The sequence below is a fragment of the Anas platyrhynchos genome, chromosome 9, assembly GCF_047663525.1.
Source record: "Anas platyrhynchos isolate ZD024472 breed Pekin duck chromosome 9, IASCAAS_PekinDuck_T2T, whole genome shotgun sequence".
Lineage (NCBI taxonomy): Eukaryota > Metazoa > Chordata > Aves > Anseriformes > Anatidae > Anas > Anas platyrhynchos.
Genome location: NC_092595.1, coordinates 198,676 through 770,824, shown reverse-complemented (window position 1 = coordinate 770,824; position 572,149 = coordinate 198,676). Strand labels below are relative to the sequence as shown.

Genomic DNA, 572,149 nt, shown 5'->3' with positions numbered 1-572,149 from the left:
GATGATATCAGGTTGAGCAGCAGCATCGCTGAACCCCTGGGATCCAAACGCTTCTATACATTCAATATTATAGCAGCTTTCATGAAAAATGAAACAGGACTGCAATCCACCAAGGCCACATTGCCTCTGCAGAGTAGCTCAGCTATCTTCGCAGAGCTATGTACCTCATTTCAGCCCCATTTGGTTTCAGAACACCTCTCTGCCTTCCTTATGGCCCCCTGCAGGGAATCAATGTGAGAAAGGGAATGCATTAAATGGGAGTTACCACCCTGGCAGACACAAGGGGTAGCATCTCCCTGAGGCACGCTGTCAGCACAAACTGCAAGGTCACAGCAGCTGATCAACAAGTAGAATTCTACTCTGCCATTCCCAGTTTTCAGGCCTGATACTTTTTTTTTTTTTGCAATTTGAAAATTACTTCAGTAACAAGAGTTCTTGAAAACAGACGTTTCTGTCATCAATTAATCATTTTTTCTTGTTTTTAATATTGACTAGGAGTACTGGGAGTATTGATGCTTGCCTGAACACGAGCCAGCAGTGTGCCCAGGTGGCCAAGAAGGTTGTGTCAGGAGCAGTGCAGCCAGCAGGAGCAGGGAGGTGATCGTCCCCCTGTGCTCTGCTCTGGTGAGGTGGCACCTCAGGTGCTGTGTTCAGCTTTGGGGTCCTTACTACAAGAAGGGCATCAAGGCCCTGAAATGTGCCCAGAAAAGTCCTGTAAGTCCTGTGAGGAGCAACTGAGGGCACTGGGGGTGTTTAGTCTGGAGAAGAGGAGGCTCAGGGGAGACTCATTGCTCTCTGCAACTGCCTGAAAGGAAGGGAGCTGGGGGTCAGCCTCTTCTCACAGGTAACCAGTGATAGGACTAGAGGGAACGGCATCGAGCTGTGCCAGGGGAGGTTCGGGTTGGAAGTGAGGAGACATTTCTCAGGAAGAGCAGTCAGGTGTTGGGATGGGTTGCCCAGGGAAGCGGTGGAGTCACCATCCCTGGGGGTGTTTAAGGACATGGTGCTTGGGGCCATGGGTTAGTGGGTGACAGTGGTAGTAGGGGGATGGTTGGACCAGATGATCTTGGAGGTCTTTTCCAACCTTAATGATTCTGTGATTTTAAGACAAAAAAAATAGTCTCAAACACTGAAATGAAATGACAAAAATGACTACCTTATCTTAAAAGCTAAGGACTTTTCATAGCTAAGGTTTTAAGGGTAGTGCTCTAGACCACAGAACATTTTGCTCAAGCTATTTTTTCTTCTAGCGGCCGACAAAACAATCAATACAAAGTTGACCTCACCATACATAGGGCATTTCAACCCACGAGCCTGTATTAAAACTCCTAGAACACGAGGCATGGAGGAGGAGGGTTTTGCCCTGCCGTGGTGCTGGGTGCTGGCCCTCCAGCAGCGGGTGGGACACGTCTGCTGCCAGCCCGCGGCTCCACCGCGCGCTCTGCGGCCACGGGCACCGCGCCTGCCCTGGGTGGCACCGAGCAGGCACCGCAGGGGCTGCGCTCTGCGGGTGAATTCACTGTGCCAAATAAGACCCTCCGACCAAATATTCTTATTAACACAATGAAAAATCTGATTGTTGAAAAATATTTTCTGCATAGGCTACAGAAGGCTGCACAAGAACACAGGGGAAATTGCTGACTCCATTACTTCAGACAGTAACGGAATTACTCTCCAATTATTTGTAATTAGGAGCTACACAACATTACCATAGTGATTAGGTCCCGAAAGGACAAGCAGTCAAAGCTCTATACGTTCTGGACACCAATTTCTGAGTTTCAGAACAGCGCAGCCGCTGTTCCCACAGGTCAGAGGTTCCCTTCTGCACTGACGAAGCATGTGCCCAGGGTATGCACTGCCCTCGGCAGCTTGTCCGCAGAGCCTGCCCCCCAAAAGGTGCCAAGAACTAGCAGCCTGCCTCTGGGACCTTTCAAATTAAAGTAAATAAATACATACAGAAATAAATCTATGCTAAATCCAAGGTTCTGTTATAGCAGGAGTAAATAGAATCAGCCCTCACCTGAGTGTGCTATGGCACGTTAGAGATAAGAACAAGGCAGAAAAAAGGAAACAGGGTTAATTCTGTACCTAAGGAGCACAGCAATGGATTACACATGCTCTGGAGCAGGCTGTGTACATATTTTCATTTCGGGGTGGTGAGCTCTAAGGCCACCTGACTTAGGACTGGATATTTTTCACAAGCACATTTCTCAGCTCACAAAAGAATCCTTCGTGGCCCGGGGCCAAACCAGCCATTTACACGTAAGGTAGAAGCTCTGCAGATGGACATAAAAGCATACTTTTCTGGCCCATAGCAAAAGAATGTTCTTATAAACAAAATTAATGCAAACAGTACATTCCCCACTCCATCATTTTCACTTATAATCATCTAAAGAAAAAAAAAATCACACTTCGGAGCCCACAAAAACACACCTTAAGGACGCGGAAGCTGAAGAGCGAGGAGGTGCTGGCGAAGGAGACCTTTCTGCCAGGGGGACTGGGGAGCCTGGAGCCAGGTGAAACCAGGCCAGGGCAACTCGTGGCAAAGAAATACAGGAGTAAAGCCTCACAGCAACACAGGAACATCTCCTAAGGGAGATTCAAGTGGCTGCTCTGGTCCATATAAAGGAGGAGGCAGAGCACCTGCCAATGATGGGGGCCGGGGGCCAGCACTCTGCCCTGGGCTCACAGCGGGAGCTCGTTTGCTGCTAATGTGATTCAAGGGTAGATCTAAATAAAGGAGATATCAAGGTAACGTGACAACCCTCTAGCCTGAGAGTGGCTTTGTGAAATGCACAGCTGCTGTAAAGCAACACAGCTGCCTGTGAGAAAAACCAGCACCAGGGGCAGGACCCAGCTCCCCGCGGCACGAGGGCCCCGACCCGTGCCTGGCTGGTGCTTGCCCCACAGCCCAGTGCTGCAGCGCTCTGCTGGGTGGCGCACAGCACAGAGTGGGATATTGTGGCTTAAACCAAATATTTAGATGTTAGTTAAGCATACTATTAGGGGTTTGAAGAAAAGCTCCGCAGTGTTATGACTGCAGCTACGCTCCTCTTCCCAGGGATGCCAGGAGTCAGCTGTGGCTCCCAGTGGAAAAGTGACATCAGAATCTGCTGCGTGTAGGAAACTTCTCGGTCATTTCTGAATGCAAATTCCAATCCCAATGTATTCCAGCTCACACTCCCCTTCGCGCAGAGATCGCTACTGCCTCGTCCCTTAATAACCATCTCTTAAATAAACCATAGTCCTTGGTATCTTTGGAGGATGCTGTTAATTCTCCTGGGTCTAGTTCAGACCTACTTTCCAACACATCATCTGCTATGAAACGCCCTCCAAACAAGCATTTTTATAGTGCATATTTTCCCAGTCTGAGGAATTAAGCAACACTGATCAAGTATTTCTGGGTTGGAGCTGGGTGTGCAAAACCCCTCGAGGCTGCACTGCCGTGCTCCGATCAGCCCAGCACTGTTTGAGGAAGAAGCGATGGGCAGAAGCAGCGGCAGGGGAAGGCAGGTCGCCAACCTGCACCGTGCCAGAGGCTGTCCCTGCCGCACCGCACGCCCAGCACAGCTCCTGCCACCGGCCCACACTCAGATGCATCCCTTCGTGCCCAAATTAAAAGCTATGGAAGTAATGTCATTTCTCTCTTCCTCTTGCTTGGGGTCTGATTCTGACCACATTGAAGAAAAACAATTTCCAGGCTTTTTCTGCAGCTGCGCATTGCATGAGATCCTCAAATGGGCTCACGTACCTGCCGCTTGGTCAAAATGCAGAGACAAACAGAGACCGCAGCAGACAGAAAATACACCACTCTTTTTACACAACCCAAAAATTCCATTATCCTTTCCTATGACACAACTGTTTGCAGAGAGTCAGCCTGTTCGTAAATTGAGCGGGCTAATGACCCTACTCTGGAAACGCTCGCTTCACAGCGCAAGCTTTTCCACCACATGCCATCCCATTTAAATAAAAAAGAGCAGCACTCACCTCAGTAAAGTTCAGTTGATGCAATCATTACAAACTAAAGGACATAATAGGGCATAGGGCAATATCTCCATAGCCTCGGGTTAATGATTATCTTAATCCTTAAACATAAGCTAGAATTTCTAGCTCAGTATTTAAAGATGTACTCGTTATACTTGCATAGTAAGCACTGAAGCATGTCATAAAAATCAGACTTCAGGTAGTCTAATATGGCTTTTTGTATTTTTTCCTAGTGAAAATGGAGCTGGCCACTGGGGGATGGCCACACAGACCCCCACGAGCTGTAAGGCCCCACGTGGCACCACTGGGGACTGGGCTGAGGCTGAGCTCCGGCTGCTCACAGCTGGGCGATTACTCAGTGTGCCAAACAGCACCAGGGGAGGTAGCTTCAGACATTGATAAAGAAAGAAGAAGTAAAAATTAATTAATTAAATAAATAAATAAATAAATAAATAAATAAATAAATAAATAAAAGAAGGTCAAACTCTACACCTGGTTTTAAAGATCGCTTTAACTGAAAAGTCGGACTTGGTAAATATCACATCTGGGTTCAACTGAGTAACAGGTTTGGGAAACAGGACATTGATACAAAACTGAGATGATCAACAGTGGAAGCAGAAGCTCAGGATGACAAAAGGATGCTGAATGTGGGTTCTGCAGCTCCAAAGGAGCTGCAAAGAGCAGAACCCCACTCGTGGTCTCCTGGTGCAGCTGCCATGCTCCTGGAGAGAGCTCAGAGCTCAGCAGCAGGGGCAGCAGCACCTGCAGAGCAGCAGTCAGAGCTTCCAGCAGGGCTGATCCCCTCTGCATCTCGTGCGGCACAGCACCGCAGCTGTCTCCAGCAGAGTCCTTTCACCATACCCCTAGCTGACCCCCAGGTGTGTTACAGTTGCCCACAGTTTCGTAACTCACTCCAGAATGAACTGAATGTCCAGCTACAGAAATGACGATAAAATCCAACTACAGAAATGACTATAAAACCTCGTCAGCAACCCCTGCAGAAGACTGGCTGACACGGGAGCCTGGTTGTACCAGCAAAGCACCGAGGGCAGTAAGCAGGGAGGTAACATCCATCTAGCTTACTCCAAAGCAGTGCTGGATGTGTTGGAGTCCAGCAGTCCACCTGAAGGGGAAAGACTTTCATTTGAAGAATGAATTATTCACTGTCTTCAGTATCAGCAAATCAGTTTGTAGGTGCATGGGCACACGGTCTACTCTCAGCAAACAAAACACCTTTGCTTCAAAAAGGAATCTACTGCCTGCTGTTTGCTTATTTCTTTGCAATGACCACAGGAAGCCTTTGCCCATGGAAAGCTGAGTTTTAAATGTGACAACAGAGCAAGGGACATTGGAAGAAATGCTGCCATGTAATATGCTTCTCGTGTTGGTGTCTGGCAGCACGCAATTTTTACACAGGGTGAAATCCTAGCCGGTGGCAAAATTCCCACTGATTGCAACAAGCAGGTCAGGATTTCATCCATGAAGGACAAGCACTTGCGAATATCTGAACCAACAAAAAATCCATCCATAAAATGGTCCCAAGAAGTAAAAGAAATTAGCATGAAATAAGCAGCTGTTCAAGATCTGAGTGAATGAGCTTTAGATAGATTTCTGTCAATATTCACTAGGCACACAATGCTACACTAATCACGCAGACTCTGAAATAAAGCACTGCAGAAAAGAGGAACCAATCATTTGGAATCACTTTTAAGACCAGAAAAGGAAAAACAGCATTTCACCATGAATTAGTTAATGAATTAGAGAATGATTCAATTTTTAATCCCATGTCTGACTCTTTTTTGCACTTGCAGAGGCACTTGCTATGAACGGCTTAATTTGTAGGAAACCATAAACACAGATTATTCGATTCTTTAAAAGACACCACGGTCACAGAGCGCCTCGCAGGCAGAGCTGCTTTCCCAACCAGAAGCGAGGGCTGACGGCTGGCAGGCACCAGTGCCTCCAGCAGCGTGCGCCTGTCCAAAGGCACTGCCCAGCCCCCCTCAGCCCCCTCTGGGCGGGCAGTGCTGCAGCCTCCAGCCCGCAGCACGACAGCGAGCTCAGCCTCTGGGCTCAGCACAGGTTTTATTCCACCTAACCGCAAGCTGCTACTCAGTTGCTTCCCGTGGCAGCAGCAGCGATGGATGTGAAGTGCATTTACCTATCTGCTTCCAAGGTCAGAAATGACAGCAAGGTAGAAACACTGACTTAAAGAAGAAAAATAAAAATAAATTCCTTTCAGATTTCCCTCACAAAAAACTCACATTATTAGATAATATTAAAAGCAGAGCCATTGTTGCCAACTGTGAATTTCCATTTCAAGAACGTCGAGCTTCTCCATTCCAGTGGGAGTGAAATTGCCAACGATTTGTCAGGCTCAGTCTGCCCTGGAAAGGCAGGTCCAGAAACCAGCGTAAGCTGGAAAATGAGCTGACCAGTAGATTGGTCAGCATTTTTTGCTGGGCTCAAAAACTCTTCTCCAAACTGAAAATAAATTCACATCTGGAATATAAGTCTGGAGCACGTTCTCATCTTGGTCTGTCCCCGACCCAAAGGCTGCAGAGATGCTGGCTATCACCGAGAGCAGTGTCAGTGCCATCAACAGGGTGCAAAGGAAGACAGCAGAGCTGGGCTTCTATCTTTTCTCTGAATACTCTGTTGTGAAAGATTTTGACATTTTGGGAAAAACAAAGGTGCATCTGGTAAGGCAATGTCCAGCCTTTGAGGTGTGTGGTCAGCAGCAACACAAAGCGAGGCCTGCTAAATCCCTCGGAAGTTGTGTATGAGCACAAAATCCTCGTGCTGAGGGGTGACCGTCACAGGCTCCTGTTGCAATGGCACAGAGAGTGGTGCAGGAGCCCAGCTTCTGAACCACCTGCACACAGCCGATGGATGATGGAGGAGTATACGAAAAGTATGGCTGTCACAGACACATTATGTTTCTTGCCCACAAGATAAGTCAAGCTTCTGAATTCTGCATTTTCAGCCAGTTTCCTTTTGCTGTTCTAGGCTGTTTTGTCTTGTTCATGGCGAACTCTGCTTCTCTATAGATAAAAATCACATGCAGAATACACCAAAGCACGTAGGCATTTTTTAAATTTGTGCCTTACGTTTTAGAAGTAGATAAAAGATATGAAAAATCAAATGACAGAAAGATAAAGTACACATCCAGACAGCAAGTCAATTAAAACAGATATACAGATTGCTTGTATAAACCAGAAACCTCCTTTAAAATAAGATGTAAGATGTAAGTCCAGTGCAAGAAATCAAATCAAAGTACTTCATGCTAAGAAATTCTGCTTCAGAAAACGATCACTTTCAGTTTTAAGTGTATTATATAACACATTGAATCATTATAATGATATACAGCAGCTCTCAGGAGAAAAAAAAAAAAAAAAAAAAAAAAAAAAAAGATCTGATTTCTCTTTGATGTAATTCTAACTAAGAATAAAGTGGCTAATCGGAAGCATTTAAGACTGTTTATTTTGATCCTTGTCTTGTGTATAGCAATACCAAGGTGTACACGGCAGTCTGAAAACCATCTGAAGAAGCATGCAAGCTTGTCTCTCTTGCTTGCACAGGCTGTAGGTCTTGAAAAGCCATTTTCATAAATATAACAAGAGTCACACAAAACTCCTTGGAACCTCATATATTTTACAGTAATCAGAGGAACTGTTAATGAGAACAGGATAATTATAACTAAACATTAATTCCCCTCTATTTATTTTGGTACCAAGGTCAATTCTGATATTATTTCTTCCCTTGCCAAGTTGTATCAAGTACTATGCCCAAAGGTATTGTAGCTCAGTTAGGAAGAAAACAAAGGATGTATTAACCTCTGATGGTAACTGGAAAATTAATTTCTGGCTTCTTTGAGTACACCACTGAAATCACACTGGGAAATAACAGAAGTTAAAACAAAGGAGAGGGCCTCACAGAACGGCTCCACAAACAACACCAGGACCAACGATGAAAGATGCGTGTCTGGTCCTGGGTGAGAGAGCTGAAGCATAACCCTTGTCCTAAGGTGCATAAAGTAAAGCTTTGACTTAGAAGTGCTTTTACAGAACTAAATCCATCTAAAATGACTCATGATTCTCAGGTAGGTGAAGCAAAACGTGAGGTGAGAAGCAGGGTGCTGACGGTCCTGCCCCCGGAGCCGGGCCGCCCCATCTCTGCAGCCCAGGCTGGCGTACAGCTGGGATGGGACCTGCAGGTTCATTTGGGCACCTGCTACCATGGGGCCTCCAGAGAGCCGTGTTCCCATTACGTACACTGCTCGTTGTATGCCATGCAGCTCGCTGAAGACCAAAAAATTTCATCAAGCAAGGCTTCTCGTGCACCCCTACGAGCTGTTACACAGCCGTACTGTCCAGCAGGCAGCGGGTTGGGGAACACAACATGACAGCACGCTCATTCCCCCACGTTAGAGGGCCTGCCCCGAGAAAGGAGGGCCTCCTCCTCCACAGCGCTGCAGCGGACAGGACAGATCAGACACATCGCTCCGGCCAGCCCAGAAACGCTCATTTTTAGCCTTAGCGCACCACTATGCTGCGCAGGCATTTCCCCCATGGAAGCCCTCGTTTTCCTCCCCCTCTGCTCCCAGCACACAGACCCCGTGCAGCACATGCTGTGCCCAGACCGTGGCTCCTTGCGTCCCGGCGCAGAGCAGGGCTCCCGCTGCCCTGGCCAAGCTACACCCACACGCCTCATTTTCCTTATTTTCCAAGATATTTAACCCCATCTGACACCTGTAAGAGGTCCAGGTTCTCTGCAAGGTAATGAACACACTGCTCCCTGAGGGACAGCTGAGCAGCTCAGGCAAAAAAGAGAAGCCTGGAATTCTGAGTAACTTTTTTTTCCCTAAAAAAGCATGGATTACTAGTTACTGAAGCCTAACACGACTATTTTGGCTTCTTTATTGCCAGATTTACTTGTAAAAAAATCACAAACTTCTGCCTAAGTGAGAAATGAAAGAAAAGGCTTCCTCATCAACACGCAGACAGGCTCAGGAATAAGCAAGTGACGTGCTGCGCAGAGCAAACCCGGGCGCACCCGCAGCCACAGGCTGCCACAGCCGGCGGCCCCAGCAGCACCGCGCTCCCCGTGCCCCACGGCTGCCTGGCCTCGCTCTGCAGGGCCGCGGGTGGCAGGCGAGAAAGCGACCAAAGGCAGTGTCTGCTGGGGCACTCGGGCAGAGAAGGCTTTTCGGGGAAGCTGCAAACACCAGATGGCTCCCCCGGGAAAACACAAACAAACACAAAACCACGGCGCGCAGCGGAGCCATGGGCTGCAGATCGTGGCGGCTACGTCAGGGTGCCGGCAGCTTCGTGCTGCCTCCCAGTAACTACAGCACGGCTGCAGACAGATGAATACAAATGCAGCTTCCGTGCTGCCACTGTGGTCAGAATGACACCTTGTAAAAGCATGAGTGACTCCAGTGATCCGCTACCCAGGGACGTGAATGGAGAGTGGCCAGGCGGGGTCCCCGCAGTGCCAGCCCCACTGGGGCAGGGGAGCTGTGCCCGCTGCCAGGGCCGTGCCGTGCTGGGGGTACCAGCGGAGCAGCCCCCGTTACCCATCGCTGGGGATCGGTCGTGCAGACTGCAGCTTGCACTTGAAACAGCCCAAATTCTATGCTTACAGCAGCAGCAAGCGGCTGAGCTGAAAAAACTTCCCAGGTAGTCTGAGGAAAGAAAAAATTCACCTTCGGTACCCCATTACAACGCTCAGGTCGGTGCCCACCACATCACCCTGCTCAGCACGCGTGCGACCAGGCATGGCGGGGACACTTGTGCCACAGGACCCATCAAGCAGACACAGCTTCTACCACAGGAGGAGGCATCCCATTTTTCAAACACCTTAGGAAAAAGGTGTTTGGCACTCAAAGGCAGCATCAGGTTTCAGCACTGGCTGCCAGAATTTTTGCAAGGAACTGTCCTTCAGGCTTTCCATGCACCTCTGTTTTCCGTGCACAGAAGACTCTGAAGTTTTCCAGGAGAACTCCCTAAAGAAGTGCTCTTCTTGTTTCCCCTTTCAGCTGATCCATGCCAAGAACAAGCAGTATTTGCCAAGACCAAAATTCCTTTGCAGGGAGGCTCCCCTGTGACTCGCCAGTGCCGCGCTCCGTGGGCTGGTGCTGCACCTGCCCTTGGGCAAGCTGTGCCCTGGCCTCACGCTGCCTGCACAACCCTGCAAACCTGAGCAGGGAAGGAAAAGCACCTCCCAAAACCTCCGTGTGAGTATGCAGTGTGATGTTAAGCTGATGTCTGAGCCTTTGTAAGATCAAGAGTTGTTGTTTTCATGCCGTTCAATCCCAATTTAGCAGTGAATTATTTCCTACTCTGTATACATTCCTGTTGCGAAGCCACCTGTAGCTGTGGGTACCATTGCTTGCTTCATGCAAATTTCAGTAAAGCCACCCAAATCTCTGGCAATGACGAGGAAATCATACGCAGCAGTGAGCTGACGTATGAACAAAGCATCCCTGCGAGATCTCCATCTCACACGACGTGAGAAGCATGAACTGCGGGCACTGTGACAGGAACAGGCATTTGAAGAGCTGACCCTTGTTCCCCCCGCAGGACCTGGGGGTCCACCCGTGGCCAAGGGGCATCAGGCACCCCGGACATGTCCTCAGGCAGGGAGTGCTGGGCCAAGAGCTCTGCCCGCCTGCCCCAGGCTTTCCCCATGGCTGGGACCCACGCCAGAACCCACAGGCACCGGGGCAGCCGTGGGGTGGCATGGCCCCAGCACCACTGGGGAGGCACAGCCAAGTTCTTGAGGAGAGCCTGAAACTTGCCATAGGGTGATCAAATGCATTGGGTGGTAATGCCATGAAGAGCTCCCTAAAACGCACAGAAATTAATTGAAAATGAGATAAGATAAAACAACCTGAGTATCCAATAGGCACTAAAAATAAATTGCTTTCCCATATCAGGAAAAAGTTATTTCCCCACAACAGAACACATACATGAAACCTCAGACAAAACAACCTTGCTTAGGGTAGCAGATTCATGAATGATTCCCAGCAAACACACTAATACGTTTTGAAATACACAACACAAACCAGAATTTGTCCCTGTACCATAAAGAAAGAAAAAAAAAAATTAGAAAGGTAAAATATTTTTAAGCAGAGAAAAAATACATTATTAGATTTAAAGTTATGGTAATCTGAACTACATACATAATCTTTTTAATTCAGGCCTTTGTAGCAATGTACTATAACAGGATAATGTTTGTTTTTACTGGCTGCTACTTGCCCTGCAGAAATCAGGAGCCATTGTGCTCGTTCAGGAGGAGGATTTCCTCTAGTAAACTTGCCAGTACAAAAACAATCACACATTCCGATAGCTTTATTTGGTTATAAGAATGGTAAACTCGTAAGGCAGTATGAGCTATTCCATAGAAAAAGATTAGATGTAGGCAGCCCAAGGTTCACCCATTTAAAGTAACACAAGTTCGAAAGTTTCCATTAGCTGATTATAGGAAATAAGACATAATTATTTTCTTGGCTTTTTTTTTTTTTTTTAAAGGAAAAAAGAGAGTCCATTTTTTTTTTCTAAAGCTAGCTTGCACCAGCTACCACAAGGCACATGGAAATGGCACATTTTAATGATTCAGACATTTGAGTCATTTGCCTTATAAGCAGAGGATCGAGGTGTAACACAGCCCAAGCTCCCACGCGTGCATTCCCCTCGTAGCCTGCTGCAGACTGGCTCCTGGCTGGTAGTCTGGGTTACATTTGATTCCATACTTTCATTTACACAGGACATTTCTGAGTACTTCTGCTTGTAAACCAGCTTTATAGTATAGTATTTTTGCACATTATCTCACATTTGCTGCATCTGCAACAATTTATATGACTAGAAAAGGGAGACCTTGTAAAAGCTTATTGATTTGAATAAATATCTGAAGTACACTTCAGGGACCTGTTGCTGAAAAAGCAGAAGGAAGCAATATAGCACATCAAAGCACTCCTATTTCTAATTTTATATTAAATTTGATATTGAGATGCTTATTAAAGCAGTATTTTCCACTGCAAGATACACAGTATATAATTTTCTTTGAAGAAGTTCTAAACTTCTCTAAAAACCCTCTAACAGCTTGCTAATGCTTAGCATGCAGCTACACGTTCTACACGTTTTATAACACACACTCCTATAGAATCCCTCTGAATGTATCTTAGCAAATCACTATTAATCATACATAGCATGAATAAGTAGCAATCTTGTAAGCTGGATACAGTCCAATTATATTTTAATATTCACTCTATTAAGGAAAAAAAATCAGACTGAGTAGAAACCAGAGGAACCCCCTAACAAATCAGTGATGCTGCTCAGACGTACCTTACAGCATGGAGCTGAGTGTTCCCCTGTTAGATCGACAACACGACAGTGTTACACCACGATGGGGCCTCAAAGCAACCAAAACCCACGGGAACAATGGTCTGAGCTCCCAGGCGGTCTGCATGGTGCCCATCACAGCATCGCCCCAGTTCCTCAGACACCCCACTGCTGCTTCTCACCTTGCAAACAGAAACCCCTTAGGGAGAGCGGCTCTCTGCTAAGCTGACAAAGCCCAAGCCGTGCCTGTGGCTGCAGCTGGAGACATGCAGGCAGTCCTGTCCGCAGAGCCAGGAGCTGAGCCAAACACCCCCCCTCCCTCTTCACCCCTTCCACCCCACCAAACCCATGGGTGCAGCTCCCCAGCCTGCCCCTCACCCTCCGCCGCCTGCCCCAGGGCCCTGCACCAGAGCACCACCGGCATTTCCTGGCCATCACCCACCCAGGGTTCCCCAGTTCTCCGTGACACTCTCATAGCTCTTCTCTTGCTTCCTGAATTAGGGATTCTGAAGCTGAATTGTAACTTTATACTGCATAGTGTCACCTCAAAGGTATCATAGCCACCATACTATGTCAATCCTGGCACTCCGTAAATTCTGGGTTATGGACCAGTTAGAGTTTAACACCTTATGCTGTGAGAATGAATGCTGCACATGTGTACCACATGTCTTTAAAATTCATGTGTCATTTCAAAAATATAATTCTCTACAGCTGAATTAGACAATGATTTAAAATAAATAATTTCAATCTGTTCCTGCTAACACACATGTAAGGCTCTGCAGTCTACAGAAATAAAATGAAAGCTAAATGTGAACGCTAAGCTTGAGCCTGGGGCAATATTTTCTCCCAGCTAATTTAGAAAACTATAAAGGTAATATTTTATTATGGAAAGAGTCATGTGCTTTCACCACTAGCTTTACTGCTGTTGTTTTTGTGCGTAGTGCAGCTCTTTTCTAAACTTTCTATCATGCAGTCTCATGGGCTGTACGTAACACCAGCTCAGGCTTCAGGTTCAACAGCCAACACGTGCCGCATTTCACCTCCTTTCTTTCCCTCACGGAGGAAGAGAAGAGGTTTCTCATAGCAGGCTCCTGGATAACGACCCTGCCTGGAGGGCAGCCCTGGCAGAGCGCTCGCTGCAGACACTGCGGTGGGAGCGAGGGGAGCTGAGCAGCTCCAGGGAACTTCACGGGAGCCTCATGACAGAGAGCAGCTACGGGCCTGGAAAGGAGCACAGCCTGGCAGGTGCAGAAGAACGAAGGAGGACGGGTAGAAGCAATTAGGAAAGCGAAACAACTGCACGGCCCTGGAGATTCTTTAAAAGCTGTATGTATGTAAGGAAGCGGTGGAGAACAGCGTTACCTTGCAGGGGCGAGAGACTCATGTTCTGCTGGGCCCTGCTCAGCACGCACGGGATGCTCGGAGCCTCCATGTTCCCCAGCTCACAAACACAGGTGGCATTTCTGAGCTTGGGACACACACACACAGCACACACACCTCCAGGGACAAGTATGCACTGTATGTCACCAAACTAATGGTAAGAAAAGTCTACAGATGCGCACATGTAAAAAGCCTTAAGGGAAGAAAAGAATTAATCTAATTATTACTACCAGGTATTTACATAAAGAATGGAAGGGATAACAACAGTAAGTAGCTGTTAAATGACCTGGTTAACAAAAGCTTGGTGGGTTCATTTTTCCGTCTCCTAAGGATCCCTTCTATAACGCTACTGGTTGTAACAGATGATATTAGAGGTCACATTGGCAACAATGGGTTTTTAAATCATGCTTTATTACAGTCCTCCAGTTACGATAATGCATTGTGGCCTGCCCTCCGCTGGGGCACGGTGGCATTCCAGCTCTGACTTCATTTAGAGCACAGTGAAGAATCGCAGTTTAATTTCAATGCAAAAAAAAAAAAGACTTCACCAGGCTGATCTAAAAACACAGTAACATGTTTCCAAATTTCAGGTATGAATGTTGGTAACTTCCTTCAACAATACTGAAATAAAAGGTGCTTTGCATTTACATGTCACTGACCCCTCATCTGTGTTTTTAGTATGTGACATGCGATTTGCTTATCTCATTCTAATCACTTGCCATCTGCTTAGGGATCTCCTTTGCTTCATTGCTGTCATGCTTTCAGAGTCACAAGGTAGTCCTGACAAAACAGGAGGAGACCATACACAGACCTTCAGAGTCTGTGGACAGAAATACATGCCTTTAAAAACGTCTGATTTACTCAACATCAACCACTCATACAAGCAAGAGTATTGCTCATGCTCATATGCTCATCAAGTGAATTTTTAGTCAATAGTTTCTATCCTAATACTATTACTCAATTTTGTTTTTACATTTCATCATCTGCAAATTCAGTTTATTGAAGATCATGAAAATTTTCCCCACTTCCTGACCTCAGTGTTAGACAAGTCCAATAAAACTAATTTGTATGCCACAATGACTTCTTCCATTTGAAATTAGCTCAAAAGACAATTGTGTGGGTTTGTAAACATAGCAAACAAATTAAATTGGTACAGAAACCACACTCTCCTGCGAGCTTACACATCTGACATGCTGCAAGCATCACTGATTGCAAAGAAGTAAAACCACGTTCCAGAGATGAGCTTCACCCTTTCTCAGGAAAACCACATGGCCCTTGCTGCTGCCAGGCTGCCCACGAAACACTTCGCCCAGCCCAAAGGGCAGCTCTTGCTGCAGCCCCAGAGGAGAGGGCTGACTGATGGAAGCAAAGAGGCAAGTGTTAGGCTTGGGACAGGCTGAGTGGCATTCACCCTCTGCTCAGATGAATCATTCTAAGTATTTAAATGTTTCATAGGGTAGACTCCCTTTTAGAAGAGATTACTCAAAGTCGAAGTAAATCCATGGAAATAAATACTCCTTTCTACTCTCTCTTTATCTGTGATAGTATCTTCCTAAGAAGCTATAATCTTACAGCCACTCATAGTTCAGGTGACAGTTTCTTATTACAGACATTATTTTCCAGTAGCTTTCACTATAACCTCCCCTCCCAGGCACAAGCCTGACATTTAGCTTTGTCATCACTCGTCTGTGGAAGAGTTCCATGGGGATTTGGAGGAAGACAGCCAGTGACTTACAAAGCAGTGCAGCACGGACATTTCTTATTTTACATCAACTACAAGGGAGGAGGCATGGAAGCAATTGTAAAGCAGACAGCAGGAAACTGAGGCTGTCATTAAGACACCACTGTGCAAGTTAAATAATTATTGCATTGTTGTTGCAGTGGTGAGCATTTTCCTTAAACCTGTGCAGTTATACAACATGTATGTAATAAAATTACTCTTATTTCTTCATCTTCTAAGATACTGTGATATGCTGCAATAAGCAGAAGCCAATGTTTTAAAATAAACTGATGACACATCACTAAAAAGAAAAAGGTCAATAACCAAGGATGTTCTTAATCAAGTTCACATGATAAATCATGAAATAACCAATACATTAATAGCTCAATGCTTAATTTACTGATTTGGGCATTTATAATCCATTTTAAGCATTGGAAAATGAAATCCATTTGAGCTCAGATTTTTTTTTTCCAGATCCTGGATGCATTTGCTTTCACTAAAATCAATATTGTTATGAGGCTGCTGTTCATATATATAAGCTTATTCCAGCTCCAAGAAGATGTGAAACTGAACATAGCTTTTGTCCCATAAACTGCCACACAGATTGCTGGGAGCCTTGCAGCCCACTCTCACCAGAGGCTGAAGCACAAGCACATCGTATGAAAAACCTCGGTGTTAGAGTGGGAACTCAGGCACCTGGGCTGCACACAGCCGGCCGTGGAGCCTGCCTGGCCCTGCGAGGCCACCACCTGGCACAGACAGATGGACAGATGGACAGATGGATGGATGGTTGGATATATGGATGGATGGACGGACAGACAGCTGCTCCTGGGCACATAAATATATAAAATTTATATTAAATATTACAACAAAATGTTACATAAAGAAATGGCAGATTTCAGCACTGTATTCTGCCTGTGGAAAAAAGCCCCAATTCTCCAAGAAGCATTCACATTAAAGCATTCTTTTCTTCCTAAACTGAGTGGAACATTCCATACAGCACAAATATTTTTAAGTCACCTTACGTCTATTGTAAAGGTTTGCTTTTCAAAGTACTTTAAGTGACCTTTTGACATAACTCAAAATTGCATCTTTTAAATCACCAAAAGCTACACTTGTGCAGCTGCTCCAGCCTCTCCATTTCCCAGAAGCAAAGTAACCAGGCTGTAATCATCTCTGCTGATCCTTCGACAGTCCTTTATTGTCAGTCCCTATAACCTGAATCTGGATACTTAAGAATTATAACAGTTTTTAAACTTAGTGTTTTAATTTCTCAGCTTCACAAACAGGAAGCATTACTCATGTTAGCAAGTTAGCAATTTAAGTATGTCATTAGGCAACATCAAAGGGTAGGTTTTGATCTGTTAATATGAAATCATAACACATGGGATTAGCAAGATTTAGGTTATCTTGCTGTTAAATCAAGTTTTTTCAGAGAGCAGTGCAGATAGAAGCTGGGTGCCCTTTTCAGAGCTATCCCCTCTATGCTCTCCTCTTTGCAGCACAGATATTTCACCGTCTGCCCTTGCTGCTAAGCAGAAGCACGGAACCACTGCCATTTCTACACCACTTGCTCTAATCATTTCTGAGTCTAAAGCACTTAGATTTGCACAAGGCAAGCATCTGTAGATAACATCAAGAGAAAAGCCTGAGAGCAAACACCACTGAGCAGCCAATGTACCAAGAAGTGTTTGTATCGCATGTTTCTCCAACAGCAGCGAAGTTAACAGTGGCCGGCGGCTTTGAGAGCTGGCAGAGCTGCATCTAAACACACTGCCTGGCTGCTTGGGTGCCTTGTGGAAATCGAGCCCGTTCACAGCTTTCTGAGACTCCATACAGCGACAGAAAAGGCGGTGTCCAAGGTGCTTCCATGGCTCGGGCCAGCAGAATTCCTTCCTGGCCCCCCAGGTGCCCACACTGCCAGCCTCACACCCAAGTGTTGCCCCCGCCCCGCTCACCCCGCACCACAGCGTGGGGAGGTGGCACCGGGCGGCAAGGACGGGCCCTGCTGGGACACGGTGAGCCCTGGGGCCTCGCTGCGGGGCTCGGCGGGCAGCCTCTGCCGCGGTGCTGCTCCTGGTGTTCCTCGATGGATGTTGGCTTCAGCCGCTTAGCAGCGAGCATTAATCTCTGGTCCTTTTCATTCGCTACAAGCCCGTTTTATTTGAAATTGCTTAATGCTGTGATGTAGCGTTGGAAGACTAATGGCTTTACAGTTTCCACCACATTTGCCTCAGGAAGACATTAAGGAGAGGATGCTGTGAAAGGAGCCATCTGAGCTTTCATGCATCAAAATCGTGATTCAGCCAGCACCAAGCATTAGCGGGAAGCCACGGACGGCCTGTATTCCCACCCCACGTCTGCTTCCACAGCACCGCGCCTCAAACCCACCCACCTGTGGGACAGGCAGCATCCTGCTGAAGGCCGTTTCTTTCACACTGCCACATGAGCACTGCGTGTGTTTGCCCATAGCTAGACAAACCCGACCGAGCCACGCTGCTTCTCTGCAGTAACTCCTGCATGTCCTGGAGCCGAGGGGCTGCAGTGGGGCCCCCACTCCTGTGGTGCAGCCACCCCACAGCTGACCCTGCAGTAGCGGGCTCCCCACAACACAGCTTGGATGGAAAAGCTGGATTTGGTTTTTGTAGTTTCAGGTTTGAAGCTTTTTGAAAAGCAGGGCTATGCATGGCCACAGCCTTTCTCCTTCCTTGCGAGATTAACGGTTGAACTTTATGATCTTAGAGGTCTTTCCCAACCTAACTGGTTCTGTAATTCTTCCCACCAGCAAGAATAAATCCAGCTGGCAGCAGGTGGGACCCTTCATTCGCTTCCCAACAATACTTGCCAAAACAAAGCAAGTGCCTAGGAAGGACAAAGATATCCTAAAATCACACCTTACAGTAGCTGAGAGGGCACAATTTATTTAAAAAGTCAGCCTGCAAGTTGCCGAACTGCTTTTCTTTACCAAAAGAATTATTTCAACTGGAAGCTTATTTGTGAGACTGTCTATCCTGCAATTCTTGCATGAACACATCAGGAAGTGAAGTAACAGTGCAGAAATGCATAATCTGAGAATAACTTGAAACAAAAACAGCAGTTAAAAGTTCAGCTTTACTTATATGGACTAGCATCAAGACAAGACATAGAAAAGTAAAAACATTAAGCCTAGCCTTGCGGCCACCTTGCCTGTGACATCGCCCATGTGCAACAGCTTATCCTCAGGGTGAAAGTTAAGTAGCCAGGTCAGACCCTGGTGTTCCTGATGACTTGCTGTAAAGCTGTTTTGAACAAATAAATAAAAATGTAAGTATTTAAGTGTGATTTACCGCACACTTCATATGCCATTCTTGGACCTTGGGGTATTGTTGAGGTGATAAACAAATAAAAGAGTGCATTTGGCTGGCTTACAGGCTCTTAAAGAATTAAGTTCCTCCTGGGCTTCACAAGGAGTATTTAGCTTAAATACTTTTAGAAAGCGTGAGTCAAACTGAAAGTAAGCAAAAGTCAAGTGAATTAGTATCACTGTCTCTGTAGAGGTCAGCAATTAAAAAATGGGCTGGCTGTGCCAGCTGAGCCATGAGGGGCACGGTGCTGACCCTCGCCAGCAGTGAGGTCTGAGAGGTCAGCTTCCAGACCTGTCCCCAGCTCCGCAGGCAGCCGGCCTTCACCTGGCCCAGCACTAAATCCCCAGTAGTCAGATGCACTTCGGGCATCCCATCCTTCTGCAAAGCTGGCCTTGTGAGGGACCGCTGGAACAGCACGGCAGTGCTCTGCTCCTTCTGTCCCACCACAGGTGCCAGTGGCAGTGGGCACAGCTCGACCTGCAGCTGAGCGGGGCCACGGCCCTGCTGCTGCTGGCCCCTGGGGACGGGCAGCGCCCCAGCACCTCCACCGCCACCGCCACATCACCTGAAAGTGGGGCACAGCCCACTGAAATACCCCTCCCAAAGTGCCTGCCCCAGTCTGCACAAGAAGCGTGTTTGGCTGTTACAACAAAACTGGTTTCACTCTCTTCTGCCACTCAACAAGTCGGACGTGCTGGTCTTCCAGGAGTCTGCTCCTCCGTGCAGCCACAGCTCCACTCGTCACCTCGCAGCCCTGGTGGCCGCCTTGCCAGTGCTGTCCCTCCACCGCTGTGCTTTTACCTTCAGCACCGTGAGCTGCAGGGGGGCTGAGGTTTGCTAGGGTTGAAAAAAAAAAAGTACACTTGTACATTTTTCAGGCAGCTGCTGTGGTGGTGGTTTTGGAGTCAAGCTATCGTTTCCCCCGCCCTGCAGCCCCCATGGCCGGGACCAGATGCCCCCCCCAAGGCAGACCCCGCTCGCTCCTTCCACGCTGCCACAGCGCCAGCCAGCGCAGCGAGCCCGCGACTCCCAAGGCAGGGCCCAGCCCAGGCCGCTCCCTTCCCGTTTTGGAGAGCCGAGTGTCCCCGGCTCGCGGAGCTGACTCCTTGCTGGCACCGGCCTCGCTCACTGCACGGAACATTTATTTTTAGGTCGCTGACCGCCATTAAAACATACTTGGACTATTTTCAGTCTGACTCACCACTGAATCGCTGTTCTTCTGGAGGCCAAGCTCTGTCCCCACCCAAAGTGAAGGAAGGCAAAACAAAACGAAACGAAAAGAACTGGACCAGGACCAAAGCCCTTCAAACGAGCCTCCAGCCGCACCAGCACTGTGCCCAGAGCGGGGTCAGGGGCACCCAGGGAGGGCCCGCAGCCCCAGCACGGCCACCGTGGCAGCAGGGGCGACTCGCGCTGCTCGGCCCCATGTTCACAGCACCCCCATCACGGTCCCCACCTGAGCTGCCACAGGCTGCCCACGGCCCCTCTGCCACGCACCCACAGCAGAAGGCGCAGCAGCTGTCCCACCTGGTGGCCGGGGCACTGGATGGCCAGAGGCCGGTGTCACCGTTTGTCCCCACACACAGCCCCAGCAGCGGGTGGGTGCTGCCGCCCATGGCTCCCTCCCTCACATCACTCCTCCAGCAATGGTTCGGTTTTTAACTCAAATGGGTTCGTTTTTTAACTCAAATTCGTCTGTTAACTGCTCAGAACAATTAAACAGAGACCAAGCACACGTACACTGCTTTAGGATGGAGACATTAGTCTTAGCACCATGAGTAGGAGAGGGGATGAAGCCCTCAGCACCAGGGGACGGCTGACGCATGGCCCCGAGGCAGGGCAGCACATGCAGAGCTCCACACCTGGCCTGTAGGGTGAGACACGGTCATTCGCGAAGGGCATTGAGCTCTGCCCTTCGAAAAACACAAATGTGCATCTGCAGAGAGTAACTGTATAGGGAGGGAAAAATTCTCCTCATATATTAGCCTTTTCGGAAAGACACTTTCATGTTTTCTAGTCAAATGCCCTTTATTGTTTCATTTTTGCTATTATTAACTGCAAGACAAGAAGCACCATAGTAAGACGTCCAATGATCAGAATTTTCACTAATTGGCTGGGGAAGATGGAAGTAGTTGGGGATTTTTGACATGCTGCTTAACCCACAGTAGGAAGCGGGATTATCTCAGTAAGAGAAAGGAACCAGAGCCTAACGGGTCACAAAATTACCTGAGGTGCCTTGGCTTTGTCTAGGAGCTCCTAAGCTAAACAGAAAATACTTTTGCCAAGTCTGAGGAAATGGTCAGCGTCTGCAGCAGCATCAGAAATCAAAACAGGCTAAGTGGAGCCAGCTGTGGCCACTCATGCAATATTCAGTTTAGGCTAGACAGGACAAAGGCTGCAAATGGGCACAACCTTGAAATATCAGGGTTAGAATTCATATGCTTTGTTAATCAGTATCACCTAATCAAGGTAAGAACAGACTCAGAAATAGAGCTCCACTGGAATAGTATTTAAATATTCACTTGAAATACCTAAAAGCTAAAGCAACTCACCTGTCCCAGTCTCAGTCCCAGTCCCAGGGGAGCAGTACCCCACTGCTGCCAGAGGTTGGTTGGCTCTTGGTCAGCTCCAAGAAAGCTCGGGACCTGTTTGGTTTTGCTTCACCCCGATGGGAAGCGCAGAGCCGCCTGTCCTGAAGCACGGCTGGCTAACAAAGGCCATCCAAATTCCTCTCCAGGTTTCTTCAGCTCTGTCACTCACAGAGGCCCCTTGCCCCATGTTGTCCCAAAGCCAGCTCTCACTGACCTCCGCAGCCCGCGGGGGGCCACGAGCCCAGCTCTCGTGCAGGGGGCAGTGGCGCTCTCCTGGGGAGACCTGTGGGACCTGCTCCAGGAGCTGCAGGCAGAATAGATCCACAGTTAAGGTGCATCCTTAAAACGTTATTGGTGTCTTAATGGAGAAATACCATTTTCCTAATTTAACAAAGATTTATAACTGGAAGAACAAATCCAGAAGTGGGGAACTACAGCAGTATCAAAAAAGTGCATTAACCATATGGAAGTGGCTGCATTCAATCATAAAAATTATTCACTTGTGTTCAGTTGCACAGACTTTAGCAATATAATTGTGAGACTATTGAACTTTATTCCCTCTTGCTTTTGCTCTAAGTCCAGTCAAGCCTGCTGCAATGCTGTTTCCAGCCACAGGAGAGCACAAAGATCTCGCTCTCTGGGAAGGAGCTGAGCAGACCAGGCAGCGGGCGCTGGAGCCCAGCCTGCGTCCTGCAGCCTGCTCTGCTCCCAGCCAGCCTGCTCTGAGCCGGGGCGAGCCTGCAAGAGGTTCGCTCACTGCGCTACGCGAGCTTTCCCTTGGATCTGCGGTTTAACACGATTATTGCCATCTCTTCTGTCCCCTATGTGTCTAATATTAGCGATGTGCATAGCACAAATGTTCTCTGCCAGATTTTCCTTCTAGAAAGAACAGTCCATTCTGCTCAAGATGTATAATTCATTGTTCACTTCCATTCTAAACAAAACAATTCTAAAACTTAGTTATATAAATAACATTTTGTTTGTTTGGCTATATGTTTTTATGCCTAATTCTTCACATGCAGTGAAGTGAGACTTGCCATTCATCGTTACTGTCGATATGCTACTCTGACCTCACCAGTCTGCCCTGAGCAGCAGGCTGGTTTAGGCTAGCTCCTGACGTCCTATTATAGCATACATTCACATTATGAGGTGGAAAACATTTCCTGGGATTAAACAAAAGCTAGTTGCTTTTGTACAAAAAACAAACAAACAAACAAAAAGTGCAATATATATATTAAAAAAAAAAAAAAAAAAAAAAGCACAACAACAAATACCTGTCCTGAGAAATCTCAGAAGATGCCAGTTTTACGTACGGCCTGGATCTGTGAATGCTACAAACCTGTATCATAAATAGTGCTGGGAAAGGCAGTTTTCAAAAGCATTGAAATGTATAACCCTGATTTTCAGAAGTTTTGGGGTGCCAGTCACAACACGCAGGCTGCCGGGGGAGCTCCATCGCCGCCAGCTGGGCTGCTCGGAGCCAGCACCCAGCCCTCAGGTCACCCACCTCCCGCAGCTACACAAGTCAAAAGGTGATTCTCTGAGAGGTGTTCCAGCGTCACGGGCACTGTTGTGAGTTCTTTTCCCCAGAAGAAAATACAATACATTTAACCCTAAAAATGGAATACTTAACCCAATCGTGGATGTTCTGGTCATAGCTTCCTTTGTTCCGGGCTGGGGTTTTATAATGGCACCCTCAGCTGAAAAATTACTACTTAGTGGTATGTACAATGGTCCTTAAAAAAAAATAAACAGGAAATATTTATAATGGAAATTCAAGTGGAGCCTTATCTATCCCAAGCCATGCTGTCATAACACACGATGGATCTTTTTTCCATCACTGACAGAGCAATTTAGAGATTTGTGTGTGCAGATTTGTTGCACGGCATACAAACAAAGAACATTTTAAGCTCATTTCCTCCTAGTCAAAACCCAGGTTAACGACTTGCCACACACCTGGGTTCCAGGGCAAAGGGTAGGCACAAGGTGGGAGCCGATAGCTGGGCACCGCTTCCCCGGGGCAGGCTGTCCCCTGGGCAGGGATGGGGACGCTGCAGGGAATGGGCACAGGGTGAGGCTGACCCCAGAACCTCACCCGCCACATTCAGCTGGACCCTGCAGCACCCCTGGGCTCCTGCAGGCAGCTGGGTGCCCAGTCCCTGATCTTCCCCCCCCATCTCTCCCCCATTTAGCTGAACAGGGAAACTGCAGACATAATCGGCTACTGGACATCAACAGCAATAGCACAAAGGAGGCTTCTGTTTTTTAACAGGGTGCAGAGTTTATTATCAGGCAGTTGTCAACGAAACATTTGCACATAACTGACACGCTGGAAGCCAGAAATGAAGTTGTCTCTGATACGAGGATGGCTGGGGGGTCTCCCTTTGTGCCCACAGGGGTGGCAGCACCGCCGGCACCCCAGGCTGTGCTGGGAGGAGGGGGCTGCCCGTGCCCCATGCCCATGCCAGGCCCTTCCCACGCTGCCAGTACTGCTGTGATGGGCCCACGCCGTGCCCCTCTCATGATGGAAGAGTGGAAGTCACCAAAATAGCACATCCGTGATGCCACCAGCACAGATCCAGCAAAGCAACAGGGTCCACAAGTGCGTTTTCACTTCATGTGCAAACACTGCATAAAACACGTTCTTCACTTCTCTCCCCCCTTTTGTTTTTTCCAGTCGTCATTCATTTCACACGTTGCTGGTTTTCTTTACACTTTGATTGCATCAGTCTTTTCAGTATCTGTTTTCTCTCTGGTAGATTTCCTGTAATACTTTTAGCATTTGCTCCGCCTCCCCCCCAGCCCTGCCCAGACAAGAGCAGCTGTATTCACAAAAGCAAACATCCCATGCTCTGACCGTTTCATAGGTTTTTTCACCCCTTGTATTTGAAAGCAGGTCAGTCACTGGACAGCAAGTTTCTACTGCTTTTCTTCTTCCCCACACAATGATTTTGCAGGGATACCAGGCAGAGAACTGGCTCCGCATCAGCTTCCATTTCGTTACTGGAACAGTTAACGGAGTCCTAAGCGTGAGGTCCAAGCACTGCTCCGAGCTGTACGTTCTGCTCTCACTTAGAGATAATTGCATTGAAGTTAAGTAAATCTATACTTTGACTTTAAAGCTAGATTCAGCTTGAAGAAGTAAAAATAAAAAAATGTATTGTTTTACATCTTAACTAAGAATTGCCTTTGTGCATCGCTGGGACCTCAACACCGGCCACCGCTGGCATTTTGGCAGTCCCTGCTGGCAGTGCGAAGGAACCTGCCTGCGTGCACACACAGCATCACAGCCTCAGCGCTTCCATGAAATGCCTCTAAGTCCAGCAGCCAAATCTTACGGCTCTGCACCCCTTGCCATCATCACAAATGGAAATAGCAACCTGGTCACCAACTCCCTGCTGGCAACACCAACAAAAACTCCACCTAGCTGTTTGCATATCCTCCTTTCTTGCCACATCCTAGATGCAAGCCCAAACCAACCAGAAGCGTGAAGTGGCTCAGCTTTTTATTCAGAAAAGTAAACCTCCCATGAGCTGCAGAGTTTGCAGAGGGGGCAAGGAAATCACTTATGCAAACAAAACTCAACACTGAGCCCCAGTCAGCGTTGAGCCAATATCATTGCTTCCAGGACATTTTATCCAAGTCTAGGTCCAGTTCAGCATCAACTTATGGGTCACAAAGAAGCTGTGATTGAACAATTTTTTCTTCTAAGAATGCCACAATGATATTTTATTTGGAATATTAACAGACCACAGTGTACTCTGTTATGAGAGTACCGTGTCCTGCTGTCTGTTGTCATTGACATTACTTCTGTCCTGCTGAAATTAAATTAGCAGCAGGAGGTTTACTGTACACTAAGGTAACAAGTGCATTTAGAGAAACACAATCAGCTTGTGCATATTCTATAGTCTAAATACAGCTATCTACAAAAATTGCACTGTACATTGGTGAAAATTCTCCCAGTTTTCCTCCCGTCTCCCAGCATGAGAGTTCTCCTTACTAGTTCATTTGCTGGGGGTTGTGAACCTGCTCAGGAGCTGCATTACTTTTGCCATCAGCATCTCTCTGAAGTGGTCACCCATTAAGAAATAAAAAACAGGATTAATGGCACTATTTAAAAATGCAATGGGTCTTGTGACAATGTAAATGTCTTTGATGATGTTCTGTGTGCACGCAGACATATTCAAGGCTGGTATTCGGGAAGCAATTCGGACATTGCGCATTATGTGATAGGGAGCAAAAAGCAATGAAAAGGTGGCCAGTGCGAGAATGACTAAGGTAAGGGGTTTTTCAAGTGTCAAGAAAGAACTGATTTGCTCTCTCCACTTTTTAAGAAAAAGAAACATCTTCACATAGAAAAAGCACATAATAGAAAGAGGGATGAGGAACCCAAAGATAGTCAGAAACATACTATAGATAAGGCTTTTTCCAGGGTCTCCAGAACTTGCATAATCTAGACATTTGTAATTATTGGTAGTCTTTTCAGTGTCCAGGAAAGCCATCAATGGCAACAGTTCCAATATCACCAAGATCCATACGGCAATACACACGATAAAGGCTGTTTTCTTCTTCTGTAGAATATGTTCTCTGAAAGGATATTTTATGAGCAGGTACCTGTCAATACTGACGACAGTAAGGAAAAGGATGCTGGTGTACAGGTTTGCATGCAACAGGAACCTGTTGCTATAGCACAGCGTGTTCGACTCTACCCAGTAGCCTCTGGAGTAGCCGTTCACAAGCACTGGTAATGTACACAGAAACAATAAATCTGATAATGATAAATTAAACAGGTAGATGTTGCCACTTTTCCAGTCTTTCAGGCAGAAAATATAGCCAAGCACCACAATACTGTTTCCAATGAAGCCTAAAATGAACTCAAGGCTATACATGGTGGAAAGATAATACTTTTCTAGGGTTTCGCTGATCTCACATCTGCCTGTGTTGTTCACAGCCTGGAAAATCAAAACAAAACAAAACATTGCATTGTAAAAAATCATTGCATTGTCATTTTTATATTGTTGCTGCAATAGGTGAATATAATGCACTGCTTCCTTACAGCTTGGATGGTAACTAGATGTTTGAACTTGAAGAACATGCCTTATGCACAGAAGATTTCTACTTTCAGCTACTGACCAGGGCTACCAAACAGTTTGTGTGAGCAAAAAAACTGCACAAGGATACTGAGGTAAGAACATAACCTGGAGGCATCTGCTGCAGCACAACAGCTGGGCCAGGCTCAAGCAGGAGCAGAGGCTGGTGAGGCTTACCAGCCAGCAGCTCGTCACAGCCCTTGCTGAAAGTCATCTGCCTCCCTCTTACTCAACTTCCGACCTGTGGCCTCCTCTCTCATCACTAAGCAGAAGTCCACTTTCCAGAAGAATAAAGAATGAGCTCATTGGCAGCAGCACGGCTAAGCTCTGACAATATTTCTCAGAATTTAGAAACTGTTTATTAGATCTATTGAGCCATTCATTATGTACTTCGTATGTTTTTGTTAGTAACTCAGCACCAGAATGGCATGGGAGACGTGCAGCTGAAGCACGCGTCCCCTGCATTGCGACAGGAGATCTGAGCCATCCCTGTGGAAAGAGGGCGTTTCTGCTCCTGGGGCTTTACAACTCTTTTCTCATATCTTTCTACAAAAAGCCCTTTCAAGAATGGATGGTTAAACTACAGCTGATGAGTAATAGTTGATATGAAAGCTACTGTGGTTAACAGGACAATACAGTGAAGTCCAGGATAAAAATTTTGCTTTGAAAGAGTTTTAAGTTATTTTTGATGGGAAAACACCATGTATGATTTATTCAATCACAATTAATAACTTCTGCTAAAACCTTCTGCAAAGAAAACGAAATCCTGGGTAACTCAAGTGCTGTGCCCAGCACATGGCAAAGCGCCCCGCGTCCCTCCCCACTGCACACAACGGGGCACAGCCAAGCCCCGAGCCCCTGCTCTGCTGCCACACCCCCGACAAAAAGCTTTGCCTTTTTGCTCGGAAGGAACACAGTCAGCGAGTAAAAAGGAGCATAGATTCCTAGGAAGCTGCACCACGTGTCAGTTTGCTTGAGGAAAAAAATTGTTTCTTTTTTAAGGTTGGCTAAACGAATGCTTTCATTTCAAAGAAGCAGAGCAGAATCGCAGGTGCTCACTACCTTCCTCCTCAGGTCAATGCACACATACTCACCTGCAGCGGTGTTACAAGAGGATGATAAGCAAGAGCCTTCTGCTAAAACATCAGCAAAACAATTAGAAAGCAGGGGAAAACAAAATGTTAGAAAAAGAGGAAAAAAAAAAAAAGATTAGAGCTGAAATCAAGCAAAGTTGCAGCTCTGAATGAGCATCAGTGTGACTGCTGCAAAATCTGCTTAAGCTAGGATAATGACATGATCTGCATAGAACAAGACTTTTCAAAGTTGTTCTTGTGCCTAGAGTATAACTGAAACCACAGGTCTTGTGATCTGCCTTTAGAATAAGTACCGCACATAGAAAACTTCATAAAGCTACAAGCAGCAAAAGCCAGCACTTTCACAGCATCTCTCCAGCAGCAGAACCCCTGCAGCCACGAACGCTCCCTGGGCTCCCACAAGCTCACCAGCAGCCTCGCACCCAGCCCTGGCTCATCAGAGCCCTGCGAAGGTGCGCCAGACTTCAGCACCAGCTTAGTTATAGAAATGACTGCGCAGTCATCAGCATTTTAAATGCAAGCAATTAGAAAGTCAGTGTATTGACTGACACATTGATGTAGGTGGCTGTTAAAGACGGGCCAGCCGACTTCCAAGCAGTAAGCGTGAGGTAGCACAAGAACTCCCTCGGCAGCGGTCTGGCCACAGGAGCACAGCAGCTGAGGGCACGGCGCGCAGCTTACCATGCCGAGGGCTGATCCCCGCGTCCTGACAAGCACGCGCTGACCATGCCTTGGATCTGTTGGATCACCGGAGCGCAGCACCGCATAGCTGCTTTAGCCTCGTTTGCATATGATTCAGTCATTAATGAGTCACGGCCAAGGAGCAATTTGTTTGGCTAAGCAGCGCCCAGGGGCAGCTTCAGCGGGAGGAAGGCGCTGCAAATTTGCGGAGCCGAGAGGAACAGGCGAGCACTTCCTCCTCGCAGGCCCCATCAGAGCTGCCCGCAGCTCGGCAGCGCCGAGGCAGAGCTGCCGCCGGGGCTGTGCCACCAGGAGCACCTGCGGGAGGCCCAAGCCACTAACGTGATTTCGGCTAACACAATCCTGGCTTGGGCTCATCCCGGACCAGGGATCAGGATCCGAGGTCCCCAGGCCTTGCTCCAGTGGGCCAGCCTCGTGCGAGCCCCTCATGCGCTGCAGTTCCCAGCGAAGACAAGGGGAGCACCTGCTTCCCCAGACATGTGGGGGGCACACAGCTGCTCACAACACACCAGGAGCCTCGCGGAGGCTTCAGGAGGGCAAATCCCAGTGTCTGGCCTCCTGATCAACTTCAGCATCCCAGAGAGCAGCAGAACAGGCAGGGCTTCTGCCTTTTGAGACCAATGCAACAGGTGCAATAGCTCAGTGGGGCTCAACAGCTAGCGAGCCGACTCAGATGTTTTAATTATATTAAGCATTGTGCTAATGAAAAACACCTGGGTTTTATACAGTAATACATCTTAACTTTTCCCTTTTAGCTCTGTCTCCTCCTCTACTGACACCTTGGTCACAACAGATTTAGAGCTGTTCAGAATATTGAGAACAACTTCTGTAATAAGCATGTTCATCCAGCATGCCATGGCAAGTTGTGGTTTATTCTTTTTCTGCTAAAAAACCTTTGCATGAAACAACTGAACAAAATATTCAGTGAAAGTGGTTACAGTGAAAATAGCATCACACAGCCAGAATACCAGCTGTGCACATGGTGTGCTTCTAGGGCACCCAGACAGACCTGCGCTTCTTTGCTAAGGTTTCCAACATGGGCAGTACAGAGACTTTAATTTCACAATGTTGCTGCAAGTCTGGTACCTCTAAATACTCGGGCAACCAGTAAGTGACCGCTCTAACCTTGAAGAGATCCAGGCCTGGAAGGGAAGACAGAGATCATTTGGGGTGAGGCAGACTAGAGGTGCAAGGAGCAAGCACGAGCCATCCCAAAGCACTCTTGCAGCCCGGTGAGCATGCACCACGGTGTCCCGCGGGGAGCTGGCAGCAGGGGCCCAGGCCTGGACACAAAACTCACTGACCTGGCATGAGGGAGACACGTCACTCAGCTAGGAGCCCTCATTCCCAGAGCCTTGTACAGCAGTCGGCTGAGAGTGTCCTCGGTACAAACCTTTTCACTGAGAACAACCTGCTGCAATCATCACCAAGTCAAAAAGCAATCCACCCCTAGGTATTACAGATGTACATGGTGTTTCTCAGGCAAGCTGCTGAAATGTTGCTTCCAGAGATTTAATCCTACAGCTCCCAGTCACTCTGAAGCAAATCTTCAGAAACTGATGGGCATTTAGTCAGAGATGAGGGCAGACTCGGGCTGTAAGTTAATGCTATGCTTTAAATTCATTGGATTCTTTAGCGTCCTGGAGGCCTTAAAGAAGAAAGTCAGGCCCATTTGTTGTCATTAAATACCCATTAGCTGGTTTATATTAAGACTGAGGCCTATCAAACGAGCCATGCATATTTAATGGTTTATTATGATGAATTTGCATTTGACTCACTGGAATGCGTCATTAAGGCTGACCTTGAGTGAAATGTGGTGCCTCTCCTGCAGAGGCTTTTAAACAGGAGATGCTCATCCCCACTCAGGATTTGTCCCAGGAAGGAAAACAGAGCAGGGAATTTTCTTTCAGGCTATAAATTAATACTGCGGGCAATAAATTTATACCATGCTCTGACTACTAGGAAGCCACAGAAGAGAGCTTTGTGATAACAAGAGCAGTGCCAATGGGCCAGCAACGTGTGTTGCTGCTGCACGCCAGCCCACACAGCACTGGGCAGAGCCTGGAAAGTGTAGCAGCCTAGTACTGCTCCTACCTGTGTGCAAAGAACGGGTAGGATAAGGTGTTTACTTCTGTTTATTTGTCACTTACTTGCGTTAGCCCAGCAGCACTGGGTTTACCCATGTCTCGGGACAAAAGTGACTTGCTTCAGGCCCCAAGCCCGACCCTTAGCACGTAACTCAGAGGTGCATTCGCCAGCTCTCATCTGAAAAACCTCCAGGCCTCAGGCTCTGCTGACAGCCAGCCCCGGTGCTGCAGAGCCCGAGCTGCGCCAGCCCCTGCTGCAGCACTGAGGCTTTGCTAAAAACACTGTTCGAAGAGGTGAGCTGTTGTATCTGGCTGCATGGTCAGGTGAAAAACATCAGGAGTTACAGCAGCAGAGCCAGCCTGCTGCAGTGTTTGGCCAAGCCCTGTAACCGTTTTCATAGTGCAGTATATTTGATGGCTGACTAATTAACCCAAGCACAGGGAGCATTATACTACAGGAGCCTTCTGAAGCTGTTTCTGTGAACCAGAAGGTACATTTTTTCCACCACTGCCTTGAAGACACAATGGATGAGTGCTCACCAGCTCCTGAAAGCAGCTGGGTCACAACGCCAGACTGCGGGCAGGTGCCAGGCCTAGGAAGCAGCAGCAAGCGGCTAAGGCCTGAGGGAGGCACGGAGCGCAGGCAGACAACAGTGGGCTTGTGCTAAGGGCACGGCAAGAAGAGGGCTGAGCACTCCAGGCTGACCCCAGCAGCGAGCCCACCGGCCGGCTCCTGCAGCTGCTGGCCCCAGACAGCCCCCCGGGGATGGCGGGCACGGAGCTGCTCTACAATTGCTGCGGGCAGACACGCAGCAAGTGCAATAAGCAGATAAAACCCAAATGAACCCACGCCTGTGGATGATCTGGATGAAATTCTGCTTTACGACAGGAACACATGAGCAAACCCGCGGTGTTATGACTGTGTGTAGAAAGTTATTTGCATAAAGTGCTTCCATAATGCACATCTCGTAAGCAACAGCCTCCCTTAGCACTTCGCCATCTGTTATTTGGAATTGTACTAATTATATCCAGGGTGTGAAGATGAGGAAAGACATGAAATTGCCTCAATTATTCAATTAAATTTTGTTCCCTGAAGGAGTAGATCTTTATTAACAAAGTATGCCTCAAGAAGTCTAACACAGCTTTCTTTGGCTCCCTCCAAGCCACAAAGCCCTTCTTGCTGAGCCCTGTCCATGAAGGGGAGGAAGGGGCACCTGCTGTCCTCAGCTGCTGCACGGGAGATTCACACTGGAACCTTCCCCCTCCTCTGTACCATATGGTACATACGTATAACATATCACCTATACATACCATACACATAACTATTTCTTTTTGATGAAGCATAGATGATAACTGCATGTAATGGAAGGCTTTGCGAATAAATAAATAAATAAATAAATAAATAAATAAATAAAGAGGAAATCCTGGAGAAGTTAATTGCAAGATCTTGATAAACAGAGTGAAAGAGCCTGAATATCACTATGATTATTTTCAAGTTGGAGAAAAACGTGATTTGGCTAATTAAAATCCTATTTTCTTTTTTTCTTATTGTCTCCTTTCTTTGGGATGCCTTTCAGGTTAGCAACTACTAACCTGATTAGTATCTGGGATAGAAAAATGTATTCTAGTTTTTCTCTAAAGACAATTCCAGTAAGTCAGGTAATACGTAAGCATTAAAAAACTGCTTTAGAATTTCCCAAGTGGTTGATAAATAGTATTTGCTTCTCACTTACCAGATTCTAAATATTTTACACATTCAGGCAACTGCTGCTGCACTCAAAAGAATCTGAATAAATGAAGTGTTTCTTCTACGTGGCAGCACAACTCCAAAGAAATAGTAACAGAACAATAAAGATAAACTTCCAGAAATGTACATGCACTTACTGCTGCCAGGATTTGCATGTGCAAACAGGCAAACTCGGGTGCGTTTGCAAATAGAGTTACACGCCACTGCTGCATGATAAAGCAATTTTCAGGGAAGATGAGCAGTCTTCATGTGCCGGTGACCACCAGTTTCAGGACCAGGAATACAAAAGCCACTGCTTTTGACTACAAACAGCTCCGCCCTTCTGGCTGTGAATACACCCGATTTGTTGCACGGGGGTATTCATTTTTCATAGCTTTAATCCTCAGCGTTACGAGCATGAAAAAAGTACAGGAAAGAAAAATTATCTCAAAGAAAAATACCTTTCAAAAAATTGTTAATTTGCTTAATATCACTGTTTTTCCACGTTTGTCCCAGTTAAATGCATCTATGAATACTGTATAGATTCGTTCTCTTTCTGAGCACAGTTCCCTAGCCCTGGTTATCCTGAGGCCACAGACTTCACAAAGCTGTTAGTCACAGGGACTAACCATATCGGCCTCTGTAGTCACATCGGCTTCCAGTAGGTTTGCCAATAAGGCATACCTGGATTAACATGTGTCTCTGCAGCAGTTTTTGCTGCCGCCAATGTAGCTGTGTCCGGAGCAGTGCGCAGCAGCTGGGACACGCAGCTGGGGCAGGTCCCTGTCCGCAGGGTGCCGCACGGCCGTGGTGCACGCTCTGTCCTCTGCTGGCATTGAGGCCAGCATGAGGCTTGCCCCTCTTGGTGGGATCCGCAGCATGCCAGCCCAGCTCCTTGGGCAGCCCTTAGCCCTTAGAGGGAGCCTCGCTCGCTCCTTGCTCCCAGCACATTCCAGCCAAAGCATCCACAGCAAGTTTGGTAACGCTGCTAGCCCTCTTGCTTAAAAAAAGATTTTCTCCTACCTTGCAGGCACAAAGCCTTCCCAAAGGTAAGAACGGTCATTTCTAGAGGTGTCTCACTCTTCTCCTTGCCAACACCTTTACTGCTTTATCTCCTCGATGCCTGCACATTCGCACTCCCCATGTTTAACCACGCTGCATTAAGGCACAACTCCCCCTTCTCCACCACCTCTCCACACTCCCTTCTCAGTGATAACCACCTGCTGATGGCCAGCCTGCCTCCCCTGCTGATCACTTCCCTACGTGTCTCCTCTCATGAGCATTGACCAAAGAAACTGAGCGGAGGCAAGGCTCCACAGCTGCAGCTCCTCCGGCAGCTCCCAACAGGCTGCCCCACACCACAGCCCCCCTGCAAGGCTCGGGATGCAGGCAGGAGGCCTCGGGCACCCAGACCCTCGCTCAGAATCCCCCGTGCAGCACAGGGCTCCAGGGGCCCAGCACAGTGGTGCCCATGGAAAAGGGAAACACAGCCAAAATGCAGCAACAGCAGCATAAGGTGGGGATGGATGCCTGCTTCCACACCCTGGGCTTGGGCACATCCCCCTCTGATGCAAAGGAAGTAACTTCCCTCTCTAAATGTTCTCTTAAGCCCGTCTTTTTTTGCTGCTTGTATGGGAGAAAGAATAAATCAGTAAGAATAAAACAGCAAGACTCAGAGAAAGGATCACCTAACTGAATAAAAGCCAACGTGTTTCATCCTACTGACATTTGCAGCACTGGAAATACCCTAACTTACTGTGTTTACTAAAGGATGTTTGTTATTCTTTTCTAATAAAAGGAATACATGAACAACAAGAAGTACACTGTAATCAGAAAAGTTTAATGTTTATATTCAACATAATGAAGATGAAAAATACAGCAATCTGACAATTCCATCTGAACAGGCTGTATACACAGTTGGAAACAAACAACAAGAAAAAAACAGTATTCTTGCAGATTCAATCTTTTACGCAAAAGACGAAACAGGATGTTAGAAGTATTTTTGGTATTTTGCGATCTACCTAAAATCAATAGCTAATCAATATGCGCACTCATTCACAACTTCTCATACTTGTGCTTAATACAGAACACATTTCTATTGAGGATATTTGTTCAAGACAGAACTAAATTGTATTTCTTCAAGCCTACAATACTGCTAAGTTAATTTCATTTTAAAAATTCATATGCAAAAGTTACTAAACAGCTTTAAGTATTATGTGTTCTAATTATCCTTGTTTAGTAAGTAGAACATAATTACACAGCAGTGTTACTTTAAGGCTAGGACCTTTGCAGTCTTTCTTTATCTGATGGGCATCCAGTGCTGTTCTGTTACACTATTTCCTTCTAGTACAGAGCTTAATGAAGGTAATTACTGAGTAAGAGCGATGCATATTTTTAATATTTGCACTCTACCACAGCCATCCCCTTCAGTTCTCTAGTGCTTACCTTGAACTGTGCTGCAGGGACAACAGCACAGACACCAGACGTGCAGTGGACAGTGTTTCACAAGCAAACTGCCTTTTGTTACATGAGATCTGGTCTCTGCACCTCTGCTCGCACCATCTGCCCACAGCAGCACAGGGTCCTCGCCAGCACACCCCTTGGACGAGGGGGCAGGAAACAAGTGGCCTCAGATTGCCTTTTGTGTGCAAATGGCTACGCTGCACATTTGCACAAGCCTATTGCCACGACATTGAAATAGGAAGAAGTGAGAAAACCAACCTCACGTCCTACACTCCACACCAGCCGAGCCTGCAGTGCAAGCAGCGGAGCTCAGCCAGGGGTTCCTCAGGCCCAGGCGGCTGTGCAGAGGCAGGGTCAGGCACAACAACCCTTTTGGCCTTGGCCAGGAGAGAAATCCCAGGGCAGTCACTTTGTTTTAAGCTCAGAAGAAAACACTGAAAGAACACATAGGATGAATCAAACTGATTTCCCTGCCGGAGATGATGAGAAATGCTGTAATGCAGACACTGCAGGGCAACAAAATGAACATGGCAATCACACCCAAAATCTCACATCGTCTCCATTTTCCTACACATCTCAATTTCATCCGTGATGAGCCAGGCATACTCAAGCACCCTTCTCAAGTTATAGATTTTCATTTAACCACGCAATGTATCTGTTTCTCAACCTGTTCCCTACAGGTAGATTAGCTGGACTTGATACAAACATCAGAGCCCCATGGAAAGCGTCCTTGGCATGATCATGTGTGACTCGAACTCCTGCTGCCCTGAGGCGACTGACATACATAACTCCATCATCCCGTAAGACATCGTACTCGCATGTGAGGACGTAGGTAGGGGGCAGCCCACGTAACCTGGCATCCTCAGCCAGCAGCGGGGCCGCTCTCGGATCCAGAAACCCAGGGTACTTTTTTGCAAGCTCGGAGCTTCCAAAAACAGGACTGGTGTAAACGTAATCTTTTTTCATCTCTTCTGGTAGCAAATTACTCCAGTTTACAAACTGAAACAAATGTCCTGATTCAGCTGGGACATGACTGTTGGAGGTCATTGCTTCCCTGAGAGAGGAATCAGAAGTAAAATATTCACTCCAGAACCTGACCATAAGTGATTTGGGTAAAATTAGGCCATTTTCATTTTGTTGATAAGATGGCAAATTCAGGTCAAGGGTTTGAAGAGCAGGATAAAGCAAAACATGTGCTTTAAGTCTAGTTGTGACTTCAGAGTCCTCTAGCAGCTGTAAAAAAAATAATAATTACACAAAGTCAGTTAAAAAGAGTTGATTCTGTCACTGACATAACACCTTCAAAGTAGAGAATTAAGGCACACATTTTATAATGTAAGAAAAATAAGATTGCCAGTTAAAGCAGGATAATTTAAAAGAAATTCTAAATTCATAGGCAAATCGCCTAAAACAGAATGTTGTATTAAAAATTCTCAAACATTAAATATAATTTCATCTCATTTCTTATATTGAAGGACAATGTTTAACATTATTTTTGAAGCATTGAGATTTTCTGAAGTATTGACATTTTCTTAAGTAATAACACATTTTTTCTAAATTTTCTCTACCTATAGAAAATTCCTATTCCTATAGCTTAAAACTTGAAGATTTCTAAAGTTCATTTAACCATTTCACATAATTCTTAACCTTTCCAGGCAAGATTCATTACAATCTGAACACCTTCAAGAATAACAATACCATACTGACTTACATAAAGTTGAATAAGAAGTGCAAAAGGCACTGAAACTGCTTGTGATCAAGTGACACTAACACTGTCTTTTTTTCACCCCTGCCATTATTTAGCTGTATGAGTCAAATTTCTCAAATTCCCTGTCCAAACAATAAACCTAAGCCAGTTAAAATTTACTTAAAGATGGTTTGATGCCATTAAATGAATAAAGTAAATTTGCTTAATTGGAAACTCAGAAACCTCAGAGTCCTGCAGGCTGCATGGCAACCCATTTATACCAACTATGAAAGATATCTGGAAGGTCCACTTGTTATAAGCAGAGCTGGTTGTTTCTGTTTCTTTTTGTTTGTTCGTTCTTTTCTAACTAGTCATGAAATTACAAAAATAAAAAAAAAAAAAAAAACACACACACAAAAAAAAAAGCAAGCAAACAAACAACACAAAAAAAAAAAAAAAAACAACGCGTATTGAGCTAGAAAACAAGACATTCACCTTTTGTACCACAGCTGCAGCTAAGTTGCCACCTGCACTGTCTCCTGCAACACAGACCCTGTTTGGGTCTACCCCATACTGGGAGAGCACACTGCTTTGGAGGAAGAACTTTGTCACTGAATACACATCTTCAAATTGAACTGGAAAATGGTATTTAGGTGCCAACCTGTAACTGTTGAGACAAGCAGAAATACGTTATTCAATAGCAGTCTTCCAATACGTTAAGGGGGACTACAAGAAAGCTGGAGAGGGACTCTTTGTCAGGGACTGTTGTGTTGGGTCAAGGGATAATGGTTTGAAACTAAAAGAGGATAGATATAGATTAGTTATTAGGAATAAATTATTTGCTACAAGGGTAGTGAGACACTGGAACATGTTGCCCAGAGAAGCGGTGGATGCCCCATTCATTGAGGTGCTCAAGACCAGGCTGGATGGGGCTTGGAGAAGTGTGGTCTGGTGGGAAGTATCCCTGCCCACAGCAGGGTTGGAATTAAACGATCTTTAAGGTCCCTTCCAACCCAAACCGTTCTGCTTCTATGAATACTGGAGATACTTGTGGAAAGCATTTTATGTCGTTATAGATTTCAATGAAATATCCACATGGATTTGTGGAGGGAGTTGTGTTTTCTGTCTAAGATATCTAGGATATTTTTATCCTACAGTTTACTCCTTAAAATACTGCAGCTAATACAAATAACAACAATCTGCCTTTTTCTCCTTATGCTTCACTAAGTATCTAAGTAGACCTCTAAGTCTAAAAACTCTTCTCCTTCCAACAAATATTCCCCAGGACCTCCCCACTCAGCAACAACATCCAATAACTTTCAGTATCATTCAATAACATCAACAATATTGGATTTGGACCTGCTCCAGGGTCTTACATAAAGAAAACGCCTGCATCAAGCAGATTCCTCCCATACAGCCATCTCCATTCTTTTGCAACCCAAACAGCAACAACACTCTACAGATTCTACTCATTTTATAATCACACTGTTGCAATCTCCTTTTATTGCAGCCCTGCTGTGCACCATCAAAAACACTCCTGTGATGATCAGTTTCACCAGAACATCACTTTGATTATGTTGTACCTCTCTATGCATATTGTCATTTTTTTTATATCACTGTGTTTCGTGTTGTAAAGTCAAATCATCTTCAACTAGTTCATAGTATCAGCCTTCATGAGCCAGTTTTTTTGTTTGTTTGTTTGCTTTGTTCTGTTTTGCTTTTGTTTGTTGCTGTGGCCCAGCACTGTAATAAAAAAAATGTACATGTAAGTGGAACCATAAAGGTGTAACTTATAAAACTCAGTAAATTCTGCTGGCCTATGAAAAGTAAGCAACTCTGGTGTTTTCCTGCAGATGTTTTGGCTCAGCAAAGAAATAAAATGAAAAAAAAAAAAATCAGTAAAATTTACTCTAGTCACTCTAATGCAAAATGATACAGTTGGGCAAGGCCAACCATATGAAGTTTAACAAGGCTAAGTGCCAGGTCCTGCACTTGGTGCACAATGACTCCATGCAATGCCACATGCTAGGGGAAGAGTGGCTGGAAAGTGCCTGAAAAGTTGCTGGAAATCTGCCCAGCAGAAGGGGATCTGGGGGTATTGGTTGGCAGCTGGCTAAACATGAGCCAGCAGTGTCCTCAGGTGACCAAGAAGGCCAACAGCATCCTGGCTTGTGTCAGAAATCGTGTGGTCAGTGGGACCAGGGAAGCGATTGTCCCCCTGTGCTCAGCTCTGGTGAGGCTGCACCTCGAGTGCTGTGTCCAGAGAAAGGCAATGAAGCTGGTGAAGGGTCTAGAGAACAAGTCTTACAAGGAGTGACTGAGGGAGCTGGGGCTGTTTCTTTTGGAGAAAAGAAGGCTCAGGAGAGACCTTACAGGAGGTTGCAGAGAGCTGGGGATCGGGCTCTTCTTCCATGCACCAAGTGATAAGATGAGGGGAAATGACCTCAAGTTTAACCAGTGGGGAGCTTACGTTGGATATTACGAGAAATTTCTTTACTGAAAGGGTTGTGTGGCACTGGAACAGGCTGCCCAGGGAAGTGGTTGAGTCACCATCCCTGGAGGTCTTCAAGAAACGTGTGGATGTAGAACTCAGTAGCACGGTTTAGTGGTGGACGTGACTGTACTAGGTTAAAGGTTGGACTAGAGGATCTGAGAGGTCTTCTCCAGCCTGAATGATTCTATGGTTCTGTGATACACACCAGGAGCAAATCTGCTGAGTGGGAAGTGACCATGTTCCTGCACCACTTCACACCAGAATTTGAATTTCTGAACAACTTTCAGAATCTGAACAACAAAAGGAAAGCAAGCAGCGCTGGAGAGGCTGGGACAACCTGCCCTAAGATGCCTCCAAACCTTTTACTCGGCAGGGAAGTGCTTCTGTAAAGGAGTAGGGAATGCAGTGTTCCTCCTGTGGTGCCCACAGCTGCCCATGCTGGCGCAGAGCAGAGCAGGGACCTTGGCTGGGGACAGGCTGCTTGCCGTGACCTGCTCTGGGCACCATCATGCTCCTGCTGCCTGCCCCGCTGCACTGAGGGGTGCCAGAAAGTAACTCAGGGCACCGTCCTTGGTCCACCAGACAGGACTTCCCCTCAGCAAAGCAATGGCTGTTGTTATCTCCACACCCCTTCTTTGAAACACAGTTCCATGGCCCTTCATTTTTTATCCAAAAATGTTATCAATATATGCTGGGGTTTAGAGGAGGAGTAATTCCTCAGCTGAATGATTTGGTTCCTATCAAAACTTGAGTTGGAGCATAAACCAGCTTTAATAAGTTAATGGAGTGCTTGTTAACCCTTTTTCTTAAATAGACAATGTAATTATGTCAGCAACAACAGGATCTAGCAGGACAAGCCTGTTTACTAGTGCAGCAGGAAGTCTGCACCAAAAGCAATTCAAGAAAGATATCTTGAATTACCTGCACTGTTTTTCTCTTTGCATACAGCTGTAATCAATAGAGATGTTGCTCAGGTGGTTTGCCCAGCAACACAAAAGCTATCTGATATAATTCGAGAATGACCGAAAATTAAAATCCCCTTTTAAAAGTTACTAGTGAATACCAAGCAGATGATTTTAGTATTACTGTTTATACAAAAGAGCAAGGAGATCAAACACTGCAGATGTTACTTCCTGCTGTTAATAAAAACAGAAAGGACAGCTAGCATCTGTCCTAGCTAGTGAACGCTTGCTATTTGTCTGAGCCCACAGCAATGGGAATTATCTGCCTATCCTGGAGACAGGATTTATTACCCACCCAACATCAAAAAGCAATATCCAAAATAACCACCGATCACAATTCACCACTTCAACCTTGACAGCTTTTGTTTACAAATACTTAAAACTAGAAGAAAAGCACATGATCAAAATAAAATACATTGCAAAATTAAATGGAAATAGATTAACTTATTCCAAACCCTCATTTGATCTGGAAGGAGAATCTCTTACTCGACTGATACGACCACAGCATCTAACTGGCTTGAAGTCCACCTTGACAGAAGATCATAGGATTTCATGCCTGAAATGAAATGAGTCACTTAAAATATATTTCAGTGCATTTAAGAACAAATACACATACAGCTACATCTTCCTCTTGGCAGAAACTTTCAGGTGACTCTGCAGCAGCGTAATGTGACTGTGGCACACGTGGGTTTATCTCAAAGTGTGAATGGGACAAGAGATCCAGCCATCACTTCAATGCTATCCAATAGGATTAAGCATGGAAAAAAATATATGATACATTATTTAAGCCTCCAAGCAGTACACAATGCAAGAAACAAGCAGCACAACAACTTAAGTGAGCTATGGCTTGGTTGTTGGGAACTTCAGTCATATCTACTATAGCTCTGATGCCAGTTTGGGTGATGGCCAATGATGATAACTTGTCCGTTTATGTACAGCACTGAACTACGGCAACGAGAAGCAGAGGATATGCTCTAGGGGAGGACGTGACTGGGCTTGAGATAGAACATGAAACATTCCCATGAAATAATAATAACTAAAGCATAGCACACAATTAAAACATTTTAGAAAACCCTGTTGGAGTTAATGAGGAAGAACACCGAACATGAGATGAATATTGACAGCACAATTGTAACCGAAGCACAAGAAATGTGCTTGCCCTTCTAGAAGCACATTCATGAGAATGAAAGAAAAAGTAATAGATGACTTCTGATACATCAAAACTCCCTAAAATAGATTTCAGGGGACAATAAATACTCTATGCCCTTCCTGGAGCAAGAGGTATGGGGAAACTCCGGAAAATCAAGCTACTGGGAATGAAAGACCCTTAGTCACTGCATCCCCGTTTGATTTCCATTTCTTTTTTTGTCCTTACATGGAGAGGAGGATTTTTTGTTTGTTTGTTTTCCCTGAAGATACTCAGTTTTGCTCTTCTCTCCAACTAAAACGCCCTAACCATGCTAGTAGCTGCACATAAAATACCATGGCAGAAGTAGACCGCTGAACCAGTTGTTTGTACTCATCACAATGACCACCCTCTCCTAAGCTGTTGCATTTAAACTGGTGAAATACCAGCCTCCAATCCTCTCTGTTGCAATTGGGCCACCGAGCTTACCTGCCTGCCCTACACACCATCCTCCACCATGAAAGTAGATCACTGCCCTCCTCAGCCCACTGGCTGGCTTCCTGGGCAGATACAGGCGGACGGCCACGTTGCTGAACTCCGTGTCTGTCACGGTGACGTTCTCATCAGAGGTCGGTGCAACGTGTTCAGCAACTGTGATCAGCCTCATAACTTCCATGTAGTGCATCATACCCAGCCGATCGGCAACCTCAGCCTAAAGCCCAAGAGAAGAGAAAACAGTATTTTAAACAGTCTTAGTCACTCCAAGGTCACACTTCCATAAAGCCACTTAACGTTGCACAAGTCTATAAAGTTGCTGCAGAAGTCCCTAAGCCAAATGTTGCTAACTCAGGCTGTCAATGCTGCCCAGTCCAAGCTGTTCAACTCCCTTCTCTCCTGCTATTTCAACATGAAACTCAGTCCCAGAAGTGCCTCCAAGGCAGCCTGGGGGACATGGCTGCTTGGTGTTGTTAAGATACCAGGTATGAACTGGGATGAGCTGACTGGAAGCCTTGATGGACAAGGACGTGACAGAGGATCTAGAAGAAAGCAGAATCAATTGAAGCCTCCCCAGACCCCATACAAGAGTCTGCTCAACGAGCAGCCTGTGTCAGGGCAGACCATGAATTCCCACAAAGTCTCTGACCAGAAGAGAAATTCCACTAGGCCAGCAGAGGACCCTGCACCAAGAGGGGAAATTAGGATGATGTTAACCAGTAGCTGTTTGCCCAATAAATGCACTACTCTTGAGAATATCCATAAATTAATGCTTTTAGAAAGGTCCTTTTTCCCAGGAATCTTGACCCTAGCTCGGCTGTACAGCAAGGCTGGAACCTTTGGCACCTCCAAGGTGGGAAAAGCAGGAGGTCAAAGTGCAGGTGTGTGGCAGCTGTGGGAAGGGCAGGGAAAGCTTTCCAAACAGACTTCATGGAAACTTCCTAACAGAAAAATGACGTGCTCCAGGGAGTTGGGAACTGCCAACCGTTATTACTGTTAAAGCAGCTTCCTTTGAAAGTCGTGTTCCGAAACATTTATTATGAAATCCTGTGATTCTAGATTAGTTCACAATTATTTTAAGATGCTAAATAAAATAAAAACAAAAAAACAAGACCTAACAAGGAAATCTGCTGGCATTCTGAAAGCTTCAAAAGCATATTTATCACCTTTGGCTTCTCTAATATCATGACAATTTACATGGATTAAAACATTTTAGAATCCTCTTATTCACAGACTATTTTATAGCTTGAACTTAAAACACTTTTCAAGAATTGTGTTGGCTTTAGGTTGTATGCAATCCTTTGTATATCACAGTGAATCTAAGCAAAAACATTCCTAAGGGCATTTGCTACCAACTGTGCCAGGAATGCAGATTTTAGCTACTCATTCCAAAACCAGTCACACACCAAAGGAGGTGCCACGTTTCCTCACAGCTGCCTTGGGAGAATTGCTACAAATACAGATGTGGCCAGAGTTTGAACATACATAAATTTTTTTTTTTAAAAAATATATTTTTCATTAGATTAAATGGTGTTTTAAGGAAACTTACTTCTCACATCGCTTATAAGATATTTGAAATGTATTCTGGAAATACAAAAAAAAATGACAAAAGAGTAACGTCATAATGGAAAAAAAGGTTTCATTTTCTATATTGTGAAAGATGCTTAATTTTTTATTTAAAGATCATATTTGGAAGAATTATATTATCTAATACATTAAGGAAGAGGTTTTTGTTGCTTTTTTGTTGTTGTTGGGTTTTATTTAAGACAAACAAAGGGTATTAAAGAATACAATTTTAAATTTGCTTGAAAGCCATTTGCTATCTGGGTGTCTGAAAGTGGACTAAGAACTCAGATTTCTCATTTCAAGCAAAATCAGAAATTTCAAACCAATTTACATTACCTTTTGGTATAACGTGCACTGCTCTTGTACATATTCTAGTTAAACATCTGAAAACTGAAAGGCTGATGTTCTGTGACAATAGGAGAACTTACCTAAGTTTCAGGTCAGCATACAATTATTTGTTTGAACAGGCATAAATAATCCCATAACTGCACTGATAACTTTGACTAGCTTTCTGTGAGAAAACAACAACATTTGCTGCATTCTATAAGTTTACAATATTCGGAATATTTTGTTTTCCTCCTGAGATGTTCCCTGCTTCAAAAGCAAAGCTTTAGAACTGCTTTCATACCATACAAGTCATAGTAATAAACTGGAATTGAATATGGTCTTATTTTCTGATTATGGTTGCTGTAAATGGTTATATATATACATAAAATCATAATTTTCTACATTTTATAAGCTCAATGAAGACAGATATGTACACACGCCAAAACTTTTTATCTATAGAGATTACACAGTTTACTTAAGTGTTTCTTAGTTGTAGTATTTTCCCTTAGGATTAGCATCTTGTAAAATTAACTATACAGGTCAAAGTGAATTCTGTCGTAATTCCTCTGAGCTTGTGAAAGACTCCCACATGATGGTAGCAATTCCCTCAAGAATGAAAGTCAGAAGGAAATCATGCTTTCATCTGAAAATTCTCATTGTCACAGATCCGAGGTTAATGCATGTTACAGACTAAGAGAAAAACTAACCACTTTAGTTTTTTTTTCTGTTCCTTATGCCTCAGAAATCATTTTTCACAGTTGCTTTCTAACACAGGTAGCCAGTTAATTTTTGTGTTCATGTTGGGGTCCTTACATGACAACAAAGAAAAAGAACACATACACACAAAAACAAACAAACAAACACAAAACAAAAACCAACCAACCAAACAAACAAAAAAAAACACCGTATAGACAAGTTGTGCTTTGGCAGGCAGAGAACCTAACGTTATTTTAATGTCTTACTCATCTGAACTGGCGATAATTCAGGTGGAGGCACCCCTCCAGGTGAAGCATTCTGACAGCTGAGCATGAAGCCAGGCAATGTTTGTGAGATGGGCTGTACAGAACTCAGATAAGGATTTCACTGCTTCTGAGCAGCAAGACAAATAATGGAGAAAGCTTTGGGGGATTTCGCAGTGCTGCAGCTAGGGAAACATTTAGCTATGAAGAAAGATGTCTTGCAATTTATACAGTGCATACATTTTATATTATGTGCATATTGTACTGCCTGAAAATGTGAAGAATTTTGTTACCAAACAGAAAATAGCCAGTTTATTGTCATAGGCTATTCCCCATCTAGATAGCAAGCAGGCTTGATTTGTTATAAGTACGCAAACTGAGACATTCCCAGCCTCTCTTCTGTAATAGGATTTGTACAAGTGGGATCTCCTGTGTGCCACAGGCTGGTTGTACCAGTGAAACCTCACCCAGCTGAAATCCTCCACATGTCAACCAGCTGCAAAATCTAATCGTGAGCCTCTGACTTGCCTCTGGGACCTCCAGTACCTACTGCAATGCTGATTTTGAAATCACAGATTTCAAAAGAGGCCTGGAACCAGCACAGGCTTTATGCACATCAGCTGTTCATCCACAGCACAGTGCCGATGTAGAGAGCGAACACCTTGCAGTGAGTGAAGACCCCACATGATGGAACCCTCTGACAGCACTGGGAGTCTGGGTCAAGAAGCCCAAAATCAGAGACAATTCAGAGATCAGAATCTGGACAGCTCTCAGGTACCTTTTAAAGCAAGGAAGAGGACTGAGATCTGCTATTTGACAGCTTTTGTTGTATATCACTGTGGGAGCTTCAACAGGAGACCCTCCTGGGCAGGAGTTTTCAATGGTGGCAGTATTATTTCCCCTTCCTCAAATGAAACTGAGGGATTTAGACTAAAATAGGTGGTCTCTTCAAATCCAGAGCTACAATTAAGTGATTACAAATTGTTGCCCTGTAATCGGATGACCATTCAGAATGTATTTAGGAAGCTTTACAGACATCTTAAAAACTCCAAGGAAGCTATCTTTGTCAAAGCCCCACAGGATTATGGTTCTGCTTGAGATCTGAGCACAGTTATAAAACATGCTTGCTCAACACCACTGCTACTGATAGCGGACTTCGGTTTAACGGGCAGCTAATGCAACAGCCAGGGAAAACACCAATTCCATTTAAAAGTGAAAACACAAAACGCTCCAGCACTGAAAGAGCCTGCATCTGCTTCCTGAGCACTTGGCACTGCCGTGCTGAAGGCTACAGGTTTGACCAAATGACCAGGCACAAAGCGTTGTTACCGAAATGAACTATCTATAGACATTTTTTTATAGACTACCTCCAAAAGAGGATTTAAAAGGGGAAGAAGCAAGCCAGCATATCAAAAGCTGGCAGAGGTAATGCTCAGTTCCATGACCGTACAGTTGTCAGGAGGGTCTTTACATGCTTGGCAGCTGCCCCTCTTCCCTCAGCGAGGCACATGGCTGTTCCGTACACGCCGCTGTTCTCCCCGCAGCTGAGCACAGGGAGGGGGAAGCCCACCCTGCTTGGCACATCCCCGCCACCACAGCCACGGTGCTCGGCCCAGGAGCTCTGCAGGGGCCCACGAACTATTTCCAGTGATCACACTGTTCCTGTGTGCACAGCCGTACATAAGCCTTCGAAGCTGCATTAAGGATACCCACCACTGGCACATTTCATTAGTGACATAATTAACAGATGAATAAACGCATTAAGCATGGATTTTTCTGCATTTCTCCTGCTTCTGAGAAAAATGAGTAGATGAATAGCAGATTGCCCCTATATCAAAAGTCTTACAGAAATCAACAGCTTTGTATTTGAAAATGATGTTATATGATTTTATACTCTTTCACAACAGAAAACAGCTTTCAAGCATTTTCCCAACACCTGATTAATCCCACCTTTAGGAATCAATTAAGAATTCTTGTAATACCAGTGGGAAGTAGAGAAGAAATGCAGAAATGAAAGAGTTGGTGACAGAACAGGACTGAAAACCATTGCCCAGCTTGACTCATCATCATTCACTTTTAAGCACAGCCCGAGCCTTTGGGTCCACAGCAAGCAAGCATTTCAGGAGCACCTGTCAAGCAAAACTAGAAACCTCTCCCATGGCTCCTTAAAGCCTCCTTTCAATGGATTTTTATGGTGGAGAAAAAAGCAGCCTCCCAGAAAGATGTCTGCAACACTGAGTGCCCCTGTTCCCCGCTAACCTTCATCTTTGACCTTGGTTTTAGCATGGTCACAGTGCTGCAGCCACGGCTGCGTGTTGGGGGCAGGCTGGATTCAAAACAGCTCCCAGTGCAATGTACTTCAGAGGTGGGAACTACAGAACCTACCTATGCTTTGTGTACAGGTTTGCTAATTATTTAAATACGTATGAAATAGCTGCACAAAATGACTGAAATGAAGCAGAATCCAAGGCTGTAATATGTAAAAATAGCATGGAACAACATAAGGACCACACTGCCAGTAAATATTACCATGCAACTGCAGACAGGGTATAATACCACTTCCTTTCCAGACTGCAGCATATGGTTCTGTGCTGCTTAGCCAGAAACCCTTTTTTTTTTTTTTTTTTTTTTTAAGCCAAATTATGGTTAGTTCACATCAGTTTAAAAACAAACATACAAACAAAAAAAATCTTCCTGCTCTAACTTTAACACTCCTCTAATTAGCTTTGTTTATTTTTAGGCTCATGCTATCAGTAGATTTCTATGAAACCACAAAGGTAACAGCAGCTACAAAGTACTCTAGCTTTCCCTCTGCTGACATCCAACATAACATTTCTGAGGTTGCTCAATATCCAGGTTCTGTGACACACAAAGTTCAAGGGGCAGTGTTTCAGCTGCAAAGGACCATACCACAAAATACACTTGTTTGCATTTACATATCCATATTCACATTATATATCACATCTCTAGTTACCCCCATTGTCCTTTTTTTCCGAGACTGTGCCGTTAACCTTTTCTAACAGTCTCTTTATAGTCAGCCACACAAAGTTCAGGGCTCAATTTCAGATACTACTGCCCTATATACTGCCTTATATTATACATGTATTACAGGTATGTATTGCCATGTATCTATTGCCCACAGAGCCACTGATAACATCCACTGCTCTGGATCTGTCTCTCCCCAAGCCAGCGTGCTCTCCTGAGCCCGTACCAAAGAGAGGTCTGAACTCACCGCATGCCCAACGGTCCTAAACAGAGAGGTTACGAGCATCACCTTCCAGCCCTCCTCGATGTTCTCTGGGATGGGGGTATAGATGTAGTATGAGACAAGGGCAGAGGCGAGGCAGAAGCACAGCAGTTTAGCCCCCATGTTCTACGTGAACTTTTCTTCAGGACTGATCAGATTAAGCGCTCTCACTGACTCTTAGCAGCTACAAGCCAGCACACACAGATAGGGCAAAGTTAATCCCATGTTATGTTTGGATCCCGCCCAGGAGGTGATTTCTCATCTGATCACTCTGCACAGAGGTTATTCTGCCATGCTGGGAGAAAACACATTTCTTTAGCAAGGCATTCAAGCACTCAAAGCACATAGAGTCAGCACTTTAACTCCAGATTAAACATCAAGGCTCATATACCGCAGTCACCCTCTTTTTGGCATTCGGAACAGTAACCAGCAGGAAGGCTTCAGAAGAAAAAAGGCAGTTGGGGGGAAAAAAAAAAAAAAAAAAAGGAACTGGGTGGGTCTTGTGAACCAAGGGCTGCTGCAAAGTGACAGTCAAAGACAAAGAGATGTATTGAATATCCAGGAGCTATTAGCTTTATCATCATAACATAGCTGTTCAAACACATCCCAGTTTACAGAGATACCAAACAGCATCAGACAAAAACCACATATATCCTCTGTCATTTCTCAAACAAACACACACTCTGGCAGGAGTGCACCCTTTATCGTGTGCTAACACATCAAATCAGTTGTGTAATAACAGGTGCGGCAGAAAAACTAGATAGGCTTCTAGGTAATATTTGAAAGACTAGATTTAATTGCTGCTATTCTCAGGATGAAGAGATTTCTATCCATCTCCCACAGGTAACCACAGCCACACAGACTGAATTGGGAAAGATAAAATAGGAAAAAATTCCATTAAGAAAATGTTACAAGCTCTCACACACAAGGAGTGGGCAAGAGTCCCGCTTTAGACATAAACGTTTAGGTTCCTTCCACATTGTCCCTATGTGCTGTCCTTACCCTGAAGTCACCTTTGGCTTAGGCATGTACTCAGTGCTTAGCTTTTGGATACTGCAATCTCCTCATCTCGCACAGCCAGCCTTCTTGTTCTCCAGTGAACTGTTGCAGCAATTTACCCTAATATACAGTAGCAAAAGTAAACAATGAATTGAATTCACCATCTACCCAAGGCAATGGGTAATCTTCAGAACCCTTCACTGCTACCCATCAGCTTCCAGTTTTCTGTTGTATCAGTCTCCCACCACTCACCATTTGCTAAAGCAAAAACTAGTTTTGCTCCCCTCCCTGAACATAACATACCAACAAAAGAATAATTCAGTGTGCCCCCCTACATATCTTCTGTATTTTCACAGATGCTAGCTACTACTGCTTCAGAAAATAAGGAAAGAAAGAAAAATAGTAATAATGCAAATAGACTAGAAGACAAGGCTAAAACTGCAGTGGAAATAGAAGCAGACCACAGCCCTGCCTGGAGCTAGCATCCTCTGCAACAGAGCCATGCCCTTCAAGGCTGTCTGACAGGACACATTGCACAGCCATGGAAAGATTTGCATGAGCTAGTTCACACAATGACCTGCTACCTCAAAAAATCAGTCCTGCTAAAAATAGTATTGCTATATCAGACTGAATTTTCAAGCTGTGGTTTGGAAATAAGAAATTAATGAGCAGGTGTAAGTTGTAAGCCCATATAAGTAATACCTCTTCACCTCCCTTCCACTTGTTTTGCATTCTATGTACTCACTGCATCACTGTGAAAATATCATCCAGATCAATGAAGTTCTGTTCCAAAGCACAGCCTGGTATCTATTTGTTTTAGGAGAACACACCATGAAACAGATCTCTCCAAAGCAGAGAAGTATTTGCAAGGCAGTCCAGCAAAGAAATATTGTGTAATCTAAATGAGAAATAACTGAGTATAACCTGGTTGTGACTTGAGCTTTAATGATTATATAGTCCAAAGTACAAGACCTAAACAAATTGATCAAAAACCGTAGTATAATCCTCTCATGCACATTTAAGGCCTGCTGTTGTCAGTACAGTATATTTCTAAAGAAAAAGACCAAGTAAGTTTGAAAAAGTTATTAGCTTTTTATTGCTAAATAATTATTTTTCCTTGGTTTTTAATGTAGATTCAGTAGATGTTTTGGGGCACTCAGGCTCAGGGGTTAGGATACAAGAGTGCAGGAGTACAAAAAGCAGGAGTACAAAAGCACCTCACATCAACGTTCTGGAAAGATAAATCATGGCCTCGTTTGTGGGTTTCTTTGTTTTGCTTTGTTAGCAAAATGCAAGGGTGGTATAAGCTTATTATCTTTATGTATCAATCATTACATTTATTCCACGCCTATAATTTTAACTTTCTGCTTCTTTTGAAATGACAAATAGTCTTGAAGTTTTAAACTTTCAGCATCTTTCTTCTCACAACTGTACTGCAATTTGTAGGTCCCTATTACACACCAGTTTGGACCCATGCCACCTCGCTTCCCCGTTGCTGCCTTCATTTTTTCCACCAGCTTGTTTGCAAGGTGGTATTTTGCATATCATTTGCATGAACTATACACAAATGTAGTAGACTGATTGTCTGAATTGCTGTCATACCCAAAGTTGGACTGGGACACATTCAACAGATGACAACTCTTCGGTCGCATGGGATGGTCACCTGCAGCTGCCCCGGCCCTGACCAGCCCCACCCGGGACCCCCACCACGGACACCCAGTGCTTGCCCAGGCTGTGCCGTGGGGGTCCCTGTACAGGCTGGTTTGCTTTGAGCACAGATTTCCATGGAGCAGCAAAGGGCTGCGGAGCACCCTTGAGAGGACGCTGTGAAGGAATTTCACGGAAACTTTGCCAGCCCCCATCTGAAAGCAGATCTTGAACAACAGGGGCAGGTCGATGAGCTGACAGCACATGGACCAGCACCTGCAGGAGAGCAGGAGGGCAGTGAACGCCCTCAAGCTGACCCAGGGCAGCCCTGGAGCCAGCCCAGGCTACGGGACAGGCGCTATGGGGCTCGCTGGGCGCGTTGCCCACCGGCACTGGCTGCACCAGAGGTGCTCCTCGTGGCCAGGGCTGCGGGGCCCTGCTGTTAAAGACAGGCCGCTAGCTTGACCCCATGAGGACTGTGGTGTTCCCAGACATTCATGCTATGGGTAATGTCTTCATGGGGTGTGGGCTAACGGCTGACGAGAACAGCAGCCGGCACCCACAGCAGGCACTGCTGAAGCCACTGGGCCACCTATGGCTGTCTGTCCCCCATCCCTTCCTCCTGCGTCCCTCCCAGGGCCACCAGTGACCCCCTGCAGACCCCGTCCCCACATCCCACCCAGCAGCACCGGGGCGAGAGAAAGGCAGCAGTGCACTGGTTAGTTATGCCCCAGCCCCGAATTAATTTTCTGATCTGACAGATTTTAAGAAATAAACTAAAAAGCCACTGGGAGGCAGCATAACATTGTTTTTTTTTCTTTCCACTAAAACTAGCGTATTCAGGAGCATCCAAACACTGGTTCGAAGTACTGGTTCTGTAAATGCTTCTCTCAGTGCTGTGAGGATCATCTGTGGCCATCCTCCAGGGACAGAGAATGAAGAGAAAGGAGAAAAAAACACACTGGGGCCAGTAACGATTGCCCATGGTGCCCTTGGTGAGACAAGTTGCAAACTTGTAGTAATAAGCACAAATTTCCTCTGATGTCTTTTAGTATCTGACTGACATCAACTGATAATTATGATTGTAATTAGATCAGTGCAAGGCTGGAGGTGCCCTGTGGAAGGCAGCAGCCACACATCTGCTGTAAGTAGGTCTTAATCCAGTACACAAACAGGCACCAACAGCTAGTCAGGAAACAGCTGAAAAATGATCGATGTTAAAGCAAACAACATAAAATCCACGCCAAACCCAGATACACAGTTAACAGTGAGAATTCAAGCAGTGGCTATTTTGTGATTTATCAAGCCATGCTCCCCTCAGTGCTGAGCTGCTGCGTACTGCTCTGCAATCAGCTGCAAACTGTCCTGAAACGCTGGTGTTGCATTTGTCAGGGCTCCAGTGCTTGCACTGCACACCAACATGTTCTACAGCCTCACAGTAGCTTATTACTTCTCACCACACAACCAAATCACCCCTTAATCTTGCCCCAGTAAATAAAGTAGCTGAGACTCGTGCCCTTCTCTTTAGAGGATTAAGAGGATTAGCAACAAAGATGAAATAGGATTTCATTGCCCAGAGGTGAGAACAAATCCTTGGCATGCCAGGACACAGCATGTGTTTGAGGAGAGAGGCAAGGCCATGAGCAGGGGCATCAGCACCACTCAGGACCACGCGTCCGAAGACCAGTGAAACCCACAGGGACAGCAGTGGGGGAAGGCAGGAGGAGACCTGCTCCCAGCCAGGCAGGACACACTCAGCATCACCCAGCACAGCCGTTTTTCCCCCATCTACCACCCTGGCTCTCCTGGGAGCAGCTAGAGATGTGCCCTCCGCCAACCCTACCTTTTGGGATGTGATATAAGCCAGCTTTCCCATGGCCAGGGCATGGGTAAATCAGGTGGCCAGGAGGTGGATCTGTGCACTGAGCAGCTGCTGAATTTGCCTGCTCAGAAGGGCACACCAGTGGGGAGCACGCAGGGCTCAGGGGGAAAGCCCAGCGTGCTGGAGGGCCCTGGAGGGCAGCAGCCCTCCGCCGCTGGTGCCCCTCTTCTTTGGCTTTTTGGCTTCGGGTCTTTCAGGCCAGAACTGCCCTGGCCAGCAAACGGCTGGATGGACTTCTTGTTGCCTTTTTTTTTTTTTTTTTTTTGACAGAAACATATAAATAGTGAATCTCACAAAAAAAAAAAAAAAAATAAATCGGCTCACTTATTCCTCATATTCTTTTTCTGCCCAAACAAGGCTCAAGTGTACCTCCACCCATTCTCTACAAAACAGGCTTGAAGATGCCAGCAGTGTTGAATATACATGGTGGGATTCACTCTGGATTAAACAGCTTTTGGCTTGTTTTCAGAAGCTAGCAATGTATTTCACTGAATCATAAAACCACAGCCTAGTTAAAGTGATTTCTACTTTTATCTTATCTTCTTTGTTATTATCTCTACTTTTTAATGACGCCTATAGAAACGGATTTTGGCCTATTTTCATAAAATGAGGACATGGCACTCTCAAGATGTTTTATAAAAGAGGATTTGGATATAGTTCTCCCATCTGTTGTTTATTACTGAATTTTAAGTTGTATAAATGGAAACAAATGTTTGTCTTGAATACATTCATACTCTGAACTCAAAAAAGCAATTCACCAAAATTTAAATAAGCTCAAATTTAACACATGCAGTATTTCTGAATACATGACAAAGCAACATTTTCAGAAATATGCTAGGGTCATAACAGCATTAAGACATTCAATAAACTATTTTCCAAGTTGGTCTAAAAAGCATATCATCACTATAATTAGACAATAGGAGATTCCAACACAGTATTTTGTCTTGATGTTTTCACAATGTCATATGTTGTTCAAGCATATCACTTTTTACTTCTTGGAAGAAAGGTATCAATGTTTCAAAACAGTAGAAAGACAAAAAAATATTATTTTCCAACTTTATTCTAATTTTCACCGACTTGAAAAAGCAATCATTTTTCCAGTTAGAGAAGGAGCATGCAGTTGTCATGAACACTGGATGGAGAGGCATTAAATTTAAATTATCTACCTGAATTCCTTCTTTACTTCTTCCTTAATTACCTACACCCTGATTTTTTCCATGAACAAAAACTAAATCCATTTAAGATTATTATGTAGACATAAATCTTGAGATTAAAGGTGAAATTGCTAGTCCATAACTGATGAAGACACGGTGAAATGTTAGGCATTAATGCAGAATATATCTGCTTTTCATTAAGTACTAAAGAGAATGCCTCCCCTGAGAATCTCGCAAGGAAGAGTCCCTCTGCCTTGTGCAGAAGGAAGACTGCAATGGTGGCTTGGCTCGTTCCCCCAGTGAAATAAGCTGAGGAGAAGCCTGCAGCAAGTGAAACTCCATTTTACTCACCTAGTCACTCTCCCAAGTGAAGAAATGCACTCAAAAGCTGCAGGGCTGTCACACAAATGCACTGTTTCACAGGAGCCATCACAAAGTAGTGACTGTTTCAGAGGTAGACCAAGGCAACAAACTCCCTTACCTGATCCATACTAAACCAGAAATCCAGACATACTTCAAGCCAACTTCACTGGCTCCTGCTGTACCTCAAGTTTCGATGTTCAAAATAACTTAAGAATCCCAAACTTGAAAGTAATAACAGGTTCATTTTGCTTACATCTTCAATTTCTGGCTTCTCGGTGTTCACATAGTTTGTGTAATTAGGTTTTCTAGTTCTTACAACAATAAATCACAATTCTTAAATTCATGACCCAGAAACAGATTGCTCGAAATCTCACTTTTCCATCCCAGGGGAACAGAGACTATTAGAGAAGAAATAATGCCTGTGTAATAGTCAGCAGGAATCTCGTACAAAATTAAAGTAGTACTGATAACATTTAAGTAGAAAGTGATCTTTTCAAAAAGTGGAATGATTGCATGACAGATCATGATTAAATAAACCATTTGCTAAATATTTTCAGCAAAGGAATATTTAGGTTTGAGCAAATATACCTTTGAATTTATGAATATGTGGATATACATCTGTGGCACACAAGCATTTAAGGCTGATTTCTGAAATTAGTAAGCCTTTTGGATTGCAGAGTCAATGGACATGCTGAGGATGATGAATGGAAGAGACATTATTCAAACCAGAGGTCTATTTTTCCAGCTGAGTTGCTGTGGAATTTGGAGGGGGGGAGGAAATCAAACTGCTAAATTAGAGCCGTTCTGAACTGTAATTTCAATAGCAGATGAGACAAAAGCATGATGAAAAACAGAATTTAGTTACTTTTGCTGTTTCTCTTTCAAAATGAACACTTGGAGATGTTTTTAACCAAATAATGCTGAGTTCTATAGCCGCAATGTAATGGGAAGCCCGATGCTCTGCCTAGCAAACCAGCAGCTTTTCAAAGCACCTTCTCACCGAAGGTGCCTGGGAGAAGCTGACTCAGATGTGATGAATGGGCTCAAGGGAGATGCACGCAGAATAGCAGCTGCTGCCTAAATTTTACACAAAGCCTGACTCGGTTCTGTAGAGGCCTGAAAATAAGAGTGGTTCAAACTCTGCATCCCCAAGGGTCAGATCTTCTTGCCCAGTGGGGCAAGAACCTGGAGAAACCTTAACAAGTCATCTCTGCCCATGGCTGTACACCTTTACAAGAGTGTAATGAGTTCCCGCTGCTCCCTGGTGTGGGGTCAGATTATTTTCTGCTGCTCCAGCTGCCCAACAAGACCACCGACTCAGGGCAGTCCTATGGACCCACGCTGTGCATGAGGTCAGATCAAATAACTGCGAGTTCTTTCCTGACATGACAACCTTAACATTCAAAGAGAGGGAAGTTCGTGGTAATCCCAACTCCCACAGCCTCAAGGGGTCAGAAGAACCAGCAAGCCTAACAAAAGCAGTCACTGGAATAGCACTGCAGGATGCCGTAGTGTGACCTGTCCTGCCGAGGCAGCCACCCTGCCGGAACACCCAGCTCCTCTCCCAGGCAGCCGTGGAGGGCATCCGGCACCACATGGCTCGTGGGCACAGTGCTCTCACTGCCCCTCCGCTCATCTCCAAAGCTAGGAAAAAAGTTCCCATCCTTCACAAAGTGAGGATGAAGATTTAAATGTGCTGGAGAGACTCTTCTATGTGCAGGTAAAGCCACAATGAATACGGCTACCAGAAAGCAATCATTCCTTCAGGATCTTATATTCATTAAAACAAATATGCAGTACTAATAGTAATTTTATTGACAAGAAAGTAAGCAACAGTATGAAACCATTTATGCTTTGCCTGTACCTGCACAGCCCAGGCAATCCTCAGCCACCAAGGAAATATGAACACAAACAGCTGCACTTGTTTCTCCAGCACTCTCTTCACGTTAGCACCTCCAAGAATCTGGTCGGCCCTTACAAGTAAGGCTGCTCAACAATGAGAAACTAATGACCTTCAATAAAATAACTGCTAAGACATGTTCACAAACACTAATGTGAATCTTTTTCTGTGCTTTTGACTCTGCAAATTAAATGCGGAAGAAATGTGTTTACACCAGAAGCAGTCACAGCTCTGCACAGCTCTCGCTTGCAGCTCCCCAGATTGGCTGTGAGGTTATGCAGCGTTCAGAAGAGCACATCGCCACAGGGGCTCTGCTTTGTGTCTCTTCCAGACGAGTGTGACAGATACAAACTAATTTCTGTGCCAACTTTCCTGTTAATGTAGTGCTGTCTAAAGTCAGTGCTGTCTATGACCCGCTCCAAATAAATAAATAAGTAAATAAAATCTACACTCAAGCAGCTAAGACAGAAATCTTCTTTATTCTACTGCTCCAAATTCCTGAAACCTCTGCGTTGGGTAACAGTGACCAAATGGAAAGCAGGGAAGCAATATGGTTTGATGTTATCTGAGCCTATCCATACGCATATACCATTCCCCTTCATCATCGTAAAAACACCACACAGAACATCACTACCTGAGTAAATCATTACCCTTGTGATTTCAGCTACTTTCCCACCACCTATGTAAAAGGAGTTTAACTATCTGATGCCAAGACATCTCTTGCACCACTGTTCAGTGTAAATGCTCAAATTTGACATTTAAGATTACTCAAGGGGAGTGAACCACTCCTGGAGAAAAAGAAAAAAAAAAGGAACCAGACAAGTACTTCCCAAACCGAATAGCCTTGCTATGATGGAGTTAAGACTGTCAACACAAATTAAACTACAGCATTACTACCTTTCCAGAGCTTGTTAAAATAAAGACAGCATATGGCCATGGTGCCAAAGGAATAAAACCTTCAGCTTCTAGACTTATCTCTTTGCCTTACAGGAAATATCTACAGAAAGAGATATTTTAAAATACAGTACAAATTATTTAAGATAACAATTCAGCATTTCTATAATTTGCAGTTTGGTTTATTAAGTGTAAATTCAGACCGAACATGATCTTTTCAGCAGCCTATGCATCCTAAAACAGAGCTGTATGAAGCTGTGTTCTTTGGTTCCACTCAAAAATTTCGTGACCATAAAGCTTCCACTTGGGAGAGGCAGCAGACAGCCTCAGTTTCTCTGATCTGTAGCACTTGAAAAAAGGTTTTGTATATTAACCAGCCACTGTTTAACAGCTGAAGACATACATATGCATACTTCCTCCACATCCTCTGATCTCTTCACTCCTAATGTTCAGGCCTTACACAATTTTCAAGAGGTATAGCATCAAATAAGAGGTATATACATCAAACACTACTTATTTCAAATTATATTCCACTAATGCATGCAACGATCTAGACAGTCCAACAACAGATAATCTCCCTTCAGGACTTGGTAACATTCAGGACCTAGCCTGCATTGATGCTGCCACAGCTTTTTAAACCACAGGAACAGACTAAAACAAGGGGCACGCTGGAAGACTTCAGAACACGGATTAGAAAAAAAATAGTTGAATGACAGTTCTCCATACTCGTAGTTTGACTGAGAGACACAGCAGTTTAAGAAATGGAGGACAGAATAAAGGCACTGCCCTGAACCACTGAGCAGTCCCGCCTGCCCACCTAGAGACCCAGGCAGGCAGCTCCACACGCAGTCTGCCTGGGAGCTGAGGCGCAGGAGGGAACAGGCAAGCACCCCTAACGAGTGCTCATTGCAAAGCCCCAGCATTTCTTTGTTCAAATCTGTTTTGGATTGATTGACTTACTTCAATCACCAATTTAAAACTACATAGCTGCAAAGTTATGAGATAACTGGTCAAGACAAAGGGAACATTAAAGAATGCACATAATTACTTGCTCATCTACTAGCCTAAAATCATTTTGCCTTACACGAGCTAAAAGAAGCCACAGTCTGTTGGAATTACAGCTTGATTCCTAAACAAACAATCAAATGGAATATGAAACAAAACCTGTTGAAAACACCAGTCCATGAGCTCTGGGTATAGACTTCATTTTTCCCATGTTAATACTCAATTTTGATTTTCCGTTTTATTCTTACAGGAACATTCGTAGACAGCATGCTTTGTCATACCACAAACCTGACCCCAGTATTTTTAAGTTCCATCAGCAATATCAGCATCAGCAATATCAGCATGTGGTCTATCCCAACTGCGTCTAACTGGATTTCGAGTAAGTATGAAAATTTCATGAACAAATTGAAAGTGAGAGCAAAGCAGTAGTTTAAGATATCTTTTAAAGATACCGCTTTGCTAGACAGTATTACTCAGCCTAAAATTCATTATATTACTAATGCGGAATGAGTATGCAGCCTCAGGGAAAATGTTGACTTCTGGAGGAATGATTACACCTAGTTGTTTACATTGAGCTAAGAAGCTTATTTTGGTATGCTTGCTTTGAGTTATCTCCTCCGAATCTTAGCTCCCTAATGCCTGATTATCTGCCATGTATTGACTGTTGAGCTGTTCATTAGTCAGGATACTTCATGTTTCTCAACAGCTGACCAATGACACCGCACAACAGACCGTCTGTAAAGCTCTTGGCACTTAACATTAGTTTAATAACATAGAGATAACATCCTATTAACATCCAGGAACAAAGCAGGCAGAAACCTGTGCTATAGCATGCACTCCAAAAGCTGGAGGAAGACAGAGCTGAGCCAACACCGTCTGGAAAAATCTCACCAGTGCAAGGTCCAAAAGAGCGAAGGTTCAAGCAAGGTCCACTTAAAAGAAGCTCCATCATTCAGACAAAACCTCTGTGAGAACTAGAGCACAATAATAGGGTGGAAAGTATTTGGTTGTTATTAACAAACAAACCTTTTAAAACAAAGCAAAAAAAAAAAAAAAAAAATCTGTGTAAACAGAACATTGCTTAAAAAAAAAAAAAAAAACAAACTTTTCTGTAACCATAGCCATATCAGTACGCTATTGACTTTGACCTTATTGCTTCAGTTCTTATGCAAATTTAGGCCCGAGGAAGAAGTGTAAAATAATAACTATGATGAATAAAAAATGAATTACATAAAGATGGAGGCTAAGAAGGCTAAGAGGAGAAGAAGACGAAATCAAGTGTGATAAAAACACACGTAGATGGAGATCTGAGATGCCCCAGCCGTGCATGGAGGAGTGAGCCTGCCAGCCCAGCACCACCAGCGCCAGCCCAGCCTGTGGAGCCTCATGGGGCTGCTGGCCATGGGCATGTGGAGTGGGAAATGCAGACCACAGGGAGGATCCTGCAAGCCTACTTCTGCCTACCAGGTAGGGGATGCCTCATATGTGCCACCTGAACATTTATTTTTAGCATTAAAGCTCCATATATTAAATGCCAAAAAATGTCTGTTTATACTACAGCATATTTCACGGGTAAAAGGCAGCTCAAGTCAACCCAGTGGTCTCAAACTGCACTTACAACCACAATTTAAGGTTGCTTAATGCTATGCTAATTTCCAACTTTGGACTCTGTCCTACTTTCCAACAGCCTAATCAGAACCAGAGTGCTTCAGTGATCTGCAAGCTAAACCTTGACTGAAATGCAGCCTGAAAACCCCAGCACCACCTGGACGAACAGTAAAATGGTGAGTCTTTGTGTAGTGCATGTTTTGTCATTGTTCTTATTTGAACGGCTACTCCTGGCCTTCCCACAGACTAAAGATTGGGCTCTTAGAGCCTTTCCTTCACATTTTATTTCTTTCAGAGCTGCAATTATTGAAACCGATCTGTGACAAATGCTTTCACTACATAAACAATACACTTAATAGAAACGTTATTTTCATTAAATTGAAAAGCAGTTCTTAGCTGTTCCTTCTGTAAATCCTTATAAATAGGATTTTTGTCTTTATTCTTATATATTTTTATCTTTATTCTTATTTTACTGCTGACCAGGGGTATGGAATTTTTAAAAAGTCACATCAGGCATTAATTTGATGTACCTTTTGTAGCCAACCTGTCTTTTCCAAGGGTTAGTCTCAATCAGTGCTGCTTTATCAGTCTAACCACTGGTATAAAAAAGGCCAGAGCAATGTAACTATTTTCAATGGGAAATGTCATTTATTCCGGGTGAATTAGTGCTTAGAATGCCTATGCACTGGTTCTAGGCTCAGAATTATTCTGAGAAGTGTTGCTCTATCAGATACTTTTAGTAACCATTACAGACCTGGATTTGCAATAGCTGTTTATTAATTGAAGGTTCATTAAACAGAAGTTTGTGTTTCCAAGCACCTACAGAGCCCAGCTGGTTCCAGTTCTGCAGCAGAATTCCTGTGAGGCCTTTGGCAAAAGACTTGAGCTTCTCCAGCTCAAACTGCAGTCCCTTCAACATATCCACCACTACAATAGTGCCACTGTGCCCGCGAGCTCCATCTTCCATGACTCAGTGTCCTCAGCTACAGCACAGCCAGCCCCAGTACCTCTCATTGGATGTTATGAAGTGAAAATTAGCTACAACTGGAGCTCACTAAGGCCTTTAAAAATCATTTCTGACTCTAATAATAATAGTGCAAGCTAAGCAAATAGCTCTCAAACCACCTCTCTAGATGCTAAATAGGTTCCAGGAGGCTGTACTTTGCATGTGGGAAAATGAAGACAAGAACGAAGTGACTCGCCTCTCCGTGCAGACCAAATAACAGCAGAGACAAACCTGGATGTCGGCACCTGCTGACCTGCAGGCAGGCTGCGTTCTTACAGCTCAGCCCGCGTTGTGGCCCAGTCAGTGACAAAAGCACTTCAGGAGGTGCACCCGGTAGTTTTTTCATGTGCAAAAACAGACTGCAAGAGAATCTGCAGCCTTTGCCAGTGATTAACTGCAGCCAAATAAGATGCTCTGAATATTAACAAGACTGAAAATACTGCTAGGATTTGACCAAGAACTTCCAAGAAATAGTCTCAGAATATGACCAGCACCAAAGACTTTTGATGCATCTGCAGACTACATACAAATATCGCTTCCTGTGTAAATAACCCCACTGATCTGCAACCAGCTTCTCTCGGCACAGCCCATCACAGGCTAGTGTCCTTTGGCAAGCTCCTGGCACCCTTCCCTCTGAGGGGTAATCTGCAGCTACCACCTCTCAGCATCCCCCACGTGCCATGGGAAGCAGGAGCTGTACGCAGAGGGGAGGCCACACAGGCAGCAAGGCACCGGAGCAGCGGTCGCCAGATCCTGGGAAAAAAGCGTGTCTTGGCAGCCTGCGGTAACCATGCTAGCTTGGGGCTTCATCCAGCTTTCGTGGCAGTCAATGGAAAGAGATCCTGGGGTGAACCACATACCTGCAGCACAGTTCATGCACAGCAAGAGGGTTTTTTTCACCCTTTAAGCAATACAAAACTGCCAATTTTGAAGTACCGTGGGACTGAATCTAAATATAGAGTAACTGAGTGGCACGTACAATACATTTAGTATAGAAAGAAAAAATCTGTCTGCAGCATTGTTAACTCTAATAAAAAACCAATTTTACAAGAGAAAGGGTATTCTTTAAATTGTAAAATGAGTTACAGTTAGTTTCTACAAAACAGAAATCAACTTCAGAAGGAGTCTTTCTCAAAACCACAAAGCAGCAAATATAAAATTATCACAGTCTGTGTAAGTGGAAACTCTGAGTTCCTGTGAAACTTCATCCCTTCTGTCTTACTGCCATAAGCAGAAACTTTTACTGTCATCCTTGCTGTAATCCTGCCACAACCAGAAACTTTTACTGTTTTTCCATAGAGTGAATTCTTTCTGGCTAGAAGCATAAATTTTGGCTTTAGCTACCCAAGCGGATTTATCCTAGAGGTGATCACAAAAACGATGTTAAAACAGAGAGCACTGCGGAGTACTCTGCTGGCAGCTGCTTTCAGAAACACTGGACACAACCTACACCAGCCTCATGACACGTCACGGCTCTGGCCTCATCGCACCCAGGGAGCAGCAAAGGGCACCTGCCCAGGGGCTGGGGGCAAGGTGCTGTACCAGGGCCCACCTACAAGGTGGCCGTGCTGATGCCAAGGTGTCTGTTACAAGTTATTAGCACTTTTGAGCATGACATCACGAAGCTACTTGAGAAAAATCTGCTTGGATTTGCAGAGGTGAGCAAAGAGCACCCACTTTAAAAGGGCAAAAGGGTTTGATAAGCTTGATAGCAGGGCTGCAGCCAGCCTTGGTCCTTCCCCTTCCCTGGGGAGCCCCAGGGCGCAGACCCAAGAGCAGGGCACAAGTGCACGCGTGGAGGTACGGCACAGCCCGGCTCCCGTGGCACAGGGCACCAAAGTGAAGAGCAGCTCAGGGCAAGGAACATGGAAGTTGCTGCTCCGCACTAATCCAGCTCCCAGCCTAAGCAGTGCGCTCCTGCTCCTAGGGGTAGAGCTTTCTGGCTTGTAGAGATTGCTCTGAGAGCTCCTGAAGTCCACATTGCTCATCATAATGAAGATAAAGACCTTCTCAGAGCACAAGACCCATCAGTTTCACAAAAGCCAAATAAATAAAACAAAGCAGACCCAATGGACATCAGAAGACAGCAGCTAATGTGACAGTTGTACTTTTTTCTATACTTCGTGAAGTGAATGTAGTAGGCAGACCAACGCAGACCATTCCCCGCTCCCCCCGGGCACAGTGTGCGGCCGAGCCCCTTCCAGCCCCAGGGCTGGTTCCTCGCTGCAGCTCCACGGGGAGCACCGAACCAGACCTGCTGCCGGTCGGTGTTTGGCTGTGCACAGCCAGCAATCTTTGGGGGATTTTACTGTATCTACAGTGTTTCTGTGCTGGTTTCCTGTAGACCTTTTCTGCATTTAGTTCCTTTACAACTTCTAGAAGAAGCAGGGAAGGCCTGAAAGTCATTAGAGTCAGTGGATTTACACCAGGAATGGATGTGACCCCGTGTGTTTTTCCAGGCTTCGCTACCCTTCACCTGGCCTCCTGGCAATTCTTCTCAGACGCCTGCCTGCTGTGAAGCTCCTACATGACTGAACACTTCAGCAAGATCAGCACTTTCCTTTGTCAACTTGTCAGAAGAAATCAGAATTGAGAATTAGGTCCCAGTCAATCATCAAAGCCAAGAAAACTACTATCTCTGGAAATGAGCTAACGTATTAGAAATGTCATTCAGCCTCCTTGGCTCATCTTGGTCTTGAAACAAATGTTATTTGAAAAGCTGTGTCTGGAAACATAGCACAGCCTCTGCCTGCCTCTGCATCAGGCCAGGCGCCTACAAACAATTTAAACACAGCTCCATTGTGCGAGTGGAAAAGACTCTCCTTTTAGTACATTTCTGCTAACTCAGGAGGAAAATCTTCATGGGATGTTCTGGGCTTACCTCCACAGCAGGGTATGCCTGCAGGAGGAGGAAGCAGCAACACAGGAAAAGACCTGCAAGAGACTCAGAGGGAAAGGCTGCACCGAGCCACTTACTGACACGCACGTCCTGTCCATCCGCTGCTCGCAGCTTACGCTCACTTTGGTGCATCAGTGACAAGCTACTGATGATTTCGTAGTTACAGACAAGGGGCTTCCATCCCATTCGAGTACTTTACAGCTCGAGGCTTGCCGTATGAAGGGCAGAGGCAGAACAGAGGCAGAGCAGGGAACTGAGAGGCAGGAACAGAGTGCACGGCACCAGTGGAGCTCCAACACTGTTACCTCCTGGGCCTTTAGAAATGACAAAACCGCCCAATATTCAGGTACTTGGTGTAAACTGGCAACAAAACTTTTCAGTCCAGAAACCTTGTTACAAACACAAAAGGTTTTTTAATTTTAGCTCTGTTAAAATCCCACATTTTCATTGAGATTTAGGGCCTAATTTCTTTCAGTACAAACCATTTACTACGGGTATGAAATAACAACAAGTGACATGCTAACTACAGTAAGGCCAGACTACAAGCAGTGCCAGGAGAAAAATAAATAAATAAATAAAACACTTCTGTTTTCAACATTTCTTCCTATGTAACGCAGCCACTTCCCCCGCGTGGTTTGCTGTTGCTCTGCACTCGTGGGAAAGGTGAGAGCACACAACTGCCCGCACGCCAGACCCGCGGCAGCTGGAGCTCCCCACACAGGGCTGGTGAGCGGTTCAGGTGTGAGGGTGGGCAATGCGAAATGGATGGCAGGCAATGAGGCAGACACTGTCTCTGGATAGACAGATTTATCTAGAAGACTCCAGTGCTGGGAAGCAAGGGAAAACCAAGGTGTCTAAGTAGGAATCATGACAAGCCCTAACAGACAGGGTACTCTATGGACTTAAACACATTCATGTTAAAGATAATACACTGGAAAAGAGTAAAAAGCATGACTTACAGTCATTGTCAGGAAGAGTACCATGACTACCAAATTTCTGTACTGTTAAAGCCATCTTAACTGACATATAAATGGACTAACAAACTACAAAACTAAAATTCAAATCCACAGGTTTTCCATAGAGTAAGGCTGCAGCAGTCAGCCTTACCATAAAGCCTTAAGCAGTTGAAGAGGGAGGTGCTGATTAGCAGAAGCTGCATTAATTCTGACAGGTGCTGATCATTCTCAGCACATTGTTTCTGCCTAAGACCACCTGAGTTGCTTTCAGATAAATTAAGGGGTTTTGAATTCACATGTGGATGTAAAAGTAGCTACTTTGATCTGTTTGTAGTTAGAACAAATTTCAAAACGATATCATAAACTGATGTGATTTATGCAATGGATTTTGCATAGGCAATTTAAGTGCTGACTGCCACGTATGTGGCAAAGACCACAGCAACTACAGGGCTGGGGAGAAAACGAGCACAGAAGAGTGTTGGATGCCTGGGAACATACAGGGAGGAGGCCAAAGTGAGAGGAGTCAAACTTCCTAGTGCTGTGGCCTAAGAAGTTTAGAAGCATGTGATATTCAGCATTCCTCAGTTCCCTGCTGACTATAGCTTCTGTGCAGTATTTCAGCTTTAACACAAAACTACAGCTCATAGTATTGGTGGATAGAAACGTAACAAAGAACAGCGTGTACGTCCAGAAAGACAGTGGAAATTTCCACACTCACTTGTGAAGTCAGTTCAGAACGGAAACGAAGCTGAAACATTCATGCTGTGCAGGCATCCCACAGGACTCCGCAGAGCTACTGAGCACACATCATTTGAAAGAACAAACTTGCAAAACATGCAGTGCAAAACTCTTTGTACTTGTGTTCCTGACTTGGGCACACAGACAGTGCTTTTAGGGTAGGTGCACATAAAATCAGATATTTGCACATTCAAACAGTTCCTTACCAACTATCCCTGAACCCCTTAACTCCACAGATCAACCATGCTTTCCTCTTGAACAGCATGAAGTGTAGGACGGTATGGTTCTGAAAGAAAGACGAATCTGATTCTGCCTATTAAACTAAGATTTTCAATAAACCATCACGTACACCAGTTCTGATGAGCTGGATAAATGTCACCCACCTTACAGACTGCATACAAAACAAAGAAATCTCATGGGAGGAAGGCTGAGCTTAAAATACACCACTACAGTGACAAATGGACATGGCGTGGATCTATAGAAATACTGGGAAAAAAATTAGCACAATTCTCAGAGAAAACACAAGTCTCACTTGAAGCCCTGTCCTTTTTAAATAAGGAATTTCTACACTATCATAATACTTAGTTTTTCTACTTTATTGCGAACAGTCATATAATTTTAAATACTAGTGGTCTTGAAAGTTATTTCAAAATCCCCATTTATTTTCATAAACATTTCTTACTCAGACTTCTGCTTGAAAAGCGTGCATGACAGGCAAGGCACATTGCACATGCAGTGACAGCCCCTGGGAACCCGGCCCACAGGGCTCTTCCCCCGCAGCCTGGGTCACCTCGAAGTCCCCAGCCACAGCCCATGTGCGGGCTCAGCTGAGCCAGTAAGTCACACAGCTCCAGCCTCACTATCGCCCAACTGTCCCGTCTATAATGACTTATTAGAAAAATAGAGGAGTCACCTCATATACTTTTGTGCATTGATATCTTCTGCTCTTCATTAGTCTGAAGCATACGAGACGAACACTTGAAGGCTTGGAGGAGTCACATCCTCATACTTCGATTTTACTTTTTTCCTCACAGGATCACTAAATTGATACCAGTTTTGTTATTTTGTCCCTTCAGAACTACCCTGTTGTGTCAGTTACAAAACCAAATGTAATCAAATCCTCTAGTGGACAACACACCCAGGCCAAATATTTTGTCTCAGTGGAACACCCCTCAGTATGGGAACACTGCCCACACACTCGTCTGTGGAAGCAGCTGAATACTTTTTTGCAATGAGCACACTGAGAAATAGCCATTTTTCCTCTTGTTCACGGTATCACTGCAACCATTTAAGCCATGTGATGCCTGCAGGTAGGGGAACACCTCTAGTCTGCAGGTCAAACAAGCCCATTTGCCTGGAAGGTTTCAGCCTGGTGACAAGGATCACCCGCTGCTGGCCATTGACGCACTGCTCTTCCTTCTGGCCCTCTCACAGCCCTTCCTTCTGGAATGGCACTCCCGTTACTGCTGTTGATACAGTGGATTTGAAGCATAATTCCATAGTCTTTATAGGCGTTGGGGTCATCTCTTTCTGTCCACAAAGTAACTGCAGGCACTTCTGGTAGTTCAAGACAAAACGTTTGTAGATGTTGCCACTGGAAAACGCAAAGCATAGCCCTCACCAGCATTTCTGGCTGCCTTATCTTCCAGGAAGTCTTGCAGTTATTTCTACAGTTGCAAGGCTTTAATTACAAAGTCATTACTGCTACATGGCTGCAGCAGCCACACATGAAGGAACTCTCAGCAGCTATAACAGACAGCTGAGATGGCAAATTAGGGGAAAATATCACGAGACAAACCAGATTTTACACTTCAGCTTTCTAATGAGGACCATAAGATGCACTGCAAGTAAGGTCAGATTTACACGTGGAGGTTAGCGCTTACAGAAACGTTCCCTGTCAAGCTGCTGGGAGGGTGGCAGAGCAGGGACATGAAAAGGCAAGCGAGACCAGCTTGCAGCTGAAGAGCTGCCACACTCACTACAGGACACATGTTCTCCTAACTCAAGAAGGAAGCCTAAAGCAGAGAGCTTATTTTATCCAGAACTGGTCTCCCCAGTGGCTTGTATGTGTCCCTGCCATTTCTGCAAATTCATAATGGTTGGACTTCTGTCTTATCTGCGAATTGGCAAAGGGACAGGTAAGTTCTGCTTCTTCAGCGTGCCAAAAGCAGGTAAAGCTCATGGATCCAATGCTATGATTCTGCAAGCACAAAATTTATCTCTAGCACTATGGACGACAGACACTGGGACAAATTCCCAGTCTACAGAAACAGTGGAAGAAGCATATGGCATCCTTACTCTGTTTTAAAAACTTGAACCAAAACTGAGGGGAAAGGGAAAAGCCAACACTAGCAAAAAACATCCATAAAAGAATGTCCCACAAAGCAGAGGCTCAGCATAAGGGAAAATGTAATATGTTTGAATAATAAAGAAAACATAAGGTCGATATTTTTACACTACTTTCCAAAGCATCTGCATTTGCAAGATTTGATCCATCTGGCCTCTCTGCCAGATGTTTCTTATACTTTTTGTAGTAGAGATGGGTGAGAACAAGCAGAGCGCATCTCTTTGCTCAGAGCAGCCTGCATGGGAATGATTGTATTCCCACTTGCCTGCCTTGGAGGCAACCTGAGCTTCACAGGGCTTGGCACGAAAGCAATCCAAATCACGGATTGTTGCAGTTCTGCACAATTTTCAATATGACAGTAAAAAAGGTTTGGTTTGGATTGAGCAAATAATTGCATTCAACTTCTACATTTGTTGTAAAGCAAATTTCTAACCGTTTTTCATTGAAGAGTTTTGAAAAAGATTACATGAATTTTAGAAATATTTCCATCACAAAATCCAAGTAGTCTACAAAACAAAAGCTTTGATAAAAACTGTGCTACATTGGAGAGTAGAGTCCTCCTGCCAAAACAAGGCAGAATCTCATCTGCTGTGAAATCAAATCTCTATTTGAAGGCACATAATAATGTAGGTACAAAAAAAAACACTCTGTTCCCTGCCAGCAGCTAAACTCATGCAGTGGTGTGCATGAAGGACATCTTCCAATACTCACACACTCAACACTTCCTCTTCTTCTTCTACCAGCAAGACTAGCTTGCTCAGAGGTGTCCGGACCAGGGAAACACAGGTACATTTACAGTGTGGTGTGTGCTCTCGGCCATGTGTTTTGTGAACACCTGCCTCATGCTTCTGACAGTTTCCTGTGCTGGGGGTCACCGCTGTGCTCCCTGCTGCTAGGGCTGCCTGTCGGGCTCTGCCTTCCCCTGGGAGAGATTTTCCTGGTAAAACAGTGGTTGGATATCAAAACCAGCTGCCATGAACAAGCGTGGCTGCATGAGAGTGGCTGGAGGCAGAAGGGGACATCTGCAGCCTCAGGGCTGGTGCTCTGAGGTCAAATCCCGACTTTGACTGTGGCAGCTTCCTCAGGGCAGCACGACGTTGGGAGGAACTCCCGCAAGGGCTGGGGGGCCCCCAGGAGCTCCACCACCTCATCTCCAACCACCTCTCATTCAGAGGCAGCACACTGTGCAGCCAGCCCGCAGCACGCACCCCTTCTGCACTAGCACCCCAAATTAAGCCCCCGATGCTGCTGCACTGGGTGTAAGAGTCAGACGTTTGATACCGCCCTGGGGCCAACACAGGAACCAAATTAGAATGGTCTTTTTTATTCTTAAGGCTATTACAAGATGAACATAGCATGGAAGTCGTCAGTTTAGTCCAACATGCATGACTTTGCTCTCACAAGTGTTTAACACTGTTTTTGTGAAGTCACTTTGGACGGAAGTCAGACAGACCCCAGAAGTCCCTGCCAACCTCAGCCAGTCAGTGATTTTGTGAAAAGAGCTCTTGAGTTCAAACATAGGAAACTGATATTTTGTCAGGGTGCAGCCACAGGTTATTCCACCTATTCTCTGCTTTCAGTGTTAAATGAGTAAATGTTGCCTTCCTCAGCAGCTCTAGGGGACATGGCCTCTGCTTGAAGGGAGAAAAAGAGAAGTGTTCATCCTTGAAGTAGTTCCGTCCTGTATCAAATACAACTCAAAGCACAGAAAAGAATAGTGAAGTTGTTTTAAAACAAACTTGGTGTTTCTCATGGGTAGCTAGTGCCTCTGTTACAAAACTAAAGAAAAATGTGCAAAACATTCTCAAATTAAGTTGAAAGTCTTCTGTGACTAAATGCAATATTTACTAGAAGTAAATCTGGTATTTACAGATTTGTTTTTTTCAGATGCTTTGAACAGAAAGAAGACTTTATAAATACACTGGAAAGTGTTTAAACTTCAGCCAGGGTTAAATGTTTCACTTCATAAATTAGCATTGGCTTTTGGTTGACGGAGGAGTAGTTCAGCATGACAAAGGAACGTCGTATGGGCTTTTTGATGAAGAACAGTTTATGACAACCAGTTTCCAGTTTGTAATTTCTATACAAGCCCATGTTATATCATGTTACAGAGAGCTAAGCTTGCTTTGGAAATAATTTGTCCAATTATGCTATCCAAGTATAATCAGCACTAAGACAGCATGGGGAGGAGGGACATTTTCTCTTCATACCACAAAAAATGCTGGAAAGCATGAAAATTAGAGGCAAACATTGTTGTAGAAATAAGAGAAACATTGCTCAGATTTCCTAACAGAGCTGTCGAGCATGTGGTTTAAGAACTGCTGAAAGAATTAAGGGCACATTCCTTTCCACTTGAGTCAACAATTTTCTTCGTATAAAAATTACAGTTTTAAGCTTACTGTTGTGGAAAGCAAACACATTTACTAGTTTTTAATAGAGAGTTAATAGCTTTTAATGTAAAGCTTTCAGCCAGGGTTCACTGTCTAATGAAGTTTTACCCAAGAAATACATTAAAATCATTACTGGTCCAACTACCCGCAGTCACTTGTTTCTGTCATTCAGGAACAGAGTATTGCCAACATCCTGACCTAAAACAAGGTTATTTTTATAGCAGTTCTTAGGGAAAAAAAGACACCTCCCATACCTCCTACAGACAGCCCCGATAAGGAACCTTTACTAGTCAGGTGAAATAAAATCTCTCACTGGCTGGCATCAGCACTGATGTCCTGCCTTGAGTGGGACATACGGCAAAGCATAGGACAAATGCAGTTGTTTCAGAAATGCAAGCTGCAAACTAGATTTAAGATAATACAAGTGTTTATTTTTAATTGTAGGGTTCCATATTCTATGTAGACTCTGTAACCATCATACAATTTCCATTTTTTTAATTTCATTTTGCATTTCATCAGCATGCCACAGTAATAAGAATAAATGGTTTAGTCATAGAATGCTAAGAAACAAAAGGAACCTGTAATTAAGAACCATGTTCATCTCTTACAGAAGGGTTATTAGGGAAGGGAGAGGGAGGAGATAACACAACAAAGCGCTATTCATTCAGAAGTAAAGCATTAAGTCCATTTCTGCTCCTAAGGATGTTAGACTTTACTGTTGATCCCTACTGCAATAGGGTGAAATACAATGTTATTTATTTTATTATCCAAAGCTTAAAGCCGGTTGTGTGAAAGGAGTGCAAAATAAAGGGTTACCAGGCATTTAATCAACAGACGCTCTTGCTGCCTGCTGACATTAGGACAGCAGTTGTGCTGTTTTGGCCCAGCCTCTTTGCAAAGCTCACAGATGTGTGGGTGTCTCGTTCCTTCAGCATGCTGCGTGCCTCTGGAGAGCCACGCTGAACCGTGCACGTTGGGAACCTTCCTGCAGTGCAGATGCTTCTGGAGGCACACACACAGGACTAGCTAACGTGTGAATACAGGAACAAATCCGAAAGCCTTTGTTTCTCAGTGCTGTGAAATCAAACCATTGCACAAAGAGAAACAAGAGCTTTAGCCAGTTAATAGATTTTAAAATTTATATTCTTGGAAACACTATTTAAAGGCCTTTATAAGCACTTGCAGTTTATAACACAGATACAGGCTTAGCAGCTACCTGCATCACAAAAGCACAGCTGGGGAGCTCGCTGGTGGTAGTTCAGGCCTGGAACGAGGACCGTGCTCCTGCCACCCTCCTGCTGCTGCCTGCTCACAGCTCCCCGCGCCAGGCGCACCCGCGGCTGGGTGCAGCGCTCAGCCCCTCCGGCCACCCCGCACTGCCCCGCAGGAGGATGCATTTTGGCTGCCGGTGCTGCTCCCCTGCAGGAGCGGGGCCGCCTTTGAACGCTCCTGGCCTCAGGACAGAGCAGCCTTGAGCACAGACAGGAGGGAGCCAAGCTCCGGAACATCCATCTCAACATTTCTGGGAATGTTAAAACAGCAGCTGAGCGAGTCTGGTATTCTGCTGCTTTTGCACATTTTGTTTGTTAATTGTTCTGCTCCCATCTCCTGCTCTTGGAGGCACAAGTTTGCCTGCTCCTTTCGCTCCCTGTCATCACTGAGGCTTTTTAATCCAAAAACTCAATCCATTCCTCCCTGCGTCAAAAGAAACTTCTACAGCACTGAAAGATGCAGACAGGATGGAGGAACCCCCTTGCTCTTTCCTGTGTGCTCCCATTCCCTCACCCCTTTCTGTCTCTTCCCATAGCAGATGCCTTGCCTTTGTGGCAAGATTCTGCCTTTCCTCACTCCGCTGGCAAGCCAGGCTCCTGGCACTAAGGATTCCTTAGCTGTGGTTTCTCTTTTAATACATAACAGACAACATGAAACAAAAAATCCAAAACAGTCAATACCAGTCAATACCTATCCAGCAAGCTTATGGTTTATAGGCTGCATTGTGAATGAAGATGTCTTAAAAAAAAAAAAAAAAAAAAAAAAAAAAAAAAAAAAAGCTATATTACGTGTCTGGAATTTGTTTCAGCTTTATAAAGTTTAACACATCTGTCAGTTGGTGAGTAGCTAATTTTTTCAGTAAAGAAGTGAAATCACATAGTTAGATGTCAGATTCACATGCAATGCTACATATAGTCAGCTTTAAAAAAAATCATTATTTCTTCTTAGTGCAATAAAAAATGAAGGTTTGCTTTTGTTTTTGAACTGTGTTCAATTAAAGACTTAGTAAGACAAAGCTTTAGACTCTTAATGCATTACCATTTAATTTTTGAATGCAAGCCAAGGAATAAACAGAAAAGAACATTTATTTTAGTGGATGTCAAGTTACTTCCAAATGCTCTCTACTCCACATCCCTAACAGAAAGCTAATAAAACAAACCAGATTATGCTGGACCGAATGCAATGGATCCCGAGGCTCAGAGCCTGACTCCTCACCAGAGGATCACTGCTTCCCCAGGTGTCCCGGGGGCCCTGCCACACCTCCAGCTGCAAAAACGCCCCACGGGCACCAAGCAATCCTCCTGTGGGTGCTGCAGCAGGGCAGGCCCGGGAGCTGCCCTGCAGTTTCAGTACTGAGAAGCAGAGCCAGGAGTTACAGCAGGGGTGCACACAAGGCAGACAGGGTCTGTCACTGCACTTTCTACAGCTTCCCAAAATTTGAATTTGGCATTAAGGCTTATGCCAGCAGCAACAAGGAGACAAGAAATGGGAGTGAGGTACAAGATAAATTTAGTTTTATTGCTCTTTCATCTGTATGAAAGCATCAGATTTCTTGAATGTTGTTAGCACAGCAGTCTGATATTCTATAAGAGATTTTTAATGGAAGAAAACTGTTTTGGAATGCTTGCAACACTCATCCTTGGAGAGCATATTACATTCAGTAATGGAAAGGTCATTTGAATTGACTTATGGTTCTGACACAAACCAACAGAAACATACAGTTAAGTCTGAAATATACAGCATGTTTCCAAAACAAATGAAACATAATAGCAGTCACTTAGGAAACCAGTAAGAAAATGCTGTGCTCCACCAGTCTATTCTTGCCCTACGTATGCACTAACACAAAAAACGTTTGTTCCATCTATCACCCCAGAAGGTTCCCCATCTCATTCCTCTCTTCATTAAGCTCCAGATCAGCAAGCAGCTCTAGAAGAGCTAGCAGAGATGGCATTTCCTCCTGTTTCCTCTAAACCCTGAAAAACACCCACAGAAGTTAGCACTGGTGGAGCCAGTTTGCAAATGTCTAACAGTCCACCCTGTTGGGGCAAAACCTGATTCCAAATGTGTTTTAAATGAAGTATTGTCTAAAAATAAATAATAATGAAGTATTCCACAGCTAAATAAATGCTATTACAAACTTAAGTGAGCTTTTTTGGAGGTACCTGATCAGATTATAGATTCATGAAAATGGAATGAAGTTTGCTTTGGTAAAAACAAGTTATGAACTTCTGGACCCAAGAAACCTAAAGCTATGTACTTGCCTACAACTCCAGAGCTCAGGGCCATCCCACTGAAATAAAGCTGGAAATGCCTTGAGTCATACAATCAACTCAAAAAATCCCACCTTTCCTTTCAATCAATAAATCAATAGCATGATACAAGTAGCACAGGTTTTTAAACATTACTGTTATGAATTTATTGGGAATTATACTGATGACTTCATTAGTATAAATGTGAGTCCAGTAGCCTACACTGAACGTATTTACTAGTACTGCTTTTACAGCAGAAAGTACTGCTATTTACAGCAGAAAAGCTTTATAATATAAATTTAAAAGTATATTTTCCTGTGGAAGCTTATTTTATGCGAGCCACCATAAACGTTCAGTAAGTGAAATAACATAGATATATATATATAAGCTAAAACATTCTTACTTCTTATACTGTAAGAACAAGAATATTCCAGAACAGTTATCTCAGGCTTTTTGCTGTAGAACTGGCATCTTTCCTTCCCTTTTCCCCACATCTCAATACAGAAAACCTCCAGTTTTCTAGTGTTGACCTTGACTTAGCAAGATGTGCATAAGAACACCATTTGCAAGAGATCTTATGTCCTGCTGCTGCTGCTCTTCAGTTCTAAGCCTCCAAGTACCCCACTGAATGGAACACAGAACAGAAGTGCTCGACCAAGCAGAGGCTGAGCATACACTCATCTAAAAGCAGCCCCAGTAGCTCTGTGTACATAACATCAGGCAGTCTGACTCACCCTTCTAACATCTGAAAATAATGAAGTTCTCTGGTTAATTAAAAATGCTGACAAATAGAGAGCAAAATTTACCAGCTCTGCAGAAGAAAGACTGCAGCTGAGAACTGAAGAAAGTCTACATGACCTTAAAGCATTCCACTTCTAAAATTTTAATTGTGAAATAAAACATAATACAATTTAGAAATACTCTCATCTGTACCTTTGAAATAAACCACCACACCTCATTTCTTTTACCTGAGATGTATCTGCTTATTTGGGGAGGCAGGTGGGTTGTTTTATTTTTATTATTATTTGTTTTAAACTCTGTTTACCGTACAAAATAAAGGACAGTGTGCAGGTCCACCTTCATAAGGAGATCACAAATTTTTACTTCATCACAAGCAAAAATTATCCATGCCTTGCACCAACAATCAATTACTTTTGTTTACAGACAGGTTTTAAGATTCTCGTTAATTAACTGCCGGAATATCTTCCTTTAGTTATTGCACTATACCTGTAGGTTACACAGGGTTATATATTTTTAAGCAACAATATATTGCTCTTTGGACTCATTTATTCTTACTTAAGACACCAGCAAACTCCACTTAGCAATTGTCACATAGTTAAAGATGGCATCATCTACTAAACAACTTTGCTATTCCAATTCCCACTGATACATTATGTCAGTAATGAGAACCTACTTAGGGATGTGTTTGTGCACGTAGTCATGACATTTTTGCATTACAGGAACTGTGATCACATTTTATAAGTTAATTTAGTGTTATCCTTAGAGCATAAGAAAGTACAGCCTTACCAAAACCATTATAATAAATAAAATGTGGAAGTCGTATTTTTTGAATTGATTATTTTGCTATCTCCACGAATTGGTATCTACTGCCCAGTAGGTGCTGAATGCCTCCTGGTGGTGAAGTACCCTCAATTCAGTGACCACATTTACAGGTAACACTTTTTAAACTATCATGCTGGGCACCCTAAGGACTTTCAGTTCCAACCTAAAGCATATAAGTACACCTTGAAGTGCACAGAAGACAATGGAAATACCAGAGATTATTTTGGCAGGAGCTTAAAATAGGAATCTATTCAAGCAAAGAACTTGAGAAGGCTTATCTCTGCAAACCCAGACTTGAATCCATGTCGTTCCTGGCTTGCTCAGTTCCCATCGAGCTACGTGAAGTCCAGCACCTCTCAGACAGGTTTTGATGCGTTCTTTCTCCCAGTGCACTGGTCTCTGAGCCAAGAGGCAGGGGATCCCACATTGCCTTTTGGTTTAACAAATGAGCACAGAAACCAACCTGAGGAACTGAAACTGTTGTAAAACACATGGACCAAGTTTTCCTACCATCCAGGATCCAACCCAGAAGCATTCAGCATTAGAAGCCTTACCAATTTCAATAAAGCATCATCTCTGAAATGCACAGAAGGAGAAGAAAATCCACACATTTATATGAACTCTTCATCCATATCAGATTATAGAAATAAATAACTATAAGTTTACAGAAAAGGAGGAAAATACTGAACTAGCAAGAGTGTGTGATAGTCAACCTATAAAGTAGCATAAGGTGCTGTGATTATTACTGATTCTTAGTTTAATTTCAGAATAAAAGAATATCTTACTGTTCATACAAATATTTTATGATGGCTGTTTCTCACCTTGCCCTGACAGTGACTTAAACTTGCAATGCTAAATCCAAAGCAGAGTGGGCAACAGCAGCCTAAGCCACAGTTTCTGTTTTAGTGCCTTTGCCTTTGAACAATCTACTACAATGGACTACCATGCTGGGACCCAGGACAAACTGCAAGATTTTTCTTTCTCTGCGAAGTGTCATTCAGAGATGGCCCCTGAAGTTTCACAGGATTTTATATCTGATCTTGTATTTGTCCAGGTAGACTGTTTATGCTGAAATACTCTTTTCCAGAAAAATTAGCTAAAACAATATAAATGCTTCTTTGAATTAAAATTAAAAAGCTCTATAATCATAGTATCTTTAATAATAATAAAAAAAAAAAAAAAAAAAAAGAAAAAGAAAAAGAAAATTTGCTGCCTTATCCTATCCATGTAAATTCATAACGGACATCAATAAGCGATGGCATGCCTGATTAGGTATCTTTACAATTAGCTACAGAAAGCAACACAAAGGCTCTCCTAGATCTGATTTCTATTTCACTTTTGAAATTAAAATAAAGATATTTTAACTAATTTTTGAGATTAACATTGAAAATATCCAGTCTACATCTGCAATATTACTTTAACAGCAATATCTGCGTTTCAGTTCATCTGCTGCTTGAATATATTTGCAGGTTAACACCTCTGCTTGCAAGGTGGTCTGAAAGGAGATTGACGATCTCATTATAAATCATGTTTAGTCACCCAGTTTGAGAATATGTTCCAATAATGAGGAGAGCAGATTTTGCAAAGGCATACAGAGTTTAAAAAAAAAAAAAGTTAGGTGAGCCCTCTTTATGCCCATCTCCAATAACCATCCAGGTAAAAGAGAAAGATATTACAACTTTTCACAAGGCAAGAAAACAGACCTTTCTTAATGAAGTAGGTTACAATGTGTGTGCCCGTATTGAATGCACTAAGCAGGAGTTCTTAATGTGTCTGTCAATACTGTGGATAATTTATTAGGCCCCACGTTAACTGATATGGTTAAAGTTCAAAAGCCATAGTCAGTGGGTGTCCTTGGCTGCTCAGACCCAGTGCAGACATCAATAATAACCTATCCCAATCAGAAAAGATTAATTACTTTCTGGTTTCACATGTGAGATGCTCAAAGGTCAGGAGGGTAGACAACAAGAACAAAAGAAAGCCTAAGCTCGTGACAAGCAGATTGCAGACAAAGCTGCTTCTCTGCTGTGACCTGTCTGAACTAAAATGACTTGAAAACGCAGGGTCAAGGTGCAGAGCGGTGAGACAGCTGAATTCCACACAGCATTCTCCACACCCTATAGAAGAGAATAGTTTTCCTTCTTAGAGATTCATAGAATCCTACAAGGGGCATAAGAGTTTAGCTATTGGTGAAAATTTATGTTTGTTTGCAATGTGTTAGTATTGACCAAATTCATCTCTGTATTTTACAATTAATTCAATATCTGAAACAAATACTCCAAGAACTTTAATGTAACTCCTGAGTTACACTTTGCTCCTGGTTCTTAAATCGTGTTCTATCTACACTTATACATTTGCTTTTTTTTTTTTTTGTTTATGTGGGGGAAAAACATTACTTATCCAGCAGAAAAGGAAAAAAAAAAAACAAAAACCTACAAAATATTTACACTGATCTCCATCCTGTAAGTTCCAAGAACAATGCTAATTTACTTTCACATCCCCTCTAACAGTAATTTATTTGAAAAAAAATGGAGAAAACTTAGAAATTGATGTACCTGACCTACAACTTCGCCTTTCCCTAAGATAAGAATCTTTGAAAATGCCTTATTGCCTTAAATTTTAAGTCTTTATTACTGATACAAAATGATGGTCACAAACTAGCAACTGACAGCAATGTTTAACCAAGCAGCAGTATACCTTATACTGTTTTTCAACTATTGGAGAGAGTACAAAAAATACATATATATTAAAAATCAGAACAGTTGCATTGTATGTTATGGTACATCAGTCAGAAGGACCTCAGTCTCCACAGGTCCTTCACTGCATCACCAAGAGAAATCTGGGCACCACTGGAGGCTTTGCAACAGCAACAAAATTAACCTGCAAAAGAAGTATAAAACATGTGAATACAATATATGGAGAATACAGAAAAGCAAGGAAAGCAGAGGCAACAGATAATCAAATTATATGCTGTTTACACTGACAGTCACTTAGCTTTTTACACTAATTTTATGCTAATTGAATTTCAGAGCATTTCAAACAGCTGGGAAGAATCAACATAGGTGCCAGAAGGTATTGAGCTCCTCATCAAAACAAAAACATTGCACCTTGACTGGTTCTAGTTATCACCCTGACAAATCTGTGTCCCTGTAATTTGGGTCCTCTGGTAAAATGCTAGCTATTAATACCTGTCAAAATACAGATGATATTTAGAAGGACCAACTTTTTAATGTAGATGTTAACTGCAAAGCAGCTTGTTTTACTTTAGATGCCACTCTCCGTTGCTATACATACTCAACAGTATATAGAAAGAGACCTATTGTCTCCTGGTAAGATTTTTACATTGCTGTAGTTTCACTGAAATCATCTGTATTTCTTTAGGCAGTAACTGAGGTGTAGGAGTGGAAACAGGACCAGGAAATCCGAGGTGCATTGTGAAGTCAGACTTTCCCTTCTGAAAATTAACAAGGCCACTGATTTCAATCAAAGTACAGCTGAACTCCAACAGGATTATTGTCATGAGATTTTGGCAGTAGGAAATGAGAGTGGAATCTGTTTTCCCATAGACTAGCTGCCTTGTTCTCTCTGCATCAATAGAAATGTTTATTTAAGCTTTGTCAGCATTCAGTACTAAAACACCAAGGTTCAAACTGTATGCCTGAATGTGTTTCCTTATATGTATGAGAAAAACACGATCTTCTGTAGATCTACTCCTCTGACATATTGTTTGGTTTCTTGGAGAGTTGTATACAGCACTGCATTGCATAAAGCAGGTATGACTAAAAGTCCCCATATTAATATTTGCACAAATACACTAGCAATTTAAAAACACTAATTGTATTTTAAGAATCAATGGATGCTTTACTGGGAACTTGTCCAATTCATTACAATAAAACTAAAGTGCCTAACCATGGCCTTGAGCCACAGAAGTGTACCTAACTGTGTTATTTTGAAAATTCCCAGTGAGGCACTCAGAGAGTTGTGCAATTCTTTTAAAGGCTGTCCAACAACCCACTGAGTCAGCCCTTAACAAAACTTTATCATACTTATGTTAGTTGTTCTGTTAGAAACCTGCATTTCACAGTCTGGAGAAAAAGACTCGCTTTAAAACTTACTTAAAGAAACTGATTTATACTACAAGCTTTAATCAGGTGCCAGAGTTATGGTGCTGCTCCTGGAGGTGCTGTGGTCACATCTAAAAACTGCCATATTTGCTTTAGAAAACCAGATAGGATGACCTGAAGATTTGCAGAGAGTGTACCTTATAAGTCAAAGTAAACTTTCCCTTAATGTCTAAGAACTTGAATACATTACATATTAAATTAGAAATTTCCGCATGGTCTTTAAAGTACAGTTTATTTATGTTCTTGGGTGCTCAGCCTCTGAAGCTAAGATCTACAGCTCTGAAGAGTACATTGGAAATACCACAGTGAAATGTAAAATACCAGTCTGGTTCTGGCTCTGTCTGTCAGAATGGGTCAGAATGCCTAATTGTGCATAAAAGATTCTGATATTGAAGATGTCCTTTGGAGCATTTAGGTTTGACATTTAGGTTAAGGGAAGCTGAGAAGATCTCACTGAAAGTTGCTGCTGAAAGTGCCACGCATTTTTTTGCTTACAGCCTCATCCCAGGACTCATTTTGTTAGGAATGGAGGAGCATGGACATACAGCATCTGCTCCCAGAGAAACAGGTAGCAGCAGGGGCTTCCTTCCAGATGCAGCAGTTACTGCTGCAGACGTGAACCGGATGCTCTCTTACTGTACGTTTGTTTCAGGCTTCAAAAACTTTGGCAGATGCAACTGCCTTGTCACATCTGCTTTTTTTTCCACGTGTAGGTTGTGGTAGAAGCTTTATTTTTTTCAAGGGAAAATAGTTTTTGATACAAATAGTGGAGCTGAGTGATTCCTCTAGCACTGGCCATGTATCATTTGATCAGTTTTAACAGATTCCTATCCTCCTACTTGATTATTAAAGAAAAATGAGATGGTAGGCAGCTTTGTGCCCTGTGAAGTACTTCACACGGGATTCAATTCTTGGATAGATTTGGATCTTCTACATTTCTATATGCTTTATTTTTTCAACATGAATTTTAAAATAACATATTCCTAAAGCAACTGACATTCTCCTTTATCACAAATGTTAATATTTTGTTTTGCTTGGTATCACTCTCCTATTTAAGAAAACAGTAAGACAATCCAGTTCTGAAAAACGAGACACTTGATCTGGTACCATACAGAGAATTGGCACGGAATGTATTAGGAAAATTTGGCCGGCAAGAAGCTGTGAAGAAAAAGACAGAACATGAAAACATTTTGCAAAGAGCCTCTAAGGAGAACTGGTGTGATGTGGAGAGAAAGGATGTCCTTGTGCTGTGAGGAATGGAATGAGGCAGAGTGGGAATGTTGTATGGCAGGAGCTGAGACACCTGGAGTAGGAGTAGGGGTCAGCAAAATCAGCCGGAGCAGTCTCACGAGGGAACAGTAAACTTTGAGGGTGGGGGGGAATGGCCGGGATCTGCAATGGAAGAACAAATTAAAAAGTAAACAACAATCAAACAAACAAAAACCAGGTACATTATTCAGACTAGAATTTCACCAAAAAGTTACGCTGCTGCTGATGCACAGAACACATCCTTAGGGGGTTCTTTAAAATCGCGACCTGCCCTGTTAATGTAATGTCTTTCAACTACTGTAAAGGGATTGTTCACAATTTCCTTCAAGATCTCAGCCTTGTGATTTATCACAATTAGCTTGAAAGAAACCAGTAATATACCTAAAAGATACAGAAACCTTGGGAAACAGCTCCTAATGTGCATAGACAGCATAAAGCTCCCCTCTGCTGCTTTCTGCTGCTGCCACACCAGGAATAGCAGTATTCTCGTATTCTGACTTACTAGCAAGGTTGCCCACTGCAGATGCAGAGTTGCTGCCTGAAGAATAACAGTATTCTCATTTTCAAAAAAAAAAAAAAAACAAACAAACAAAAAAAACATGAGGAATCATTCCTTTCATATATCATTTGCTTTCTGTGACTTCTGTGACATCATTCTCTAAAGTTTGAGTCGTATTTGCACTTATTCCCTGAGGAAGAAGAAAAAGAAAATGCTCATTAAAAGGTAAGCAAAAAGTCAAAAACCAAAATAACAACACTAAATTATGAACTCTAATACAAGATGGATTGAAAAGCCTGTGTATATTTGACTTCATAGGCCTGGCTTTCTTCAAGGATACAGAGCTGTAAGTGATGCTGAAATACATAATGAACTAGGTGTGTTTAGTTCCAGAGTCTAGACTTCTGCTTGGTTGGAATGGTATTTTTGCCTGGAAAAAAAGATCTCAGAATTGAAATCTGGAACTATGAATTTTACACTAATAACACCGAACTAATGTTCAGGAGAGCTGCCTTATTTCCTTGCTGTGCCACAGGTATGTCTGTAGGTCTGTACCGACCACCCTGCCAACAGGACCCCCTCTCTGCCCGGAGCCCCTCTGGTGCCAGGGGTGCCTCGCTGCACACCCAGCCAGCGCTGCCGATGCCCTAACGTGCAGGGCTGCCCCAGGTACACCAGGCTGATACGTACAGGGCTGCTGCTGCCAGTCATGGCTAAAAGCACGACGGCAGCAACGGTGCAACACAAAGTTAATGAATGTAATCTGACCGCAGTGAACTACCGGTGCTTCCAGAAGCACACAAACCAGAGTTGTAGTGATACACTGCCTTGCCTCCTTCCTTAGGCATGTGTTATATCATATAAGTGTATATTAGGAAATGAACTGGAAAAAAAAAAAAAAAAAAAAAAAAAAAAAACTGAAATTGGGTCCCATTTTTGGTATGTATAATTTGCTATGAAAATCCATCTCCAAAATACTTTCTTCACTCTACTTTCCTCTTAGAGCTACTCAGTCTACACTCAACCACCCTTTCCTGCCAAAATATAGTTTCATTTAACAAAAAGCTCCCTTGATTTTTCTGAATAATGACTTCCATCTAAAGCAATGTCTTTTAATATCAGACACTCCAGAATTTGCCAGCAAAACAGAAAGATCAGCATGGGTTTTTAGAACCATTGTATTCTTTCATAAGTCAGGCCCATTAAATCACAACCGCATTAAAATGGAAAATATTCCACATGTTCCTCTGCAACCTTATGGAGGGAGAACTTTGTAGTTTTTGTAATTTAATACAGTGTTTCTCAGAAGCATAGTAAGAACTGGGTTTTAATTACAATAGACATAGTGTATCCCTAGATGAATATGCTTTTCTTAAAGCTTTGACAAGGTACATTGTGTACTTTATATGTGTGTGTATATGTATTTAATTCTAATGCAGTTTTTCTAGCATGTGTTTTGGAAGAATGTTCTCGGAAGAAACTTCAGTCCCTTTTTTACCACAGATTATGGAGACTACTACAAATCATTTGAAAATGTCTTTTACATCATTTTTACCTCTCTCCACCCCCCACCCCCAAATAAATAATTAAATAAAATCAGAGTGCATCACTTGAGAAGTCTTGACTTCAGCAATCTAGAAGAACAAAATAACTCATTACAGCAATTCAGCTTTGCCCTTCAGACTGAAGTTAAGGTTTAGAAATATGCCTAATGATACCCCTGCAAGCCTCTTTTTATCTCTCAGAGGAACAGAATTTGGAAGGACCAGGGACAGTGTGATATCTCCCCTTTTCTCCTTTCTCTTAAGCTAGCACCTAAAAATGTTAGCAAATAATTTAACGCCAGTGCTCAATTGAGGCTTTGTTGTTTTCCTGAGACTGAAGGTGCCAGGTAGTACAAGTAGGTTAGTGTTTCTTTACAAAGTTCCCATGCTGAATCGCACTAAGACCACCCATGTGTTTCACAAGGACAACCACTGCAGTGATAATGAACCTCAGCCGTAGGTACCTCAAGTAAAGTTCTACCAAAATAGCACAGTATGGAAATAAGAGGCAAGCCATCTGAGTAACCAAAAATGTTATTTTAAATATGTAATTCTCGGAGAAGTATTGCTGATATGTGTGAAGGACTTAATTAATGTATTTATGTTCATGATTCTACAAGAACAGCGATCTTCATATATTTTTTACCAAAACATTCTAAACGATTTTTTGTCTTTTTTGTTTTGTTTTGTTTTGTTTTTTCCCAGAACCAAGCTGACAAGAAAAGAGAAACCCTTCTGTACGCACACCACAGCTCCTGTTTGGCACTGTGGCACGAAGGCAGATGTAAGTAGGTTCATACTGACTTCAGATGTTTTGGCTTTCCTCGCAGAAAACTGGAACATTTAGTAAAATTAGCATGTCTCCAAGAAAATATAAATTCTGTGGAAAGTGAAAAATCTCAGTAAATACATCTGGGTTGAAAATTCTTACTCAGTTCAAGTCATAAATGATGATCTTGTTTGAAGGGTCATTTGGAAGCCATGTGTCACCTTCCTTACCGACTTTCTTACACACATAAATTGCAGTCCAGCATCATTTATGTTACGTGAATTACATTGGTTTTTTTCTTATTTCATTATATGCCTTGAAAACAATCTTTGCCTTATCTTTTAAGCTGGCAGTCCAATATATGTAAAACTGTAGCAAGACACTGTTAGAAATTGTTTAGTCAGATTTGTTTATAAACTGATGCAGAGGTCTGAATATTTATCTGCAAGAAAGCAGCAGCTGGCTGTTTGCCTGTCCAAACTTACCTAGAGAGTTGCACTGTAGTGACTTTATTGCATACTAATATAACTATTCCTTATATAAAGTTTTTTGGTGCAAGTTTAGCACCTATATCAAATAGCAATAATTTCTCAGGCATAACTTTTCAGACAGATAAACAAGAGTATTTCTGCAAAAGAACATGGGGTTTATGTGACATTGCTAAGGGATTTGTTTTCTGGGACAAGGCTGATACTTTGCTAATTTGGAACAGAGACAGAGGAACAAATGTATACTGCAGACAGAACTGACGTATCCTGAGCGGGGGTTGGATAATCTGTGTGTCTCACCCAGGGTATCTAAACCCAGCTGCTGTTTGCTCTGCAAAGACAGAAATCATTTTGTGGCCAGACCATAGAGAACAGCAGCCGTATTGACATAACCAGCAATGTGCTGCACCTCCAACCAATTGATCTCGGAGGAACTACATAACTGACAAGAATCAGGGGCAAAGAGTGCCAAGTGGATTTGGCCCTTACTGGGATAAATTCAGGTACTGGGAAAAAAAATCAGTGGATTTTGCTGGCAGGCAGGGTGTTGCTGGTGGGTAACACTGTGGAGTAGGAGGCTGGGAGGACAGTAAGAAGCCACGCGCCTTCTTCAGGACCATCTGAAAGCTGCGTGACCGCACAGGTCCTAAATGCTGCCTTAGTGCAAGAGGTGATGGATGAGCAACTGCCTTTGGATGAGAGGGTTTGTGTTTATTTTTATCTAAGGCTGACTGCATACAAATATAATCATCTGGCAACGATAATTTATTAAACTGCCACCGCAAAGTCTTGCAGCTCGAGAGCAGAGTGGAGAACAGTGCGTCTTCACCTTTCCTAAGGCGACAGAGCCACGGCTTCAGCCAGGCGTGTGGCTGCCGCCAAGCCCAGGTAGCAGAGCACGAGGGGGCGAGGTACCGGGACCCGGCTCTGCACCGGGAGCTGCTCCGCGCCGCGCCGGGCCGGGCCGGGCACCCGCGGCGGCGCCCCCCGGCAGGCGGCCGGCTGGGCTGGGCTGGGCTGGGCTGGGCCGGGCTGGGCCGGGCTGGCCCCTCCCGGTACGGCCCCGGGATCGGCCCCGGGATCGGCCCCGGTACCGGCCCGGGCGGGCAGGGCCGCGGGCGGTGCCGGGGCGCGGGGCGGAGCGGAGCGGGGCCGGTCGCTCCCGCAGCCCGGCGGCTCCACGCGCGGGGCTTTGAAATTGGTTAATTTTGTTTGGAATAATTACTGGCAAGAAAGGAGCTGACGTGTTCCTTCCCCAGGACAAATTGCTAGCAGATTTACAGCCGGAGCCGCGGTGCAGCGGCGGCCAAGTGCCCCAGGCTCCCCGCGGCCCCGCCGTACCTGCAGGCAGCAGCTCGCGGGGCCGCCTCCTCGAAACGACAAATATTTCATTTCAGTATGCAGACCTAAAACCAGGGGAACCCCGAAAGCGGCGGCTCTGTTCCGTGGGGTGTTTTTTTCTTTAAGCTGCAGACTTTTGCTCGTGGCTTAGAACCGAGCGACTCCGCACAGATGGCACCGTAAATCCATAACTGCTTGTGTTTTGTTTCCTTGTAGGAATCCGTTGGCTCCCTGTCGCTGTGAAGGATGGCGTTGTAGTGTCCTGCTGCAGGATGACAGCAATGCACAGACGCAGACCCTGGTGGCTGGAGGTCCTCCTCGGTGCCTGCCTGGCCGCCCTGCCCAGCAGCACCGCCTGTCCCAGGCTCTGCGCCTGCTACGTCCCCACCGAGGTGCACTGCACTTTCCGCTACTTCACAGCCGTCCCACCACGCATCCCTCCAAACGTGGAGCGCATCAACCTGGGGTACGTCTAATGGCAAGATTTCAAATATTCTGACCAGTTACCTTGCACCACTTTGCATGTAATTACGAGAGTTTTCAGATTTAGGGCTAAAAATTAATCAAGGCAAGGAATAAATCTTAGGTGGATGTTTTGCATTAATCAGAAGTGGTTGCAATGAGAGCTAGCAAAGTCGAAGACTTCCAACAGTGGGTGGAATCTTGGGGGATGCAGGAACATTAAAAAGCTTTGAACTTAAATGAATTATTTTATATTACCTGAATATCTTGCATTTTTTAGTATGGAACTCTGAAAGAGCTTGAAATTGAGCTAATTCTTACTGGAAAAAGATAGCTCAGAGCTCAGATGGGGCTGGAAATGCAGTATGTGTGTTAAAATCTTTAGAGACTTCTGATGTGATTTCAGAATGTCACATAATCTTATTTGCTGTGTTTTTATCCATCCAGTTTATGGAACTATTGGCTGTCTGAATATTTCAGCCTCCCAAATGGTTCTGTATGTTAAGTGGTCAAAAGAAACCAGGAGTAGATTTTACCCAGGTACAATTGGCCTGTTAATGCAGTTTCCTGCAGGTATCCTGTCATAAAATCAAATGAGAAAACCAATCAGCAATGCTTGACTGACCCTGGTATCACTTTTGATACACATAACCTTTGAATTGTCCGTATGTGTATGCAAAAAGTACAAAAGAACTTTACTTGGAAGTCTTCCCCCTCCTCTGCTGCTAGGCAATATAACGCGATCTCAGCTCCTGACTCCCGTCTGCCTTTTCCCTCCTTTGAGTTTGTCAAAGTTTTCCCAAAGTGCTGTATGTGAAGACTAAGGACCAATTCCTCTAGGCTATGGGTCACCTGAGGTGTGGGACATACATTTGAAATATGTTAATTGCTGCCATGGACAGGCCTTCTGTCTGGCTGAGGAATTAACCTCACTCGTTACCATTGGACGTAGGAGGTGCGGCTGCAGCATGAGAAGATTCCTCTCATCGGGTCATGTAAGCATGGCAGTAATCATGATGTCAAAGGCACCACGAGCAGGTGCTCTGTATTTGGAAGGCTTGCACAACACCGGTTCCAGGATACTGGAGCATCAACACTCTGAGTACTCACACTGGCTGGGTTTAGATGTGACCTATGGTCAAACCTCCTCTGACGGTAGAGCTCTCATTTGAAGAGCTCTCAGTGTTTCACTTTTGGCTTCCTGTTTAAATTCAGTCTTGATTATCCAGGCTGTGTGTATGCTCCTTGAGATCAGGGGAGGCAGAGGCTGTGTCTACATGAACAGGTAGCGTGCACTGTTGAAGACCTGTGGAGTGGAAATGGAACTCAAGATGTACAACTGAGAAGAGCAGACAGCACGGTCCAGCCACCTCTCCTGACAGGAGGACAAAGGCAGGGCTGCGAGACCCTCAGCAGACCCCACCTGCACCCTGGTCAGGGCTCAGCCATCGCTCCTCAGGTGCTGGCAGAGGAAGGGCACGGCCCAGGCCCCGTAGTTGTATGCGGGTCTCTGACCCCAATGAAAGCTGTCTGTTGTGCATCGTCTTCTCTGTGGTACGGCAGTGTTGGGAAAGCCCTCAACTAAAAGAGGCATCAATGTATTGCAAAATTCTACCATTCCATGAAAACCCTTTTCACTAAAGCCCAAAACCGTCATTTTTGTCTGCATATTTTTGCAGTTATTTACCCTACCCACTTTGAATACAATCTTAAGGAAGCCGCAATGGACAAGTTACCAAATTTTGTGCTAATGTGAAGGTATGATTTAAAATTTAATCTTCACCATCAGAAGTACACCCTACCTTTATACATATCCAAAGTGTTGTTCTTTTGTTTTTGTTTCATTTGTTTTAAAATTTGTGAAGTTTAGCTGTCTGACTAAACCCAGGTCTGGGATGAAATGTTTATTACAGTTACAACAGCTTGCTTAAACTGACTGAAACAGATTTTGCTGGCCTGGAGAAACTGGAGTTACTGATGCTGCACAGCAATGAGATCAATGCAATACCCGACAAGGCGTTCACTGATTTGCATTCATTACAGGTAAGAAATAAATGTTGGGGGTGACCTAATCTCAGTTTTCATTATGGCCTTTAAACAATCTGACAGTAATGACTAATTTGTGGAGGCTGACCAGTGGTCTCTTGCCTCTTACTTTTCTGTTTCTAATTGTACCCATATGAAAGATAAGGGCCTGCAATACCCAATATTCTATTGGGAAATGTATTTCATTCCCAGGTGGGCGTTCAGTTATGGTATAAAAAGTGTAATGAAGATGTTGGTAGACATCTGTCAACAGTATCTTAACTGGCAACCACAACTGAGACTTTCACATGATAAAGATTATACAGCTCCAAGTACTGTATTGTGGTAGTAAACTTGTTTTTAGTTAATTTGTCACAGTTATTGTCATAGTTAATTGTGTTTTTTTTTATTATTTTGCTTTTTTTTTTTTTTTTGATGATAGTTTTCCATTCAGATATCCCTTTCCTTTCAGTACAATGTAGTCCTGTCCCTTTCCATCTTTCATCAAAAAAAGACTCCTACAGAATTGAAACTGAATATATTACATATAAACATTTTAATGTTTTAAAAAGAACTACAGTTCCTTGGTTTTATAATTATATATGCATGTAGATTTTAAAAATATATTATTTGATGCCTGTTTTGTTCTTTAACTGAAATATAGTTTTAGTGGAGTTATATATGGCAAATAAACTTGCACATTATTTGGATTTTGTAGTTTTTTTCTTCACTAATTTTCAAAATACAGAATTCCTTACTGTAACAGAATAATTCTAACAGTAAAAGTAATAATGAAAAGGGTGTCTTAGGTACCATATTTAACACCTGAGCAATATGCCAGATTTGTTCATCTCATAGTTACTGAACTTGAACCTGTCAGCAACAAAATGGCACCTCAGAGTTTAGGTTTGGCAAGTACACATCTCACACGACACAAATCCTGAAACTAGGAACAACCTGGTAGTTCTATTGTGCTTTAACTGGGACTTTTTGGGTGAGTAATTAAGCATTGATTTATTTTGTTTTTAATCTCTACATTTTGTGAATGTGACTGCAGAAATGGCCCTGATGGATGGTTGGAACAAGAAAGTATCCTTGTAATCCTTTGCAGCTAACATTGCATTTAAAAATAACTTCTCCCACTGTTTTTTGTTTTTTTTTCCCCAGTCATTTGCATTACTGACCCACTGAAGTATTTTCACTTCACAGAGTAACCATCAATGAAAATTTGTTAGGAGTTTATAGCAAGTTATATAGGAGGAGTGTTACAGCAATATAACATGGGTTAATAATATACACTTGTCACTTTTTCATCAACAGGTATTAAAAATGAGTTATAACAAGGTCAGTGTACTTCAGCAAGATGTTTTTTATGGTCTGAAGAGCTTGGTACGGTTGCATATGGACCACAATAAAATTGAAATTGTAAATCCCAACGTTTTCTACGGACTAACATCGCTAAGGTTGGTCCATTTGGAAGGAAACTCAATTAAGCAGCTTCATCCAGATACTTTTGTCACCTTGAACTATGTACAAATATTTAAAATATCCTCCATAAAGCACATATATTTGTCTGAAAATGCGTTGACTTCACTACCGCAAGAAATGTTTTCCTACATGTCTGAGCTAGAGAGTATTTACCTCCACGGAAACCCATGGTCCTGTGATTGCAGTCTACAGTGGTTTGCAGAATGGTCGAGACAGAGGCCAGGTGAGCTGAAGGCTTTGTCTATGCTTTTTAACCCCATTATGAATTTTCTTTCTAATACAATTGTACTTTATTTAAATATTCTTCCAAGGAAGACTGGAAATGCAACTACATCTGATTAATTTTTATTTGTTTCATGTTAATTACTGGCTTGTTCATACCATCTACATACTGATCTTTTAAAAGTGTGTTGGATGTGTTAGCAGCTGTACCACACCACATGAAAATCACTGCAAATTCAAAACTAAAGTACCAGATGTGAAGCATAAGAAGCTACAGGAAACTTGTCACTCCTTCATAGCCTGCCACTAACTGATTATGTATAGTAGACCATTATAGCACACTGACATGAACCTGATATTTTCTTTTGCACTTTTATAATGTCTTATTTTTTTCCCCTCTACTTAAAATGTTATTTTCTATCTTTTTTCCTTTTTTCTTTTTTAACTCCTAAAATAGTGCCATGCATCTGCAGGAAATATATATTCTTCTAAGCTCTTCTCTCTATTATTTCCAGGAGTGATGGTTAACAGGATTTTTGTAGGTGTATGTAATCAGGATAAACAGATTAATGCCCTCCAGTTTCCTGAATTAAATGAATCTAGTGGCCCTAATCTGTTCCCAGGTACAGCTTTCCATAACAAAATGTTTTCCTTGGCCACTCTGAAGCTTCTGTGTGCTAGGAAAATCCACAGGGAATAAGGAAGCTAAATTTTACCTAACTCACAGGAATGAAGGACACATTGTACGTGATTCTTCAAAAAAAGAAATGAGAAACAGGACTTGAGGGCTTTTTGTTTCTGCCCTGAGAAGCTGCAGGTGGTAGCGTAGTGTTACCCCGAACTGCTCCAGCCTCGGCAGGAGGCAGTGGCCGCGTGCCCCAGCAGAGCGCTCCCAACACCAATGCCACTGAACGGCCCCTGACTTGGCGGCAGGAACAGTCACCAGGCAGCTTCCCTAGGGAAAACTCACAGGCTAGTGGCTACTGTAGGATGAACTTTGTTTGTATTTCACTCAAGAGAACAACTTGTTGGTAACTGTGTGTGTCTTAATGCTAAAAATTGTATCACAAAAGCTTACTGTTTTTTTTTTTCCCTTCAGATGTCATAAAGTGCAAAAAAGACAGAAGTTCTGGCGCTCAGCAATGCCCAGTTTGTGCTAGCCCCCAGAATTATAAAGGAAGAAACTTTGTCACTGTTCCTTCTGCATCTTTAACCTGCACTAAGCCAGTCATACATCACTCCCTGAAATTTAGAAACCTCACAGTGCCAGACGATGGGGATTTCAGTTCTGTGTCTACCAAGGACTTCATGGCTCCTATAGGATCCATGGTTTTGAACATGACTGACCAAGCAGGAAGTCGTGGCAATTTGGTTTGTAACATCCAGAAACCTAAAGAAATGTCTCCACTCTCATTTGACAAAGATGGCAACAACACAATACTGAAAACATCATTCACAGCATTTCTGGTGTGCGATATTGCTTATGAGCATATCCAGCAGCTATGGAGCATACTGGCCCTGTACAGTAATTTCCCCCTAAAACTAGAAAGGAATTCCCTACCAACTAAAATGCCTTTTACTGCTTACCGCTATAAACAAATCTACTCTGAAAAAGATGAACTTTACACCAATGTAGAGGCAGAACTGAGAGCCGAACCACCTTGGTTAATGCAAAGCAAAGTAGCACTACAGCTAGACAGGACAGCAACCACACTTAACACGTTGCACATCCAGTACTTCACTGATGCCCAGATTATTTTGCCCAGTCCTGACCAAAAAAAAGTGAGAAGTAACTGGACAATCATCTCCAGGGACAATAAAACACAAACACAGCACACTGTTTTAGTTGGGGGGACCGTAGAACTAGATTGCCAAGCAATTGGAGATCCAGCTCCTGCAATAGAGTGGATATTAGCTGATGGGAGCAAAGTGAGAGCCCCTTATATCAGTGAGGATGGCAGAATTATAGTAGTTAAAACTGGAACATTTACATTACGAACAGCTGACACCTTTGACACTGGGCTTTATCACTGCATAGGCACGAATTACAACGACGCAGATATTCTCACATTTAGAATCACTGTGGTCGATCCTTATGTGGAACACAGCAGTGTAAATGGAGCCCACCTTTCCACATCTGTTGGCAGCACACTCTACCTTCCCTGTACATCTGCTGCTGTTCCAGATGCTGCTATTAGCTGGGTGTTACCCGAGCGTGTGATTCTTCATCATTCTGCCAGAAACAAACACATTTTTGACAATGGTACCTTGAGAATACAAGGGGTAACAGAGCAAGACAGTGGCTATTTCAGATGTGTTGCAGCCAATCAGTACGGTGTTGATCTTTTGGTTCTCCAAGTGCTAGTTAGAAAGGACAAAAACACTCCACAGAAAATGCAGGTAGCTGTGGGAGAATGGGAAGAGAGTGATGGCTCTGGAAACGCAATGCTGGCCTCTGCTAGAAGGCATACAAATCCTTCAGCTACTCTGGCTCCCTTGATAGCTAATGAGGAATCTGCTGCCTCAGCATCCAGAAACCAGGTCACGCAGAGTGCCTATAAAAGGCACAGTTATGGGAAACCATCCTACCGTCACTACAGGGACAAAATGGGCAGGAGGTTTCAGGGGCAGAGGAGACAGTTTGTTTCCTCAGCCAGGAGGGTTGACCCGCAGCGCTGGGCAGCCTTTCTGGAAAAAACAAAGAGGAACTCGACTCTTGTAGAAAAGCAAGAAGTTGAAATAAAACCAGCTATTCAAGGTCGTCAGCAATTAAAAGCACCTGTGGATGAGGAGGAAACATCTGGTGATCTCTCATCTCCAGAACAAGAATTCATGATACCAGTAACAGAGAGTGCCACTGCATCTCCTCTGGGGAAAGCAACACCGAGTGCGGTACCTGCAGGGCGCAGCATGCCCACCAGTAACGGTCCTGCTGGTTCAGCCTCCCTCCTGGCTGCAGAGGCTGTAGCTCCGCTACCCTCTCCTTCTTCACAGTCTGTCTCGTCTGACAGCAAAAGGCCACAAACATATCTAAACCCTACAATTACAAATTCAAACTCATGGGAAAGACCTGCTTTGAGTCAAATATCAGCAAATGTTATAAAACAATCAACTCAGCAAAGACTGGTATCTCCTGGAGAAAGTCCTAGCCAGCAATTAAATCCTGTGTCTTCAACACCCACGGCAGATGTTACAGACACCAGTAAACCTGTAACTTCTGAAAATACGGTGGGCAAGCTACATCTTTTTACAGAGTCTGCTAATAAGATTTCCACCAAAACGGATCATCAGATATCTGCAGCAACAGTCAGTGAACCAAATCCTGAAACCAGTCACGTTTACCTTCATAGCACCCAGAAACCAGTAATTACTAAGCTGCCACTGGGCTCAAACACCATTGCTCATCAGAAAATTCAAATTATTCAGGATGTTACAACTCATGCACCTCAGCAGCAATATGGAAGAAGGAGAAAAATTTCTGGTAGGAGAAAAATTGTCAGGCCAGGGCGTATTCCAAATATGAAAGAGCACAGGTACCATTTTGGGAAGCAAGACTCTGTCAGAGGAAATACAGCTCCAGGTGTCCTCTTGACTTCAAAATATACATCAGATTTACCTACCTTAAATAATTTAAGCAGCTCCATCAACCTAGTTAGCCCAGAAGCACCTCTGCCCTCCCCCTCCACTATGAATATGTCATTAGAGCACCCAGCAGGAGCTGTTCAAAACGCAGCACTCCCCACAGCAGCGAACAGCAAACATGCTGCAAGGCAAAGAACTACTTCTGCGGTGATGCCTTTCTTTACAAAAAGCACCCAGGATACCCCCCAACAGAAATCAGAGACCAGTGCACCATTTCAGACAAGTACTTACAGAGTCCAGCCTTTTAGCACCAGACCACCAACAACAACCTACACAGCTCATGTTACTGCAGAAATTGCACACACAGTAAGCACTAAGATACCTCCTACCCTTGAATCAGTCTCATCCAACACTAAGTCTAGAGCCTCATCAAAAAATTCCCAAGGAGGAAAAATTACTGGGGAACGTCTCTTTGGAAACGACACTCAGAAGGAAGTACTGGAAAAGCTACCAGAACACCAGACGGATGTGTTTCCATCAACAGAGGTATCAGTCTTGCTTCCTAAGACTACAGCAGCATTACCTACATCCAAAATTTCTCCTTTGCCCTTTACACCCATTTCAGTGGGTGGGGATCCCAGTAGTGGTTTCCTGTCTTTAAACAAGTCCGTTCATTATGACAATGGTAAGTCAGGAGAACATCTCCCCACTGCAGAGCTGCATTCTCACTCTAGTCCTGCAGCTAGCACAACTGAAGAGCGGGATGTAGCAAGTTTGAAGCCAACAGTTATACCTATTGTTACTCCTCAAACTGACACCAAAATCACCAAAAGTAAAATATTCAGAGTGGGAAGAAAGAGAGGTCAGAGGAGGAAAAGGCCCCCTAAAACATCTACTTCACGAAGCTTGACCACAGGCCACAGCACTACAGCAGTTCCTCCTGGGAATACAGCCGTACCTGCCGTGACAACAGTCAAATCAGCAGCCACGCCTGCAGGTCTTACACCTGCACAACCTCTCCCTGAGAGTGCGAGAGCAGTCTTAGTGACAGAAATGCCAGTGCCATGGAGCCTTGCTGCATCAGATACAGCTCAGCACATGCCTACAGCAGCTAAGCAGACATCAGCGACCCCAAGCACACGGATGAACATCCAGTCTGTTACATTACCACCCAGTGGGCTTATTCCTCAGACCCCCACCACAACAACCCAAACCACACCACTGCTTTCAAAGCCGTTCAGTGCCACAAGCACACAACCCACTCCAGTTGGTGCTGGATCAAAACCCGCACAGCAAATCAAAGCCACCACAACGGCAGGTGAGATGGAGAAGAAAGTTACCCGAGAAAACCACGTTGCACAGCCCACGTTCCCAGGAAGAAGTGAGCCAAGTGCCAGAGCTCCTGCAGCCACAGGCACCGCTGCCCCCCGCGCTCAGCATCCCGCCCCGCTGCCAGCCCCAGCAGCAGCCAGGCCACCCGCACCTACGGCAGAAGCCTCCTCACCTCCAATTGCGGGGATCGGATTCAGGCAGAAGCCACCTACTGAAGGCACAGAGAGAGGCAAAATATTAGCTGGCAGCACCCTGACTGTTCCAGAGTCATCCCAGACTGCTACTCCGTGTGCTCCTCCGTGGGGTAGGGACAAGAACAATCCTGCCAAAGGCAGGTCTGACAAGAGACAAGATCAAGAAACTACCACCAGGAGCCCTATATCCTTCCACCCTTTAAGCAGAAATCATTTTGCAAAGCCCAGAATAATTGGAGGAAAATTAGCTGCTTTTACTGTGCTAGCTAATTCAGATGCTTTTATTCCTTGTGAAGCCGTCGGTAACCCCCAGCCAACAATACAGTGGACCAAGATATCATCAGGTAAGCTTCACAGACCTCTCTGGAATTTACCTCCTGCTCTTATCTTGTAACTTGGCAGGTGGTTTGTAGGACAGAGTTAAATATTGCTTCATCTAGGAGCACTGTGAAGTATCAGTGATAATACGAACTTGGAAATAGTCAGAAAAATGTTACATTGTTTAATACCAATTATGAAAATAGTTGCTTATGTGAATTTTAAACATACATATATAACCTATATTTAATGCTAGTTCTGCACTTATTACCTGTTATTTCAGAACAATGAGACAAATGAAAAGAAAAAACTGTCTATGGTAACAAACCATCAGATCCAGTTACCACAATAGCAAAATATTTTTGAACATGCAAAGCCAAGTTACAACCATGCTAAAATATTTTTTGGGTGTGCAAAGCCTTACCTACCTCATTCAAGCCTTGTCTCTAATGAGAAACTAGGTTTTGTCTTAACTTTAAAGCTTTTCTACTGCAAAAAGCAGTAATTTCTATTTTATATGCAAATTATTATTTCTCTCTTTCTTACCACTATCATCTTGGTTACTTGGGCAAAGCAGACCAGGATAAGGAAAGCGTATTCAGGCGCGGAGTACAAAAGCAGCAGAGCAGGGAGGGCCTGATGTGCTGTGCTGTTTCCCCCCACTTCTGCAGGGCCCCCTGCTGCGGAGAGCCCGGACGGCGGCCGATGGACGGTGTTTGCCAACGGCACGCTGTCCATCGCGCGGGCAGGCCTGCAGGACCGCGGGCAATACCTGTGCTCGGCGGGCAGCCCGCTCGGCACGGCGCGGCTCCTGGTCACGCTGTCGGTGGTGGCCTACCCGCCCCGCATCGCCGGCAGCAGGCCGCGGCTCCTCACCGCACACTCCGGGAAGGCCGTGGCAATGAAGTGCCAAGCTGAGGGCAGGCCTCCTCCCACGGTCTCGTGGGTCCTGGCCAACAAAACGTACATCTCCAGCTCTTCTAAGGAAAATGAAAGAGTTCACGTGCAACCAGATGGCACTCTAATCATCGAGGAAGTCACTGTTTATGACAGGGGCCTCTACACATGCGTGGCCAAAAATCCAGCAGGCACTGACATGCTGGTTGTGAAGCTGCAGGTCATTGCGGCACCTCCTGTTATTTTGGAGGAAAAGCGACAACAAATTGCAGGAACGATGGGGGAAAGCCTGAAATTCCCTTGCACCGTGGAAGGGAATCCTCATCCCAGTGTCCACTGGGTTCTCTTTGATGGAACAGTGGTGAAACCTCTGCAGTTCATAAACGCCAAGCTGTTCCTGTTCCCCAACGGCACCCTCCACCTCAGCAACCTCGCCCCTTCCGACAGCGGGAACTACGAGTGCATAGCTACAAGCTCGACTGGCTCGGAGAGGAGGGTGGTAAGCCTGCTGGTGGAACAGAGAGATACACTTCCCAAAATAGCTGCTGCCTCTCAAGAGATGACGCGATTGAATTTCGGGGATAAATTGCTTCTGAACTGCACAGCGACCGGGGAGCCAAAGCCCAGGATAATCTGGAGGTTACCTTCCAAGGCAGTTGTAGACCAGTGGCACAGGTAGGAGTCTTTTTCTTGCCCATCTCTTTGAAAAATTCAAACACTGTTTTCTCCAATGCTGATGTAAGGTGCTGTTATGTCACTGAAACAATACATTGTGAAATAAATTCACTCTCAAACTTCCAATGCTCGGTATTTACCTTCAATATTTTGTTCTGTAATTCTTTTCCTCTTTCCCCATAACAGAATGGGAAGTCGAATCCATGTGTATCCCAATGGATCCTTGGCTATCGAGGCAGTTACTGAAAAGGATGCAGGTGACTATTTGTGTGTTGCAAGAAACAAAATTGGAGATGATCTGATACTGATGAAAGTCAGCATCACAATGAAACCTGCCAAGATTGACCAGAAACAGTATTTCAAGAAACTGGTACCCTATGGAAAAGATTTCAAAGTGGACTGCAAGGCCTCTGGGTCACCTGCACCAGAAATATCCTGGAGTTTGCCAGATGGGACTGTGATCAATAACGTGATGCTGGCTGATGACAGCGGACACAGGTCTCGCAGATACGTCCTCTTTGACAATGGGACTCTGTATCTCAACAAAGTCGGCATAACAGAAGAGGGAGATTATACCTGCTATGCCCAAAACACACTGGGAAGAGATGAAATGAAAATACACATCACTGTCGTAACGACAGCTGCTCAGATAAAGCACAGTTACAAGACATACATAAAAGTGAAAGCTGGAGACACGGCATTATTGGACTGTGAAGTTGTTGGAGAACCCAAGCCAAAAGTATTCTGGTTGCTGCCTTCCAGTGACATGATCTCCTCCTCGACAGACAGATACTTCCTGCATGCTAATGGTTCCCTGTCAGTGAGTCAAGTCAAACTGCTGGATGCTGGGGAGTATATGTGCGTTGCCCGTAATGCTGGAGGGGATGATACAAAATTGTTCAAACTGGATGTTGAGGCTAAACCGCCTATCATAAATGGTTTATACACAAACAAAACAATTATTAAAGTGACAGCAGTGAGGCATTCAAAGAAACAAATCGACTGTAGGGCAGAAGGGACACCTCCCCCTCAGATTATGTGGATTATGCCTGATAACATTTTCCTAACAGCTCCATATTATGGGAGTAGGATTGTAGTATACAAAAATGGAACACTTGAAATTCGGAACCTGAGACCTTCTGACACAGCGGATTTTATCTGTGTGGCGCGTAATGACTGGGGAGAGAGCATGTTGGTGGTGCGGCTGGAGGTATTGGAAATGCTAAGGCGACCAATGTTTAAAAATCCATTCAATGAAAAAATAATAGCAAAACCTGGAAAAGCTACCACACTGAATTGTTCTGTGGATGGAAACCCTCCACCTGAAATAAGCTGGATGTTGCCTAATGGCACGTGGTTTTCCAAGGGGATCAAGACTTCCCAGTTTCTTACAGGAAGCAATGGCACTCTTACCATCTACAATCCTAACAGAGACAAAGCAGGGAAGTATCGCTGTGCAGCTAAGAATAAAGTTGGCTACATTGAAAGGCTGATCATCTTGGAGATCGGCCAGAAGCCCAGTATTCTGGTGCACCCCAAGGGGCCAGTGAAGGGCATCAGTGGGGAATCGTTATCACTCCACTGCCTGTCTGACGGGAGTCCCAAACCAAACACAGCGTGGACCCTGCCAGGTGGCTTTGTGCTGGATCGACCTCAGATCAATAGGAAATACGTTCTGCTGGAAAATGGCACTCTAGTTATACGAGAAGCTTCCATTCACGACAGAGGGAATTACGTGTGTAAGGCCCATAATAACGCTGGAGAGTCATCTCTAACTGTTCCTGTCATTATTGTAGCCTATCCCCCCAGGATTACAAACAGACCACCACAGACCGTACATACGATGCCAGGTGCAGCAGTTCAACTCACCTGCATGGCACTGGGAATACCAAAACCAGAAATTATGTGGGAATTACCTGACCACTCGATACTCTCTACAGGTAACAAAGGCCAAGCGTCCAGGAGCAAACTGCTTCATCCCCCAGGGACACTGGTCATCCAGGATCCCCGGCCGTCAGATTCTGGCATGTACAAGTGCACGGCGAAGAACCATCTTGGCAGTGACTTCACAGTAACGTACATTCATGTCATTTGAAATAAGAAAAACAGAATGAATAGCAAAGCCTACAGATGGACTGAGTTTATTCTTGGAGTAAGTTTAATCAAAGGCAGCCAAAGGCATGTAAGTGCCTAAATACATTTACAGTATTCACTCTGCAATGACCATGCAAAAAAGGGAGAAAGGGCTTGGGAGAAATTAGATCTAGCGTTACTATCTACCATTGATTCTTTCATGATTAAATGGACTTAAAAATAATAAGGCACTTTTGCTCTACCAACAAACTTGGAATATTCAATAAAATTATTTTCTAGAAATGTACCTAGAGACATTCAGAAAAGGATAGACTTTTAAAATAGTTTAATGTTGTCCACCTTGTATGATGATCATGAGCATGGATCACATAAAGCAAGAGTATCTGAGAACCAAAGAGCAGATTTAATTGTGATACAAATTACCTTATTATGTTTGATTATTCAGTATGTTTTGTTTTTTGTTTTTTGTTGTTTTTTTTTTTTTAATAAATATTCAACGGTGAAACATGTAGTGAATTATTTTTAATAATACACCTTTGTTTCATAGTCTTTTTGTAGAATTTTGGAAAGATACTTACAGAACAATTTTGTTCTAATTTTTAAAAAGAGAGTAAGCTCTGCTTAACACTGTTTAAAAATAATAATACAGACTGGATATAGTAACAGTCCAGGTTGGTACAATTTTCCAGTTGTCACAAAATCGCTTTTAAAGATTTCTCACTAGAAAACAATACATCAGTCTGCATGTAAATTTAGAATTTTGCTTTCTCAATTCAGCAGGTAGGTATAAAGCTCTGAGTTTCTTACTCATTTTCTTCCTGAGGTTAATGCCACGATAGAAGGGTAGATTTTCAAATTTGGGACATACATGTATCATAGAAGAGATCATGGAAAAGTCTGTGTTGCCACTTGCAGTCCCAGCTGTTCTAGCAGCCTGCTGCACCCTGCATTGCATCCTCCGTGGGGAGGAGCAGGGACTGCACAGCTGAAGCCACGGCTGTTTGGCAAGAGCACTGTCCATATCCATCGCAGGAAGTCTGCTGGATATACAAAGGGTTCCGTGCAACCATCCCTGCCTCCTGAGTTCTGTCTCTTTACATCTTTAAAATAATATTAAAAAAAAATGAAGAATTGTAACATGTCTTTTCCGGCCTATAATATCTACCACTTCTAAGAAGAGTCTGCAGTAGAACTCCTCAAAGATAATGCAGTAACAGCAGCCGAACCTCCTGCATTAACATCTCAGCAGCAGCTGATTAACCCATAAGATACTCAGGGGTGAGAAAGTATTCTAGTGCCAAGAGCTAAATGCAGATTCTACCTCATTTAATCACATTATAATCAGCTTGGGGATTTATTTTTAAGACTATAACCTCAGCTGGGATTACTTTTGTGCTGGCTCGATCATTTCCTGACGTAAGTCGCATGCATGCAGTTCACTGTGTGCTTGTTCCTTCCTTCTGTAGTGCTGACAGAGTACCCACAAACTGTCTGGATTACATGAATCTCACTATGCAGTATCTGTAATAGCTACTTCTGCTAGGAAGAACAGTGAACTCTGACACAAGGGATAAGTAAACCTCTGTTAAAAAAAAAATAAAAGAAGTTTATGCAAGTAAAACTTCCCTGACTATTCTAAAAGACAATCAAAATATACGGAATTTAAGTATTTATTAAATCTTCCTGGATGGGATCATATAAGGCAAGTGTAACAGTCTATAGCTTGAATGATTCCTATTGTTGTAAAGCATATAGAAATAACCTTGTAATATGGGATATCTGGGACACAAATTCCTGAGATTTTGCTGCTGGGGGTGTTCCCTCACTCACCGTTGCCCGGCCTTCTGCAGCTCTCTGCGGTGTGTGCCATGCATCTGCCCCCACCCTGCAGGACACCCGACTACACCACCACCTGTAAACTCCATGTATGGCAGATCAAGTATACTGAGTTAATACAGAACAGCAAAAAAGCATTCCTATGGATATTTTTAATGCCCTGCTTGTTCCATATTCAAAATGAAAGCATTTAAAATATCAAGTAGACTGACTCCTAAATTACATAAAATAGTAATAAATTTATTCTTTTGTTTTAAACTCAAAATTATGACATATTTGAACAGGTTTAAATAATGGTTTGATTTGTAATTTACTTGTAGTTTTGCACTCGGCTGATGATAAATAATGCATTACACCACTGAAACTCACTTAGCAATCAAGCATCAAACCCAGAATTTTAAATAGTTAACATACAAAGTAAGTAGTAGTAGACATATATAACAGGAATAACTCATATAGGGCGACTTCAGTATACACACGTGTCAGCTACAGAAACACTGAAACAGCAAGAAAGACTCTGGTGGCTTTTCCACCCTCTCCTTGTGAACCCTCGTATGAGATATTCTTACTGAACCCATCGAGATACAGAGTTGTCTCCCGTCAGGCTTTACCAGCACTCGGAGGCTGCCCTACATGAGCAGAGTAAAACCTATTCTGACTGCTCAGTCCTTGTTACTATGTTTTGTACTCTTTCAACTGATCACCAATGAACTTTATATTGAAAGGACCAAATATGAAAATACACTGCTACTTCTAGTAGGTTTATTAACATTACATTGTGGCTTTTAATATAAATTTTAAGAGGTTCTAATACAAGCAATAAACCCACTTCAGCACCTTCTGACCACAATGAGAGCGAGAGAGAATTGTTACTTTAAACAAAGAACTTTATAAAGTGCATATGAAAATTACAGTCAAATGAATACAATTTAAATTAACACTTGTTCTACCATTAAACAAAGATGTGAATATTTTAATGAACAAATCAACTTCTATGCCAAAATTGGAAGTGCCTTTCAATTCAGTAGTTTGGTCCAGTGCAGTTCTTAAAAAATAACAACAACAAAAAAAAAAGAATAACAAGAAAGTGTTTCCCACAAATAAATAAATCCAGCATTCTTTGTCCTCTTTAAAAGTAACAGGACCTAAAAAGCACCAAATTCATAAAATCTGCAATAACATTCTTCAAGTAGGCCCACACATCCCTACATTTAAATCTAATTAAATGCAAAGGAAATCAAAACCCCAAAAAAACTTGTTACATATTCACATCAACTGCAGCACAAAAAAATAATTATTGAAATCAGAGAAGAAAACGAAAGTTTGCTTTCTAGCAATAACTAGTGCATTGAAATTTGAATGTTCTGTTCTTCAGTGCAAACGTAACACTACGTCTCCTTTCCATCTTTTTCATTTAGAAGTGTGAAGGATGCCCATATTGATTCACTCCTTGTTGTGGCTGGTTACCTGGTTGACAAAGTAAAGGGAAGTGTTTGTGCCTCACGACTGTACTCTACAAAAATACAGAAAAACACCTATATTTCACATAGCAATAGCAAGTAATAGTCAACACATTCCCTTATATACCTGTCTAATGCACGCACGATTTGCTAATTTCCTCAGGGACTTTGCCAGCAGTATGGCTATGGAAGTGAGGGGACAAAACGGGCAGCAGATCGTGAAGGGGCCACCAGTCCTGCAGGTGCCTCCAGAGACCAACAGAAGTGCAGGGGATGTGCAAGCACCAGAATTGTGCTACTACATTGCAGCTGGGGTCTGTAACCTGCTGTTAAATGACTTACACGCATGCATGGCAGGACTTAAACAGGCAGACTGTCTCCAGAAAAGTAATTCCATGCCCCGGTACAGACACACACACGTGTATGCACAGACTCCTACTTACTAGAGAGCTGCTTCTGGAGTTGCCTGACCAGTGCCGCCGTCTGTTGCTGCTGCTGTGTCTGTTGTAAGCCTTGCCGTGGAAACTGCTGAAGTAATCAGAAAGATGGAAGAAAGGAGCATAGCGTAAGTGGCACGTCAAGTAACAGCAAAAAGTGTTCAACTTGTGCCTTAACACGTTACAGAAGTGCAGCCGTGAACAGTCACGGTGCTGGCGGACACAGCTCTGTGTGTCCCCAGCACAAGGATGTCTGGGGGTCAGCCCCCCACCTTCTCCAGCAGGGCTGTGATAGGCATCAAACACGGCACTGAGTGAGCAGAAAACCCTCCTCAGCAGCTGCCCCAGTGCCCTCCTGAGAGCTGCACTGCCGAGCTCCTGGCAGGGCTGGCACAGGAGCACCACTGCTGGCACTGCAGGTCACTGGGACACCACGACCCATCCCATCCACCTCCAGGCTGACACCACCAGGAGAAGATCCCAGCATTTCTTCAAAACTACTTTCTTCTCTGGGTCTTTTAAAAAATTCCTGCCTTGCTCCTCTGCCAGCACTCACAGAACCGCGTGGCGATGAGGCTGAGCAGCGGCAGAGAAGTGCTGGGGAGGTGGCAGCGAACAGGAGGCAGCCCCAAAGCTGCTGCTGCCCGGGAAGAGCAAATGCTTCACAGGAGGCAGTAACACAGATGCTCATGTCCTGATCTTACAGCAGCTGCTCCAGCCGGGCCTTGTAGTGAGGAGCTATTTCAGTCACCTAACCCAGGAGGAAACACGAGCATGCGAGCTGCTGACAGCGCAGGTAGAGGCCAGCAGAAGAAAGGCAGACCTGCCTTCGATGCAGATCCTGACCAAATTTTAACGGCACAGTAAGGACACGTGGAGCACACTTAAAACTTACAAAATGTTTGTTTTCATTCCCTGAAATTTTACACTTTTCCAATGATGTTGTAGGTATCACGTGTGTCCAGTCTCTGTTACAAAAAGCTCATCTTTTCCAGCTCTGGAGAGGCCAGTATTCATCCCACAAGTCACTTTAAGCAGCTTTACTGTCTGCTTTGTTCAAAGCTAAGGCAAATCAAAACTGCTAATCAAAATTAACAGCCTTGTGGGCATTTTTAAACACTTGCAAGTATTTTAAGTGTAATGCTCAAAAGAAACTTAAGCTTCCAAAAAAACGTTTCTCCCAGGTCAGTGGCACTTCAGATAACAGGAGGGATAAGCACAAGGCAGAGGTTGTTTGGTCCGCTGCAGGGCTGTAGCTGCGTGCCTGATTCTTGGCTCCAGAGGAATGGGAACTGCTTGGTGCCCGCCCAGCTGAGCACGCTCATCCGCGGAGCAAACCGCTCATCGCTCTGACCCTGACCTGAAACCCACAGGGATCAAGGCAAAGCCCTCACAGCATGTGCCACTAAGCACAGTGGAATTAGACACAAAAAGCATCCAAAGAAATCTGCTGTTAATGAAGTAAATCATGACTTCGATCGCTTCAAAAGCACCCTTGGTGTAAACGCACCGACTTTCACCAATTTGCACACTATCTGTATCTACATCAAAGCAGAATTTAATCTCTAATTGGTCTGTCTGACAGCCTGCATTATTCCCTAGCTAGACAACAGTCTATTTTTCATGTAAGCCTAGGTAGGAAAAGAAGCACCACTTTGTTTTTAACACCTCTACCTGCCGTTCAGGAGAAAATCATTCTGTTTTACTAACTTACTGATCAGACAGACAGGTGTCACAGTACTGAGTTATGATGGACAGATCTGGCACAGACCATCTGAAGCAAAGGTACGGTTAGGATGGATACCTCTGGTGCAAAAGCTTTGCATACACAAGAGGCATTTATTCCCTCTGAAAACCCACGTGTCACCTCTAGGAAAGAGATATCTGTGTAACAGTTACCTTCAGGCTCTCCAAGGACAGAAAGCCAAAGGCAAGGCCCTCACACTTCCATACTCCAGGGAGGAAAATCGTGATGAATGAGATGCTGCTATGCTAGTGCTGAAAACAAACCAGCACCATTTATTGTATTACTTATCTTCAGGGCCTCTAAGCTCTTCTCTCGGTCCATTCCCACATCCTGTAACTTTCCTTCTCATTGGATATGGTGGAAGGACACCGCTTCTAATTAAGTAGCGGGTTTTGTTTGTTTTTAAATACGGCATCCACAGATTCTGCATAATAACATATCCAACCACGTTGAAAAACTGATGTACTGAATAAAAATATTTGATACTCTTGTCCATCACATGCCCTAAAGAATACACCCGTGCTTTGTTTCAGTGAAACTTCCTGGTTACTGAAGGGACTTTTCAGTGTTTTAGTAAGACTTCAACTTCTTTTCCCTTTCTGAAACCAAATCCTTTACTTAAAATACATTGTGTAATCTTCTGGCAAACAGTTCTTAGTAAATGCTGAGGTCAGTCAAAAGCATTAACTGTACCAGGGCTTCTCAGGGACGTGAAACCAGCAAAAAGCATCCTGCTGTGCTAAGTGTTGGAAAAGCCAGCCAGCAGCCAGGCAGGTGCTCTGTCTCCACGACAGACAGCCTTTCACATGCAGTTTGTTCAAGATAAAAAAGCTATTAGGAAAAACTCAAAAACGGATGTAAATAATCCTTCAATAGCTATCAGATAAACATCCTTCATTTATCCTTACTCCTGCACCTACATGCTGCCTTCCAGTTTCTCCGTAAGATTGTATTGATTGATGCTTGTAAACTCAGCAGTTAGCAATTCCAATTTTTCCATTTTTCTAGAACAACCTTTTTCTAATTATCCTCAACTACCTTAAATGCATCTGAAAAAAATGACAAAGTACAGAAAACATGGACAGCAGCACTGCAAATTCAGTGTAAGCATCCATAGAAGTTATTTGGTAGCGATAGTGATTTAGCAAAATCATACAAAAAACTATGAAAGGCTCCAGTTCAGCCTAAAGGAATGTCTTAAAAATAAGTTTGTTTGTACAATTGCCTTCATGCAGCTCTCTTATATGACTAAGCATTTAATTTAAAAGGACCTTCAAACAATATAACCCTTTATTTTTCTCCCCCCAAAAATGTTAGCATTACAACCTAAATATCAAAGGCCTGAAGTCACCGACAGCCATTGTGAACTGAATTAAGGCAGGGGCAGGAGCCTGGCGGCAGTGGAGCAGCCGCGATCCGCAGCCAACACCAGAGGGAGTGCGGATGCTCACACAAACACAGCACAAGCCTGGCAACACAGGACAATGCTGACAACCAGCACCGTATGTTTCACAGTGAATGTTTTTCGTAGCGTTACAGCAAAAACTTCTCCCACAAATAGCCTCACGTTATCCTGTGTTCACCTTAAAAGCCTTCAATACAAAGACATAAAAATCCACCCATTTACAGGCATCAGCAGCAACTGTGTATTTCTCATCAAGCTATTAGCTAGCAAGGGCTATTCATTATTACTTTTTTTTTTTTTTTTTAACTATGATAACGCTTGTAAAAACACATAGCACAATAATTATAAATGAAAAAAAAAATCCTGCAGAAGTAAGATGTTAATTCACCTTATCTTGCTGCTGTGGGACAACTAAGTCCTTACACTTCCAGAGGAAAAGATCCCTGACTTTTCAGTGAGTCTTACAGTACTTGGTTCTGTACCAGATTTTAAAAATAATCATTTATTTATGCCTTAATAGTAGGGGTGAGGATGATTTCACAACCTCTCATTTTTTTCCCTCTTTGAACTCGCACACAGACCTAAGGCAGCTAGTCTCATCAGGCTTGTTTTACTGGTGATGGAAAAGAGATGTACCGAATTAGAAAAGCACCAGTACTCATTTCGTAACTGCATCCCCAAGCACTTCTCTAAAGAACTGCTATGGGTAGTTATTTTATTGCTTGGGATCTCAACCATTAGCTCTCGTTCAATATTGTTAGCGTAATTTCAAAAAGATGCATTGGAATGAAGCGTTTGAACCGCTCCCCCTTCCCAACACACACACATCCTTTTTTCAGCAGAACACCTGGCCATAGCTGGCCCAGCTGTGGTAACGGTTCTGACTGCACGGCTGCGTGAAGCACAGAAGGGCAGGGGGCAGCTGCACACTGCAGCCCTGGAAGGAGCACCTCTGAAAAGCAGCCACCCAGCCATGCTGCAGGGGCTGAGCAGGGCAGTGCACAAGCCCCCTGCCCACGGCCTGTGCTGAAAGCTGCCCGGGACAGGCGAGGTGCAGGTCCCAGCTGCCTGTCCCGCTGCCCGTCACAGAAGCGACAAAGCCCACCCTGTGCTACGCCTGCCCCCAGCCTCACGTTTGCTTACCAAGGGCTGCTGCGGCTGCACGGGCTGGAGACCGAGCGTCTGTGGCTGCTGCTGGCCCTGCTGCTGCCCCTGCTGCAACTGGAAGAAGGAGGGTGTTGAAACGAGGGTGCTGCTGCTCGCACACTGCCTCAGGGAACCACCACGAGCCCAGCCAGATGGCTTTCTGTGACTGCTTCACAGGCTGGGATCTGGCCTTGCTTACAGCACTGGTCACTGGAGGCCCCATGTGGGAGATGAACCTCACAGCGCTCCAGTTCTGTTCATCTTCTGCCACAGCAAGGCTCACGAGGCCATTTTTAATATACAAAATATATAAATAGCTGGTATATTTTGTTTATTATGTCAAAAAAATCTAGACAAAATGCCTTATCATTTGACAAGAGCTGGCACAGATAGCTATTGCATTAAAATGAGAATATGAAAATAATTCCAACCATCAAAGGGCACGGGAAGAATTTTTAATATAATTTACTTCCCCTGGGAAAAGCCTTACATACTTAGCTGATAAACCAATGCTTCCCTCCAAACTAAAAATATATCATCAAATCAGAATAAAGATAATAGAACAAACAGGTCTATTTAATTTAATTATCAATTTAATTTCAGTATATAAGGCCCAAGAGGGTAGATAGAGCATAACCACTGCTTTTGTCCCAGTTCATTCAGCTAGGCTATTCTCAAATTTACCTTTTCCAAAAGCGTTCTACTATCCTGAAAAACTGAAGTACTGATTTTCACACGTATGCCTAGAGGTCTCTTTTGGAAGTCCCAGATATAAGCAATAAATTACTGCACTCAAGTGAAACCAGTTGGGATTAACAGCAGCCAGCTCCTCTACTTTAAACTTGAATGCACAAGTGAGGCAGTAACTCCATCCCCTGCTACAGTGATGTTTACATTCCCTGCAATGAAGCAACCCTTGCCTTTGGAGCAGTTGGGTCTCTCACCTGGAAGAGTCTCTGCTGTCGAATCTGCTGCTGCCTCTGTCGCATTTGCTCCTGAGGCAGCTGTGCCGAGTTCAGGTTTGGATGAGGACCTGTGGTTGATGCACTGTCCAGTCCCCCTCCTATCAATGAATTTGGCTGCAAAGGCTGATGGCTCAATCTGGTTGAAAAATAATAACATAAAAAAGGAATTGTACTCCATTTGTAAACAGCAAAAAGTTAGTCTAGGAGTACTCAACTACAAGGTACAACATCAGACTTCTACAGATTTTGAAGATGTTAAGTTTTACAGGAAGAATATTTTTCCAAATATAAATGCTATGAAATATATCCCATAAGAGAAGCTGTACCATCCTATTGCCTGGCAACTGATATAGGTAATAATTTGACTTCTGCTTTTCTATGTTTCAAGCAAGACTTCCATATAAGCACTAAAGTGTTCTGGCCAAAACATCTCTTAGGTGCATTTCCATGAACTTAAAACTGATTATTAGGCTTCTTAATTTCTAAAATAATGAAAATAAAAAAGAAAAAAAATCAAGAAATGCTATCTTAGAACATTATAGTAAAAAAAAAAAAAAAAATCTCCAATTCAAGACTTTCACTGGAAACTCTAGTTTTCCACTCAGGATACTCTTTAACAATCCTGCTTGCAGATGTTGTTCCTGCTTCATTTGCTTTCTGTTTCATTACATTTCTTTACCACTGTATTTTTCCTGTTTCTTATAGGCTATGACTCAGATTTATTTTCAAACTCAAGTCAATTTAGTGTATTCAGGCTGAACTGAAATTCATTTGTCTATTGCTAGTTAAACTACCAAATTGGTCTTGTGTTTTCTTGACTACAGAACCTGAAATATTTATTAATGTTTGACACTGCACACTTATTTGCATAATACGGATACAGCTTATAGAATAGGGAGAGGGGAGCAGGAAATAGGACCCAACAGTCACCTTTAAATTAAATTTTATGCTCTACAAACACACAGGATACAACTGGGCTACAACCTGTGCCAAGACCAAGTAGGGGGAAACGAGAGAAAGGCAAATTTATTGCTAGTTAGACCCAGCATTAGCTTCATTTTGATTAACTTTAAGCAAAACTTTAGACCTCTAAATCCAAGTTGCCATTAAAATCTTGCAATGTCACCAGCTACGAGAACAGCAGGACCTCACCGCTGAGTGCCTGCCAAAGGCTGGATGTATGCAGCAGCCTGCTGCTGGATGTATCCACTCGGCTGCTGCTGCATCTGCCTCAGCCTCTCCATCAGCGCGGGGCCGGAGTGAGCCGCTGTGTACGCCCGGGGGTTGTAGCTGGGGGAGAGCACCACGCCGCCAGGCTGCTGCTGCTGCAAAGGCATCTGTGTGCTGTACATTGTGTATCCATGAGGCATGCTCTGCGTGGGAAACAGACAAGAAAGAGACTTCACTGTGTAACTTAACCCTATTTAAATTAGCTTCATTATAAAAGAAAGAGATGGCTTTTATCAAGGAACTAAAACCCGGCAACTAGAAGCCATCAGTGCGAGGCAGGGTCCCCCATGCTGGTAGTGCTTCTGCTTGCAGCTTCAGGCAGCTACAACGGGGCTGCACACAAAGGCCTCAGCCTGGTCTGTGCCCTCCCTCCCCGAGAGGTACTGGGCAAGAGTGGGGCTGTGCTCACTGCTCCACCTCCCCTCTCCCCCTGCCCCAAAACCCCAAGTTCCAGAATGAATACATGTACAGCATAACAGAGGTTCATTTTAAACGGTTGCTGGTGTCAATATCTCACAAAAAATAGGTCAAATTTTGGACTTCGCTCAGAAGTATGATTGTCTTTACCAGCAACATCATTAAGGGAAAAACTGCAAAGTGGCTGCCTTACATTTACTAGCTGCAGCGTGCAGAGAGCAGTGAACACCCCAGAACAGGGCAACACCACTGCCCTAGGCCACATGCATGAGACAAGCCCCAGGCAAACCTTCAGCACGGACAAGCAGACGGGAAGGTGAAGGAAGCCTGTTTAAAAAACATCTTTAGGCACTCACTCCACCAGAGCAGCACAGTACCTGTGCTTGCTGCAACCCTGGGTACTGCGGGAGCTGAGCCGGGGGGCGAACTTGCGGAGTGAACAGAGCAGCTTGGTCCATCGGCTGGCCCTGAAAGACACACACGGATTGGGAACAGCCCCTGCGCCCCGAGCAGCAGCCACCCCCAGACCCACCACCGCGTGTAGCAAGGAGCCAGGGAGAGGCTTCACCACTTCCTTCAAAAAACGGCACTTTGCAACTCCGAACTGTGCTGAACTGCACTGGCTCACAGGGAGGTGGGAGAACTGACTGATTTCTGACACTGCCCTAACACTGCTGCGGTGAAGACACAGAAATTTACTGACCAGGGGTTTCCGCAGACACCCTTTAAAATGGAGTTTTGCAAAGCATTTCTTGCGCTTTAGGAAAAAATAAATAAATCTAGCTGGTCTTCAAGACAGAACATGGAATTGCACTGGAAACTCAGAGAGAGTGATAATCTCTAGTTTAAAAACACAGTTGAGCTTTCTCAAGCTACCTGACTGCTAGTTTTTCCACAGATGAAGCAGTCCACATGCTCATTAGCAGATTTCTTGATGACATGCAAAATATTTGTATGATAAATGGCTATGCAAACATTTCCAGCTCCCAACAGCTCGGAAATATGCTTTGTATTTCTGATCAGCAGAGAGCCTACTTTGCTAACTTCAAATTGCCTCCAAATTTATGCCAAACTAACAGCAACTCATTTAAAGATTGCATTAGTATGATTTGAAGCACAAGAAAAGAGGAAAAAAAAATAGACATACTTCAAGACCAAGATTGTAAAAAACTGGTGCGTGAGAATTTGCCAGAAATGCAAATCAAACATTTTTTTTGTGATATTGTGATGTTGCAATTGATCATTTTGAAAATTGTTCTACTCAAGGAATCTTAGCAGCAGACACAAGCTGGAAGCAAGGGTGCTCCCTCCACTTAGCTGTCCGCTTCACCACAAACAAAGAAATAAAAAGGCAATTGACATCGTAATCTGGATATCCATACAGAGAAATATCATAATTTAAGGCTAGAAGTCAGTTTGATAACACGCAAGCAGCAATACCACAATCGGGCTACCAGCTGGAAAAGAAAACAAATACAAATATCAATGGACAAAACCACTGAACCACCAGAGGAACCTTCCTTCTTTATCTGCTCCCAGCCCTTCAGTAGTAACTACACCAAATGATAACAAGTCTGAAAGTGTCTTGCAGATCAGCTATTAATTTGGACTGTGTTTAAAAACAAGGTCCCAGGAAATGAGCAGAGCTGCCTGGCCCGTGGGCCCACGGTGAGCACAGCACACGAGCGCTGCAGCTGCAGCCCAGCCAGCCCCGCGGCACCACCACCTGGGGCTGGGGTCCCCAGCTGGGACTTCAGGGAGGGAATGCACAGAAGAGGTCACGAGTCAGGGGCAAAGCTGCCATGGGATGCCACGGGGTTGGCACAGCGTTTGTTTTTAATACTTTCCTTTCTTTTAAAGCTGTGACTGACATAGCTGGGGCTCTGGTGCAGGACTCGGGCCACTGCTAAAGGAGCCACAAGGGCCAGACAAGGTGGAAGGGAGCTCTGTTACGACAAGCTACACTAAGCAGGCAGAAGCTATGCTAAGGATTTGTTTTAAAAACCAGCCAATATCTCTGGGAAAATTCTGAAAAACAAATCAGGGAGTACCAGAAGTGCGAACAGAAAAACATCTATATCGCTAACTACTGCCAGGACTGAAAGCAAATTTAGCTGGAAAAACATCTGCAAAAATCAGATGGGGAGCTCTCAAAACAAGCACCTGCTACGTGAGGAACCGAAAAGCTGAGCAGCCTGTATACCTTGCACACAGCATGCCCATAAAACACTGATCAACTGAAGACGCATCTAGTACAGTGGTATCAGGGGCAGGGGAAAGTGCTCAAAAATTAAGATTTTTTTTTGAGAGATAGAAGAAGAAAAACAACAAACAAACAAAATAACCGATCATTTCTCTGAGCAAACTGCTTCCAAAACTCCTTTGTAAGGTGCCAACCATGAAATAAATAAAGATGTAACCTGAATTCACCCAAAGGTAAACAGTGAAATCTGATAAAACTACGACTGGTTTTTCAAAACAACAACAAAACAGGGCCTTAAATATGCCCAGCACTAACACAAATGACCCTGTGGGTTGATTTGAAGTCAGTTTCCACAGACATACTCAGAGACATGTTCCGCGTTTTGTTTTCTTTTTGTTCTCCCAGTGACAGCTCACCTTGCGTGCCCCAAACCAGAATTTCTCCACTCATGCCCATGGGTGTAACCAGTGTCCCTCTAGTGTCAATGGAGTTATATCAATGGAAATTGGATTAGGCCGAAATTATGTGTGAAAATACTAAACGAGCAGATGCATGATCCCAGCAATATGTGGTGAAATGCACAAATGGCTTTTGTCCACAGACCTTCTTGCCACCATTGAAACACAGACAAAGCAGCAGAGCTGCCGTGGGGCTGAGAGCTCCGGAGCAGAACACCCTTACCAAAGACCACCACCCGAGGCACCACCACCCAGCCCAGACAAGTGCTACAGACAAATCCAAGAGTGAAATTTAAGCAAAAAGCTGTTCATCAGGCAGGAGATGGATCAATTTATTTCACTGCAGCACATGGCAACAGAGTAAATTCCCGTATTGTGAGTGAGAGCTCTGCATTCCTGAGCAGCAACAGCAGGGTTACTAAATTCAAAGGCATAATTTAGTAAGAGTTAACTGAACATGCAAGCCAACTGCTGCAAGCCAATTGCTGCAAGCCAGAATTGTGCATGCACATTTAAAAAAAAAAAAAAAGACGAAGGAAAAGAAGGGAGAAAAACCCCACCACTTTTATTCAATGCTGATGCAATGTTACAGCAATAACCATTGTTCTCTTTGTTCTACTTACACCTTAAACTGAAACAAACACAACTTAGTGCTTTTTCATATTAAGTATGTGACCATATTGCATTTAGAATGCATTTGCTCTTCTATGTGGTGTGTGAACTGGTAATCACACCAGCTATGGTATTGTACCCTGATTATGAATCAAATCTGGTCAAATCTGACTTCAAGAGTAGGTAGTGAAACACTAACACTTATTTAAGTAAGAACAACATCCTATGGTGATAAATCTGACAGACTTCACTGCATACTTGCTGCATATCTAGGTGTGCCTGATGAGCTGTAAATGCAGTGATCTGTACCCCGTCCTGCCGTGCTGCCAGTAGGACCTGTAAATACTGCGTATCTATAAAATACTGGCAAACAGGGTAAGCAGAAAAGCCTTTTTAAAAATAAATTTTGTTTTTCCAATTAGTGCTTTTGACAGCATTGCAGTTTCCCTAGGATAGGAAGAAAGTCCTGAAAACTAATTCTGAAGCAGCTTTTCTCATTGACCATATCTGGCAAACTTTCAAACATGGATATTAGGGATGAAACTTCATGCCACAAAGACAGATGTCATCTCTTCTCATGAGAAATGACTGAATTCTATGAAACTTTAGTATCTAGCTATTAACTGTTACTTATATTGGAAGAAACAAAACACAGTTATTCTAACAACTGCACGTCCTGCAGCTCAGGAACACACCACCAGGCACTGTACTGCTGTGCCTACGAGATGAAGTATTTTGGAAACTGCAGTTCACATGGCCCTACGTGCTGGCTGTAAAACCTACGTGGTCCATCCTTTGCCTCTTAGCCAGCCCACAGGGCTGCCTCAGCAGCCACCGCTACTGCACTGCACGGCACGGCGAACACCACCACGGTGGAAGGTGGCAGAGTGGAGCAGACCCAGGCACCAGCAAGGAGACGGGGGCAAAATGGGAAGGCGCAGGTCATGCTTGGATGGACATGGCATCAGGCTATCTTGCAGCTACTCTAATCTTTCACAGAGAGAAACACAACATTTTCTGAAGAGAAAAAAAAATCAATGATGCAGTTATTGGGAATATTTGTAAGAACAAAATATTCTGTGTGCAAGTATATCACAGCCTTCCCGCATGCAGCCACTGCACTACCTAGCCACGGGGGTACCCAAAGCGTATCATTCTCATCAAAAGCAAAGTGTGCAGCCTGTGTGTTGAAAGAAATGCATGTTTGTGCAAAAGAGAAAATAAAAAGAAGAAAAGTTCATGATCTCAGATTGGTTACCATTACGTTGTCAAAGCCATCCTGAAGGGATACAGCAGAGCTACAGACATCCTAAAGGAAAAGGACAGGCGAGAAAATAGCAAACAATACAGAGAATATATATTATTAGGCTCAGCTTGTTAGTACAGTAGAACAGCACCTTTACAGCACTCACCTGAATGTACTGAAAGAATGCTGGTGTTCTGAAACACTGACAGAACCCTTTCAAGTGTCTCATGATGCTAATGAATCTCCACACTTTTATAAGATTTATGAACAGAAACTCAAAACATGGAAAGGAAACTGCCACCCACTGGAGCCTATTTATTCTATATATAGTATTCGACATTTTGGACAAACCATAATTATTTGTTTTCAAGAGCACAGCATGAATGATACAGCACTGAAGGTCAGAGTCCTTGTGGACTAGTTTCACAGAACTCTTTGGAGGTTTCATGAAACACCAGTCCTAATAATTTCAAGCTGCACAGGTAACTTCATTCTCCAGCTGCTGAGATATAAAATCCAAAGAGGAAATCTTCCCCATTTAAGCTCAACCTAACAACCTACACCACATAGTAATAATACTTACAAGTCATTTTCTTCCTGAATTTCCAAATACTACCTTCAGGCTTCTACCTGTACAGCATTTCCTGCTCTAAATCCATGACTACAGAAAGAACTACCGCAAATTCCCAAAGGCCACTTGGCTGAACTAAGGCACCAGCCAAGCGTGCAGGCGGGTGTCCTGCTGGGGCAGGCTCAGAGAGCATGCAGAAGTTCCAGTGCCACCAGTACCTTGGAGGGGTTTCTCTGGTATCAGTATTGCCAGCAAACACTCAAACAAGGAAAGCAAACTGAACGGCCTGGTGAATTGCTCATTCATTTTACCACAGTGCAAGTTTCCAAATAATGTCCCAAATTAATCTCCCCAAACAATCTATAAGCAAAAAATTAGAAGTATACAGCAAGACGTGCCCGTCTGTGGTATTCCCCAGGATGCTACAAAGGATGCCACTGTGTAGAGGTAGTTTGGAGACAAAAGATTGGCTTGACTTGGTTTACCTCAGCTTAATTTGCACTGACTTACTGCTGACACAAAAAAAGGGCTGATACAGACCTGCAGAGTAGATTGAAGAGCACCCAACATGTCGTTTGTTAGCTGAGACATGCATTTGGACCTACCCAGCTGAACTTCAGTGCAACTGTTAGACTGGGCATGCCCTCATAACAGTATTGAATATGAACCATATTTTATGAAAAAGTTCATGACAGACACCTTATTAAACTTATTTAGGCCTCGAATCACATCCTCCTGATAGGCTGTTTCTCATTACTGACAAACTGCCTAGGCAGTACTTCAGAACAAAATCTAAGCACTGTTCTTAACATTTCAGATACGGGTATTGTTTGAAACCAAAAGGCAAATCCAACATCCTTTGTCCTCTAAATACAACAATGTTAAAAAACAGATTTATTAAGTGTGAGAATACTATGTTTTTCTAGATCTTCAATAATTACTTTTAAATCCACCTAGCCATAAGTAGTGAACATCATTTGTTTACTAAAGGCTCTTATTGAAACCTGCATTCTTTCATAATAATTGAAAACCATTTCAACCTAACACTCAAATATTGAGGTACAGTCTAATGTAAGAGGTAATTCAAGGTTCCTACTGAACAGGAAGCAATGGCTCACTGTAGAAGCCATTATCCTAACATTTAGGGCAACTGGTCCCTAGTGCCTTCTAGTGCCTATTGGACACCAATGAGGGATCAAATATCCACTGTACCACTGACCTTACAAAACACGTAGTAGAGGAGGCTTTTTAGTGGAGGCTTTTTTTCTTTTTTTTAATTTTGATTTTTCTTTTAAAGAAAGGTAGTATAAGACACACATACAGGAAACCCTGGTTTCATCGTTATGAACAGCCCATCTACATGTAAAACTATTCTAGCCCATCAGCAATTTAAGCACTGCAGAGGGCTTTATGTGCATCATAACAGGGAGACTGAAGGAGGGATGATAAGGACAATGAGGGAGCTCTAACGAAACAGACACAGCATGTGAAAAATTATGAGAATACTTGCCAAAAATTTTGATTATTTTAAGCAAGCGGGATACATCATAAAGTTTGAAGGCAAGAACTCAGCATAAGGATAATACAATACAGATGACTGCAGTGAGGGGAGGAATGGGTAGAGTAGGTCTTTAAAAGTAAAAGTGAGTAGTTACTGGTTGTACCGCCAAATACTGTACACGCATGTTGTTTATCTGGGATCCAAAAGAAAAAAATTATTTTCCTTGGTTCTTATGCCATCGACTCAAAATCAGCCTGGCTGTAACCATATTCTGAAAATTATCTTAGGCTCAGAAGGGAGTTGCGTAACAGGCATGTGTGGTTTGGCACACAGCAGCAGTACTCTGTAAAAATGTTAGGAGAGTACCAGCTGCTTCTACAGAACATGCACATCCATGTGCACATGAGTATGGATTTGGCTGCTGCTGGACTTCCTGGAATTTTTAGGAGGTTTGTTTGGAGGTACATAGCACCATGCTAATTCCGTCATGAAAGTCACTGGTGGAACAACAGGGAACTAGAGTAACATCAAGTAGCAGAAGCAAAACCTGATTTCATGAAACATGTTAAAAATAGAAAGGGCTAAAAGGCCAAAGGGCAAATGAAGTTTAAAAGCAGATGGTCCTGCCTAAGCAATATTTAGGGTGTTACTGTGAGTGTAAATGTCAGCTGGCTCTCCACTCCATGTGCCTGTTCAGGGCAAGCAGCCCCAACACAAGGCAAAAACCACTGTGTTGCTCTTCAGCCTTTGGAGTTTGGACAAACCTGTTGGAGAGATCGTGCCTGTGCTTGCTGCCTGAGCAGCCGCTGCTGCTGCTGCTGCTGCTCTTGCTGCAGGAGTTTCATCTGGAGCAACTGCTGCTGAGGTGTGATTGCATGGATAGAGGGGGGCTGCATCATGGTGCCAGAGCGTCGCTGCAGCATGTTCGACAGGGCTTGTTTCGTATTAGTTGGAACAAAGGAGCTTGTTGGATCCAGTCTGGAACCACCTAAAACCCACCAAAAACACAAATGTTTTCTCTGCCATCTGCAGGGAAGTTGTTAGTACAGTTCACTGCTAATTCATCACCTCCTGTTTGGTTAGACCTACAGTAATGATGATAAACTCGTCTCTGTAAAGGCAGACAGGGAACTGGATTAAACCAGATTACTGGCCTGAAAAATTGAAAGGGCAAAATTGCTTTGAAGACTACCACTTGTAAATGAGAATGAAAAGTAAAAAGGCTATGGGCTCCTACATGTTCTACATCAGCCAAGATGTTTGACTACTACTGAAAAACAAAATTTGCATGTCACATCAAAAGCATGATACGAACAGCTCATTATGTCAAATCATTTTATCATGAGGTGGCAGTAACTTATGCATCGGCGCTACTTGAGAAATAACAAGTACACATAGGTCAACAGACTTAGGAAGGTACATCTTATACATGTTTTTTAAAAATCATAATTTTCTTAATTTTGTAGATACTTTCTGGTATTTTCTGAAGACTTTTATGTATCTTAAATGCAGATCTAGTTATATTTGGAGCTTCAGAAAAAATATTTAACATTTATGATTGGAAACAAACTTCCAAGCTTCTGTGCACAATATCCGAGAAGGACAGAACATCTATTTCAAAATCTGCTGCCCACAAGAACATCTAAAATATGTATGTTAAATTATATACACATAAAGAAACAAAACAAGCATACAAAAAATTGAACACATCTCAAATGCTGAAAAAAGCTAGCCCACAGATTTATTTATTCCATCTAGCAGATGTTAAATTACCCACCATGGTTCTTGATGAATCAAAGAAGAAATAACTCCAGAAGAAATAACCCGAAGGTCACTTGTTCCTTTTAATCATCCCTCTCATTTAACTCCTCATTGAACTTCTACCAGCTTTTTATAAGAAAAATTCATCAGCATCACAAAAAATCCACCACAAAATCCACCACAAAATAATAATAATAATAAAAAAAACCACCAGCAGGTCATTTTTGCTTATCTACCAGGAGAGTTTAACAGCTTAAGAGACAGACCTACAACTGCTAATGGAAGGTTCTTCTAAAAATGTCTAAGTAAAGGAATAAAACCAATGACATCAGCCATCACAACCTGCTTCAGAGAAAGTTAGGTACAAAATCTGGTTGTAGTAAGTCAAATTCTATCATAGATCAAATTAAAAAGGCCCAGTGAGTGAACCCAAAGCTTACACATACCTGGTGGGAGGGGTTGGTTCTGCACAAAGAAACCAGGCTGCTGTGGCTGTCCCATGATGTTGTAACCCCACAAGGCAGACTGAGGATGGTGCATCATTTGAGAGGAAATAGGTGAATAATTGGGAGGCACTCTGTATAAGTTGTTCTGTGGATATTCCTTAAAATACACAGTAAAAGTGAATGTAACTGACATTCATACCTTACTAACTCATAAATAATGCCAATTTTCCTACTAAATTATTAAAGGATAGAGACAGTTCCCATTGTCGTTTGCAATGATGTAAAAAACAGATTAAGTCTCAGGCTGCCCACAGGTAATTAACACTAAACTTCTTAGAGACACCATCCATTTTTACCTTATTAGCAAGTATTTTCTGCAGGCTATAATTAGGCAAAGCAAAAGCTCCGCTTGCTGTATCAGTTTATCAACAACGGGATGAACTTAACAGAAATATCAAAAAGGCCAGAAAACTATATTAAAATTATACCTGTTTCAAACACAACATGGTGCCAAACCAGCTGGATGCTGTCAGAATACTGTAACATCTACAAGGCATACAACTATATCAGCAGCACTGTGGAAAGGCTGCAATCATGCAAAATGCTGCTTTTGTAAATGTGCATTATTATTCAGGTGGTGCCGGGCTCTGTGTGATTCTTCAGCTGAGGAACTCACACCTCAAAACAACATTGAAGCCAGCAAGCAGCTGGCAAGCAGCTCAGAAGCCAGAACAAACGGCACAGTGAAACAGTTTATCTGTGTGGAAGAGGTTTTTTCAAACTGGTTTCTGTTTGAATGGGACCTCAGTTTGAACCAACATGCTTGCTTTCAAACATAATTTGAGCAGGAGATATTTTAGAAATTGACAGAGAATCTAAGTGCTGTAATTGTACTCCAAACAAGAGAAAGCACGTTTGTTGCCTGAATATTAGTGAGTTAAGTTCCAGTCCAGCATATTTTATATCGCACGTAAAGTCCTAAGCCCTGTACACTTCTCTACACTGATTCTCCTGGAAGCTCTCTCTGATAGAAATACACCCTCCTGCTGACCATCTCTATCCATTCCCTTTATTAGGACCAGGTCTCCAGGTGGGGGAGAAATTTCTGAAGGTAGCTGGGAGAGCACTATGCAACGTCAGATGCTCCAGCAAGGTATTTCAAGTTTTGCACAGGGCATCAACCACTTACATCAGTCCTTGAGCTTGACTTTGACTTTCTCTTCCTGCCTTTTGTCTTCTTCTCATCATCCATGCCATGTTTTCCCTGATCTGAGAGCTCTCCTGACTTTCTTTCTGGTTCCTGAGAGACAGGTGTGGTAGGCTCTTCCTCCTCCTCCTCTGGAGGAAGGGGCAAGGGCTCGAGGTAGTAGCTCCGTGGCTTGGGTTTGGGGTGTGTGTGATACAGGAGGAGATGCTGCTGCTCTTCGTATTTGATCACTTTCCTATCGACACGAACTGTACCAAACCATGCCCAGGAGAGAGGGGCGGGATTTTTATGACCTTCAAATAAGTCCCAAGGGGACACTTTTTGTTTTGTTGAAACCTGAAGGCCCTGTTTCAAAACAAAAATGAAGTTAGCATGTTAGGAAAGTTGAACACTAGAGCAAACTACTTGCTTTTGTATGATTTGAGTCAGAAAATCCAGTAACAGTTTTTCTCCTCCACAAAATATACCAAGTGCATAACGGTGGGATTTTAACCTCCATCAAGGCTACCACTAGCTAAAGCAGTTACATTTCTATAGTACTATTTGCTTGTAGCCATGTTAAATATTTCAATTTCCATCTAACGCATTTCAGAGGAAAAGTCAAATAATTAATCTAGTTAATCTGAAGATTGCTAGAAGTTTACATATTTAAGTAAGGGGGGGTAAGAATAAAAAGCTCCACCCTTTTCTCCTAAATAAATTCACCTTAAAAAATACATATCCTTTTATATTGACAAAAATTCCAAACCAGCTAACACACTTCTTATTTTCCTTTTCTTTCCTGTCTTTTGTAAGCAGGATCTCCCCCCAGCTTCCTCTCAGCACGTAACAGATCAAAAGGTTTCCAGGTCAAATGAGCTCTCAGATGTAGGATTCTGCTTGAAAAACAAATCCTTTTGTAAGAGCTGCTGCTGTTCAGCTCCAAGTCAAACATAATCTTCCTTTTTGGCTGATATCAGTCAAGACCCTAGATTGCAAAATCAAGCAAGCTTATGTCAACACTCATTACATTAGGAGTTACAAATTGGCCGTGTACCCTGTGGAATTAATGAGGTAGGACATGCAACAAACATCATTCACTTCTGGTTTGTATAGATGTTGATGGACAAACTTTAAACAAACTGAAAAGTGAAAGGTTATCCAAACTCCTGAACTTGCATGGGTGGCATAAAATTGTTTCCATTGAAGAAGTATGTACATCAAAAGCTCTGAGGCTATTTGCAAGCACTGGTGAGTTGTTAGGAAGAGGACAGACCCATTGTCAGTGCGAACGCAGGGCTGGTGCTGCTGTATCATACAACTCACACCAGGTTGCTCGGACTCATCCAGCTCCCTGAGCGCCCCTCTATAAACCCCGTCCTGGTTTCACACACTGTCCAAGAACTTTCACATGGATCATGCAAGAAAAACAGTGCACATGTATTTCAAACAAATATATTTGGTAACAAAAGAACAGTCAGTCGTTTGCAACTCTTTTTAACAGTGCTGCTCTAACAAGCCCAGCATCACTCAGCTTTCACATCATTGCTCACAGAGAGCCTACTTTTATAACACATTGCACTGCTGAGGCTGAAGCTGTGGTAATGACTGCATTAGAAAGCTGCACTACAGCAGAAATACGATACTGGTTTTGATACTGTGTGCATGCACTCTACAAGCTGTACCCGCTTGCTTGAATTTCCCATCACCAAAAAATCATGAAAAAAATTAGATGAAAGTAAACATTTACTCTTGCCTGTTTCTTATCAATGGAGTCAAATCCTGCAATTTTGTTGCCCTTGGTGTCAATCAAGGATCCCATAGGCTCACAAGTAATAATATCACATGTCTGCTTTGGCAAAGGGAGCAGCTGGCGAACCTTGTCAATGCTTTCTGACCGCTTGTCTCCCAGCTCTTTCTAAAGAATAAATAAAACAATCAATCAAACAGAAAGGGGGAAAAAAAAAGGAAGAGAAACATTGCACTGCTTTCACTATTAGAAAATGTCCAGTTTCTGAATGAATCATTTCCCTGTACTTTTACTAAATTTAAACAAATGGTTTTGCAGAGCTGGTTATTTTTTTGGTTTGTTTTTTGTTGTTAGTTTCTGGTCTTGTTGTGTTTGGTTTTTTAAGAATGTAAGTTATTATTTCATCTCTTGTTTGAGCAGAATATAGAAACCATATAATCCAATTTAAATACAAATTTAGTGTCTCAAACATGAATAAAAGTAATTAAGTCTCTTTCAGGGTCCCTAAATGTAAAGTAATGAGAAGAAAATCTTAGTAGACTGTTTCCCCACCCTCACATTCCTATTTTATTTAATTTCCTTCTTTCGTTCCTTATTACCACTAGTGCTACTTCATTCTCTCCTCTTTTTCTGAGGCCTTCCCAGATACTAGAAATGGCAAGATGAAAAGTTGAAAATGTGATTCAAAAGAAATGCTGAAAATGATGAGATGTAACACTTACTTTTAACTTTTTCACTAAATTCATATAAGCCCTTTTGTTTTCCTCAGGCCCTCCTTGAGAAGCATTTGACAAGTCGGAGGCAAGTGTCCCGTTGATGAGAACGCCCAGCATGTCAAGCACAGTTGTGAACAATTCACTGAGAGTAAAATTACAAGTGTTACCCGAGGAATTACACATTGCTAAGAGATCCAGGGACAGATATTCACAGCAAAAGGCACAAACACAGCTCTTTAGACAAGCCGAATTTTTCAGTGCTTTCTGCATGCACACACAACTCAGCTCGCATGCAGCGGCCCCGGTGTATACATGCAGGTGAACTGTCAGGATACACACACAGATCTTACACACCACAGCTCAGAGCTACACACAGCACAAAGAGCTAATAGTCATTAGGAACTACAGCTCCGGTTTGGGAAACTGCTAGGAAAACATGCTTGTTAAGGAGCTGTGTAAATAGTGTTTCCAGTGCTTTCCAAGATAGAGATGTTCCCCAGCTGAGACCAGCATTGAGCATGTAAGTTGCACTCAAGCAGTAATACGGTAATAATAAGAAAAATATAACAGTAACATCCATGCAATCTAGATTTAAAGGCACGAAGGACATTGATTAGCTTGTTTTAACAGCGCAGACATACTTGTTGGTCTGCATATCAACAGTTCCTGAAGTGATTATCTGAAGGAGCAGAAGTGCCCAGTCAGTGGTCCACTGGGTACTCCTCTGCACAGTATCAAACATGCCACCTACCTGCAAAATAACACAGCAGATAGCAAAGCTCTGCATGTATCTCACAGATGCATGCTTCCTCATCACGTGTTACTTATGAATAAAACTGCCATCCAGTCCCATGTGTTCTTGCGTGCTGACTGCCACTCTGATGTACTGAGCTTAAACAACTTTTTCTCCCTACCCCATTCTTTCAGAAAAAAAGCTTCTCCTATGAAGGAACTACAGAAAAGCAAAATAGTACTGCACTGCTCCTTCAGCTTCCTATCTTCACTTTCATGTTTGACGCAACAAATTTTGAAGTGTATGAAAAGATTCTTAGAACTGAAAAGGTACTGAAGTAAAACCTTTTAGTTATTGCCTTCCCCCCACATACAAAAATTAGACAATAAAATCCACTGCATAGAGAAAAGGACCTAAAGAACAAGATAGCATTGACTGAAAATAAAAACTGCTACATGATGTATTTGACTCCACAAACAATTTTTCCCAATTCCTACGAGTATTTTATGACACTGTAAAACATGCCTTTTCTTTGAGAAGGAGCCATTTCATCAGAACTGTTCCTGCAAAGGATGAACCTGCATCAACACAAGATACCTGCTCAGCTTATGCGCCTGATTTCCAAACCAGCCAGAATAGAGCCCAAACCCCACATTTCAAAGATCCAACACTTCTGGCTAATGCAAGCACGGGTCAAGCCTTCAGACAGTGCCAACTCCGTAGAGGAATAAGCATCTCCCTGTTACACAACAGGAGGCCTAAGGGAGCTAACGCAAACCAACACTGGTCTTTCCTCGCTGGTGCACTGCAGCCCAGGGTCCTCCTGCTCTACCATGATGCTCCTGTCAGCATTGCTGGTTTGTGTATTATCCCTGCATGCAGTATCTGCTTCGAATCATCTTGCCTGTTCCCCATTTTACAACTTTCCAAAAATATTTTTTTCATGTTTATAATCACACTAAATCCTTCACTTTTTATGCCTGTAGTTGTCTCACTTCACGATTCTTCCCAATGCTTAAAGCTTATTTCTACATTGTACCCTGCTCAAGAAACACAGACTGTTTCAAATCTCAGTACCTGCTTTTAGCTCCTACACCTTGTTGACTTTGTCTAAGATTACTCCTTCGACTACATATGTAGGTTATTGTTTACAAAGGGATAAAATCTTACTGCTTTAGTAATAAACCACTTATTATCCATATCAAGCGTTGGCTCAAGTCCCCCTGCCCTGAGCCAGTGGCAGCATATGGTTTCCCCCTCTGGTTGCACCTGAGCAGCTTCCAAGGAGGTGGGAGAAGAACAGTGCTGCAGTATTACTCCTGCCTTGGAGCTCCCTCACTTGGCCTTACAAAGTCTCTATACACCTACATCACTGTGCTAAATGAGCTGCAGTGACCCTGACATCTACTACAGAAGTTTCAGGAGATGTGGGACATTGAACGACTCAATGGAAACTTTTTAAATCAATTGATATTCAAGTAGTGGCAACTGAAATTGCACATGTAAATTAAACAGCCAAATATTACATTTCCCGAGACCTCCAAAAAGATCAGCTATATTGCCTAATTCCATAAATCCCTTGCTTGTCACAAGAGGATAAACCAGCCCATCAGTAGACAATAACCTTCAGCGTCTAAATAAAGGTGATACAATTTCTGATATTCCAGTGCCACCAAAAGGATGAAAGCAGCACAAAAACAAGGTGTGAATTGGGCATAGTCTGTCCTTCCTACTCATTTTATATGAACAATGCCCAAACACTATGGCCAGGAAGCATGAGCTGAAACAAGAGAGATGGGAAAAGCAGAGAAACCCCAGTGATGCCACACTGAGGCACGGGGAGCACTAATGGCCTTTGCTGCCCCTGGGAGCCCTGGCCCCTGCACTGCCCAGACACAGTAGTTCTTGCACCTTACCATGTACTTCAAGTAGCTGCTACATCTCTTTATACCAACAGAAGAAGCATGTAAGTTTTCCTTACCAAATTAAGACGAAGTTGTAAGGCTTCATGCATCATTTGTCTAGCTTTAACATCATCCTGGTACCGTTCTTCCCTCCAGTTACTAAGGATCTAAAAGAAACCATTTGAGTAAGGTTGTTTACTCCCTGTAGAGGAATTTTCTCCCCTTCAAGTTTAAGTATTTGTGACCATTACCTCTGAGGAGCCATAAAAGATTATTAACCTTTCTTATCGTCATGCCTGTTCAAAGCTTAGAGCATATTAAATAAAAAACAGGGAAGGTAAAAATTGAATTTATACAGGGTTAATACTCTGCTATCAATTATGTGACTAGATCTTCCTATTGTAGCAAAAAGAAAATAAGGATCTTCATTATGCATTTATTAAAAATAGAGTTCAAACATCCTATTTAACTGCTCACCATATGTATCTAAATGGATCTCTTGTCCTGGATGCAGCTTCCCAACAGAATCCTGTTGGGTGCTCTGGATGAGAAAGGACCAAAACCTTAGGGAATCTGGACCAGCTGCATTTCAGAGGAGAAACCATACCTCTAAAGAAGAATCCAAGTGGCAGTAACACCAGGGAAAAAAAGATCAAAGGAATGAATTTAACTAGGATGTGAACCAAAGTCTGAGCCTAGACCTGCAGTGAGAGCAGTATGGGCAAATACCAGCCCTACAAGTATCAATTTTCACTGCCACAGTAAGTTAGAGAAACTAGAGACAGAAAAAGGAAACACACATGTATTCCCACTACACTGGGTACTGCGTATGTTCACTTAGAGGACTGTGTCTAGGAGCTAGCAATATTCATGTAGGCTACAGCATCAACCAGATGGGAACAAGGAGGCTACAGCAGAATCAGAGCTTGTGAATGAGCGTAAGTGAAGGAAAAGTTGTAGCGATAGTTTCTCTGGGCAATAGACCAGTCTGGGACTAGCAATGTTAAAACAAACAAGCAAGAGCAAAACAAATAAACAAACAAAAAAACTCACAACTTAACTGTACTAGCTGGAGAAGATTAAAGCTTTTCCCAAAGATGTTAAGTTTCAAACTTATAAAAACTTTTTTCTGACCAAGCTAGAGACTGAGAAGACTCTTCCTCTCAGAACAAGCATCAGTTACTGTGTTTCCTGGAAAGAACTGAAACCAGTCTCAAGTTCAATAGATTTTTCCATAACAATTTAAAAAATAAAAATAAGAAAATTACTCTCATAAATTGATAAAACACTTCCCCATTCTTTCTTCCTTGGACTGTTCCTTTTGGTAGGCCATGCACTATAATTTTCCTGGCTTGAAACTGTCCTATAAACATAAAACTGATGACACAAACATCCAGTGAAGGGTGCTTATGGTTATGTGCTTGTTTTACCTGATTAACTTGATTCTGCAGTGATGTTAGAAGCCCTTCCCGTTGCTCATCCTGTCCCTTAAGGCAAGTAAGTACCAAAGAAAGGAAAGGTTGCTGACTCAAAAGAGACATGCTTTAAGAGAAGCAAACACAGAAGTCAATTAGTAACATTATTTTAATACCCCCCAAATCTTCACCACCTTCCTTGTTTTGTCTATTTTTTCCCCCTGGAAGTGGCATTGCCTGCATCTATGTCTGTTTCTGTTTTAGTAAATTAAAGTCTCACATGACAAATTAAAAGAACATGCACGTAAATAGGAAGAGCACCAGCCAGTATAAATGCACACGTTATACATGCCATTACTGAGAACCCACCTAGCTCAAGGCACTGAATGACCAAGAATTACATGGACACTTGAAGGCCTGACTCAGAAGCAGAGCATGCTATTTGAAAACTACTTTCATTAAACAGGGAGATAATTGTAGTGGAGACCAGGCAGCTGAAGTTTCTAATCCATGTTAGTGGTCTGAAGTGAATCCCGAGGTTCCCCTACAAGCACTGATTAGAATGTAAGCCACCTAAATTCCACTTAAAATTTTACACGGGTTTAGTGTATGTAAACTGAGATGCAGCTTTAAACGTTTTTAGGAAACTTTGTAATGGTTTTCAGAATACATACATACATACATATAGTAAAGGGCATCCATTATGAACATAAAATTTAGACAAACTGAAAGAAACAGAGACAAATCTGAAACTACAACATGTAAAGTAGAAGAGAAGTAAAAAACGTCAGCAAAGGTATTTGAGTAACATTTCGTGCAATGATTTTTACAGTTTTAGGTATGTAAGCTCCTAGAAAATTACATGCATCCTTAAACACAATAGAGACGTATCCATGCATACACACACACATTTATTGTAAATTTTCATTTCAGCAGTTATTTTCATTTGGCAGTTAACCTGACTTCAGCATTTTATGTGACAACTAGTATTAAGGAATGGCAAAATCTCTAGGTTCCGTAAAACAAGCAAATTAGAAAGTCTGCAATTACGGAAGTCATGTTAAACAGGTTTGTTTGTTTGTTTGTTTGTTTTGTTTTCATATTTGAGGAACACCCATGGTAGGAACATGTGTTCATTTACTCGTTCATTTCCATAAGAAAAATTTACAACTTGCAAGATAACTATTATCACAATAGTTATCCTTGCTACAGAAAGTGGGATTTGAAAAAAAGATACAACAAATACCCTGTATAAGATTTTGTCATGATCAGAGTAGGAAAGTTTGGTTTTGATTGAAATTGAAAGGTTTCAAAAAGCCACTGGTGAAGTCATTTATTGTTGCAATTATAACAACCTTGTAAATGCTTTTACTTCTGTGCATGGGACCTGTCATGGAGGAAGGGCTTAACAGTTTCTACAGCATTTTATTTGTGGTTTGAAGGGATTCTTCTTTTAGGTTTTCTAGACATGATCTCTCCCATACAAAAAGAAAGCAGAGAGAGGTTCCATACTCCCTTTTACTGATGCAAAAAAACCTGGCAAATTGCATGAGAGCCAGTGAATAGCAGAAGAGTGCTGAAATACCCAGAAATACCTAGCAAAGAGATCAGTAAAGCAAGATGTCATTTTTGTCTATCAGTGGAACAGGCAGGTACTACAAATGAAGTAGAAGGACAAGGATTTAATTCAAAAACTGAACACGGCAAAGCTCTCTAGACTGATATATTTGTTACATGAGGAGCTTCTTAAAGAAAGAGCACAAATGAACTAGGGTCCAACCTGACACAGAGTAACAGGCATATAGCAATTGTCAGGGAAAGAAAAAAAATAAATCTTTTAACCCTATGGGTAAAATAAGCTAGTTGGAAGAGGCTGAAAAAGAGCAGATTTAAAAGGTTCCACGGAATTTAATGACAACTATAAGTCAAAAATCAATACATGCAAGAGTACTATAAAGTGGTAATGCCCAATTATTGGTCCCTTGTTCAGGGAAAATATACAGCATGAAAAACATGGAGGATGAATAACAATGCTCACTAATAACACAAGAACAATAAACTTATAGTGGTATCATATGTAACAGTCAAAAACCCTGAGCCTTTAAGAACTGATTTGCTTTCTCTCTAACAAGTGTACTTTGGAAGAGCTTTCCAAGAAGAAAGACGGTCAGTATTTGAAGCTAAGAGGCTTTGTTGTGTAGAGTGTTTAACGTAATTTACATCATAACTGGAACAAAGTAAAAACAAATAATAAACACTGTACAAGAATATTTACTAAATGAAAAATCAATAACTATTAAATGATTAAAATTCTCATTCCTTTGGAAAAGTTAGAGATGAACTTCAAGCTCCACTACTCTCCACAGGAATTAAGTGACATCTCAGGACAGTTATGGTATCTTACTGGCAAGGAAGTGGCCTACCGCCACAGAAGGGAAGAGACAACAAGCCCTCTGATTGTCCTTTTTAATTTCCAACATCACCCATCAGCAAGCTGCAGAATAGCCACTGGAAGACGTGTTACAAAGCTTTCACATTTTGTCTTCTGAAACCAATGGTATTTTTCAGACTAAATGAAACCTGAAACCTGTCTCGGTTTGATAACTTACTGCTCCAAAGAAGTGAGCCAATGAGGCCTTGTGAAGCAAAAACCCAGTCCAGTATACCCCTCCTTCAAAAATACCTTCTAGATCTGTTAACAGAGATCTCCCAAGGTCATACCTCTTTTGCTTCTGTCTATCTCTTTCCTTCTTAGAAGATGACCCCAAATGTTGCCCTTTCTCCAGCTCTTCTCCTGCAGCTTTCAAGACCCTACCTTGAACTGAGGTAGGCAGTTTTGCAATCAAGGGAGCCACCAGCCATACTCCTCGCCTCTCAGAAGAGCTAGAAACAGAGCAAACGTATTTCAGCCAAAATATCCATGTAGTTTTGCAACCAGTACTAGCTGTTAAAAAACTGAACTGCTTTAATAAAGCAGTTGGCACAACACGTCTGGAGTAACTAGTGTGGACTGAACAATCATAATTTCTGATTTCCAAAAATTCAAGAATAGCAACTACATTTATTGTTAAACAAAAGTAAATAGAAGTAACCTTCAGGTAACTCATTTCTGTACATTCCTGCTTCAAGTGCAAAATGTCTAGGCAATCTATGCACAATTAAGCATCACGTTGGCTAAAATAATTAAAAAGGTGCTACAGAAAATACCTTAGGAATGTCTTTTTACCATTCTGTCTTGTATTACTTGTGTCAGCATTTCCAACAGAGTTTGGATTGAAGAGGCCTATACCAGAGTTAGAAGAGTTATTGTTTAGATCAGCGGATTGCTGAAACACCTCTATTGTCGCCTTTGCAATATTATCCAACAAGCTGTTCATTTCAGCCACAGACCCAGAACCCTACAGTAAAACATAAGCAAACTAGCACATTCATGGTATGTTTGCTCATGGACTACGTTAAAATTTAACAGTCTTATCTAAACATTTAATGCAAAAAAGTAAGTTTGAAAACAAATACTCACAGACTCCTTCATGCACTGCTTGATCATTAGTTGCAGCTCCAACCAAGACTGACGGAGAGTCCACTGATCTAAATTCTGTGAAAGAATCAACATTACAAATACAGGTGTCAACACTTCAAAGGTGTGAGGGGAAGAAATATCTCATAATTGAATGTATTATATGCAAAAGCCTTCTTACAAGCAGATCATCACAATCACTACTCTTTTTAATAATCTAATGGCATTCCAGAATATCAGACCCACTCAAGAAACTACGTTAATGGTCCACCATTACTCAGTAACTGTGCAACTTTTCTGAATAAAAATCCTGCTCTCTGCAAAATATGAGTTTAGTTAAATACAAATACAGAAAATGTAATTAGTATTTTCTTTAATAAATATATTTAACCATTGTGCTGTCATCCAAATAGACACGTTTGTATTTAGTACAAGGCCATCTAGACATGATTAAAGTAAACCAAGCAGCTAAAGTGATTGTTTTGCAGAACACCAATCAATTTTTGTCCTGGTCTGGCTATTGTTGACTCGACACAGTTGAGATTTCACAGAAAATCCATTTTTGTAAGTTTGAGGAATGGAATTATTCCTATAGTATTTGGATTTGAAGAAGCAATCAGTTTAGGACCACGTGGATTGCATTTGAGCCTTTTCCACAGAGCAGGAGTGTCTTACAAGCCACTGCTGTCACAGAGCCCTACTGAGACAGTATGCATCTCCACCTAAACATCCCCAAAAGCAGCAGCTCCCTTTTCAGCAGCTCCTTAACGGCTGACAATGATAAACAGCAACAATGAGCATGCAGCACACTTGTTTCCTCCAAAACTATGAAATCAGAAGTAGAGGCACCAGAATTCTGTAAGATGTTTACAGCAAAGACTAGAGATCCTGAGCACATATAATGTTTAAAGAAGAATCTAACACTTGATTGCACCAGGAATTGCAAATCATCATCACCTTGTGCTGCTGCTGAATGACAGGTTAAGAGTTAGTACCTCACAGGTGGGTTTTGAACCTTCGTTTTCTCCGCTGCATTACCTGAAGTATGCGTTTGATGTGCTGCCTCTGAGGGTTGTCTCCCTCAGTGCATTCTTTAATACCATGAGGATAGCAGATAAGTTGAAGAAGTTTCTGTGCTTGTTTGTTTGAAAGAACAGGATCCAAAATAAGATCTTTGTCTGTGCATAGCCTCTCAGGTTCTTTTAAGCAATGTTCTCCAACCCATTCCTGTAAGTAACCAGATAACAGATTCAGAAGATAGTTTCAATGTTCAAATATTACCTTTCATTAAGCTAAGCAGAAAAGTGATTATCTATACGCAAAACTTAAAAGGAAATACGGTTTATCAGAGATTAGAAACGTCATCTGTCATTCAGATGACAGATTTCCACCTGGAAGTATGACTGTTAACTGTTTTCAAAAATTAATTCCTTCCAAGCTTTGAAGAACTTCTATAATTTGAAAGCAACTTTGTAATAAAAGAAAGACTACTGTAAAAGCACTTTGAACAGACAGCTGATGGAGTGGTCCTATTGTCTTCTCAAAGTGCTTGAGGGTCAGGTAGGAAAAATACCTCAGACCTGATAGAGCATAGGGAGACACTAACAACCAACTTATGCCATTATTTCCCCCACTAACATACTACTCAGTCTATTAAACATCTCTGCTCCAAAACAGGAAACCCAAAGAGAACTCAAATATTTAAATATTTCAGCATTCATTTTATACCAAAATACATTATCCTTTTCAAATAAAATACCATTGTTTTGCTAAATGAAGACAGAAGAGTAGTTTTTACAAATTACCTGCTGGCAAATAGTTCTTAGCACATATCTAGCATACTCGCTTAAACTAGCAGTTTCTATGGAAACAGCTTTTCCACATGATTTCAGTGTGTGAGAGGAACCCCACATTTCATCCTCATTGAGGTCTTCTAATAAGCCTCTCATAGTGAAGTCCTCGCTCTTCAAGGGGTTGACACTGCTGCTGCCGATCTCGGCATCACCTGCAGAGCAAAGGACACAAGCACAGAGTGAACTTTACCCAAGGCCCCATGCCTCTAGACAGGGACATCTGCACAGGCACAGGCTAGCTGAGGAATAAAACAGGAGTAAAGCTTTTTCTTTTAAAAAAAAAAAAAAAAAAAAAAAAGCAGCAATAAGTTTTAGTGATCTGAAAATCGCTACGGCCAAAGTATTGTCTGCTCGCTTCATTTTGCATGGTATCTTTTTGATGGATATTTCAGAAGCAGAAAAACATTTATACAGATCAAGCACAACTAAAACCGCCGTGCTCCACAGGAAAGTGGAGCACCTTCGAATGCACGGACTTGCTTTGGCAGATAAGGAAGTGTTGGGTTACTCATTGTTCTCAGATGTCTGATTTTTCCAAGTCTTCTCTCTTACTTTGATTTATTAACACTCCATAGATCAAGAGACAAGTCTCGACTGATGGTACCCTCAGTTGTCTTACTATGAACTTTTCCACCAGAAGGATGGATCTTCATGGGAATGGAAAAGGGCAGCACATGGTGAGGGAGCCCTGGAAAACATGGGAGAGCTGATCTTCCCTGCAAGGCATCAGCTCAGCTCTGTGCCAACATCTGCCTGAAACAAGCAGGGGTGAGCAATGGAGGAAGGAAAAGCAGTTAGGACATGATGCAAAAAATAAGACCTGTAACAGTCTATGTTAAAACAGATGTTTAAGGCTTTGCAGCCATGGACAAGAAAGTAGATGCAACTACAGCATGTAGAAGTGGAGAAAATAGCAGAAAATAGCCCAAACTACTGCATGTAATAACACCCTAGAGCCTGTGAGGCCTTCCAGGAGCGTGCAGGTGAAGCAGGCTAATATAGCCAAATTGTTAAGTCAGCACAAACTCCTGTGGATCACACCTGTTTGACCATATATGATAGTTATCCCCTAGAAAACCTCTCAGTTTACCGTCAACATCAACTAACACGGCATGACAAGGCGAAATGGTTTGTTTCAGCACCACATTAAATACTTACTCTTTTAAACATCCACTTCCACACCATGGCCTCTGGTTGTACATTATGCTAGGATTTCTTCCTAAAATCGACAACTACCAGCAAAATATTAAAATAAGGAGACTGACAGTGTAAACTGACTGCCATGTGAGTTGCAGTGAAGACACAAACAAGCTGTGTGTCCAGATCTTCCTTCTTATCACCCTGCACCAAGACCCTATTCAAACCATGTCCCTGTGTAGGGATGAAACAGCAAGTGTTCACACTGCACAGTATTAGTGAAGAAAAATAGCAGATCTCAGCACTCTAAAGAGCAAGAGAACATAGATAATGGCCATAAACGTATTTCAAGCTCACTTCCAATCTATCAGTCCATCTCTGCTAGCTATTTCCTTAACTTCTTTCCCAGCATAGTCACGTTGTTAAGGACTATGAGGTTTTTGAGAGTTCTGAGACACAGACCAACAGAGAACATAATGTTAGTACTCTAGCTGGAGGTATACCTCTGTTGGTATATGCACATCTGGGAGAACTTGTTTGTTTAATTGGATTTACTTAGCTCCAAAAATACACATCACCACAGTTCCCCAGAGCTTTACCTGAACTTAAGCCAAATCAAAACTCTGAGATAGTTATTTGTTTGAATAAATATTACACTCCTTGTTCATGGAGAGTTGCTTTGCTTAGCAGTGATTCTTTTTTAAGTTTCTCAATGACTGACAGACACAACTTGTGGAAAGCACAGAAAAAGGTGGGAAAAGTGATCTGAGACCTTATTTCCTCTTGAGCGTGACTTGCCTGAATTTAAAGTGTACTGGGACTTGGTGGCAGGGGAGGTCAAAATGTTAAAAAGCCACATCTGCTTGCAGGCTCATCAGCTAGGCCTGACTCACCAGAGAAAAATGCTGTCTCTTGACCTGTGGGGGAAACACTACTCGTATGCTACAGAAGCACAGACAGCATCTACATTTTTCTTCTGTCACCGGCGCTTTTCTTTCCCAGTATATGTGAAGTATCACTGTACAGCTTTAACCCAAGCCCTAGAGCAAAAACATTACGCATGACTCTGCATAATCTTACCAAGCATCAAAATTGCTTTTAAGACTGCAAACACAGCTCCCACTTCTATACTGTTGTGAGCAGCAGCCAAGAGGTGACGATCACAAGAAGAACGAATTCCAGGAAATAATTTCCCTATGGAAAGAAGAGCAAATCTTTTGGAAAATGGTTATGCTTTACCATCTGAAATTTCCTTTGTACAAAATCCTTTTCATCCAAAACAGCTATAGAAACACGGTAACTGAATGAAGAATCGAATGTCATAACTGAAGTTGAAGACCAAAGGGTAAGTCATTAAAATCAAATGAGATACATGGTGTTCTGGTTTTGGCTGGCATAGAGTTAGTTTTCTTTGCAGTAGCTTGCATGGTGCTATGTTTTGGATTTGAAATTAAAATAGTGGTGATAACAGTGATGGGTTTGTTGCTGCTGAGCAGTCCTTACAAAGCGAAGGCCCTTCTGTTTCTCACACTGTCCCACCAGCGAGGAGGCTGAGAACGCACAAGAAGTTGGTGGGGGGTGGACAGCCAGGGCACTGAGGGCATGTCAGTGATGGCATTTGTCTTCCGAAAAAAACATCATGCATGTTCAGCCCTGCTTTCTTGGAAGTGGCTGAACATCTGCCTACCAATGGGAAGTAGTGAATGAATTCCTTGCTTTACTTTGCTTGCATGTGCAACTTCGGTTTTATGTATTAAACCATCTTAATCTCAACCCACAAGTTTTCTCACTTCTGCCTTTCCAATTCTCTACTCCCCTAGGGTGTAGTGAGTGAGCAGTTGAGTGGGGTTCAGCTGCCCACCAGGGTTAACCCATGCCACACTGTTGTGATGTATTAATATCAAATATTAAAATAAGTTATAATTACTTAAATAGAAAAAGGAGCCAGTCATTTCACTGTTTCTATATAAACAGCAAATTTAGCCACAATGAGATGTTGAAGTGTATTTTGGTTTTGACTTCACAGATGTAGGAAATGACTTCCTTTACCTAGTCTTCATAACAAATGAGGCAAAATTAATTAATATAAATGCCTGTTGCATGGTTAAGCCTAATCCCACAGTTTAGAAGCAGACTGCAAAAGCCATCAGTGAATGCTTTTTCTGACTTCAAGGAGAAGATACGCAGACTGAAAGATAGGGAGGGAGAAAGGAAAGACAAATCTACCACCGTTCTGAAATGGTCAACTGAGGCACACACAATAGAAGTCTGCAATGTAGTCACATCGTGTTTGATCTGTACTACCTGCTAGAGTTCTAACATGACTCTCCCTTTCCATTTAAATTAATCTCTATTTCTAGGGAAGCCTGGAGCCATGTAATGTATTTCTGTTATTCAGACAGTAATCACAGCCTTTACTTATTTTGTTCAAATTTGTTAAGTGAGGTTTATTCATTTCTGTTGAATGAAGAATGTTGAAAAAGAAGCTACTAATGCTTTTAGATGGAAAAATTTGACGTCACTTAAGAGTTTAAAATAATCGATTTCAGTTTATTTTTGCCACAGAAATAGTCCTGTCATCAAGTTTTCTGAAATGCTTAAGAGTCAAAACACACGTTATTTTAATGGTTATTTCGTTTTAACTGTCAGGTGCTTGTTCCTTGCCCTGTTCCTTCCTCTTTTGGTCTGTGGCAAAACCACCCAAGTCAGACCACAGAATATTCAAATTTTAAAAAATTATTAAAAAAAAAATCCAAGAGGAAAGATACATTAATGTATCTTATCCATTTTGAGGACGGTTTTCCTCGTGTTTCTTCTGTTGGACTAGATGTTCTACTGTGCCTTACTTAAAATCACATATAATTTCAGTTTATACACAAGGCTACCAAGCTGCATTATGTGTATTCCTATCAGTTTCTACATCACTGCAGGATGAGCCACATGCAGCATGGACACACAGGACATTTTTCCAACAAATAAGAATAGTATACATCACCTTTTAACTAGAGAAAAATCTGTGATTTTAAGCAGGCTGTAATTTCTAATTGCACCATGGATATTTTCACACATGAAATCTGAAGCCACCCAAAAACATCCAGATTCACTCTCTGAAATGAAAGGACCATGCAGCAGGCAGCTTACCTGTTTCCTGTGGAAAGAGGCAGACCTGGGGTGTCCTGAAGAGGTGTAGGAGAAGCCGACAGGTCATCCTGGCCCCAGGCTCAGCATCTGGATCCCCGCAGGCTATGGAATATGGGACATGGACATTGGGCATCTACCCAGGACCTCACAAGTCACGCTGGCAGGCCTGGAAAGGTTCTAATTCACAGCCCCATTTTAAATGCAAATACAATAATTTCATCAACAGGAATCAGCATTTATGGCCTTCAGTCATTAAAAAACAAACAAACAAACAAACAAACAAAAAAAAACACAGGAAAGAATAGTATGATTTTTGTTAAGCGAGGGACCTAATTAATGACAGAAGAGAATAGATGGCTAAACTGCCTTTTGACAGACAATGAAGAAATAAGAAAAACAAATCCAGGCAGAAAATGAAAAGAAATGGGATGTGGCCAACAAAGGGGACCATAGCTGCTGTACTCCAGGGTGGATGCAAAGATGGTGCCAGAGAGAAAATTGATGCCAGAAGGAAATGAGAGAGAAATGCACACTGTGGGCTACAGAGGATACACAGAACAGGTGAGCTTCCAAAATGTTTCACAGCACAACCCAAGTAGATCTGGCAGACATTTGGTGATACTGCATAACAGAAGAGGACAGAGCATTGTCAACAAATCTGACAGCACTTGTCAGCTGTGGGTTCTCTGATCTAACCTGGCAGCACTCCTTTTGCGAACTGCAGGGACATACATGCTGTAATGTACAACAGGTGGCGATTCACTACTTATTCAATCATTGGAAGCTCACTAAAAAGTCTTAAGTTTTTCATTCTAAGTTTTTCTCTTAATACATTCTTACCAGCTGCAAGAAGAGAAGGCAGTGCAACGTGCTGAACTACATCCTCCAGAGAAAAGCACTGCCGGGCAATCAATATAGCAATGAAAGTGGCCAGGGAATCATGGAATGACAGGTCACTCACCTGGAAAGAAAAACACTGCTATGCTTCACGTGACAGCGCACATCTCGCTGCCATGATTATTAAAGAATTAACTACTAGAATAAACAGCAAAATGTACACACATATGCATCTGCCTCCACATTTTAGTGCATTACCAAACTTTTAATGACAAATAATGATAGCTTTGAACTTAATTTTAACACAGACCTATTTCAAGTAGCACAAATTAATTCCAAAATAAAACCCACTCGTCCTATAAAAACCTGGGACAATTTTATCATTCTATAAAAATTGATAATACCAACACTCATTCCTTCGCTTAAGGACAAGAATACGTCCCCAATGTACACAGCTGCAATCTGTTCCTAAACTGCAGATCAATATATTGGATCAGATATCAAATAACGTTAGTCACCATAATCCTGCTGACTTAACAAGGCTATGGTAACTTATATCAGGTGAGTGAAGAACAGCAAAATGTACCACAAACTCTACAATTTAAGAACCAACACCAAACACAGGGTCTTTAAAACAGTTATTTACACATCCATCAGCACTTCAGGAAAAGTATGCCAACATCTGCTCCTTTCCAAGAGCACCTCCAATATTCTGTAACATTCCATAATAAAGTAAGAAAAAAATGCTGACAAAGAGAAATCTCTAAGCGCTGCCCAAATTTTACATTCATGTTGAAGATGTAGGGAAGAATAAAAATCAGTCAGGAACCTCATGAAATGCCTTGAAAACTGATGGCCATAGGACCAACTTTGTGCCCAGCATTATGCACTGAATGGAGACCTTACTATACCTCTAAGTGCACCTGAGGTAAGTAAGTTTAACAGGTACTTTAGAAGACAGTGTGGACTTACATCGACGCTGCAGAGCAGATCATTGAAACCCCACACATGATTTGAAGAGCAGCAAAGAGCTTTTACAACCCCTAGCCACTCTGAGCTCAGCACCGTGCAGCATGCCGTCAGCTCCGCACAAAGGTTTGCTATGTCATTAATCCTACGAGAGAAGAGAAAAACAAATACAGAAGCAAGACCTTTTGAATACAATTAATATTTAGGTCAAAGGAAATCGATGTTTGACAGAAGAACCGGTGTTTCCTTACTTAAGGGGAGGGTAATGTCCAAAGGTGATTACACTCCTAGTACATGTAACCTACTGCGATTCGGCTGTGGACAAGTGCCGCACCTACAAGCAACACTCAGCTGGCACTCACACACAGCAGCGTGGGACCTTTATTTTCTGTGAGCCCAACTCTGTGCAACTTGCCCTGGTACTCGCTCCCCTGCCTGTGCTGAGCCGCCCAAAAAGAGGGACGGAGAGCCAAAGCCCCGCCGCCCGCAGCCCCCCGTGGCAGATGGACACCCTCCCTCCCTGTCCGGGCACGCGGGGCTGTGCTCAGCACGGCCCTGCAGGCAGCAGCTCTGTCCTCGCTCACGGGGCACCAGGCAGCAGTGTCGGTGGTGCATGGCCACAGCCCCCAGGGCCGTGCACTGTGCCAGCCCAGCGCCGCTGCTTAGGGGGAAGGAGAGGGACGCGAAATCAAACGGCATGAATGGATCTCATTTGACCAACTGCACACTGTGCAACGTGTGATTCAGTGTGTGACTCAGAGTTGGGTAACACTGCAAAAAACAGAGCAGAGCTGACTCATCCCAGTGCAAGTTATTTTTTCCCTGTTCCACAGCGAAACTCGTTCAGCCACATGTGGATGTTGCTGGTCTACAGAATCGCTGCTTCTTGGCTGCTCTGCTCTCCAAAGTGCCCCCCATCTCCTAGATGGCTTCAGACTGGGGACAGGGAGAAGGGTACAGGAACAGCACACGCTTTGGGCAGAAGCCAATCAGGAAAAGAAAAAAAATCCCCATTTCCTCAGGTTTTGTGATCTGTCAGTAACCTTAACAAAGACGGTCAGCTACTGCTGCACCTAGGCCTAACTATCAGGATTAGAATTTCTTACTAAAAATTGGAACCTAATTGGAACAGAACAGCAAATTCTGGTGATTTTCATTGTTTAAGAGGAATAAGGTCCTGGAGGCAGGGATAAATGCTAGATCCAAAATTGGTGCCCACTTCAACCTGCATCAGGGACTGCAGAACAAGAAACTAGGGCAAAAAGTTTCAACACCATAACGCTGCATTTGCACAAGAAGACTGTCTATATACAGAGGAAAAAGGAAGCAATTGAGAAAAGAATGTATGAATTATGACAGAAAACACTCTGTCAGTGGAAACCTCAACACTGATGTTAGTAATTTTACTGCATGAGTTCTTCACAATACTTCTTGTCAGTATCTTGAGATCATCTAGACAGATCTAAGAGCCTTAAGGTCCAAGAAGCGACACACAGGCTCAGACAGAAGCTGCACGGTATGGTGACAAAAGTCGGCACCTGCTGGTGTCAGAAGACAGCCACAGCAAGACAAAGCAGGAAAACCTGCTAAGCGCTGATCTCATCCTAAACTTGAATTGTTGGAGAGCTGATGGAACCATGCACCATGAGGTCTAAACTACTCCTAAAATGTAACTGACAGTTGTTATAACTCTAGTAGCTTCTATTTAATAAAAGTTAATACTTTATACAAAAGATTTTGACACGTTACATATTACACGCAAAGATGAATTTCACTATGAAAAAATAAATTACAATATTTAATGATTTAAACATCAATTGCATCAGAAGGAAGCAACCTAGTGCAGAACCTTCCTTCAGTTACAGGCATCTAACGGTTAAACACTGTGCTGGGCCACCCTACCTCAAGCAGCACACCTACTGGTACAAGAAGCTTACTGCTTGTCCTACAGTGAGTACTTCCTACTCGTTAATCCCTTCTGTTAAACTATGCAGATTGATTTAATGAATGAAGGTGAAGGGAAACTGACAAAATAAGCTTTCAGCAATCACAAAGAGTAATGAATGAAAACGATTGCAACAAAGACACAAAGCAAGCAGGCGAAAGGAAGCCTCACCTGTACCATGTAAAAATCCATACAGTTCCAATTCCAGAAGGGTTTGCCTTACCTTCCTGCATCTTGATGCCCCATACACACATTCATTAGTGCATTGCAGACAAAGCTGTAGCGGTTGGCTGCGTTATCACTCAGGATCTTGCCCAGCATTGAGTAGTTAATGCTATGAGCTGAAGGATTCTCGATAAAATCTAGCATGAACTCTGGGTCCCACAGCAGATTGGAATTGGAAGGCTGAACATTGCTGTATATTGTTTGCTTCACCTTAGAACAGGCACTACTGAGGACCAAAAAAGAGAGAGTTGCCCAAAAAAAGTATTTTGCACAAATACTATTGAACATACCCTGTGGGGTCAGAAAGTTCTAGTTTGATTACCATTCTGTACACAATCTCGTTTTTATAAGAAGCTGCTATGACATCTACTGCCATGGTGAGTGGCTGGACAAAGGAACCCACACACGTTCCTTTTGCGCAGTAACTTCCCAGAACACCACAGGCCTTCCCAGTGAGCTATAATGGTGCTTCGTAACACTGCTCTCCCTCCTCTTTTGTTATGACACAACGAACTGCAGCAGCGGTAAGCAGAGTTAGTTACAGGAAAATGTAAAAACTTAGCTAACTTACCTCCCCCCTATGTTTAGTAATAATGTGACACAATTGACAACTTTTTGAAGGATGAAGTCAGTAAACAGAGAAAAGATACATAAAAGTCATGTTTTGGCATTTAAAATTATGACAAAAGACCAAGAAATAACAAAGGCTAGCAATACCTATATGTTAATTTGCTTTATTTGGTGGTGGGGGTGGAAACATAGAAATATACTATTAGAGAAGAACATAAATTTCACACACAAAATAGTCTAAGGAGTGTTTGTCTCAAGTGTTAGATCTTACACCATAGCTGGGAACAGCATCCACACATACAAACTTCATTGATTTTCTATCCAATGTTAGAAGAATTTTGGTCAGTCTCTTGCAGTATTACAGAAAACAAATCAGCTCCATTAAAACCTATGAAAGTGAAGGCAGGGGGAGGGTCCAAAGCTGTGTTACAGCTGCCGCAGCAGCTGACCCAGTGCCAATGGTCCCCACTGCCCTTGCACCACACGTGCTCCCTGCACTGCTAACCACAGCACAGCGAGGAGGGCCCCAGCAATAGCTCCTCCACGGCAGGTACTGGCACAAACGCAAGGACTTCACGGGCTCAGGTCCATGTGCTGTGCTGCTGCACTTGGCACACGCAATAGGATTTCATCCATAAAGGTAAAGCAGCAAAGGCAATGGGGTATTTTCCATTGACAGCAAACTTAACTGAAAACAGGAGTCTGCATCAGCCTACAGGTCAGGCAGTAATAAGAAAAATCGCGTTTCCACCCACCTGAAGAGGTCTCCAAACTTGCTTCTCAGGTGACTACAGGATACATACAGGTCATAGAGGTAAGCTAAAATACACCTTTCTGGGGAGGAACATTCTGAGGGATTAACGACGTGCTTGACCACCCCACACAACCTGCAAAGACAGAAACCATTCTGAGTTCATTCCAACACAGCTTAGAAATGCATCTCATCCTGTTACATGTTGCATAAACCCCATTAGCTGGGTAACACGATTACAAACGTTGCATCTACAAACTGATGGGCTCATCTGAAGTTTGGTGTCACCTGTGAGTTTACATGGGCTCCAGAGAGGACAGAACTCCCTCCAGGGAGGGGAGCCCAGGGAAGAATCAAGTGAATGGGTAACAAACTGAGATATACAACTCCCACCTGTTCCTAGGCTACCAAGGGCACAGGTCATACCACCAGGAGGGAGCAGGCTGCAGTTGAGCCGTCTGCTCGGCACTAGAGCAAGCACAGACCTGAGCTTGCTTGCAGCCTTCCAGCGCTGCTGCAGCAGCTTCCAGTGCCATGCACTGCTTGGTCTCACTACCTAAACCTACACACGTTTTTTGTTTAGAAGAGAACAGAAGAAATACTTTTTTGGAAAAGTGTAGCTGCCACGTACCCTTCAAATACTTGCGCAGTTTGCTCCGAGTTGAGAATGAGGCAGGCATGATAACGGCGCAGGACAGCAACAATGCAAACACACAGCCCTGTTGTGTAGCTTCCTGCCAGGCTGGATGACTTCAGCAGCAGCTCTGCCTCCACAACACTCAGCTCGTTCAGCAGCTAAAAACACATACACAAAAACAACCAGCTGAAAATAACTTCCAAGTTAAAAAAAATAAATTAAGGAAATACTACATGGCAAGCCAAAACAAAATCTTTTTCACTAAAGAACAAAGGAATGAGGCAGCAAAATCAACTGTTACAAGTACAGAACATGTCCCTCAGACTATTTTCAGAAGAACACAATATTTCTGGCACCTACATGCTTTACTGTGTAATAAGATGCTTGCGCCTGAAACAGGAAAGCCCATACTAAAATACATTGTGCTAAAATAATCCAGTTTTTTATTAACTATATATATATTTATTATTTTTTTTTTATTATTTTAAATAAAGTAGATCTGTTCACTGCCCGTAATGGTCAACGAGTAGGACAGAAGGGGAAGTATCTGGTTAGTTTTTTCAGAGGTTAGGAAACTGAAAGAGAGAAAGTCTTGTGACAGCAGATCAGGAGAATATAATTGGTTTGTGTTTTTTTTTTTCTTTTTTTTTTTCCTGGTTTTACTTAAAAATGTATCACAGCTTTGTCCTGATGTACCTATTAATAAAATTAACTCTTCTTACCTGTATTGCAAAGTCTATCAGTCCGTTGATGTTCAGTGCTGGTTCCATGAGATCAAAGATAAGTTGTATATGGTGAGCCAAGGGAAGATGATAAGATGTTCCTGAGGCAAAACTAGTTATTTGTTCGAGAACATTACTGGAGATCTGTGAAAATAAATGTTGAAAAGTTGTATGATAACTGACGACTTCTCAGATACACTAGTGCTCCAAAAGTACTAAATTTGTTAATTGGTAATAGCAAATTACAGCATTTTACAGATAAAAGCACTAACAAATCATGCATAAGTACGGAGTATATCTTTACCATCATGCCAGTCAGTTGTAACACTTTTATTTGCTACATAGACAAAGCAGAAAAATGCTGGTCTACTGCTTTATAGCTAAATGTCAAATTGATATTAATACCTACAATAATTACTTTTTTACTCTGTGGGATCTTTTGAAAATTCAATTTTTGTTTAAAGGAGACAAAATCTATTTTCATCCTACTGTGTTGTGCTGTTTTATTGAAATAATTACTCAAACGATATCCTGCAAACAAAACAAATGTAATGAATTCATTCAAAACACCAGATCTAGTGATGTGTTATAAATTAAGTATCAAACATGAACCTCTTTTACTTTGTTTCTTAGGCTAGCCTGAGGTTATTGAAAAATACTTTAAAACTAGAAGTAATGAAAACCTATGCAGATACATTTGCACACAAGTCCTGATACAAATCAGGAAAAACGGGCTTGTCATTTAAAATAAGTTACGTTCTCAAGTCAGCCACTAATGTAGTTTTTTAATGCTAAATGTTAACTATAAATTTAAAAAGAAAAGAACAAACTGTACTATCCGTCTGTTTCTCAAAGAGACAGTCAGTTTGTTGCACAAACACACAGAAAAGAGCTCACCATCCTACATGCACACAGATGCAGTACCATACCTTTTACATACACGAGAGATTGACTGACAGGTATCTAATTTACCAGTGATCCCTAAACAATAACATTAACTGAAATGGAAAACTGATTTCACTTAAAAAATCATGACACCTATAACAGCCCTCAAAGCTTCTTAAAATTAATAAAAAAGTCCAAATAAACCAAAACAAACTGCCAAATACCTACTGAAACAGATATTCTAAAATACCAGTGCAACATTGTTTTCTCTTGCCTTCAAAGACGCAGTGCACTCAAAATTCTTGGTACATACAAAACATTTCTAAAAACCTAGATTCGCTTCCTATTTGATGTCTCTACAGCAGAATATAAAAGGCTACAATTTTATACATGGGAAGTACCTGAGATGTCACCTGATGTTGATCAAAATACGACAGTTGCTGTAGTTTTGTGAACACCGTCTCAAGGGTTGGAAATGCTTCTTGTTTGTTCTTCCTGGCTTTTTGCCCTTCATCCCCAACTTAACAGATAAAAATATTTTGGTTATTTTATATCTAATGGAGCCCTAGTAGCTCTGCAATATTACTCCTTTATAACACAGTTAAAAAAATTTAAAGCTTCACTCATGACTACATAAAACCCTTCTTCTCTCAGTTTTCCAAAAAGACTTTGGGTAAATACAGAGCATAGCAGGTAACCATGTAAAAGCTACTTTAAGGTTATTCCAGTGCAAGAAGGCGCCGTTCAATAATAACTGACAAATAGTCACATTGTTTTACTAGGAAGGTAAGGAATGTGTGTGTAAGGGCTGGCCAGTATCTCATATTCCAGGCTTTAGCCCAATGGCAGTGTTGACAGGCAAACTGCTACAAGGCTAAATAGGGATTTCTAACCACAGCGCAGGGATTTCTAACCACAGCAGCCTTCTCCTGTCCCGGTGCCGCGGCACAGCAGGTGCACTCTGTGCTGTGGGAATGCAGCACCTCGCCCAGTGATTGTCAAGGGGAGAAAAGCCAAGGTAATGATCAAACTTGCTGAGCACCCCAGCTCCCATGATCTTCTCTACAGGCTACCGTACAGCACTGTTAAAGCATTTACCACCCGTTTCAGTAGTGCTCTTCTTATTCAGAATTTTCAGGATGTCTTTGGTAATCTTCTTCAATTGATGTCTTGCTTCGTCACGCTCCTTACCAACACCATAAAGAAGAATCATGCGCTGGTTACACTCATGACTTGAAGATTCATCCTGAAAAGACCAGAAGGAATGAAGCCTCTTTTTTAATTATTTTTTTTCTGTTATCACTTGCAGAAACCCAATAGCCCAGACTGCAATACACAATAACAAACTCTTCATCACAACTGGCACCTCGTCTGATTATTCACATGGAGAAAATCACTGAAAAGGGTTAAAATACAGAGGGAAAAATGTAACTTCGTATTATGAATTCTATAAATATCTGTAAAGACAGAGTCAGAAGATGCGTAAGGGTAATCACCCTTAGCTGCCCCATGGATTGATATTCACTAGTAAGTCAGTAAATAAAAGATGTCTAGAAACTGTATCACTTCTCTTGCTACATACAAATCCATTAAAAAGAAGATGCACCCCAACAAAATTGTGTTCTGTACATCCAAAAGAAATAGACATACGTATATTTTACTTAAATTCTAAATGGCTATATTTAGTCTTCTACTAAAATATATTCCATAATGTTGATGCACAATAACTTAAAAACTTGGAGAACTGATTTGCAAGTCATATAAGGTGTAAATATTTCGTGCAGTAATATAATTACCTTCTCCAATGACTGTTTCTCTTTAAAAATGAGATTGCTTAAAGTTTTCAAACAGATAAGGCTGTGTACAAAAGTCATACTAAACAGCACGCACCACACAAATCACAAGGCAAAAAGATAGCAGGCGGAAGTGCACTCTACACTCATAACGTTGCAGTCTTACAAAATACATGACCTCTTTTAAAAATAGTGTCTCTGTCAAAAGCAGGAAGTAAACCTCAAATTATCTATAAAATTCTATTTCGCTCTCAGTTCTAGAGGAAACAAAAGGAGAAGCACTGACAGCATCACCTGGAATCTGCAGCTGTCTCTCTGGCTGAGAAACCAGTTCAAGCCAGAGGAAGGTCTAAGTGGCAGAACTGGGATGTGAAGCTGTTCCTCCAGCTTCTCCGGGCCCCCAGGGACTTGCACATGAACACTCCTGTCTGCTGCCACAGCGTGGAGCGAGAGGAACCGCAGGCGACCCTCTGCCAGCAACGTAAGCTTCCCAACACAGGAAACACACGAGATTTCATCACTTCTCAACAGCCCACTACGGTAATCGCCTCTGTTTTATGGTTTATTTGTTGGTTTGTTTTTTTTCCTGATATTGCATGTTTAGTGAATACTTATTTCGTTAGGATGACACTCGGCAGCGAAATCTGTCATGTGCTTCACAGCAAAGCAGATTTAGAAATTCCTCTCCAAGTCTTACAGACAGAAGTAAAACTTTGCAGGTCTGTGAGAAAAATGCTGGGGATGCTCAGGCACTGGCTGACAAAGCTGCAGCTCCTCCAGGCGCCTTATTTTACAAGGACAGAGATCGTTCTGAACGATAGCAATTTTTACAATCACATCGGTACACACCCGAAAGCCGCTCCTTTGGTAATACCAAACTGACCAATTCAACACCCCTGCCTGGCCCCTTCTGGCACCCAGTTTGGATCAAACCCGGTCGGACCAAGGCTTTCAGATTAGGAGCAAGTTTTCCACTGTGTCCCTGCTACGAGTTAGGGGGATGCGCACGGGCGGGTGTTTGCGGTGAGTGGCCAGGCGATGCGCTCTGCGGGACAGCGCCAGCAGCACTCCCACGCTGCTTGGCACTGTGGTTCAAGTCAGCAAAGTTTGAGATCTATTTGCAACATGACACTCGATAAAGTAACTGATTTAGAAAACTGACAGGATAAACTAGTAGTGAAGTTATACATTAATACTTAGAATACAAATGCCTCTTACAGACCATGCTGGCAAATGTGTAACCACTGCAGTGAGATGCTGCTAGCTAACTGCTGGCATGCACAACCAAAGAGCAGCCACTCATGTCTCACCTCTGTCCCCCTGGGAGAAGCACACAGGGCCTCGGGGGGCCACGTACACCCCCTGGACCCAGCCCAGTGTTGGGAGCACGGCGGCAGCCTGCAAGTGGCTGCTCCCACTGAATGGCAAAGGGCATGGGGGGAAAGGGAGAGAGCAGCCTCAAGGGTAACCAACAGCAGGCTGGAGTAGTGCCTCTGGGAAACAAAGACAGTCAGCCAAGCAGAAAAAAAAATAAAAAGGGACATTTTATTACTTTTTACTTCAGCCTGGCACTGTTAAATCTGCAGTCAAAAGGAATTTAGCTGCCATCTCTCTTCCACACTAAGAAGGATGTGGAAAAGGATGTTTCTCCTTCTTTGTGAGAAAAGGAGGTAGTTTGTACAGCCACGTATCAGACAGTGAAACGGCAGCCCTGCCGGCCCACACCACGGCCTCACTGCTGCTGCACTGAGCTGCTGCACCCTCCCCGCTCACAGCCCCACCGCCCGGCCCAGCCAGGTGGAGCTCAGCCTGGGGGGGCCCTCCTGGGGGTCCCACCCGCCCAGCCCCTGCCTGCAGCCCCCTGGCCAGCTCTCCCCCTGCACAAACCCAACATCCTTGGTCAGATAAAAACCCACCTGGCAGCAGTCAAAGCCCCACTGGAACTGTACCCAATGCAAAAATTAAAAATAGACTAAAAAGGCTGAAGTCTCACAATAGATATAAGCCCCACTTGGTTTATTTTTCTTTTGTTTGTTTTCACAAGGAAGGTGGAAAAGACAAAATGCAAGTGAAAGCCACAAACAACTTCAGCTACGCTGGCAATGGCAACAACTGCAGCAGCGATAACAAAATCAGTCAGGTCATCTTTCCTTTGCTTTACACACTTCTCTTCCTGGTGGGTCTCACTATGAATGGCCTGGCAACATGGATCTTCTTTAAAATATCCAGTAAATCCAATTTCATCATCTTCCTCAAGAACACTGTAATTTCTGACATCCTCATGATCTTGACTTTTCCATTTAAAATCCTTAGCGATGCAAAGTTGGTACCGTGGGTGCTGAGAGGATTTGTGTGCCAGGTCACCCAGGTCATATTTTACTTCACCATGTACATTAGCATTATGTTTCTTGGGCTAATAACCATCGATCGCTATCAAAAAGCCACTTCACCATTCAGAACATCAACCACAAAAAGCCTTTTTGGTGCCAAGATCCTGTCCACAGCAATCTGGATAGCAATGTTTACTCTTTCATTACCCAACATGATTCTAACAAACAAGGAAAAAACAGCTGTGAATGTAAAGAAGTGTGCTCTCCTGAAATCTGACTTTGGCTTAGTCTGGCATGAAATCGTAAACTATATTTGCCAATTTATCTTCTGGGTTAATTTAGCAGTCATAGTTGTATGCTACATGCTCATAAGTAAGGAACTGTACAAATCCTACAAAAGGACAAGATGCACAGGAAAAGCATCTAAAAAAAATGTAAATCTGAAGGTTTTTATCATAATTGCAGTGTTTTTTATTTGTTTTGTGCCATTCCACTTCACTAGAATTCCTTACACTTTGAGCCAAACAAGAGACGTTTTTGAATGTTCTGCTCAGAACACTTTGTTTTATTTAAAAGAGACCACGCTGTGGCTGACATCACTAAATGCTTGCCTAGATCCATTCATTTACTTTTTCCTTTGCAAATCATTTAGAAAATCCTTGCTAGACACGCTACGCAAACACACAGAATCGCCAGAACTCCGAGCACAGATGGCAGTGCAGAATGAAGCAGACGACACAGACGAGACACCACTCTAGCACCATGCAGGGACACTAACCATGTCCCTGCTTGGCCACGTACGCTTACTTGGGAGACAAGGAGAAAGCAGTAAAATCCTGCTGAAGGTTATCTCGAATTTTGCCAACACCTTTACAGATTGCCCTACAGATGAAGCACAAACACACTGGAACCGACATCACTGGTTGCAGAAATGGCAAAATTAGAAAGCTTGAATAAAACAAGAGCACCGTCTGATCACAGACTCCATGCTTGTCAGAATTTCTAAGGAAAAAGTTAGAATTTATAGTTGGAGCTGCAAGAAAAAATTAAAACAGTCATGAAATGCTACAGAACAGAAGATGACATGCAGAGATTTTACAGAAATAGCTTAATTTGGGCCAGAGTAAAGTCCGTGACAACACAAGAGCCAACAGATGCAAACAAAGTCCACAACAAACATAGTTTTTAAATACATGAAGTTCTTACCTTGCATGCAACCATGAGATAAACAGAAATATAGGACATATGTAGGTAAACTACCTGTGTAGATTTTTGGGAACAGTAACATTTTGCTTATCTCATTACATGCTTGCAGTTCTTAATCCATTGACCAATAATTATTTTATGTCAGAGGAAATTATTTCAACACCAGGCTTACCTTAATGTGTGTTCAATCTTCAAATGCTTCACCTTATTATATGAAAAATAAAAAATGTACACTTTTATAGAGTGTATAATGCACTGGAAAATGCACAAAGATTCAATCTACAGAATACTTAGATCTTAGTGAAAGAAAAAGTAATGGTAAAATTTTTACTAACTATTAAGGGCAGCCTGTTTGCACTATACAAGAATTGTAACCATTTATGCCTTTTCATTTGGAAAAGTGGGAAAAAGGAGGAAGGTATTCTCAGGAACAATTGTCATTGTAATTACACATGAAAAATACGCAAGGCAAATGTAACAAACTATGTTTCATTTAGCGTAGCTGCAAAACAGCTCCCAGCCAGAAAAGACGTTCCAGCAGCAAACAAGAGCTCAGACCTGCCCCGAGCCGATGTCCTGCCTACACCTCTCCAGTAGTCGTCTGGTCCCTGGCAGGGCACAGGGAGCTTTCAGGACTGATATCCAACTTCCTAAAACATCAGACCACAGTTCAATTACTTCAGCACTCAGCCTTGGAGCCGATGCATCTCCTATAACCTGCCTGCCAAAATCAAGGATTTCACAAACTTTTTGTGTATGGCTTATGCTGATTACAATCAGTGCTGGGTCACGCTGCAGAAGCACTATTATTTCCCTGAAACCAGCAGCATTGCCAGTCACTTCTGAGTGCATTTTTGGCAACCACCTGGGCCCAGGAGACTGCCCAGCTCCCAGCTGGTGCCTGGAAGGGACTTGCGGGATGCCCCTTTTCCACCTAACGCCCATTCTCCACATTCTTTGCACACACACAGAGATTTATTATTTAATTATCTGCCAGCTGCTCCTCCTGATCAGATGGTGTGCTCAAGCAACAGACACTGCAGCTCCCTGCATACCACACAGATGTCACCGATGCCGCACGCAGGCACTTAGTACCTGCCTCTGAAGCTGGCAGCATTGTCAAGGTGTAAGAGAAGAAAACGTGGAAGAAGCTGACTTGGCAGTTGGTAATAGGATATTGCAACAGTCCATCTCAGCTTTATGTTGTCTTTGAGGCATGTGCAGAAGTCAGGTCAGGCAGCTAGGGGCATGTCAAGCTGATGATGTTGGAAAGGGTGACTGACTCCTCAAGGCACTGTGCCCTCTGCCAGACTTTTAACATCAGCATCAGCGTGTGCTATGTTAATATGTACATGCCAATACACGGACGTTATCAGTACAGCCACAGACTGAGAACCTCAAAAAGCAATCCAGATCTGCTCACAGAAGGACGGCTTCAACATGAGACTGTTCCCACACCACACCAAGCAGGAAGCCAGAAACAGCTGACACAAAAGCAAGATAAATCACATTACTCAAACAAAACATTCTGTTTAAAGAGAAACGCATTGCATTCCAACATAATGCATAACAAATACATAATAAACACATAAAAAATGAAAAGATATCATGAAGCAGAGGCAGCTTTTGCCAGAAAGAGAAAGTCTCTGTATTTGGCATGCCATGTCACCCAGCCACACTGGCATCGAAATGAACCAGAAATGCCATGCTGAAGATCAGAAGTAACGCTCCGGTTCCTGTGTGGGATTAACAGTTCCACAAAGAAAATACACCTCACATTTTAAGATTATTTTTTCCTTCTTCTCTTCACTGAATCTTCACCAGGAATTCAAATATTAATTATTGTCCAACAGATTTCAAAGCTTAACTGTTCATTTCAGTGTAAACCACAAAATACAAAGACTGAATGCATTTTTTCTTGCCTTCGGTGGTCTATCTAGCCACTTACTCAAGCTACAGAGGGAGGGTACCATTTCTGAAAATGTCAGTGTACATGATTTTGTAGCCAAGCAACCTCAATGCTTCATCCCACTTTAACAGCAGCTTTGAGCAGACTTTCTGGTGATAGATTTAATGCCAAATAGCACTGTCCAAATCATGGGAATTCACACACATAAGCTACGTTTGAAGATTATCCTGAGAAACTGTCAGGAAACGTCCTTTGTTCATTCTTCTCACTTCTCTAAAGGACCCAAATAGTAATGGCACAGTGTAGTTGATCCACACAAACAAAAATCCAGACAATGTGCCCACCTTCACAGATATGGTCATTTTTTTTCTTTGTCAGTAGAGAAGAAGGTAATATACTTTTTGACAGAGACCAAAAGGAAAAGAGAGGCAACAGCAAACGTGATTAACTAACTTGGATGATAAGTGGAAATGAGGAAGGAAACAACACATCACCACCAGCAGAAAAAGTTTCTTCATTCTACACATTTCCCCATTCTTAATACTTTGCTTGAGGCTTCTGTCAGCAGAGGAACAGCAGATGAAGTGGAGATAGCCAAAGACCCCTCTTCAAACCAGCTGCTGCCAAGTTTGCTCAGGTACTTGCACTATTGGAGCGTTCATGTGTTATGACGGGGCACTTGGGCATCTGGCTTTCAGATATAGGAGGCTGATAACCAGTGGTGTGCATCTTATTCTCAAAAACATTATTTAAATATGTGCTGAGAAAGGAAAAATGGTACATGCTTGGTACAAAATACCAGAATTCACCTTCCCAGAGGCACCTTGGTTTTCAGCCACAACTATAAAATTTGTATTCAATGTTAAAATACGTGCCCACATAACGACAAATGGTTCTCTAGGCATTGTGCTGTTATACCTCGCTATTATGTTATCTTAGGCCTCTGTAATGAATATATACCATTGCAACTTTTCATTAGACATTAGTCTGTAAACCACTTAAACTTTGACAAGGTTTAGATTTAGTATCAGCCAGTCTGTTTAATGCATGTTCCAGAGTTTTTGTGTAAATTGTATAAACTTGCTAATCACTGCCAGGAACATGTCATCCTGAATACAAACTGTTACGCTGTATGTTTTCTCTCTCCTTTTCACTCAAGTCTATTCTGAAAAATGGAAGACTTTGCGAACGAGAGTACCATCAGCAACTCCAGCGGAGCACCCTTCTCCACCCCATGCCACCGAGACACCAGAGTTACCCACCTGGTCTTCCCGGTACTCTACACACTCGTCTTCCTCCTGGGACTTGTACTGAACAGCCTGGCTCTTTGGGCTTTCTTCTATATTCCAAGCACATCAACTTTCATTGTCTACCTGAAAAACACCTTAGTATCTGATTTCATAATGACACTGATGCTTCCTCTGAAAATCCTGACTGACTCTGGCCTTGGACCATGGCAACTCAAAGCCTTTGTCTGCCGCTTTTCAGCCGTAATATTTTATGACACCATGTATATTAGCATAGTGCTCCTGGGTCTCATTGCTTTTGACAGGTTTCTCAAGATCGTGAGACCCTTTGGGAAGTTCTGGGTGCAGCATGTGACCTCAGCAAAGATCCTCGCAGGTCTGGTCTGGTCCTTCTTCCTTGTTCTCTCTCTACCAAACATGATCTTATCAAACAAGAAAGCAACACCGCAATCCGTAAAGAAGTGTGCCTCGCTGAAGAGCTACTTTGGGCTCAAATGGCATGAAGCCGTCAATTACATCTGTCAGCTCATCTTCTGGACTGTTCTCATTCTTATGTTTCTGTTTTATGTAATTATTGCCAAAAAGGTATATGAGTCTTACAAGAAAACACAGAAGAAAGAAAACAAAAGGGAAAAAAAGGTCAAGGGGAAAGTATTCATCATTTTTACTGTGTTCTTCTTATGCTTTGCCCCCTTTCATTTCAGCAGGGTTCCCTACACCCTGAGTCAAACGACAACCCGAATGGAATGCCATCTGCAGAACCAGCTCTTCGTCGCTAAAGAAAGCACTCTTTGGCTGGCTGCCACCAACATCTGCATGGACCCTTTGATATACATGTTCTTGTGCAAACCGTTTGTAGAGAAGATATTATGCAGGAGAGTAGGCACATTTCAGAAAACAATTCATACAAATGCCAAATCCGAACTGGACACACGAACGTCGGCAACTGAACCTTGATTCTGTAGCTCATATTCATTTGTGGATATTTGTATATTGTGGAGAAGTTAAAAAACAATGTTTTACTTCTGCTGTAGAAAATTAAAGGGCGGTGGTACTGTAATGCTACTACTAAATAAAAGCGGGACACTGGATTTCCATATTTATGCTCACCGCTTAGCTTTGATAGGCAAAAAGCTGTCCCTCACATTGCCACCCCAGATCTAACACTGATCTTCCCTCAAGCTCTGCCCTCTCATTGGGATCACCGTCACTAAGCAAAGCTGGGGAAGCCCAAGTGTGTCTTGGTTGTGCCTGCCCAGCCACGGTTCTGCTGCACTCGCACCACAGAGATCTGTATCACCTCAGTCAGACACTAATGCGACTTCACAGCTGTAACCACACCAGTCTGAATAAATAAAATTAAATTAAATTAAAAAAAAAAACCTGCATTGGTGATGCATAAAACTAACAGTGATCAGCTTGTAGTCTTGCACTGCTATGCTGGCTCTGCGACGTTAACAAGAACTAGAATGCCTTCGCTTAAGAACAAGATACCGACTAATGCTATCTGCTTTAAGCAAACAAACAAAAACCCTTTCTTATTAACACTTAAACATCTTACTGACAGATGCTTCTAAAGACAATTTAGCTTTATTTGGGAATAAAACACAGAGCTCTTGATTTTGTATGTCTGTAATTTCCCCCCGGGTGCCAGCTCAGCTGGCTGGCTGTAGGGCGGGGAGGAGGAGCTGTACCTGACAGAGGGAAGGAGGACACGCTCCGTTCCCATCCCTCCCCGCCTCTCATACACATAATTACTTTCCTGCCACCTAACCCTGTTTCCTCATCCTTCCTCTCCACCTCCGAGGAGATGTTTGGGGAGGACGTGGTTCTGCAATACCTCAGCCCCCAGGCATATGCCATGGCTGGTCGGCAGAGGACCCAAAACTCCCTGCAAAGAGCAGCCCTGAGCCGTGCAGCACGCACCCCACCTCCCTGCCCACCAGCAGGCAGTGCCCAGGAGCCTCCCCTCGGTCGCCTGTTTTCCCTTCCCAGAGCTGATGAGTGGAGAAGAAAAGGCAGCAAGCAGCGCTGCCTCCCCACTCAAACAACCAGCTCCAGCTGGCTCGTGGCGCTACCCACCTCTCCAGCAGCCAGCCCACCAGGGAAGTCCAAATCTACCACGCCTGAAGAGAAACTGCTTGTAACCCAGAGCCCTGACATTTATTCCACTGTTTTAAGACATGAAAGAGACACCAACCATTTATTGACTCCAATTCTAGAAAATACACTTGACATCTGTTAAAACTCCCTTAGACTTCAGCCAGCAGCTTTCTGGCTTCTCCAACAACCCCCTTCTATCTCTGCTTGTCCCTGACATACCCACAACCCGGGGACTACCTCTTCACGCGCTGCTCAGGCAAGGTGGCACTGCAGAAGGGGCCTCAGGGAAAGCACCACAACTTGCTCTCTTCCATCATCCCTACAGATTATTGTAACTGCCCTCACCTCGCCTGCCCCACTGCACTGTGCCTGGAGGCTCACCTCCTGTGGCCCTTCTGCTCGGTGACACTGTGGGACAGAGACGGGAGAGTCCCCAGCACCTGGCTGAGAATCAGTCTCGGACCTTACCAACAAACTTCACTTCTCGAGCTCTCTTGCTAGCTTTGTGTCTTTCTCACGTGTGCCAGATGCTTTGATTACTACTTGTTTGTTATTTCTATAACTTTAAATATTTACAAAAGCCCGTTGCAGTCACGTAGCTTGCTCCATACAGCCTGATTTTTTCAGAGCTGTGTTTAGACTACTGTGTATTAATTACATCTGCCTTTAGGTTTCCCCAGCCTCTGCCACACAGGTAGATGTGTTATTTAGCAATTTCAACTCTGTATCTTCTCTACTAGGCACGTTACATACTTTCCATAAGTACAACACCCTCTCACAACTGGAAACTGAACTAAACCCCAGCCAGCTTCCAACTGGTTCTGAACTTCTCTATAAATCAGTGTTCTCTCAAACAGTGTCTTCCTCTCGGGATTAAATACTACTCAGGAATTAAGTCTTCTCTCCCACACACATGCAGTGTTTAACAGGATTTATTTGGCTACTTTAGTTAAAGCAAATATATTAAATTCTTAGTTATTAAAATACTACGGTAGCAACTGCATGAAGAAATGTACAGAGGAGTCTGAAAATGTTCCACTAAGCCTGCTGACACACACGGCAATTAATGTTGTGGCTGAAGCTCAGCAATGGGGGAAGACAGCTTTTACATCAGCTGCGATATTCAAGCAGGCAACCTCCCAAGGAAATCTGCGTTCCTGAGCTTTGGGTACACTAGGGCAAAACCTAGCACAAACCTTCTCATTTCTACTGCCTGGATCACAATATGCCTATTTCACGCTGTGCACAAACACAGCCTGGCAGCACACGCAGTTAAGCACCAAGAGCCTGTATGTAGGGGTGGGTGTAACCCAAAATGGGATGAGGTGCTCCTTAAACACGGGGTGTGCCAAAGGTTTCAGAGGAGTCTTAATCATCTGTTTCTCAGCAGCGGCATCTCAGGTAAAGGGGAGACAGATTTACCAAAATCTGCCACAGAGAAATGCCAGCTGACTGCAGGGATATCGCTTTCAGGAAAAGTCCCCTAAATTCTAACATTTGGGATCTTGCACTTCTTTTCCGACAGTTTTTAGACCCCTGCCTCCAGACAGAAGTAAGAATGGTAACAGTTAAAATATCTCAAAGTTTAGGTCTCTTCTTTTTTCAGGCTCAAAAAAGGCTAAAGCAATATTTTAAATCTTACACGAACTGAGAGAGATTTCAGGAAGAGGCTTGTGTCAGACGAGGAAGCCAGCAGCCTGGACCACCGCAGCGAGTACCAGCAGCACGGCACAGGAAGCTGCGTGGCCGGGCTCTCCGGAGTTCCCCTGTGCCACTGAGGAGTGGGTGTGATTCCATACAGTCTAGCAGCAAATTCTGTGGTAGTCACCATTTTTCAAAATCTGATTTTTCTCCCAGCATAATTTGGAAAGATTGGTACCGACACTCGTGCCCCTGGAGCTACCGGGACACCTGTGCTTCTAGGTCCAGCTATTGTACAGGACAGAGCAAACTCCTGTGACATTGAACATCCTTACTACAGTCCATCGTCATCATGAGGCTGCAATGAGGCTTTTCCTTTCCACTTCCAAGTTTTCGTTTGCTTGGCTTGTTTGTGCTCCAGACTACAAACAACACACAACCTAGAAACTAGAAAGCTGGCAGCAGGCCTAAAACTTGTTCAGACAAATGAACTTTACTCCAGGCTCCCATGCTCCTGGCTTCACATGAAAACTATCAATGCTTATTCTCAATTTTTCTACAGGTTGTTGGTTTACCAAAAAGGGAACTACAGAGCACCAGGCAGTCAAGTTTTGCAGGAAATCAATGTTATTTGGGCCCACAAAGGCCAACTGTACTTCTTATTTTGCTTGCTTTTAAGAAAATATATTATACCTTTGCCTAATATATCCACCTTTTTAGCCTTTTAGGTTTTGCATCAGACCGCCTCTTCTCAGAGGGACAATAAACACCTGAACACCTAAAGACAAATTTTGCACTTCGTATGTGCCCTGACTCTGCAGTACCACAGTACAACCCTCTCCAACGATGCTCATATGACTCTGAGCACTGAGAAGACTCTCACAGCACTACCTCGGTTAATTAGAAATGCAAAAAAACCAATTTGCATCGTGAATAAGAACTGGGAAGCCAAGCCAAGCAACCAAGATGTTACCCATACAACTACACAGAATCACACAGGGCCAGCAGGGTGCATGTGAAGACTGAGGGCTCTAGAACTGCCTTACACCTACAGAAAGGATCCGCCAGCCATGGCGTGCACCTTCCGATCAACAGAACATGAGGAGCTCGAGGATGAAGAAAGAAGAAATGAGCTTTATTAAAATGAATCCTTCAGTTAGGTCCCTTCCTCCCTTTTTATTTATCAAATAAAAAAGCTAGTTTCATGCATTATCCAGGTGGCTAATCTGCTTTAAAAATAAACCCATAGCTTGCACCGCCAAATGTGATAGTAAAGGAGTTTTACAATAAGGCGACACAGTAATTGCTGTAATAAAGTTGTTCTGACTCTTAGGTAATCTGAGAGTTGCTCTGTAATCACCAGAATACAAAAAGGGACATCCAGCCTTTGAATAATGTGAACAATAGCAAAGTTACAGGTTAGCTTTCAGCATTTCTTCACACCACAGCTCCACATTTCTGTGGTGCTGCTTTTACGACAAGCTCTGTAGCATTTCCTTTTTATGTGCTGGCTAGTCCAGACCTGCTCTCGTCTGAGGACTGCCAAAAAGCACACCTGAGTTAAAAGCCTGCTACGGGATGCTATGACAGTGCTTTCTAGTCCATTAAGTTCCGCTGATATATCAAAACACAGAGATCTTAAAGGAAAGTTAATGCATCATATTGAAAAAGAAAAATACAGGGTACCACCTATTAAACTATCAGATCTCTGTGAGAAACTGTTTTAAACTTTTTTATTTTCTCTTCTACTCTCTTCCCTTCTTCCCCATGACATATTCCACAGAACTGTTCAAGATCCCAGAGACAACCCCTCTGTTACAGACACCTGAAGAAGAGCACAGATCTCACCAACGGGAGCATATCGCTCCCTGCAGCTGCAGCGCAGGCTGCCAGGCAGGCTGCACACACACTGCAAGACCCATCATGGGCATTTTGTTCAGTGTCCAAACTAAGAGGTCCTCAGAGGAGCAGAGACTTCAGATCCTGGAATTTTGGGTTGTCCAAACATCCCAAAGTAGGACCACCTATGGCAAAAAATCCCAATGGAAGCAAGAGGCAGATTTCTCCTGCAACATCTGCCACATTCCTCAGAAACGTCACACTGAGAACATTTCTCTTCAGGGAACTTGAAGGTCTATGTGGCCTGCAACAGGTAGGTGTCCGCATCAGCATCTGGGTGAGTGGTCAGACACAGCTTGAGAGCCAGGTTTCTGAAAGATGGGAACTTTGAAGAGCCCAATCCTAGCCAATTTTCCAGGTGTGGAAATGAGGATACAGGATTGTGCCTGAGACCAGCTAACAGCTGAGCAAGCTGGTGAAGTCCTAGACTGTGAGAAGCCAGCACGAGGACTCAGCTTCACCCAGCTCTCCCTTCTGGGGAATTGTCCAGACACAGTTTGGCAGACCAGGACCGTGAGTATGAACCTCACTCAGTGCCTTGTCTCCAGGACCCTGCCAACAGCAACCCGCTTACATGCTAAGCCTGCTCTCCGAGCAGCTTTTTGAAAGGATGCACTACCTGCAGTGCCAAGTGGAAACTGACCTGAGATATCCTGAAGATAATCTGTGCATGGAACAGCAGCCACAGACCATGACGTTACTCAGCCGCAATCCTTTGCACAACCAGGCCCCATAAGGTACAGACTAAAAATCACCACTGGTAATACCTGAAGGAAAAGACTGAGAAATCACCTTGTTAGAGCTTAAACTCAGAGGCACTAATAGGTCTAAGCTGCAACAAGGCTACTTTATAGGTCCTTTGGACTCTGATAAAGGGAGAGGAGACCACAGCGGTGAAAAAGTGGTGCCAGGGTAAGATGCAAATCTGAGTCTAATCAGAGCTGACTCCAGCATCATCAGTTAGTACTGAGGAAGAGATCTGAGAAATCCCCAGGAGAGCTAAGAAACAAATAGCAGTTGAGAGAGGAAAAACAAAACAAAACAAAACAAAAAACAGGAATGGAGCTGCTAAGCTGCGGAACACAAGGCAGAGTTTAAAGCAGGTGAAATGGTGGCAGGCACACACTGTTCTACTTAGCCATGTGCTAGGTCTGAGAGACGCAGAAATGTAGGCAAGGCTCCTCTACCTAACTACAGAAAAAGCCGTGTGCCTGTAATAGCGACTATCACTTAACGTTAGAACATCCATCTCCTGAGATCAGTTTTGCAACTTCTAGTAATAAATCTAAAAACAGATGATAAACATAACACGTGTTCCTGCTGCCTTCATTTCCATTATCTGTTTTGCCTTGCAAAAGCTGGTCTTCAAAGATGAGCCATGTCAGAAGTCTCCTAAGATCAGGGACTGTATCTGATTGAAGGGAGAGGTCCCGAGGCAAGAGGGAATTTTACAGTTTGCCTGCTAGTGAGCAGAGAGCAGAAACGTGAAAGTTATCACAGGATTCCCCCTGGACACGCAGTCAGGAAGCAGTTCACCAGCACAGGGACAGCAACAGGTAGGTCTGGCTCCTGCTCCATCTCCAGCTCCTCCCAGGCCTCCAAGCAGCTGTCAAAGGGACCTGTGCAGAAGACCTTCTCCAGCGTTAGAAGAGCAGCACTGGGGATTCAACTACTCAGAGCTTTGAGGGAAAAAAAAAAAAGTGTATGGAGAAATGCAGGCAGAACAGACAGAAGTCCAGTAAATGTGACTTGGCAGCCACTGCTTTAATCGTGGGAAGATTATTTTCATTCCTGTCGATTTAATGGAGAGAGGGTATCGTTTATAACTGTTTTCTATTCAAGAAAGCTAAAGAAATGGGTTAACATCTTCATCCTCTACTGACACACAGTCACACACACAATTTTGTCCTGATGTAACTACTTCTGGGGTTACTTCAATGTTCTTAAGGCACTAGGCTATCTTCCTCTAAACGTGCGTACACCCAGGACCAGTGGCAGTAGGACTGCAGGAGGCAGCGGGCCCGCAGTCAGAATCTCAAAGAGCACCATGACAGCAAAAAGGACGAAGTGAACAGACAGTCTAGTCATTTTAGCTGGAATATTTAGTTACAGACTTAACATTTTGCTTTCATCCTACACGCTATTTAGAAGAGAGAATCTGCTCAAAGTACATTAAAGATGTCTAAATATAGTCAAATTAATAATTGACATGATAATCTTCATTAGCAGATATTTGCATCTACCCAGCACAAGAGTTTTCAGTTTACACACATCACATCACACACATCGCATTAAATTCGCATTCACCCTGCAGACAAAACAGCACTGACTGAAAGGCACAGGCAGGGCTGCACAGGTTGCAGTACAACATGATTTCAGGCTGCTCGCAACGTCTCCCTGCAGGACGGCGGCTGCCTTGAGCAGGCTCTAACCCACCTCTCAGGTGAATCACCGTCTGCGTCCTGGGCGCTCGAGCTGCTCTGGAGCCAGGAAGTGAGCGGGGAGCGCGCTCGCCTACCCTGGCATGTGAGTCATTCCCGGGAATGAGAGAGCCAGTTGCTCCAGTTGCTCCTGGCCAGGGGAATTTTGCCTCTCTGATCAGGTACCGCAAAAAAAAGCGATTGGAAGCAAAGAAGCTTACTTCCAGATATGGTTTATTTAAGTACCTTATCGCGAGAAATACTCTCATGACTATTTGAGTTTCAAGATGCACTCTGGAGGAGTCTAAGGCACTTTCGAGATGCAGCTAAGAGGCAAATGGAAGGCGACAATGGTGGCAGGTAAGTGATTTTTGATGGTCTGAAAAGCATTTGATAAGTTGTTCTCTAAATCTTCTTGCTCTTAACCACCCTTAACTGAAAAGAAAGTGGGAATTAAGATGCAGTTGCTGAAAACAGGACATGGAACCATAAGCGGAGTATCGGATCCATTAAAAATGTGAAAAGGTCTTAAATAGTGAGACTTAACTAATCTTTTATTCATTCAATGGCAAACGTCACTTGTTATCTTTTTCCTAATGGCAAAAATTTATATATTTCTCCTAGTTATTCTTTCTAACATACTATTGAAAGTGCAGGAAGGTTCACAGATTTAATAATTTATGTCTTGACAGGGCTTGAAGTCATATCAAGTAAGACTCAGTAAATATAACATCTGAATTTGATGTGAAATGCTTGTATTCTATCCTTTTTGCCTCTTTCAGTAAAGGAAAGCATACGTGAATTCTCTTAATTACATTATACAGAATAAAGGTTTCTCTTCCTTCATACTTCACTCCGATCATGTTAAAACTTGTCCAGATCACTGGAAAAACCACATAGCTCTGAACTAGCAACTCAAACTACGTGTCTGATTAGTCTCAAAGTTAGGGAAATATATGGGGTACTTTTAAAAACCTATGTCATTTAACAAGTATTTTAGATTGAAGCGATTATTCTTAGCTATGAACAACTGAAAACAGCAGTGCAATTGAAGGTTTAAAAAAGTTTGTTTTATATTTTAAAAAATGGCTTAGTGTTTGTGCTCTACGGGGACTGCAGACATCCATTTGTCTTCTCATCGCATACGCTTGGTCTTGTTCTGATAGGGCTTCATACTTTTGTCCATCCTTTTAAAGAAGATTTTGCAATCTCCCTGTTAAAAGAGAAACCAGGAAACACTCGGCCGAGGTCACTAACTCCCTTCCAGAAGCGCAGGCCCTGCTCGCATGGAAGCTGCCGGCCGTTCTCTGGCTGGGAGCCGTCCGGCATTTCCCCGTGGCCCCACTCTCACTCCCCTTCACCAGGCAGGAGCCCTGCAGGGCCCCCATGCTGCTGGCTGCCACCTCCGCGGGAGGACCTCCAGCCGGGGACAACCCCACGGTGGGGAACAACAAGGACCAGCTCTCGCGCGCGAGAGAGAGAGAAGCTGAAGGGTGTGAAGGGATTTTAGAGACAGAAAGCATCTGTTTGCGTTAGGGGCGTGTGAGAAAAAGAGCAGTGCATTTTCAGCAGCACCGAGCCGCCGGTTCCTCCCTGCCCGCCTGCAGAGGGTTTGTTTCCCAGCACGGCCCTGCTGTCTCACCCTCCGTGCCGCCCTGGCTGCCGGGGCCTCCCCAGGGCAGGGTGGGGAGCAGCGGGGAGACCAGCTCGCCCGGCACCCGCGCCCGCAGCCCGGCCTGCGCCGGCACGCACCCACACCAGCTGCTGGGCAGGCACCCGGGCCCACACCGAGCACCGGGCGGCGGCTGCGTGGCGATGGCTGCGTTCGCCAAGGCAGCCCCTCGCTGGCCCAGCGCCTGTCTCAGCCAGGGAACTCGCCGCACTTGCTGCACGTAACCTGGGGTGGGAGATACCCGGACAACCAGCAGCAACGGGTGGGAGAGACCTCCTTTTACAAGGAGTCGCAGCTCAGCTTTGCACAGCGGAGTTCAGAAGGGCCTCCTCTCCTCTCCTCTCCTCTTCAGCCACATGAGTGCTGGGGAAAGCCAGCCCAGGCACCTGCGGTAAGACTGCAGCAGGAAACTCAAGGCATGAAATACTTATTAAAATTCTGGAACCAAGAGAAAACGTGCCTGATATACACCAGTGGCTACTGATCACCACACTGCTGTGAGAGACCAAGCTGCCAGAGACACAAACCCAGGCGCTGCCAAGAAGGCACCAGAGGAAGTGAGCAGAGTCCCACATTTCAGCTGTCTTAACCCTTCCCAACATTTAATACCCCAGTACCTTCTTTAAACCAAACAACCCAGGCAGTGCATTACCAAAAGCAGGCTTCCACAGACTTACAGGCCTGTCAGTCTCACGTCAGTGCCTGGTAAAATCATGGAGAAGATGGTTCTCGAACGTATTGAGGCGCACCTGGGGGACAAAGCAGTCATTGGTCCCAGCCAGCATGGGTTTGTGAAGGGTAGGTCCTGCCTAACTAACCTGATTTCCTTTTATGATAAGATCACCCGTATGGTGGACCAAGGGAAACCAGCTGATGTGATTTTTTTGGACTTCAGCAAGGCTTTTGACACGGTTTCCCATAGGATCCTACTGGACAAAATGTCCACCATACAGCTAAATAAAAACATCATACGATGGGTGAGCAATTGGCTAACGGGCAGGGCCCAAAGGGTTATGGTGAATGGGGCTGCGTCAGGCTGGCGGGCGGTCACCAGTGGGGTCCCTCAAGGCTCCATTTTAGGGCCGGTACTTTTCAATATTTTTATAAACGATCTGGATGTAGGAATAGAAGGCATTTTGAGCAAGTTTGCTGATGACACCAAACTTGGAGGAGTTGTGGACTCAAATGAGGGTGGAAAGGCCTTGCAGAGGGATCTGGATAGGTTGGAGAGCTGGGCGATCGCCAACCGCATGAAGTTCAATAAGAGCAAGTGCCGGGTCCTGCACCTGGGACGGGGAAACCCTGGCTGCACGTACAGACTGGGCGATGAGACGCTGGAGAGCAGCCTAGAAGAGAGGGATCTGGGGGTCGTGGTAGACAGCAAGTTGAATATGAGCCGGCAGTGTGCCCTGGCAGCCAGGAGGGCCAACCGTGTCCTGGGGTGCATCAAGCACGGCATCGCTAGTAGGTCGAGGGAGGTGATTGTCCCGCTCTACTCTGCGCTGGTGCGGCCTCACCTCGAGTACTGTGTGCAGTTCTGGGCACCACAGTATAAAAAGGACATGAAACTGTTGGAGAGTGTCCAGAGGAGGGCTACGAAGATGGTGAAAGGCCTGGAGGGGAAGACGTACGAGGAACGGCTGAGGGCACTGGGCCTGTTCAGCCTGGAGAAGAGGAGGCTGAGGGGAGACCTCATCGCAGTCTACAACTTCCTCGTAAGGGGGTGTCGAGAGGCAGGAGACCTTTTCTCCATTAACACCAGCGACAGGACCCGCGGGAATGGAGTTAAGCTGAGGCAGGGGAAGTTTAGGCTGGACATCAGGAAGGGGTTCTTCACAGAGAGAGTGGTTGCACACTGGAACAGGCTCCCCAGGGAAGTGGTCACTGCACCGAGCCTGACTGAATTTAAGAAGAGATTGGACTGTGCACTTAGTCACATGGTCTGAACTTGGGTAGACCTGTGCGGTGTCAAGAGTTGGACTTGATGATCCTTAAGGGTCCCTTCCAACTCAGGATATTCTATGATTCTATGATTCTATGATTCTACATCTGACCAACACCAAACCTCAAGAGATACAAGTTATCACAGTATGCTACAATTCTTGGTTTTAATGGGGAAAATGTTGCTGACACAAGGAAGTGACAACTGATCGGGAGCATTATAAATTGGCCTTGTATCACCTTCTGCGCAGCAGCGGCCTCTGCCCCTACAGGGAATGGCCGGGAGCTGGCAAAGCAGCTGGGCCAGGCGACGAAGAAAAGCTCTCTGGGTCCCACACACTGAAACCATGCCCAGGATTTGCAGTCTGTTGATTTCTGAGAATGGCAGACAGGCTGAGAGCACTTCATGAAAAATCAGGGTTGCAACAGGCTGAATTTCTCCCAGTTATACCCAAAAATCCCCACGTCCTTTTCCTTCCTTTTTGAAACACTGGTTGTGCTGCAAGTAGCTGGCATGGTTAGTCCCATGTCACAGCAATATACACCAAGGCACAGAAAAACCCAGCTGACTACAGTAAATGAGAATTTTTTGTCCTTTTGCAATGTGAATTAGAATTGCATACTAAAAAATAATAGAAATTGTTTCAATGCAAAATAAAATCCCTAAAAGTGAGGCTAGAATTACATAAAACTGATTGACATTACCTACACGCATGTACCAGCACTTTTATTTTTAACTACAAGATTTCTCACAGCATCCCCCATACACCTGAGACACAAGACAGGCGTGCAATAGCCAGAGCTACAATAGGTGAAGGTACAGTGCAATCAATCACACATCCTCATTCTTGTTTCTAGACCTGGACATCATCTTGGCTGTTTTTAAAGTTTCAAGTTTCTCAGCTCACTGTTTTTCATTGCACAAGGCCAATCACCACACTTAAAGCCTAGCCTGCAAGAAGCTGCAGCCCGAAGTCGGTCTCCACCGGGAAGAGGCAGAGGCCGCCTGCGCAGCCCGGCAGCAGCTCCCCACGCCAGCTCTGCCGCGGCGCCGAGCCGAGCAGCCGCCTGCCTGCTCCTCGGGAGGCAGCTCAAGGCCACCCAAACACCAACTGCTGAAACTTCAGCACCAGACTGCTTACCGCCTCAACTGCTGTGTTTATAAAAAACTTTTAAAAGACTGACTTCAGGATAATAAAGTGTATAGGACAAGTAAGGAACAGCCCATGGAATTAAAGGAAATTAACTGACAAAAATTTCCAGGCTGCCTGTTGTGCCAAGAACAGAGCCCACAGAAACACAAGCAGAACAGGAATAGAAGGGCTGGGGGAGAGACTTGTGAAGAGATTAAAAGAGGGAAAAGTTTAAGTTATTCTGGGAAAGTACATGTAAATGTGAACCTGCTTCTGGCCTCCCCCTTGGAAGGGAAGACTAGAAACGTGAGCTGGCAAGGGACTAAAAACTGCATCTTCCACGCAGCAAAAGAATGGCGATCCAGTTGGATGGAAAGGGGACAAAGTTTGCAGGTGACCAGACTGGGAGGACCGGCTGATACGCCAGAGGGCTGTGCTGCCACGCAGGACCAGGACAGGCTGGAGAAATGGGCTGCAAGAACCTCTTGCAGTTCAAAGGGAAATGCAAAGTCCTGCCCCTGAGGAACAGCCCCAAGCACTGGGACATGCTGGGGCACCCAGCTGGGCAGAGAATGAGCTGGTAGACAAGCTGAACCTGAGCCAGCAAAGTGCCCTTGCAGCAAAACAGGCCAAGAGCCTCCCGGGCTGTTCTGAGCAGGGACTTGGATTAGACAAGCAGTCTCCAGACCTGCTTCCCAACCTCACCTATTCTGTGACTCTGTAAAGGGGGCCCTTCTCTTACCCGAACACAAATGAAATGAGAGAAGTTAATAGAGAGGGGGAAGGGGAAAAAAAAAAAAAAAAAGATTTCTACAGCTATCAGCACAATGGTCATGGATTCCTAGGAAGGACAATTGAAAGGAAAAGCACATACAAGCTGCTGACAGGAAGGGAAAGGATGAAACTGTCTCCAGCTTCATACTCATCACTGCCATCCAGATGCTGACACGATGCGAGAGATCAGCTAAGACGTGTGGTGTGGTGAGGGAATGGATCCAAGGCAGCCAGCACAAGGACAAAGACACTAAGAGAGCCAAAAAGATGGGTTGTTTTTTTCAGGAGCTGAAAAGCAAATGCCAGACAAACAAAGGAGACTGTGACAGGGACCAGGAGAAGAGATGCACAGGCAGAGGGCAACCCAGTGGTGGTGCTGGGGGAGAGGCTGGGACTGTGCTGCTCAGCTTCAGGACTGCCACCGCAACAAGCCTTGCTCAGAGCGCAGCCAGTGGAAGCTGGATCTTGCATGGCAGAGTCTTAGCAGGGGTTCAGAGAAAGTAACTTAACAGGGCTACAGCACAGCTTCTACTATCAGCAGGCTTTGCGCAACCAGAAGCAACCATCAGCAGCATCTTCTTGACAGAAACAAAGGAAACACTCCAGGGTTAATCCTTTCCTCCTTCCTAATTAGAGGCTGCCATACTGAAAAAACATTAATTATCCCAACTCTGCCATCATGGCATTGTCTTCTTCATTTTCACATAAAAAATAATAATAATAGTAATAATTGCAACACTTAACTCCTCTGCCACCAAGAGCCATTTACCAGCTGCCCAGTGGGGTACCTTTGTTGGCAGTTCTCTCCTAAACCTTCATGTAAAGCAACCGCAGCCTGAGAAACAAATTTTAGCACTACACTTCATACAATGCTGCTTTAGAAATGGCGGTCAAAGTGGTGGCCACCAAAGAACTGATACCTAGAATCTTGTCACCCTCCCTCCCAATTTTCGAGTGTAGCAGATTAAAAATCCCAAGAGAAGCATAATTGACCTGAGTGCCCGCAAAGCTGAGCACATCTGCTTCACAAAGTTACACTGACCAAAACCAAGGAAAACGTCTCGCTCAGTATTTGAGATGTGCACCTGCACGGCTTAGAATCAGACCTTTGTTCCTCTTTGGCACAAGATTGTCCTCTGCTACAGAAACTGGCTGGGCATACGCATGGTACTTTTACCTTCATGTACAAAGGCTTAAGAAAGACTAAAACCCAAACTTGAGTAAGTGACTGCGAGTGGGAAGCTCTGCAGTTTACAAGAATAGCTGACAGAATTTTTCTCAGGGCCAACTCTTGAGCTAAGTGACCGCGGAGAAGGAAGTGCCCGCTGGCCACGTGAGGGGACGGCTGCCCCCGGAGCAGGTGTCAGCACAGTGCTGGGCACAGCCTGCCACGGGACAGCTCTGCTCCCGAACCACTCCTGTCGCTTGTCTTTTATTGGAGACCGCTGGGTAGGGCAGGACAGGCGGTCAGAACGCAGCTCTGCCACGGGCTGAAGGCAGACAGGCAGCAAGTTTCAGCACAGCTGGGCTGGGGACGGGATGTGCTGCTGTTCAGAGACCCGTGAGAGAGAAGTCTGGGATGGAGGGGGAAGTGCAAGGAGGAACCTGAAAACCAAGAAGGGGGTTTTCTATTAGATACTAAGGCAGACAAGAAACCTTCTGAGCCAAGGCACTGGTTCCTGTTTGTGGGTATGACTAAGCAGACGGCACAGTTGAAGACGGTTGTACCTTCTTATTGCCTCTTTGCAATCCAGTTGGCTAGGTGCAGCAACATTTCTGCTTTACGGAGAACCAGCAGACACAGCTGGCACGCCTCTCTGCCAGCAGGCCCCCAGGGGCACGAAACCCCAACGAGGGCTCCCTGAGGAGAGCTGCTTTCAACTCCCTCCCAGCCAGCCCACCCCGAAGCAGTCCCCAGGCTGCAGTGGCCAGCCCGTGACAGCTGGCCCAGGCAGGCAGCTGGCGGCAGCACCACTGCTCACTCAGCCCTTGGCCGGCAGGCAGCAGCAAGCAACCCAGCTCCCCATCACCAAATTAGAAACCAGCCGAGGTGGGTCCCCAGAGACCCCGGGGCTGGCCCTGCTCAGGCAGGGGCAGCTGCACCCACTGCCTGGCATCTTCCTCCACCTCTTCTCCGAGCACGCTGTGCTGGCATCTGACCGGCCTCACCGCAGAACAGTGACTCCTTAAGCTCAGCTGCAGCCTCGTGCTTCAGCCTGTGCCCGGTGCCTCCTGCCCACGCAGCGGGCAGCACCCAGCAGCGCCCAGCTCCTTGCAGCAGTGCCATGGGCAGCAGCAGCCTGCCTGGTGGGTGCCCTCGCACCACGTGAGCTCCACCAGCACTCACGCTGATGCCAGTAGCACGGCAGAAGAGAATAGCAGAGAAATACTAGAGAAGAGAAGAAATAACATTAAGGCTTGCCCAAGCGATGCAGGCAAGGAGTGGCTGGACATACCCAAGGGAGCCTGTGCACAGGCTCTGTACCTGCCACTTGCCAGCTTGCAGATGCAGTGTGCACAAGTACACTGCAGCCTGCACCAGTGTATTTTTTTCCACAAATCTTTACAATTAACTGTCAGTGATTTGGTTCTGATGGGCAACAGAAAAGAAAATAATTGCAGCCAGCCAAGTACAAATTGAATAAACTGCCCCACATTTCTAATGCTTGCTTTAATTCTGCCATTTACCAGACTTTAGGCTGACAAATGCAGACTGGCAAGGAGTGACACACCAAGAAGTTAGGTGCTTAAATAAACACAACTTAAAACTCCACAGCCCTATGAGCTAGAATATTCGTTCAAGTTCACAAAGAGAATTTTCTAATTTTTGAGAAGTTGCAAGTAAGAGATAAAGGAAGAATAATTAGATTTGAGGATACAGAATTTCTTTAAATAGTGAGGCAACTCAAAGCCTTAGTCATCAGCAAAACCATGCAGTCATTCTGTACCCGTATGACACTGAAATATGCCATTCAGCCTATTGCTTCATTTCTCATCTGAGGCTCTATCAGTCATGCATATAAACCAGTCTATCAACATTAGCAGTGGCGGATTACCTCATCTGTAAAACAGCATGTAATTAACCTGTATTTGCTGTAGCTGACAGCCTTTAGGGAAATTATAGAAAAAACAACCAACCAAATATATAAATGACAAGAAGTAATAGGTATTCTGCTTTAAAAAGCTACCTGAATAAAGGAGCAGCTTCTAAGGATCCAAGCAGAACACATTTGTATGGAAGCGTGAGGCACGACGTTGGAGAAACGCGGTTAGGATGAAACTGGTCAGAAGAAGTGTGTGAAGAACTGGACAAAGAGTTAAAAACCAACCTTATCCAGCACAGAAATAACACGTTCAAACACGTGAAAATCCCTCTATCGGAGTGCATAATCAGTGAACAATTACAAAATACCTTCTCTTCTTTGAAGAGAAGACACTCTTCACTCACCGTTCCAAGAGAACATTTTATTCTGGAGGAGGCTCAGGGGAGACCTTCTTGCTCTCTACAGTTACCTGAAAGGAGGTTGTGGGGAGCTGGGGGTCGGCCTCTTCCCACATGTAACTAGTGCTAGGACCAGAGGGAATGGCCTCAAGTTGCAGCAGGGAAGGTTTAGGTTGGAAATAAGAAGAAATTTCTTCTCAGAAAGAGCAGTCAGGCACTGAGACGGGTCAGGCACTGAGACAGGCTGCACAGGGAGGTGCTGGAGTCACCGTCCCTGGGGATGTTCAAGGAAAGGTTGGACGTGGTGCCTGGGGACATGGCTTAGTGGGTGACATTGGCGGTAGGGGGACTGTTGGACCAGATGATCTTGGAGGTCTTTTCCAACCTTTATGGTCCTATGTGAAAAACTGTGAACTCTCCATAGGTGATGACCTTCATCTAGTTCCTCAAGTCTACAATCCAGTGGTCTTTATCAGAACTGGAGCTCTCAGAGCCTAGGGATACACCAGGTTTGACTCAGTTGAGCCCTGATCTCTCACCGTACCAGTGTAAATAACAAAGCCATGCTACTTAATGTGCTCTGTCACAGAACTCCTTAGCTTGATAGGCTCTGATGGGAAACTGAACACCTTTGGACTTCTGAGCCTAAAGCAGGATTGTTTCTGTGCATCCAGAAATTTGGTCACACAATCAATTCTGTGCAGCAAGGACCATCATGCCTGCACCTCTCTGCTGTCCTGCACAAACCTGTTTGAGATATTAAAGCTTCAGAGCTACAACAGCATAAGGGAAAGTCTGTAACACATAATTAGGGCAGCCAACAGCAGGTGTCTTCTCTAACCTCCACCCCATGCACGCATGGAGGCCTCTCAGCTGAGCTCAGCTGTGCTGGCAGGGCAGGATACCCAGCGCTGCTAACGTGGGTTAGCTGTCACAGTTTGTAATTGTGGACAGTTCAATTTCTTTTTCCAGCCCATGCTTTACTGGGAATTGTTTGGAATATGTTTTAACATTAAAACCATCCATCAGGAATAAGATGACACAGAGATACCCATTCAGGGGCTTCATCCTAATTGGTCTGCAAGAAGAAGGAGCAAGCTCCCACTATGGTTTCAAGGTGACCCGTACCTCCCTGGGCAATCTAACTGTTCTCACACCTCCAGCAGCCAGGAAGATGCACGTGGCAGGGACTTCTCATGGCCAGTGCCCTGGTCAGGAATCAATAAGCCCATGTGGGATCTGCTAAGAGAAGTGCTGACTTGAAAAGCGTAAGAGAAGGGCTGCTGCTGCTTCTGCTGTCCATGCTGCACCTGGAAGGGGAACAGAGCACGGTGACCGAGTGGCTGGGCTGCTTCAGCAAGCAGAGGTTTTGCATGGACGGGGGAGATAAGCAAACTGCACCTGAGCAGACCTGTTACAGGGCAAGCACGGGAGCTGCGCTGATATCATCAAACCTGACAGGCACAGCTGGGCCCATCAGGGACTGGGGACTGTATTTTATGCCCCAGAGTGGTAAGATACATGCCTGTCTGGGGAGAGCCTTCTGTGGCAGTGATTTCCACATCACTGGTCCAAGTGATTGCAGTCAGTCCCGTGCAGCAACGCTCAGCTACAAAATTACGGACTAAAGCCCAGCACTCGGACCAGTGGCTTCAAACAACATACAAAACAGAATGCTGTCCGCAGTGAGGAAGGAAACCAGTAAGGTCCACAAACAGCAGGGGCTTCAAAGTCTTAAGTTGCTATGAATGCCCTGTCTCTGCCGACAGTAAACCCCAGGATACAGATGGGAAAGTGAATGGTGCAAGCTCAAAGGAGAGCCCAGACAAAAGCAAGGCTGAGATCATATGCAGCTCTCTCATCAGTGTCAGAAAACATCTTTGGGTATTATTTCTTTTTTGGATGCAAGTCAGGAGACCAAACCTTTGGTGAGTGTTGGGGCTGTTTCTGTACAAATATGTGTTGACCTGTTGTCAGACTTGTACAGTCTCTTAGTGGTAACATCCACCTAAAAGGACAGAGGCACGGGTGCAAACAGGCACAAGCCTCTTTTAACAGAATTTAAAGTGGTTTCCTTTAGGACCTGGAGTGACAGCCCACGAGAAGCTTGTTCAGCACAGATCTGATCCTCAGCTCCATTGAGTCCTACAGCACCTCCCAGGGTTACTGTATGGGAACACCGGAGCCATCAGTCACCCTGCTCTCAGGCAACACAACTGGCGTTTCACCAACTCCTCCGTGCCGAGGATCTGGGAATGCACTTGCCTGAAGAGCCTAGAGCAGGGAGCTTTCCAGGGACCGGGACCAGGAATTACACAAACTTAAAAGGAACTCTGAAATGCAGGGAAATAGGCTTCTATTTGCATAAGATAGAGAGATATGCATCTTTTCATAAAATCACTTGTTCTTTTGATCTCAGTGCCTCCTGGGTAAAAAGGGATAGCTGTGAATTACAAACAACAGCAAGAGTGATAGATTTTTCTTATTGTCTAGGAGGAAGGCTACTGCTTGTCAGCACATCCCTCAGTAGAAGACAAAATACCTAAAATAACTGACAGTCCCATTAGGGACCCCAATTTTTATCAGAGCAAATAATGCCATACCAAAAGAAGTCAGACCGAGAAAAAGCCTAAAATAGCAGAATCACAATTTTACTGAGGCTTTAAGATGTAATGATTTGCTTTACTGCCATCTAGTGACAGTTTAAAACTTTTTCACTCCCTGTCACTAATACAGTGATAATCGTGTAAAACAATTTAGATCTGCAAAAGGGCATCAGTAATTTTATCCTCTGTTCACAGCCACAGGAGAAGCAGTCAGGTCCTGCTGAGGTGTGAGCTATTTAGCTCTAGTTTTCTAATCAAAACTAATAATCAGAAAGTGAAACAAGGAAAAATTGTTACACTCAAATAATAGAAGAATAAACCAATCATCTGGGATGTTGCCTTATAAATTGATACTGTCAAATTTTCTTTATGAAGCTTTTTAACTTCAAGAAATGAGGAGTTAAGAAAAAGTCTATAAAAATAAGCGTCTGTCAGGAATCAGGCACTGAAATGGCCAAGATAAAACAAACAAATAAACAGGACATCCAGACATGAACTGTCAGGAATAAGGCCAAGCCTTTATCACAGAGTAAGGAACCAGCTGTAGTGGCAGACCAAAGGCACAAGGTGCTCCAGCCAGCACATTGCGCTGCCTGGAGACAGGCTTTGCCTGCTGCAGGAAGCGGGGTTGCATGTTTGCATCTCCTTGTACACTAAGCTAGCTTTAAAGCCTAGAGGTGTGGTGTAGAGATACACACCTGCACAGTACCAAAGCCAGGAGCAATTCGTGGCCAGGTCATTAGAGGCTCATTAGTCAGACTACATTTTTTGGAAGAAAAAAAAAAAGAAAGAAAGCAAACAGGCATTAAGAAGTTGAATACAACACGTTTTCACAGAAAATAACAAACTTTAAATGAAGTTTTCTTGGATAAACTCCACACGATCATGAGGCTGAGGACAATACAAGTTTGCTACCCACTGGCACCAAGTGCTGGGAAGCAGAGGGGACAAAGCGTGGCAGAGCTGGCCCCAGTGTGGCTGCTTGCCACTTGCCTGGTGCAGACACAGGGAGGGAGGGAGGAAGTGAAACCCCAGAAAATATTACCTGAGGTGTTTCAGCAGAGAAAACAAGCCACCATGAAACAAGCTTTTATTAAACCTCATTTGCGAAACAGTGAACAATATCTGTCAATGGGGTTCAAGGAAAATCATCTTAACTGAAGCAGATGCAGAGAAGGACTGGTACCTTCAAGACTCAAAAAAGAGAGAGAGAAGAGCTGGGATTGCTTAAACACAGTAAATGATGTCTCGGTAAATACAGAAATGTCCCTCTATAAACAGAGGGACAAATATCAGAGGTGGGGAAGGTTTCATTAAATGAAAGGCATTGGTACAGGAATAATGGAGACAGAAAGTGGCCACAGATACTCAGGTTAGAAGCTGGAGTAATGTTTCTAAGTATTAGAGCAATAAAGCTCCAGCACAGCTGTGTTAGTGAGGCAGAAGAAGGGGAATATCTTTACAGTGAATGCATGGGCTTACAAAAACCCAGCTGGCAGGACTGCCAGCAGCGATGCAGATGCCCGGCTCCAAGTGAGCTGCAGTAGGGAAGATCCTGACAGCAGAGCAGCTGCACAGCCCCCCAAGGCCAGCCATCGGCTCCACCTCAGGCCCTTCCTAGGGAATTCTGGCCAAAACTTGCTTCCCAGAGTTCTCCATGTTGCAGAGAGAAATACAGGAACTTCTGGTTTGCTTTAACTTCAGTCTTTTTCCCCAGAATGCGGAGCTGACGCAGCCCCTGCTGACTCCAGGACCTGTGGCTGCCAGTGGGGCTCCTGAGAGGTGTTCCAGCTGACGACCTACAGCACCACAAATAATGGGGTACAATTCGTCCTATGGAAAACTGCCAGGTAAAATAACACTGGAAATTGAAGTGCCTGAGAAGCGCTTACTGTATTGCTTACTATCAGTTCCTACCAAGGCTTTAAAGAAATAAGTCATCTCAGAAAAGGTTGTCTGAATACTGCCACGTGCTGCCCCCATGGGTTGCAGTCCCAGTTCACCAGCCAAGTTCAAAGCACAAATAATTTCTTGATTTTTCCCTATTTCTTGATAGGGAAAAAAAAAAAAAAAAAAAAAAAAAAACAGAAAAAATTATAACAATCTGAAGTTTGTTCACAAATATTTATATGTGAAACCTTAAAATACCCAGAGGCTGTGATTTTTAAGTACATTTAAGTAAATTAACTTTTAAATTATCATTTTAATAGGCCCAAGGAGACTCTCCAGAGTCCTGTTTCGTGACAAACACCATCTGAGCTCAAACGCTGTCTATCTGCCAAGACAACCAAGAGCGCACACCCTGCTCTTACATTAATTTTCCTTGTGCTGCTTCACAACATTCACACCCAGGTGTCAGTAACATCCCATAGCCAACTCAGGGATATCCCACAGCAAGGATAACCCCGCTGCCAGCACCCTCCCTGTGCCGGCACCTCGGCGCGGAGAGGCCTACAAAATGAATGCACATGCCCGGCTTCATTCCCTGATTAGGTGACTTAGGGCAGGATTTTATAAAGTCAGTGCAAACGCCCATTATCCTCACAGTTATCAAGTTTCCTGTATGAAAACACCTCTCCTGGAAACTTTGGTAATGTACAGAAGAATTATTCCTGAACTGCTAGGAAAACAACAGGAGCAGGCGTGGTAGGAAGGGACGAAAGCATTGAGCATTTACAACTTTAACTTAAGACAACCTTCATACAGAATAGCTTGGTACAAAGCATGAAAGCCACATATTAAGTTCATTGAATCCTATCAAAGGGCAGGAGGGGTGCTTGTGAGTATCACAAGAACTGCTCAAATGGACATTCATTTACTCGCTGCATTTTCCTCCAGTTGCAGTATTGGCAGAGGCACCTTTGTATCCAGCGGGAAGCAGCAGCCATTGTGCTCAGGGGTTGATAAGCCACAGATTAATTTACTTTAACGCATGCAGTACTCAGGACTGCTGTTTCAGGCTCAGGTTTTCTGAGCTGGCTGACCTGAGCAGCCTCTGGGATTGCCCAGAGAGGTGACATTTTCTAGAGGATGGTTCTAAAACTGCTCCGTTTATAAAACACTAAAAACATACTTCAAAATTGTTCTTTTCCATAGCTCCTGTAGATGACCATCTGAGCCAAGACAACAGTACCGCATCGAATCACACAGCAGGCCTCCTCGGGAACTCCACGCAGAACGAGTTCACCACCATTGTTCTGCCTGTGCTTTACCTCGTTATTTTCTTGGCAAGCATCCTGCTGAACGGCCTAGCAGTATGGATTTTCTTCCACATCAGAAATAAAACAAGTTTTATATTTTACCTCAAAAACATCGTGGTTGCAGACCTCCTCATGACCCTGACGTTCCCATTTAAGATAATTCAGGACTCCCAGCTGGGCCCATGGCACTTCAACTCATTCCTATGCCGGTACACCACGGTTTTATTTTACGCCAACATGTACACTACAATCGTGTTCCTCGGACTCATCAGTATTGACAGGTATCTGAAAGTCGTGAAGCCCTTTGGAGACTCCAGGATGTACAGCATCACCTTCACTAAGATCTTATCTGCCTGTGTGTGGGTAGTTATGGCTTTCCTAGCTTTGCCAAATCTGATCCTTACAAACGGCTACCCGACAAAGAAAAATATAGACGACTGCATAAAACTTAAATCACCCCTGGGAGTCAAATGGCATACAGCTGTCATTTACATCAATACCTGCATGTTCGTAGTGGTCCTGATAGTACTAATAGGATGTTACATTGCAATCTCCAGATACATTTATAAATCAAGCAAGCAATTCATCAGCTCGTCAAGCAGAAAGCGAAAGCATAATCAAAGTATAAGGGTTGTAGTGGCTGTGTTTTTCACTTGTTTTCTGCCGTACCACTTGTGCAGAATACCCTTTACTTTTAGTCATCTAGACAAGCTGCTAGATGACTCTGCACATAAGATCTTGTATTACTGCAAGGAAATGACACTGTTCCTCTCTGCATGCAATGTTTGTCTGGATCCAATAATTTACTTCTTCATGTGTAGATCATTCTCCCGAAGGCTGTTCAGAAAATCAAATATGAGAACCAGGAGCGAGAGCATTAGGTCGCTTCAGAGCGTCAGACGGTCAGAAGTGCGCATATACCATGAGTACACCGATGTCTGAAGTCACCCACACAGAGACTTTTGCTAATTTCTGAGAGTATTTGTATAACATGTAAATAAAACGTATCTTTGAGTATCTGACCATGGATGTTCATTAAGGACTGTGCAGACACGTACAGCTTTTCCATTTCAGCTTACTAACATCTATCTTAAATGTCAAAAGCCTGAATTCACACAGAGATCAGGTTCACTTCAGATTTTTTTACATTTGTTTTGTTTTCTTAAGGTCAACAGAAACTAAAGAAATCCAATGTCAATATCTTGTAATTTAAAGAATGTTGTCATTAACCAAGAGAAGCTCTTTTCCCGTATGGCTCAAATGCCAATAATTATTTCAGTCTCATAATGCTCCTTTATTTTCATTTCATTTTTAATGCATTTTTCACTCTTATTGACATTCTATCAGTTCTTCCTTTCTGCTTTCTAGCAGAAATACTTTAAGACAGTAAAATTGTTATTTTCACCTAAAATAGTTACTGAGAATGTGAGAACAGCAAAAAATTTGCTTAACAAACCAAAAATGCACGGGTTGTACTGGCAATGCCTGACACTGAAGCCAGATGAAAGGCATCGTGTGCTGCAGTTACATGTGCAGAGGAGGAGGAAGAGGGTGACCACTGAAGGTGCAGGCCACGCCAACCCGTGCACACATCTGTTCCAGAGCTGGGGACAGGGAAGTACTCGTACCCAAGGGTGGTTTCACCACTGGCTAGCCCAAACCACAGCACTGCTCTTGACATGGACCACGGTTGGTGAAACAATGTACAGGGTTCGTTTTTACACACAGACAATGTCATATGTCAGAAAAACGTTGTCAGAATGAAGCTACTTTTGCCTGCCTAGTGGCACTAACATCCCACGTAAATGGTTCCGGAGCCCCACGCCTCATACACCTTCTCCCTGAGCCCGACAGCCCCGACAAGACACAGTGCCGTGACGGACAGCGATGCGGAGCTGCAGGCAGCTCCAGCAGAGCCGGGCATGCTCTCGCCTTGGAGCAGGGTCTCAGGGGGCTGCTGCCAGGGGACAGGGGATCTGCGGGGCTGCTCCTCACAGGCGGCACTCAGCTACCTGCCGACAGCTCCTCGGCTCCGCTCCACCACCTGTGTCAGCAGCAGCAGCCTCCTTTCCACAGGCCCAGCCTGCTGCAGCGCTTCTCATCCCTTTTCAGAATATCAACATGAGAAATTCAAATACTACCCTAGTTTAAGTCTTTTCTCAAAAAACAAACCAAAAACCATTACTTCTTTAGATTCTCACTTCCCTCATGCTAAGGGAGGGCACAACAGAAAACACTCGTTAACAGACTCGTATGACAGAACCAAGCAATAGACACGAAGCTGAACACTCAGTTTCACAGCACTTTCTATGCCTGCTTAATAAAGCACGAATAAAACTTAAGGTACCAGGAAATTTTGTTCAAAATTATTTATGTTGGCTGCATGCAACTCTTGGAAACTAACAGAGTCCCTGATAAGCAGGTGAAATCCTCTTTCGGACAGTTCAGGCTGCACCTCTGGGCTGTTATTCAAGCTGTGGGACACAACCCGACCGGAGGAAACGCTAAAGGAGAGCTTCCAAAGCCAAGGCAAGAAAAAAGGAGTAATAAAGGACCAACGCAGAATCTGCTGCACGAGGAAGAGTTGACTAATGACTAAACTACTCAAGAGAAGACAGAAGTCCTGAAGAGTCCCCACCAGAGCTCACAGTGACTGGGACACTGCAAGAGATTTCACTGGGGCCCGGGGGCCTCCACCACGCAAGCAGCCGACAGCGGTCAGGAGGAGCAGTCGGCAGCCAGGAGCTCGCAGCAGGCTGTGCCAACATCCCCCTGCTCATCACCACCACCAGGTCGGGCAGGCTGCAGGGCACACCCTGGGAGCCAGGTGGACCGGGGCTGAGCGAGGTCCACAAGGCTGTGGCAGCAGCTCCTCGGCCCCGGGAAGCGCACGGACCTTGCCGCATGGTGCAGAGATGCACGCACGAGTTCCTGCTCCTCTGACAGCTTCGTTTTACAAGGACGGGCAGCTCTCACTGAACAGGGCTGGTGTACCCCCCACACACCTCCCTGCCCCAGGAAGCCCCAAGAGGAGCTGGAGCTGACTCCAGCCAGCACAGAGCGCTGCGGATTCAGGGCACACCACGGCAGAGCTGGGTGGCTGCGGGTGCATGCCCGTGAGCGCCAGCCGCAGCTCGGCAGCGCCCAGCAGCCCGCAGGCAGGACCCCGCCGCGACAGCCAGCACGGGGGGACCCACAGGGAGAACACACTTGGCCTTTCAAGGCTACAAGGGTGTGCTTGAAGTTAGGGCGGTCAACTGAGCAATGCTTACGTGAAACGTTTTGTCCTGTTATTTCACTGGGGATTAAATCAGATTTGCTCAGAGTAAAAGCTCCTCATAAACTAAACAAGCAGCCAACTTAAAAAACATAGATTGCAAGGAGCTGACGAGCGATGTATTTTTGATATGCATCTTATGCAACGCAGTGAAATTGCACAAACAGAAGATGGCAATAGTCCATCATCAAGTGCCTTATTCATATAAGGAATTGCCCTTTAGGATAGAAAAAAAAATGAAACTGCAGCTTTCAAAGAAGAAAGTAAGATATTCCACGAAAATACCTCTGATGAAGTATTACACAGAAATGAGTGTTTCCTTCTTTTTTTAAACAGCAGTTAGTTTAGTTTTATATTCCATTTTAAGCACAGAGAAAAAGCTGAAGTGTAAGTACTACAGATAATATTTGGATTACATAGCTGAATTAAAACAAGTATTATAAAGCTACTTATATTGTTGAGGGGGGATCACTTCTTGAAAGGAGGGGTGCTTTGGATATTTATCCTACTTAAAGTACAAATACTGTAAGTGGCCAAAATACCACAGAATAAACCCTACTTTCCAATCAGCTCTGTAGAAAACCAAGTTTGCACACAGAATATCAAAGGCTAGTTCTGAGACTGAATTTGCTATTTTGTGCTCTTACGGGTTTTTGCATATACAAAACTATATTAAGAAAACCATTTTGGGAACTGGGTTTCATAGTTCAAATTCTCTTAAGCTTCAAGTGGAACTGCATATTACTGGCCTGGTTTTGCGAAATAGTAATATTTAGGACTGCGAGGTCAGTATGTACACAAAGACACTAATAATCAAAGACCTTCTTAGGTATTATATGGTTAAAGAAAGTGATGAGCGAGTGCTTCTCGTCTCCCTTTTACGACACAAGTAATCGGGAATCACAGAGGGGTGTATGGCTTATGAAACTGCATCAGACAATTACTCCGAGAAATTCACACACCCCTCCCCGGGGCTCTGCTTTGCACCTTTCGTCACTGCTGCAACATCTGCATAGCTACAGGACGCAGCAGGTACAGACAGCTGGTCTTCTGCTTTAAGGGACCAAGATCACTTCCTATGAGGCTGCAACATCTTCATCTTCATGTCCCCCCTCGCGGCACACTCACCACGTGCTTACCACCCAAGGCTAAGACAGACAGCTCATGCTATGATGGGTTCCCAGATCTTTCCACGGGCTCAGCACGCAAAACAAGTGGCTATCATCACACTTGTACTTTCTTGTAGCCTTCTCCAACATTAATCTTTTGAGTTGAAATGCTCTGCCTACCATACAGGTTATCCTGATTTACCCCAAACCACTGTTTGTCCTGCAACACAGAGATATGTATGCATACAGAGCAAGAAAGCTTGAGCCCCTCTCAGAATCACCACCTGTCTCCAGGTGTCTGGTTGTCTTCCTATCCCCTCAGCCACTCCAGCAACGCCTGAAGAGCTACATGAGTGGAAGCATCCCCTTCTCTGTTCTGAACTTTCATTCCTCTCTATGTCTATTACTTGCTTAGATTATTTAAATTGCTAGATCTTCAACTAAAGCTCCATTTAAAACAAACAAACAAACAAACAAACAAAACATTTAAAAACAGTACTGGGGTTACAAGAGTCAAGTGATAATGTGCTGGAAGCTCATGTTGTTGCTTTCCACCCAGATCAGCTCGCTTTTGACACAGGGCCATAGTGCAGCGCACACACTACTTCTTGCTCCTGTGATACAAGTTTTAATGGCCTAACGCTATTTCCCGTTACAGCCCCTCCAGGACCTTGCATGACTCACTGCCCGCTCCTTCAGCTGTAGTTCTGGGGTTCCTTATTTTCTGTACTCTGCCCAAGTTGAAATAAAAAGGTGCAAGAGAGTTCACAGGAAAAGTCCCAGATCTTGACCAATAGCTGTTATTTCAGAGCAGCAGGCCAGGACAGAAGCACGCCTAAGTTTTGATCATGAAGCTTGGGATTCCTTTTTTCTTTTTTTAAACAGGACACAACATGTGCAAGGTGTTTTTTCAGGTGGAGGCATGACAGCAAATCAGACCCAAGAAAGCAAGGAGCGCACAATTCATGAACACTGGTGAAAGTTTTCACTTCAGAAACTTTGCATTACACTGCAATTGAATCTCCATGCCACGGAGCTACCGTGGAAGGAACGTTACTTGAACATGTACTTAGAGACAGCTCTAGACCACAACCCATGCAAGACTTTTGTCACTACATATAATATGCCCTTTGGTTTCGAGGTTTTCCTAACAGTTACCTTTGCCAGGGCTTTCCACCAGTGCAGCTTCCTAAACACCTAAAAAAAAGGAAAGTAAAACCCCCCAAAAGTTCTAGAAGTGTCTTCGTATTGACACACGCCCAAGCCTCATGAGCTCTGCAGCTGTCCCTGTGTGTGGCGTGCACCCAGACTGGGCTCACTCCGACGTGCCTTGGCTCCCACCTCGGACAGCCTCAGCTCTGCCCCCCGGGCCACCCCGACACCCAGCGTGAGCATGGGAGCCACAGCGGTGCCGCAGGGTACGGCCAGAGACTGCCAGCTCACCCTGAGACTGGTCACTGGCAGCTCCCGAAGCCTACCCAACAGCGATGTAGAGGCATCTCCCAGTCAGCAAAACAAAACGAGGCAGAAAATATTTGCTGGCAAGCTGTGATAGGCTAAAAACTAAACCCGTAAGTCCTGCAGGGCTTTTGTAATTAGCGTGCCATCTAGCAGGATTATCCTACACAAATATTTATCTTGTTCATCCTGCTTTAATCAATTCACGGCGCCTGGCCACAGATATAATACAATCTGCGTGGTTTCACATTTAGTAGGGCTGGAAGCACTGAGTACTTCATTAGAAGGTTTTGATAATGAGGCACAAACCTCTAATAAGACTGGTAGACAGAGACATTGCTTATATATGGCAATAGTTTGGTGGGGTAAGACACATTTAGGAAAAAAACAAATCTGAACCTGTCAGCCCCATTCCTGTTTGCAAAGGTGTGAGAGCTACCACCCCTGTCAGCAGCCTCATCAGACATGACCAACATCACCACCACCACCAGAGCCCTTTCAGTGGGCAGTGTGCCCTGATACACTGTCAGTGTCCTCCCGTCTGTCTGTGAGCATGTATCCTCTGGTTCTGATGTAGAAGTCAATCAGCAGGACTATAAAATGGTTTCCTTTCACAGGCACTGAGCTCAAACAAAAGCTTCAAATGATTTTTTTAATAAAGAAAAAAAATAGACTAGAAGATGTGTGATTTGGGGAAAGAAAAAGACTTCTATGGCTAAGGGTAAAATACATTATCAGTTGTTCTTAAGACACCAAAAGCATACGATATATAGCAGAAGTCTTTTCTGGCAATCAAGCTCACTGCTTTCTTTCCAACCCCTTGGAAACAGCAGCTGTATCTGTAGATCCTTATATACTAAAATTGGCTGGTATGTTGGAAAAACATCCATGTTTGCATAATGAAGTGACCCTTCGGTTTGCCCTGATGTCCAGAACCATTCCAGCAGGGTGAAACTGCACACAGAGCTGAGACTTCCTACCCACCCGCAGAGCTCTTAATCCTCTGCCCCGGACAGCTGGTTACTTCTCTGAAGCACGCAAAAAGCTCTCTGTGCCCTACCATCTAATTCATCACAGAATTGCAGCTTGCACTTGAAAGCTCTGCATTTCTTGTTCATTTGAGACCTCACACAGCCATGTGGAGCTGCAGACTTCAGACTCACACTGAAGGCAGCATTTTGACTGACGTACGTCAGTAGCTTTAGTTTAACAACTCTGGCAAGCTTTAACCAAGGATGACACTGCAAACCAAAAAGTACAGTCATGCCTTTAAGCAAACCTACAATGACATAATTTCATAATACAACATACAACACAAAAAAGTCATCCCCAAAGCTGCTCACCCCTGGATTCCGCTACCTTTCAACATATTACCATATTTTAAAATAATTTCATACTATGAAGTTTGAGCTGCATCATGAGTCCTGCACAACTTCAGGGAAACTACCAAGCACCCACACATTCTAGCACTTCAGCTGGTGTCTGAGTTGCCTCTGCCTACTGAGAATTGCCTTCCCTTTCCAGTATGTGCTGGCTCCCTGCGATCTTCAGAGAGGAAGACCACTAACACTTCACTTCTGGTTTCCTGGCAAATCATGTTCTGCTTCTACTGTTCTTCTTCTAACAATAAACAAAATGGAAAAAATGATACAACAGATGAAGTAAGATGGAGAAAAGAGATATCCCTAACAGTCCGAAAACAAGATGACTGTTTAAAGCTGCAGGAACAGCCTTCAACATTTAGCATGAAAAGGGCCCTTTTTAGGGGCTGTTTATAAGCTCTTCCTCCTTTACCTCAATATTTTAAACACATAGGCAAAATTATGTTCCTCGCTCACTATTAAAGGCAAGCACCATCATCTTTATTTCCTTCTGGGCAATAAAGTTTGTGACTGAAAGGCTCAGACTGCAAGCCTGAGCAGCGAGGTCATGCTGCCCATCCAAAATGCCCACTCAGTTTATTTTAAAATACTTTGGGTGCAACTCCCCAGAAATATTTGGCGAAGTACAGAAAACAACCCTTGACTTTGCAAGAAATAAGTGGCAACGTTCAATCTAAAAAAAAAAAAAAAAAAATTCCTCTATAAAACTGAGATTAAGCTTCCCCTCAAGGACAGACTGCATTTAACTACCTTTGCATAGCTCATTCTGGGAATTTAGCTGAATTACATTACATAAGTAGAGCCAAACAAAAATAGTTATGAAAATATCTTGTTAAGTTTCAGCAGACATTATTCTGAGAAGTCATGGAAGTCAGAACAGTCATCATGGGTTAACACGAAGCCTGCCGGTGCGGAGAACAAGCATGCTGCATTCCTTGGAGTACTGTGCTGTGCTCTTCGCTGTGTCACAAAGAAGCAAACGAGCTTTTCTAAAGAAAGCTTGGACCCCCAGTAATGCAAACAGTGGAAATCAACTGCAGTATCAGTTTGCTTACTGAGTTACTCAGTCTAAATCAGCAGTTTTACATAAATATGGTGCTAGCGTTGTTTTCTTCAGAGAAGCAGTCTCTCTCTGCAGAATTATCGTTAAATATTCACTCACTCAACATCAAAGCTGAAAGTGCTCACTTCCAGAACGCTATTAAGCAAAGTTTTTTTAAAAAAAAAAGTACTGCCAACACTAATTTACAAAGCATGTGTTGCTCAACGCATCCTTACACTCAGCTGAAAAGCCATCTCCACCATATGCACATTACTCAAGACAGCTTTCCTTTAATGTTGACAAGAACAAGATGCTCCACTTTCCGTTTCAAAGCATTCTTTTTCTTTTTTCTTTCGGGGGGCAGCAGTGGGGTAAAGGATATCCAAATGACAACAAACCAAACTAAGGAGTAGAAGTACTTCACAACATCAAAGTTCCATTTCTAGGCTGCATTAGGGCAACTCAACATTTGACAGGAGACACGAGGAAAGCAAGTTCTAGAAAGCGCAGAGAACCCCTTTTATGCAGACAGGAATTTTTCAAGGCAGACTGTCGATTCAAATCAAGCCTTTCAAACAGAGAATAACCTGTAATCAAAACCCAAATATGCAAAAACCTTGCATCCAAAAGTGCCCTAGAATTTGCCTTGTATTGGAATTCAACAACTTCAGATTGGCATCTGCTTTACAGACGCCTGCCCTGGCAACTTTGTGTATTATGAGCACATTCAATCCATGTGCTTTCATTAAAAGCCAGAGGTGTCTAAACCACAAATTCTGTCCCACTGACAAATGCACATCTTCTGACAGATTTACACCATTCCTACCTAGAGATGACATCTGTGTCTTCTCTGTGTACCTTCTGCTTTAGTTCCTGCAGGATTGGTGTATCTTTTAAGGAGTTCCTATTTACAGCTTCGCAGTCCTGGAGCCTGGTCTTGATACTACTGCAATGATTTCATGCTTACCAACACTCCTACGTGCCGCAATGCCAAGAACTAACAGAGAACCATGGATAGAAATCAGCAGGTTTCTCCATGAAGCAACTCCTTTCTTGGAAGAGTAAGGCACGCACGCACACACCCTGCGGTGGCTTTTCAGTTCTGTGCAGATTTAGGGGCTTACAGGATCAGCTAATCAGCATGGCAGATGGCAGGGAACATGCCACTGCACTGCTGAGATGGTTGCCAGATGTGATGCTTCCAGGAAACCTCTGGTATGTAAGGAGAATTAAACTTTTAAACCTAGCAGGCCAGCCCCCCAGTGCCGCAAGACATTTTAATGGGCAACAACTTTGAGTGCAAACAGATAATTTCATGGGCTTTCTGACTAAGACATTGTAGAGCACAGGATCAGGGTATTTGGATTTTACGACTCTAAAAAAGGAAGTTTTCAGGCCAAGCACGGAAGTTAACTGTTCTTAACTTATAATAAAAGAATGACAGATTCACATGACTTAAAGTTTTCATAGCTATCTTCATTGCAAAAGGAAAGACAGTATGCAACTATGTACAGAACTCAAATGTGACCATTTCCTCATGTTTATTTGGTTATGACCTTGAGGAGTACTTATTGACCAACGGCATCCCAGAGCAAGCTAAGATCTTCTCTCTTACATACAACAGATTAAGAAGTAAGTGGACACATTTCTCCCTGTGACCGCAGTGCAAGACTGCTCAGACAAGCAGTCCCAGGACAGGACGAAGCTGCTGGACCACCTTGCTCAGCTACTGCAGGAGGGGACAGCGGGGTCTCAGCCCTGGCTTTCCCAAGGCAGGAGTACTGCACGGTCAGCACACACGCAGTCCAGACCACTCACCTGCATTTGCATCCACCTCAGTTAGCTAGGAAAGGTCTATTTTATGGATTGAAAAATAACAAATTACTCAGCCGCTCAGAGATGGAGGCCTGTGATTGCACTGCAGTTCTGCTAACTAGCTCAAGAAAAAGCATAATGCTTCAGAAAAAAACATAAAAGAAAATGTTTTACACTGTAGAGAAAAGCCCTAGCTCAAGCTTCCTGCGTCCAGGAGCAGATGAGGAATTTATGGGCAGTTTTGGTTTGCAAAGAAGCTCCTCTTATCCTTACGTTTCCCTTTCAAACTTGCTAGTTTTTGCAAACTACACTTTTCTTCCTCCTTTGTGATGATTTCATCCGGACACAAATGGACGATTACTTACTGCAATTTTAGGTTTAGATGAGGAAGCTATTGGAAAAAGTTTGTTGTGAGTCACAATGTGAAAGTTGATCCTGGTCCCAAAAGGGATATTGAGGTTTCTGCTGCTACTGCTTCTGGGAAAGAAAAAAAAAAAAAAAAAAAAAAAAAAGGAAGGGTGGGGGGATGGACACAACCAAACAGGAAAAAAATAAAACAGAAAAACAAAGAAAGGTTTTTACAGAAGAAATTACAAAGCCTGCCTGCCTCAGAGAACTGCAGGCTTGTAAAGCTCTTCTATCAGCCAAAGCCTTATCTGACCCTCTCCTCTCTTCCTTGCTCCATAAATAACATGACAAGAGGGTAGATGGAAAGAGATGAAAAGTTGGATTGTGTGCCTTCTGGGGACGATCTGAAAAGCCTTTTGCATCATCCTGCCTGATCCTTGCCTTGGTGCAGAGGACCGCCAGCCAGAGGAGGAGCAAGCAGGGCAGGACTCGCCCTGGGGCGAGCTGCCTGGGCCGGGCAGCGCTCAGAGCACCCGGCTGCAGCGGGGCCACCGGTACGTCGGGCAGCCCCGGCACTGGGCAGGACTCTCCTGAGGAGACGGCGGCACCCTGGCACCCTTCCTTGCCCATCGGGAGCCAGGGCTGGGCACGTGCCAAGCGCAGGCAAGGAGCTGGAGCGTTTCCCAGCGGCACACCTCTGCTTGTCTTCACAAAGCTGGTGGCCTGGTCTACTGCCAAGCCCGGACTAAACTCGGGACCGCATCTCAGACCACAGACCCAGCTGTAAGAAGGAACAGCGTGTGCTGCCAGTAAGTGCTGTCCTGCTCACTGTAGGAAACCCGGCTGCCGACTCACAGACCTGTGTCATGCCTCTCAAGCTGTATTTCTGCTTTCTGAACAATCAAAGAGAATCTGTACCTTCCTGAAGCGTGCTTCAGCTAAACAAAGTGCTATCCACGACCACCAGGCTTCTCCGAGGACCCCAGCCCTGCCTGAGACGCTCACTGATGCCGGAGCCCTGGTAAGGGGACGCGTGTCAGCACCGCCGCCACCCCCTGCGAACTGCCCCCGGGTCTGGCAAAGCACCGGGACAATGCTGCTCCCCCTGGCTGCTCGCAGCCCCTGTCTGCAGCGCGTGACACCCGCATAGAGCAGGGAAGCAGGAAAATGGGCCCCTTCGAGCCCCCAGCAGAGAGAGGAGAGGGCCTGAGCAGAACACAGGACCGTGAGGATGCCGGACGAGCAGGAAAGCAGCTGGCACAGGGAACAAAATGGGCCAGGCCGTGCAGGGCAGGGGTGCGGAACGGTCACGCTCGTGACATGGCACGGGGCAGCAGGACAGAGGAAAGGGACGCAGCAGCCACTCCTCTAAGCACCACGGGCCACCGGGTTCACTGCAGCAGCCATGCAGGCAGACGGGGCCTGCTCCCTGCTGCCGGGCTGTGCCCCAGGCTGCACGAGCCAGAGCAGGGTTAAAGCCTGCAACCTCTGGCACTCACCGCTTCTTCCTGAGCTACCAGCCTAACCCTCTTCTCTCCCAAGACATCTGAAGAGCAATGACTCTTTAGGTCAGATGGATTTCCTTCGGTTTGCCTGGGAAATGGAAGCCTGATGACTTGAGACAGGACACACGAAGTCTGCAGGACAGGAATGCTAAAGCTGCCGCCCACCAGCACACGGCATTTCACACAGCAGAACCTGTGAGAACCGTACCAGAGAAGCATGCTGTTACCGGCAAATCCCCGGGGGAGCCACAGGTGAAAGAGCCAGAGGTGTGGTAGTGCAGCAGGGACTGCGAGGAGAGGAGGGCGCCCAGACGCTGGAGGAGGTCAGCCTCCGACACCCAGATCCTCCACAGTCCCCAGGTGGCCAAACCTCCACATCACGGCAGCTGCCCACCAGGCCTGCGCTCAGACTCTCAGAGAAGCTGAATGCTCAAAGTTCATCCGAGATGAAATGTAAGGCACTGTAAGAACACTAAATGAAATGAACCTCCAAATTCATCACCTGAAGGCAATGATTAATTGACCATCATGGCTTCAACCAGGGAGTCTTAGAAATAAAAGAGGGATAAGAACACTCACGATAATGAAAGGCAATTTTGTTAAGGTCTCTGAAGATATCACCGTTATTTCACTGAGAGAGATTCAATGCAATTAAGGAGACTATTAATTCAAGATACCAAGCCTTGGCTCTGAGTACAGGACGCGTACGCTGCAGCAAAGCATTAGCAGGCCACGCTTGGGCCCCTCCTAGTAAGGACATACATGCTCACAGAAGGAAAGTCCATGAGGAAATTGTGTGTTCAAAGGCGGGCTCGGGTCATGCACTGTGAAGCCAAGATCAAGTCATGTACTACATGTTTATTAACACTACTGTATACCATTTACAAATTTTACTTTAATATAAACATCAATGCTTTCCCAGATTAATAAGAGATTACATTTGATTATCCTTTACCATATATTTCAGCTGGTTTTGTGCTTGGCTTTGAAGCCTCTCAGTAAACATATAGGAAGAACAGGAAGGGAGGAAGACGGACGTGTGGCTAAGTTGAAAAAAAAAATAATAATAATAATAATTTGAAAAAAAGAAAGAAAATAGCCATACACCAGGGATTTATCACTTGTCCCGAGAATAAATCTCTTGGCGTTTGAGCACGCCCCAAGCAAACACGACATGAACTCCTGTTCAGGACACTCCCATTAACAAAAACAGAAGCTATCAGGGTAGCAAGCTTTATAGAAAAGGTCACAGCAAGGCCTGGGAACAGCTTGGAGAAAGAAAACAGCAACCCTTAAGCCTACTGCTTGGCTAACTGCACAAATGTGTCTTTTTTGAAACCAATTCAAAGCTGATCTTCGTGGAAGTACGTGTAAGTACACTAAAATAGCACCGACCAGCTGTAGCACTTGACATTTCGACCACATTTGGTGAAGCGGCTCACCAACTTTTTGCTTCTGGAGATCAAGCTCGATTCTGAAACTTCACCACTATCAACATAGATAATGAAGATAATATTTCAAAGCATTCACTGAAAGAACTGGCAGATTACCCAGCTGCAAAGGAATAACCCAATGGGTAAAGCAGAAAAAACAGGAGACTTCACTCTAACCTGTAAGTAACGATCTGCTGCAGCTTACACCGTTCCTACAGTGATTCGTGTTGTAAGGCAACTGTAAAAGGGGTATTCTGTAAATTTGTTTGATAGCTGAAAAGTCCTTCCAGGTGAAAGATCACAGAAATGTGTAACGGAGAGGCGTATGTTATTAACATTCTTGAACATTTTTTTTGAAACTTTTAAATAACTACTGCTGTAATTTTAAAAAAGAATAATAGACAAGGGACAACAGGAAATCATTCAGGTGCTATGCAAGCCACAAACAAGTTACTTAAAACACAATTGAACTGTAAATAAATACAACAGACAAGGCAAATGCCTATTAGTCTGAGACATGGAGCAGACTAAAGCTGCTGCACCTAAGGCTGCCGATCTGCACAGACAGGGATTGTTCTGGATTTGTGTAAACAGCTGAGGTGTAATCAGCAAAAGATATTCTTCTTAAGCAACTATTTCTGTTTTAATTTTTGATCAAAGAAACATAACTAATTTAAAACATCAGAAATGGCACTAAAAAAAAAAACGTGATCGATTAATAAAGAATATTAAAGGGAACAATTTTTTCTGAGACATTTGTCTCCTTTTAAATAGCCAGTTTTAGGACAATACAACTATCAGTCATTAAAATATCTCACTGACACAGTTGTATAGGAATAATTCCAAATTTGATAGATCCATCGCTACTAAAAGCTGGTCTCTTTAGTCCTCTAAGCAAATCACCAACAGACTGTTCCATATACCATAGTCCTAACATTTACAATCACTGCTGCTGAATTCAAATATTTAACTGATGAGAGACAGGAAGGATTTGGAGATTTTTTTGTAAGACTTAATTAAAAAGCCTAGAATATTTGGGTTAGATCTGAAAATGATTCCATATACAAAACAGCTCAAAGCATTGCCCAGGTTTCAGTGTGAATACCAGGAATCAAACAGATACCGATGTGGGCTCTAATCTTTCAAAGATAAAAGACCGCATTTTTAGAAGAGCTCAGAGCCTTGTCTAAAAATCAGAAATGAAAACAGAATGAAAATTTCAACTTCTCATCAGGAAAATGAGGCTGTTAAATTTCATACATAAAAAAAGTAGCACAGGGACCCCTGGACAGTAAGAAGAAACGAAACAATTACTGGTGGTTTTTGCAAGACTGAAATTCTCCCCTTGAGTGTTCTCACAACCAAACGAGCTCACGTTGCCCTTCAAAAGCTTGCTATTTTAACAAGCAAATAAATGATCTTATCTACAACAGCTCTTTATACCAGTTGGCTCTCCTCACTGGCTTTGTCCTTCAGAACACCAGAAATTAATCATAAATGCTGAGAAAACATAACATATGATCTAATTGTCTGGAAAAATTTTGGTCAGGAAAACCTGTTATAAAATGATGTCAATGCCAAATGCTGTCTGCATTAAATGAACCATTTTACGTGGTACACCATCTCCTGACATGTTAACAACAAGTTCTTTGCTGAAGTCATTTCCAAGCTCCCCAGAAGCCACCCGTGGAAGGCAGCACAGGGAGCACGGCTCGGGCAGCTGGAACGCTGTGATCCGTGGGGGCGCTGAGCCCCGGAGATGTGCCCAGCCACAGGGCAGGGTGCTCAGCGTGCTCAGCACCTCCACCAGTCCCCCGGTCACGTAATGCATCCCCACTGCCCGCTTCCCAGGCTGGTGCAGCAGACCAAGTTGCTTTGATCTAACCTGGAAATAACAAGTTACTTCATTTTCCTCATCACTAGGTCCCCTGAAAATGTCAGCCTATTTTATTTATTTTTTTTTTTCCTAAATGGAGAGCAGATGGGGAGGAAAAGAAGGAAGAGAGGAATAAACTGAACAAATGCTCAGTACTCAGTTCTGCATCAGGTTTAGAAACAGATGTTTTACATCCATCTTGAAATGAGAATGCACTTACAACTGTAACCAAAAAAAAAAAAAAGTCAAAACCTTCTTTTATTGCAACTTATTTTTATTGCAACACTGCATACTCTGAAGGATGCCAATGGGACTCCTCTCTGCCTAGTCACTGGCAGGAAATGTTGGGAATGCACTGAACCTACAAACTTGGGGGTTGTTTTTGCAGACACAAGGAATGAGAAACACAGACACAGAATCATAAATTTATAAGGTTTTGTGTATGCCATGTTACACGAATAAGTTGAATTCTATTTATTCTTTCTTCCCGCAAGAATTATATAGCCAACCAAAAAAATACACACAGCCAGGAGCAATATAATCCCAAAAAAGAGATGTGGTGGCTTTATTCCATGTTTGTTTGTTTTTTTTGTTGAAATAACACTTGACTGGCTACAGGGTATCGCCGGTTTCTCTCAATCTGAGCAACTTGGCTGCTCTCTTCAGGTAGAAATGAGGAGGAAAAGAAGTCCAGGACTTGCACAGGACTGCTGCTGTCCTGTGCAAAGCAAAGGGCTGCAGACAGACCAAGGTTAAGGGTCAGGGTGAGATCCTGCCCACCAGGTCAGCCAAGGGACTACAGTGCTTGGCGATGCTAAGCAGGAACACTGACAGAAGGGGTGACTGTGTAGGGCTTGGGGATGAGATGCACACGGGAGGAAAAAGCAGACTTGGGACTTGGCACTTGGGACGGACAGTACAGAAACCCTGGCAGTAACATTGGGACTGGCAAGTCACGTATCTTAAGAAAACCCCAAAGGACTTTCTGATTTGGAGGAAAGCAGCAGTTCAGTGACCTCCTGCGGCAGGAGATGGCATCCCATGGACCCACCGTGTGCCCGGCAGCTCCGCTCCTCTGGGCAGTGCAGCCGGGTGCCTCCAGAGAGCAAGTAGGGACAAGGCCTTTCAGAAAGAGCTGCGTGTCGGACTAGGTGACAGCAAGAGCAGACACATTTTATCACGAACACAAATGACACGGTGCACATGACAGGGACAGAAGGCCCCGATCTTACCCACACAGGTTGTGCTCCAGGTTGAACACGGCTGCTGCCTCTGTGGCTCTGTCCCTGACAAACGGTGAAGTCCTGCTGAAAGGCCCAGGGCTCCCCTGCAGCACTTATCCCTAGGTGGGCTAAACAGGAGAGGCACTGGGGAAGCCCCCAGCACCCCAGGGTTACACTGTCCTACCTGGCAGCACACACGGCTCTAACAACTGTCCTGTCCTGTTCCACACAGCTCAGCCGGCAGGAGAGGCTCCGTGCCTGAGAATGAAAGGCTCTCTAGACCCTTAATACCTTAAGAAAAACCACCATAGCAGTGAAATCAAGAAAGGTAAGGATATGTCATTGGTACTAAAAGATTTACAAAGTCTGCCTTGTCCTTTTTTTAATCAACCATGGCCAGTTGACAAATGTGCTAGCACCAAAATTGAAATTTGTCTAGGGTTTCCTCCATGCTGCTAGAGACAGTGTAGTTATAAAGTTTTAAGCAGAGAACCAGAGATCCTCCTACTTCCCGCAGTATCACCCCAAACCTTACCCATTATCATCACATAATCCTAACACACCTGTTCACCTGGTAGTTTTATTCCAACACCCACTGACCACACCATCTATTCCCATTGAAAACCCAACCAAACAGAAACGAATGCCTCAACAACTCGAGCTTAAACTGAAAGACAGGACTGCAGGTCTCCTTATGGGAGAACAACCACGCAGAGATTACCTGAAGGCTCTGGGTGCAAGCAATGGTAATTCATGCTCCATTTTTCCACTTAGAAAGCAAGTTCCAAACCAGCAACTGAGTTTGTCAGCCTTTATAGCATCTTCAAAAGAGATACACAAAACAATACACCAAATGAAACAATTCTACCCATGTGAAATAGAGATCCCATTTCCAGTTACTGCAAAGTTGAATTCAGATTCCAACCTGCTACACAGGGGCCACTGACTGTGAATTGTGGCAACATGGAAAACACTTTCTAATAGGCAGGCTGGGCTTTTTTCCCTTTCTTTCTTTCTTTTTTTTTTCCCCACCCAGCTCTGTGGTATGTGGCTTCCAGTTGCCTTAGTTTTCATTTGCCAGTGAAGCAGCAATATATCTGTATTTGTTCAGCCTTTGCTACAGAGGGTAATCCACCCCCATAAGCCTTCTGTCGAAGGAAAGCAGACAGCAAATGTGATTTCTTGGGCCCTTCATGGGGATCATCTAAAATTTAAGTCTGAATGACTTGAGAGCACAGTTCTAGCTTTTATTTCATGCTGATACACAGACTCCTGTATGTTGTGCTACAAAAAGTAAAAATTTAAAGCAAACTGTGCTAGCTGCACATAAGGCTTTCCTTCAAGTGAGCATTAGAAAATATGTGCATATACTACTTATTCCCAGTCTTGGCTAACAGAAGCATGTTTACCATGACTGTACACAGAACAGAACAGTTGTACAAGGAATATTTATATCCCTAACATGTTTCCTGGTTAAACCAGTGCTAAAAATACATTCTGGTCCTTAAGGTTTGATGTAATGCACTTAAGAGTCACTAAACCATTGTGGCTCAGTCCCGTTTTTAGTTCCCAGCACATAGGCTCACATATACAGAAAAGGAGGGTACAGGTCTCGAAGACAACGGACTCAAGTCCAATCTAAAAACAAATGGATTTTCAGAACAGCAGCATGCCCTTGAATATCATCCAAAAGTGAGACTGAATCACTTGGAAAATACTTACTATGCATCCCCCTTGGAAATGAAAATGTGATTTCTCAGAAGTATGCCAAGTTTACTTTGAAACAAGAGTAGAAATCTCATACTAATTAATGGAAAGCACACCACCATTTTATCTTACTGAGATAATCTTTCCTCTGCTTCTAGGAACAAAGATATTGTAAGATGTTCAACTCCAGCACAAACTCCTCGGGAAACAACTGCAGTTACGACACAGTAATAACTAAGACAGTCATTCCCCTGGTCTACTGTTTAATTTTCATAGTAGGATTCCTGCTGAACAGCGTGGCAGCATGGATCTTTCTATACGTCTCTAGTGAGAAGAGTTTTATTGTCTATCTCAAAAACATCGTTGTTGCTGATCTCCTGATGAGCTTGACGTTTCCTTTCAAAATTCTTGCTGATTCAGAAATTGCACATCCACAGCTCAACATGTTTGTGTGCAGATACTCTGCGGTTGTTTTTTATACAAACATGTATATTGGAATAACATTTTTTGGCCTCATAGGTTTTGACAGATACTATAAAATCGTAAAGCCTTTATTCACCTCCTTTGTTCACACGGTTAACTACAGTAAGGTTATCTCTATAATCATATGGTTATTGTTTATGTTTATATCCCTTCCAAATATGATTTTAACTACTGAAATCTCTAAAGCAAATTATTCCAGAAAATGTATTGGTCTTAAAAGCGAGCTTGGCAGACAGTGGCACGAGGTGTCAAGTTACATTTGCACAGGGATTTTCTGGATTGTTTTTCTCCTACTAATCATTTTTTATACTTCAATATCAAAAAAAATATATAGCTCCTATAAAAAATTCAGAAGGAACTCAGACGTTACCAAGAGAAAAACCAGTCGTAATATATTCAGTATCATGTTTGTATTTGTCATTTGCTTTGTACCATATCACTTCTGTAGAATACCATACACTTTAAGTCAAACTAGCTCACAGTTCAACTGCCAGTCACAAAGAACTCTGTTCTATGCAAAGGAGTTTACTCTCGTGTTGTCTGCTGCAAACGTGTGCCTTGACCCCATTATTTATTTTTTCCTCTGCCTACCTTTTAGAGAAAAGCTGTATCAAAAACTGCACCTCAAGATGAAAACTTCACACGAGGTTGACATTTCTAAATCTAGAAGATCAAACACGCTTCAGGAAAGTGTGAATATTCTGTAAGTTTAGGTCTGTAAAATAACACATGCTTGAAAGTTACTCAAGAACACAATGTCTCAGAAAGACACTGTGCTGAGAAACAGCAATAAAACAGAAAAAAAAAGTTTCTGAGTAAAATACCAAGTGGTGTTTCTCTCTATAAAAAGATTTTTGCATGCTATCAGTATATTTACTATGTGTTATTTCAACTGATGCTATGATTGCATTATGGTGTGATATGATCTATCCGGATCTCCAAAAAAAGAGAGAGGAATAACTGGAACAAAACATTCTGGGGCTCCAGTGCACAGTTCTCTGAAAGGATTATCCAACATCCTAACCATCAAATTGATCTTGTGCTCCTCGTGAAGCCAGGCACGACACACATGCATAGCAGGAAAACAGCCTGAAGGGCCTGGGAATGACTGATTGTCCCACCTCGACTGGAGCAGACTGCTCCAAAGCAGCATGAAAAGCTGAGCACAAGCCCCTCTCTGACTTGGCCTCTACCAGCCAGCTGCAGAGTACCGAGATCCTAAGGGGAGGTTCTGTGGGTATTCACCAGCTCGCAGAGCAAAGCCATGGTACCTTCCAAAAAAACAAGCCCAGTGAAGGCAGAAGGGCTCAGGGTACGTTCAGGCTCATTCCCCACCCACCCCAGCTACTCCCATATCCTCCCTTTCTCCCAGCTTCTCCCCACCCCGTGCATCGGCAGCAGCCCGCTCCGTGAGGAGCTGGCCCCAGCTCGGAGGCACCGCCACCAGTCTCTCTCCATCGCTCCTGCAACCACGCTTCCCAGACCTCGCCTAGGTCTTTAGACGCCTTTCTCCAGCACTGACCAGGAGCGGGCTCTTTCCTCGTGCCTGTCCCTGCTGCGAGACACCGCCACCCACGGCGGGGACCAGCAGAGGGGCCCGCGCTGCCCGGCTCCCTGCAGAGGTGGGCACGCGGCCCGGCTGCACGTGCAATGCTGTGTGCTCAGGAGAGAAAATAGCAGTTATTGCAGCTGAGCCCCAGAAAGCATCCAAAAAAGTCTTCTGTAGCTGAGTACACAGAAGGTGGAGACGTGTCAGAAGTAATCCCAACACCAGAACCACCCACATAAGTCTTTGGTGCACCCAGTTCGAACCACAAGGCACCTAATGGTTTTATAGGTCACCAGATTTTTTTGTTTCTTTTTTCCATGTTTAGATGTTATTTTTCCTTTTTCCTCAGAACTGATTTAACCATTTTGGCAGAGATGCTGCTCACACCAGCACCCCATTCTTTCTTTGCACCACCCTTCCGATCCCTAGGGGTCAGCCTAAGCATTCATCATGGAAGATTTCAAACCCAAAGTCAAAAATTCAGCAAAGCTTAAATGCATTTTTGGTGGCTTATGATGAGAAGTGCTCGGCAACCTTAATTACAGCAAAATCTACCACCTGCACCTGTAATTTACAAACAACAGTGATCACCTACATTAGATATATAGACAGGGGTATAGGATGAAACAATTAGCAGTATAAACAATTACAACTCGGTAGTCTCATGTTCTCATGTTTCCTCTCCTCTTGAAACACTTGTGTTGGAAGTGTAGACCATTTCTGAGTGATGTTTGGCCTGACTGAGGAAAAAAAAAGACTGAATCCTGCATTTCAAGTTAAAAATAAATAAAACTATGCAAAGATTGGCTTTGCATGGTGAGCATAACACCATAAAATTAGTTCACATTTGCTCAAAACTGAACACAGGATCATTCCAGATCATGAAGCTTTGCAAACATCTCAACAAATATGGTCTGAACTTTCATCTTATGACTAAACCTAAAACCAGACATTCTTAACTTGTTTTTTCACAAGGCTATGGTACATGACTTGTAAATTCCTGTGGATTCTCAACTACAACAGAGTGCTAATGTTGCTTTTTCAGTATTGTAGTCAGTACCTCAGCCCTCCTAGCTTGGTTTAAGGAAAAAAAAAAAAAGGTAAGGATAGTGGGTAAAGTAAAAGCATTTACCTTAAATAAAAATAGTACAGTGGGGATATATATTTTAATTGCTTCCGGCAAATGTCCAAACGTTCAGAATTTTAATTTTTAACAGAAATAATCCCTACACGCTGTTAAATCTGTAAATTAGTTTACAACTCTAGAAAAAACACGCATGAGATTTCCAAAGCTTGGATTCAAGAAAATAATGAATGATGACCTATGACACTGCAAAATCCATACGCCTCTATCCCTGATCGGCCATAGAATTTAAGTCTAAGACTTACATATTAGAAGGAAAGACAGGTTTTTGTTATTTTTTTAAAAAGAAAAGTTGGAGTCCAGAGGGTGTCACACACCTGAAGTCCCAGTTCAAGAACCTGGGACCAATCTGTACCCTGAGGCAGTTCTAAGGACTACAGGAAAGAGTCCACATGCTGAGGCAGACCCAACCATAAATGTCTCGTCACCCGTACATAAAGCAAACAAACAGACATTGAAAGTTCCAGGCTTGAAGTTGGCAGAAGAGTGAAAATGTCACTGCCTTCAGGTCTGCAGATATCAACAAGTTTAAGGGACTATTCACCATCAGCTCTCTAATGCAGACAGAGAAAGCAACTGTGACCATCTTCCTTACACTCCAAAAGCCACAAAAGCATGCTCCAAACTGCGGCTCTCCTTGCCACGGGTCCCAGGGCTGCGCCCGCCCGGCTCGTCCCGCAGCACCCTTCTGCCACCGCTCTGGGCACAGCACCCGGCACGGCCCCAGGCAGGGAGCTGCCGCCTGCCCCGACACCCGCGCTAGAGAAAGGAAGCAACAGAGGCACCCCTGGGTTGTTCCACGAACACTTACGTCTTTCTGGCACCTCTCTTCTAGGTAACTTCCACGTGGTTTAGCTATTTGAATGCTGGTTTTAATTGCGTCAATCAGAACATTTAAAAACCACAGACGCATTCAAAAAACACCAGTAGAGGCAGCAAGGGGAAAAGATTAACATGCTATTGGACTATGAGCAAACAGTCGCAGAGAGACAGCGAGCATTAATAGCCTGATGCCCCGGAGACCCCGGAGAGCAGTAAGCCAGGTACGTGCTTTCAGCCTTTGTTCCAGTTCCTCGTCTATGTACATAGACAGCTTGAGATCAGCTCTGCCAACCGCATCGAAAGTCAGGTTCGAGCACTCAGCTCTCCAGCCCGTGCTCCACCCGCAGGCAGCGTTACTTGGCAGCGGCCATGCTGTACGCCTGCAGGCTCAAATCCCAGCCCGTTTCGGGGTTCAGCCCGCGGGGCTGCCCGTCGGCAGGCACGATGCCACCCCCGAGCCTGGCAGAGGCTGCACCGTGAGCACAGCAGACCCCAGACCCTGCGCGGGAGCAGAGCATCAAGCCCAGCGGGCCAGAGAGCGCTGCCTGCCCCTCACCTGCACTGCGCACACCAAAACTTCACACGGTTCTGTTACGGGTTTTAGGACAATAGAGGCCACCTGCAGAAAGCTAATTACAAGGCACAAACTACTTTTTTCCTCCATTTTAAACCACTGGAGTGTTTGTAATCATTTGTGCTTATGTAAACTGTAACAGAAATTACCATACATCTGGATACGTATTTTACAGCAGAAAATAAATACGCAGATGCAGTAGTTCACTTGTATGTTAATATCTGAAACAATACAGTGAGATACAAAGTGTTGCAGTTTTAGGCTATGCAAGACATAAATGCATTGTTCTTAGTTCCAGGAAATGCTAACAAACATACCTCCATCCCAGCTGACATTCTGGGCAGCACTCAGGCAGCAGAGCAAACCAAAACAGAACTTGGCTGGGGAGTAGTAGATTTAGTTTAAAAAAAAAATAAAAAAATACCACCATAATTTTCTACTTTTCTTCCCAATAATTTCTACTGAGCCTAAAAATGAGGTAGGCAAAATTATTTAATAGCTACTTCTTTCAAATAAGCTTTTTCTAAAGGTGTCATTAAAATACGCAGTTAATTTATCCTCTGTTCAAGTAGGAAGAGAGACAGCAATTGGCAAAAACTTAGAACTACTGAGAACAGTTTGGTCATCTGGCTAACACTTCTGCATATCAGTTTGACAGTATATTAACTTCAAAACTCCTCATACACTTTTTTTTTTTTTAGCAAGACTGCTACAAACATTACTAGTTTTAGATGTAGTTTAAACTGTTCCAGAGTTACAAAGGTTACAGCAATGATTATTAATCAGATGCTTAAACAGATTAGAAGCTTTCTTTTTGTATTTTTTTGAAGCAAGCATACAAGACTGCTCTTGTAAAAATTTTTCTCTGAAGTCTATATGCTGTCATGAACAAATCCTTGTACGTTTCTAGACATTTCTGACAACAACAAAGCTCTCAAACATCTGCGAAGTAGCATGAATAGCGAGAAAAATATTTCTTCCTGACTGCATTTTTTTTCATGAAATTATTCAAGCAAAATTCTCAAATAACTACTGCTGTTGGTCAGGAAAAGTTGACGTCTTGTTTTTTTGTAGGTTCTTGATATCTCCTGACAACAAAACCAACGCGCACAAGAAGTTTACCATGTCAAACGTTTCGCAATGCTATATCAAAACAGAAATGGAACCTTTCACCTATTTTTACTACTTAATTTTTCTAATGGGTTTTCTGGGGAGTTGTTTTGCACTATGGGCATTCACACAAAAAGGTCAAAAACAGAAGTGTATGAGCATCTACTTAACTAACCTCTTAACGGCAGACTTTCTGTTGACATTGGCATTGCCAGTGAAGATAATTGTTGACCTAGGAGTTGCGTCCTGGAAACTGAGAATATTCCATTGTCAAGTTACAGCCTGTTTCATCTACCTGAACATGTATTTATCAATTATATTCTTGGGATTTGTAAGCATGGATCGTTGCCTTCAGCTAATGCACAGCTGTAAGATCTACCGCATTCAGGAGCCTGGATTTGCCAAGATGTTGTCTGCAGTTGTATGGACAATGGTTCTCCTTATAACAGTGCCCAACATGGCTATTCCAATAAAAACCATTGAAGAAAGGCCCAATGCAGGGTGCATTGATTTCAAAACAAAATTTGGAAGAGACTGGCACGTGTTTACAAATTTTGTATGTACAGCAATATTCCTGAACTTTTCAGCTGTGATACTGATTTCCAATTTCCTTGTTGTTAGACAACTCTACAGAAACAAATACAGTGAGAGTTACGCGAATGTGAAGAAGGCGCTGATCAACATATTGCTTGTAACAGCAGGCTACATCCTGTGTTTTGTTCCATACCACATCGTTCGCATTCCCTACACTTTGAGCCAGAACGATGCCATAACCAACTGCTCTCTGAAGCAAACGCTCTTTCAAGCAAAAGAATCTACCTTGCTGTTTGCAGTATCAAACCTCTGTTTTGACCCTATTCTGTATTATCACCTTTCCAATTCATTCAAATTGAAAGTTACTGAGACTTTCATAGCACCCAAAGAGACAAAGGCTTTCACAGATGAAGAGACAGAACACAGAAACAAACAGCAGGTGCAGACATACGGATTGTGAACTACATGGAAACTGTGTGCAAATACAGGATATAAACAGTGACTGTGCTATTGGAAGCACGGCTACCAGGGTCAACAACATGGGTGTTGGCAGAAGGAAAAAACTTGAACAACAGTAATAATTGCTTTGTTATACATTTACATGGTAGGTCTGAACTAGAAGAACGTTTGATACTGCTTTTCAGAAATATTTCCATGTACCAGTGACAACCTATGAAGAATCAGCAACACTTCAGAATAATTTTGTTCATACTCAAATATACATTCTAATTAGTTACGGTAAACACCTGAACTCACCCTAAGTAAAATATTGCATACTACATTAAATGACTTGGTGCAATGAAGTGAAGATATTTTTTTAAAGAGGAGTTCATTACCTGCACAGCTCTTCATAGATAAAATTAACCTAAAAGCGTTTTAAAGAGTATTACTTATTCTGGAAAGCAATTTTAAGCTGAACTGTTTAGAAAATAGTGTATTCGCTTACATTTCACCTGCAGTTTTCATAAATAAAATAAATTTATTGTTCTTATCAACTTCCACTGCCTTCTTTTGCTGCTACTTCAATGAGTATGAAAAAAAGCTAACAGCACATTATTACAGAAAATTCAAGGAAATTTTAAAATGAAAATACAAAATAAGTATAAATATACAGTGCTCTCTTAGCTTGTTGTATTTATAACAATGTATAAAGCAGATGTATAAAGCAGCAACTAAGTGTATTAATAATGTATTTTACAAACACTTAAAAAAATGCATATATAAAATAGTCAATAATTAAAGTCAAAAATCAATTTAGATAGGCAAAGCCTAACTACCTGGATTAGCTTCATCTGTAAACCAAAAATATTTCAGAAACAAAAACAATCAATTTACATTTTTCAAATCCTTAAAATGTGCAAAATATAAATTAAACTTTAAGCAAGCACTCAAAAGTGGCCTTAACAGAAACATCTCATTCAGTATTCTCCTAACAACAATTCATCTGCAACGACTCATAACGCAAACTCTGTAGAGGAGGAAAATTAAAGCAAAGATAACTGTGGTTATCACATCATACACTCAGCTGACACTTCCTTTACTGGTAGGATTTAATACTGTTAAAAAATTATCGTCATTTCAAAATAACCATCATCACCACCAAGCAGATACATTCTAGTTCCAGGATTCTTCAGTATTTGGGCGCTTTTTCCAGTGGAGTTGAAAACATGACAAAAATAAATAAATGAATAAATAAAAAACAACCAAACGAGGGTTTGATATCTAGAATGTTAATCATGGGGCTTTATTCAGTTCCCAACAGCTCACAAATAGAATAACAGCAGCAGACAAAAATCCATACTGCAAACAACAGGGAGTGGGTGGGAGGAATCAACACCATTCCACCCCTTACATTCCAGAGCTTCTCCCTTCAGGTATGTTGCTATTCATCCATTTGTCCAACTATCGAATCTTCTTTTTAGCAAAGTTTCATTAAACCCCGGAACACGGTGTTTGCAATGTGGTACTTGTCTCCTTACTCTAGTAAGTCAGCATGTATTATTATGCCTCTTACGCATTTTTCCAGTTAACGTCCTCTGGATAAAATAAAGATGCCTGTATGCTGTACTAAAGCCATCCTGCAGCATACAACACGTGCACACGGGCAGAAATAGCCTCATGTGAGCCACCTGGAAGCCCTTCAGACAAAGGTCACTCAGCTCTCTATGCAGTGAGTTCTTTCTTTAAATGCTTTGCCATCACATCAGGCAGTACCGTTACGCGCACAAAGAGAATACACTCACCAGCGGTATAGGGAAATGCGTTGCGTATTGCAAATGGCGAAGGAGGTCATAATTGGATGGAAAAATCAGTTCTCTGAGTCTTTCCCTCTTCACTGACTTCTCACTGGTAACTGAAATTCTTCTGTCTAAAGAAGAGTTCATATTCTCACAAGACTCCCCAGGCATCGGAGAAAAAATCTAAGTCATGTAAAACAAACATTTAAGATAAGTGTAACCTCTAACTTTTGAAATTCATCAATTCCAGAGATACAATTTTGTTCTTGCTTACTTCACTTTACAAATATTTGAGTGTTTTTTCAAAGACAGACAAAGCAAGGGAAACGGTAATCTAGCCTGAAATATAACCAGATACGTACATGTTATATCTCTATGCATAGCTCATTGTTGTTAGACAAGTTTTAAACTAGCAGTATTCAGTCAGGAAAAGAAAGCATATTACAATTCAGAGCAATTTCCACACTTACGCTGTTGTGACATGGAAAATGCAATGACACAGTCCAGTGATTGAGGGAACATAATGAGAAGGGTGAAGTGGAAGGTGGCAGAAGACAAGAGACATTGTAGGCAGGCATGGATATGCGTGAAGCCATCAATATGACAGATGCTAGGAGAAAACAGGGGTCTCAATATCCTGCAAGTGGATATGCACCAATAGGTCTGGGCACAGGAGTCCATGCAATGCAGAACGAGGACCAGTGCAAAGGAAGAAACTAGGAGATTCAAGAGTAATCCAGAATCAGGCTAACAGTTAGGAAAAGAAGAGGAGGAAACAGACTTGGAAGACAGAGCAAAGACAGCAGAGTCACTTGAAAAGCAAAAGGTATCAATTGGGGCCCCTCAATGTTAAAGACGTGGGTGTATCTGCATATTTCTTCATGCTTAACTGTACTCTGAATATGCTGGCGAGCAGAGGAAAGCGAAGAGAGGAGAGTGTGTGCACATGTGTGTTTACGTGCATATGCGTGCACATGGACAGCTAGGGGACGCACAGTAAAGCAATGCAGTTGTCACACAGCAGGGGTGTACAGAAGGAAGGTCATGCACCGCCAGAATGCATCAGGCACTGGCTCCAAATGACACTGGCTGTTGATGGAAGAAGCGAGGTGGTGCTAGGGGCACAGAGAGGCATTCTCAGTGACAACAGCAAGCAGCAGACACAGGCATCGAAGGCATGCAGAAAGTTGAAAGTTAAACCTACTGGAAATTCCGAACCAAAATCTGCCTTAAAGTCACTCTTGTCTACATCATCAAAAATACTAGTGGTTCCTGAGTCAATGCCCATATGTTCCATAATACTATGATCCTAATAATTGTCGGAGAGAAAAACAAGCATCAGTTACATTTTATTGAAGACCTATTCAACTGATCACAGGTAAACGCGAGCATTCCACCGATAAGAATCAAGGAAGAAGTACTGATGGTAGGAAGATTTCAGGTAACTATTTTTAAATATTTATGAAAGCCTTGATTCACAAAAGTGAATTTCAATCTCAAGCCTAAATCCACAAAAGGATAGAAAAGAGCAGGAGCTGAAGGGAAAACAAAACTTCAGTATATCTCCACGTGCAGTTCTGCTCCCAGCGATACCTACAGAACAGGAGGCAGACTCTTGTACCTGCCCCAAATTTATTTGCTATTTTGTTGTACCATGAAAAGCAACTTGGAGAAACCCCCTACATCTTAGCACAGATTTGGCCGTGAGACCTACAAAACAGATGTACACATGAAATGAAAATAAATGAGCAAACACTTCAGCTGGCCACAAGCTCCACAAGGACTGTGTAGCAGAACAACAGGCTGCATCTTATCACACAAGTACAGATGTGGTCCATGGACTGGATTTTAAAGTCATCTTCCTCTTCAATTCATTTTAGAAAAGATTAAGAACTGCTCATCTGACGGAAGACTCAGGATTGCACATGGACTGTGCATGCTGGAATCATGAGGTTTCACTTTATGCTCGTCAGTTCGTGGCTGTTCAGCACACAGTAAGCTCCTCATATCTGCAAGCAGATTACCAGGCTGAAACTGCTCATAGCTGCACCGTGCCATCACATCCCACACAACACAGGGCAGTGGGGCTTACCCCAGGCTTACTGCTGATTCCACCTGCTTAAAGCTCTCTCTACTCTTCACTAAAGCACACCTGCAAGTAAGTTTTTCCCCTGGTAAATTCAGAAGCCTACATTATACCTTTTAGTTTGTCCCGAGTTACTCAGATCACTAGAGAACTGACAGCTCAGCACATTAGCACCAAAACTGCGAAACTTAAGTTACATACAAAAGTGAAGCCAACAAATCACTTTCAGTTTTCTCTAAGTGAGAGAGATAAAGAGATAGATTGAAAAGAAAAAAAAAAAAAGTAAAAACAGAAGAAAAAAAAAAAAAAAAACACCAAAAACTCACATCTGAAATAGTAATGCTTTAGTGAAAAATCTACATTTTATGAAACTGAGTACCAAACATGGGGGAAATAACATGAAGCCTTACCTCCATTTTCATGTCATGATCCTTAGAATAGTGTTCATCCACAGTTTCCCCATTAGGTGAACGCGATCTAGCAGTTGCAGTGATTGACAAGTCTCCACGTGATATTAAAGTGCACATGTACGCATCATGGGAGAAAACATCATGTCGAGTGAATTCAGAAAACAGCAGCACCAAATTCACAAACTCTGTCTTCTCATGATCACTATTTGGGTCAGCTATTCAAAAACCAAAAAAAAAGGACTGTAATTTCAACATATAAATATCTGTTTCTCAGCTACCCAACTCACAAACCCCTGCAAATTCATTTTAAAGTTCTAGGGGCCTGATAAAAGTGTCTCAGGCATCCCGGACAGCTTTATCATTGCCTCTGCAGAATGAATCACTTCCCAAGTAGTGACATACAACCTGCACGTTTGCTCAAGACACACGATGGACCTCCGACAGCAGTGGATGCCAGAGCATCCTACACTATCCACATACTGCAGCTGGGCAGGTCAGCAGTTAAGCACAATGTTCTGGTGTTTATTTATTCGATTTGTCTTTGAAATAAGTGAAAAGAAAAAAGGGGGGAAAGAGGGCAAGGACGTTCCTTGTGCGCTGAAAATTTAAGTTTACTGTGAAGCTTTGGATTATAACAGACAACGCAGTGACTGTACTTCTCCAAAATGTTGTTACTAGGGTAAATATTACTGTCTTGTCTACAGTGCTTTCGTATTCCTAATACAAAAGTTTTTAAATTATTTTCAAAGAACTTATTCTGTGTACTTTATTTTAACTAATAATTGTGTTCACACACATCAGGAAAAAGCTTGTTTAAAGAATTGCATGTTATTTTGCCAACGACAAAGCAAAGTCTAGAGCAATATAATTTTTAAATTAAGTTTTCATTTGCCACAGCTATATTTAATTTTACTAGTTCCATAACAAAGGAAGGTTTGCAATATTGCAGTTACCAGAAAATAGCTCTGTACCACAACAACTACTTAGCAATAAAAACCTCCGGCTACAAAACTACCAAATCTAAATCATCAACATGCACTTACAGCAAATTACGCAATACAAGCTCAAATTAATTCAATATATAACAATTTCTATTTAGAATTGTCATTTGTTGTCAAACTAACAGGCAATTTGCAGATAAACAGTCAGACCTACGTTAGTCTTTCCCCCACATACGGTAAACAGAGACATTCTTTTGATTTCCACCCTACCACACTATCCTCTCATGTTTGTTGAAACTCCCATTACACTGCAGTATACAAGTTGCAACTACACGCCCAAGAACACACCAGTTCTAAGTTAGAACTCTTCTCTGCAAACCTTCCCCTTCCTGAACTGCCCACCAAGATGCGCGGAAAGGCACAACAAGAGCCTCATACAAACACCCCCCCACACTAAGTGGTTTGCCCTCAGTCAAAATATAGCAGTCACATGCTTGTCATTTTTGGAGACAAAGAATCTCAACCACCGTAAAAACAGTATCACACAACAAAACTATTCTGGTCTTCTAAAATAACAAGGAATATTTCAAGCAAGGAACACGTTCCCCAGCTATTCTCCATATGCTGTCTTGCAGAGCTACCCATGTGAAGAAAGATGATACCATATTTGAAACAAGGAAATCAGAAACACACGTCTAAATAACACAAATAGTTTGGATGGTTTTGTAAAACTTGGGTCACCAATGACACGAAAATAGAGCAACACCAATACTCCAGAGTCTGCAACAGATTTTTAAGAATTTTCTCCTTTTTCGGATGTTGAGAGTTTTCAATATCATGTTTCAAACTACTTCAAATCCCCCTCAATTTAAGGGCACCAAAAAATAAAAATAAAAACATTAACAAGTACCAGAAACACGAGGTACAATATCAGACAGTTTTATTACACCAATACATTTCTTAGAGCAACCTACAATGGACAAAGATTTTTTTTTTTTTTCAGCCCACCCGTTTGCCACCTAACAGCTTTCAGTTTCAACACTGGTGCACAATATTCAAGTCAGTCACTTTGAACGTGGATTTGTCAAAAAGAGGCAAGTGTTTGGTCTTAATTATGCATGTAGTGTAAGTAATTTCCCTAAATCTTTTACAGCCTAAACAGAAATAAACGTTGTTTCTTCCAAATTTACTTTCGTGGAGGAAAAAAAAAAAAATACAGAAAAATCCTATAACAAGGTAAGAAATTCCAAAAATAAATACACAAGAAAATCAAGCTGGTCATCACAGAAACTGCGAAACACCTGCTACAACAAAGCAATGACTTCAGAGAGCAGACAGTCATTTCTGACCCACTTTGGAATACGAGGTAGTTCATACTCACATAATGAGGGAGCCTGCGTGTCTAAAAACCTCAGCAGGACATTCTGAAAAACGGGAAGACTGGAACCTGTCAAGGAGGCTGAAGACAGAGATTCCTTTTCATCTAGGACTTCAGATTCACCACATCTCTGCACAGTTAAATACATAAAACAGCATGTATCCACACACAAACACAGCCGGTGTTCCCACAATTTGCAAGCGAGGCAGGTGTCTGTGGGATTGCTTCCTACCTCTCCATAAAATGCAGACTCGCTCTAGAATGACACTTTTCTCCCATTACCCCAGTTAGGTTATTACTGAAGTGTTTTATTCACTTTGGATTACTTATTGAAAAGGAACACCTCTCACACGTACCATCACCTGCATTGGCACAATTTCATATAGAAACAACAAATTAAGATCCAGAACTTCCTTGACCAAAGTGAAGACAAAAGGTAACTCCTCTCGTTTGTGTCAGTGACAAGAAGCGTAGCAACAGGCAGGGCAAACACCTCGGCCGTGTGTGCCGGGGCGGGAGGCAGCAGCAGCACGCCAACTCCCTTCCCCCCGCAGTGGTTTGTGGCGAGGCGAGGACGATGCGAAAGCCTCGCACAGCCCGGCTGCAGAGGCTGCTCCGTGCAGGGCTGTGGGGTGCTGACAGCCCAGGGACCTGCAGCAAGGCTGTGGCTGACGCAGCGCCCCGTGCACGCTGAAGTGCAGGGCTGGAACATCAGGGAAGCATCGGCAGCTCCTGCAAGCTGCAACAGGACCACTACAGACAGATAACTGCTTACATCAAAGACATCACTGTCGTGTTTTGCCTCTCCAGCGAAACATTATAATTTCCCCTGACAATGAATGCAGTTCTACAGAACGCAAGATGAAAATTACACTCAAGTTTTGCCTCAAAATGGTCTTTGTTTTGGAGCCATCCTCAAGTCCTCCAAGCAGGCGCACACCCACCTGTGTGCAGGGGAGATGCATGCCCCACTTGTCAAGGAACTCCAGGTACAGTGGCATCCATTTATTTGGACAAGTAGCTCACAGAAGTAAAACAGTTCAAACAAAGAGGCATAAAACCACTCTCAGGCTGTAATTTCTTACCTAAGTAGACAGCTTTTTCATTTTATCTAGAATATAAAAACTGTAAATGGTAACAAAATCTCCAGTGTTCCAAATGCAATCAAACTTACTTTGTATTGAAAAGAGTAGAGATTAAAGTGATTTTTCTTTAGAAGTATCTTTCTTTTTAAGCATACTGCTTATGCTATTCTAGAAGTAGAAAGAACTTACTTCTGCTTCAATTTCTGCTTGTCTCTTCTCCAGGAGTTTGGCTACAGCCATGGCCCTGTGCTTACCAGACCTTTTACAGCTTACAGCCCATTCACAGAGTAGAGTTACCACAGCTTCGTCATTTGGGGCTACCTGTTCAGTGCAAGAACAAAAAGAAAACCATTTCACCTACACATCCAACAGGCTTATTTATGAGCAAGCAGCTTTCAGCAAGCGGTGTTCTGAGGGAGGGAAAAAGCTGCTGTTTTTTTTTTTCCTTTACTACTAATGGATGCACAAGGTTGTTTAATTCATATTTTCTAATTAAACATAACCTAGAAGCAGAGGGAGCAGAAGAAGAGGGAAGTTCCAATTTTCACACTGCCGCTACTCAAATCAAAACTGTCTTTTATCATACTGTTACTTCACAAAACAGTAAAGGGTAAAATAGGAAAAGCATATCCCACAAAGCCTCTCAACCAAAATAACCACACAGAATTTGTGTTCTTTATAACAATTCTTCCAAACCTCCTCCACTTCCAGACCATGAATAGCACACCACCGACTCATACCAAGACAAAACAAAACCAAACCCACCTACTCCGGAGGTGTGAGGATCAAATAACCAAGGTCAAAAAACTCCCAACCAAAAAGCTCAACTTACTTCTGACCCGTACATGCCTAACAGGCCTTTTAAGAACAGTCTTTAGAAAATCCCCCCTTACCAAGTAAGAGCTATGCTATACATTATGTTTGTATCTTTTGCATGTTTATCAAATCCCTGTTTGCACTAACTACCTACATTTTCGAAGTATTTTTCTAGTGTGCTACCGAACTGGATCTGCTGAACTTCCTCACTCCTGCCCAAGCTCGCTACTATATCTGAACATCGAACATAAGTAAGACCTGCAAAATAAATAGATGTGATTTCTCCCCTCCTCCAGGATTAGTGGAAACTACCTTTACAGATAAGCATTAGAAAGGCTAAATGTAGCTTCCCCAGAAAGTAGAAACTTTTTATATAGCAATTAAGAATTACAGGCTCCCAAGCATGAAAGTTACTGCTCCAAAGCTTTGCAATCTTGCTCCTCAAAAACACAAAAATGCAATAATATGCCAAAACACAAGTGGGGTACACATGGATACATGTACACACATCATACACACGCATTTCCTGAAATGCATTTCAATGGCCCAACAGGAGACACTAAATGATGAGGGCGGGGGCAATGGAGGGCAGAAGGGGAATGCTTCTCTCCAACCCGAGCGAAGCCACGCAGCAATGCCACCTCTGCTGTGGCTAGATGCAGCTGGCTGACAACCGAAGTATGGACACTGTGCATTTTCAAAAGGTCTGATCTCCACACTGGCTTCTTTCCCTTTCTGCCAACAACAGAAAGCAGACCGCCAACAAAGAAGTGCATCTGTGCCCCAGGCAGACACCACCTGGGAGGGCTGCCCGTTCCCTGCGGCACCCCAAGGAGGGCAGCACAGGACCTGCCTCCTTCCTCCCCCTTCCTTCCTTACAGGGGACTGCACTTGGAAATGACAGAAGCTTATTTTCTTGAGTGAGGAGCAGGTGATGCTCCTGGGACCAAATCTGTTCAGAAAAGTAGGCAGGAAAGCCTTCAAGAGCTGAGGCAATGGGGTAGGGGCACAAATGCTGCAGGTCTGAGCTCCCTGGGCTGGGGCAACACAGAAGGGGACAAGAGACTCCAAAGGGAGGCTTACACGGGGTTCTGTTGAAGGTAAAATGGCTACGGCAGTGATCTTACACGTTTTTGTTCTGGCCTAAAAAAATGACTTGAATTCTTTGGTGAAACGTCAAATCCTAGAAGAGGAAAGCCAGCAGTTATTTACCCTTCGAGAGAAACAAGGGTGCTGTTCCTCCAAGGAAAACACGCAGCACAAACACTGCCAGCACACAGCACTAAAGCACACATACCTGCGTGCACACACCAGTATTTCCCTCAGACACTGTCAGTGAGCCAGGAGAGCCAGTCTGTTGCCCAGCTACCCTCACTGCTGCACTCAGCCGCATTTAGTGCTGCAAGGCAAAGCCACCAGGGCTGGTGCTCGGTGAGCTGACCGCTCCCACTGCACGAGGCAGCGGCTCGCTTACAGCTAAGCCCATGGTAAAGCTGGAAGTTACTTCAATTTTTTCAAGAAATGCTATGAACTCTTGCTTCTGCATAATACTGCAATGTGTCTGTATTAAAGTTATATTAAAAGGAATTAATAATGGATGGGTGTTTGTGCACTTCACAAGAAAATAGCGTGAAATTACTCTGGTCATGATAGCATTGAGGTCTACACAAATTAAGTACAGATTAATTCTTTGTCTGTTCTACCTGAACGTCAGATTTTGCTGAAGGACTGATCTGTTTCAAGTGACAAACTGATTTATTTCCCAAACAAGAGGCAGACAGCCCTACAGCTCAGAAAGTACAGTCAATTCATTCTGTTTCTGTTTCTATGTGAGTCATCTGCTAACACTGATATTTACTAGCGCAGGAATATAAAAATGAATTCCTAATTCTGTGCCTGTAAAAAGCAGAACTCCGTTTTCAGAGATGGCTGACGGGTCAGACGGCTAGAACTGATTATTCACGTTAAAAAATCACAGTGCGAATTCTCCAGTTTCATGTACACAGAGAACACATGGAGGTGTTTATCCATCTAAGAATTTCAACCACACAACTTTTAAGCACCTAAAAACAGTAGGTTTGGTTCTCAGGAACTGACATGTTCAGCAATAAAAAAAAGGCTGAGTACAGGTAACTATTTCAACCCCATCAGCCTTTGTTTGGTCAATATGCCATCACCAGAACTACTCACACACATCAAGCTCTTGCAACATGGGACAAGTGCAGCAGCTGAGAAAAGTAGTGTTGAAGTGTCTAACCATCAAACACTTCTATCTGCTTCACACACTTCTATCTGCTTCACAATGAAAATAACAAATGTATTTTACGGCTGTATCAAGTCCCTGCAATGTAAAGAATTATCCAGGAAACCTCACAGTAAGCAAGCCTCTCACACACAGGCAGAGGTGAGACTTTCCTAAGCAGCCCTCAGCTCAGCTGCATCAAAAAGGGAAGTGCTGGAACATCCAGTGCTGGAAACTCCTGTGCTGGGCTGGGTGCCCGCTGCTTTGCTGAGCGCAGCCCGTGGTTTGCTGCTCCCAGCAGCCTGTGATGCCGCTGAGCACGCATGGGGAGCTCTCGCTTCCTGCCCCCTGTGCGGCAGCTTCACTGCTCGGCTTCCTTCCTCCTGATGCTGCCTCGCGATAGCTTACCTCATGATTTCCTCCCCTCTGATGCTATAAATGTTTACTTACACATGACAAGAATGCAAGTGAGTAACACCTCTTAATAACAACCAGCTTCTGGATTCATCTCATTTGGGACTTTGTATCTGCAGATGCTCCAGCCTGGAAAAGCGCAGAGCACATTTCAGGAGGGCTCAAACTATTGCCTTAAAGAGCAGCAGCGAGATCACACTTGCACCCTTAAAGTTATGGGGCAGGAAAGCAGTGAGATCAGGTCACATGGTGCTCGATGACTACATTTTTTTGTAGGGAGGACTCAAGATGTGATAGAGCACGGAACAGACGTGGGCAGGTGAGACCTGGATCTCTGAGCCGCAGGAGGGAACTCTCCCACACACAAGGCCCTTTCTTCAAAATTCCCAAACCTCTCACCATTCCTAGTGAGACAAAAACACTGCAAGGTGGCATCAGACAGCAGAGATTAACTACGTCTGGCAGCACACACCTTCCAAGCACGATTTCAACAAGTTTAGACACCTCGCTTACAACCGGGGCAACCTGCCCAACAGAAGTCCGCATGAGAGGCCTTAAAGCAATACCTGTACTCCGGGAGCCTTTTTATTGCTGCAAATGTCAGTTCCCGAGAACCGTACCTACTGTTTTAGGCACATAGGAGCTGTGTGGTGGAAAACATCTCACTCACCAATTCGTTGTTTAGCTATTCTGGGTCTTATAGTTATGACTTAAAATAGCTGCAACTTTCTGAAAGTCGTTAGTCAAGCCTTTTCAAAGAAAACCAAAGGTCTCACCTCCACCAGTTTATACGTAGAGCAGAAGGTGGGCGAAGATGAGCAGTTACTTGTTTAAAAAAAAAAAAAAAAGAGGGAAAAGAAACACAACTATTAATAAAGGGAAGCACTGAAAGGATTAAACATGGTTGTTTCTGATACACTTGGAGATAGAGAGCCAGAAGTATTATTAAAACTGCCTTTTATAACTCAGAGCTCTTTTCCCACTAGCCCCTGCTTTTTCTATTAACTCAAAAGTTGCTACTAAAAATGAAGTTTGACTTTTGCTCAAGCTAAGGCCACCGCTGAGTACTCAGACTGCAAAATTTTTTTTTGTGACGGAGGCAGAAAGTATGACGTAGCATCCCCTAACTAGCTCAAATCGCTAAGCAGGAGGAAACCCCCAGCCCCTCTCACTTCTTTTAAACCCCTCAAGAAGGGGAGCAGGTGCGTGACTCACTGCCGCTGGGAAATGCCAGCGGCGTCTGTCGTAACCGCTCCTCCGAGATGTCACGCAGGCAGCTCTGCGCCACCGTGCTGGGAGCCCCTTACGGGAAGCGCCCGCCGCACCGCGGGGATGGCACTGCCCTGCCACCGGGCACAGCACTGCCCCGCCACCAGGCTCAGCACTGCCCTGCCACCGGGCTCAGCACTGCCCTGCCACCGGGCACAGCACTGCCCTGCCACCAGGCTCAGCACCACATCTCGTGCTGGAAGGAAGCTACAGCTTGTAGCAGACCGGCTCTCCTGGCCTCAGAGGTGCCTGAGGAGGATATGGGTGAGATAACACTGTATACTGTGTATATATACACACTTATGTACATACATATGTATAAAGGATATTCTGAAGGATATTCCTATTATTTTCAAAACATCTTGAAAATGTCTTCAAACAAATCTTTCCACAGATCTAAGCAAATGCTTTTTGCAAGTCAGGTCCGTGTCCAATGAAGCCAGCGTGTCTTTGAATCATGAAAAAGGTTAACAAAACAACAAACCTGAGTGCCTCTTGGGCAATACAGTTCAGTTTCGAAATGAGCATTTCTGTTTCAAATGTACTAGAATTATCATTTAATAACACTAACCAGCTTTTTTTTTTATTCAAGTCTACATAATGAATTTGGACTCACAATTCCAGTTTGCATTTTCAAATGAACTCCTCCATGAAAAAAGACCAGTATTTTTAAACTCCCAATTTGCTTTCTAAGAAGACAATAAACAGTTTCCAGAAGGCTGTTTTTAAATCAAAAGAGAAAAAGAAGGGGAACAATACTGGGGCACCCAGCTGTCTGCAGCACCCCTTCACCCCTCGCGGGCAGGCAGCTCCTCACGCTCATTCCCCCGGTCTCTTCCTCTACTTCGCTGTAGTTGTCTTAGGTAAAAAGAGAAGACAAACTGTTCTTAAGGACTATGCCACTTATTTATGTCACAGAATTTTTTTTCCCTCTCAGGCAAGTTTTGTACTAACTCCCTTCATACCTAGGTGAGCAGGAATATTATGTTGAATTTTCTGAAATAATGAAGGGTGAAAACACCTGCACAGACAAGTTATAGATAACCAAGCAATTCAAGCAACTGAACTAACGCTAACTGCATTATTAAAAACACTGCAAGACTGCTCAGAACATCCTCTATTTTCTCAGTGTTTGTGGAAACAGATTCTGATTCTACAGATTCATTTCAATTCATTTTACTTCGCTCATCCTGTTTCTCTTACCCGTCACGCATCCCAACATACTCAGATTCAGGTCCCCCAGGCAGCATCAAACTGTTAAATTCTAGCTTACCGAACTAAAACAGCATCACTAGACCTCCTTTCCCACAGACACAGGGGGTGGTGTGTTGTTTTTTTTTGGTTGTTTGTTTAATTTCCAGCAAAGTGATCTCAGAAAGGCAAATATTAACTCTGCGTTTGTAGCAAGCACATTCGTGAGAACCAAGATTAAAAGCATGAGTTTTTCACTCTAAAATGAAAAAAACTCTTGGCATCATAAGAATTCAGTTGGACTTTATGCAGCCAGACTCTTGCAGACAACACAAGACGTAAATATTATTTCAGAGACCTGAACTTTAAAATCAATCCAAGAGCACAAATATCGATGAAGCTTCAGGATTTTACATAATGATACCCGCACAGCAACATCCTCAGGGCTAATCCCCAATGTACAAGAGATATTCTGCGTCGAGGAGATGTCAGATGGAAAATACTCATGGCTATAATTAAGACCAGTATTTTTTTCTACAATACCATCAAAATGAAAGTGAATTTACTGCCTTATGCCATGTCACAGATTTCTAGATTTCAAATCCGCCTACCCAGCTTAATCTACTGAGAAACTCTATGCAGGTCAGTAAAGCTGAATTAGAAATGAAAGGTCTTTTGTATGTACTTTTGTTTTGTAGTCTTTTGAGTACTTTTGTACTCACTATGTTCACAATGTAATATCGTTCTTACCATACTAGTTGTGAAATTTTACTTTTATTGGCTGCCAAACATTCACAGCAAAAGTTGTTATCAGTTGGAACTTCATGAATAAAAAGCTGAACATCTCACAGATGTCTGCACCGCTTCCTGGTCTGCACGCAGAGCCTGGTGATCACCCTGCACCGGTAAGAAATCCTCCCGTAAGAGCAAACCCCGGCTGGGATCTATGGTTAAGGTTCAAACCAAGCTACTCATATGTGATTATGCAAGGACCATCATTCTTAGATCACAGGGACAGTCTGCAAGACACTGCAACGTAATTCTTATCTCCTATTTCAAGTCCACTTAATAATGCAGCATCAAGTCACTGGAGAAGCACTGGATTCTTCTATCACTGCTGTGGCCTCTCTCAAGAAGGTCAAGAACGGAAGGTTTGTCCCAGGTCCAGTCAAAACATGGATTTAACATCACATCTCACATAGCTTCAGTGTGCCACCTTCACCATCTGCCACACGATGCTCAAAGTCTGAGCTTTGTTCAATGTATGCCCTCTCTGTCCCATTTGTCCCACTCAAACTCAATGTACAGCCACAGCTCAGCCCCTCACACCACATTCTTTCTCCATTTTGGTCTCTCTGCCCCATCACCAGTGTTAGCAGGTTCTATCCTTCACCATCATTCCTCCGCATCTCCCCATGGGATGCAAAGCAATCCTTACTCCTCCAGGGCCTAGGACACGTGGCCTTGCAGCTAACCTACACCCACCCACCCTCCTTCGCTCCAGCCGCTTCCCCCAAGCCTTCTTTTACTCCAACACTTGGAAGTAATCAACTGTATATTAAAATGATTCCAAAGAAATCAGCAGCACATATAAAAGCAGCATCTGGAGTGCATTTGTGTGCGTTTAGACCCACTCAGCACCTAAGCACTTTGTAGCAGGAGTCACCTTCCTTCTGCTCCAGTACTTGAGGGCACCACTGATACATGCAAGCACTGGCATCACTTGCAATCTTCACAACAAAATTTAGCAATCCGACAGGAAAAAACAGACAGGAAATAAGTTCCAAACACATTCCCACATCACAACAGGGGATAGTAGATAGCTGTCCTTCAAACTATGTTGTGCTTTAGATAATTACGTCAGCAGGCAGACATCCCTGAGATAGCTGCCTTATTCACAAAACAGAAGTCCTCGCAGGCTTACACAAGTTGTCATCTGAAATCGGAACATACAAGACCTCTTAACTTATGACCTTTTCTGCCTAGGAAAAACATCCTAAATTTATTAAGTGGGAAAGAAATAGAGAGACAAAAAAAGACAAACAGCATTTCATGTGGGAACATCCTTATGTGCTTCAACTTGCAGAGCGTGAGCCCGGTCCCAGGCAGCGGGACATCAAGCTGCCATCTAGTGGCTTCGCAGCCTGCAGGAGAAAGCAGGCGAGCCTCAGAAACACCGGGTAGGGCTTCACTGGCCACGGGCACTCAGTCTGCCCACGAGGTAAGCAGCTAACAACAAAACTAATAAACATGAACGTAATGGTAAAAGCTCCAATGTGAAAATACACAGCAAGTACAGCATCAGATATTCAGAAACATGAGGCAACCTCATTTGGCTGCCAAAAGTTAAGCCTGAGGCGAGCAACAACAGTCTTGAAAACTCCAGAGGACTTTAGAAGCTATAGATTATCTAAATGTTTAGTTTCATACCAGCCCCAAACCCAGTAAGGTACAACTGAAACTTTCAAGGTTAGGTTTTCTTCTCTCAGAAATACATTAAAAACCTTTTTGTCTGCTTTCCCTACAATATCCCATGACAACTGTGCAAACATAGGTACACCACTTTGTATGACAATGCTTTTCTTACTACTCATCGTTCTCCATCTCAGAGTAAAAGTATTATGCCATTAGAAGATAGGCAGCCCTGCAAATTAGCTAGACAGACCTTGATAAAGATGTTTGGTACCAGAGGCAGGGAACACATCTTTAAGAGAGCTGTTCAGGAGCCAAAACAGAGGTATTTTCAAGGCAACCCGACCTCAGGTCATGAAGTACCACATAACAAACATAATAATAGCAGACAACTCGCAACAAGAACAGAACAGAATAATTACCTTGCTTTCAGAACACTCACTACCAACACTGCCTCTTGAAACACAAAAAAATGGTTTGTAAATACAATTGTAGCTGGAAGTTAGAAAAACCTTCTGAAATGTAGGAAGAAGGGGGAAAAAAAAAAAAGATATAAAAACAAATGTAGAAGGGCAACAGCACGGAACTACATCAGCTGACCCCCAAAACAGATGCAAACAAAAAGCTAGCACTTAAAACATGAAACCCTATCCATTAAAAAAAAAAAAAAAAAAGACTTGTGTGTTAAAAATCCTGACTGCATCCAAGCATCAGTGTTATGAACTTTCAGCAACTTCATCTGTCTGATATAACAGCTCTCCATTATCTATTTCCTCACCACCCTTAAATTTTACCTTTGCAGATGCTTGCTGCATTTGTCTTAGGCCCCTGAAAGGCTACAATCCATCTAATCACCTGCCTCTCAAAAGGCATAAAGTACTTCAAAATGCACAGAGTGGTAATCTTCATCCTGCTGTTCTGAATACCAGCTGTCCAATGCAACAGACCTCTGCAGGAGGACAGAAGCTGGAATTCAACAGTTGGAAGGAGTGCCAGAACACGGTCTATTGAACACCAATTTTCATTTCAAGAGCACAGGACAAATCTTACCAGGGCATGAACTGACTAAGGGATAAAAAAATTCAATACAGAAACCATGCAAGTTATCATTTCTTCCACATGAAAGTGGAACAAAAGCTTGAAAGAACCAGGATTTAACCTGAGCTATACAAAAATATTTAGCAATTACTATGTCAATACAATTCATATATTTCAAATTGAAGCCAAATTTTTAACATGAGTTATGATGAAATGTATATTACATAACACGTCAGAGAAGCTAACATTATAACACATATGTGTACGTAGCAATTTCACAGCTATATGAGATGTGTAATGCTGCAAGTACCACATAACTCTAAAGATTTCTAGTGCTTTGAGCTGGACTGCGTAAGACTAAACTTGAAAATGTAGGAACTCTGCAGTCAAAAAAGGCTTGTCCCAGATGATTCAAAACACAAACATTGTTGCTGGCATGTGACAGCTGTATTTTTTCCTGTCATGATCACAGTAACGTGCTTGAAATACAAAGCCGCTGACTGGCAAGTCTTTCATTCCTACCTACCAGTTCTGAGCTTCACATGCAGAGTTGGTTGGCAGGTATATCTGTCTGGAAATATTTCCAAAGAGATCTCATCTCCCCACCAACATACTCTGTTTGTTGCAAAAGTCATTATAAGACTGAATGACTATTACTATGCAGTGTTTCTGTGCAATATAGGGCCTTGCATTATGATTATCAATCACTAAGAACATGAAGTTATAAAGAAAAAAAAGGTAAATTTGAAAAACAACTTTGCAAAAAATGTTTTTACAACATTAGCATAAGTAGCTATGACAGATTCACTACTATTTTCCACTTTGAAATTTTACTTCATAAGTGTATTGCTAGAGCCGGTTATTCTTTTCCCCAAACACCCTCCAAGAAAGCTCAGGAGTCTGACATTACACCACATGGGCCCAATGATGCTGTCATCTGCATCATGGGAAAAAAAAAAAAAAAAAAAAGAAGAGCAAAATGTTGAAGACTTTTGATAATGATTTTTATGATCTCTGAAAATGGTTTTAGTAGCACAGGTAACAATATAAAAAAAAAATACATGATTTTAAAATATTTTAATATATTTAATAAGCCATTAATATAAAACTTTCTACAATAGATGTAAACATGTAAAAAAAAAAAAAAAAAAGAAAGAAAGAAAAAATACTTAATTCATGACCCAAAAGATGATCCAAAAAAACATGTATTCTCCTAAATGAGTTTTACAGTATACTGCACTGAAGAAGTTGTAACAGCAAACAACTACTTAGTCCTAATAAACCAAATGTTGAATAATAATTAAAAAAAGAAAAAAGAAAACACAAAGCTTTTGTATCAAGTCTATACTTACACACACATACAAACAATTCTCAAAAGTAAAAATAAAGTTCTCTGTCTACAGATTACACAGTGAGAAGAGTGGTCATTACCTCTTGGTTATCTTTATTCTGGTTTGCCCAGAAAATCTTATGATAAAGAGTCTCCATCGAATTGCTGGAATCTGATCTGTCAAAACAATGTCGATCCAACACTTCTAAGGTGTGCAAAACTCGGCTGATGGTCACCCCTAGATATAGGAGTTAGAGGAGGAAAAAAAAAAAGTTTAAAAAGGAAGATGCTGTAGGATTTAAGGCATTATCAGTCACAACCATTATAAGCAGCAGGACAGCACAGGATCCTGTATGACTCAGCAGAAGCAGGGACCATCCACTTGCCACCACCATGGAATCCATTTCTCAGTGACTGCAGTGGAGGGCCACATCACTACTGCTGGCAGGTTTACCTGTAACCACTTACGTTGCTGCCGTCCTCTAGTAGAGGAAGAAGCTGACACACTGGACTCCTAATGGTTTAAATCACAACAAGCAATTCAGTTGCAAAAGGCAAGTCTGAGCCACAGTACCACACTGAAGTTCAGAGGCCCTCAAATCATCTGTGAGAATGACCACCGATAAGTTTAGGCTGAGACTTCCCTAACACACACATGGATGGTAGCATCTGTTGATCAACAGATGAGCAAGCTGAACAAACAAATCCCCTACACTAAGAATAGCACCACTACACAAAAGTTCTCTAAGCACAGAATGACCAGAAACAGAGAGCAGCCTAAAAGCCCATACAAATCTTTATTTGATGTTTATCTCACTGTTAGGTAGCTGCTCGTACTCTCGATAGCCTGATTTCGACAGATATTTTTTTTTGTCATGGAAAAGAAAGCTCAAGTACAAGCTTCAAAGAGTAAATGTATATTTTCTAATTTTGCATGTTTTACATACATATTTCAAGCTAGAATCTCTGTCCTACATAACCCTACCTAACCTGCAAACGAGCTCTTTCAGACACGTTTCTTACCTAGGTAATCCAGGAGCTGCAAGTACCCAAGCCCAAACCTGATTTTTTAGCTTTTACCCAACACTTCCATATTAATGTTATATTACAAGTACAAAACCTGAGGACTCTGTGGAGAAACGCTGGCTGGCTGTTACATTACATCCGTCAACTCTATTACTAGAATTAAGCATAGTGCACCAGGTTTACACTAACGAAGGAGAACAGATGCAAACGCTAAGACTCCCAACATTTACTTCATTTTGACTTGTCTTACCTGCAGTTGATTCTTGGCACTTGTCAAAAGACCACCGCACCTCCACAGCACGACCTCTTTGTTTTATCTGCTGTTCTACTTCATAAATCTTTGCCCGAACCTGATTAAAAAAAAAAGGTAGTTGCTAATTAGCTGGTCATAGGAAGCCTCAATTTTCACTTCGAGTTTGAAGTGAAAAGTTTGAAGAAGAAACCTGTTGGTGACAGGTTTCTCACCAGGAGCAAGGTACCCTATCGCGTTTCCCAGCACTTCCTACATTTGGGAACAACAAACTAAAGTATGTTCTGCTAAAACGCTCTCATTACTTTAAAATTATTTTGTACAATAAAATATCTTTTCATGTAAGCTCCTTAGATTCAACCCAATGGAAGTTAACTTTCAACGTGTCTGAAAAGTCACATCTCAGAAATGGTATGACAAGCTTCCTCGTATTTGCCATTTTACGTCTTAAAGTAACTGAAAACATCTGGATGTAAATAAAATTCCAGATATTTTCACAAAATCGGTACCTGACTGAAGAAACTTGGGTCATCAAACACTAGCACATCAGCAGAACTACTGAAATATCTAAACTTAGGTATAGTCCTCATGAATGCAAATCACTTTTTGGGATATAAAATACATCTTAGTAAACAGAAAATGAAAAAAGCTTACCTGTTGATTAAATGATGAATTTCCACCTGGCATAGGTAAACTAGATGGAGCAACTTGAAGTAAATCCAGAGGTGAGCCTGGATTAATGTTCTTATTTTCATTTGTGGAATAATTCCACACCAAGGCACTTGGGCAACAAAGAGTTACAGTCTGCAAGCAATAGTATAAAATAGAAGTAGTACATGAAAGACAAGACCAACAATACCAGTAATAAGAGAGTCCATCAGACTCTCATCGTTTTTGGCCTGTTACAGCGAAAGAAACAAAAGACAAGCCTATGCACAATCACTTTAAAACATCCATTTGAAGAAATTAAATTACTATGTTATTTTCCTTCTCCATTATTAAGAATTGTATTTAAATACATGCATGTTCAATTCCCATTTGTATTGCTTTTATAATGCCACCAAATAATATCACCAAAGGTTATTTTCAGTCAGATCCCCTCCGTGAAACACAAATGGGCTTCAGAAAAAGTCATTTTGGTGTTTAGCTTTCGGAAAGAAGCTGCGTATGCAAAACTAACATTTAAGAAAATAATTAAAATGAATTTGTCTCTCAAAATCCTAAAACCCACAAGTCACTGAAATGCACCAGTCACACAAATGCACCAAAACGTACCATCACACAAGTCCTTTTTTAGAAAAAAAACCTACTCCAAACAATCCTACCATCAAAGACTAATAAGCACAAATGAAGTTTCTTCTGTCCCACTTTCCTAAAAACTGCAAAAGTTAGTAATGCAACCAACGGCTTGTAACCCTGACAAAACCTGACCAGTCTGCACAGGCACCAAGCAGCCACTACAAGCTGGAGGAAGCAGGGAAATCCTCAAAGGTCTTCTGTGCAGCTGCACTCAGCAAAGACAAACTGGGTCTGGCATAAATGAGCAGGTTCACTGGTGATGAGAAGCTGCACAGAGCCTCACTGCAACCAGAAACTCCATCGCAGAGCGGAGGCTTGGCTGCTCCTGCCGGCAGAGCTGCTCCCTCCCGTGGCAGAGGTGCGGACAGACACACAGACAGCACGCGTGGCTGTAAACTGAATGGTTACAGCCTCACAAACAAGGAGCAACTAAGCCCTTGCCTACCTGCAGCATACAACTGAGCCCATACACCAGCGGACGATGTTGAGGGCAGGAGAGGAAATCGGAGCAGGCCAGCTGTACCGGGCTCACCGCAGGACCAGGCGCGGTCGGACTTGGGGCTGCCAAAGGAGGGTTGCTTGGCCCAATTATCATGTGAGGGGAATGTGCAGCCACAAGGGTAGGACCATCGCTTAACAGTAACGACAGGCGTCTGGCACAAAAGTAAGCAAGGCGACGGGATAGGTAAGCTGATTGAACAAACTCTTCTGAATACTGAAATTAAAAAAAAAAAAAAAAAAAAAAAAAAAAAACAACTTAGGTTACTATTCCACATACTCATTTTTCATTAACAATCTAACACATAACATGCATAAACTAAAAGGGACTACAAAGGAGTATCCTAAGTACAAATCTGTAGTTCAGTCTCTAAAAATTTCATCTGTCCTGCAGGACCAGCTACAGAAAAAGAAACTTCCTATCAATTCAAGTTAAGAAGGATTAGAAAGTTTAAAGGTGTTTATATATTCCAAGCATGCACCATGCAATGTATTTCCCCAAATGTCTTATGTAAAAATCCCTACATAGATTTTAACACCGCAAATATTACAATCATTTAACATGTCTGAGTCATGCTCATATTGATTCAATAAATCACACGGCTTTGAACCATGCATATACCTGCAACATTAGCGGCAACAACAGCTTAAGAAGATCGTCATCAGTAGGTCTGATTTTTTCCAAAACATCCAGTATCCATGTCAAATACTCATGTCTCTCGAGCATTCCTTCCTTAAAGGATTTTAAATAAACGCATCACTCGTTAACTGGGAGCACTAAACAAGAAGGTGTGCAATTACAAGTTTAATTTCATTTCATTTCTCTCATTACCCATGGCAGCTACCAGGATGCTCATGCAAGGACCTTACATGCAAGGACCAACCACCATCACAGCATCCGCATGGACAAGGGGCCATGACCAGGATTCAGAGTTATTTCTGTTCCAGGAACAAAGCAGCATTCTTCCTTGGAGGCTTCTACCACCATCACTGCTTGAGCTCAGATGACCTTGGGTCAGTGTCTAGCAGGACTTCTGCTTACACTAAGCCACAACGCGTCTTCAGCTGAAGGCTGTGTGACTGGGGACCAGGTGTCCCAGCTCCCTGGCCCGTGCAGACTGCAAAGGTGGGCATGGGCTAGAACACCATGGAACTGAACAGCCAGGTCACTACTCAAACACCCAAGGCTTTGTGCTCTACAGCGACCGCAGCCTGACTCACAATCATTAAACACACCCTTAAAAGATGGGATAATATAGGAAGAGAGAGAATAATTGAGTACATTGCTGCAATCACAATCAAGGACGATAAGCAAATCAAAGTTTCTTCAGCTAGCAGATCTTTGAAATGAATTAGCATTTAAAATTTATGCAAGTCTTATGACACAAACTACCAGTAATATCTAAAATTCAGCTTCCCGAGAATAGTGACCTCAAAAAAAAAAAAAACATTCACTTCTTAAAGTATTACCTGAAACATGTAAAATGACAATTTTTCATTATATTCCCACTGCTTCAAGGCTTGTTCCATCTCTTGAGGCATCACCACAGAGCCGTTGCCTTGGCTGGTTGTCACATGGTAGAACTCTGCAACCTTTGCCAGCTGCTCCCGAAGGTATCTGGTTATAATTTGAGTCCATTCTGCAGCATAAGTTCACAATTAGAACACTTCAGATGATAAAAGGTTTCTTTCACAGTGAGAATTGAAACAAATTCATGTTGAAAAATATTTCTCCATAGCATTAACACATGGTTGCATAATGCAGCACCCAGTGTGAATTAATGTTTTTTTTATGTGCCTCTCCTTTGCGCTGTTCCCAAAGCACATATATATACTGTCAGGCGTGCAAGCAGCCTGCTAGCTTAGCATGACGTAAAAAGCACAGATACAAGCTATGCCTTCAGGGAATCACCTGTCTCTTTCATCAGAGCTCAGCATTCAACCACTAAACAGCTTTGAAACAGATCAAATAAATACCCTTCATTACTGCCTTCCATATGGAGGTTTATTCCCCTCCTCTCTCCCCCTCCACATACAGCCACCAGAACACTTAACAGGACTTTGCCCGAGCAATGGGATATACGATTCTTGCTCCAACCACTGAAACAGACACCTCCGCCGGATTTGTCCTCTGATGAGGATGCAGAAGTTCAGAGACAGCTCCTCAGGTCAGACTGACCTGCACGGTGCGGAGGTTTGCAATGAAGACTGATTGGCTTTTCTGTGTGATACCTAAGACAGTAGGTACTGTTCACCAAACACACAAACCTACCCAGAACCATCAGCTTTTCTCTATGCTCCAGCAGTGATTGTATACTTAGTGTAACTGCGAGAAATTAGTAAATGAAAGTAGATTGCTTGACCATACACAGAAAGCTTTGGGAAAATAGGAATTGTAAAGGAGGCATACTCTGAACAGCGTAACTGGGACAACCAAGGGTGTTTGTTACTATCTCACAAACATCTGACAGTTGCATGTAACCAGCATGCAGCGTATTTTGGAAGAGCACACTCTTTCATGAATGCGTAATGCAATTGCTTTGACAACCTAAGCCTGTTCACTGCCAGAGTTACAGGAACTAGGGCTCAAACACAACTATTTTTACTGGTTACTACCCACCTCAGATTTCAGCTAGTGCTTTCCTTCTGTGGTTTTTTCCCCTTTGAATTTATAACTGGCAGTTCTGTTAACTGAATATTCTGCCATAGGATATACATTGAATGCCTTTCTAACCAAATCTGAAATTTCTGTATGAAGCTGGTGGGTTTTAGTGTTTTCATACAGCTATTTAACTAGATTTACCTCAAACACTCACTCACTTTTGGAAGAACAATTCCAAATCCACTATGTCACACTTGTTTTCATGGCATGGTATGAAAGAATAATTTTCCCAAAGCAATTACCAAAATCTCTGTGCTACTGAGTTGGAAACAACACAACCACCTTTCTGTTACCTAGGGGACAGATCTAGAACATTTGGGGGAATGTCAAAGACTACACAGTAACACACATCAAATTACTTCCAAAATTAAAAAAAAAAATAACAGAATTTGGACAGACAACTTAATATTCAGCATCACTTTCAGCACAGTTACAGTGGAAATCTGCCTCAGAATATCTGCTGATAAAACCACAGGCCCCTCCACCCAGCAGTACTCTCACTGGCTCTCCATTCTCGTTGTGAAGCAGATGCCACTGTCAGGCCAGCCAAAAGCAGAGCCTGAGCAGTTCGTGTGTGCCCCTCCACCACACACCACTGCCCTTCCCCTTCCCAGGAAGCGAAGAGCTACAGCTCAGAGCAGAGCAAACCAGATGACCTAGAACCTACCGCCGTGGAGTGAGCAACCCTAGCTTTCCTTACCTTCTTGCTTTGCTTCCTCCCCCACTCCAAGACAACCAGAAAACAGAGTGTTTGTTTTAACTACACCATTAATGAGCATGCAACCAAAGCAAAGCAACGTCACCGGCCTTCCTACCCAGCAGCACCATTTCTGCCCCTCAGAACAGCCAGAGGAGCTCTCTCACCCTTAGCAGCGCTGCTCACAACGGATTAGGAAAGCAATCAACCTGCTCTCCCTGCCTGTTAAGTTTTCTGCTAGGGTCTACTCCCAGAAATGCTTATGAGAATCAACAGAAAAGGAAGACAACCTAGGAGGTTAAAGAGAACTTAAGGAAAAAAAAAAAAAAAGAAAAAAAAAAAAGGCAAGAGGACAGCATTTAGGGCATGCCTAATGCCATTTGCTGACCTGCAGGCTGATACACCCAAGCCAGCCAGGGCTATCCCTAAAGCACAGCAGCTCACAGGCCATGCCAGACACATGGTACAGGCCTGCACAAAGATCCTCCAGACCAAGTCCTTGAGAGGAACAGAACAGGCAGGAATCAGCCTCACTGGCCACTGCACCACACAGCACTGCCCAGCTACAGGCACGCACCAGACCGAATTCACGAGGCTCTCTGACTCCCTCCTGTCCCCAAGCAGGGCAAGGTCAGAAGCAAACACCACACAAGGGAAGCCAAAACATGCTCAAAACAAGCCTGTCAGTACTGCAGCCACCCAGAACTGAACAAGGAATAAATAGGGGGGTAAACAAGGGATAAATATATCATATTCAGCAAGTACTTCAGAAGACCATGCCACAAGGACCCCACATCTGTAACTATAATGAAAAAATAGGCGTAAGATGCTCGCCAGGAAACACTTTTTGGGCTTTAATTAGAAATTCAAAGTGAAAATGAATGCTTCAAGCCTAAAAATAAAAACAAACAAACAAGAAGTGAAAGAAACAAAATGAGTTAGTAGAACGATGTAAAAATTTCTCACAGCCGTATGGAGATGCTGCTAAACAGCATCTGATCACAGATGCTTTAAGGAAAAGGAAAAAGTTCATAACAGGTAGTGGAAGAGCTGTAGCTATTGCATACAAACTGAGAGTAGAACTAATACTTACCAGACCTTTGATCTCTAAAGGGTGCTCACTGTTTGGTCTACTGGCTTGGTGCCAGACAGTGTCATTTAACATCAATACTTAAAATAAATACATTACCACCTATGTTTTAACACATACACTTGCAAATTCATTTTGTTCCAGGCTTTCTAAATCAGCAGCTCAGTTTGCTCCTTGGTAAGGTTTATCTTAGCACAGCCTTTGCCACTCCTGGCAACCCCACAGAGACTGGCATCAGTGGTTAAGACACAGCACAGTCAGCTCCTCAGATGCCGTGCATGGAGATTTAAGGAGAAAACAGCTGGGAGGAGAACGAGCCAACAGGGCTGTATTTATGCCACATGGCTGTTTGTACTCTTTGACACACAATTCTAAGCAAAACCAATTAAAAAGACTTTTTATTCCCCTTCCCACTACACAGATTCATCTCCAGACATTCAGTAACACAAAAGCCACAAACGGGAATAGCAGGTCCTTTCAGCCCTTACTATTCATTCGGACATTAAAGTTGTTTATTTACCTATATTTGGATCGGTGGCCTGGCGTTTCTTGATTTTAGCTTCAGAAATAGCAGCATAGTAGGCACATGTCATTTTGATCAGCCATGCCGCTCGTAGCAGTGGCACAGAATATTTTGCTAAGTAAGCAAAAACATCTTCTTTTTTACTGAGAATTGGAACCTGAAATAAAACAGGAAGCAAGTTATAGCACACAGTCCAAACAGCAGCTAGCACCTGCGGGTTAGCCCAGGACCCCTCTCCTCAAACCCTAACTAGCTGGACAGTGGCAGATCTCTTCAGCAACCTGGGAAACCACTAAGCTGACAAAGCCTCCTGTTCAGGCACATACAAAGAGGCACAACAAAAGAAAGGTACCGCCCCACACCTTCCCCAGGTTACACCAGGAGCATCCTTCCACCCAGTGGAGACAGAAGGGAGTGGAGGCACAAATAGTACGCTTGCTGTTCCCCTACAAAAAATGCTTATTACTCCTTCAGGAGTATTCAACCTTTCCAAGAGAGCGCCTGGAGAACAGACACACATCAATGCAGAAAAGCACCGCTAACCAAACACAGGTGATTTTCGGTAACACTCTTTTGTAGTCATTCTAAGGTCTACCCAATTAGTTTCAAAGGGCTTTTAACATGCTTATGTATGTCCATAAGCCCCTTTTTGTTATTCTGTTTTTAAATCATAAATAACAAAAGAAGTCTCTCTGGTGCTTTTATTCAGAAAGTTAACCTCTAGTAAAGTTATAGGGAAACTTAGAGTTGGTGGTATGCTTGCCTCCCCTCCTCTTTGTTGAGAAATTGCAGAATGCAAAAGCAGGAAATAGAATTCAAGATCTTACTGCTATTTCTTTTGCAGTCAGCGGCAAAATCTCATTATTTCATAGGAGCTCATAAATTACCCATTACCCTAATCTCAGTAAAAAAGGTACACCCCCAATAGCCACATTTATTTTATATAGAGTTGCTAATTTGTATCCATGTGCCATTCTTCCCACTTCTGATTTTCAAGAAGCTACTTCTAGTGTTAAATAAAACACAAAATAATAAAACATTTGTTAAAAACAGATATAGCTTAAGCTCTAACCTTTTAACTTATTTTATGAATACTGCCTTATCCTTACAGACCAATTCAGTACAACCCCAGTACAATCCAAGAAATAGGGGAAGGAGTATTTTTATACCTTTTTTGCTAAAATAGTCAGTGGTTTACTTCCTGCTAAATCTGTGAACCAGTTGTGAATTGCACTCTGAGACCGAGCAGTAACCAGCCAGTAGTTATCTTTGGCATTTATTTGTGGTTTCTTCTTTCCTGTGTCCTGGAACGTGTTAAGTTTTAGCTTTTCCGCTAATATGCTGCTAAAGTAAGCGCCAATCTGGTGGGGGGAAAAAAGGGAGGGAAAAATAATAACACACATGACAACCCAGTTAGCAAGCATCTATTGTACATTAACGCACATAGAATCTTTATCTGAATAGATGGAGTCATCACTCTAGTCCAGGCTATCAGCCTAATAAAGGTTACACTTTAAAGCCCTGCAGCTAGCAGATAGAGATTCCTGATATTAAAGTAACTGTGCAATGCTTTTGCAGTATTGCTATAAAAGCTGCAGGCCAGCAAAACCAAGCCAAAGACGACCAGGCCTCAAAGACAGCAGAAATGCAGCCACCACTTACAATGACTTCACTGTAAACCACCAGAGGCACATCACTCCAGGAGTTGAGTATCTCAGATTTAGGACCTGACACAGCATATTCGAGATGTGTCAGCATTTTATAATGCAATAAGTGTATATACCTGTTGTTCACTTCTAATAAGAACAAACTACACTGCCACAAGAACTGCATCAATTGCCTTTGCATTGTCAGTTACAGCAGGCAAAACTTCAAAGACTTGGATAAGCTAGTAAGTGTTCTGACTTCTATTCAAAATGCCTCCACTTCCACTCACTACCTTCAGAATGGAAAACATTGTAGGATTCCCTTACACAGCACTTTCAATACCAAAACAGCAGAGAAAAAAAAAAGACCAAAAGAGGTTTTAGTTACTGTGTGAGGTTCTTTACATACCAAAATTACTATAATACAAATTAAATTTTAATTAATTTTTAGACCTGTCAGTAGGAATCAGGTGTTTGATTTTCAAATAAATACATTCATAGTTGGGTAATTTTAAAACCTATGAAAAGTTTTTAATGAGATACTGAACTTATTTTGGTAATTCTACTCTTACATCTTCCAAACAACTATAAGACTATAAGCAATTCCTTGTGAATTCGTTTTACTTTTCAGTTATGTTCAATAGTCAAAATAAGACTAATTAAAATGTGAGACAGAAAGTACCTGCAGGTGGCAATTCTAGCAAAGAATGTAACAAAAGCCTTTAACATTTCAACAATAACAACCTTGTCATTTACTTGTATCACTTCTCATTTCAGATTTACGCTCTACTAAAATAAAAGAGCATCACTGTAATAAGTAAATTCAAATATTCCAATAAGCCATAAAACATCATATATTTTAAGAGTCACTTTCTTGGAAAACATTTGTTAAGCTTCTTGATAAATTTCTCATTCAAAATTGTTTATTTGTGTTTTCCCAACAGAACAAAAAAGAGAGTATACAAATCTGGATAGCTTACTCTTTTTTTTTTTTTCCTAAAGAGTTATAACTTTCAGTTTGGAGGATAATAGCTAATATTTTAGTGATTTTCATTGTTCTTTTGTATTTCTAATATCTTCAACTCTCAAAAAAACATAGGAGAGCCAGGTAAGTTTCACTAAACTGTCCAAGAATATAACAGAAAACAGTCTGATGAAACATACATAAGACCAAGACAAGGGAATGGTTTGTAAACACTAGGGACTTTCAGGGAAAGAGTCACTAACAGCTTTGTAAGTGAAGCAAATAAAAGAACAGGAACAAAAAATAATGTGTCTTCTATAATGATGTGCAATAGCTATGTGTTGTTCTCAGTATGCGTGTCTTCCTCCAAAGACTGGTAACACCAGGCAGCAGGACCACAGCTCAGCGGTCCTGGATTAGTTCTGTAATTAACTCTAACATGAAGACTTCCAACTAGAAAGCAAAGAAGCCGAGAACCAAGTACAACCATTGCCAGCTTGGTAGCAGGCTACACAAATATACTCCAGGTACAAAGCCAGGCCTTACCTTTGAGGCATTAATGACGATATTTCTAGCAGAACCATGCTCATCTCCAGAGAAGGCAGGCTGATTACTGAAGCCTTGCTTTACATTCACTGCAGTAAGTTCATCCTGCAAAGAGTGTTTTAGGGATGAAAAAATGACTTGACAATTCCCGAAGTCACATCATTCTGAGAAGCATGTTTTATAAAGAAGTGTTATCTGTGTGCTAGTCCAGCACACCTGAATAACCCTCGAAATGCTTTGTACACACAGGATGCCAGTGAAGGGAAATGCAGTGCCTCTCCTATCCTCTGGCTCCCATTAAGTGTTCTCCTAACTACAGACTTCAAGGCCGTAACTTTATAAGGATGGCAACCGTTTTGCGGGAAGAGGGTTGCTGCCCACAGAAAGGGTAGCAGAAAACAAGGCTCATCCTCCTCGGAAGTGAATCATCTCTGGCTTATCCAGAGGCACCGTCGCAGCTGCACTCGTGGCCAGCACCAGGGCCTTGGTGCCAGGGCAGCCAGCAGCACGGGGCCAAGCGCAGCGCCGAACGCGTCCCCGCGGGGCCTCAGGGGAGCCCTCAGCGAGCACGGGTCTGAGCTGCACAGGCCGGAGAGCTTGCTTTGGTTCTTCCTTGGTCTCTCCCTGAAGAGAAGGCAGAAAACTCCCTTGGCAAACCAGCCACCTGCCACCAAGGGCATCAAGCCCAGCCTGTGGACCACCTCTAGCAGACGAGATGTAAAAACCGTCCCCGAGATGACAATGAAATGACCCATGAAAACAACGAGCAACTGAAATGCAACCGAGCTAACAAGAATAAAAGAAGAGGAAAAAGAAGAATGTAGTAACTTTATTAGCAGATTTGATTACTGGTTTGGGGCACCTTCTCCCCAAAAATAATGACCCAGAAACTTCCATTCAGTTTATTCTCTTGTGCTTTGCAATGCGTTTTGCTTTTCAGTATTTTCTCAAAGTTTGTGAGTAACACAGAAGACAGCACTGTATTTAGAAGAAATCTAAGCTCTCTAGGGTTTATGAAGTTAGCAAGCCTCGTCTAAATTTTAAATGAAATCAACAAGAAGTGCTGGAGCACTCCTCCACCCACACTATCCCCAAGACAGCCTTGAAAACACAGATGAAGGCAGAGATGAAAATGATCAAAGGGATTATAAGCAAATAAATAAAAGGTAAATGGCAAACAGATGGAGATATATGTTACTATTACAGCCATTTCCACAGATGACCCCAGCTCTGTTATCTTTAAATTCTTCCTCCTCTGAAGAAATCTGTCTAGATATAGCTACACTGAAAATAACTGAGAACCCTGTGTGGTACTGCTGTAGCTACCATTACTGTACGAGCAAGCTGGGGATGGACTGACAACACAAACACAGCAGTGTTTTGGTTTTGTCTGGCTCAGATTTCTCCCTGCCTCCAGCCGTAGTTCAGAAATTTTAAACACGGAACACAGGACAGTTGCATAACCAAACACCAGCCACAAATTAAATTAACAGACATGCCACCCGTGAACACAACACGCAGAGATACAAACAAATCAACAATAAAAGTTCAGCTGAATGTTCACAGGAGTTCTCATTACGCCTCACGCCAGCCCCACTAATGGCTCAGGGTTGTTTTCCACGAGCACAGCTGTCCTGGCAGAGGGCAATATTTCCTAGACGAAGCAGCAGGAAGCCCAGCACAGCTAAGCTGTACAGCGCTGAAGGCAGGCGGGCTGAACACGCTTTCACTCGGCTCGATCCGCAGGCCCCTTCCTAACGAGAAGCAGAGGAGCACGGCACGCTGCTGTCACCGAGCGATCTGCGCCGGACCCGCCGCGCTCCTGCAGGGATGTCGAGCTTTCTTTCCAAATGTCAAGCAGGGCCCCAAGCGAGCCCAATCAAGACTTCAAATGGTTTTGAAGTTTAAAGAGCCAAACGAACACCCAAGCCCAAACTGCATTAATTTCCTTTGGAAAGTATTTTAATTGTTTCCCATGGAATGCTTAAAACCTACTTATACATTTGCAGCACTTCCTTTGCTGAGCGTTTATGAATCCAACACGCACAACCCTTAGAGAAGCAAAGCTTAACGAGTTCAGACCAATGTTCACGGGAGCGGAGCACTGTCAGCTCCACGGGGAGTCAGACCCCACACCAAACCCGCAGCCGTTACCTCCCCACACCGCAGCGTGAGCCCTGCAAAGCCTGCTCGGGGAGGTGATGGCAGCACCGGGCAGCGCAGTGCAGTCAGGGCACTCACACCTGCACCAGCGGAGCCAACACAACGTTATCATTGGGTGTTCTGGATCATCTAATTCTGTATTAATCTGCTTTGAACAAATGAGCTCCTGCAACTTCATGAACTCACAAACTCATGAAAGGAACAAGACGGATGGTAACGCAGTCATTCCTTTCAGATCCTCTCGCAAGCTCCAGCTTTTGCTTTGTGCCTTTATTCCAAGAGGCCATCCACTTTTGGCAGCCTGGAGCCACACCAGTGCTGGCTTGGAGGCCTAACCCCTGTGTGGGAAGCTCCAGCGATCTGCCCTGTGCTGTGACCGCCGTGCCAAAAACCCTGCGTCAGGCTCACACCACTGAACAGCAGGTGCCTTCTGAACGGTGAGATCAAAAAGTAGCCCCCTAAGAGAGACGGGCGTACACCAAACGCTGTGCCAGTTACGGATCAGCGAGCACCCCGGGACTCGTTAGGATGAGGGGAAGAAGGGCACCGTGCTCAGAGCAGCGCTGTCCCCTCAGCACCCGCAGCTCAGAAGCCACAAGCAGGACGAGCCGTCCCGAGCAGCCAAACGCCAGCACGGGCGAGTTTCTCTGCTGACGAGGGAGATGCCAGGCTGGGCATCTATACACGGGTGGCAGGAGCCTAAAGGAGCACCACTCTCATAGCACTGAAGGGCCTAGAAGGACAGACACACTCCCAACCAGCATAAGGAATACTGTGAAAAGGCCGAAAGACACTCGAGGACAAAAAAAAATCAGAGATGGCTTGGAAGATTAGCACTAGGCTGAAAGCCGCCTTGCGTGCTGCTCCCTGCCCCTCTCCCGGCACTGCCCAAGCCCCCCTCGGATGAGCTGCGGGCAGCGGGCACACAGCAGGCGGCAGCTCCAAGAGCCGCAGCGGGGCCCCTTCTGGCAGCCTCCCCCGGCACACAGCCTCCGCGCCCCCCCGCCCCGCCGGGCCCCGGGGCTGCGGCTGCCCCAGCCTCGGCCCTGCGCCTCCGGGGGCGGCCCCGGGCTCCGAAGCCGCCCGGCCCAGCCCAGCCCAGCCCTGCCCGCGGGCCGCCGGCATCCCAGCCCCGGCCCCGGCCCCGGCCCGCCCCCGCCTCGCCGCAGAAAATGCAAGTCAGCGGCGGCTCCGCTCAAAAGTTTCGGGGGAGGCGCCGGGCCGGGAGGCGAGGGCGGCGGCCCGCGGGGGGCCGGGGGCTGGGGGCCGGGCACGGAGCGGCGGGGCCGGGCCGCGCTCACCTCCTTCTGCCGCGGGTCCTGCGGGTAGACGTCGGGCGGCCCCAGGCGCGGCCGCTTGAGCGGTCTCTGCTCATAGCTGAGGAGCCCGAAGGCGGCCATGATCGCTCATGTTCGCCGCTGGAGCGGGCTCCGAGCGCCAGGGAGCAGCACTCGGCGCCTCGCCCCCCGCCTCAGCCCCCGCCGCGCCGGGGGCGGGCCCCGCGCCGCCGCCGCGGCCGGGCACAGGGGGGGGACGGGGGCGGCCGGGCCCTGCCCGCTGCCTCCCGCGGAGCCGCCCCCGGCCCCGGGGCTGCCCGCAGCGGGGTGGCAGCGCCCGGAGCCCCCAGCCCGGCCCCCCGGAGGCGCCTCGCCGCTGGTAGCACCGGTGCCGGGGCTGGGGGCGGCTGGCCCAGGGCGAGGCGTCGCCACGGACGAGGCAGACGCTGCCGCCCCCGGCTCCGCGCAGCGTCAGGCTGCAGCCGCCCCGGGGCAGCCCCCAGAAGCCCGGCCGGGCGCTGCGCGGCTCCTCTGCAGCATCCCTCCGGGGACCCCGAAGCGCCGAGGGGTCTCCGGCCTCTGCAGGAGGAGCCTGAGCAGGGTGCAGAGCCCCCGGGCCGCCGCCCCCTCTCCTGGCCCGTGCCCCACGGAGCGAGGCCCAGGTCCCCCTCCCGCAGGTACCGGGGGAGCCCCGCGCCCTCCTTCCAGCTGCCACCGGCAGTAGAGGCGCGTGGTGCTGAGCCCCAGAGGCTCCTGCCGTCCCAGCAAGAAGGGCGGTCACCTCCAGTGCTGAAAACAGTGAGAAAACGGTAACAGAACCGGTGTCACCTCACAGGTGGGATGCGAGCCAGGCAGGACCTGAACGAGACAAGTAAGCCGAAGAAGGCTCTTTTCCAGTGCAAGGGAGGGGACCATCGGGGGGACCTGAGGCCACAGCACAGCCTGCAGAGCAGCTCGTGGTGCCTCAGAGCAGCAGCCAGGCAGCCAGGCCAGCTGTTAGTTACCATCCCTTGCCCCTGTGCAACCAGCCACAGCAGTACTTTTACAATATCCCTTGGTTACTTCTGTTTGTTTTTTAACCTTGGCCTCAAACAGTGACTCCCTTAATTCTTGTTTCAGGATAACATTAACAGAAAGCCTGGAATCTAGTGCCTCTGAGGAAAAAGCAACAAAAAACAAAACTGACTATTTTCGCTTCCCCTTCTTATCCTTCCTTTGTTGCGTCTTCTTTGGTTTTGTCATATATTCAGTGTAGTATTCGCTGCAGTGGAGCATGCAGCATTTGCAATAAAATATTTTCTGTGATCTTCAGATAACTCAGCTTCACTTCTTTCCATTAATTACCTGAGGGATAAAATAACCAATTATTGCATTCGCATGTTCCAGAAGAGGGAAGATGTTACAAAAACCTGTCAGAACATTTATTGAAAGAGACCTTCCTTTTCTGCCAGTCTAACAAGAAAGCATGTAAATTTCTTCTCCTGTATCTTCTTTCCCTGTATTTGTTTGATAAACAAAGTATCCCAGGTACCAGGCAATATCATTTTAGCCACTCAGAAAGCAACATTGTTTTCCTGTGCAAATATAAAGAAGCAGACCCTGTAAGTATCTCCCTAGTGTTCAATCTAGAATCCAACAGCTAGATTTAGAAAGTGATTTGTACTGTCTACCAAGATACATATCAAGGGGGTTCTGAACAAGTCTGTCAGAATCCATAGGTGCTGATGAACGTTGCCGTGACAAGTTGCTCCAAAGCAAACTCCCAGACCACTCTCAAGTTCAGTTCCCAGCTTGCCTGCACAGAGTTCTCTCCAGCCCACTCCCCCGCTGCCTTTACACCACCAGCCACTGGTGGGCAAAGCCCTAGGAAGGGAAGAAGGCGGGAAGAAGGCTGTTGCATGGGCATGCATACGTTCAGGTCTTGCTTTCACTGCTACCACGTGGTGATAGTTACGCTGAAATGCTCCACTTCTTCAGGGAGTAAATGCATTCTGCTCAAGTGTTCAAAATCATCTTTAAAAATAAAGGTATTTCCAAACCTACTGCTCAGCATCATGCACTGTGCAAGATTGGTGGGGCCAGATTCCTGTGACAGTGCCATCTTTTGGTTACATGTCATGATCATGCATGAGGCAGTTTTATTTAAGCTTTAGTTTAGAAAAAGAATTAAAAAGAAGCAAGGCTGGGTACAGACATAGCTAAGGTTGTCTAAAAACATATGTAGTTAAACCAGACTTAGTCACCTTTAAGCTCAATTGATATTATACTCTTAAAACATCTGAAGAGCATTCCTGCCACAGACATGCATCCAGATAACTAACTGAATTGATTTGGAAAATAGAGAAAAACCCTTGTGTTGTCTAGAAATTGCTAGCAGCCAGTAAATCGATGCTGCCAGCCATGTGGCTGACCCCAGGCAATGCCCCGGTGGGGCAGCATGCCAGGGCAGCCCCAGGAGCAGCAGGGACCCAGCCATGGGCACCCCACCTGCACGGCCTGGAAAACCAGGCGGAGGAGTTTGCCAAAGCATCCTGCCGCACACAGCAGCCAGGGCAGGAGCAGATCCAGCAGATACCAGTGTGCCAGGGCAGAGCGAGCGGCTGGATACAAGCGGGTGTCGCAGGGAGGGCTGCCCGGCCCAGCCCAGGCACCACACGCTGCCTCCCCGCTGCGTTAGGAGCACCCATAACAGGAGAGAGAACGGCTCAACGCTGCTGGCTCTAGAAGAACTCCTGGAAAAATAAAGCCTTCTAAAAACTCTAACTTTTGATGGGAGATAGCCAGACAAGCAGCCAAGCCCGGTCCTGAAATCCTCAGGTCACCCAGTCAGACAAGGGAGGAAGGGAGCACTCCTCAAATTACAGAGGTTCCTTCTGTCACCTTAAACCTTCGTTATCAAGTGACACGGGATGCACTGAAACGCTCTGCAAACTGCCTTTTTCCAGGCTGGAGCGTGCAAACTGGAGTTACACAGCAGACAGAAGTGGAGAGGGAAAAGGCAGACGTCCCCAGCAGCTCACAGGGCAGCACGCCCCGCGGTGCCTCCCTGCCAAAGCCCCCGAGGAGGGGGCACTGAGGAGGGGGCTGCCAGCACGGCTGGGCTGGGCACCCAGCGCCTGCCCGCCGGGGCAATGGAGAGCTCCTCGCTGCCTGACTGAGGCTGCATCTCCCCAAGGACTTGGCGTGCCACCATGCCAGCCCAGCAGAAGAAAATCATCTTTTGCATAGCTGGGGTGTTCAGCTTCGCTTGTGCCCTGGGGACCGCGGCAGCCATCGGCACTCAGCTGTGGATTAGAGGAACGATCCTCTGCAAGACCGGAGCCCTGCTTGTCAACGCCACCGGGCAGGAGCTGGAGAAGTTTATCGGGGAAATCCAGTATGGGCTTTTCTATGGCGAGCGAGTGAGACAGTGCGGGCTCGGAGGCAGACCTTTTCAGTTTTCATGTGAGTAAGAAAGGGGCTTGAATTATTTAACACTGTGCTGCTCACTGCTAGGGGAACCAGGAGATAACTGCCCTGGAACCCCCCTGTTCGTACACAGACCTTAACAGGCATGAAATTTTATAAAGCCTAATGCTACCCTTACGCCATTTCAGTCTTCGGGTTTAAATTACTCTTTTCTGATACTAGCAAAGCCATACTAATATTTTCAGCAGTTTGTGTTTCAATTAACAGATGCTACATAAAAAAGTATCTTTTTGAAAAATTTCATATATTATTGTTTGTCAATTAATCTTTATCATCTTTCTGTGCATGTCAATATTACATCCTCTGCTCTGTCACAAAAGAAAAATAAACTAGCAGGAATGTCAAAGAAATGGGGGGATAGAAGAATTTTGCTGCTGTTGAGAAACAAAACAGCCAGAGATTAGTAATATGCTGTATTAATTGGAAAAACATCTGGTTGATACTAGCTGACATTCAGACAATTGATCTGCAAATTGAACTTAGTAACCAACATTCAAAATCTTATGAAACTGTTCGCAGTGGTTTTGCTTTACATGTAATATTCATAACCTGTTCATCTTCAAGGGTAAGAAGATCAATGAAGTGATCAAGTGAAGACATTTTGCATGTAGCAACACTAAACAGATGATAACAAACAGTCATTTCTTATACATACTGCATGCCACCTGAAATTATTACAAAACAAAATTTGGAAGCAATCTGCTAAAGCAGCACTGGCAAATTGCTTACATGAGTCACCTAAGGCAAAGTAAGGTTACCAGATTAAGCATCATAAATGGTCTGCTACATGTTTTTTCAAAGCAGTAGACCAGACTCATTTTACACAATATGAAGGCTTACCTTCTCTAATTAATTCCCATCACTAAGCTATTTAGCGAGCTGGAAGCTCTCGGTCCCGCTGCACACTGTGGCTGTGAAGGAAGATGCGCTGCCCTGCAGGTATCGGCTGCAGGATGTTCTCAGAGCAGTCCACAAAGCCCCAAGGAACTCATTTCCTACCGAGGGTCGAGCTGTCCCTTCCCGTGAGCTGCTGCCAGCCCTGTGGCTGAGGCCTGCTGGGGCCCCTGGCCAGTGCTGAGGGGACCAGGGGGTCCTGCCTGCCTCAGACAGGGACCCAGCCCCAGAACTGCCGAGCAGCCACCCAGGCGTCCCATCCCGCAGGGAAAGCCAGCCCGAGCCAGAGGCAGGCAGCTGGCTTCTGCTCCTTATCAGCTGCAGAGACTCCCAGACCTTGAGACCATTTCCTTACTCAAGCTCCTGTCTGTTCACTTCTGCTTTAAGTTCATCACGTTATGGCTAAAATATGTTAATGTACTGCTAGGGTGATTCCAGCAATAGGTTCTCTGAAAACAGACATCAGGCATTCAAAGCTGTCAGGAATTCCATAAAGAAAAATGGAAGAGTAATTCACTCAACATCAGTAAATGTCATTTATTTATTTAGAGAACTGAGGTTCAAGGCATGTGCTTTAATGCCTGTTGTCAGAATCTGAACCCAATGCTGGATTTAATCTCATGCTGAGACCCCCCAGGCCAGAAGAGAAGCTGTGATATGCCTGTGGTAGGGCAGCATCCCTCCCTGGAGAGAGCAGGCTTCCTTCCAGGGGCCTGGCAGCCCAGCACACTGCTGACAGCAGATCATCACCCAGGGCAGCAGCGGGAGCAGGTCTGAGGGGAATCTAAGAGCCTCAACAGACCCGAAGCAGCCTGCCCAGCCTGCCTAAGGGCAGAATTTTACCTTTTAATTTCCGTCCATGCAAGTCAAACGTTAGTAGTGAAATACTTCAGTAGGTCCCACACAATGTTAGAAGCACATTGCAGGTTGTTTATCCGCCCTGGAATCCTTTACATAGCACACGATGAAAAGGTAACGCTGTGAGGAGATCCCTGGCAGCGTGCACCCAAACCACCCCCCAGTCACAGCCCCAAAGCTCCGTGAGCCCAGCAGCAGGTCCTGGCCTCACCTCCCTGCTCTCACCAACTGACGGCAAGCACCGATGTCGTCTTCACACGTTGTTCTCGGACCTTTTATTTGGACTAAAAAGCAAATGCAACAGTTACATTAATAGGATTAATATTTAGAAAACAATGGCTGGGAGGCTTAGCAAAGCCTGCATCTACCAAAAGCATCCACTTTAGAGACGGGACACAGAGAGGCCGCCTCACACTCCCTGGGGCCAGAGGAGACCCGTCCTGTCTGAGCCAGAGCCCTCGGGAGCTCCCTGTGAGCAATGCAGAAAGCAGAACCACCACGTACAATGTACACGTCTGTTCTTTAATGCACTGAAGTGCACTTTAGCATGTCTAAGAAGAAAAGGCATGGAAAATAGGCTAAATGATTTAGTTCTATGTTTGCTCCCATTAAATGCTCCCCTCTGACCACTGTATCTCTTTTAATTGTAAAATGAATTTGCTCTGCCAGCAAACCCTGTTAGGCTGGGGAAAGCCTTCTGCCTCATTTACTCTTGCTGATTCTCATCTGTTTCTAGGTCAGCAGTTCATTTTCTAAAGGTCACTGGCATGCATACTGAAACACTATTTCATTCATTACAATGAAGGAATGTTTTTCTTTCAAGACAGCATTGTTACTGGAATTATTTTTTCCCCAATATGTCGCTAATAAAATTTTAATGACAAAAACTATAAATGCAGGTGCCAAGGGAAAGATTCAGCACAATGCAGTAGCATACTTGCTTAAAATAAACAATAAAAATCTGTATTATGAAACAGGCTCATGTTCTCCCAAAGGATTAGGTAGTGTTGCATGAACTAATGTTATTCCTTGCACAAATTCTGCACAAGCAAGGACTCTTCAGCCTTTTGCTGGCTATCTTGAATAGTACAAGAGTAAAATCATTCTTTACAGCATACTAGCAGTACAGCTGTTCCTTACACTTGTGAATACACAGCATTTGTAACTTTTTGGAGTATTTTACAGTCCAACAGACACAAGGTCTAGTTTCCAAAAACTGCTTTGTTCTACTAGGATGAGATAAGCAATTCAGCCACCAGCAACAACTGGACAATACAGGGCTGTCAGCAGCAGCTGCCTTCCAGGCATGGAGATTCTCCCTGCACACCAGGCAAACCCACCCAGTCGGTAACGGGGCGAGCACCACACTGCAGCGTGCTCGCAGGGCTGTGCATGCAGTGCGGGCCCCACAGTGCCCTCTCTGCTCTCAGCAGACATTAGCAGCACAAAGTGGCAGTAACACAGCTTCGGGAGCAATGCACAAGCATTTGTGCCATTAATTTCCCTTTCGTTCAGTCAGGCGATAAATTGGCTTGACAACACATTACCTGTGTCTCTGTATTTACTGCATTGCAGGCTACAAAATATTTGCTGGTAAACATTTTGCAAGGTAGGTTAATTTACGTGAGGCTTATTCCTCCCAGCACATTGCAGCTGCAGTGAGGCAGCTCCAAGGTGTTATTACCCTGCTTTAATTGTGCCCCTGTGGATCAACAGCAGCTAAGTGTGTTTGATGATTACTTCTGAAATATCCATTGTCACTAAACAAACATGAGTGATTAAAGATTACCCTTATACCAAGGCTGATCAACTATCCCCTGTGCCACAGCCAAGCGGGATCACACTTTGAAAAAAACTGCATGAAAAAATATTTAAAATGATTCCTAACATTTGGCCTATGATGGTCACGCAGGCCATTACACAGCTGAACCTCAGCACAGCCTCTGGTAGATCAGGCAGCAGTAATTAACTGTAAATGCCAGATCTGACACAGCGTGGCTGCTGTTCCCACTGGTAGGGTCTCCTCGTGCTGCATGGACTCCCGACGGCGGGCTGCTGGGGCAAGTGACATAGCAGCAAATGCAGCCAGTGCTAACACAGGCTTTGGAAACAGTTATATAGCATAGAGCAAGCACATTGCATGGACTGCCTAACAGGCAGTGCTCACACATAACCAACAGAGTTTTTCTTCTTGACCCTGCAGAGCAGAGCTTTGCTGCAAAAGCAGCAGCGTTTTGCCAGCCAGCAGGAGAACCAGCACAGACCTGAACAGCACCAGGTTTCGTAGCCACACGCTTCAGTACTTGATACCTTGTTTTCTCTTGGTATCCTCCTTTCTTATTGCAGGACTTCTCCACTTCTCATTAATTTATCTTCTTTTTGGCCACATGCTTCCAGATAAAAACATCCCTCAAATCTTTCACCTGTGGAAATACAGGGGAGAAAACTTCAATCACACAAAACACCCCATCTTTCAAAATTTCACTCTGAGTTTGTGGCACGTACTCCTATGATATAAGCTTTATGAATGACTTCCTCTATTTTAAAATAGTGAAATAAGATACTACTTTAAGAGATTCAGGTAAGTACAGAAATAGACGCTTTAATAAAAAATAAAAACAGGAAAACATCAAGTGATAGGAAACCTCCTGTCATTTTTAGTGTCTTCAAATCAAATCTTTGGCATTGTTAATGGATTTTCACAGGGAGTACCCATCATTTCCATTCTGTAAACATCCACACACATTACCTTTCCCCAAATACCATTCATTCTTGCAGCTTTTAATGTCACCCAGAAACAGATCACACTGCAGTTCACCTGTATGTCAGTACCACAGGTTTACTAATATTTTTTTTCATTGCTAAACATGGACCTTTTTATAAATATTATATATTTTATAAATATATAAATATAAATATTATATTTTATAAATATTAACATATTTAGTGCTTTGGATTTTCGCTTTAAAAAAAAGCATTTAACCAAAATTCTTTGGGCATAAGTTTAACAGAACAGCAGTGAATATTTGTGCAAGTCAAAGTGGTGGAATCACTGCTTTCAGATGTAATGGGAATCAACATTACAGCTGGGAGCAGTTCTTTGCTTTCCTAGCAGACAAAGCAGCCAAACCCCCACATTTCTACACGGGACACACAGATAGCACATGGTATTCCAGACCCACTGAATAAGCATCCAAGGCACAGCAGAGCCTACCTCACACCCACCAAATGATCATCTCACATGCCCACAGGGTTGGGACCACTGCATTCCCTGGGGCTTTGTCGTCCCACACCCCACACCAGGCGTGCACCAGCGGGACAGGAGCAGAGCCTGGCCTCCCCCTGGCCCCCCTGCAGGACTGGTGCTCCAGGCACTGCTCAGAGCACAGCTGTGAGTGATGGTGCTCAGCAAGGCACCTCTCATCCTGCATTGCAGTAAGCAATGTCTCACCTCATCCCCTCTGCACATGTATTCTGGAAAACAAACCGCACTGGTCAGAACAATCCAGTCCGAGAGACAGGCTTTGTATGACTTGCTGATCACTCCAGACAAGATCAGGCACAAAAGTGACACTCGCATCAACCGTAACTAAGTTTGGATGCTAATAAAGGTCTGGGCAAAGCAATAAATATAAATGACGTTCCAGTCAGTGAATGAGCTAAGGAAATAAAATTTACCCTCAGTAAGCATGAGCATAAATGCAAGGAGTTTATTTCTGGATTTGCTGTCCACCTCCCCAAAAGACAGATCTCTGGCCAATGCCTCTGAGAGACTTGAGACTAAATCTGTTGCATTTGGAAAAGCACAATTTAAATAATTTGCACAAATTAGCAGTGAATTGCTTACATTTTTATTATTTATTTATTATTGCTTATAACTTTTAGTTTTTCCAGATCTGCTCAAAATTATCCCTGCAAGTATCCATGTGAGCGTCATTCTCTTCTGCACAGTGCTGATCATCTTTGCCCTGGTGGGAACAGGCTTCTTCATGTACAATGCTTTCGGCAGCCCCTATGAAACTTTGCATGGCCCTGTAGGGTTGTACCTCTGGACCTTCATTGCATGTAAGTACCATTCTACATCACCTGAATTTGGGATATATATTTTTTTTTGGCTGATTTATCAGCACAGTAGACTATTAAGGACTACAGCTGCATTGACTCCAAAGTGACAAAAGGAAATCTAGGAGAGAGGTGGATAATTTTGCTGTATTGACACCTGGCTTTCCTCCAGGTGTCAATACAGCAAAGGTGTCTTCTGACTCCAGGTGTTTTCCTGGAGTCAGAAGACAAAATTCTGAAGTTCCCCATGGCAGTGCGTGGTGGGACAGGCCAGCAGGTAGCAGAGAGACAGGGCAGGCTGTCCTGTCCCCTCTGTCAGGAACATGGGGACCCCAGCACAGCCAGTGGGCAGTGAGTCCCAGCACAAGATGAGTGGGAGGTCTACTCGTGACACAGCCTGTGGCTGTGGTTCTAGAAATAAGCTCCCAGTAAAAATGAGGTCATGATGGCCATAACACCACCATCAATACAGCATTCCATTGTGATGGATGTAATATAACCTGTAATATGCCAGGATTTCTGATGTGGTGAGCATCTCTCATGTTCTTTCAGGTTCCTGCGGTTGTCTCATCCTGATTCTCTTCTCCTCAGAGGTGAAGATCCACCACCTTTCAGAAAAAATTGCTAATTTTAAGGAGGGAAGTTTTACATTTAAAACTCACAGTGAACGGTTTGCAGATTCCTTCTGGATCATCCTAGGCTGCTCCTTGGTGCACTTCATGAACGCCCTCTTGATCCGCTTTGCTGGCTTTGAATTTCCTTTTTCAAAATCAAAGGATTCAGCAACAACCACTGGAGCCGTTGACCTGATGTATTAGATTTACTTAATTTATGAACATTTAAAGCAAAGAGGTTTATCACCGCTATCTTCAACAATCACCAAGAGTACTAACTTTTAAATGATTAGCTCTAAAGAAATTAAAAACAAGAGAAGGTTTTAGGTAGATGTCAATGTGACATATACAGTAAACAAAAGATAACATGCTATCTGGTGGCATCGAAATCAAAATACTCTTCCTTGGAGTAAAACCTTATCAGTATATCTACCCTTCCTTCCTCCAGGAACTTATTTTAGAAGTAGGTGGTGCTGACAAAATTAAATCAATAGCATTGAACTGAATCTAGATAGTAAGATAAGTACTCAACCATGTAAGAGTCTACGATCACCAGCAGCACAGTTTTGACCTTTACCTGTTTTAAGTGCCGCAACCATCGCCACATCAGGGCAGCAGACCATAAGGGCAAAGAGCAGCAGGGCCAAGAGGAGAAAGCCCTCAGGCTTTGTGCCTCAGGCAGCAGGCACTACCCCAGAAACCCCACTGGAGGGGAAGGCATGGCTTTGGCAAGGGCTCGCAGACAGAACCCAAGCACCCAAACCCACCACTAACACTTTAAGCTTGTGTCACGTGTGTGACAACACCATTATTTCTGTCCATGAGCTTCTCTTAAGTTCTTTAATTCTAAAAGCCCAAACTATTACTCTGACCCTGAATTCCAAATTGCCCAGTGCAACCACTGCAGCTGTGGGTATGGCATGCCTTTGGTTAAGGGAATACACTGCAAACTGTTGGTTTTTAACCCGACCAGCAGCTCAGCACCACACAGACATTTGCTCACCACCCCTCCCTCCCCCCAGGATTGTGTAGAAAATCAGAAAACAATAGAAAGTTTGTGGGTTGAGATAAAGCCTTATTATTAGGACAGAAAATAAATAATAATGTGTACAAAATAAGTGATGCACAATGCAATTGCTCACCACCCACTGACCAATGCCCATCCCATCCCTGAGCAGCACCCCAGCCAGCCCCCCCCCAGTAATTGCTCAGCTCGGTGCCACATGGCATGGAATACCCCTTTGGAAAGTTTGGGTCAGCTGTCCTGGGTCTGTCCCCCCTCCAGCTCCCGCTGCACCCCCAGCCTGCCCACTGGCAGGACAGAGCAAGAAGCTGAGATGTCCTTGGCTTGGTGTAAGCACTGCTCTGCAACAATTAAAACATCAGGGTGTTATCAGCACTATCCTCAGCCTAAATCCCAAACACAGCACCCTACCAGCTACTAGGAGGAAAAATGACTCTATCCTAGCCAAAATATAAGACAGAAATATAAGACGTAGAGGAGATTCAGAGTACTCCCTCCTGCGTACGTGAGGGAGGAAGCCTGGCCGAGTACTGCTGAGCAGCCGCTGTGCAGCACAGCGAGGCAAAGAGCACACCCAGGAACACAGCAACATAAACCCAAACCAGGCACCTTTGGTACTGTGCTACACCCACCCAAAGCTTCATTGTCACAATTATGAACTTCTCAGCCCAGAGAACAGCCAGTAAGTGCTCTCTCATTAAGCAGCACAAATAAACAAAAAGCAAAGCTCCTGGCAAACAGCAGCGATGGGAAGAGGCCTCAGACACACACAGCATGCTGCAGCTCAGCAAGGGCTGGCAAGGAAACACCTGAGGCTCTCCAACTCAAGACACACGGGAAGCCAGCGGGGATGAACGCATCGGTCCCTGTGTCTCTGGACCTCTGCAGGTCAGGTAAGGCAGCCAGGCCACTCGCCCCAGGTACGGCTATGTCAGCCTAATTACTTACAGGCAGGTCAAAAGAGCTTCACCTCAGCAAACACCACCTCCGTGGAGATGAGGCTCTCCTTGCATTGCATGGAACCGCTCTTCCAAGCAAACAGCAGAGGAGGTGCCCTAGGGGAGCAGGGGCTGCACCAGCTGCCCATTTATCTGCCCAAGTTGCTGAGGTTTCGGGTGCAGCTGCAAGCAATGAGCAATCCCACTCATCACCCCTGGAGTCACCTTGCGTCTCAGGGAGCCTTGTGCCTCAAGCTGCAGCATCTTACAAGATGACCTTGCTGACATTTATGCCAGTTTTTATACTTTTACTATGAATGGCAGAAAAACCATGCTTATTTTTGTAAAAGGTGTTCATCTTTGTTCCTGCTCCACCGAGCCTCATACAGAACAACCCTGCCTCCCGAGCTGTATCGTATACACCTCGTTTCTAACAATGTGTAAGCACTACTGCAGATTTCCACGACCACCAACATTTTTTTCACATTTTCCTTCTGAGCTAATGTGTGTTCTTGTTAATTAATATTAATGCATCTTCTTAACACATAATTTGTATTACGTTTCATTGTGTTACCATAGAACAAGTACTGAGAAGCAATGTTTCGCCCTTGTTCCTGGTGCTTTATGAACCCAATCTGCTTTCAGCCCTGCTGCCCCGCGGGGGTGAGAGGTACCGGCTGCCCTCAGCGCCGCGCCTGCCCTGTGCCCTGCCAGTTCTGAAGGAGTGAGCCTGTATCTGTAAGGCAAAGAACTGCACGGAGCTGCCTCAGTGCAGATCAGCCTTCTCACCACGTCTGCTGTGCAGAGGAGAGGGGCCCTGCTCCTGGGGAGCCCCTGCACAGAGAGCTCCTCTCTGTCCAGCCCCATCCCCTCCCAGCCTACTCTCAAGTGTGAGGCCAGCTGTTGAAACCATGTTTGTCTGTTTTCCAAGGCAAATATAATAACTTCTTACTAGCAAAATTAAATTTTGACAATATTTAGGTTGGACCAGCTGAAAGCGATAGTTGCAGTGAGCATGAGACACTCAGCTCATGCTCCTGGATCAACACCAGCACGTACTCTGTGGATCACTTTTAATCCGTGAGCATCAACTGAAGTTTTGCTCTGCATCATTTCTAATTTCACAATTAAAAAATACATATATACAGCTAGGAGAAATATGTAAATATATTTTGAATGTTCTTGAAAATTCAGATCTTTTTCTATCACAATAAAAAAAAGCAGTACGCATGTGTGTCTGTGTGTGTGTGCATGCAGTGAGCATAGCTATAACCACAAACACATGCTCTACATGTTACACAGGGCGTGTATCAGGATTATCCTGCCCACCCAGCAATGCCACCCCAGAGGTGCTGCAGATGCGGGTGCTCTGCGCCTGGTGACCCCATGCACGGCTGTGAAGGGAGCTGAGGCCGCACGGGTGCCTCTGCTGGCGGACTCTTTTGAAACAGATCCATTTTCGTGTTTTTTGTTGTTGAAGGTACTACACCAAGCAGACGATTTATCATGCAGAACCCGCTTACAGAGTAAATGCAGTCAGCTTCTGTGCTGTGGCACTGGCAGCACGTCCAAACTGAAACCTACCTGCAGAAATTTTTCTATAGGGCGCAGCCAGGAAATTACACGCGTCTGCAGATGCTGGGGCATGGAGCAACGAAGGTGGTGGTGCTGTGGGAGAGAAGCCAGAGGAGACCCCTGCAGGGGCGGCTGGTGCCCTGGTGGGGTGCTGGGGCCCTGGTGTCCCTGTGGGCAGCATCGACATGGGGGGGAGGGTGCTGCTGTCCCTGCTGGGGTCCTTCTGCCCCCAGCAGTTGTGGGGCTGGAACCATGCAATAGGAGAAGTTAATGGAAGCGTGCAGCATCTCACAGCACGTCCTGCACCACGGAGAAGCTGGAGAAGCCGGCGGGGCCGAGCCCAGAGCCCCGCTGCTGTGGGTGTGGGATTCCCCTGGGGAACCAGTGACTTTCCCACAGCTCCCTCAGGCAGAGCCGCTGACCCTGCGAACACCCGCCTTCTGGCAAGCTGGCAGGTACCGACCAGCATCCCCCTTCCTGCAGCTCGCCCGTCCCCAGCTGGGCTCCCCGTGAGCTGGTGGCTGCGTGGTGCCTGCAGAGCCGTGTGTTGCTCTGCTCCGCTCCACAGCCCCAGCCCTCGCAGCCCCACGGTGTCCCCCCGCTGCGCTCCTGCAGACCGTGACCAGCACTGATGAAAGTTTAATCACGGCGTGGCAGCGGGAGGTGACGGTGAGCCTGGGGCCACGGCTCCGATGGACGAGCAGGGAGCTGGGCACCCCGGGCACCCCGGGCACCCCGGGGCGCAGGCAGCACTGGACGAGATCTGCAACAAAATTTCAGATCTGAACAAATGGAGGGAAATCTTTCGTTTCCGTGGGTAAGGTTTTTGTCCCCCTTTGTTATCACACATTTTAAATTCCAGACTTTTTGTAACATTATATTTCGTCACAAGACTTATGCCAATGCAGGAAAGGTTTTCAGGTACTTAGTAACGCGAGTGCAACAGCTTTTCCTCCTCTTCTCTTATGGAGTTCTTCTCCAGCTGGTCTCCCGTTCCTTAATGCATTAACAATGCCTCTGTTTTATTTTTTGATTTATATTTTATTTTGCAGTTTGGAAATCACTACTACTACTCATCAGGTAAGCGTTTCTCTAAAAGGTAACATTTTGTACTTGTCTACCAGTTTTTGCAGCTGTTTTGCCATGTTATCCTATTGAAGAAATTACTCATCCCAGTGTGTAGTACAACAGCCTTTATAGAGACTTATTTCTTGTGCTCCTTTTCTAAGAAACGTGCGTTTTCTTCAGGTATTTAAAGGGATGTTTTCCCAATCTGAATCAAAATAGCAAAACATTTCGACATTAATTGACCTTTCTGTCTAAACATAACCGTTTTCATGGTCAGTGGTCAATTTTAGAAGATGGGGGAAAAAAAGATAGTAAGTGAAGACCACAGAATACAAGTATTTGGAGAACCTACTCCATCCTTAGGGTGACAAGCACTGAAGCTTATTTCCTGAAATTCGGACAAACACAACATTCTTCTACACTATAATCATTTGTTCGTGTGGGAGTTATTTTTAACAATTAGTTAAAGTTAGTTGGAAGTATACAAATGCATATTTATCTGTCTAACACAAATATATCTAAGCCTCACACCCTTGTCAGTTTATACATAGTAAAACAACTTAGGAGCATAAAATTGATATTTGAAAGTAAATACCACGCACCTTTAAAACAAACAATTTGTAACTAAAAATTGACTGTGTTTACCCAGGCCTGTTTTAAGCAGAAATGTCCCCCGTTGCTGTTAGCCTGTCAGTGGTGAAGGGGGCTGTAAAGGAAAACTCGGCTGCGCGGGGCCCATCCCCACAGCCAGCAGGCAGTGTGGTGGATGGCAGAGCCGAAAACTGTACCCTGCAGCCGTGGCGGGGAAGGAGGCGAGCAGGGAGTGAGCACATGGGGCACGGGTGGTGCGGGGCTGGCAGGGTGAGGGCACAAAGCTGCTGCCACCAGGCACTACGGGCAGTCCTGCTGCTCCCCCTCGGCCCCGTGTGCCATCATCTGTGCTCATGCTGGGGGCTGGAAACCCTGGGAGCGCTCCAGGAGCCTCCAAACAGCTGCCCCTCTCTCCCTTCCTCCAGGGACGCCCGGGCTGCGGGACGGATGGAGGGCACGGAGCAGGTGGTGCCGGAGGGACCCCGCAGCCCCGCTGCCCTCCCGCAGTGCTGCGGCCTCCCCCGGCCTCCCCCAGCCGGGGCAGCCAGCCCCTCTCGCTGGGCATGGCGATGGTGAGCAGGGCTGTTATTTATTTATGGGACTCTTAAAAGCACGGCTGTAACACAACCTCAGAACCAACATACTACACTTTGCGTTAGGTAATAGGCCCAATGGCAAGGCACAAAGCGTCCTGCTTCTTGGTGCTCTCCTCGGGAATAGCCTCAGAACAGAAGGCAGAAATTTGGGAGAGCAGTAGGATGGTTTTCTGCTTGCCCACAGCTGGTCTGCAGAGCATCAGCGCTTGGTGCCGGCTGCCCCTGGGCCTTCACCAAGGGGCTTTACCAAAAGCTCGGCGGGTTTTCTGCAGGGGGGCAGCAGAGGGGTCCCCAGTGCTGACCTTGCCTCCTGTGACCTCCAATACAAAACCCATCACCTGTCACTGTGCCACAAACTTGATAAAAAGCTCAAGAGCTTGAAAAGCCTGGCCAGGGCTGCTGGGCTGAGCACACCCCCAAAAAAGGTCCCGTCCTGAAGAGACGTGGGCACAGAACTGCCCTTAGGGGCAGCTTCACAGGACTCCACCTGCTCCATGAGGAGCCCCCAAGCACAAACCATGTGGGTTTGAGCAAAACAACTGGCATGTTCAGGGGTGTGTGCCTGGTGTTTTGCTGCGAGGCTGTGGGTCCTGCAGGAGCTGCACCCGGCACCTCTCCATCCCCTCCATCCCCAGGCGCTGCGGAAGGTGCTGTTCGGGGATGCGTCCCGCATCTTCAGCCATGACTGGGCACAAGCACACTTCAGGTTTCGTGAGCCACACTCCGACCTGGCCTACGCTCTGGAGGCAGACAAGGTAACGCGCCAGTGCCGTGTCTGCACCCCGGGCCAGCCCACGGGATGTGGCAGCCAGAGGTGCACACTCCCACACCCGTATACCTGCAGACCTGCACGCACACCTCCCGTGCCCACTCTGGTGGCACAGGGTGGAAATACTGGAGCAGATTTCAGTGGAGCAGCTATTCTGATCCAGCACTGTGCTGCAGACACAAGCTCAAAATACCGCAGCACTAACTGCATCCAGGGATGAGCTGCAGGTTGCTGAGGGTGGGCACGTACAGGTGTACTCGCCCATTTCTTTGGGGCAGTAGTCAGCCACTTCTTACTGCCCCGCCTGGACATGAAGGAGGTGAATTTATCTGTGTTTTAACTTGCTAAAATAGGGTGGTTCTCTTCTTCCTCATTTGCCATCACAATGCTGCCCCCCAAAGAAGCAGCAGACCAAGATACACACTTAAAATTGCAAATACTCTGGACCTGCCAGGAGCTTAAAATGCTTTTCACAAAGGCAGGTGAGGCTCCTTGAGGTCAAAGGACACTTGGGTGCAGTGCAGAAGGCAGATCTGCCATCGGCAGCAGGCAGGGCCCTGCATGCAGCCCCAGCTCAGTTGGAGCCGCGCTCCTGCCAGCCCCGGACCCTTTGTCACCAGGCAGAGGAGAGGAGGGAGAGCCCACGGTGCTGACCCTGACCCCTTCTCTGGGGCTGGGGCTCCCACCTCGCCAGGATGCACACGGGCATCCTCCCTGCATGAGCACAGTAACAGGGCCACCACGGGCTCTTCTTGCATAGAGACTTCTTATTTTTAGGCACATAAGATCTTTTTCAATTTTCTTTTCTATTTATCTCAGAAGTCAGCAGCCATCCTGAATTACCAGGGAGAAGAGAAACACTACTGCCCTTGGTGCTGGCAGCGGGCTGGCTCAGGCGGTCAGAATGCTGCAATTTCCAGCAGACCGGCACAGCTCAGCTTGTTTGGGCTCATCAGCACTGGCAAGTGTTTGCTCTCTGTTTCTAGGGAGGAACGAGAGCCATTCTGATGGCTGTACAAGGGAACATCATTAAGTATCTGCTCTTCGTAAGAAACACGGAATATACTCACCTGGAAAGGTAAGCAGTGAGCCTTCCCAGGGAAACACAAAAGCTGCTTCCTTGCATTATTAGAACTAATAAAACTAGCACCTGCCTCCAAGTTCTACCAGATGAGAGCTCACGTCAGGGCTGCAGCTACAGATGGAGACCTGCACCCTGCGGGAACGCCGTACCTGGCTCCCAGGCAGGGATTTTTCCACCCAGCCTTTGCTGCTGCAGGAGCAGTGCTTGCCTCCTCGGCACAGCCCCTGGTGCTGTGGTGGCAGCGGGGCACCCCGCAGCACTCGGAGGGTCCCCGCACCGCTGGAAATGCCGGGGGCGATGGGCCAGGCTGCGGGCACGGCTCCCTTCCTCAGTGCCCTCCTGCCTTCACAGGTCCGCTCCTTAGAGCTGCGTGGGCCTGACCCAGCATATTCAGGCAGGACAGGGCCTCTGGGGGCTTGGCTGTGAGCGGGACCACTCCAAGATGAGGGTGTGGGGACTCTCCGCATCCTCGAGGACAGGCCCACAGCCAGCAGGCAGCTGGCGGGGACATGGGGCAGTGGGGACACAGACCCCTTGCTGCTACTGCCCCGCCTGCCTGCCGCACTCCGCTGTGTCCTGCTCTGCAGATTGTGCAAAATAAGCCAAAAGGAGCAAGGAGAGGCCCTGGCTGCAGCCCTGGCAGACAGCCTCTGGGCAGCAGGAGAAGGTCGGGAAGCCACCGTCTGCCTTATCTCAGCAGCCACCCACTTCGTCCCTACCACAGACTACAAAGCAGACAACTTCACTGAACGGGTGAGTAAGAAAACACTTTCTGTAAACAGTTTTTTTAAGATATTTGGCCTGAAGATTTTAGAAAAAAAAAAAAAAAAGTCTTATAAACTTATTCTCTAACTTATGACACATCACAAATTATAAGCACACAGGGCCCACATCCCAGTTGGAGCTTGAAAGATGTTTCTGCCACCTCTTGAAGGCTTTAGGTGAATCCAGGGTTTGTAATTATTTTTCATTAAAGACTGATCTTTCTTCTGGGAAAAAAATAATAATAATAATAATAATAAAAAAAAAAAAAAAAAAAAAAGTTGAATTAAAGCCTATAGCCTTTGACTATTTGCAAAGAACTGAACTCCAGAATTGAGGAATGGTCAGAGTAATTTCTTGTGTTAGTCCTTCATTTGTCTGAAGGAAACACTGAATTAAAAAGCCCTGCTTCTTAATATAATGTCTCCTTTTTTTGTTTCTCACCTTATGCTTCTGCCCTGCAGATTCAGCTGTTTAACTTTTTTGAGAAAGCAGCAGCTCAGAAATTTATCTTCGACCACATAAATTGTGTACGTATGGAATATTTGCTGTATTCTGAGTTATTTTCTGCTTGCACCTGATCTCTCACACAGAAGTGGGCCTTGCAGAGCTCAATAGCAGGGTCTTCAGCAGGACAGCCAGGCTGTTAGCCCCAGTTGTTCAGGGACCATTCCTAGCTTTTTTTTTTTTTTACTACGGGAAATGATCCCACTGCCACTGCAGTCACTGGAACCTCACCACAGATGCCAGGCAAACAGGGGTAACATTTAAAAAACACGTACAAAAATAGGTTAGTCCAGAACTGGACTTTTTTTTTTTTCTTTTCACTTGGTCCTATTCAACAGAACTAGTAGCAAAGCCAAAGTCTTCCCAGAATAATACCTTGTTCATTTGGCTCATTATATTTATCTAGGGTTGATTTAAGCAGAGGAATTTTTTTAATTAAGCATCACATATGTGCCATAGTTCCTTCCCTGTGATTACTTTTTTCTTTTTCCAGTTTAAAAGTGAAGGAAGTAAGGGACTGATCCTGTTTTTGTACAGTTTACTTTTCTCAAGGACACTGGAAAGGTATGTTTCACTTTTTTAATTTTCTTCTAGTTTAGTTACATTTTATGAAATACTCTTTTTCTTATTTTAGTTACATGCTCACTCTTATACTAATGAGAAGAAGCAACAGTCAGAGGAATGTAGAGCTACTGGCTGAGTTTTGAGGAAAAAGAGGCTGATGTTGTACATTAACGTGTGTCCTTCTCGTGCCTACACGTGCAGGAGCAGGCAGGAGGGAGCAGCAGAGAGGCGATGTGCCTGGCTGCACACACAGGAAGAACAGTGCACTGTACCAAAGCAGGGGTTATTCTACTGGTAGCCATAACCATAGCTACAGCTGATTAAACTTAAACATGAAAATCACAAGAAGTTATTTAAACACAGGAAAAATACACCAGCATAACTTCGTTAGCAGAGGAGGCTGATACAGTCTTCCTACAGGCAATGTAACTGCATTTGTGTAAAGATGCTACAGATACAGAGGCATCACTGCACCAGGGATTTATACTAACGTGACACCGATGGCTATTTAGCAAAAAATTGCAGTGCTGCTTCAGATAGTTATATTCAGGTTAAACTTGGGGGTAGCTGAGGCACTGCCTGAAATCTCTGTTCCATTCTGCAGAAGGTTGGAATCCAACCCTAGCTCTGAATGTTAACAGACATAGGCCTGAAATGCGAGAGCTCAGGAGGAGCATAAAATTCCTGTAGTGGGACACTACTGCTGTGCTCAAAAAAAGAAAAGGAAATGATTCTGTGAAATTTCTTTCTGTTCTCCGTATTAGTCAGACATGATGTATGACGCTCCAGTCACTGACCTGGACATTACAGTGATATTTTGTGTCTGGGTGCACAGGGTCCAAAACGATTTAGGTGGCACGACACCTCACCTGTTAGAGTCCGGTTGTGGAAACGTCATCTGCACACAGGTAGGACCAGCCTCACTTGCCAAGTGTTTCTGTCATTATTATTCCTCCTATGTCTGATTTTGGAAAACACCCCCACCCGTTAATCACCTAAAAAAATTGTGAGGCGACACTTGCTGTAGACGTCCGTGAGCTGCTGGCGGTGCCGTGGGAAGGCTGTTGGGAAGGCAGGGTCCTGCAGCTGCCCCGTGCTGTGTGGGGCCAGGGCCCAGGGCTGAGCACCCAGCGCCTCCCCTCGCCCTGCTGCAGCCTGAGCGGGGCCCTCGCCTGCAGGCACTGCTCCAGGTCGTCCTGGCGGGCAGCGCGTGCCCCAGCCGCCGCTGCGAGGTGGGCTTCCTGCGCTGGAGCCGGGAGGAGGCCGGGCACCACCTGCCCCCGGTGAGCACTGTGCACCCCATCTCCAAACCCACTCCCATCCCCAATCCCGCTCCCATCCCCAGTCCCGCTCCCATCCCCAATCCCACTCCCATCCCCAGTCCCGCTCCCATCCCCAATCCCACTCCCATCCCCAATCCCACTCCCATCCCCAATCCCACTCCCATCCCCAGTCCCGCTCCCATCCCCAATCCCACTCCCATCCCCAGTCCCGCTCCCATCCCCAATCCCACTCCCATCCCCAATCCCACTCCCATCCCCAATCCCGCTCCCATCCCCAGTCCCGCTCCCATCCCCAATCCCACTCCCATCCCCAGTCCCGCTCCCATCCCCAATCCCACTCCCATCCCCAATCCCACTCCCATCCCCAATCCCACTCCCATCCCCAGTCCCGCTCCCATCCCCAATCCCGCTCCCATCCCCAATCCCACTCCCATCCCCAATCCCACTCCCATCCCCAGTCCCGCTCCCATCCCCAATCCCGCTCCCATCCCCAATCCCACTCCCATCCCCAATCCCACTCCCATCCCCAACCCCACTCCCATCCCCAAACCCCGCAGCAGATGAGGTGCTGGTAGTTTCCCAGCCCTCGCTGTGCCTCACGCCGTGCCTGGAGACACGCCTCGGGCTCCCATGAGGGCGGCAGCCCCCACAGCCCCTTAGGCAGGGGTCCCCGGTGGGTAGTGCTGCCTGCGTACCTGAGCTGCCCGTTCCACCCCCAGGTTGGAAGCGTGCTGAAAACCCCTAAATTTCCTATCTGGCTGTGCAGCATCAACGGGATGCACGGCGTCCTCTTCAGCACCAACAGGCTGTTCCTGTCCGACTGGAAGATGGAGCACGTTTTTCACCTGTACTTCTACAACGGGCAGCGAGGGCAGACGAGAACAGCCCACCTCACAGTAGGTGAGCACTCAGACGAACCCCAGGGGCACAGAGCTGCAGGTGTCACGTACAGGCGTGCGTGGAGCTGTATTTGAGTAGTGCTGCGTGTATCTGCTTACATACACAGCCCAGCGGAGCAGTGCACATGCACTGATACAGACATATGCATACAGCGTGTTTGCGTTTCCGTGCCCAAGAGCAAGGTGCTGCCGGGTGCCCTGAAACCTCACAGGCCCTGGGCAGTGCGGGCTGCTCCTCGCAGCTCTGAGGGCACACTCAGGAAGGGCGTTCCGTGCTCCCCAGGCACTGCAGCCACCTCCACTTCCTCCACCCAGCCCTTCGGCTCTCCTTTCACCGTGGCATTTAAAAACAAGAAACCTGAAAAACATCACACTAAGGCCAAGTCTGCAGGAAAGAGGGGTGAAGGGAGATCCCCTGTCACGGTACGCAGCATGGCCGCAGCGGAGGCTGCGTGCACCTGTGCAGAACTGCGACCTCCAAACATGCTGCAGGGCAGCGCTTCCCCCACCAGGTGGGCAGCCCACCCACAGCAGCTCAGCTCTTTTGCTTTTAACCTTTTTAAACTTTTTTTTTTTTTTTGGTGGGGGGGGGAGGGACACAGTGGGTTAGATGTTTTTAGATGCTTTTTAACTGCATTTCCTTTCCAGACACTCACTCACACCACTGGGAAGAGGGCTGCTGTGAGGACACAAGCAGCCCAGGGAAGAGGTCTCCGTCTCTAGAGATGGCAATCAGGACCAGGTGGCCAGGCGCGTCTGTCAGCTGGAACGGGACAGACCCCTTCTTCTGAGGCGTGCTGGCGTCTCCTCCTCCTGCCACAGAGCTCTGCGGTCTGCAGGGGAAGGGGCGCTGCCGCCAGCAAAACCACGCGCGGATGCCAAGCGGATGCCCTGCTGAGCCGGCATCACACCAGCTGACAGCCTGCAGCAGTGCCGAGCCATCGCTGGCGACGACACCTCCCTGCACACGGTTTTTGGGTGGTGGGATGCAGTCTGCTTCTCACTAACATTGGCAGAGGAAAGAAAAGAGCACGGCAACATGATTTCCTTCCAGGCAGAGATGTTAAAAAATAATAATAATAAAAAAAAATTGCTGTGAATGTGCTGAACACAGTGAAAGTGAAAACAATATTGAGTGTTGACAATGCTGTGTGCATCAAATTTATTTAATCCAGTAGGTAACTAGTTTATCCAGTTGCAACAGGAAAGGTTTTCTCCCAGCTCTCCCAGCTGTGGCTTCTGTATCTGGATCGCTCCCTCCTGCTCTCAGCGACAGGCAGAGCCCCCACCCCTGCAGGGTTTGCGGGGTCCTGGCTCCCTGCGGCAGCCTGGTGGAGGCGGGCAGGGCGCACCGCTGCTCGCACGCACGGACTGCTTTCCACTTCCTTTTTTAGATGTTGCCCAAAAAAGATCTGTTAGTCATACCAAAGTGTGTGTTGCTAATGACAACTGTACTGAGAACAATAAACCTTTCTGCAAGTGATCCCCAAATGTAGACTCCTAGCTGACAAAAGAGAAGAGGAAAAAGAAAAAGAGAGAGACAGGGGGGCCATAAGGAGCCAGAAATGCATCTGGGATGGGAGAGGAGCCTGCTGGTTAGCAAGCTAACACGGGATCCGTACTTGTCCTTGCTCCCTGCATAGAATCATAGAAACACAGAATGGCTCAGGCTGGAAGGGATTAAAGCCCCTCTAGATCCAACCTCCTTGGAGCAGTTTGCCAGGGCGATGAAGCAGCGCCTGCTGCCGCCTTGCTCCCAACATGCCGAGGTGACCAACACCGCCTGGCTGCACGCAGCCAGCACACTCCTGCTCCAGGGGTGAGCTCCTGGGGTACGCCGGGTCTGCGCGGCCCCTGCAAGCCGCCCCTCGCTGTGAGCATGCTGGGGGTGCTGGGCCCTGCTGGGCCATGGGGCAGCAGGAGCAGGTCCCGGCCACAGCCCCTGCCCCCCGCCCCCACAGCGCTGCACCCCATGCACGCAGGAGCACAGGTGCAGAAATGCATGCGTGATTTCTACAGAAAGAAAAAAACAACAGAAACCGTGCTTCACCAGACCGATGAAACACACTCGCTGCCTCCCTCGGGCTTTCATCCTTCTTCCCCCACATTTCTGTGTCTTTTTATAACTTCAGTACAAGGCTAAATTCAACATGCTAATTCCCCTCAATGAGAACTAAGTTCTTGCTCATTTCTATTAGTTAAACTTGGCTGGAAAAAAAAAAAATAGGTGAGGGATGGGGGAATTCAGCAGCTCTGACACGTCAGAAAGCTCTGTACCGGTGTCAGTGAGCACAGTGCAGATTTTCATTTCTAGTCCAGAAATTTATTTGCAGAAGACAAATAAACCTCTCTCACACCCCATGTGCTCAGGAGTGTTGTCATGCACTGAAACACAGGAGTATTGGAATGGGGGGGGGGGGGGAAGGGGCTACCTGAGAAACTGCTTAACACATTGGCAAGAAATGCAGGACACAAATCCAGACATGCAGATGAAACTCATGCCATGATTTGGCACCTTGCATGAGTCAGTCTCAAAGAGACAACAAATCTGGGAGTCCCGGAAAGCTCACCAACAATGAGTGACTTTTTACTCATTTAAAAGTCAGTAACCTACATGTGAAATAAGAAATTCATGTCCACATCCACAGGGATGCAGCTGCACCAATGTGGTGCAGCCACCTCCACTCCATGCAGCACCCTGCCCCTGGGCCACCCCACTGCCCCGTCCTCACCAGGGCTCCTTTCTCCATTTTTCCTGGCTTTAGAAAGCATTGTTTTGCTGGAAACAGTGAGTGCAAGGGCTTAGATAGAGCATCCTGCTGTGCCAGTGGGTGCCTCATACCTTTCTGGCACTTGCCCTGTCAGCTCAGACAGCATGCACCTTCCATACACCCCAAGCAGAAGAAATGACTCTGTTCAGGGTATATTTAAACCAACCATCTTCTCAAAGATGTTTTGTACATTATTTATTTAACAGGAGGCTTTGGAGTGCTAAAAAAAAAAAAAAAAAAAAAAAAAAAAAAATGTAAATTCAGTGCACTCAGAAGAAAATCTGAAGTAAAGATCCACTGCATGCAGGATTGTGAAAGGGTTCTTATAAGGGCCCAGGCCCAACCAGCAAAGCGAAGCACACGTTTTTGATGAGATGAGAGGCAATCTGCCAGTCTTAAAACACTGATAAAATGCAGAAAAGTTCCCCAGAGGAAACTGGGGCACCCCGGCAGCTCGGTGGACAGGCAGAGGGGTGAGGCGAGCCACAGCGTGGCCACGTGCTCGGGGTGTGCAGCACACGCAGGGCTCCAGACCACAAGGTCTGCATGGGGCTGGCTGGAGAGGAGAGGAGAGGAGAGGAGAGGAGCGCTGCTGTCCTCACGCCGGCCCCAGCTCTCTCTTACAGCTGTTACAGGAACCAGTTGCAGCAGAGAAGGTGCTTGTCTCTGGTGCTGCGGGCAGTACCTCCCAGGGGAAGGACACCTGGGATCTGCAGAGCCCCACCTATGCCTTGTGGTGGCTCCAGAAGCCCCCACCCCAAATAAACTAAAACCAAAATGAAGCCAGGAATGGAAGAATGGGGTCTTGCTTATTCCCATTAAAAACAGATATTGCTGTGCCTTTGCTTACTACTGTGCAAATTAACCGAAACAAGGAGCCTTGGGGCCCCTCACAGAGGATGTTTCCTGACAAAAACGGGGAACCTGTCTCAAAAACCAGCTGAGACCAACCCTGTGATTTGGACAAGAGCCAAGGAGCAGCTGAGTCTGTACAAAGGCGGCGGGTCAGCCAGGGGTGATGAAGAGGAGCTGTCGGACTTCATCCCCACGACCCCTGATGACCATCACCACTGCGCAGGTGCAGATGGGAGGAGTTTATGGAAATGACTTCTTAAAGTTAATTTTAATACAAATTGGGGATAGGTTATGCATATGTATTGGCGTACTGGGAAACTTCATGCACATGTAACTCTTCACTGCATATAACCGAGGCCAGTTGCTGCATTGGGGTGCACATGCATTGGGGACCTATCCCGCATGCACCCGGCACCAAAATAAACCACATACCTGCTTTATAACTCACTTGCTTTGAGTTGTAGAGTTCTTCCACAAATCAAAACCACGTCATGTTTTCACTGTGCTCTAGATGAGATTTCCAGAGGTTTCTGCCAAGGAGATAGTTCAGTTCCTGACCTTGCGATTTCTTGAGATAAACTTTCCCTAAATCTCTGTAAGAGATGCCAGGTTTAACGCCTCTCATCTCTGTGTAAGAAAGGAGGGAGCAGGAGCAGCACATCCACACAATCTGCTCTGCCAGACCTCACCACAGCACCAGAGGCTGGCAGCCTTTAAGAGAAAAAATGGTTTTGTGTTTTTTCACTCAGAAAAGAAAACCCCGTGGGTTTATCCAACTGACAGCCACCCCCAGGTCTCCCAAACTGGCTGCTGAACCCAAAGTGCTACACAGGCCAAGGAAGCACACACACAGCAGTGGGTCACAAAATTCTCGCCTGGACCTCCTCTGTTCGTGGCACCCAGCCTCCTGCCCAACGCTTCCCCATCCCGTAACCTCGGCTCCTCAGTCCTCCTTGCTGATGACATTTTTCAGCTTTGTCCTGTGGTGACCCTCCAGCCTGATGCAATTTCTGTAATTATCTAAGTGCTCCCAGTCTCTGGACAGGGTTTCCTAAATACTGAAAGAGCGATTGGACTTGAGGTCATCCGCAGCCGTAGCAATATCATGTACACGGCCACTGCCTATGTCCGTGCGTTGCTGATGTATACTGAAAACAAAAGCAGCAGCAGGACAGAGCATCACTCTTTCTTCATAGACTCTCTTAGCTCATTCTTGTTTTTTTTGCAACTCATCAGCCACCAATTTAATCTATAAAGAAGCTCTTGTGTCACACCTACAAGTTAGCTTCAGAAATGAACAAATAAGAATACCCTTCAGTAAGTGCTGCAGACCAGGAGCTTGGCATGGCCCAAGAAGAGCACAGCCCTGCAGAGAAGCCAGGCACAGGTCGGGCAGGAGGTGGGCTCAGCAGGTCTGCAGCCCAGCCTGGAGGCAGGGCCAGCCTGGGGGCTGCTGGGGTGCCCGGGGCTTCCTGCAGCCCAGCCCTGAAAGCCCTGGGGATGGACACGGCACAGCCTCACAGGGCAGGCCAGGGGCAGCCCGGTGCTCGACTGTCCTAACGGTGGAAAAAAGTCCTTACATGTGAACAGGCATCAATAATTCAGGAGAAAACAAGAAAACATAAGTAAAGATAAAACTTTTTTTAAAAAAAAGAAAATCAGGTACCATGGGAAACTTACTAAAAGATTACCAGAAGATGGTTGACACACTGGGTATCAGTCATCAAAAATGCACGTGTGAGATTTTCCACTTCAAACAGAAAGGCAACACAAGCACAGAACCACTCTTCTGGGGACTTCCACCCATCCCACGCGCGCCTAAGTGGTTATTTACATCCTCACACAGGTTTGTTCCAGTCTGGACAGGGTAAGTGTGTATATATACACATGTATATACATGCTACTACTGCTTCCCTTCATAAACTACTGATTTCAGTCAATCCTGGTCAGGCGTTTTTCCCTTTTGTTTGTTCTCTTGGTTGGGTGTTGTTTTGATGTGTTTTTTTGTTTGTTTGCTTGCTTGTTTTGGGGGGATGGGGAGCTTTTTTTTGTGTTTGTTTTTGTGTGTTTTTTTGTTGTTGTTTTTTTTGGGGGGGTGGGAGGGTGGTCAGGAAAGGACTCAGCACACCAGGATGAAGACTAGAATCTCTGAACCTATTAACCTCAATTCTCTAACTTCAAAAGAAACACACACCTCTGGCAAAATTTCTGAAGATACAGGGAAACTTACTGAAACCTTATTAACTATTGCCTTTTTCAGTCATATAACTTCAAGAGAAAATGGTACAAGGTTTGAAAATAAAGCATTTCGACTGTACTATACCTGAATCTATTCAATTTCCCCTCCCCTCCCAGCAGTTAACTATCAAGAGTACGGCTTTCAGCTGTGAACTCAGTTTTAATCAGAACCAGTTTGTTGATTCATTGGTGAAGATCCTAAGTGTAATTTTATTCCAAGATGCCAAAAAACAACCAAACAAAAACAACAAAACACTATCACCTGAACTACATAGTAAAGGATTTCTCTTTGTTTTTGTATCTTGCGCTGTGTCATCTTGCAAGGTTTAACAGTACTTCACAAACAAGAGAAAAAAAAAAAAAAAAAAGCAGACCTGATAATAAGGCACCTTCTTTTTAATGAAAGCTGAGAACAGATAGCGCCTTCATTAAAATTTTCACAAGGCTGAGAGTCAAGAATGAGTCATGCCGTTGTACATGCTAGGGGAACTTTGATAATAACACCATTTTAGGGAAGTGTTAATAATGCTTGCTGTGGGTATCTCAGAAGAAAGTATTGCTCATTTAAGGACATGAAGAGTCAAGTCACAAGGCGAACTCTTGCAAAACTGATGTATGTAATCTGAACGTTTTGCTGACTGGGTAACCTCGTATTTCGGTGCTCACAGCCACCCGGATGGGTTGTGCTGCTCAGGAGCACTGAAACAGGATTTTGTATGAGTTCAGGACCGCATCTAATCCCAGAGCAAGGAGAGCCGTGACATCACAGGAGGCCGATGACTGTCAAACTTACACAAAATACGCACCTTTACCTACAGCTCCGCCATCTACAAGAAAACGTTCGTTTTTTTCTTCGGTCTTGCTGTAAAACGAAAAGGACCTTGGAAGATTTCTGTGCTAAGACTGTCTTCACTCCTCCGAGGTTTCTAAGATGGGATGTTTATAACATCACATTTTATTCTCAAACTTCATCTGGGGAATTAAAACAGCCCAACTCATTGTACCATTGATCCTCACACACAGAACAGTGCTGCAGAAGTAACTCATTCTAAGTGACGTTTTTAAATAAAACATCCTTTATTGTTCTTTTTCACATTTTCCATACAAGCCTGTCCCGCAGCAGCGCGGCAGCCCGCGCCCCGTCCCCCCCGTACCCCCCGCCCTCACACCCACGCCTCCGTTTCCCGGAGCCGTCCGGTTCGCGCTGCCCGCCCCGGGCCGTTCGGCGGCACACACACACACCGCACACCCGGGCCGGCAGCCGCGCTGCACCCCCAGCTCCGCCGAGCTGCCAGGCGCGGGGCCCTGCAGGCAGCGCCGGCCCCGGGCCCGCTCCGCTCCGTGCCGGGCCGCGCGGCGCGGGGCAGCCCCGTCCCGGAGCATGCTCGGAGCGGCCGCGGGGGAGGCCGCGCGCAGCCGCCGCCGCCTCTTGCGTCAGCGCCGCGTTGGGGCCGGGCGCGGCGGGCTCCCGGGCGGCCGCGGCCCGATGGTGCTGGGCGCGCGGCGCGATGAGCCGCCCGTCCTCCGCCGGGCCCGGCGCTAGCAAGCCCTGCGGCAAGCAGCAGCCGCCGCCGCCGCAGCAGCAGCAGCAGCAGCAGCAGCCGCACGCCCCGTCCCCGGCCGCCGCCGCTCCCGCCGCCGCCGCCACCATCGCGGCGTCCGGCGGCGGCTCCTCGGCCGTGCCCGCCGCCGTGCTGTCGGGGGCCGGCGGGCCGGTGTCCCCGCAGCACCACGAGCTGACCTCGCTGTTCGAGTGCCCCGTGTGCTTCGACTATGTGCTGCCGCCCATCCTGCAGTGCCAGGCCGGGCACCTGGTCTGCAACCAATGCCGGCAGAAGCTGAGCCTCTGCCCCACCTGCCGGGGCTCCCTGACCCCCAGCATCAGGAACCTGGCCATGGAGAAGGTGGCCTCGGCCGTGCTCTTCCCCTGCAAGGTAAGGGGCGGCCGGGACCTGCCCCGGGCCGCCGGGTCGGGGTCGGGGTCGGGGTCGGGGTCGGGGTCCCGCACGTGCCCGCAGCCCGGCGCTGCCCCCAGCACAGCAAGGGAAGAACTTTTGTGTCCCCGCCGGCCTGCTCTGTGTTCCGGCAGGTTTCTGAAGTGACACAGCGTGGTGGGAGAGCCGCCAGCCTTTGGAAACAAGCCTGTAATGAATCTTTCACTGTACATCCTGGTCTAAACTTTTCCTAGTGTCTGGCATTATCAGTACTTTCTAAGACTAGAAGTTTTTTTGTTTCCAGATGTTTTAACCCATGGTGATGCTCAGTTGAGAGAGTGAGTGAGTTTCATGGGGGTGGCAGGAATCCTGTTCCCAACCCTCCCATTAGTTCCTTGCAATCCTCCTTCGGAAGGACAGGGTCTGATAAGCTGTCAGTTCAGTAATGGTGCCTGAATTTATTTCTTTTTGAAGTCCATTCTGTCTCAGTACTATTTCAAGTATTCAGATTAAACATTTAAGTCTTTTTTTTTTTTTCCAAGTAAGTGTTCTGTTTAAAAGAACAAGGTGAACTGCTCTAAGGTTCATATCCTTCCTAGTGCACATTTATCAGGGTGTGGGCAGTGCTGAGTGGGCCCTTTTTACATCTTCCCGGAGTCCCTCAACGCTTAGGCTCCGCAGTAGCAAAAGCACTTTAAAACCACAGGCTGGAGAGATGGTGGGACAGACACAGGAACTGCTGAAGCCATCGCTGACATGGAATATGAGAAGGAAGATCTGAAATAGGGAGCTGCCAGTGGCAACGTGAGGAGCAGCAGCCCAGCAGGACTGGTGGAGCCGAGTCCTGAGGTTTCTGGTGGGAGCTGCCCGCAGAGCAGCCGTGCATCGCAGGTGCCTGCCAAAGCCAGGCCCTAAACAGCCTTTCTGTAGCCGGCCCACAGGAGCCAGGAGCCATTAACGATGCAACGGGAATAATGGCACCTCCGGAGTGAATCATCCGTGTTAATTCCAGCAGCTCTGCAAGCGCAGGCGGTGGTGAGAGAGCACCTGTCTGAGAGCTGGCTGGGCCACAAGGCAGAGCGGGATGGCTGCGGGCACCGCACCGAGCTGCTGGCAGCGTGGGGCTGTTTCACCGCTCGGCTCCTGCGTGGGAGGCAGCCTCGTGGAGCAGGAGCAGATGGCACGTCGTGCTGCTGCACGGGCCCTCTCGGGTAAGCGCTGCTGGAAGGGCAGCGCGTCAGGTGCCCGGCAGCGGCTGGCTCTGAGCCTACGGGAATAAGAGCAGTCAGGGCGTTTCTGTCGAGGCGTTTCTGTGTTGTTGGGTTTTGTTTTGCTTTTTTTTCTCTTTCACTAGGACAAATACTGGCCTAGTTTTCATTTTCTGAAGCGTCTCGTCAGTCTAATCTGTGACAACTGGTATTCTCTAGTCATCCTTAGTGAAACTGATGCATCAACATTGGAACAGCTCCTCTGACCAGAATCCTTACCGTTGTTTTTTGCATTGAAACGCAACACTGATACGTGCAGCATGCAAATTTGCCCAGCAGCGGAACAACCCGGCAGGACACCTGCTCTTCCCCACATGATACAGTTAAACAAAGTATGGGAAAAAGAAGAACAAGCCTGCAGACTCTTCCCTTGAAGAGGATAAGGCATTCCTAACTTTGCCTGTCAGACTTTAATTTACTCCATTGGTAACAGGTTTCTAAAGCCCTTAATTGATGGGATTGGCTTGTTCACGCCTTTAGGTTTTCTTTCTCCATGAGTAAGGGAATAGAAACCAATAAAGATAAGTACGTTTCAGAAAAAGAAAAGAAAAAAAGAGCCTTCCCCTAACCCAAAAATTGACCCAACTGTCAGTCAAGGTTTGGTTCAGGTTCATCAACTATAAGCACTTCTGCAGATGGGCATTCTCTAAATGTAAATAGTAATAAAAAGACCAGCACATGTAAACCAATTAAGAAAGCAGTATTTCCAAAAGTTCTTCCAAGTGTTAGTTCTGTGGTTAACATCATGCTCTTCAAAGCAGTAGCTTGCAGACAGGAGGGATGCAAGTGAGGCCGGAGGTTTGCAGTGCCTGCAGGAAGCCCAGGGCATCAGATAGCTCAGCTTTTTGGTTACGGGACTGAGGGGACTGAGCCAGCAGTGTTTTGGTGGTCTCTGAAACGATCCCAGGCTGGGCTCTGTGCTAGAATCTCCCACCAAGGTGCGCTGGACTGACTGTGCTGGGTTAGTGTTGGCTTGGGGATGTTTGGGTTCTTGGTTTGGTGCTCGTGGGCTTATGCAGAGGTGTGAGGATTTGGGAGTTGAACGGCAGCAGTCAGTGTGCTTTGCCGTGAGGCGTTGTGCCAGCAGGAGGCCAGAGCCCGTCTGGGAGCCGCAGCACACGGCGGGGGCTCTGGAGCGGTGCGGGGTGGCAGCGTGTCCATGCGGCTCTGGGGCCCAGCGCAGAGGAGCTGGGCAAGCTCTGCAGGCAGGCTCTGCATGTCTCTGGCAGCCCCTGGCCATGCTGCCATGACCGCACGCATGCCTCTGGCACAGGTGAGTTGTGTAGCTCAGGCTGCACAGAGCGTAAGATGGGCAGCGTGCCCGCCTGGCGTCCCGCTCCTGCCCCAGGCAGGGGCATGCTTCCTTCGTACCCACCAGTATCCGTTCAAGGTCTCTCTGCCCCCAGTTGTCTGGGCACCCCAAAGTGCCCTGTGGAGGCAGAGGCGAATAGGGCTCTGCTTCACTTACCTTCTCACACCCTCTCTTTTATGTGGATTTTTTTCTACCATGAGTAATTCCTGTTCTGCTGCTTTCACTTTTCCCAAGAGCAGCGAAATGAAATTAGCATATGTTAATAGTTTTCACTGTTCTTTCTTAGACCCAGAAACAGCAAGGAGACTGTCAAGACTAATTCTCACATCAGTGCTTGCAAAGCCACAAGCACCCACTGCGGAGCTGAGCATCGCCCAGCAGGGCTCGTGGCGCAGCAGCACCCAGCGGCGGGGTGAGGACTGCCTCACCTCCTGCTGCGGCTGGCAGGCAGCGGCTCTGCTTCAGCACCAGGATTTTTAACAAAGTTAGGGGAATCTTTTTTAAGTAGAATTTAAAAAAAAAAAAAAAAGGGAAAAAAAAAAAAACTGAGCCCCAGAAGACACGGAAGAACAACTAAAAGCAGTTGTCTTTCCAGAATAGTTCTGTGTAGTTCTAGAAATAACTCTGTGAGTAGTACCAGAAATAAGTAGGGCTGAGACATGATTGCACTGACAGAAAATGGGGATTTGGTGCTGCCTGCGTCTGCAGCCACTTTGAGGGTTCATAAATGATTTAAGAAAGAAATGCAGATAATGTAGTTCCCAAATTTACATGGCTTCTGGAAAAAAACAAACAAACAAACAAACAAACAAAAAAACTGTGGGAGATTTAAATCTTAAAATCACAGTAAAGTTACTGAAAATACAGCTTTTAGTGTCCAAAGCAAAATACAGAAAATTAAGTGCAATTATAATCACACATAAACACCTAATTAATGAATACTAAAGTATTTTTTCCTCATCTTTTAAAAAAGTGCAAGTGGAATAATGTAAAAGTGCTCTTTAGCTATGAAGCTGACTTACTTTGTAAATAGGTTCTGCGACATTGAGATTTTTTGTCCAAAACCAGCTATGAAATAAATCTTGTGATTTCAAGGCTTCATGAACAGACATCAAAAGCCACTTTTAGAGCAATCTTGTGAGATATATTGTGATTGTTAGCTGCTAAAAGCTGGAATTGTGACCTGGCTAACTGAGCAATATAGCATAGGAGAGGCATTTTTATATTTAACCATTTAATCCAATGTATACTAGAAAGCAAGTAGAGCTGTAAGTGTTCTTAATTGTTATCTCCAGAGCTACAGTCCTCATATAACCACATGTAGTAGCAGAGGTCTGCGTGCTGCTGTGTTTTGCTAGCCTTTTGTAATGGGACCTGACAAACAGAGCTGTTCATGCCTGAGTTACCTTGGCAGTGGCCATGGAAATGACATGGAAACGGCTGCTCCTGATCTGTGCTCCGTAAAACTCTAGGCAGTTCCTGTTTGTGTTCCAGTTTATGGTAGAATTTACCTTCAACAGCAAGGCAAGCATATCCAATAGCAAAATCAGTGTTTGTTCACACACAGATAGCAGCCCTGTTGGGCAGGTCTGTGGAACTGCATTTAGCAATGTGTAATGGGGGGGGGTGACCCCTCATGGATAGGTACATCAGTGAGTTCTCAGCAGTGTGATTAATTCAACTTAAAGATGTTTTATGTATAACAAATAAATTGGCTTTTCTAGTTATAAAATACATGAAAAAAATCTATGTACGTAGGGCTTGATTCTCTGGGGGAGTGAAACATCATTCTTTCTAGCTGTCCTAGGAGGGGTGGCTGCATCTTGGGAGCTAGGACAGAGGTACCTCACATAAAGAAGGTCTTCCAAGATCCTTTAATACAGCCATCTCTAAGTAGAGGTATTGCCATATTTCTGAGTTTTCAGATGGTTCTAATCCTTTGAAGAAAAAGGAATCCAGTAAATTCATTTTATTGTACTCTTAGGCTCCACTTTGCAGCAATAAATTGAAAGCCTTCCTGCACCTCACAGCCAATAGTACCATTCTGGATTTTAAAACTGGAAGGTGAGGTAAGGCTGTATATGAACTGAAAAGCTATATAACGATATATAAACTTACATATATCGGACTGATCACTCCCTCAGATTTTCTTCAGACACGTGGTAGGAGGTACACAGAGATGCTGTATGTCCTTAGACCACTTCTGCTACACCATCGCTTCAAGGGAAAGAATGACAGGCTTCCTACGTACGCAAACCACTTGCAGACAAATAGCATATTCATGTTAGTATTGTATGGAAACTTCTGCATGTTATCTAATGCCTACTGTACGGCCTCTTCAGCAATTTTCTTAATTAAAAAAAAAGTAATTTTTAAGATTTTCAACAAACTAAAACAAGATCATACATATTTCTAAGACACAGTAAACTCTAATAAAGTGGTCTTTTGCTTTCCTTTCTGATAAAAATGCATGCTTGTTTTGCTTAATATTTACTGTTTAATGTCTTTAATTGATCAGAGATCCCTTACACATGGAGGTCTGCCTATGTTACCCTATTTGCACATGTACAGGGCCTGTGCACTCTGGATTTAATGGCACAGCGCTCACTGGACCTTTCCCAGGTGAGCTGTAGCAGAACACCCAGCACTGCTAGCACAGCGGAGTTTCCAGAGGCACTCTACCAGGCAGCCAGTGGCAGTCCAAACATTCTCTCTCACACGAATAAGACTCTGGGAAGCAGAGACTCACTGGTTTGGGGGCTGGACCCCGCTGTGTGTCTCCAGCAGATCTCACATCACTGCTAGATGGGGCTGAGCATCTGTCACTGAGCTTGAATGAAAGCTTTGAAAGGATGGAAGGATCTTAAAAGCAGGGATGGATATTCTACAAAACGCAGGAGGAGGGAAAAGCACAAGGGGATGTAAATCCTTGTTGTGTCCCTGAACACTGCTGTTCTACATACATACAGGAGCAGGCAGGCTTTTTCTTTCCTGGAAGCATAATTTGTATCTCAAGCTACTTGTATACTGCAGGGAGAGTCTGCTGGCTGGAGCAGGATAGGGATTTGGACTTGGCAGTCTATTCCCAGCTCTGCTACTGATTTCCCTTGTGGCTCCAGACAAGTTACTTTAATCCCGTGTCGCTGCCTGCCTGCATTTATGAGGTCAGCAATACTGGCCTGTCCCTGCCAAGCACTTTCAAGCTTAGACAATGTTTTCAGAATGCTTTAAGGCACTCAGATATCCTGTCAAAGTGAAGCCCAGACCAACACCTCTGAAGTGACATATATGGCAAAAATATGGAACGCTAAGTTATATATATCATGATGACTTCTGAGCTGTTTCCTCTTAGGAAAGCAAATATGGTGCTAAATAAAATACTGTGAAAACAAGTACATAATACTTCTAAAAACTGGAATACTAGAAATGGAGAGAAAGACAACAAAAAAGCATAAAACAGTCACATCAACCCAGGCATTAGTGGCACATGTGTGCTAATACCACATGCAGCCCTGGTTCCCGTCTCACCAAGGTCATAGTAGAAGTGGAAAAGGTAGAAGGTGCAAGTAGATCAAAGGTATTGTATAACCTGTACACAGGGAAAGACTTTTCAGTGTGAATGAGGGGTACAGTGAATACCAATGACGTTTACCAAGCAGCATGAGGACAGCAAGTTTTCTCTGTTCCTAGATGATCTTTAAGGGTCTCTTCCAAATGAAACCATTCTGTAATTCTGTTCACAATCTCCCATTGTCAGTAGGGCTCGCCAAATGTCCCCAGCATCACTGTGTTCAGGAACAAACAAAAGGAGGTATGTCACACAGTGATGGAAAAAACCACCAGTGAACTTCATGCTCTTGCTGTGTTCACCACTGGTCACTTTTTGAGGCAGGATGTTGGTCTATGCAGACGTCTGGTTTTGCCCAGCCAGCAGCTATATTTTCTTACTTAGGTTTTTGTTACTCAGAGCAGCTCTTCAACACAGTTCAGTGCGATTGAAGTGTCAGCAGGGATATGAACGTGGGGAGAAAACAGAAGAAATGTACGGTGACCATGCAGCTGGCATGGGATCTGCGTGTTTGCCTGATGGGGCTTTCTCTTTGGCAGGAGGACAGTCCCATTGCACTGCACCACACCTCTGCCCTCCTGCATCTCCTGCTCACATGTGGGAATAAATCCTTTTGCAGAGGATTAAGCAGCAGGGGCAGGCACAGTAAACGAAGGCCCACATTACCATATTATGGCTTATAAAACAAGCTCCTACAGAAGCCCAGGCTATAGTTTCTGTCCTGGTACTTCTAGCACTGTGTTGCAGCATGGGTGATTTGCCAGAACTGAAGAGGATTCTGTCTTTTTGCATCTCAGGCATGTAACCCTTTGAGCTGAAACCTCTTGCACTTGTATTAATCCAAAAATAAGCATTTAAATGTTGGGGTTTCCTTTGCTGACTTTTTAAAACAGAAGTCCATACAGACAGACTTGTTTTTTTTCAGCCAGCCTTCTGGCACTTCAGACGTGCTCTTTAGGATGGCAAAGATGTGGTCCTCACATTTAGTCTCAAAGAAGAATGTCTGTCCTCAAGGAAGTGTTGTAGCATCTGTAAGCAGCCATGCACACAAGCTATAACCTTCGCGATAGTGCTAGCAGTGTTGTAGATAACACCACAGCTCTCTACAGGCTGGGGCAGCTATGCCCTTGGAAAGAACAGGAAGGATTTTTTTTTCTCTCTAGAGGTAATGAGGAAGCAATGTAGTCAGTGTAGACCGCTGAACTCACTGTAGAAAAAGGAAAAGCATCCCTGTTTGTTTAAAGCAGATTAACCTTCAGAGGTGCCCAGTGACATTAAGAGAAGTCACATGGTGCTTATTTGTGCACCCGCCTCACGCTCAGTGAAAAAATCATCATCTGTCTTCCCACTCCGCACAACTGCAATGTTGAAACTGTTCCAGTGTTAACTGTTGGGATTGTGCATTTTAGTTTAATGGAAATGCATTTGCTCTGTGATGGTAATTAGGTGTATTTATTAAAAATACACCACTCTAGTAGCTGTTTGCCCAAACTAGCATCATTTTTTTCATTTTAAAGAAAAGAAAAATTCATACCAGGACCACTTCAGCTGATCAGATCTAACTACATCAGCAAATCTATTTACAACTCAACCTTATAATCCATTTTATCTAAGTGCTTGCATTAAAAACAAACAACAAAGTACAGGAATAACCTATTTTTAAGAGGGAAAAAAAAATAAGCTCAGCTCTAAGTTCAGAGCTAAATAAAAGTATCTAATATAAAATTTGCAATGAAAACGAGAGTTCTAGTTGATCACAGGTGGGAGCAATGAACAGTTATGCTGGGCATGTTTCCTGATGCCTTGTATTTGGTCTTTTTCCAGTACGCAACGACAGGCTGCTCTCTGACACTACATCACACAGAAAAGCCAGAACACGAAGACATCTGTGAGTATCGTCCCTACTCCTGCCCGTGTCCTGGAGCCTCCTGTAAATGGCAGGGATCTCTGGAAGCCGTGATGTCCCACCTTATGCATGCCCACAAAAGCATTACCACCCTTCAGGGAGAAGACATCGTTTTTCTTGCCACAGACATTAACCTTCCAGGTGCTGTTGACTGGGTCATGATGCAGTCATGCTTTGGTCACCACTTCATGCTGGTGCTGGAGAAACAAGAGAAGTACGAAGGTCATCAGCAGTTTTTCGCTATCGTGCTGCTCATCGGCACCCGTAAGCAAGCGGAGAACTTTGCATACAGACTGGAGCTGAACGGCAACCGCCGCCGGCTGACCTGGGAGGCAACGCCCCGCTCCATCCACGACGGGGTGTCTGCTGCCATACTCAACAGTGACTGCCTAGTTTTCGACACAGCTATAGCACACCTTTTCGCTGACAATGGAAACCTTGGAATTAATGTGACCATTTCTACATGTTGTCCGTGATATATTTGTGTAGTTAGTGAAACCCTTGGCTGTCTGACATAGTGCTTTACATTTACCAAGAATTTTCTTTTCGTTCTGTTTTTTTTTTTTTGTTGTTTTTTTTTTTAAAATGATATTCAGCTATGTCTTTGTGTATGTTAAGGTTCCTAACTAGCCAGCATTTTTAAGTTTGGAGAGAAGAGGAACAAAAGTGTTCTGTAAGTAATATAAGCAAGAAAAGTTTTTTTAAATTCTTGGGTGCCTTAGGAAGATTTCCCCCCACACGGACACCTTTTTAAATGTAATTATATTTTATTTAAAGAGTGCTTCCATTAGACGTACGACTTAAAAGACTTGAAGGACTGCATTCCTGTTTGGAGTGCACCTGAAAGCCCTTTCAGCATTTAGGCTGTAAGTCTGTCTGAAAACAGACTTACTCTCACTGGTGACTTTTGAGAGTTTTCAGTAAGTGGGAAAAGAAAGAAATCCAAGCAACTTCTCACAGACCTCCCAAGAGACGTGGCTCAAAGTAGATCAATAGGTACTTCAGTGTTGCTCCTCCATTTCCTGCTACCTTATTAAAAAGGGATGGGCATAGATTATTTGCTGTGTTTTCAAAAAAAGGGGGAGTGAGGATGGCTGAAGCATAGCAGGTTTTACAGAGCATGCAAGAGCATGCCTGCTCTGGTCCATTTTAGGGAGACCAGGGAGCCCAGCACAAGGCACAGCTGCTCACAGCTGGATACTGGTGAAAGCAGGAGACACACAACTTAATACATCTCAAACAGCTAGAGCCAATAATATAGAAATATATTCAAGCTGTCTACATGCAGCTTCCCTTGGAGACATACTTGATTATTGTAAAAGACTGACTAGAATAATATAGCAAGAGCTTTATGGCCAGTGTCATGTCATTTGCTATTTAAGTTTTGTTGCCATATTTACTTTTATTTTGTAATAAATATTTTGCAAAAACTACACTGCACTAATGCACATGTGTGGTAGCGGCTATTGCTTCCAGGTCGCTCGGTATTCCCTGCCTCGCTGAACACGCTGAGCTCTTCCTCCAGCCGCTCAGGGGCTGCAGGATTTGATTCCTAGCCTGACTCATGCAAACTGAAATCTCAGCATGCCACCAGAGCTGAATCTGCCTGTGAATCCCCCTCTGCTACCAGAAGCCTTCTGTCTGAATCAAGAAAAATACTAGTTCTGCGTGTGACTTTGCAGAGTATTAAGATTCCAGTTGGAAGAGGCAATATGTTGTGAGGTTACACAGCCTGCTGAATTACTCAGGAGGTAGTAAGCCCCACGATAGTGGAAAACTACATGATAAGTGACAGACGAAGCTTGGTGTAAATAACTGTAAAATACATGAGGAAGAAAAATAGTCCTAACTATATGCTATCAGGGAAGAGATTTCTGGAGTTATGACACAAAGTCCTATACAAATAGCACACAGCATTTGGCAGCAGTCCATAGAAAAGCACAAGAGAATTACAAGAAAAGCTTCAGAGTGGGGAAGCTTGTTCTGTCCTTGAGAATTTGGAAGTGATCATGGAAAAGGAAAAAAAAAAAAAAAAAACACGAGGAATTACTGTAATCTTTTTGTATTCGGTTCCTGTAAAGATCCTCCATTTGATCTCATTTACACTGTGCTGGCAGAACTCCAGCAGCATCAGTCAAATGTACTAATTTACTCCTGCTCACGCGGGATCAAAGTCAAGCTCTGGCTTTCACAAGAGTTAACACCTGTGCATTTAGCAGGACTTGTTAAGCAAGTGTTCCTAAGAATTTAATTCATTTTCCCGTATCTCAGTAACATTTATAGTGGAAGACAATTTTTCTTACTGACAGTTGGGGCTTAAGAGCTTTTTGTGTAAAACAAAACTGAAGCAAGTCTTTGACTGTAGCAGGATTCATGAAATTAAATTAGTTAGTCCTATGTTGCTAGTAACCCCCAGTAGATAATTTAACACAATTTCACCATGGTTTCCTACACCATTCAGGTCTTGTGAAGAAACAGATACCGTTTGTTACATGTTACAGAAGGGAAAAAAATAAAAAGAAACACCACCCAGTATCTTTCTTACAACTGAGTTCAGAATAAGGAATACCTCAGCGTGTACTGCCAATAAGCCTTGTGTTTCCCCTTTAGATCAGTGAATGAACATGTGACATTGGTTCCAACACCTGGTGAAATCGTTTCCTTTCTTACAAAACTGGGTACCGAGGAGCTGGCACAACCTCCTGAGGGCGATGTCCGAGGTTGGGGCAGGAGAGGCTGGCAGGACAGGAGCACATTGCCAAGGAAAGCAGCAGCACATCAGTTATGGAAGTTTCTCGGAATACTCACAAACATCACAGAAGTCAGCCTGGTTTTATTAACAAAACTCCTGACCACAAACAAAGCAATCTGACTGAAACAGACAGAAATGCACCTTGGGAAAACACCACCCGAGGTGACCAGCAGCAGTGGGACCACTGCAGGGCCAGTGCCACCAGCTGGGGGAGAGCTCTGCCCGCGGCCTGCAGGCCCTGCATCGTGGCAGCACCAGCAGGTGTAGTGGCACGGCTATGCCAACACCACCTGACTGCAGCTTGTGACAGGGCGATACGGGGCATCAGGAGCTGTACCTTGGATGTTTTATTTTATTCCTGTTGAGTTGATACAACATATTGTTGAGTATTTTCGCTAAAAGCATTTCCACTTTAAACAAATGGAAAAATGCAAGGTCTTGCAGGAACCACTGAGTTCACCACAAGTGTGGCACTGCCTAAGCGCTTCCACGCTGTGGCTGTGCCATTGCCAACACACTCTCCATTTTTAAAAGTGAGTACATCGGTCATCCTCGGTAACACGGGTGCTTGTGAGGCCACCACAGCTGCAGACACCATGTCCGGACAGCAGAGCACATCCACACTGCTGTGAGTTGAAGCCCAAGCCTGCGTCTAATGCCGCCCATGGCAGATGGCCCGTAGCAAACACGGCACAGAGCTGTGCCACCCACACAGCACCCCAGCACATCTGAGCACCCACCCCAGCGGCACCAAGTTTCGTGAGCCCTGATCCAGCTCCCCTCAGGCAGGCAGCCACAGCCCCACCATGCCCAGGTCCCCGCGGCCCCAGTCTGCCTTCACGCTAGATGGCCACCCCACACCACAGCCCCAGGGCGGCAGCAGTGGCTGCAGGCACTGCTCCCTGCGGGGCTCGCCTCACGCTGCTGGCACCAGCCCCAGGGCACAGGGCCTCAGGCAGTGCAGCCCGGCAGCGCCTGCGCCCGCCGCGTCGCCACGGAGACCGCACAGAGACCAGAGGCCGCCATGGCCAGAGCCAAGCAGCTCAGCACAGGGTCAGCCTCACCCCACGCTGCTGGCTGAGGGCCAGCCCCACAGCCCTGCTCGCGTGAGGGGCGCACAGAGGAAGCCGGTATCGTCATCCGCGGGGAGCGCTGAGATGAGCGACAGCGGTGCTGTGACACGAGCAGACACCAAGCCGGGCACTTGGTGACACCCAGGCGAGACGGGGCAGCGGTGGTGAGGCGGCTGGGGGACGCGAGGGCAGCAAAAGCCCAGGCAGGGCATCCCAGGCACTGCAGGAGAGCGGGGTCACGGGCACCGTGAGGCCATGTGCCAGCCTTCCACAGCCTAACTCGGGGCACATCCGTGGCCTTTAGACCAGACACGAGGTGTCCTTGGCCACAGCAGAAAAGCCAGGGTGAAGCCCCACTTCCTATGTCTAAACCGTTCTAATTTCTGGTTACACACATTTGGAGAAGTTTTATTTATTAGTTTATTCTTCAAAGGCAACTGCTTTGAAGTCATTGCATAGGACTAATACACAGGTTTCTGTCTTAAATTAAGGGAGATGGAAACGTCAGGCATTGCCAACCCCACCACTGTGCAGAAGCCTCCAGGAATTTCAGTGTCCGTGCAAACAGAAGCTAGCTGGCTTTATGAACATGCCTACAAAAAATCACGTAAGAAACAGCTTTGCTCAAAAAGCAGGTTGTTCACCTGCATTCTTTCACACAGGCTGCCTGGTGCCCAAATGCCTGCTGTATGCATCCTGCCATTTCCCCAGGATCTTCCTGCACACCAGCACTAGCCCAGGGGCAGCCCCAGCAGTCCCCTCACCATCCGCTGCAGAACTGCTTCCAGATGAACCTCTGGGCCCCCGCAGCATGTGCAGGAATGCTGCACCAGCCAGTGGGTGTAGAAGTGCTCAGCAGATGGCAGGAATAGCTTATTGTATTCTTTTGAGAGGTACTTCAAAGCCTCTAAGGACAGCTGAAAATACATCAACCTTTTTTCTCCTCCTGCTCAGCTGAGTCATCCATACATGTGACTCAGGAGCCAGCCCCTTCACTTACTGGGTGAAGCAGGTTGTACTTTAGCAGGCAATATGTTAAGATCAGGCAGAAACTAAAACTAGCCCTTTTGGGCACCCCATCAAGCATCCTTTGTGCATTTTCAATGCCAGGCAGTCACAGAATGGATGAGGTTGGGAGGGACCTCTGAAGATCATGTAGTCCAAACCCTGCTGAGCAGGATCACCTAGAGAACATTGTGCAGGATGGCATCCAGTCCTCCTCTGCAGGGGGACATCTGTGCCTCCAGGAGCGGGAATAGCAACCTGGGTTGTAAAACACAGCACCCCACCTAGATGTAGTGGGGAAAGCTGTGTGCAGATCCATCCCAATAGAAAGGGGGAGTGCAGAGCCTACAACAGACCAAGAATGCTCTCTGCTAACCCTTGGAGAACGTTTGGAAGGTCACTGCAAACATCTTTGTGGGGAAAAGCATTACAGACTTTTTACTTCAGGTGGAGGTTCACATCTTCGCAGGATGACTGTCACTGTCATGGTTAAAGTACAGAAAAAAAAAAAAAAAAAAAACTTGTGCCAGTGGTAAATCATCTACCTGTGTAGGAATATAGCAGTAGTAGATAGAGGTGATATAGAAGGCAGGTCAAGGAGGGGGGAACGTCCCCCAGCATTGTAGCCTGGTACTAGGCTTCCTGGCAAGCCCTCAGTACTGCAGCACGTGCAGGGCTATGCCCAGGCTGCACAGTGCTGCTGCTGCGTTTTGCCCTTCTGAAGTCACTTTTTGGGTGGGGGTTGTGAGTGGTTACACTCTGTGACACAGCGTGATTGCAGAGGATAACTACATATATCTTTGAACTGCAATTTAAAAAAAAAAAAAAAAAAAAAAAAGTTCAAGCAAGCCATCAGCCACATCATTCAGTCTTTTAAAAGTATAAGCGACTCCTGTAACATTGCTTTCTGCACTAGTGCATTCATGTCCAGACACACTGCCAAGCAGCAGCTTCCATTGCAGGCCTGAGAATTGACCTGAGACTGCTGTGATTCTTACCCTGTCCTTTCCAACTACACACTTGGATTTTGCCATATTTTCAGAAGAGAAGGACTTAGAAAGGCATTTGGTATTTCAGCCTACCCAGGACTTCTTTATCTGGCTGAACATTTTCTGGAAAGCAGAATGAGCTTACTTAAATGGACAAGACAAATTGTGTGGCAGCAAAGGGAACTGAAATTCTTGATTAAAAGAACAAGAAAACTGCTTAATATGCCTGGACAGAAAGCAATGGCAGCTCACACACTGACCACATCAGTATTAAAACAGCAGGTGATGCACATGGAGCAGCAGTAAGATGCTCACCTGGGGCAGCTGGGTGTTGGTAACACCACCTGCCTGGAGTGAATGTGGGGCTGCTGAGGACAGTGACAGAGACCCAGTCATAAGAGATTTTTCCTGTCACCTCAGAGGCCAAAACTCTCTTCCTTGCACTTACGCAGCATGGGCTATACGTGGAGATGAGAAAAAACAATTGCCTCTGTGACTCATGCTTCTCAGAACCAGAGAGACCGGAAATGTTTTAGAGTGCAATGCAATATTAGATGAGTGCTACAAGTCATTGACTGTAAGCAATAAGCCATCTCCATGACTTCAGTGGGACTGCTTTTAAGGTCAAGCCCATTTCAGGTCCTTGTGGCATTTAGGAAGGGTCACCCTCAGCTCCCGGGCAGCCTTTCTGAAGTTGTAGGAAGGTGTGCATTGAGGAGGGCTCAGGCCACTGATGTAGCTGGTGAGAAAAGGGTGACATGCCAGAAAAAAAGGAGGTATGGGAGAGTCTAGGAGATCTTTTTCCTGGGAACACAGCAATGCTGTTCAATAATTCTCATTATTGCTATCACTTGCAGCCCTGCCAGACAAGTTCAGCAGTTTAGATATTTTGTGCAACTTGGAGGTAAGTACTCACCAAGTTCTGTATTTTTATACATGTATTTTGTGCTTCGTGTTTTTACCTTTGAACAAAGATATGACTCCATACTGCTATTTCTTTTTCTTCTTCAAGTTTAAAGAAGATTTTGTGAAGCTGTTCAAGCAGTCGCTACACACGCTCCCCTCTGTTGGCCTGCCAACTATTCTGGCCTACAGACCTGAATCATCATGGGACAGCATGCAGATCGAGGTGGGTCAGTAGCAGTTCCAGAAACCATGCTCCAGAGAAGCCAAGTATTTAAGAAGTATATGCTCAGAAAAAATATTTGAATCAGAAGTGCTAAACACATGATATAGTAAAGAAAGTATGGTTGCCAAACAGCCATAGCAAGTACCCCTTCACCCCTTACTGCTGGGGACAACTGCTGTCTCTCTGAGGAGTGCTGAGCTCAGGTGTGCTGCCTTTGTGAGCAGAGGTGTTAAACAGTGGATTGAGCAGGCTCTTGGCAGCTCCATACACTATATGTCAGTTTCAAAACATGTTTTCAAAAAACAGATTAGTCTTTCAAAATATCTAGCACCAACCTTAAAGTGCATCAGTGCAGCAGCTATGACTTGCATCTAGCTGATTAAAAAAGCTGAACACATTTGACAAGTCTGCTGGTGATTCCTAATGAAATGACACAGATTCTTCTATGATTAACAGAGCTGCAAAACCACAAGCAGTGTATTTGAAAGGGTTAATGCAGCAGAGTACTCAACTGCAGCATTCTGCATGCTCCAGGGCTTTCCCTCTCTTTGGGGTGGATGTGTCTCAAACACTACATTAATTCAATTTCTTTGAGCAGTAGCAGGATTTTTAATTACTACAGATCAGCTTTTCTTTTCAGTAGTTTCCTGAACTTAATGGCCTGATTTAAATTGTTCCAAGATATCACAGACACAGATACGTTTTAACTGTTCTTACACACATCCTTTAAAACGTTGCGTTCCAAGCAAAGCCTTATTTCCCCAATATAAAACAAGGATTTGTGTGCTGATACTATACTTCTGTCATCCATACCTCCACTTTAGGTAGAGGAGGACTGCACTCCAAAGTGTGAGTTCTGTGGTAGCGTGCTGAAGCCATTTCCTTCCTTTGAGGACACTTGCCCACGGTCGCAGGATTATGAATCAGTAAGCTGGTGGGAAAGGATCAGACGATGTTTACTGTGAAAAGGCCTGCTGCAGTGACACTGCTCTTCTGCCTTCCAGAAGTTCTGCTGCGAGCAGAATCGAGACCTCTATGAGTTCATTGTAAAGGAGACAAAGAATCACGAAAGTGCTTGGGATGTTCCCATTGCTATTGAACCCCATGAGTCCCATGGCACCGAAGCTGAAAGACGCCTGTCAAAGGAGAGAGCGTACCAGAGGTACCATAAAGCGACTATGGAGAGTGCTGAGGATTGCTTTTGTATAACAAACAATAGGCTACTCTGGAGGGAAAAGAAGTGGCAAGAGAATAAAACTACAACAAGTGGGAATGAAAAAAGAGAAAAAAAAAAGTCAGGCAACAAGCGCTTATACATGTATTCTGTCTAGACCCTCTTGGCTTTTCTTTTACTAATTTGTATGAGAGGGTGCAAAGCATGTGCTTTCTGTTCATAATAGATACAACATACCCAGACACAGGTAGGGCCCAAAATGTAACTGCAGCTATGGCAGGGACAATATTTGGGTCTCACTTTTTCCCCATGTGCCAAAACAATGCTTGAATTTTTATTTCCCTATTTTGTTGCATAAATTGTGACACGCATCTGGATTCCAATTTGCAGAAGCCTTAAGAACTCTGAGTTTGACTTCTGCTGCGTTCTTTAGATATCTGTATAAGCTTAGGGCCTCCTGCTAAGCATAAGGCATAGGCTTAAAGAAAAGTAATGCAGCACACCTGGAAGTAAACTGCTAGTTTCCCTAAAGATCCTCTGCAGCCTGATGGTGTGACTACCTCATATTATACACAGAACACAAACCAAAGCCATTGTTAGGCATAGTCAAGTTTATGAGAAGCTAAGCAAGAAAAAAATAGTGAAAATATTCTTGTACATCACTTGTCTTGTTCATCTAGCGAACAGACCTCCTTATACTTAAAAACCCTCATATAAAATTCATTAATACATTAAGTTTTGCTATCAGTAGAGTTGATACCATTGCAATCACAGAGTTAATTCACTAAAATCTCTGTATGGGAGAAATTCGTCTTTGCTGAGATAATATTAGACTGATAACCTGATCTCCTTCTTAGGGATATGGCTTAGTGGGGACTGTTAGTGTTAGGTTAGAGGTTGGACTCGATGATCTTGAGGTCTCTTCCAACCTAGAAATTCTGTGATTCTGTGATAATATGCCATTGTTTCCAATAGTTATTTGCAATTATAGTAGTGGAGAGAAAAACAAATACAAAAACTTGCATTCCTACTGCAACAATATCTAGCACTGCTAGCATTTAAAACAGAATATATGAAGTGTGTGCCATGAACGCTTTCATTTTCCAGGCAGCAGGAGAGACAAATGGCCAGACAGTTAGCTTTGCTAGCAGCTGAGACAACAACTGTAGCTGAATGTGAGTTTGCATTTATCTACCTATTTATTTATCTATTTATCACAACAACGAATTTAGTGGAATTGCTCATCTCTAATGGTCTCTAATTGAATAGGAAGATTTATGCAGTGACGTGCTAGTTCATTGTCCAGTGTGCAATCCCATTATTTAATATAGCTTCATCTAATTTAATCTCTCACACAAAAAAAGCAAGAACAGTTACATGGCCATTGCACAGAGAGGACCTACCTTACTATGACTTTCAGTGCTTCTGCCTGGACATTTCCACAGAGATGCACAGAGATTGACATTAAAGAGCTATAGCCTTGTAAAGCCAACCCCTTGGAAGGTAGGAAGGTTTTATCTAATGAAGTGAGCACTCTGAACTCCCAGCTCAGACTACAGGTGACTAAGCAGCTTTTGGGATCTAGTGAGTAACAGCAAAGCCCTTTTGACTAAGAACAGGTAAATTGGGTTTCAAATATGGGCATATTTTCCACAGAATATGCCAAGACAATAAGGTATGCTCTATCATCTAGGGTTGCTTATTCTCAGTCCTTTAGAGCACAGAGCCACAAGTGCTTTCTAAAAAATGTCATTACTTACACACATATATATGTAGGAAACTGGACTCTGAAGTAGCCGAACAGCAAGGACAATCCTTGTTAGATAAAAAGCACCCCAAGACACTCCCAGGATGGAGCGTTTCAGACAGAGATTTGCATTCCACCAAATTACTGTCTCCCTGCAGAGACATCAGGCAGCCCTGACATCAGAGGTACCAGCCCTACCTGACACACACAAACCTTTCCCTTTCCCTTTAGGTTCAAGACAACCTGGCACGATTTCTTACCTGCTTTCTCAGGAGCCACCATCTCCAACAGGCTGGACACTGGTACCTGGTGAAAGAGCAGAAAAGCTCAAAGAGGAACCCATCTCCTACAGCATCACCTGCTGTGACTTCACTGTTGTGGGCGGAAGGGCAAGTAGCTGCTGCTTGATGGGACGAGCTGCAGCTGGACTGCACCCACACTGCAGAGCAACTGGAGCCCTGCACTGGTGCCTTTAATGGGGCAGCTGTGTGCAGGATGTCTGTCATTCATTTTATTGTTTCTTTTCTAATCTTAGGTAGTGAAGAATGAACTGTTGGAAAAATACTACAAACATGGAGGAAAATTTCTTACCATGCTTCCAGATGGAACAGCGCAGATATTGTATCCTTACAGGGCTTACCTGCCAGCACTAGTCCAGGGCTGGAAATGTAATGTTACGTGTGTTCTAGACTGCTTCATCACAGAATAACCTGGCCCACCACTTCCACTGTCAAACAAACAAACAAACAAACAAAAAGCAGTAGTGAAACAGCTTAAATTGCCCTTGGTGTAAAATATTTTCAGATCAGCCAGTAACTCTGATGAAGGAATGGCACTTGTGTGTTTAATACCCAGCTTAAACATGCCAGCTTGGTGTTCACACCTGCTCCCAAGCTGTGATCCCATGGGGGAAGGCCTTGCTGCCAGCCCCAATGAGACAAAAACCACCTGCTGTTCAGATGTTCAGGCCATTTTTTCCCCTGGTTGTTCCTTTTTTTTCTTTTTTTTTTTTTTTTTTTAAGCTCTGTGAGACCTGCCCCTGCTTCCTGTCTTCATTCATGTTAAGTTGGTCGTTTCACGTTGCAGGGCTTGTACTTTCAATAATATTTGTTACAGGCTCCACAAATGTGTCATTAAGGCTTCTAAGCAATTCTGCCCGGGTTATTGGTTAAAAAACAACAAAAAAGTGTACTCTGACCACTTATTTTGTCAGTGTACAGAAAACTAATGTAGAAAAACAAACTTTGGCCCTTTCCCAGGTAGCACTGGCTGCACACCACCATTCTGCCTTTAACACAATAATACAGGTAATACAGCAACTTCTATAGTTTAAAGTAGTGCTCTGAAATATTTAGTATGTAAAAGCAGATCAAACGCAAACAAAGGCATTGTGAACACCTTATCTGACAATAGCTATCCATCTGGAAATCTGGCAGTCATTGTTATACGAGAAAGAAAATGGTTTATTTGCATAGTACAGGAAGACAAGCACACTAACGCCGAAATACAAGCACTATTTGAGTCCAATGGCAGAAGTACTTGTTATTACCCACACGGATCCGTATGGTACGTTTGTGTCAATCATAGCATCTTTTCTGTCCACTGCACATTTTATATTTCAAAGGTCATAAAATGTATTTTTAGCAGCACTCAGAAATTAAAAGGCAGATATAGCATAGAGGAGATATGATCTGTAGGGAGAGCAAGTGTGTTTTACAGACTCGTTAATGTCATTGGGAAAAAGCAGTCTTTCAGAGACACAGCAGTGTGTGCCAAGTTGATGCAGCATCCCCTTGTTCCATGGAAATTCTTCCTATGAAGGGAGGAAGCCTTGGCTCAGAGGTGTTCCGGACAAAATTAAGATTAAACCTACCCATTTCCTCTCCCCACAACAGAGAAATATTTGCCCACAGTAGTGTAGAAATGCAAAACTCTGAAACTGGTTGTGAGTTTTTTTGTTGTTTTTTTTTTTTTTTTTTGTTTTGTTTTGTTTTGTTTTGTTTTGTTTTTGCAAACAGGTAAGGAGGAGAAAGCACTCAGTGTGCTACTGGCCTCTCGTTTTTATGCTTTTATTTTTGTATCCTGGCTGCAGCTGGGTAGTTTCCAAGGGCTGAGCACCCCAGAAGCAGCTAAGCACCACTCCCATTGCGGTGCCAAGCTTGTGGCCTTGTGCTGGGAACCTCCCTGAAAAGAAGGGCTGTTCCTCATTGTGTTTGTGGGGGTTTAAACTGTAAACTGGCTGTGCCTTGGCTTGCAGAGCACTGACTTGAGATCCTGTCCCTGTGGGTTTGTCAGGGATATGGGCAGTGGAAGAGCAGGATGCACCACCTTGATGTGGATTTTCCTCTCTTTTAGGATAAACATGAATGTTCAGGGAGGGCAGTATTTGGACAAGGCAGGCAGCAGGGTGAGAAGGTGGACGTGGCCAAACAGCTTAACATCATCAGGACCCTGCGTCCCGCTCAGACCCATCTTCATCTCCCTGAACCAGCACGTGGGGGTCAGGATTGTGGGCCAGGACAAGATCACTGTTTCCTTCCTCGCCATGGGACAACAAGCAAAATTCAACGTGGGAACCAGAGTGCAGGTATTTCTCAAGTGTGCGGGCAGCTCTACACACAGCTGCTCCCCGCAGCAGGAGTGGGGCAGCCGGGGAAGCTCCTGCCCACAGATCACACTCACCACATGGTGGGTGCCCCCTGCCTTGCCCTGCAGCCCCAGGGTCACCCAGATCTGCAGGTCTCTCTCCCGGTGAGAGGCCTCACCCCAAACCCCATTCCTCGGTGCCAGCTCATGGCCACGGCTCCACTGACACCGCTCACCTCCACTCCTGCCAGGTCAGCCCTGCCAGCCGGCCGTGTCCGCCCACCCTGCTGAGTGAAGACGACCTCCTGCTGCTGGCCCTCAGGGTGAGGATCCTGCGGCTCTTCGATAAACTGCGCGGATGCTTAAGCTTTCCATCCAATGAGCAGTGGGAAAAAATCAAGCCTCCAGCATACCTTATGACGCAGACTTTAAAGATCTTACACCTTTGCACAACTTCTGACCTAAGTGAAGAGCTGCGCAGCTCAGTTAGGGCAATAGTAAATGCTCAGGTCTGACCAGCGTGTATGATGTGAAGGCAAAATGAGCCAAGCCTGGGAAGAGACAGAGATGCCCCTGAAGCTGTGGCACCTGTGTGCTCAGCAAGGTTCCACCTGCAGCTTTTCCCCGCTGTGGTGTGGAGCCAAGGACAGGCTGCAGCCCTTCTGCACAGCCACTCTCCTGTGGCCCTCCCACCTGACAGGTGCTCAGCGTAAGTGAGGCTGAGGTGCAAGAAGCACCAGCTCACATTTTGGTGTGAGCTCAGGGCGAAATACATCTTGTCTGTCAGGCTTGAAGAGGGGCTTTGCCCAGGGTACAATAAATCCATGCTTGATGTTGGTGCATCGCTCCTGAGTGTCTTTTTTCCATCTCCCCAAAGAAACCAGCCCAGGCTGAGCAGCCATTTCAGCCCATAAATTTGGCACAAAGAGGAAAACAATCAGAGCACAGCTAAGGCACAGCCTGTGACAGGAAGGCAGGGAAGAGGCGTTCACTCAGAGGTTGCCTGCACAGGCACCTCTCCATGCAGCCAGCATCTGCTGAGGACATGGCACCCCCGGCATGTCCGGACTTCCCTGGAGGGAGCTGAGCACCCTACAGCAGCACGGCCTGCTGCAGCCGTGAGACAGCGATTCTCCCATGCAGAGGGAGACAAAAGGCCACAGTGCACCCAAAGCGATCCCGAGGCACTGCCTCAGCAGTGCTGGGATGTGGGGACAGTGCAGTTAATGCAGATACCAGACGGCACAGCCCCTGGCAGCAGCTCCTGAGCAGCTGACGGACCAGGAGGGTCCCACTTCACACCCACACGGACCATGTGTCACCCTCTGCTAGGGGCCCGACAACCACAGGAGGAGTGCAGGCAGAGGCAGCGGGACATGGGTGCCTCACGACCCAGGTGCCTCAGGCCAGCCCCCGTCCCAGCTCCCCACGGTTCGGACATTGGAAGCCAGGGGCTTCACTCGGTGCCTTGCCCTGCATTTGAGCAGCTTCGCGAGGTGGCTTCTGATGTCTTTGCTGTGCAGGGCATAGATGAGGGGGTTGATGAGGGAGTTGGTCTCGCCCAGCAGGAATAAGGCGTCCTTGAGTGTGTCAGACAGGTTGCAGGAGCTGCAGGCGGCCTGCACGGTGCCCCCCACTAGGTACGGCCCCCAGGAGAGGCTGAAGCCGATGATGACGATGAGCACGGTCCGCAGCGCCTTGAAGTGGCGCAGGCGGGAGCGGAGGCTCCCAGCCTGGGCGCAGGCGTGCTGCAGCCGCTTGTGCTGCAGGTAGGCGATGCTGCCCACCGAGACGTGCAGGCACACCAGCACCAGCAGGGACGGAGCAAAGATGCCAAAGCAGATCGTGTAGAGATACTCGCTCTTGGCTGCATAGAGGAGCCCGCAGTAACCTGTGTAGTTGCTTTGCTGGAGAGAGGGAAAGATCAGAGGCAAGTGTCCAAAAAGGAAGGAGAGCATCCAGAGGACAATGAGGGAAAGGACCACGGGCGTTTTCTTTGGGAGGGTGGGGTAGGAGAGCGGCAGCCTCACCGCCAGGTACCTGTCCAGAGAGATGAGGAGCAGGGTCAGGATGGAGCCGATGCACGGCGTCATGCTCATGGCGATGCGCAGGAGGCAGAAGGACTTGCTGCGGTCGAAGTCCCCATCAAGGATGTCATCCAGCGCCTCACAAATGCACATCACACCCACCAGCAGGTCGGCGGTGGCCAGGTTGAGGATGTAGATGTAGCTGGTGCCTGGCTGCTTCCTCATCAGCTGGTAGACAGCCACAATCACCAGCAGGTTGGCCGGGGGAATGAGGCAGCTCAGGAGGGAGTGCAGCACCGTGTACAGGATGTTGACCATTGTCCCCGATGAGGAGGGTCGTGACAGATGCCCAGAAAAAACAGACCCCAGCACAAAGTAATCCTGCTGTGAGGAGAAGCGTGGCCAAGCTGGTGGGATGGGACAGAAGTGCTTCAGCTCCTCCAGCTGCAGATTGAGGCCAGGAGCATCTAAGTCAGTCCTTTAGGAGGTGCTTAGTCCATCCCAGGAGACCTCTGGGACCATCCCAGTTGCCACCAGTCGCCAGTGTTTTTTCCAGCACTTTCAGCCTCTCTTCTTCCCATCTGACTCTGTTCCACACCCGCAAGGATGCTCCAAGCGATGCAGAAGAGCTGCTGCTCTCATCCATGCTCGGTGTGAGTGGCTGCAGGGGGAACTCTCCGGGGAGGAGTGTGCTGCAGGGGCAGGGGCTGGGTTGGCCGGCTCCTGAGCACGCCCGTGACGCACAGCGATAAGGAGCAGCTTTCCAAGCAAAGCCGAGGGGGTGGATGGCAGCTGCTCCCGGGCACCCGCAGTCGGTGGGGATACAAACCTGGTGTGAGGCCGCTCTGCCCGCAGCAGAGGTCTGAGGAGGCCCCCGAGAGCTCTGTGCCATGCAGCCTCCTTCTCCTGGTGCCCGCAGACCAGCCCTGGCACTTTGCATAGGAGTATTTTAGACCCTAAGGAAATGCTTTTGTTGAGGCGTTTGCAGACCAGAGTGTGGCAAACGTGACTGCTGGGGCTGCCTGTGCTGCAGCAACCCCTCTGCCTGTGCTGCCGGGCAGCGCACACGGCCTGCGGGGTCTGGGCAGCACCACAGGTTTTGGAGGGTCTGCCTGAGACCAGGAGAAACAAAGGAGCACTGGAGATACCAGGGGAGCGTGGCAATACCTGGACAGTTCTTCACTGTCCCAGAGCTTGTCGGGTTCTCCTGACAATGGGTCAGAAAAGATGCTTGTCTAACGTTAGCTTTTATCATACGCAGCTGTAAATGCAGCACTAACTGGAAGTGACATGGTAAACAAGTTCAAAAATATTAAATCCAATTTATGTCAGATTAGGCTTAGGATAAACATACCATATTCATTAAATTCACATTTATGGCAGATCTGGAATTTACGTTCACCAGTTCAAGACAGATATTGCTTGCAAGCTCTTGTTAATGCGTGGCGTGATGGCTCTGCTAATGGCACTGCAAACACTGCTGGAGGAGTGCGTGCCCTGCCGCAGTCACGCACGGCACCGCGAGGCCCTGCCCGCCCTGGGAAGCTGCCTCATGCGGGCGGAAAGAGAAGCAGAGCTATCGGTCACGCTCCGTAACCTGCCCTTGTTCTCGTCTCATCACCACGGTGTGAATGCGTGCAGGACCTTTGAGAAAGGGCAGGTACTGGGTGTTCAACACGATAACTGAGGTTTAAACCCATGCCAAAGGCTGTAGCATGGTCTGCTGGGCAAAACTGCGTCCTCAGAGCACTGGAGGCAACGGGGCATCAGCACGTGCCCTCCGGCTGAATACATGGAAAATGCAGAGGGTCCAGAAAGCCCTGCACTGAATATTTTTGGAGACAGGGAGCTTGGAGAGGGTGAATGGGAAACTGTGTGTGCTCAGCCTGAGGTACGTCCTCTTGGCTGCTGCTGGAGGTGGGTTCCCAGGCTCGGGGCACCCAAGGTCCGAACCCATCCAGCTGTGCTGAAGCTAAATTCCAGGAAGCATTGGCTTCAGGCTGAACAAGTCCTCCTGGTTGGAGGGCCACAAGTATTGAGTTGTCATCTGGTGTTTGGTAGTTGGTTTGTGGGGAGGCTGTCAGATATTGCTGACTTCAGTGATGAGCAAGGCTCTTTTTTCCATTTTGTCATTCAGTTTTTCAATTGGAAATGATCCGTGACTAACGTTCATGAGGCCTGGTCCAGCCCATAGGAACAATCTGCTCTGTGCACCCTACAACCCTACAATTACAGACATGAGCACAGCCAGCCTGTGCTCCCCTAGCAGAGCCGAGGGCTGTGCTCCTGCTGGATTTAAAGAACACCAGCCCAGGTTCTCCTGTACCTTACTACAACGTGTTGTTACGCAATCTTGCAGAGATGAAAGAAGAGGAATATTGTGGGCAGCGAGCAGATCATGGGCAAATATCACCAGGGTGATACCACAAACAGCTCATGGAAAATCATAGCCTAGCAACACATCTGTGCACTTATTTGTTCTGTCTGATCTGCCTGAAGTACGTATCTAATGAGAAACTAAAGCTCTCTGCACACCAGACATTTTGGTTAATATATTTCAGAAGAGATTGCGTGGATTACCTGAAAAGATGATTTCAGCATAGAATCAAGAGGCCATTGTATGTTTAATGGCTGTGATTAGCAACGCCTTTATAGCAATTGGTGTCAATTTTTCTTTCCTCTAGGTGGACAGAGCTTTGAAATTATCTGAAACATTACTTAAAGCATTCCTTAAAGTCGTGAGGTGGGTCAAAGTCTGCTCTTACAAACCATGGCAACTGCCCTCATGACAGCTCTGCAGATTCCCTTCTTGTCTGATTTACTGCCCCAGCAGAGAAAATCTCCCAGCCTCAGCTCCCCACCCAAAGGTAATTTTTGATAAGAAGGATCCGGGAAGTACTTTACAAGGGGGGCAAAACTCAGTAGCTCAGGGCAGGAACAAAAAGCAGAGTGGGAGATGAGATGTCTCTAGCTCAGCAGGGGCAAGGCGCTGAGGATCCCAGCTGTGCTGTGCAGCCTCACTGGAAGCAGGTCTCTGCCTGTTCTGATGGCAGAAGGGGCTCAGCATGAGCCAAAAGAGCAGGGCCAGAGCAGGACCTGCAGCTACCACAGCTCAGCCCCAGCAGAAACCTGAGCGCGTTTATTCTCAAGGAGAGGACTCAGCCCTGGGCACAACTCCCTCCCAGGCAGGGCGAGGTGGAGCGATAGCGATGCCACCGCCCGGAGGACAGCCCCAGGACAACACCCCAACAATCAGAGCGCTGCAGCTTCCACAGACGCCTAATCCCACCCAGCACCTGCTGCAGCCACCCAGTGCTGGCTGCACAGCTCCCCAGCAGGAGCAACTTTCAGGAGCTTCCTTGCCACGGTGTAAAACTGCAGCCCTGGCCTTCACAGCCTCCCCCTGGTCCTTAGCACAGGAACTCCCCGGAGCCCCCCTCAGAGGCACTATCGTAGGAGGCTGACCCATCTCGTGCAAACCCCCATCCCCACACAAGCGCTGCGGTTCCTCACCCAGCCATGCACGGCGCTCACAGAAGACAATGAACACACTGCTGACTTTGGGAAGTGGACTCTTTATGTATTTTTCGGTTACAATTCTAAGAATATCATCACCATCAGTGACTCAAACAAGGTACTTCACACAGTCAATGAGAACTCTTTATTTAAATTAATTTCCTTAGCTTCTATTGAGGACAGTGAAAGGCCCAGCTTTTCAACTCTTCAGAATAGTCACAGGAGAACCTCTTGAGCTGGCCAACACAATTTAAAAAGCAGTTGACCTGAATTTTTACTGAATTCACAAAATGATGCAATTACTCTGCATATAATTTTGTTCATATAATTTAGTATATACGCACTGTTTAACTCTGCCATATATTTTGAAAAATATACAACCCTGCTTTAACCACATTAGAGATATTTGATAAGACAGCTGTCAATTACTTAACAGATTAGGACAATATCAGACACTCCTATAACTTCACTTCAAACTACAAAAAGAACATAAACCCATATAAAATACAACAGATTAAACAAACTTTTTCCAAGGGATAATTAGGTATCAACTCAATCTGCCATTGTGTGAAACATGAATATAAAATAAGTTACAATTAGTAATGCCTGCATCGTTGAGCTGTGAACTGGTCGAATGAAATCTTAAAAAAACTATACAGTATTATTGCACTCCATGAATGTGCAGTATCTGGAGACACACCAGCACTGAAAGATGTCTTCCATTAAGGTTTTTTCAGGAGGCACGACGTGACTGCAGGAGAAGCATCCAGTCTGTACCAACAGCAAGCTGTCTTCAGTACAGGCCTTCATTGGTCCGAGACACGCGGCCCTTGGAAATCACCACTTAACTCCTGAAAACAGAGACACAAGTGTTACAGCAGGCAACACTCCTGAGTTAAACGAGCAAGCCATCGAAAAAAAGCCGTGAGTTAAATGAGCAAGTTAAATGTAGTCAGCACTGCCCAAACAGAATGCATTTGCTGTAAACTAGGAAGAAAGGCAGGCTACGTGTGCTTCAGGTAATAAAAACTGAATTATAAGCAGTGTCTCTTGTGAGGATGTAACTCCTGACAAGAGGGGATTATTATTATTTTATTCTGAACAGTTGTCTACGAGGATACGATCAGAGTGATACTACATCAGTATGAATTAAATAAGGAGACGCTAGAACACAGGCAGGGAGCCTCACTACCAGAGTCATCCGGATGTGTCGCGTTAATTTCCATGTGGACAGAAATACCACCGAAGGCTTTCTGTTTTGTATTTTAACTTACATCCTCTTAGAGGGAACTCTACAAAAGAACAGTCTTAGCATGTGTTGTAAGCTTAAAAACGTTGAAATCTACTTTGCAACACAAAAAATGGTGTCTTGAGATTCTCCAAATCTGTACATACAGAATGTCAGGCTTCAGCATGCAGATCTAAGAAGTACTGGAAATACCCAACTTTTAAATAATTACATTTCTAAAATACAAAAGGACTTCACAATTAAGGCGACTTCTGCTATATTACCAACAGACAAACTGAACTTAACTGAATAAATAAGTTATGTCTGCAAAAATCAGAAGTCAATGGCTTCTCATATTCCCTGCACTGCTACTTCAACATAACATCTCTGAATTGCTCTCCCTGTTTCATGAAGCTGCGCAAGTGTTTGTGGAGGGAGAGCTCAACAGGTCAGAAGAGCTGGGCAGCACAGGTCTGTCACTTGAGAGTGGGGGTGTCTGCTGCCAAGGTAATGCCAAGCAATTGGTCTCCAAATCCGAAGCATTCTTTTGCAAAAAGCTGTACCCCAGTTTTTTCAATCAAGAATTCACGAGTGGTCCCTTAAACGTAGATTCTCCACTTTTGCACCAAGATAGTTTTTTCCTGGCACATCTCTGTTCCTGTGAAGAACCGTAAGCTAGATGTATTGAAAAGTCAGAACTGATGCCGGAACACAGAACTGGCTCAGCATAAAGCACGGAAGCATGGATATGACCACTCAACCCCTGCTTCTAACAGTCAAGGAATGTTTGCAAAAGGCTAAAACGGTACAGTACACACATAAAGGCAAGAAAGCATGTTCTACTTTCTAGGGTCATGGAATTAAATTCAGTTACAAACTGTAGACAAATCCTTCTCACACAGACTATCGTAAGGCACATAACAAAGCATGTTTTCTGATGTCTAATACAGCTCATTAACGCAAGTTTTTTTCTGGCCAAAGGAAAACCAGCTCTCAGTTTTGAAACAAACCCCAAAACAAAACCTCCTACTAGAACAGTACCTGTGAAATCATTTAACTGAAAGTCACTACAACTGTTTGGGGTTTTTCTTCAGTAAAACACTTTTAAAAGAACAAATATCAAATACTACGTCCAATCGGCAACATGCAGCCCTTTATATCCAAGTGAACAGGCAGCTGGTGACTGGAAGAATACTTACAAGAAGTTTCAGTGCTGTTAGATGGGGCTATGATCGATGATGAGGCATTGACTCCATGTGCACGTTGAGCTTCATTTCATTATCAAGAATTTGTACAAGCTGCTGCATGGAAGGAAGGTGGCCGGACTCTAACTTAGACCACACCGGAACATCTACCACAAAACACATGGAGAAAACACAGTTAAATTGACAAAGGAACACGTAGGGCCAGTTTATGCAAACTTTAAAAGATCCAGGAACCTACGCAGGTTGGTACTAATTTTTTGTTGAGAGAAATATCTGGATCAACACTGCTTCAGCTACTCTGATACGATGCAGTCAGCCTTTACAAAGGCTCTGGAGGATAAAACTCAATTTAGGAACTACTACACTGAAACGCACCCTGCACAATTATAAATAGAAAAAAAAAGCACACAACTAGATTATAGACCTGTACCTACAGCCTGAAAAAAAAATGTACTCTGTGAGGCTTACATAATCTTTAAAACCATAGAATTATTTGAAGGCAGAAGGTCCACAGACTCTTAACCTGAGACATCGGTACTGCTGTCTACCAGTACTGGAAATTCTGGGAATATCAATAGACTTAACATGACTGCAAGTCCAAACCATATTTAAAAACGAAAGCATCGAACTGGAAACTGTTCCTCTAGTTGATTGTTCCTTCCTTAATGCGCATCACACGCAACGAAAACACAATACAGCTACTCCAAGTGATCAAACATTCCCCTAAGGTTTTTTTACACTGCAACTGTTAAATACATGTAAGTGACCGTACTGTAAGACATGCACAATTTTCATCATGCACTGTGACACACAACATCTGCAGTTTGAGGATGGAAGGCATTACACACACCGTCACGTCCTGGAACCCGCCCATTTCACACCACCAGCCCTCACCCTCCCAACCTGACAGCTGACCAACAGCTCTCACAGATCTCTGTCCACACACACCACGACTCCCAGAAGAGAAAGTTTGTGCCTCACCATTCAAAGTTATCTCAAATGCACCTGTTGACATACACTGGTTCTCAATCATGTTGCTCAGGAAGAAAACCATCATACACGCATAAACCTGGAAGAGAACAGAGAGACTTTGGCCACGTACAGCACGGCTTATTTTATTCACTCAGAAATGCTGGAGTTTACAGGCATCTTTGTATTCCCCTTTACAATAATGAAGTAGTCTTAAAGTGGCATAGCCATCTTCCTTTCATCCTCTCTGTAAAAAAGATTTTGCACACTGACTTTCAAAGACAGGTATTACAATTGTTCTGAAACCACCCAGCTCACAGTTCTGACTCAAAGAAGCAAAGTCGCACCTCCTTTCTCCCTCCCTCCACAGATCTCTGCACATCTCAACAGCCCGTCTGCAGAAGTACATGGCTAAGATGGCACTTGTAGGAGGACAAGGGAACACGGATGTTCCTACACACTGCCTGTCATTTTCAGAGTAACACTCAGATTTAACACAGAAACTGAACAATGGCAGGTCTAGACACACGGCAATGTCAAACTGCCTCGTTTGCAGCAATTGCCAACCCTGGAGCATTTCTTCAAACTAATAATTTAGCATTTTCTTTGTGCACCAGTGCCTCATGAAGAACTGATGCAATCTCCAGCAATGCAGCACCTCACTCCATGGCCACCACAGCTTTAATTCCCTCTTCATGCAGAAGGGCACAGTCACACCGGGTGCTGCGATGCCTGTGGATTTGCATGGGAGATGTCAGCTGTTGAGGACACCACGGGCGTAGCACAGCCAGCCCAGCTCGGTCCTGCATTTGGCCCGTTCAACTCCACGTGGTGTGTTACAGCCTCTGTACGTCCACCCTGACTGAAGACACAGCCAGAGCTGCTGCACTGGGTAGCTCTGGGAGGTCCGTGCACCAGTGAAATACATGCAGGTTAACAGACTTATACGTTGCTTATACATCTGGAATAAGGTTATTATAAATCAGAGTACAATGCCATCGACCTGTTAGTATCAGCAGCACTGACTCACGGGGATATTCATCCCACAAGTCAGAGGCTGTCATGCCCAAGTAAGTTCTGGAAAAAAAAAAATGAACAGAATTTCAATTTGATTTTTCTAGCCACGATCACGTTGGATGCCTACTCTATTAAAATTGGACAAAAGCAACCACTGCAAAATAGCCCTGAGACAACAGAAAAAGGAAGCTGTAGTTTTAATAAAAATACCAGCTTGGCACTCTACCTGAGCCCTTAAGGAAAAATAAAATAAAATAAAAAAAACACCACAGTGCCTTCTTAATAACCGCGGCGTTTCTTTAGCAAACAGTGTTACATCTCTATCAGTAATGTTGACCGCATCTGTCCCTCTACAGCACCATCAGCTTGGAAAGAGAAATACCAGGAATTAAACCAAAAGTTACAGGAGCCTGAAGGCTCTGTTAAGACTACAGCGTGCTCAAGTCAGCAGCAACGTTCAGCCCTCCCACAGCACCCTCATGAAGCCATGCTAAAACTGCTTTTCAAAAATAAAAGATGAAAGCAACCAGTTTACCTTATTTTCTTGGCCCCACTGCCAGATGCTTGGAGCTTGCATGCCAAAGAAAGCAAATGGATCCTTGCCAACAATTATTAAGCCTATTAATACTAGTTTGAAGACGGACAGGAAGGATGCTATATGCCTGTCAAAAGACAACAGATAAGAGTGACTTAGAACATTCCCATTACAACTTCACTGCACATTAGCCAAGATTTACCTCATTAGAATAATTTTCAAAATGTACAATCCAGTGTTTCAGAGGAAATACACATTTTTTCAAGTAAATTTATCTGTCTTTAAAAATATTTGTTACCCGTAAAAGCAACACACATGAACAAGAGCACACATTCTCAGGATACCAGTGTTGTATGCCACACACACAGATTTGTTCCTTTTTTCCCAACCAGACCTTACACAGAAATTCCAACTTAGGCACATCTAAACTAGACAATGCATTTAGCTTCTTGAGGAAGCTGTTCTGTATAACAGAGATGTGTTCAACTGGCATGCACTACCTCCTCTTAAAGCAGCTTTCCAGCAGGTGCAGAGAACTCCACGGAGCTCTGCAGGGATTACGTCTATACCCAGAGAGCACTGAGGAACTCAAACTCGTACCAATCTTACCGGTGTGCTTATTAGGGGTAAGTAGGTCACGAAGTGGCTCAGAAGCCACCACAGTAACTAGTGCGTACACGATGGTTTAAGTACCAGCAGGAAACGCTGTTTTCATTTTTCCAGATTTCTTTGGGCTTTCCTGCCTTCCCCTGTTAAGGTCCCCCAACATCCTCCCCCCCTAAATTACATGTTAAAAACAAGTTTTTCTCTACCCTACAGCCCTGACCTATTGCTAGAAACAGACACTAAGTGCATAAGCCTGAGCAACAAACCAGAACTTGTATCCAGATAGATCACGATGAAAAGCTGCAAAACTTCACCGTGAGCAACAGGGACCACACAGGTTACTTTGGGTTCCCTCGGAGCACACCAGGCCCCGTACCACACACAACCATCAGCTCTCCGTACGCACGTTACCACACAGATATCTGGAGGGGAGACAACGCCGTGCTTGCAAACAATCACAGCAGCAAAAAAAAAAACTAAGTTTTGATTTTCAATTTTATTTAACTGCAAAGACACACATCCACCGCTCCCCGTGAGCACACAGACTGGGAAAAAGAAGAAAACCAAAGGGCGCTGCCCGTGGTTTGCTCACCTATAGATCGGTTGCGGAAGGTAGTTCTCCCCTTCGATGCGGATGTCTGGGTACCGCTGGCTGATGACCCGCATGTACTCCTCAAACACCCGCCTGTAGCCTCAGGAGACGCTGCACAGACGGCACCGGTCACCGGCCCTGCGGCGAGCCCGGCACCGCCACAGCGCGCCCCGAGCCGCCGGGACCGAGCAGGAAGCTCCACGGCCTCCTGCCGGGGGGGGGGGGGGGGAGGCTGCCCGCAGCCGGGTCACAGCGCGGCCCCGGCAGCGCCCCGAGCCCCGCGGCCCCGCCCCGCCGTGCCCATGCCCGTGCCGCCCGGCCGCTGCAGCGCCGCCCCCGGCTGCCGGTGCGAGCAGGCCCCGAGGCGCCCCCCGAGCCGCAGCCGCGCTCCCCGCCCCCCCCTTGGCCTACCCCAGCCCCGCTAACGGCCCCGGCCCCACCGCCTCCCCCCGCCCAGCCCAGCCCCCGAGGCCCGGCCCCGCCGCGGGGCCCTGGCGGAGGAAGAGGGGAGGAAGGGGGGGGAGGGGGGGGTGATCCCGGTCCCGCCCGGCGCCGCCATCTTGCGGCCGCGCTGCCTCACCAGATCTGGAACTTGAGCAGGGGCCCGGTGGCGTAGGCCATGCGCAGCCGCTTGGCGGGCAGCGCGCCCTGCTCGGCCGAGCCGCCGCCCGGCGCCGCCGCCAGCGCCAGCAGCAGCAGCAGCCACGGCCCCGGCCCCGGCCCCGCCGCCCGCATCTCGCCCCAGCGCCGCCGCCGCCGCGCCAAGGTCACGCGAGCCCCGCTCCGCTCCGCGCAGGCGCCGCCCGGCACCGGCCCCGCCCCCGGAAGCCGCGCGAGGCGGGGCCGCCACCGCCCCCCGGGCACCGCGGGGGGGGCAGGGCCGGGGCCGTCGGAGCTTTGCGGAGGGTGGCTCGGCCCCCGTGTTTCAGGAATTGCAGCCCGGTACCGGAGGACCGGAAGCAGCGGCGTTATTAAATGCTCTTTATTTTGTATCTGCAGCCCGTACTTGCATAAAGACCGCGTCTCTTTACATACAATAAAGCTATCAAGGCAAACCCCACCGCCTGCCCGCCTCACACCCAACAGGACGCTTCTGATCTTTGTTTTGCTTGGATAGGCTTTACGAACATCAGCACATCTCTGCTTTGAACAGCAACAGCCATGGCTGCTGGGCTGGTACTGGTTTACAATTTCACGTGCACAAATCCTCAAGAAAGCTTTTAAAAAGGCAAGTGTGCAGAAAAGCTGTAACCTTTTGCATCATCGGTCATTTTCTGGAACCTTTTATTATGTCCAAGTAACTATATATTAGATTTTGGATGAAGGTTTTATTAACACCGTATTGGAGCTCCGTGACGTTTCAGAGGCCCAGTTCTAAGTCCTCCAGCTCCTGAAGGAGAGCAGTTTCTTTCTGAATCTTCTCCAGCTAGAACAAAAAAGCACAAGATAAGACAGATGGAGCTTCTTATACAGGAAATCAAAAAAGCTGTATTTCTGAAGGTAACTTCAGAGTTAGCCCGTAAAGCTAGAGGTACAGCAACAAATGCACACCTGGTGCCTTACCCCGCGGTATCACCCCTTACACCTACAGTATTTAGTTCAAAGAACGCCTGACTCCGTGCTTGAGCCAAGGGGTACTGCAGGCTGAAGCGACCCCATGTGCAAGAAGCGCACAGGGGTATCAGAGGGGGCAGCACAGGAGAGTTCTCACACTTGTTTGGCCGCTGTACATTGGCGTTGTTTGGTCGGTGTCAGTACTCATTTCCACATAACGCACAGGAGTGGCGTAACAGCAAACATGGCCCTATGATGAATCAAATGGATCATTTGATGGGGGTGCAGCAACAGAGGTGGGGACACCAACTAAACAAACATCAGGTTTGCTCTCTGTGCATTTTGTTGAATGCTTGCTGCTAGGAACTGTCTCTGATTTTGAAATTGAAAGGATGCATCACTTCAAAATCTTACAAAATCTAAACATAATCATCACAAAGCAACACACACCAAACACCGGGGTAAAAGTCCAACACAAGCAAGCTACCCAAATCTTCACAGTACCTGATTCTTCTCTAGCTGCTTGCCAGCAGCTGCTTGTTCTTTCAGCTGCTCAATTGCCTTTAGTTTCTGTGAAAATAAACGTGTATAGGTGAACCAAGAACAGAAAAAACAGTCTTAAAGTTCCTGCACTTGCAATTGCTAGATTTACCAGCAGGCAGTTCTCAATATGGAAGGGACATTTCCTTTAAGCATCTCCAGATGCTCAATCCAGTATTCCCCACCAATAAAAGAGAGATTTTTTTTTTTTCCCCCAAGAACAAGACAACCTAGAGAACAGGAACGCTTAGTTTCTGAAACCAGAACACCATACGTCATCTGACTGAAGGGCCAAATCCATTTCAGAAGTGACTCCTACAGCATCGCTATCCCTCTTCACCATGTACGTTCCTTTGAGGCCCAGGACATAACAGAGGACTGTGAATAGCAGGAGGTGGCCAAAAGGAGAAAAAACCCTGATGGATTTTGCAGGAATGGGAAAGATTCTCTTAGCCTTAACTGAGCAAATTCCATTCTAAAATTACTTAAATCCAAGAACTTATGAGACTGGCAGTAAACTTTGCACTCATACCAGTTAGGAAGAAACTCAAGCCATGTATCACTGTTCCCTTCTCAGATTCAAGATTTAACAATGTTCAAAAGCTTGCTCTCTCCCTCAAGAACACAAAACCAAAACAAAACACCCTTAAGATTAGGGGAAGTAGATTTGTCTTGCTTAGAATCAAAGCATGTTCCCAGATCATCTTGGGCTAGTGAACGCAGACCAAGAGCAAGAAACTCCCACGGCTGCCTTTATAAAGCATAAAGGCATTTAAGCTATACTCAGTTGTGAGGATTTTGTTGCACATCCAGCAGTATTCATAATTGCAGGCTGGAATGCATTTCCATGCACCTTTCCGTGGCTTCTATGCTGTCTAGACTGAGATGACCTTCAAGAGTCTTGACAAGTGAAGACCTTCTACTATTCTACAAAATGAAAAAGCCAAGGAAGTTGGTTTACAAATTCAGGACATTACTATCTAAGTAAACACTATCCTGTTGAGCTCGGGTCACCTTACAATCAGACTAGACCTTAAAAAACATCTCTTAGAAAAGTCTGTTGTTCATTTAAGAAATCCCCTTGCCTTTTTTAAGTTCTTTATCTTCTTGTCAGTTTCAGGATCTCCTGATGTCACAGCAGGCACAGCACTCCGTGGTGTGCTCTGAGACGCTGAGGACTGTGTAGATTCCTGGTTGCTATCAGCTTTGGCCTCCTGTAAGCAGATTTAAAAAATAATAATAAATCACATTATCTACAGGAAATACCTTAGATTACAGAAGGCCTGAAAAATCTTTTTCGTCATTTGAACTGCTCCATTTTGTATTTCTTCCTCCTCCGATTTGCTCATATTCTCTAAGATTTGTATGTGCCTTGCTACACTATTTCGTATTACCCATTATATAGGTAACGGCTTTCCTTGGAATGTCGCTCATGTTTCTTCTTTAATTTCTACTTCATGAAGACATCAACCATACAAAGCATAGGAAAACACCAGTAAGGATGACATGACAGACATATACACAAATATTTTGTAAAGGAGACTGGTGGGTCATCACCTCTTCGAGACAAAGAAAAGGCTCAAAGACAGTGTAACAAATTCAGGAACATAAGCTCTTGTTGTAAGAAATTATTACTTCAGAAGTCTGTAAAATTCGGAGTGCTAATACCAAAAGCTGATTTTTATCTGCTTAGGTGAAGAACAGCAAAGAAATGAAACAGAAGAACAAGTTCTCTTTGGACTGCCCTGGTAACACGCCTCAGCCCTGAGCTGCAGAGCAAGCCCATTCTCACTTCTTACCCAAGTCTGGAAAGAACCTTGCAGATTCACCTTGCAGGTGAAAAGGCAGAATTGCGTATTGACATTCACTTCATCTAACACCTGCAGCAACCAGCCTCAGCTGTTATTTTTAAGTATGACTAAGGCAGATGCAAAAGAATAACTAACACATCTACCGCCCTCCCCAGAAGTGAGCACATGCAAAATCAGTGGATGGGTTTCAGGAAAACTAATGTCATTGCTCTGAGACTGATCACTGGCATTGTGAAAATTAGTTTAACATTATCCTTAAAAGAATTACTTTTGCAGTACCTGTTTAGCAGCTTTCTTTGCTTCATGTTTCTTTTGATTTTTGAGAGCTGTTTTAGAGAGTGGCTTTTCACTGCTTCCTGACTGTGGTTTCATGTTCTGAGGTGGCTCATCCTCATGCTGCAGGATAGGCAAAATTAAGTTTTGAAACCTCTATTCCATGTTGGTACAAAAAAAAAACAAAAAAAAAAACAAACAAAACCAAACAAAAACCTTCCAAATTTACTTAAGACAACACCGTGCACAAAGCTGAACTGTGATGGAAGAAGAAGTACGTGCCCTTCAGCTAGTGGAAGGCCAGTGGTAAAAAGGAGTTCAAACTCCTCCATTCTCAAGTTTTCCCTTTTAGGTGGTACTGTCTGATATTTCCTGAATATTTTACACATGTCCAGCAAAAGAGCAAAATCATTGTGTTTTATGGAGGTGGGGGAGGAGTGGAAATCAAACAGGAATAGAACAGCTTGGCATTTTGCTTTTGCTGAGAACTTTTTAATCAAGCTCCCTGTGACAAGAAAGAAAAAACGGGTCACCAGGTTGTTTTATAGCTGTTGCTTTTGTTAGTGGAAAGAGGAAATTCTTTACCTCCCCCTCCCCAGCTCCTCAATTAACAGTTAACACATATGACAAGTTGGGAGCAGAGAGCAGGCTGGTAAACTGGGACCTATCCTAACTCAAGTACCCAATTTCACTGTAAACTAAATTTATAGTTTATTGTTCTTGTGCGTGTCGCAGAGAATGGCTTTAAAAGTCTGCAAACAACCTTGTGAAAGAACAGTGTTTGGACAAAAGAAAATTCTGTTCCTAGCACAAATTCTTGCAAACAGTGAGCAAATAATTGGTCAAAGAGGACTGCTAAGAAAACCTCTCAGGAAAAACGTAATACTCCTGTCACTCGGGTTACTCTTCTAATGTTCCTTATAAAAAATATACACATATTTGAGACCAAGCTTCAAAGATAGGCAAAACAATGAAACAGAACAATTTAGTGCATATACGGCAGTCTACTTACAAGCTTGGAACTTGTCACAGGTTTGTTTCTCAAGGCTGGAGGTCTGTATGCCTGGGCAGGTTTTGGCTCAGCACTCGGCAATTCACTCGGAACTGCTTGGTACTTGACTGCTTTCACTGGGAATACTCCATCCAAAAACGGCTGCCAGAAAACCTGCCACATTTCTTCATTTGATGGAACTTCATAGTGGTGTAAAAGAGAGCCAGTGTAGTGCCATATCTTGTAGCCATTACTGACTCGTAGCCTGGGAGCACAGGTAGCGGTTACAATGTGCTCCCCGTCAGGACACCAAGCGAAGTATGTGGAATCCGAGGCTACTGGTTTGGAAACGAGTTTGTAGCTTTTAACGTCCCACACTTCCATCTGTCCCCTGAGATTTCCAAATCCTGCTAGTACTAGGATGTGTCCGTGGGGGCTGTAGTAAGCAGCATTGCGAGGACCGGTTCCAAAATCAAACACAGGGTCACATTTCAGATTAAAAACTGTTGCTTTGGCAGGCATAAAACCATACACAGCACAAAACTCGACTGAATTGGGGTTCCAAACAACATCATAAATAGGACCATTTTTAGCTAAAGGAAAAGGAAAACATGCAGCCATTGTTATGAGATTATACTGTTTCACTTGCACCAAAAAGATACCAATGATTCTTAACTCCACGCTTTGCTAAAATCCTAAAATCTAATTATTGACTGAAAATGAATTCTGCTTACACTTACAGTAGAAACAAACAATAGTCTCATAATTTTAGTTAAGGTTTGCAACAATAACTGCAGCCATTCCAAATTACCTCTCTGGGGTCAGCATCAGCACTTTAAGCATATGTTTTCATGTAAAAAAAATCCTTTATCTGTTTTCCTCATTATTCAAGAATGGTATCTCAGGACCATCTCAAACTGTCCCACTGGAAACCTGCAAAAACAGGAATTTTATACCAGCTGGATAATAGTTCCTCTTCTACTCTATAGCATAACTCAGCTTTGTAGAGCTAGAAGTGTTGACTTAAGTTACCTCTGCACCATGCTCCTGCATGGTATTTTTAAGGACAGATTGTGAAGCGGGAGAGGACAAAAAATGGCTTCACACATACTGACTAAAACTTGCTATTATTGGAAGCTATTCTGGGGGCTAGCGCATTACGAGATACTGAACAAATGGTGGATCAGTGATCTCAACTCATGTTAAGATACAGAAGGATGAATAAGACCCGTAGGTCACTATAACACTCCATAATCTGATTACCTTTACGTATGTTTCAGGTAAGTGCCAAGTGCATTAATGCTAATTCTTAACCTCGAACATTGACTCAAAATATCCAGCTGAATTGAACTATTTGTTGTTACTCTAAATCCTCAGTATCTTCAGGAACCTCCGCATCTTTCAGCTGTGCATTCACACTGCATGCTTCCCCTCTTAAAGCTTTTCAGATAATGTTACCCCAATGCAATTGCAGAGGTAGAGGTCTGAAAGAAAATTACGTTTCTACAAGTTTCATGGCAGCAAGCCGCTGGAGAGATTACGGCAGCTTTATATGGGCTTCAGCAGCTAAGGCAAAGGCTGTAGCACATACTAGTCAAAACTGAACACCCCGCCCCCCACAATGCTTCTGTGAAAAAAGCTTCAAAACTGGACCTCAAAAGCCACCAGATGATACAAATCATAAGATCATTCAGGTTGGAAAAGACCTCTAAGATCCACAGGAAATGAGGCAGCACTCACTCCGAGTGCTCAGTATTTGCTTTCCTTAGGAAAGAAAAAAAAAAGTTTTACCCTTTATCCCCCTTGAAAATTAATAGCTAAATTAAATTAGAATTAATGACAGACCTCTTGTTAAATAAAGATGCATTTGAAGTAAGTAACTTCAAAGGTCAAAGAAGGTTTTAATAAGAACGGAATTTAAGAACTAGTGTTCTTAATGCAGTAAACTGCCCCCAGAGAGATTCTAGACACTGAATTGTAACCGATTACTTTTCCTCGCAGTCAAATTAGCAACAAAGAGAAACGGGGCATAGTACTTGCAAACACAAGTTTTGCTACAGAAGGCAAGCTGGAGACGTTACCCTGATCAACGCTAGTATTGAAGGGCACATAGTCACAATCTCTCTGACAAAGTCACTTAGGTATTACTTGTTTACATCATCACATGCCCAGCGTTTTGAAATTTCACAACTGACTCGCTTCTTTAAAATCCCAAGCAAGAAAAGTAGTTAACATAACAGCAAAAACTTAAGATAATGGAAAAAATACTACCCAGAGGAAATTTATGAAGACTTTCAGTACAAACAAGACACTGAAAATGAGTGCTTGCTCCTTCCAGATGGACATTACTGCCAGTATCAATCGCATGCCTAACATTGCCTGCAGGATTGTTCCATTTGGTAAAATACTTTCCTGCCTATTTGAGATCCTCAATCGTTGCACTGGCTCTGCTGTCCAGGTCCTTCCTCAGAAAGAAAACACAGTTCCCTTCCTGTGCACTCTCACAAGTAGATTATTTGTATATTTTAACTGGAAGCGCGTGCTCTGTGCTGCTGCCACTAGGACAACGGGTATAGCAAAGACAACAATTTAGCTACTGAAAACATACTGCAGGTTAAAAGAACACTTTTTAAATAATATTGCTTTTTAAAGAATGCTTCATTTTTGTAAAGAATACTTCATTACACTGACAAAAAAACACCATCAGACATTAAGGAAAAGCTGGTGAAGCAGCAATTCCCACTACTGAGGGCTCTAATGCAATGAAAAATTCCCAAGAGCAACTTACGTAGTTGTACGACCGCACTTTCTCCATTCGTTGCAATGTAGTGCAGAGTTTGCTCTCCATAGTACGAAGCACCTGTTTTATCAACTTCTGTACTAGCTATTACTAGCACAGCTGTGGCTAATAGAATAGACAGAGTTATTTCCATACAATTACTAAAAATAACAAGCTTTTTCACTAACTACCATGCACGAGGAGACATTAACTTAATAATGAACTTTACAATTAGTTGCACGCATATCAGTGCTTTTATCATTCTATTCTTAGTTGAGCTTTTCATAAACCCAAACAAAACTGGTATGTTCCTTTCTCAAATTTAAGAGTACAAGCCAAGATACTACTCATTTACTACTGGATTATAAGAAAGTGAACAAACTTTTGCAGCCATAAAAAGATGTTCAGTAGCAGCAAGAGCATCTAATGCTTTTCATGTAAGGCAAAAAATAGGCATCCTGATCAGTCCTTGAATAAAACGTATCATCAACAGCTTTTGTATGTACATCTATTTTATGAAATCACACAGAAACCACACGTGGGCTATGTAATACCTTCCCTGTATTCCAAACAACGTGGGTTGAACTAAAGAACTTTTTTTTTTTTTTTTTAATATTATTCAGCCTGTTGCTCTCAAAGAGCAAAGCATGCAGAGGACTGTGCAAGTCATCTCAATCATGATTACATCTGTTTATACAATTTTACAGAACAGCTTACACTCTGAGATAACCTCACATTTACAGCTTAAATATTTTACCACAGAACACAAAATTAAATTTGAATTCGTTATTCACTTGCAAAATTTTCCAACACGTGAAATAAAAAAAAAAAAATTAACAGTGCATTAACATTAATGGTTACCTTTGGTATTTATCTGCATATGCAAATAAAATGTAAAACCCACATAGTACACAAAGTAATTAAATGACAAATGGACAGAATGTCAGGTTTAAATATAGAGCTGCTATACCTTTTTTGTTCCATAGCATTGTCACCTTGTCAGCTTTAAAGAAACTTTTATTGGCAAGTGCAGACTGAGGGCCACTGAAGTTGGGATACTGGTAGAGTCTAACGAACGACGGTGCACCTTTACTGCCTGGAACATACACTGCAACCTGAAACAAAGTCATGAGATTTTATTGCAGACTATATTCTTGGTAGCACATAGCCTTGGTCCATTTACTACTCATACACTGTACTAAAATTGCAGTATTTTTTGGAACAAAAAAAAAGTTGGAAAAACATCCGAAGTACCTTGGTTGGCTGTGCTCCTGGAGATAACACAAAATCATTAACCTTTTGCAAATGCAGCTTATTTGTAATAGTGTCTGCAAAAAAAGAAGTCACAGATGCGATGACATTAATGACAAAATGTCAGCCTAGATTACTCAGCTATACCTTTTCATGAGTCTGTATCATGGATAACAAAGAGAAGTATATATAACAATAAAAGATTTATTCCACTAGGCAAGCAAACTTTAACCTCCCACTTCAACAAAGTAGAGGCCTGACTAGACCTGTTTTCTTTATTGGCATCTCCCTCTACTGAATCCACATATTCCACCAACAGTAGTAAACTTCAAGGAAAAAAAAACCACCTGTAGCTTCACAGCCTCAGTTTTGCCATCAGTATCAGTTTTCTAAAGAGGCATTTTCAAATAGTTCATCGACAAAATACACAAAACACAAAGAAGTAATCATCGATAACGTTCTCTACTGAGAATTTCCTCTCTATTTCCTACTCTCTATTTCCTGAATCTCATTAAATGTAAAAATACAAACCCAAGCCTTTTTATCTGAAAATGTGTTTCATAGCAAGTAAGTATTAAAAAGATAAACTAAACAAAAAAACATGCTTCATTAAAATGTAGCAATTTTGATTTTCCAGAATTAAAATAGAATGCAGATAATACTTCAAATAAAAAACAAGCAACAGAAGAAATGAGAGGAAAAAGTGGAAATTGAAAAAAAAAAAACAGAAGATGCCTACACAGATTGTAATTAAACTATCTTACAGAAACATTTGCTTACTGAAGTTGTTGTTCTCAAAGAAGTGCACTTCATTGTTTACGTTCCTGGCACAAATGCTTTCATCGTCTGCCCAGCAGGGACACCTACATTTAAAGAAAAAAAAAAAATTAGAAACAATGAGCATTGCTCATCTTCAGCAGTCTAGCATTTTTTCCTCCTATTTTACATCTAAATACGCTCAATCACAATATATTTCAGATGGACAATTGACTCTTGCCATCTGATAAAATATACAATTTACCTTGTATAAAATATATAACTGGACTTCCGATTATCACCTGCTCAGCTTTCTTTCTGATGCCAAATGATAGGGGATCTACACTAAGAAATACACAACTGTAACGGTGTAAGAAGTACTTAGCATAGTTAGTTGCTTTCAGCTAGTAGCAGGAAACATTTTGAAAGCTAACACCTCACCAAAAGCCCCACTTACCCATATGAGATCTCGGAAGCCACATTTCTTTGCAAACATTAAGCACCTGGAAAAGTTACTTACCAGTTTTGCATCTTTTTCTGGATGAAAGACTTCAAACACTTCCCAGTTTTCACATCGTAAAGTTGTAGGTTGGGCACCCCTGCGGTGCCATCTTTAGCAGCTGCAACAGATACATGTATTAAAGTGGTGATCTCCTGGGATTAGATGTGCTTCACCACGATGACATTCCACCTCATGATTCTACAAGCATCTAAACGTGCATCAGCTTCTTACAGGAAGCACCCCACTCCCTAACAGACAAAGCCCTAGGTTATTAATTGCTTTACCTGTTAACGTAAGTCTTCCTGCAGTCTGCCAGCGTTAGTTCTTATGAACTAACATTTGCAAGTGTAGGGTTCCAACTGCCATTACAAGACTATGGCTACCAACCCTAGGACAGCTTTTTAAATGCATGTTTGTGTTGGTTTTTGCTTGTTAGTTTTTAAATCAAGAATGCTCTCTTGGCAAAGAATGGAAGGAATATTCTACACTATTACGCTGTGTTCTCACAAGAATCCAACACATTTTGTCCAACACATTAACAGTCACAGCTGTATCTATAAGCCAAATAAAACAGCTCTACTTGTTTTAAATTTATTTTATTTTTTTTTTTTTTTACTCATTCTAGATATTACTTCATAATTCGGTAATACCAAGAATAGCTAAACTAGGCACATCAACTCCACACAGAGGCAGAGGAGAGAATAAAGCCCTCTGGACAAAGGAGAACACCTATGTTAGCTGTGCCCAGCAGAGGACATGACTCCTGAGACAGCTCATGATTTTCTTTGTCTATACACAAATACAAACTGCTTGAATGGCGTGTTGTCGAAACATACTCTGCACTAAGATCAGTTAGCTTTCTTTGGAAACGTGCAATTTACTTAACAGACAAAGAGTTGGTACATGTACTGATTTACTGTTGGCAAAAAATGGTCAATACCAGATGCTTTCAGAAGATGCCGCCCCTCCCTCCCTCCTCCACTCTATATTTGATTAGCCACATGCTTTTTCTGTACACTTTCCATGCTGCTCTTTTAGGCAGTGAACGTGCTACAACGGCAAACCAGGTAAAAAAGTCTGCAAACCAAATTAAAATGTGCATGTTACTTCTATATTACTTCTATGTTACTTCTAGAGTGGGTAAAATACTCACTTGTATAGGCCTGCCATGTGGCTAGAACATTATTCTTTGGTGAGAATTCAAGGCAAACTACTTTTGGAAGATCAAAGGAACGCAGTAATTCAGCACTGGTGACATTAAAAATATTCACTCTGGAACCAAAAAATGGTATTATCAATAAAACATGCTTAAAACAGTTAATTAACTGCCAAGGTAACTTTTCATATATTTGACTCTCCCAGATCTGTTCCAGATTTGGCTGGTGTTGAAGAGCTGATTTTTCCTCTCGCTTTTACCAAATTTTTGAAAGAACACGTTTTAAAACCAGATATCCAACCAGGACAGAAACTGGCTCCATGAAACACTGGTCAAAACATATTGCATATTTTGATCTGCAACGCTTTGACTCTGAGTCAGAGACAAGGTATACTCCCTCCGTGGAGAGTCCATCCATGCTTCCAGCGTTAAAGTCGAGAAAAGGCCAACACAAAGATCTAACTGAATTCAAACATGCATTTGGACTACGTATTTTAAAGGTCTTTTTAAAGGTTTCAAGAGAAGTATCAGGAAGTAGGAACAAAAACCCCAACTAAGTCATATCAAGATTCCACAGAAACGGAAGCATTATAAATATGAGTAAAAGAGTATTTTTTTCATCTACTATTCAGAAAACAAAGCCGTTACTGCAAACGGCATAAAAATTAAACTGCACTTAAAGCACGTGCAAATGCTTTCATTAATAGCAATGGCCTTCACACACATAAGGTAAATGTAACATGATTGACTCAATTTACTTTATACAAATTAAATGATTAGGATCATAAATGGAACCAACTTTTCTCCATTGCACCAGGCAAAGAGGGAACCGTCCTTGCTAAAAGTAACAGCTTTGCAATTTTTTCCAGAGTCCCTAGAGAAATAAGAAACACACATTAGTATTAAAACGCACTGCATAAGGTATCAAAAAAAAAAAAAAAAAAGGTAAAAGAAACTCAAGTTTCTTCCCGCACCCCTTCGTAACAGAAGCAGTGTGATCTGCTCAGCAACCCGCCAGCTGGAGCAGGTGATCTCTGCAGGCCCCTTCCAATTCAGCTGTTCTGTTCTAGCTGTTCGGTGATTACTATCTGAGCAGTTACACGTCAGGCAAGGGTAAAGACTTCAAAGCCACTGGGGCTTACTGAACAACACGAAAAAACATTTTTTTCATACATTTTTCACTTTTAGTCAGCATTTACTTCTCAGAAGAAAATCTGAGAAACAGAATCCAGTCCAGATTTGGACTCACTGACCCCTGTGGGTCCCTTCCAGGTTAGGGCATTTCTTCTGTACACAAGGTCACAAACCGTCGGAATAGCAGTACCTCTGGAACGCCGTACTCTCTGTGAACGCAGGCGGCCCGTTCACCATGTAAAGCCCTTCAGATCCTCTCACTGGAAAAGTAAATAGAAGCACGCTCATTCCCACGTCAGAAAACTGCCCAAAGGCCGTAACTTGTGACCCCTGAAGCCCGCAAGTACTTTTCCCTCTTCTTGCAGTTTAGAGTTAGCAAGAACAAAGGTTGTAAAGGGACGTGCAGAATATCGGAGGCTGACCTGGCTTCACCCCACGGTAACTGCAGGATTAAAAAAAATAACAGGGAGCAGACCGAAGTCAGACACCCGCAGCACCACTGGTGCCAGAGCAAAGAAGGGATCAGGCGCTCAGTGCCGGGCAGGGGGAGGCAAACCCAGGTGTTGGATGGAGCTGGAGGCTGGGGCCCCACACACCCCGCTGGGGCTGTGCCCGTTCGGGAGCTGGGGCTGTGCCGGGACGCAGTTCCACAGGCTCCGTGGGCAGCCGGTGCCCGCGCGCTGTCTCGCAGCAGTCACTTTTCTCACGTTTCAGCACCACTCCCTGCGTTCCAGCCTGAGCTCACTGCCCACTGTCCTGTCAGCGGGCACCACGGCACAAAAACCTGCCTCACCTCGTAGGATGACCTCGAGCTACAAGAACTGCACCTGTATGAGGAAGGAGGTGGGAAAACACCTTGTCCTCACGCGGCTGGCCGTCCTCACGGCTCGGCCTTTTTGCAAGAGGCACTTGCACAAAGCCTAACGTGCACAACTGCCACATCCTCCATCACTGTGAGGCTACACAATAGTCCTGCACAATGGAATCATAAAGAGCTGTCCAGATACTCCCCAGAGCAAGGATTAACTACCTAAACACAGGAAGGGCATTGCCAAAGGACGATTATGTCGGATTTTTTTTTTCGCTGACAGGAGTCTGGATGTGCCCTGGAATTCATTTCAACATTAAAGTTCAACTTAAAAAACAAAAAGCACGAAAGAAATACTGATACAAAATGTGCTCCAAATTTCATCTTTTTAGGAGAAATTGCCATGCTTATGGCACTAGAAAATAAGCACAAAATAGACAGACAGTCAGTGCAAAATCATGCATTTGGAATCGTTATATTGTGAATAAAGCTTTTTTTTTTCAGGTGGTTCTGTTACAAGCATGTTAGAATTGAAAATTAAACCACAAAAGGGGCAATTGCTACACAGGTATTAGCTGTGGTTTAAGTGTTTTCTTGAGATATCAAAGCTGCACGCTTCTTGAGTCCTGGATTTTCACAGAATCACAGAATTGCCAGAAGCGTACCAGCCTGCCGCGAGGCAGGAAGGTGTAGCACACACCCAAAACCAGCACTCGGCCTCTGAGAGCCTTCAGAGGGAAGCAGAGAATACGTCCATGACGTTTGCCAAGCTGATCTGCAGTATGTCTATCTCCTCACTGCATGTAAATAAAAACAGTCAGAGGTACGTTCTTACAAAGGGCTGTGCCAGAGATTCAAAAACTGTTTCCTTCTTGTTCTGAAATATAAGCACATATTATCACTCTTACATTATATATTACTCTTATATTCTGAGTATTCTTGCTGACTTTTTTTGAACGGGCTATGTAAGATTATTAATTAGAGTATAAATAGGTCAACGCAAATTTCTCAAGTACATCAGAGGTCTCTGATACCATTCTGCAAATAAATCAGCTTCTGATGTAAACGGGCATTTGTTGCAGAAAGGCGCCAGTCACTCTCAATATGGGACAGAACGATAAAGCACAAGCTTGTTCAAATGAAGAGGGATTAACAAAAATAACAAGTTCTTCACTGTCTCCAGCAAGTGTCTGAACTACTGTACGTGAAATGCTTCTCACAAAAAGTCCAAACGTTGCAGGGACTCCGCAGGTAAGATCCTACACATTTCAGTAAGAGTTCCTCATGGGGATGATTTACAGGTGAAGCCCACAAGCTACAAGATCCAATCTCACGATGCTGATCAAAGCAACTGATCTCTGGCACGCTTCATAATCAAGCTCGACTCCTGCCTTCCTACAGCAGCAGCAGATAGCAGCTTTTAATGTAAGACTTCTAGATCAGAAACAATCAAAACTAAAAAAAAATCTCTAAGTATACACCAAAAAGGCACAGCACTTCTGCTTTAAAAGCTAAGGCTAACAGCCTGTGTGAAATGGTGACATTTGATCAATCTACGGGTGAAAGCTGAGGTGAAAGACTGCTTCCTCACCAACAGGGCTCAAGATACCACGACTCGCAGCAGCTCCAGCACGGCTGCAGACGCTGCCGCTGGGTTGTCTCAGCAAGCAGCAGGTCTGGCAGCACGCAGGGGGCTGCCCAGGACCCCGCAGGGCTCCCGCTTGGCCTCCTGATCACGCAGCCCTCGCGCAGCCACAGCAGCGCAGTGCCAGGAGCCAGCCCTGCCTGCAGCCACCCTCACGCCGCTCCTCGGAGCTGCCTCTTTACTTGCTGCGTATCCCCACTGCGCCTCTCTCCTGCACCTCAGGAACGATCCGATGAGCACGTTTTAACCCAGAGCGCGTCAGTTTGGCCAAACCACTGCGTGCACAGATCGCCGCTCTCCGTGCGCCCCAGCACCCGGGCAGGGCCGGCTGGAGCCAACTGCCCCGCACCGGGCAGGGGGCAGGACCTCAACCTGCAGGAGGCCGCGGGCAGCAACGCGGGGCCGGGGCCAGCCCGGACAGCGGCACCCCCCGGTACCCCCGGAGCCCCAGCACGAAGAGCCCCGCTCCTGGAGCCGAGCAGCGGAGGCGGGCACAGGCCGGCGCCCTCCCGCCACCGGCGGCTTCACCGAGTTAAAGGAGAGGGGCGGGGAGCAGGGCCGCGAGGCGGCCGGGACGGCCCCGCAGGGACAGCGGCGGCACCGGCACCCCCGTCCCGTCCCGTCCCGTCCCGTCCCGTCCCGTCCCGTCCCGTGCCCCCGCCGGGGGCGGCCGAGGCCAGGGCGGGGGGGGCCGGGAGCACGGGGCGGGCGCACGAGGGCAGCTGCCGGTGGGCGGCCGCGAGGCAGGGCGGCACAGCGGGACCGGGACCGGGACCCGGACCCGGCCCTACCCCCAGTCCCAGTCCCAGCCCCAGCCCCGGCCCCGGCCCCGGCCCCGCCGGCCCCGTCCCGGCGCCCACCTGCCAGCAGCGGCGCGGGCGGCGCCATGTTGGCGCGGGGCCGGTGTCGCTTCCGCTTCCGCTTCCGGGTGAGCGGCGGCGCGGCGGCCGCAGGGAGCTCCACGTCGCGCGGCGCGGGGGGGGCGCCGCCGGGCGCGTGACGCCGAGGGAGCGCTTCCGCCCTGTGCGGCGCGCGCGGCCCCGGAAGCGCCGGAGGCGGGCGCGCGGGTTGGCGGCGGGCGCCGGGCCCGCGTCACGTGGTGGGGCCGCGCTTCCGGCGGGCGGCGCCGCGCGGTGCTGACGCTGGCAGCGGGGCCGCAGCGGGCGCAGCGCAGCGCAGCGGAGCCGGCCCGGCCCGGCCCGGCCGCACCATGGTGGCCAAGCAGCGCATCCGCATGGCCAACGAGAAGCACAGCAAGAACATCACCCAGCGAGGGAACGTCGCCAAGACCTCGGTGCGCGGGGCGGGGACGGGACGGGGCTGAGGGACCGGGACGGGGCTGGGGGCCGGGGCCGGGGCTGGGACCGGGGCCGGGGCCGGGGCCGGGGCTGGGGGACGGGGCCGGGGCTGGGACCGGGGCTGGGGCTGGGGCCGGGGCCGGGCCGCCCGGTGCCGCCCGGCCCGGCCCTGACGCTGCGCGGTGCCCGCAGAGGACGGCCCCGGAGGAGAAGGCGTCGGTGGGGCCGTGGCTGCTGGCGCTGTTCATCTTCGTGGTGTGCGGATCAGGTGAGCGCCCCGGCCCCGGCCCCGCCGCCGCCCCCCGCCAACCCCCGGCGGCGGCCCCGCGGCCCGCTGAGCGCAGCCGCCCGCCCGTCTGCTCTCTTGCAGCCATCTTCCAGATCATCCAGAGCATCAGGATGGGCATGTGAGGGCTTCCCGAGCACCGCGACCGACTGCGCCCCGCGCCCGGCCGGCCCCGGCCCCGGACCCCCCGCAGGACGACGCCCGGCGCCGGCCATGCCTCATTCCAGGTCCCCTCACGAGTCATTCCGAGTTTTCTAGTCCGTGCCGCAGTGCCTTGGAAAGCACCACATGTATAAAGCAATAAAATTCTATTGTTCATCTACAATCGTGGACCTACTTATTGAGCAGAGCACGCCTCCGTGTTCTGCGCACACCTGCTAACCTGTACGCAGTGTAGAGACCTGGGACCCGGCACCCGTACGCGCCGGTCTCGAGACCTGTGTAAGCCTCTGTATAGCTGGAAATGCTCTCGTTTAAAGTTGGAAGCCAGGATTTCTGTAGTACCAGAGTACAGATTTAAAGCATGTTCCTAGCGAAGCAGTCGGGCCGCACGGCATTCTGTTGCTTATCTAAGTGAATCGTCATCTCTGTGTGTGTAGACCAGCACTGCAGCATGTGGCAGTGCATTAGCGCTCAAATGCTTATCGTGACAGAAAACTCTATCCTATACCTCTTGTTCTAATAAATAGAAAATGCTTGTTTGTATAGCTCGTGGGAGTTACTTAACTAGCGACCAGCGTGACCGAGCAGCAGCTGTTTCTGACATAACCCGGTGCTGAGGTCTCACAGACTGCTCATCAGCGAGGGCGAGAGCTACTGAACTTCTCCCGGCGGCAGGCTGTGACTTTGCTGTAAATACTTCTTGGACAACCTTCGATGAGTCGTGCTTTTAAATTTTAAAATGTTGTATGGGGATGTTTCGTGCAGGTACCGGGAACCCTGCCCCTCCTACCCACAGTTCTGCTTTTATGCCTAACATCTGCGGAGCGTGGTGTGTCTCGCGATATATGCTCTAATCGTGTGTAAGGTAAATCCTGCTTTCAGCTCTGTTTCCTCTAACGATGGATCCACCGCTAAACTGCTTCCCTATGGATGGTCACAATTCCTTCTTAGTAACGTTGAAATACCAAGCGAAACCCTCCCTGCCTGTATAGAAGAATGTAACTTAAAATCACAATAGAAATGCTGCTATTGATCATACGTTATTGCTGATGGCCTCGGCTCTGCGGCGGCCTCTCCATGTCTGTTGCGATAAGTGAAGGCAGGCTTAAATCGGCCTGCTGTTGCATGCAGTTGCTAAAGGAAGATTATTTTTTTTCAGGTTTCTTAGAAATTTAAAATCTGGTTACATTACTAGTAATAGAAAAAAGTTTCTATAGAGATGAATTACGTGTCTGTTAGCTGTGAAGGAGCAGACTTCTTGCTGGTGTGAGTTGTCACCTTTCCATTTGAAGTCATTGGAACTGGTGTAAGCCAGCACGGCCCAGGCCGTGCCCCAGAATCCAGCCATGTGGCGTAGCGTACGCTCCTTATTCCTGGAAGCTCATATTTTGTAACCGGCGGGGGAGGGGAACTCTGTATAATCTCTTATTTTAAATAAAGTTCTTCTCAAATGTGAGCTGTGTTGCTTCTGGGGTTGGCAAACCGGTGCCTTACTGGGTGGTGGGGCCGCGTCACACCAGCCTTAGCTCGGTGACCGTCCCCCCTGGGCGAGGGGAGCCCCCCGCAGCAGGCACTGCACACACCTCGGGCAGGCCTCGGGGGTCCTGCTTCTGCCCCAAGCCTCGCTCGGGAGGCCTCAGAATGGGCCGTGCTGCCCCCTCACCACCATGCCCAGAGTCTGATTAAATGTGTAGAGGACTGCTCGCTTTGGTGTAAATGTGGAACTCATCAGTGCTTGTGATGCTTTGCCTAGCCAGGAGCTGAGCGTGCTCTTTCGGTTTCTAGCACCACCAGATTCAGAAAAGCAGAAGCATGTTGTTAGTCATGTCTGAATGGAAGGACGTGCAGTAGCTGCTTTTGCTTGTAATTACAGTACGAGCAGCAAGCCCTGTCTGAGAGCCGGTGCCAGCAATGACCTCTGTCGGGTAATTACAGCTTGGCACATTGTGCCCTTTGGAAAGTGCTGCTGGATTTATACCAGTGTGCTGGGTTCTCTGCATTAAAAATGTCAGAGCTGAGCACAGACCCGGTTACGTAAGGGATGAGGAAGCTCCGTAGTTAATGGGCTCGTTAGCAATCAGCTGGCAAAACAAGAGCAAGGACATTTTGCAGGTGACGTGGTATTAGATATCAGCAAAGTACACGTACAGCTAAGGAGGGCTGCAGCACAGAAAGGCAAGGAAATCACACTGCCTTTCGCAGCAATTACTGCTTGGGAGTCCGGCCTCCGTTACGTGGGCGGTTACATTGGGGCGTCCTACACCCGGCGGTGCAGGGTGAGCCCCCTACGCCCCACATGCCTGCAAACGAATGCTCGGGGCCGATGCTCGTTTGTCAGACCAGCTTTATCACAACGTATGGGCAGCTGTCGGAGGGTGGGCCTGCCAGCTTTGAGCCATTTGTCTTTAGAAAAAATTCTGAGTGGTATCAGCGCTAAGGGAACAAGCAAGCAGCTGCCATGCCCTGCTGTTCCTTCCAGGGAACAGGTCTTTATTTCAGAACAACTTTGTATTCAACTACAAAGCTTGACTCCGTTCCTGCATATAAAGCTGCTAAAAAACTTCCCTTGACCAGCAGGTTCCACAGACTGGGGCAGATCCCACGCTGTGTGCCACTGTGCGGCCCGGGAAGCCGAAGCAGCCAGCGCCCGGGCTGCCCGGCTGTGGGAGAGCCCAACAAAAGGGGCCGGGGCTGTGGGGGCCGGTGGTGCACCCGGGGGGTGGGGGGGGCTCCCGAGGCCTGGGGGGAGCCATCGGCCCTCTCGGCTTGGAGAGGGGCAAGGCGGAGGAGCCGGGGGGCCGCGGGCAGGAGCCCCGCTGCAGCACGGCCGGGCACGGAGCAGCGGAGCGGGGAGCGGGGCGCTGAGGGGCGCAGGGCCCAGCCCCGCCGCGCGGGGTCCCGGCAGCTCCCGCTGCTCGCCCCCAGCCTCCCGGGGCCGCGAGGCCGCCCCGCAGCGGGCCCGGCGCCTCCTGCCCGGCCGCGGCGGCCCCGCCGGTGCCGGTCCCGGAACGAGGCCCCGGCCCCGCCGCGCGGCGCCGCCCCGTGGCCGGCGGCTCCACAGCGCCCGCGGGCCCCGGGCCCAGCGCCCCGGGGGTTTCCCCCCCCCGCGGGCAGCGCCGGGCCCGCAGCTGCAGCGGGGCCGCCGCAGGCCGCGAGTGCTCCGCTGCTCTGCAGAAAGGAAAGAGAAGCGTTGGGGCAGCGCTGCCACAGGCCGCACGGAAACAAGTCAGAGCCGTTAACAGCAGCAGCGCAGCGGCAGGAGGGCGGGTGGCGGCGCTGGGGCCGGGGCCGGCGGGGAGCGGGGAGGCGCCCCCCCGGGATGCGGCCAACAGAAGCGCGGTGAATCGCGATCCTCCCCCAGGTCAAGGCGGTGACATTCCAGATTGCTGCTGGACCGAAACCTTACCTTATCCCCAAGATGTGACCGCGTTATTGAAGAGGAAAACTTCCTCAGCCAAGACCGGCTCCCTGCAAGCTACACACCCGGCCCGGGCAGCCCGGTAAGGCTGCCACAAGCCGCGCCAGCCGCTGACAGGGCTGGGCGCAGGCACCTCCGGCAGCCTCTGCAGCTCCCCCCGCTCCTTTCCCCACAGCCGCAGGTGCTGTGTAGGGGGGATGAGGGCGCACCCCTTTTCACCAACCTGCTATCCAAGACTTTGGCTGAGCTGTTTCAGAACGTAGCGCCTGCCCCCCACCATACCCTGCAGCGGCCAGTTCCAAAGTTCACTTTCTGCTACTTCAAAATAAAGGAAGACATGAATGGAAACTTGTTTTTTCTTTTAAGCCGGTCTCCTGCCAGTTTCACCGGGTGCTCCTCCTCCCCATCCATGAGCTTCAGTGACCCAGGGTCTGCACTCACCTCGTTCAGCACCCCTGGAGATGCTCTGACCGTGTTGCGTTGCCTTCCCTTCCCTTCCCACCCAGCTCTCCTCAGCGTTTCCTCCACATCCTCCATCACTTTTACAGCTTCTTGCATGTTCTCTCATACACTTTCTGAGATGCCAGGACTAATCCAGAACTGACAGAAAGCTAAGGCTTGTCACGCTTTTTGATGCGGACACCATTCCTCCTCTCACCCACACCAGGCACACCCACAGCCACAGGGTGCACCTAATTTCCGAGCATCACAAGTCCAGCAGCTGAACTTCTCTACTCACTACGCTGAAGTGATGGAATAATGCCCAAGACAAGGAAGCGCAGCGGCACTGCTGCCTACCAAAGCACAGCATCACCTCCAACTGCCCAGCTGCACGCAGCTATTGCCCCTAACGCAGCCGTTTTCCTGAGACCACCCGAAAGCCCCCAGCACTGGGCTTGGCCATGCGCAGCCACCCCCATGCGATGCAGGCGCTGCCTGGCAGCGGGCTGCCTTGGGCAGCTGTGACACAAAGACAGCAGAGGCAGGCTGTGCAGCAGCAGGACGCCGACTGAACACGGCTGTACGTAAAGCCTGACAGCAAGACGATCACTGGTGGAGTCATTCTTCAAGGTCTCTGAAATCAAATGTGTAACAGCATCAGGATGAACACCGCGTGCTGAGCAGCTGTTACTCCTTTCTCTCTCCAGGCAGCAGCCTCAGACGTCCTCTCAAGAAGAGAAAGCAACAATCCAAAGACCATCTTCCGAGCTCAGTTCTGCCGCTTTATAGTATTCTCAGTACAGCAAGCAGTGGTATTCAAAGCTAAATACAACTTAACACCAGGAGAAAAACTAGATACAAAACAACAAAAACCCCTAACAGGAGCAAAAGCAAGCAAAGGATTAGGAACAGGATCAGCTTAACCTTGTCTCACCACCCCCCATTTCCAGCAACGTTTTTTTTTCTTTTCACCCGCACATAGGTGGATCTACTTGCCCTTTCAAGGCAGAGCTTGCACAATGGCAACTCCACGCAACAGGATTACAGAATTACACAAGGAGAGATGTATAGAAACCAGGTCCATGGGAGTGCAGAAACGATCAGGACTTTTCTCAGTCCAACGGGCTTGCTTTTCTACTTCTACCATCATCAGGACACCAACAACTCCAATGTTTCAAATGCCTCCTTACTACCTACAATCCTTAAGAATGGGAAACACTGTACCTGTATATAGAGTTTGTTCCCCACACAAAAGTTTGAATCAATTACTCACCTGAAGGGAGGCTTCCTATACACGTAATTCCTAAAATCTCTTTTTACCAGCCAATCGTATCAGACAGGAGCTCCAGACACTCGTACCCTTGCTGTGCAGCCAGAGAGCTTTTGCTCACACTTGAGGGAAAATAAACTTAGCTACTGAAATAGTTTGTTTTCCAATTTGTATGCAAAACTCTTATTTCACTACATGCATGCTTATAGCAAGCCAAGAGCACCGATCTGTAAGTGAAGATATTTTAGTGTATTACACCAGTGAGTGCTTTTACACACACCCCCACCCCCACCATTTTCTGAACTGTGCTGTGAACAGATGCTTACCAGAAAGGGGTGGTGCTGTCAACTAGAAGAACACCGGAGATGAAGGGAAGTGAAGGGAAGGCACCAACATTCAGTTTCCAGTGTTGTTTTTTCTGTAACATATGAACGTGACCAGAGCTGAGACAAACACAGGGTGAGGACACGGAGGTAATGCTGGCACAATGACGGAACAGGCGCAGGCCCAGGAGCGAACCAGAGCGCCTGCTCTGGAACAGCAGCTCGCAGTTGTGCCCCACACCGTGCTTGGGGAAGGCGTGCTGTGCGGCGTGCTCTTCGGAGAACCTTCTCAAAAGTAAATGATTGGCTTTGTCACCAAGATACCAAACCAAACCAATACCTCAGCACGTCGTGATTGGTACAAGAACAAACCAGTAGAGTCACCGACCACATTAGAAATATGCTGTTCCCAGAACACCCCTCAAAAGCCACACCAAAAAAACAAAAAACAAAAAACAAAAACCACACAGCAAGATTATTGCAAGAAAAGCAGTTAGAACTCCAGCACTGCAGTTAGAATTTCAGCATTATTCCACTACTGGCTCCCTAGTTGCCTTTGTTTCGATAAAAAATACAGAATTTAAAAAAGCTACAGAATTTAGTTACATTGTAACAATATCTACAGCCATGAATTTTCAACAAAACTGCAATTTAATTTCAGAAAATGTGTTAAAATATATATTTATACATCAATTTGACACACTGTGTTAGTTTACACAAATGATGGTCTCGCTTGAAACTGTATTTATGAAATGTACATTTTTAATTTAAATACTCAGTATACACTGCACTTAATCTGCATGTTGCATTTATTAAATACATTAAAATCTGCAATGTAACAAAACGTTTTCTGCATACGAAATTCAAAACACCATTTTAAATGAACAAAAGATGGCTCACTTCATTTTTTTTAAACAACTAGTGCATAGCACACTAGCTCAGCTCCACCAACACCAGCTGTTCTTTCTTTATTTGACATTGTTCACAGACTATTACATATTACAATAAGAGTGCTGGATAAAAACATGAGGTACGAAAGTGGTTCAAAGATTATAGGTCATGCAGATCATGCTAGACAGCAAAGAAAGTTGTGAATGAGAAAACACTAAATAAAAATACATAAAGAATGTGCATTATAAAATAAAAAAACTCAATTACACAGCTTTGCTTCTTTGGTTACAAAGTAGGTTGAACAATTTCACAGCTTTTTATTCCCACCCAAAAAAAAAATTATACGAAATGTCAAAAAGCAGAGGAATCGTGGCAATTTCTCTCTATTAGAAAGTAGAAACAGAAATGAGCAAAGTTTTCTTCATCAAAATAGCCCATCAATTATTTATTATATCACAATAACTGGTGACTACCTGTACAGATGCACTATGGTCTTCATACTTACACTCTATACAAAATTTACATTCAAGCTGGATCTTTACTACCGTAAATAAATACCAAAGGTAAATTGCCATTAGTGTTAGAAATATGCCAGGATTCTTTTGTTCAATTATTGCCTAAACATTTTATCTATTAAACGCAATCCCATCTATCATTTTACTGATACATACATTTATTAAAAAATTAAAAAAGTTCTGTGACATTGTTCATGTACATTATGAAAATAGCAGCCCTGTAATAAATAAAACAAATAAATGAAACTAATGTAGGCAAATGTTACTTATATTGAAAGAACAGTGGCTCTTAAGATGAATTGTTACTTCTTACAAGATAGCAAGGCTCAAAGTAATCCATGGGCAATGGAAACCTCGGAGAGCCACCAAAGCTCTTAAAGACCTCACTCTGGCACACCAAGCAAATGCATTCTCTGCATTAACCACTACCTACCACTCCCCTTGTGCACTGATGACATAATGGACACCAACTGCACTTCATAACATATCAGTGAGGGAAAGCTCTTGGAGAATGATTGTCTAATACTGAAAAGGCCAAACACACAACAGAAGCATGGCTACTCGCTTTCATATAAAGTGGAAAGAACATCAGTGGCACACAAGGACAGACTGCTCTCAGGTTTTTTTGTTTTTAAACGAGGCAAGAAAGCTTTACGCTGAGGAGACATTCGGCTGCTGTGGAGGTTGTGTTGGCTGTGGAGGCTGTGCTATCACTGCTTGCGCTTGTGAAGTGCTACTAGGATTGGCCTGTTGGGTTGAAAGTTGGGATAACTGATCATTGTTTGAAAGAGATTTTAACAGTGCATTTTCTCGTTCAAGTAAAGAGTTTCTTTCAACTAATTCTTTTATTTGTTCCTTCAGGACTTCCACTTCTTCTCTTACTGCATACATCAAATGGCTTTTCACTAGATCCTGCAAAGAACAAGTTGACAGTTACTCCAACTGGAAGAACAGTGCCGTTCCACCCCAAGCCCAGAATTCACTGCCTCACTATAAATAATAATTTATAGTTAGCCTGAACAAATTAGCCTTCAAGAACAGTTAACCTAGTGCTTTAACTCACTGTAAAGCAGCCCATACATCCAAAGCTTTGCTTGCAGCATTCAGCAGTAACCACGTTCCAGCACACAGCCACCTAAGCACGTTTCTGTTATCACTGACTTCTATCCCACCTCACCCCCACTGAAGAACAAGGAACACTGACGAAGTTAAAGTAACCTGAGTAGATACAGAACTTCTGAAAGGGTCTTTCTGTTATATTGCATGTACGTATAATCCTACAGAATATTAGGACAACAGTAACCTTCAGGTACTACCCTATCCTTATGGCCTTCGAGGCCTGCGTTAGCTGCTCAAATGAAGCTTTCTCCCATGAACAGCTTCAATAGGCAGGACTGCAGTACACATAAACCATCACCTGCCACCGCGTGAAGCCTTGTCACCTCAGTTATGCTGAAGACAAAGCCCTAGAATTATGAAGCTACCCAGAATGGAAGCATCAGCTCTAAAGTTTTGACCTGGTGGTAGGAGTCCTGTGTTGAATCCCAAGCACTGAGGTATACAAAGGTCAAGAAATAAGAAAGCCCCTAAATCAGCACAAAGAAAAATCAAATTGAATTTAACTGAAGCTGAACTAACTGTGAAGGATGGCACAGTAAAATGGACAATGAAGAAACCAGAAATGAACATCACTAAAATAAGAGACTCGTGCTATTTTCAGCACTGCTTTAAATTCAGTCTCAGCTTGTTCACGGAAATTTATATAAAAATTCATTAAGAACATTTTTGGGCCAACAATGTAAGTGACAAGCATAAGCAAAATGTCACTAAGTTAAAAGTTAAAAGAAATACCTTGTTTGTGGTCATCCCATAGTTTATATATAAAATCCCTTTTTCAAACAAATCCTTTTTTTCTCCATCTGACTCAACTGAAGGAAAGTTACTGACTTGTAGGACAAAACAGCTGGAAACTTATGCTCAATGACAAACTGCTGAACCTATTAGAAATAATAGCTTGGGTTTCTTTACTTACCATTGCCTGTTCTATTTTGTTGTCAATGGCAACAACACTTGCACCAGATGCACTGTAAATACAAACAGAAAACTTTGTGAGCATTACCATATCGTTGCGTTAAAGCTCGGCACCCATAGGATTCCCAGAACATGTTTTCTGAAAGGCTAGAGCTTCAGGGTCAAAGGTTCAATGCATAAGCACGTAATGTCCCCCCAGCCGTATTGCCTAGGACAGAGCACTTACAAGACACTGCTCCTTCAGCCTGTAATTCCTTGGACTACAGGTCTGACACAGGAAAGCACATTTGAATAGCCAGTAGAATGACTGCTTTAATTCCCTGGCTCATTTTTCAGCTTTCTTTCCTGGGGAAAGCGGGCATGGGATATTCATGAGGTCCGTACCTCTAGTTTAATTTCTGCTAAATTGCTTTTATAAAGCAGTGAAAAAAAAAAAAAGTGTAATATTTGTTCTCTGGCTTTACTTGAAGATTACTTCCCATTAGGAAATAATTGGATCTGCATTGCCTTCACTACTTTGCAACCAAGCAGCGGTAGTCAATAGGAGTATAAGACACGTCCACAGACCTGTAACTCCACAAGAGCATTTACTCAGTTTCAGTGAATTCTCAGAGGATCATGTTTAATGATCTAGAAAATGCACTGCCCTTTTGCAGCTCTGAGTCAGCCTTGTTCCAAAAGACATACGAATGCAGAGCAGTCCGACAAAACATCTCAGTCAGTACAAGAAAGCGGGTGGCTTTTAGATTTACTGTGGCAAACAAGATGTTGGACTACATCTTTAAATATCAGATCACAGCAATTCAGGTCTTAGTATTTTTAGGCTGGCTGTTTTCAAGTCACAACACAGAAACACAAATCTGGGGGTGTCCCCTGATCTCCTCCAGACTGATTCTCTAGGTGGAGAAGAGGTGTAGCCCACCCCCGGGCATAAGGCAGGATTCAGCAGAGGAACACATCCACGGCAGCCACAGAATAAATTCAAACCACGTGCATTTTCTGTCATCCCTTACTCTCCTTGTCTGACCTCCTATACTAGGTCCTGGTGATCCAACTTCAGCCCACAGCCCCGTGCCGGACACAAGACTGCAGTTCTTGGACTACTTGCCGGGCCTGCTAGTGACACCTACCGATACGCTCCACCAGAGGAGGAAGTTGCTATCAGCAGTGTGCAGCCACATTAAAAAAAAAGTTAATATACAGGAAAAGCGGAAGGTTTGCAGTCAGGCTTGGAAACTTGCCCCTTTAGGAACACATAACACTCGCTGATACCACACACTAAGAAAAAATACTTAAAGCTTTTTACAGTGAGTATCAGCAAGGTGGTCATAAATATTAGTTACGTATGTGAGACAAAGGCTCACTGCTGAAAGAACACGGCACTTCAGGGAAGCCCATTTTACAGAGTCCCACAAAAACAGCCGGTACCCAGCACTGAGCATTTACAAGTAAAGGGAATTGGCTTCTGAGACTCAGAAAGTAACGGCCTCTGGTGGTAAAGTAAACAAAGCCTGCCATCTGTAAGTAAGCTGCTGAACACGCATTTACCAAGAAATGTGTTCCAGTTGTGCAGGGGCTCAAATGCCTCTACACAAACGCACATAGCAGGGGGAAAAGGAGCAGGGGGAACCGGCACTTTCAGCTCATGGGTGGGATGGCTCGTGCAGCTGGAGCGCTGAGAGGGACGGCTGCAGGCTGCTCCAGAGCCAGGCAGGGAAGGAGAGGAGGTGGGGTAGCCCTCTGCGTTAGGATGGGCCGAGTATCCCTGGGTAAGTCAGGGGAAAGGGCTGTGAGGGAGGTACTGTGGCTGGAGCACGTTACAGAGCAGCCAACCAGGACGAGGAAGCAGAGGAAATTATCTACAAGCAGCTGTAAGCGTCACGATTGCTAGCGCTTGCTGTCAAGGGAGACTCAACTTCCCGGGTGTCTGCTGGAAATACAACACTGCAGAGCAGCAGCAGCCTGGGAGACCTGCAACGTGTGGGTACAGCTCCCTGCCCCGGGGTGAGGGAGCCGGCCAGGGGAGGTCACCGCACCAAGGTGAGACTTGTAGCAATCTCTGTCAGCTTTCACGACTACAGTTTTGCTTTTTAACCACCTCTCTCTGGGGAAGGCCCTTCTACCATACGCAGCAGATAGACAAAAAACTACTTAGTCTGAGAAATTCCTCATTTAGATGATTTCAAAAATCCCAATGCCTTAAATATAGTTTTCACATTTTGAGAAGACCATGGGCAAAACTAGATATGACTGATAACATTGCTTAGCTATAGCACACCATCAGGTATGCAGCTTTTGGAATAAAAGAGTTTTATCCAACACTTACAGCTTGCACCTCGTAATTCCTTACATAGGAAAAATATTCTTAATGTGTATATGCAACTCAAGAACAGCACTGTTTTGTTTCAAATGCCTTGTCAACAGGGAAGAGAAGCCTCTTGGACCACCATTTACACACAAATGAAGAAAACAAGAAGAGAACTGGTAAGTCAAAGTGCACATCTGATTTCCAGTGTATATTTAATACATTAATATTCTATATTTAATGTAGAGCAATTGCACTTTCCAGAAGGCAGCACATTGTTAAAACCTTAGTACAATTCTGACTTCACTGCTACAAAAATTTCTCCTGTGGAGATATGGTATCCCACAAGGGTGGAAAGATGTCACTCAGAGGCTTCAGTATCATCAACAAGCTATAATAATGTGAAACAATTCTTTGGTAGGCCTGATAGCACAACGTATGCCAGTATATAAATTACGGGCAGTATTGGTGTTGCACAGTGATCAGACAAGTGCTTTTCTGTAAAATGTAATTCTATGGTTCAGGACAACTTGCTTACTATAGACTATTCCAAAAAGTTGAATGACACTGTTCAAAGGAAAGTGAATAAAGTGTAAAAATTGAGGATCAGTAGATCGGAAGACAGCAGAAAAAGTTAATGCCTTAACGTTGACTTTGTTAATGGTAGGAGGAAAATTTAACCTTCAGCACTACCTGAAGGATGGATGCATTATAATCCATTTTGATGGTGAATTCAACAGGCACCACTGTGGTCAGTCAGTATTTTCACCATCAGTGACTTTAGATAGACCCATCATCCCTCCAAGAGATTTGTACTTAACTTCACAATTTGCTTTGAAAGCTAGGTAGAAAGACTAAGAATTGAAGTTCCAAAAGAAAGGCATTTACAACTTAACTCACTCTGCATGGTTCAAAAACCAACATTCATCTTTACAGATTCCAGTCCTCAGTAATGCACGGATTTCATATCAGCACTACTTGCATTAGGAAGGTGAGTTACACACAGGCCCACCTTGGCGCTGTCAGGAACTACAGCAGGTAACAGCATTCCACATTTAAGTGAGACCGCGAGTCCTACTGACAGGACGTTGCAGGCCAGTTTTGAAGCTTGTGTGTTTCCAGTTTAAGAGCACGTTCTGTGTTTAGCCACATTACTGATTAACGTACTACCTTAGAGAAACTTATTGCGGGGAAGTCATCCCCCCAAAAACTCCCAGAATGCACAGGTTTCCTTGCATTTTCTTGCCTTTTTTTTTTTTAATTTAATATCAAGAGACACTGTACTTCCACATCCCACCTTGAGATACATTAAGCCTATCACCCAGCTTTGCTGACCCTGTGAGAGCAGGAAAGACTACCTGCAGAACCTACAGCAAGAGGTACACTGGTGGCAAGTGACATCCCCCAGCTAACACACGGTAACTCCAGCACTAGATCTATCCTGCTTTAGTTGAAGGTGGAAAAGATGGCATCATAAACCACAACCTGAGACATCCCTGAACTAGCTGACCTCTCCTAGCTCCTTCCTTGTTGCCACTTTAAATGAGATTTTGAAGTAACCTTTCTGAAAGGATCAGTAAGGTATTTCAGAGGTATTTGTTCCGTTTGTAAGTGAATTTCAAACTAAAACAATAAGGATGTTAACTTGTTCTTTCCCCTCACTGGGGAGACTCATATGGATATGCCAAAAAGCCCTTACTCCCCTTCTTAATCCTCTGAAGTAATAGTGCCAGTCAAAAAGACTGCTGAGACTCATGCCCTGAGCAACACCTAGGCGAAAACTAAGAAGGGAAAACATTTGCAGGGCTCCTCACTTCACTACTATTTAACAGTTTGAATGTTATCATCACTCTTCCCTGCTGAGGGGTATTAGTGAGAAATACTTGCCTCTATTTTAGTCAAGAATTTTTAGCAATACGTATCTATTGTGATAGCACGTAGCCACTTCGCTGGCTTCCAACAGTCCCAGGAGATGGCTGCTCACAGGAAAACAATCCATACTTGTTCAGAACAATACTACAGTGACATAGGAAGATTTTCTTCTATGTTTGCACTAAATTCTCCTAACAAGTAAATCCCTGAGGTTCACACACTTTCTGAAGGAGCTGCAGAACACAGTTTAAAAGCCTACGACCAGGTTTAAGATCATTATGTTCTGTAGCACGTGAACCGCTAAGTTTTGGGATGAGGAAACAAGGACTCTGAGGAACTCAGGACTTTCATTTTTTTTGCGGCAGAGACTTCTTTCACAAACCTGAGACCACAGAAGCCCCACACCACTTAACTTGCCATCAGACATCCCAGGCCTGAGAACGGGCTCCTGCTGGCACTGGAGGCTGCCCCTGCCTGCTGGGGCTTCCCTCTGCGTGCCCACGGCCCAGAGCACGGACTGGGCTTCAGCTCCCGTCAGGTTTTCACTGGAAATGCTTGCACCACCCCTGATGAAGTTGCTTCAACACTTTTACAAATGCTTGCTTTCACTATGAAGTGTTCAACAAAGATACAAGACTATTTTTCAGAAGCCACTTATATTGCTTTTTTCCTCCTGTATTTCACATTTCCAGTGCCTGTTTTGGACATTATACATGAAACTAGTATCTGTCTCAGTTATAATCACTACCAATTTTAGTTGCTTGGGTTTTTTGAATCCACTTCTGCATCTTAAGGATTATTTCAAGTTAGAGACAAAAATTAGAAACAGATAAATGATAGACCTTACAGTGCATTTTTGGTTTACGTACCAACCTATACTCAAGTCCCTGAGGTTTGCTTCAGTTAACTAAGTCCTCGAACATAAATACTAACACTGTCCCATAAATACAGAGAAATGGCATCATCCAGAGCTCAACACAAAAATACTCATTTGTACAAGAAAAGATGTGCTTTTGAAACTTGGCCTAAAGCTAGCACTTTAACAAAAAACAGCAGGATGCATTAGCATTACTTTTAAGCATCAGTGTTGTAAAATATACAAATTATTGCCAAGCAAACTTTAAAGGATTCAGTTAAGCTTTTGCAAGTTGAAGAGCCTCTCAAGTCAAATGCAGCCAGTAGTGATGAAATTGTTACCAATACTTAAAAAAATAAAAATAAGAAAAATAAGATCTATACTCCACAGAGCTTGCTAAGCAGTATTGTGACAGGCCAGAGCATCGCAAAACATTAAGTCACATAGTCACTAGGACTTAATGCTGACAATAAAAAAAAAAACCTTCAAAATCATTAAAGTGCAGGAAAGAAACCATTTGCAGCTACTGATGAATTAGTAATGCATCTCTGGCGAGTCATATCTGTAACAAATATGACTTTGTTGCACTTCATTGCAGTTTCTCGCCATGAATTCAATGCCAGCTTAGTAAGCTTACTTTGTCTTCATACCTTGTCACAGTTTGTGTTTGTTACCCATCTAGTTTAACTTCAGCAGAATGAAACAAGCCACTAAGCTTCCTTTCCTGGCCTCAAGCCTGAAAGATTTTAACTTTATTAAAATTGTGTTTAAATACATTTTCACAACCTTTTTTTTCTGACATAAGACTTAAGAGTCACAATGTCAAAGTTGTTTGGTTTTTTTTGTTTGTTTGTTTTTAAGGAAGCTGTAAAATGTTTTATTGAAGGCCAGCTATTAGCTGACCAGCATTAAACTCTTTCAGCTTATACTTTAAGTAGTACACATGCATAATAAAGGAAGAAGAAAAATAGCATTTCAGACTTCAGTTATAAGTTTCATTACAGATATTTCAACTCCATGTCTGCTTTCAGACTTCCAGGCAACAGAGGTCCAACATGAAGTTCTGGACACAAGCAACAGTTCTGCGCAAATGAAATGACGAGAAACTTGCATAGAGCAAAGCCGTTCATGCATACCTCAGCATGTATGCATTCCATATTTAAGCATTCATACCTATCCCAGAAGGTCTTTGACTCACGTAACTTGTTGAAATGGAACGCTTGGTAGAATGCAGTTGACGGATTCCTATGAGATCCAAGAATCAAACAGAGATATTGAAAATGGATATATAATATAAACACTAACTCTTATTCTACCAAAATAATTTAGCTATCCAGACAGGTTAAGTTTTCATCCACATGTTTAGACTTTAGAGAATACCTAAAGAAAAGACTGATTGGCTGAACGTCCTTACTGTTTCTATGAGTTTCCATTAAAGACACATCGATTCCATAATTCCTACTGATTTTCATGCTATTTTAGGTTGCTTCTGTAAAGGACTATACAGAAAAAGCTGTTAATGAAACATCTCCTAGCATGCTGACAGTCTCCTATAGGTAATCTGCGTAGCACCCTAGTGCTGTACATACCCACATTCAAGGCATTGCACAAAATGGCTCTAGAACACTACCCAGTGTATCTGTTCTACCTTACACCCTACTTCACGTTAGAAACACAGGAATTCTCTAACTGGACTCCCGAGTCAGAGCTAAATAGGCCACATCCAACCTACTAAAGATGAAAACTGAAGAACAGGTTAAGTTAAAATTGAAATACAGAATTGAAGATCTCGCTACCTTTGTAAGCGGTTGTCACAGCTGTCCTCACGCTTCCCCTGACGTACAATGGGACAACTGCTGTTGGGCCCCTTGCTGAGCCCTAAACCTGAGCACCAGCTGCTGCCCTGGGTCTCACCAAGCTCCAGCAGACTGGTCACTTTTCTGAACACAGGACACGGTGGCACAAGTTCTGTCACCAATGCCAAACCCTTAAGACAGCCTGACTCCTCCTTGTTCAGTGCGTATTTGCCCACAGATAGCAATTATACCAAGAGGGTAATTTGAAGACCATAATTATCCAAACACTCATCTGAAGACTGATTGCTGATAGGATACCAGAGGAAGCACAAAGTCAAAACTCCCCACTGCTAGTAGCTGTATCAGCATTACACCCAAGCTTAGAACTCATCAGTACTGCTGCGTATCCTGACACTGGTGTAGCTGTGCCAGCCCTGGAGAAGAATTTAACAACTTAGCTGAACAATCTTCAGAAGAGCTAGCATTGGCTCAGCTTCCTTTTGAAGGCAGTTTTAAGATCAGAAGCTCATACCACCGTTAGAAGCACAGGTGTCAATCCCTTTTCTAAGTTTGCAGCAAGAATACTTCTTAAAAACAACTGTCTTCAAGGTAATTATTCCCATTTAAGCACAATTACTGTATGTATACTTGAAATCATAAGAAAAATCACAGAAGCAGCTCCATAAGACGCTATTAACCTGCAGTACCTTGATTCCCATGACAGCTGTATACAAACAGCCCAGCAGGGTTAGTAGCTAGTAACGCACAGCTCAGCACAGATCAGGAATCGCTTGTTTGTGGTGTCTGTCACTCCATCTCCTACCTTCAACTCTCTACCCTCCATGAATGTAGCTTAAAGCCTGCTGCAGATACTGCTTGATCAAACTGACCAAATACCATGATTTCATGTTAGAACTTATGTTTTCCTAAGTATTGCACGCTTGAGTGACAATTAATTCAAGTAATTATAGGGAGGAGCAGTACGTAGCAGCACAACAGGTAAAGGATACAGCAACATAACATAGGAAGTAACTGGCACCTGCAGACACAACAGCACTCCTTCGCTTAAAGGAAGGATGAGGCCCAACCTCTTCTTTCTAATTAAGATATCTCGTGCATATGTAGAAGTCTGTAAACAAAAAGTCATTTATCTCCCAGGATAAATTTACTTGCATCATGCAAAACCTATTGCTAGCTTTGAAAGGTTGTGGCTTACAACCACACAGCACATATTTCACACAATCTATTTTTGCACTGACACCCTACATGCAATATACTCTCACAATTCTTAAGCAAGTATCTGGAAAATATCTGAAAAAGCACGAGCAAGTTTTCTTGTTAAATTCTCATTTTTACAAAAATCTCAGCAGCAGGGTATGTTACCTTAGACAACTCACATTTCCTACTCTGCGGCTCTACCTCACTCAAGACATTAACGGGGGGTGGCTCAATACAAAGAGCAAATCCAGAGAAGTAACCAATGTCTGACATGCAGGGCTGAGCCGATGTTTGAGCTCCAGGCTGCTGAGGCACCTGTTTTTAACCACATTAAACTGTGAAGGGTTGGAGAATTACCGAACTCCTTTCAGCTTGCTGAAACGAGCGAGAGAACTGCTCACAGCAGCAGCGCAGCCTCCCCTGCAGCGCAGCCACCGCACACCAGAAGTCCCCACGGGACCCAGGGGCCGCCCGGACCAGGGAAGCTGATTCCTGAGGCTCCCTCCCCAGAAGAAGGCACCAAGCTTCAGTCCCAGCTGCTGGCAGGCACACAGCAGGGCCCAACAGCCAGCTAGACATGCGGCCCCCAGCACTTCACCAGAGGAGCCCCACCAGGCATTTTTCTCCATCTCTGGTTGGAGAAGAAGAGGTGTTCCCAAGGATGGCTTGATCCCAGATCCCGAGCCTATGACAGCTGACTAGCACAGCAAGTTTAGGCATTCAAACTGCATCTCGCTTTGTACAAGAGTCCGTTTCTCTGTGACAAAGTCCTACAGGAGATTTATTTCCTCTAAACGCTCACGAACTCCAGTGCTCTCTACACACTCCAGAACTGTCTCTAACAGCAGTTTTAGCATGACAGAAGTTTGATCTAAATTTAAAGGATGACATTTTTAACAGTTCTCTGCATACCTGAAACATCAATTTGTCCCTTCAAAAGCGAAGTCTGAACAATATCCGACCTCTCCCCCCACCTTTGGAAGGGTATCCTCCCTCCCACTGCTGTTAATCAGGGCACACTCGTGCCAAATTGAAACTTTACTCGAGAGAGCTCTGCTTTGCTAGAAAGCATGCCCAGGAAAGCTGGCAAAATTTCAAGTACACAGACAGATGCTTTTTCATTTGAATAAGGGTACTGGCTCTGGAAGTAGCAGTTACCAACACGACCCACAGCGGCCTTGTTTCCACCTCCCACCTCCAAAGGAGGCCTAGGAGCATTGCTGCTCATTACACAGCTGAGCATGCTTCAAGTACTGGCCAACAGCAGCAGTTAAAGGCCACAAAAGGAAGAATACCTGAAGAATACCAAGAATTATTCAAGGTGTCGCAATAAATGTTCATACCACTCCACCTCAGACAGTTCTGTCTCAGTATCAGTGATTAACTGAGGATAGGGATGATGCAGAAGAATAAAAATGCCAAAGTACCCATGAAGGTGAAGAACATGAAACTAACAGGTCAAACAACCCACGTTCAATACCTCAGATGAAAATCAAAGCCAAATAGAAGCACCTATTATTACCTATACAGCAGCAAACTGGCATGGATTGCCATTTTAGAAGCTTACGTGAACCAAAAATTCTTTATGAAAAAAATTAACAGGCCTCATACAGAAAGAATACAGAAGATCTAATTATTATTAAATTAGTAGTGCTTTTAATGCCACCTTGCATGACATCTTTGTAATTAAGATCATGGCTTATTCAAAGTGGGTCCACAATTGATCAACTACTCTGTACACGTGGCTCTCCAAAAGTTCAGTGGAAGAAGGGAAGGATGCATCAGCCAGAGCTCTCCAGGGGTCTCCTCCGAGTCTGTTATAAGAAACTTTAATCCACGACTTGGGCAGTGGAGTACAGACTACCTTTATACCTGCAGATGATCTGCAAGCACTCTGGACAGCAGGAATAGAATTCAGGAAGATCTTGCCCAATTGGAGCAATGGTCTGAAATAAAAAGGATGCAATTCAATAAGGATAAGCACGAAGCATTATGCTCTGGTAGCAACAATCAGCAGCACAACTACAAAACATGGAATCAGTAGTTGAGTGCAATTCCACTGAGGAGAATCTAAGCAGAAGTATCGAAGTTGTGATATTTCAGTCTTACACAAGCTATGCATATACTAACTGAAGTCTTGTTTTATTTGGCCCCTAACTTAGATTTCTTACAGTTTCAGATGCAAACTGTCCAGAAGGATATAAACCTACCAAGGTTCAGGTAAGACCACTATAAGATGTTATTTTCCATTTCCTCCCTCTCCCCCAATTAATCAGTACCAAAAGTAGGAAAATTAAGCACTGAAGAGAGATGGAAAACAGTTCTAGGCTTCATGTACTTTAAAATATCTGCAAAGGAATAGAAAAATCTCATTCTTGTTGGGTATAAGCACAATAAGATTACTATGGGTTTTGGGGTTTTAACTTGCAGAAGTTTGTATTACACATCAGAATTGCTTTCCACGCAAACAGTAAGGAATAGAAAAGAAATCTTAAAGTAATGGTGGAATTCCCATCCTTGGTGATAGCTGTTGCTCCAAAAAAGATTCCAGGCCCTTACATGCCCATCTGCCCATCTTTCACAATTCTTTGAGAATTCGTGAGATCACTAGCAAGAACTTGGATTCTATTCAAAGGAAGAACTTTAATTTCTACAGGAACCAAATTTAACTATGAAACAGAATATAAAGAAGTAAAGAAAGACTAGTTTATACTCTGAAACCAAGCTGCCTTTCATTTCAACCATATAGTTCATTTACTTTTCTGGTGGAAAGTGAGTGATGATCACTCTAAAACAAAATTCTTTGTTGAACAGAAAGCTCATATTCTAGCATATGAAGATGAGAAAGTATTAGTAAAGCACCCTATATTCTTGTGTTCCTGTTCTTAGAAGGTCATTAATTATAGAGTAATGCTCTTGCATCAGAAGGATGGGAAATTCAGCAGCAAGCTTCTCTTTCTTTATCCTCTGCACAGAACTTTATAGGAACCTGACTATGCATCCGCAAAATAAAACCGTTATTTAGCCATATTTATCAATGCACAGAAAAAAAACTTCTAAAACTTATACAAGATTATATTGCATAGAAGCATTTGAAACAGAAGTTAGTTTTCAGTTCCATGTTGTACTGATCACCAAAAGGCTGTTTCACTAGTAGCTTGCTATGTACCTAGGAGCTACAGCCTGCAAAGACTTGGTGTTCAGATGAAAACAGTTGGGGTGGTTCCTTTAGGAGTTGAACCAGGGGTTTTGTTGTCACTTAACAACAGCTTATCAGGAAACTCCCTGCGAAGTTTATTGCATTTTAAGATTGTGTTTAGCCTAATAACAAAATTCCTTTTCCACTCCTCTTTTAACAGCTGTTCCACTTCTTATTTATAGTACTATAAATCAACTGTGGGATCTCCAGATATTCTACCTACAAAACACGGTAACCAGAGTACAGAGCTTACATGAGAGACTTGGCAAATATTAAACTTGGGGCAGTCAACGTGGAATTAAAGAAGGAGAAAAAAGATTAAAGCTATCAAGTTGTGTTTAATTACACAGTTCCTTCTTTAAAGCCATTATATCTGAAATACATATGCTGAGAACAGCAAGAATTAGGCTGTTGCATTCAGTTTTAGATGCATTTTAACTATTGCAACAGGAAAGGCTGACTAAATTAGCAGCCTGTTTTTGGGACAGTGGCTCCAAACCACCGTGGACTTTATGGTTCATGGTCTACTTGTGAATGAAAATATCATTAAGTGGAAACAAAGCATTCAGCACAGGACTGAGCTCCACCAGAAAAATCAAGAGAAACAAATTTAACTGCTAAAAAAATCACTTCACATAGGACATGCTTAACAGCAGTTTTGCAACATAACTCAAGATGAAGGAGATAGAACAGCCGGATGTACTGCACAGCAGCAATCAGGATACTGTCTGCAGCACCAGCAATGCCTCAGATGCTTTACAAACAAGCTGTACACTCCCTCTCAATGGTTCCAGAAATGATGAAACTGCAGCTAATGAGCTCAAGTACATATCACCTGAAATGCAACACCAGTCTGACATTAACAGCTTGGTTTCAACTAAGCTGCACCTCAAACTCCTGATGTTTGGATTTAAGGTATGAGAAAAAAACTCCAGTTTCCTACCAGAGTTGCCTATTCCTTTCCACAGGAAAGATCAGAGCAGTAGCCTGAATCTTCTCCACCAAGAGGATTTTGGAAAATATTTCTTTTTGTACAAACTAGAGCTCTCTAAGCAGAAAGTGAATGAGATGACTGTCAAGTGGTCACAGTAAGCAAGTCTGACAGAGCCATTTCGCTGCCGTCCGCTTGGTCTGTTGAAATGATGGCATTAGCTTGCCCTTGCTCTGGGGGCCTGGACTCTGAAATAACACCTGTAACATTCTTCAGTCCTGACATTCGCCAGGGAAAAGAGTAAAAACACTTAAAAGAACTGAAGGTGAGAATACAGCATGGACTGAGCAGGTGAGATCAACATTAATAATGGTCACAGCAGAGGGGTACAGCAAATACTCCGAGCACTCAGCATGCAGCTCTGAACAAAGCAGTCTCTGGTACCTCCACCGTGCCCTCCCAGGCAGGATCACCATTTTCCTGAGTTACACAGAAGGGATGCCAACGTTCTCTACTTGTTACAGCAATGCGTAGTTGCAGAAAACACTTTTCCACTTGACTCACCATTACATTTTAAAACATACTCGAAGTCCTTGATAGTCTTGTTCCAAAGTAGATCAGACACCACTTCATAGCATTAGGGAACAGACACGCCTGAGGTGAGAGTGCTTTGTGAGACAACAGGTGACCCAGCCTCACTTCCACACTGAATTAGGATCTAATAGCAAGTTTTCTTCCCCATGTGCACTTTGGTTGCTTGGTTGATTTTCTCATGCCTTTTTTTTTTGTTATGGTGATGTTTCTTTTGTTTGTGAGGCTTTATTTATTTAAAGAATTTGACTGTCGACTGTGGAAAATCTTGTCTAAAATACCAGAACCTTTTGAGACAACATTAAATTCAAACTAATTTCTGAAGTAGTTTAATATCTACAAGTCACATGGTACATTTGCTTTAGAGAAGCTAACCAGATGAGATGTCTTAGGTGCAACTATACCTAAGTATTCACTCAGGTCTACCGAGTTTTGCCACCAGTAAATTCAAGGCTTTTTCTGATTAATGTCACTTTGTATATACAAAAAATCTGGCAGGCAAAAGCTACCAAGCCAGTAGAACACAGGAACGTGAAAAGTGTGACTTCTCTCTTGGTTTTATTACAGTTTTTGAAAGCATGAGTGAACGTCTCTGTGAAGGAAGAGTTACAGCTCAATTACATTGGCAAGAATTAATGAGGACAGTGGGACAGCACGCTTCCTGTACACAGAGCTGCGAACTGATAAAAGGGAGGCACCTCATCGTAAGACGTAACTAAATAACAGAGGTCTGTAACTGCACTAGGTTAACAATCATTCTTGGAGGGAACTTTGCCTAAGAGTTCAGGTAGTGCTCATCTTTTACATTTACATTTAAGAAAAATACTCTGAAATTCAACTATTCCTTTCATACTCAGTTCTCAATATAAGAGAATTACCTTGACTTCTACTCTCAGCTTGGCTGCTGAAGAAGAAAGCATTTAGCAATACATACGAACTTATCACTACAGAGGATTAGGCTCCTACTACTTGCTCTGCCCACAAACTAGACTTCATCAAACCTATTGATGAAAGGAAGAACAGTTTGATTATTGATGAAAGAGGCACTGCAGAGTGAACAGTTTGCTTGAGAATATTAATTTTCATAGAAAACAGCCCAGAATTGAAATCCCCCCAACTACATTGCACATGAAGTTACAGTACAGAAATTTAATATATTTTATCTACTAATAAATACTAGGAGTTCCTGTTCTTGAAATAAATATTGTTGTCAAAGATCTGTGAGAAAGAAAAAAAAGTAAAGGGAAATAGATTCAAGGAGACTCAGCAAAATCCTTCCTGTCCTTATTTATGTGACATGGGTCAAGAAAGCATCTCTTAGCAAACAGGTTTAAGTACTTCGCTTTTTAAGCGGGTATTAGAATCTAGACTATGGATGGCACACTTTGCATGTTCACTTCTTTGCCTTTCTACACCATTTACAAGTTCTTTACAACCTCTTTCTGCCGAAATTATAACTAACACGCACTCAGCACAAGGGCTACCACTTGGCTTCAAGATGTTATTTTAAAGAGGCACTGTAGGGTTGGTCAAGGCGTTCGAGGACCTTGCAACCTCCAAACCAGCACCAGGGGCAGGGGCTCTGGGCACAAACTGGCTCCCTGTGGCCCCTAGGCAATGCTTCTGTGCCGGGCGGGTGCCACAGGGTGCTGGGGTCTCCTTGGGGACCTTCAGAAGCTGCCAGGACATGGCCCTCAGCAGCCCGGCTGGGGCAGGGCTGCGGCAGAAGGACCTGCAGGTGCCTCCAAACCCAGCCTGTCCCGTTCTGTAGGTGCCTTCTGCTATGGACACAGATCTCTCTCGGTTTGTGAACTCCAATGAGCACCACACCGACAGGCCAGCTGTCACTGTGCTAGAAGCTGACAGCGCTGTTATACCGATCAGTATTTCCACCTTCTCACTGCAGTGAGAGAAGAATTCAATCAAGCTGTCATGATACAAATATTATTCCTAGCTTCAGAGGGTGAACATATATACAAAAAACCTCTTGGAATAATTTTTTTCAGGCAGAGTAAGAAGACAAGCATCTAGCTGTCCTTCACGTGGCAGAACAGGCAACTCACCTGCCTTATGTGAGCAAAAATAGATTATCCTGTAACGCAAAGCATTTACTAGCACTTAATACGTGTTTGAATTTATAACTTTAAAAATAAAGGGATTTTTAAGAAGAATAATGAAGACACTACACTTCAAGCAACCTTTTATGCCTGGAGAACCTTCTTACTATAAATAATTTTATCTTTACAGTTTGTCAAATACATGACTAAAAGTAAACACCTGAGGCTGACAACCTAGATTTCTCTACCAGAACTGAAATACTCATATTTTGGCAGTAAAATTTTCACAGAATTTTAAAGAATCTTTGCTAACACACAAAATGCATATATGAAGTTGTTTTGTTTTGTGTTTTTTTTTCCCATGAGCAGCAGAAGCTATTAATCATCAGCTTTACAACTGAAAAAACATAACCTCAAAATGCAACAGGGTGATATTCAATAACCAGTACAGTCACAGGGAACAGTTCCTTTTCTCTTAATGGACCCTTTACTGTAAGGGAGTATCAGGAACTTGGGAGGACGCGTATGTCTGAGAGCAATTTCAGTTCCGGTAGCTTGGCAGTAGCTCAGGAGTCCTGCCTAGCTCAACAAACCTAAAGACTTGAACGTTCAGCTTTTAATGAGAGCTTTCAAAAAGCTCCCATGAAACATATGCTGTTATTTCTATCATACAAAACAGCATTGAGAAAGAGGCTGACTATGGAAAACTTGCACTCTGCTGTAGTGAGTAGAAAAAAAAACAAACCTACAGCAGCTGAGCAAAAATACTTGGGAGCATAAGGTACAGAGAACCATTTATTTCAGAGCTGGTATACTGCAGTCTTCAGAACAAGCCAAGTTGTTTAAGTTCATGAAATTCTTTCAAGTATTTTCCCCTTTTTTCCTTTTAATAACCATCTCATCTGAAACAATTACACCTCCTTAGGTTTCAGATGGTATGGATTTGCCCTTAACAAAGGCATTTAACAGTGTACACTGGAAAACAGCACTGCCAAACAAGCAATCACAATTTTCTGTTTAAACGCCTTTTAACACTCAAGAACATACAACATGTTAAGCTTTCCATAATCTAGAAAGCACTGTGACAGAGTTACTTTATGGAACTTTTGCTATAGGAAGTACACGACATGAATGCAACCAATTGCAGCTTTATTTGCGTTAACTATCCGTGGATAGCACCCCCTGCACCGTCCACCTCGCAGGTCCCCTCTCAGCTGTGTGCCAAGTGCTGTAGCTCTGGCCACTGAACTGCGAGAGCACGCCCGCATCTCATCCTCACCTGCCTCTGCAAACCCTCTTACTCAGAGCCCTTTAGGGGAGATGAAATCACATTCAGATCCCTAGCTGCAGTGGAGTTCGGAGTTTTAATAAGTTGACAAACACAGTGAAGGAAGGGACAGAACTCAATAACAATGCAGTTCAAGTACTGCTTGCTGGTATGCATGCGCAGAGCGCTCATTCTTCAGGAGTACAACAAAATCTGCATCCAGGGCAATACATAAAAAAACTGACACCAAAGTTACCTCCATTCCTATGCCGTTTCTTTCTTCCTTACATTATGAATAGGGTCTCAAGAGCTCAGTTTCAACAATTATACTTTGTCAGCAACAATTAGTACACTACACAAAAAAGTGATTTAACTGAGCAGAGACGTATGCTGTGAAGAGGTCTGTACAGCCAGGTTTTCAACAGTTTAGCTGCTGCAGCTGACAGTCCACAATTGCAGCCATTCATTAGCATTCCTGGAATACAGCCGGCACAGTTCAAGCTGGTCAGCTATCTCTGGAAAGTGATCTATACTCTGCTCCTTTTCCAACACGCCTAGTAATATTTTGCCCCCAAAGTCTGCCAAACATGCAGGAGGCTTGAACAAGCTTTCTCAGTAACATTCTTTTAACAGAGGCAACATATTTCTTCTCCCCCAAGAGCCAAAATAAAATATTAAAGCAGCTACAACATTATGCCTGTCAGCTACAAATTTGGGTACACATGGACATGAAGGTGAATGAAGAACTGATACGCTGATCCTGAAACAAGCTGCTGTTAAAGGCTAGTTGATGTGAACATGAAATCCAGTTCTAGCAGTTTTCATAGCATTTGGCAGACATTAAACTTAAAGTGGCTTGCAACGTCCACATCTAGCTCAGTAAGAGTAGCATTTCCTCAATCCTTGCATACTGCTGCACTTTATTCTACTTGTAGACACATTGCGAGGAAAGAAACCTTATGCAGTAGACCTTTCATAACTTGTACAGAATATATTTCTCTTTTTAACATCTTAGCGATTTTGATACCTAAACTGAGTAACAGAGCTTTGCTTTTTAAAGGAAGGCTGCGATGTGTCAAAGGCTTTTTTATTCTGGACCCCCCTCCCCGGTAAGATTTCATGGTTACTCAATTCATCATTATTCAGCAGGTCAACAGAAGGAACTGCAGTTTCATTTATATTGCCGTGAAAGTGTAATGGACTATCAAGGCAGGAAATTGAAGGTTTTTAGGCAACACATCTTGCAAAAAAATCAGTTCTACATCTACAGATAAATAGTTCTATACATGTATCATCTCCTCACACCTCGATGTGCGTATGCATCACTTCCTCCACTCCAATTTTAGATGTGGGACAATTTAAAACAGTAGACCGTAAGAGAGGAATACAAAGAACTTTTTCTCAACATTGGAGCTGACCAGCATCTTATAATAGGCCTCTGTCTCTTACTATAGCTCTCGGTCTGTTTTGAAAGAGGTCTCTTCCTAAACTATTTTACCAAATAGTTCCTCTTCATATTCGAAGTGGTGAAGGACTTACTAGATGAACTCAGGATATTTAGAGCTATACAGTATTCCCTGATGAATCATTATCTTAGAAGAGTACTATAAGAATAATCTGTACAAGTTTGTGAAGTTTCAAGCATGTAAAAATGCTTAAATATAGTCAAAGGTGTCAGAAGAAATGCAGACACCTGCCTACAACCTTAATGTCACATGTTATGGTTGAAAAGTAAAATGCTTTCCACAGAGTTTCTAGCTCTTGCAATCACAAAGTAAATTCTCTGCACAAAACCAAGCGTTAACTTCCTGAACCCGCAGGCAGCCTGAAGCAGTGACTCACCATGTGCAAGCTCCCTTTGCGCCCTATTAGTTTTATCGCAGTGTCAACCCTCAGCCTATTAATGACACTTGAAGGTCTTCATTAACTATTTCACCACTGATTTCAGACCATTAAGCAGCTTGGAATAAGCCCAGGGGAGTAATGGTGTAATTTAAACGGCTGGAAAGAGGAAAAAAGCAGGAGAAGGAGGAAAACAGTGAACAAGCAGTAATTTTATAACAAAGCCTTCTCAGCGAGTAAAGCAAATATAAATTAAGTGGTAAAACAGCGCTTAACAAGCTGTTAGGCTTTTCTCCTTTGTCTGAAAACAGTGGAAGTAAAAAAACTTAGATCTCCGTCTCCTACGTTGTGCAATGCGTGGGCCTGTTTAGGGTAAGCTTTCATTACTTACCAGCACTGCTACTAAATCAAGCTATTCCAAGCTGGCAGAGACACACACCACAGAGCTCCTGCTCAGTGCACCACTTCAGCAAATGACTAGGTTTTATCACCCAGCGCAGAAGCAGACAACTGAGAAGTACGCATTTCTTTCAAGATAACCACAAGTTAGTTTCCCTACTGCACGTCGTAGGGCAGCACGTACAAAGAACGCTGCGCTCCGATCCGTTCCTGTTTCTCACTCGCGGCTCTAGTGGCCACGTTTCTGAGAAAGCTTCAGAAGCGAGCAGTGCACAAAGCAGTGCTGCAAGGTGGCTCAACCTCAAATAACACAAAACAAAAATAACTTTTAAAAATCACTGTTCAGGGCATGGCTACCAAGACCTGTCTCACTAGTAGCCAACACAAAGTTTGCAACTTAGAGCTCTAAGTCACACAAGTCTTCCCCTCACCATGAGGTAAGGGATTCACTTGTCACCGTCACGTCTGTTTCCACACTTTATACAAACATTACGTATTACAAGCTATGCAAAATGAAAATCATTAACATGATTAAAAACAAGCTTTTTTTTTTTTTTTTTTTTTAAATATTCAGAGCTATTAAAAATACCAGGCTGAAATCAAACCTGATTTGCACTACGAAGAGTTTGTCAGGAACCCACTTGAAGTAGGCACAACCACCAGAGAAATTTAACTGCAGAACTAAGTCTTCTATGACTTTAATGAGAACTCAGCTGCCTTCAAGCCAGCTCTTGCTTGCATAAAGGTATCCGGAAGGTTACCACCTGAAATGAAGCTAGGCAAAGCTGCAGTGAGCACAAGGCCATTGTTACTGCAGAACTAACTCTTAAAAGACTAATTTGTCTTTGGGGTACCTACTCCACCCAAGACACCCTGACCCCACACGTGCAGCAGCTTTACTAAAAAGCACTCGAAGCAACACTGACAGCATTATCAGACAGCCTGGTGTTCTGAGGGAAGGGAAGGCCTAAGGATAATTTAGGCATATCAGACCTTTTCATAAAGGTGTTACTCCTATTTTTAAAGATACAAACAAGTATAACACATATACATGTGTTTCATTCCCCCAAAATGCAGTAATCCCAGCAATAAATGTTAATGACATGAACTCAATGCTTAAACTCTGCTTTCCTTGGAAGTCCTCTCTCAAAGGAGCAGTCAGTAAGCGCAGCTTTAGTCATCATGCTACCCTCCAGAACAGTCTGACAAGTCTACGAGAATCAAAGAAATCCATGGTCCCTCTCTCAGGCCCTTCAGCACGCCTTCTCACATTACACGCTACACTACATAACTAAAATCGACAGTTCTTAATTATTTTTCGATTACAACCTCAAAATACGTTTTCTTGCTTTCCATTGTGTCTACATCTTCACTCAAGTAAGCAGTGTAAGTGGTATCCTTTTCATTCAAAGACCTATCATCTGTAGAGCTTCCACTACGTCAGCACCTAACACACACGTCCAGATGCAAGTACTTGCCTCACTGACTGGTAATGTAAAATGCAGGATAATTTAAAAAACGGAATCGGTGCTAGAAGCTTGTAAGTTTTCCAAGATACCTCAACTGGTTGGCCCTTAGACAGCAAGGCACAGTGCAATACAGCAGTGGAGCGTTACTCTAACCCAGCTGTCATCTGGCTATTTTACACTAAGTTCAGGGGAAAGGAGAGGAGTGAACAGACTTCTTCACGCACTGAGCAATTATGTGTAGGAGGGCAGACAGTTTTCAGTCACTTTGATTCAGAAGATGAATTATTTGTGCATTAAGCAGCTTTCTTGCCCTTTTCTGCCCAGCTTTGAGAGAAAAGTAATCACAATTGCAGCCTGAGAAAGATTACAGTTTGCTACTTGCCTAAACACTCTGCTGTTTTGTACAATTCGATGAAAGCAAAATTTCAGTTAAGACTTTTTGAAAAATATGAACTGATAGAAAACTTGACAGTAAGTTGAAGGATTCTTTTACCCCTTACTAAAAGGTATTTTTATGGTGTTAAAAAATAACTCATACCTGTCTTCATCACCATCAACGGGAATAGATATGCCAAACACTGAGCTGGCAAGACTGTTCATAGGAGTACTCGCAGGTAACTGAAGAGGGTTTGCTAGAGCATCTGGAATGGGAGGCTTCACAAGAGGTTTATTTTCAGCTGTAAGAGAAAGTGGTGGCTGAGGTAGGGGTTCCGATTTTCTTCTAGTCTCATCGATCTGGCCTACTACGGGTTGAGCTTGAGTCTGAAACTGTCCAAGGTTTGACTGTGGCAGATTCGTAGGTACGTTAGGGGCGCCTTGTATTAAGGAGTGTCCGACATGCTGCTGCTGGACAACACCGGTACTTCTACTGACAGAAGTGTGGCTAGTCAGCTGCGACTGGACCAGCGTAACAGGGACATTTGGCATAGTAACAGAAGTGGTAGACACGCTAGGCACGCTTGTACCGGGCACAACTGCAGGCACGTTCTGAACTCCAGAAACCACGGCATGGGGAGCACCAGGCATTCCAGACACTTGACTGCTTCCACCCATTTGATGCTGAGTCACAGATTTCTGTTGCACAACCCCCGCGTGTCCAATCCCTTGCTGCACCACACCTCCTGGTTGCGGAACGGCAGTCTGACCAGCTTGTGTCTGGCCACTCTGCATTACTGCTGATCCCTGTCCGACCGCTTCACCCGGCTGCGCCGACACCCCCATCACAGCTGCTCCCACAGGTGAGGGGTTCTGGCCAGCCACCTGGCCCACAGGCAGGCTGGAAGCCACAGTACTTGGAACAGAGCCTGCAGCAGCTTGTTGAATAGCTCCTTGAGACTGCATAATTGTCATGTGTTGCATGTATTCAGACTGACCAGAAGGTTGCGTCGGCAATAGATGTACGGGTGGTGGAATCTGGGACTGAGAATAAGCAAATTGTTGAGGCTGAGTCACTGGTATGCTCGCTTGCTGCACCTGCTGCGGTGCCACAGGCATGCTGGGCTGGCCTATTGTTACACTCGGAGGTGCCATGCCTTTCCCATTGGGTCCAGCCTGTGCAACACTCTGCGTATTCACTTGTGGCTGCGATTGCTGCGGCACCATCATTTGCTGATTTGCTACTGAAGCCCCTGAAAACATAGGCTGAGCAGTACTTTGAGGCATGGCCCCACCTATGGGTTGTTGTGGCTGCTGTTGTTGCCCAATGACAAAACTAGGTTGCTGTAGGCTCATCTTCTCTGTCTGGAGCAGCTGTGACACAGCAGTAAGGGAACTGTCAGCTATGGAATCAGGGCCATGTGCCGATGCTGGCACAGCGGAGACCACGACGGAACCTCCTGTGGCACCAAGACCGCTGTCCCTCTCTTGAGCGGCCTGCTCGAAGGTGCTACTGTGCCTAATGCAATCTCCAGTCCTGCCCAGAACACCGCCACCATCAGAGTCCCGGTCATAATACTCCATACACGTCCATCGTCCTCGCCTGTAGGGCTCGCCTGTGCCATGGTCCAGCTTGATCACCCTGAAGCGGGAGCTGCACGCAGCAGCCACTGTCTGAGACATTGTCCCAGGGGCGGCAGCTGCAGAAGGCCCTGTGGAGGGCAAGGCAGTTTGAGCGCCGCTGCCTCCTGCCACGGCAGCGCTGGGGGCGGCAACCGGCAGGGGCACGGCAGAGCTCTTGGGCACAGCCCCCCCGCTGGGGGCCACGGCTGGCGGAGCCGCAGCTCCCCCGCCAGCAGCCGCGGCCAGCTGCCCGTCCAGGAGGAGGTTGGGAGAGACGCTGCCGGGAGTTTCGGCCTCGCCCACGTTGTTGAGAGTCTCTTCGGAGGAGCTCCGCTCGCAGACGTCCTCGGGGCCGTAGTCGGTGGCTCGGGAAACGTCGAAGATTTCAGAAGACACGTCCTCGGTGCGGGACTCGTCGGGGTCGTCCAGGCTCTCCGTGTCCTCGGTGATGCTGCTGGCCACCTGCGCCGTGGTCACGCTGGTGATCTGGAAGCAGCTCTTCTTCTTGGCCGGCATCTTGGACATGTTTCTGCCGCGGGGAGGGGCTCCGGCAGCCGGGGCGCGGCGAGCGCGGCGCCGGCCGGGGGCGGCGCGGGCTGTCACGGCGTGCCGGCCGGGCCCCCGGCGCTGCCGCGCATCCTCCGGCGCCTTCCTGCCCTGCGGCGGGCCCGGCCGCGGCGCTCCCGCTCGGGGGCCGCGCGGGGGGCGGCGGCGCCGCTCCTCCTCTTCCTCCCCGGCCGCAGCCCTCCTTCCGCGCCGGGCCGCGGGGCCTGCTCGGCCTCCTCCTCCTCCTCCTCCTCCTCCTCCTCCTCCTGCCGCTGCTGCTGCTCCCCGGCCCCGCTCCGCGCTTCCTGCCGCTCGGTTCCCGGCCCGGCCCGGCCCGCCGGGTGGGGGGCGCAGGGCGCGGCCCGGGCTGGGCAGGGGGCGGCGGCAGAAGCGCCCCGCGGCCCGGCCCGCCCGAGGGCCCCGCGCTGGCCGGGCGAGGCCCAGGCGGCCCCGCGTCCCCCCGCCCCGCTCCGCGCTCTACCTGGACACCAGCGCCAGGCGCATCCTGCTCGGAACCGGCCGCGGGCGTCTGCCGCGGGCGGAGGAGGCGGGCGGCGGCCCCTGCGCGGCGAGGGCGGCGGGCGGGCTGGAGGCCGGGCTGGAGGCCGGGCGGGCGGCGGCCCCTGCGCTGCGCTGCGCCGGCCCCGGGCGCGCGGGCTCCGACTGCGGCTCCCTCGCCCAAGATGGGGCTCAAGTCCTGCCGCGCGGCATGCCGGGAGCGGCGCCGCCCCGCCCCCCGACGCCGCGGCGCGGTGACGTCACGGCCCGCCGGGCCTTCGTCACGGGGCGGGGCCGCGCGGCCTGGCCCTGCGCAACGCGGCCCCGGCCCCGCCCCGCCCCGCCGCCAGGGGGCGCCCCGGGAGCCCCGCGCTGCGCCCCCCGCCGCGCCCCCCGCCCCGCCCCCCCGCAGCCCCCACAGCGCGGGCCGCTCCCCGGCTCCCCCGCTCCACACGGCCCCTGCCCGGCCGGGCCCCGCAGCCCGCTGGGGCCTCTCCTCGCTGCTCAGCGCCCCGTGTGCTGCCCGCCCCTTTGCGCCGCTACGAGCATTCTCAGCCCCGTTTCTCTCTGCACCAACTCGTCCCTCGTTATTTCACTCGTTATTCCCTGTCCTCCCGTTCTCCAACGCCTGCCTTCTCGAGGCCCTTTGTTCTGCACGTGTTCGGGGGCGATGAGCTGAGCGCAGCCTCCTTTTCCTCTTTCCTTTTCCTCTTTCCTTTTCCTCTTTCCTTTTCCTCTTTCCTTTTCCTCTTTCCTTTTCCTCTTTCCTTTTCCTCTTTCCTTTTCCTCTTTCCTTTTCCTCTTTCCTTTTCCTCTTTCCTTTTCCTCTTTCCTTTTTCCTCCTTAATGATTTGGATTCCCCTCTGAACTGCATCTCCAGTGCCTGGGTCTCCTGGTGCACAGGAGTTTTCCCTCGGCACGCGATGAGTTCCCCCCGGCAGCTCTCTGGAATAGCTTCTACCTGGTATCCGCTGGAGGATAAAACACATCCTTCATCTTCTGCTTGCTGCCATCTGTTCTACTTCCTCTGGCCCTGCGATTGAACCTGCATTCTTAGAATTCGTCTTTTATATTCAGCCCTGACTTTGAAGAGGAAAGAAGACAATTCCCCAAACTTCCTCCCAAACAAACCCCCCCCGACACACATGCCTTTTCCTGTGCTCTCTTCACAGTACGATTTCAGATATACAAATGTTAGAACGGAAATGTAATGCAGACAGTGCAAGATCTTTTAAAATGCATAATATCATCTCAGTACTGAATTGCAATGTTAAACTTTTGTATTTCAGTCTAAGAAATGTCTCGTGTCCGTGAGAATGTCTGTTTTTGGCATGGGATATAAGGTGTTAGGCCTTAAACCTTCCTTTAGCCCTGAAACTATTACTCCGTATTCTGCAAGTTAATCGAGTATAATTTGACAAAACAAAGGAAATCTGTATTAGAGAAGAGAGAATAACGCTTATTTGACAAGTTTCATTTTAACAGGCAGCATTTGGATGTGTCTGGGAGTTTTTGAATTACTTACAACAATGGTGGATTAAATAGGAAAGATAAAGTCATGCGGCTGACAGTATATAACAGTGCAATATACTATATGGTAACAACATTTATATCACAGGTACCAACGGGGTCAGCAGAAGTTCTGTTCTGTTTTTTTTTTTCAGGTCACCATGAAAGCTGTAGGGATGCAAAGCATCTGGGGTTGTATGGGACGTGAATCATCTATAAATGGTGCTAATCTTTGGGGAGGATTTCCTAAGGGCAAGTAATGGCTAGCTACAGGAAACAGTCGAGACTTGAGATAATTTTTGTATATAGATTTTTTAGTTTTTAAATCAGAAGCATTTGGGCATATTAATACAATACATTCAGGACAGCATATAATACATCATTTTTTGGATAGCAATAAATTTTAAAACATTGTCCTGACACAGATAAATAATACGCATAGCAGTGGAAGGATGCAGGATGCCAGAACATAATAGGGAGCCAACCCAACAAATACTTTTTAATCAATAAGTATTTGGAGGACTGTTTATTGTGGACAAAAGTGTCACAACCTTTACCTCTCCAAAACATTAATATTTTCTTCACTTTGAAGTGGTACGTCTTAAATATACAAAGATATAAGGTAGTTGTGAAGGTTCTTATTGGCCAACTATTGGATTTGTATGTGGTTATTTCATTGCAGTAACAAGTGAAACTGATGAAGCCTCTCTTAGGAAGTGATATTTTAAAAACCTGCAAGGAAGCCTTAAAAACAGAAGCAAGAGTTATTCTACTAGGTCTACCCCTACGTGTGATCTTTCAAACGATGAGAGGAAGGATATGTAATTAGTGGGATGAAGTTCATTCCCACCACATAGGTGTATAGACCCATGACAGATAGGGTAATGCTTTTTTCAACATTAAGTATTGAATGACTACCAGTAAGCTGTTCAGCAGGAGGCTGCTATGCTTTAAGAACAGAAGTTTTTTTCCTGACAGTGCAGTAATACAAAGTTAAGAGTTATTTTCTTTGCATTTTATGCAATTATTATATTACTTTTTAGTGTGTGAAAATGCATATTTTTAAAATATAATGGTCTTCTGATTTAGATGCGTCTGAAATTTAAACCATCAAAGATTTTTTTAAAAATCTGTTAATTTGGACCTGTTGTTCAGAATAAATTAACACTTGCAATTATAAAATTATAAATCCCATATAGAAGTAGTCATTTGCTGAACACTCCATTCATAAACTGCATATACATAAACATTCTAATGGAACCTAACGTGTAAGGAGGAATGGACTACTTGGCTGACATTTAGAGTGGTCTAGCAAAAGAGAATTGGAAAATAATAAAAGGTAAAATAGGCAAGGGATGATGAACAAGAATGAACAGGATAAACTGATTCAGTAACAAAACAGAAAGGCTTCTGAAAAGTCAGGTATAAAAATTGCTGCAGCCTATGTCCAGGTTGGCCAAGATACACACAAACAATCCACACAACGGCCTTGGCAGCATTACACTGATAATATTTTTGCAAGGTTGAATTATTGCCGAACAATACTGTAGTATGTTGCACACAAATATCCTGATATTTTTATTAAGTGTCAAGCATGTATATATTCCTTTTTTGCCTGCAAGAATAACATCTGCCACAGTTAGTTAAAAGAAATTCCCACATGACTTCTGTTTGACTTTCTGTGAGCGTCAACTTCATGGGGTCCTAGTGGTTTCTGTGCACATGTCCCTGTTTTCTCGAGGTTCAGCAGGCACAGTGAGGGTGGGCTCCGTGGCGGTGCTCCTGCGCCACGAACAGCGTTGTGTGACTCTTCCACAGCCTGCACCTCCTTCTGCCATCGTGCGTCTCACTGCGAGGATCCCTTGGCAGAGCTTCAGCAACTGTGAATTTCCACACTTGGGGTTCTGCCATCTGGGGGCTGCAGGTGAACTTGCGTATTTTGCCATTGAAGGATCCGCTGCCAGTCATACAAAAGACACGCTTCCTTCACAGAATCTCTGTCTCAGAGGCTGACTGCACTGAAGCATTATCACAGATGACAGAAGACCAAAAAAGAAGTTCCTTTATTGAGTATAAGCTGTGGAGTCAGACACTGACCACATGTATGGATTCAGTGGAAACGTTACTAAAATGTTCTGTTTGTATGTTTGTTTATATGACTTTAAATGGGCAAAAGGCAGTCCATCCCACTGATTATGGCTGAAGTCGATGTATCATCCAGGCAGTTATGCAAGTTGTACATTAAAAAACCTACAAACTTACAGAGTTTACACACGTATGCACACTCTCACATCTATAGATGTATGCATGTGTGTATAAAGATGTGTAAGCATATTAGCGAGTGCATATGTAAATTTAGAATTTTGAAGATCCCTAATGATAACGCTAAAAATACAATGCTTTTAAAAGAAAGCTATAGGAATTACCAAAGGGAGTCAGACCATTTATTGGTATAAAGAGTTCATGGGTTCAAATTTCCTCGCCTTTAATAACATTAGGTGATTACTGTAGAAGATTAAAAACTAGCCTGGGGAAGCAGTGTGCTCTAACAAATAGGGCATTTACACATCAGGAGTCCAGGCTGAAATACTGTTTTTGTGGTAGTCAGTAGGAAGAGTTCAGGGGATCATTGTTTTAACCTTGGTCTTACACCGATGCTGGTATTTATCTTCAGTGTGGCTTTTTACAAGTTATTTTTCCCCTGTTGGTGCCTCTTTTTTGCTTTCCCCTCCATAAGCCTCATATCATATATGTCATAGTCTCAGAAATAGTAACATACTGGCACAATAATGAAAAAGTGGCAAATACATTTATCATTAGGTTCAAATTTGATCAGAATTTTAGGAATTACTAAAAATTAAACTTTTACATACATTAAGTTTAGCAGTATGGTATTTTAAGAGTGAACTCCCTTTCAGGTGATTCTTTTATGAAGATCCTAAGTTAACATCTTAAATTTAAAAATTAACAGGCATATTAGAAAATTCTTTCTTTTACTGCAAACTGTACATTTTACAATTTAATAAGCTAGTGATGTTAGACAGAAAGACGTACATCCAAATTCTTGTTTTTGAAACTTGTCTAAGTTACCACAAACAATCTCAAACTGCACCGAGACGTGATGGTAATTTGGATTTCAAGCTGCAAGACATTGACTGGAAGACCTAGGAGACAAATTCCAGATTACAGACTGCTGGAAGGAAGAAGGGCATAGAAAAGGGCAGATGAGTTAGTTAAATGTCTAAGTGGGATTTTTGTATTTATAAAGGCTGCTATCAGGAGAACCAGTGAACAGTATTTAGCTTCAGGCTCTTCTTAAACTCTCACGTGACAAAAATCATGGAAATTTCCTTTTTCTCTGACCCTAACAAAATTGTTCTTTTTTGTCTTTGCAGTGTTCACTGTTTTCTATATAGAGAAAAATAGACACTAAAAAAAATAACAAAAAAAAAAAAAAGCGGTATGACCAACAATCAAGAACAGGTGGAAACCTTTACACATATGGAAACACATTTCAAGTTCGATTGGAAATGAATAAATTATATGAAATCTCACCGGTTACTGTTAGCCTGATACTGACCCCTTTCAAGTCAATCACAAAGCCCATTAAATGTCAATGACATCAGTGTTTTACTTAAATACGATATGTCAAAATCTAACATGAACATTTGTACAAATTAATGGACAGGTCTTTAGTGTGACGTTCTCTTCTTCACAAGGGATACATTTACTTTTTCTGTACTATTTTGTGCTGCACGTGATTGTGCTGTTTGACTGGGACAGGTGGTCTGGGGCAGGACTTTTCCTCTGTTCAGCCTACTGTGTCAAAGAGCATTGTGCACACCTAAAGCATTATGTAAATAATTCAGGCAAATTACAGCAGAGTATGGAACTGTTGCCTGAAGAGCTCTGTTTCACCAGGGGAATCTGAGGTTGTCTGTTAGTAAGCTAGTTATTTTCAACTACTTCTGGGCTGTATAAGTGCCTGCGTGATTTTTATCTGTTTGATTTGGCTATTCACATTTCCATAGCTGTTCTCAACCTTGCTCTTAGCTGTATTTTGAATCATTTGTGGTGATTTGTGGTGAAGAGAAGTATAAGTCAAATCTGATCAGTAAATCCAACTTGGAATTGCATTATGTTCTTGATGCTAAAAAGTAATAAATCTATTTTGAAGTGATTATGAGCCAGCTCCCATGTGCTGGTTCCAACAATGAATTATTGCTGCAGGAACAACACTTTCAAGGAAGGCAACATCTGTAATTCCTGTAATGCTGTATTCTTGGGTTCACTGATATCTAAGACAAAATTTTATCCTTCAGAATCTTTGGTAAGGAGCAACTACAAATATGTGATAATAGCTGTACAAGAAAAAAATTATTTCAGCACATCTCTGTCATATACAACATGCTCAAAGTCCAGAATTAAGCCAAAATTGCTCACTCTTCCACAATTTTATTCAAAGAAAATTATGGTATTACACCCACTCAGCATGTTGAGATGAGTAGAATATGCCCATCACCCTCAGTATCCAGTTGTGACCTTCAAAGTCTAGGGAGGTATTCTTATGACCAGCTGAGAGTGTAATCATTTATCTTTTTTTCGTTGTTATATGAACTGATAATGGTATCAAAATGTCTTTTCAAGTTTTCAAGATTGATTTTGCTTGTTATGCATAGAGCAGACCTGGTTTCAGTGTTTAGTTTAAAAGTCAAGAAATAAATCCTGGCTTTATGATAAATACGTCAGGCTGGTCTGTCTTTTCTTTCTGAGTATGAACATGAAACATTTTGTAAATTATGGATATTTGCTTACCGTACCGTCATGCAATGACATTTAAAGATACTTAAAATGTCTTCAATTTGATGTATAAATAGATTATGGCATTTTCAGCATTCTAGTCTTGTGATCAAATGGAATCTAGATCAGGTTTCATTTAACCTAGTTAAAAGTGCAATGTGAATGGTTTCAGATATCATACATGGCATTCAGCACCATACTCTCATACATTTCACACTCCTATCGAGTAAAGACTACAAAACATTTGGAACACAAATTCCAAATAGCTAGTCAGATACTCAAATAACCCATGGCATGACTTGAACTATAGTTATAGACCAGTCTGCAGTTCGAGTTCCTAAAGTGAGGGCCTTCATGTAATACTTGTAGCACAAGAGTAAGGAAGTGTGGAGTAGATCATCTCTAAGGTGAGAGAACAGTCATAGAGAAGGCATTAAAGCAATTGTAACTCAATAATAATAATAATAAATATTTAAATTGACTTTCCAGGGAGCCCCAGTTGTTCAGTGTGGTGTCTGCTCTGTAACTCTAGTCGAGACAACATTCATTTGGCTGACATACGTGAGATATGCAGGTTCAAAGGTGGACCTGTATCTCTGCCCCTCACATTTCACTTAAATGCAGCAATGCCTTTTCTTCCCCCTTTTCCTTGGTAAGCATTCATTCAAGAGCAAAGATTAGAGCTAGATAAATAAAGGTGTGTGAGAACTTCTACATATTTAGGTTCTGAGTAATTTTTGACAGATGTATTGCTACCATGTCATGGGATACTGATTAGCAAAAACAGGTTCCCTGGCTTTTTTTTTTTTTTTTTTTTTTCTTACAAACATGCTACATAAAACTTACATTCTGCAATATCTGCAATTTTTCTACAAAAGCATGAGCATTGTTTTGTTTCTGGATAATGGATTGATGGACTTTCTGACTTCAAGTGGAAGCTGTATCCAAAGCACAAGACCTCCATAATATTTATGTGGCTAGTTCTTGCTTTTCTAATCAAACTGTACAGATACTATAAAAGCCTATGACTTCACACTTTCTGAAACACTCATGCTGTTAGGCACTAAAATGACATGATGAATATAAAACTAAATTCTGTTCACATAAGTCTCAGTTTTTATGCTGTTAATGTTAAAGCTTGCATAAGTAGTTCCGCTGAAATCTGCTGAAATAGAATTGTTAGTGAAATTGAGGGATTCCTCAGCAAAAACAAAAATGCTAAATGTAGAGAAGCTAGTTGTTTATGATGATCTAAATTTTGTATTGTAATTACTATTTTATAATGGAACACTTGCATTATAAACATGATTGAAAGAACAGACACAAGTTTTTGTCCATCATTAGGGTGGCAGAAGTGATCTGTCTGTATATCTGTGTGTGCAGATCAAAACAGTCTCAGAATTCTGTCTTGGGAGCCTGCGAAATATGGGAGGACAGAATATTTGTGGAAGTGAGCATTCCAAAGCCTGTCAGGGTGAACCAAGGAAAGTGTTACAAATTTACTTCTGGATTGAATGAAAAATATCGCAATACTTTAAAAAACTCACTGCCAGCATTTTCGTTTGGAAGAGGATATTTCTTCCCAGTTGCACTATAAATATGTAATGTAATTCCCAATTATAAATAAATTGGGGAATTCCCAATTATAAATAATTGGGAAAGTATAAATAATGTAATTCCCAATGTAAAAGAATTAGGTTGTAAATTTTGCAAGTTAAGACCATCAGTCATTGCTCTTCATGGACTTTGTATTCTGCTAAAGCATCAGGCACCTGAGAATCACCGAGGATTGTAGGTATGGAGGGGTCACCAAGAGGAGCTGTGGTCTCTGTGGAGAGTCGTTGGGACTTCCTCCCTCCTACAGAAAGAGAAGGGTGGTGGTTGTTTTTTTCCAGCCACAGCCACACTCTCTGATGCTAGAACGAGTATGCCAGCATCTAAAACCAAGTAGCAGATGACTGCACAAAGTTAGCATTGCTTTGTAGCAAACGTGACATCACAGCAGTCAAGTGTAATTGTGGAAGGATGTGCACAATATATGCCGGAGATACCGGGCAGGTACAGACATAGCAGAGTGGCACCTTTGGCTTCACCCCAAAGGAAACCCTATGCTAGCGCTATCATCAGAGGGCCTGAGCCATGCGGCTCATGTCCCGTCTCCCTGTGCCGAGCTGGCCGAGCGTCCTTGCCACAGCAGAAGCCAGAAAGGAAAGAACAGCAGTGGCGTCAGAAACACGGGGTTCGTGCATCTGGGATGCACCCGGCGCTACACGTGCAGCGCCAGGTGACTGGCCAGGTTCTCGAGGTGCCGCCTGTGGTGCCAGGGGCAGTCTTCCCTTCCTTGAGCCCTGCTCTGAGCGGCACTACTATCGTCCCTGGCCCTTCCCCTTTTTGTGTACAACAAAGTGAAAAATAAAAATAAAGAAATCTGTTATCTGTTGCCATTCCCAAAATAGTAATTGTGGATCTCAGAAGCTCAGCTGGAAAGCCACAGAGAGATCTTGGGGCAGGCTTTGTACCACGACCAGATTCAAGGGAAAGGCAGAACCCTGTCAGTACAGTGTTGTCCAGAAGTCTCCAATAAGAAAGCGACATTTCTCCTTTGCACTACCAGAAGCAGTCCCCAAATGTAGTACTGCCTCATTTCCTGATCCATTGCCATTTACTGTAGTCACTGAAACACAGTAATTCTAACACAGATTTATGTATAAATTGCTGGTTGGAAAAGTGGTAATTGGCTTTCTTTTGTAGCTGGTGTCAGCAAGCAAATGAGTCCATTTTCCCATTTTTTATGATCATCAACAAGTATTGTATCAGGAGACAGAGGAAAATACTTAGAAAGAAACATTCGTTTCTCACTCATGAGTGTAGTCCTAATAGGAAAAACGTATTCACATCCAGAGCTTGTTGATGTCAGACCACATTACTCTATTACAAAAAGGGAGACATTTTGTTTTAGGTTACTCTAATAAGCAGCTATGCTTTCCCCTTTTGATTATCAAAGGTTTATTTAATCATGCAGTGGATTTCAGGTACAGATGTTAATTTTTTATTCTATTTGTATGAATTAAATTTACTTACATTAATGGTTGCAAAAGTAAATAGTAATGTGCTGAAAACGTGAAGAAACAAAATATAGTTCCTGGCTTGCCAAATCTTTGTGACTGAGAATATTTTTCCTTCCTGGTTGTTTTCCTCTAGTAAACAAAAATAAGGGCTAGACCATTTTACTACTAATAATTCTGTATCGGTGCATAAAATGCTAATTGCTATCCTTCCATTTCAAAAGAGGAAGCTACCGTTTTGCTGCAACATGACACACAAAGCCATTAAAAATAAGCAAAAAATTTTGGCAAGGGAAAAAAGATACACTTGTATAAAATATGCCAAAAAAAAAAAAAAAAAAAAAAAAAAAAGTAGTTCTGTAACATCAAAAATGTGGTTCTTATGTGGTTGTTTAGTGATAGAAATGGAAGCAAAGATACGACTTTCTTATTTGAAAAAAATACTGAATAGTGCAAATATCTTGTGGAGTCTTGAAGTTGTATTGCTCTCCACTAAAAATTTAGTGTGGGGTAACTGAAATTAGAACTAGCAGGTGTACATGAAATACTGGAATTAAGCTTGAAATCCTTGTTCAAGCAGTATTCCAATCAAAATCCAGTTTGGAAATGGATGTCAGCAAGCACTTAGCAAATTTTATGGATGTCTCTTAGTGTAAGGAACAGTTTGTAGACACTTTACACTGTGCAATATATAAATTCATGTGTTGTTTTTTTTTTTCTTTCATTAAAATGCTAGTCAAGTGCAGGCACTGCTGATGATGTAACTTAAACCTGAATTGCTGACAAAGCCTGATTAAAGCTTGTGGAATTCTCAAGAAGTTTTTAATTGGATCTGAAATTAAGATGAATACACACCCAGAGTGTTCAAACGTAACATATGTAATAGCAGTTGTTGGAACTGCAATGAGCACAATGGATTCTTATTGACTTTCCCATACTACGACATCGTGCTATTGTGTTTTGGCTTTGGCAGGAGATGACACAGAGATTAAATATCAGTCTGAAAGTTGTCTTAAGTTACAGGCATCAAACTGTTGTGACTGTTTTTTTAATATTCTTCCAAATACTAGAAAACATATCAGATGCATTTATATTAAAACCAAACATGGCTTAGGGAAGCAATAAAAAATATAGAGGTGATTCCCCTTCTAACTGAAGTGAATTGCAAAATTTCTTTTTACTTCAACATTGTGGTCATAAACCTGTAAAGACAATACACATTCATTTGAGAATGAGCCACCCTCATAAAATGAGACACTGGGCAATTATTATGCCATGCATTATCTATTATTAAGGAAACCTTCCCTCTGAAAAAAAAAATGTGGACTATTTTTCTCTGAATTAATAAATCTTACACATGTCTATTCACTTCTATTTTTTTATCTTTTTTTTTCCCTTCCTCTTTGTAGACAATAGCAATTTTGACTCACTTAAACGTAGTTCCCTTGAGAATAGCTCTGAAATGCTTTTGCAGTTACTCTACCACTTGCGTAACCCTATTATAGTTCAGCACAAATTTGGCCCATATTTTCTATTTGTTTCCTTTTCCAGTTTTTATAAAATAATTGAAAATGGAAAAAAATCATCTGTGCTACGTAGGTAGTAGACAGGCAGGGTTTGATCACTGAATATCATGAGTGATTTAGACTTCCCTTCTCAGACAATAGTACTTGTTTGTACTGGCTGATACTCACACTCTACAGATAACTCACTTCAACAGCTGGTAACTAATTCATCTTGCAAGCAGTTTATTTGTGTTCTCTCCATTATAGTGGTTTGGGGCTTCTTTTCAGCATTGTCATACACAATTTTTGGATAATCAGATAAAGAGCAAATTGGTTGAAGGAAAAGGGAAAAGCTTCTTTCTGAATCCCTTAGTCTTTCAGCATTGGTGCCTTCCATTTGCATAGTAACAACTGTATAAAAGCTATTCAGTTTCTCACTTTTTTCCCCTCAGATCAAAGCCCCTGTTTTCTTTTTTTTGTTTGGTTTGTTTTGTTTTGTTGGTTTTTCTGTTTGTTTGTTTGTTTGTTTTCTTTTTGTTTTAAGTACTGGGACATTTCTCCATGTATTTCAGAGCCTTTATTTATTTATTTATTTATTTATATTCATTACCTTGTGCCAATAACGAAGGGCAGAGATGAGAAGTGAAATCAAAAGCATTCCCCAGAAGGAGGAAATCTGCCAGGTTTGCGGTGTAGGGTTCTCCCCTGGTGGGCAGTGCTACCGGCTTCCATGGGGCTGCAGTGGCTTCCCAGAGCTGGTCGCCTGGTGCCTGGTCATCCAAGCTCTCATACAGAGTGTTTTGAGGACTGCAAGCCAAACTCCTGCTGCCCCAAAGGATTGCTAGAGATTTTACACGAGATTCTATGTTTAGGTCATGTGAGCATAATTACAAACAGTAGTTAGATCTGGGATTTTAGTCTGCCCAGTATACATATAGCTAAGCTGTCGCACATGGAAAAAGTCATTAACAGGAAACTGGCAGGGACTTGGGTTATGTGCTGAGAAACGCCAAGCGACAAGTTCAAATGACTTTACCTTGTAGAATGTGTGATGTGTGTTGCTTCCTTCCGTGACTCATAAACAGTCACACGTAGATAGGAACCCTGTAACCCTGTGTCCTCTTTTGCAAATGGTTACGATACCTTTCAAACTCATCTTGCAAAAATAGTAAAATGAAAAACTGCATCCTCATGGTCCCCACTGATCCTCACCCAGTCTGGGTGAACTCCACCGTGCATCAGCTATGGGCACTTGCCCACTCATCTGTGATAGAAAAAGCTTTATGACAGTGCTGGTGGTAGGATCATGAGTGCAAGAGAATCCTTCCTCATTGATTTTTGAAGTTAGGTTTATATGGAATATCATATAGCAACTCTTACCATATAGCAAAGCCATTCAGGAGTTTACAAATCCAGATCAGAAAAAGACGGGAACATACAGCATAGTTCTGGTCTATAATGAGCCTACGCAGATACTATGCTAAGTCAAATAATAATGATAAGTTTTAACAATTAAAGAGATCAGAATCTGGTACAACATCTGGGTGGGTACAAGGGGCAGAGATGAGCATTCTACGATTTTTCCCACAGATGACACAGAACCTGAATTACAAGCTCACATCAGAGCTCTGATAATGAGTAAACTTGAAAGCACTTGTCCTCAAACTCTTCCATGCTATGTTGCAAAGAAAAAGTATCAGAATATCTTGGAAGTTGTGGAAGTGAAAGATATGTTAGGATTTTATAAGCTTATTTTCACATGATCTAAAATGAGAAGAGTAATTCAGCAGTGTTTTTCTTCATATATTTTATGAGTTTAATTTAAATGTATAATAGTTCATTGTATAGATGCTTAAAAGAAAACGCCAGATGCAGAGAATTTTCATGTCAAGTCTACTTCCAAATTCTCTAAATATAGAGCAAGTCATACTTTGTTTTCTACTCTGCTGATACCTATGTGGAACAACTGTGTTATCAAATGGAAGTAATTGAGAAACTATGCACGTTTTGACTTGGTAAAATTTGACTTCTTGTAAAACCAAGGACCTGAGAAGTTCCCAGTGTGTACCTATGAAAATATAGCTGTAACTTCATTTTGCCTACAGATATATGTCTCCAAAATTGTCAAGTTCTGCCTAAGAAAAATATAAAACCCATCAGAATGATACTCATTTCAGGGACATCTACTTATACCTTGGACCAGAGAGAATTTATAAGCCTTCGGGGTATGTAGCGTAGCTTTCACCCAAAACCTAATCTTATTTTCAATTCAGTTGATGAATTTACCATACTGGTTTCAAAGTCATAGGGCATGTTAGCTGGAAAGATAAAATTTCTTCAGAAAGGGGGTTGTGTATTTATAAGGATAACAGTAATATTCAGAGTGACATCATGAAGGGTTATAAAAATAATCAAAAGAGTTTAGTGAAGGAATTAATACATTACCACACAGAATAACAAATGGGAGTAGGAAAATATGATTATGTGGAGGTTTTTATAACTGCCTTCCACTATTCTTCTTTCATCTCCCTCTGTGATCATCAGGGCTGACCACCAGATTGCACACATCACTTTGAAGTGGTAGACCACTGTTCCCAAATAGGCAGCCAACACCAAATAAATATGGTCACGGAGCTCTTGCAGTCCCTGATAAATAAGGTATTGTTTTGTTAAGGAGCATGAACAAGTATGGTATAAACATAGTGAAGACCAGGTATTTAAGGATTTTGGGGAGGTATATGCCGTGAGCTTGGCTGATTCATGCTGTGGGAAAACCAGAGCTTGTTCTCTGCTGCATTCTTGCCTACAGACTGCTTGTGCACGTTTGTTCATCGCAGCTGGTTTCACCAAGCAGTGGAGACAAGCCCACAGACCCATCCCCCCCAGTGCAGGAACAACGTGTTGTCACGTCTTGTGGTAACCCTGTAATGCGGAGAAACTGGCATGAGGATGAGATCAGGCTGGCTCTGTTTTCTGATCTGAAGGAATGTAGCCTCACTGACCTCGTATATATGCAGACGTTGGCAGACGCTCTTATTCACACCACTCTGTAATTGAGCATTGTGCTTAGCCCTCACGCTGCATCATGCAGTGCAGCAGCTGGCAGCGAGTGGCCTTATGAGATGCCAACATTGCATCAAGAATAAAAGCAAGCTCCTCAGCTAAGCTGACCCTTACCCAAGGGATGGCCTAAGGTGGACCACGGCCTCTCATTCCTGGTGAAGGCCCATGAGAAGGGACCCAGAACAGAAAACCTGGCTACCCAATTACTTATGCAGGGGACACTGCAGAGGAAAAAGTGTGATGGGCAAGAGAGTCTCTAGAGATGAACACCTGAATACAGGTGAGCTGGTGGGAAAACCCTCATGTATGTCTGAGACTCCAGTTACCTGCCTACAGAGCTTCCTCTGCTGTGGAAGCCCCTGTGGAAGCCACCATAGGAATTCCTTTAGAAAAGCATTCGTTCTTGGTGTTACTTCCACATGGAAATCTATCAGCAACGAATGTCATGAGTGTATAAACTGCATGTACACTTACCTGAAACCAGCTTCGTCCACCCTCTCTATCACAGCTCAGGTTGGCCCCAGAGGCAAACCTCTGGTATCCAAGTTGAACAGACATTATTTCTGAAGAAGACTTGTCCTTTTGTTCTGTTTGGACAGGAAATTAGTTTCTGAAGAGTATCCATCTATTAATGAGCAGTATCTGGTTGAACAAGCTGTCCATACGCAATAATTGCTATTGCAATCTAGGACAGTGAGAAGATGGTTATTAACATCTAATCATCAATCTTTGTTTTCTGCTATAAAATTGGGTGCTTGGGAAGCATCAACTGGCCTTGAAAGGTAGAAATTATTTGACTCAGCTCACTTAACTCCAGTTTTCTACGGTGTAGGTAGTTCAGAGCAAGGTGCTGAGGTTCCTTGTATGCTCAAAGGCCATCTTCAACAGCATTTAGGCGTAGACTCTTTGATGGTAGTCACAGATATTATGTAAGAATATTACAACCCCTGAGTAATCCTATTAATTAATATAATTAGTTCTATCAATTATAATATTTAAGGTTCCACCAGGAATGTGCCAGAGAGAGCTCCTTGGTGCTGGAGCACAAAGGGTGTTCCAGGAGGGGATAAAGAGAGGGTGGCACGTGGGAAGGTCAGTGCAGTTGCACCACCTTCTGCGTGAGTGAGCTATGGCAAAATGCCACTCGTCTGAGCTGATCTTGCCGAGGGGCTGTGTGCCTGAGGGCAGAGGGGCAGGGACCCAGTGCCACTCCCAGCTGGCTCCAAGCTTGGGGGGAATGGTCTGTCTCTGCATGGGCCATTACAGCTTGATGACGATTTGCTTCCCAAATGCTTTTGCCAGTTTAAACAATATCTTATTCTGGATTTTCTTTAGATCAGTTTCCTTCTCTGGTGAGATAGAGTAAAAACCTCTACAGGGCAACAATCAAGCAGATCATGTTTAAACAGGAATCTGTTATTGGTTTTATTTCAGCTACAATAAATAAAATAATCTTTTACAGAAAAAAAAAATATATATATATATATATAAATTTGTTAGGGTTCAGCTACAGGGACAAAAATGTTGTTTCTGCTCCAGCAACTGCTTTTGTGTTCCATAAGAACTCATTTACTAACCCAGTTGAGTCTCCACTTACTGGAGAAGTCTGGGGAGCAGACCAGAGATAATTAGACATTTAAGGAAAAGCTCTGATGAGGATAATTCAGAAAATAAACAGTATAGTAAAAGACCCGTGCACTATGACTACAGGTTATTATCTCACCCTAAACCAGTATCTCAACCCCAAACTTTTTTTTTTTAATTCATTTGAAACACAAGGAAGCATGTACTGAAAATGCAATGAGAAAACATCATAAGGCCAGTTCATTTGCATGGCATGGGTTCATGAAAGATACCTGTATCTCTACAGGATATGTCTGTGCTATGCTATAAATTATTTAACTTTACCTTGATTTCAGGAGCTGTAACAAGGTGGCTTGTGGTTCAAATCTGTATTAGGCTGTAGTAGTGTGAAAAAATGACCGGCTCTCTGTTCTCAAGTTTGATATTTTAAGTGCTTTTTAGCTATATTGAATATCCAGACAAACCAATGTTCAAAAGCTACTGTGGAAAGTGATCAGTGGTAATATAGGCAGAGATGATTAAAACACGTAAAATAAACAAAACCTTGGCATCTTCTATACATGCCTGTAAGGTCCAATCATTTTCTCTTCATCACATGTATTTCAAATGATTCATCGATACATTACGAAGAGAAAATTTGTATATATAGCAAAATTCAAAAATAGGTCATAGTTATATTTAAAAATAACACTTCTCCTTTAAGAACGAATAGCTGAGAGTTTTTATACCACATCGTAAGTTCACATGAGCAGTGCTATTGACCCCAGTGAGGATAGCTGTGGGAGCAGAGGGATGCAAAATCAGGTCCAATTTTTATTTGCTTATTCTAGCACAGATCCTTCTCTGAAAAACACAAAAAAAGACTCTGTATTCCTGCAAAACTTGTGGCATTATCCTCTGTAACCTTGATGAGGGTGGGGAGTTTAATACCTGACCACTCCTACCAGCACCTTTGCACAGCTGCTCCCAGCCTCAGACTGCCCGAGGCTGCTCTCTCGAGGAGTCTGCGCAAGCCAAGCTGCTCCTTAATGTAGCACTGCAACACACTGACCCCAGGAGAGTGCTGGGGCTACTGCTGTGAGAAACGTGGGAATACATCCTCCTTCTCATAAAGAGAGGCAAAGAATTTAGGGGCCAACTGGAAAGGTTTGGTCAAGTTCCCACTGAAGATACTTGAAATGAATGAAACTGAATGAACTAGGAAAGATGACAAAAGACTGACAAAAATGACAGTTTAATTAATAGGCTCTGTTCAGCTGTCAGAATCCCATGCATCTAGTGACAAGGCATAGAAATGATACATCAGCCTCTACTAAAGTCCTGTTTACTATCTTTAAGGTAGTAAAATATGTTTAAAAACATATACTTGGTTGTCTGCATGCAGCTGGAAGTCTTTCACACATGCCCTGATGCACAGAGATTTGTATTTCAATCACAGATTTCCTTGGACACTCAATTTAACTCCCTAAAACAAGTCAAGACTGACACAAAAATGATTCCATATTGCACAGAGGTATCATAACTATCTGTGAATAAAGAGAAGGGGAGGGATTTCAACTTTGGAAATACAAAATTCACAGTTGTAAGTTCTAGTGAGTTGTGGTGGTTCTTTTTTTTAATTACCCAGGTTAATAATTTATTTCACAAGTGCTAAAAATAACAGCTTAACATGGTGTTGGGTGCTGTTGGTTTGTTTTGGAATGACAGAGCTTTCCATAAGAGAAGAATATGGAATCACAGCCTAAAATCTCACATCGCAGAGGTAATGTCTTCATTCTCGCACTATACTAGAACTGGCCAGCTCCTAGGGAACATCATCAAAATGATTGCAGCCACCAGTGAAAGCACATCAGTCCCTTTCACTGACTGCAGGTATAGCAACAGAGATTTCGCCACAGTCATTTCTTACAGTGAGTACTCAGCTATCCAACAGAGTTCCCCTTTAATGAGAAACCACACCATTTCTCATGAGGCACATGCAGTGGCACGTACAGGATATTGATTACATCTGACCACATCAACACTAAACCTCCTGGCATTAGTACCAACTCAAAGCTAGTGATTGAGTTACCACGGGTATGTTCGGGTATGTTCCTGCTTCAGAATGGAGCCGGCACACCTGAGAGCAGTAAGAGGTCTCAGGGGGATCTCTGAACCATTGGTACCCCTCCAAGCATCCTTACTGCAGCTGCCTTCTTGCTAAGGGGGAGGTTCTCCTCCAGAGAAGGTTCTGCCTAGTTTGAAGCCCCTGAAGGAGCTTTTCTTTGTGGAAGAAAGATCTGTGAAAATCTCTCAGGTGCAGTGTAGGGATCGCTCATTTCAGGAAGAAGCTGTAGAGCTTTGGGAAATGGCCTGTGCGTGTCTTCTGACTGTGTATTGCATGGCGCTCACGGGCTGTGTTTGTGGGTAAACACAGCAGAAAAAGTGCTTCCAGCTCAAAGGAGGTCAACAGGGACAGGCTGAAGGAACAGAGCTGAGTTCCAGTTCAGCTGAAAGTGTCTTGTCCTGATTGCTCAAAACAAGGACAGTCAACATGCGTTACTTGAATCAGAGCTGAGTATCTAGTCAGTGGTAAGCACAGTCTTAGCAACAAAAAGAGAGCAAGAAAGTGAAAAGTGACAGAAATAGTCAGTATTTTGTTAGTTATTTTGATCTCCAAGATAGTATTTTGATCTGCACATCTTCTCTGCCCGTGAATTCACATACCCTCAGCTGATCAATTTTCTTTCAACTGCATAGCTGTGCTGAGAATCAAAAGGGTCTAATATAGCTAGTACAGGATCTCCCTGTACACACACCTTCCCTGGGTGAACTACTCTTGTGCGGCTGCTGGGAGATTTTTCAGGCTGTGAACCTATAGAAAAAATAGGTGGGTCTGTTTTCCCTAGTCATCATATTTAGTATTACACATGCCATGATGATGAAGCATTGTAAATCATGAGTCTGCTTGCATTCACGGACAAACCGGTCATGCAAAAGGCTCTTTGGGGTAGGAATTCAGCAGAAGGCATTTTACATCTGTCAGGGTGTGGAGTGACTCATTGGGAACTGTGTGAATAGTCAAGACTTCATTTTCAGTAAGACAAAGCTATGAACTTTTGTCTGGCACATCAGTGGGGAACACATTCCCAGTGCTGGGGACTTCGTTCTGGGGGCTGATGCTATAAAATAGCAGATGGATGGATTTTTTTTTTTTTTTTCAATGAAAATGTACTGGACACAGTGCATTTTTGTGTATGTCAATATAGCATGGACATAAGGCCGCAAAGCTCAGTGTAGAAAATAAAACTGAGAAAGCAAGAAAGGCATGCAGTGGTGTGTAATCAGAGGAGCTTCTACTGTAATCAGAGATATGATATATCGCAAGGTGTGTCAGTTTCCTAAGTCAAAACAGTATTGCAGTAAATCAACAAGAGAAATGCACAGCCTCAAAGCAGGCATGGATTGGGATCTGTCCCAGAGATCCTAATCTGTCCCCTTTCCCACCACTAGCTCATTCCCTAAATCCTTCCCTGCCCTCAGGAAGGCTTGCAGATTACCTACAGTGCAGCAGGACTGCAAACTCTCACGTAGACAACAACACATCCTTTACTGCCAGAGCAGCCAGCCTCTGATTTTGCCATGCACCTTAATTCCTCCTCCCATGCATCTCTCCTAAATGTAGTGCTTGTGCAAAGGGTCTGAGAAGAATCTCTCAGCAACATCCTTACCTCTTGGTGTGGCTCATGTTAAACCACAGCATTTTACCAGTGTTCATTCAGTGTCACCATACCTTAGCTCCTCTGACTACCCTAGACAACTTTGTCACATTATGAATTTTAATGTATTTATTATAATTAGGTTCTCAAATTATATGCCTTAATCTGTCATGATTCTCATCTCTGATGGCCAGCAGAACCTGCATGTGCAGGAAGGTGACTGGAAGGAAACAAGGGTGATCAGTGACAAATCCTTCCCACCCAGAGCTCAGGGACACCTTCTTTACCATACAAATCTAACAAATGCTTTTTGGAAGATCACTTCATAGATTTTTTTTCCAGAACAGAATTTTTTTTTTTTTAATTATAATCAGGTAATATGTTCAGTCATCAGTAAATTAGTCTATTTAATGGACATAAACTGTGTTAAGAAAAAACTGATGTCAGGTAAACCTTAAATGTAAAGGATTAAACTAAAAAGCAAGCCATAAAATTTGAGATTAGAACAGAAAAATGGGAAATTAAATCAGCCTAAGCAATCACAGAAGCAAACAGATTTGTGTTTCAAAGTAGTGATAGATTAACTATTTCCTTTGCCCTTGGCCAAGGCTAGACAATTGCCAGCCAGTACTGGTTCCCACTTGCTTTATGGAAATAAGGAGCTTGATTTTTTTTTTCCCCTCTAGACTGCAAATTAAGCAACGATGGGGGTTTTGCAGCTTTGAGGTTTTGATTTGCCCTGCTGCATGACAAGAATGAAGAGAAGGGGGGGAGAACCATTTTTTTGGCTGCTCTCTGCTCAAGTCCAGGCTCAAAGTCCCTTCCAAGGTGAGATGCTGTGGCCTCAGGCTTTGTTCCATCCAATCTGCATCACCTGGAAGACAGAGTTGTCTGCCAGAGAAACTTTGAGAGTCGGAAATCTGAACAGCACTTGGGAACTGGAGATGGTAAACATAAAAGACGGTAGGAAAAGCTTTATAAACTGAGAAAAGGCTAGGAGAAAGGTTGCATATGCTGGTCACAGATCAAACCAAAATGCATTAAGTGAAGAACTTCTGTTACATGCATAGTAAGCTCCAGAGGTCATCACTGCAGATCAGACATTTCTAGCATTTATTTTATTTAAGTAAGTTGTAAAATACTTCAAGAAAGTACTGGTTAGGTGGCAGGACAATGTATCCTTAATCTGTTCTCACAAGGACAGGATCACTTGGCTTTTGAGACTATGGTCTAAATTCATCGTTTCTGTAATGGAGCAGCACTTTGTAGGACTACTTGGTGCCACTTGAAAAAGAAAGACAGCAAATGTGAGCTCCAAGAGTGCAAGTACATGAACAGGGCATGTCTTGGAACAGGGTGAGGAATGCAGATGAGTGTGCTAGAAGGTGTGGCAGGTATGTGTGAGCTGTCAATGACTGTGTAGCAGAAATCCTGATGACACTGAGGTGAAGGAGTCCAAGAACTGGAGCAAACCCTTGCTTTGGTATGAAATGAAGGACTGATCTGCAGCTGTAGCAGCTAGTGCACGTTATTAGGATGAAAATGCTGTTCAGCAGCAATTCTGACTCTCACATACAAATTTGGACATGCCTGGTTGCTATCTTAATTTTCAAAGACTTCATAATGCTTTGCACAGCCATCATGTCTTTCATTTGAGACTTCACCAGACGGGGCACTTCACAGCTGCTTCCAACATTATCATCACATCACCTCTCCAAAGCTGACCTTGACATCCACTTACAAGTGAGGAAAGGCAGCAAATTAGGGGCTTATTTTTTCCTGATGGAAACTGAATATAACTGAGAAATCTGATAGATGAAATATGATGGATGAAATGTGATAGATGAAAACCACTCTCTAGCATTCATAAACTGAAATACGAAAAGCTGCAGTTCTGCACCTTGAAATGTATGCAGTCTGTCAGATTGCATGTCAAAGTTATGGCTGGATCCAGCCCCCTGCCCTTTTCAGACTTGTGACTTAGTTGTGAGTCTTTATTTCCTCATTTTATGTACTTCTGCTATGGAACGCCAAAGGGACCTACCCAATACATATGTGAACACTTGCTCTACATGCCTACATTGCCTAGTTGCAAAGAATGACTCTGAAATACAGGTGGTCGACATTGTACCAAATTGCTTCCCCTAAAAAGCTCAGTGACAGTCATCTTATGTGCTTCATTGGCTCTTTGACTTCCCGTTGGCAGTCCCCACATTGTGTGAAGCACTGTAGCACACTCCTGAGAAAATAACTGCAACACCACAGTGAACACTGGGTGCAATTAGTGCTTCCTACCTGGCCATAAAGTACTCCCTGGCCATGAAATGAACCATGCACCCAAGTGATTTTCCTTCTTGCCTGGCAGTTGTCCTACCAAGACATCCCTGCTCCTCCTGTGGCTGGAAGGAGCAAAAGAGATCCTGCGACTGGCAGGTGAGCAGCTGTGGGTTTGGCCCATGTCCAACCAGCAGCGCACCACTCTGTGCTACCAGCAAACGCACTGAGGTATGCCAGGCAAGAGTCATGCTGCTTCTACCTCATTTACACTTTCAAGACTCTACATCCCAATTAGTTGGCTAGGAGATTGTAGGAGATTGTTGCTTTTTTTCTTCTTCTTTCCTTTTTATTCCTTTTTTTTTCTTTTCTTTTCTGCATAGTAACTCAAGATATTAACTACACAGACAGGATTTTTGATTCCTTAAAAAAAACAGCCAGACTGAGCTACTGAAAGTAGACATTTGTTGATTGCACTCAAGGTCTGCAGACTTGGGGCTTTATTAATTTATCTGTGTTGTCACGAACCCTGACGCGCTGATACAGAGGGCTTGAATATACAGTGCCAACAGCCACTTGGGGTTGCATTCCTCACCAGCAGTACACAAAGCCACTGCAAGCAACTGGCATGCACTGTAAAGCAGGTGAGAAATGTGCAAGCTAGGAGGGAAGGGAAGCACAGGCTGTACTCTGGTATAAAGTAATGAGGGCTTCTTTTGTTGGAAACTTAATGTATGTGCCAAATATAATCACTGCCACCCAAAAAAAAAAAAAAAGGAGGGGGGAGGGCTGCTCTGGTATAGTCATCTATGTTTTAATGGCTATTCATTGTGAAAGCTAAGAAATGCCATCCTGTCCACAATAAGAGGCCATCTCTGAATCATATCCTTCATTAAATATGCCAGGAAGCAATGCAATGGAGGTTATTGTCACTGTATACAAGTTATAAAGTTTCCTGGGACTAAGCAAGGGATCCAGAGACATTCTAGAGGCTTGTTATCTGCCCCATGAATTCTCTTGTTCGAATGGGTTAATCCTTGGAAAGCTACTTTAACACACCAGGAGAACGGTAGCCATTCCTTAACAACAGCTTTGCCCATCCCTATCAAAGAGGAAAACAAATCTTGTCCTAGTGATTATCTTCTGAGTCCCCAGCTTTTCTGAGCCAAACGGATTTGTACCACCTGAGAAGAGTGAAGTTGATCTTGTATGTGGACAGTACCATAATACCACAATTAAACTATAATTTTTTTAATGCATACACTTTGGTGTATTCCTTCAGTGAAAGCTAGTGCATCCTGTGCTACTGATTTCTTCCAGGTTGACTCATATTTAAATCCAATTGTTACAAGAAAAGAAGAGTGAACTTACTCAGCTAAAATGATTACAGGAGGAAGAGAGAAATCAATTTAGGAAATACGAATCACTTGAACATCACAGAATTCCTGGATGGGGAAGCTGGGGCTCGAGGATAATATAAAAAGTCTGTTTGGTACCAGAAACAAGCCAAGTCCTGTGGCTCCTATGTGGGCGTTTAACCACAAGACGTCCGGTCTTCATCTAAATCAAGATGCTTGCTCATCAGTTTTTTAAAAGGTGATAGCCTAATCCTTTTTCTTCACATGTAACAGACAGTGTGCAAAGAAACTTAGCTTTGTATGTTATGTGTCAGAGCAGTCTGTGATGTGAGAATGAAGCAAACCAACAACCCCATCAGGGATACTAGCAGAGCCCAAAGTAAGTTTTCTGTTGCGGCTAAAGTTATAGGAGAATGATTTCCTCGTGTGATCTAATATATACAGTCGTTACAAAATCAGTTGTGCTACTTTAGTGGAAAAGGGGATTGTAGCGACTGGTTATGTGGCCTGACCAAACAGCTTTATACACTGTGGAGATCATAAAGATTTTTTATTACAATATATGGGAATAAAGTAGTGATTTACATCTGACAGTAAATTAAACTAAGATGACTGACACTGTAGCCATCCTGCCTTGACTCTCTCGGATGTTACTTACCCTGGAGTGAAAATGCTGGAGAGAAAACTTCTAGCACCTCATGACCCAGGGAAGCCCAGCATGTTAAAAGCAACTAGCACTTACTGCAATATATTGCAGCAGTAAGAGTTGACTATGAAGAAATGCATAAGTACCTAGAAAAACTGACTAAGAGGGAAATACAGCAGAATTAGAAGTGGAAAAGATGCAGAGAAAGGCAAGAAAGATGCTGGAAGCCACCAAACTGCTTCTGTGTGGAGGATGAGTGTGCTGGCCAGGACTCCTCAGCCTGGCAAACAAGGGGTGGGGTGGGGGAGAGGATTGCACGGGGCTGCAAAACAATAAGCAGTGTGGAGAGGGTAGGTGATAGTGCCTAGAAGGAGCCAAGGGTCATAAGAGCCAAGTTCAAAGCAAGGTTGCCCAGAGAGATTATGAAATCTCCTCTGGATATATTCAAAACCCACCTGGATGCCATCCTGCGCAAGGTGCTCTAGGTGATCCTGCTTGCCAGTGGGGTTGGACTAGATGATCTCTAGAGGTCCTTTCCAACTTCAACCATTCTATGATTTTGTGATTCTGAGTCATTCCTCAAACAGCTGTCCTAGCTCTGCAAAATGCTTTGCAAAGAATATTTACAAAACCATGCAAAAATTTCCCAAGACTCAAGGGAGAAAAGGGTAAGTACACAGAATAGAGCTGTTAGGAATTACTAAAAAGACTATAACTAGCTCATAAAAATACCCTGGACTGAAAATATCAAAGGCAGGGAGATTATTGGGGGAAAATAGCAGATATGTGTGCCCTTCTTACTGTTCTCTAGGTCTCTGCTTACAGCTGGGCTAAGAACAGTGGACTCACAGCAGCTTGGTCTGATGCAGCATGGTCTATGCTATGTCATACAACTGACCATCAAGTGTGGCTTTTCAGAGACTGATGTGTGTCCTACTCATCTGTGCTTGCTTTAGGTCCCTCAGCCTCCAAGATAGCAATGTGGAAGGCAGTTTCTGGTCATAAGAACTTTGGGCATGCAGTTCACCCCACAGCTGCACCCGAGTCACATCCAACTGCACTGTGATGAATTAACTGAGGAGCTGAATGCATCCTCTGCCCTGCAAGAGCTGGTATGCGCAGCCCTGCCCCTGCCTGCACATCTCCAGCACAGGGAATTGGCCAGCAGTGATCCTGTGTGCCACTTACTGGCTTCACACTCTGCAATTACAGAGAAGCCAGGAAAGAAAAACAAGACTGATCTCTAGCAGGGACCCAGGAACAGGCAGCATAAAATGCCTCTGGGTTGGGTTCAAAGAATGCATGAAGCAGCATATTAGAGCAATCCAGCTTGGCACCACATGAGCCTGTCACTGCTGAGACAGCTACTGTTGCTACCCCAAGACTAAACTTAGAAGAAATACAAAGCCATTAAAATACAACCAGTCTCTCATCCTTCTGCCTGTAGAAATCTTGCTGAGAATCTGTTAAGAGCAAAACAAATCTCTGACATGGAGCTGAAGATTCATCTAGTTTACTCTTTTCACCATGGGTGTGTTTTTTTTTTCTTCTAGTTTTGTGTTGCTATTTCCCTTCTGATAATTGTTGCTCCTTGCTGAAAAGTCTGGACGAGTGTCTCATAAACACTTCTGCAAGAGGGATGTGGTGTTGGTTGTGGATATTTAGAGCCACTGCTCTGAGTGATCACTAACACTCACGGATGTGAGAGTCTCTGTAAACAAGAAAAGAGACAGATCTGCTTTCATATGCTGACTGCAATGACACGGGTCTCTAGCCTCAGGAATAGCATCAAAAAAGATGTCCTGCTAAACAGTATACTTATTTATATCACGACTGTGCTAGTACATTGGGTTCACTTCTGCATGTTCACTGAATATGACTGTGTTCTGGTGTCCTACATGTTTTTCAGTATAGTTTCATGAAAATATAATTGGAGATTCAACTGGCCTTTAATAGCACAGATTTTAGTAGATGACAGAATTACACAGTTCTCTTGTGTGGTGCAATGCTACACAAATGCTCTGCTGAAAGCTTCTGCACTGTGCAAAGAAAGCAACAAATATTTTGATTAATATGAAAAATTGTCTCTTTACTTATTATCTAGAAAATCAACTGATTGGTATTCAGACATAAAATTAGCAATTATTTAGAAGTTGTCAGGAAAACCCTTACATTTCAGGCATGGCACTTCTTTCTAGATTTTGTCTAGTGAAGAGGCAATTGATTTCATGGACTCTTTCTCCCTATAGCCTGAGCGATACTGGCTTCTCTTCAAGTCATAAGCAGCAAGATAACAGGGTTGCGAAAGCCTCAGAGCTATGAGCTGTAACCTTCATAATTCAGACCAGTACAGCTCTGCACTGATCTGAATCCATCCCAGAACTGTTGCAACAGCCTATAGTTTCTCCAGACGCAAGGGCTGCACTGAGTAAAGACCCTCGTAAACTCTGATAATTCAGATAACTTATGCCCACCTTTCACCTCTCAGGTTTGTATTCCTCATCTCCCTAGTTTTATCTTGCATAAAAGAACTTCTTAATATTTTTATGTATGTAATGCTTTTTTTCCTATCCATTCACTTTCTTTCCTAAGTTACTTCCACAGTAATTCCGTAATTGCTTTTAAAACTATTCCTACTACAAAGTTTTGTCTACATTATATTTTGAATTGTGATTCTAAGATTGCCTTTTACAAGCAAAGGAAGAAAGGAAGGAAGGAGAGAGAGAGAAAGAGAGAGAGAGAGAGAGAAAGAAAGACAGAGAGAAAGAGAGAGAGAGAGAGAGAGAGAGAGAGAGAGAGAAAGAAAGAAAGAAAGAAAAAGAAAGAAAGAAAGAAAGAAAGAAAGAAAGAAAGAAAGAAAGAAAGAAAGAAAGAAAGAAAGAAAGAAAGAAAGAAAGAAAGAAAAAGAGAGAGATAAAGAAGTTAAAGCTGACAGAATTCTGCATTTTTTGTCCAAGGCAATAAACTGGTATAGGATAAATTTTGGGCAAGTCCAGACTTCACTCTGAATAGCGTAGCTAGTCCTAATTTCTGAGAGCAAAACCTTTTATTTCCCTCTGAGCATGCAGTCAGGGGGTAAAAACCATACTTGATTGCTGGCCAAACAGCAAACAGCAGAATCTAAATAATCCTTTCATAAGCAAAAATGAATCCTAAGCAAGATAGCCCACAAGTGAAGTGATTCTCTTTGGCCTGGTTTTCAGAGATCCCAGGTACCTGTAGTTCAGAATATCTAAAAATATAGATGCTTGACCTTTCCGTTGCCAAAAAACAGAGCAAGGAGTTCCTACAGCTATTTTACATGTATTTTGGGGGCGTGAAGTATGTTACAGGCATTCACACGTGGGCTCTGGTCCCAAGGTATTCAGGACCAGAATATGTTGTTCATCAGTATTCAGAATGTTTCTCCCTTCCTCTCGCTTATCTCATGTCCTTGCTGTCTGCTCCTCCATGTGCGGGGTCTCACAAAACTGCTGTGGTGTTCCCCATCCAGCAGACTGGCAAAATCCAAGTGCTGTTGTCAGTGACGTAGGTGGTGTCACCAGCTTGCTGGGCCCACATTGTTCCTGGGCTTCGACGGGCACCAGTTTGACAGAAATATTCATCTGAACGTTTTACTCAAAACTGGCTGTCTTTAAATTGACTGGTCTATGACAGATTCTAGAGGTGACCCAGGTACAGTCCCCTGCCCTCTGCTTCTCTAGAACAGTTCATTGCTATCTGCAAACCAAGGCTGAAGTTCAGAGATAACTCTGGAGTGATACCAGAGGGAAGCAATGAGGAGAAATAACCAGATAAGAGGAGTTTGATGGGGAAGCTGGGTCTGTGTGGAGGCTGAGAAAGGCTTTGGCACTGGTACAACCTCTTGGGGAGGAAGAAGCAGCAAGACGCAGTGTCTGCCTATGGGGCTGGGGGTCGCAAGCAGCCGCGGCCACCCAGCTGGCAGGCCTGGGCAGGGGGCACGGCTGTCAGTGCCAAACCAGCAGCCGCTGCACACGGGCAAACCTGTACTGTACTGGGCAGCCCAGAGAGCACTGGGAGCGCTGCCGGCCCTGCTGAGCACAGGAACCTTGGGGGTGATCCTTGTTCTTGGCAGACAGGAGGGCAGCACAGGGTGATGACTGCCACCAATATTCAGAAATTTTTCTGCATGTTCAAAAAGCCACAAGGTTAATTCAGAAAAGCACAAGGCATATTTCTAGACCTTCTCTACTTCCTTGTCATAATAAACAATAATTATGTACTGACTTTACACAGAGATGTTAATTTTAAGTCAGGCTCAAGCTATACACGCTCAGTGGCGGGGCAAGGCTGTGGGGCGTTCGCACGGTGAGGCTGGGGGTGCGGGCAGGGCAGGGCGTGGAGCCTGGCTGGCTTTATCTCAGCTGTCACCGTGAACTTTTCAACTCTCACAGATGCTGAACAGCTTCAGCGTTGTCCCCTCTGTCACAGGCTGTTTCAAAAACTTCAGCAGCCTAGTGCAAAAGGCACAGTGTGTAAGCTGAAAAGTATGGGCTGAGCCCACTCACCCCCTCCTTGCCCATCAGCAGCAAGGAAGGCCTGGGCATTGGTGGCTTCTTCCTGCATCCCATCTGTGGGGCTGGCCCTCTGAGTCCTGCCAGAGCTCACAGAGGGGAGCACATGGTTCAGCGGGTTCCTGAAAGGTGCCTTGGGTGGCAAGAGAGCCTGACCGGAGAGAGAAAGCACATTTTGGGTGCCCCATGCCTCGTGCAGCCTCTCTACCCTACTGCATGCCGGTGATCCCCGAGGGCTGAGCAGCCAGCCTGGGTCTGAGGGGGGGAGCAGGATGGTGCCGTCCCTCCATGTGCTCACCTGGCACACGGAGCAGGACCATGCTCCTACAAGTACGAGCTGCCGAGCAGACATTCACTGTGTTTGCAAAAACGTTAAATAACATAAGCTGCATAAACTGGATTTCTCCATCCCTCTCTTCACGGGGCCTCACCAATTTTTCATCTTTGTGTCAATGTGGTATTTAATGCCTATTTTTAAAGCCCACCAGTCTCCCCAGGAGTGCTTTATGGACTGACCTAATGTTATGTGGTCAGTCTGCAATGCCACAGGAACTCCAGCCGCGTGCTCTGCCACTACAAAGCCCCTGTACAATGCCTGCTTTTTATATCTTGCATTAAGTTAAGTGTTGGAGCAGGCACAGTTATTGGCGTCTGGTGTCTGCTCAGATTATTTTGAGGTATTTAAACTTAGTAAACTGGCTTTTTTTAGGCCCATATGCACAGATCAGGTGGTCACCTGTGGCAACATGTTTATTCACAGATTCTAGCCACTTTCAGGGAACAGCCTTCTCCAAATATAATCAGGGCTATTTAAGTAGCTGCTCACAGTTACCCTTCAGTTCACACAAAACACCACATACTCCCTCATTGAGCAACAGCTCCCAGAGACAGAAAGGGCAAAAAGCCATAGGCAACCTTGCTCTTGAGTTCCCCAAAGATTTTTATGATCCTGCTGTAAATGAATGTTTACTTTTGAAGAGCTGCATGCCCTAGTAGAGTTTGCAATTCTATTAGTTCTGAAACTAGCAGATTTACCTAGCAGTTTGACAGTTGCTAGTATCCCTTAGCCTCCCTTGCTTATTGCCTGCATTGTGGACAGGCAAATAAAAGCCTGGCTCGTGGATGGATGTGCATTTAGCTGGTGGCACAACAGGTCCTGTTAGCTCTGGTGAGTGTGCTCAGGAGGAGGACTAGGCTCAGCTTCATAGAGAGGATGAAGGGGAAAGCCTTGGCACAAATGAGTGGTGAAGCTTAAAAGTCTGGAATGCCTCAAAAGAGAGGACATACATGTATATCTGATGACCATGTTTCCTTTCTTGGCACCTCTCCTCACCCCAAGATTACAGTGCTCCTTCTGCCTCTCCTCCTTACCCTCTGCTTCACCTTTGTCCTCCATTGTGCTGTTTCTTGCCTTCCTTCCTTGCTCCTTGATGTTAATGCAGGCCTCCCAGATGCTGTCTGCAGTGACTGCTGCTCCTGCCTCCACACTTAGTGGCTCCTCATGCATCATGCTGGCCGCCCTCCACCTGCTTGGCTTGTCCCTTGCTGCCAGGCAGGCCTGTGTGTGAGAGGATGAAGGATTGGGGGACACTTCTTCATCTTTCTGTCAATGCAGTATTTAATGCTTATTAGATGCCTACTAATGCCACAGACAGCTCCTCAGCACTGAGAGGATCATGAGTGGATACAAATTCACCTCTCCAGGGAAAACTGCTTGCTTTGAATGAAGAATAAGAACAGCCTGAGCTCTGGGGGATTTGCTTGGTGCTTTCCTGTCACCAGACCACTTTGTTTTGATGACAAGAACATGCCACTATTTGGGAATGCTGACTTTGTATCTTTCACAGAGAAAATTTCATCCAGAAAGGTCTGTGTTGGTACAGAGGGAATGTGTGATTCATCAACACATAATAACACATATAAGAACTTTCCCATGAAACTCTGTAATACTAGTGTAGAATATTACCTTTCTGGAGATCTAAAACAAAACAAGTCATTGGGTGACTAAAGTGATAAAGCACTGACACATTGTTAAAAAAAAAAAAAAAAAAAAAAAAAAAAAAAAAAGAGGTGAATTTATTTCATTTGAAGCAAAGAGGAGAAAAATGTGATCCAAGGTGATTATACCTCAGAGGGGGAAGAGTTATTTAAAATCATGACAGGTGGATTTTACAAGGAGGAGAGCCCTGAAACTAACTCCAGGAAAATTAGTTTACATATTAGAAAATAATTTCAGGAGAAAATTGATGAAATAACAGCATTTTTGGTTCCTGGAAGTAATGTACACAGCCTCAGCAGCAATATTCAGCCCAGACCACAGAACGGCCTTGTAAGCTCAGCCACCAGCTGAAGCAATTTATACTGTCCAGGCAGTTTAACATGAAGGACCACGAACATGAGTGCCAAACTGCAGCCACACTGCTCAGTGAGCAACTGAGAGGAAATCAGTGCCTCTGTGCATCAGCAAACACATGAGCATTATGCTGGGAAGAAGCAAGAAAGAGAAGAGTAACTCCAGCTCCAGGACCTTACATTCTGACTATCAAACTTGTAAGGATGCTGCACCATCATCCCCATTGGGAAGATTACACATCCGTGTAATTCAGTCCATCTGGGCTGCACAGACACAGCCTTCTGGTGGTGCCTGCAAGCACAGGACATCGTGTTTGGTCAGGGCAATGGGAAGGAGCCCGTGCATCCGAGCCATCTGCTGCAACATGTGGGGGAAAGAGAACACCCAGGGAGTGCTGTGGTCACAGCGCTACTCCCACATGGGTTTCCTCCACAGAACCAAGTTGGCACTTGGTGAGGAGGTTGCATGATTTTTTATTGTATCTCAGCACACATGCTGATGTCTGCATTGCTGCGTAAGAGTTGGTCATGCATTTATCTAAGAGCCAGATCCTCACACTTACTCACAAAACTGTAGCCATGAAAGCTACAATGACGGTGAAGCAGAGTTATTACCTGTGAATAAGGAAATAAAAACCTGTCCCCAGGTATCTGTGAGATCTGTGGAAATGTGGCAGGTTTGAGTGATGCAAGAACCAGAAGTTTGCACATCTTTGGTAGAAACATTGCATTCTCTGCACGTACGTAATCTGCCTGGCTCGCCCAGAACTCGGTGCCAGCGTGTCAGATCACAGTGGATGCCTGCAGTAACTGCATTGTTCCGGCTAGCTTTGTGCTTGCATTCATCCGGGACTGTCACAAATACAATTGCTCTAATTTACGAACAGGGAAATAAGAAACCTGAAAGAAGCAAAGGCTCAAAGGCTATTTATAAAGAGCTCCCCCTCCCTTCCTAAAAATGTTATCAACTACTTCATAATGTAATATCAAGCAGGAAACTTGGTGCCAGTTTCCAGCATTATGCATACCACTGAAAAAGAAAGGAAGCTTTCCAAGCAGAAAGAGGGACCTCAAAATAGTGTGGGCCATGCAGAAACCCTCTTATTTCATGCCTCCTCCTGCTCCATCAGTAATGGTGCAAATACACACTCCAGTCTGCTAAGGCATAAATTTCCCTCTGTTCTGCCTTTGAGAGGACTGTCAGAGCGATCGGGTAGTGCTTGTACCAGCTCCACATTGAAACTTAAACACCTCTGAGATCTACCAATAACATTTTTCTGAAACATCAGAGTCTGGATCCTGGAGGAGGATGAAGCTCAGCTGACTGCAGGCAGTTATAGAGAGCACTACTCACAGAGAGATGGTTGTGGACCAGGGTCTTTTCTAATAGCCTGTAGCAAAGAAAGGAAGAAAAAAAAATCTACAGTCATTTGTATATATTTTTTCCACGTTACTTACTTGTTTAGCCTGACTTACAAGTTTATGTTTCATTATTTTCTTCCTCATAACCAGTCCCATTTGTTACCCAGCACACAACAGAGGGCCTTGAAGTGCTGTTCTGAGCAAAATTTCTTTTTTTTTTTTTTTTTTTTTTTTGACTTTACCATGCCAGCCACATGGAAAGGAGAGAGATTGGGTTACAGCTCAAAAGTCACATTTGTAAGTCTTGGTTTTCATGCTCACGCCCTGGGGATTTCACCTGTCTCCCTGCTCCTGAGCAGCAGGAGGGAGCCAGCCACACACCGCCTGCCAGGGGCTTACACTTTGAGAACAGGGTGTCTCGGTCCCATCACCCTTGTTGCAGTGTTAAAGACTGACGGGTATCATACAATTAAGGCTTATCCCCCCCCCACACACACACACACCTCGACACACATACAGATTTCATTTCTGGGATTCCAACAAGGACATCATACTAAACTGATTATAAAACTTACATGTACTTGCTCATTAGGCTCAGCAGGAACAGCTTTGCCTCTGTAAGGTCCCTCACTGGTTTCAGTGACATTATCCTGGCTTTATGCAAGTGTCAGGCAAACAGGACCTGGCCCCAACCTTGGCCCCAACAGGCAGGGAACTATCAAGTTATCTGTAGCACGAGTCTCATTTTTGGAGCAGTGCAATTTTCTCCATAATGATGTTGCCTTTGTTCCTCTGTTTCTGGCAGCAGAGTGGCTCACACATGCTATTAGCAGATGGTGTGAGATGTACATGGAATTCATGCCCAGAACATTTCTTCCATTCTTCCTTCCAGACTGAAGAAGTGCAAATTCAAGCTAAAATCATGTACTAACTACAACCCTTCTCCAAAGAGGGCTACAGATAGTTAAAAGCAGGATCCTGTATAAGCCTCTCAAATATTTCAGTTTCTCTGTCGTAGTTTAACTACTCAGCACACATTCTTTTAGTCAGAAATGCAGGGAGTGCATGTCTGTAAAACCATACTCCTTGATGCCCTTATGTCAGCTCCTTTTCAGGATCAGCTGTTAACAAGCAGTATGCATTACAGGAAGACAGAAAACTTACATGAATCTCTCCAGTAAGTTGAGGCATCCATCTGTGGCCCGTAAGTAACTGTTGTAGGCTTGGCAGACCTTGGTGAACTTTGCATAGACCAAGATAAGTGCATAGGCTTAAGTATCAGGCAGACAAAATGCCAGAACGGGCGTGAATTCAGGAGCATGGACCTGTGCGCATTGCTCAGCCTCCAAAAACAGGAGGCACTGGCCTGATGAATTCCACCTCTTCCCTATTGATGCTGCTATGAGCTTAGACTAAACTAGTCTTCCACTGTGGCTGCTGCCAGAGAAAGTCTGGGAGCTGGTGTTCTAGCCATGTGCTTCACTCTTTTCCTGAATAACCATTCACTTTGATCTGAAAGTCTTGCCTAGGGTAAAAAATGGCTTTCTGAAAAATCTTCTTATGCAGGGTTCTCTTTTACTTCTAACATATTATTTTCCTTTCTGTATCCCCGAACTGAGGTGAGTCTCACTCAGAGTTGTTCCTGAGCTTGAAAACAAACACTGATGAAAGATTACTGCTTTCAGCGCACCTCAGCCTTCATCGGGTTGGACCCGATAATCTTTCAAGGTCCCTTCAAACCCCTACAGTTCTGTGATTCAGAGTTTATGTGAGCACCTATTTTTAAGATGTTCTGCTTTTGTCCCAAAGGACAGTTTTATTCCCACTTCATGAGCTTGTGTGGAAAAACAGCAGATCCAAAGACACAAAAGTCTGTGGAAACTTGATGCTAACACTTAGGATCCAAATTTAAACTCTGCATGTTGATCCCACATATCAGTAAGGGGAACAGTCCCATGACATGTCAACAAGAAAAGTGCAATCAGTCCATGCTTTGGGACCCACTGCTCACTGGTGAGCCAGGTCACTGCCTGCCTACCACTGTCCCTCTTCCTGTGGAGGCACCATTCCTAGTCACAAGCTGCCTCCTGGAGGTGGGTGCCCCAGCCTGCACAGAGCCTCCGTCACTGAGTAACCCACTGCTTAGGCAGGGCTCCCACCAGGAGCAGGGATCTAACTGAGGTTAGATAAGGACTCAGCCCCATCCTGTTCACTTGGGTAGTGCCTGGATCCTGAGGTAAAGCATGCAGCCTCTGGTGGAAGTTACTCCACCTCATGCTGGGTGCCACAGCCGTGCTTGGAGCAACACCAGTACTGGCTTCACAACCAAATCCACCAACAGCCTCACTGCAGAGCTGGGTTCTAGCATCTGGCCCCATGCAAGGCTCGGTATCGTGCAAAGTGGAGCCAGCAGGCGCAGCACTACCCTCCTGCTGAGGGACTGGCAGGCCAGCCCTGCCTGAAGCCCTCGCACCCCCAGGCAGAGCAGAAATGTGGTCCTGGGGTTTCCTGTGCCACAGACAACTGCCGTGACTGCTGGGATGGCAGCTGAAAGCACATCCTGCACCTGCAAGGACCAGGACAGCTTCCTCAGGAGGCCAAGGTTGTAGGTCCCAGTGGGGCTGAGGCTGGGCTCCGTGGTATGCGCCCCACAGCTGCGCTGGCAGCTACAAGGCTCACAGGCACCTTAGTGTTTGACTTCAGTTTTAGGCACCTGTCTGCAAATCCAGGTGTTGATGCCATGCCTTGGAGTATGGGAGCACTCACCATTAGGAAATCGTGGTTAAAGTCCCTAGAGAAGAGGACTTCAGTCATAAACCAGATGCATGCCGTAGACCACAGTGGACACAATCAAACCTTGTACCCCGTGAAGCTTTCTGTCATCAAAGGACTTCTCAGGCAGAACAGACTATGATTCTCCATGGACTCAGGAGGTTACTGCTGTTTTATACAGTAAGATTAAAAGACTGGAGTAATCAAAATTTTTGATTTGTCTCTGTGTAGATTTAGAGTTTACACATAGAAGCTACTATCTCAAATGTAAATTCTGAAATGTCTTTTATTGGAAAGATATTACACCAAATATTTAGAAACTGCTTCATTGCTACAGTTCCATGATGATGTTCTTCTCTTTCTAGCCAGTCTCGGAGAATTTGTTCCTTTTGCTCAATAACAAAGGCAGAAGGGGCACTGACTACTTGCTTTTATTTGTGGAAGTCCTTCTATTCCAAACGTATTCAAAATAATTTTCTTTTGTGCAAATGTACGTCCTTTTGCATACTGTGCTCTCTCTCATCAAAGACAGAAATCCATCTCCCTAGTTTTAAGGAGTCTTCAGGTTTTCAGATATTACAGTTCTCACGAAGTACGAAGGTCCGTCTCCCTGCATTCCCCTCTAGTGCTGCTGGCAGTTCAGAGCAGAGGGGACAGCAGGCAAAAACACCACTTTGTGTCCCTGACAATACGAAGCTATCAAAGTCATACTTTTATGTACACCTGCTTACACCTTCCACTGATGAAAAAAAAAAAAAAAGAATGCATAGTAGAGGCACACTTGTGCCAACCATGGAATTTATTTCCTTAGAAAGGTATTTTCCCTAAAGCCCAATAGAGATTGCAGCGCCAGATAACTCACATACTTTGTTCCAGTGTCAAGGAACATGCAATAGAAAGGGCTGCAGAAACACCATGGCAAGCCCCTGGAGTGAACACAGGTGATGGGATAGTCAAGTTATCTCCCATGTGTGGTGAAAGCAAAGACAGAAGGAAGGAAAAGCTGAAAGTGAAAAATGTTATTTTTGTTAGATTTTTATCATACTTGGGGAAAAAAGAAAAAAAAAAGGAAAAAAAACAGAATTGGTCATGTGGCTAAAAAAGCTAAGTTTGATGTAGTCTGCAATGCCTGCCTAATGCAATGAAACAGTTTATACTAAAAGCTACTGATACCTCAGATCTTTCCTCTGTTACTTCTTTTTGAAGTTCAAATCCAAAAGGCTTCTTTGACTTGAGTGAGTACCTTTACTTGCCCTTTCTTTCCCTTGAAGCAAACTTAAGTTGTAAAATTCCCTGACGGATTTCTTGCTCCTTCATGAAGTTTATTCTCTCCTTTGCCCTCCTCCATATAACCAGACCCCTCTTCACAGTTGGGTGAACCTAGAAAATCACTCCGAGTGGGAACCACGTGAACCAGTTCAGTGAACATCAGGTAATTGCACTGTGCCTTAGAGGTCTTTCCAAAGGTCAGATATTTCTGGGTAATTTTCCAGCTACTTTATTTGTTAAACGAAAACACATTGAAATTGGGGGAAAAATGAGGTAGCTTTTTAGAAGTCTGTAATTGTACAAACAGCTGGGCTGGCACCTCTTGAGAAATCCCAGCCTGTGGATGAGAATGCCTGGCCACATGGCAGTGCTTTGGGGCTGAGCATCAAAGGCTCATACCTTCAAAATTTGTCTGTTCTTACAAAATCGGTATAGTTTACTGTTGCTCTGAGAATGGATGAGATTTTCAAATACACATTTCAGTAGATTCTTATAATTCTCAGCCACTTCCAAGCTTTTGGGAAAACAAACAAACAAAGAAACAAACAAAAAAAACACGTCTCTAAACACAGACACACATGCACAGCAAGTAGACAAACAAACAGCAGGGCTTCTAAACCTGGAGATCTCTGATTGCTTTCTGTGAGGTTTCTCCAAAGTCTAAAGTTAAAGGTGAGTTGACACTGCAGCTTTTCCTTCCAGGCATTACAAATTTGTGTCTCTAACAAACCAATAAGCTATGTGATAATAAATAGGAAATTAAAACTGGATTTAAATGAACTGATGTGTCAAAGCCTTGGGATGGTCACATAATCCCAACTTCCATGCAGTGTTGCCAAGTGACCTCTGAAGAACAAGGAACATATCTACAGCTCTCCTCTGAAGCTTCACATGGTTTTCTGTGTACACCAGATGATCAATGCTATCTATGTACATAAATGGCTAAGTGCTGAACAAAGGCTCCTCATGGTCATCTGAATTTCTGGCAAGATATTGCAGCTCTTCCCAGGTTTCAAGTTTTTAAGGCATCATACTAGAAGCACTGGACAAAGCAGTCACCTACCACATACCAGATCAAATGCAGAAAAACTGATTTATTCACTACAGTTGCTCCAGATTCAAGTTGAAAATAAGGTTCATTGGTTTGCAGGGCACTTGGATGCTTACTAGACATTTGTTGCTTTTGGAGTAGCAGTCAGAGGCAAGATGACTGGAAAAAGCTCAAGGATATCCTTCTGGGACATGCACTAAATGAGAACAAATCAAGACAAATTATATATATTTTTTAAATCCCTTCCAACCCAAAGCATTTTGTGATTCTATAGCAGTGTGTTGTTCCTTCCTCCTCCTGCCTGTGGCCTGGGGTTACTAAGATCTGTTGATTATTCCTAGAGCTTCCACAGAAAGTAACTTTTGCAAATTGTCATTATTGCACAAGGATCTGCACCTGTGCTGGTACAACTGGGATAATGTTGCACAAATCAAGAGAATGAAAGTGGCTTCTTGGCATCAAGGTTTTCTGGAGAACACAGACTGGCTCCAGTACTAGATACTTTTGAAAACATAAGGACATAAAGTTTGTCAGAGGTCCGTGCAACCCAGCAGTGTCTCCAATAGTTGTCATTATCGATTCCTCAGGGGGAGACAACTAAATTACTCAAGGCTGACTGTATTGCTTTAACTATATACTTGCAAACTATTTCAAAGATTTCCAGTAGAGGCACCAGACCTCAAAAATGTTTCCAATCTTCTGGACAGTATTCACTATTCCCAACATCTGCAGACCATAAAAGATCAGAATCAACAATTACACATACACAGCTCTCAAGAGGCTGTCTGGTTAAAAAAATAGATCAATAGATCAATGGATTACCTCTGACACCTTTTAAAAGGCTTAGCTACATCTACCAACTTCAATTTCTCAGCCATCAGGGTTGATTTACACAGAAAGATACACACTTAGCTGAGCAGTGCCAGTTTCACCTTCTTATATTTCTCTTGAGCTGAAAAACTCTGATTTTGGAGATTTGTTACTCACCTGTTTGGCTGACAGCTGAAGTGGAGACAGACCCTCCTGCACACTCTGTAAGGCACGGTTCTTCTGAGAAAAGACCTTCCTCAGGTGTCTCCACAGCAAACACAGACACCAGGAACTGGTGGCATGTTGGTGCTGTGCCCCCTCCAGCTCCTGCTGCACCACAGCTGCCTTGGGTGGCTCAGCCACACGTGCAGCCAAGCAGTTCCTGGACACGTGCAGGTAGCAGCAGTGAACATCAGTTCAAAGACAATTTGTGTAAATCCCCATTTGAGATGTTTCAGGAACTCAACTTAATTAGGTAACTTTCATAGACACAGAATTTGCATAAAGTCCTGGATACCAACATATGGTCAATTCATCTTGCCCCACGGAACAGTCATACACTGTTCCTTCTCTTCCTTCATGCCTGCTTTGATTTCTTGATGCAAGACAAGTTCCACTCCAACTGCATTTATGTTGTACCTGTGTTTGAAATGAAACATTTCAAACTTGCACTTGCAGGTCTATTTTGAGTAATATCTATAATAATAATAATTAAAAAAAAAAAAAAAGAGCAAACCATTTCAGTATTTAAAGACTGCAAAAGTTTTTTAGGTTTAGGGTCAAAACGGAGCCCAACTGGAGGAGGTCAGGTGGCAATTCCTCCAAGGGTGGCTAAACAGGCACTCTCAGGGCAACCCACAGGCTGGGCTGTTTTGGCAGGCAGTGCAGCATCTGTATGTAGCAGGGGAACATCTCCCTCACCTCTTCCTCTTTTCCTTCTCATCCTTCTCCTCTCCTCCACCCCTTTTCCTCTCCCTTTTCTGTCCCTCTCCTCCAATGGTAGCCTTGGCTTGGCACTGTTGTGTGAGTATGCATTCCCTGTATAAGTGCAGATGTCTTCAATGAATGATAAGTCAGTTTCTTCTGCTGAGGTGGATGCCAGGAGTTCTCTTTAGTATCAGTAATGTTTCATTCATGAGCTCGTCTGCTCCTGTGTGGAAGGAGCACAAAGCAACAGGCTGCCTGAAGACTGACAGCTCTTGAGGGAGAGCAGAACCAGACCCCAGAATTACTGCTGACCAGAGAACCTGCCTGAGTGGAAAGAGAGAGCATTAATTAGGATTAAAGGGAAGTAACGGGCTTAGTACAACATGACAGCTGTGCCAAATAGAATGCCACACTTTCTAGCTGCTGTCAGATCTCTGTGTTATACTTTGGGTATTGGCCAAATTATGCTGTCTGTATAATTCCTCTGTTACTGTAAGTCACTGGAGAAGGGCAGAATTGTCTATATTTAGGCTACCAGGTCCTCTGTGTTAATCTTTATTCCCTCTTCGTTTTAGTGCTCTGCTTGCTATTTTTACCTTGGATATTCTGCAGCAGGTCTGAATACTTGAAGAAGGCAGGCCAGCATTTCCCCAGAAGAATTTAATGGACATAACTCTGGTTTGTTTTCCATTTTCTTGTTTCTTCCTTTCTTCATGTGCGGGTTTTCCTACAATAAAGGCTCCAAACAGAAAGCAGCAGATCTGAAATGGAAAGCCAATGATAAATCAAATGGCAGCAGAAAATAAGGTAACATTTGTAATGCAGTTTTGCCTAGAGTTTCAGTGGCAGCTGCACTTATTTAAGATTATGAAGGTACATTTGAAAAAGCAAGCAAAAGATGAGTGCATGACAGATGCAAATCCTAATAGCACTGTTGCCAGACTGAGGCAAGAGAAATACTTGCTGCACACCTTCATTTTCCATCAGCCAGGTCCCTGTCTTGATCACAGTCAGTAGGACCGCACCCAGCCAGGAAAACCACTCACTGAGTAAAAAGGGTGGTAAAACCTGGCAGTAGGTAATTAGGGCAGTCATATATTTCTCATTGTAAATCAGTGTTATTGCTAAACATCTGATCTCTACGTGATGTAAAACATTGGCTAAACAACAATATTAATTGTTATTTTCCATTACTGTAACCTTCAGGAATTTTCGTTTGTGTTATTCATTCAATCCGAACAAAAAAAACTGGGACCAATCTTCCAGTGCATTGCACAGCTCCTGAGGTGCATTCTTTCTAGTGGGACTGAGCCTAACTTGCTGCCCCTGCTCTGAAATGACCACAGGGCCCAGGCACCCCTGGGGAAGGACTGGAGGCTGCAGCAGGACAACGGCTGCTTCGCTCTGGCTCTGCACATTGCTGCCGGACAACCTCTGCTTTGGCTCTGTCCTGACCATTCCCCTGCTTCCTCCAATTTTCCTCAGAAGGAATACAGATTTAAGTGACATTCCAACTAAAGAGGGACCTGGTAACCAATAGTGATACTTTTCTCAAAGCAGAAAAGGTATAAAGAGGAGCACAGGCAAGGAGAAAAGAAGAAATATTTCTGGAAAAAAAAGGTCCAAGGCTGTTGATGATACAAAATGCACAGCCTGGAACCCAAGGAGTGCATAAGCAAAGAGTACTCTGGAAAAATTAGAGAAAGGTTAAGCAGCATCCCTGAGCAGAAGCAGAGCCACCGTGCCGGCTAGCTAGCCCGTGTTCTCACCCATCTCAGACTGTCAGAGCTGGGGTGCAATGAGGGGCAGCAACACCAACCAGGACAGGCTGATGCATGAGGGTGGGGAGAAAAATTATTTCAGAGCTGGAGCTGATTTGTGTAGAATCTGGCTGTTAAACAAAGAACCACAGTGTTTTTAAAATTCTGCCCGTTGAACTAAGTTTCCCTCCTGCCAATCGGATTACTTCAGCTGGCCAAACAGTCACACCTCTTTTTAGAAAAGAATTTGAGAAACATGACCAACACAGTGTGACAGTGTAGCTAACCATCCCCTTCACTGTGCTCAGAGAAGAATGTAAAAGAAAATTCAGAGAATTTCTATTTTTAAGCCTAATACAATTCTGTGCTTAAAAATAAAATCATGTATTGGTAGGTATATTGTAGCAGTTTTTACACATTTGCATTAAATGTATAAAATTATTTTCTTTTCATTAAAAATTAAAAAGAAAGAATTTGATTATTGCGTATAGATAGGTGCTTTTGGAGAACAAGGCTTCTCTTTTACTTCTGAGAATGCTTTTCAGGGCAACATGTGAAATCAGACTCTGAAATAAGGTACATTGTCTCCCTTTGCCAGATAAAACACTTGAATGTCACAGGACAGTATCAAAAACAAACCAACACAACATAGCTGGGAAGAGCTGGAATTATTTGGGACAAAAATATGTTGGGATACCACCTGTGTGAGAGGCTGCTGCAATGGAGCTCTTCAGCGGCTTTTCTTTGGTATCCCGGTTTCATTGGCAGAAATTGTCAGACTTTATCAGATCAAACTGAAACATCTCTCTGCCCACAGCCAGACAGATCACAGCCTTTTGCCACAAGTTATACCAATCACTGGTTCTTAGACTATAACTGTTCGATTGGCATAAAGTTTAACACAGACATACGTAGATCAGGTCGTGATTTTAATTTGAAGTTACTCTCAGTGAGCATAATTTAATATTCCTGAGACGGTTCCATATTAACTCAGGGCAAAATTCAATCGGGATTTTGAAACAGCTTTGAAATCAACTTACAAAACGCATCTTCAGCTACATCAGTTCAACTTTGTACAGTTCTTTAAATAACAGTCATTTTTATGGCTAGTGTACATCAGAAAAGTGGAAGATATGCAGGAACCATGTTTGTGAAATTCTAACTGGATTCCAAAAACCATAAAAAGTATAATTTTAGTTATTGCCAATTTCCATACATTCCTGGCAGCATTTGCAGCCTGTGAAATCCCCATCTATGTAGGTCGTTTCTCTCATTCAATGTGCTCATCTTCACTTTCTGACCATTGGCTCTCAGCCAGTTTAGAGCCTCACTGTGGGTGGCATTTTTCTAGATAACTGCAAAGCGCACATAAATCCTGCCTTCCTACAGAATGCTGAGGAACATGCCCCAGTTGCCAAGTTGATAGGGAGGGGATGCCGGGCCCCAGCCACCACACCACAACAAGTGCCTGCAACCAGTTCTGCCTCTGATCAGGGCTGGGGCTGCATTCAGAACACTGTGGCTTGGCAGGCAGGAAGAGCCAAGCACATTCACAGTGAGAAATGGTAAATTAAAAGTGGCTCAACTGAAGTGTCTTAGTATTTAGATGTTTTCCCTTCCTTTTTCCTAGTATATTTATAGCTGGTACTTTATCCTGCTATGGTTAAACGTTGCCAGTATCAAGACTTTTTTCTTAAAGAGAGCAAGTCAAAACCAATGCAGAAAGCTCACCATTTTCTTAGTATTTTGTGATTTAGCAAGTTCTGAGCTCATTTGTTTCACCCTCCATGTTGTCTCCTCTCTTTGGGCAGGGCAAAACAATTGATCTATCTGAAGACTGGAGGAGGCCAATTTTCTGATCTGACCAGGAAACACGACGCAGGGATTTGAGCCTCTGGTTGGGCTGAAAGCTCTGCAGCAGCCAGGCATCACGCAGACTCATCAGCTTGTCTGCCTGTGGCCAGGACACTGTGAGGTCTAGAGGCAGTGGTGCTTGGCTCTTGACCCACTTTCAGCTCTGGGACAGGACTTCTCTTGCGCCTGGGCAACTTGCAGCAGCTGGACCTGGATGAGGTTGCACAGCCCACCACAGCCACTGCAGTGTGCTTTTCCTGTTCACAACCCTTGCTCAAAGCATCAGCTGGGAGCAACAGAGACATTTTACTTCACTTTGATTCACTCATGGAAAGCTGGACCCCGAACCTCCCCACCCCAGCACAACTTCAGTTTCTTGCCTGAGGAGCAGAGGGATGCAGAGCCAAGCACTCAGTGCTTTTTGGCTGGCCCAGGGACCAGCAGACTTCATCATGCACCCAGATTGGGAGAGCACATAGCTTTGGGCACCCTGCAGCCCCAGGTGGCCGTGCTTCTTGATGCCAGCCTTTAGCACCCTCCTCCCATGCAGTGGGACCATCCTGAGCTCCCCAGAGCTCGAGGGGCTGGTGGCAGCTCACCCCAGCTCCCTGGGCAGAAGCTCCATCACTGGTTGCACTCATGAGTGACTTGCATCCCCTCACTTTATGCCAAGGACCAGACGCTGAGCAAGGGCATAGAGGGTATGCAGTCATCCTCCCGCTCCCACCACAGCTTGAGTGTAAAGGAAGCCCACGTATACAGTCATGCCAGCAAGACCAGCAGGTCCACCACTGGGATGCAGCCAAGGAGCATCCCTGCTCAGGAAAGCACTGCAGTGGTGGTGGGGGTTACTGGAAAGTGCCTTAGATTGTTCTCCTGCACCATGAAACCCGCCAGCCTTTGGATGCCAGTCTGAAGATTTTTGGTACTCACACAGGTCACAAAGTACACAGTGATGTGTGTACCTTATTTAATACAGTAATTTGAACATATCTGCTTTTTCACTTAATACAGGCAACTGTTGTTTCAGTGTCCCCTCAGGACATTATGTTCACCAAAGAAGGGCCCACGGACAAAGAACATCTTTTGAAGGCTCTCATTACTTCTCTGCCATATTTATCATATCTGATAAGCTTATCTGTGGAATACCGAAAAGAGATGTTTATCTCTTCTTTTACAAATAACTTAGGCTAAAGTTACTTTGATACAAAGCTTTTGCAATTCCTTTCTGTAAAGAACTACTTAAGTGCTACCCTTGAGGAAAACTAGCATAATGTTTCACATCTGTCTCATTTTGTCTCTAATGAAGACTACTTTTTGTACCAGCTCTACCCTTATATTATTACTGTGGGTTTTTGATTTCAGTAAGCAGTAAGAATTTTATTTACTTTTTACTGCAGTTACAGTTTTGCATGCATTTCTCTTTGAAATCAATGAAAGACCAGGTATATTTTACATGAAAGAAATACTTATGTGTTGTTTTCATACAGTACAAAAGGCATTTCATGGATTTGGGATTTGTCTAAGTCCTGTGTATTTTATTTCTTGACAATACTCTGAAGTAGATGGGAAATTAACAACTGTGCCTTAGGAACTGTAACTCACATAGGCTGGACGGTAGGTCAAGGCATGTAGCCACATGCTATCAGTCAGCACCACACTGACCCTATACTGAACCATACTCCCAGTGCTACAGAACATTAATTCTGACTTATCTGTGACAGTGAGCAATTTTCCAGTGATAGGGCAGACTTAGTGATCTTGGACAGGCAGGGTCTAACAAGGTGAGAGATGAGTCCTGTTGAAATCTTTCAAGCATGAATGAAAGAGGAAGTTGTTCTGCCTATTTATGAAAAGTCTGCATCCAAAGGCTCTGACCAAGCAGGCTGGCTAGGGCTACAGTGTCTGCAGTCAGCAACAAAGAGGTTCCCGCAGGGACACAGCCCTGATGTGCCACCAACCTTCTTGTGGGGCTTGTCAGGACACATCTTCAGCCTTGTGCAAACTATTTCAGAGTCAACCTGGCACATTGATCCAGTGTGTGTACCCTTATGCAGAAGGAGCTGGAGCCGCCTCCAAGCTGGAAGGACCAGGACACGTGGTCTGTGTAGACTCATGCCTCAGGGCAGCTTTGCCTCGGGGCACACAGGCTTGCATGTCTGATCCTGGCATGTCAGAGAACCACTGTCAGTGCCTGCAGCTGGGCACCTTGCACACTGCCTGCTGGCAGGAGCCAGCTTACCGTGCTTGTGGTGCACTTTGACAGAGCGGTGCAGCACAAGCAGGACCAGCAGCAGTCTTCATCTACCACATTTGCTAGACCTAGTTCACTGCTTATTGTGGGCTTTACCCTATTCATTAATATGCAGGAGGAACTGCACATGACAGGCAAAAAAAGAAAACTCAATAGCATTGCCAGTAAGTATCTATACTGTCCTACAAAACACGTATTAGACCAGTCTAGGCTAAGCTTATCACGTCTTAGATCTCCGTGTTGCTCATTCCAATGCAGGATCTCAGGCTAACCACAGCAGAGGAAGAATTTTAAGCATTCACCACTAAAATACATTATATATTAAAAATTCTGTCAGTATTTACTGCTGAAGTCAAGAGCATCACCAGATTTAGGCTCTGTTCTATATTTCATGCTGAGTTCAACAATAATATTTAATCACCAGAATTCAGTTTGAAAGTTCAGAAATTTTTAAGAGTCTCAAAAACAGTTTAAGAGGACTCCCTAAAGCACAGTGCCTTTCACAACAGTCAGAAGGCACTGGGATTATTGCTGCAAACTCCTGGACTCAGAATGCAACTGCGAAGCCCCTTGTGCAGGAGAGGTTTGTGAAAGCAAGAGTCTGTTAGGAGGCCTAGATGGAGTGGCTGATGTGCAGCCACCCCGGGCTGTTCTCACCCAGCTGGGGCTAAGCCCAGCACCAAGTGCAGGAGCCATGGCTCCGGCCTCTCCTGGCTGGGCCTCGTGGCCTGGCAGCACCTGGTACCGTGCGGCCCAGCCTGGCTGGAGGCTGCTGGCTGGCAGGAGCTGCTGTGCTCTGGGGCTCAGCACAGGCACGGCTGCAGTCTGAGGACCCTCACCCTCCACCAGCCGTGGACAGGGACATTTTCTGAGGTCAGCACATCATGCTGACTGCCAGCGGTGGTTCTGCTCACTGGTCAGCGCTGCCAACCCCCAGAACACTGTTGCACCTCATTACTATGTAGGCACCACTCCCTGCTCCATGCAGCCCGCCAGGATGGACCCAGGGCCTTTCAGAAATTGTCCTTGTTTATTAAACAGAACAAAAGTCTGAAGCACTGGGGAGCAGGGGAAGGAAGAAGTTTGGGTTTCTTCCCTTGTCTTGGAAGTATTTAAGGAATGCTAAGCCTGTCTTGATTTGCTATAGGGTCTCCTGGGGCCCTCACAGATGTTACTTTTCCCACTGTTTCCTCAGTAGTTGTGCAGATTTTCAGAACCAGAATTTCTCATCTAGAATACAAAACAGGAAAATGCCATTCTTTCCTGCAATAGCTAAGTCTGGTCTCATTCATTTAGCACTGCAATGGTCCTCAGAATCACAAAACCCATCTCCTTATTCCCTCCTCACAAGGCTCGAGTGAGGCCATTGGATGCCCAGGAGCAGGGCTCAGCCCAGCAGCGGCGCTACCAGCAACCTGTATCACTCACTGTGCCCCAAGGGACCCAGTGAAGCTGACCAGGAAGAGTCAGAAAGCAAGTCTGTCTGAAGGCTGTCAGAAAGATGAGTAAGTCTGTCTCATAGATTTGCAAAGCCCCTGGAAATGCAAGTGCATGCTACCAGCTAAAAAGACCCAAGATATGAAATACTTCAAGTTATTCAAGGTGAATAATAAAATAAAGTAATACCAATAATGAATACTTGCATTTTAAACAATCAGTAAATATATCATCCACCAGGAAGGCTGTCATATCCTCCAGAACAGCCTGCTTCTGAAAAGACCATAACCTGGTAGCTGCTGTCACCACTGACACCTGAGACAGCAAACAACAGCTAATCCTTACACGGTCTTTGTGCTAATGACTAAACCAAGAAACCAAGATAACTGGCATCCCTGGCAAACTTCCCATTTAATTCAATTAACTCTAAGCAGGCATGTGCTGATTGCACCGGTCAGCATAAGAACGAGCCAGAAGCCAGACCCCTGGCTTGTGACATTAACGAACAAGGAGGATTTGAGTGATGCACTCTGGCACAGTTGCCAGCAGTCTACCCTGTTGCTCCTGAGCTGCCCAGGATCTTCAACAGGCTTCTGCTCAGAAATTTGTATTTGGGGCACTTTGCTCCCAGCAAGTGCAAGATGAAAATTGGCAGAGGTTTAAGTGGATTCTGATACTTCAGTGCATGAGGCCAACAACAAACAAACCTGCCTGCACAAGGTGCTACACAAGGAACACACACTCACACACACACACTTCTCCATTTGTCTCACCATGGGCTGGGTATAAATTTTCTGTTGGGAAGATTTTGTGATGAAAAATCATCTTATACAAAATGGTGTGGAAAAAAATAGTTTTTCTGAAAATGTTCATCTTTTTGCTGAGAAAATGAAAGCAACTTATTTCATTTCATGATGTTTTTATTTATTCTGAAATACTGTTATGTGTCAGTTTGAGCAAATGACATGCTGCATCTCCTTACTAGCACATTGTGTTAGAACCTCAGAGCTTCCAGGAAGATTATGTTTCCTCTAATGCAATGCAGATGTCTTGATCGCCAAGCTGCTCTGTGTGCCCTGGGAGCTGCTGCCCTCTCCCTGGGGACCCTGACACTTGCAGAGATTCAGGTTCCTGAAGTGCTGGCCAAAACATGCAGTTTAACAGGGAAAACACTTCAAATGGAAATTGACTTTGAAGACAGTTCAAGAAACAAACTGACCACTATTGATTCTGGGAATGTTGAAATGTTGAAATGTTTCAATTAAATAAAAAGGCATTCCTGAGCCCTGTTTGGATTTTTATCTTCCCCCCCCCCCCCCCAATAAATAAATAAAATTAAAGGTTTTCATTGCTTTTGAGATAAAAACAAAAACTATATCAATTTCTCATCAGACAGATACTCAGTTTCATTCAGCTCTGATTTCATTTTAAGGTAATTTCTTTAAAACACAACTACTAGAAAATTTAAACAATGTCTGTTATATGGTTACAGAAGAAAGGGGGTATAATACCAAGCCTCTCCTTCCCAAGCCTCACTAAACATCTGACTCTGCTAATACCATTAACTCCTTTTTTCAAACAACTGAGAAGAGAAGGAAATCTGACACTGCACTGCTGGTGTTTGTACAGATGCAGCTCTTTAGCGTGTTTGGTTAGTAGTAGGAGAACTGGAAGAACTTGAGGCCAAGTCTGAGGAATGTGCAAATACAGAGACATTGGTGCAGACCTTTACAAGCCCTTTAATGAAGCACTTAAGGCTATTCATATGGTGAGATGGCTCAACTGGTGGGACATTATTGACTGCAACCATTTGAGTGGAGGATGCCACCTGCTACACTAGACCTTCTGTTACAATAGACCTATCTACACCAAAGTAAAGAAATCAGTGCAGTCATTCCCCATCTGCAGAGCACTCTGTAAACCAGGGGCTGCCAGTGCCTCATGATGGCACTTGGGATGATCTGACTGTTCAGGGTGATCCATCACCTTTCCCTGCACTATGGTCAGACTGACAGGCCTGTAGTTCCCCGGATCCTCCTTCCTGTCCTTCTTGTAGATGGGTGTCACATTCCCAGTTAACCTCCCCATTTAGCCAGGACTGCTAAAAAACTACTGAAGGTGGCTTGGCAAGCACTTCCACCAGCTCCTTCAGTACGCTTGGGTGGATTGGATCCTGCCTGGCCCCATAGATTTATGAATATTCAGAAGATGTAAGAAGTTTCTTACAGTTTCCCATGGGATTATATGGGTTTCATCTCAATTCCTGCTACCAGTTGATACAATTTTCAGGTCTGTGTGATAGAAAAAAAATGCTCTCTGAATATTTTCCATTTACTTTTGAACATTTTTCTACATTAAGTTTCAACAAGCTGCAACATATTTGCCTGTTCACATTATTTATTTAGTTAAGGTTTTGAAATAGAAAGAGATTTGTATAGATGTTTCCTCAGTGGCGCTTTTGAAGTGTTATGTCTGGGATAACTGCTAAAATCCCTAGCACTATATACACTGCCAACATAAATAAAAAGTATATTTAAGGATGGGGGATTATCCATTCCATGACAGGGCTGTGCTGCGTACTATAGTCTGCTGTCAGTTCTTAGCAGCAATTTTGTTTGAAGTTCAGACCAGCACAAATAATGCTGATGGTCTTTTCTCCAAGAAAACAAAGCTTTCTGACCTTCAAATGGAGCTGTAAGGAGTCGTGTGTGAACACTATATTGGATGTATCTCAGAAACATCAAGAACTACCTTCAAAATGTTTTCTTTGGGGAAAACCTCTTATGGCATTCCTGTCATCTTCTGGCCTGAGTAAGTATCCTCCAAGAGGGCTGAGCATGTTACAGGAAGCTGAAACTGCTGCTAACAGTTATCATGATGTTGTATTCCGTCCTACCTGCAAATTCACCTGAGAAAATAAAGCTCAGGTGCTCTATGTCAGCAGAACTTCAGTGCAATCAATCTTTGAATGTTAGAAAATCTATACTCTGGGTCCAGCTCATTAACATTGGATATTATGCTTATATAAACCTTTAATTTTGTGGAAGTTTTTCCAATGGATGGGGGTGCCTGGCCGCAATGCTGTGCACTCGTCTCCCATGCGCTCCCATCTGCATGTTCATTGTCTTCCAGAAAAAAACACTCCCAACTGTGCTCTGAAAACCAGCCATCTCCAGCTGTCTTCTGCCCCAACAGGCACTGCATGTAAGCTAGCTGATATCCATGAGGGATAACACAGACGACACTAAAGAGACACGCAGAAGTACCTGCAGGCAGGTGTGTCCTGAAAGCAGCAGGGACTTAATCGTGAGATGTAACTATGTGTTGTCATTGGATCATACATGCAGGTAAGTTTGGAAGTGATGATAAGTTTTTGCTGCTGCTGCTCCTAGCAAAATAGGGGGATGCTAACGTTAACAACCAAGGAAGATAAAACATCTCCAGCTAACCACTACATCAGGGTATCACAGTGAGAAACAAACCCAGCCTGGATGAGTGTATGTCTTGTAAAAAAATCAGAAAGTCTTTTAACACATGCATCCAAATCTACCAAAAGAAATGGAAGCCTTTCAATTAACTTTTTTAGGGTATGTCATATTTTAGGCAGAGAAAAATACTCCCTATTTAATTGTATATATTGTGAGTGTTGTTCTCCAAGATCCATAATGAAACCTGTAATTCCTAATATATTTCCATTACAGCTGCAAAGTCATAACAATGAAGAAGTAAACAATTGCTCTGCTTCTATCATAGAGAAAATGCGTTAAAGACCTGCTGTGAAGTCTATGGCAGCATGCAGACTCTTGCAGGCTTTTAATGCAAGTACTGGGTGTACACTCTTCTGCCTGTGGTGTGTTCATCTGTAATTTGTGTGAAAATGTTACAGTTACATTTTTATTAAACTGCTCTGCATAGCACCAGGAGTTTCTGATCCATAAATAAGTCTCCTTGGAAAAGCCGCAGGGTGCTCTGCCTCAGTTCACACCTGAATCCTCTGATCACTGATGGTGTTATGCTTCCAAACCAATGCCTTCTCTGGTCCTTCCTCAGTATCTGAGTTGCTCTTGGTCTAGCCAGCAATTTTATTTTTTATTTGCATCTCCTGGTCCAGATATTGCCCTTATGTCTTCACAAGAATCTCCCAGTTCTGCTGTGATCCACACAGACAGAAGGAACACTTCACTGTGGCTGCGATGCGGAGCAGCCTGCACAGCCAGGGCAGTCAGGCTGCGTCCCCCAAGTGCCAGTCCCACTCCTGGTACTACAAATGTCTGCATAATTCATACAATCACCACACTGTTCACAGCAGATAGCCAGTTCCCTCTTCTCCCCCATCTTCCTACACTTGGTGCAGGCATGAAGTGTTCCCAGGCTCCTGCAGTTGCACCCTGGGGTACACTAAGTCCATATGTTGCTGGTCCCTTTCACATGAATTTCAAAAGAGCCAGGAAATTCACTCCTTAGAGAGAGACACTTCTTTGTGCCCAGTCCATCCCACAGAATGAATAAACTTAGTCAAGATAGCCAGGAAAATATGTCATTGCTTAAGGTGACTTGATATTCAAATTTACCTGAAATAACAGTACAGGCTGGGGGATGGCCTGCTGGAGAGGAGCTCTGAGGAGAAGGACCTGGGGGTCCTGGTGGATGACAGGGTGACCATAAGCCAGCAGTGTGCCCTGGTGGCCAAGAAGGCCAATGGGATCCTGGTGTGCATTAAAAGGAGTGTGGCCAGCAGGTCAAGGGAGGTGATCCTCCCCCTCCACTCTGCCCTGGTTAGGCCTCACCTGGAGTACTGTGTCCAGTTCTGGGCTCCCCGATACAAAAAAGACAGGGATCTCCTGGAAAGAGACCAGCGGAGGGCCATAAAGATGATACGGGGCCTGGAGCATCTTCCCTATGAGGAAAGGCTGAGAGACCTGGGTCTGTTCAGCCTGGAGAAGAGAAGACTGAGAGGGGATCTCCTCACTGTATATAAATATGTGAGGGGTAGGGGACAGAAGGATGTAGCCAACCTCTTCTCAGTGGTGTGTTGTGATAGGACAAGGGGCAATGGCTGCAAGTTAGAGCACAGGAAGTTCTGCACTGACATGCAAAAGAACTTCTTCACGGTGAGGGTGACAGAGCACTGGGACAGGCTGCCCAGGGAGGTTGTGGAGTCTCCTTCTCTGGAGATATTCAAGGCCTGTCTGGACGCCTACCTGGGCAACCTGCTCTGAGGAACCTGCTTTGGCAGGAGGGTTGGACCCAATGATCTTTCGAGGTCCCCTACAGTTCTGTGATACCAAGTACAATTTTTGGGGGGTGAAGTAATAGATCCAACCCATTTTGTTATTGCTGCTGAAAAGGCAACCCAATGATGTGAGAGAAATGGGTGACTGGCTGTAATTCCTAGTGCTCAGCAGCCCCTTTACAGGCTGTGCGTGTCTATCAATCCTCTGAGCCCTCTTCAACTCATTCTATCAGCAAGGAGAGCATTTTCAAGTGAACCAAGGCTATACTTAAAGCTGGTTCCAAAATACAGACCACTCTGATCAGGATTTATTTTAAATGCCAAATGTTTTTTGATTGGAGTTCCCAATTGGTGGGTGAGTTCCTGTTTTAAGGTAACAGCACTTTGGTCAGTGTCACAATTGCTTGAAAAGTCATCAAAATGACACTTCATTAAGTGTCATCTGCCTGATCACATAGATGAATTTATCTGGCATATCTCTCCAGGAAACCGAGGTATAACTAGCGTGAAGAACTGTGTCTTGTACAAAAGCTTAGACTTGCAGCTAGAAATGCCTTTTCCCAAATAACAGCAATTGCAGCTCACATCACAATATTCTCAACAACTGAAGATTCATGTTTCAAAAATGAACCAAGACTGAGTGCTATAATGCAAAGCTCAACAGTCGTATTCAAGGCTGTGACAGCCTCACTGGTCTCATCTCTCTTCCTGGCTCTTCGTGTATATGAATTATCCTCCCACATAGCTCCTTTTGTATCAACAATATACACAACGTCTTTCCAAAGGCAAAGTGGAAATCCCTGCAAGTATTTCTGGTGCTGCTTTCAGCCAGAAATAACAGTAATCTGATCCATGAGCAAATTCCATTTCTGTTACTGAATTCCTTTGTACAAATATCTTAGCTTTGAAAAGGTTTGGCAACTGCTAGACACAGGCTAATTTTACTTATAAGGTGTGAATCAAGGACGATTTGCAAGTTTCTGCATCACAGAAAGGAAGTGTCTGTGGCCCCTCTTACCATTTCTGATTGTCAACAGAAAACATTTCAGTTCAGCTGTCTTAGAGGTAACTTTAAACATACTAAAAGCTCTGCAGATCCCACCTCTAGCCACCCTCGTGGTCTCCAAAACCAAATAGCATGGCCAAATCCAGAGCCTTTTCTTGAGACCTGGCAAGCTTCCAGCCTTCTTCAAAACCCGTCATTAACAGGCCACATTATCCTGGGCAAAATTTAGTCTGCAGTTTACAGTTTAAAGAGTTGAGTAAATTATCAATTCAGGAAAATCCAGCAGACAGTTTGTGAGAGAAACGGGTGACTGAGGAAAGGGCAAGCTCTGCTCCACACTGCACAATGCCTAAACCCCAGGAAAGCACAAGCACCAAGCTGCCAGCACTGCAGTAGCAGCAAACTCCTGGAGGCTGCATGCTGCCCAGCAGCCAACCCTGTTGCAGTGTGATCAGAGGCCCACAGCCAGCTAGCAGCCTCTGTACTTCTTCACCGCCAACAGCTCCCATCCAAGCCAAGGCTCCTCTGAGTACAGAAGCAGCTCTGCCACACTGCTGCAGCCTCACAGCACTGTTTCCTCCAGTTCCAAAGTTCTCACAGCTTCTGAGTGGTTGCTCAAAGCCAGGTTTAGCCAGCAGCTCAGCTGTAGGGGTCACTGGCAAAACCAGAAACAATGGGAATTTATTTTTATCTAAGCCAATTAGGCTGGCTGGCATGACTGTAATCCTGGGGAGCCAGGTGCTGCCACCCAACATGGCCTGACAGCACCAAGCAAGGGTGCCACGGCTGCTGTGAGCACACACTTCTAGAATTTTCTCTCTTCATCCTCTCCTTACAACAGGCATTATCTCCTCTGGCCCTGATGGGACCAAGCCAAGGGCTGGCGGGCCTTGATGTGTCCTTCCAGTATCACCACTCATCTGCTCTCCTGTCTCCAGCAGATCATTTCACTGCCATGGTCCAGTTCACAGGTGAACGCTGCTGCATTTTCTCCTTTCTTACAGCAGATCCTGAGGGTTTGCAGATGGCAAACATGGCACAAAAATTGAACTGTATTGTTAACAGGAGTGAAAGGTCCTCCAACTCCTAGCTATCTGGGGGATCTGGCCATTGAATATAAAGATAGATTCTCCCTTAACAACAGTATCAGGCTTGCTTACTCTTGCTTAATTATTTTTGTACACCATGGCTCTGCAACCTGACTGTTCATACTCTGCACAGCTTCAAGGTAGATCACAGCCATTTGTCAAACCAAACTGTTTGACAGTCTGCGGATACATATATTTGCCATCTGCAATCTATTCCTTGGTTTGTGGCGCATATTTTCAGTGCTTGCTTTCAAAAGATGTTTCATATTTCCAAGGGCTTCTTCATAACCTCCACCAACAAAACCTCACACAGTTTAATTGTTGACAGCTGTGTTGAGAAGTATTTTACATTTCTTCTGTTTTTCCTGTTGTTGCATGCACATGGGTTGCAACATTAAGGACCGTTTGGCTGTGTAACATGCACCAGGGTGTGGAAAGCACATGATTACTTCAGAGAGGGTATTACTGCAGGTTTCAATTGTTTCTTATGGTTTTAGAGATATCTGCAGCTATGTATGTTCAAACAATGACAAGTAAAATACATTTAAGCAAATGGATGTGAAACTCTGAAACTACCAAATAAATATTGACAGAGAAGTACATGGCTAATTAGCATAACAACTGTACGTAATGTGCTCAGGCAGCTGTGTCCTTACACAAAGGAAAACCCAATGCTATCAATTCATTCAGAGTCAGGAAAGTTTGCGAAGTTGCATGTTCCTTGCCAGACTCTGAGGACCAGCAGGGTCCATCCTTGACACAGGCAGGCACCTGCTGCAGCACCCAGCAGGCCAGCCTGTTGTTATGGGTAGGCCAAGCAGGGAGGCAGGACCTCTGCTTGCACCTACCTGTAACACACAGAGAGAAAAGGATCAACAGCCATTGATACAACTCAGAAACAGAAGAGCTTGGCACAGGCAGTCCGCATGACTCTGAACTGAAACCCAACTGTGCAGAGACCTGTGCTGTCCCTGATGCATCCCATGTCCCGCAAAGTCTTGCTCCAAAGCAGTCAGACATGTAGATGCAGCAAAAAGCTCCATATATATAGCAAAGGCTAGCAAATAATAAAATACCAAGTGCCTTTGTTAGTCTTGGTACATTTGACACCCTATACCCAAATATTTTTTTTTTAGTATATATTTTTATATATATAAACTATAAAGTGACACTCCTTTGGAGTCTGCACTTCAGTTTCATGGTAAAGAAGCACTCAGTCTGAAAAAACAAAATCACTACTGAATACTTTTTTTTTTGTTTGTTTGTTTGTTTTTTTTTAAGGCAGAAGAGAGTGATGCAGGAGATGTGGTGTCAGAATGTATCCAGGAGGTGTGTGGTTGTAATACTATGAAAGATGGAAAATGCTGGGGTCTAGACTGTTCTCTCTTCTTCCACGCTGAACTCAAATCTGAAACATCTGTTCACAATACACGAGATGAGCTCTCTCAGTCAAGTAACATAAGCACAAGCTCTTCCTGATATCAGTGCAGAACAATTATCTGTTAAGCCTTTCATGGAATTCTAAGAATCTAGACACTTCCGCTGTTCCCTGCAAGCACAGAATAACAATGTTTTTACCACCTGATAATCACTTGCAGACAAAAACTAACACTTTCTATTTGTAAAATATATGGCCACAGTGTTATGAAGCCTGATTTATTATTATTATTTTTCTAGAACTGAATTATATAACGTCCTTCAGAAACTACCCAGACTGGCCAGTACTATCTATATATAATACATATCTCAGGCCAGCACAATTGGCACTTGAACAGTGGGGTCTTGGTTCAGCCTATTGCAAAGATAAAGGTCAGTGGAAAACACTAAGTTTTAGATATGCATTACCACTATTAAAAGCATAAACCATACGACAGAGATTGGAATGTTAGTTCAAAGTATTGCAGAGAATTTCCTTGCAGAATTCACACCCACACATTCACATACCTCGTTGCATCTCCAGGCTTGGTAAAGAGGGATCCCGTTCCGCGTAGGGCTAAATTTTGATTTAAATACGTGTGTATATTTACGCATGAAGTACCTCTCTACTATCTAAAATCCAGTAAGCTCAGAAATAACACCATAGCAAATGAAGCAAAAAGCCATAGAACTGTGCACTATCTAGATTTTTTTCCCCTGCTTCTGCAGCTCTAGAGCAAATGTTGCCTGCAGCCCTCCTAAAATTTTCCAGAGTCAAAAGGCTTTGGACTATGGACTTCTGCTAGGGACAGGGGCAAGAAATCAGGGTCAGTTTCTGTTTCTTCTCCTGGTTTTTTATGGCAGGGGACTGGATTTGAAGTGGAAGGTTCTAAAGACCATAGGAAGAGGAGGAAAAGGGAAGAGGGGGGGAAAGGGACATGGTAGTCAGTAGCTGTCCAGTAGGCCAAAAAAAAAAAAAAAAAAAAAAGCCATTCTAGTTATTTTTGCCTTCTCTTAGTACAACAGTAGATGGAGCTCTCCTTTCACCAGCTTCAGGAGTCCATTAATGCCTGCAGCACTGCAAATTCTAGCAATGTAATTCTGTCAGCACCTGCATGAGACATATCTGTGATGGTTACAAAGGAGGGATCTCTGGCTCTATGGCTGCCCGCATGACTTTCAGCAGCACAAGATTCCCTGAAATTTCTGGATGACAAAAATGTTTGATCAACCATAGTATTGCCTTTCCTTTCAGTTAGGCACTGTGTAAAAATTTTCCTTCCTTTTGTATGTAGTTACCAGGCTTACACAGAATTCAGTACAGCTTGGGAAACAAGATGAAGGCATGTTTTATTTCTCTTGCAAAATAAGGAATGAGAAATTCTCGTGCCATATTTAGAGCTTATATAAAAATTGCATCAAAACTGGAGACTACGTTAGTTCCTGTAAAACCATCTGTATAATGTCAAGGGATCTGGGGCATATTTCTCAAACTGTTTGCAGATCTAATGCCTAAAATCTGCATGTAATAGCAGGATAGAGGAAGTGGAATGAGGAGGAACACTGGCACTTACTTGCATCTTCGCAAGCTGGGAAAAATTACAAAAATACACATTTAATTTTTCTCTTGACCCCAGTCTTCACATGCTACTGCAAGTGACTCTACTAACACTCCAACTGGACACAGAAGGCTTTCCTTATGTTGTACACTATGGGACCAGAACTACAGGCTACAGATATCTCAGGATATCAGCCAGAGCTTCTGCAAAAACAGCTGATTTACCAGGTTTTGCTGACCTTAATATCAAGACCTTGGAAACTCAGACCCCTCCTGCAAGTACATCAGGGCAAAGAGAAATGGCAAAGGAAGTACATTTCTTACAAGGAGATCTCTGACAACCTAGAAAACGCCTTCCCCCAGCGTAATTCTCCTGACTCTGATGAATGAATTTCTAGCATTAGTTCCAAGTATCTGGAAAATGGGAACATGGATAACAACATCCCAACCTGAAAAGCAAGCAGCTAAAGGAGCTCTTTTCACCTCCAGCTGTCATGAGAGCACTTGGAAAAAACAGCAGGGAAGGGCTTGGCCTAAGGGCTGAGCCTAGGATCGCCCATTGCTTTCAGCTGAAGGATGCTGTGGTATCAGCAGCATAATAAGAACTCACGATCGTTCAAAGGAGCTTGTATAAAGCCTTTCAAGTCTCCTTGATAAAGGAGAACAGGACATACCTGTTACTGCTTATGTTCCCCTTCTTGGGACAACCCTGCTGCTGGCTCAGATTTTTGGAGAAAGCGTTCCATGGTGGAGCTTGCAGCAGCAGCATATGGTGGTTTTTCAAAACAGGAAGAAGTCAAAGATGTTTACTCTCATATATATATATATATATATATATACATACACACACACACACTTTACATATATGTATGAATGCTTGTCATTTGGGACTGGTTAAAAGCCAAAAGCCACTTTACATACCAGCTTGATATTATATACACTTTGACAATCATAATATTATTCATCCATCCTACAATCATTTGGAGAAAGCGTGCTGCTTAAAATTATGCAAGGTGAATATGCAGCTCACATAAGGATTTCATGCTCCCTAACTGCTGCAAAGTATTTACAGCTTGTCTTTATGGCCTTCTCTTAGGCTCGTCCATAAGGTACCAGGAACTCCACTCATTATTCCAGCAGAAACTGGGCTGATGTACTATCACAGGAATAAAGCTGGTATAAGTAAGAGAAAAATTAAGCTGCTCATATTTTTGTTGTTGTTTGCTTCATAAAGCACTACACACATAGTGGTTTGTTCTGCTAAATCCAAGTACAGGCTTGACTTTAAAAAAAAAAAAAAAAAAAGAGTAATCACGCACTGTTGACTGCCAGGGAAGGCTATCTTCAAAGTAAGCATATAATTCTCTGGAAACATGTACTGCTATATAAGCAGTATATTAAAAGTTATTTTGACTTTTTTTTTTTTTTTTAAAAAAAAAAAAAGATTATTTGGAGAAAACGTAATGTTATGCAAGTAGGAAAACCAAGAATATTGCAGAGTTACATGAGATGCTGGATAATATTTGCCAGCAAGGTAATTCAATATACCTCTATTCTGGTATTCAATAATTAAAGAGAGGCCCCCAGCAGTGAATTGCTGGGTGATTAACTCACAGCAGCAGCTATCCTCAGCCACCAGAGAAGTGCCAGCACCTGCAGACAGGCACTGGCAACTGTGTGCCACATCTTCGCAGTCAGGCACTGGAATACAAGCAGGGAGTATTTCTAGCAGAACCAATTTTTCATTTCTCTAAATAAAAGTTAACAGAGGAATGGAGACAAGACATTCATCTTTGAAGACATGTTTTTTTCCTACTTTTCAGCCTGCTAGTGACTGCTAGAATTTCTAGATTTAAGACATCATCCTGCATTTAATTCTACACACGTATAATGGTCTGTTCAAACAGCATCTGTGATTCAACCCTAACAGAGAAAAATCTAGGTAAGTAAGTTGAAGTTTGGTCTTTAATAAACTGAAGCCAACAGCTGACAAATTAAATACTTCAGAGAAGTGAAAATTAAACAGTCCTGCAGTCACGAGTGTTAGCATATGGAAAGCTGCCACTGAGCTAATAATAGAAGTGTCTACCGCAGCAAAGAGGGAGGTCCCAGCATCCTAGAGCAAGCCATGCATCTGGGCACTGGGAATACAGCCATTAGGCAATGTATGTTTAACTAGCACATACTTGTTACCTTCCTGTCAGCTATTCATCTTTGCAACCACTGGCTGAGGACAGCAGTCCACAAGCAATAGTGCCGTGCTTGTGACACCAGATTCGTCTCTGCCCACCAGGTTGCCATTTTAGCAGATGAGTCTCCTGAAGCCACAGGAGCATGGAAGGGTCTTTCACCAGCACACTGCCTGGCTGAGTTCAACTGCTCTCCCAAAATCCAGACCACTGCTTCATTTGCATTTCACGTCGCACATTTGCATTTCCCTGTTCTGTGCACCAGCCACTTACTGCTCAGATAAATTCAAGTAGCTGTGCAAAGCTAACAGTGGACTGGGTCTCCCTTTCTTACTCCACTCTGACCCCTGCGTAATTTATTTGTGTACAGTGAAGTCACACTGCTGAAAGGTGGGAGGAGAACCATGGTCATTATGTGGAATACAAAAAAAAAAAAGCATAGAAAAAATACTCACAAATGAGAGAAGGAAACTTATTTAGACAGGTGGTTATGAAGTTCATCAGCAGTGCTTGCATAAGGTATTCCCCCTTTAACAAATTAGAGAAGAAAACAAATCAGGATGGTGGAACTGCAGACAGACAGCAGCCAGGTAGCTTGGCTTCAGTTGCCTGCAAGAAACCATCCAAGCAGAGACGGGAAGACCAAAGTCTATGATGTCCTACAGTAGCCAGCAGTAATATCACGTATATATTATCCTGCCATAGGAGGAGAAGCACACTCATGTGAAACATGCATCACCCCCACACATGTAGTTCTCTTGGAGATGACAGACAAGGTTGATTCACAGCACTTCTCCTAAATAGTGTCCTACACTCTGTAATGCAGATAGCTAACCAGAGATAATGGGCACTAAAGAGCCTAAGTGAGATAAGGCTCTAAAGAGAAGAGGGAGCTAAAGTGCTGGAGGAGATACACATGAGTGCACACACAGAGGAACAAGTTCTAATAGAAAGTACAACAGCCTCTGCCAGCTTCCACACTGAATCAATGCTTCTCTTCCTACAGTATCTGGCACATGTACTTTAGGAGACTTTCAGAGGTACCAAGCCATTGAAAGTTTTTGGTTTCATCAGTACTGAGCAAGCTGGATAAGAAGGGGCTGAGCAAAAGAGCAATTCTGCTGATGTTAAGAAACCATCATTCCAGGGAAGAGAAGCTCCTGCTGGTTGTAAGGGTGGCAAGGAAGCAAAAGGAAAGGGAGTTTTGAGAAGTTTCTTGGCTGACTCTGTATCCACTGAAATGCACTGCAAGGGGTATTTGCTGGCTCAGGATGATGTACCATACATTTGGATGATGACTACAGAAAGGCCAAGCCATTTTGTTCTTCATCGTTTTTTTTTTCCTGCCCCAAATGTCTCAGATTCAACAATGGAGATTTCTGTCCAACTGTCCCTTTCAGAATACTGTGAAAATAACCACCCTAAGAGCTATTAGCATCTTCTTCTCTGAGTTTGTGCACAAAACAACTTGATGCACACAAGTTGCTTTTCAATCAAGTCCAATGTCCATAATGATGGACAATGCACCTAGGCCTTTTACTGTAGGTATGTTCATATACATGTGAAAAATCTGTGCCTCCTTACCTTAGGTTGTAGCAATAAAGAAATAAATAGAAAAGAATCTGCAAGTTCTTCTATTTAGCATTTTGGTGCTTCCAGATCAGAAGCCAAAAAGACTGACAGTTCTGCATCTTCTAGCTGCTTCCACCAAGTTTCTATCTTCCACACACACAAGCTCTCCACAGGCAGACTTTAGCTGGCAATTTTATCCTTACAGAGACTCCACCTATTGGTAACGCATCATCCATGAGTAGAATAATCACTTCTGGTTGGGTACATGAGCTTCGGAGACAAACTCATTTGATGCAGCTCTAAGCTCATAACTAGCCTTTCACTGATGTGCCTGAAAGCTTTCCAGAGCAGAAAGTTTGACTCCAGCAGTGCTGGATACAGGGGACACACCTGGGATTAATTTCTTCTGTGCTGCCCTGACTCTTCTATGCCTGAGGAGGAAATGATGGCTCAGTCCTTGCATGATGCACAAGCTGCTGCAGCTAGGCTTGTCACCAGCTAGAAGGTGAAAGGAATACTTCTAGAGGCCTGCTCTTTCCTCAGTACTGGCTGTTGACCACAGCAAGGTTTTGGCACCAAGGATAGTGGCCTGGCCTTCCCTGTCTGAGCAGCAGCATGAGGAACAGACTGACATTTCTTCTTTCTTTGGTTCCGTTATGTTCTCCTCTTCTGCTGACTTCTTTGGTCTCTCTGTGCTTTTCTGCCCACACTTCGGCTTCAGCAGCATATGATACAGGCAGAAAGTAAAGCACACGATACAGGCCGTGGAGTATGAGGGGGGCTCGTGCCCTCTTACTCCCTACATGGCACTCCTGGGAAAGTGACACTTGTCCATGCATAGCAACAGCATTGATACCACACAGGGCAGCAGATTAAATTAAAATAGCAGCATTGCTGACAGTACTCACAGGTCTCAGAAAAGAAAGGTGATGCCGATTTGACTTCTTCATCTTTCCCGTGACAGGAAACATTTCAAACACTGTTAACAGCACAAACACTGTCTGCTTCAATCATTCTTTTTAACTTGTGATACTCTGCCTCAGGATCACACAAATAAAACAAGACCTCAGTATTCCTTTTGCTTGCTAAAGAAAGAGCTCAAAATGCAACAAAATCCAACCTCTCTGTATTGTTCTTCATATGCTCCAAAGTGTTCAGCTGCTTGCAATATATCATGTTACAGCCTGTGGATGCACCAGTCTAAGTAAAGTAAGCTGGTCACCCAGCAGTCAGCTGCTGTGGTGACCTCAGCAGCTCACAGGCCAGCAGAGGCTGCATCCCGAGCCAGCAACAGCGCCAAGAGGAGCTTTCGGCCAGTCTGCCTCCGTGAAACAAAGCCTTCTGCCTTCCATCCAATCCATTAACAGCAGAGTAAAGAGGCATGGAGGAGGAAAGGTAACCAGTGCTCTCAAGTACACATGGAGAACTGTCTTAAGCTACCATTTTTCAACTACTTTTCTGCTTTATGGGCCTTAGCACAATAGGAAAAATAGAGTTGAGATGCAGACAGAGAGCAATCAGTTTCTCTTCCAGCATCACACATTCACACCAAACTAGTACTTGGGTCAGAGAAACCCCAGGAAGCACTGAAAAAAACCATGCATTTTTCAAAGCTTTGACAAAAATATTTTTTCCTTTCTTTCCCCAAATGATCTGTGTCCTGTAATAACAAACGAAGGACACTAATTGTAACTTTTTTCAAAAAGTACCCTCAAATAATATTCCTACTGTGTGTTTTAGACACAAAATTTTAGATATATATACATACATATATGATTTCATAGAGTTAATCAGGAGTAACTTGAAGAAGACATACTGGAAAACACAAATGAATCCTAGAAATTTTGATCTAATTTGGAATCTGTCAGTTTCAATTCTTGCTGCAGAAAACTTCATAAACCTGAAAACAACAAAAACAACATAGCAATAAATTATGCACAAGAGTAAGATTCGCTGGGGGGGAAAAAAAAAAGAAGTCAGATTTAGAAAAAACAGCACAGGATACATCATCAGCTTTGTCTTAGAGGGTTCCAAGCTGCAAAGCCACTCAGTTTCACTGCGAGGCAGCCTGTTGGCATTTCACTGCACCCTGTCCTGAAGCATGGTCCAGCAGAGAGCCACAACCCCAGAGGAAGGTGAGGTTGGCTTCCCCATGCTGCCTGAGATTCCCCCCCCCCAAGCAGCAGGGCACACACAAAAGCAGCATCATTCTCCCCCGCTTCCCTTTTAAATTATCCTGGGAAAAATAAATAAATTAAATCTTCTTGACCCTCAGCTGCAACAGACTGAGGAATTCCACTGTGCCAGCTCCAGAAGCTCTTTATGCAGGAGCGGGCAGGCAGGCCACGGATGCACCGAGACCCCTGCCTGCTCCTGCCATGGCAGAACGGGGCTGCCTGCAGCACGCACTCCAGCGTTGCCCCCATAGCCATTACAAAGCACAAGGAGCAGGGGCTGCGCTGCGGGGAAGGAGTGCTTGCACCAGCCCTGGCTCCCTGCGGAGGTCAATGTCCTGGCCCAGGGCAGACCTGCACCAGCACTTGAAGAGCGGGCCGGGCAGGCCCCCCCATTGCTGTGGAGCTCATCCCCAAGATGTGCCCAGCCAGATGTGCAGACCACTGCCAGGGAGGGCGGTCAGTGACGTGGGACCACTGTGCTCTGGCCACCCCACACACAGCCAGTAACACACCACAGCTCTGCGACAGATCCCACTGTGGCACAGAGGCAAGACAGCCCCTTAGCTCATCATTGGCTTGCTCCAACTGCAAGCACCTGTGTGCACACCGAGCAGCAGGGAGGGAGAAGTGTCAGACATACATGCCAAGGAGCCCCAGGCCAGGCACCTTGGGGACACACTGGGGTCAGTCGACATAGGCACCCTGCCATCAGGGAGGGCATGTGGCCCCCACATCCCCAGAGGAACGCATGCTGACAGACCCACGCCAGAGGCAGGGGTACAGCTTCCTGTAGCCCATGCAGGTGCCAAGGGCCACGAGGCAGTGAGGGACCCTCTGCCACACAGCAAAATAAGCATTCGATGCCTGCACCCAGCTTCAGCGAGCTCTGCGACAACCTCACAGGCTCCAGCATCAGCTTCCCAACTTCCAGGTTCTCTAACAGAAACTGAGGCAACAGAACAGCGGGGTTTCTTTGGCATTTCCTAGTTTTTTTCAGGGCAAAAAGAAGTTGGTTTAGAAAGGCTGCATTAAGAACTGAAATGCCCTGTTTTCTGCTGAGTGCATGATGTGTACCCAGTTCTGGGTGTTATACTGGGTAGCAGAAGTGGCAAACACTGCTGTTTCCCCTCTCTCCATGAAGTGCACTGCAAATTTTTTTTTTTTTTTTTTTTTTTTTGCATTAGCTTTTGGTTCATTTGTCTGCATTCTTTGTACACAACTAGACTTTTAAGTGAAAAAAATATTTAACTTTTTTTTCCACTTAAACATTAAAAATTGCCTCAAACTGTATTGTCTTAGTGACTGAGTATACAGCTTTTGGGTGTGTTATATATATGTATATTTGGTTGAATTGCAATAGTTTGCCTGTTTACTGCAAATGAGTGTTTTCCACAGGGAAATAGCACTTGCAGTAACAAACTGCCTCTCAGGCCCTAAAATCACAAATTGTAGTTTACTGTGATATAACAACTGTTCCAGATGTTTTTCTAACCTACATTACACACGACATGAAGGTTTCAGCAGACACGATTTTACTCCACGCTGAATGTGATTTTCTTTCACACATATGAAGTCACAAGTGCTGGCTTGTACAAAGATCTGACAGTCCCATACCTGGGCTCCCACCTGCAGAGGTCAGAAGTATCAGGTATTGCATATTTGAACACAGTGCACAACTGCCCCAAAGCAGGTATGCGTGCATGCAAGTTGGAAACAAAAACAAAGGGCTGGTTTCTGATAAAAACTTGGCCATCAAAACCCAGAATTAGGAAAATATGTGGATAGAAAACTAATTTCAGATCAGAGTAAAAAATGTATTAGTATTATGGATATTAGTTATCTTCTTGGGCCTTGAAAGAAACCACTTGTATGGAATAAAGCAGCTAAGATGCCCTGTGGTTTTCCTTACCATCCAAAAACTAACTGAAGCAAGGATAAGTAAGCACTTTTGGCGTTTACTTTCCTGAGTTTTTTAGGTTATTACCCCTACAGATGAGAGACAGCCATCACACATCTCACTGTTGACCTTTCTTCTCTGTACCCTGGCCCTCCCTCGACCGAGCGCTTCCTTTTTCTCTTCTGCTGCCTTGACTTCACATTACTGCCAGTCCTGGTTTTCCTCACAGATGGCAAACATTCATCTCTTGCCTACATTCACTTACAAGAAGAAACAAGCCTTCTGCCTTGCTCTGCACAATGTTAAAAGAAATGACATGAGACTAAACTTCACCACTAACCATAAATGCATTTAATCTACTAAAAAGCTGAGGGAACAGAGCTTGCAGGACAAGCCGCTCTGAAAAGTCTCAGGCCTGTGGGGAAAGCTCAAAGCACCAGTTTTAGAATATTTTATGTGGTAGATGGAGACCACTTAATCAGTATACCAGAGGCAGATGAACACAGAACCAGCAATAGCAACTGAACATTTCCAGGATGGAAGAGATTTGTTCTGCAGTGCTCACTATTAAAGACTTTACAGTGTGTTCCCTGCTTGATAAACCCAAGAGAATATACAACTCTGTCACAAATTTACAAATGATAAAGAAAATTCAATAAAAAGACCTGGAGATATGAAGACATTTTTAACTCCTGTCATGGGAGCTAGTCCAAGGGTTGAGGCCTGTACATGGTCTGTTCAGCATGCATGCAACCCCAGTCACCACCACATTCCTTCCTCTGGGGGTAAACAGCAGTCTAAGTGAGAGTCAGGGGCTCCTTTGTTACAAGCAACAGCAGAGGCCAAAGAGTGTGCAAGCCTAAAGACACCAAGTCTGAAGTTATTTGAAGACATGAGAATATAAAGAAAAAAAAAGTTTCTGTTTTAAAAGCCACACAGTTGTGTCCAGTACTGTGATCAAATGCTATTATTACTCTACCAGAGCTTAAAATAGGTTGAGTACCGAGACAACTGTAAAAATCCTAAGGTACTGCCAACAGACACACAGGAGGCAGCAGGATCACAGTTTTGCTTCACTTCCAGTGACTGCATTGTTTGTAGAAGGGAAGAGTCTCCATTATGATTCAGGAAAACAATGAACTGAGCAATGATACAGACAGAGAAGAATTTAATCAGTAAACTACACTCTGCAAAAGAATCCATAGATCATACACAATGTTATACCTACCCAGCTCCATTGATGCAGGCAGTGCGTGCATGCACAGAGAGCCCTAAACTGTGAGTACACAAGCAGCAGTTCCCTTACTTCATTTCCCTACTCCACAGGACAAAAACTGCGTTCAAGTTCACAATCTATGATCTTTCCAGATTCTCTCAACTCCCCCCGTTGAGTCCATGTAGTTCTCATACTTTAGCTATTGACTGCACAGGCTTTGCTAGTGCTGGAGGCTGAGGCTTTGTAACAAGCCCCAGGAGTTCAGTACGTTCTGTTCAGAGTGCCAAAGGCACTGAATAACCACTTACATTTGCATTTGCCTAAACATAGCCTTAACATACTGCAAAAAGCAGGAATAGACTTAGCACTGAACAGCACAACTAAAAGCAACAGACACCCATCAATAATTTGGTATTTTTCCAGAAAGGCCAGAAAACACTACATGAATCAGAATAATTGAAATGGTATTTTTGTACAGACAACTCAACCAAAAGAACCACAAAGAATATAAGGTTTGAGATGTTTGCCACAAACTTTAAAACCTACTTTTAACCAGTCAGTACATTTTATGAGCTTATCTGGAGATGAGATAAGCTCCTAAATACTGTTTCTAGGGTTTAGACTTTTTGCTACAGACATGCTATCTATTGCTGCCTGAGCTTGTCTGCTTTTCTCTGCTGCAGCAGAGGAAGCTCACAGAGAGGTATCCAGCCTTACAGCAGAACTGCTGCATTATGAATCACATCATGCTCACCAGGAAAAGGCAGGCTGTAGTGCTTACAGTTGGTTAGGGAGCCAGGAGGCTTGGGGTGCTGTTTCCTGGCATTGCCAATGATTTGCCACATGACCTCATGAAACTGACTTTATCATCATATGCATCCATTTCTCAGCTTCTGTGCGTTAAACATCAGTACTGCAAAACACCCCAGGGGCTGATCACCTCAAGGAGGCAGGAAAGGGAAGGAAAAGAATTAGACTGTCTGGAAAAGAAAAGAAATAATCCAGTGCATCATGGTGCGCTTACATTTCTGATTTCAAAAGCAGTTTGGACTGTATTTGGAACACAGGCTTTAACCCAAATAATAGAAGAGAAAGGAAGTGTTAAGAAAGCAGCACCTCTTTACAATTATTTTGTTCCCTGGATGTCTGATGAGGCAAACATTACTGTATTCTAAAACTTATGAGGTATCTGCACGCTGAGGAAACCAACGCTTCTGATATACCTGAGCAGATTCATCCTCACAGCATCCCTGCATGAGGGAAGTAGGATAACTGTGATTTGGTGCAGAGACAGTTGTAGAAGAATATTCCTATAGTTAAAGATAGCCCATGTCACTGGATCTGGTGATGCATGCCAGTGATTTTTAAAGAAGCTCCGCCTGGTAACAGCACAGGATGCAACCTACTGGCAGCACGGAGAAATTCCCACTCACAGCTGATGTTCACCAAGTCCCCAGGCAGCAGCTCAGACAGCACATTTCTGCTGACAGCGCCGTTCCAACAGGCACACCAGCCAGCCCTGGTGCAGCGTGATGTCAGCCAAGATGTCTCATGAAGAAGAGTTTCACTGAAACTGTCTCTGGCCATGCCAGACTGCAAGTCATTCAATCTGGCACACCCTGCAGCAGCCTGTAACTGCACTATACACATGCAGCAGCCTCCAGGACATAGCATCAGGTGTATTTTGAAACATAGAAGGTCCTTAGATCATGCAAATCTTTAGCAGGAAACTACAGCAGACATTTCATTAGCACAGCTGCTGAAGCAGTGGACTTAAAATGGCCAAGTCTGTTCCATTGGAACCAAACACTGTCAACAGGCACCTACAATCCCCCTCACTCCCCCTCGCTTCAGTGGCACAGGATAACAGAGACTTCTTGGGCTACACAAAACAAGAACATAGCTCTGTATGACCTCAGAGAAGCATTAACTCTTCTTCTGCATCATGGTAGAATCACAGAATATCCTGAGTTGGAAGGGACCCACAAGGATCATCGAGTCCAGCTCCTGGCTCCACACAGGTCTACCCAAAATTCAAACCATATGCCTGAGAGCACAGTCCAAGCACTTAAACTCCGGCAGGCTTGGTGTTGTGACTGCATCCCTGGGGAGCCTGTTCCAGTGTATGACCACCCTCACCATGAGAAGCCTCTTTCTGATGTCCAGCCTGAACCTCCTCTGTCACAGCTTGACACCATTCCCTCGGGTACTGGTCACCAGAGAGAATAGATCGGCACCTGCCCCTCTGCTGCCCTTAGCAAGGAAGCTGTAGACTGTGATGAAGTCTCCCCTCAGCCTCCTCTTTTCCAGGCTGAACAGGCCAAGTGACCTCAGACACTCCTCATACATCTTCCCCTCTAGTCTCTTCACCATCTTTGTAGCCCTCTGTGCATTTCATTCCTCTGTGCATATCAGAACCTTCTGTCACAGCTTACACCAAAACATCCACATTCTAATATTAGAACACCAGAACTGGAAAATCTTTATTTGCTGTAAGCTCAGGTGAGAACTGTTCACTGTTCTCTGCAAAACCTGGCACATGCTCTGCAGACTGCTCTCCAGCCAAACAACAGGGCCCAGGACTCGGCCAGAAAGGTGGAAAAGGCAAGCGAAGAGATGAGAGTTAAAAGTGGCAGAACTAGAGCATGTGAGAATGTGGAAAGAGGAAGGGCACAGGAGTCTAAGACTCTGTAAAACTATGTCTTGTATGGAACTGTTGAAGGACTACTGGGTAATTTGTGGAGGAAGTAGAACATTCATGAACCCATTGTCTGTCATCAGATACATCTGTCTGTGCCAAAGCCCTTTTCCAAAATACTGGCAGCCATGGCAGCAGAAAACATGACCATTTCCTGATTACCACATATACTTTTTAAAGCTCAGACAAATCCTAGATTGCATCCTGCAGACCTGACTCACAGCTCCACCTCAACACACCACCTTATGGCATACTGGGACAAGCCATCTCTTTCTACACACCACACAATCTCACACTCCTACTGTCCTCACTCCTTTACTTCTAGGTTGGCTATATCTTTGCTGAACAAAAATACTGTGATTCCTAAGAAAGGAATTGTGACCAATCACTTCAGACAGTGACAGCAGCTTCTGTGACTGCTACCATGCAGGTCCTTCCCATTTTCAGACTTCTTTATGTTAAGTAATTACTCTCTGTAGTGAGGCTTCTGTATAGCGAGTGTCATTACTATTTTACAGACAGAACAATAAGCCCCTCCTGATGCGGAGGATGTAAAATAGCACTCTCCAGTCAACAGATCATCTTTTTTTGAAAGCCAAGAATCACTTGGGTTTGCTCTGTATTTACCACGATAATCCCATAAACCTACAGAAACACAAGCAATCAACTCTTTCCTGCTCTCTGCTTCTTTACAGCCATGGCTAGTCTCACCTCTCCCATCACACAGACATCCTCAGCATGCACCCAGCACAAGGCAGTTAACCTCACTGTCAGATACTGTTCACGTGAAGATATAAGGTACAGTATTGTACACCATGAGCTACGTGTTCATGTTCTGTTACCTTGCACATGAAGTTCTCCATGTGAAAACCCTCAGGATCCTGTCTGTGCTTGCAGAAATAGATTAAAACAACAAAAAACAACCCCACTAAATCTTTCTGCTGCACCTCCAAAACAGTACTTCATAATGCAACGGTCTCTGCACATTCTAGCATGTCTATAGGTGCCCTTCAGTTTCCTGCCCTATCCTTGTGTTAATACAGTCATGGCAGTCAAAAGACAGAAAGATTTAGTGGGGTTGTTTTATTGTTGTTTTAACGTATTTAATGAGAGGCTGAGAGTGTTTAGTCCTGAGAAGAGAGGACTCATAAGGCATTTTATCAATGCATAAATACTGATGGGAGGAGTGAAGACAATGGAAACAGGCTCTTCTTAGTGATAGAACAACAAGCAATGGGCACATACTGAAATGCTCAAGCGTAAGAGGGAAAAAAAAAATTTACTCTAAGGAGGTCAAATACCAGGACAGATTAAACAGGAAGGTGGCGTAGTCCCCATGTTTGAGAGATGCACAGCCTGTTCTCATTGCCCCTGCTTTAAAGAGAAGAGTTGGACAAGATGATCTCAGGAGGTCCCTTCCAACTTTAGCTATTGTTTAATTCTGTGAGAAATGGGAAGAATGTGATTTGAAGAGAAAGCTGAAGGTAGACATAATGGATACTTTTGAAGACTGCAATCCTTTTCCTTTTACCAGGACAGATGAAGTAGTAACATACTAGCTTTTTGGACATAGCTTGATTTTCTACAGATTTAAGTGCTGGAATAGGCCATGGAATCCTATCAGGAGCAGATTGAAAGAGGAAAAAGGTGAACAGCTATCAGGAATGGCCTCAGGATTATTAGTTGTCTTCAGAGAGCGTGAGGATTCTACTGCTTGGATCAGCACTTTCCAAGCAGATAATAGGTGGCTTCAACACAGATGCCTTCAGCATGTCCTTGCTCAACTGGAGCTCCCACAGGAGCCACCACCACAGCAGGGAGAATGCAGCAGGAAGGAAGAAGGATCTTCAGACAGAGGTTCTGAAAGAAAGAAGGTGCACAGAGGCAGATGGAGAACTGCAGGAGCCAGAGGGTATAATCATTCTGTCTATCAGCAGACTACAAGCCAAGATGACAGTGCTCCTTAGAATGACAGAAAAGAAAAATCTCCATTAAACTGGGTAAGGGGAGGGGAAAGCCTCCGTGACCTCATTCCTGTCAGCAAACTAGCTGCTTTGAGTCTTGCAGCACACAAAACACACTGATCCTAGACAGCAGAAAATGTCACTTTTTTTTTCCTGCCACACCTTGAGAAAGATCTTTTTTTCCTATAGACAGGTTTTGCAATCTTAGAGGTCAATGGAAGAGACAGGTGAGAAAAGAAATTGGATCAAGACTGATGAATTTAACTTGTCAGTATAGATGTGCATACTGTACATTTAAGCAAAAATCAAATATCCTAAAGATATCCCAAACACAGCCTGAGAATAGAAAATCATCATCTAGCCAAACAGTAGCTTCACTCCAGCTAATTCTTGCATTTTAATCAGTTATATTGCAAACAATGAACTATTTGGAACTAAAATACACTAGCAAAATAAATAATCAGTTATCTAGAAGTCAATTCTGCAAAGGAACCACATACCTGAAGCCCAGCTCTGACAAACCATTCACAGGACCCACCATCATTTGCTTAGTTTTGTTTCTAAAGTATTCCTTTATTTTAGTCTCTATTCGTCTTAACAAGTAGACCTTTCATATTTGAAGTGGTATTTCAGAAAACATTTTTATTGTTGTAGTGAAACCACTGAGAAATTCAGACTAGTGTTTCCTCTCCAGTATATTACAAACACTTAGACTCACCTTGTCCTTTAGGAGACATCTGACATTAGTCAACATAGCTATATTGTCTGCTACCTCTTATTCTGCTAAGAAAACTGGAATACTCCATGCTCACCATGGAATACTATAGGGCCACTTTCACTAGGGGAAGGAATTAATTTAGCATGCAATCTTGCCTCTGCCTTGTTGGTTGGAGATTCATTTGTGCAAGGTTTTTAAAAAGCACCAAATGAACCTGTGGCTACAAATAGAAAACTAGCTTTTGTAGGTGGCAGTGTTTAGGGGGCTGGCAATGAGACAGCCTGTTTCAGTGGTTGACATGTGCTTAGAAATGACTGAAAGGCCAGATGATGGCTATTGCGCAGGGAAACAGATTATACCAGCCTAGTTCTCAGTCAGCAAGCAAACAGATGGTACACAAACATCCTCTCCCACACCTGCTTGCATTTGTCTCCTGCCTCCTGCTTTTCATTTGCCCAGTGTCTGGTACTACAGCTCTGGTCTTTCACTAGAGATCCTGCAGTCTACAGTAACACAAATAACCACCAAAGATCATCAATCTGTCAATCTTAATTGCATGTTGAACATCAGGACAAACAGCTGACTAAAAGCTCATGGAAAGTCAGAGGAATTACTTCCTTACAGCTTGGACTGGGCTTGAGGTGGTCAAAGAGCATCCACACAGGCATACAAAGTGCTCACAAGTCCTAGTGGGAGCAAAGACTCCAACTGGGTCAGTGCAGCACAATGGGAGCATTTCAGCAGTGATGGGCTTTTGAAAAACTTTGTGGCAAAAATGCAGTGCAGTAAAGCCTATTCCACCTAGAAGCAAGGAGGAATTTGATCTTATCTGTAATAAATGCAAGGTACCATACTTTCTGTTGTGAACATCTGAAGCCTGCATTCCATTTCTACTAAGGTCCCAGGCAACAGAGAGTACATAATAAGACCCAGAGAGACATAATAAAATTTCCCTGTACACTACAAACTTTAACCCTGGCATAGCTTACTATATGAAACAACAAAATGTCTGCTATCACCATCCTTGTTGTTGCTTACATGCTATCATATATGTGAAATACAGAATTATACATATTAGCATTTTTTTCAGCCAAACCAGCTCGTTAGCAGATCATGAATAGTGTCAGATGTACAAAACAAAAACCAAAAAAAAACAAACAAACAACAACAACAAAATATTGAGGAATATATTGGATTTCTCTGCCACTGTGAGATACTTTATCTTCATCTAGCAGACCAGTAAATTAGATTTGAAACCACTCAGAGGTAGAAAATAAGCAGATAAAGCTAACTAAACTCTTCCTCCATTTGAAAGATATGTTGTTTCCACTAATGTGACTAATAATTAGTAGCCTGTCTTCATACGCAAGGACTATCCCATAGTCCTAACCAAGACCAGCTGAGTGAACTATAAGCTATGTGGTCTTGCAAACCAATGCATGCTTGAAAGTCAGAGAGCTGTAATGCCTGTTTGATAGTAGAAATAAAGGAAATCCTCATCAAGTTTCATTTCATGTTATAGGCCAGAACATATGCTTACCATTTGCAGGTGAAACTTGTGCCTGCCTCAGAGGATCATTGTAGTCTCACAGCTGCATCCCAGGCCACATTTCACTATTTCCCACCTAATTCCCCCACCAACAAAAAACCAGTGATGATCCAGAGCAGCACCCACTTTAGCTGGAGTAGTAGCACTTGTGTCTTCAAACCTACAGGGTGGTGAAATAACCCTAAATAGGTTAATATAACTGAAGGGAATACATCATGTTACAACCTATGTTGTTGCTAAGGTGCAGGTTCAAGTGAATTCAAAGCAAAAATAAATAAATAACAATCACTGCTTTACATTTCAAATTTATATTAAGAAACCAACCTGTGAATGCAAAATAACATCAGCCCAGATTCACAAACAGATTTTGTATACCAATGGATCAAGCGCGTTCAACCCTGTGATCATGGATTTGTCCCATTTTCAGTATTTTTCTAAATTTGCTGTGTTCCTAAACTGAGGAACTAAAAGTGCAACATTCTGTGCTACAGTCACACATATACTGTGACATTCCCCTTGCATTTTCTGTTATCCCCCCCCCCCCCCCGTACGTGCATGGATACATACTTGCCGATCCAGCATTTAGAACAATACTACCTACTGTCGAGGTTTCACATCATGATTGTTTCCAGCAGTTTATCACGCTGTCAGACAACAACTGCTCCACCTATATTTTCCATGCCAAGAGTCTGTTTCAAACGGAAGTCTTTGAGGAGTTTCTGCAAAAATGTATCAACTATTTTGAAGAACAGAAGTGGGTAACAATATAGTACTTTAACAACTGTAACATCAGAGTAGGCTTCAACAAGTGGGCAGGAAATGAACCAGTAGGTCACTGATAAACAAAACAGAGAAAGCAAATATTGCTTAACTACTGTACTGCATACATGATGCAAATTCCTCCCCAAGCAATTGTGTCAAAACAAGCTTAAAGTGGCAGTATTAGTCCCAATGAGATATTTGATTTATAAAAAATAAAGAATCTGCAAAATGTAACCTAGCGTCCTTTATTTATAATTTCTTGCTTCCCGTAATAAAGCTAACTCTGCAAACCCTGTCTATATGTTATTTTTATATCTAAGAGCACTAAGCGATAGCAGTTTGGCAGGACAGATCTGACTAAGAGAGAAATAAATTGTTCAGCTTCCCAAGCATGCAAGAACAAGACCATGCTCCATAGCCCGAAAAGCCTGATTTTTAAAGCAGTAGGATGAAAATGACTCAGCCTGTGTTAAAATTAGAGGTATGACAAGATTAAGGCTGCAAAGTAAGTACTGAACGTATTTTAACTCGACTTAAAGAAACTTTGTTGTTAATGCCTGGTAAGGGAAATGCAAGAGATCTAGAAACTTTATGAGTCTGTAAAACACCTTGTAGGTTTGATTATTTCATAAAGCATTCATTTCCCACCACAACTACTGGAGGAAAGCAAGATCTGACCGAGCAAATCATCTGTATGGGGCAGAGACAACACTTTGGGCCTCAATCCCTGCATTTCAGGGGGGTCAAACAGCCCCAGCACTATGCATACATGGGTGCAAGCCACAGACACAGGATGACGATGTAAGGAAGGGATGAGACAAGGGAACAACTGCACCACACAACATGCTGCCTCGTGCCCCTGCGTGCCTGTTGTCAGCAACAACTTGCTCTGAAAACCTCCACAGCCACCTTTAGCTCTTTCAGCACTCCCTGTTCATTGGAATCTATGCAGCCGGTTTCTCCAAGTCCACACCTTTCCCACACACCAGGGGGAAAACAGCTCTCAGCCCAGCAAGAGCCAGAGGGAGATGCTTCAGGGAGTCAAGTGCTCACCTCCCCACTCTCTATAGCACTCTGGCAGCAACCCAAAGCATATGGCACAATAGCTCACAACAAAAGCTTTTATCAAATCAAATACTGACAGAGCTGTAAGTCATTTAGCTCAGAATAACCCTGATAAGTTTTCCTGTGTCTTCTATTGCTTCTGTGTGCTCAGAGACAGAAGCACAGTGTTTCTGGCAACTTTAATAGCAAATAGTTACTAAAAAATAAAATAAATGTATATAAAAACTTCCAACACTTTGGATGCAAGATGAAAAAATGTAAATGGAAAGAGTACACTAGGCCAAATAACCAAAATGAGAGATTACCCTTGCCTCCTTCCAAAACCACTACTTAGAGCCAGGCAAAGTACTTCACAGCTCAGTATTTCTCCCCAGGCTTTTCCTTTCTCTTAAACGAATTCCTCCAGCTGGCCCTGTTTCATTCTATAGTGCATTTTAATTTATTTATTTTTTTTCATCAGTTGAATTCAGGTGCATACAGGTATTTGGGATCTGCCAGTAGGTGGGTGTTGTTCCTGATGAGATTTCCTTACTTTCCTCATTGCCTAGGTTTCTTTCTTAACAAATCCCTAGCTAGCAAATCAGAAGTTAAAAAAAACAAAACAACAACAACAAAAAAAACACACACACACAAAAAAACCACAAGAGCATTGCCTCCTGAGTTATTCTTTCAATTATTTTCTGTCTTTCTGCTGTATTTACATATGGATCACACAAATACATACATGCTCTTTACAGAAATATGGTAAACCAACTGCCATCAAAGTATTCTGCATCTCCCATTACAGATTAACAAAGTCCTGCCTAAGTTTGTGTTGAATGATTTGCATAAATGTTACGCTTTTTCCCCTAATACGAGGGCACAGAGGACAATACTGTGATAAATTACTATTCCATTCACACAGTTAGTTCTGACTGTCTCCCTAGGTCTCTTGCACAAGCCCAGAGTCCCTGAGCTTCTATTAGTAGCACTGGCACTGTACTGTGGAGTGAGGACTGCAGGCAGAGCCTTGGTGGCCAGCTTTTTGGGCATGGATCATTTTTACTGATGCAATATTGAATGGCTGTGATATACAACCAAGGATGAGCAACTACAGACCACCAGCATTTTGATGCTAGCAATTTTAAAAGAATTAAAACATTAGTAATGAAGAAACAGATTGGACAATTCAGAGTCTCATTTACCTGGATGGATGGCTGTAAAATAGAGGTATTAATAAGAAAACAATTTGCACCAGCTGCTTGTGAACCAGTCTGAATATGTACCACTTCAGCAACAGTTCATCATTTGTCACATCTTACTGCATTGCACATTATGACAAGTGGAGGTTCTAGATTTGCACTGTTTGAAGCAGCTGCATTTTTGATTTCACCAAACCTTGCTTTTCCTGCTCCAGCTATGAGAAATGCACTTGAGTGCAATTTGAGCACAGAAAGCTGATTTTGCCTAAAGAGTTTTCCAGTCCTCAGCTGTGAAGGAACAAATACAGTCACCCTTCTAGAAAGGGAATGAGTGGCCTGGCTTAGCAACACCAGTCTCACCAACATGACTGTGAATTAGGTGTAACTGTCACAAGTTAGTGCAGCCACACCAGAGCAGAACTTCCATGAGACCAGGATCATGCAGACTGCAGAGCTGATGAAAATGTATTATTAGGTCCCCTGGCTCATCTCACATTGTCCTAATCTTTCTTATACATCACTGTGTGCATGAATTATATTACATTTAGTTAACAATGAAGAATTCTCAAAATTAGTGTGGCACTGGATGTGTTCAAAGTGTTCCAATGTGTAATTAATGATGAGCTTTGCTCTTCTATCTCAGTTTCCCTGTCAGTCAAGTGGGGATACTGTCCAGCTGAAGCTGCTGGGGACTTAGCACATGTGCTCCATTAGATTGTGCTGCCATGGGAGCCCTGGAGCAAGCAGTGCTATGGAGCCTCAGCCAGTGAGGTGGGCCACAGACCCAGGCCTCCCAGCAGGAAAACGCCTCCATAGGCATCAGACAACGCACTTTTTTTCTCCCCCCTCATTAACCACATTGCCTTATGCAGCTTGGTGAAGTCTGTAAACACATGCAATTAAAAACGTCAGCATGTGATAAAATGTCATTGAAAGAAAACAGATAGTTCTTCTGAGATCCTTATTTTCCGGAGCAGGAGTGCCTGCAACAACGGGGAAGCAAGTACCTCAGAGATGGCAAATGTGCCTGCTGAGGCTCAACCTCTCCATGATGTGGTCCTGGCGTGGCTGATGGCCTGTGAGCAGATGCACGGTGCCAGCCATGGTCACCACATCCCAAATGTTCCCTGGTCCTTGTCTGAAACCATTTCACAGCCACGACAGTTGAACACTGCCATTAAGAGGTGCAGAGGCATGACGTTCAGGCCAACTGACACAGACAAGGTGGGGACAGGCTGAGGCTGCCACCACCCCACAGAGCAGCCCAAGAGGCGGCTGCAGCTTGGTGCTACATGCTCCTTGGGGCTGTGGCCACCTCAGCTCAGATGCTCTGCCCTTAGAGGAGAGAAATAGAGAATGCAGATCCTGCTGCTCCTTCCATCTTCTCCCCTCTCCCCCACGCCCTGCAGAGCAGCTCAAAATAAAAATGTGAACATAATGTTTTGGCAAGTAATGAAATTTCCTCCTTTCTGAAAATGACTATGTCCCTGTACTTGTGCCTGGGGCTTCCTGCACTACATCCCCGTTCCTCTTTGTAGCTGAGCTGCCTGGTGTGGGGAATGGCCCTTCCCTATGCAAACTTCACAAACAATCAATACCTGAGTCCTCGCGGAATTACTGCCCTGGGTAAAATTTGGCCCACAGTGTTGTGTGGCAATAACTTGTGAATATTTTTTGTTTCTAAAAGCATAAGAATGTGCTTTTCAAGAGTAATGCTTTCTAGAAAACTGGTCTGTGGTATCAACCCATTGAAGAGGGAAGCTGAAAGTTCGTAACAACCTGCAAGTATGTATTGCACAGCCCTTCCAAAGGAACACTTACGTAAAGGTCAGGTGTGGTTTCATGGCACAGCTTTATGCCTTGGCCTCTCAAAAGTAGACTATATTCTCAGCAAATTGCTCCCCTTATTTACCACTGTGCATCTGTGACCTTTCCTGTGGTCAGAAGGCGCCTGGCTGGTGCTGCACGAACTGACTGAAGGCTGACCACAACCAGCATGAGGTGCTTCCCAGCCCCACAGCTGACGGCCCCACCACCCACCTACACCACAGTGCACAGGGGCGCTCAGCCAGCACATCACCCACTGGCACACACCGCACAGCATCAGTCTCCCAGCAGGACAACTTCACTTCCTCCAGAAAACTCTCTGGGAGAATGAGCATCACTCCATTACTCGATCTGAACTATTCAAATACGCTCAATTTTGCTGGGCAAAGCCCCTTGGGTTCTATTCTTCCATACAGGCATTGCTTTCATGAGACCTTGCAAGGATTGCAAGAAAGCATTGATTATACATTTTTCAGAGCAAGCCATTGTAAGAGAGAGGGTGAACAGGCTGCTGAAAAAACAAACCCTAGGAAGCAGACTGCTGGTATAGCTGGAAGGGAGTGAATCATTCTTGTTTCAGAAGCAGTATCATTAGCCTGGAGCTAAAAGAAGCAAAATAGGGAGTAAGATAAGGCATTTGATAGGAACAATGTCCTTGTGTTTCTTTTTTTTGTTATGATTAACAGCTATTACCAGTAAGTAGCAGAACCTGTGACTCTACAGAGAATATAAAGTTTTGTTCTCAGAATAGGGGGCAGCATTTTCACCAAACAAGAATGGACATGGGAGGTTATTTTAATTCCTGGCATAGCTGGGCATGTCTTATCTCCAGCTCATGAAAAAGCGGAAATGCATAATGAAGACAGACGGTTTTCTTGCTAGGTAATGAGATACAACTTTCACCATAGGATGAGAATTGTTGGCAAGATGTGGTAACAGTAAAGAGAAACTCAGTATTGCCAACTGAATAGATCTGTCACATTTCTTTCTACAACTGTTATGTCTACTACTGCTACAAATAGCACAGCTGAGTGATAACACTTTAAAAATGTGAAAAAAAATATTTTCTCTATTTCCACCTCTGTTTGCCTTGAAAATCTGACAACATTTTGTTTGGTCAAAGTCATATTTCAGGTCCACAGGGCCAACATTTCTTAGGCCTTTAAACCTGTGCTGGTCATTAACAGCAGCAGAACTTAAACAGTTCACAGCAACTGACGTGGGACAGAGAAGGCAGTCTTGTTAAGTGTCTTTTAACTAGAAGGAAATAGGAATAAGATAACCTTGCACAAGAACGTTAGCTTTAAAACGTTGAAATGGAGTTTTAATATCTGCTGGTTATGTCCTTAACCTACAGAAATAATTTCATGTTGCCAGAACCTTCCATCCATGGAAGTCACACTGATTTCATGAACTTCTTTAGAATCAGTCCTTAGATTACTCTATTTTTTACTACATGAAGAACAAATAAGCTCCAGCTGAGTCTATATATGTTTTAAAGCTATTCTAATATGCACATAATTAATATGTATATTACTCAGGAAAGAGCAAACATCAAGTGCTGCAGTAAGGTTCATGTCACACATTTGATTACTGTACTGAAATATGCTACTGTAAATAAACTAGTACATTACAGTTTGTTATGAATAATTACAATTAAAACAGCAATTTACAAAATGAATGAAGCAAGAACATTTTGTAACTCTATTCTTCTTACCATACTTCATAATTTGAGTAAAACATTAAATCTGAGTCTGCTTAAACAGAGGAAGGATTCGTAAGTATCATTTATTAATTTGGAAAGCACTTCAGTCACACACAAAAAATATTAAAGCATATCCAAGATCAGCTTATGCATAGGTTTTGATAAAACATCAGTTTGTATGCCATGCAAAATAAACTGGTCCTTAGCCACCTTTCACAGGTCTCAGAGGTGAAGCTCAAGACAGTGTCTTGCAGAGGTGGTGACCCACCCATCAGGAAGCCCTGTTGCTGACTGTGGAACATTGATGCCTGAGAAAGAATCCATCCTATCTAATAACAGAGGACAAGGGAGAGAGGTGGGCTTCTAAGGTCCATCCCAGCTGATGCTCAAGGAGGTGAATAGAAACTACGTGCGTCTCATCAGCCAAGCTTTTTCACAGCAAGATCTGCCTTATGACATTGCGGTCAAAACTGATATCTGAGTGCAGGGCACAGAGTTGGGAAAAATAGGCTGCACTTTGGCAAGTGATTTTAGAAGAAGTCAGCTTTTGAGACCTAGAGATAAAAAGAGACAGATAGGTCAACAGGATATGAGTAATATTACTGTATCTTTTAAAGGGATTTTTAAAGTAGACCAAAGATGCTTTTATGCAACTTATTGAAAATGACCTAGGAGATTGGCAGGAAAATGACATGAAAACGGCCCAGGAGAAAAGATCATTTGTAAGGGGATCCCCTACTCATCTGTTACTGCCTACACTCATTGTTGCAGCCTTAGATGGAGGTTGAGCAAAGGACCTGACATCCTGCTCTGCTACACAGAAATCCCACAGAGGACCCAGGGGGCCTTTAGACCATATGGCATTCTTCAGGCACTGGGTGATACTGGGAGAAAACAGGATGCATGTTTGGCTCCAGCAGGGTTGAAATTCCCTCGAAGATGGGATACCTTTGGATAAAACCTTGCAGCAGAGAGCAGAAGCCTGTAATACTATCCTGTCATGGTTGAGGACACCAGTAGTTTTTCACTGGGTTTGATTAAAGGAAGTTTATAATTCTCACTTCTTTCTAATACCAATGGATTAATCTAATTTTTGCTAATCTGGCAGCACAGAGTAGCTGACACCTGATTCCTCCAAGTCACAACAGCTGCTTGCAGCTGCGTGAGCCAGAGATTGTTAAGCACACAGTTAACTCCCACAGACCGACTTAATTCCCTTTTTTTTCTATAACCATTTCTTAGGCGAGTCTCTCCTGGTATTTTAAAAATTCATTTTAATCAATTTAAGATTAATAAAGAAACAATTAAATCCTTAGGGCCTGCAAACTCCAATCTCTGCCACACTGGATGTGATGAATCAGCTTCAGCACTGCCCACTGTGGTGCCCGCTGTGGGAAGCCTCCGAGGAGCTGTTGCTGCAGCTGAACTAGGTCACTCGACTTGCTATTTACAGAGAAGCAACCGTTTCTGTGATTGTATGTTTCTCTGTTTCTTATCTTAAAGAGAGCTGTTGTATTCTGAGGGCACAACCTCTGACAATATTGGACTGTGGCCACACATGCTGTGGCTCTGCCTGTACATTTGCAACAAGCAGAGGGCCAGACACACGCACAGCCAGGAGGTCATTCAAACGAGCCTGAGAGGAACAAGGTTTGCAGCTGCCGGCACCAGGGCACTGCAACACACAGGACCCCATTCCACTCCTAGAGCACAGTGCAGCACCTATGCAAAGGACAGGCTCCGAAATTCCTCCAGTTACTTCCCCCACTCTTCCCCAGGCTGGGAATAGAAAGCAGCAGTCCAGACAGCCAGTCCTCTGTGCCAGCCTCCGATTCACACCTCCTCCTAAAACCAAGCCCAGCTCCACTCCCTTCACAAAACTGCCTCAGCTCTGCCAGCTTGCTTGGGGCCAGCTATAGTGCTGCAGCCCTGAGGCACTCCAGGGCATCAGCAGCAAGTCTCTGCTGTGAACACTCAAGCAGCACACGAGGAAATGCAGCTCCTGTGTCACCAGCTCAGGGCTGTAAGCCTGGCAGGTTGGCTGCTCGTGTGCATATGTCTCTGGGCCACGGCAGCATTGGGATGTGAGCACCTTGCTGTGTCCAGCATGGGGCAGAAGGGGGCTGGAGAGCAATGGGGAGACTAGCACCCTTAGGCTGTAGGAAAGCTCTCCATGTCCATTGCCAGGTGGTAATGGAGGCTGCAGAGATGTTACAGAACTTTGTGGCACAGAAGTTCCTGGTGTGTAGCTGGAGATCAGCAACAGGGCTAAGAGAAGGGCAGAAACCCCGTAGTCTGCCCACATCTCTGCACTCAGTCCTTCCCACCTATGTTTTCCCCCAGCACACCCCTTCTGAGCACTTCCAAGGAACAGGCATAGGAGTCCCCTCAGTGAGGACCCTTCAGCAAAGCCATGATTTCAGCTACTGTTCACATAGGCTGGAGCGAACGGGATACAAGGAAGCTACACACCAACCCTTTCAGGAGCAGCCAGGCTCTGCCAAAAGCAGAATGCTGCCCATTATCAGCTTGCAGCTATGCTGGAAAGCAGATCTGAACTAACACAGGTTTGCAGCACTTACCTGAGAACATCAGTGACCCACTTTGCAAGAGACAAGTGCACAGCATCCCATGGGAGCAGGCACCCCCTCCTCAGCCACGTCCAGCTCTGCTCCTGTGTGGAAAAGCCTGGCCACACATTAATGCCAGAATTCAGCCCAGCTCCCCTCAGCAAGGATGGAGCTGGGCAGCAGCTGAGGCACTTCTCTAATGCTGCTCTGCTGCCAGGCTCACCTGACTTCAGTTATTGCTCCTCACACCAGAGCCCTGAGAGAATCAGACACAGCAAGGGTTTCCCTGCAATGAGAAAGGAACAAGCAGTGCTCAGCTGGGCCTTAAAAGGGGAAACAAAAAACATCACAAAGAACTGCCTGCTCTTTTTCAAAAGCAGCAGTTTCACTTCCCTTACAAGCAGTGGCTCCAAGTAACAAGATGCCTTGAGTAATTAACTGAATGTTCTTTGGACAGAGCTTGCAAAAGGAACTTAAATGTATTAAATAAGAAAGGAAGATCTAAAGCCCAGAACTGGTTCTTTACTAACAGGCAAAAGGTTTGGACTGAATCCTTTTTACACCATGCTTTACAAGGACCTTACACTGAAATTATTCAATAGAAAGAACTGAACAGAGTCCTACATATTTGTCAGGGGCTAACCAGAAAAAGCAAGCTTTATGGTTGGTTTGCTTTTTTTTTTTTTTGGCATTACCATGACAGAGCTGTAAAGATTTAGCAGTAGCACCACATTAGCCTTCAAGAAACAAATAGAACAACTGCTTCCTCAGCTAGGTCATCTTCTATAGCAAGTGTTATATTTGCCATTATCAGAGCTGAAAGTGGAAAGGAATACCTCATTAACACATGGAAGGACAAAGGATCTTCTGTGTAGCAAGGGCCTGCATAGTGCTAGGTGCCAGTACTGAATTATGTCAGTATCCCGAATTATGCTTGCCCAACACAACCTTCTGCTCCTTTAGAAGAAGCCACTTTAGTGTAAAACTGTATAATTGTCCTCCTTGAATTCCTATTTTTTACTTTCAACAAGAAACAAAACCAACGTTCTACAGTCAAGATAAGGTAATCATAGCAACATACACTTGTTCTAGATGGAAACACACCTGTGCAGCATCAGTATTACTACACAAGACTCAGATGCTCTATTGTATTTGGAATAAATTGCAATAGCAGGGAGATAAATGTGCCTTGTGGTCTGTGGGGAAAAAAAAAAAATCTAACAGAAATACGGAGAAGGTGTTATAATTATTTAATGGGTTTATTTTGATACCACCAAAAAGAAAAAAAAAAAAAAAGCAAGATTAAATCAGTCTTTAGCCATTTTTACAAAGTGGCTTTGAAGGATAAAAAGTCTGCTACCCTCCTGTGTCTTTGCCCCAAAACTAGTACTATGCACTATGTAGAGGAGGCAAAGGCAGTCACGTCACATAACAGCAAGTGGCACCAGAAAAGCCTTGAGGAGCCAACTCGAGAAATCTAAAAAAAAAAAAAAAAAGAAGAAAAAAAAAGAAAAAAAAAAGAAAAAAAAAGAACAAAACGGTATGAGGTCTGCTGAGATACCTACTACAGTCTCACCATGCTGTATGCTGGCCGAACACACCTACTTTGACCAGGAAACCATTAAAAGCAGCTGCACTCTTCTATTAAACTGAGAAAGCTTTCATGATGTGACTTTTTCCAGCTCTTCATAACTGGCTTGGTATAAATGGTCAGATTGGGAGTTATACACAAGGCAGGGCTTTCCATATTTCAGGCAGACTGTTTCATGCCAGCTATTCTGGAAATTAACTTGAGCACAAACGGTATGTGATGTGCAAAGACACAGAGATAAATCAGCTGCTACAGAACACTCAAAGGCTAGAGGACTACGATTGCTTTTACATTCAATTCCTGCTCTGGCAAGTGCTCTCTTTCTCACAGCAGCTTTCCAAAAGGGTCCAGCCACCTCAGAGACTTAAGCTCCAGCATTCCTGCTTACCAGCTGCCTAACTCAGACAAGGCTGCATCTCTAAGTTAAAGTTTCAGGACACCTAAAAAAAGATCTGAACTTACTAGGAAGCAAGAGTCCTAATGCTGCAGAGCAACATAGTGTCTATTTCATAACTAAGCCTCTCATATTCCAGAAGTGTTTTTGTTTCTTCCAGGGAGGAGCAACACGACAAAAATATTTCCTGTTTACCTATTCATATTCAGCTGTGATAGAGACAAAAGATTTCAGCTCATGCCCTCACTTGCTGATTGAAGAGAAATAAAGATGAAACAAAATAGTCAAATATGTTTCCTTTTTGAATTAAAAAGGTGGTGGTTGTTGTTGTTTTACCTTAGAAACCTAAGTCCTCCTTCACTTGAACGTGACTAAGAGCTGGTGCAATGACAAATGATGGAATAAACCTGTAAAGTTTATGTGTGACGTTTCAAAAAGCTTTTTTGCCAATGTCATAGACTCAGCATTGCTGGCATTCCTGAGATAAATAACTCAATTATTTAAAGAAGCAAAAAAGTTTCAAGCCTTCTTTACATATCAAAAAGAAGGTGAGAAAAGAACAGAAGGACTATTTATTGTATGTTATTTGCAAGTCACATCTAACTTCATACTCTAGCTGAGATCATGGGTAAACACATGTTGTATCATGTACAGGGCTCAGTTATTTCATTTTAAGGTGGTGGAGCTATTTCACGTTTGAAAATTATTGGATAGCCAACAATTTTAGATCTGTCTTTTTCACCTATTATAAAAAGTATTTTTTCTATATTTATCCCTTTAATGTTCTTGCTTTATCTGCTTTAAACACAATCTCTCTGCTCCTTGATGTGCAAACAACTGCGTACCTTGCTGAGGACTCCCAGTTGCACCCTATTCTTCCATTCCTACTGTCAAAGCAATCTCTGAAAAGATAGGCCTATAAGAAAATCAAAATTCAAGGACAGATTTTGTAGTGAAGCAACAAAAAATATTCAATGCTTTAATGACAGTGTTTGTTATTGGTGTCATCATTTCAGTTACCAACTTCTGTTTTTTGTCTGTTACTGAGTTTAAATCTGAGTAAAATACAAACATTAAATCATTGTCATAATCAATGAATAGTTGTTTAGTCTTTTTTCATCAGCCAATTAACATAGCTTATCTAGGGAAAAAAAAAAAAAAACAAACAAAAAAAAAAACAGACATTAATACTCAAAGAGACGGGACCTAAGCTTTCAGTCATAAGCTTATGCTTAACTTTCTATGGTTTGGGTTGGCACAGTTACTGTGGACCTAGTCCTGTTGAATCGGGGACCATTCAGAGATCATGCGATGTATCATAACAAGGCACAGGACATGATCAGATTCAGGCTGCAAGTGGCTAAAGAACATACCTTTTTGCCTTTTCTACTTGTCGTTTTCAGTGCTGTCATCCTGCCATGCTGATGACACAACAAATGGAAAGAATTCAGTACAATTTTTTTGTAATGGTATTTGTAGAGTGCCTTGTCCTGATGAATCCAACTCAAAAAGCATCTGCTACAGAAAGTAAATAAAATATTACAAGAATCAAATTCTAATAATTGATTAGTTCTATTTTTTCTAATAATAATTAACTAATGCTATCTTAGTTCTAATTATTCTAATTATTCTAATAATTAACTAGGAAAGCAATGCTTCCCTCACAGAGTATGCTAACACATACTGCTCCAAACTCATTCCATTCATGGCTGTAGTATTACTTTGGGTTTCCATCAACAGAGGTAAGAGCAGGTTTGCTACTTCCTTGCTTGATTTCATTAGCCTGACCACTGCAAGTTAGGAGGATCATTTTGAATAGTTAAGTGATTTACGTTAATTTCCCTCTGGGGCCAGTATGAATTTATAATACTGCACATTTAAATGCATTTTGTTGATGTAGTAGTCTTTAAAGTGTACCATCCTAAAGAGAACCTCATTAATTACACAGGAATATATTCCCCAGCATGCTACAGAAAAATATGGATTCCTTTCCCAATCAGTTTTACATTTCACATATCCATAACTATAGATTTAGTCTCCTGCATGAGATAAAGAAATAGCATAACCTAGTTCTTCCAAGCACAATGGACCTGCCTATGCGGAGTCTCAGGTGGACCTGTGACTCTCCAGTAACTGGTTGTGCTTCAGCAAATGCAAATTATTAATAAGGAACAAGGCAGTGATTTTAGCTTTGCATATGGCATTGGCACAAAGAATGCTGGAACTGTGACTACAGCTTTGTGTGTCTACATTTGAAGTGGACACTAAAAAAGTCAGACGCACAAACGAGAGCTGCAACAGCAGTCCCAGTAAGGGGAAAATGACTAACAGCAATAGGCACGAGCAGTTCTGTCTATACCTTACTAAGATGAAGATAAAGTAACAACTTGGTTATTATGTGTATATAGCTTCAATGGAAGAAAACACTGGAGATTAAAAAGCTCTTTAGTCTACTGGAAAAGAATCAAACAAGAAATAAGGAGCAAAATGTTAGAAGCAATATATTATGGTATGTCAATCAGGACTGGAAATAATAGCTATTTTTTATCTGCCAGTAAATTAAATCAAGTGAAAACATCATGTTATGAGATTCTTCTCAGTTTAAGGGATCTTTTATCTCCATGATGCTGAATAATATACAAGAAAAAAAGAACACCTAACTTTTTTCCTATACAAGAAAAAAAACACCTTACTTTATGAAATACCACATTAAATATAATTAGCTGGAGCAGCTCTCAGATCATTCTTATGTTAAACTCAATGTATTTGAATACACCAGTGTTCATACAAATATATTTTCAAATACAAATTTATTTGAACTGCTAAAAGCAGAACGAAACAAAAAATGAGGGCCTTCTGAAATGACAGAAATGATAATAGTAAGAACTGGGAAAGCGGACTTATAACTGTGCAGTGTTGCGGCAAAACAGCAGTGCAGCTGCAGAAGAGTAAACACAACACAACCCTTTTTCTTCCTCCTGCAGGTTTCTGATGTACTCCAACACCACAGAATGGTTCCAGAACAGGACAGAAGGATCAAGGAACAGGATATCCTCCCCTCTGTAAAAGTTCTGAGGAAACAACCCATCTTGAAACAAATCTTCAGGAAGCAGAGAAAGTGTTAAAGCCTTGATCATTCTGCCAGTGAAAGCGATGAAGTGCTAATGAAAATGCTGGAATGATGCTAAAGGATTTTGTAATGGTCAGACACTCTCAGGAACAGTGAATCAGTACCTGGGACATTTCAGACAGCTCTTCCCTTCTGCAAGCTCTTACCCTCACTTAAAATGACTACTCTGTACCCTTCTATTCAATGTTATGACCTTACTTTAACACCTGTTCTACTACCCTAAATGCAGATATAAATCTTCCTCCATGCAAATATTAATTCCCCCAACAAATCACCTTGATGAGGATGGTCCAATGAAATTCATCTAAGGAAGGAAAAGAACGAGTATGAAGTAAATTTTCTTAAGAAAGTTCTACTAAAACTGTAAAGGATTTCTTAAAGCAATGGCATAAACCATACCTGGGACATCAATTAAATGTCTAACAACAAAGCACTGGACAACATAGACCTACATATAGTCTTCCTGTGTGTGTGTATACATATAATGTATACATTCTATATGTACTAATGAACTAATCAGCCCTTAGTTTCCAGAGGTTCTTTTATTCTGCATTGCCAGAACCTATTGTCAAGATGTTATACAAACATCAGGGCTTCCATTTATTTAAGTAAACATTTACATTGATCTAAAACCTATCATCCCCATTTACAAATAGGAAATTTTACCCCATCTTTAGGTCAGAGGAAGCTTTGTGGGTAAATCCTATATCCCTCTTTAAAAACGTAGAGTATGCATCTTCTTTTCCACTTGCAAGGGAAGAGGAAGAGTTGTCCAGGCACATTAATTGCTATATGGGACAAGGAGTTAAAGAACTTCTTAAAAAGAAATTTAAAAGTCAGTTCACGTATTGTGCAGATTTTATGATGCTTACTTCTGTAGATAAGCTTTTTATATTATCCTAGCAGAGCCAACAGACTGCTCAATCAATGTCACGGTGTCCACATACAGCAGAGGAGCTGCTAGGTTTGTAACAGAGATTGTTCCTGCATGTTCTTATCCTTAATAATCTTCCTAACAATTTGTAAAATGAAAAGAAAATGTAAAGAAATAATGACATTTAACTTTTTTATGCCCTGTATCACTGATGTCACCAAGGATTATAACTTCTCACTGCTCTCCAAATGCAGCTGAGGAATCAGATATACCAGTATATCCCTTGCTTCTGTCTTCAAAAAGTGGCAAACTTCTTCCTTTGAAACCAGTACTAATGACATTTTACAGTTGAAAAACAACTGGTGACAACCTCACAAAAACAGTTTTAAAAGATATTCAAGCATCAAACTTCCATTGATTCCCTTGGAAATTATGACTTTGAATACACATAAATATCTAGGCACAAGTAACTATTCAAATTTTCCCAGGTCAGCTACTAAACACCCCTTTAAAATTACTTTCTTAAACAGGTGTTTTCTGAACACTGTTTGAGATACTTCCCTCTTCTGAACAGCCAATACTGTGAACAGATTGCCACATGCAAACACTTGTCCACAATATAGCATGCCCTCTTCCTTATATAATATGGATCTTTAGCAGTTTTGTACTGTAGTAGAAATCTCCGAATACGAGCAAAAGCATCTCTCTGACAATACTGCATTTATGTAGTTTTCCACAAAGATTCTTCATCCTGTGGTATGCATGGAGTCCCTCAGCTCTGCTGATAAAAGGTGAAGTATACTGAGAGATTAGACCTTGAGGAGGAGATGGCAGTGAGATGCTGAAACACGCAACCTTGTTTATCATATCCAGCATTCCAAGTATGCTTTGGGATTTTTTCCAAGTATTTATCTCCCGGTTTACTTTACTAAATCGTTTTAAAAAAAGAGCGGAGTGGCACTGAATAGGAACTGATTACATATTTGATACTTTGCTGTCTGGAAAATGGTTTAGACTGAACTAGTCTTTTGGTGATATGAACATTGGAAACCAACAAAAAATCTACGTGTACTTCCCTTTATTTCTGCAGAAGGCAGAGACAGTGTTAAATTTCTGGTATGGACTGTGCAGCCTGTGAGACATGATGCTTGCTAAATAAAAAGTATTAAACACTACAGTTTCAAAGCTGTTTTTTATTTGTTTTTATTTGTTCAATATTTTCAAGGGTAACACATGGAGAAAAAAATGAAGTGACTGATAACAGATGATTCTAAATTGTTGGCTTTAGTAGCACGAAGTAAAAATGCAAATGCATTATTGAATGAGCACAGCAAACAGACGGCTTGGTCACCCCCACCCCATCCTGATATATAAACAGAGATTTCATTCAGAAAATGGCATTACCTTTACTCAGAACAGCCTAATTATTAGCTTAAATATACAGCACATTTTCAGTACATCTATTTTATAGCAGCTTCTCCCATGAGCTTGAGAGTACATTAAAGTGTGCTAGTAAGCATGATTATAAACCACCTACTGGATAGAGGAAGTTCTGCTATTTTATCATTTACACCACTCTGCTAACAAATGGAAAAAAGGGCACTGTAAATTTAACAGCAGGCATACATATCTTCATTTATTCTTCCATCTTTTTAGCTTGCAGCTAAACTTAAGACCTGGAAGTGCAAGTAGATTAAAGCTCCATCTAGTGCCAGGGTCCTGGAAGTTACTGAAAGACTTGCAGTCAAAAAATAGCAAACACGCTTACCAAACTATCAAGAAGCAGCAAGCCTAACGGCTCAAACACACAAAGGGAAGTCAGTTGGAATTACTCTTACATTGTATAAGGGCTTAATTTTAAAGATGCTGTGTCTTGTACCAAACAGAAGATACCTGTTGGATACAGACAACATTCTCCAAATGCGCACATCCCAGTCTGTGGAACCAAGCTTCCACTCAGGCAGTTCTCTCCGTGGCAGCAATGTACGATTATTATGGTAATATTCTGCACTACTGACCTTCTCCTGATCCAGTGAACACAGCGGGTGCAGGCAGGGAGGGAACACAGAGCACTCCTCCCTGAAGCCCACTGCCTGGAGCTAGGGTACTCTCAAGAGAAGGGGAAAATCCGTGTTTGAAACTGCTCAGAAAAACAGATCCCACTCCTGGACTTCCCATTCCTTGCCAAGTGCTTCCAAACTGCTACACAGCAAAGGCTCAGCCCAGCTGCAGAGGCCACTTCATCCCACAGGGCCTGACACCTGCACACCTGCAACGTGTGCCCTCGCAGGCTTCGCCACCCAAAGCCAGGCCAGAAACAAAGCTGGCATCAGGACAGAAACTTATGAGCAAGTGCCTATATTCTGTTTTTTGGATGTACCTCCTGGTTACTTTCTCCTTTCTTTCAGCAAAGCAGTTCATAAATAAAATCTTTGTTTTAATTCTGGAATTTACTGTAGTGGTATTTAATAGTATGTATAAAATGGCAAAAAAAAAAAAAAAAAGAGAATTCCCAATTAATGCTAAAAAAAACACAAAAAAACAACAGTCCACAGCTAAAAGAAAGATAAAGCACAGGGAAAGGGAGCAGGGGAATTGACAGAAGGGAAGAAGAAAGAAAGAAACAAAGGAACTTCAGCAAAGTTAGCAGAATGGTTCGATTAATCTTTGTTAAACTCAATTTACCATTCTGCATGCTGTAAGGCGATCATGTTTGTACTGTGGTTAAAATTGCAAATCCTTTTGTGACATTTCTATTTCCTGTTACAGGATATAGTTTCTAAAATAGCAAATATATATACACAAAATATTTACTCATTTAAATTAGAAACATTTTTTTCCACAAAGCCACACATTTTCTGATTAGTCCTTAATGATATTTGATAAAAATTATTATTCTCTCAAACTAATAAATATCAGAAACTACTACCAAGCAGTTACAATGCTTTAAGCATGGAGAGTGAAATGTAATTTTTCACCACTAACTACTTCTCTTTAAAAAAAAAAAAAAAAAAAAAAGTTGGAACTAGAGACAAATATGTGAAGAAGAACGAGAAAAAACTGTGCCCAATAGAAATACATTATAAAAGAATACGATGGAAAAGCGTATAAGCTGGCATTTGAGGAACTGCCATTTCCACTGCTGCAGACATCATTTGACTGATGACTGTCTCAACTTCTACACCAGCAGTAGATTTTGAGAAAAAAATACGCATTTGTCTACATGCTGCCTCCAAGCTGTCCTATTTTAGTAAAGCAGTTCCATTTTCTTCCAAAGAGCACATATTCCAATTCATCCAACTAAGCCATATCTACAAATAGGTTATTAATGGTTTTGAAAAACTTGGGCCCTAATGGTTTTATACATGGCTTGACTACTAGCCAGCATTTACCATTATTTTCTCAAAAGACATCCTCTGATGACGCCATGAGAAAGTGTCTTTAATGAAAGAAAATGAAAAAAAAAAAAATCTAGTTGGTGCTAATGTTCTCTTCCAATGTTTTTCCACATTTTTTTGCAATGCAAAGTGCTAAAACTGTACCTGTTAGTAACTCTGCAACCAAAAACGCATTATGTTACAACTGTGTTATGCACACTATTCTAAACTAATAGTTAAAACACAGGTTTGTCCAGCAGGACATGGTAACAGGATGGTAACTCAGATTGTTAACAACCAAAGCAATAATATGATGGATTGTTGATTATGATATATATATGAATTTTTGGTATATCAAAGTCATGTATTTTTGTTGAAGAAAAGTGGTCCTCATTCTGCATTTTACATTTGAGTTTCAAAGAAAAATGAAAGAGGAGGAATCTTTTCACTCTTCTAGAGAAACGTTAACACACCTGAGTTACAAATCTTTAAAAAGTACCCTTTGCCATTTCATATTTACCTTAACTGTAAGTACAGACAAGTTGTGTTAGATGCATCTTTCCCATGTACATTTCCACATAACCTCAGCACACACTGTTTGAAATGTGCATGACCAAGGGCAGAGTGCTCCACAATTGCTCCTATCTAAATGTGATCCAATGACTTTGTGCAAGCTGAATTTCTGTATGAGGACTCCAGGAAGATGGACAAGAGTGCAACAAGAATCACATAGCAGATGACTGGATTCTTCCTACCACTCATAACGCTATTAAAAAGGTCCGCTCCCAACTGCTGTAAACATTGGTAATAAAAAAAACAGTGCCCACTTCAAAACAGCACATAAGCCAAGATTCAGACTCAATTTACACTTACCACATGGAAAATGTATACTGGTTTAAAACCAGGGAGTTGGAGGGGAGCAGGTGGAAAGCAAAATCCATACACAAAAATGGCACACAAATGTAAGCCTGTCTTTCTTAAGCCATTAACCAGGTCTAAACAGATGTCAGTTAACTGCAATATTGAAATGGGCCTGCTTCACTCTCCCACTCTAAGTTTTCTTTACCCTTTGTAGAATTTCTTCAACTTAGCATTTTCAACATGTTTACTTATCCTAATAGCTGTTTGATTGAGATGTAGTACTGTTTCCTTAGCTTCAGTGAGGTATAAAAACAAAAAATGGAAAATTTTATGAACGAAAATAGAAAAAAAATTGAGAATTCTTAGGTTACTTTCCCCTTTACTCGATTATACTTTTCCCTGTTCCTCTCATTTTTGTTTTTAATGTTTTCTTTCATCCACACCAGATTTGACACCCTACAGTTCAGCAACATTAGATTTTCATAAGTACACCTTTTCTAAGCACATAATTCATGTATTTTAAAACTTTTCCCTGATCTTCTTTGGTGACTAGGTAGACAAATTTGAACAGAATAATGTTCACATACTTTGTTTCTCAAAAACGCAGTATTTATTTGCATTGATGTAATTGAGAGAAAACCACAACATCTATGGCAGAAATAATTCTCTGGGTGCTGAAACGAAATATTACTTCATATGATAAATTAATACAGAAAGATTCTAAATATTAAATATACATAGACTGGCTCTTCTTTGGAACAGACAGCAGGAAGTTTGACTGCTATTCATAGCTAAAATGAAGTACTTTCTGGCTAGAGAGAATTTGGGTACTCAGTTAAAAAAAGAATTGCAGGAAAAAAGCATTTAGTAGTTTCTGGTTTATTCCAAAAATAATATATATTCGTAATTTTACAGAGCAGTGTAAGGTTGTAACTATATAATTTATCTGGGAAAAATATTGCTTTCCGTACTGCAGAATAATTATTAAGTGCTTTGTAGACAGTGAATGTTTTGGGTAGACATTACATATGATAAACAAATGTATGCATCTGTGATCCAGAAACCCTTTGCACTTTTAACAAATAACAAGCATCAACAGAAAAATTATTTATGATCATAAAAGGAAATATCACCCAGATAGACATATTTACACATACTTTTACTGAAAGAAAGCTCAATGAAGGAAATAATGTACTGAAAAAAACCTTCAAATTTCCTAGTTTGCAATGCAGTAGACTGAAAAAGCAGCAGAAAGCAGTGCAAAACCAATCATATAAAGAAATTGTGAGCTAGAAAAACAAAGTTTTGTCAGTTCAGTAACTGGAACATGACCTTGCACAGACAGCCAAAAACTGGAGCCAGATTGTGACAAATACATGGTTTGCCAGGAAGCTGCTGCTGACGTTTGGATCATTTTAAGCATGAAAGAGTCCTGGCATTACTGCAGTGCACCCTCAGTGTAATGCTGCATTAGGAAAAGTGTGTTGTTTTTTTTTTCCTTAATGCCTGCTAACAGTGCAAAAATGCAGATTTGTTAAAAAAGCAGAATTATCTTCCATTTAACTTTGACAGGGAAACAAACAAACAGATGAAGCCTGGGAAGACTTAAATGCTGTTCTTTCTCATCTAACATCATTTCTCAGCTCAGTCAGTGCTCTACACAAAGAGTGGAGGCATGGACTTCATGCAGTGATAAGTTAGATACTCTTGTTGAACCCCAAACAATGAAAAAACAACTGTCTTTAGAACCCATGCTTATTATGTTCCATTTTCTAATTTTCTGTTTTCTCTCTTACTTCATACTTTTCCAGCTCCCTACTGCATTTCTTAGTTTTAGTTTGCATTCTTCAGATCACTTCTACACAACCTTTCACCCACCAAAAAGATCAATTAACAAAGGCATGAAATGAATCACCAATGAACTTGGATAAAATAATAAATAAAATAAAATAAAATAAAATAAAATAAAATAAAATAAAATAAAATAAAATAAAATAAAATAAAATAAAATAAAATAGCTTCAGCGGAACATGCTCCCACTCTCCCTCACCTGCGTCAAGCTACCTATAAACTGACTAGATTTCAAAATTTCACACACCCAAGTTAGAAATTACATACACAAGACATTATAGGATTAAGGATTTTTGTTTGTTGGCTGCTGACAAGATCACAAACTTATCTTAAAAATCCAAAAGCTGTGCAAAGTTTCATGATTCTGGGCATACTTTTTAGTTCCCTGACTAGACAGCCTATAAATCTGGCCCACAAAGAATTGTCCTCAGATTTAAAGCCACTGTTTCTGGAAGCAACTTAAATAGAAGCAATCTCATACCCCTATCATCTGACATCGCAAGCACCCCTAAGCCTGCATTTGATTTAGAAGTTACATGTGAGCTTTGTTATTTTTTAATTTGATGGCTGAGTAAACGACAAAGAAGAGAAATTCTTCTCAACTTCTTACCTAATGAATTAATCCTTAGCAAGACAAAGGTTTTGCTGAGGTACCTACATGGTAAAGCTGTATCAGGCAAGCCTGATCTACAAAAAAGAAACCAACATCTGTACAGGGAGTTAAACCCATCTTTCCCAAATGGTGCAGGAGATGCCAGAATTTTTTTTTCTTTTTGCAGATCTTTCTGGATGGTTTCAAGTGCTGTTACACAGGGCTCTTCTTAGTGCAAGTAGAACTATGCTAGCATTTGATATGACTTTAAGTGCAGACGTAGCTACGCAAAAAAACTTTGCATTGTACTCTTAATCTAACCTTTGTTGCATTTTGTAACACCCTATTTTCTCAAAGTTAGCTTCAAGTTTTCATCTCATTAATATTAACTTTCTACCATTTATTTCAGTTAACACTCATCCCAGCCTTTGGCGGCTTCCTTGTTTTTTAGCCAAGTTACTTAATTAGCTGGGGAAGCACTCTGCACACTGCTCTCTGGTTATCACCACAAGGTCACGAGGCAGCATACTTCTTGCTGCCTGGCTTTTAATCAACAGAACTGAATCTGCTAACTCATAACACTTTTAAATCAGTTTTACCCTCTGTACTTCCGAAAGCACTTGTGGTGAAGACAAAGATTGCCACAGGAAACACAATATGGTCTAGAGAGGAAGTAACAAGAGCAGTACCACAAGCTAATCTTGTAACTGTTAATGCTGAATGAACTCTAGCTCACAGGTCCTACATGAAATGCCGCTGTCAAGCCACTGGAAATTCATGGTGTGGAATCTTCTTTCCATGATTTCAGGTAGACTGATTGTAGCCGTGATTCTTTTCCCCCAGAATGCTAAGTTTTCGATTAACAGCAGTAAGACAATCACTTTGAAAATAACTTTTCATTTGAAAATTCTGTATCTCAGTAGATTCTGTATTAAAAATGAAAATAAAAATGACAAAAACCAAGCAAAACTATATTTTGGATATTTTTCTGTTAGCTCTGTAAGGTTTAATTTTCACACAGAAGACGATCTTGCTTTTACTGGCCACTTATTCTTCCTGTCTATAAATAAGTGATGTTTAATGTTTTCTCCAGGTGGGTCAATTTGGTGAAAAACTGGAAGAATGAGGGATATCACAAGAAGTCTTACCTTTAGCTCTCCAACCATTTTGAGCACAGCAGCAATTCTGGTAGTTACAAAGCATGATAGAACACTGCACGTTATTTTACTCACAAAATATACACACTGCTTCAGATTTTTGGTCATTTTCAACTTTTACATTACTGATATAAAAGTAAAGTTTCTCACAAAGTTATAAATCATATGTTCTAGTTAAATACAGTCTATATTTTCAAACTATTTCAAATGATTATTTTTCTTTGATGTGGTCCAATATAAATTTTAGACGAAGTTCTGAATTGAAGACTAGTAACCGTTACAAGCTGCATAAAAAAAAAGTGGCAGCAGTGTGCAAATACCTTCCAGAAAGTAGAACTACCAGGTTGAATGCAAAAAGAGACAAGTGCACAGAAAATCACAATTTAGCTACTATTCATCCTAACTATATAGCTTATGGTCAGATGGCACCACTTCATACATACAGATACTGATGTTAAAACAATCCACATCTACCAATTTTAATGATATTTTTAATATATCTATATTCTTCATTTAACAATGAACAAGGTCAAAGATTCAAATTATGCTTGTATCAAAGAATAGAACTGGAAATCCTCTCGCTTAGTCTTTAACACATAGAGCACATCCTCATTTTCTTAAACCCAACAGACTCAAATGTGCTCTTGCAGTAGCATCCATAAAAACAGCACCATAATGACTACATAAGCTAACATACACTACAACCAACTGAGGCAACTCTTGCTCGTTTAAGAATGACGCATTCTCTCTATGCAGGTAATAAAGCTGAACTGGGACCTCCTAACCTCCTAGAAGGGAGCACAAAAAATGAGAAGTGGCCCTCAACAGCAACAGAAGAAAACTTTCTCTCTTTCTCTCCCTCCCATGAAAAGAATCAGGAGGGAGGATGATGAGATCCATCCATACGTCACAGAAAGTTTTAGCTATTTAAAAAGCCAAAAGCAAATTTACAGTCTATACATTGCTAGCACATGCAAGGCCATGAAAACATTTTTGGTACCCATGGATGGCAGGAAAAGTATAAAGCAAAGTTCTGGTGTGGTCCAAATTCAGAGGGGCAAAGGCACTGTGAAAATAAAATAGAGGAAACGTTTATGGAATTAAGCTAAAAGATGCAAAATAAGCTCTTTTTAGAAGTATCTAGTAATCTAAGCAAACTCTATTAGTATCTGAACAACAGTCAATCTCATGACAACTGAATTAGGTTTTAAAAGGACTAAGAACACCCTCAAGTATGTTGTAGGTATGCTGACTGTAAAAAGCTGGTGAATATTCTTACTGGGAGATGTAGCCACAGGAAAAGACAGTTTCAATCGCTGTATTCTATGCCTCGGGAAATTCAGGTATGAGCTCCAACTTCCTGAATTAAAGCTTCAAAGCAAACGGCGTGGAAGGCCACTTCATAGTTCAACAGCCTCCCAGGAACCCCAATGGAGCCCAAGGAAGGCCGGGCTGCCCCGCTCGGCAGGGAGGCGCCACCCCACCCTCCCCACTTGGATTGCGGGCACGACCCAGGAGCCGCCCCAGCACGCCCGTTCGGAGGACGCCGCTGCAGCCTCCAGCGGGGCAGCCTCTGAGCAGCCAAACGCCAACGGTGGCGGTAAATCTGGGCCTCTCATAAACAAAGCTGGAAAATACATTATTGCTACAGGAACTCGGTGCAACCTGGAGGGAGGAACACAACCCCAAACCGCCACCTACAAAATCACGCAGGAATAAAATACGCCACGCTAGTACTTACGGTGGGGAGCCCGCCGCCTCCGCACAGCACCAACGCTCCGACACAGAACCCCCCCGACACAGAACCGGGACGCGCAGCCAGCGGTGGGGCACGGGGCGGCGGCACGGGGCGGCGGCGCTCTCCCGCAGGACGCTGCCAGCTGCTGCCGGCGAGGCGAGGCGCCGGGACACGGCGCTCCGGCCGGCAGGGCAGGGCAGGGCAGGGCAGGGCAGGGCAGGGCAGGGCAGGGCAGGGCAGGGCAGGGCAGGGCAGGGCGCGGCCCGCGGAGCCCCCGCGCTCCCCGGGCAGGCTCCGAGCGGGCACCGCGCGGAGCCCCGAGGCCGCCCCGGGCACTCACCCCGGCAGCGACCGCGCGTGCCGAGGCGGGGCGCGGGGCGCCAGCGCAGCCTTCGCGGCTCCCCGGCTCGGAGCGCCGGCGAGGGGCTGCGGGCGGCGGAACCGGGGCTGCACCGCTCGCAGGGCCGGGCCGGGCCGGGGGCACCGCGCTCGGCCGCCCCCGGGGTGCCGGCCCCCCCCAGCCCCGCCGCAGCCCCGCCGGGGGGGGGGCGGGGCCGGGCCGGGCCCCTCCTGCCCCCGCCCCCCGGCGCCGGCAGCGCGGAGGGGAGGGGAGGGGGAGGAGGAGGAGGAGGAGGGAGGCTGGGCTGGGCTGGGCTGGGCTGGGCTGGGCTGGGCCGCGCCGCGCCGCTCGCTGCAGCGCTCGGCTCCGCTCGCCGAGGAGGAGGGAGAGGAGAGGGAGCGCCGCGCCTCGCCTCGCCTCAGCCGCCCGGCCCGCGCCGCGCCGCTCGCTGCCCGCCGCCGCCCCGCTCGCTCCCGCCTCCGCCCGGCGCCGAAGATGGCCGGCTGGCAGAGCTACGTGGACAACCTGATGTGCGATGGCTGCTGCCAGGAGGCCGCCATTGTGGGGTACTGCGACGCCAAGTACGTCTGGGCAGCCACGGCCGGCGGCATCTTCCAGAGCATCACGGTGAGGGCGGCGGCGGCGCCGGGCGATGGGGCGCCCGCGGGCGGGCCCGGGGACGGGGGCACCTTGCGGGGGGCGGGGGGGGGGGGGATCGGCGGCCGCCCCGGGGTGTTGGGGGGGGGGGGGGAGAGGCGGGGGGGCGGCGGCAGGCCCGCGCCGCAGAGCCGCTGAGGCGGGCCGGGGGGGGGGGGGGGGAGCCGCGGCGCGGCGCCGCCTTTTTGTCTCCGTCCGCCCGCGGCCGCGGGGGTGGCAGCCGGGGGTGGCAGCCGGGGGTGGCAGCCGGGCCTGGGCGCGGGGGCGGGGGCCGGTGCCGGCGCGCGGGGGCCGCGGGAGGCGGCGGCGCGGCGGGAGAGGCCGCGCGCGGCGGGGCTCGCGTAGGGCTGCCTGCGCCTGGGCCCGGCGCTGCGGCGAGGCTTACGTGCGCGGCGTAGGCGGCGTTCGTGAATGCCCACCTCGCCGCTGGCTCCATGTTTTCCATCGCCAAGATGGCGCACTGCCATTGATTCCTCCCTCCCTCCCCTCCCCCAGCCCTGCCCGTCCTCCCCCCGCTGCCGCCCGGGCCCGGGCCCGGCTCCCGCTGCCCGTGCGGAGGCGCCGCGCGGGGCGGGCCCTGCGGCACCGCGGCCCCCTCCCGTCCCCTCCCCTCCCGCCCCGCGCCGGGCCCGGTGTCGGGGCCGGGGCCGGGGCCGAGCGCGGCGCGGGGCGGCTGGGCCGGGCCTGCCGTGACTCTGCACTTTGCGGCGGCCGCCGCCTCGTGTCGCGGCCGGGGCCCGGCCCCCGCGGCGCCCCCCTCCCGGGCCGTGCCGCGGCTGCCCCCGCTGCGGGGCCGTGCCCCGCCCGGCAGGGGCCGCGGCAGCCGCTCGGCGAGGGCAGGCGCCGGGGGCCGGCCCCCGGCGTTCCGGCCGCGAGGGGCGGAGGGCCGGCCGGCTCGCCTGCGCTGTGCTCGGGGTCGGACCCGGCTCCTGCGGGCACCGAAACGCGTTTGGCACTCCGTAAGTTCGGCCGCCGGTGCTTCCGCTGACGACGCCTTGGTACCCAGCACCGCGGAGGCCATGAAGGGTTTCGGGACAGCAGTTCCACCGCTTCCAGGGGCAGCAGAGCAGCGCAGTGCATACTCCTGCTAACAAAGCAGTGTGTGCTGGAGTACTTCCTGGTGGGAACGAGGGGAAGCTTTCTGTCTAATTCTCTCGGCCAGGGTCAGGACGCTTTTAAAGTAGAGATTGGGCGATAAGATAAAGGAGCACTAACTCTGGACTTTTTTCTTTGACAGCCAGTAGAAATAGATATGATTGTAGGAAAAGACCGAGAGGGTTTCTTCACCAACGGTCTGACCCTTGGTGCAAAGAAGTGCTCTGTGATCAGAGATAGCCTGTATGTTGATGGTGACTGCACAATGGACATCAGGACAAAGAGTCAAGGTGGTGAGCCGACATACAACGTTGCTGTAGGCAGAGCTGGCCGAGGTAAGCGGGATTTAACTCACTCGTAGATCATTCAGTTAACAGTATGGGCATAGGCTCCGGTTACTAAATCCAAAATCTTGTATTTAATGGTTAATCAGGGTGGGTGGCGGTGGTCTGGCTGATTAACTAGATTTTTGCCTATGATTAAACACTTGTCCTGGTTCCCCCATGTGTGATCACGGTTGGGTGCTAGGCTGTGAAACGGTTGACGAGATCTCAGGCAAGAAGGACCTGGTTATTGCAATATAGTTGGCAAATTTACTCCAGCAACTGAAGTTTACAGTAGAATACCATAGGGATACATTAACGATTTATAGTGAAATAAGCTTTTACATTGAAAATGTCTCAACTGAAAGTTTATTCTGCACAGAAGTGAATTTCTTGTATGAGCTACTTCCACTTGCCTTTTAACAAGTTCTACACTAACTCTTCTTGCACTTACTATTGAGCTCTCTGAAGTCTGTCTTTGGGGAAAAAATGCCTGTCCAATTTGGTATCAGGGAGAAACTTGCTTTATGCTAGTTTGTCTACTCCTTGTGCTTCTCACTTAAATTCCAGCAAAACATGCTACTGAGAAGGCATTATGCTCGAATGTTTAAAAAAAAAAAAAAAGCCTGAAAATACTGGCTACAAGCAGTATGCATTGTGTTCAGAATACCTAGCTTAGCGTTTTTTATCTGGCTGTAGAATAAATTGTTGATTACTGGACTTCTGCGTATAAAGTTTTTTTAAAAAAAGGCAAAATTTGTCTGTAAGTTAAAGCCAGGTGGCAAGTGTTCACAGCACTTAAATAAAACGAGCAGAGTTCTGACTCCTTGCTGCAAATTATGAAATGCTAGTGAGAACTGTCTGTCTTAAGCCTTTTCTGAGTGAATTGCTATGGAGATGTACAATCACCTGTAGGTAGGCTGACTGCAGGATTTCCAATTACACTGTGCTTAACTTGGGAAACAATTGGGCTTCTGAGAGAACAGTGCTTAGTGTGTCTGTGTACCTGCTAGTGACATCTGCTGGCAACTTGCAGATGGTGTGTACTGCTGAAGAGCCTTACCATGTTCTTGTTGGCAAGACAGCTGGGACACTTCATCACCAGAGTTTTGAGATTAGTTGGAGTCAGCATTAAAATCTTTGTCTTATGCAAAACGTGAAGCATGCTTTATAGTCATATTATTGCATGATAAGTCTTAGTCCAGGTCAGACCCTATGGATTTTTTTGCTAGCAATAAGAGTTATTCTGGTTCTTAGACTGACTGGCAGTGTCCACTACAGACATGACTATTACCTTTTGTGCTCCTCAGCGTCACAGTTCTTCTACGTGTACACCTACTTTTGTCCCTGACACCGCTTTTTCTCCCCCTTGTTTTTTAACATGTAGCCAGGGTTTCCTGGCTGGGCGATAGCAGATGGTGGATAGGCACTACAGTTCTTTTTTGAGGTAGTTGGTGGCGTTTCTTAAATTTTTATATGTTTTTTTAAGCGATGAATTCATGGCTTACCCGAAGAATAACCTGTGCCTTCTCCCAGCCCTGTCTACATCTGTATTTTTTACAAGATTCCTGTAAAACTAGCTTAATACCAAAGTACTAGATCTTGAATTTGAGTGTGTTTATTGCGCTGCCTAAAACTTGCATTATTTCCTTGTCTAACACGCACTTTTTAAAACTTTTTTCTTTTCTCTTTCAGTCTTGGTCTTTGTAATGGGCAAAGAAGGGGTCCATGGAGGCGGATTGAATAAGAAGGCATACTCAATGGCAAAATACTTGAGAGACTCTGGGTTCTAGTTGCTAGGCAGACTGTTAAGTACTAGGGGAAGATTGCTATTAAACTTTCCTGGCGGTGAGCTTTAAACCTTACATTCTGGAAACTTTATTAGCAATGCAGGGTGATGGGGTATGAACCTGTGTCTCCTTTGTATCCCTTTGTTGGTGGGGAAAGGTGTTATTTTTTTTTCTTTAATTCTGTTCATTTCTGTTTTGTTTCCTTGTGTACTCCAGCATTGGTTATAGTCATGGGAAAGGAAGGTGTCCATGGAGGGACACTCAACAAGAAAGCATATGAACTGGCTTTATACCTGAGGAGGTCTGACGTCTAAGCAGCCTCTCCCCATCCAGCTAGCAACTGTCTTCATCACCATCCAGTTGTGTTCAGTGCTACCAGACTGTAGATGGTAGTTTGCGTTTTTTATTTACCCATTTTCTAATGTCATAATTCCAGTTACCCTTTGTTCATTTGTATGTTAACCACTGTGTGTAACCAAATCCCGTATCTGGCACCATTACTGCACCACAAAGATGATATGCATGATACCTTGAAAAACTATTGGGAGGGGAATATGCCAAGTGTAGGCTTTGCTTTGTCTTAGCAATTAGTGTGTATTGACAACTAAAACAACTTAAATACTAAACAAGGTGCCGATTGTACAATCTAATTTGATCGATGCCTCTTCAGCACTTTGAGCAATTACACAGCTCACTAGTCTTCCTTTCATAGAGCATGGTTGGGAGGAAAAAGTGCATGCATATCTTTATTTCTGTCCCTTTCCCCTCTTGTGTTTTTGTTGTGTGTTTTTTTTTTTTTAATCCACGTATGTTTGCTTACACCTATTTTTATAGTGCCTGGTTTGTTTAACCAATTTGCCACTCAAAAGCTATTAATGTTAAATTAGTTTTGTTGTTGCACTTCACTGTAGGTTTAAGTCTCACTTTTTCTTCATGATATATGAAGCTTGTACTGCTTAATAAGTGCAATCGCAAAACTATCAAAGGGTACAGATGCACTTCCTCCCATGACCTTACAACCACCATCCCAAATGAATCCCCAGGGACATTCCATCTTTGCAATAGCTCAGGCACTTTTTTTTTTTTTTGCCAGCTCCTGTTCTGTAGTTAAATTGTAAAAGGCTGCCATTATGGACATTAGATATCCCAACATAACCATCTGGAGTGTGTCTGGTTTCAGTTTTTCATAGGACCAATTTTAATTTGCAGCTTGGGTTGTTCTTTTTTTTTTTTTTTTTTTTTTAATTAAATTGCAATATCATTGTGGAAAACTGCCACCTTCAGCTATTCTGGGAGTGCTGACTGACTCCAGTCTTTCTGCCAGATTAGTTACTGGTTAAAGAGTTCTGCTGCTCTGAAGCCATTATTCAGATGAAGGTTGGTAGTTTGAAAGCTAACCTGTCAAAATGATGCCATTTCAAATCTAAAATCTTCATTTGGCCTGTCACACCCTTGCTGCAGAAATCATGGAGTGAACTGCCTTGTGCACTAGTCATTTGAAATGTCTGTAACCAAACTCTCAGTTCAGGCACGGTACTAACTTGTATGTCCATTTAAAGAGAACTGCAGAACTCTGTATACAAAAGAATAAATGGGAGATGGTATTGGTTGGAATAACTGACTTGGCTGTCTTGTGATGAATTTTTTAATATGTATTCTGTGCCATACTATTGTTTAAAAAAAATGAACTGTTGCTATTGTGAGATGGATTTTAACTGACTACAAGGGTTTCTTTTGAATGGCACTACTTTAGGGACATTCTAGTATTTGCTTCTATTGTTGGGCCTTGTGGATAATGTACAGATTTAAACAAATTCTTGTTGCTGATTTGTCCATTTCTTTCCCTGCACTTTGTTACATCTGGGATACAGTCTAACTCATCTGATTTAATATGCATTTCAAAAAATGCCATAACTATTAAAAACACCTTGTTTACAGACAGATGAAATAAATTTATTCCAACCAAACAAAACAAGACTGTTTGTAATTTTTCCCCCTCCAACTATCCTCTGAAGCCCTTCCTCATTGCATGGCTGACTACTCTAATACTTGATCAAAGTGCAGTTGTAAGGTTTGTGAAATAGTAATAGTATGATAATACCACTCTAGTTAAAGGACAAAATTCTAAGCCTTTATAAAAGGCCTTTAATGTAGATATATCTAAATTACGAGATTCCTTTTGGCTACCTCTGCGTTTACCAGACAAAAGAGGGAGTGCATTCCCAGCTGTTTTACAGCGTTTCCCATCCTATGAAAATGTAAAAAAAAAATAAATAAAAAATAAAAAAAGGAAAAACAGAAGCAAGAGGAGACCTCTGCCACACAATCTATTCAGTAGGATTAGAGCTTGTTCCCCTCTGGTAGGGAAGAGGCTTAAGGTCTGCCAGCTAAACAGCATCTATGAGGCTTCTGGTGTGTCTGCTACCAAAGTACTTTGAAAGCAAGAGTCAGGTGAAAGCAGTGTGCCTTTTAAGATCTGATAGTAAACAATGGGAATTTGAGGGAGGGGGAGAAGAAAGAAAAGCCCAGACCTTAGATAGAGGTTAATCTTCAGCTAAGGTGATGCTTTTCCTAGTCCTGACAGTGCCAGTTACTTGCTGCTTGGATGTTACCATCAAGATGCCATTGCTCTCCCCTATCTCTCCCTTCATCTTAGTCTTCAGTGTAACCGTTGCACCTACTTTTGCTCCTAGCACCCCCTCTAACTGAAGCCTTCACGTACGCAATATTTATCTCCTCTGGCTGCTTGAGTGGCTTAGGGTCTGAGCTGTACCTTCCACCTTTAATGTCTGTTATAGTGCTAAAACTGAAACAGACTAGAACAAACCCACAGCCCAGAACAAGTTCACTTTTGGTAGTTTCTAATACAGAGGATGCAAACCTCTCACTTTTACAATGAAATTGTTATATCAGAATGTGTTTTGCTCTGTATCTAAATTTTGCCTAAACCAAACTTAAAATTGCACTTACATTCTGATTACAGGATTTTTATTTTTGATTGAAATTTTTCAATAATGAGGCCATCACATCAGGAATTACCTGTAATGGCACCTCAGAGGCAGGAGTAACATAAGCACATACCAAGTACTTACCCTCCCATTCCTTATTCAACCTAACGTTTCTTTATGCTCAATCCCCTGTTCTGAGCACATGTACAGAGGAGGCATCTACATTGTCACCTAGCTATAGCTACTACTTCTTGTGAGAAATCGTTGCTAAAACTACTTTCCCAAATGCTGTTCGATTTCCACAGCAAAATGGTGTCTGCACACATTATTTAACAGAATCTACCTAAAGTATATTTCTTGAATAGCCTGAATGCTCATCAAATTTGACTCCATCACGTTTAACCCCTCTACTAATTTCCAGATTATATACAACTTAAAAACAACTTGAATTCTCCAATGCTAAGAGCTTAATTTCTGATATAGGTTCATTCCGCATTCAAAGTTGTTGGGTTTTTTTCCTCCTTGCAGAAAGGTACTAAAAGAGCTACAATAAAATACTTTATCTTAGACTTTATCAGTTTAATTCTATTGACACAACAAAGTCACATGCACAGCGGTGTACTTACTGCCCTTCTCTTGGTGATTAGCAGCATTAACTGGCAGGCTAGACCCTGAACAGTGTAATGTTCCTCAATATAGTCCTGCTCCAGCCAGTTCTGAGGTAACAGTTTATTAGGTCATACCACTACTCACAATTCACCACTCAGGAAAATTAATGCAGAGAAGAGGCAGAATTGCTTTAAAGTTGGGGTGGGTGTTTTTAAGGGTAGTTCTAAAGTTGTTCACTCTCTTCCCAAACTCAGGAAGAAAGATAATTCACTACTGACCAAACTGCTTCACTATTTTAAGATTCACTTCTCCCTCCTCTATCCCTAGTTCTTTATGCCCCTGTATGGCACACACTGGGAGATAAGGGAGAGCTGGATTTATGTGCAGACTACCAGGAGTTTACAAGCTTGTAATGCTAACTTCCAGGCCATTCTAATTAGTCCCTTACTTTCCCTGAAATAACACTTCTGAAGTTAAATGCCAGCGTGTTCACTTTCTCCATCCTAATCATTCACTGGCAGGTTTCAATTATACCAGCCACTAGGACTTAGCCTTTTAGATGGTCATTATATTGATTTCTCACTAAATTCATTTTTTTTATAATGAATGCTACTTAGAATTCTGTTAGATGTTTCTTGCCTCTACTGAATTCTAACTATTTACAGAAGGAATTGCATTTTGTTTTAATACCCTGTTCTATTATTTTACACCTAGCTGTCCCATTACTTCTGTTCATTCAAACACTGCCCTGGAGCTCTTCCAGTATTATGTACTGGTTTGTTTTGCTCATTAAATCCTTTCTCTGTTCCTTGGTGACCTGTTAAGAAAAACACTTGTTAGACTTGTCACTTTTTCCTGTACTCTTCCCACCTCTGAAAATATGAGCACTTATCTTTCCTTTCTAGGGTGAGTTTTAATTCCTGTCTTTGGCATCTTTTCAGAGTAGTTTATTCTCCTTATGTAAATGAAAGGTTTGGTTCAAACTTATACGAAGCTATTTATACTGGTCATACAAATAATTACATTTTGTGATAACAGTCAATGATACTATGCTATTTTATGTAGACATACACCTCAGAGGACTCATGAAGCATTTTAAATTCAGACACTAGTTATACATGTAGCTATCTACTAGATTTTTTTTTTTTCAGCTAGGTAACCAAGCATGAACCTCTTTCAAGTACCAGTGTGCTATTTGGAACATAGCTAGAGACTGAAGTTGGATTGATGGGCTTATAATAAAGGGAGGAAAAAAATTATATAAAAACAGCAACTGGTAGTCAGCTGTTTGTGGCAAGGTGAGGAAACTATGCTCCTTCACATGGTAAACTAGGAGGTCATAGTCCAAAGAAAAATCCATATTTATCTCTTCCTGTAGGTTTGTGAAGACACTGCCTTTTGGGACAGAAGATTTATCCAGCAAGTTTTAATGAAATATACAAGTTATACTCAGAAATGCAGCAATTCCTTTAATGAAGTGCTGTTCTTTTCATTCACATCCCCACTGGCAATGGCAACAGATGAGTAAACTATCTGTGGTGCAAGGCAGGAGGAGGGGCATGGGGGAGAAATGCCATCTCAGTGTTTACTACCAAGGCCTGCTGAAATGAAATTTACATTAATAGCATTAGGAAATTGGACTTTTTTTTGAAACATACAGCAGGTTTGGGATGGGAACAGAGTATCTCTTGCTGCCTGCATTTCTCTGTATAGGATGGAGCATGGCAAACTAAAGTCTCCTTTCACGTTTTGTCATTGCAGCAAATACTACACTCAGTGTTAAATGTAGCATATGTTAAAAAGTTGACTTCTGTTCATGGTTCTGCATCTCTTCAAGTTTTGGGGTGCCTGAAATGCAATTATGAATAAACACATGCACTCATTACATATTAACAGCGGGAAACCTATTTTAAGAAACATCTTACAGCTTAGGTTTTCATATTTGGTCTTAACTAGACATATGCCATTTGAGGTGGAATTTTACACAGCAAAATCAAATACATTATGTTTACCCCATGGATTGGCAGTGGTTTGTATATTAATCATTATTCTTCATTATCCTTTTCCCATGTCTCATTCTGAAAATGAAACCCTCTTTGCTGTTCACCAGTTCAAGAGAATTGATTTCCACTACCAGGTGTAAGGAAGGAGGGTATGTAGCTGCACTGCACATTAAGTCAGAAATAACAAATGGGAACACCTCACCTGTAATCTCCTCAGCCCAGAATTTGGCACTTTCTGACTTTCAGAACACAAACACTTAGTCTTCAGCTGTAAAGGTGTTGGCACAGCAGACAGGAAAAATGAATAGTACTCTGGCCTTATTTCCCCCATATAGATTACATGTATAGACCTGGACTGTTTCAAGCTTCTCATCAAACTAAATGAACAAAAACTGTTTACGATGTAGCTTAGTTCCACTGCATAGTGTTGATCAGTATAAGATTTGTACTGTGATACACAGTACAACAAAGGTTAATGTTACTAAGGGATGTTCACAATTCCATGTTCTGGATCTTTAAAAATTCTTTAACCTTACATGGTAATAAATGTGTAAGTACACAATGAATGTAAGGCGTAAGTTAAATAAAATCCTTTTGATACGTAAAGTGGAAAACATTTATTAACATTCTGTCAAGCTTTCCTTATTCAAGGCCATATAAAAAAAATCTCTGCATTTTGATTATACATGTGCTGTTACTTTCTACATAGTTACAGAGGTATTATATATAATTTACTTTTTTCATGATACACTGGTAAGTACTGAGTTCTGTTTAATAGTTATAAGCACTTGTTTTCAAATCAGGTATTTGAAAGGAAATTTTTTTTTTTATATATACATAATTTAGCAGATTAATGTAGCACAAAATGCTCTTTAGTAAGAGGTGTATGACTTGAGGATCAATAGAATACTTACCTAAAATTCTATGTGGAACAAAACCTTCCCTGTTTTAGTCACCCTCTCCCCAGCTCCCACATCATCACTGAAAACCAGATTACATCATAGTAGCAAACAAAGCTAAATTAACATGTTACAGATGAATCTTACCTTGTGAACCACTTAAAACTAAACATATATATATTCTAAGTTTCCTTATCCTACGAACTGCTCAACAGGACTGCTTAAACTCAACTAGAGTGGCAAACTCCAAAGGATTATTTGGAATCAGTGCTTTGAGATAAAAGTGGAATTTCTTCTGCTTCGTTTTGATACATCAACATACAGAATATTGATCTGTTCTACCTTTTTTTTTCAGTAGTGGTGACAGCTTTTAGGCAAACTCTATACAAACATGCAAATACAGTTTTTGTTGGGCTTAAGGGTTAACACATACCATACACATAATAAATATTGCTATTGGTATGACCCAGCTGTAGCTACAAAAAGGATGAAAATTATTTCCAGCTAAATCCCATTTCAACAGACACTGACATTTAAAGTAGTCTGTGTAATATTTCTAGTTATATAAACTATTAACATTATTCATTAGCATTGTGAAATCCAGTTAAACTGTTAAAGAACACGTGACTGAATACCTGAATCAAAAATAAATCTATTTGTAATGATTAAACCATAGTACTACTACATGAACCGCTATTGAAGAAACCAGATGGATTACAAATTAAAATGTATTACCTACGTAAATGTTTGTGAAGTATGACCTTAAGAACTCTTTTGTTCATACACTATTAATCAATAGTAGTCTCAAACAATATTTGTCACTCTATAATCCCTTTCATCATTGGGCTGTAGTTGAACCACTATACTTTCTTCATTTATTCCATTTTCTGCATCACTGCTATCAATATTGTCATTGTCATCTTCCTCATATTCTGAGGACTCTGTCATGTTCTGATGGGAGTGAGATTCTGACAAAGCCCCGAAGGACTGAGTACTAACTGAGGCTAATGGTCTAAGCAAGGGGGTATTTTCAGATACTTCATTTTCTTCTTGACTACTGTCTGTTTCAGAGTCAGAGTCTCCCTGAGAAGGGACCACTTTCTGCTTACAAACGGGACATGTTTTTTTTGTTTTTGTCAGCCAGGGGTCCACACACTTGCAGTGATATGCTGTTAGAAAACAAAATACAAGTACGTTATTATCTAAGGCAAAAGGACAATTAAACCTGCTAAATTGTTTTTGTTTTAATTAACATAAATATCTTAGAATTTAACTCATATTGAGAATTTTACTTAAAAGTTTGTTGGCATGTAGACTGTATATCCTTATGTACAAAACACCTAATAGATTAGGATCTAGGACCTAATTATTGACCGTTAACACTATGACAAATACTGCAGTAAATACCCATTTCCTCTGTTGAATCAATCTGAGAGCAGCCCTGCAATGGGCCATGTTTGATAAAATCATCAACACTGGCTTTCAAGTGCAGTCAAGGCAATAATTTGTATAGCTTCAGGCTACAGGACAGACTATACCCATTCATCCACATTGTCTATGTCACTAGTAATCAACTAAATTAAGTTTTATGGATTAATTGTCTTGGAGAAAGTAAAAGCTTAGTTTTATGTAAAAGGGAACTCTGAAATGTACTTCCCTATTAAAAACAGACATTTAGGGGACAGTGTCAAGCCCAGATTTTTATTTTATTTTTTCCATATGCATATCCAAAGAAAAATGCAAAGTGGTAATGCTAGCCTTTTTTCCTTTTAAAAAGAAAAAAAAAAAAGTTTACTCTTTTCCCAATTTGTGTATGTGCTCAGGGATATTAGCAAATGAAAAAAATTTATAGATTTGTCAATAAACATATTCAACTGCAATTTCTAGGCATGGTGTTTTTGATAGCTATTTTAATGAAAATACCAGACCTAAAATACAGCTGCTTACCATGAGAACATGGAAGGATTCTGAGCTTGTCTCCATCCTCATATTCATCCAGACAAATGGCACATACATCGTATTCATCTCCTACAGCACATAATTGAGAATATGTTTAACTATAAAAAATTTGCAACAGACAAACACATGCATATAGGTTCTCTGTTGGTTTCATGGGATGAAGAAACTATTGTTCCTCCCTGCCCTTGCAATGGGCTATACTATCTTTGAAGCTATACTGTTGACTTTGCTATATTTCTTTACTTATTAGGACTATATTCACTTTCCATTCAGGTTAATAAAAATATTTTCAACTGTGTGAAGCACAATTATTGTAATATTCTCTCATTCTTATTAATAAAGACACAGTGGTAAAGCATCCACTTTCAGGCCAGTTAAAAAAAAAAAAAAGTTTTCTCAGGAAGGACTATGCTGAACTTCTCAAATACAGAGGCCATGAAACTATCTGACACCGCCTTGGCTAACTGCAACATTTTCCTGATTCTTGCCATGGGCTTGTACTCAAGGCCTACCCCATCCCAACATCTGGGTCCCATCTTTCAATTGCACACCAGATCTGAACAGGTCCTCTACGCAACTGCTTCATCTGCATCCACCGGATTCCATCAGGTGCAGTCCACCTGCTCCATTTCCCCAACAAGTTCCTAGAGAAATTAACTAATGTGCTGATTCTTGCTCTCATCCTGGCTTGGGGCAGAAAGACAAGCCTACACAGTAGCAAAGACCAGAACTGCCAGCCCTCCCCAGCGCTCTGAGACTCATAGGATTTCTCTGTGCATCTTGGAGCCTCTACTACTAAATTAGTTAACACTATGTTAACTAAATTAGTTAATTAGTTTCCAAGTTATTTTTACCTCCATGACTATGTGCCTCTCAAAGAATGTAAGGTTTTACATAATAAGATGTAAAGTACAACATAAAATGAAGTATCTTGCTTAGATAAAGCAAGTGGAACATCTTCAGTCAGCAAAATTCTCTTTTACTTGACACAAACACAGTGTTTTCAGAAACAGAATTATCCATCTGGATACATAGTTGTACACTTATGAACAATAGTTGTACAACATAGTTGTACACTTATGAACAATTTAAAATGAAAAAAAAAACAACACCAGAAAAAACTCTGCCAAGACTCTAGCAGACCTTAGGACTTGTTTTGTCTATTAAACCTACACTGCACTATGCAGTTAGGCAGATGGGTCAGTAACGAACAGTAATTAGATCAGTTATAATCCCATTTCCAGAAAAAAAAAAAAAAAGCTTAGGAATAACTAGTAAACTGCAGAACCATGCATACTCTGGAGCAGATTTTTAAAAGACATTCACATACCACTACTACCCATTATTTCTCAATCGTATGCATCAACCTTCATATAGATGTATATACATAAAAATTCAATATCCATCACACTTAAAAACGTCTTTGCTTAAAATTATATGTACTCCTACAGCCTATTATTTGTCACGCATGGGGCTTCCCCCCCGCGCATATACATGTATACAACTTTGGGCAGCCGATTGCCTGCCATTAAGTTCATTTCATATTTAAGCACTTAACCAAACAGCTCCACTAAGTCTCATAGACATAGCAACTCCAACATTCTGGATACTTTATCACACATTTAGGATCCTAACCTTTGACACTGAATGTAGGAAAACTAACTTAATGAGTTTTTAATTTCTTAATAGTATGTCTGCATATCTCTTTCTTTTCCAGCAGTCTATCTTCTTACAATACCTTCTATTCTGCTGGTGTGAATGGTTACACTATCATTTCATTGCTGGTAAGATCTAAAATCTTTTCATTCTTGGCCTAAATTTCATTTTAGTATAAAGTTAAAGTAGTTTGGAAATAATATATTTCTGAAAATAAGTTGTATTCTACAATACATACCAACTCACAACATTTCTAACCTATATTATTTCTACACTAATATTCTTCAGAGTATTCGGGTTTCCTAATGATGAAATTATAGGAATATTATACGGGTTTCTTTTTTTTTTTTCCCCTAGGTTCACTTTTGTTGTAAGAACATCACAAAGTGTATCAACTCCCATTAACTTTTATATGGCCAAAATGTAGTCCTTTTGGTAGGGAAGAACCGCAACTGCCACAAAACACCTTCAGTGTAAAAAGTAGATTTTGGACACAGCATGCATTGCATTCTGTGGGATTACTCAAAGGTGAGAGGCTCATTGACTAGAACTGCACAGAAGCTACTGCATAGATGACACATATTTATGAGGTTAAAAAAAAAGGAAAAAAAGCTACTTCTATGCAAAGACAGTCAATGAGTCAATGCCATTTTTGTTACTGGACTCTACATAGTATAGAAATGTAAAGTGTCTTATCTAAAGCCTACTGAAATCAGCAAAAAAGAAAGTATTGCTAGTCATGTCATAGGCCTAGTGCAGAAGCTCTGAAATAAAACACGCTTATCGTTCTGCTTTGCATAAGCTACTAAATGCAACGAATAGCTGGATAGTCAAAGACAGGTTTGCTTTAGGATGACTGACTGAGCTCCTAACAATTGATTTTGTGTAAGATTCAGCAAGGGGAAAGAGGTAGAAGAATATGGAAAACAACAAATAAGGTGTCTTCGTGCACTTGCTCACTCATGTAATGTCGAGATAGTAATTACAGGTGCATACATGCGTATGATTAACTGAAAAATGCATTAACTGGCTTTCTCAAAGCCATGCATTGGTGTTGTCCCCCCGAACATTCTCCCACTTTGTATTTTTATTTCAATTAGATTTCACATGGAATCACTAAAAGAAAGCAAAAATAATATTAACTGTATTGGCTCAAGATAATTATTTTTTTCAAGTTAATTTTGTATCCATAGCAATTTGGTCAACCCTGCAAAGGACAAAGTGTTTTGTTTGTTTCCTTGAAATAAGGTTGACTAACATTGCACAAAAACTGTATCCACTCAAACTGAACATCTGTTTTGCACAGAGAGCAATATTATTAATAATGTAGGCTGTCTTTATCAAGGGCAAAGACTGGTAAGTGGTTCTATCCTTGAATCCAAGCATGTCCCCTAACACGGTATTCATACCTCAACAAATCTCCGAGGACTTGTAGTAATCAATCATTTCAATTTAGTAGTCTTTCCAGCATTAGTTCTTGTAACAGTTTTTATGAATGAACAATTGGATGATACGATGGTAACATTTAAAAATCAAAATGGAGAAGAAAGATTGTTTCTACTCTTAAGAAGCAGACTGCAATAGAGGTGGTCTCGGTGCAGTTTTTTTTTTTTATTTCATTCAATAAATTAACTTGCTACAGCTTTATTTCTGATCTCGTCATTAGATATTGCATACAAAAAATTATTAAAAAGAATCACAACAACAAATATTTTGGCGCTCGATTTCAATCACTCTCACCTTCATAGAAGCCCTGTGAGTCAATGACGGGAACACTCCAGATAAGCAGGTAAATTATACCCACAAGATACCTTTGCTTTTATAATCTCTGCCACATCAGGCAACATACATGCCATTAGTATTTATCTAAGTCCAGACAAATTATAGGTATGATACACTACAGTGACTGTTGTCATCACTGTTAATGACAGAGCTGCAAAGAAGTTTGGGGGAATTTCTGTAATGAGTTTTTGACATTTTAAGCAATGTTTTCATTTTTTTACCCACACTCTGCATATGATGTCCACTCTGCTTCTGTGACAAAATGTTAGAACTCCACTTTGAGTGAGAGCAGGGTCAAAACACTTTTTTGTGTGTGCTTTCTATTCAAACTCTATTATTTCAAGCATACTCAAAATTATTTCCAAAACCCCTCCATTTAGAGATATTTGGTATTATAACAGTGGGTTCTAATTAGACAAAGAACAATACACTTGCCTTTCTTAAATTTATGTACAGGAAGTTTCTTAAGCTGATCCTTCCTAAGCCGATTCCTTCTTGCTCTGTGTCTGTCTTGCACAAATTTTGTGATCTGGAAACAGATGTTAGACAATGTGAACAGTAACTTAAAACAATAGAAGAACTGTAAAAGTTTCTGTTTATGAGCCTTCATTGTAAGTTAGTTAAAAGGGAACTGTGGCTCAAGCTGAACCACCGCTTCCCTTTTCTCGAGTATGGACTCAAGGATGAAGCCAAACAAGCCTAAAGAACATTCTTGATTACCACAGCACTTGAAACTGAAGTGACACGCAATCTTTTTAGGAAAGGGAAGAAAAAAATAAGAATGTTCTCAATACATAAAATAATAGCCATTGCTGTGATCCCCTTCTGAGGTCCACATATAGATGGCACATTTCAGGGCAAAACACAATCCATTAAGCTTGACAGGTTTTACTTACGGCAGTTTTAGATTATTACAGCTCTTTTTGAAGATTATTTGAAAAGAGTAATTATAGAAAAGAATTTTTCTTCAAAAATAATTATTATAAGAACTGTTTTCATAGTATCACAAGTAGCCTGGGAAGCAGGGAAGGGGTTTACTTCAAGCCATGTCACTTGCTGTCTTCAACCATACTAAAGATTCTGTTTTCCATTTTCTTTATAGTCCTTAAGCCTATTTCCATTCGGTTTCTAGTCCTAACACAATGATTTTATTTTTTTTTTTTTCAAATACAGCAAAGTGGCCTTAACCTATGCATACACACTGACCAGTCTTTTGAAAATTAGAGAGGTACTACACACTTGACCACACTGTGGATAAGGTAAACACCAAGTGAGTATTAACATCATAAACAGCATTAATCTCTCTCACTTTAGGAATCCCTGAAAGGCATTGTTGTGCTTTCACAAAAGATTTAAAAAAAGACAGTTAAGTATAAAGGTACTCTTGGGAGGGAGAAGGGGAGAACAAATAACTTATTTATCCTTCTGCATCATACCTGTCCTTCATTTTTAAGCATATTTGGAACTAATCTGTTCACTCAGGTTCTTTTTACCTCACCTACATGATGAATTACACATACAGACTGCAGTCTTTCCGGTATAATTCACTTACTAACAATGAGATAGTTTTGCATTGATTTCTTAGTTAAAAACAAAACTTCCTGAAAAGAAATGGGGCAGAAACCACAAGTGAACATGGACAAGATCCTACCTGAAATCTCCCTGAGATCAAGTTCACTGTCTGCATTAAGTAAATGAATTGAGTAAGATTATTTTTGAGATTCCATAACAGGTTTCAACCAAAGTATTTTTCACATGGGAACACCTAAGGGGTGCTTTTATTAAGTCTACTTTGAAAAGTATTTCAATATTTCAATACACTTGCATATTGTTCAACCTTTCAGCATACAGGATGTTATTTCACATTGCATGTAGGGTCAGTATACATTTGTAAATAATACAGTACACTCTCGAAAACACTTTCAATTACCTCTTCCCCTTTTTTTCCCTCACAGTTTATTATAAGTTTGAAATATCAAAATCCATCTACACAGCTTATATAATCTATTTTCAAAAACATCCGAATACCTGTCCCAAATACAAAGTGTTAGGTCAGAGGTTGGACTAGGTGATCTTGGAGGTCTCTTCCAACCTAGACAATTCTGTGATTCTGTACAGGCAGCCCTGACTTGCAGACATACAAGATAATATTCTCCTGGTTCCTGTCTGTTTTTCGTTTATAATATGGTTCTAAGACATGGAAAGGACCGTTCATTTTCAGCACTGACTACCCGTTGATACTAACAGAAGAGAAATTCAGGTCTCTTAGAGTCTTTTAACTGGAAAATATTTCACAAATTCTGTATTTAGAAAAATAGATTTTTAATCACACTTTACAGACATTCCCCTGCCCCCCTTTTTTATTTAGTTTCCTCACAGTGGACAAGCAAGAAAATTAGAAACAGGTTTAAGAGCCTCTGATTTTCCTCACCAAATATTTATTTCCTTCTCATAGCCAATCCTATCTAGCACTGGTTTCTTTCCTTTAGATTGCACATACAGAAATTCTAAATATATATAGAGAGAAGAACTATCAGTAAAGTACAACTTTCAAAATCACATTAAATGAAAAATTGTTTTAATTCAGAGTAGTAGCATGCAGATGAAAAAAAGCTCTTAAAAGGCAAAATTAAAATAATCTGTATTTATGGCTCACTTACTCCTTATTTGCCCTAAAGACAAACACTATAGAAATTTATTTATCTCACTCCTGTAACACTTTTACTGCCACTTCTGATGCAGACAACTGCTATTTTCACAGTAAGGGAAAAGCATTTGCAATTCTAAAGAGAGGTGACCTTTCAGATGGATCAGCCTTGTGTTTGTTACGTAGCTTTTGTTCCTTGGTAATGTGATTGGTGCAAAGCAGTGTAAAATTTAGTCCATTTTCTGATGGGAAGATGACAGCTCTGGAGTGCATTAGGTTATTTTTTTTTGCAACTGATTTATCATCACCTAAAAACAAAAGCAGCTGAACTGGTTTTAAAAAAAATGAAATAAAATATGAAGAAATACCTTGAGAGTAAAACAAATCTCTCTTATTCCTGAGTTTCCACAATGGTGCATATGAGAAAAGTCAAGCTGCCACTCCTCATGACTACAGTTCTCATATGTCCCCCCTCCTTCACTTTTTTCTTTAAATATAATCTAAATCTCTCTTGAAACACGAAGTCCCATAAGTATTCTTACTGACTCTTCATTTTGTAATTAGTATCATTTTGGAAAATGATGGATCAGTGCTTCACAGTATTTTGATAAGATACTTTGATACTCTTCTTCATTCCATTCCTTTGATAACCAGTATCTTGATTGAATTTATAACTCAGGTGCACTGTAAGCAGACAGCTAGTGCAGCTCAAGTCAGAATTCTAATGGTATCAAAACAACAGATGTTCACAGAACATTATCCCTGGTGTCTGCCCTTCCTTTCTAACTACCATCTCTCCAACCCTCAATCTGTTGACCTTCAGAATACAAAGACAGGGCTATACTTTCTCCTAACTAACTGGGACAATGAAGAATGATCAAGGTTATCACCAGAAGGTCAGACAAAATATTGGTAGATTTTACATTTTCTCTAGTAGATAATGTCTCTATGCTGGTTCCACAAAGCTGCTGTAATTCTGCTTGTGCCTAATGTGCCCAGAATTTTTAATTAAATACATAACTGACAGCAGAAACAACACTAGCACAGAGAGAAACATTTCAAGAAGTTTTACGCAGCAGTTGACACATTACTTCATTTTTATCAAAAGGTAAATTCATGATTAAGTCAGATCAGCAGAAATTCCAAGAAGTGGGGTGCAAAGTATTCTGAAATAATACACAGCTATGTTCTTTTACCTTTTATAGGAAACGTCCCCAACCCTACACATAATATATATGCTGTAAGATATGTGCAAAATACTATAATAAATTGTGAGCTTGCTGTCTGACTACTATACCTGTGATAAAAAAAAAACAGCGCGAGACTTGCATTGTAGAACAGTGGGATCAACATCAAGAAATGCAAGGTTGGTGGAGTGGGACACATTCTCAATGTACAAGACCACAGGTTGCTCTTTATAGAATGAAAAGGGAAGAACTTATGCAGTGGTAGAGTACCAGGAAGGACAGTTCTCTGGAAGTAGTTCTATGCTGGATAGAACATCCTAGAGACTCCTGACATCCCTTTGCCACAAGTTTGTGTCTTTATTTATTGTACTGAGAAAAATAAAGGATTACAGACAGGTAAGCACAGTATTGGTATATACAGTACACAAAGCTTTTGTTGTTCCTTTATTTAACTTCAGTAGGTGACCACTCTATGATGATTTATTTGTGAGAAAAGATATTATTAAAAGAAGAAACTTACCATAAATATGACAATGAGAATAAGGCAGATCCCTACTATTATTAGAAAAGGGATTAAGTAGTATTCCAAAGGAAGACTGAACTCTGGGATCAACACAACATGGCCACTGTAGAAAGAAAGAGAGAACAGTTTCTAAAACAGGTTAGAATTTAATGAACAGTGAATTAAAGAATAAATGCAATGAAAGACAAAAGTTCATCACAAAACACACTAAAGGAATGTCCACCTATGTACAACAAAGAATTCAGCTTATATTTACATAGATTATTTTATCATTGAGTTTATACTTTCTTAGAACACTTTTTTGAGTTAAAACTACTTAATGAATTCAATCATAGATAAAACTAAAGCAACCAGCAAAATAACCTCATAGCTTTGTTGACAGCAGAATGAGAAAATATAACCCAATTATCAACAGATACTGTGATCATTCTTATTTCATAGAATCGTCAGAGAATGATAAAATGGTTTGAGTTGGAAGGGACCTTAAAGATCATCTAATTCTAATCCCCCTGCCACAGGCAGGGACATCTTCCGCTAGACCAGGTTGCCCAAGCCCTATCCAACCTGGCCTTAGACACTTAAAGGGATGCGGCACCTACAACTTCTCTGGACAACATGTTCCAGTTGCCTCACCACCCTCATAGCAATACTAAATGTTCAAAAGAAATTCTTTACATTTTGGATTACACTGCAGGTTTGGTCTCAACTCACGAGGCATTGTAAAACACAAACCCTTTTCCTCTGGAGAGTCAGTAAATTACAGTACAGCAACCAAAAGTCTTCTCAGATAATTTGATGTTCAGATAGCTGGCAACCAGATATCTGAATACTAGCATTTATTGATACATAAGGAAGTAAATTCCCATTATTATTCTGTTGGCACAAACAGTCAAACACCTGAGAATGTACAATGGATACAAATGTTAGCAATTCTATTACTACTACTCATATGGAGTCACAATAGTTTCTTATCAAGCAGTTTCACCAGCAAGGTATCTACTTATAATACAGCCTAGTTGTTACAATTAAGTTACTGGAAGGACATCAGAGACCTGAAAAAGCAAGATCATTAGACTAATACGAAATATATCTTTTCCATTCTATTCAAGGTATATTATTTTTTAATAAAAACATCATGACAACATGTGAAAGTTTTAAACCCAAAAGCAGAAAAGAGCAGTGCAAACAGTCACGCAGCCTTATGGACTAGTCTCAAATGCAACCTGCAAATTCACCTTGCACAGAAAATTACCAATTAAGGATGATGAAGAAAAGCTTCAGTAACTTTATACTATGAATACCTATGTACTCAGAAAGATGCCCAAATTCTATTCACTTTCTACATTTCTGAGCAAGGAATGCAATGGAGAGCACCAGGGAAATCAATAATCCCTTTTTTCTGTGTCTCTTCCAGAGCAGAAATGCACTTTAAGTCAGAGAAAAGTTAAACACTGAAAATGTTTAAACTGACAGCCATTTAAACTCAAGCTATCAACCAATGAATTTCTCCATTTCAGTGCTTATATAGATACATTAGAATGCTACAGAAAGAATAGATTAAGATATACAATTCTGTCTTATCAATAGTTTAATGACTGCATTGTGTCCAACATGCTTTCAAGATATTTATTTAATAAAAAGATAAGCACTTAACTTGCTCAAACTAACTTGCTTAGGAAACTAACATATTGTATTCTTACAATTGATTGAGCCCTTAGGTCTGTAATACGCATACTCACAAAAACCTCTGTAATTTTTAGAGCATTGGCTAGACTAACATAATTAATGTTATATGAAAATAAAAGGAGAAACATATGATAAATATTAAGGTAACCCTCTTGCAGGAAAGAAAGTTTTCTGCCCATTGCTCTCAGATAATTAATTTTCTTCTAAGACTGCCAAAAATGAACATGGTACAGTGCCTAGATGAAAAGGTGTTGAATCTTTCAGATTTGACAGATAACTCCATAATTCAAGGTTTTAGCATATTTTGCCCCAGTTGCAAAATCCTGAGTTACTCTTCAAATATAGGTAGATGCTGAAGGCTTCTGCACTTCACTCAGAAAATTATGTATGCAGAAATAGTTCAAACTGTGGCTCAATTCACATAAATTTATCTACAATTTCACCTATTTAAAGATCAAAATTTTGTATTAAAGTTTGCTTTCATGCATTTTAAATGGCTACACAATACAAAATAACTGTTTCACTTTGTACAAGATAGAAAAGCAACTGTGTACTCCTTCACCAGACTGCATTACTCAGAGATAACCAGATTTTGTTACAACAGAAAAAATAAAGAGAAACAGCAGAAACAGAACATGAAAATTATATGGCTCATAATCATCAATGATAACCTTTATAATGTATGGTTCTCCTATCAGATATTACATTTTAAAATGTCACCATCTGTTCAGGTTCACAGAGCTGCTGTAGAATTACCACCATTAGCCTCTGAAGGACTATGAGCATACTCTAGAACAATTAACACCAAGATTTGTTCAAGTCATTCTTATGACACTGCATGAAGTCGAGTTGGAGGCCACTAACTAGCTCCACACTCCAGGGGTCAATAATGAGTCCAGTTGAGCACAACATCTTCATTTATCATCTGGATGATGGGGCAAAGTGTACTCTCAGCAAGCCTGCAGAAACTGGAAGTACGAACAGATCTGCCAGATAGATGGTTGTGCTGCCATCCAGAGACACCTGCATAGGCTGGACAGGGGCCATCTCTATGTAGCCTCATGAGGACCTCTCTACTTGGAGATATCCACAAGCCATCTTGGACATGGCCCTGGACAACCTGCTCTAGGTGGCCCTGCCCAAGCAAGGAGGTTGGACTAGATGACCTCCAAAGGTCCCTCCCAACCTCAATGAGACTGTGATTCTGTAAACAGTGAAGAGAGAAGAAGGATCAGGGAGTAAAAAAAACGTGGTACTAGTCTGGAAATTACAGGATATTTACTTCACCTTAGAAAAAAACTACCTTTTTAAGACCTAAAGAAATTTCACACAATCAAAAATAGTTGAGATTTTAAGGGACCTCCAGAGATCATCTGGTCCAGCCCCACCGTTAAAGTAGGGTCAGGTATAGCAGGTTGCCTAGGACTGTGTCCAGTTGGGTTTTGAGCATTTCCAAGGACGGAGACTCTACCACTTCTCTTTGGCGATCTGTTCCTGCACTCAAACATCCTCACAGTAAAACTACTGTTTTTAATATTAAATTGGCATTTCTCATACTTCAACATGAGCATATTCACAAATTGATCCTGAAAGGCTAGTAGCTGATACTCTAGAAACTAAAACTTAATTAAATCTGATCTTTTAAACATCCTTCTAAAATTTTTGAAATACTAGTGACCAGTAAACAATGTCAATACATCTTTCTTACAACTTAGGCAGCCAGAAAAAATGCATAACAGCATAAACTTATTACAATTGCAAAATTATATAAATAACAAAAATAAATAGTATTTCTTTTAATCATCCCTTGTTCTCCCACAATACTAAATAAATACCAATGCTGTTTCTCTCATGAACAATGCCTTCAGATAAAACCAAGGGATAGAAGTACCTCCAATACAAAATCTCTATCTATACGTACTTCCAATCTAAAAAGGAAATTGGATACCATATACTGTTCAGCAACCCTGTGGCAGGCCTGTAGCTTTTTCAGTGCAGCTAGAAACCTGAAGGTTTCTTTAGTCCATGTAATCCACAAACAAAAGTTCTGTTCATGTTACTTTTTAACAGGATTCAGGGTTCCCTCAAAAGAGGCCAGGGTCCCTGCAAGGTTCATCTAACTTGGCTGTTCATTTCCTTCAACCCCTGAGCAGTACAGAATGGCTGAGTAATTTCACTGTGATTCCCCATTTTTCCCAGACTCACTCAAATCCAAGTAGCTTCTAAGGTACTTTCACATCCTGAGTTAGTTTAAATTGAAATTTTCTGCTAGTTTACAAGACTGAAGCGCAGCAAGCAGAAAACTGGAAATGTAAGAGAACTTGAAACGTTGTATTTAGCTTTACATGGCATTTCTTCAAAGAAAATATCCAAAACACAGTATCCTTTGATAATGCAATAATAAGGTCAAATATATCAAAAAGCTCATCAAAGTAGTATTCAGGAAGAAAGGGGTCAATAAGCAGCACTCAGTACATATTCTTCAAAAAAAAATTAAAAACAAAAATTGGACTGATTTCATCTTTGGTATGAAATCAAATACCACTGCAGTCACAAATGACAGTAGACAGTTCCAAGAACTTTTATTTCATAGTCACAGTTTATCCTCTCTACTAAAATGTTTATAAACAAGTGGGTGCTTAAGGTACACATTAACAGAACAGAAGGTAAAACTATAGATTCAGTGAAATCAGCAGCAAATCAAGTCATTTACTTCTACAGGCACAAGGTTTCACCTAGAATATCCACAGCCTCTGTTATCACAACTCATTGCCTCCTTTTGATATTTATTTCAAATAAGCTATTAATCCAAAGAATAACATGACTGCATGTGGGGGGATAACTTACCCCTTTTCATAAGTAAATTCTTCCTTAAGAGAATTTGCTGATGCCTCTCCAATGAAGACAGAAGGAATGTCAATCTTCTTTAAAATTTCAACTGTATAAAAAAGGGATGAAAAACAGTATTACACAGGCACTGTAAGGGCACTCAATGTAAGATTTGAACAACGTGACACTATCACAACATAAAGATATATTTTAATTTAGTTACAGACTGATGCACATGCATGCTACTACTTTACGTCATATAGTAAAGTGGTACTATTTTTCCTACTGAGTATCTATGAGCTTTATTGCAGGTATAGAAATCAAAATTCATTACAGAATATTACCTTACAAAGGGAGCATACTATTACAAAGGGAACATAGAATACATACTCTGACAAAAAGAGGTATCATTACAGTAAGTTTAACCAGAACATCAATTCTTACTTAGAGACTTGATAAAATCACATAGCTTCACTGATTTCCAGAATTTCTGTGAACTTACGATCTGGTACAGTAAATTTTAATCAATCTTTCTTCCCTTCTTTTCACCCTAAAAATGAATGAACACCCTGGAAAGGTCAAAAAGCAGAAAGAAAAGAACAAACAAATCCCCTATCTTTACCTCAGTCTCAAGAAACTGTAGGGAACTGTCTTCTCTCCCCTTCCCAGTTACTAATGTGGGCAAAAATAAACCCAAAAGATGCAACTGAAATGAAAACCATTGAAAGAAAAATACCACATTCTAGATTTTTTTTTCCTTGGCTTCAATTTGTGTTGATTTTGCACCTCTCACTTATGCTTCACATTTCAGGGTCAAAAGCATCCTAAGTTCGTATCGAAGCATTCTGGTTCCCCAATGCAAAAGCATGCATGGCTTAATGTCACTTCACACTACCCCAATTTGTATTTATTGTGAACTTGCTCTATGTTTGACTTCATAGTGAACCCTGAAAATAAGTTTTATGTGGGTTGGGAACTCATTAGAACTACTTCCACACAGCTGACTGGGCTACTCATCTTCCACTTATTTTGATGAAAGTTAATGTTCTAGTTCACTCTATGGTGTTTCTACTTTGATTTTTTTTTGTTCTCATTCATGTTCTTGCTCCATATTCAGAAACCTGAAGACACTAGACATAATAAAGAAACTCCACAGAGAAAGTCATAAGAGTGTTATAGACAAAAAACATACCATAAAGCAAAATCATTATTTTGACTAGATTGCAAGATGCTTTGAACATAACCACTCGAAGAAGGATAAAGTCAGAACAGCTAGCATCAGAATAAATCAGAAAATGGCACATTGATCTTTGAATTCTTTCTACAAATGAAAAACTGAAATAATACATACATGCGATATGCATTACAGAATGGCCAAGGTTGGAAGAGACCTTGGAAGATCATCTAGTCCAACCCTCCTGCCAAGCAGGATTACCTACAGCACATTGCACAGTATGGCATCCAGGCAAGTTTTGAGTATCTCCACAGAAGCAGATTTCATTTCCAAAGGAGTATTCATAAGAAATAAAAGAATCCATTTGTTCAAAGGAACAGAAAAATGCACTCTGCAGTTCAATAGCAAAATGGAACCACAAACCATTAAGTAGTCATATTTTGAAGTTTCATTTACTTCCAAAAGAGTATTTTTCCCCTGTATTTCTACTTAATAGTTAAAACAAATAATTAACAATACATTTGCTATCTTCCACATCAATCATACAAATCTATCTCATAAATTCAAATTAAAGGTAAACCAAAGACACAGAGAACATACAAACTCAACGCTACGTTTAATACACAAGTATACATGTATGTTCTTATACAAAGAACTCCCATTTTAAAGCATTAAATGCAGGAGGATTTGGGGTTTGGGGCAGTTTTTGTTTGCTGTATGTGTGCTTTTGTGGTTTTGTTTGCTTGTTTGTTTTCTTTAGGTTAAGTGTTTTTTGTTGGCTTTTGCTGTTGTTACTGTTGTTTTAGTCATAGTCCACCATAATACTTTATACAGATTTTAATACTGTTTGCTCTGGTGGGAGAAATGATTTTCAAACAGGAGAGAAGAAGTGATACCTGTACTTACTGTCGTTGGATCCCATGCTTATGAGGTCATCAGAATCAACATTGTGAACTATAGCTGCCTTGTATCCAGCTCTCTGTGCATTTAAAACCTGTAAGCCATACAGAGTACTTATTAGAAAGAATACTGCTTCAAAATGCTGCCTCAGTAACTGCTCTGTCCTTTGTAAGACAAGTGGACTTTCAGGATGTTATCAACATTAGCAAAGTTACATTTTCACTTAGAAAACAACCACCACATTTCAAAACAAAATCAGATAATTATTACACTCATATAATTATATGCTATTCTTCTATTACCTAACAGGAGGTATGATTGAATCTCCTTTTAGTTCATGAAAGTCAATCAACAACAAATTGAAAATCTCTTTTTCTTAAAGCATACTTTGTCGCCCCATACATCAGGTTCATTCATAAGAAAATCATGTATTACAGCCAAATGCAAATCATTCTAATTTCGTATTTTTAAAATAAAAGCAAACACTCTACTTCAGCTGCAGATCAAAGTTTGTACAATACTTTACAATATAACATCTAGCTGTTGTACCGAATATCATTCTCATCCTGCCACTTGTTTATGTCTGCCTGTTTCTGCCAGGCAGCGCACTGTCTCCTCTCCCCATCAACCAACTGTGACTCCATAAAATATCTACCCTGCTGGCAGAGAGGGATTTCTAAGCACAATTCTTAAAGTCCTTGGAAGAAGAAGAAAAAAATAAAAAAACACCTTACCTTGGTATCAAAGTTGCACTCAAGCCTTCGAATTAACACAATAAAAACACTGGTTGAGTTGTCTTTCAGCGGAGGGGGGGCTATAGGCTCACAAGCATTCTCTGGTTTTGAATTTATTAGGAATCCCTGAAAAACAGTAACAGGATATTGTCAGCTTCATTTCTTTGGCTTAACAAAACAGCTGACGGAAAGAAAAACATACATTTTCATACAACAGCTAAATAAATTCTTACTATCAAATCAGTCCTATCATAACAAAATTTCTGCAACATCCCTACTTATTTTTATGAGAAATTTTGTTTCTGCAAAGAATTAGCTAAGAAGAAAATACATTTTTTCCCAATTTTATCATCTGAAGTTGTTAACTCAGACTATGCGCTACAATCCACTATAAAAAGGAACTACTCTTGCGTTAATACTGTGGAACTACTGTCCACAGTATTTTAATGTGTGAAATCAACTATTAACACTAAATTAGTAAACAAAATAGCTGATTTACCATGATATGCAAAGCCTAGAGCTCATGAAATTTGCTACAGTTGAAAGATTCACAGAAGTATGAAATTCTGCAAATACCAACATCATTTCCATTTAAGTAAGGCATGGAGAAAAATGCAGCGTATGTTGTCTTTTTTCTTCCTTGAATTCAACATAGTACACCAGTATTTGACAAAATACTTGAGCTACAAACTCTCAGCAACAAACTTACCTAAGAAGACATGCAGACTATAACTGAATTGATATTCATCTAGCTAGTAAACACTTTTCTAGCTTAACAGCTTACAGCATCACCACATACTTTTTTTAAAAAATAAATTATTTGCTATCTCCTGTTTTATTTAACTCAGATAAAAGTGAGTTTGTCTTTACACCAGTCATTTACTACTGTCACCAGAAGATATGAATGGTTACTACCTTAGCCATCCAGAAAAAGCAGAACATGCTTTTACATTGTTGCCTATAATGCTACATTTGTTCAATCTTATTTATAAGTAGTCCTTTCCCATTTCACCTTGATTTCCCTTCTTTGAATTTTATTCATCAACACATCTTACTGCATTTGAGATCTATTAAGTACAGTAGACACAAAGAACAGGCTATGGGATCGTGTGTTTTAGTTGTATAAAATACCTTCAGGCCTTCTGCTGGTAGTCTGTAGCCAAACCTGGCAGGTAGATCATCAAAGGTCTGGGTTCCATTTTCAAAGTTATACTAAGAGAAATAAATTTCGAAGAAAATTCAGGTTTGCAACAAAAGGGAAATATACAAGTATAAATACAAGTAAACAATATCATTTTTTTAAATTGAAAACATTTATCAGACATAGGACCTTGTGGAACCATGTCAATGAAGTCACAGAATTACTTCTTCCACTGATCTTCCATTCACACAACAACATCATTCTTATGTAGTTGTCAAAGCAAGAAGTTATTTAGTAAATAATAACCCTGTATGATAAATCTCTTTCTACTGTCTACAACTCCAATAACACCATAGTTGCAGAATAGAATAAAAGAACTTTAAGAAAAAACTGATTTTTTTTTTTTATTCCCCTTTTAAATTGACCTGTATACAGAGAAGGACAAACAGCTTTTACCAAGTAGCTTATTGTAGGCAAATAAAAAACTCCATATGTTGTTATCCCCTCTCAATGCCCTGGTATCTATTTAGGTTAGTAACAGAAAACTAGATCTACAGTTTTGTTTTATATTAACAGTGTGCTTTCATTTCCAAATAGTGGAATGCCGTAAAGACCTTAAATCTGGGGATGCTTTTTCCCGCTTCCTCGTGACACCTTTTGTAGCAACACGAGTTGGCTACTCAATGGAGAATCCATACAATAAAAAGCTGAAACTGTACGTATGCTAAAATACGCATTCATTATAAGTTTTTTAAAAAGTTAATTTCTCAAAAAAGTTAATTATACAATGAGTTGAATGCGTATCAGTTGTTAAGTTTTATTAATTCTTTACTGACTCAGCAATATTTAACCGTTCACGATATAATTATTTCAGCGGCTTGAGCACAATCCTACAAATACATGTACTTTTTTGGAGGAAGTTATACAAGATATTTTACATTGGCAATGAACGTTGCCAATTTTTTTTACCACTTTTACCACTACGGTCACTATACTGCCTTACTGTTATCAGCCTTACATCACAAAGATTGTTTAAAACTCTACTAATATAAAATTTAGTTGTCACAGAAATTAAGTTACTTTAAAATACATGTCTCTAGGTGCTGCATACACAAAAACTTTACTGTCAACACGTCCAGCATAGCCATACATAAAACTAACCATGGGAAGAATTTATTTATTTATTTATTACTTTATTTGTATATGGTTACCCTACAAGATAGCAACTTAAGTTTAGGTGTGGACGTCATCTAAATCAAATATGCATGGAATTCATTTAAGAGATTTATAACATGCCACAGAATACCTGTTCATAGTGGAATTCCCTTAAAGTCATTTAAGGAGTGCTTTCACATGTTATCAGAGCACACAACATCTGTTAATTCATTTGAAAACGTATTCTATTTTTGTATTAAGCTAAAGCATTAAAGCAACTCTATTCTAAACAACCTGTTATCAAATTTACAGTACTAATTCCTTAATAGAATAGTTTTGAAGAAGATTCAGTTCTACAGAGATTTCATCTATGTAGAAAAACTTTCTTATACTTACTGCTAAAATATCTGCCTCCACTGGTAAAAGATTCAGGAAAGCAAATAACTGAACAGTCAAAATAGTGTATATCTGAGTGGCAGACAACATCAGCATTCCTATTGACAACAGCATATTTTAATACCTGCAACAACAACAAAAAGAGTTAAGACATATAGCAAATATTTTCCTCTGTCATTTTATTGGTCTCAACTACAATTTCTTCTAAACTATGCAAACAGTTATTCTACATTTACTTTTGAGAGACAAGTAAGCTTTAATTTAGATGATTGTTTTAGAGAGAGAAATCCCTTTTGCTAAGGGCATGTAACCTCTATGGGGATACATGCAAAGAACACAAAAGTTATAGTAACACTTCAACAAGGGTTAGGCAGCTTATGGCAATGGAAGCCGTATACAGGAATGAACTTCTCAAGTTGTTAATCATCCTTAGACATTCTTCATTTTAATCTTTGCTTCCTCTAACATAAACCCAAATCAGCAAAGTTTCTCATGTGCCTGGAGTGATTCTACTAAAAACATTTATTCTAAATAAACACTTGCAAAACCAGTGTAATACCAGCAGGTAACAAACAGCAACTAATTCTATTAACTTCAGCAAAATGCATGAATGTTTAAATATGATTCATGATCTGGACAGCAACAGAGTTCAGTTTGATTCAGTCTCCTGTAAAGTGTGTGTTTTTGAAACCTTTTAAAAAAAAGGAAGACATTCTCTAAAGCATTCTTGTATGCTTTTCATAAGCTAGTGACATTGTAAGAAAGTTATTTTTGCTTTGTTGATAAAAAAAAAAAAAAAAAAAAAACAAGCAAAAAGCAACAACTTGTCCCTTTGGAAACTGAAGGGCGTGTTTACTAACAGAAACCTTTCTTTAAAGCATCTGATTTATCATTAATCAAAAGGAAAAAAAAAGCAAGGAAAAGCATTAAGAAGTAAAGCAACCATTTTGATATTTTTCCTTTTTCATACAAATAGATTTCTTCCATAAAAATATTAAAAGTACAAGTTAAGGGCCTGAAAGCCTTCCTTGTATGAGCAACAGTACATGCACCCTTACTGAAGTAATTGAAATTACCACTTCACATTAACCTCACAAAAACAGAAATGTGAGTAACATGGAACAAATCAGCAACATTTGCAAGTATCAACTTTATTTTGTTAAAACTGAACTCATCATCAATGCACCATTTCACCAAAGTGCCAGCATAACACGTTCTGTACCAATGACTCACAAAAATAAAGCCTCACCTGCATAAGCATTTTTAAAGCGTTATGAACAACTGACTTTGCTAGATTTGGATTATAAAAGAACGTATTTTAACTACACTATAACCTAGGCCATGTAGCAGCAACACTTCCAGCTACAGAACGTAAGAGACTGTGCATTTCTGTGTCTCATCCTCTTACAATCTGACTGCACGAGTCTGACTTCTTCAGAAGGACAACTACAAGCACACAAACAGAGTAAATTCTCAATGGGATTCCACATTATGATCCAACTGAACAACTGACACATCGTCTGCTGGACAGGATATTCAGAAAGAATGACAGAACTCTCTCACACTGAAAACATATTCCGAACAAAGCTACTAACGGAGGGAGGCAACGTTTTAGCACTTAAATACTTTTTCAGTCTTTGAAGAGGACCGTCTTTACAGCAACAAAAAACCTCTTCAGCATAAGGACAAATAATGGAGAATTACCTTCCCACAACAGACTTCCACTCATTAACCTAGGATACAAGAAGACAGGTGTGTACGGCCTGATCATCATTAATTCCCCAAAAATCTGACATCAGAAATAGCCCCATGAGAACACAGTAGTCACTGAGAACCAGAAGAAGCAGTGAGGAACTGAGCCCTGAGCTTACGCTTCTAAATGCCCTTCCCTGCAAATTCACAACTTGACACCAAAGATTGGGACCCACGTTCTCCACTGGCAAGTTACACCTGACAATTTCTTTATGTAGTGTTGCTACGGTGATCAACCAGTCTTACAACAGACCCTGATCAGCTGTTTAGCAAGGAACTTTCAATTCCTCTTGGAGTTAACTACAACGTGATCACATGCAGGCAATCTCTTTAGAACACAGAAGTACGGAACACATTATTCCCCTTGCAAAGGCTCACATTTAAATGTAATGAAGTAAAACAAACAAACAAACAAAAAAAACATTCAAGATTCCAACACACAAAACAAAAGCCATGTGATCCAGCAGACCTCCTTCAGATTACAAAACAACAATTGAGTGCTACATTGGTCTGCTGATGTCTAAGTCTCTCTAGCACTTCTAGCAAAGTAAGAAATTACTTGAAATGACAAAACGAAAGGAGTGGTACAAACCTTACACAAAATGACAGCAAATACGCTGGATACAGTACAGCTATACCAGTTACAACAGAAATTCAGAGAAGTTATAAAAGTAAATTGCATGTGCTTAATATTAGCATTATCAGAACATCTGGATCTCCTCTAGCTAGTTTTATTAGCAGAATTCAAAGTACTTCACAAATAATTAAACTAGGTTGCCCAAATTGTTTACATCATTGCTGAAAACCTTCCAAGTGAGGCTTTTTATATAGTTTTACGTGAATTTCATCATACTGAAAATAGCTCATTCTGAAAATCATGGCTGTGTTGACTTCAATAACGAATTTGATTTAATAATGAATTAAAATGCATTATTACTATTGGAAGGGAATGAGTAGTTGTTATTTTTGAAAACAACTCTTATGATTCTCACTTCGTCATTTAAACATGTGATACTTTGGGAAACCTTCAACCTGTTAGGAGAACAGAAGTTACAGTCACAGGAAGTTGTCATAAATTACAAAATCTGTGAATTTTTATTTCTAAATTAAGATTTACCAGTTTCTCTTACATGTCATTCCTAACAACCAGAACATCAGTGAAACTGAAGGGCACCCATCCAAAAAAAGCCATCTTTTTTAAATATGACAGAAGTAACACTTAAAACTATTGCAGTATTATAATCAATAAATTCAGTACATACCTTAAAATGCACAAAACGCATTAAAATAATAAGTGCTGTTACAAAATACCAGACTAAGTTGTTCATGCAAAAAACATGCACATGCAACCTTCTCCACCAGTTCCACACAAACATACCCAAGAACTATTGCCTCAAATACAATCAATAAAGCCCTACAACTCCTGAAATTCCGTGGTTCATTTATAGACTAGACACTTAATTGAACAAGGTAGCTTATAGCACAGCGAAATACAGGTGTATGTAACTAAAGATTATGTTGTAAACAAAACAAATGAGGTTAAACTTCTGCATTAATCTTGAGCACTTTACATCTGTAAACATTTTCCAGACTATTGACAGGGTTCTCTGAGCTACTCTTGGCATCTGAGACTGCTTTTGTTTTTTTCCCCCTACCACGTTGCATCCCAGAACTCACAAAACTATGGCTGAGCAGTTGCACACCACCGTCACAGGACAGAACAGGAACCTCAGCTCAGAACTGAGGAGGGGAATGTGTTGAGGGCAGCAAGACAACCTTAAGTAACTACATGAACCTAGAATACCTCAGACAAGGCGTTTCCCTTGAAGATAGGGCAGCAAAACAAATTTCTGATTAAGCTTTTTACCCAAGTAGAGCATAACAGCACTTCTCATCTCAAGATTTCACTGCATTAAGAACAGCAGTTTTTAAACACCAATACACCCATTCCCATATCAGAATATATAACCTGAGGGAAAAAGGTTCTTCTAGATACAGTCCCTGCATCCTGTCAAAATACTGGTCTCATATCCACCAACATAAACAAGCCTTGGAAGTAAACATATGACAGAGAACATGAAGAAACTGCTTGTTTTGGGACACAGAGCAGACAGGAATATTCAGAGCTTTCAACAACTACCCTTAAACCAAGCTTCATCAAATGCATACAAACATCAACTATTCCAAAGTGTATTTTTCAGTCAACTCAAAATTTACTTCACAGCAAAACACGACAAACATCAATTCCTTGTCCACGTGCTTATGCTCATGCTTCAGCTCTCAAGAAAACAGCTGTTCCGCTTTCATGGAAAAAAATATATATATTTTTCACATCTGTATTTTCCAGAATGAAGTTATATTTCAGTATCAAACGGGACTACGAAGCCTAAAGCTATTACAAGCATCAAACAAAGACGATAAAAACTCCGTCCCACAACAAACTCAGCACTAGGGCAGCCGGGGCTGCCACGCCAAAACACAGCCCATGAAGCGCACCTCCGAAATTCCGGGGGCCCAGCACAAAGTCACCCGAGTACCAGCGACAGCTTTCACGGGCACCCCGAACACCTCGCTGCCTGCGGCTTCCCGTGTCCCGGCGCCACCGCATCGTCGCTGACCTCCATCCCCCGCGTCCGAGGCCTGCCCGCAGAACCCAGCCCCCGCGCAAAACGGAACTCGGCGCGGCAGGGCCGGGGAGGCGCGGCCCGCTCCCGCTCCCGCTCCCCTCCGGTGCCTTTCGCCCTCCCGCTGCGCGCCGCGCCCCGCCCGCGGCCTGCCCAGCGCCACCGTCCCCTCGGCGGCAGCCGGGCCCGGAGCGCGCGGGGCCGCAGCGGCCTCCCCCCGCTCACCCGGCCCCACTGCGGGTGTCCGCGGGAAGCCCGGGAGCCGGGGCGGGCGGCGGCCCCGCCCGGCCGCTCGACACCGCAGCGGGCGGCCGGGGCGGAGGCAATAAGCGCTGCGCAACCGACCGACGGCTCCGCAAGCGGCCCGGCGGCCGCGGCGCCGGGAAGGGCCCGGGAAGGGCCCGGGAGGGGGCCGGCGGCCGCCCCCCACCCCCCTCACCTGCGGGCCCGGCGCGCAGAGCCCACGGCCGCGCCTAGGCCGCCTCCATGGCGCTCACCTCCGCCCGGCGGCCGCGGCGGAAGCCCCGCCTCCCCGCCGCGCAGCGAGGGGGCGTCGGCCCGCGGCAGCCCATTGGCCGCTCGGGCCGTCACTCAGACGCCGCCGCGGGACGCTGCGGGGCGGGCTTCGCGCGGCCCAGAGCGAGGCCCCGCCCAGCGCGAGGGGCGGGCGGCGGAGGGCGGGGTCCTGCCGAGCCCCGCTGCGGGCGGGGGGCGCGGCGCTGCCGGGCGTCGTGCGGGGGAAGCCCCGCGCCGGCAGGCGGGGCGCTGTGGCGCGGCGGGCGGTTTCCCGCCGCAGCTGCGGGCGGTGCGTGACAACTGCCGGCGCCCCGCTGGGCTCCGCGTCGCTGCCTGCCGCGCCGGAGCGGTTTCACGGCGCCCGTGCGGCCGGCAGGGCAGCTCGGAGCCACCGCTCCCTGCGTTCTGCCGCGTGGCTCCGCCCCGCTGCTTCGCCGTGAGGCGGCGGCTCGGGGACCCGCCCCCGCCCTCCGCGGTCGGCAGCCGGGGCAGGGAGGGAGGCCTGGGCGCTCCGTGCCGGTACCGGGCAGCGGGGCGCCGTGCGGGAGCCGCGGGCTTTCGGCGCTCCTCCGCGAGCCAACCGCCGCCCCGCTGCCGCGGGAGGCCCTGCGGCGCCCGGCCCGCGACGCCCCCCGGCCGCCGGTCCCCCGGTCGCGGCGTCGGGCCGGAGGAGCGCGTCCCGCGGGCCGCCAGCCCCCCGCCTCCCCGCGGCCTCCCCCGCGGCTGCGGGCGCGGCTCCTTCCGGCCCCGGCCGCGGGCGGCCCCTCCCCTTCCCGGGCGGGCGCGGCGATGCTGCTGGTGCTGTCGGAGGAGCAGAGGGGGCACCTGGGCTGCCTGCCCCCCCTGGGCGCCGCAGGTCCGGCGGCGCCCCCGTCTCTCCGGGGGGGGCGGAGGGCGGGGGGCGGGGGCGGGTCGGGCGCGGCTGCCCCGGGCCCGCGCCGCAGCCGTGTCCTCTCGTTTCAGCCGTCGGCGAGCTGGGGCGCCTGGCGGTGGAGCTGCTGCGGCGGGGCGCGGCGCCCAGGGCCTGCGAGACGGCGGCCAGTAAGAGCCGGGGGGCGCCGGGGGGCGGGCCCCGGTCTGGGGAGCCGGGGGCTGCGGCGAGGCTCGGGGCGGCTCTGCCGGAGCGGCCCCGGCCCCGGCCCCGGGTCGCGAGTGCGCGGGCAGCGGCGGGGCTGGCGCTGGCGGGCGAGCGAAGAAGGAACGAAACGGGGGCGGCGTCCGCGGCCGGGCGCTGAAAAGGCCGGGAGCGAGTGCCTGGTGCCCTGGCCGGGGGCAATGCAGCGCCCTGCTCTCCTGAGGGGCAGCGCGGCAGCTGCCGCTATCCGCGTCAATGTGTGGCTTGGCGAGCTGCGGCGTGCGCGTGCTGCGGGTCATCCCGTAAGATTCTGTATTTACTTTTCTGTCGGGGAGTGCCTGACGTGACTTTTGGTCCCTTGTGTTACTGCTTGAAGGGCGCTCAACTGTCCGCTTTTATTTCTTCCTATAAATATTTTGCCGGTTAGCTTTGGATAAATTTGCAGTTCTGTGTGTTGTCACTGTGGTGGCTTAGTAAGGAATTAAAAGGTGTTTATGCTTTCTTTACAGGAAAACTTAACACTGGTGTTGACACCATACAGCATGGGGTAGAAGGACTAATGTATCTTCTTACTGAAAGCTCCAAGCTTATGGTAAGGATACTGTTGTGTGGTAGATTCAGGAATACACTCACGTGGTGTCTACTAAACAATTCTTGTTTCAAAAATACTGATGAATGGGGAAAATCCAGTACAAAATTCTGATACAGATATTTATTTATTTTTTTTAATGGAAGTGGTGTTTCTTCTATCTCTTACTAAGATGATACATCTTTGTGAATGACTTCAGAATTTGTATTCAGTGTCTTTGACGCTAAAACTTAGCATTTTGACTGTTTATAGCAAGAACATTCAGCAATTTAATCTGTATTAGAGAAGTTTACACTTCCCAATTAAGGTCTGTCTACATAACACAACTTTAGTGAAGATGTTTTTTGTGTGTGCTATGCTAACCCCCTAGTAAGTATTCCTTTTGTTGTCTGATAAATTAGGCTTGAGAGCTCCTAACATCAGCAGTTCAGGTGGATGTAAGCAGATATTAAAAGAATGACAGCTGGGTAATAACTCCATTGGGATGCCTTCTTATTATTGATACGGTAGAGTATCATTATATCAATAAGAGTACATGGAACAGGGATGCAGAGACAATTGCAAATTAAACTCAAGCAGACATTGCTCTGAAGAGTAGGTATGGAGGAGAATGAAATACTGCAGAATTTTGCCTTGAAGTAAGGCAACTTGACTGACAGATAAATCGCAGTGGTGTTATGGTAGAATATAGTTGATCACAGAATACTTTTGTATTGTAACATATGACTTTCTGTATTGACTAAATAGCTGCTTCCACAGTGATGAACTGAGTTCATCAGCACAGACATTGACTGCACAGAATCAGTTTCTGAGGACTATCCTGAATTAATACAATGCAAAGCCTTGAAGTCGTGCCTGGTGCTTTCTTACACGTATAGATATGCAAATCATTTCAGAGTATTGATAACTTGAGTATCGACATAACATTAACATACTGTTGATAATTTGATTATGTAGAAATGTGCTTTGTTATGGCAAAGTTCAGACCCTTCTATTGCATTCTGTTTTCAAATTTATAAATGGGCGATTTATGTGAATGATCTGTATTTTCCTAGCTATAGACTTGACCTGACACACTCCTGCAGGAAAGTAACTGCGCTGTACCATATTTATAGCATTTACTTACAGTTTTATTTATTGAGAAAGAAATAACGATTATTACATAGTTCTGTAGTAAGGCCTGAATTGTTAATTTCCAGATTTCTGAGAGAGATTTCCAAGATTCCATTCGTGTTCTGGGATTCTCAGAAGAATTGAACAAATTACTGCTTCAGCTTTACCTTGATAATAGAAAAGAGATCAGAAGCATTCTTAGTGAGCTGGCACCAAAGCTTCCCAGCTATCATAGTCTTGAATGGAGACTAGATGTGCAGGTAACTTCTATTATTTTATTGGTAATCAGTATATTTTACTTTGTATTTTTTAACAACACAAGCAACTATAAAGATACGAATTTATGTAGTTTGAAAGTAGTAGAGGCAGCAGTATTTTCATATATTTAAAACAGCTTTAAGAACGTTAGCATATACTAAAATATAATTGGTCTTAAAGTGGATCGGTATTGCTTAAAGATAAAACGGAATAATTAAATAATAGATAATGTATATCTTTAATGTGGATGAATATACAAGATTTTTACACAGGCCTACAAGCAGGTCCTGTAAACCTGCTGTGAATTGTTGATATGAAAGTTGATAACTGTCTTCTTTTTTGTTGTTGTTATTTGTATCCCTACTCCCATTTCATCTATGCTATATGCAGCTTGCAAGCAGAAGTTTGAGACAACAAATTAAGCCTGCTGTGACAATGAAGCTACACCTTAATCAGAATGAAGACCAAACTGCACAAGTGTTACAAACTGACCCTTCTACCCTCGTCCACCTAATCCAGCAATTGGAACAAGCTTTGGGGGAAATGAAGACAAACCATTGTAGGAGAATAGCACGAAACATGAAATAGTATTAATTCATGACTCTAGTCTTACTAGGCAGTCAGTGTTCACAAAAACATTTCAATAAAAATAAACATCTGGATCAGATGAAATGCTTTCCTGGGCCAGGATCTTGAGCCAGTAATTATAGGCTGAATATCCTCTGGTGCTAACTTTACGCACCTGCCTGATATGATAGGTAATTGCTTTTGCTTTACTTACATGTAGAAATTCATGAAATTTCATATAGAAATTTCATGTAGAAATTCAGCATGTTATACGAATGTTATACAAATAATTTCTTTATCTCTAAATTAGTATAGCTCTACTTTAAAAGCTTTTATATATTAAGTAGAGCTGTCTCAATATTATATGGGACTGGGCATTTATTTTTACATTTACTAAGCATGTTTTTTCTTTCTTTTTTTTTCCTACTGCATTGAAATAAAAATACCTATGCTGGTGGGAATGATACTTTACAGGAATGCTTCTTCCATTTAGACCCATGTATGTGTAGAACAAATCTGTGGGACTGCCGCCCTTGTCCTCCAAAGGGTTCAGTCAACTCAGGCTGGCTGTTAAACCACTTCTACCATTCTCTTCTGCCCAACACCTATTAATTGTCTTGGAAACATCTTCATGAAGCAGTGGTGTATGTCATGAAAACTTAGTTCCTGGCTTTCTGGTAAGACCCGCGCTTCAGGAAAACTCATGTATATTAAAAAAAAATATTATATCAAAAAAAAAAAAAAGCATAAGCAAGCTAATACTTCCATTTAAGCAAAGCTAGCTGTAAGCTCTACTAGGTAAGCTTATGCTTTCTAAAGGTAGCAGTTACTCTAGAAAACTCAGTGGCCCGAGCATAAGTTAGCATACTGATTATTTCTATACGTAAAGGTGATCTGAAAAGTTGCAAAAGTAAAATTGTTGGTTATTACGCCAATTAAGAAAAGGTTTAACTTCTGTTAAATCACATCTTCCTGTTGTGATACAACAGTTTTTTCCTCTACTTGGATAGCGCGCTTATAAAGGAAGACTAGCTAGTAAATGAAGCATTTCTATTTCTTGGAAAGATCTCAAAAGGTTATGTTAAAAACTACTTTTCGTTTGTATTCAAATGCAGTATTTTGTAGCTTTTGTGACTAAGGTCAAATAGTATTACTAATTAATGTTCTACTGTCACTAAGTATCAGAAATCCCATAAGTTATATTGGAGAGCATAAATAGGCAGGAGAACCTTAACATACAGATTCTGGCAGAAACTATGTATTTATTGGCCTCCATAGTGACACCTTAAATTTCTGTGTAATTGGGTTCCCGCATTCATAATGCATTCCCAAATGCATTATTTTCTCTTTATTTAGAAATGCTGTCTTCAAGAAACACTGCTTCAAATGAAGCCTGAATGGCAAAAGTGATGTAATCAATAACAGTTACTATCACTTAACAAAGTCAGTTTTCTAGAATGCAACATTGCTTACTCTTAGTGGCTTTACATAGCATGTCTACAGTATGAACAATCTCCTTTCCCATACATCAATCAGAAATGCATTTCATGTGCTATCTGTATATGTTGATTTTTTTCTTCACATACAGTCTGTGGTAAATAAATATGATAAAAAGTTCCTTACTTGAGATTTCCAAATCATTATATTTCGTTTGTTTGTTTTGATGTAATTCACCTATATTTTCAGGTAAAATACAAGAATGGACTATATGTGTTTTCCTTTTACCCATCTCTTCTTACTATAGCCATAGTCTGGAACTCATGGCAGCAAAGATAAAAGCTTGGATACAAGTCTTAGAAGCTTTTTATGTCTTACCTCACTATTATCCTATGAACCTGAACACATTTGTCTTTCTGTTTCTTAAGCTTTTTTTTTTTTTTTAACTACTGACAACTAGCTGTCAGAGATAGTTGATGTCATGGCAGATAGTGATAATTTCTGTGTATGTGTGTCCCGAAGTGTGTGCTAGAAGGCAACCAGAGGAATTGCTGATAACGTGCAAAATGGATGGTTCCAAGTGGATTTTGTGAATTACAGTATGTCATTAGAAAGCCTGCAAATTCCCTTTCTTGAAGCTTATTACAATAGCATACAGGTACATATTGCAACCCTGTTTAACAAAAATGAGCTGAATTGAGGATGGGCAAGATAAAGGTTCGAAGCAAGGTGAACACTGGAGAAACTCACACTCTGGTAAAAGCTGGGAGGAGTGGCTGACACGCCAGAAGGCTGTGCTGCCGTTCAGCAAGACATGGACCAGATGGAGAGATGGGCAGGAAGAAACCAAATGAGATTTAATAAGAGCAAGTGTAGAGTCCTGCGCCTGGGAAGGAACAACCCAAAGTATCAGTACAGGCTGGGGGACGGCCTGCTGCAGAGGAGCTCTGAGGAGAAGGACCTGGGGGTCCTGGGGGATGACAGGGTGACCATAAGCCAGCAGTGTGCCCTGGTGGCCAAGAAGGCCAATGGGATCCTGGCGTGCATTAAAAGGAGTGTGGCCAGCAGGTCAAGGGAGGTGATCCTCCCCCTCTACTCTGCCCTGGTACGGGGCCTGGAGCATCTTCCCTATGAGGAAAGGCTGAGAGACCTGGGTCTGTTCAGCCTGGAGAAGAGAAGACTGAGAGGGGATCTCCTCAGTGTATATAAATATGTGAGGGGTAGGGGACAGAAGGATGTAGCCAACCTCTTCTCAGTGGTGTGTTGTGATAGGACAAGGGGCAATGGCTGCAAGTTAGAGCACAGGAAGTTCTGCACTGACATGCAAAAGAACTTCTTCACGGTGAGGGTGACGGAGCATTGGAACAGGCTGCCCAGGGAGGTTGTGGAGTCTTGTTCTCTGGAGATATTCAAGGCCTGTCTGGACGCCTACCTGGGCAGCCTGCTCTGAGGAACCTGCTTTAGCAGGGGGGTTGGACCCGATGATCTTTCGAGGTCCCTTCCAACCCCTACAGTTCCGTGATTCTGTGATTTGTTTTGTAGATGGTGTTGCATTTTAACCTTAAAACAACTCACAAGCATCAATTAAATTCTGAATATTCTGTGAGGAAGTTGAATGTATTACTATTTCATCTTTAGAAACCTATTAAGTTTGGAAGATATTACCTGTTATCCTTATTACAGAACTTGTTAATGTTTTTTTGTTTGTTTGTTTTGTTTTTAATTTAAATAATAACTTTGTCTCAAAGAATTGCGTACATCAAGTAACTTACGGTTTTATGAAGTAAGCAACTTGTGAATGGGTCCTGGCACTTTTCTGATAGGACATTAAATTCAGGTAAACTTCGTGCTGGTGCTGACTTTCACATGCATGAACAACTAAAAGTCCAAGTATTTTAAGAGTAAGATAAATAACTTTCTGAAAAGCAGAGTTAGGCTCAGCCCTTTGCTCTATGCTTCTCATTCATACCTCAGTTTATTTTTTTACTGGTCTAAACAGCAGAGGGCAGAAAGTTGTTTGTTTGTTTAATCAACTAAGGAGAAGTTTCACTACAAAATCAATTTCAAGGCCTGTTTCCCATTAAGATTTGTTCATAGTCTCAGGACTCAGCTTGGAGTGTACTTCACCTGGTGTTTTCCAAATTCACAATCAATTTTAAACTGAAAACAATAAAACTTTCAGTATTTAAAATGGCTGTAAAAAATACTGTTTAGTTGTGTTTTTTGTTGTTGTTGTTGTTGTTTGTATGTTTGTTTTAATGTTTGTATGTTTGTTGTCTTTTTTCTTGAACCTGCTAATAAAGAATTTGTTAAAACATTTAGCCAAGAACATAATATAACCCAATTCTTTAAACTCAGGATGACATTGTTCAGCATTGTAATATATTTGTATTCTTTTAAGCATTGATTAAACTCAAGAAACGATGCTGTTCTTCCTCTTTTTTTCTTTAATCTTTTTTTAATGAACTATGTATGATCACTGTCCATTTTTTAAAATATACTAAGTTTCTGATCCAAGTTTCAATCAATTCCCCAATCTGTGAAGCACATTTCGACTCTCCTACAAGATTTATTTTCTTGTACTTCTTGTCTCTGTCACACTTTCTTGCAAGCTTTTAGAGTACTAGACTGAATACTCTTTCACCTTTCCTCTGTCTTTCCAATTCAGTAGTTGTATTTTGAGTTGTATGAGGGAAACTTTTTGTTTAAACAGGTATGGAGTTGGTTTACATTAACACACATGAATCAGTACCTGATTTTTGGATCAGGCCTAGGGTTCTCATTTAACAGAAAACCTTTCAAGCTCTAAGATTTTGTCTTAAAATGATCTTTTGAATTTAATATTGAAATGTACTAGACCTGTTTCAAGTATATTACTGTTGATGAAATGTGTCCACGTACAGACTAAAAGGTATGAATGGTGATTTTGTTCCAGTTTGTATAAGAGTGCCCATTTCCTATACTGTGACTTTGTAATATTAACAATGGATAGTGTATAGGAAGGGAAGTCCAAGATTAGGAATGACCTGGCAAAACTCCATGACTAAAACTGTTGTTTTTTACTTATCTAAATAAACGGAAGGAAGTCTCCTGTCACTCTGTGTTTGGCTTTGGGATAAGGGTCTGTCATATTACAGCACAATTTTTGTTAATACTGTTGCTTGTTCTATTTTCAAGATAAATGTAAATTGTGTCAATTTGAGGACTGCACTTATGTCTTGAAATCTGAAATTTCACCCGTCAGATTATTTGTATCAACAGAAGACACTATTTTTTGGTGTAGGGTTCTGTGGTTTGATTTATTTGTAATATGGTAGTTTTTCAACATTACCAGTAGTTGTACTGAAGCTTGAGTAATGAGCAGACTGCTTTTACATGCATAAAAGTTCAGTTTGTACTGTGTTAATAGAATTTTAGAATGCATTTTAGGAATTACCCAGATCATCAGCACTATGACCTGCACAACTTATGCTAGATACATAAGGACAGGCAATCCTGCAATCTATTTATCAAATTACTGGAAGTTTGTAGGAGGACCACCCCTTTAAATGTTTGCATCCTGGTTCTCCCAACATGTAATTAATAATATTCAAGCTAAGATATTAACTGTAGTAACCAAATATCCTACAAAACACGGTAAATACATTTTTTTATCATTAAATATGTAAGAACCTTCCACTGATCTTACTCTTTTCCTTTGCCTATTTATTGCTTTGTCAAAAATTTTCCTTTGTTTTGTTTATATTTATTTTAGTTTTGTTTTTCGTTTGGTTTTTGGTAAATGAAAACTTAAGTAAACAGGATAAAACAGAATTTCACTTTATGGAATCTATCTTACTCCAAAGTGTGTTTGTGTGTGAACACTCAAAGTAGTATTCCTCATATTGCTAACATACTTAAAATACCAGAACTGCAGAAGTTGAGGAACTGCTCTACTTGACCTTTCAACCATCCTGTGTTCATAGGTCTACCATAAGATAACCCAAAAAACTTCTGTTCCATTAGGTCTGGTTGTAGCAGAAGCCATGGCTATGTGTTTCAAGAAAATTTTAGAGAAAGCCCTCAGCTGCTGCTTACACAAAACCTGTTGTAAGCAGTAATAGGGTGTCAGAATATTTAGGCTGTTTCAAATTGCCCAGGAGAGCTACAGCAAATCACAGGTGTTCTTTATTGGACACAGGAAAGTCAAACTGGAAGACTCCCCTAAAATATCAAATCTGATTGTGATTAAACAATTAGCTTTGTTTCCTAACAAAATCTACATCAGACAATCCTCTCCATGTACATGCCGTTTTTATTACAAAAAAAATAAATAAAAATAAAATAAAATTACTGAATCTTTCTGCAAGTTAAATTAGTTATGCTAGAAAATAATACTTTTCCTGCAGTTATGATTCTCAACACTGCTCTATGCTACTCTCTTGCTGAAGTTTGCAGGCTGGAGTTTTTCTTCCTCTATAACTACTCCTGTGCATTTTAGTCTCATTAACTAGCTAATTATTCTGGTATCATCATCAATGTTCACATAGGGAGCCAGATGGGCATAACAGTTCCAGAATGCTGACCAGTAAGATCATACTGGTTGTTAACTGTGTTAAACAATTCCTTTCTTTCCGCAATTCTGGACACTTACTCTGAAACACCCAGAGTAGATCAGGTGTCAGTTTATTTTACATGAATATTTTAGGATTTATTTATCCCATAGAACTTGGACAAAAACCATCTTCCATATCTGTCTTGAATAACTTAAATTTCTAAAAGCTAGCTGTTTTACTATCCTTACAAAATTACCACCATTTACACAAATGTGAATTTGTCTCCTAATTCATTTAAGTATGAAGTCAGCTGTATTAGCAAAGCTCTTTTCATCAGTAGTTTAAGCTACCTGAAACAAACCAATTATGGTATGCCTGTGTATTTTCTTCCACTATCTTCTTGGGAGGAGGCATGATAACCTCAGTACGGAAGCTGAAACAAGCAGCTCTAGTGTGGTGACATCTGACATGGCTTCAGCTGTTTGCAAACTAGACACTACAGGTTTTTCCAGATCACTGTTCCAAACTGTTCAAGTGTTTGACTGACTCATACGGATGTGGATGAGCAGTGTTTGTATGTCTCATTCCACCAACTTTGCTGTAAGGAGAATAACCTCTGAGATACAAATATTGGTGTAATTTTTTGGTTAGCATAGCTGTTTCTGAAATGAATATCTGAGCAGTCATCTACTATAGATATTCACATAGCTTTCTCGCCAGTAAAATTACATTAACTTACAAAACAACGTGAACTGAGCTTTTTTTTTTTTCTTTCTAGCAGACTGTCTATGGTATAGGATTTGCTGGCTTGGTGATACTGGCTGGGGAGATACGCTGACATAGCTGTTCTGGTGAAACTTGGTAATATATACCAGGTTTGTGTATTAAATAAACCACTTCAGAGTTAGCTACATAGGCTATGCATTACATACTACGGAGGTACAGAGGTACCAACCAAAGTCTAAAAGCTGTTAGCTAGCTGATAAACAAATAGTTTTGAACACACAGATAAAAACAGAATCTTAAGCACCAACGCCTTTGTTAAAAAACACAATGCATTTACTTAAGTATACCTTTGCAGCAAGAAGTCCCTTGAAAATTAGGTAAATGTAGAACTATAGTAGCATAATGCAGAACAGCAATAGCATAATATATAAAAATGTCTAATAAACCATAAACAATTGCCATGAATGCAAATAAAAAATACTGATTTACATGACAAACTACATGATGTTTTAAGTTTAAATATATGCCTATTAAGTGCATGTATACCTTTGTGTAGTGAAACTTTGTGTAATGTATTTAGTTTCACTTTATTTTTTGTTCTCCCTTATTTACTTTGGAGGAATATAAGCTTTCTTTTTATGTATGACTGTTCGTTGATAAAGTATATGAAAGCAAGTAGATGTAGTTAATCACCACTTAATGTCTCTTTGTACAGCACATACCCAAACAGAAGTGTGTGCAGCAGGAAGTCCACACACTTTTCCTGGTCTGCAGTGTTCAATTGTTACTTAGTTACCCAGGAACCATCAGATTTTTCAAGGAAATCCTGAAAGTTTTCTAACAGATATCATACATGGATCTTCACCTATGCTGTCTTTCTCAGAAAAAATAAAATTAATGTATGTTGGGCTTTGGTACAAAGCAGCGATGGCTTCAGATTAAAAATGTCAACATTGTCATTTTCTTTAAGTCATTAGATGCTCATTACCTAATGGTACATTTGAAAGTGCACTTACTTCTTCTGATCTGTTTGCTTGGCTTTCCACTGAAGTATAGACTGAATTTGCTGCTAGAAGAAACGCTACAGATAGGGTACTTTTGCAGGACTGTACGTTTATAAATCCTTTAGTTAAACAAGAAAATGACTGTACAATTCAAAAAGATTTGGATAGCACATGAAATTGAGATAAAATAATGGTATGCTGTTATATTTTTATGATGTATGATTCTATAGTTAGAAGAAAGAAGTAATGATAAAGAGGCTTTCTACATCGTATTTTTGGTTTGGTTCCTTTGTCACTTAATTCCATACCCACTGAAATGCCATTGCCTTCCAGGGACCTGAGCATATTGAATCATTTCCTTTAAGTGCTGGTGGTCATATCCTATCTTTGTGCCAAAAGAAGGAAGTTATTCTTCTTTTAAAAAGTAATAAAAACAACACCATGAGAATTTGTTCTTATATTTTTAATCACTTTCAGACTAGTGAATGAAGGTACTTTGGCCTATACCAAGTGGTACAATAGCAGCTAATCATTCTGTTCAGTAAAAAGTGCGACTGAAATACTAGTATCTGTCTGAAGAATTTTCTAGCTGTAATAAATACCTCTTACATTTAAAACAGATGGGCATATATTTACTGTTGAGATGCAATCCTGTCTCATTGAAGTGGTCTAGTTAATGTAGATGAGATCTCACCATGAACGAGATTGTCAGAGCACTGCCTTGAACAGACATGTCATTTGGAAAGGAATGTAATAGGCAGATGGGTGTGTCTTTACTCAAGGATACAGAGGCCTGGAGGAAGCATAAAAGCCCTTGTAAAAGCTGTATGAAAAAGCACTCATGCTCAGATCATTATCTGTACAATAGACCGCATATGCACATAGGCAATCATCTAATATCCAAGGGTTTTAAACAAGGAAATTGCAGAAAAAAATATCATATGGAATATCTGCATAATCCTGGAGCAGGTGTTGTAATTAGCACAGCTGTCCAAGCAAGTAAAATGCTAGCAAGTGGCCCAGTAAGGAAACACTAGAAGAATGGTACACAAGATAGCATGGAAAATTCTCAGGGAAGGGAAGCATAAACAAGTCTCAGGAGTACTGGATTTCCTGACCAGAAATATAGCAGATGTGGCAAAAAATACAAGGAGGAGATCTGCCCAGTCAATGGAAACATGAACAGGAAGTGTAAGAAAAAATAAATAAGTGACAGAATATTTGTTGAAGCAAGGAAATGATGAAACACACAAGCAAGATACGTTCCTTAGAGCTGATCCTAATCCCGAGTTTATGTACAGGCTTACACTCTGAATCTCAAAATCTACATTTCCAATATTCAGTGTAACACTGATCAAGGGACAAAGAACATTCAAGAGCTGTGTACAGGTTCTAAGCTGGAGAAGCCAAGTGAATTTCAGAACAGTTGATACTTCTTAAGTATAGAAACAAACACAAGATCAGTTCAGGAAAAAAAAAAAAAAGAAAAAAAGAAAAAAAAAAGACAGAGAGAGAGGGAGAAAAAGGAGAAAAAGATAAAAAAGGACCTACCTGAAACTTTTCTAATATAGATTCTGATTACTGAGGAGGATGTGTTCATAGTTCTTACTAACCAGCACAGCCTGGTTTCTGTCCAAACTACTAAAACAAAATGAATGAAGACATGCATTATTGAAAAAAGTTCTATGTAAGTACATCCAATGTGCGATATCTCTATATGTGCAGTCATAAAGACACTGTGTGCTTCCTATTGTAAAAATCTGCACTGAAGTTGTAAAGTGTGTGACATTATTCCTTACAGATGCAGCTACTGAATTACTGATCACAGCTTTGGCTTCTAGCTTGGACTTACTGGACAGTGAGCAGGTAGTCAGAACAGACCCAAACAGAATCACAGCTGCATTTGCAATATCACCAATGGATAGAGAGTTGGAAAGATTCATGAGACAACTCTGCTAGATTCATATCTGTCAGCAAAGGGTTAAACCTTGTCTCATTTACAAAGTAGTTGTAGTACATGTCACCACGAACGTTTGCTCCCTTTTCCCCCTCCCCTGTTACGTGCCCCCATTGGCAGGTGATCACTCAATTATGCTACGATTTGCTTATTATGCTTGCTATTATGAGCAAAGTTAATTAAGCATCGTCTTGCTCACATAATACTGCCCGTGAGTGTCCTGAACGATGGGTTAAAAACAAAGCTAACGAGGTTGACAGAAGTTCTCTCGGTGGCCTTAAGGTGACAACACGCCCGACGGATCCCTGAGCACGAAGGCGACGCTTTTCGCCCTGTGGCACGACGGCAGGCTGCGGGGGCCGGGGCCGGGGCCTGGGGCAGGCGCTCCCGCGGGCCCTCCGCGGCGGCCGTGGGTCGGGGCCAGGCCGGCGGGCACCGGAGCCGCGGGGTTGCGGCCCAGCGGGGCCCCGCCTGGCGCCGCCTTCCTGAGGGCCTCCGCGAACTTCGGCGGGACGGGGGAGGCGGCGGCCGCAGCGGAGCGGAGCGGGAGCGGTGGCGCTGACAGAGCCCGGCCGCGTGGAATGCCCCTCGGGCCTTGCGCCGCCACGCCGGGAAGCCGCCCGCGGCCACCCCGCGGACCCGAAGTTTCCGCGGCCGTTGCATAACCGCGGGCGGGGCGGGGCGGGACGAGGGCCGGGCCGCCGGGGGGCGGGCGGAGGGGGCCGGCGCGGCCCTCGCCCCGCCGCAGCCCGGCGTGGCCCGGCCCGGCCCGGCGCGGGGGAGGGCGGCGCGCCGCCCGGGGGCTGACCCGCCCGCCCCTCCGTCGGCCGCCCGGGACTCCGCCGCCGTCCGGGACGCGGAGGCATTGTCCGCGGCGCAGCTGCTGGGGAGCAGCTCGGCCGGCTCCGAAGGGCACGTCGCGTCCTCGGCGGCGGCCTGCGGCGGGGCCGGCCCCGGCGACCGCCCGCGCGCCGAGGCGTCCGCGCTCGCCGTCGGGGCGGACGGGCGGAAAATGAACCCCGCTCCCGCGGCCCCGCCGCCGGGGCAGCAGGTGATCCACGTCACGCAGGACCTGGACACGGAGCTCGAGGCGCTGTTCAACGCCGTCATGAACCCCAAGCCCAGCTCCTGGAGGAAGAAGATCCTGCCCGAGTCCTTCTTCAAGGAGCCCGACTCGGGCTCGCACTCGCGGCAGTCGAGCACGGACTCGGGCGGCCCTCCGCCGCGGCCCGCCGCCGCGCAGCACGTCCGCTCCCACTCCTCGCCCGCCTCTCTCGTGGGCTCGGCCGCCGCGCCGCAGCACGGGCACCTCCGCCAGCGCTCCTACGACGTGACGGACGAGCTGCCGCTGCCGCCCGGCTGGGAGATGGCTCTCACGCACACGGGACAGCGGTACTTTCTCAAGTGAGTGCCCGCGGCGCCGAGCCGCCGCCGCCGCCGCCCCGGGGCGGAGCGGGAGGGCGGGGGGGCGCCGGGGCCGGGCCGGGTCCCGCTGCGGAGGGGGAGGCGGGGGGGGGGCTCCGTGCGGGCGGGGCGCGGCGGGGCGGCCGACCGGCCCCGGCTGAGCGTCCCGCCGGCGGCGTCGGGAGCTCGGGGGGAAGCGGCTTCGCAGGCCCGGAGACGGTTTGCGACCGCGGCGGGGGCAAGGCGCCCGGCCCCGGCGCCGGTGCGGACGAGAGGGCGCCGCTGACCCGGCGGCAGCCGAGCGGCCGGGGCCGGGGCCGGGGCCGCGGAGCTCCCTCGGGCCGGGCGCGACAGCCGGCACGTGGGCAGCGCGTGGCGGCCCCGCGAGGGCTGGGAGCTCGTTGGGGCAGAAACGGGGGAGTGCGGGGCCGGGGGCCGCGGGACCCGCGAGGAGCCCAGACCTCGAGTTGCTCCGTACAGAGCCTGCGTCTTTGCCTCTCGCACCGCGAGCTGCCAGCACAGCGCGAAAACGCGTTCCTCCCCGTGCCGCCGTTCCGTACGCTGCGGTGCGTGGTGTGTAGCACCGGGAGCACGCTCCCCAGGGTCTGGATTTACCAGGCTTTCGTTGAGCTGGGGTATCACGTAAAGGAGACGTTGCTGCTCCGTACTTTGGGCGCGCTTTTCTCAATAGAGCACGACAGAGAAGAGGAGGCTTGCTGGTAGGAGCACCGCGACAGACTGCTCACAAACTAGTGTGTTACATAAATTCTTCCTAGGGCTTGACCAGCAAGCGTTTTCAAACTCTGACTGAAGATCAGATAACATAGTCTTCATCTGCCATTCAGCTTTTTCCAAATATCAAAGTGTGCGCACATGGTTTCACCTTCACCCGCTACGCATTTCTGGCACAGAGATGGTGTTTTCCAAACTGTGGAATTCTTGTTGCTTAGGCCAAAAAATGCAAGTCCCTTGTTAAAATAGCTATGGATAAAACCCCAAAGCATCTTTCCTGTTTTTCTCAAATCCTGTCAACATCAATACTCTGATTAACAATATCCTTTTTAATATAAAATAATGTTTAATAGTGTGTGTCGTTTGTTACCTTAGTCTATATAGTTTCCCCAGTTTCATTGACCCAACAGAACTTTTCTCATTTCTTTAAAAATTAATTGGAATAATGTATTTATTACTTGGTGCATTTTGTGGTAATACTTACCAATGAAACGGTCATGTTTGAGTTGCAGTGTTTTGCAAGCTATGTAATGTCTTTCAGCTGAAAATAGCATTTTCTGCAGAAATTTAAGATTGTTAATGGAAAGCATCATTTAAAACTGTGCAATATTATGTAGAGTTCATATCAGACAATGAGTTTGAAAATCCTATCTGGTCAAACCAAGCATACCTATATTGAGGTGCTGTCTGTTGAAGAAAAAAAACCAGTTATTTATTTCCAGCATACTGATAAAGATTTGTTCAATAGTCATTAGCAAAAAAAAATTGAGAAAGAAATGAAGAGCACATAGCCAGACTAGGTCCTGTTAAAGCCTTTAAGGTCTGCTGAAGTTTAGCAAGCAGTTTCTCTTATTTGAACGTGTAGCTCATGTTTCCAAGAGCTACTAGAAGAAAGCAGCAGTGGTCCTCTCAGTCAGTGGTGAGCCATGGTTAGCGCTGTTGACCAGGAACCAGCCGGGACTTGTCGTGATCACACTCATGCATGTCTGTTCCTGCAGAAGTTTTCTGGCCGTGGCTGGAAGAAACATAAGTAGCCTGGGGACCACTCCACCCTGTAATTAAATACCAAGCCACAGAAGTGGGGGATGGAAAACAGACTAATAAACACACACTCGCTTACAGCAATGTTATCTAAAGCATTTTTCTCTGTGTGCATGCATGGAAAAAAAAAATTAAGTGTGATTTATTTCTGATAAAAAAGATTTCTGGAAAGACAGGCAAACTGCCTTGTGTAGCTCTTATGTTGGTAAGTGGGAATATCAGTTGCGTATCGATCCACATGCTGAGCTGTGTACACATATTCACTGAAAAGAATTTTTCAAGTATTACTTTCTACCAATTTGTTTTTAGGTGCTGCAACCTCATATTTCAAATGCGAAGACTTACGTTTTAATGTTTTCTCAGTGTGTGTACAGTGCTTCTTGATCAGGGTGTGATTTCATTCCAGAAGGTAAACAGAATACAGAGAGTATGGTGTTTGCACTGAACAGATTTGTGAAACTTGTTGCGGCTGTTATCTTTAATACAGTGTTGTTTTTCTTCAAATGTTACAGTGAACATTTGCCATTCCAGGACGTATTTGCCAATGAAATTCTCTTCAAGGGGGAAGAAGGCTAGTCTCTTTCAGTGTTTGATTTGCTTGACCTGTTCAAAGTTTTTCCTGCTAGTTTCTGTTGGTGGAAAAGCTTGATTTGATGCATGGTCAATTTTATATTACTGAACAGGTTCAGCAGGACATTGAGACAAAAAATAATATAAATGCTATGGAAATACTTCCTCCCCTCCCCCCCCCCTAAAAAAAAAATAGTTGAAGTGCCCAGCTGGTTTCCAAATGCAGTCCTTCCATGAGAGCAGTTCATGGTAGTTCTGCAGGGTCGCGATCGGTTTCACATTGATTTGCTAGGTGCTGTGGGGCAGAGGAACTTCTCCACCATGGGAGCCTGGTCATACAGTACAGGTGGGAGACGGGAAGGACAGTGCACGAGACCATTACCCTGCTGAGTTGAAAAGTGATGAAAAATTTGACACCTTCATCTATTCATATGACACTTACAGTATTGGTCCGCATTTATGACCAACTACTAATGGGCAGGAGGCAGACCCCGGAAGGTGGGGCTCACGTCAGTATAGTTTCCTTTGGTCCTGGTAGAAAAACAGTGCCAACCAAGAAGCCACGCATCCTTGCTGTTCTTGGAGTTGTGTGTTGGAGAGAGGTGTTTGCAAAAGAACAGAGCTTTTAAAGCTTTTCATGCATGCTTTGGGCAGTGTTTTTCCCCTGTACCTAGTGGTTGCTCAGGTGGGGTCTTGGTGGTTTCCTTAAATCTGCTGCCCAAACTGCTCTTCTCGCCACTATTCCTTTGTTAAAAACAAGTTATACTGCACAAGACAGTTTTGAGATGCGTTGCTGCTAATGACGTCTGTATGGTATTGATGCATATGTTTACTGACTTTTAAAAGTTCTTAACAGACAGGAAAGCTGTGATAAAATCACACAGAATCACAGAATTTCTAGGTTGGAAGAGACCTCAAGATCATCGAGTCCAACCTCTGACCACAAAACAAAACATGAGTTTTGTTTAATGGATAAGCCAAAACACCACGTAAACAAAATACGAGTTTGTTTAATGGATAGTCAACTATAGCTCAACTTTCTGCCTCATTTCAAAGATTCTTAGGGAGTACTGAGTTTTGGGATGTACACATCAAAACCAAATTCATGAGCTGTGATTGACAACATTAAAGTGCTATCTGATTGCTCCTTTAACTGGAGTCCGTGGTTCAAATTCTGTTTCAATAATGTTGTTACAAATCCAGAGAACTTCCTTAACTTTTGTGCAGCTGAGAATTGGCTCCCTTCTTATACAGGGCCAACACGATGTATGGAGCAATTTTGGCCACTGTTTTGAGATAGGGCTAGACCTCACTCTTGGCAAAGCGTGAGGGCTTGGGCTTTGTCTAGAGAAGTTCTACTGCCGCCAGGTAGGAGGGAGGATGAACACCAGAACTCTTCAGGCATATGCAATTAGGTGATTCAATTCCTGCAAATGAACATTTGAAATACATGAAGTACAAAAATATTAAAAATACTAAAAATATTTTCAGAATCATAACTTAATTAGTATATTTGATTTAGTAATCTCTGGTACTGTATGCAAGCAAGAAAACCAATGGAATTTGAAAGCTGTCTTTCAAAACAGAAATTTGCTCGTTAGTTCATTGTCCTTGATAGGATTTGTGCCTGATGGAAGACAGAAGGATTTCAGAAATTCACCTTATACATTGTTAAGGAATAACTGTCTTATTTCACTGCTAAATATTTCTAAGTTTCTTATAAGGTAGGCATATAACTAAATTTGAATATGCTCCAAAAATTAGGCATCTATTTTTTTTAAAAGTACAGTAGAAAAGCAGAATTGGTAACCACAAGAATATTTAATAAGTTTTATTAAAGGACTGCTGATACGGAAAGTCATTACTGGGACAAACTAATAAAAGCCACAGACACCAGACCGTATCCGAGCTGTTACTTTTCAGGCTGTTCTGCTTCATTAGAATTGCATACCTATGATTCCAGTCAGAACTTGCATTTCAGCCATCACAGCTTTAAGTTTCTCAATTTAATATATTTGTATGAAGTGCAATCATATTTCATGTACGTCTTGACTTTTTATATAAGATTTAATTACTGTATTTGGAGTGTATATGAATATCTCTATATAAATTTATTTAAACAGAGCATATACACTTTTTAAGAAAAGTTCTGTATGACTAGCTCCTAAGTACATCATGGAACATTACTGACATGACATTTTTTTTCTTTTTTTTTCTTTTTTTTTGACTTGGAAGTTTTAATAGATGTATTTCCATAGTTGGTGCTATATTAGACCTGCAATAGATTCCACATTAAAAAAGTTTGTAATAATGTAATATATTTGTGTTTTTATCAAAGGAGCATATGGAAGCAAAAATACTCGGAAATAAAGGTTAATTAAAACGGTGTAACAAATGTATAGACAATAAATTAAATCAACTTGGTTTTGTTACTTTATGAACAAAGTGCAAGCTTGGATAATTTTTGCTGTTGGAAGTGAGACAGTTGTAGTTTTTTCTTCTTAGATGCTTCTCTTAAAGTAAAATGGCTGAACTGTTTCATTAGTTAAAATTTGCATTTTTCATAATCTTTAAAGTCCAGTTTCCCTTAAGTGAATACACTTGCTAACCTATTTCTTGGAAGTGGAGCATAGCGTTTTTTTTTTTTCTGGTGATCAAGCCAAAAGTCACGTTTGGTGTATGAAAAAGTTTTGACTATATTCGGACTTGCATATCGCTACTTTGGGAAGGAGATAAAATCATGTCTGTTGTAAAATTGATGCAACTCAAAATTGAGACCGTACCATCATTCTCAGCACAACTTATGAAGTGATGAGTTTTTCCTTTTCACTGACCTTCTACTGGATGCGGTAAACTGAAAGCCCTGCCATTTAACAGGAAGTTTCAGGCTCTTATCATACGAGATGTGATCCTGTGGTGAAACTTCTAATTAAAAAGCTGGTTGCAGGACATCATATCTGAGCCATGCATGTTAGAATATCTGATCTTTGTATTTTTCTTTAGCTAACATTTTAATAATTACTGGACTATGATCATTATTTAACCAAATGGTATTTTTAACTTCAAAAGTCAAGAACGAGTTTAAGCATTCATTTGCTGGCAGGAGGCAACAAATAGTATTTTCGGATTACTTTTAAAACTTTGTGCATTCAAACTAAGTGGGGAAACACCGGTGGTTTAGTAGATTAACAGTTTTGTAATGTCATATGCATATTAAAAATAATAATAAAATAAAAAAAACACAACATAAAAATGGACCACATTTTGGCTTATGAATTCAAATTTTTCGTTTTGGATCAAATACTCTTTTTAGGCTGTGACTGCATTTGTAGTCATTATATGCAAAGGTACATAAATGTGTCAAGCATGCAGCTTTAGTTATAACAACTATGGACTTGTAGCAGAAACCCAGTGAAATGTGAAAAATTATTTCTAGGATCTTTGGATGGTTCTTTTCAGAGTTGGGTCACATCCTGCTGACTGATAGGTGTCTATTTTAGATCTTGACTGAAGATAGTCAAAAGAACAGTTATAAGGTATTGCATTGCAGGCTGATTCTTGCAGATCTGCTGCAGCTGAAGCAATGGATCGTGTTTACTGACACTCATTGTAATGGTCTGTTTGAAAGTGTCTCTTTTGAATACAAGAAAATCTGCCAGGCTTATGCTTTCAATTTACAGTGAGGTTAGAAAACAGTTATTCATATGTTGACTTAACTTTGTGGAAATTAAAGTGTCTCTCTCCATTGATAGTTACAAAAGGTTGGAATAGATTGTTTAAAATCAGACTGAATCACTGGAGGAAATTTTGACATGGATAAATAAATAACTTCTTTTGATATAAATTTATAAAACACTGCTGAAATGAAAAAAATAACCTAATTTATCTGTTGACATTATAGCCCCTCTTGAAAAAATAAATAAAATTAAAAAACAAAAACACTAAGGACCTGTAAGTCACCTTTTCCCTCTGAATTTGGGGATGGTAGGAATACCATCCAAACAGTAGGAATGGCTGCAGTTCAGTTTTCAATGACAGTTGATAATTATTAATTTTCTAATCCAAGATAGTGTCTTTTCATGATCAATAGGCTGTTTTCTGAAAATCTAAAATCACATCAGCTGCAGTGCTTAATAAAAATTGCTGGTTAATATGCTGCTTAAAATGTTGCGCTTAATAAAGTCTGAGGGTGCAAGCGGATCTAGAATAAAACTGATTTGGGGATGTGTTCCTTTTGCAAGCTTCCTGGGTTTTCTGCATTAGGATATGATCTACATTTTCACTTAGTCAGCTGTAAAGTGTCAGTAAAGAAAGCTTAATGCAGGACCGTGTTGACTTTAGAAGTGTTGCCAAGAAGGGTTCCTTTGAAGAAATATATAAGAAACTTGTGTGAAGGGTTGTCCAGACACGAAAGTTGTATTAAATTTAAATAGACATACTCCTAAGTAATTTAGGAAATCAATGAAAACCCTTCTATAGACACTGTTGTGTTGATGTAAAATTGATTGTATTGGACTGATGTACACTTTTAAGCTAATCAGTGAACAATTATTGTGCATGCAGAGAAGTGCAGTGGTTTAGTGAAATGTGTCTTAAATCCACCCATTAGTCTTAGTTTTAAACCCAAAGCTCAGCATCAGATGCAAACAATCACACATCCATTTCATAATATAAGATTAAAATACAATTGCTTTATGCATAAATCATCAGAAAAGAATGTCAATTAGTGTACTTTAGAAAGATGTGATAGAATTGTGGTGTATGGAATGAATCTTGGTGTAGAATCAGGTGTTAATGCTATCATGAGAACATTTTTCCCCTGTAGATGTTTTCTGGAAACATCTGCAAGGGAATTGGCTTTATGAATGGTTTGGACTGCTCCACATAGGAACAGCCAGTTGTTTTGCTTTCGTGCTGTTTGTGAGCTGCTGTAGGCGGCATCTAGAAGACAACCTGCCCTGCCCTAACCATCTCCACTGCACAGTCTGCATAGAGGTCAGCATGCAGAGCCCGCTGCTTCTCAGCATGCCTGCTGTACGCAGCCCGTCCTCACCAGCCCACACTGCTTGCTCCCTCACATCCTGGGGGAGTCAGCAGTATGGCCTGGGCTTGTCTATGGCTTGGGTGCTCTGGATGAAGGTAGAAACCTGTTTATTTCACTTGCTCTGCTTGGTTTTAGCCACATGTTCTTTGCTCTGATTATGGAGGTGGGAGGAGGACAAGAGCTCCTTTGTAACAGAGAATATTTTGTGCTCTGGGACCTAGCGTGACTAGCAGATGCAAATTGTGTGGAAGCAATTAGATCCAAAGGAAACGTCATGTGGGCTGAATTTCAGCATACAGTCTTGTGGCATTTCCCCCCTCATTTCAGAGAGAGGGGGAGTAATAGGGGGTCAGGTTTTTGTTTGTTCTGGGGGATTTTGTTGCATTTGGTTAAGTCAAAGCCCAGACCCAGAGTTAATTCCTGCGGCTGCTGTGTGAACTCATGTTATGTGGGATGCAAGGGTGCTGCACGGCACCATAGTGTCCCCTCTTCCCTACCTTTGGCCATTTCCAAGGTGGGTGTGACTGAAACTGCTGGGCGGGGACAGAGCAATGCCTGCTTAGAGAGCTGAGCAGAACATGACACATTAAAACTGAAGTAAAGCCTATAGTGCCTAAAGCACAGTGATGGAAAGGGAGGTGAAGAGGAAGGAGCTGGCTGTCCTGTGCTTTCTGGCGGCTGGTGGCTTGTGCTTCGGCAGCTGCTGCCTCATGTAGAAGGAGCAGGGCTGAAGCCTGGGCATAGCATGCCTGCAGTGGGGAGTTCTTTATCTGCCCAGACCCAGTGTTCCATTTGTGGGTACCTCACTGCTTTCTTGGCCAGAATGCTTTCTTTTCATCGGGTACCAATCTGTCCCTAGTCCTTTTTGGGCTCAATATGCTGTCTGCCCTTCAGGTTTATGCGTAGAAGGATGCTTCCATGGATTGTCTTGAGTTTTTGCCCTACACTACAAGTAATCCTTTTTTTCCCCATCTGTGTTCAACTTTCCTGGTCTCTCAATTGCTGTCATTTTTATTAAATGCTCTACATTCCTATTTTTCAGCAATTGGTTGATGAGCAACGGTGTGTCACAGAGCGAAGCAACAGTCTTCTGTCAAATGAATAGTTTGTGCAAACTACAGTCTATACCCGAAAGCTTCCGTAGAACAGAATTTACAGACCTAAGAAGAAGGCAGCTTCACTGACTACAGTGTGTTAGATCTACAGACTGTATTTTCAAAGGTCACTTTGCCTAAAAAGCAATTTGTTTTTGGTTTAGTGTTTTTGGAGCCTCCTTTTCTGAAAAGAGAGAAAGAGAGAAGGAAAAAAAGAAGGAAACAAAGAAACAAAATCCATTATGTGTAACTGTTTTGCCTAAGCAGACTTTTGCATATGTCAAGGTGCAAATGCAAATGTTGTCTTCAGAATTTTCTCAAAATACGGTATTTTCGAGGGTTTCAGGAGTAAACGTAATTACCGCTTAGAAAGGCTTTGGATTGTCTTCTTAGTTGGACAGTTTGGACAAAAGTAGCCTCTCTAATCTCAGCATTTGTTCTGTGTGATTTTAGAGCCACTCCAGTAGGTACATTGTGTGGATTCATTTCTCTTCAGCCTCTGGCTGGAGCCGTGGTTCACGTAGGTTGGATATTTGGGGAACCACACAAAAGCAGACTTTGCATAAGTAAATGACTGCAGCCTGCACTGTGTGGTCATCACTGTACAGCTTTGTGGGGAGTGTAGTAAAAGGTCAACATTTCTGAGCTTACAAGAGCAGGATTTAGCGTGGGAGTTATTCACAAAAGTGTTTTTTTTTAATTTCATGTTTGTTTTTGGCACTACATTTTCATAATCACTTCTGACATTTTACTCATTCTACTGTATGTATTCAAACAGAAGTGTAATGGTTTTTGTCTTGAGAGGTGAGGTGTTTTGTTTTTTTTTTTTTTTTTTTCAAATATATGTGACAATTGCACAGGCATAAATCAAAAATGAGGATTTGATGTGATGTGAAGTTACTGTGAAAACCATGAACCAGATTTTCATGCATTGAACAAACGCATGTAGGTGCAACCTGCAGCTCCTGCGAGTGAGTGGGCAGTCATGTGAGCAGGAGTGGTATCAGGATGCTGAAGACATTGACATCCCTTCATATTGCATCAGGTACAGCTGGCATTTCTGACAGCTAGTTATTTAGTGAAGATTTCCCCAGTTAAGCGATGATTTTTCACAGATGCTGCCATCACTGTATCTCAGCCTTGATGTCACCCAAGTGTTAAATTGTAGACAAATTTTAGACAAAACACTTTTTTTTTTTTTTTTTTGGTGGGGGAGGGAGCGAGGGTGACCAAGGGTTCTGCTTCTTCGTTCACATTTCATAATAGGCATTTTGATTTAGCCTGCCACTGAAAGACTTCATGGTGGTGGAGAATCAATGACACTATGCCACTGCGAAAGAGTGGACAATGTAAAGCTGAATAAAAGAGATTTCTACTGAGATTATTTACAACTCACTGAAAGTGGAACATTAAAAAAATTATGTTTAGGAGAAATTAAGGTTTTGTTGAAGATTCAACACTGAGGGTAGTCAGTGAAGGTTTGTATGTTGCAAAAGTATCTTCTGAAAGCTAGGAAAGATCATTTTCTGTGATCTGAGTTTCCCAGGGTTAAAAAAAAAAAAAAAAAGACCTTTCTGAAGGTCTTTTATGAAATATGAAAACAGAAAAATCTTCAATCAATCAGCACATTAAAAGAGAGGGGGAAAAACATGCACATTTCCAATTAAATAAATCTCCCGGTTATGAAAATTTCTGGAGGTACTGATTTCACTTTTACTTTGATTATGTTCTGTTTACATTTTTTTCATTTATGATTTGCTCTAGGTCCCCTCCTGCCCCCAAACAGAGCTTTAAAAGGGCTGTTTCAAAGTTGTTATGACAACCTTATGAAGGCCTCTGTAGACAGTTGCTACAAGGACTGTGGATGTGATCAGCTGCAGTGGAGCCTCAGCTGAAGGTCACCCAGCCAAAATTCTGTACTTTTTTCCAGCCTTGGGAATGCTTGTTATTGTTCCTTTTCCCTTGCTTTTAATTTACATCTGGACAGGGAAAATGAAGTTCTCTGCAAAGTCTGAGACATCAAGCAACAGATCATTTTTTAAGTGTTACACTCAGCCACACATAACGGGACAAATGTTTTATTTTAGAATTAATAGTTCAAATAAAAAAAAAATCAAATAAAAAAAAAGCTTTCTTGTATGAAAAGTGCTTTTGGACTTGTTCTTTTATGACTGTTTATTTTATAAGTCAATGGAAGAAAAACAAGTTGATGCAATGAAAAGGCAGGAGCTTAGCTGTTCTGATAGGTATTTTAAGTGTCTTTATCATGCCTACAATCTAAAAAAAAAAAATAAAAAAAAAAGTGTTGCAAAATACCGAATTAGGTAACTTGCCAGTACAAAACCATCTCTTTTTGCAAAAGATGCTTTGTGAAATGAAATTGTCTAAGTGATTGTTGTACTAGTTTCTGTTCTTGGAAATGAGAATTTTGATCCTACAGATCCATAATTGAGGCTTGGATTACTCTTGTGAGTCGGAATTTAACAATGCATTGTCAAGATTGAGTCCAGAAGGAGAGGACCCAGACCCTGCTGCTTTATCAAGGCATGAAGTGAATGATGTAAAACATGCTTGGTGGCCCCGGTGGGATGGAGCTAAGAGTGCATTGTGCAGGGACAGGCTGCCCTGCAGGGCCGTGGCTAGGGCTCACAGCAGCCCCCACCGCGCTGCCCGACACAGCCCTGTGTCTCTCGTGCAGGGACCACAGGACAGGGAGGTGTCATGCTGCATGTGGCAGTGCAGTGTGTCAGGACCCTGCTGGTGTGCTGCTGTTTTTGTTTGGAGTATGTGAGTCAGTGAGAATATGCCTTCTAACAGAAAGAGGTCCCCCTCAACTCTTCCCAAGGAGAAAAGTCTTGTAACGTTACGTTTTGAATACGTTTTGAAGCAGAATGCTTCAGCAGCTAGTTAGTCTGAGTAACTTGAATTGCTTGCCCCAAGATCAGTCATCCAAACTGTGAGCATATACATGTCTTTGCCATTCAAATTTTTAAGTGTGGTAAAATTACCGAACTGTAAGGGCTTCTTCGCTGAGGTTTCTCTGACTGGAAAGACAACTGCTTTTAAAGCAGAAATAATGAAAATGAAAAAGGTATGTAAATTTTCCATCTTCAAAATCAGCACAGTATCATCAGGCGTTATGATGTACAGCTGCACATTCTCGTGCTTTTCTTCTGCATGTATTAGACACTGAAGGCAGTGCTAAGACAAGAAGAGATTAAAACTGACTTGAGTGTAATGGAAAGTGTCATCCAATTTCAAATAAGCAATTGGGGCCTTTGTAGCTTCCTGAAAAATCAAGTATAGACCAGAAGTTTGAAAACTTCTTTTTTCATGTAAGCAAATTACAGGAGTGTTTTGTCAACCTCATTTGCTTATGACGATACATAAAAACAACGAACCAAAAACAAAAACAAGCAAACCAAAACAAACAAACAAACAAAAATAACAACAAAAAAGCCACCTTGTGTTCTTAGGAATGGGAAATCTCATTCATTGACAAAATTTTGCAAAAAAAAAAAAAAAAAAAGTTATGGAACTATTTAATGTAAATTCTGATTTACTGTGGTCATTTTGTAGAAACATAGGATGTAGTTGGAATCTAGTCCAGTCCCCTTTTATTAGAGATAACTCCTTCATATAACACATATACTCTTATATTTCGTAAAAACTGCTTAATTTTTTAAGCCTGCTCTTCCTGTTAAGATAATTGCAGAAACTTCAGATAGGAAGATAATATCCTGACTTTTCACAGTCTCTTTCCTTTTGTACATAATGAGAATATTACATTATGATATAGAAGCCTACAAATTTATGTTCTACTTGTATACCATAATTTGGTGTACGACAGCTTCTCAAATAACTTTGCAGTTCTTTTCAAGTCCATAAATTGTAAAGGAGAGGCTAACTCTTCGTACATGCTAATACTCACCCAAATCTACATGTATAGAGGAACTAGAGGAATGTTTTTTTAACCAGTCATCTGCAGTGACTTGATGATTCGTATTATTAGGTGTATTTTCTTCCTGTGGTAGGATATTCTCCGAAGACAGAGGGACGATCTAACTTTGGTTCCTTAAATACCGTTTACATATATCAACAGCTAGATTTACCATTTCATGTGAATTGTTTCATGGAAGCAGAATTATTATAGCATTCCATTGGCAACCAATTTGATGCAGTTCAATGCTTCTGTGACAAGTCACTATTTAGTGTTGCAGCATGAAAATGTATGAACAGTTTATGGCACCAGAAGTGGTTTCATGAGCTATACACATCCAGAAAGCAGCTCTTTTGTGATCTGGGGCAGTGCTAGGGTAAAAGCAGTAATGCTATTCACGTCTGATTGTCTGCTTTTTTTTAAAAAACAAGCAAAAGAAACTTGTGTTTAAGAGACACATTAGATTATCATATGGAGCCACCTGTGTTGATTTTCTTGTCAAACAATTGCCAAAACTTGGGCACTGTAATTGCTTATGGTGTTTGGTGCCATATATTTAGACTCAAAAACTTCCCAAAGCATCCATTAAATTTTGATGTTTTGATATGCTATTTTTTAGCAGTTACCGCAGATCTTTCTTGTAACAGTGAATAAAATTATTGGAGAAAGAAGCATAATCTTACATATAAAATAAAGATGTAATTAAGACACAGGAGCACTGCCAGTTACCATTCTGTGCTACTTTTCTTGTAGGTATAGACATATGTTTGCATTTATCATAGTAGTTATGGGATACTGTCTGGTATGCTTTTCTAAACAGATGTCTTTTGCTGAGGATATTGTCTCATGAACATTTCCTTTTTCTGTCAGAATGGCCTCTATTAAGAACTGTATTTCCAGTCGTCTTTTTTATCTTGAAGAAACAAATGTCTGATTCATTTTCCTAGAAAAAACAGGAAGCTGTAAAGAACACAGACTGAAAAAGAAATGCATGCTATTATTCACAATGTAATTTTTTAAGAAAAAAAAAAAAAGAATGTTATTTGTCAGGCACTGATGGGATATTACAGTTTTACTGTTTTCCTCCTGCTGTCTGAACCTCACGTGAAAAACAATTTAAGATGAGCTTGTTGAAAACAAACAAAAAAGATCTGCACATATGAAAACCTCAAATTAAAGCAGCTTCAATACAGCACGATGTGGTTTGAAAACATCCAGTCTTTGCTTCTTTGTGAGCTATGGTACCTGTCAGTGATGTTCAGTACTGTAGCTGCACTATGACAGGTACAGATTCTGGCTATAACTAAATATTTTTCAAAGCAAGAGAAAACACCAAATGTAGAAATTTGTGTTGACGATTCTTTCTGGCTATGTATGAGTTTGAGATTTTTTTGAAATGGAATTACATGATTAATGAGTAAGATGTTCCAACTAATTTCAGTAGACTGAAAAAAGTCTGCATATTAATAATCATGTTACTAATGACATACTGTATAGCTGTTTTTGCTATTTGAACTTTTTAGAAAAGTTCAATCCTAAAGGCAAATTCTTCTCAGATTTGCATTAAAGAAACCTGCCAATCTGCTATTCTGGTTTCCTACCTGCTGGAAATACCCACTGACATTTTGCACCCGTAAAAAGCAGAATGACTGCATGCTGAAAGTGGAATATAAAAATCATGTTCTATGGTAGCCACTGCATTAGGATGATGCTGATAAGTATATGCAATTAGTAAGTGATGAGGTATTGATACTTTTGGGTACCTGTCTTGTACTCACCTTGACAATGCATAGCCTGGTCCTCCACTCTAGTAGCTCTGTTACTGTTCTTTATCCCGAGGGCAGTAGTGTTCCCTGCTGCAGTGTGTGCTGGTGGAAGTTCTCCCTGTAACACGTGTTGATGAAACTTAAAGATCAGGCCTTCTAGTTTAATACCCGTGACAGAGAATGGAAGCTTAGAAATGTAACAGGAATGCATCCTAAGAAAAGTCAAGCTAAAAGACTTCTGTTAATGTCATAGTTTTACCTTCTGACAGATACGAGGTGAACTGCCTAAAAGCTATAGTGAAATTGATATATTGAAAGCATGAAATTCAGTCTTTACTTCTGCAGATAAATACTCAGTGGGAAGATCATCTTGACTGTAATTAAAGAGTGCTTGCAAAGTGCAAAACTATCAGAAATTAATCTGATCCAATGAGCTGAAGTAACTGAAATCTTCCTTTGTGGTAATGCTGCAAGAAACTTTAGATTTGTGTTCAAATAAGGAGTGATGCCACTTGGCTTACAGTCTTTGAAGATTCATTGCACGTAATAAATCAAATACATTTGGTAGTTTGTAACTGCTGACAACCTGCATGACCAGTGCCAGCTCAACTGCCTCAAGCATCTTAATCCCAAGCTCCTAAATTGCTTTTAAGCTTTTGACTACAGAACACAAATTTTCTCCTAATAAATACATTTGGCTAGTTTTTGTTTGTTTGTTTGTTTGTCTGTTTTTCTTAGTGACTGTAAAAGGAACAACAGGAAAAAATGTCTTAACTGAAATTGTTCTTAGGGTCACAGGGAAAGAGCATATCACTGCAAAAGTTCTACCTGATACAGAAATGGCATTTGACCTGACTTCTTGTTTGCATGTTATGCATGTCAGTGTTGCAGCTTGCTTTTATAGATAGTGTTTCAGAACAGAAGGGAAATATTTTCTTTGAGACAAAGCTATGACAGTCATTAAAATTTTAATCAATAAGTGAAGTTTTACATAAATTACAGCTTTTTAAAGTTCTTGTTCACTGCTGAGAGATAAGCAGTTTACAAATGGCTTATTCTATCCTAGTATTCCTTTGACACTGTAATTCCAGAGGGATCTTCACAAAGAAGGCAATAGAAATACTGTTCCAGTTATCCAATATAAAGATAATTTTGACTTTAATTATGTGTTTGGAATTAAGAACAAAGCACGCATAAATCCTCATTGCCAACTCACATTTATAGTTAACGTTTTAAATAAGCATAAGAATCACAGAATTTCTAGGTTGGAAGAGACCTCAAGATCATCGAGTCCAACCTAACAGTCCCCACTAAACCATATCCCTAAGCTCTACATCTAAACGTCTTTTGAAGACTTCCAGGGATGGTGACTCAACCACTTCCCTGCGCAGCCTGTTCCAATGTCTAACAACCCTTTCAGGAAAGAAGTTCTTCCTAACATCCAACCTAAAACTCCCCTGGCGCAACTTAAGCCCATTCCCCCTTGTCCTGTCACCAGGCACGTGGGAGAACAGGCCAACCCCCACCTCTCTACAGCCTCCTTTAAGGTATCTGTAAAGAGCAATAAGGTCGCCCCTGAGCCTCCTCTTCTCCAGGCTGAACAAGCCCAGCTCCCTCAGCCGCTCCTCGTAGGACTTGCTCTCCAGGCCCCTCACCAGCTTCGTCGCCCTTCTCTGGACCTGCTCAAGCACCTCGATGTCCTTCTTGTAGTGAGGAGCCCAAAACTGAACACAGTACTCGAGGTGCGGCCTCACCAGAGCCGAGTACGGGGGGACGATCACCTCCCTAGCCCTGCTGGCCACACTGTTTCTTATGCAAGCCAGGGTGCCGTTGGCCTTCTTGGCCACCTGAGCACACTGCTGGCTCATATTCAGCCGACTGTCCACCATCACTCCCAGGTCCTTCTCTGCCTGGCAGAAGAAGTTGATGACAAAGCCATCTTTCAATATATTTTGTAACGTATTGTTAGTCCAATGTGAAAAATTCTATAATGTACTTTAGCATATTGGTTTCCTGTGGTTAAAACAGGACTGAGAGCTAGCTGATCAGCATTCCATTCCAGTCCATCATTGCAGGATGATTGAATGCAACACTCTATGTCCAGTCTTTTTGTTGGTAAACTGGGAAATTTTAATACTAATTGGGATCTGGAGCTAGCTGAATTTGGCTGAGTCCCAGAGGTATTTAACTGGAAAGTGAGTGAAAGATTATTTCAACTGGAAAGTGAATGGGAGATTATTTATTGTTGTAACTGGGTTGCAGGATTTTTATCAAACTGCCACTGAAATCGATGGATATGATCCATTTTCTTACTAATTTTGAGTCACCTTTAACAGATGTGTTTTGGGGGGTTCACATCTCTGTGAGATCAAAATAGCATTTTTTTTTTTGTTGAAATTACATATTTATTTGGTGTAATGACTAGACTGTGTCTTAGTCCTTAGCATTATTAAGCATCCTAGCATTCCACTTCTACTCTCTTTTACTTTTGCATAATGCTCATCTGTTTAAAATAATCTTAACGTAAAGCAAGATGGCAATCACGTTAAACATGGGCCTGGCATGCATCCTTGTTATTCAGTTCACACAATTTGGACTGGCCTTTCTTTTCTGTGTGGTCAAACCTCGCCTATCAAGTCAAATTAGGCCATAAAAATTACTACAAATTTAAATCCATAGTTGATAAATGACATGCCTTCTGACATGATTATATGCACGTGGAGTCCAGGTTCTTTTTGATGTTGAATAATACCATTTTGTTAAGACAACTACGTACTGTAGGAATATCTGCAAAAATCACTTGTTCTAGGAATAACTATCACTAGTTCTCTGAGCACAGAGTTGTAACTGAATTGGTTGGACTGAACTCAGAACTGTTTGTTTTTGCCAAAGATGCCATTCTCCTGCTTGGGTTTTGTAGTTGGATGCCTCTTAACGGAATTATTTCTTGAGGCAGATGTATCTCAGCGAAACATAGTGTAGTTGTCATCCTTGTAGGCAGTGCTTCATGCTCTGTAGATTTAGCAAGCTAACTGTCTGCTATGAAATACACCAGTAAATGAGTTAACTTGTACAGTCATGGTCATACTGAACACATCAAAGTTTAATTTTCTTTGCTGCAAGGTGTACTGAATAACTTACTGGTCTTCAGCTGACTACACTGCAAAGAGTCTTGCTGGCATTTTAAGCCTTTTTTACATACTAGATGTCTAGCAACTTGTTTCTTGAGAAATTGAAGCCAGACATGCATTCCACGTGAAAAAAGAACAGGGGGACTTGAAATGCGTGTTTAGCTTGCAAGCAATTCTAGTGCCTGAACCGTTATGACATCTCAATCCATCTTTTTTCCCCTCCTTTTTCTTACATAATCATAGAATACCCTGAGTTGGATGGGACCCGTGACAATTAATGAGTCCAACTCCTGTCTCCACACAGGACTACCTAAACATTAAACCATATGTTTGAGAGCATTATCCAAATGCTTCTTGAACACTAGCAAGAAGAACCTCAGTCATTTATGTTTATAGTAACCAGACCCATTAATCTCTTTTTTTTGTTTTTTCCATGAAAGTTCCTGATGCTTCAGTAGGTCCAGTTCTTATTTCCCTATGCAACATTTATTTTGACCCTTTGTAAAATCCTTTAGCTCTAAAGCTAAAGCTGTCTTTAGTTAAGCTCTTGCATATTGTTTCCCTGGCTTGTTGACTCATTCACTGTACAAGATGAAGAGTTCACAGTTAACTAAATACAGCAAGATACTTAATTTTATTTCTCTTTTTGTGTTTTCAGACCTTACTAACTGCAGACTACAATTTGGTTTCTGTGATGCCCTTTCGTGAGTTGTGCCAGTCCTAAGGATAGCCTTGTAAACTTTCTCAATTTTTGCAGTTCTTTTTATGAGAGATTGCCTGTGAAGCAATGATTGAATCTATAGTTTTCCTTCAGCTTTGAGGTTCCAAGTGTCTCAGGTAAAGTAAGAAAGGAATTAATCATCTGGCTTTCTGATTTGAGGGCACAGTCAGACAACTATAAACTTAAAAATGTTCTAATTTAAAATAATATTTTTTTGTGGGTGACAAAACAGTGTTGCAAATTACAGGCACAAAATAGTCCTTTTTTTTTAGCAGAGACATTTGAAGTCAAGTAATTGGGTGGCATGTAGATTGTTCATTAAGTCTAGGGGATCTCAGCAGAAGCTGTCACATGCAATGTTCATTTCACGTTGAACGTGGACAAAAGACTTCTGTTTTTTTCCCACCAAATGTTCACTTTTGGTAGAATAATATGCAGTTTTCCATTTTTTGAGATTTCTGTAAGAAAAAATTTGGTGTGTAATATTGTGGGGTTTTGTTTGTCTACTTGTTTATTATACTTCAGAGTATTGTTGCACTGTTTCCAGAGAGCATACAGAAAAGTTTGGGGGAAACAATAATTATATGGAAATAGTATGGAAAGTTATTATTTGTCTCGGGTTATGTAATGACCTTTATGACTTTAGAGTCTGGAAGACGGGGAGAGGATCTACAGCTTCCATTTTGCCCAGGATCAGGAGTTTGTGGCAACAGAAAATAATCAGCTGCCATGACAAAAAAAAAAAACAACTGCAATTCTGGTTTCTTTCCTGTACCTATTTTTATTTATACGCCTTATGTCAACAACTTAGTACATAATGTTGTATTATATGATGCAGTCTATCTTAACAGGAGTTAGTATAAATACTGACACCAACTTTGATGACAGTAATAGCACAATATTTTCCTTTGTAGTGGAAGATAACTGTGATATTGCAAAGTAAAAAATAAAATGTGTATAGTCACTTGAGCCCAGTAGATGGGTGAGACTGGAGCAGATTTTAAGTGAGGTGCACAAGGTAAGCTGGCCTTTTTTCCTCCATTTTGTGGTCTGGTTGGCAGTGTCTGCATGCTGCCCCTCCAGTTATGTGTGATCGGCATTGTCATTTAATGCAGAATGATTGTTCTTACCCATCAGACAGGTAACATTCTGAACACTTTTGTTACTGTAAATTATGAAAGTACCAACAAATCATTAGGTTTTATCAGATACATCTTAAAATAGTTATAAATAGTTTTAAAATAGTTTATTTTAAAAAATAATAGATACTGCTTTATTCCTCACCTCTGAATTCAGTATGCAAATAAAACATCACAAACCTTTACTAAGATGACAGAGCTCCTTGCAGGGCATATCCTTACTTGCATTCTCACAAAGTTTCTTTTGCCTCTTCGGAGTTTAATTTTGGTCAAGAGTTCATGTAATATTTTAGTGAATTTGGATATTACAAATTCTTTGTCTTTTTGAAAGACCACGAAGGATTTTAAGGCTTTGAACTAAATTAAAATGCAGTCTATCAAAAATATTTGTACTGTGACATAATTGCACCTTTATTTAATAGGAAGTCCAATTGAAATGCAGGGAGATTGTTTTCCAGGTAAGAAGTTAATCCAAAATACTTCATTCCTACTATATTTTAAAAATCATATTTGAGAGACCAAATTTTTGTTTGTTTGTTTGTTTTGCAGCTTTAGGAAATTTACATAATTCTGTAGCACTGCCTTTTCATTTTATTTTTTTTAATTAGTGTCAGCACTTCTTGTAGCTGCAGTACGGCCTTCTAATGTTCAAAAGATAGTCACATTTTTCCTGAGTATAGGAAACTTTTTTCTCATTTCTTTTCCCTAGAAATTACATTTGTTAGCCAGGTTTAATATGTAAGCTAAACATAACCTGATCAGTCACTCTGTTTTGCTTTACGAAATAAATAGGCTTAGGATCCGAGACTTAACTAATAAGAATTTAGTAACTATGCTGCTTCAGTATCACATTATTCTTTTTACATACAACACAGTATATTCCTTGAAAATATATGCAGCTTCTCAGAGTTGTACCAATAATCCTCAAAAAAAGTGTGGGTTTGTAATTCTTAACTGAGCAGTGTACTTCTCTATAAATAAGTGGGATGCACCTATGCTGTTAAGTGATATTTTTGTACACTATTCTCAGCTTAAGGGAAATAAATCTTGCTCGTCCACAGGTGTACTTAAAATTTTAAAAGATAGCTTTACTTCCAAATAGAATGTATATGATCGGAATATTATTACAGTGTCAGAATTGACAATTCCTTTCCAACTAAATATTATTTCAGACCCTGGTGTCACTTTAAAATGCTCAACTTATATACCAGTGAGCACCAGTGCAGAACTGTCAGCCTTCTTCAGCTGAGGTCAACTATCAGCTAGCAAACATCGTATCTTTATTTTGGAAAGGTTTTGCTCGGGCAGAGATTTTGGTCTTTTAACCGGATCCTGCTTTTCATCTGTTTTTGATGGCAAACAATCACATTTCCCAACCATTTGCAAACAGTGACTGTCTGGCAGGATTTCCTGGATACACAGTAGTTTTGGATTATAAAAGGACAACTTTCTGAATTCCAGCGATTAGTATGGTTATTTGTACGGCCTTTTCTTCCATGGGAACTAATCAGCTCATCATATGGAAGGTAGAAACAGGGTCCAAGAAAAATTAATCTGCTAGCTAATGACCTCCTCTGCCATGAATCACAAAGTAAAAAAAAAGTAATTGAAATAGGACAGCTCCTGACCTTTTTGTACTAAATGTTCTGAAGAGCAGAAACTGAAATTTTAGGAATTTTTGTAAAACAATCCTGAAAAAGCTATTTAGAACCTGATCCATTTTTGTGTAGCAGAATGAGGTACCTTGCAGCACATAACCCGTGAGTTAGAAGTTGTGTGAGCAGAACACAATGGATAATCAGAACTGAATGCAAAAAGAAGTATTTATTTATTAAACTTTTTTTTTTTTTGTATTCTGTACTTTTGTATTTTGTATTATTTTGTATTTTGTATTTTTTTGTATTCCAAGCCATCCTTCAAAATTAAAAGCAAGGAGGTAATAAAAACATGTTACAAGAAATGTAACATGTTACATGTAATAAAAAGATGCTACAAGAAACTAGACCAATTTTAATTTATTTCTTGTGAGTCAATTCACTGGAAGAAGCAGTGGGATTTTTCATTTCAGGTAAGAGATGAACCCTTCACTGGTGTTCCAAGGGCACCTTCTAGAAGGGTAAGTATGGAATAGTAGAGAAGATATTGATGAGAGCCAGACTTGATCCATTATTTTAATGGAAAATTTCTTCACATTCTGAAAATGGGTGTGTTTCTTGAACACCAGGAGTCCTAATGTTTGTTTTTTTGTTTTTTTTTTTTTAATCTTATGGGGAAGAGAAAAGAGTTATGCTCCATTTTCCTTATCACACAAAAGTTGATTTTGATTGATGGCTTTCCCACTTGAGGGGGAAATGTCAAAGACGTCCTGACATCCTCATATCCTCTTTCTCTGCCCATACTGTCCAGAGTATTTTTTTTTTTTTTTTAACAATATGAATGCGATCTAAAAGTTTGGGGGTTGTATGATTGTTTTTTTGGGGGTGGAGGTGGTGTGTGTCTGTGTATGTTTGTTTTAAATATGTATGCATCCTCCACCAATCCGGCTGTGATTTTCTGCAAGATTGTCATCTGCATGTAGTTAGCTAGTGACTAGCAGGCTGATCTGAGTACAGATGCTGGTGTAGGAGGGAAGGATTCTCGAACCTTGCAAAGAAGCTTGGGCTGTACAAGTCTTTCACATAACTCGATGTCTGCATCCGCATGTACATTTTACAAGTTATAAAAGAAATTTAGAAATGTTACTTCAACTTCTGACATGTAGGCTTGAAAATATGCTTCTTATTCTACATCGTACAACACTGAAAGGAGAGCAGGAACCAAAAAAGAGTTTGATGGTTAGATTCACAGCATAAAGCGCGCTTTCTTTCTTATCCCTCTAAGCAATTCCATACTCCACCAAAGCTTCACTCCCAGTGAAATCAAAGGATTTGCTTCCAAAAACAGCTGGTGATCTTGTAATGCAACTGTGAGCTGTCATTTTTATCCATGTCTGCTTCTTTCATTAAATAAATCTGCAAAAGTGTGATGCATCTCATCAGTGGTAAGTTGACAAAACTTCAGTGCTTACTATTAAAGTTATCCTTAGCACTTCAGTTTTCATTAAAAAAGAAACAAAAAAAAAAAAAACCTTCTAAAATACTGAGAGATTGAGGGAGGTTTGAAATTTAATATAATTCTAGCTTCCTGTTTACCACTATTGTGGTAGCTAAATAGAAATGTAAAGTAATTTTCTTCTACTGAATATTGATATCTGTGATTAGAAAGAACATATACAAATGAAGCTTGTTGAGAAACATTCTTCATTGTTCACTTCTTCTAACTAAGTCTTAGGAGAAAATGCCCTTTCCAAAACAATTTTGCCAAACTAGTTCAAGTCTTATTGACAAGAAGTGTATCTTGGTCTGAAGAATTAGGGATTTGGGGCTTTAAGGGAAAACAAACTGCTGCCATGACAGCAGAGAAAATATATTTTAGGTCCGAGCTTTGCTCTGCATCTGTTGTGCTGTAACCATTGGCATCTGTGTTAAAATATAAAGACGGCTGCAGATGAAGTTCAAAGAGCAGAAGCTGTTCTGACTTTTTCTGGAGGTTAATAAATGTACTGACCTGAAAGTTGAGTTTGTGAGAATGATGTCTGAGTGAGAGCTGCAGTACCAGGAACTGCTTTGCACAAATGTGTGTATTTTGAGCCAGAGCTTTGTTTCCAGTGAAGGCAAATCATCTGTTTGGGAAGTGTATCCCTCAAGCCAATTTTTGTTATCATCTGGAAACTCTGACCAAGCAGAACTGGAAGAAGAAGTCTTGTCATAGGAAAAAGTTAGAACAACTGCTCAGCATTTGTGAAAAGAAATTCTACAGGCTGTGGTAACCTCAATTTGTTGTCCTTTTATGAAATGCTGATCCCAGTTGTACAGTATCAAAAACAAAGATGAGACCACCGATGTGCCTGCTGTGAAGTTTGGAGTAGAAATTACTTTTTTTCTGTAGCTAAAAGCCTTCTTTAAAAGTGTGCTTGAATGAGTTGCATTTGTGCAACTGATTTGCAGATCAGTTGTATTGACCTTGAAGTGCTTTACAGTTATTCTTAAAATTACAAAGAGAAGACAGTCCATGATGGTTATTTAAATAGCACAAATACCAGAGTTTTATTGGGATTATAGGTAAGATAATTATAAAGATAACCCCATATATTTTTTGATCAAATATACACTGGTACTAGGAAAAAAGTCCAAATTTTAATATACATGTACACCCAAAATGTACAGTGCTCTGGAATTGTAAATGGTGAATTTTCTGACAGACTCAGAAAGCACAATGTGAAATAAAAGTTTAGGCTGCAGGGAGCTCTTGGGCTGAATTCTGCAATGCCATGCATTTCTCTGCCTCTGGCTGATGCAGTGCGATACAACCATAAAGGATATTCTTACGTCCGGTTTTGTTTGAGGGTGTTTGTCTAACAATCTGTTCTTACATGAGGGAGATTTTGATTATTTTCCTATAAGGAGATTCTGCATAGATACAGAGCATTCTTTTTGTTGTTAGTGATTCGTTTTGGTTTGATTGTTCTTACTAGAGCGCAAAATATGTTAAAATATTAAAGTTTTGCCTAGAAATGCCACCTTGATGGTAAAAGAATATTTATTAGATTGGGCTCCTCCTTTTCTTGTTACAAGGTAGCACCATTCTATATTTTGTTTAGATATACCCTGATTGCTCATAAATACGTTAACTTTTGACAGAGGTTTTCTGTTGGTAAGTAAAGAGTTGCAGTCACAACAAAAGATGGTTACAGGCCTCTAGCTCAAGTGGAGGACAGTAAATTATTTTTCATTCTGCAACCTATTTAAAAATTTCTGTAACTTCATGAATCTTTAAATGTCATGTGTCCCTTTCACGGGAGCATTTGTTTTCAGATTAATACATATTTCCCAAAATAAAATAAATATGTTTTTTAATAGAATCATTAATATGTATCTTTAAATATGAATGATACAGACATTTGTCAAGCAAGCAAATATACATTAACACCATTATATATTGTATACATTAAAAAATCCCATAACAATGTTCTCTATAATAGTTTCATTCAGTACCCTTTTTTCTTTCTCTCAAGAACTGGGATTTCATCCAAATTCTAAAGGTTAAGTTGTCAATAGAACTCAAAGGGGTTTTGTTTCCATTTGTATAACTAGTTTAAAGTCTTTTAAGTCCCCAGCGTATACTCACAATAGGATCAGTCAGTTACAGGGAAGCTTAGCAGGGCATTCTTAAAGTTCTCTTCATGGTAGCAAGTAATGTTGAAACTAATTCAGTAAAAGAGCAACTCATGTCATTAAAAAGTTATTTTAATTAGTACTTAACATGGGATAATAAATATTCTAATTCTTATGTAATGTTCCGGCTTCAAGATTAGAAATTATGATGAACATGCAACAGGGAAACAAAGTCCATCGTTCAGTCCATTTAGTAATTACATTGTGTCTCCTCATTAAAGCTTCATGAAATTTTCATGAAACAGTATCAATGTCTGAAAAAGTAAGTGCCATGAATGTTTTAACTAAATCGTCAGGTTGAGCTATGAGATTGTTATATGTTTGTGTGCTTCTAGTGTTATCATGAAAGATAAAATCTTTTTCTTTCCAACTGTTGAAATAAGCAGTATAACTAGAATCACTAACATGCAGCTTTAAGCTCTTCAGCCTAATAGGTATTCTGTTCTCTCATGTATATACTGTGTGTATGGTCTTTTATAAAATATTAGTAACATTTTGTTTTTTAATAAGACGAACTTTTTTTGCTTTCCTGATTAGCAGTGAATACTGCCAGCCAAAAATTAAAATGCTGAATTTGGAAAACAATATTTAACAGCCATTCTGGAGGATATCAAGAAGGGCCACCCTGAGTGCTTTGCAGTGGCTATAAGCACGGGCTAACAAAATGAGTTTACTCCGAAGTGCTGGTGAGCACTCTGAGTGCCATAGGCATAAGCAGTATCTCCTATATTTAAAGGAGAGGAGTTGTAAGAGATTTTTGTAGTAAAAAACTAGTATAGCATGTGGTTTTTGATATCTGGTTTTGGTATAAAACAGAAATGTCACTGTTGACTTTCATTCATCTTTCCCATTCTGCCCTCTATCAGAAATTTCTAGACCAGAGCTGAGTATGAAATAGACTGAAAGTAACCCAGCTATTTCACAGTTCAATCTATTCTGACTGCAGAGTGCTGCTGAAAGGAACAGTCCAGGCCTGACCTTACATTCCCTTCTGCATATTTCCAAACTTTTTTCTGCATTTTGTTTTGACTAGCATTCTTGGGGTTGCAGGGTGCACCAGATCAATTTGTTCATCCAGCTGAGAAATAATTAGCAGGGTTTGTTTCTAGAGGTTCAACAAGTTGACAGAAGGGCTTGGTCACTTCACCTTGCCCCAGCATGGTCATTAGGCCTGACACAAAGAAATGGTGAGAGGGTTCCTGGAGCTGAGTACTTGGTGGGCTGTCCCCTTCCATATTATGATGGCCATGAAGCCAATGTTATTCTGTTAGACAAACAGAGGCTACCTGCTTGTGCTTTTTTTTTTTTTTTTTTTTAAACCAGCCTGCTGGGGTTGAATTGTGACCTTAAGATGCCTCATTTATTTTTTGTGATCTGGAACCACAGAAATTGAGAACAGACCTTAAGTCTGTTTTTTTTTTATTTTATTTGCAGTAGTCCACGTGTCCTATGGTCTGACCCAAGGGCTTGGAACATCAAGAAACACCAGTGTTAGTCAAGTCACTAGTGTTAAGAAGCAAGCACACTGTGACTGTCTTAATTTCCTACTTCAAAGTATTGTCCCATGAAAGGAGAATCTTACACATTCGTTGCTAGCCAGCACTGTGCCATATGCCTGCAATGTGGCACTTGAGGTAGGCCAGTGTCTATGTCAGACAAATTCTCTGTGCCTGTACTGAGCCTGTTGTACACACATATGTTTTACATACATACTCCATTGCCAACAGAGTCTGACTCATCCTGTCTAGGTTCTTGTCTGCTATTAGCCGACACTGTGTTTTTACAGTAACTCATTATTTTTCACATATTTTCCTATAGGGGATGAAGCCAATCTAAAAATAAATGTGTATTCCACTTACTCCACTTTTACATATGAATGAAAAAGGAAATAGTATTATTCTTCAAGTACCTGGAACAGAACAAGTTCTGTCAACATTTTTATATGATATTGAAAAAATGTCAGACTAGTGGAGAAATATTTATTCTGCAGAGAATATTCATTTTTGACATGGCTGTTACAGGTGATAAAAGATAAGGATATGCTAAATATTGTTTGTGAGGATCACAACTTTTACCCATTGTTTACTAAAAATTGAATCATTAAATCAAGCTTCATGCAATCATAAAATGGCTCAGGTTGGAAGGGACCTTAAAAATCATCTAGATCCAACCTTCCACTAGATCTGGTTGCTCAAAGCCCCGTGTGTATTCACAAGATAGCCTAAATAAAGGCTCTATTCTTTCATCCTCTGTTCATCTATTTTAGTTCCCACTGTACAAAAAAAGGATTTTTAATCTCCATCAACCTGCATGAAAGGGTGTATATGTTTGAGAGAAAGAAGCCTGGAAGGAGCATTTTTTTTTAATATTCTACATTTACTATAGTTCAGGGAGTATAAAGCAGATTTATTCTGAAAAGTTTTTATGTCAAAACTGTTTTGGATATAGAAACATATTTATGTTTATGGTGGTATCTTTTAACACAGGGAGTCTAGTGTCTATTTAGCACTGAGTGAAATCACTCTTCAGAATTCATTGTCTGTGGAAACCTGAATCAGCTGTTCTTCAACTCTCTCAAATATAACTCTTTGTGAAAATCTAACCAGAGTTTATAGTCCAAGAAGAAGGATCTTCCCTATGAACATTGAGAATGCAAGATGTATACTTTTTAAAAATCTTTTCTTTATTTTTCTTAGTAAGGATTTTTCCCAGCTCACAATCTGCAAGACAGCTGACTAAATTCCCCAGTCTGTTTGGCTGCTTCCCTTTTAGCATAACAAGTTGCATAGGATCTGTAAAATAAACTGCACTAAATGCCATCTAGAGCTGATTTTTTTTTTCAGTCATGAAGTCAAAACCATAGTGAAAGGGACTAGAGTGTGAAATAAGTTTAAAACTAAAGCAAAGGAGAAAATCTAATTGAAATTGTGACTTAAGAGTTTTGAGGGAGCTCACAAGGTAAAACCACATGGGATGTTTATCTTAGTGGACAGAGTTGGAAAGAAGAAAGCTAGTGCCTTATCTTTTTGGCACAAGTTGTTGGAAGAGAGAGAGTTCAAGCACAAGTTAGATGAGAAAAGGACATGGGAAGGGGAATAAAATGAGAAATTGCTGTGGTGGTAGCTGGCTCAAGCACTTTGACAGTACTAAAGTTACAAGAAGTAATTTTGAACTGAACCTGACATACCAGAAAACCAGTGAAGGTGTTTGCAGATAGAACTGATCTTGTAAAAGATACTACTATAGAAGAAGTGCTTGAAAAGATGAAGGAAAACTACTCTAATTCAGTACTCCACTGTAGAACAGGAAATGAGGGACTCTCTCCTTCAGTAGCAGTTTATGGTCTGTGCTAAGGCAGTTGACAAATTTTTTTGGAGAGCCATGAATGTACCAGGGCTAAGGTGTAAAGGAAACGATGGGCATTTGTCTTCTGGTCCAAGTTGAGATGCACCTACTAGGTACGATCGTAATTAATGAGCATGCTACCACACATTATTTCTCAGTCAGTGTATACAAGATGAAGTCTTAATTTGGTTTTCAAATTCACTATTCTTTTTTTTTTTTTTATGTAAATGTACTGTAATGAATCATTTCCCAGTCAAAGAGTTGTTGAATATTTGAATTAGGCTGAATTTTTAAAATAAATTTAATTCAGAAAATAATTGGAAGGAGTTTCTTTTCTTGATTCTTTTTTTTTTTTTTTTTTTTCCTCCACAGAAATGTGTTTTTGTGGGCTCAGGAGCACATACAAGCACACTTTCACTTAGCAATTGCCCATTGTGTTGTGGGGTAATTGTAAGCTCCATTTATCCATTTATGCAGGGGGTGCCTAAAGATCCATAGAGCACAAAGTATCCTGGACATACCTCAGCTGCTGTTGTAGAGGAAATGAGAGAAATGGTAATAATACAGGTTCATTTCATCTCTGCCTTACCACATGATAACAGATTATAAAAGATGGTTGCTGAAAAATAGGTGAGAGGATATTGCATGTTCAAAGGCAAGGAAATCCAACTGCTTGAGCCTATATTTATCTCCTTTGTATTTATTTTTGAACAACCTATTGTACTAGCTGAGCTGAGGAGATAGCAGAGGATGGGCATGAGCTAGGTGCAGAACTGTTGGTGATGTTACGTTTGGCCTCACCAAGCACACTACAGACAGGCAATAACCTGAAACGCTGCTCGATCACTCATGTCATATGAAGGGCTGAATGCTTGGCACCTGTGTGGGTTAAGTTCCTACACCAGATTAACAAAAATGAACATCATTTTTCCTTTGTTAGTTGTATTTCTGCTGCACTGGGGTCATGCTGAACATGTGATCACAGCTGCTGCTGTGGGTCTTGGTCTCTCAGGGTTCTGGGTCAGCTGCCTCCTGGCACTGGTCGTTGCAATTACCAGGATCACATAAAGGGGGCCAGAGACAATAGTGACTTCCCAGGGAGAGGAGTCACACAATTTTGGAGCCTGGGTGAGGTCAGCTGTGGGGCAGAAATGGGAAGCTTTTCTTGTAGTTACCAGGAGCACGTCTGGTTTGTGTGAATAGTTTCTTTTTTCTTTGTAAGCATGCTTTAAAGCAAACTTCTAAGGCACCAAAAGCTGATAAACAGTTTCACTTTTGCTGCTAGATCTGTCATCCTACTTGTTGCTGAAATATTGTGTGGGTTGGATCTGGCTGTAGTTCTATAGCCAGAAATTGCATTTCAGTACAGTGAGCAAACACAGAACAGACTGGGATGCTGTGGCCCCAAGGTCATTCCTTTAAAATTTCAAGAACTGTCCATTTGTCCATTCAAAAACTGCTCAAGTATGTCTGCTACATCATGCAGTGACAAAGCATTTCTGATGGAATCTTATTTGAGAGCAAACTTCTTTTTTGCCTCTTTTTTGCTTACAAAGGACAACAGAGTGAAGTTGGGCAGTGATTTGGTTCTGCGTAGAGTGAAGTAAGCAGATTTCCCGATGTTCAATACTGATGGTGTAGCTGGAAGTGTATGTCTGGATGTTCCCCAACACAGTATGAGCTATCATCCTGCTTGGAGAAGTTAATGAGTCAGAACATGCAGGTTGTTCATGTTAATGAGTCATCAACTTCCCACTTGCCCTGAAGCAGCTTTACTTTGATGTAACTCAGTCAAAAAATCCCCTCTCATAGTCCCTTTGACAAAGCCCTGATAAAGAACTCTATACAAGCACTACAGTGTTAGCTAAGCTCTGTTTGTGTTATTTCAGGTGAGAGCACGCTTATGGAATAATACATTTCAAATCAGTTCTTTCTTTTCAATTCTCCTTTTTAGATTATTAGGTCTGAATTTGCTAATACTAGAAAAATATACGGTCATGAAGTAGAACTAGATATTAGATAAAATATTAGAACCTAGCAGTTAATAATGATAATATCTAGTAGAATAATAATTATAATAATACCTAGTAGAATTAGATGCTAGATTTGGTATTACAACCTAGTAGTTAAAAAATGCAATACACAGCAGTAGCTCAAGTTCTGAAGAACATTCTCATTTCAGAGTGAGAAGCAGACACCCAAACAGTAAACATTTACCAAAAAAAGCCTTAGGTACAACAGGAAGAACAGAATCAAAAAATCCTGGTAAAATATGGATTTACTTAAATCTGAAATATTGCTTTTTTTTTTTTTTCTTTTTCCTAATGAGGAGACACCATTAGGATGCAATTTACAGCTTGCCAAGCTTGTGCATCATAGGACTTTGTGGTTGCAAATGGTTTTGGCAACTTGGGGCAGTGTTTGTCATATCTCTGTCATACTTGACAGATAGTTGGTATCTCTTTCAAGTTGTAAATACTTTACTTTCTCTGATTTCAGTAGGAAGTGTTAACTCTCAGCTAAGCATTCCTGAAAATTATATTTTCAAAACTTTGCTAATAAAGACCCCCATCAGTCTTCCATGTGATTCAGAAAGAAGTTAAAATGAATGTCTCTTCTTTCCCACTCTGCTTAATTATGAGTAAAGACCTTGTTGAGAAATAGTCTGCTCTGACGGTAGGATTTATAATGATAGGAAAAGCAAAGATTGCTTGTGAAAAAAAAATTGAAAGTGAGAATTTCAGCATGTGTTTTGGGGCTACTTGAATGCTCCCCAAATCAAAATTCCATAAAAACAAGCCTTTAAAGTTCATTACATTTCTGGTTAGAAGTTCTCTGTATCTCATACTAAAGCTTCAATTTTATTGGTTAGCCAAGATATCCTTAGAGTTTGGGGCTCTTCCTCTTTAGATTCATACACAGGTAATGGAGACATATATCTTCACAATTTATAATAAGAAACCATTTCACCAATTCTTTCTCAAACTCCTAGACTGTTTGGATAGTATGTATTGATGATGAACAGAAAATGGCATGCAACAGAAGATTGCATTGGATTGCGGCACTCATAAAATTGGTCTTTTTCAGAATTGTTCCAACCTTGAGTTTCAGGTTCATCTTTAGTTGAGCACTTGATACAAGAATATCTTTTTAAGAAAATGTATGTGAATGCAATCAGCATTTTTTATTCATATACATTTTAAAACAAAAAATGTGTTATTGTTCCATCTTGTATTTTCATAAAAATTACAAGAGAAATTGAAATATATAATTTAATATATAATTTACATAACTTTGGAGCTGTTTTATGAAAACCGTTAATCAATTAAAAATTTATTATAATCCACAGACAAACATGCAAAAATTAAAAGTATAAGGAAGAAGAATTTTTTCTATAGTTGCTGTTTAAGGAAGTGAAGGCAGATTCTTCAACAGAATATATCTATTAGGACTGAATGACAGAAAGATGTTTTCATCGTATTTATTAATGTTGACAGATTTAGTAGAGTGTCTTTCTTTATAGGTTTCACCAGAGTGCAAGTAGAGTATCTTTCTGTATAGGTTAATTCTCTTGCACCAGAACGAAATGCTTAAAGTGATTTATAACAATATAATTCCATTGTTAAAACTGGTAAAGCTATCATACAGACAAGGCCTTAGGGGATACTTAGGTCAGAGTTTTAATTCACTGGTGCCTAATTCTCAGTGATACTGGAGGTTAAATGCTTAATTTTTCATCAGTACCAGTGTAAAGCTCAGATTCTGGAAGAAGCAAAAGTTCTGTAGTCTTCCAAGGCTTGTCATCCATTTAGTATAGTTTAGCAATGAAGACAAGATTTCTAGCATATATTATTTACCTTTGTCTGAAGCTTTGTTTTCTGTCTCATTGTTACAGCCTATGTGATGTATGCCAAGAAAAAAATACTTATGGGATTAGTATTTCTAGAAATAATAAAATAAGAAACAGATGGATTGATCCAATCCCAGATAAGGATGTTTAGTTGTTTTCTCCATAGTGTTGTTTGTTTGTTTTTGTGTATAGAATCACTTAAATGGATGAGGTTCCACCAAAAATAGAATTGGCAAAAGAGAAAAGAAGAAATTATTAGCCAAAAAAGTATCATACTTTCAAAAAAGCAAAAAAGTCCTGTGGACAGTACAGAGCTAGATGTTCTGTTTACAGCTGCTCAGTGTGACTGAATCTGGCCTGGCTGCTCCATATAGCAGAGTTACCGAATGTTTATAGTAGGCGTGTGAGTGGGAGCCATGGGTCATCTACTGGTCTTAGGCTGGTGGCTGCCTGTTGATGGATTTCAGCGGTGAAGATCCTGAATTTTAGGGCAACATTCTACATGCTGGTGTTTAAAATCTATCTGTAATGTTCAGTGTTTTACCTGCTGGCCTTTAAGGAAAAAGAGATGGTTCTGAATTTTATTTTATCAGTTCTAATACCCAGGAGGCTGTAAGAATGTAAAAATAAAATAAAATATTTTATTTTATTCTCCTGTATAAACGAAAACATACTAGGCCAAATTCTGTTATCAAAGTATAAATCCAATAATTTGAAGTGGAGTGAGCCAGCACCCATTTCTGCAAAGGTTTAATGTAACCTTTTCCAATACCTGTGTAGAAATAAAGGGAGAATGTTTACATAAACAGTGGAAATTTTGGCAGGGCAGAAGGCTGCTCTGGCCTGTAAGCAAGCCTTTTAGTTTAGAGTCTCAGTGCATTCAGTTAGGGCTTTGTTGGTTTCCTGGTTCTGTTTTCTTAAGTTGTTAGCCACTTGGGGATCCCAGCTATGGCTGTTGAGAGCTTATCATGTTTACACAGAAAAATTCCTGTGATGTTGTTAGTTTTTAATGCAGTTAAATCTGTGCAGATAGATCTATGATCCTTATGTTTTTGACCTTTTTTTCAGTTCTTTTTTATGTTAAGAAGTATTGCCGAACGGCTGATGCTGCCCTGCTTCTTACATGTGTGATTACAGTACAGATCGTTTTCTTTATAAAAAGGAGAAAAGAGGTGTTGAACAAAAGCAGTATTAGTTTTAAACTGCAATTTCATGACCAGTTGCTTTGTATGGTGATTTGGACATTTTTCTCTTTTCTTGTAAGTATTTCCCTGTCAGAACAGGCTGCATGAATTTATTAAGACCTTTTTGAATTTATATTTTTACTTCAAATGAAAAACAAAATCTGCAGGTTATGATAACTTCTGTTTAAAGTGAAAATATACAATCTAGGAAAACAGTGGATTAGAAAATACTGTCTTGTTTATAGATGCTAAATGATGTGTTTCTCCATGTTTTTGTGTTGCCTTAATTCTGTCTGCCTTGCTATACCTATAACTAAGAAAAGACACACACTTCAGAGAAAGCAAATAGCAGAGCTTATAAACCTTTATTGGCTGGACATTTTGAGTAGGAATATTTAAAAAAAAAAAAAAAAAAGAAAAAAGGAAAGGATGGAGACTTGGCTCATGGTACTACATAGAAAAAAAAATCCTTTACAGAACTAAAGCTCATTTTATCCTAATTTGGTGATCAGAAACAAAGTGTTTCCACATGCAGTGTTAGGTCAAATGTGTTCATAAAAGAGTAACTATAGCTTGATTGTGTGGCATTTCGAGTATATTAGCATGGTACTGTTCATAATTTTTTTGTTTTCAAAGTCACTATATGGGCAACGTTTTGCTGAGCTTATGATAATATTTACTGTCAGCACTATGTAAACTGTATTGCTGAAGAATATTTGTAATGACTTCTGTCAACAAAACTCTGTATGTTCTTGTTTTTACTTTCTAAAGATACTCAATAAATACATTTTTTTAAATTATTTCAATAAAGTGAACCCAGCAAGCCCGTATTAAAAATGCAAGACCAAAAAAAATTGTAGTTATGATAACTGACTACCAACTGCAACCAAGCACTCCTGATATGTTCTTTTCTAAATATCTGCTGTGCTGTGAGGCTGTGCACCTTCCATCATCATCTGTGGCAAAATTTCTATTGACTTCACATTTTCAGGATCAAGGCCTAAGTGAAGATTTCTATCTCTTGATCAATATCTGGTTTTGCTATTCGTTGACCTATTTTACAAAGAACAGCAGATTACTTTTTGCTTTTCTCTATGCTGCATTTTCTATACAGTAATAGCAGCACTGAGATGTTTATATATAAAGTATTTTGTGTTATAAGTAACATCTTTCAATTCTTGCATGTAACTAAATATGAAGTGCAGAAAATAAGGTAGCAAGAAAGAAACATTGGAACAAACAGTGCATGTTCTAGTGGTTCATTAACTCCAATTGCATGAATTTTGTGGTCATCTGAGTTCATTGAACAGATTTCCCAGCTGCATTCTGCCCAGGAGATAAAGGCCCTTTCTCTTGGATGCATCCCTGAATATGGTGTTTCAGAACTTCTTGGAGCCTCTTCAGGGCTAGACAAGTGTAGCTTCCAGTGTGGAGTTCTTCACTGAGCAAGTGACTGTCCATTTATTCAGCAGGAGGTAGTCCAGGAAAATGATAAGGATGTTTTGAAGTCAGCGTGGGTCATATTTGGGCTACTGGGTAGTCTTGTTCTCCTTTCCTAAATGCTTAAAATGAAAGGATCCTCGAATTGTAAGTACAAGTTCACATGCATGACACTGCATGTGTTCATAGCTCTCCCCCAAATCAAAAAATGAGTGATCATATTTTATTGTCTTTTAATGTCCATGAAATAGGAGGATGTTAAAGCTGAAAGGAACTTTGGTGATAAAACAGAATTTCAAAGCTGACCATTTTGGAATTCTATTGTGTTTTTAAGAGCACTTCAGTTACTGCTCATTGTACGTGATTGGCAGTTGTAGTTAAAGGTTTCAGATTTGTAGTTAGAGTGAATAATATGTTCAAACAAGTTACTGATTGCTTAATAAATATTTTAACTTGTGCTTCAGATTTTCCTAACAGGAATTTATACTTTCAGTTTCTACAGACGAATGTTACAGGAGAAAAAAAAAAGTCTGATTTAATTTGAATGTTTTTTTCATTAATTTAAACAGGGTTTACATGTAAAAAATGTTTGAGAGTAAGAGGTCTGTTTTGATACAAGCTATGTAAAGGCAGTTTTTATTTAATCATTAAAGCTCATGCTTAAAAGAAATGTTTCACTATTTGGGGAATAATCTTTTCTATTATATTTGTTTATGGTATTTGTGTTGGTATTCCAAAATTCATAGCTTTGATTAAGTGTAGCTTCTTTTTTTTGAATTAAAATGCCAGAGAAACAAAACAATGGAACTTAAAAAAAAATATATAACTTTCATCTCATTTATACACAATTAGTACTTCAGAAAACATTGTCCAGTCTATTGGTATACCAGCATCTTTAGTTCAGAATGACATTTTATAATTCTGGATGAAAGATCATTTAATTGAGCGGGATACAAGAATTCTTGTAAATTAAAAAAGAAATGGTTTCAATTATAATAACAATGATAACAAGTAGTAAATATTCCAGAAGCTATGAAGAAATGAAGAGACTTAACTGCTTAGGGGCTGGGGTTTAGACAAGCAGAGAAGTGAAAGTGTGATCTTTGGTTGCAATTTTGTAACTGTTCATTAAATGTAAAATATTAAGAAAAGGAAATGGCCACAGACTAAATAAAGACCGTGTTGCTTTCTTCTGTTCTTTAAAAAATGTCTTGGGTTGAGGGGAGGTTGTATTTTTTTGTTTTTTTCCTGCTTGTAATTCACATTATTTGGTAATACCACAGACCGACTGTAAAGAGTTTGGATATGTTAACATGGCAGTAGATGGAAACTTGCTTGTGAAATACTGGTGGCCAACTGAGTCTGAAGCTCTGAGGTGGTCACAGTGTTAATGGCAGTGCTACCATAGGTAAAAATAGCAATGCGAAGTTTTGAGTTAGAGTTCGGTAAAGATGAAGTTAGACATTGCTTTTATGAAAGGTGGATTGGAATGGTTTTCCATACACAGAGCATTTAAAAGTTTTATCCTTTTTTACATGTTCTACTAAAAGACTTTCCTCTTTTAAAGTTTTCTAGAAGGAAAAAAAAAAAAAGAGGAAAACCTATTTGAGTACAAAAAGTAATTTGTGATCTGTTGCCTGGTTAGTCAGTTGGGCAAAAGGCTGGATGTGCCAAGATGGAACCACATGCAAACAGAGCATCGCTAGGTATATACCAGACTGGTGATTTGGTGATTGCTTTAAGGTGATTCCTTTGTTGTTGTTTTTTTTTCTTATTTGTCTTTCTCTTGTTTCAAATCGAATACATGCTGATACTTAAAATCCTTGTCCTGTTAAGTTACTGTCTAAACTGATACACTTCAATGAAAACACAGTCCCTTCACAATAATTATTCTGTAGCAAAAAAAAAATTGTAGAAATGACAGGTTTTAATTACCTCACTGTATTTTTCAGTGTAATATGGGTACATGAGGCTTTATGTAACTAGAGTGGTGGGTGCATTGTTGACCCACGTTGTCTATCTTTCAGTAAAAAATGTTAGTGCCTTTACAGAGAAATTAGCAGTTACACATTAGTCAATAGGACATAATCTGCCCCTTTTGGCAATGAGAATATATTCTGATATTCTTGGAGACGTAAGGACAGACTAGTTTTTCTGGGCTGGTAAGGAATAAAGCAATCAGATCTAGCAAAACACGTTTTCAATACTCAGCAAAATGACCAACTATTGGTTCATGAATAATGGCCTTGTATATGAGTGTATAGAAAAAGATGGCTAGATCAGGAATAAAATTTTTGGATAATTAAATAGTCTGGAAGATAAATGTCTATTACAGATTTTCAAAATCACAATGGATATCCCCATTTGTTCAAGTAAAAGTAACTGATACATGAGTAGCATATGAAGTACTAGAATGGCAAAGAGTAGAAGATCAAAAGAAAAAAAAGTTCAAGGGCTAAAGAAATGACAAGATGGTAGATAATTTCAAATGGTTTGGGGTGAGATAAGGGTAGAAAGATACAGGATAAGAAACACGAATAGGACTTTCATGGCATTATGTATTACCATGTATGCAATACACTTGGGCATTTTCTGTTAAACTTATGCTTTATCTTTACTTTCTCAGTCACATAGAAAAAATTACAACTTGGCAAGATCCTCGAAAAACAATGAACCAACCACTGAATCACATGAGCCACCATCCCGCAGCTACTTCCACACCTGTACCGCAAAGGTCTATGGCAATGTCTCAGCCAAATCTCGGTGAGTACTGGATGTCGTTTCTGTGGTGGAAATTCAAACAAGAAAGGAGGGCTACCTTTTACTAATTTGTTTGCCAAATTAATTTTTGGTCCAAAATGGATAGCTCTGATTCTGCTATCAAGCCAAACAGTATGTTCTCTACTTTCTTATTTTTTCCTTCTGCAGAATTGGCAGCAAGTGAATTTGCACTGCTTGAAGTGTTTGAAGTTCTGACATTTCATGCATTTTATTTTAGAGCTTCTGTGAAAAAATTTTGATGTAGTAGTGAATATAGTAAAATAAACTCTTCCTGTGTTTTTTCATTCAGAGATGGTATAAAGCCTCTACAAGCCTACTATATCATTTTCAAAGCTTACTGCATGAAGTCCTGCATTAAGAAATCTGTCTCTAGTCTTTCCTGTGTTTATTTAGGTTAAAGGTTGTAGCTGTTTTTGTTGTTTGTTTTGCATAGTTAGGTTCTGTAATGGAATCTACTTGCAGAATACTAGAAATTTATTTTGCAGTAAGAATTAACTGAAGACCTTCTGTAAGTTGTGTGGTTTTGTTGGTGTTTCTGCTTAGCACTTCAAGGTTAACTTTAAGCATCAACTTATGTTCATCTGAAGTTGCCTGTTATAAACCTTAGTGAAAATAAAACCATGAAAATTCTGAAAATATTAAAGAAAAAATGTAAATGGAAGAAAGCCTTTTTTTGTGTATAATTAAGAATGACATTTTTTCTGTAATTTTTTGCTTCTGCAGCTCAAAGCCCAGTAGTTTTAACTTCTCTAGCTCTCAAGAAAATGAGATAGGACAGCTTACAGGCTCAAGATCACAAAACTGGGTCAAATAGGCAGTCATAAAACCACAAACCTGATTCTTGTTCAAGTTAATTTTGTTAAGTGGATCTCATAATTTCATGATTACTCATTTGCAGTTCATTGGGGTTGTCTCTTCACATTTACCAAGAAAACTTGAGATAACATTTGGTTGATGATAGTCACCGATAGCAGTAATACAAAATGCATTTTTATTTATGTCTTGAATTTATACTAAATATCTAGGTTGTCCCCTGAAGCAGATCATTTTAGTTCATACTTTCTCTCAACATCAGTCCTGCTTGTCTATATTCACTACAAAGGCATTGCTGGTTACGCTATGTGAGTCAGCACATAGCAGCAGGTCATATACTGAGTGGTCATCATAAAAAAACAAAGTAAAGAATGAAAGGCTAGGGTGTACTGTAGGCTGTCATACTACATGGCAAAACTAACAGTTGGTCTGCACGTTATTTCAAACCACAACTGCTTTATGTTGATCTGGCCATCCTAATTTTGAAATGGCCAAGAGGTAAGAGTAGGACAGGGTTTTTTTGTTTGTTCATACCATCTCCTCAGCTTACATTGACATCTGTTCACTATAATTAAGAAACAGAGGAAGTCCCGTAAATTAGCACGCTGTTCAACAAGCTTTTTCCCCCAATGTATCAATGGAAGTGAAGTGAGGTTAATCAAAGACAAATTGTGTACTGAAATACTTGCATATTGAAGCTTGGAGGAGGGTATTTCTCAGGATACAAATGATTAGAAATAGAAGCCAATACCTAATTAAGAGTCTGTTCTTGAAGGGACTTCAGATGCCCAACAGGGTTAATTCCACAGACTTGAAAATCTGTCACATCAACTACAGACAATATTTTATTCAGTATCCTTCACATTATAGACAAAGTACTGTTGTTGTTAGGTATTTATACGGTGCTTAGTATAGTGGTTCTGGTCTGCAACCGAATTAATTAAACATTAGCCCACTACAAAGATACAGAAATTTCCATAATGTCCATATTTATTTAGTCAAGAAAATATTTTATCAACATGTTTTGGTGAGCTTTTCCTTGTTCCTTTGGCTTTCTAAAGGAATGCTGTGACACTTCTTTGGAAGCAAAAAACTGGTTACGCAGTAGAGTAACACTTTCTGCACCCTGTTATTAAATTCAGCATCACTGTGCATGATTTTCCAGTCCACCACCTGCTTGAACATACCAAGTATAACATTTTTTTTTTTTTTAAATAGAACAAAAGATTTTATTTAGAAATTGTGGATATATATATAAACACTTACATATACATCATCACAATCTTGTAATTTCTGTGTGTACTTATAAGTACTTACATATCTGTACAGGATGTAGTGCTTCTCAATTATTCATGTGACTGTTTAAAATACGTATGAGTGCAGTTTCTGGTGTTAAAGTAGAACATCTCTGTTTTGAAATTATCCTGGCCAAAAGGAGGGGGGATACCTTTCTACTCTTCTGTGATACAAAAGTTTAACTTCTGAAGTTGTTTTCTTGGGTCTGCTCAGACTCTGAACTGAGCAGCAATTCTTTGGTCTGGTGGTGAGACCTCTAGCCAGAAGTGATTGTGCCAACATCCTACAGACATCAGAGGAAAAATGGAAACTGGATAACAAGTTAAACTCTTCTGGACATAATTTGTAACTTTTTAGTAATTGAAGTCTATGCATCTGTCTTTTGCCTTCACATTTTTTGGTACTGTAGGAATTTAAAAAGTTTTCTTTTGAAGATGTGCCACCTACAAGAAAAGGATCTAAGTATTCCAGGTCTGCATGCTGGTCTGCACTTTCAATTACTAACACGTGCTTTCCTTGGTATTCTTCTTATAAAGAGATGGAAAATACTTTGTGTTCTGTACAGCTTGTTGCTTTGGTTTATAAACTCCTTTCAGCAATACTTGCTGGGAAGTGTACAAAGGCACTTATAAACATTCTGTCAAAAGCACAGCGTGGCTAAGTGATACCACATTGTAATATGCTTATGCTTGAGACAGAAACCTGTAGTGAGAATTCACTCAAATTGGTAGACATACCTTAAAAAATCTGCTGTACTTTTCTACCTTCTTACTGCAGATCTATTATTTCTGTTTTGAGCTACACATAATGGCTTTCTTATAACATTAGCAGTGTTTGTTTTCTCACCAACATTTAAAGCATTGCTTTTTAAATATTGTATAACAAAGGCATCTGAAGGCATTTCTTTCTTTGATGCATCACGTTAAGTTTACATAAAACTAATAATACATGGTAGGTGAGTTTCTGTGTTTACTTACAAAAGACCACAAAATTCAGTGAAGTTTCTTGAATGGAAAGGGAAATTTGTCTCTGATACTGAAAGCATATTGTTGCAGGTTAGCAAACACTCAGACTTGTTCGGTCTAACCTTTTTAAATATTTTACCTTTGTTGTTTTTCTAAGGAAAGGGCAAAATTAACAGCAGTCTTTTAACTATTTTGTTGTTGGAATGCCAAATGGAAAATGATCAGCCTCTGACTGAAGACAACCAGAAGCACTGCATTTTTTATTTCTTCATGAGTGCTTCATAAATGCTATTTACTTCAGTTCTGAATCTGCACGTGGATATGTTGTCTGCCCAGTCTAAAACATGGCCTTTTCCAACTGATTGATAAACTATTACGTACCTACTACCAGTCAGCTCTGTCAGTGTTTTAGAATCAGACCCTGTGTGGAAGGAGATGTATTTGTGCAGCCACGTTTTTGGCACCAGATGTAGATCCCTGAATTAGGAGACTAAGCTCCATGGGCTTCCTGTAAATGAAAGGAGGCAGAGAGCAGCTCAGCTGCAGTGCACCCAGTTTAATGATCAAACTACTGCCTCACTTAAGTGACTAAACTGTTCTCTGTAAATGCCTAAGTCCAAGCTAAGGAAGCTAGTCTGCGTTAATGGCAGTCACTGGAAAGTCACTGAAAAGAGATGGCAGTATGTGTTTTGTGTGTGTGTGTGTTTGTTTTGTTTGGTTTGGTTTGGTTGTTTGTTTTTGTGTAGCAAAATTTAAGGGAAAAAATTAGATCCTTATAAAAGTTTGTCTTTTGCAATTATTTTTAATTAAATTCTGATTGTTTTGTAGTTTTTCTCTATTCTACATTATGCAACACTCAGAAACATTTTTATTTTCATCCTGATGCCTTCAAACTGTTTTAAAGAGATTTCTTTTGTCATTGTAGTTTTGCCTGGTTGGTGAGAACAGCCTGATCTTCATTTAAATGCTTTTTAAATTTTACAGTTCGCAAGTTATTCTGAAAACAAACAAAACAAAACAAAAAGCTTATAGTTTTCTGTATCAATTGACTTGAATTTATAGGTGTGAGTTACTTCAAAAACCTCGTTACTTAAAAACCTTAGCCATCACAGAACAATTCAGGTGGGAAGGGGCCTTGAGAGGTCTGTAACCGAACCTTGTGCTCAAAGCAGTCAGCTTTGAGGTCACACCAAGCTCCTCAAGACTTCATGCAGTCAGGTCTTGAAAACCTTTGTGACAGATTTGAGGTTCCTGGTGCAGTTCTTAGCTTTCATTAGACTGGAGCCTGGCAACGTAAATAAAACGAGTGCTGAATAATCAATACTAGATGGTAGAGTTTTAGAATGTGTAATATGTACATAATAATAGACAGTGATTTCTGGCAGAGGGAGAAGGTTGCTATATATACTTTTGTCTGCTCTTGATACCTGCACTTTCACCTGATTATATAATGTGTAAATACAGACTGTAAGAAAAATAAAACATCGTGGCACATCTGTGGTAGAAGCTGGTAATATTATCTCCATTTAGTAGGTCAGGTTTTTCAGGCATAAGACAATGGAAGGCCCAATGTTATTCTGTTCATGGTGAATGTATGCATTGATTCTAAGAGATGAACCATACTAACTTACTGAGTTAAACTCCAAATGGAGAATTGTTTGATTTTTTTTTCTTCCTACTGAAGAAGAGAAAGCTTCTTGCCTTAGAAGCTTACTCTGTCAATCAACTCTACATAGTTGGACCAGGGATCCAGAAGGGAGGTTGGACCAGGTGATCCAGAAGTCCGTTTCAACCTCAGCCATTCTGTGATTCTGTGATGAAATTCCACCAGTAGATATGATCCAAGTGATATGAGCAGGATACTTATAACTATTAAATACACTGGTTCTGTAATGTGAAAGCCATTATGTATTACACAATAGAGTTTAATGTGGAGAATCTCTTACACACTGACAACTGTTTCTGTTCTAGAAATTCATCCACAAATCTAAAAAGTTTAGCTTTCAGCTGTATTGCTCTAGGTAATTGAACTGGGTCTGGACAAACAGGTTTTATGGCACTTTGCATCTGCTTTCCTTTTTTTTTTTGAGTCAGCCAGGAAATCCAACCAATAAAACAATGCAGTATACCTGTTTAAGAGCAATAAACACATGAAGCAAGGTTTCCATATCCTGCCAGGATAAAAGAGGTGTAGCTACTATTGTTTGAAGATGATAAAATACAGTTCTGGTTACTGTGTCAAAGTGATCTGGAGATAGGAAACCCCTAAGGTGTTTAAAAACAGTCAGTATGTGTTTTAGTGACAACTATCATACATTAAATGGTCTAGATTTTGCAATACATGGTTTGCATTGGCTGGAAGTGTGGCAACAAGTAGGTAACATTGACAGGAACACATTTTCCCCCTCTGTAGCCCATACCCACACACCACCTACATGGTGGAAAGGCTTCCTGTTTCAGGTCATTTTTAATTACTGGACATCCTGAAAGAAGCTGACACAACCCAGTTATGGTCAATGTGAATAATTTTGGCACCTGCTTCTGGTTAATAAAATAGTTCTTACAGGAGAGCTGGAATTGTTGTAGGGGACTAGTACATTCTGTGGGAATATCAGTTTTACATCACAGCTCTGGGAAAGACTTTTCTTTGTTGTTATTTATCATTAAAACCAACAACTGATTTCAATTTGAGAATTTGCATGTGTTTTGAAGACAGAGGCTAGCAGCTATAGAGATTAACAGAAATTAACTTCAATATCAGGTAAATTAAATTCAGATGTGTGTATGACACACAGAATCACAGAATGTTAGGGATTGGAAGGGACCTTGAAAGATCATCTAGTCCAATCCGTCTGCTGGAGCAGGAACACCTAGATCAGGTCACACAGGAAAGCCTCTAGGTGGGTTTTGAATGTCTCCAGAGAAGGAGACTCCACAACCCCCCTCGGCAGTCTCTTCCAGTGTTTTGTCACCCTCACTGTGGAAAAAGTTTCTTCTCATATTTAAGTGGAACCTCCTGTGTTCCAGCTTGTACTCACCGCCCCTTGGCCTATCATTAGATGTCACCAAGAAGAGCCTGGCTCCATCATCACACTCACCTTTACATATTCATAGACATTAATAAGGCCACCTCTCAGTCTCCTCCAAGCTAGAGACCCAGCTCCTTCAGCCTTTCCTCATAAGGGAGATGCTCCACCCCCTTAATTAACCTTGTGGCTCTGTGCTGGACTCTCTCAAGCAGTTCCCTGTCCTTCTTGAACTGAGAGGGGCCCAGAACTGGACACAATATTCCAGATGTGGTCTCGCCAGGGCAGAGCAGAAGGGGAGGAGAACCTCCCTTGACCTACTAACCACAGGCCTTCTGATACACCCCAGGATGCCAATGGCCTTCTTGGCTACAAGGGCACAGTGCTGCCTCATGGTCATCTGGCTGTCCACCAGGACCCCCAGGTCCTTTTCTCCTATGCTGCTCTCCAACAGGCCAGTTCCCAATTTATACTGGTGCCTGGAGTTGTTCTTGCCCAGGTGCACGACTCTATACTTGCCCTTGTTATATTTCATTCAATTTTTCCCTGACCAACTCTCCAGCTTGTCTAGGTCTCACTGGATGGCAGCACAGCCTTCCACTATGTCAGCCACTCCTCCCAGTTTAGTATCATTAGCAGACTTGCTAACAGTACACTCTATTCCCTCATCTAGTTGTCGATGAATATATTGAGTACCTTGTCCCATGAGATTTCCCCTAGCAGTTGGTTGAAAAGGCCAAACTTCGCCCTAATGAATTCCAGGGTTGTGATTCTGGTTTGTATTCTGTTTCTGCCACATGAGATCCCAAACTCCACCATCTCATGGTCACTGTAACCAAGGTTGCCATCAACCTTCACTGCTTCAGCCAGGCCTTCCTTGTTAGTGAGGACAAGATCCAGCGGCGCTCCTCTCCTAATTGGCACATCCACCATTTGCATCAGGAATTTTTCATCAATGCACTGGAGGAACCTCCTGGACTGCAGATGGATGGCTGAGTAGGCCTTCCAGCAAATGTCAGAATAGTTGAAATCCCCAAGGATCTGTAATCAGGATCTGTAATCATAAGGCTGCTATCAGCTGCCTGTAGAAGGCCTCGTCAACTTCCTCATCCTGATCTCGTGGTCTGTAATAATAGACACCCACAACAGTATCACCCACACCAGCCTGTCCCTTAATTCTCACCCACAGAATCTCAGCTCACTCCTCATCTGGCCCTGGACAGTACTCAATACAAGTAAGCACTCATATAAAGAGCAACTCCACCACCTTGCCTTGCTGGCCTGTCTTTCCTGAGCAGGACATATCCATCTATGACAGTCATGTGAGCTGTCCCACCATGTAATTGCCACCTCTGTAATTGCCACAAGATCATAATTTCCTGACTGAACATGGATTTCTAACTCCTTTTGCCTATTCCCCATACTGCATGCATTGGTGTACAGGCACTTCAGGGAGTAAGCTGAGCACGATGATTTCACCCTAGGGACCGCATGGTCCTAAGACCTCATGGTCTCCCTCAGTGCTACAGCACTGCCCCACTGGTGCAAGCCCAGCTACAACCCTATCCATCTTCGAAGCTGGTTTAAAGTTCTCCAAATGAACCCTGCTGATTCCTGTCCCAGAACCCATTTGCCCCTGTGAGATAAACCTTTCTTGCCTATTACACAGATAAAGACCTTTACACCAGCAGCCAACTGTCTAGTAAATCTGAAATGTTAAAAGTTGATGTGTTTAAGAAATGTTGGTATTTTTTTAAAAATCTAGCAATTTTTAATTTCAACATCAAGAGGTTCCAGTTGTTGTAAGCATTTCCCTTCAGGGTTAATAATAATCTAAACATGTGCTAGTGAAAGACTAGTCATTTTCACAGTTGAAAACTAGATGGAATGTAAAAGCTAAAGATTTCATGAAACAATTGAAAGCAAAAAAAAAATATTTAATACATATTTTAAATAATAAAGGTTATCAATAATTGGTCGTTAACATCAATGCTGTCCTTCCTCAGTCAAGCATTCCCCACTGTTATTTGTTGTTTTTAATTAGGTTATTTAAAAGGAAGTACCTAAGTTCCTACAGAGTCAATCTGTAAACTTCGAAATAATTTCCTGCTAAATCATAGCTTTGATGCTGCACCTGCATTTATTTTATTTTATTTTTTTAATCTTGACACATTGAAGACAGGAAAAAGTAGTTACATGTGCATATCATAGAAATGAACATAACGATTCAAACTGTGAGAAATTTCTGCATAGCTATTTTCTGCCCAGAAATCTGAATAATGGACTCTATATGTACTGGGTCCATAAAGAAAGTACAACTGCTTAGTACAACTTTTTGGTTTAATACTTCGCAGATTTTTGGAACAAAATGCACTAGAACTGAAAAGCAGCATTTTTTGCTGACCTTGTTGGAAGGCTAATGCTGTTTCTGGGAAATAAGTGAAACAAGCAGTTCTTTGTTGGCAGAAAGAGAGAGAGAAGAGGAGGGGAGCCTAGTCTTTTTTTCCTCACAATATCGTGACTAAGTCAAAATTGTAATATGTCTGGGTTCTTTATTTTTTCTTGTATTTTTTTCACTTCTATAGACGTGGTTTTCATCAAACGGTGTTGTGTAAAGGACACCAGGCACTGGCCAGCTCGTATGAATTAGTCTCTGGACTGCCCGTAAACAGCGTAGAGAAAAAGATCCTGAATTGCATCGAGACACTTTTGACCCTAAAATCATAAAAGTTGTTACAATCGTTTCAACACGTGTGTCAGAAACAATTTATGCTTGCATGTTTTGGCTTCCATGACTTGCAAATTGTCTTGCCCACAAAATAATCCTTGCCTAGTATGTACCCAGAACTTAGTATGTAACAGAAAGGTCTCACACAATGCCAGAAAACCTGATTTGCTAGAATACCATTATTAATTTAAAAATAAATAAGACCAATAAAATAATTGTTTCATGTTTCATCTAACTGGAAAAAGGGAATTACATAGGACTAATCAAGATGTGAAATAGGTCTTCATAATTCCATGGACTGCAGTGTGACTGTGACCAAATACTCCAGGTTTGGAACTTAGCTCTACATTTTTATTCACTTTAATTTGAGCTAGAAAGTTGTGTAACAGCTGTTTAATGAAAAGACTTATTTCATATTACAAAACAAATTTGTTTCTCCCAAGAGAACTGAATTCAAGGGCACCTTAAATCAGTCTGCTATAAGGATGACTACTTTTGATCTGCTATGTTATATCCAATCTCCTTTACCATATGGTGGTAGAATGTTTCTTCTTAAATTTTTTGTTTGTTTGCAGAACCTTAGAAATCTTCCAGTGGGAATAGCAAACCCTGCCTAGGGAATTTAAGCTTTCTGAAGATGTTAGTTATCCTTGGACCCCTCGGAATCAGTCCAGAAGTTCTAAGGCCTCCCAAAACACAGGCTGAAAAGAGCTGTTAAGGCATTACTTATTTATTAGATGTGTCGTTGAACTGAAATTGGTATTCATATTGGACAACCTAGTCTGAGCTTAAACTGCAAGTTCTTCTATTTTAACTCAAACTCTGTTATGTTCCTCATAATATTCTAATGTAAATTCAGAATTCAAATATAACAGAGCAGTCAATAATAAAGCCAAGTAAGTAGCACAAAAATGTGGCGTACAATTATATCCTATGGAACAGAGATTTGTAGAATGTTGTTGTACTGTTACGTTGCACACAGCAGTTGGCACAAGACCTTCCTTTGACTTGGCTGGGCTCATTCAAACCTTAATTGACAAAGAGTTATCAGCTACATACAAAAAAGTGTTACTGGACTTTTCAGTACAGGAATTCACTTGAGAATGGTAAAAGAGAATCAGTAACAGTTTGGGCTAGTTCCAGGAAAAGCAGTGAAGTAAAAGACTTTTCCCAAAATAAGCTTGCATATATACCACCCAGGGGTGGTTTTTCCATTGTTGAGATTATTTTTATTCCAACTTGTATATTTACAGATTCGCTATTAATTTTAAATCTAGGCAATATAAGACATACCAAACATGTCTGAAGATATTTTCAGGTACTATAATTTTTCGTTATGCCTATGCATATCATTGTAGCTTACCTTTCAGAAAAGCAACTTATTTTCTTCTCAAAAATATTTTTCTTCTTGTTGTTTGAAGAACTCACATAGTAAGAATTTGAAAGCAGTGAGACCTCTTTGTCTTGTAATATGTGATCATACTTTGCTTTTGAAGAGATTGGAGTTCTGTCTGGATGGTGGTTTTTGCCCAGGTAGATAGCTTTGTGGGATAAGACCTACCTGGTGTTACATACAGTGTTTTGAACAGGAAATACGAGGCAGGGAAGAGGGTAGGGAAGGGAAGCTGTAGAGGAAAAAGAGGGGGACGTATTTTTAAGTGATCATAAGTGTTGCCACAATTGTATGGTAGATAAATGTGACCACAGATTTTATTGGTATTGATTCTGTAAAGAAAATGTCTAGAAGGATGCAAGTAATTATATATGAAAGCATGCTTCATTATTAATTACTGTACTAACTAGGGTGTAATAATAGCGAGAATCAAATAGTCTGTTGAGACTTTTGGAATTGCCCTGTCTAAGGCAGTTTTAATTTGCATGGATTTGTAAACCTCAGTGTCATTTTCACAAGCATAAATTAGGTAAAAATATGTGATGATGCTCAACACAAAACAGGTCACAGAAAGAGTTTCCAGCAAAACTGAATCTTGCTTTTAATTTATTCTACAGAAGGTTCAACCATATTAAATGTATCATTTCAGAGCTTCCATAGTTTTTTTTGCCGCAGTGAAAGGAGGCAGTCATATTTTCTGTCATAAAATGTTGAGAAGCATACACAGGACCAGTAAGATCAGATTGTTTAGCTTTACAATTTATAAAGATGTTTTCTGTAACAAAGATTGGTTTGGGGTGATAATTTTTCATATTTAGCAAAATGCAAATCACTTGCTAGTTTATTTCGGTTTATGCCCAGATTTGTTTTGCCATGGTCACTGTGTGCAGTCAAAAAGTTTGAGATATTGGACAACATCTGCAACCTCATCTCCGGTGGAGAAGCTGCCTCAGTGGAGTTGCAGTATGTCCAGTTGTCTCTAGATCTGGCTTCCTTTTTTATCCAGACATCACTTGGGTAGAGTTTAAAGATTTTTTTATATTTGTTTTGAATTATGAGTTCCGGCGTCCTGACTGGAAGGTGCTGCAGGCTATACCAGATCAGCTATATTGTACCTGAACTGAAAGTCCAGCACTTGACAGAAACAATTAATGTCTTATGCATTTGCTGTGCTTTTGTGCTGTGTTTAGCTGGGACGGAATTAATTTCATAGCAGCTGGTATGGTGCTGTGTTTTGGATTCCTGACCAGAACAGTGCTGATAACGGAGCAGTGTTTTGGCTGTTGCCGAGCAGAGCTTGCACAGTGTGGATGGAGGCTTTCTTCTTAACCCCACTATTTCCCACCACCACACACAGCTGCCCCGCCACCAGCAAGCTGGGATGCACCAGAAGCTGGGAGGAGACTGCTGGCTTGAACTGATCAAAGGGACATTCCATACTGCGTGGCCTTGTGCTCAGCCATAAAAGGCTAAGGAAAGGAGGAGGAAGGGGGGGACATTAATGGTTGTGGCATTTGTCTTCCCAAGTAACCTGTGCAAGTGCTGGGGCCCTCCTTTTTAGGAAGTGGCTAAACTGCCTGCCAATGGGAAATACTGAATTATTTTTTTTTATTATTCTTTGCTTGCATGCACAGCTTTGGTTCACTTAATAAACTGTCTTTATCTCAATGCACATTTTGTTCATGCTTTAATTCTTCCAATCCTTTCCCCCACCCCGTTGTGTGGGGCTAGGGTGTGACAGGGTGGGTGTTTAATTGCTGCCTGGGGGTGGCCAACCCACCATAGCATGGTGACTGTGATTTTCAAAGCTCTGGATGGCTTTAGTGCACATTCAGAACACATTGAACAACCCCTGCCCAGTAAACTCCAAATTGTTGTATTTGTCCCATGTACTCAGATGCAATGTGCAACATATGCACATTTCTGCGAACCATCTCAAAGCTTTGTATGCAACTATTTGTGTAATGGAATTGTTCAGTCCACTAAGAAGTCCTTTTACCCTTTCTTCATCTGTCAAAACTCCAGTGGCAAATGCCATTGTTTGCAGCTTGAACAGCACTACTTCATTAGGTTTTCTGATGGATCATTCAGTAGCTTTAACTGCTCTGCCAAACTGCAGGATTTCTGGGCTGTTAGTTCATTTAGGAAGACTAAGAGAGCTGGAAGTTTTGCATTAGTACTGCCAGCGCCTCTCTCTGTTGCCTCTGGATTTGTCTGTAACATGATGGCATTTCCTTTCTGTGCATCATTTATCTTGAGTATTCCAGCTATCACTAAGTCTGCAGGGAACCTGGAAAGATCACTTATCGTTGGTAAACTTAATTTATGTTCTTTGACCTGGATGTTTCTTTAGGTCTCCTGATTTTCTCACATAAGAATTTCTTACAGATAATAGCTGTTGATGTAGGAAGCTGCAGTTTTCAGCACAAGCCTGTCTGTATTCATGTAGTATAGCTGTCTTTAACTTAGGAGCATCATGTAGCGAACCACAAATCTGATACTGTGTGAAGATCTAGCCCAAGTCTCTTATGGTCCTCTCAAAGCTGGTGCTAATGCACTTCCACAGAATGAAGTGGGTGGCTCTGTGCTGCAGTCTGTGGGTTCCAGGAGGCTTTACTTGGGGATCAGATGGCATCTACATTGCCTCTGGAGAAATCACATTGAAGGACACACTGGCATATCTGTGCTATATTCTCCAGAACTTCTGATTCTGGAAGCACATTGCAAAGAAAGTTTAGATATGTCTGCTTGCTTTCCACAGGCCCTGGAAGGATTTACTAGTGTGGGCTTTGCACCACCTACAGGTAATAAAGCTCTTTCTAGACCCAAACTAGGTATAGCACATGAGTAATCCATGCCTATTAGATATGGCTAGTCCTGATATGCAGAAGTAATAAAATAAATCTGCACCATGACTAAACCTTATGGTTGGCACTTTCAAAATTCACTGTATTTCACTCCGGACCTATCTGGATGTTATCAATGCTGGATGCGATTCTTAACACTATGAACAAGAAGAAGCTAAGCATGGAAGTTGAAGACACATTCCACATGCCATAGCATTTGAACTGCTGGTATAGAAAAGCTCTAAAACCTAACACATTAAAGGCTTGTTCATAACAACGTATATTGCCTTTCAGTTGAACTGAAGCAGAAGAACACTTGCAAACCTGCTGTTATTTAATTACACATCAGTTCATTCCCAGACTCAGCTGTTTTATTACTGTACAAGTAACATTTTGACCCTTCAGATATATTTTTAGAACAGCTGAATGCAGCAGTTGCTGTGGAAAGTGCTGTGGAATGTCCCAGATTTTAGTTTCATTTTGTTTTCTATAATGAGTTGCATAACCGTTTTACACTATTTTTATTTCCAGTTAATATTTGTTTTGAGCTAGGTTAGATTAATTTGCATTATGTGTCCATGCACACACACACAAACTAGATCTGTCTTTGCAAAAGTAGACCACCTGGGTCCTAAATGAATCCTAAATTTGCCTGTGCAACGTGATCGTGATGCACTCAAGAATAATTCAAGTGGCACAGTGCTGTTATGTGGCTAATAAGATCAAAACCTGGGCCTTACCATCTGTGCATTTATTACCTGGTTTTGAAAAAAAAAAAAAAAGTGATTTTATCACTGTATCAAGTTAATGCTACATTTTAAGATAGATTTTGTCATACATGTACTTTAGAAGATACCTTAACAAAACTATCTGTACTCATTTGAAAGCACAGACACATGACTTCTCTATATTTGCTGTTTCTGAGTCTATTCATAAAGTCTGCTGCTAAGATAGGTGTCCAGTATTGAAAGTGAATGAAGAGTTACCTGAATCCCTTTTTTTCTTGAAGCAGCGTATGCTGGAGAAAAATGTGGTGTCGTCAGGTTCAAATGACATCTGGTGAATTTGTCCCTATTACTCAACTCAATGGCTTTTTAGAACTCATTCCAATTAGTGGCAGTTTTGAACAGAGTTGTTTCTCTCTGGACGTATGTCCAGAGGTTTCAGACCTACAAACCTCTGAGAAGAAAGGCGCTGACAGAAACAGGAGCATTGCCAAATAACGCAAATGGTATGGAGTTGGTTGAGGATCGCTCCTACCTAGTCCTTTGCCTTCTATATATCTCCTGTACTGAAACTTGTAAAAAATTCTCATAGCTGTAGCTCTATCAAACACAGATGATGTAAGTCCCTTTTATTGGAAGTAGCATGAATTTTTGTTGTTTCTTAGAAATATAACCACAGAAAAAGGATAACATGGGGAGGAGGAAGCAGATGAATGTGCAAGAGGTGATTGCAGTCAATAACCCTGGTTTCATGTGGAAGCATGATGTCATTTGTGTGGATGCAGCTGTTTGTGGGCCACACATACACTGAATCAGTAGGAACGTTATATTGCTGCAGAGCTGCTTTTAGCTTGGATTATTTCTTGAGCTGAATTTGCTTCTGAAGCTAAAATGTCATGCAGCTGCACTCCCAAGTGGTTCCATAGTGCTGGACCTAAGTGTTGCTGGATCACCCAGAATTTAAGAGTCAGTTCAGATCTATGTGAGCACATGTCAATAAATTTGTCAAATGAAGCAAGGCAAAGTTTATGCTGGCCCAATGCCTGTGTACCTGCTTTATTCCAATTGCAGAAAAACAAACAACACCCAATTTGGCAAAAAACTAACTAGCAAGAAGTCAACCTCTCTCTCTCTTTTTTTTTTTTTTCCTTTTAATTTTTTAACTTGGGACTAGTAGAGTGAGTTAAGATCAATATTTTGCATTGTATGGGTATCATACATTTGATCCAGGCTTTAAAATCATCAACCCATTTCTTTCAATGCACACTTTCAAGAGGGATTGCTCTACCATATCCTTCAAGGTCAGTGATATGCACAACATTAATATCCAGGTCTGAGAAGCAGAGAACTGAGTTGAGATTTCTGTTTTCATATGGTAAGAGCAATGAGTGAAAGACAAAAAGGAAAATACAAATCATAGTCCTTCGGAAAGAAAGACATTGTACCTTTTTTAGGAAGTGTTTTAGTACCTTATATTCTTGTTAAAACAGTAGAGCTTTGTTAATTATATTATTGCCTCACTAGTGAAAGAATCCTTACACAAATGTCAATTTTAAAGCAGTATGTGGCTATCACTTGTTATCCAGACTGGCTTTAGGCACTGTATGTATTTTTTACTGGAAATGCGGAGGAAGAAAAGAACTGTTCATTCTATGGCACACAAAAGGCATTGCATTGCTGAGAACCGATGTATTTTACTCAAAAATAAAATGGAGGTCCAATGAAACCTAACTCTTAGAGTAACTTACTTTTCTTTCTACCAATACTAACCATTGTCACATACTATCAACAAAATGGAGGTACAAAAGAGGCTGTGCAGCCACCCTGCTTTGTCTCATTTTCCTCCTGTTTTTTCCCCACTACAAATAGGGAAACATCTTTAGAGAGATGGGGCGTTTCTGTTTCTATGTACAAGTGATACCTCCTGGTAAAAGCTCCAGTTGATTATTTTGGCTTTGTGGCATGATTACCAAAAACATCTAGCTAGCTCACTGCATGTTATAGGTACACATTTATAGAGAAGTTTTCAATTAAAAAGTTTGCATATCATTTACTACCTATGACTAGGTAAATATTTGAACATACCAGGATCATAGAATCATAGAATGGTTTGAGTTAGAAGGGACCTTAAAGATCGCCCAGTTCTAACCTCCCTTCCATGAGCAGGGACAACTTCCACTGGATCGGATTACTCAAAATATGACTTTAAATACTTGCTGTATCTTAAGTATTTAAGTTTTATACACATATAAAACATTTCAGATTATTTATTAAGTAATTACTAGTATCAGATCTTGCCAGGTAGCATAGTTCTCTCAATCATTAGAAGTAAATAATTCTAATGATGCTATACTCACGGTAGATGAGCAATATGTGTCGTAGGCATTCTGTTACCTTAAAGTACAATTGTTCTTAATCAGACTTGATTTCTTTTCTTTCCCACAGTTATGAATCACCAACACCAAATAACACACAGCACAGCTATCTCACAGCAAAGTCGTCCTCCCCAGACCCCACAGCCAGGGCTGTTGAACATGCCCAGTGCACTGACCACACAGCAGCAGCAGCAGCAGAAGTTGAGGCTCCAGAGAATCCAAATGGAGAGGGAGCGAATTAGGATGCATCAGGAGGAGTTACTGCGACAGGTAACACCAAGGATACGCTTCTATTCTGTTCAAGAGCTTTTGGTTTGATGCATCCAAATTTTTAGCAGGTACAATTAGTAGCATTGTTAATTTATGTCAAGGTTAAATATTGCTTTAGGTAAGGATAACCAAAAAACTAATACAAATAGAGTCTTCATGAACAGAGAACATTTCATTTTTTCTCTCAACTAGCATTGAGCAGAGCACAAAATGTCATATAGCAGTTCTTGGAAAACAAAATATAAGGAAAGAGACTCAAGAGTCACAGGCCTCAACTGTTTCTTACTCTCTATGATGGCAATGTAAAGACCAAATTCTGTTTAACAGCTGTTTATAAATCTAGAGCAACTATCACTGATTATTTCTCAGTCTACTTTGATTTCCGTAAAAGACCGTGTTCATGCTTCATTGAAGATAAGGCAGAACATACAGGCTTGTTCTTGAATCTGATCCCAGTTTTATAATTTGCAACCTTTACCTTTAAGTGAAATAAAAACACATTCATATATTACATGAGTACCCCAATTTTGCTGACTTTTCAGAGATGTGTTTCTGTAGGTGTTTTGTTTCTTTTTCTATTTCATAAGTTTTAGCTCTGTATAATGACTCATATTGAATAAAATAGGTAGTTTCCTTTACACTGCCTTAAGGAAATAAACAGAGTCTTTTTTTTCTGCTAGGGACCACTCTACTGATGATATTGTGCTTTGCACAGTATATTAATCAGCTTCCTTAGAGAAAATAAACAACCTGTTTCCATTAGGAACAATGTGAACTAAGTAAATTTTATCAAGGATATCACCGTTATGGCCAGTGACCTTGTAAATGCTACAATTACAAGTCCAAATAGCTTTGAAAATGGTGACTTTCACAAAAACCACAGAATCACAAATTGGCCTCAGACTAGACATCATGCCACTGGTCACCACTCTCTGGGCTCAGCCATACAGATAGTTTTGAAACCTCACCTCATCCAGCCCACACATTAACAGCCTCTCTGTGAGGAAAATATAGGGGACAGTGTCAAAAGCTTTACTGAAGCCTAGGTATACAATATTCACTGTTCTTGCCTTTTCTCCCAGGCCAGTCACATAATCATAGTTGTTTATCAAGTTGGTCAAGCATGACCCTCTTGGGGAATCCATGCTGACAACTGCTGATGATTTTCTTGTTCCTGGAAATGTTTTCCAGGATTAGCTGCTTCATCATCTTCTCAAGGATCAAGACGAGGCTGATCACTCTGTAGTTTCCTGGGTCCTTCTTCTTGCTCTTGTTGATGTTAGGAGAGACATTTGCTTTCCTTCAGTCTTTAGCCACTTCTCCCAGTCACCATGTTTGATCAAAGCTTATCAAGAGTGGCCTCACAATGACATCTGCCAGCTCCCTCAACACTCATGGCTACATCCTGTCAGGGCCCATGGATTTAGTATGTCCAGCATGCATAAATATTCCCTGACCTGGTCCTTTTCCACCAAGGGTGCATCTACCTTGCTTCAGTCTTTTCTCCTGGTCTCCAGGACCTGGGATTCCTGAAGGCCAGTCATTCTGGTAATGACTGAGCCAAAGAAGGCATTTGGTAGCTCACTTTTCTCAGGTCCTCTGTAACTGGGTGGCCAGTGTAATTCAGCAGTGAGCCCATATTTCCTCTGGTCTTCCTTTTGTCACATATGTAAAGCCCTTCTTTGTTGTCTTTTACATCCCTGGACAGATTCAATTCTAACTGGGCTTTAGCTTTCCTGATGTCATATTTGCATGCTTGGACAATGTCTCTGTATTCCTCCCTGGTCACCCATCCTCACTGACAGCCTCTATGAAATTAATAATTCTGTGGAATTACTATTTCATGTCTGCAGCTCTTTTGCCTTTGGGTCATTTCAGGGTAACAATTGTTTATACTGTATTTATAAATACAGTGTGACCAGTCTTGGCAGCATGTAAAAACATGTTTGTGACCAGGTTAAAGATGACAATAGGCTGAACTTTTCTGATGTGTTAGAGTACCTTAAGTTGCTGTAATTTTTGGAAATGGTAGTGACTTCTGTAGAATGCAAAAAGAAACTTAAGAAAAATCCTCACACTTAGATGACCTTTGAGGGAGAGTAGCAGAGTCTGTGTAAAGGATGGGTAGCCACAAGTAAGTGAAGAGTGGTACTCATTCATGTTCTAACTAGTTGGAGGAGAATGAGTGAGAAAAAATATATCAGTGTTGAAAACAGACTGGAACATCTAAATGACCTCTAGTAGGCATTGTAGAGTAGCAGAGAAAAGGGGACATACCCACTTAGTGGGTGTGAAATAGAGATCTGGATGATCAGAGTAGATCTATCAAAAGGGAAATATACTCACAAATAATTTGTTTTATTTTATAAGCAGCAGTTATGAAAATCTTGAATTAGTGACCAGTGTTTTGGTTTCCTCTCTGGAAAAAAAAAAAACGAAAAAAAAGAAAAAAAAAAACAGAAAAAAAAAGCAGAATTGCAAAAATTTTAGTGAGAATATTTGTAAAAACTATTTATGATAATATATTTGCAACATTTATATTTTCACTCTTTTACCTCCTTCCTCTAAATGTATGTATAAGAACTTAAAGAAATTCTCTTTAACAAAATTAATTAAAATTCATTTATAGTTTTTGAATCTGTACAGCACTATCTAACAGCATTTGAAAATAAGGAAAAAAGAAAAAAAAATAAATTATGTTCCTTTTATAAATCCTGAGGAAACACCTATTTTTGCATGTGATTATTCCCAACATCTTTGGTGAATATTTGTACACGCTCAAAATTAGCATGTGCTCAGTGCTCTTGCTGAACAGGCATGTGAAAGGCAGATACAAGTCCGTTAATGTCTCTGAAATTTTTTATCTACTTGTCTCAGGGCTGAATTTGACTTTTATGGTTCAGACCTGAGTCTAAAAACTGTGCCGACACCAATGTCTTGTGCCCATGTTCTATTTCCATTGACCTTAATTTCTGGGAACTACATTACATCACCTGTGTGTGCAGAATAACTGCGTTCAAGGTAGTGTTCTCTGACCTGATCAGTAATCCCAAGTCTTGCGCATACATTCTTTACTATCAAGAGCTCAGAACATAATAGTGCTGGCCATAGGAAGAGAGTGGGCCTAATTTGCTCTGAGTTTAGTCATATTGTCATCATGCTAATAATGCAGCTAGATATTTCTACTTTCTTTGGACCTGTTTTTGCTCCAGAGCAAGAGCAAATTAAGCTTCAGAACAGTTGAACCATTAACATAATGGCTGGTTTCCCTGCCCTGCTGACTGTTGTACTTTGAAACTAATACCTGTAAAACATTATGCAGCTGTGCTGTGCTTAATAAAGTCTTCAACTTCTTATGCTTATTATGCTGTGTAGCACCCTGCACCGATGCTCTTTGTTTAAGATACACATTATATAAAGCAGGACAGTATCACTTTGCATTACTAAAATTTCCAGAACTGGGTTAGCTTCTAGGAGACAACATATTTGCAACTCAAGGAAGGTAAGATGTAAAATCTATCCTTTGCAACAGAACTTTGTACGCTTCCTGCCATTAGCCTGAATAGCAGTGAACCCTGGCATCTAAGAATGTGGCAAATCACTCTGGAACAGGACCCTTTTGCTACTGGTTTTGCTTTTTTAGTGTGACCTATCTAAGGGAAAAATGCTGACTAAGAGTGTGCACTGCTGCTAGGTGACTCCAAGGAGGTGCAGAGAGCTTGAGCAAGAGGGGAGGAATTCTTTCAGTCTTTAACAAATCTGATTTCAGTCTGGCAGCAGCTGCTGGCTCCCTGTAGCCACTCCTGGCTGCAGCTGCTCGGGTGGAGCAGCACACCCAGCCTGAAGGAGCATGTGGTCCTGGAGGCACTCTGCTTAGGGGATTTGTTTACTGCTTTGTCCTTCTCTGCATTAGTTGGTAAAGCCGCTAGAACAGCAAACTCAGTGCATGCAGGAAGGGCGTTGTGTTTCAGAAAGCCAGTATGACTGAACTTCCATTTAAAAGTTTCCTTGCTCAGTTTTGTCATTCCGGAAAGAGTTTTCTTTCTTACTGGTTTGTTTTTCTCAGCTTTCCAAAGGAAATGGGAGAAATCTGCTTGCTGCCGAAGAGCTTTCTTGGAAGTTGAAGTAACTAGAGTTGATTTCAGTAAAAAATCTCTGAAAGCGTCATATAGGAAAGATATCCAAGTGCTCTTCTCTGCATGTACAAATGCCATCTTTCAGCTCGTCTGGAAGGGCAAGAATAGTCACAAAAAAGCAACGCATCTCATAGGTAGCTTTCTAATCCCCTGATCCTATTCCACGAATGTGTATATGGAAAGGTACAGGGGCTCAAAAGCAGCTGTAGAAGGAGTGGTGTGTGGGGACACAGATGAAAATTTATCACGGTTTTGTGGCTCAAGAATAGAAGGTCACTTGCATGCTACAGCCTGCGCAGAAAAATTTTATTACTTTATATTTAGTAATAGCATTTGATTTTTAGAAATGACAGCCAAGTGGTAACAAACATGTATTTTACATATTGTCAAACTAGGGGAAAGGCTTTTATTTCTTCTTTTTGTTCCATTCTTACCTTTTTTAGCGTGGAACTCTTTCCAGTAAGATTTGAAAATTCAATGCCTAAGTATTAAAGACATGAACTTCATCTCTGGATTGGACTTTTAACAAAAAAAAATCTTGGCAAAGTATGTCCTGCATCATTTTCGCTGTCTTCCTTTTCATCTTTCTTCCTGTATCTTCCTTCCTTCCTTCCTTCCTTCCTTCCTTCCTTCCTTCCTTCCTTCCCTCCTTCCTTCCCTCCTTCCTTCCTTCCTTCCTTCCTTCCTTCCTTCCTTCCTTCCTTCCTTCCTTCCTTCCTTCCTTCCTTCCTTCCTTCCTTCCTTCCTTCCTTCCTTCCTTCCTTCCTTCCTTCCTTCCTTCCTTCCTTCCTTCCTTCCTCTATTTATTTCTCTATTTCTCTATTTCTTTCTCTCTGTCTTGCTAGTGTTAGTTTTGCTTGTGTTGTTGCAGTTGCTATTTACTTCTTATATTTAAAAAAGTATTTTCACCATCTTCATGTAGACAGTTAAAAAAGCAGGTCTGCCCATTTTCTGAGATTTGTATATTTTCACAGACATACATAAGCTATCATGCGTAAACTATTAAAACTATTCAGTCTGTGTATTTTTAGCATTTATTAAATAATTACATAATCTAATGGAGATTACTATTTATCAGTCAGTTACCGGCAATTTGATTATAAGTGAAGCATTATGATAATGGGCATCAATAGATTTTAGTTCCCAATGCATAATGGTTGCATTATTAATGCAGAGACCAGACTGGTCCTCCTTAGTGAACAAATCAATTGCAAACATAGTAAAGCATTACATTCTAGCCTCAAAAAATTGTTTATTTTTCTGTATTTGGGAGAATGATCGAGTGACTGATTCAGCAGAGAAAGGTTTTGTACTACACTTTAAATAAAACATTTATTTTCCTTATTTCATAAAAATATGTAATAATGATTAGGTTGAGTGAAACAGGTTTACTGATACAGCTTCAGTATTTTTAAGGTCTTGGGATGTTTGGAACATCTCTGTGGAGCCAAACAATAATTGTATTAGAACTCTGTACCACTAGATGTCATGGTTGTTTCATGGAGCTACAACAAGGAGGATTTATCTTCCAGGAAGAGTTGAAAAAAGTTTCCTTTGGCTCTAATTGCTTGTTTGTCATTTTTAAGACAGTATACAAGAGACAGATCATTAGGCAGATACTTATTATTAAGCAGAGGGTTTGTTATTGGATTAAATTCTTGGTTGCAGTGGTTTTCTTCTAATTTGCTAAGTACTTTATGGTTGCAACTTGGATTATTCTTCTTTGGTATCTAGCAAATTATATCATCTAGTTTGTCATCAGAAGGGCAACAAAGATAGCGAAGGGTCTGGAGGGCAAGATGTTATGAGGAGCAGCTGAGGTCCCATGATTTGTTCAGTCCAGAGAAGAGGAGACTGAGGGGAGCGAGCCTTGTGGTGGCGGGCTGCTCTCTCACAAGGGGAGCAGAGGGGCAGGCGCTAGCTCTGCTCTCTGGGGGCAGTGACAGGACCCAGGGGAATGGCATGGAGCTGGGACAGGGGAATGTCAGGCTGGATATCAGGAAGAGGTTGTTCACTGAGAGGGTAGTTGGACACTCAGCTCTCAGAGTAGCCGACCTCACTGAAAAGTAAACTGAAATTATAATTTGAATGTTGCACAGCTCTCATAGACACGTGAAAACCCTCAATTGGATTTAGCTGGCCCTTGAAGTATGGACAGGCAATTAATAATTGGTGGTAATGTGCAGACCTATCAGTGTTTATGGTGGGGCAACATACAAGTTGTCCTAAATTACAACATAGGTAGTTTGACTTTGTAGCTATTATCTCTGTGGCTAGCAAAGCTGTAGAGTTGTCATCAGTTACATTGTTTAGAATTACTTTCCTGAATAAAAAGAGGTATATATATTGCAGGTTCTTTTTTGTGAGACTGCAGTGATTCTGAGCTGTTGGAATAACCTTTCTCTTTTATTTATTTGCCTTTTCAGGAAGCTGCACTGTGCAGGCAACTTCCCATGGACTCAGAAAACATGACCCCAGTTCAAACAGCTGTGAGCACAGCAGCCATGACACAAGACATGAGACCTGTTACAAATAATGGATCTGATCCTTTCTTGAACAGGCAAGTTCATGTCCTCCATATTAGACAATCTACACTTTTAAAGTTGTCTCTCTAAAGCAATTTCTGTTTCTATTTATAGTGGGCCATACCATTCCAGGGAACAGAGTACAGACAGTGGTTTGGGATTAGGGTGCTACAGTATACCAACAACACCTGAAGATTTCCTCAGCAACGTAGATGAGATGGATACAGGTAGAATAACCTGATTTACCTTAAAGTATAATGATATTAATAATGTCTTATTATAGGTAATAATGTTTTATAATTGTGTAATTTTTTAAGGTAACATTTGTAGAGGATAGGCATTATTTTAAATGCTTATGGGAAACGGGGAGGGTAATTTTTATATCAAGTGTGTTGTTTTAAATTACTTCAAAGAAGAGTTTGGTATAAAAATTCTTCTTTACTTTTCCCAGGAGAAACTATAGCACAGACAACAATGAACATAAATACACAACAAACACGTTTCCCTGATTTCCTCGACTGTCTTCCAGGAACAAATGTTGATCTTGGGACATTAGAGTCAGAAGACTTGATCCCTATCCTGAACGATGTGGAGTCAGTACTCAACAAAAATGAGCCCTTCCTTACATGGCTGTAGTCATCCATTATTCAATGCTGATTCAGCCTATAATGTAATTCAGAGTTTCTTTTTCCTCTTTAGATAGAGGTAGAATATCTGAAAATCCTCAGAGATTACTGCCTTAATGACTTTTGTTAGTTTAATCTCTGCGTGGATTTGATTGACACTAACTTAAATGTAAAATACATATATGGATACACATACATGAATATCATACATAAATATGTATTTCTTCCTCTTCAGAAGAGCACACACTAGTTTACGCATTTGTATAATTCTTTTACTTTTCAGATCAGGCAGAAATGTTTCACTTTAAGGACAGAAATTCGGTGTCATTTGTGCATGTCTTTGATCTTCTAGGTATTGATTAACATCACAAACCCTTAATGAATCACAAAAGCTAACTACTAGGTCACTTGGTTCAGAAAACCAGCACAGCAACAGACCATGTAAGCAGTTTTATTACTATATTTATGACAATACTATCAGAGACTCTTTTATCAACTTCTTTAAGCTTTAAAAATATTTTTTATTAGCAAAACTGTGCTGTGTGGACTATAGATTAAATCTGATCCATATCAGCCATAGTAATTCTCATTATATATTTGTAAAGGCACAAACAGTACTATTGCAGGTTTGTTTGTTTGTTTTTTTCAGTATATTACTGTATAGTTTTCAGATAGTAAATATGCTTTCATTTTTAAAGTACCAGGATTGTTCAGCAACAGTTTCACACTGCTATAGTGTTGTAAAATAAAACAGACTGGTACTAACTGCACACTTTTTAAAATAATGTGTTACAAAAAAGCAATTTTTAATGGATCTTAGATTTTGATGTTTATTATATTAAACACTACAATTTTGTAAATTAACACATGAACAAACAATTTTTATGTATAAAAATCTGGCAAATAATGCAAAAAGCTGCTGTTGAAATCAAGACAGAAAAATGTGGCACAACTTGGTAATATCATATGTAGTGGGAAAAAGTGTTTGCTCATACTGTTTTCAGTAATGTGCTTAACTGACAATGTCAAACTGTACATGTAGTTGTATACATGAAAAAAGATGGTAACTTTATCAGGGCAAAGCTAAGCAGTATTGTTACTTGTCTTGTAAAGTTGCATAGTTCTTAAGTCTTTCAGTTACTGTAATTTGTGTACAGGACACAAGGCATAATGTTCTCTTTGCACTTCTACCTATTGTATATCCTACAAATACTTCTTTCTCAGAGGTTTGGGACTGAGAAGGCATCAAGGACATTAAGCATCTAGTTCCCCTGAAATGCAAATGAAGTCCTAAAATTCTTAAATATTTTGAGGATATATTATTTATAATCTATGAGTTTAAGCTTTTTATATTGAAAAATGTCTTTTTATGAAAAGCGTGAAAACTTTTCTTTGAGCTTAATCTGGATTGTGTAGAGAGAGGAAGAGATGTAGCACTCAGTGTAAATGTGTGTTTTTCAGATCTAACAACACTTAGTAAGATACTACCAATTAGCTAGAGTATTGATCACTAAAGACTTTTTTCTATCTGGTGGGATGAACGTAGGTGAAAAGGTCAGAGATGAAGTTATGGGAGCATGAGAAGGCTTGGAAGTAGAATGATTATGTAACAAAATTTGATCCATATTGGGAAGGGTCACTGCAAAATGGGATACACACCAAATAAGTCACCAGCATTCAATAGAAGACATAGTAGAACTTGATACAGTAAACTTACCTTGCAGATGATGAACTGATGGGTGTACATTATACCAAAAGCTGAAACCTAAAATGCTCACATCAAAATTTAGAAAAAGGAGAGGGAAGGCAACATCCTACAGTCATGGAGTTGTATTACATAATGAAAAGTAGCTCTTTTTGTATATATATATTTTTTTTAATATAAAATGCAATGTGACAGCAGAGATACGTGTGCACAGAATTTAATTATGAATGGTCACTGTGTTTCTTTCATTCTTTCGGGGGGTCTTCTTTGTTTGTTCATTTGTTTGTTGGTTGGTTTTGTTTCTTTTTTTAACTTCTGCTAGTGCTGTTGAGGTAACAGAATTTTCTTTTCCACAAACAAGGGACCGGGCAGGGCTGACCAATGTTGCTGTAGCTATGATTAATCTCTTTTAAGATTACTTCAGGTTGTCAGCCACAGTGAAAAATGGCTTTGTTCTTTGGCATAACTCACTGTATGAAAAACTGTGGTGAAAGAATTTTTGGTGTTTTGGCATCTGGTTGTGGTGCCAACTTGTAAGGTCAGCTCTTCAGCACTGCATTATTTGCCTAACAGACTGAAAGACATCAGTGCTAGAACAATTTAAAATAGCTGCAGATCAGTGCTCCAGTATGATTCAGTTGATAAAGCTCATCATTAGATTATATTTAGAAAATGCAGTTTGTTAATTTGCTAGTAAGTAAGTACTACTGTAAATTTAAGTTTTGTCATAATACATCATATTCCAAGCAGGTCAAGATTTCATCTGGTGTGAATTAGCTAGCCTGTACTGGCTTCTGTTTGGCTACACTGATTCTCATCAAATGGAGGTGACAGCTCTTACAATGAAAACTGATACAGTTTTCTGTTAAAGTCACATACGTTTATCAGAATTACAAAGCTGGAAATTTGATTCCTCTTTCAAGTGTTTCAAGTGGTTAGGTGTCTACGTTCAAAAAGTTAAAGAGGTAAAAAATCAGAAACCGTGTTTTCCGTATTCTGTAATAAAACAAGAAGGTGCTACTATGTGAAACGTTATTGTCAGTGTAAAGCAACTACCAGAATCTTAGGTTGGATCTTCACTCAGTCATGAGCCAAACCATGGTTAAGTTAAAAGTCATTATTTATACTGTAAGCTTTTCTTTCTTGCAATGGAGAGGATATATAAGATGAAGCACAGCAACAGCAAAATCTATTTTAAGTTCTTCTTTAAAAACAGTTTCTAGCTTTAAACAGGCTTATGGTAGAACTTTTATTCAAAGCACATCTAATTCTTCTGAAACTTAATTTTTGTTGACAATATTTTACTGTACTATTTCAGGTTTTGAACAGTTACTTCACTAAATGTATGCCATCTACATGTAGAATAAATGCAGTATATGTGCCAGCTGTATAGCTGCACTGTTGACCATCACTGAGGGTGGCATACAGAAGTGTTGATGATACAGAGTAATGGAGTGTTGTTAATTACAGTTTGGTTTTTGGTAATACCATGAGAATGTAATTTGGGGAGGGACTGGGTTTGACTTTTTGAAAACAAATGCTATATGGGGGAAGGAGAGGGTTAAAATGTCTATTTTGAATACAGAAAAACATGAGCGTTCAAATAAACTTCTTTCCTAATATAGTGCATCCATGTACATGCTAATACTTTAACTTTTTATTTACTTTTTCCATTTTGTTATATGACGTGTTATATTTGTTATTAATTTAGAGTACCTCGCAACCGATTGTATGTATCAAAAGCAATCAGATCAAACTGTTGTATTGAGGGTTTGAATCTGCTTTTTATTATTATTATTTTATTTCTTTGATGTTGTACCTGAAAAATAAAACGAATTTTAAAATTCTGGATACGTATTTGTTTATTAATTATTATTTTTTTTTCCCTTGAGGATTTTACTGTATGCTTCCTGGAGAACTGTACATGCTTGTAATAAAGGTAAAGGCATCCATTCTGTGGAAAAGATACACATTAAATTAAATGATTGGCACTTAGCAAAATAAATGTTATTTTACGGTTTCAGTTTAATAGTAGTTGTTTTGGACATTGGTTACAATTACAGTTTTACATGTAATACTTCCAACATGCTCCCAGTGCCACCACTACTTGTTTCTTTTTGTGGTCCCTTGTAATTCACTAACACAATGGCTGGGTTACAATCTGTTTAATAAAATTTTCGCTAAGCAGAAAAGTCAGCACAGAGTCCATTTCCATTAATTTCTGTTTGGAGGACTTAAATAGTGCATTGGTCTCACTCTGATAAAGAACAAGAAGTTTCTCAAATTCTGCATAAAGAAAATTACAGTCTTCTTTCCTAGGAAACAGCCATGAAACCTAAATATCATGGGCTTGGATTTGAATATCTTTTCTTTACTTTTACAGAATAATTTTGAAGATGTCCTAAACTTGAGTCTGTTGATGCCTAATGGTTTTAATGAGAGTTGAAATGCGGAAAAAGAGATTCAATCAATCAAGTGTACTCAGATTTTCAATAAAATTTTAAAAGGCTGCTGCAGAAACAGAACTCTGACACCATAAATAGAAATATTCACCTATGAATTGATGACTGATTTGAAACACTGTAAATAGCAGCAATAAAATGATATATTGTCTCAAAAAAGTTGTGCCAGGGGTGTTTTAGGTTGGATATTAGGAAGAACTTCTTTACTGAGAGGGTTGTGAGGCGTTGGAATGGGCTGCCCAGGGAAGTGGTGGAGTCACCATCCCTGGAGGTCTTTAAAAGACGTTTAGATGTAGAGCTTAGGGATATGGCTTAGTGGAGGACTTGTTAGTGTTAGGTCAGAGGTTGGACTCGATGATCTTAAGGTCTCTTCCAACCTAGACAATTCTGTGATTCTGTGAAAAAGAGGTAGTATCAGTCTCTTCCACAGTTTGCACAGGGAGTTATGCTATGGAATGTACTTGTAATGACCTGGAAAACAGGTGAAGAGTGAGGTGAAAATTTTACAGATGATATGAAATCATGCAGTATAATGAAGGCTAAATCTTATCACAAAGACATTTGGAAGTATTCCATAATAGAGAATGACATGGCATTGTATTTCATTTGAAATGTACTAATAAATTTGCAATAATGTCTAAGGGAAAAATTAGGCCTAACAAGGCATAAATAATGCTGTGCTTTGAAGTATCCATTATTGATTAGTAAAGAAATTTGGAAGTGACTGTGTCTAGTTCTGCAAGAGATTAGTTTTGTTATCAAAAGGATTAAAAACAGCAAATTACAGAACAGTATACTTTATTATGTGAAGGAAAATAAATACAATTATGTTCTTCTATAAATCTTTAAAAAACGCCATCAATCTGATCAGAGATAATGACACATTTTCAATATTAGACAAGACTAGGAAGGTCCTTAACATGAATGCGGTGGGAAGGTAACAATGAAGAATGAAAGTTACCTAATTTGATTGTTTGGTAGTAGATTTTAGACAACAAAAAAGGGGGATTTTGTCCCATAGCATGTAATTAAATTGTAGAATGCAAATATTTTAGTACCTTTCTCTGGATCAGGAGACTGATTTTGAAGTGAATCTCTCAACTATCTACTTTGTTTGCATTAATGGGATTCACTTCAAATTTAACTTATATAGAACATTTAATTCAGGAGTGCATCTACTGTGCCCTTACAACTAAATCAGGCCAACAGCCCAAGCTGCAGTTAATCTGAAACAAAGCCACCAAAATGTGTGTAGCATGGACATTGAGCCTCGGGTACTGATTTTTTCTATAGATCCACTCTACAGCATGTGCTAATGTACGCACACATCCATCACCCATAGGTGCCATAAAGGGGTTCCCACAGAGCCCAATTCAAGGCCACCCACCTATGGTTATTAAGCCCATCAGTTCTTCATACAGTCTTTGGATTTAAAATCTTTTAAATCATGGATGGCTGACCCAATATGGGCATTTTGGGGTTCCCAAGACATCAGCTGTGTGCCACTGTATATTTTATAAATTACTGTGCTCTAACACATGCTGTGATTTATGTCCACATACAGGTAGTAATCTAATACACTCTTGGAAGCAGGTCTATTGCTTAGTGTTTTTAACCTACCTGAGAATAGTTTTGTACAACTACCATCTAAAATAGCAACATTCAGATTAATTTATATAGCAATTCTTATATCGTGTAGAAAAAAATTATATGGCTCTTAGGTGATTTGAGATTCAATGTAACTGTCACTGTTAAGTAAACTTAATACTCTTCCTAGAATCATTTCCTAACACAATTTATTCTAATCAATTGTTAGAATGCTTGTAACAATATCCTCTGCTTACTACGTGAAAAAGCCCTGGAACCTCCACCAAATAGAAATTTAAAGGTAGTAATTTATTTTACTTTAGTTTTAACCTAAAAAAAAAAAAAAAAAAAAAAAGGACAACTATTTGCAGCTTCTTGCTTTGGGGTCCTCATAGTAAATAGTATGTGCAATATTTATAAAAAAATCCATTTTAAGATGCCTTTTTTTTTTTTTTTTTTTTTTGTTCCAAAGGGAACATGGTATTACTTCATTAAAAAAAAAATAAATAAAAAATTAAAGATGGAAGATGAGTATTAGCCAAAATATTTCACCCATCTTAGGGTAAGAAAATATGGGGAAATACTTGCTTTCCAGTTGGATGAAAAAGTGCTTTTGGATAAGGTTATGTATGGCATATGCCACAGACTGGGGCAAAGAGCAAAGGGCAGGGAAAATGAAGAAACTGTTCTGTCCTCTTTGCTGCAGATTTACTACTGAGGCTTCAGCAGTTCGTGTCATTCCTCTGAGTGAGTCTTTCCACATATAAAATGGGAATACTTTGTTTATATACTTACTTCACTGTTGTGTGTTTGCAAATGAACTGGTCAGTGGAAAGCACTCTCCCAATGCAGGACCATGCCAACTGGTATGCTATATATGGGCACCAAAGCTCTCAGAAATAGTGTCTGAAATCACCCATTTTATGGAGGATGCATCACACAGACTTCTGAGGATCTCCTACATTTAGCAGGTGTAAATATAAATGTAATTTTTTATCAGCTTACTTTGGTCTGTCTGGCCTTCATATACATGAAAGTATATGAATCTAGTCTCCAAACTGAAAATGAGTGTTTATCCAAAATTAGACTCTTTGCTCTCTTTATGCATTTTTTCCCTATTGCAGCAAAGCAGGGCCCCTTTTCTTAACACTGAAGGACTAAGAAGTTTATGTAAATCTACAGAGGATTTATATGTATCTTCTGGTTTGCTGATGCAGCTCAAGATGACTTAAAGAGATGTTTTAGGTGATCAACTACAGAACCAGAGTCTTCTGTGTATGTAATTTTATAGAACATAAGTGATATATACCATGTCCCTAGGCAATAATACTGCATTAGATTGTGAACCTGTTTTGAGAAACATTTCTTAATTTACTCAGGCATACTAATCAGGTTTCTTTGGCAGAAATGCTGAGTGTGTGTTTGTTTATGGAGGTCATTCAGTTTTTTCATAATGATGCTGACTCACAGCTGGTAAGTTATCTCTGCCTTCCTTCCAGTTTGGTCAGCAGTGTTCTGTGCAGATTGCCACTCCCTGCGTCTTGTCATATAAGAGCTATAATAAAACTGTTCATTAGGGAGGAACTTCCTGTGATTGTGATGAATTCAAAAGCCCAGCCATTTTGCAGGAAGAGTGTCAATAGTCTGACCTTCCTAGACAACAATTTAATGTAACAGTGCCACTGGTGGGCCCTCTGTTCTCTTTTTTTTTTTTCCTGCATAAGTTCAGAAAGCCTGTTCCGGCTACACCAACAGCTGCACATCTACAGAAGACTTTGCTGCCAGTTTTCTACTGGGTGAATAAATAGTGTGCATGTGTCTTCTTGGAGCTTTACTTCTAACATTGTCTCCATAGAGTTCTGTCAGGAGGGCATTCTGACAATGTTATTTTCAGTGCAGTGCTTAAGCAGTGCTAGGCGTTTTTTCTATCTTGTCCTCAAAGCTCACACTATCCTCTGTCATCAGCAATGTGTGTCCGTTCCCCCAGCTGTCTTTTAACTCTTTACGATGTGATTATTATTTTCAAGTGCAGTAGTCCAGAAAAATCAAGACCTTGTGGTTAGGGTGTTTGTTTTGTTTCCTTCTAAAAACTAACATTATTGTAAACCATGTCTTGCAGAATTTCAATATTTATCTTCTCAATTTTTGCAACAGTGCAAGAGTTCTGGAGCAAACTAACAGCACTGCCTTCAGTTCCAATGCTCCCATCCCCAGTGGCTGCTTCATTTCAGCTTCAGCTTTGGAACTTTCATTGCCAAGCCTCATAACTGCCCATGGAGAAGGGAGAAAGATGGAACCACAGCATGAGGGAGGCAGCACAAATACAGTGGCTTTTCACTCGTGGCCATCACTGTGATGTCTCTGGGGTAAAGAACCCACCTATATCTATGACATGAAGAAATCATTGTTCCCCACTCTCGGGCAGTACAGGCTGCACCAACAGTTTGCCTTGTTGATAGTTATGCTGAGTAACATAGAAGCCATTAAGGGGAAACTAAAGATGAACTGAGGGCAGGTGATGAATGTTCAAGGATAGAATGATGCTAGAAACCATCTTTTGCACCCAGCTGATGTGAACATTATAAAAGAAGCACAAAAGTTTTAACTTTGTGTATGCTATTTCCCAGTTTTAGAAACAATTTTTTTGCTAAGAGTTGCCAGCTAGAGCATCATTCCCTGACAGGCAACACTGTCCTGTGGTTCATGATCATCTTGTTACAAGCCATTTGTAGCAGACAATAAATAAAGAGAGCTCCAATTGTACACAATTTAGCCCTGCAGGGGCACCGGTATTGTCAGGTGAAAGCTGAAATGTTCAGGCTTAAAATCACATGCACATGGTCAAGATGATGTAATCAGAGTTATTAAATTACCTATGTTTCTTTTTATGTAAACTCTCAGCTGAAACTGCGCCTCACAATGTCAAAATCACCATACTCTCAGCACTCAAGTCACTGAGCAGCCAGGTTTTTGAGTGAGTAATGAAGTTTCAAATAACAGATGCATCACTGAGATTTCTCAAACAATAGTGTTTTTCCTTTAAGCAACCAGGATTTCTACTCAGTGTAACAGTTGACAATTGCACATGCTAAAACATTCCATATTCCCAAAGGCTTCATATAAATAAAACAAGACAAATGCAAGATGAGGTGCTGGACAGCTGCTAGCCACAGATGAAAGAGTAAATGTAAGATGGTTGCATCAGTGGGTGGTGATATAAAGTGTACCCTCAAATTCCCTAGCAATGCAGTAGAACAGGTGGGAGAGACAGCTGTTTCTAAAGAGGGTTTTTTTTTTTTTTTTTTTTTTTTTAATCTTGCACAATGTATCATTAAGGCCCCTTTGCCTTTATTAATGTAACTCTTTGTATATATCTAGCTATTTAACATTTGTGCATAGTGTTCACCACCTCTTACTGCTTTTAAGTCCTTGAAGTTCTTTGTACATCTCTAGCATAGATACAGAATGCATGTAAAACTTTTTTTTTTTTCTCCTGAGCACAGGGCACAGAATTATTATTGCAGGAGGAAATTTTAGGGAAAAAATGTGTCTTCTTCAGTCCCCATATTTTCTTCTTGTTTTCTCAGGGAAATGTTTTTCTCTTTTTAAGTTTTAAAAGTATAATTTGTTCTAAAAAGAATGGAATAAATTTGCTAGGGCAGTGTGACTATCAGAAATGCTGCTGCTCTGTCCCTTCTATCTCAGAGTATAATGGGGAAAGATGAAAAAAATAAAAAGTGGGGAAAAAAAAAAAAAAGCGAAACAACTTCTATATGATTGGATAAATAAACCAACTTTGCTCTGGGTAAAAAAGAGACAACTAAGAAGAAATATGAGAGAACCTGTGAAATTAGGTGTCATGGGGAAAATGTATAATCTTTCTTGCAGACAAGAACTAGGAGGCAGTAAATGAAATAAGCAGACAGCAGAGTCAGAACAAAGGATATTCTTCCCACAACATGAAGTTCAGGTATAGAAGGGATATTGCGATTCAGGAAACAACTGGACAGCTTTGTGGAGAAGATATTTGTCAAGAAGAGTTAAATACAGAGATGGAACCTTTTTCTCAGGATATTCATGGAATACAAAGAATTCTAGTCTGTGGAAGTACTCTGGGAAAGTCTCTCTACAAATTTCCTTATACCCTCAGTTTTCAGTTTCATCTTCTACTGTTATGCTGTGTTGTTATATTTCCTCCTTCAAGGGTGAAAATTGATCATGGGTCAGAGAAATAAAATGCTGGGAGAAGTCAGTACCCTGTCATGCTAAGAAATGGCTATGCATTGGCCTTTCTCAATGAATTCCTGAAGCTGGGTACAGTGGTGTCCAAGCAGGTTCATAATGCTGCCAACTAGAGATCCACAGCAGTCTATTCTCCAGCCTATTGCTTTGACCATATGCTGACAGGCACAGTTGTGCTGCTAAATACACCCATCAGTGAGACTCACTCAAGAAAAGAGACCTCACCATGAGATTAATGAATCTTTTTTGTAACAGAGTCTCTTTATAAAAAGCATTTTAATTATAGCAGTCTGGAAGAGAGAAGTCCTTGCTTTTCCATGTACATAAACATATAATCATGAGCAGTTACACTTGTTTGTGACATTGCCGTTTGATAAATCTCAAAAGAAATTAGATGAAATTGCATAACAACTGAACTTGTACCAGCACTGTTTTGTGATCCAAAGTTAGAAATCTGATTTGGGAGAGAAAAATAAAAAGAGTATTTTCAGGCAAAATATTAAATGGAAGCTGTTTTACAAAAATAAATATGATTGTGAGAGTTGAATTTCACTTATTTTATTCCATGAAGCGAGGTTTCAGGAAGGCTAGCTAGAAGGGAAGTCAGGGCTTCGTAACATCAGTGGAGCGAAGTGGCCTTCATTCTGATCTTCTTAGCCAGAGGCAACACATCTTGAGGGCTGCTCTCCAGAGCAGTTTCAGATGGGAGCTTCCCAAGAGGAGAAGGTTCTCTGCACTGTTCATATTATTTAGACAGTTCCATCTCCCTAGAAGATCAAAAATATGGAGATTATTTGGTGGGTAATGTTCTTGTGACGTCCAAAGGATTTTATTATTTTCCAGTGGCTACAGGAAGCTGTCAGATAAACCCCACAAATAAGGACTGAGATCATATTTTCATCACTTGACAACACTGTAAGATTTTAACTGTACTTTAGAAAACATGATGACGGTGCTGTGAAGCACCGTGAAGTGAATGAAGGCTTGTTTAGTTTTTCAAACCATCAGCCAGTCAAGTGCATATACAGCTGTTATCAGCACACAAAGTAATGAGCGAAAAACATCGGTTGCTTACCCCACAACATCCGCAACATTTGCAGTCCCCACAGATCGTTCCAAAGAGTCCGTTCACAACCTGAATGCCACAGAGCACTGCTTGGATCCCACTCATCACTAGCAGCAAGGCGAAGAGGGTCAGGTGCCAAGGAACTATAGTGTCAGGTGATTTACACATAGTCCATATTGTGTGGTTACCTAAATAATTCCTGTGCAGAAGGGAAACAACAGTTATGGAGATGATGTTAGCTCCCAAAGTGGTGACCTGTTATGGCTGACAAGCTGTGACTCTTGTAATATGTGACTGAATTTCTGTTACCTTCAGTATTGTAAAAAAGTATTCCCATTACAGCACATTTTGTTTAGAACATTAGTTTTTGTAGTTTCTAGATCATTTGAAGTAATTGATTTGAAAAGAGAAAACACAATCAAAGATAATAATGTGTTAGATACAATCTAATCGTTCGTGGTATATTGGGAAGAAGACATTACGAAACCATAGCCAAGTATGTGCCAAAATTATGTTCATCCCTATTAATATCTTGTCTGAAGTCAAGTGGCTTTCCTACTGTCGGTTTAGTTCTGCTATTACACGAAGCAGTGCTGACATCTAGTGGTGCATTAAATGGACCTACAAAGCATGGAAGAATCGTAGGGTTTCCCGAGGAATATGGCATCTTCTGTAATTCCCCCTCTAGCAGAAACCCCGGGCTTTTCTTTGGTTACAGCATTAGATTTTTTCCTTCATGCTATCTGTGTGGAAGTGATAAATATAAATGATAGCAAACGTTTTACTTGTAGTGGGAGGAAGAGACAACTTTGAAATTCCATAACCACGATAAAAATGATATAAACATGAATTACTTGAAAAACATTGTATTTCAATAAAAGATGTCACTGCTAATCAAAGGGACTGAATTTATCCTCGAATACTGTTTATAATCCCAAGAATAAACTAGAGTGCTGTACTCTTTACTGGCTCCTTTGAAACTCAATAATTTTGATTGGTCATCGTATTCTTTATGCATCTATCTGTTCTTGTTGCTTAATTAGTATTGCTGCGCATTGCTGGGTCTTCAAATAGCATATTTTTTAGATTAATAGTAAAATTCCTATTGTTATACAATAGATTTGGAAGTTTAACAATATCACAAAGTATCACAAAGTTAAATCATACTTATTTATTTAATTATTTATTTGTTCCCTGTTGTCTTGTCTTACCCATCCTGGAAGGGATAGAGCCAATCTTTTCCATCATCACATTTAGGGCCTCTGTTTAGGGCTACTGCTGACACAACAAAGCAATATCCAGCTCCCAAAACTCCAACTGCAGCAAATATTATAGAGGAAAACATCTGACAGAGAAAAATTATGTTATTTTTATTCTCATTCGAACAATGAAATGTGCCCTATTAATGTAAAGGTACATTCCCTAAGCTCAGCTCTTAACGGTCAAAACAGTCAGCTGCTGAATAGCTGAAATGTTTTAGTTTGCAATTGCATGATAAATATATAATGTATACTGGCACTGGTATTTAGAAGTTTTGAAAGAGTTAGGTGAGGACAGTCTTTGCCTGAAGATTCATGGACTTGGTACCTACACAGTAGATGGCACTCTTCCCGTTTATACAGTATGTATCGAAGCATTTTCTTTGTTCAAGGTACAGTGTTTCACTGAAGAAGCTGTCTTTCACAGAAGATTATAAGCATGACTGAAGTATTGGACCACTTACTGCATTAAAAAAAAAAAAAAAAAAAAAAATCTACAGTACCCTTTACTAGTTAACTTTTTTTATCTTAGTCATATTTGGACCAAGTAATTTTATTTTTCCTTCTTGAGACTTCCCTTCAGGTTTCGTATTAGTGTATTTTTCTTTATCTTCTCACAGGTACTTACTGCCATTAGCTCTAGTAGTGCAATTGGAATTAATAGAAGGCTTTCCTCATTTTTCTGGCTTTCCATTAGTACATTCTCGCATACACTAATATGTAAGCAACTTGCCCAAATATATCCAAAATGCCCTACTTGGTTTTTAATCACTTAAAATTCAAACCCTAATTGTTTGTAGATAGAGGTAGCCACAGCAGTTTGTAGGTACAGGGGATATCTTTTACTGGATCAAAGTGATATAGGTGAGGGGAAAAAAAGAAATGTACTTTCCAGTCTCTGAGTGCTTATACACATGTCATCACAAGGATCTTTTGTGAGTGTTGAGACAGAACAGAACTGAACCGTTCAGCTGAAAATGACCTTCAAATATCATCAAGTCCAACTGCCTGACCACTTTAGGGCTAACCAGCCTCAAAGGATATTAATTAGGGAGTTGTCCAAATGGTTCATAAACATGGACAGGTATGCATTTTTATGTTGGCATATCTGATGAGGCTAACAAAAATTATATTAATGTAGTAGACATCATAGTAATGATACTTCTGCTAAAATACAAGAGCAAGTTCAGTTCTCAGTCATGCTGTGGTAAGGCCACCAGGACTCTTAATATAGTGTTGTGACTGTACTAATATTCGCAGTCACTCAGACAGCTACAGCACTAGCAGGATTCATCAGCAAGGTATGGCACTGTGGAATGGAGGTTGCTGTATGAACAGCAATATCCTTACATATGCTTTATCTTACGTTTGCCAGCATGACCACAGGTAGAGAGCGCTCACAGCTCAGAGGGTCACCTCTGTCTCTATAGATGTTCTCCAAGTTCATCTGAATTTCTGAATTGCAGGGTGGTGAGTGGAAGTCTGGCAGCAAAACATTAGTGGTTTGGTAGATGCCGAGTTATATGTGGTCTTGAAAGCTAAGCTTTGTTCACTGTTGACAGAAAGTTAGTAATGCAGTGTGACAAAGAGAAATATGTGCCTCCATTTTTTTTCCTAAAGAGTTTTCTTGGGATTGCAGGGAGACAGAATCATAGGGAATTTAGGGAAAACACTTTGTTAATCTCGCAGCCACGACTCTTTTTTTTTTTTTTTTTTTTTTTTTTAAGTGAAATATCTGTTCCTTTGTAAAAGAGTGTAATGATCAATTTGCGCCAAACAATTTATCTCAGAAGGACAGACTTTCCAGGAGGAATATGCCGATTTTATATCTAATCTCATCTTTTAAATAACATGCTTGAGTTGTTTACTAGTGGCTAAATGTATCCATTTGAAACTTTTCACTTGTGGTGTGAAAGGAGAAAGGATTTACATCCACTATGTAAATCATAGTAGAGCCCAGTTTAGGGCTGACTGCTTTAAGCAGGATGTTGAGTTAGGTAAATTCCCAAGGCTTGTTCCAACCAGAAGTTTCTTATGAACCTAAGATATTCATAGCCTCCCACATGGCCCTGCAATCAGCTGGGAATATAATGCACAACTGTCAAAGTAATTTTTAAAACTGCCAGCAAAAAAATGACTGAAGAGAGAACTGTTATGCTGTGCAAAACCAAGTGCAGATCTTTCAGAAATTCATTTTAATTGTGATCACAACTGTTAGTATGTTGTGATTGCTAAATATATCAAGGCAGTACAGATTTGGTACCTGTGGCACAACATTAAAGGTACAACACCATTTTGACAACCTGCTATTTATACCTTTAAGCGCTCAAACAAATGACAAGATGTAAGATTTGCATCTTACAATTTGGAGAGCATCTGTCTAGTCTCTCAATGATTGCGAGCAGAAGATCATAGAACCATAGAATCATAGAATATCCTGAGTTGGAAGGGACCCTTAAGGATCATCAAGTCCAACTCTTGACACCGCACAGGTCTACCCTGATGTATATATTCTTATTGATAATAATACATCTTTTACTTTTTTGCCACATTTCTTCTCACTTACCGCAAACCTCTTTCCACAGCTCTCATTACCACAGCATCCACAGCAATCATTATTCTTAAGGCCCAAAAACACTAAAGCAGGAAAGATCATCTACCAAAGGAAGAAATACAGTTTGAGTTGGGATGAATTCAAATTACAATTACTTTTAAATGCAATAGTTCTATGTCTTTATTTCCTTGACACTAAATTAAGTAACTTATTGCTAAACTATTGGGTGACTTTTAACTTATTTGCTTATCAAAGAAGAATTTGCAGTATTGGAGCCTGCATTTGAGAAAATTCAACAATAAAAAGTCATGGTTTAGGTGGTACAAAAAAGACTGTAATATCTGAATTTATATACTCACCAGTACACCAGATCCTAAGATCCCTCCGAAGTACCAAACCTCATCTGTAATATTTTGATTGTTTTCAACCACTTTTCCTCCAGGGAAAAACAGCAAAATATTAGCAAGTGTACATAGCACAGCCAAAGGGATAAGAGTGATTCCTAGGCACTTAGCACAGCCTCCAGTGCACATGTTGTTGGTTTTTTTTTTGTTGTTGTTGTTGTTGTAGTTTTTTTTTTTTTTTTAAAAAAAAAAAAGAAATTGCAAACAAATCTAAAGACAGAGGAAAAAATCTCTCAGATGTTCTCAGAAATGTTTTCTAAAAAGCTTCTCAGTTTCTTTTGCAAAATCCAGTTTCTGCTGTGCCTCTTGATAAACTTAATCTATAGAATGCTCCCTTCAGAGACGTTGCTGCCTTTGATTTGAAATGCTGTATTCTGGTTATTTATACGTTCTCACAGCCATGATGTCAATTTTCTGAACCTCCATAAATGAAATTACGTTCAGTGCAACTGCTCATTTTGCTATGACAACCGATGACCTTTGTTAATATTTTACTAATGTGAATGAGACACTTGGTTATCTGGGCTCAGGTTGTGGGTAGAAATTCTTTTTAGTTCAGGATCGTCATTTTTACAATACAGTGTCCTTCATTCTACAAACTACTTTGTAGAGACTGACATGGAAACACATAATGAATCAGCTTATGTTAGTAACAGCTGTGTATAACAGAAAAGTTCTAGTGAATTTTCTTTTCTTTGGGAAGTTTGAGCTAGTCATTTAATGTTTTGAAACAGACAGCTTGCATATTTTCAATATATAATGAATTAATATGAAAGCTGTGCTTTGCAGCTGGTATCTCTAAATAAAAATAAAGGTCAGAAAAGTTTCAGCAGACCTGCTTCTTATGGTTTGTCATTTTTGTTCTATCAAAGTCTAACATTTCATCTGTGCTCAGATGAAGTTTACATTTAAAATTGTACTGTGTGCGGCAGACAAACTTCTGAGTTCAAGCAGAGCATGCAGCTTTTTACTCGAGCAAGTATTGCTGTTAAAGCAAGTCCTGCAGCTCTCTAATGGACACTGGATGCTTAGACTTGGTATATTGTGTTGCAAAACTTGTGCTATGATGAAGTACATCATCTTGAACTGTCCAAAACTGTCTGGAAATATGCAAAGCTGAAGCTTCAGGTTAAGTGGCAATGCTGAATAAGCTGGTTTAAGCAGCCCACCATTTTTTACAGAAATGGTGCAGCTAGAGAAAAAAAAAAATACAGGGACAGGGACCTCTTGAGTCTTTACTGATGCTGAAGAAATGTATTTGGAACCAGAATCTGGGCCAGTTAACTTTACCTTTCTGCTGAAACAGAAAGATACAAAGCAGTTGTATCAGACTGGAGCGTCAGATCTGTTGTTCTTAGGGAAATGTCTTTTTAAGTGACAGTAGTAATACTAGAAATCATATTTATCTCTGTACATAATTCTAGGAGTTGCAAAGTGCAATTAGAAGGGTGGTTGACTTCTGAGAGAACTAACTGACATTTTTCTTAAAGGTCTTAAAGTATGATTGAACACAGACAGGTACTGCCCCTGAGAGACCGCAAGTTTGGGGTTCTGCTGCAAAATAAGCACCAAAATTTAGGAAAATCAGTTATTACTAATCAAGATGGGTACTTGGTATATTTCTATTGTTCTTAACAACTTAATTCTGTATAACTTCAGGCAGAAAGGATCAAGGTCTTGTTTTTTGATAAAAAGATGAAACTATGAAACCCATTTTCATGTCAGACAATATTAAACTTTTGATGCTCATGTTTACTTCAGGGAGCCTGATCTTAGACTAAGAAAAATATCACATTGTGATTTGATATAAATATGATACAAAACTCACACATTTATTATTCACCTTGAGCAGAGCAATTTCTACAGTTAAATCTTACTTTTTCCAAAAAGTTATCCTCTAGATACAGAGAATCAACCACACAAATATCAAAGGCTTTGACTGGTTAATCAATAATTCCTTATATTTCTATTATTGCTTTAATTAAAATAACCTCAATCCTGAAAAAAATAAATAAATAAATAAATAAAAAGGAGATTATCCTGGGTGCTACTGAAAGGCAGCTGTCATAGTCATATGTTCTAAGACTGTGAGATAAAGACTGTACAAGGCCTTTTGTGAATCACACAGGGGAAGGCAAGGTGGAGATTTTATCATCCGTTTAGCTACGTGCATTCAACTACAGCACCTGAGGTTCTGTAAAAATTTTTGTGTAACAGTGTTGCTAGCGGGTGTATAAAATTAGCTGTTGCTCTCAGTTCAATTATACTTCTCAATTGATATTCTGCCTTTAGCACAAACCTGAATCAAAGGTCTTAGAGGAGTCAAATTTATGTTAAGTACATACATATTAGAATAAAGGCTAGTGGTGGGCTTTTTGTCCTTTCCTTTCCTTTCCTTTCCTTTCCTTTCCTTTCCTTTCCTTTCCTTTCCTTTCCTTTCCTTTCCTTTCCTTTCCTTTCCTTTCCTTTCCTTTCCTTTCCTTTCCTTTCCTTTCCTTTCCTTTCCTTTCCTTTCCTTTCCTTTCCTTTCCTTTCCTTTCCTTTCCACTGATGAGTTATTTCTGTTACAATTAGGTATTAACAGTCCAAAGTTTTCTTACACAATATTTTAGATGGTTTTGTATCTGAAATAGTAGATAAACCAACTGACACAAAGATGAGACATTATAATGAGACATGTAAAGACACTCATCCATAAATCCAGAAATGTTTTTGAATTGCAGTAGAATGAGAAAGAGAAACACCACACACTACTGATGTTAGCGATGAAAAATAAAAAATAAAAAAATAAAAAAAAGACATAAACTAGACTGGTTATCACCAGCTTGGAGCTTTATACTGCAGTATACGGGAACCTGTATCCTGTGTAGTAGATATGGCATTATGACTTATATACAAACTTATATGCAAACAACTAACAGCAAAGTTATCACAGAGTCCATTTTATATTTTATTAGTCAAGAAATTTCCCAAGAGTACGTTTTGAAAAGCTCCTGCTTGTTAATTGAACATTTCATTCCAAGAAAGACAACTATTACGCAACAGAAAAGCAGAGAGAGGGACAAATGAAGTCCTGAATGACAGACAGCAGTCTACATGTGCTGGTCAGTCAGATGTCAGAATTAGGCCAATGTAGGCAGTTTTTATTTTTATTTATTTTTATTTATTTTTATTTTTATTTTTATTTTTATTTTATTTATTTATTTATTTTTTATGGCCTGCCATTGCCTCTGTGGCAAAGATATTCAGAACTTGAAAACTCTCCATATTTCATGCACTGTGTTAAACAGACTTTCATGATGTTCCCAGTGAGTAGAGAGTGTTTGTAGTTTGGCTCCCAATTATGGCATATGTACTCAGCAGCAGACATAAGGAAAATATTTGCTGTAGCTGGAACATAAATCTTACTATGTTTTTTTCCTGTCAGACTAGAATGTGGCTTTTTTTTTTTTTTTTTTTTTTTTTTTTTTTTTTTCCTGTTGTGAATTCTGGCTTGTAGTAAAGGGAGAAGTTTTAACTGTATTGCATCCAGCACCCTGTCACCCCAACACACCTCAGGTGTCTTCTACAAAGTCCTTACCACGCTTCCAAGCTGAGGCTACTGACCTGGGCAACAGTCCTACTCTTACCCTCACTCCACTCACCAACATGGTCAATAGCATAGAAGGTTGGGCAGACTCCTCTGTTCAACTATACTTTTATTTAGGCCAGGCATTTTTAAAGCACTGTCAAAATCTGTGTGAGGTTTTAAGCTACATTTCTGTGTCAGCAGGGATGACTCAAGGGGAAATGGCATTCAGCCTGAGCTGGAAAACACTCACATTGGCTCAAGTCTTTTTCCATTGAAAAATTGAGTGACTTGCACACTCAAGTCCTCAAGGAGGTCTTTCACTTCCATCCTAGCCCATGTTCTTTTTAACTCTGTCCGTCTATCTAGGTTTAGGACCAGTAAACACATTGTCAAGCTTTAGCCACAGCTGCTTGTCCTTCAATACTCCATTGTGGAGATTCTGAGGCCTGGCAACTGGGGTGGAGCCAGTCTGAATTTTTGTGTCATGCAATACATTTTCCTAACAATTGTGGAGTCACGATGGAAGGCACTCCTTTCTGACATCCTGTGAGAGGGTGTTTCCTCCTTTCCTTATCTTCCAAGTCATACAGAGTCCATGCTATGCAGAGAAAGATGAAATTACATATTTTCCTATGGAAAAAATAATTACAATGAAAGGTTACTCATAAAGTTTTGGTTATTTCAGGAAGATGTAAGCAGTGCTGATATTTATTCTTTGCCTGGCTTCTTAAAATTAGTCAGACAATGATCTGCAAAGTACATGGAGACTGAGAAATGACTGGAACAGAGAATTTGATAAATGTGAAGGATAAATATACATGTAAATACAACTACATGCCTAGTGTCTATGTATAAAAATGCACAGTACATGGTAGATATAAATGAGAAATCTAAAGGATTTGAATGAGTGATGCTGAAACAGGAATAAATGTAGCTTAGTAACCTGAATAGTAGTGTAAATTATCCTGTATGCAGCATACACTAATTAAACACCTTTGTCTTTGGTACCAAGGATAGCCACCTGGGGTATCACCAGTACAATCATCATAAGAAGGGGTTTTTTCTTCTTTTTTTTTTTTTTTTTTCTGCTGTTGTTACCATGCATTTCTGCATTTCTTACTAATCTTACTGATATACTAATTGTAGATAAGCGTGTCTTGATCAGTTCTTGCATTGATGACTAATCTCATTAGAAGGTTATGACCCATGACAATGAGTTCTTGCTGTTGTGATCTGTGTTACTACTTCCATATCTTAAATGTAGTTTTGGCTACATGGAGCTTCATAAACTTCTACTAGAAGTTCTGATTCTGTTTTCAGTTAAACCAGGGAGGATTTTGCTAAGAATTTACAAGTAGGATTAGATTTGCAGTAGCATAACTGAAAACAAGATTGTTCAAGCCTCTGCTGCTGCATGTAAATTTGTGTGTGTGTGTATTTATGTAGATATGTGGTGAAACACTGATCACAAGCAAGAAATCTTGAAGGAAGTTCCTGCATTAAATGATTCAAACAATCATTTTACAGAAACACTTTACATGGTGTTCTGTTTTCTTTTGTGTATTGCCATTCCATTGAGGACTGGTTGACTGTGGACCAAGTCCCTTTTCTTTGGAAAGGATACGAAGGAAAATGAGCTGAGAAATGTCTTCCTTCACATTACCCCTATCTTCATTGCAGTGAGGGATTGATTGCATTAGCACAACCTCCTTCAGAGAACACAGGGAAGCTTCTCTGCTCTGATGTCATTGTAGACATGCAGAGAGGACAGACTCCATTCCTCTTGTCTGATGATACAAAGCAGCCACCCCTTCTATATGAAATGTGTGGATATGGAGCACACAGTGGGGAGATGCTACAAGTGCAGGGCTTAATTACCATGGCCATGTTTGCACAAAGTAAAAAACATCATCACAACTCTGTACACAGCTTTGACAGAGGAGAAATACATTCACTTTTTTATTTACAGATTTCTGTCAGTCCTGGCATCTAGCTGTGTGGTGAGGTATGTGAAAGTAGACAAGAGGAAACTAGGTACTGTAGGCTTCCCTTTCACAATGTTTTCCTGTCCCAGCCCAGCTGCTTAACTTCCATCTCAGCTCTCCTATCAGGACAGGATGATAACATACAGTTTCCCTAGTATCTTGTTTGACCTTTGTTCTCTTCCTGACGTTTCTGTTCAGATAAGAACTTGTGACAGATGTAGCTTGGCACAGGTGGTATTTTAAGTTGCAAATTGATATCACTGTGAATATCATTGTGAAAAGCAAAGTATGCTAATGAGAAACAAGAGGAGTGGGCTGGAGGGCATACTAGAACCAAATAAGCCTGGATTCATGTACTGTGTGGGCAGTTCTGCCATCAGTATTCTGAATTTAGTTATGATTTCAGCTTGATGTTAAGGACCTAGACTGAGTATAAACTATAAGTAGATAATTGCCAGCTTAGGATAAGAGATTCCTGTGCTTGAGAATGGAAGTAAGTCAGATGAAGAAACTTGAATTTTAATGTCCTATTCTATGTAAAGTTTTTATTCCCTGCTATCATTATGATATCTGTTAGCCTAGTCCTTTCCCATTAAGTAAAGATATTAGATAAGAAGTTTTGATTTCCATCAATGTCAGAACTATTTGTGTTACTGACATTCACATTAGAAGTGAAATGTTACAGAAACTAGTTGGATTTTTACAGCTTTTTTGTAGCTCAGCTTTATAATTCTTTGCTGTTTTGCTGTTCTTTTCAGTGATGTTATGTTGCTTTCCATTTTACCAAAGATCAAGTTGCTTCCACTGCCACTTCACCACCTTTCCCACAAATGTCTTCAAGATTTCTCCTCTACATGTAACTTCTTCTGTTAAGGTTTTAATAAACTCATACCTTCATTCTCCTCAAGGTATAATCTAACCATGAGACCAAAAGTAACTGTCAACCAGTAGCAAGTAGGCATGTGGCCATTAAACAATGTCTGATATTTCTCTGATTTATGATGTTACTTTTAAGTAGGTAAAAATTATGTAACTACATTTATGTAAAACTTCTTTTTACTACTGTTATAGTTGTTGAGTCTTGTGGTATATATTTTTGTTCCTCTGCAGAACAGGTGTTTTGGTGTTTTGTGATTAATTAATCACAACTGGGGGGTGGGGGTGGGTATTGTTTGTTCGGTTTTGTTTTTGATTGGTTGGTTGTTGTAAACCACAATGCCTGAAGCAAAAAAATAAAAGAACTTTAATGCTGCCATAAGCCATCTAAACACCACTGAAATACATGTACATTTAATAATTAGTAGGGATAGTAGCAAACACCAGGGGTGATTACCAAAATAGGAAAAGGAACCATTTTATTTAGGGTTATATAAGTTAATTATTTCTGTGGGGGGGTGTATGTACCTTATAGGTTTTTGTTTGTTTTGTTGATTGATTGTGTTTTGGTTTGTGTGTGTGTGTGTGTGTCAAATTCAGAACCATTTGCAGTTTTGTGACTGTCTACAATTACAAATTCCTGTCTGGTACCTTCATTCTCTTGCTGAGCATCATTTAAGTTTTCTTTTTCCTCCTGACATTAAATAATTAGGTAAGCAGGCAAGAAAAGCCTGGGAAAAATGGTCCAGTTCATTTAATTTTGCAAAATGGATTAATCTTTTTTTCCAGGTAATTTTGTTCTTCTAGTGAATGTCTTTTCTGTCTTGCATGAGAAGCTTCTTTGGGTGCTATCACTCCTCTTGATTTTGTGTAGCTTCTTTCTCAGAGTGATAATTTGTCATTCACTTATTACATGTCTTCAGAGCCTTGTAGTGTTCACTGTGACACTGTACGTTTCTGAAGAATGAAGCAATATACACCATGCCTCCATATGTATTAACCCCTCTTAAAATCAGTGTCCTACATGCTTTGGTCTACTTTAGTTCTTTCTCTAGCAGTCATAGAATCTGTTGTTTCACAAGCAAATTTAAGTTATAAGCAACATTTGTACAAGTTCTGTAAAGCCTTGAAAACATGAGAAGTTGAAAATACTGTTGATTGAGTAAAATCTTGGCTATACCTTCAAATAGTTCAGTAGTTCCAACAAAGTCATCGAAGAGTGGATTTTAATGCTTGTATTGTTTTTTTTTCAAACTTTTTTTTTTTTTTTACGTCTGTCTTGCTTTCTCCCTATGTACCTAAATTCTCATACATTTGTGTCTTCTACAATAACGAACATCTTTAAAATAGGAAGTTTTCACAACTTCTGTTTCTGAATGTGGTATTTGCTTCTTTGCATCTGGAAACACTCAAATCTTTATTCATGCAGTGGCTGAACTATTTTGCTTGTTTATTCTTTTTGTTTGTTTGTTTGTTTGTT

At 42.8% G+C, this 572,149-nt stretch overlaps 23 protein-coding genes and 7 long non-coding RNA genes across 85 annotated transcripts; 17 read left to right on the top strand and 13 right to left on the bottom strand.

Moving 5' to 3' along the window:
* Positions 1 to 18,522: 18,522 nt before the first annotated feature.
* Positions 18,523 to 20,258, bottom strand: LOC119717730 (uncharacterized). Its single transcript, XR_005267857.2, has 2 exons — positions 19,975 to 20,258; positions 18,523 to 19,610 (listed from the first exon to the last, which is right to left on the bottom strand). It is a non-coding gene; the product is annotated as an uncharacterized lncRNA (long non-coding RNA).
* A 3,362-nt stretch (positions 20,259 to 23,620) lies between these two features.
* SUCNR1 (succinate receptor 1) lies at positions 23,621 to 28,922 on the bottom strand. 2 transcript variants are annotated; one of them, XM_013103515.5, is made up of 3 exons: positions 28,230 to 28,922; positions 27,549 to 27,590; positions 23,621 to 26,316 (listed from the first exon to the last, which is right to left on the bottom strand). In XM_013103515.5, exons 1-3 carry the CDS (start codon positions 28,230 to 28,232, stop codon positions 25,369 to 25,371), a joined length of 993 nt encoding a protein of 330 aa, XP_012958969.1. In that variant the 5' UTR covers positions 28,233 to 28,922; the 3' UTR covers positions 23,621 to 25,368. The 2 variants fall into 2 exon arrangements, with proteins under 2 accessions (XP_012958969.1, XP_005023728.1); XM_005023671.6 differs by lacking the exon at positions 27,549 to 27,590 and having other exon boundaries at positions 28,230 to 28,920.
* Positions 28,923 to 33,882: 4,960 nt separating this feature from the next.
* AADAC (arylacetamide deacetylase) lies at positions 33,883 to 63,824 on the bottom strand. 2 transcript variants are annotated; one of them, XM_021275188.4, is made up of 5 exons: positions 63,706 to 63,824; positions 41,285 to 41,507; positions 40,156 to 40,225; positions 36,709 to 36,880; positions 33,883 to 35,759 (listed from the first exon to the last, which is right to left on the bottom strand). In XM_021275188.4, the coding sequence occupies exons 1-5, from the start codon at positions 63,727 to 63,729 to the stop codon at positions 35,151 to 35,153; spliced, it is 1,098 nt and encodes a 365-aa protein (XP_021130863.3). In that variant the 5' UTR covers positions 63,730 to 63,824; the 3' UTR covers positions 33,883 to 35,150. The 2 variants fall into 2 exon arrangements, with proteins under 2 accessions (XP_021130863.3, XP_005023727.4); XM_005023670.6 differs by lacking the exon at positions 63,706 to 63,824 and adding an exon at positions 47,375 to 47,585.
* Positions 58,547 to 59,837, top strand: LOC119717736 (uncharacterized). Its single transcript, XR_005267884.2, has 3 exons — positions 58,547 to 58,700; positions 58,921 to 59,017; positions 59,658 to 59,837. It is a non-coding gene; the product is annotated as an uncharacterized lncRNA (long non-coding RNA).
* Positions 63,825 to 83,284: 19,460 nt separating the features above from the next.
* Positions 83,285 to 99,148, top strand: IGSF10 (immunoglobulin superfamily member 10). 7 transcript variants are annotated; one of them, XM_027464578.3, is made up of 7 exons: positions 83,285 to 83,457; positions 84,512 to 84,761; positions 86,671 to 86,800; positions 88,103 to 88,493; positions 89,592 to 93,944; positions 94,590 to 95,490; positions 95,677 to 99,148. In XM_027464578.3, exons 2-7 carry the CDS (start codon positions 84,568 to 84,570, stop codon positions 97,583 to 97,585), a joined length of 7,878 nt encoding a protein of 2,625 aa, XP_027320379.3. In that variant the 5' UTR covers positions 83,285 to 83,457; positions 84,512 to 84,567; the 3' UTR covers positions 97,586 to 99,148. The 7 variants fall into 7 exon arrangements, with proteins under 7 accessions (XP_027320379.3, XP_027320378.3, XP_038039874.2 ...); XM_027464577.3 differs by lacking the exon at positions 83,285 to 83,457 and adding an exon at positions 83,468 to 83,657; XM_038183946.2 differs by lacking the exon at positions 83,285 to 83,457 and adding an exon at positions 83,743 to 83,842.
* A 1,012-nt stretch (positions 99,149 to 100,160) lies between these two features.
* MED12L (mediator complex subunit 12L) lies at positions 100,161 to 231,376 on the bottom strand. Of its 19 annotated transcripts, none has more exons than XM_072042591.1 (45): positions 231,140 to 231,376; positions 227,676 to 227,780; positions 225,689 to 225,880; positions 224,517 to 224,676; positions 221,018 to 221,187; positions 220,170 to 220,280; positions 219,495 to 219,764; positions 218,405 to 218,554; positions 217,751 to 217,850; positions 216,576 to 216,712; positions 205,952 to 206,083; positions 204,681 to 204,807; positions 202,359 to 202,573; positions 201,067 to 201,171; positions 199,869 to 200,045; positions 143,017 to 143,164; positions 142,320 to 142,438; positions 141,034 to 141,177; positions 140,306 to 140,469; positions 139,679 to 139,810; positions 138,352 to 138,579; positions 136,187 to 136,328; positions 135,218 to 135,338; positions 134,378 to 134,479; positions 132,317 to 132,430; positions 130,052 to 130,251; positions 129,285 to 129,473; positions 128,250 to 128,324; positions 127,937 to 128,127; positions 127,451 to 127,612; positions 124,745 to 124,856; positions 123,392 to 123,481; positions 121,319 to 121,428; positions 120,684 to 120,819; positions 119,962 to 120,129; positions 118,215 to 118,577; positions 117,026 to 117,182; positions 115,583 to 115,806; positions 112,759 to 112,809; positions 108,605 to 108,694; positions 107,733 to 107,953; positions 106,560 to 106,716; positions 105,613 to 105,690; positions 101,324 to 101,408; positions 100,161 to 100,933 (listed from the first exon to the last, which is right to left on the bottom strand). In XM_072042591.1, exons 1-45 carry the CDS (start codon positions 231,236 to 231,238, stop codon positions 100,884 to 100,886), a joined length of 6,573 nt encoding a protein of 2,190 aa, XP_071898692.1. In that variant the 5' UTR covers positions 231,239 to 231,376; the 3' UTR covers positions 100,161 to 100,883. The 19 variants fall into 19 exon arrangements, with proteins under 19 accessions (XP_071898692.1, XP_071898695.1, XP_071898693.1 ...); XM_072042594.1 differs by having other exon boundaries at positions 101,324 to 101,405; XM_072042592.1 differs by having other exon boundaries at positions 100,161 to 100,887; positions 101,324 to 101,405.
* P2RY12 (purinergic receptor P2Y12) lies at positions 144,113 to 149,467 on the top strand. Of its 2 annotated transcripts, none has more exons than XM_005023652.6 (2): positions 144,113 to 144,251; positions 145,760 to 149,467. In XM_005023652.6, exon 2 carries the CDS (start codon positions 145,774 to 145,776, stop codon positions 146,797 to 146,799), a length of 1,026 nt encoding a protein of 341 aa, XP_005023709.1. In that variant the 5' UTR covers positions 144,113 to 144,251; positions 145,760 to 145,773; the 3' UTR covers positions 146,800 to 149,467. The 2 variants fall into 2 exon arrangements, with proteins under 2 accessions (XP_005023709.1, XP_005023707.3); XM_005023650.6 differs by having other exon boundaries at positions 144,119 to 144,251; positions 145,756 to 149,467.
* P2RY13 (purinergic receptor P2Y13) lies at positions 144,115 to 151,494 on the top strand. 2 transcript variants are annotated; one of them, XM_027464583.3, is made up of 2 exons: positions 144,115 to 144,251; positions 150,316 to 151,494. In XM_027464583.3, exon 2 carries the CDS (start codon positions 150,329 to 150,331, stop codon positions 151,358 to 151,360), a length of 1,032 nt encoding a protein of 343 aa, XP_027320384.2. In that variant the 5' UTR covers positions 144,115 to 144,251; positions 150,316 to 150,328; the 3' UTR covers positions 151,361 to 151,494. The 2 variants fall into 2 exon arrangements, with proteins under 2 accessions (XP_027320384.2, XP_005023710.3); XM_005023653.6 differs by lacking the exon at positions 144,115 to 144,251 and adding an exon at positions 149,622 to 149,793.
* Positions 158,413 to 174,256, top strand: GPR87 (G protein-coupled receptor 87). Its single transcript, XM_005023654.6, has 3 exons — positions 158,413 to 158,826; positions 171,752 to 171,884; positions 173,131 to 174,256. Exons 2-3 carry the CDS (start codon positions 171,851 to 171,853, stop codon positions 174,174 to 174,176), a joined length of 1,080 nt encoding a protein of 359 aa, XP_005023711.3. The 5' UTR covers positions 158,413 to 158,826; positions 171,752 to 171,850; the 3' UTR covers positions 174,177 to 174,256.
* Positions 183,871 to 194,841, top strand: P2RY14 (purinergic receptor P2Y14). Its single transcript, XM_013103499.5, has 3 exons — positions 183,871 to 186,782; positions 189,935 to 190,030; positions 191,568 to 194,841. Exon 3 carries the CDS (start codon positions 191,586 to 191,588, stop codon positions 192,597 to 192,599), a length of 1,014 nt encoding a protein of 337 aa, XP_012958953.1. The 5' UTR covers positions 183,871 to 186,782; positions 189,935 to 190,030; positions 191,568 to 191,585; the 3' UTR covers positions 192,600 to 194,841.
* On the top strand, positions 194,975 to 198,624 carry GPR171 (G protein-coupled receptor 171). Its single transcript, XM_027464584.3, has 2 exons — positions 194,975 to 195,628; positions 197,056 to 198,624. The coding sequence occupies exon 2, from the start codon at positions 197,105 to 197,107 to the stop codon at positions 198,083 to 198,085; it is 981 nt and encodes a 326-aa protein (XP_027320385.3). The 5' UTR covers positions 194,975 to 195,628; positions 197,056 to 197,104; the 3' UTR covers positions 198,086 to 198,624.
* A 294-nt stretch (positions 231,377 to 231,670) lies between the features above and the next one.
* Positions 231,671 to 232,425, top strand: LOC140003221 (uncharacterized). Its single transcript, XR_011811478.1, has 2 exons — positions 231,671 to 231,792; positions 231,951 to 232,425. It is a non-coding gene; the product is annotated as an uncharacterized lncRNA (long non-coding RNA).
* A 1,343-nt stretch (positions 232,426 to 233,768) lies between these two features.
* CLRN1 (clarin 1) lies at positions 233,769 to 242,990 on the top strand. The gene is made up of 3 exons (XM_027464585.3): positions 233,769 to 234,559; positions 240,221 to 240,400; positions 240,950 to 242,990. The coding sequence occupies exons 1-3, from the start codon at positions 234,307 to 234,309 to the stop codon at positions 241,213 to 241,215; spliced, it is 699 nt and encodes a 232-aa protein (XP_027320386.1). The 5' UTR covers positions 233,769 to 234,306; the 3' UTR covers positions 241,216 to 242,990.
* Positions 242,991 to 244,585: 1,595 nt separating this feature from the next.
* Positions 244,586 to 254,109, top strand: MINDY4B (MINDY family member 4B). Of its 3 annotated transcripts, XM_072042568.1 has the most exons (12): positions 244,586 to 245,365; positions 245,601 to 245,628; positions 246,633 to 246,779; positions 247,439 to 247,558; positions 248,559 to 248,650; positions 249,244 to 249,409; positions 249,883 to 249,948; positions 250,419 to 250,489; positions 251,325 to 251,397; positions 251,668 to 251,772; positions 252,492 to 252,672; positions 253,320 to 254,109. In XM_072042568.1, exons 1-12 carry the CDS (start codon positions 245,241 to 245,243, stop codon positions 253,460 to 253,462), a joined length of 1,317 nt encoding a protein of 438 aa, XP_071898669.1. In that variant the 5' UTR covers positions 244,586 to 245,240; the 3' UTR covers positions 253,463 to 254,109. The 3 variants fall into 3 exon arrangements, with proteins under 3 accessions (XP_071898669.1, XP_071898670.1, XP_071898671.1); XM_072042569.1 differs by lacking the exon at positions 249,883 to 249,948; XM_072042570.1 differs by lacking the exon at positions 246,633 to 246,779 and having other exon boundaries at positions 244,587 to 245,365.
* Positions 254,110 to 259,875: 5,766 nt separating this feature from the next.
* Positions 259,876 to 269,956, top strand: SIAH2 (siah E3 ubiquitin protein ligase 2). The gene is made up of 2 exons (XM_038183744.2): positions 259,876 to 260,469; positions 268,442 to 269,956. The coding sequence occupies exons 1-2, from the start codon at positions 260,044 to 260,046 to the stop codon at positions 268,997 to 268,999; spliced, it is 984 nt and encodes a 327-aa protein (XP_038039672.2). The 5' UTR covers positions 259,876 to 260,043; the 3' UTR covers positions 269,000 to 269,956.
* Positions 264,726 to 278,792, bottom strand: LOC119717729 (uncharacterized). The gene is made up of 2 exons (XR_011811318.1): positions 278,653 to 278,792; positions 264,726 to 268,720 (listed from the first exon to the last, which is right to left on the bottom strand). It is a non-coding gene; the product is annotated as an uncharacterized lncRNA (long non-coding RNA).
* ERICH6 (glutamate rich 6) lies at positions 271,177 to 281,818 on the top strand. 2 transcript variants are annotated; one of them, XM_072042392.1, is made up of 12 exons: positions 271,177 to 272,493; positions 272,840 to 272,955; positions 275,200 to 275,246; positions 275,355 to 275,471; positions 276,296 to 276,397; positions 276,476 to 276,633; positions 277,753 to 277,820; positions 278,624 to 278,781; positions 278,928 to 279,013; positions 279,806 to 279,958; positions 280,748 to 280,979; positions 281,230 to 281,818. In XM_072042392.1, exons 2-12 carry the CDS (start codon positions 272,844 to 272,846, stop codon positions 281,491 to 281,493), a joined length of 1,497 nt encoding a protein of 498 aa, XP_071898493.1. In that variant the 5' UTR covers positions 271,177 to 272,493; positions 272,840 to 272,843; the 3' UTR covers positions 281,494 to 281,818. The 2 variants fall into 2 exon arrangements, with proteins under 2 accessions (XP_071898493.1, XP_071898494.1); XM_072042393.1 differs by lacking the exon at positions 272,840 to 272,955 and having other exon boundaries at positions 271,180 to 272,512.
* Positions 281,819 to 282,363: 545 nt separating this feature from the next.
* On the bottom strand, positions 282,364 to 283,422 carry LOC101790358 (glucose-dependent insulinotropic receptor). Its single transcript, XM_005023682.6, has one exon. It carries the CDS (start codon positions 283,321 to 283,323, stop codon positions 282,364 to 282,366), a length of 960 nt encoding a protein of 319 aa, XP_005023739.1. The 5' UTR covers positions 283,324 to 283,422.
* A 3,138-nt stretch (positions 283,423 to 286,560) lies between these two features.
* Positions 286,561 to 293,468, bottom strand: SELENOT (selenoprotein T). Its single transcript, XM_027464361.3, has 6 exons — positions 293,254 to 293,468; positions 292,674 to 292,784; positions 291,476 to 291,602; positions 289,936 to 290,023; positions 288,949 to 289,100; positions 286,561 to 287,372 (listed from the first exon to the last, which is right to left on the bottom strand). The coding sequence occupies exons 1-5, from the start codon at positions 293,406 to 293,408 to the stop codon at positions 288,976 to 288,978; spliced, it is 606 nt and encodes a 201-aa protein (XP_027320162.1). The 5' UTR covers positions 293,409 to 293,468; the 3' UTR covers positions 286,561 to 287,372; positions 288,949 to 288,975.
* A 172-nt stretch (positions 293,469 to 293,640) lies between these two features.
* Positions 293,641 to 308,912, bottom strand: EIF2A (eukaryotic translation initiation factor 2A). 3 transcript variants are annotated; one of them, XM_027464692.3, is made up of 14 exons: positions 308,734 to 308,912; positions 305,611 to 305,680; positions 305,086 to 305,160; positions 304,284 to 304,402; positions 303,149 to 303,248; positions 302,653 to 302,735; positions 301,876 to 301,949; positions 301,592 to 301,736; positions 300,631 to 300,747; positions 297,864 to 298,435; positions 296,858 to 296,974; positions 295,853 to 295,981; positions 294,732 to 294,797; positions 293,641 to 294,099 (listed from the first exon to the last, which is right to left on the bottom strand). In XM_027464692.3, the coding sequence occupies exons 1-14, from the start codon at positions 308,759 to 308,761 to the stop codon at positions 294,034 to 294,036; spliced, it is 1,761 nt and encodes a 586-aa protein (XP_027320493.3). In that variant the 5' UTR covers positions 308,762 to 308,912; the 3' UTR covers positions 293,641 to 294,033. The 3 variants fall into 3 exon arrangements, with proteins under 3 accessions (XP_027320493.3, XP_071898780.1, XP_071898779.1); XM_072042679.1 differs by lacking the exon at positions 308,734 to 308,912 and adding an exon at positions 307,820 to 308,481; XM_072042678.1 differs by lacking the exon at positions 308,734 to 308,912 and adding an exon at positions 306,894 to 306,975.
* Positions 308,913 to 308,951: 39 nt separating this feature from the next.
* SERP1 (stress associated endoplasmic reticulum protein 1) lies at positions 308,952 to 311,075 on the top strand. The gene is made up of 3 exons (XM_027464694.3): positions 308,952 to 309,167; positions 309,364 to 309,439; positions 309,542 to 311,075. The coding sequence occupies exons 1-3, from the start codon at positions 309,084 to 309,086 to the stop codon at positions 309,580 to 309,582; spliced, it is 201 nt and encodes a 66-aa protein (XP_027320495.1). The 5' UTR covers positions 308,952 to 309,083; the 3' UTR covers positions 309,583 to 311,075.
* Positions 311,076 to 315,811: 4,736 nt separating this feature from the next.
* On the bottom strand, positions 315,812 to 341,592 carry TSC22D2 (TSC22 domain family member 2). 9 transcript variants are annotated; one of them, XM_027464686.3, is made up of 5 exons: positions 338,849 to 341,592; positions 328,428 to 328,501; positions 324,715 to 324,786; positions 318,510 to 318,561; positions 315,812 to 317,389 (listed from the first exon to the last, which is right to left on the bottom strand). In XM_027464686.3, exons 1-4 carry the CDS (start codon positions 340,831 to 340,833, stop codon positions 318,521 to 318,523), a joined length of 2,172 nt encoding a protein of 723 aa, XP_027320487.3. In that variant the 5' UTR covers positions 340,834 to 341,592; the 3' UTR covers positions 315,812 to 317,389; positions 318,510 to 318,520. The 9 variants fall into 9 exon arrangements, 6 of the variants coding, with proteins under 6 accessions (XP_027320487.3, XP_027320490.3, XP_027320488.3 ...); XR_011811528.1 differs by having other exon boundaries at positions 317,245 to 317,389; positions 324,678 to 324,786; XR_011811529.1 differs by having other exon boundaries at positions 317,245 to 317,389; positions 324,678 to 324,786; positions 328,420 to 328,501; positions 338,849 to 341,591.
* LOC140003234 (uncharacterized) lies at positions 320,413 to 321,926 on the top strand. Its single transcript, XR_011811530.1, has 3 exons — positions 320,413 to 320,548; positions 320,933 to 320,992; positions 321,750 to 321,926. It is a non-coding gene; the product is annotated as an uncharacterized lncRNA (long non-coding RNA).
* A 1,556-nt stretch (positions 341,593 to 343,148) lies between the features above and the next one.
* LOC101798394 (uncharacterized) lies at positions 343,149 to 438,748 on the bottom strand. Of its 12 annotated transcripts, none has more exons than XR_011811523.1 (10): positions 438,197 to 438,747; positions 426,973 to 437,521; positions 425,987 to 426,131; positions 425,459 to 425,529; positions 422,852 to 422,914; positions 422,641 to 422,732; positions 380,529 to 380,693; positions 379,183 to 380,256; positions 378,215 to 378,391; positions 343,149 to 373,132 (listed from the first exon to the last, which is right to left on the bottom strand). It is a non-coding gene; the product is annotated as an uncharacterized lncRNA (long non-coding RNA). The 12 variants fall into 12 exon arrangements; XR_011811524.1 differs by lacking the exon at positions 343,149 to 373,132 and adding an exon at positions 376,144 to 376,878; XR_011811522.1 differs by lacking the exon at positions 343,149 to 373,132 and having other exon boundaries at positions 376,144 to 378,391; positions 437,735 to 438,748.
* A 109-nt stretch (positions 438,749 to 438,857) lies between these two features.
* PFN2 (profilin 2) lies at positions 438,858 to 444,019 on the top strand. Of its 2 annotated transcripts, none has more exons than XM_027464740.3 (3): positions 438,858 to 439,160; positions 440,428 to 440,620; positions 442,615 to 444,019. In XM_027464740.3, exons 1-3 carry the CDS (start codon positions 439,029 to 439,031, stop codon positions 442,710 to 442,712), a joined length of 423 nt encoding a protein of 140 aa, XP_027320541.1. In that variant the 5' UTR covers positions 438,858 to 439,028; the 3' UTR covers positions 442,713 to 444,019. The 2 variants fall into 2 exon arrangements, with proteins under 2 accessions (XP_027320541.1, XP_027320540.1); XM_027464739.3 differs by having other exon boundaries at positions 438,865 to 439,160; positions 442,304 to 444,019.
* A 4,541-nt stretch (positions 444,020 to 448,560) lies between these two features.
* On the bottom strand, positions 448,561 to 473,640 carry RNF13 (ring finger protein 13). Of its 2 annotated transcripts, none has more exons than XM_027464738.3 (10): positions 473,500 to 473,640; positions 468,627 to 468,750; positions 467,066 to 467,146; positions 465,935 to 466,060; positions 465,207 to 465,294; positions 463,145 to 463,235; positions 458,609 to 458,714; positions 454,690 to 454,783; positions 450,805 to 450,885; positions 448,561 to 450,026 (listed from the first exon to the last, which is right to left on the bottom strand). In XM_027464738.3, exons 2-10 carry the CDS (start codon positions 468,738 to 468,740, stop codon positions 449,662 to 449,664), a joined length of 1,146 nt encoding a protein of 381 aa, XP_027320539.1. In that variant the 5' UTR covers positions 468,741 to 468,750; positions 473,500 to 473,640; the 3' UTR covers positions 448,561 to 449,661. The 2 variants fall into 2 exon arrangements, with proteins under 2 accessions (XP_027320539.1, XP_027320537.1); XM_027464736.3 differs by having other exon boundaries at positions 473,442 to 473,563.
* A 428-nt stretch (positions 473,641 to 474,068) lies between these two features.
* Positions 474,069 to 478,742, top strand: COMMD2 (COMM domain containing 2). 2 transcript variants are annotated; one of them, XM_038183665.2, is made up of 5 exons: positions 474,069 to 474,374; positions 474,482 to 474,559; positions 475,103 to 475,185; positions 476,382 to 476,555; positions 476,944 to 478,742. In XM_038183665.2, the coding sequence occupies exons 1-5, from the start codon at positions 474,308 to 474,310 to the stop codon at positions 477,139 to 477,141; spliced, it is 600 nt and encodes a 199-aa protein (XP_038039593.2). In that variant the 5' UTR covers positions 474,069 to 474,307; the 3' UTR covers positions 477,142 to 478,742. The 2 variants fall into 2 exon arrangements, with proteins under 2 accessions (XP_038039593.2, XP_027320536.3); XM_027464735.3 differs by lacking the exon at positions 474,482 to 474,559.
* A 6,528-nt stretch (positions 478,743 to 485,270) lies between these two features.
* Positions 485,271 to 487,354, bottom strand: LOC140003233 (uncharacterized). The gene is made up of 2 exons (XR_011811527.1): positions 486,374 to 487,354; positions 485,271 to 485,615 (listed from the first exon to the last, which is right to left on the bottom strand). It is a non-coding gene; the product is annotated as an uncharacterized lncRNA (long non-coding RNA).
* Positions 487,355 to 487,639: 285 nt separating this feature from the next.
* WWTR1 (WW domain containing transcription regulator 1) lies at positions 487,640 to 552,512 on the top strand. Its single transcript, XM_027463969.3, has 6 exons — positions 487,640 to 488,183; positions 525,080 to 525,216; positions 541,472 to 541,671; positions 548,234 to 548,367; positions 548,447 to 548,559; positions 548,784 to 552,512. Exons 1-6 carry the CDS (start codon positions 487,792 to 487,794, stop codon positions 548,966 to 548,968), a joined length of 1,161 nt encoding a protein of 386 aa, XP_027319770.2. The 5' UTR covers positions 487,640 to 487,791; the 3' UTR covers positions 548,969 to 552,512.
* Positions 552,513 to 559,496: 6,984 nt separating this feature from the next.
* TM4SF4 (transmembrane 4 L six family member 4) lies at positions 559,497 to 564,662 on the bottom strand. Its single transcript, XM_005023632.6, has 5 exons — positions 564,193 to 564,662; positions 563,846 to 563,935; positions 561,232 to 561,365; positions 560,030 to 560,219; positions 559,497 to 559,721 (listed from the first exon to the last, which is right to left on the bottom strand). The coding sequence occupies exons 1-5, from the start codon at positions 564,364 to 564,366 to the stop codon at positions 559,704 to 559,706; spliced, it is 606 nt and encodes a 201-aa protein (XP_005023689.1). The 5' UTR covers positions 564,367 to 564,662; the 3' UTR covers positions 559,497 to 559,703.
* Between the last annotated feature and the right edge of the window lie 7,487 nt (positions 564,663 to 572,149).

What these genes read in the sequence shown, in the direction of transcription:
- RNF13 (XM_027464738.3), bottom strand. Translation starts at nt 468,740, where the DNA reads ATGCTGTTGTCAATAGGAATGCTGATGTTGTCTGCCACTCAGATATAC. An exon ending in GAATTTACTTATGAAAAGGG is followed by an intron (nt 458,715 to 463,144) that starts GTAAGTTATCCC and finishes TTCTTTCTACAG; the next exon opens with TGGCCATGTTGTGTTGATCC. An exon ending in TTCTCATTGTCATATTTATG is followed by an intron (nt 454,784 to 458,608) that starts GTAAGTTTCTTC and finishes ATCTGTTTCCAG; the next exon opens with ATCACAAAATTTGTGCAAGA.
- IGSF10 (XM_027464578.3), top strand. Translation starts at nt 84,568, where the DNA reads ATGACAGCAATGCACAGACGCAGACCCTGGTGGCTGGAGGTCCTCCTC. An exon ending in CTGATTTGCATTCATTACAG is followed by an intron (nt 86,801 to 88,102) that starts GTAAGAAATAAA and finishes TTTCATCAACAG; the next exon opens with GTATTAAAAATGAGTTATAA. An exon ending in GTTGTAGACCAGTGGCACAG is followed by an intron (nt 95,491 to 95,676) that starts GTAGGAGTCTTT and finishes TCCCCATAACAG; the next exon opens with AATGGGAAGTCGAATCCATG.
- SIAH2 (XM_038183744.2), top strand. Translation starts at nt 260,044, where the DNA reads ATGAGCCGCCCGTCCTCCGCCGGGCCCGGCGCTAGCAAGCCCTGCGGC. An exon ending in CCGTGCTCTTCCCCTGCAAG is followed by an intron (nt 260,470 to 268,441) that starts GTAAGGGGCGGC and finishes GTCTTTTTCCAG; the next exon opens with TACGCAACGACAGGCTGCTC.
- EIF2A (XM_027464692.3), bottom strand. Translation starts at nt 308,761, where the DNA reads ATGGCGCCGCCCGCGCCGCTGCTGGCAG. An exon ending in GCCCGCGCCGCTGCTGGCAG is followed by an intron (nt 305,681 to 308,733) that starts GTGGGCGCCGGG and finishes TTACTTTTCCAG; the next exon opens with TGAGAGGATCTGAAGGGCTT. An exon ending in AGCAGCTAGAGAAGAATCAG is followed by an intron (nt 294,100 to 294,731) that starts GTACTGTGAAGA and finishes TTTTTGTTCTAG; the next exon opens with CTGGAGAAGATTCAGAAAGA.
- SUCNR1 (XM_013103515.5), bottom strand. An exon ending in CTCTTGTAACACCGCTGCAG is followed by an intron (nt 26,317 to 27,548) that starts GTGAGTATGTGT and finishes TTGATTTTCCAG; the next exon opens with GCTGTGAACAACACAGGCAG.
- CLRN1 (XM_027464585.3), top strand. Translation starts at nt 234,307, where the DNA reads ATGCCAGCCCAGCAGAAGAAAATCATCTTTTGCATAGCTGGGGTGTTC. An exon ending in CAGACCTTTTCAGTTTTCAT is followed by an intron (nt 234,560 to 240,220) that starts GTGAGTAAGAAA and finishes TATAACTTTTAG; the next exon opens with TTTTTCCAGATCTGCTCAAA. An exon ending in CCTCTGGACCTTCATTGCAT is followed by an intron (nt 240,401 to 240,949) that starts GTAAGTACCATT and finishes ATGTTCTTTCAG; the next exon opens with GTTCCTGCGGTTGTCTCATC.
- TM4SF4 (XM_005023632.6), bottom strand. Translation starts at nt 564,366, where the DNA reads ATGTGCACTGGAGGCTGTGCTAAGTGCCTAGGAATCACTCTTATCCCT. An exon ending in GCTGTGGAAAGAGGTTTGCG is followed by an intron (nt 561,366 to 563,845) that starts GTAAGTGAGAAG and finishes TTTCTCTGTCAG; the next exon opens with ATGTTTTCCTCTATAATATT. An exon ending in CTCTATCCCTTCCAGGATGG is followed by an intron (nt 560,220 to 561,231) that starts GTAAGACAAGAC and finishes CCTTCTGCACAG; the next exon opens with GAATTATTTAGGTAACCACA.
- WWTR1 (XM_027463969.3), top strand. Translation starts at nt 487,792, where the DNA reads ATGAACCCCGCTCCCGCGGCCCCGCCGCCGGGGCAGCAGGTGATCCAC. An exon ending in AATGTCTCAGCCAAATCTCG is followed by an intron (nt 525,217 to 541,471) that starts GTGAGTACTGGA and finishes TCTTTCCCACAG; the next exon opens with TTATGAATCACCAACACCAA. An exon ending in TCTGATCCTTTCTTGAACAG is followed by an intron (nt 548,368 to 548,446) that starts GCAAGTTCATGT and finishes TTCTATTTATAG; the next exon opens with TGGGCCATACCATTCCAGGG.
- TSC22D2 (XM_027464685.3), bottom strand. Translation starts at nt 340,833, where the DNA reads ATGTCCAAGATGCCGGCCAAGAAGAAGAGCTGCTTCCAGATCACCAGC. An exon ending in GTTGATGGTGATGAAGACAG is followed by an intron (nt 324,787 to 338,848) that starts GTATGAGTTATT and finishes TGGATCTCATAG; the next exon opens with GAATCCGTCAACTGCATTCT. An exon ending in TCAAAGACCTTCTGGGATAG is followed by an intron (nt 318,562 to 324,714) that starts GTATGAATGCTT and finishes TTGTATTTACAG; the next exon opens with TGCATCTGGTGCAAGTGTTG.
- GPR87 (XM_005023654.6), top strand. Translation starts at nt 171,851, where the DNA reads ATGGGGTACAATTCGTCCTATGGAAAACTGCCAG. An exon ending in GTCCTATGGAAAACTGCCAG is followed by an intron (nt 171,885 to 173,130) that starts GTAAAATAACAC and finishes TCTTTTCCATAG; the next exon opens with CTCCTGTAGATGACCATCTG.
- SERP1 (XM_027464694.3), top strand. Translation starts at nt 309,084, where the DNA reads ATGGTGGCCAAGCAGCGCATCCGCATGGCCAACGAGAAGCACAGCAAG. An exon ending in GGAACGTCGCCAAGACCTCG is followed by an intron (nt 309,168 to 309,363) that starts GTGCGCGGGGCG and finishes CGGTGCCCGCAG; the next exon opens with AGGACGGCCCCGGAGGAGAA. An exon ending in CTTCGTGGTGTGCGGATCAG is followed by an intron (nt 309,440 to 309,541) that starts GTGAGCGCCCCG and finishes GCTCTCTTGCAG; the next exon opens with CCATCTTCCAGATCATCCAG.
- COMMD2 (XM_038183665.2), top strand. Translation starts at nt 474,308, where the DNA reads ATGCTGCTGGTGCTGTCGGAGGAGCAGAGGGGGCACCTGGGCTGCCTG. An exon ending in GCCCCCCCTGGGCGCCGCAG is followed by an intron (nt 474,375 to 474,481) that starts GTCCGGCGGCGC and finishes CTCTCGTTTCAG; the next exon opens with CCGTCGGCGAGCTGGGGCGC. An exon ending in GGCCTGCGAGACGGCGGCCA is followed by an intron (nt 474,560 to 475,102) that starts GTAAGAGCCGGG and finishes CTTTCTTTACAG; the next exon opens with GAAAACTTAACACTGGTGTT.
- MINDY4B (XM_072042568.1), top strand. Translation starts at nt 245,241, where the DNA reads ATGGACGAGCAGGGAGCTGGGCACCCCGGGCACCCCGGGCACCCCGGG. An exon ending in ACGCTCTGGAGGCAGACAAG is followed by an intron (nt 247,559 to 248,558) that starts GTAACGCGCCAG and finishes CTCTGTTTCTAG; the next exon opens with GGAGGAACGAGAGCCATTCT. An exon ending in CAGACAACTTCACTGAACGG is followed by an intron (nt 249,410 to 249,882) that starts GTGAGTAAGAAA and finishes TCTGCCCTGCAG; the next exon opens with ATTCAGCTGTTTAACTTTTT.
- GPR171 (XM_027464584.3), top strand. Translation starts at nt 197,105, where the DNA reads ATGTCAAACGTTTCGCAATGCTATATCAAAACAGAAATGGAACCTTTC.
- LOC101790358 (XM_005023682.6), bottom strand. Translation starts at nt 283,323, where the DNA reads ATGGTCAACATCCTGTACACGGTGCTGCACTCCCTCCTGAGCTGCCTC.
- ERICH6 (XM_072042392.1), top strand. Translation starts at nt 272,844, where the DNA reads ATGGAAACGTCAGGCATTGCCAACCCCACCACTGTGCAGAAGCCTCCA. An exon ending in TCACTGTTGTGGGCGGAAGG is followed by an intron (nt 278,782 to 278,927) that starts GCAAGTAGCTGC and finishes TTCTAATCTTAG; the next exon opens with GTAGTGAAGAATGAACTGTT. An exon ending in ACGTGGGAACCAGAGTGCAG is followed by an intron (nt 280,980 to 281,229) that starts GTATTTCTCAAG and finishes CACTCCTGCCAG; the next exon opens with GTCAGCCCTGCCAGCCGGCC.
- P2RY12 (XM_005023650.6), top strand. Translation starts at nt 144,126, where the DNA reads ATGAACACTCCTGTCTGCTGCCACAGCGTGGAGCGAGAGGAACCGCAG. An exon ending in CTTCTCAACAGCCCACTACG is followed by an intron (nt 144,252 to 145,755) that starts GTAATCGCCTCT and finishes TGTTTTCACAAG; the next exon opens with GAAGGTGGAAAAGACAAAAT.
- P2RY13 (XM_027464583.3), top strand. Translation starts at nt 150,329, where the DNA reads ATGGAAGACTTTGCGAACGAGAGTACCATCAGCAACTCCAGCGGAGCA.
- PFN2 (XM_027464740.3), top strand. Translation starts at nt 439,029, where the DNA reads ATGGCCGGCTGGCAGAGCTACGTGGACAACCTGATGTGCGATGGCTGC. An exon ending in GCATCTTCCAGAGCATCACG is followed by an intron (nt 439,161 to 440,427) that starts GTGAGGGCGGCG and finishes TTTCTTTGACAG; the next exon opens with CCAGTAGAAATAGATATGAT. An exon ending in TGTAGGCAGAGCTGGCCGAG is followed by an intron (nt 440,621 to 442,614) that starts GTAAGCGGGATT and finishes TGTGTACTCCAG; the next exon opens with CATTGGTTATAGTCATGGGA.
- MED12L (XM_072042589.1), bottom strand. Translation starts at nt 231,238, where the DNA reads ATGGCCGCCTTCGGGCTCCTCAGCTATGAGCAGAGACCGCTCAAGCGG. An exon ending in TGTCATTTTACATGTTTCAG is followed by an intron (nt 220,281 to 221,017) that starts GTAATACTTTAA and finishes AAATCCTTTAAG; the next exon opens with GAAGGAATGCTCGAGAGACA. An exon ending in TACAACTTCGTCTTAATTTG is followed by an intron (nt 121,429 to 123,391) that starts GTAAGGAAAACT and finishes GTTATTTTGCAG; the next exon opens with GTAGGTGGCATGTTTGATAC.
- AADAC (XM_005023670.6), bottom strand. Translation starts at nt 47,512, where the DNA reads ATGGGGGCTAAACTGCTGTGCTTCTGCCTCGCCTCTGCCCTTGTCTCA. An exon ending in TTAGGACCGTTGGGCATGCG is followed by an intron (nt 41,508 to 47,374) that starts GTGAGTTCAGAC and finishes CTTGGGCTTTAG; the next exon opens with GCTGAGGTTGCCGATCGGCT. An exon ending in ATGGTGTGTAGGGCAGGCAG is followed by an intron (nt 40,226 to 41,284) that starts GTAAGCTCGGTG and finishes ATTTCATTTCAG; the next exon opens with GCATGAAATCCTATGATCTT.
- P2RY14 (XM_013103499.5), top strand. Translation starts at nt 191,586, where the DNA reads ATGTTCAACTCCAGCACAAACTCCTCGGGAAACAACTGCAGTTACGAC.